General features: G+C 42.7%; 11 protein-coding genes across 25 annotated transcripts; 3 read left to right on the forward strand and 8 right to left on the reverse strand.

Annotated features, from left to right (window-relative positions):
* Positions 1-4,385: 4,385 nt before the first annotated feature.
* Positions 4,386-8,267, reverse strand: LOC119148749 (lymphotactin-like). Its single transcript, XM_037389302.1, is given in 4 exon segments — positions 4,386-4,623; positions 5,362-5,479; positions 8,034-8,135; positions 8,138-8,267. Coding segments are annotated over 4 exon segments (366 nt in total). The 5' UTR covers positions 8,178-8,267; the 3' UTR covers positions 4,386-4,517.
* Positions 8,268-66,265: 57,998 nt separating this feature from the next.
* DPT (dermatopontin) lies at positions 66,266-93,240 on the reverse strand. The gene is made up of 4 exons (XM_037390411.1): positions 92,930-93,240; positions 82,996-83,121; positions 72,845-72,952; positions 66,266-67,678 (listed from the first exon to the last, which is right to left on the reverse strand). The coding sequence occupies exons 1-4, from the start codon at positions 93,226-93,228 to the stop codon at positions 67,612-67,614; spliced, it is 600 nt and encodes a 199-aa protein (XP_037246308.1). The 5' UTR covers positions 93,229-93,240; the 3' UTR covers positions 66,266-67,611.
* Positions 93,241-217,170: 123,930 nt separating this feature from the next.
* On the forward strand, positions 217,171-232,582 carry ATP1B1 (ATPase Na+/K+ transporting subunit beta 1). The gene is given in 7 exon segments (XM_037387597.1): positions 217,171-217,471; positions 217,474-217,530; positions 220,179-220,307; positions 227,407-227,562; positions 228,384-228,568; positions 230,408-230,488; positions 231,169-232,582. Coding segments are annotated over 7 exon segments (915 nt in total). The 5' UTR covers positions 217,171-217,431; the 3' UTR covers positions 231,436-232,582.
* On the reverse strand, positions 232,227-327,143 carry NME7 (NME/NM23 family member 7). Of its 3 annotated transcripts, none has more exons than XM_037387593.1 (12): positions 327,064-327,143; positions 308,347-308,454; positions 304,691-304,857; positions 297,371-297,481; positions 293,613-293,663; positions 290,955-291,162; positions 287,608-287,713; positions 272,869-272,933; positions 271,954-272,022; positions 268,086-268,187; positions 249,900-250,007; positions 232,227-232,658 (listed from the first exon to the last, which is right to left on the reverse strand). In XM_037387593.1, exons 1-12 carry the CDS (start codon positions 327,064-327,066, stop codon positions 232,626-232,628), a joined length of 1,131 nt encoding a protein of 376 aa, XP_037243490.1. In that variant the 5' UTR covers positions 327,067-327,143; the 3' UTR covers positions 232,227-232,625. The 3 variants fall into 3 exon arrangements, with proteins under 3 accessions (XP_037243490.1, XP_037243489.1, XP_037243491.1); XM_037387592.1 differs by lacking the exon at positions 232,227-232,658 and adding an exon at positions 248,575-249,585; XM_037387594.1 differs by lacking the exons at positions 232,227-232,658; positions 268,086-268,187 and adding an exon at positions 248,575-249,585.
* Positions 327,144-327,188: 45 nt separating this feature from the next.
* BLZF1 (basic leucine zipper nuclear factor 1) lies at positions 327,189-336,481 on the forward strand. Of its 3 annotated transcripts, none has more exons than XM_037387975.1 (7): positions 327,189-327,299; positions 329,162-329,218; positions 330,330-330,769; positions 331,443-331,642; positions 333,230-333,358; positions 333,942-334,161; positions 335,053-336,481. In XM_037387975.1, exons 2-7 carry the CDS (start codon positions 329,200-329,202, stop codon positions 335,236-335,238), a joined length of 1,194 nt encoding a protein of 397 aa, XP_037243872.1. In that variant the 5' UTR covers positions 327,189-327,299; positions 329,162-329,199; the 3' UTR covers positions 335,239-336,481. The 3 variants fall into 3 exon arrangements, with proteins under 3 accessions (XP_037243872.1, XP_037243874.1, XP_037243873.1); XM_037387977.1 differs by having other exon boundaries at positions 335,032-335,140; XM_037387976.1 differs by lacking the exon at positions 327,189-327,299 and adding an exon at positions 327,707-327,940.
* A 597-nt stretch (positions 336,482-337,078) lies between these two features.
* Positions 337,079-352,986, reverse strand: CCDC181 (coiled-coil domain containing 181). 7 transcript variants are annotated; one of them, XM_037387971.1, is made up of 6 exons: positions 352,914-352,986; positions 343,345-343,505; positions 341,863-342,840; positions 339,329-339,475; positions 338,517-338,671; positions 337,079-337,926 (listed from the first exon to the last, which is right to left on the reverse strand). In XM_037387971.1, the coding sequence occupies exons 2-6, from the start codon at positions 343,480-343,482 to the stop codon at positions 337,764-337,766; spliced, it is 1,581 nt and encodes a 526-aa protein (XP_037243868.1). In that variant the 5' UTR covers positions 343,483-343,505; positions 352,914-352,986; the 3' UTR covers positions 337,079-337,763. The 7 variants fall into 7 exon arrangements, with proteins under 7 accessions (XP_037243868.1, XP_037243866.1, XP_037243869.1 ...); XM_037387969.1 differs by lacking the exon at positions 352,914-352,986 and adding an exon at positions 352,512-352,596; XM_037387972.1 differs by lacking the exon at positions 352,914-352,986 and adding an exon at positions 346,273-346,394.
* Positions 349,834-363,125, reverse strand: SLC19A2 (solute carrier family 19 member 2). The gene is made up of 7 exons (XM_037387974.1): positions 362,887-363,125; positions 362,168-362,773; positions 358,863-359,094; positions 353,974-354,166; positions 352,914-353,055; positions 351,831-352,680; positions 349,834-351,467 (listed from the first exon to the last, which is right to left on the reverse strand). Exons 1-6 carry the CDS (start codon positions 363,073-363,075, stop codon positions 352,555-352,557), a joined length of 1,488 nt encoding a protein of 495 aa, XP_037243871.1. The 5' UTR covers positions 363,076-363,125; the 3' UTR covers positions 349,834-351,467; positions 351,831-352,554.
* Positions 363,126-373,494: 10,369 nt separating this feature from the next.
* On the reverse strand, positions 373,495-408,318 carry F5 (coagulation factor V). Its single transcript, XM_037387640.1, is given in 27 exon segments — positions 373,495-375,065; positions 375,837-376,019; positions 376,756-376,904; positions 377,061-377,205; positions 378,049-378,204; positions 379,535-379,629; positions 380,750-380,821; positions 381,270-381,386; positions 383,023-383,202; positions 384,281-384,395; positions 384,397-384,495; positions 384,980-385,216; positions 386,296-386,355; positions 386,358-386,463; positions 388,376-390,317; positions 392,096-392,308; positions 392,719-392,869; positions 393,640-393,851; positions 394,282-394,384; positions 395,409-395,586; positions 397,310-397,475; positions 398,231-398,452; positions 399,376-399,519; positions 402,390-402,602; positions 403,820-403,942; positions 404,866-404,957; positions 408,064-408,318. Coding segments are annotated over 27 exon segments (5,823 nt in total). The 5' UTR covers positions 408,225-408,318; the 3' UTR covers positions 373,495-374,876.
* A 7,462-nt stretch (positions 408,319-415,780) lies between these two features.
* Positions 415,781-442,260, reverse strand: ATG3 (autophagy related 3). 2 transcript variants are annotated; one of them, XM_037387646.1, is made up of 12 exons: positions 442,106-442,259; positions 438,375-438,416; positions 435,036-435,085; positions 433,731-433,801; positions 431,870-431,977; positions 429,845-429,894; positions 427,805-427,886; positions 427,249-427,283; positions 426,337-426,492; positions 425,535-425,662; positions 417,657-417,725; positions 415,781-416,010 (listed from the first exon to the last, which is right to left on the reverse strand). In XM_037387646.1, exons 1-12 carry the CDS (start codon positions 442,175-442,177, stop codon positions 415,929-415,931), a joined length of 945 nt encoding a protein of 314 aa, XP_037243543.1. In that variant the 5' UTR covers positions 442,178-442,259; the 3' UTR covers positions 415,781-415,928. The 2 variants fall into 2 exon arrangements, with proteins under 2 accessions (XP_037243543.1, XP_037243544.1); XM_037387647.1 differs by lacking the exons at positions 427,249-427,283; positions 427,805-427,886 and having other exon boundaries at positions 442,106-442,260.
* On the forward strand, positions 441,472-454,092 carry SLC35A5 (solute carrier family 35 member A5). 4 transcript variants are annotated; one of them, XM_037387644.1, is made up of 7 exons: positions 441,472-441,554; positions 443,721-443,873; positions 444,707-444,805; positions 446,503-446,636; positions 449,742-449,809; positions 451,109-451,904; positions 453,018-454,092. In XM_037387644.1, the coding sequence occupies exons 2-7, from the start codon at positions 443,744-443,746 to the stop codon at positions 453,084-453,086; spliced, it is 1,296 nt and encodes a 431-aa protein (XP_037243541.1). In that variant the 5' UTR covers positions 441,472-441,554; positions 443,721-443,743; the 3' UTR covers positions 453,087-454,092. The 4 variants fall into 4 exon arrangements, with proteins under 4 accessions (XP_037243541.1, XP_037243539.1, XP_037243540.1 ...); XM_037387642.1 differs by lacking the exon at positions 441,472-441,554 and adding an exon at positions 442,538-442,657; XM_037387643.1 differs by lacking the exon at positions 441,472-441,554 and adding an exon at positions 442,796-442,989.
* Positions 454,093-455,120: 1,028 nt separating this feature from the next.
* CCDC80 (coiled-coil domain containing 80) lies at positions 455,121-480,381 on the reverse strand. Its single transcript, XM_037387641.1, has 8 exons — positions 479,544-480,381; positions 477,271-479,177; positions 473,240-473,396; positions 468,220-468,356; positions 467,438-467,586; positions 464,055-464,158; positions 462,375-462,455; positions 455,121-459,632 (listed from the first exon to the last, which is right to left on the reverse strand). The coding sequence occupies exons 2-8, from the start codon at positions 479,167-479,169 to the stop codon at positions 459,286-459,288; spliced, it is 2,874 nt and encodes a 957-aa protein (XP_037243538.1). The 5' UTR covers positions 479,170-479,177; positions 479,544-480,381; the 3' UTR covers positions 455,121-459,285.
* Between the last annotated feature and the right edge of the window lie 78,024 nt (positions 480,382-558,405).

Consider the following 558,405-nt stretch of genomic DNA (forward strand, 5'->3'; position numbering starts at 1 on the left):
CACAATTTCCCTTCCCTCTGCTGCCTTTAGCTGTCAGGTGAAATGAGGGGAAGGTAAACCATGACATAACAGCAGAATATTTTTTAAATCTTCTGGGCAACCTCTGTAGCTGTTGTCCTGCCAGGTCTGTTCCCTTCTTCTCAGATGTCCTAACCAAAATACAAGTTGCGGGTGGATAGCATGGGGTGGGAAACAGCAGAGAGAAATAGCTCGCAGTGTTAGTAAGTGCACAGGCATCGTGGCAGGCAGTAAGGGGAGTCAGAAGGGTGCTCGCAGCGCAGGTCAGGTATTGCTGCAGGACGGGCCTTAGACCTACCTGGAGAGCGGATGGGCTTCCTGGGGCATGTAGCCGTGGTGTTGCTGATCACAGAACGCGCTATATAGATACAGTTTTATCATGCTGTCCAAATCAAATGCTCAGCTAAAATTTGTACTCTGAATTACACTGGCAACCACTTACAGTGTAGTAATTTCAGATGTTTTCAACTTATTGACTCCTAAAACTTTGCTACTGGGAGAGTATAGCTTGGGGCTTCCAGGTTTATGACATATCTTTTAAGCTTCTGTTTCCCCAAGGTGATGAGAACCTTACCCTAGCGCATATGCCCCAGAGCAGAGGTGATAACTCCAGAGAGCAAGTGAGCTGCTAAAAGATTGTGACTTACTAAGGATTTAACAGCAGCTACCTCATACCACTTTCTCCTGGAACAACTCCCTGTCACTCCTTTCCTTTTTATTACCCACCTACCTTTCCTCTCACCTTCTCCTCTACTGGTTTGCCATAAAATTTGAATTAGCATCTTCTGTAGCAAACCCCAATAATTTGGTTTAAGTAATCAATTAATTTTCAGTTTTAAATATAAGGTTTGGCTTTCCAAAATCCATGCAGTGCACTGTTCCATGGGGATGAGAGAAGAAAATATTTGTAATCGCTGAATTAACATGCCTTCCTTATCATGTCATGTAGCAATATTTGGCAAAATAGCACCACCGTTGCATGAACATTTGCACACAGGTGCCCAGTCCTCCTCCATTTTCTTCTTCCCATGTAGTGTCTTGGGTGATCTGTTAAAATAGGTGATCAGCTGATGAAAACCTCCAGTGTAAAGCAAAGCACAAATGATAGTCAGAAGGCATGTAAAATACCAATCAAAGAATATTCCAGCTTATCACTGGGGGTTAAGGATTGAATGTTGTATTTTTTTTTCCAGAAAAGCCAATTGTCATTGTAAAACCTTAACTTTCTAGTTCGTTATTTAAAAATGAGCAGTGAAAAGAATACATCAGCTGCAGCTACATAAAGTCATTGCCCAGGAAGTACTTTTTTAGTGCAAAAAGCCGGCATGCCCAGAGGCGTGGGTAGTTGTCCTGTCTGCCTCCATTGAAGTTAGTGAAGCTGTGAACACAGGTTGAGGGTTTGTTCACTGTGTCCCTTGCTGTCTGTCCCCTGTGCTAAAGATCTGAGCACAGCACATTGCTTCAGTCCCTTTGGAAACGGAGCGAGTGGTGTGCAACACAAGAGAAATGCTTGACTTGTTCCAAATATCGCTGCCTCTGGTCTGCCGTGTGTATTTGGAGGGTCTTTTCTGGCAGAGTCGGGCACAGATCTTGCAAAAGGAGTCAAAGGAAATCATGTTCATGTTACAGGCTGCAACCTAGCAGAGGATGAGCAGGAAGGGAAGGATTCACTGTGAGCCCCCTGCTCCCTGCCTCACTTGGAGAAGAAACGCTGGGCAGCCAGGTGGAGGGAGAACATTAGTGCAGCCACAGCCCCAGATTTTCAGATGTACCTTGGAGTCTAACTTCCTGTTTTTCTAAGCGAGATGTTTCCTAAGGATGTTGGACAGACCGAGACTATGGTTCTTAATTGCCTCCAACACAACAGCAGCACTTGAGTTCTTCATTTTGCACTTTCCTTGTGTGTGTGTGTGTGTGTGTGAAAAGGTTTAATCATACTTTCCGTTCTTTCTAAAGCATTTTGAGAGCCTCAGGGAAAAGTGCTAGGCAGGAGCAGTGCCATTACAGATAAGCTTCCAGATTGTGCACAGCTAGAGATGACAAAAATAGCACACAACTGGGACCACTGCAAGGACTGGAGTAGGGAATGGTCAGGGAAAGACAGGGAAGTCCCTGGGGTTTAATGGCTGAGGAGGAAAAGATGTTGAGAGCATTGTTCACCCATAGCAAATAACTCCCAAGAAGTGCACAAGGATCATTACGGATCTTGCAAGGTATAACAAACAAGATGTAATTGTTAAATAGGACAATTCACTCTTAAAAATTATTATTAATCATACTATGAACTGTGATGAGGATGAGCAGATATAAAGTATTAATTGCTATGTGATGGTTAATTAATATATCCTCAGGTTGTGATAGTCCTAATTAAAAAAAAATCATATTCACTTCAGCAAGATTAATTCCAGGATAAGATACTACTGAGTATGAGCAAAGGAATTAAAATTCTGCCTGCCAAAAGCATGCTAGTTAGTTCTGGTCCTGGATGAATTTGATCAGTGGAAGCTGATGATATTCATCAGAGAGAGCTTACCATAAAAATGCTTTTATAAGTGACCTGGTTTTATAGCCTGCTGATAGTCTGATGAAGCTGAAGGGAACAGAAGTGCTTCTGTTGTCTACAATATGAGAGACTGGGGCCTTGAGATCAGTGATTCAAAATGAACGAAAAGTTTATATATTGCCATACTCCAGAAATATCTTCACTCAACATTTCTTTCTACCTGTAAAGCTCTTCATACAAAGTTTGTAGCAAAAAGTGTTTGGTTTTGGGTTTTTTTTTTCTAGTGTAGATGATATTGAGAATTTCAGTAAGGAAGCATCACTCTGTATAATGGAGGCTCAGTAGCCTGCCTTGGCTCTGTTCTGTCATGTAACATGTACAGTCATCCTTCTCTTCCCTGCCTCAGCAGTAGCACTGCATTAATACCTGCCCTGGATAGTGAAAACTAAATGCATTTCCCTACACAGGACTGACCTATAAAAAACAGTGAGCCACAGGAGACAAAGTCTGTCTGCAGACTTGACCAGAGCAGGGAACTGTAAAGACTGGCTTTTACAGTAACGTGATTTTGTTTCTATAATGTAGTTTGGAATGTAGCTTTATTTATGTAGTATAATGTAGCTTTATCTTCATGTGTATTTCTAAGAGGTTCTTTGCGATGAGAAGCCCATAGTTTAGCAGTGTTGCAGGCTACATATATGTGGTAGTATGAGAGGAAGTTTATTCCTGGAGTCCCTCTGCCTGTACCTTTCCTCCACCCCTCAAGCTCCTCAAATGCCAGTTTTTTTCTCTCTCTGTCCCAAGTTCTTCTGTGTCTGCTTCTGGTAACATGTAGATCTTCCTAGCATTGTATGAAGTCTGACTTTGAAGTACCTGAACTCTTGAAGAGATATTGTCTGAAATATGGGCTTTACAGCTGAAATATGGTGTAGAAAGCTCAGAATCAGATTGCTTTTGAACAATCTGAGTCACGAGTGGGCAGTAGTGTCAGCTCTAGCTGGCTTGCCCAGAAATTCTCAGATTTATGCTGTCATCTTGGCACCAGTTTCAACAATCTCCATCTGTATTACATACTAGCAGATAAGTGTACCGTTTGATTCCAGGTTTATATTAACTTTATTAAAATTAAAACCCTTCTGTTAGTAGAATTTATCAATTTTAAAAATACAAGATGTTTACATATACATAGTTCAGTAGGGCAGGGAGTTCCTATGAGTTTGTGAAATACATTCCAGACATGGTCTGTTCTTGCTTATTCAGAGAAAAGCAAAGGAAAAAGTAAAACAGTTACTTCAGGTTTGTCTCACACGAGAGTAAAACTGAAGTGACTTAACAGAAGTCAGTGGGTAGGATAACTCTTCCCCAGTACAAAGCTGAATGGCGTTAATTCATAGAGTTACACTGAACTACTCCATGTCATCCCCTTGTGAGAAGTATCCATACGTCATTGTGGACTCAGCTAATAGTGCAATACTGTGTACTAGAAGACCCAAGAATCTCCTTCTGAATACCGCACTGATCAGGTGATCAGAGCCTGAAACACAAGATTAGTTTACTTAAGAGATTATATAGGCAGGAGTAACCATTAAATGATACAGCACCTTCTCAAACCCACTCAATGCAGAACATTCTGACCTCCATCATCATTCATCCAGCTCTGTGCAAGGTCATCTTCTTTGCTACAGTATGTGAAAGTATCTGCCTCACCCTTAAACACCATACTGGTCAGGACAACAAGGATGAGAAGATACCTACATTCAGTTGTAAATAAATATTAGCAAGCATTTTAGAAAATAAACAGTGTAACAGAGTCCAGCTATAAAATAAAGGAGTCAGCCAGTGATGAACAGATTCTGTTGAGTTCATGCTTGTTCAGAGATTTATTGCCAACTAATAAATAGGAATTAAAGGCAGATACTAAGGTTTTCTTCCCTGTGATGTGCAGCACTGATGATGATTCCATTTGGTTGGCCTTAGATGCTTGCCTAGGACAGCATCATTTGCCTTTGGTGGTACGTGTTTGGTCTATTTTCTTTATAGCAGCCTGTGCCTGTTTGTGATCAGGGCTTACGCAGATCTTGATACCTTTTGCAGTGATAAACCTGTAGAAAGAAAGAAAACAAACCAGGTGGCCATTAAATTCCAGTCACCAAACTCAGGTTTGCTGTTCTCTTTTTTAATGCAGAACATGAGGAATAATGTGGTAAAACCACATCACATGCCAGAGTTTGTAGTTGCTCGTTGGAATAAAAGCAGTTAGCAACATTAGTTCCCTATTATGACACAGGTACATATGTAACATACATGGTCATGTTCATATATACTGATATCTAGAAAACCGAACATACCTGGTATTCTGAGATTTTATATGAAATCATGATGAACATTTACTTCCTAGGAGCAGATCCCAGATTTGATAAAAATGTATGCTCATGAGATCAAAAGACCAAAAACAGCTCCTAGCAGGAGTCAGTTACCCCAAACTCTTCTACATGACCTTTCCCCTTGGCTCAGTTCAGTGCACTGGGCTGCTGACTGCTCCACCCTGACCCCTCACTGAGATCTTTCCCACTTTCTGGGCACAAAAGATCAGGCTGTTCAGTGAGATTTCAGTCAGCTTTTGTGAGCAGCGTACATCTCCCAGCTCTCTGAGACCCACTCCTCTTCCCTCGCTCCCTCAGCTGCCAGGTGACCGCTTCATGGGGGAATGGAAGGGTGATCCGAACTAGCCAGATATAGTGAGTTGAGCCATGAAGTGTCTTCTGATTCCCTTTCCCTTTTCAATGGTAAGTGTGTTTGCATAGATGAATCTGAAGGTGAACTGGGCACTGGATACTTACACGATGGCATCTACTGGAACTTGTCGCTTTTCATAGTTGACAAGATTTCGGATATTGAGTTGCCGGGTAGACAGACGTACACAACTGAATTTGGCCATGGACTGACTTGCAATGCTTCCTAGAAGGGGAAAAAATAGATAAATGACAAAGGCAGTCAATACTGTATCAATATTTAGCCATTGTTACTTAATAATTATGAATTCCAGCAGATTTCCAGTAGTGATTAGAACATGAGTGTCTTATGATGTACAGCCACAATACCAGTTACGCAGAAAGCTTAAGGTATATTTTTGTGATGCAGCCTACCATCTCTGAAGTGTTACTGCTATTTCAGTTAAGCCACCAATTTTCACCCATTCTCCTGAACAACTGTGTAGTTGTTCTGCCCCAAGGGAGTCACTGCTTCAATAGCAGACAAAATATTTGGCATCATTCATAATTAGGTCTGTATCATCTGCAGATAAGTGTCCATATGGAGTAGCGCCTAGAACCAGCACCTTTATGGGATGGACGTCTAAATGCCATCTGAATGTGGATCAGTAATTCCCCCTACTTTCCAAGTGAAGGAAAGGAAAATGTGGCTACTTGTCTCACACTGGACATCCAAAACCAGCATTAAAAAAAAAATAATCTTGAAAGAGAGAGAGGTATATCTGCCAGAAGACTAAGTACTTACATACTGTTGCTATAAGTCTGGTTTCATAGGCAATGGAGTGCTATCATCTCTTTCCTCAACATTTTTATGCATTTCAGGGAAACGCACTGGTGATTAATAAAGAGGATTGTGGTATCAGTGTAAAATTCTCTGGGCCCTTGTTACCTTATGTGATGATAACTAAAAATGGGAGGTCATTTAAGTGAGATGGAGTATACATGACTGGAAGGCCCCACTTACTAGTTTCTGGTTTTCTCCTCCCCATCAAAGACAGGTTTGGGAAGGCATGAGTGGGGCAAACAGAACACTGCTGTATTCTGAGTTTGTTTTGGTTTTTTGTGTTTGTTTTTTGTTTTTGTTTTTGTTTTTTTTTTTTAAATGTATGGAGAAACCAGCTTCAGAAAAGTCCAAGAGCTGTTCAGGTACAACTTGCAAAATATAAAACCTGCTTCACATAATCTCATTATCTGTGAGCTTTTCTTTGTTTGAAATAATTGGAATAGCCGAGGCAAACACACACCAGCCTTTGCAGAAGCTGTAGCATAGTCAGTGCATGGGTACTGGCAGAGTTGCTTATTCTTGAGATTTTGTTTGCCTGAAGGAATATCTCTTCTGATCTTGCTTTAGTCATGAGTAAAACAATGTATTTTTTGATGATTCATTACAAATACGTTTCTTACAGCCTCAGACTGGTTTTCAAAATGTGGCATTTAAAGACCTCAAAGATAGTCAAGCAATCCTCACTAGTCCTGGAAATACTCTCTCTGCTACTAACCTATCTCCAGGGAATGTGTGTGGGGAATACCAGCAGAGCTTCTCTAAGCCTGGGAACAAACCTGAACCGCTCTGCACCTATAACTACCCTTTTTCTGTTGGGTTGTTTTGTTTTTTTTTCTTTATCATTCTTCTTTCTAATCCTTTTTCTATCCCTTGCACGCCACCTCAATGTGCTTTTTCAGACTTGGTGATATTTATGGCAAACTATACAACCTGGAGAATGACATGACAAGCTGATTGTCTGTGATATGAAGAAATGAGCAGCAGTAGCGTTAATCCATGTAAGAGAATGTAGTATGATTTAGCTGTAGCAGCACATAACCAGTGTGTAGCTACATAATTTTTTATGCTTAGCAGGTCTCAGTTTGGTTTTGGTGTGGTTTTGTGAAGATGCTTTTTCTATGTGTTCCTCTTTGCATATTTTTGTGGGTTTGCATATGAGTGTTTTCTGTGATTTTTATGTGTTTGTGTGAATCTGATTGTGTATAAGAAGACATGTGCTTATGTGTGTATGTTCATGTTTTCACATGTGTAGCCTAATCCAAAAGTTACAGACCTAAACATCACTGTAGACAAACTTATTTAAAGCATGGCTAATAAACATGGCTCATATCAGTGCTCATAAATGGTCCCAAGTAAGGTGTTAGACTGTATGAAATCAGGAACAGAGAGAAGACATTGCATAAATCCATTGCTCTCCTTTGCAGTTTGTTTCATAGTTTGCTGATCTGTACAAAACATTTGGACAGAAACAAGCAAATAGGCAAAATGTGATATAAACTGGAAGAACTTTTTAAAATAGGGACATTAGAGGGATTAAGGCTATATAGTTAGAGAAAGAAAAAAAACCAAAACCCAAAACATGTAAAAGTAGTATATCTGGAAAAAGAAAAAAATACATCTTACTCAAGAGATATTTTTCATAAAATATTATTAACCTATAGAACTTATTGCTATATGACATCAGCGAGATTAAAAGACATTGTGTCTTCAAGATTTCATGATTCTAAGAGAGATAACAATGGCACAGAAACTCTCCATGCATTAAAGCAGAAGCCAACCACTAATTGACAGGGCATCAGATGAAATCTCCCATAAAGGTGCCTTTCTTGCAGTTCTGATTTGGATTTCTTGCAAGATTTACCTTATGAATCAGCTCTGGCTGAGAATGTATCCTGCTCATCAGACCACTGGTACAATGGGAAGCAACTCCTGTATTCCTTTTGGGCTGTAAACTTACCTTTCACTGTGTGCAGAGTGAAGATGCCAAGCCAGAAGATGACGAGGATAGCTGCAGCGTGGAGCTTCATTGCTGGTGACTTCTTTGTCAAGGCAGAGAAGTGGCTATTGTCAGCCCTCTTTCACCAGGTTTATATATTGTCATTCAGTGGTCAGTTCTTGTCTTCGCTTTTGGGGCGTCATGGGGGGGCTGACGATAAGTGGAAAAAATTGAGTGGCAGTACTTTTTCTGGTGACAGAGAACCACCTCCTTTCCCCCACTCGTCCTTCACTAGCCCCCCTGTGAAGGTTTTTCCTGCTCAAACCCTGCTGTGGTTGCACTTGCTTCTGTGTTGCAAGTCGGGTTTATTTCAAGCTGCAGAAAGTGAGAGCTCTTGTTCTGTAGTGGAAACCTTTAATGAATGTTCCTGTCCTTTCACAACTCAATTTAGAGAGCTGTAGCTAAACCGCACTGCAGAGGCACAGAGTAACTTTCAGAGGTACCTCTTTGACCAGTGGACCACGGACCACTGAAAAGGGGAACTGTGAGCTAAAGGATGATGGAAACAGGAACGTCTTGGCTTTTTCCATGGTGGCTGTAGATAGTTGGTCGCTTTAATGTGTAGGTTTGGAGGGGTATCACTCCTGTTTCCTGTGTGTGGTGGAGAGTGTCAAATTCTGTTTTCTCTGTGATTTGATATGGTCAAAGCTGGTATTTGCCATGTGCTGGGAGAAGGAAGAGTGAACATACTTTTTACATACAGAGCCAGATCCACTAACCCACCTGCCAGTCAGGCATAACTAAAATACAGTGGTTTCAAAGAGGAGTAAGAGTATAAAGTTGTTCATGGGGGTTTGGTGCGGGGTCTTTTTTTGATTTTTTCCCCCTTTTTTTTTCTTTTGTTTGTTTGTGCTGTGGTCGTTCTAGTATAAGGAATGGAGCCCAAGAAAGTAGCCAGACAATCAGAGAGGCAGAATTTATAGGGAAGAAGAAAAAAGTTAATTGCATTTCTATGTAAACATGGTGTTGAGAACAGGTCTGTCAACTTGTTCCAGTTGTACATCTATCAAAAGTTTTGGTTTTTTGTGGTCTGTGTTAGTCCTATTACTTAGTTTTAGGTGCCCTTTCTGTATTGTGGTAAGGTGGTCTGTGTTACTACTCAGAGCACTACAGCATTGCTACGTGCATTAAGAAAGATTTCTTCACCAAAAAGGTTGTCAAGCACTGGAACAGGCTGCCCAAGGAAGTGGTCGAGTCACCATCCCTGGAGATAGTTAAAAGACATGTAGATGTGACACTTAAGGACATGTGTTAGTGGTGGAGAGCTGGCAGTGTTATCTTTATGGTTGGACTTGATGATCTTAAACATCTTTTCCAACCTATATGATTCTATGATTCTATACCAGTGGTTTTTTGCCTGCAAATACTTTTCAGGCAAGCTGTGGACTTCCAGGCCACACATGAAGCAGCACCTGAGCTGGCATCGTCATTCAGAGCCTCTGAGCAGAAATGGTCTCTCATGCTCTACATTCTGAAGCCTGGTACAAAAAGCAATGCTTGGCTAGGACCACGGAGACCCAGGCAGGGCTGGTGTGAGTGGGTAAGCACCAGGCTGCCCAATGCCTGGGACTGTAAGGCAGCAGTGCAGAACAGCTGTCAGTGCAAAGCCTGGAGCAAGCATCCATTCATGCGAGTCTGAAGTTTCCCCTGCTCTTACCTCCAGGCCTTGCTTCAGCTGGTTACTTCCAGTTTTCAAATTCTTGACAACATCAGTGTAACAGCATGTGGAATTAAATTCCCTAAGATCGCTCAGGCTAATTAAGATCAAGGTAAGAACTAAGGTCAAACGCTTGACTCCTAGGCTCCTAATAGCTGGTCTGTAACCTCAGGAACAGTCTATAGGTCTTGCAGGTAGAGAACACGCTGCTTGGTACACTTGTATATACACGTACCTTCTTTGTTCCTTTTGGTTGGATTCTTTCATCTTACATATACCGTGCAACCCAGGGAAAAGCAACGGCAAAAGCAGACAGTAAGCAGGTATAAGGTACTTGCTGCTTTACTTGAAAGCCCGCTAAGCCCATTGCAACACTAATGAAGCTGCAAGAAAATGGAAGCCAAAGCTTCAACCAAAGCCCCTAAAGGACATGCCTGATGCCACACAGGGGCATAACTTCTGACCTCATAGCACTACCGGGAAATCTATGTTAAGTTTGTATTCAAGGAGCGTTGCAGTCTGGTGTTATGCTGAACCCTGCCTGAAATCACTCCTTGAATGAGATATTCTAACTTCTTGCTACTTGTCAGCTTTAAGATGCAAGATAGAAACTTTTTCATTGATGGTTTTCTCCCCGTTAAAAGAGGAGATGCAACCCACTTGGGCTCACTGCTATGGTATGTACATGTATGTACATACTCACTTTCTACAGCTTTGAGAGGAAGGGTCACCAGCTGTATTGAGCATGAGCCAGCTCAGAAAAATTCAGTTCTTCCCACAGAAGCTTCTGAAAGTTGTCAATTCATCCCTGAGGTATTGCTAGAAAGTGTGGTGCTTCTACCGTTTTCCACCATTTTTAAGGTGGGATGGAAAAATTGCCCTGTGGCAAGTTTTCCCCTCTTTGTAGTTCTCATTTGCTGTGGCTTTCTGGGCTGTTGTTCTGTGTAGCTGGCTTATGTCCAGTAAAGTCTCTGTTTTGGAGAAGAGTTTTACAGGCTTCAGTCCCACAGCCCTGTCTGTGGCTATTTGGTATTGATGTTCCAGTGTTGCATAAGGCTCATTTTGCATGTACCTCTGTGCTGTGGCAAAAGCTTAGCGCAACATGGTCAGATGTATAGTCTTTCTGTTTTCTTGCTGGTAAGCCATGTTCAAAAGACAGCTAATAAGTGCCCAAAGTACTTTTCCTATAACTGCTTCTCAGCTCTGGATAAGTTGAACGCTAATGATACTTGTCCGGGGGCTTGGCCGCCTCTTGCATGGCTCGGTTAACACAGGCTGCTTTCAAAGCATTCTGGAGTAAAATTATCATTTGCACCTTATGATACACCCACAGACAAAAGGCACAGTATGATTATGGAGTTCTCTAATAGTTTGTGAAGTCTGAATTTTGGATACAGATGGCTAACTTTACCGTGATGCTTCCCAAACTCTTGGCTACAGGTACGATGTTGTGTGTACCATGAGAGCTGCCCCCTTTTCCCTTCCACATCTCCTGTTTAACACGTGCACTCTTTGCTGAGAGAAGGCAGGTTCAGACAGTGGGTATCGCAGGTATGGATGTGGAGATGGATCAGTATGTGACCTTTGGAGTCTGCTTGTGCAGAAAACCACAGGCTTTGAGTTAGTCTCCTAGGCTTCCTGTATGATGAGGCTGGGACACACAACCCTGGGAGAGGACAGCAACAGCAAGCTCCTTCTTGAGATGTTCAAGGGCTCTCCTAAGTCCTCCCACCCCTGTCCATGCAAAGCAACCTGCTTTTTTCTGGTATTTTACCAATACGGTGGCTGGGACACGGAGAGGTGAAGGGACGCGTGAGACTGCTCACACCCAGCAGGAGGCAAAGTCAGGGCCTGCTTTAGCACAGCTCATAGCCAACTGCTGAATGCAATAGTTTTCTTAATTTTTAACAAAGTCACTGAAATAATTGTAGTATATACCCTGTTGCATGTCAGCAACCCTGCTGAAGGAAAAAAACCCCAATATGCACTAGGCAGAAGTGTCAGGCCTAATATCAGAGTTTACTTACCAGGGTGAACGGTCTGAAGCATTGCATCTTCTCATCTTGTAGTTAGCTTTCAAAAAAGAGAGGCCAAGATCTTCACAAACAAGTAAATTCTTATGCACTCCTAGAAATGAGCATCTATAGTGAATGTTCAGCAGCCCCTTGAACTTGAACATGTGCCAGCAGGTCACCGTCACTTCTGAAGACTGATCAGGGAATTCAGTGACTTTCAAAGGACACCCAAGTACCTCAGCTTAGACACATCTGTATCTCAGACAACTGTTTTTAGGGTGGCAGATACAACCCTCAGGGGATATGCGTCTGTCTCCATGATTTACAGTAGCAATATATGTATGTATCTTATGCTGGACATAATAAGTGAGCGAAGTTAGGTGGGACAAATCTGACGTTAATGTATTTTGGTTTTGCACTGTTTAACAGTTTGGAGTATTGGTTTAAAAATCACCAGCAAGTGACATGCAGCTGTGATATTTATGTGACTTTCCTCTCCCCTTTCTTCCTTTGCTTTTCATTATTTTTGCTGTGTAGATTTCACGCTGATTTCATAGGTACCTGAAATAGCAGTTTATGTTCAGTCTCTTTCATTCATATTGTAATGGAGTAGAAAAAAACACATGCTCAGTGCTCACATCTCATCTTAGAGACAATGACTTTTAATCTGATCACTTAAAACACATTTTTAATAACTACTCTGTTTTGTGCTGATTTTGGCAGAGCTCCTCCTTTAGAAATGTAACCCTGTTAACAATACTTTCTCTTAATCATAATAGACTTTTTGCTTGTAGACCATCTGTTTCCACTACCATGCTGCCAGCTTTTCCCTGGTCCTGGTAACATGCTCCTCCCCTGCTGTATCATGTGCTCTTAAATCAGGTAGTTGTATCAAAATACTTCCTGCAGTCATCCAACTTGAAGCATTCAGATACATAAAATTAGACTGAGAATTACTTGGTTTGAAAAGGACCTTGAGCAAGACATACAAAGGCTACTCTATGCTCTATAGTCAACTCTACACTCAGCTGTACGCAGGCATGCACCTGTTTTCCTGATGATTTAAGGTGACATGGCATGAATGTGGCAATCTTTTTATAGCAGATATCTTGGGTCTTTCATTCAGTGTTGTTTTCTTTCTTTTTCTTTTCTTTTTCTTTTTTTCCCCAATGAGCAGTTATACAGTCACCCAAGAGTTTACAAGAGGAAGACTCTGATCCTCACCTATATTATCTTAGTCTTGTGTGTTTTGGTTCCTTGTGAGATAACATACCAGGAAGCTAACTAACCACTGTGGTGCTGCAGAGAATTGCAGAGGTAGGACTGTAGCTCAATTCTGGGAAAGTATCTAAATATGTCACATGCTGAAACAGAAGCCAGATACCTGTGGGAATTTGTGGAATAGTCTCAATCCATCCTATTGCTTTTTTCTTCCTTGTTTTGATTTGGCTTCCCCCCACCCCCCTGCTTTCGCTTCTGTACAGCTCTCATGTAAAACAGAGAATGCGGATTTTGTTTGGCACTTCTTCCTGTGCGTGCCATATCTGTAGGATCAAGGATGTGGGAACCAAGTCTTACTCTGTTAGTTTTCAGGCGAAGAACCAAGCCTACTGTGTCAGTAATAAACCTACTTCTTGGTTAACCATGGATAGTCAGTGTCAGTAGACACTGGAGATGGATCTGGACCAATGTGTTGCTTCTGGGTAAACCTGAGCTTTCCTCAGAAAACTGAAGAAGCTCAGATGCTTATGCTTTCTCAGTGGAGAACAGTTTCCTAAACTGTATCTCATGCTTTGGAGAGACCCCCTTGTCCAATCTGTGTGTGTTTGGATTCCTTTGCTCCATGACGTTCATCGCAGGAAATATGTTGAAGAGCTAAGGTTTTTAGGGGAAGGGGGGAGTTACAGGCATAAGACCACACATCAATGATATTAATATGTCTCGTTCTGATCTGTTGTGCATGTGCTATTATTTACAAATACGCAGACTTTTTCTTATGACTGCCATTAAAACTTTTGCAGTCATATCTCTTTTAATGAATGTTTGGAGGGGGGGCTGTGTAAAAGAGAATCCCAAATAAAGCAGCAGGTTCCAGGCAACACAGAGCAACAAGGAGAACAAACCTGGATTCAGCTTTCAGTCCTTTATCTGCTAACTTCTCTTGACTCCACCCAGGAATTACTCTTAACTCCTCAGCATGTGTTTTCACATGCCAAAGAAAATCGTGCATGCTCTCCACATGCTTGTGGCTGTCCAGTTAACATGTCCCGATAGACCTGCTGCATCAAATACCCCTATGCTGCTGGCTTTTCACTATAGTGGAGGCCCTGTGTTGAGTCTTCCTCCTGTTCAGACACTAGGTTTTGAAAAACTTGTAGGAATTTCTGCCTTTTGTTTTGCATTGGTTGAAACTGGCCAGTGGGTTAAAAAAAGAAATATATAAAAAAATTAAGGGAAGACAGATGAATAATGCAAAATTCCTTTTTTGAAAATGTTACCTTCTTGAACTTTCCAAAAGGAAATCCTTGGGATTTATTTCTTCTGGTTTTCCTCACATAGTTGATATCTAATAAGTGCATTTGTTTAAAACAATAATACTTGTAGGGGTTTTTAATAACCAAATCTTCATGAGGTCCTATGGTGGAGTTGAACGAACTTAACAAAGTTTAATCTACAGTTACTATGTTAACCCCTATGGCTTCCAGGAAAAAAAAAAATGAGAAGAAGGTAGGAAGAGATCATTCCAGAGTCTTTGCGAGAGAAATCCATGGATTTTTTATTTTTTTTTCAGTGAGGAAAATTTTCTTCCTTCAAAGCGAGTTACAATAGCCTCTGGAACAGGTACTTTTCTACTTAATCTCTCAGATGAAGAACTGCCACACTTTCTAACCACACCGCGGGTGAGGTATATTGCCTTGCTTCACATTGGTTACTATAATCTGACAATTTAGGGCCACATCCTGTTCTGCAAAGTGTTACAGAATTTCTTAAAACTGATCACAGCACTTGATCCTCATCAGCCCTATGAAAAGAAACTTGGTGCTCATGCAGCCATACCCTTGAACAGATACAGACTGAGAAAAAGTATTTTCTTTTCAGTTGGCTTATATTTCCTTAGCCATTTGCTCAGTGAGCCCATAATGACAGGAGAGTGACCGTGCAAACAAAGGCTTAAATGAGAGGGGCAAGGAAAAAAGAGCTTAGCTCACAGGGGCCTGCTGCAAACACCCACTCTTGAAATAAATGTTCCGCTCTGAACCTTCTAAAAGAGAGTCCTTGGGGTTTATTCATTCTCTGGGTTTTTCCTCTTCATAATGACTATGAAAGCATGTGTTAGACAAATGCATCAGTCTGTATTATTCACCTGAGCTCACTGCAGCGAGTGATGCAATGTGGGAGGCAAGAGGGGATGGGAAATTTTCCCCCCTCAAGTTAGCATTCATTTTGTTCTTTGCAGTTTCAGACATGAGGCTGTGACTGTTAAATGCTGTTTCACTTTTCCTTTGCAAACTGCTTTTATCTCTGACTAAGGGCTGCAGAACCACCACCCCTCCCTTTGTCTAAGACAGCAATAAATTAAGAGCTCCCTCCCATGGTTATCATATTTCTTGCACTTAATTCAGCTGATTTCAGCGTGGCCATGGGGTACTGGATCCCTCCGGCATGGTTCAGCATGCCCTCGTATGCAGCACTGCATCCTGTTCAGCAAAGCATGCCAGACCTGGGGAATGCCCTCACCCTCCTCCCATACACAAACCCAGCCCAAACTGGCCACATATCCCAGTGGCCAGTAAGGCGACCTGCTTGTGTCAGCTCTAGTGTCAGGTTATCAATCAGTTTCCTTTCTGTGCAGATTTACTGACATGGAACACTGGTTTCGGCCATCCCCTATACTACCTTCTTTGAGATAAATAATCCTTTTCCTCATTTTCTAAACAGAATGAGGAGGTGGCTACTGGTATCGTACTATCAAAGGCACACATGGGGAATAGGTGACCTAATCTCTACTTGATGGGTCAAGTTATACTTCAGAGCAAGCAGGTGTTGATGCAGCCCCAAATTAAATGGGATCAGAGTCAGCTGAATGTTGCTAGTTAAAAAAATCTGGGGACTGCCCTACCTGTTTAGTCCAGTCCTTACCTTGCTCCAGCTCTTCTTTCTGTCAGTCTACCTGTGAACTATTTTGCCTCCTCTAACTGCGTGCAACCAACAGATTCACTGTAAGTAATGGCACTGCTTTTGTGTGGTGTTTCTCTCCTGAGGTTCTCAAAAAGTTGTAAGAGTATTGGAAAGTATAGTTAGCTCTATCACACAAACAGTGCTTTAGCAGTGCACTGTTCCTCAGGTCAGCTGTGGAGAGGGCATGGTAGCTCTCAGGCACCACTTGTTTGCTGGATTTCTGTGCCCTGTCAGGGGATGGAGCTCTGTTGTTCAATTAGATGTAAAATAAACTGCATGGTGTAGGTCTTAAAGGCATTAGGAAATAGCTGTGAGATAAGTAGGAGCTGGACTTTTGCCTTGAGGTAGCAGTAGCATTTTTCAGTGGCCACTTGCTGTAGTTATTAGTGTTTATGTAAGGTTTGTATGTATGTTTTACTGTCTGGTAGTGAAGCCCACAGGAGGTGTGCAGATTTGGTGCTCCTTGCAGAATGCTGGAGTTCCCTCACAGAGACGTGGAGCTGGGAAGTTTGTAAACTCTTAGTCTCTGTCTCCAGATTTGTACCTCAGTCCTTCTATCAGAGACTTGTATGAGCCTCATAATCTTGATTGTTCCTCAGCCTTGAAGCGCTCTCACTTTTCACCTGATTTCTTTCTTCTATACCCTGTGGCTAAATATATCTAATTTCTGAATTTTCTTTTTCTTTATGAGGGAGCCCAGCTCTCACTGCAAATCAACTTGACAGCTGGATCAGGGTCCAAAGTTCTGCCTAATTTCTCTAGGCTCTTGTGTGTCCATTTGCTTCTCCTTTGAATAGGGTGAGACAGGTGTGTCATGGAGGTTGTTGCTCCCCCATTCTTCAGACCTTGGCTTGTAATCTATGTGGCTTGTAATCTATGTGGCTTGCGCAGGGAGTACTGGCCATGTTACAGTGTCATCCTGCTACAAAGACTCACCCTCTCACTGTATGGCAGGTGAGTACAAAGAAAAGGGAGGGAATGTAGATCTGTCAGAGAACATTGTAAGGGGAAGTGGATGGAGGTAGCTGCAGTCTTGTCCAGGTAAATCTTAGTCTTTAATGTCTCATCTACTCCCTTATTACCTGCCTCTGTTTGGGGATTTCAGCTTTACCTTAGGGAAAGAGAAGGTTGAAAGGTGTGTGATGAACAGAGCGCCTTAAACCTGGGAGAATTAGTAGTTAGCCTGGGGAGCCAGCGGGAAAGAGACATTGCAAAGAGAAGAAACCAGCAGGAGAGTGCTAAGCCTCCTCTCCCCGGGCAGAAGTGTTGGAGGAAGGGGAGAAGCGGAAGGTGTTCCAAGGACTTAGTCTTGGTTGCCTTGGCAAAAGGCAGCCTAATAAAATGGATTTCACGGGCAACCTGAGCTGGCTTACTTTTGTTGTGAGGAAAGGAACTGAATGTTTGCCATACTGTAAACACCCCTCGTTCTTCCCAGTCAGGGACGGGAGAGACTCATCTCGGACCAGCCTAGGCCTGCTGGCACCTCACTGCCAGGTTAGAAGGAGGCGCCTTTTCCCAGCAGCTGTTCTCTGCAGCAGCCTTTGTCATGCAGGATGTCAGGTTAGGTGGCCTGCTGGTCCTTTCTGGTCTGAAAAACTGCTGAAAATAATTTTCCCTCAGCAGAGCTTTCCTTGCAGCAATTCAGTTTCAGCTGGCTTTGGGCATGACCTTGCTTAGGCATCTTCACGGTAGGGGGAAGGACGATCAAGTTCAAACAGGTGAGAATCAGGTTTTGTGCCTTTGTGATCCTGATGGCTGTTGTGCCTTGGAGGCTCCCTGCACTCTGGTTGCTCTGTGTGCGTAGCTCTAGCTGGAGCCCAGCAAGGCAGGAGGAAGCCAGTGAGGCAGAACAGAGGTGGTTAAACATCAACAGGGTGTACCAGTGAGAGATAATGTGCTATGCTCTCAGAAAGGGAGAGATGACTTGCAGGGCTGTTTTTTCAAGACCTTAATTTCATGTAATAATGCCAGAAAGTGAAGCTTCCTCCTCTTAGCAGCTGACTGTTGAGGAGCATCTCCTTTTGAATTTTATTTTCTGGGCTGTGTGTTAAGTCTGCTTACTGGCACAGTTGCGCAGTACAGAGAGACTTCTTTGTTTCTTACAACAGCAAGGCAGAACCGCAACACTTTCCACAAGCTTGGGCTTGATGAACTGCCAATACCTGCTGAAGTGTAGTTTGTTCCTGCTTGAGATTGGGCTGGACCGTACACCAGCACCAACACCGGCTTTGCCTGCCTGTGCTGCCGTTGTGCAGCCGAAGTCGCTGCCTGCTGCTGCTGCCTGAACTCCCTAGTGCAGACAAGCTCCAAGTGTCACACTGCAGAGCAGCGGGATCTGTCTGCACATCAAAGCCTGCAGTGCTGGGAGCTCCGAGGGACAGAAGGGGGTTCTCTGGGCTGCAGGACTATTCAAAACAGGAATACAGAAAACCTGACAATGGGTTTGGTTTCATTGTGCGGAGTCTGTTTCCCAAGGGCAAGGTTTTTAGGGGTAAGCATGTTCAAAGGGTTAAAAATCACTGCACTTGAATTATTATAATATCCAGGCCACAGCATGGGCAACTTATTTGGGCAGAATAATAAAGAGTGCAGTATTTTCTTTGAACAGCCACATCACAGAAATCTTATTTCTGAATGACCTGGATGACCTATACTGTCCTTTTAGATAAATCTAAAGCCCCTTTCACCATAAGCTTGACTTCCTTCAGAAGAAATTTTTCTCATTCCCCTCAATATGAGGTGAGGCCCTTGGTGCAGTGTGAACAACCAAACGCATGAATAGCATTTGCACAAATGGTTGAATGCGTTTTGTCACATCTTCAGTGTGATGTGTTGTATTGTCCCTATTTTCCCTGACCACTAAAGGAATTGGAAAGACAAAAAAAGACATTCAGCTGAAGCAGAGCAGGACAGAAAGATGTAATTCTCCACCTTCTCTTCCACCTTCTTTGCTGTAATTGTTAAGCAGTCAACCTTCACCACAGCATCTGGGTTAAACGATTGGGTTCAAACCAACAGCCCCCCGTCTGTCCAAAGCTGTCCATTCTCGTACATCTCGGCACCTCAAAATCATGATTGGGATCAAGAGGATTTCTTGGCTGGTAATTCTTGCAGGTTCAAAAATAAGAAATGCTGGCTTGTGAAACTGTTTAAGCACATCTAGAACCTGATTTGGATTAAGCCAAAGGAGCTTTCCAGAAGTCTATGGTTTATGTTATGAAAGAGAAAATAATATTCCCTAACAGAAGTATAAAATGCTGAGGTGACCTGACTTTGTTAGGATCACTTGGGACATTTCTAAAGGCTGCCTGTGTTTGTTCCCTCTGTTTCATACTTGAGGATTCAGCTTGTTTGCAGAGATGACACCTCTCTGCCCTTCCAAATGGGGTTACACAGCAGGTTCTTTCCAGGGCAGGTTTTGTTTTTCCTTCCCAGCTGGCAGTGGCCTCAATTAAGAGACTCCACACCAAGTCATTGCAGTTGTTCTTTATGCAAAGAAAGAGGCTTACTTTTAAAGAAAGCGTTACAAAAGTATTCTGAAAACCTGGATTTGTGTACTGCTGATTACCTCTTGTAACCTTTTGCACGCTGCTTCTCTGGCTTTACCTGCCCAGTGAGGATATTGTTACTTTCTTCCTCCTCTTTATTTAAAATGTGTGCTTCTAAGATATTTGGTTATATGGTAACCAGCTTTTCTAATCCTGAACTCCTAGCAGCTGAGCCCCCCAGAGCATGAGGTTAGATTAAAAAATCATGGCACTTTTTTGATTAAAGGAGGAGGGATTTGTTTTCCTGTGCTGAGGATTTGGAGTATTTAGGGATATGGTCATGCAAAATTGTCAAGATTTTCTTCAAGATCTTGAGGGAAAGATTTTTTTCCCCTAGAAGGTAAAATACAAACCAGAACCCCCTCTTAACTTCCATGAAGGAGTGTGTGCTCACCTCCTGAGTGAGTAGGGAAGCAAACTCTTAAGAAATGTAACTGCCCTCATTGTACCAGGCATGCTGGCAATGTTGAATGTCAGGTGACAAATCCCTTGGGCACTGCTCTAAAATAATCCCTCTTTTATGGTTTCCCTGTTTCTTCCGTTGGGCATATGGTTCCAGATAATGAAAAAGATGAGATGAGTGTTAGCCCAGCATGTGAAACCAAACCTGTACCTTCTCTTGCTGCTTGTGCCTCTGACTCACTTCGAAATGGCATGCTGAGCATAGGTCTCGTCTGTAAAAGCAACTGGGTGGCTTAACATGTATAAAGGCACCCAGGAGCAAAAATGTACTCATGTGGCAAAAGCTAGACAGGCTTCGTGGTTTTTCCTTTAATCTTAGAATATTCTGTTTGAGCTCAGGCTTCTCTGGGGCTGTTGGCAAGTAAGTGCATGCTCATACACAGTGCTACCTTAGCAGGGTGCCCTGGTGCTGGCTGGTTTTGCCTGCACTTGTACTGTTGCAGATTGGCAATTCCAGGAGGCACAGAGAGCTTGCTGTGGTTTTTCTGCTTTCTTTAAAAGCCTGGATTCCACAGAGGCTTTGATCAAGGTGAGCTTTCCTTCCTGCCCCTGCCTGCATGGCTGGTTTACACACCATTCGCAGGCAGGGAGCGAGGTCCCTTGCCAAGCCTGCCAGGTTGTAAGCTGCCCCAGTGGGGGATACCAGAGTCCCAAATGCTGTCAGAACTGTGCTCCAACCCAGTGGCTGTTTCCCCTGATAATAAACAGTGTGGTAGCTGGTGAGTGTGGTCTTGGGGCTGCTTTTACCAGAGGGTGCAGGCCTTGCCAGAGAATTTTGGGATCCTGTTCTAAGAATGTGAAAGGCTGTCATCTTATATAAAGTCTTATGCAAGAAATTATTCTAGGGAGAATTCAGAGCTGATTTTTTCCTCCCACCTGTGGCTATCCATTACATTTTGCCTACGTGTTCTTTCCATGCCTTTTTTATTCTTTAGTGAACTTAATACCTAAGCTCCTGAGAACATTAGTAATGCTTGATTGCAGCCCCTGGCCCCTGTGCTCCAGTGCTGTAGCTCCGCTATTACAGAAGCAGGAATGTCCTTGGCCTCCTACTCAGCTACTCTATGAACAGGAAACAACACCTCATTAATATCTTTTACTGACCAGTCATTGCTAGGTGTTGCTTTGTGGAATGAGAGAAGGAAAAGGCTCTTTTATGGTATTTGGCCTATCTCCCGGATATTTATAGACCTACTCTGCCTATAAATAAACTTGTAATGGGAATTGTCTCAGTGCAAGTTATTGATGGACTAAGTATTGTGCCAGCATGGCCTCTGCTCTGAGCTGTTGTGGACTTGATTGAATGAATGCGGTCTGGGCACCTGCTGCACTGCTGATATGGGATGGCGTGTGCTTTGGGGGTGCGGGGAGTGGGCAGCTTGGGAGGAGTGAAGGGGACCCCCATGGGAGCACACTGTCAAGGCCTTGGGTGCACCAGGGAGCACTTACAGCAGATACAGGAGCACAGGAGACCCCCATTTCTGCTGACTTGCGAGCTTGCATTCACTTCAGTCAGGAGGAGCTTGGTACTTATAGGAACTAGTAGGACCTGTGCTCTACAAGTTCTTGCCTGATTCACGTCCCATACATTAGATTAAATTGATCATGTACAGTGCTGGAAATTTCTGTCTGCCATGGTACATTTTTATTTCTGTGGAGAAACTGACTGATGCTGTACTGTAACAGCATAGGAATGCAGCTTTTGTGTATGGGGATATTACACAGCCTAACTTACCTTCACTCTCCCACATACTTCAAATCTCTGCAGGATGAATATCCTTGAATAATGAGTTTCTCTCATTAATTCATCTATTCAGAAGGACCTTCCTTCTGGGGTGAATAGTGACAGGACACTGTAAGCTACTGCATTCTGCGCTTCACTCTGAAAGATCTGTTGGTGTTTCTATGCTAATTGTGCACAAATACTGTACCACTGCTGGGGAAAGGCAGCTGCCTCTGGGTTCGGTATGTCCTAGTGGTCAGAAGTGATTTGCACTTTAATTTTTCAATTTAGCATTAAAGCATTAGTCCAGATACATTCTGAAAGAAAGTGACCTTCACTCAAGTTACTACAATACTGTTTCTGCTTGCTTCTTAGAGATCTCATTTGTGGCTATTTGCCAAAGGTCTGCATAATAGGTATCTAAGCAAAGGTGGCTAATTTGTAGAGAATACAAGTGGAAAAAAATTCACATGTGCAGTCATTTCTGCTGGAGAACTAAACCTAAGAATTGTGCTTATCTGGTGTAGAAATTAGAGGTTGCAGTATGACTTGCATCATGTATGCAGTTGAGGCTGAGAAAATTCAACTCAAAATTTCAATTTTGGATTCTCAAAGAGAAGTGAAAATGGTCTATGGATAAGGCGTTGCTGGCCCAGAGTTATTTGACAAATAATACAATGATGATAATTATGCTTAATACAATAAATCAGCTCAGAAGCTTTTGCAGAAAATATTTTCAAATTAGGATGAAGCAAACTTAATCAGATTAAATAATTTTCTACCAGTCACTCAACAAGATCTAAGAGGGACTGATTTTAAGTCACTTTGATTTTAAATCAATAAGCTTAAAGTAGTCTTTTAATTCAGTGACTTTAATTGCATTTGTTGGTACTTGTATTTTATTTTCCCAAATCAGGAGTTGTGGCACTAACTGTAAAATATTTTTATTTGATTGTTGTAATCAAGTAACAAACTTTACATAAAATGTTGGAGGTTTTTTAGCTAATAAGCGTATTCTGTATCTGTGTATATTTAAGCAATTATATAAAAATATTTTTTTGCATTCTAATATTCCCATTGTAGAAGATTTAGGAAAAGGCAAATGAAATATTTCATATTCATGGCATAATTAACTTTATTGTGTCCAAGTAATTCTGGAAGGAGACTGGAACACAGATTCATACATTGAAAACAGACATTCTAAATTGCTTATAATATGACTTAATAGGTTTCCCACACTGAACAAGTTTTGAAATCTTCAGTAAAAGTTGCACTTTACAGAATTCTGGATAACAGCAGTGAACGTGCCAATATAGAAACTCTGTAGGTGCTGACACTTGAATGGATAGAAACTTTCTTAATTCAGGAAATGGTTTGTTGTACTTTATTTATAAAAGGTGATAATGATAATTTAAAGGTGTTTCACCCCATCCTTTCTAAAAAATATTTAGCTACTTTAACTGCTTATGAAAGCTCACTGATTCAGTGACAGTTTTCAATTGCTTAATTTATAGTACTATAGTTAATATTAACATTTGTTGGTTTACATTAATTTGAAATATAAATAGGTTAATTTTTTAAAGTATAATGTTATAGTCAGAGAAAGATTTGACTAAAATAAAAACCTCTATTCTAATACTTTGAATAATTGATTTTTCTCTACCTTGTTTACTTACGACAAAAAGAAATCTCAAAAAAGCTAACTCTACCTTATTAAAGATTACTGAAATCAAAGTAAACAAGTAGTCAGCAGTGATTATGGCAAATTGCTGTGGGTGGTTTTGGAGTAAGAGCTCAGGTTTCTAATAGCAATAGAAATCTAGTTTTGCCTCACATTGAAACTAATTTAAGAGGTTTATTTATTGCCTGCCTGTACTTTGAATTGCCAGGATGTATTTAAGCTCTCTGCAGGGCCTAAGTGTGTAACTAGTGTTCAGTGTGTGCCTGTTCTGGACAGAGACTTTGTGTGGCAGTAGGTTCTCTCCCTCCTCACACGGTCTAGAGCGTATTTGCAGCCTGGGAAAGTACCAGTGAGACATGTGTTACTGGTGGAAAATCCACCTCTGCTTGCTTTCTTGCAGCATTAGTCCTGTGAAGTTCAAAGTTATACTTCATGTATGTTGCATCAGTTAGATATGTCAACATCTCTAAAAACTGGAGAGCCATAACTCATAACTCTGATAATTTTTCTTTTCTTTTTTTTTTTTTTTAAAAGTGTTTAATAAGTTAGTCTATATTCTGCTCCAGTTTTTGCACTGGGAGGTTGAATTGGCAGGAATGATGTTTGCTTCATTTTATTCTTTCCCCTGCTGTTTCTAATGTTGTCACTCTGCAGATTTGATCAAAGAAAGTTTTGAAACCTTTCTTCTTCAGCTTTTAAGAAACTATAACTTTAGATCAACTAAATTCGTAAATGTAGAGCCTAACTCTCTCGTGTTTAAAGAAAGTCAGCTCTTCTCTGTGTAAACATGTACCTCTTCAATGAGGAATCCAAACCAGAGAATTAGAATGTTTGGTTCATACATAAGAATGCTACAAAGTAACTGTAAAATGATGTAAAATGTGGGTTTTAAAAAAACTATTTCATGTATGCTTATACAGAAATGGAACTATAGACTTTCTTTGTCTGCTCTTATTAATGTAGACTTAGTGGAAATGTGAAATTACTTTGTGAAAAGACAGGAGATGGGAATATAAACTGGAAATACCCACATCAACTGAGCCCTCCTCAGGCTGACTGAAGTGCAGAAAGTAGGTGAATAGATTCACTAATGGATCCGTTTTACTGCCTTAGCTCTAGGAATCTATCCTGGATCAGTTGCCTTCTTTTTAACACTTCCAAACAAAATAATGTCCATCTAACACCTGTGGCAGTTATATGATCCAAACATGTTTGTCCATCTTTATGGCATTTGTACTTTGCTTTCTTCTTACCATCTCCAAATGATGGTCAATTGGCCCCAATCTCTGCTCTTTTCTTCTCCTGTTGATGTATAAGGATGGAGTGATATGACAAACTGGACAAAACCACAGAAATTTCTGGGGGATAAAAAGAAGACTGGAATATATGTGTGGAGTATTTGGTTGAACATCTTTTGCCTTTATTATTCTAACTGTAAACTCCTATTTTAATATAATTATCATTGCATAGCACACTCTGATCATTGACATGCTATATGATTTCACTATTTTATCTTAATCTTGGGCTCAGCAAGATCACTGGATCAGGATGCTGTCAGATTAAGTAAACTACCTTTGAAGTGAAAGAGTGAATACTGGCAGAAATATTCAAGCTAGGTCATGTAGTAAGTTCCTTTTTTCCCCATCTTGTTCCTAATGTTGTGAAGAATTTATATCTGAAGATTGTTTACACTTTTTTGTCTAGCAACTAATCTCCTCATGGACAAGGAGTTACAAGGCATTTTTGCAAGTCCTTCCAGATGCTTGATTTGCTGGCTGCTATCCAAGGTAGTCAACCAATTGCTCCCGATTCCAAAGGAGGTGGCATTCATTGGCTGCATAAGCTTAAAGTTGGGTCGCATCTTTTCTTGTATACAACTTCTATCAGTGTAGGTGACCCTTTATTTGCATTGCACGTTTTATGTCTGTCTGTAGTTTCATCAACTATTTAGAGATACTGGCATCATCTAAATGTAATAAGTCACTTCAGTTGATAGCTTTAGAAAGGATATTTTTGGCCTAAGGAAGAATTTTCTTTGTCATCACAATAAGATGCAGGAACTCCAGTTTTGCTCCAAGAACCACTGTGGCAGATAATAAACAAATATATAACACAAAAACACTCTGTGAAGGACAAACTTAGAACCCAAGTAAATAAGCCCAAAGGTCTATAACAAACAGGCACCCAAAACCGTGTTGAAGGAAAAGCCCTCTCAATGACAATGAAGTTGTCAACATGCCAAATGATTTCATGATACGCTGTAGGTCTACCTCACCACATAAACATTTATTTATATATGTTACAGACATTATATATGTTTCATATAAGATTTTTAGATGAGGATGATAGGTCCACTGTGTGTCTCTTTAGATATACAATATTAATAGCTCATTGTAATAGCACCAACTAGATCGTTTACAGGCTGGAAGGCCTCCTAGCCTGTTACTCCTTCACTCTGCTGGTCAGATACATAGGCTGCTGGTGAAATGTTTTCTTTTCAGGGGATTTCTGTTACAAAAGCTTCTGTGGTCAATGCTGACCTGAGCAAGAGTTCACTGGACTTCCCCTGCGTTTCCTTCTGTACGCCTTTACTGCTCGCACACACAGAGAAGGGACTAAGGATGTAAGAAAGTGACTCTGAGTGTAGTAATACAGCATTGAAATGCAAGAAGAACTTGAAGACATTCTTCTTGGAGAAGGCAAAGCTCATCTAAACAATCTGTTTTGCACAATAAAAGAACTGGGAGTTCTCAGTTACATTCATAAAACTTCTCTCCCAGCTGACATTGATTTAAAGATTAAATTAGTATGTTCATTTACATGACAGCTGAAAGAGTACATAGTTATGTTGATAAGGATGGGAAGTGTTCAGCTAAAAGGGGGAAGTGTCATTAGTAAGAATTAAATCCACTAAGATCAAAATTTAGAATAAATACCAAAATTATGATTAATAATCAAATATCTAAAAATGCATAGTAGTATAGGAAAGGGGAATGTTATCCTTTTTTTTTTTTTTTTTTTTTTTCAGCTGATATGCCAACAGACAGAACCTCCTGCAAGGCTATGTGCTGAATGTCTTGCAGGGCTGGGGTTGTGTTGTGGGTTAGCCCCAGCAGGCAGCTCAGCCCCACCCAGCCGCTCGCTACCCTCCCGGTGGGATGGAGAGAGAATTTGAAGGGCAAAACTGAGTAAACTTGTGGGTTGGCATAAAACCAGTGTAATAGGTGAAACAAAAGCGCAGGAAGGTAAGGAATTCATTCACTATTTCCCATTGACAGGCAGGTGTCCATTGCTTTCCATCTTTGGGAAAGCAGGGCTTCACCATGTGTAATGTTTCCTTGGGAAGACAAATGTCATAACTCTGAACATTCCCCCTTCCTATTCCTTCCCTCGGCTTTTATTGCTAAGCACAATGTCATGTGCTGTGGAATATCAGTTTGGTCAGTTGGGGTCAGCTGTCCCAGCTGTGTCCCCTCCGAGCTTCTTGTGCACCCCCAGCCAGCTCGCTGCTGGGGTGGGGTGAGAAACAAAAAGCCTTGACACTGTGTAAACACAGCTCAGCAACAGCTAAACCATCTTTGTGTTATCAGCATTGGCTTGGTCACAAATCCCAAACATAGCACCACACAAGCTATTACACAGAAAATCAGCAGTCAAAACCAGTACAGGATAAAATATCCTTTGCCTTTTGACAGTTACAGAGGGCTGAGTATTATAGCCTGTAGCATTAAAAGTGGCTGAATTGTTACACAAAACTGAAAAAAAGTTATTGATGCAAGTCTGGGAACCTGGCTCAGTTTGCTTAATTTTATCTCCTTTTTTTCTGCACCACCTCCACCCCCCATCATGTGCTTTGTTTGATTGGCTTTTTTTTTTTCTTTTGTTAATGTTGGTCTATAGTATAATGAGCCTATATTGCATGTTTAATTAGGCTTATTTCCAGCTGTGCTGTCACTGGCCATGTTGTATAGCTGTGGATAATTAGTATCTGAAGTCTCCACTGGCATGCGTGAGAAGCCTGAGAAAAGAATCTCAAGAAGCAGGTGTACAAGCGGGATATCACCTCTGATGTTTTACCCCTTGGGTATCAGAGAAGACATAGGTTTTGAAGAAAGTGGTAATATCTTTTATTAGTTGTGAAATATTCAGAATATGGAAAGAATATCAGGGTCATGAGAGGCTCAACTGAGGGAGGAGTAGAGTTAACCTACCTTCAGCCTTTCAGGGACAGAAATGAAAACCACAAAATTATTTAAATTAGAGGCGGTGCTGTATGGAATCCTTTCCTTTCCGCATGCTTTCAGTTTTTGTTGCAAGCAGTTTCTATTTGGGAACAGTTTCTCTTTTTCTGTCAATAGCTACTTCATGAACGTGCAGTCATAAGGCATTTTTGTAAGGCCTTCTGTGGGTCCAAGGCTGCCTGTGCATGAGTCCAAAGGAACATGGTTTGCACACCAAGGGGCAAAAATAAAAGTGTAAACTGATGGATAGGATAAATATCCTGAATTTTAAAATCCTTCTGCTCCAATACCTCAGTGCGTCACACCATCATCAGCTCCCAGGACAAGAACTTGAAGTCGTGGGTTATGAGTTAATTGCTTGCAAGAGGGCTGGTAGCCTGAGCCAGACCAAACTGTATTTAATTCAGCATGATTTACTGGATGTATTGAGGAGGAAGACAGACAGTTTGGGTTTCCTCAGTTTAAACTCCATGACTATATTTATGCTGATAATTAAACAGTCTGAGAGGTTTTTCCCAGATGCTAAGTATGATTTTTTTTTTTGTGTACAGTGCTCAGCTACTGTCACTGACCTGTTTTGGCCGCAGCCAAATAACACCCTTCCCAGACAATTCACATGCACAGCTTGAAAGTTGACAAGAACCAAAATGTTTTGGGCTATAAGAGTAGGTGAAAAAGGGCCAGCCTGTACTAGAGAAGTGTTGGGCGCATTTACCTTCCTGGTATAGACATTAGGTATCCTGTGAATAACATACCTTTGTCAGCAGTCCATGGTAAAATAGTTGTGCAGCTGTCACTTGCCATGAATTAACCAGGGCTGAACCTAATGTGGACTGTGGAAAAGGGTATTTGGGATCATTATATTTGGTTCTGACAACAACATTTTGTGGATCCCAGTGTTATTTTCTTTTTAGAACAGGTAGTCCTCTCCATCGTGTAGTTTGTGTATCATCATCATCTGTATGAAGATGAAATAACTATGTTAGTGGTGTTTTGATTTGGTTTCCTATTACATACTAGTTCTCTGGAAGCTGATCCGGCTCACTGCCTTGTTTCATATTGGTAAGTGGGAATGGTAGCAGAGAAGTGGGACTGTAAAATTTTGAAAAGAACCTAACCGTTACACTTCTGAAATGCCATCATAATTCCTGAAAAGAGTTTTACATCAGCTGCTCCCACTCCTCTAGTCAGTGGCTCAGTGGGGGGCCACCTCCTTGAACTACATCTCCCACCGTGCAGCCGGCAGCAGCCTTGGCCATCTCCTCCCTGCAGGCTTGGGGTGTCTGGTGCCTCTGAGCAGTCACCTGCATTTTCTGATTCATGTGTGATGATACCTGCTAGGAAACCTGCTTTCAAGCAGTCATTTTTCTGCATAGTATTTTGGTCAAAATCCTGTCTTTCCAATCTTCCCAGCCCTTTGTGATTTCTAAAGAGAAGCCAGCCAGCTCAATTTAGAGGCTTTAACTCTTCACTCACCTCTGAAAATGTTCTGCAGCACAGGAGAAATTCTGCTACCTGCAGCTGATAGGTAGGGAAACAGAGGCATGTTGTCTGATCTGTGGTGAGTAGCACAACTTGGGAACAGAGTCCAGGTCGTGTGCCCCCCCTGCCAAGTATGCTGGAATAGGTGACTCAGAGGTGAAAGGCTGCAGCTGTGAGATGGCCAGTCCTCTTGTTTAGCAGAGATAAAAATTCCTGAAAAGCCTGCCCAGGCTTATGGCAGGTAGTTATGACTTACTGCATGTGAGGGCCTTTATATTAGGCTTTATGTGCCAGCTGTAGCAAGCTCAGATGCCTCTAACCTTGGATTTTAATCTGTATTATTTTAATGTTTCTCCTTGATTTAAATAAGGAATATTCCTAAGTGGAGTAACATGGAGGTATGTAATTTCTTCTGGAGAAAGTGAACTACTGTAAATCCTCACTAGGGCATTGAACAAATTTGTTTAAAAAAAGAAAACTGAGCCCAGAACTGGATTTTCTAATTCAGTTCATTCCTGTGCTAGCACAATAGAGCAGTGGCTGCTACTGCATCACCCAAGTTTCCCTGCCTGCAGTGGTTTTGCTTTCCTGCCTCCAGGAACAAGGTACCTCCCCTTCTAACGCAGCAAAGCTAAATTTAGCCCCTGCAGAGTGCACATTTCCTATATTTAGTGTTGTGAAAGTCAGACTTCAGCTAGGAACTGGCTAAACTATGAGGCATTCTGCAATCCAGGAGACAGAAATAGTAACAGTGAAGTGCCTCCTTGGGTTTTCCCCCTCTGGCCAGGCAGCAATGGCAGTGGAGGGGCCTATGCAGGGCCAGGCTTTTGTAAAAAATATGTATCATGGCAGTTATCATGGGATTCCTGAACGTGAGCGGAGCTGCAGTGCCCAGCGCCGCTGGGAGGGTGCTGAGCATAGCTGCTGGCTTTGTGATGGAGGGAGGCCGCTAGCAGCTCAGCCCTGGCAGCCCAGTGATGGTGATTCTGGCAGGCTGGTGCAGCATCGCCAGGGGCACTGCAGGGGTGATTTAGGCTAGATTTTACTCCTCTGTCCTACAATTGTCTGTCTGCTTGTGTGTGCAGAAATATGCATATGTTTGTATATGTTGAAAGGGCCCAAAGCTTGACTAATATCAGCTTGGCAAGATTTGTAAATCAATATAATACTGTTTGTTAAACCAGGTGATGTATTTGGGAAAGAAATGGGAAATCTGGGTCTCGCATCAGAGCAGGTGATTCAGGCCACAGATACAGCAGTGGGGGTGGAAATGTGTTGTGGCTTTTACTTACGTGGTGCCTGACCAGGTGGATGAGTTGTGTGGCCATGGCGGCACACTGATGGCAGTGCGCATTCCCCCTGCGTGGCACTGCACCGGCCCCTGAGCACAGGGGGCACTGCTAAAAGTCTCACAGCCTGGGGCTTCCCATGTCTGAACTCTAATTCAAAATGTAGGATGTGCCAGCATTGAGCCCTTTTTCTGTTGCCAGTGGAGGTTAATGGAGTTAATGTAAATGGGTATTAAGTGATCACTTTAGACTGCCTCGTGGGTACTGCAAGCCATGTCATTTAATTCCTGGGTGAATCGGAAAGCACCTTTTGGACAAACATCAGATCAATTTGGTTGAGCAAATTGCTGGGTTGTTTGGGTTTTTTTTTCATTCAAATCTGCAGTCTGTACCTTAAACAAGATTGGATTAAAATTTGATCAAAAAGGCTGGTACATAAGAGACAAGCCTCCGTCAGGGTATTATTCTAAGAGCCTTGTGTGAGCCTGTTTTCAGAAGAAATGTAAATGCTCTAGGAAGAGAAGTATGTAGGGCTAGAAGATTCCTGAAATGATCCCCTGCTATCATAGCCATCAAGCCATACAATGATAAAACTTTTCTAAACTGATCTTGTTATTTCCTAAAAATAGCCATGGCTTTTTGCCACCTGTACTCCTCCTGGGAGGCTCTTCCAGAATAGCACAGGTAGAACCATTTTCTAATCTCCAGCCAATTTTTATTGTGGCTTGCTCACTCCCATTTTACTCCCATTTGTTCTTGTACTATTTGTTCTTCTTCCTCCCCAAATATAAATACACCTGGGATAATCATATTTGGTGCCAGCCTTTGCTTGGCTGGGCTAAACAAGCAGAGCTCTTCAAATTGTAGATTCTGAAATAGGCTATCAAGCTTCAGGACCGTTGCCACAAAGCATAAATGCTTCCTTCCCCCCCCCCCCCCCCCTTCTTTTACCCCTCTGTCCATCAGAGAACATTGCACAAGTGGGGTTACTGTGGCATGGGGAAAATTTGCCGTGATGTCTTTTTATGAAATGTGGCATCAGAGTAGTTTTGAGTCAGAGCGTTGCACTGAGAGAAACATTTTATGATGCCACTTGCCAGGTACTGGTGTAGATGGGCCATTTTCCTTTTCTAATACCTTGATTTGTAATTATTTTTATGCAGAATAGCTTAGTTGCTATAGAGAAAATCATACCGTTATAAGCCAAGGAGCATGACCATTGAAAACCATTTGAACAAAGCAGCAAGAACAGAGGAAAAAAAGAGCAGAGCCTTCAAAACATCTAAAATTTTCCTAAATTTTCTGAGAGATGCAAAAGCATGTAAAAAGTCTTCAGGGCAGCATTCGCACAGTTGCTTCTTACATACAGGCTGGTGCTTGGAAAGGGTAAAATGTTTCTAGCCTTGTGACAGTATCCCAGACTGGAGTGAGCCCTCTGTTCCTTTTGCCTCTGTCTCCTGGCTGAGCTTCCACACATGTAAAGAGTTGCCATTGATGGCTTTTGACCACTCCTTTCAGCTGGGCACCAGCAGTATGGAGCTGGCAGGCAGTGAAAACTGAATCTGTGTAGGAATGAGAAGAGGGACACATGTCAGAAGAGCAGGGCTGAGTCCACACAGCAAAGGAGAGCTCGTGGCTGAGAACAGCAGTCAGTAACCACTGCTGTCCATGGAATCGTGAACCTGAACTGTCTTGGGGTGGGGGGTGTTTACCGCACACTGCGGCCACAAATGACAGGCACAAAGACAATCCCTTGCTACTCAAGTTCCCATTTAACTTGTCTGTTACCCATAAAGCACACTCTGACTTGAGCATTCATGCTTTAACACAAGCATTAAGAATATCTTTTAGAGTGTATCTATTTTGACATCCTTTGGCCCCATGTTCAGGGCAATGCTTTGATGATAAAAGGGGAGTGAAAGGGCATTTATTTTAGCTGGAGGCCAAAAGCTGCTACAAAGGAATGGGAAGGGGATTTCATACTGAAGGTAATCAGAGGAGATGAAGTACTTAAATGAAGTGAATGCTTCACTGCACTTAGAGTTAATGCTGAATTTCACTGGTCTGGGAAAAAATGCTGAAATGTTGCTGCTTAGATTTGTGTTAATAATTTTTTTACATGCTACTAAATGACCCAACTCACTTTGTCATGGGAACAGAAGAGTAATGATCCCACTGGTGTCCTGAAGACTCTAGGAAAAGACTCAGTACAAAGCAAGCCACCTCTATGCTATGTGACAAGAAAGTGTGTAAATGATTTAATATTATCTCACTGGTAGATCCAAGAGCCAAAGGAAATGGAGGCCTTGTTGGGCAAACGGTGCCCAAGAGCTAGAGTCACAGCTCCAGTAACTTGTAGTATGAACAAATGCAATGGAGAAACAAGGGAGGATGTAGCATTGAACTAAATGGGAGGTGAGGAGTGATAGCAGTGTGGTACACTGTGGGAGCATGTGCCACTTCAGCAATATTAACAGCTCACAAGCAACCTTACCTCCTGCTTCTAATCAATCTGCACTTAAAGGTGATGGAAACTAAGTGCAATACAGCTGCTTCTGTAGCAAAGAGTCTAACAGCAGTGGTTGCAGGCAGCTTCCTATGGCCTGGCTGGGTGGCAACTGCCAAAGTGATGTCTAAAAGCTCAGCTCGCAGAGCCTGTATAGCCCTGTCAGCACATTGCCATGCCTCAGCTACAGGGTGCCACCTGCCCAGGGCCAGCTGGGAGCTCCCTGTGGCACAGAGCAGAGGTGCTCAGGGAGATCTGGCTAGGCTGCACCCACCTAGGCCTCAAGCTTTTGCTGTTTCTCTGTATCATGTGACACTAAAGTGGTGGTGAAAACCAGCTCTTTTGCCAAATTCACAGTGACTCTAAAAAGGCCAGAACTGCAGCCTGGCAAGGTATTTAGTAGTGCCATCCTCACAGCCATAGCCCAGGTAGCCAAGGGATGCAAAACTCTTTGTGATTCTTTTTCCCTCTCATGTTCCTAATTCACCCGCTAACTAGCTACTGAGTACCAGTTGCCCTTTTTCTGTCTCTCAGGTACTTAATTCTGCTGCCAAACCGTCTCCCTCCCTGGCAGGCAACATGAGGGAGGATGGCACCCCTCTCTCCTTCCCCAGATGGTCATTGCTGTCTTCTCAGCTACCAACTGCTGAATGTGAAAAGAATCATGACATGAGTGTTGACATAGTGAGAGGCTGAGAAATTCCCTGGCTTATAGTACTGTCCTCAGCCCGACCTTCCTCTTCATCTATATTTTCGTTTGCCGCTCAGGGTGGAGGAGTGAGGCCGTGAGTCATCCTGGGGGCTGATGACTCATATTTTCAGTTAGAGCCGTCAGCATGCTGAGGGTTTCTTGAGGCTCTGCCCAAGCTTTCCTGCCTGAAAGCTCAGCAGAGGGAGGGGACTCTCTCCATCAGGGGTATGCACATGGGTTTTCCTCACTCTGATTTCTAGCCCCTAGTTGTCTTTTCTCTATTGTTTCCTACCTTCCTGGTAGCTTTTACCTCCCCTACAATCCACCTCTGTGCTTTTTGGTTCCTGACTGAATCTGCCCGTTTTCCATATATGCTAACATTTTCCTCTAATATCCTGTATTCTTCTGCTGTTGGAGAAAGCCTGCTGGTATTTACCGTCTATATGAGATTGCTGCTCTACTGTGACTTGAACAGCTTGTGTCAGTGTGCGTTTGGTTGTGCTAAGAAAGACCACGTTCTTTTTAGTGTTCTGTTGCTAAAATGCACGTGTTACTGTATGCCATCCCTTGCAGCTGGTATTGCCATGGGTTAAATGGGCTCCTTTCCAGCTGTGCATCTGTGGTTCTTAAAATACCCATCCAGTCCCTAGTTGAGGTTTACATATCATCCATGGTGACAGGCTGAAGCAGCTGCTAGGCCCAAGCATCTCTTCTTTTGAGGTTCACCTTCACATCAGACTACAGTATCAAGCAGCAGCACATGTGGGATCTCAGGGAGCAATGGCAGCTAGGAAGTTGTCCATGCCTGAGGCAGGGTCTGGTCCAAAAGGAGATGATGGGAGACAATCTTGAGATGGTTGGTGAGAAGTTGCAGGAAGGATTCTGTAAGCCATGTGGTGATATTGGAAGGGTATCTAAGTGAGAAGGGCAAATGAGAGGTGCAGTATACTGGGGCAACTGGAAAAGAGGACAGCATTGGAGGGTAGCAAAAAAGTAGTTGAAATAACCCTTCCCAGCTCCTTTGAACTGAGGAATTCTGACCTTCAAAAGCACCAAAACACAAACACACACAAAAAAAGAACTTATTTGTTTTGTCCACTGTGTGACTGATGTGTTGGCAATGTTTTGTTGTCATTCTGCATGGCTTTTAATTGGCATTACCTAGAAAAAGTAAGGGGCAAAAGTGATTCACCATGACTGAGTTCTAACCATGGGGGAGTTCATAGGAAAACCAAAAGTATCATGGATAAGAATGGAAAGCCAAATCAGGTTTTTCTCAGTCTTTTCGGTTCCTTCTCTATTTGTAGACTTTTTAAACAAAAAACATAGAAGGAAGTGATGCAGGTGACTTATAGTTTAGTTCAGTCATTTTTTTCTCTGATTGCTTTCGTTTTTCCAAATTGAGAAGAAAAAAGAGAGAAAGGAGAGAAAAGTGAAAAATAATTCAGTTTGGGGCTCTTAATTGAAACACAAGCTAAATTTTTAATCTCACTACAAATTTTCTCCGTAATTTTAATTTTTTAAGAAAGCCGAAGATTTGGTTTGTTGGAGAAGCAAACCAAGCCCCTATGAATTGGAAGTTTAAACCACTCTGTGCTTGACAGAACGAACAAATGGCTCCTGTTCTCTTCACATGCCTTTGCTTCAGCAGATTTTAAAAGATGCAGTATACATAAAGAAGACATAACTACACCATTTACCAAACTACAGTGCACTTCACATTTTGTGTGATAGGTTAAAAAGCTTGTATTTCATCTGAGCCAGCTCATGCATGGATAATAAATAAATGAGCTGCTAACAGGCTATCAAGGATGTGAAGCCACTCTGCACCCTTTGTCTAATTATGAAGTCTAAAAAAACAGTATCAGGCTAGGAAGTGTATATACATAGAAGTTTTCAGATCAAAGTGTCCCCAGAAAAAAAAAGATTTGCTGAGAGAAAGTAGCTTCCAAAAAACTCTGGATAGTTGCTGTGTTCGTGGAGCCAAGCCCCCTGGAAGCTGCCAGCCATGTTTGTGTCTTTTGGCACCTCTGCAACATACATAAATAGCTGGAGACCTTTCTGCAGCCAGGAACAAGTGGATGAGAAAAAGACTCTGTTTCTAAATTTGAAAAGAAAGCTGTAAACAACAGGCATGCTGATTGTAAGTATGCCAGGGGACTTCAGGAGTTTGCCCTTTGGTCCTCTCTGCAGGCAAGGTCAACTTCCCCTCTGTTTTTTGTAAACACAGACAGTGCATGAGCAGTCTGGGACTGCTCTTTCCTGAGGACCAAATCCCAAACAAGGAAAGGAAACTTATCCCAGTGCTTTAATAAAGCGTTGGTTACCAGTTGTCCAGAGTGGCTGCCTTAACAATACATGGTCCTGCTGTGCAGTTCCTCTAGTCAATCTAGCCTTTGAAGAGGTCAGGCAGGGTTATTTTTAGGGGAAATCAGAGCAATAAATAAAGATCTTAAGCCATGGGGCACAGTGCTAAGTTAAGTAAATGGCAATTTACTACAATTTGAGTGGTGAAAGAGTCCACATCCTACCCCTCTCCAGGACCGCCATGTATTTGGCATCTGGCCACGTGAATTTGTAACAGATATAAGATGACTTTGCTGTTCCCTAGTGTTATTCAAATGCCAGCCATATTTCCAATTTCCATGAACTCTACACACTGGGCTGCAAATTCTGTTGATGGTGCAGTTTTAACTGCTTCGGATCCAGTCAGGAGAGAGCGGTGTGGTCTACTCAGAGAAGCAAAGCTGTATGTTAAGCTATCTTTTCCAAGATTTCCATTATTTAACAAGTTGGGGTCTCATTTTAAAGTGGCTTAGTTGTTCTTAACTGAAGATTTTGCTACATTATTTTGCAGAAGTATTTGTATCATTTCATAGGATCATAGAATAATTTATGTTGGAAAAGACCCAAGGTGCCACGTCTACACATTCATGTATTCAAAGAGAAACATAATCCAACAAGATAACTCAGGACTTTTCCAGCTACAGTATTATGTCAATGGCATTTTAGTTCCTTTAGAAAAAAGGGTTGTATAGCATGCTAGGAGCACAACTGAAGGCAGTGGCTACCTAGGTGGTATTGTGCGTCACTGAAAACTAGAGCTGAGTAGGCACCTGCATGTGGTGCATTTCACACCTCACCAGCTCATAACCACTGGAATAACTTTTCAATTGTTCCTTACTGCAGGCAAGGTTGTGAACTCCAGAGAAAATATAAACCAGTGCCTAATCCCCAAAACTGTTCAAGGTACTTCAGTTATTAAGCCTTTTGGCTGCGTTTTGCTTGCTTTTCTAGCTCAGTGAAGTGATCCTTTAAAGTTTTCAGCACTGGCTGTAGCTCTGGCTACAGGCACTTTTTGTAGCTTTTTTTGCTGATGTATTTCAAATACTGCTCTTCAGAATCATTTCCATGAGTTTTCTACTTCGATCTTTGTAAAGCTGAGTAGCAGATGATCAATTTTTATATCCATTTTTTATTTTGGGCTCTGGACTTAATGTAGGAGAGAAGGGCTCGTTCTATGGGTCACCAGAATGTTCATTGTGGCACTTTATATTCTGCTGTTTGAGAGGATGTTCCTTCCGGTGTCTGGCCAGTCACATTTATCCAACTGCTTTTTGCAGAATCCACAGCCCATTTATTACAAATTGTCCAGGAGTATTCAACTGTTTGTGCAAAGCATGTTTTCCTTAGCATTCTTGTTGTGGTTTAACCCCAGCTGGAAACTAAGCACCACGCAGCCACTTGCTCACTCCCTCCTGGTGGGATGGAGGAGAGAACTGGAAAAGTAAAAGCGAGAAAACTTGTGGGTTGAGATAAAGACAGTTTAATAAGTAAAACAAAAGCTGTGCGTGCAAGCAGAGTAAACCAGAAGGAATTCATTCATTGCTTCCCATCAGCAGACAGATGTTCAGCCATCTCCAGGAAAGCAGGGCTCCATCACACATAGCAGTCACTTGGGAAGACAAATGCCAAAATACTCCAAATGTCTCCCGGATCCTTTTTCTTCCCCCAGCTTTTTATGCTGAGCATGATGGCATATGGTTTGGGATATCCCTTTGGGCAGTTGGGGTCAGCTGTTCCAGCCGTGTCCTCTCCCAACTTCTTGTGCTTCCCCAACCTGCTCGCTGCTGGGGTGGGATGGGAAGCAGAAAAGGCCTTGGCTCTGGGTAAGCACGGCTCAGCAATGACTAAGACATCCCTGTGTTATCGATCCTGTTTTCAGCACAAATCCAGGACACAGCCCCATACTAGCTGCTGTGAGGTAAATTAACTCCATCCCAGTGAAAAGCAGCACAGAACTCCAGTCTTTTAAAGGTTTTGCTTTTGCTTATCTTTTTCACAGCATTCTGGAAATGGCATGATGCAGTTCATTGATTACACCTGTCACTGCAATAAACTCAGCTTTATCCATAGTACGTAATAAAGTTTAATAACATACACAGCAGGGTCTGGACACTACCAATGAGATCAGTTTCTCTGTTTCACAGGGGAGCATTGTTCCTCCTGCTTTATAGACAGAGAACAGCACCTTGAAGAGATGAACAAGGAAAACCTGGGAAAACCTGGTTTGTTTTCTGAATACTTTTTTTGTTGTCCAAATCAGAGGACAGTCCTGCCTTGCTGACATTCCTCTGGTGCCATGAATTGCAACGTACTTAATTACCAAGTAGCAGTGTTCCTCTGTGCAAGAATATTTTGTTCCCAAATCTTCCTCACTTCAAGACACAAGAAATAACTGTGTGGATGAGAGAGCTGTTACTTTAGAACAGCTGTTGAAATGCACATAAACACCCTGCTGAAATTGTTCTGGTTATTTTGCATATGATTTACATTAGTAAGAGGCTTTAATAACCATTTCTAGTTTGAAATTTCAGCTCCTGTTTACAGCAAATGCTGGTACAAGTTGCAGTAGATTAGAGTGGTTCCAGAACACTGTTCTGCTGTTTACCTGCAGAGAGTAGAGGTGGCTGGGGGAAGGCTCCCTCCGGGACACGTAATGGAGGACACTTCTTAGCTGTTGCCCGATGAATTTTATCCATTTTGTCCTCAAAGCTCCTACTTCCTACAGCTTCCTGATGCCCTCTGTGCTGGGCATTAAGATGGCTTCAATTACATTCCTGGTGAAGAGTTTCTGTATTAGCATAGCTGATGCCCAGTGGGGTTTTTTTCATTGTCATAACAAGGCAAGTATCCGGGCAGTGGGGAGGCGAAGCTGTTCCCTGAGTGCAGGGCTAGGCTAAAAGTGCACTGTGGTGTGATGGAAACATATCTGACGTGTGGAAAAAGAGAGGGCTGCCATCTCCGTGACACTGCTGCTCTTCTTAAAAGAGGACACTTTGTTTAAATGACTGACACGGAAATACAGAGACATATCAGAATGAGACATACTGCATTCTGGACATTCAGTACAACTGCAGGGAGAACTGTATGGGATGATGTGTTAGCAGTAGAAACACATGTACGCACCAGAGTGGTTATAAATTTACTCAGTGTGTTGACCTTTGTGGAGACACACCAGTTAGCAGTAGATGATGGCTTTGTCAGAAGTTCTTTAGTTTCTAATGTAAAATACTCAATTAAGTATATATTTGATGTCTTCTATTTGCTCCATGCTATTTTTTGTTTGTAAAGCAGTTTAATTTCCTAGGGCTAGTAGTAAAACACACAACATTTCTCTGTTCAAAGAAATCTAAACTCCTTAGCAGTGTTACTGTAGCAGCACAGCTCTACGGTTGTCCACCTGTGTTGTAGGTACAGGGTGAAAATTCAAAAATTTCTCATTTGCTAATGGTAGATTGTTGGGTTTTTTTTCAGACTTGAACGTCTTGGTGATGATTTCTGAACAAATACCTCAGGTTGAAGATGGACCTCAACACCTGGGGAATATGATGGCAACCAAAAGTGCAGTGATTTTTGCACTGAACGTCCTGTAAGACCAGGCTCAAACCATCTCTGGCTTCACTGACACACAGGATAATCCCCTTGCCTTGTCCCTGAGAAGGCTGAGCAGATACACCTCTTTGGCGGTGCTGGAGGCCAGCAGAAACGCAGCCATGTAAGTAAATAGTAAATGTTGTTAATAAAGGTCGTTTATATGTTTTCCTTATTAGTGTGCACATGCCTTCTGTCACATCCCTTGTAACTGTTTGTTGTGGAAGCTGGTTGCTTTCTTTCCAGTACCCCAACTCATATTTTTTTTTTAGCTCTCAGTCATGGACTGAGAAAATGGAAAAATATGTTGCCCTCTGGATTTGGTGCCAGTGCCAGTGTTTGGCAGCGGGAGCACAGGGTGGCCCCTGTGAGGCACTGGACACAGCCGGTTCCAGCCGGATGCAGCCGCCCTGCCACAGGGTGCGGCGAGGCGCCTCAGGGAAAGTCTGTGCAAGCAAGGGCAAAATGCTGCTCTGCAGTGAGGAGTGAGGGGAAAAAGTGTGAGAAACAGCCGTGCGAGCCCTGAGGTGAGGGCAGGAGGACGGGAGGAGGTACCCCAGCGGTCTGCAGCCCTCAGCACTGCACCCCGCGGGTTCCATTGGGAAGGCCTTCTCCATGGTCCTAAGAGGTTGCGTTTTGAGAGGAAATGTTACGATCTAAATGTGTAGACTGCTGCTGGGCTGTGTCTGGGGCTCAATTTTCCACCTTAAACCAGCTGTTAGCATCTTGAAGATCATCCAGCGTAGAAACTGGGAGTCTGTGAGGCTGAAAAGGGATAGAGATGTAAGGGCTAATGAGTGGGAAACTGTCTTGTGTGTTTGTCTGGTACCGACATGGCTGTGCAAGCAAATACTCCCTTCTGATCGACCCAAAGTAATGAAATAATGGTCTTTGCCATCTCTGTGGTTATATCGCTTTATTCTATTTGCAGCATGACAGGTAAGACTATTACACAGAATGAGAAAGACACAGTTTCAGTCTGTTTTCTGAACGTGTTCAGTCAGCTTGGCAGCCGGGGCCCTCAGAGGAAGGACAGTTTAATGCCTTCTCGCATAAGGGCAATACACCTATCTAAACATATCTTTTTCTGTGTTTTGGAACTTGCAGCTGTTGCTATACCAGAGGTGCCAAAGTTTTTTCTCAGTGATTTGAATGACACTTAGTTTTTCAGGGCTTCTGTCCTTGTGGAGAGATGCAGGCTTCTGAGCAATCTAGATGGCTTCCTTCAAAAGTTGCTTTGGGGGGTTAGTCACATGGAAAACTGCTCTTCTCAAGGTGCTGTGTTTTTCAAAGCAGTGACAGGATTTGTGATAATGAGAGAAGTGCAAGGAAATGGGGAGTGAGGGGAATTAGATTATCACCCTATGGGGTCAGGCTGGCTGGCTGGGAATGTGTCCAACACAGCAGAGGACCAGCAGGACACTGCAGACTTCTTCCTGATTGCAGTCTGAGCACTTTCTGGCATGTAAAATCCTTGCTCCTTCAGTGAAGTGGTTGCTGATGCTGAGAGCCCACCCAGATCCAGATAGAACCCATGGAGTAATTCCGTGGAGTCTCAAGATTTTGGAATGGCATTCTGCATTTCAGTAAGTCAAAAAAATTGAAACCCAGTCACACCCAAAGAGTCTGCTTGGGCCAGCTGAACATGATAAATGACAATGTGACAGAATTGGGTAGAGGCTAAGAAAACAAGCGTTTTGTGAAGCAAGAAGAGAGGGTATCATCTGGGTCAAAGGGAGAAGGTAATGGGAGGATAAATTTGAAAGATGGAGGACAAAGGTGTCGTGGTTTAACACCAGCTGGCAACTAAGTACCACACAGCTTTCACTCATGCCCCACATCCCTGCCCAGTGGGATGGAGAGGAGATTCAGGGAAAAAAACATAGAACTCGAGGGTTGAGATAAGAACAATTTAATAATTGATAGAAAATAAAATTTTAATGATTATAATAATAATAATAATAACAAAAAAGAGAGGGAAGGGGAGAGGAATAAAATCCAAAGGGAAGGAAAAAAACCCCAAATGATACACAATACAGTTACTCACCACCTGCTGAGCGGTGCCCAGCTGTTCCCCGAGCAGCGATCAGCAGGCCCTGGACAGCTCCCCTCAGTTTATATACCGAGCATGACGTTCTATGCTATGGAATATCCATTTGGCTAGTTTGGGTCAGCTGTCCTGGCTGTGTCCCCTCCCAATTTCTTGTGCCTCTCCAGCCGTTTTGCTGCAGGGCCTGAGAAACCAAAAAGTCCTTGACTCAGTATAAACATTACTTAGCAACGACTAAAAACATCAGTGTGTTGTCAACATTATTCTCAAACTGAATCCAAAACACAGCACTGCACCACCTACTAAGAAGAAAATTAACTCTATCCAAGCTGAAACCAGGACAAAAAGTTTACCAGAGAAAGGCTGTCCAAAAAGAATGTGCTTGTGCAATTTTGTTTTGATGAGCTCTTACAGATGGGCCGCAAGGTTTCTATCTAGTTTATTGTAACAATCTAGATGAGCTCAACAGTTAATCTTCACCTAGCAGTCAGCCACTGACACTTTGATACATTACAGGGAGAGCCTGTTTTAAAAAAAAAGTGATTTATTGAGAGCAAGACATCACAAGCCTGTGTCAAAATAAAAAAGGAACAAAGAAACTGATACATTTGCAACTTCATATTCCCAGCAACCTAATTACAGAACCTCCTCTTTTAAGTGAAGTCTGTCATGTTTTTAAACACACTTAGACCCCTAAGGATGCATAGAGGTGCCTCATGGCATTTGTGAAAGCATCTGCATGTCCTACTTAAGAGCAATAGGTTAAGTAACTTTCATTTTCTTACTTGCATTTTGGATGCTTAATTTTTTTAAAAAAAGCTAATGCTGGAAGGTCAGATATGTCACATTTTGTGTTTATTTATTTATTACTAATGTGTACCTGTGGTCACAAGTATTATTTAAACATTTTCACCATATTTATAGGCATCATACAGTATGCATGCCACAGAATTGTTTAAATTGACTTTTTTTTTAAAAGGAATTTATAAAGATTATTTTCTCCCTACTTTTCAGTTCTCATATAAAAGCTATAAACAATACAGGGTATTGTAATAGTGATATCTAAAGTGTTTATTGATCTGAATCTGGAATGACTTTTCTCTACTGTGATTTCCTTTCTAAAGAATTATCCTTCTCTTCCAGAGAGCTTTGATTTCCCAGTGATGGATTATTCATGCTTCTTATAAATATTGGGTTAGACTAGTCATGGAAATGAAACATCACCTTTAACAGAGGTGAGCAATCAAACAAATGGAGTACATGTTGCAGAATGCATGGATTGGAATACATACCAAATAGAACAAAATTATTAACCAAACAGTTGTTTTTCTTTTCTCATTGCTACTTGGTTTTTTTCTATTTCCTTCCTTGTCCTTATTCATATTTCCTCTTCTTTCTCTTTGCCTTCTTCCTTCCTGCTTTCTTTTCCTTTCTTTAGGTCTGCTTGTCCATAGATGGAGAACTACATTTGTAAACTTTGATTCAGCACAGGGCTTAAATGCAAAACTTACACTTATTGCCAGGTCAAAGTAGTAGGTCTTAATCTCCCCTTATTCATGCAATTTAGTGAAAGGAATTGGAAAGAATATGGGTTACATTGACACTAGAGGAAGAACCATCACTTTTTGTAGGCAACCATCAGAATTTTTGGATGTTTTCTGTATGTAAGCACAAGATGAAATACATTCTGTTACCAAAGGCAAGGAAGAAATAATCTGGTAAAAATCTCTGCTGACAATCTATACTACAGGATCAAAGTAGTAAGAACTACCATTGGTGCAACAATTGCAGATATAAGGGTGAGGTTAATGAAAAAAAAAAATGGCTTAGGGTGCTGGAAAAATTATCTTTTGTATTATTGATCTGTAGGCTAGTTTGGTTTGTCAGAGAAGAAAATCCATCTGTCTGAGTTTTCTAGCTGTGGCCCCATGTTTTCAGCAAATTTAAAACAAAATACGGCATCACCCTTCTTGTTTAAAGGCTGTTCTTGCATTCTGTGGTTGTTGTTCTGAGTTGATGATTTGAGCGTTTTTCATTCTCCTGCCTGCAGCCATAGTTTCTCATATTACCAGTCTGGATCATACTTAGACATGTATATTTAAGTTCTAGTTCTGTTGTAAGGTAAGTTGAAATACTCATTCCTGACCCACTCTGGCAATGGTGAAGTGTCTAATTATGAATGCAAAAATATAAATCCTATTGGCTAGAAGGAATATGACTGTGAAGATGTCCCTTAAGTTTGCAGGCGAGGTTTGGATGTTTTCCCATCATCTATATGATTCCCCAGTGCAAAACCATCTCATATTGAGCTGTGCAACCTCCACTGAGTCTCTGGGGTGGATTACTCGTGTTACAATAATGGCTAGGCCAAAAGAACCTGACAGGGAACAAAATAAATGAAAATTGTGGAATAGGTATATGAAGATTTGTGGTGGCTGCTAAGTGGTCTGGACCACTTGGTCACTAACAGCTGTGTACAGCTGAAACTCATAAAGCAGCAAACAAGCTGCTGCCACAAGAAAATGCCAAGCTGACAAGTAGAATTTTGTTTTTCTCATTGGATGCATTTGGATGTTAGTTTGAACTATGTATTACCCTACAGAGTTAGCTCTCTCATTTGATCTTAAAAACAGTGTTCAGACTTAATGGTTTCAGAGAGAAACAAAGGAAAGCTTCCAGGAAACCAAGCAGGTTGCTTCCCTTGTGGGACACGGAGTGGTAGGTTCTGCAGGTAACTGTGATTCATCAGCCTGCCTGCAGCAGGGAGACAAACCTCTGCAGCCACTTCTTGTGCTGGAGCTGTGCCTGGTGTCACTTTGTTGTCCTCCATCTACGGAGTTGGTTCCAAGAGCACAGCAAGACAGCCAGGTTAGCAGTCACTCTGTGAGCCACATTCCTGCTACAAAACCCTAGAGGTTGTCCTTTCTAAGTTGCTAGAGGCACTAAGAAAATCAATAGCAGTTGACATGCCAACAGGCTTGAAAGATTGTCCTGCTGGTGGTATCCCCAGTGCCTGTCAAATTGCTATTTGGCCCTCAGTAGTGAAGGAGAGTGGGAATTTGTGCTGAAGTGTGAGTCAGGCACCAGTACAAGCCTGGGAGGAGGCAAATGAGCCTGAGAACAAGATTTGTGTTATAATTAATGCTATTGAATAGTGCTGGATAATACTTGTTCTTTCTGTGAAGTCACTGCGGGTGATGGCTTGAAAATGCAAATGCTCCCTGGCTAGCTGGCAAAAAGATGCAAGTTAAGCCAGCTGCATTCCAGATAGGGCACAGCAGTACCTGCATGTGTTACTGCTGCTTCAGCTCGTGAAGGAGAAACATGGAAAAGCCAGGGGAACACAGAAATCTGAGTGAAGGCAGAGAATGGTAGGCACCGGGTGCTGAGCTCTCTGTATGGAGGCTGTGGGCTTCCCTCTCCTGCCACAGGGATGGTGCTCACCGCTCTGGTGGAGCACAGAGCTGGCACAGTCCACTGCTTTTCTAGAGGAAGGCACCTAAAAATAGATGAGAGGGCAAAGCCAACCTAAGAACATGAGCTTGCTGGGAAGCTTGGAAACCTATGATACACACACAGTGCTCCTGTGCTTATTCCATAAAAACTTCTTGAAGGTGTCTTTTGATCAGAATAATTTAAAATGCATCATAAGGAGGGATATGAAAGGTCCAAGAAGCAAAGAAGGTACTGAATGACACGAGATGGATTTACTGTCATTAAGTACTAGAAGACTTCATTATTTTTTACTCCACATTTCTGAGGCAAATCAGTTACAGCAACACGTTTTAACATTAGTTTCTCAGTAGAAGATCAATCTGAATGGCGGATGTTTGTGGTAAGTCAACAGACTGTAGGAACATTAGGGGCTTTCTTCCACCCTTGCTGCAAATTTCCACTTGGAAGGGCCTTCACTTTTATGCTGTGGTGCATATGATGTTATGCTTTTCCTGACTGCTGTTTGTGTAGCTTCATAGTACTGTAAGAGGAATATCCTATAAACAGCAGTCCACAACCACAGGCTGTGGTTGACCTGCATCTTGCAGCACTTTGCCAGTACTTTGTTAACAGCTGCTTTTGCGTCCATTCCCCTCTAAAATTCTAATATATAATTCTCCAAACCTGATATCTACAGAAGACATTTTTTGCCGTGCTTCTAGTTTTCCATGGGCTGAGGTTTCTGTAGCTGATTGAGTGTTGTATGCAAACCAGATGTTTCACTTTTGTCCTTTTTCCCTTGGCACTCTCACATTTGAGGCAGGATGGATACTGAAATATGAAGTGAAAGACATGGTTGCTTTCAATTCAGTTTCATTGTGCAGGGAGGTACAATTATGAAACTGAACTGTACATGTTAGGATAAATCTAGACACTGTTAAAAGGTCCTAGATGGAATTGTCGGGGCTGGTGATTTTTAGGTGAAGATATCTGCCTTCCCCAGACCTGAAACAGCCCTTACTTACCTACATTGTTAGGTAGTAAGGCTTGTTCTCTGACTGGCTTCTTTAGTGGGTTTTGGCTGCGTGGAGAAGGGCTGTGAAGGAGCCATTCTTCTATGGCAAGTGAATGTAGTGCTGTTGTAGTTTGCAGACTGGCTTGTAAGATGAATCTGAGTCCTGTGTGCATTGTAGTTTTGACAAACAGTATAAATATTTACAGATCATGCTTCCTTCTAACTCTCCAGATGGACTTTTTCATGAGAGAGAGAACTAGCTTTTACTTCCTTGCTTCCCATGCAATCAGCAGGATATGAACTGGGTTTTGACCTTGTGATGATTCAGCCTGTCAGATTCAGAGATTTATGGACAGCCATGACATGACCTTCATCTAAAGACAGAGCTGTGGAGCTGTAACTGTCAGATAATAGAAGACTGCAGCCTGCACTGATTGGTGCTGGTAGGAAGGCTTAATTTGCTGGTAAATGTGTGCTTGAGTTTGCAAAGCCAGCATATGGAGAATGAAGGGAGTATTTATTTATTTTTAGAGACTTCATGTTTCATCTGGAGTTAATAAAAGGCAATAAATGTTGAATGAGAAAGTACCATATTTAGTGAATCTCTTCTCAGGGACAGAAATAATGGCTTCTGAGTTGATTAGGAATGTTTTATATGCATTCTCTTTGGTTGTATTCTTACTGCCTAACAGTGGAGGTTACTACAGTTTCAGTACATACATAAGTTGGCAGGTGTGGCTGTGCTGTGTTTAGTTTGGTCGGGCTTCCCCTTAAGCTAGATGATGAGCACACGTGAGCAGGTAAGGTTTTGCTTGGGCATATAACTCTTGGTCTTCTGAGCTTTCTGGGCAGCATCTGTACAGTACTGACTTCTGTCCACTGAGAGGAATTAGATTTAAATCAGCTGATTTCTACAGCCACTGAGCATCACATTAGATTGTACCAGCTTTTGACCACCATGAAATTGGACCAGATTGGTCATGTGGACCTGAAATGTTATCAGTCATATTACAAACCCCATGAATCGCTCATTGCCACAGATAGGTTTACCCAGTTCTCTCCTCATCTTTGCAAGTGCTTTTCCTCAATTTGATTTTTGTTTATATAGTAATAGCAGCTGTTACTAATTTTTGTAATATATTTTTCATGCCATCTTTGTTTTGTTTCTTCATCTCTACTATAGCTGCCTTTTTGTCCTTATAAAATGATCAAGCAGGTTGATACTTTTACAGTAAAATAGGAGATAGAAGGGAAAAAATGAGTACACAGGTATCACCAAAATTTTGGCCCAAGGGTAATTTTGCTAACAAGTTAGCAGTTCCTGGTTTCATGAGATCAGTTCTTAACCCAAAAATCATTCTGACCTATTTTTTTATGCAAAGATTTATTATGAGTGGGGAACAAACTGGGTGACTATTCCCTTGTGTATCCACACACACCTACACACTTTTATAGTTTATTTCTTCTTCCTTTTTTTTTTTTTTACCTATAATAATGAGAGAAAAGCCCAAGTGAGAATTATGGCTTGGCAGAAATGTAGATTAGTTTATCTTGAAAGGATCTGATGTTGTTATGATGTAAACACAGTTCTTTGTCCTGCGTCAGAGAGGGTCATATAAATCATAATTTCTTACCCAATTACTTCCCTAATTTTCTTCCAATGGAAGGATGTGACTGATTGTCATAAGCTAGTTACTTCCAGTGTGCTGAGAGAGTGTAACAGGATGCGTAGGCCAGTAGCAAAGTTTAGAGGCTGACTAAGCTGTTAGCTATCTTTAATGACCCGCTTGGCCTGCTAGCCTAGGAACGGCTTCCCCTGGCAGGATCCCATAAAGCAAAGTATTTTGAAAGTCCATATGATTTGGAGAGGCCATGTGACTGTAAGGCAACTTTTCCAGACAGTAACTTTCCCACTGAGATTAGGCTGAAGCCCACTTTCCTCAGCAAGCATTATGGGAAGGTGTTTTCACAAACTAGATTGCCAGTTTGGCTCCCAAAATGCAGGAGTGTCAAACTATGGGATTTTAACATGTCAAAATAAGAAAATACCAGAAAGCTACACATTCTCTATCCTCATTATCAACACCTGTAGCTAGATAGCTTTCTTGGCAACCTAAGAAATGAAGAAGAGAGGCTCTCAGTGATATTCACTGCCAGGTGACTGACGTACTACTGTCTGGGAGATCCCTGCTGATGAAATATCTGTACAGGTACCTTCTCTGTTGGCTACTTTTTGCAACTGAAGTAAAAATCCTTGAAGATGCAGAAAAAAAAGGTCAAAGTAGCTCATAATTTCTATATTCTATAGTTCTTGTTTTTCCTGTTCTCTTTTTCTTTTGAAGGAAAATTATTCTGGTGGCAGCATGTGGAGTGTGTGTGTTTGCATGCCACACATATTCTTGATAAGACTGCCTTGACATTGGCCCTGGTAATGCACACTTGTCTATAAAATCCAAGTCTGAAGCTCATCTATGCCACGTATTGCTTCATTTAAGGAAGTTTTCTGAAACTGCTACTTTGTAAGGTGTCAGCTTTGTTTAGTAAAGCTACTTTGATCTGAAATAAGTAGGTAAATTGCTCTGTAGGTGATTAGATTAAAAGGATACATGATAAGAAGAAAATGATTCTGTTGCTAGCTGCATGATCTGCTCTGGCTGTTGATGACTAAACCAGATAGCTGTAATGTCATTGTCACCAATCTGCTGATCTGCGAGGTCAGGTTCAGTTGTGAGCTGGATTTTGTCATTCAATGCTAAGGAAACCTGGGAACGTTAACAGTTTTCACTTCTGTGGTGGGTTTCTTTTAAATTAATGACATCTTGCTTATTTATTTTATTCAGGCCTGCAAAAATCAGGGAGTGCTGATTTGTTCCTTCTTAAAGCCTTATGGGCTGAAAATGTGTAATGAGGTGAAGCAGTTGAGTATACAGGAGTTTACACTGAATTTACATATTATTTTCTACATACTTTAAAGTGTTATTCTTGCAACCTGCCAAGAAACAAGTATTATCAATGTTAAATATTATATTTTGGAAATAAGTCATCCTTGCAGTTGAATATGATGCCACCAAATGTACTAAGCAAAATTATATGCTGGTTGTTTCTAAAGGGACTGTAGTCATGCCTGGCAGACCCAAGAGAAATTAGTCACAGATTGGAGAAGTAAATAAAAGGAAGACAAGAATATTGAAAAGGTAGTTCCTCTGTTGGAGAACTTGTGGCATTCACATGGGAATGAATGCAAAAGGGTGGAGACTTTGGTACAGTTTAGATACATGGGTCTATTAGGTTCTGCAGAATGAGAACTGTTCTTTCCCAGAGCTTTGCATTGAATGCTAGATGGGCTTGTAACTTAAATTTAAATTCAGGAGTTGTAGCCAACTTTCAAATCACCCATGTGCTGCCTTTCCCTAAATCCCAGACTTCCTGTAAACTGGAATAGCATTAGCAACAGTTTGACTGTTTGGTGTATTGTTTGTCTTTGAAAGTGCAGGAGAGACCATCCATTGAAACAGCTGCAAGATATCATGTCACATAGCTTCTCTTAGAGATCCTCCACAGACAATCCAATACCTGCCCTCCCCTTTTGCAACGCCTTTTCTGGGAAATAACATACTAGATCAGTTAGATCCGATATCTCATGAGAAACTGGAGCACATTGCATATTAATAAATAATGAGATTTCTTTTTGCATAAACTCACCTTTAGCAGAGACAGAGAATAAAGTGTTAATTGCAGGCCAGAATTTTATAATTGGTTGGGAGATACCAGGGTTTTTTGGAAAGATTTTTTTTTTTTGATCCAAATAAAGATTTCTAGTGGTTGACATTAGCTTTCATTTTGGTCTACATTTGTCATAATTTCTTTAATTTTTTGATGTTTGTTGAAAATGACCAAAAAAAAAGGAAGAAAAACTTCCTGGTTTGGGGGTCAGGTGCCTAAAACCAAATGGGTGAGTTCTACTCTGTAAGGTCTGCCAGCCCATGGTGCACAGGGTAACAGGGCATCTGTTTGTGGAATACATAATGTCTAAACAAACGCTGTTCCTTGTTGTGTGAAGACAGCACCAGTGCAGCTTTATACTCTGTTCATAGCTACTATTATGCATCTCCTTTTTTGTGTGTCATTTATTGGACAATTATGCTCCCTATGTCTGGGAGGCAAGTGCCTCTTGGAGGATCGACGGATGGCCTGCTGGCATTGCTGTCAGCCTTGCTCAGGTGCTTTGCTCTTTCTCAAAACTGGACAACATGCTCCAATAGTGTGTTAGAGGGCAACGTGTGAGAACCACACTCAGGAATGTGACATGAGAAACAGGAATGGTGTTCACTGTGTTTTCCCTTCACAGTCTTTTCCAAATACATCCAGCATGTGGAGGAAACATGCCTCAGAGAGAGCAGGATTCCTGTTGTAGTCATGGCACTAACTTAGCATGATCCTGGATAAATCCTTTCCCCTCACTTAAGAGTCATTTTCAGGAGCTATAGAATCAGCCATTGAATAATATTTGCTTCTGTTATCATGAGCTGTTAATGACTGGGAAATGCTTTGAGGTCTGTAGGCAAATAGCACCAGATTTATTGACTACAATGTGCTGTATAAAATGCTTGGCCTGTTTCAAAGGGGTAAATGAAAAAGGGCTGATTATAGAGCCCTTTGAAGTCTGTGTTAAAGTTTTCACAGATTTCTGTGGGCTCTGCGTCAGATAATCAGTGTGGAGGGAGGGCTGGGAGAAAAAATCTTATGCAAGGTTATCATCTACTTTTTTTTAAACAGGGAAGCAAGCTGGTGAACTTGTGATTGATTGCCCTTTTATTCTGGTCCCCAGAAAAAAAGAGAGTGAGGGAAACGTTATTGCGATCCCATTGATGTAGAGCCAGTTTTGGAAAGGATCGTGGAAACTCTTTGTATCAACACTGTCTGAATTCCTCTGTCTGCAAATGATGATCCACTGATGAATCTGCTCATAAAAATGGAAAGAACACCCTATGCTGCAGCCCTGCTCAGCAAATCCTCTCACAAATAGACCCTCCAGCTACTCGGAGTCACATTGCCTGGATTATTTCAAGGGTCGGTGCTCGGGTGAGGAATGTGACATCTTGAGCCATTTATGTAACCACCTAATCGTGTAACAGGTGAGCAGGGAGCCAGTGTACAGTGTAAACAAATCCCTTTGCCATTGTTGCCTGCATTGTCAGGCTTATTCTAATGGAAAAAAACATGTGAAACTGAAGCCAGGGCATCAAGGCTTAGAGCCTGCTTGGAGCTTCAAGAGGAAGTGCTTCAGTGAGGGCACTTTCTGACATGTTTCAGGTGAAGACTAGAGTATTTCCCCCCGCCGCCTCTGTCTCATTTGTTAGTTCACTTCTGTGCCACCTCAGCTGAGTGAGTGCCGGAAATACTTGTGCTCTGAGAAGAGTGGAGAGGGTGGTTGACTCCAAAGCACGTGGCTTGGTGCCAGGAGCTGTGGTCTTCGTGCAAATTGTTATTTGGTCCCTGATCAAATTACCATGTCTTGGTTTCTTATCTGTGAGTGATGCATTATAGCAAAGGCTGTGTTCCTTTGGTGCTTCCTGAAGGAGGGAGCTGGGTGTCTTCACTGTCTCCACTACAGATTTCTTACCTGGGAGCCAGGTAAGCACTGGCTGCAGACCAGGGAAAGGTGCCCCTGACTGCACTTAGTCCCTGATGAGTGTGCACAGCAGCTGACAATCAACTGCTTTTCTCCCCCAATGAATCTGTGCAAAAGAAGGGCTCCTGCATCTACTTTCCATCATCAAAAAACCCCACCCCATCTGTGATGGGCACCTCTTAGTTGTTCAAGACTATCAATTTACTCAGCTGGTACACACCACAGATTCTGGCATGTATTAACATCTTTTGCAGTTTCCTCTCTATTTAAGTGCAGCATACTCTTATACCTGGAAAACACAACCCAATATTTAAAAAGAAAGACATTTCTCCAGGTTTATCAGGGCTTTACTGTAGTTATCGTCAGTAAGAATATTTAATAGGTAGTTGCACTTTCTTGAGGGAAATATATATGTGTATGGAAAGGCATTACTTGATGCCAGCTGAATATTTTTTAGCCAAGTTTCATAAGTTGCTTGATTTTTTAAAAATTGTTTTTATGTGTGCTTTCTCTGGCAAGGACACAGTTAAAGGCAGCGTTGTATATATTTTATAGTACATAGTAAATATTTTATTAGCATTATAAATCAGGTTAAAGGGAAAGAATAAAGAATTAATAGCTTAGATTAAGCTGATGTCAGACAATGTAGAACTGTTATAGCTAAAATATTTGCCACATTTCCTATTTGGCAATCAAATTGTCTTGTATCTCTACAGCATTTCTGCACTTTGCTGGGCTGCTTCACTCTGTACACGTAGTACTTATCATTAACGTGTCCATTAAATCAGCATCCTGTAACAGACCTTCATGTTGCTTGGGTTTTCCCCTGTGCAATGAGTATCTCATGTCTTGTTTATCTGGGTGTTATTTGTATATTAGGGGAAGGCAGAGAACAAGGGAAGCAGCAGTGTTCTGATGCTGAGTCACAATGAGCAGGAGGTCTTGCTCTGCATGCGTGTGTCTGTGATGCATCCTCACACTGCCTCCCTAAGTCAAGCAAGAGCTAATCTTATGCTTTGTACATGTATACATCAGAATCATAACGACTCCCTTAAATTAGCACAGCTTTGTATTCTGTCCCCATGTGGACACAGATCTAAAGCCTGTTGAATTCCTGGGGAGTTGGCTGGTCAGCTGAGATAGTCTTTATAATCTAGGAGAGTGTCAAGAGAGTATCAGAAGCAAGTAGATGTGTGGGAGGAGTTTCTCCCAGCTAGTCACAAACCAGCAGTACTTCCAGAGGCCACAAAGGACCAGAGCAGAGGGAGAGTGACAGAAGTCTTTTGGACCTCTTCAGGAGATCCAGAGGTGGATCTTCTTTATGTAACACTAACTGAAAATGTCCATGGAAGTACAGAAATCTCAGAAGCAGAGATAACCCACTGGGAATCAGTGACAAACACAGAGAATTGTGAAAGTTTTCTCTTGTCTGGTCCTGTTTGAAGCACAGGCCTTCAGCACTCAGACACTCAAAACATCCAAGCTGTTTGCAAGAAACTGTATGCTTTCCTGCTAAGCAACTGAGGTGGGTTTTTTTTGGCTTCCTTTAGTCTATGCTAACCCGTCCTTACTGGAAACACAGTGGTGAGAGCATGGAAACAATTTAACAGGATTTGCAAAGAAGGCAATTATGCTATGCTAAACCTCACTCATGGTAAACTCCATTAAGCCCCATGGAAAGCCTTAGTTATGGCTTTGGGACCTTAGCTTTGGCGTTGAGAAATATGCCCATAATAGCTTAAAAATGAGACAATTTCTGCCTTACCAAGGATTTTCCATTGAGAATTCCTGTGCAATGTCTGCCAGTGTTTGATGTGCTTAGCCTACTGTATGAAGGCTGCCTGGATCACCACTCTCTGTGCTGTGCTTTTCATTTGCTCACTTCTGGACACAGTCCAGTGTCCCTGACGTCTCTCCATTGATTTCTACTTGCACTGGATTAAGCCCAGCAGTCGCCTAAGCATATTCATTTCATGGTTGTTTGTGGTTATGTTTTGGAGGTTATGAGGGTACTGGCTGTTATAAATATCTTTATAGTTTGGCCTTACAAAAATGCAGTGCCTTTACCATGTCCTCATGCCTTTATTATTATCATTATCGCGTTACGCCTTTTAACCATTCTGTGGTTTAAAAGTGGAAAAACCTTCCATTACAAAAACATAGCAGCCTCCTCCATAGAAGAATATTATTTAATGTCAAGTCATTAGCTGTGGAACGTTTTGACTTGGTTTGTAAGCATTTACTCTAATCCACTAGCTAATACCAGTTCCAGCAGGTGGGTCTTAGTTCACACTGCTCCACACTCAGAGTTTCTTTAAGCTCTGTGAAAGCTGTGCTAACTAGAACAGTGACTATGCCCATATGTCACTAGCTATCTATGGAGGCAAGTTTTGAGAACACGGAGCTAAAAAGGGTTCACATTTTCTTGGCTACTGTATCAAGCAGCTTTATGTCAACATCTTCAAGTTACATCTAGCCTTGACCTTCAGTAACTGGCTTGGGCTTTCCAGAGTGAGATTCTTCAAATGAACAGAACCAAGATTCTGGAGCTCAGCGTGTGGCCTCTTTTGTATGGGCTACCACAGGAGATGCACATAGAATTGCATTATGTTTTTCAAGAGTCAGTTCCACACAGAAGCCTAAGTGCTTAGTTAGGTGCCTCGGCACTTCCTCTCAAACCCCAGCCAGCAGCTGTTTCAGTCAGATATACCTGATTTCTATATGCGTATGAATCTTCTAGGAAAATCCTGACTAATTTATGCTGCTGGGCACAAACAGAGCTACTCATTTTCAGTTGGCTCCATCCTTAAAACCCAACAGGTTCTCAGGCATCCTTCACCTGCAGGACCCAATTTTGTTGCCATTCCCAGGGCTAGCAGTCTGGTTCAGGCTGTGCACAAGACAGCAGTGGTTAGGTTTACCTAAGGTGTAGGTGAACCCACTTAAAATCCCTCTGCTGCCTGATTTAGAGTAAGAATTTGCCTTCAGATTTTCCACTTGCTGGAAACTATTAGGTCGCTTTGTCTTCTGGCCTGTGTTGCTTGTTTTGCTGAAGCCCCTCTCCTCTGCATGAAAGACACAGCATTTGTTAAAGCAAATTGCTTTTTATAGTTGAAAATGTGAGTTGATCAAGTTACCCTCTCCTCCTTTGGGGGCTCAGTGAATAGTAACGGTGTATATGCTGTGGTGGGCTTCCATAAGAAGTTATTTTCTTCTGAGTAGAGGCAATAGGCAAAACAGTCCTGGATCTTGGAGGAGGTTAAAAGGTGATTAACCTTGCCCAGTATCATAACTGTGGAAGTCTCCCTGTGCTTAATGGGGCAAAACCACACACACACACACACACATGCATGTGAAGTTCATCACTTCCTGATAGGCTTCCCAACCTGGGATACCTCTCTTCCTTTATAGAAAGAGCCACATAGTTGGAGGGACTGTATATAAGTGTGTAAGAAACAGTTTTTCATCCACCAAATCCGCACTAGTAAGAAACTGTAATTAAGCAACTGCATACCATAGCATCTTTCCCTGATGGAGGGACTTGGTTTTTCTCTTCTGAGTAAAAACGGTATGTTGTTGACTGTTTAAAGCATGCATATGCCAGCTTCAGACACTCTTACTGGAATGAGAGGTGTGAGGTAAGACAGGATAGAAGAACAAAGGAAAATAACAATTTTTTTATTATGGTGTTTCTGAGTTAGAAAAATCTATTCTTACACCCTGTGAAGAGTGTAAAATGAAGTACATAAAACTGCTTGGGCTGGTAATAACATAGCAACGTACATGGATCACGGCTTGCACTCTTCCTCAATACAAAGTATATTTCTTATAGTCTAATAAGAAATTGGTAGATCCTGGTCAGGGGGATATGCCTGGAAGCTCCTTAAATCAGTGTCTGTAAAGCATTTTAATCAAAGTCTCACTCTGATCCTTTAAGAACCTTTTCTCTCCTTGCTGCAGTGGACATGTGTGGTGGTAGCTGGGAAAGGTGTCCTTCGTAGCATCTGTGTTGCCTGCAGCACTTTAACAGTCAGTATCCCATGGATGAGAAGTGCAGCCCTAGTAACTTAGGGGCAGCAGAGTAGTTCCACAGCTTCCTCCTGAAAGACCCTAGCCCAGAAAATAGGTAACTGGCATAGCTGAAGATGATGACACTTGCCTAGACCACTGGTGCACCTTATCTCTTCAGCAAGTGATTCCTGACAGGTGTAGACAGCCAAGTCAAATTCATGACTGGCTCATTGATGACACCTACGTGTGGTAGCTGGCCTAGGAGCAAAAGGTGGAATAGGCAGGGTGTTGGTTGCTGGCTGTGTGAGTTGTTACACGCTGTCACTCCCAGATGAAGTAACTGTATTTGAAGGGTTTGAAATCATCATCTGAACAGGGAACTTGGTGCTGCGTGATGCATTGTTCTAACTGTGCTGACTGGGAAGCTGCCACACTGCTGTTAGCTCTGGAGGGACCTGCAGGGCAGCAGAGCCCTGAGGAACTGGACATGATGCTCTTGGCATTGGTACTCTAGGCAAGCACAAAATGCCAGAGGGTGGAGCCAGCACTATCACACTGTGATTCATCTGATCTGTTGTATTTAGAGGTATCTCCCTGCCTTTTCTTCATCATAGTATTTCAAAGCCTCATTGTTGTCATTGCATTTATTTGTGCACAATGCCAGTGATGATTACTATCTCTGATTTATGGAAAGAGAGACGAGATGCAGAAAGACACAGGGCATGTTTCATATGTCTACATTACACATGAAACGAAGCAGTCTTAGTGTTAACCGAGCTATCTTGGAATCAGGCAAGTCGTGTTAGCTGAGGTATGTGTTTGGATTAATTAGCAGCCTGGGCATAATGAAAGTATTGCTTTGAAAATGTGTTAGCATCTCTGTGTGGGGCTTTTAGGAGTATCAGCCCGCTCAAAGCTTGCAAGGGTGATCTTTAGCCTTGTTCTACAATGTGGCATGGGAGCCTAACTCTGCCCACATGGAGAGTGGATGGCTGAGCAGGAGCCTCTCAAGTCCCTGGCTAGCACTTTAGCCACTGGGCAGTCTTCCCAGGGAGACTATTCACAGTGGGACTGTCAACTGTGACTTATAAGAGAGGGTTTTTCGTGGGCCTAATCATACCTCAGCCCTGCTGTGGATGCTTATTCCCCAGTGCTCCCTTACTTTGTGGTGGTTTCTTTCTTACATCCATTCCTTCCTCTCTTTCTTTTAGCTGTGAAACAGTCTCTGGCATGACTCAGGCATCTTTTTTGCCTTGCACAGCATTCAAGACACAAATCACAGCTTGAACAGCTTGTTGGAGCATGGTCCTCTAAACAGAATAATGAATTTGTTCCCTCAGTTGAAGGGACTTAGCAGGAATCAGTGAAAGGCCTTTGCCCAGGTGAAGCCTGGAAAATGACACTGGTGTTTCTGCCCTGCACTTTCAACCTGACAGCCCCCAAAGAAACAGGCAGTTGTAATTATTTTTGCTGGAATTCTCTTCAGGTTCATTATCCTGTGCCCACACAAGCACTCTTCAGTTTTTAAGATTTCAGATAATTGACTGCTTCACTAGCAAAGCCTCATGATGAATATTCCTTCTTAATTTGTTTTTACTTGAAGTTTTCACACTTCATCAGTGTAACATTTAAAGAAAACATTAGCTATCTTCCTACTGTCAGGTTGACTGCACATGGGTTTAGGGTATATATTTCTTCTGTCCTTCTCCCTGTCAAAGCTTATGCTATTTTAGGTATGTGCCTCGCTCTGGCATTCATATCTATGGCTGAGCTTGGTGTGGGGGACCATGTCCATTGTACCAAGCTGATGCTTATAATGCGGCAGATGTCACCTTCTAATCCTTTGTCATCCCCTATCAATCTCAATTTCTAACAGTTTTTTTCATTGTCCATGCAGAAATCAGGAAAGTACAGTATCTCATTACAGGTAAGGAGTGAAGAACGCTGGGGGTTTGTCTGCGTTGTACACTGCACAGAGTACCACCTAGCAACACCCAAGCAAATGCTAAGCAAACTAGCTGGCATACAGAATCGTGTCTGAATGGGCCACGGAGGGCTAATTTACCTTCCTCCTCTCGAGGCGTGTCAAACAGCATTAGGCTTTATATGCAGAAGATCCAGGTCTCAGGAGAAAGGAAGACTCAGTAGTAGAAAATAGTCTGTTTTCTGATGACAGCTATCTCTGAAGCACTAGCCATTTTTTATAGTTTTTAATTAACTCAACAGGAGAAGCGTGATAAAATTCTTAATGCCAGGCTCTGGCCAACTGGAATTACACTGCTCTAGCAAGTTCATTTCAAGATGTTCCAGTGTGTCAGCACTGCACTGCAGTCTGCTCTCTATTATGGCTAAGACCCTTTGTGACAGAAGGAGGCAAAGGAAAATTCAGAACCAGCATTGGAACTGAGGCATGTCTTCCATGGTCCATCCTTTTCACTCAGGGTGCTTGGCTCTGAAGGCATTTATATCTTGATTTTTCTTTAGTTCTGCTCATCCCACACTACATCACTACCCTCTTTGTTTATTTGGCATGGTCCTCCAAGTAACAGGCTGAAGGCTGAGTCAATTTTTTAATAGAGCAGGCAGGAGAATAATATGTATTAGTCACTTGCTTTTTCTTTCTTTTTGCTTGATCAAAAGAGTTAATTCGTTGCTGCTGTAAACTTTCAGCTCAGAAAGATGTAACAACAGCTCATTATCTTTGCAGGTATTCATACAGTACATTATGGAAATATGTTATTAGTTTTATTGAATACGTATATAGAATTTGAGTGTTGTGCTACAAGTGAATGTATCTGACTTTGCAGAACCAGAGTTGTTTACATCTAACTCAAGTAATGAGATCAGCAGGCACAACAAATGGAGAACAAGTGCACACGTATACTGTTTAAGTAATTTGATATCCTTCTATGATAAGGTCACCCACCTAGTGGGTGAAGGTGAGGTGGTGGATGTAGTTTTTCTGGATTTTACTAAGGCTGTTGATCCTGTCCCTCACAGCATCCTTCTGGACAAATTGTCCTACTGTGGAATGAGCAGGTTCACAGTGCACTGGGTGAAGGACTGGCTGAAGGGCAGAGCTCAGAGGGTTGTAGAGAATAGGGCTACCTCTGGCTGACAACTGGTCACCATCGGTGTTCCTCAAGGTTCAACTCTAGGGTCAGTTCTCTTCAATATATTGATAAATGATCTAATCTGGATGCAGGAGTTGAATGCACAATTAGCAAGTTTTCTGACGATACCAGACTGGGCAGTGCTGTTGACTTTCTTGAGGGACAAGAAGCCTTGCAGAGGGATCTAGATAGTTTGGACCACTGGGCTATGACTAATGGGATGAAATTTCCAAGTTCAAATGCTGGATTCTGCACCTCAGGTGGAGTAACACTGGGTACAAGTATAAACTGGGAGAGGAGTGGCTGGAGCGAAGCCCTGCAGAAGGACCTGGGGGTGCTGGCCGGCAGCAGGCTCAGCGTGAAGCAGCAGCATGCCCTGGCAGCCAGGGTGGGAAACCACATCCTAGGGAGCATTAAAACATCACCAGCAGTCAAAAGAGGTGATTGTCCTGCTGTATCCAGCATTGGTGCAGACTCACCTTGATTACTGTGTGCAGTCTGGGGCCCCACAATTTAAGAAGGGTGTGCAAGTCCTTGACTGCAACCAGAGGAGGGCAACGAAGCTGGTGGAAAGGCTGGAAAGAATGTCCTGTGAGGAGCGGCTGGGGGATTTGGGCTTGCTTGTCTAGTTTGGAGAAAAAGAAGCTGAGGGGCGACCTCCTTGCTCTCTACAGCTTCCTGAGGAGGGGAAGTGGAGAGGGAGGTGCTCTCTGTTGGATCCAGTGACAGGACACATGGGAATGGTTCAAAGCTGCACCAGGGGAGGTTCAGACTGGATATTAGGAAGCATTTCTCTTCTGAGAGAGTGGTCAGACACTGGAACAGGCTTCCTAGAGAGGTAGTGGATGCCCCACGCCTGTCAGTGTTTCAGAGCATTTGGACAATGCCCTTAATAGCATGCTTTAGCTTTTCATCAGCCCTGAAGTGGTCGGACAGTTGGACTAGATGATCCTTGTAGGTCCCTCCCAACTGAAAATATCCTATCCTATTCCATCCCATCCCATCCTACATCCCTGAGTAGATTAAGCTAAGTCTGAGAAATCTCAGTCAACCTTTTAAGCTGAACACTGGGTGTAGACAGTTGCTAGTGTAAGGAAGATAGAATAAAGCAGAGCCAACCCAAATATCAATTTAGAGAACTCCTGGTATTAGAGAAAGGTTTGTTCAAAGGTGCCAGAATAGTGCTTCCTAATGTGTTAAGGTTATTTTGTTTTTCAACAACACATGGAAGTCTCACTGGATTGTGTTTAAGTATCTGAAATTCCATATGGTGTCAGTGATTTCACTTTTGATGTTACTGATTTTTGTTGTTTAGTCATTACAATTGTTATTATGGTGTGCGGGGAAAGAAAGTTAAATGGGCATCTTGGAATGCTTGACAGGAGCTAGGTCAAAATAATTATGTTGTGGAGTGTCTCATGGCATACACAGAGGCTGGATGGAGATGCTGGCAGTGAGATTCTGTGGCACTAAGCAAGCAGTGCAGCCATGTGCTCAGCTCACACTGAGCAGGAAAAGTTCCACTATTGCTGAGGAACCCAGCCCATTTGTACTAGCTGGGCCAGGAGACAGATTCAGTTTAACAGAGGAAAGTAATGACCTGAAGGCGTCACATATATTTCTTGCTAGTAATCCTGAGAATGTGCTGTATCTGTATGAAGTGGATGCAGAGCACCAATGCTCTCTCTCTCACCATTTCAGATTAATGCCTTGGTGATCTATGTGTTTACTGTGTCTGCTGAGCAGCACTTAAGTACTCAAAGCCCTTTTTCTCTTGTCTGCATTGTTAAGTAATGCAGAGAGTAACTGCAAAGGAAAGCTCAGGTTATTGGCCCGTGAATTCAATGTTTGCTGTGCTGCAATGTGAAGTGCAGGGTCTGTGATGTGGATGCCGTAGTTCCCACATGCAGCAAAGGCAGGTGTCAGACAGAGGCATCTGGAAAGCAGATAATGTTGAACCAGCAAAAGAGCAAACTGCAGGCTCTGCTGCTAAAAAGGGTCAGATTTAACATTTCAAAGTGATAGAAAAGGATGTTTGCATCAGTCTTGTCTCATCTAGTTCTCTCCCAGTACTGTACAAGAAATTGGCGCAGGTGACTTTCCAACCCAGTGCAGCACATCCAGCAAATAAAGTCCTTGAGAAAATCTCTTCTTGATGCTACAGTCCAGCCTATGAGCAGTAACAAGTGCAAGCCTTTTACAATTTAATAACTATTAGATTTGCTGATCTTGAATTAAGTTTATGCTTACAAGTTAGTTTCTAGCAGAGGAGTGACAGCAACTAGCATCACTTATGCCCTTTGTTGCTTGCTTCAGCAGTACAGCTGTTGGTGAGTAAGCCACAGACACTCAGTTATTCTCCTAGACCAGAAGAGGTCCATCCAGGGGAGGTCAGAGATATGTGACAGAGAAGCGCTCTGTTCTCCAAGGCCACCTCAAATTTTCCACCAGTGCCAAACTCACTCTGAATAAGTAATATGAAAAATAAAGGAAGAAAGGATCTTTCCATGTAAGATCATGATCAGAGTTTATTCATTTATTTATTATAGTAGGATCCCCTGCCTGCTGCTAGCTTAGGACTGGGAAAGATATGTGAGCTTTCTCCATGTGAGATGGCTCTATTTCCTCACACAAGGAATAATGCAAACCTTATAAAAATTGATGGAGAGGCTTCTACCATTACCAGTGGTCTTTGGACCAGGACTCTGGGCAGTGTGGATGTATACCTGAAATTATACTATGATGATGCTCTTTTAAGCTGTAGTCCTTTATAATTTTTATGGCATTTCATGCGGTTAGTTTGTATGTGACTTGACAGGCCAGACAGGCAGAGAAGATTGCTGTCCCAAAGTCTTTCAGTAGCTGTAAGAATAACATGAACGCAGGAGAGAGAGAGTGAAAGCATGGGAACAGCCAGCTTCAGTGCAAAATCATGTGAAACTAGAGGAAGCTGGACCACAATAATGACAGAGGAGAAGCTAGCTGCATGCCTCCCAGGTTATAGTACCCTGGCTTGGGGCTACCAAGGCAAAACCCAAAAAAGGCCATCTTAGATGCTTCATAATGCCGAGTTCCCTGCCTCCTAGAGGAAAACAGAAGTAATTGAGGAGCAAAAATCCTGTGAGCTTGCCTGGATGGCAATCACATTTACCCTGGATATCTTTTAGATTTCAGTGAAAGACAAAAGCACTTATTTTTGGATGACTCATGTAATTATGATAGTGTTTTTGCTGATGACTTTAAACTTTAAGGTAGCTTGAGCAACGTGTTTATGTTAGCTGAAGCAAAACCTTGTATGCAGCCTCACACAACCTTGGAAAGCTAGAAGTTCAGTTCTGGGGCCACATTTTCTTTAATTTTTTGAGAACTTATTTTTTTCTTGCCTCTTTCTTCATCTGTGATCACATCTCCTCCTTCTACTCACACTTCATTATTAGCTTATTCCTTCTGTTCTCATCTCTTTTCTCTGGTTAAGGGTTAAGAGCTCCCAACACAGATTAAAAGAATTATATCAACATTATCAGTTGGTTCTGCTTCACTTGGCAAATCCTCTGCTTTTCAAGGATGGTATTTGATATACTGTGCTGCCTTTTTTTCTTTACAAAGTTATTTGGGGAGCTTTCTCCAAATTCTTGAAATTTTGCTGGTATTAAATTATCCTAGTCATCTCATCTCCTAAGATAGAGGAGCATGCATTTATTTTAAGAAATTACATAATGGCATATTCTTCAGGTGGCTTCATGTCTGTCTTTTACTGTTTCTGCTTCAGTTCTTGTAATTTCCCTCAGTTTTCCATGAGAACCATCTCTTGTGTACCTGTGTAATCTTCTGTGTTTTCCATAATTCGGGCTGATCTTTTTAGGACCAAGTTCTGTGGTGTGGTGACTTGTCTGGTTCAGGCAAGGCTTGTAGAATTTGATCGTGCATGTAAAAAGTTCACATCCTGCAAAAATGTAGCTGTGTCTGGTTTTTTTACATACTGGGGTTCATCCAATTGACATGGCTTTAAAGCTAATCTCAGCAAAACTTATCTTTATTCTTCTTAAATGATTTAAAGAAACCTAAGGCAGATTGTGTCCTGGTCTTCAAGAGGTTAAGTCATCTAGATTTTTCAGATACAATAGACTAGACCATTTCAGTTGGAAGGGACTTAAAACAATCATCTAGTCCAAGTGCTGACCAATTCAGGACTTAGTCTGAGAAAGTACGAACAGGATATGCAGTGCCTTGTCCATCTCTGTGTATCTTGGCACACTCTTCGATTGATTCCCTCTAACTCAAGGTCCATTTTTTCCCATCTTTCTTGTAAAGATGCACCAGCAAAGCTAAGATCCTATAAAGTATTTAGATACTTGACTCTTGCTTAAGACTGAGCTCCATTGATTTTGGCCAAAGTTCACAAGCTGGATAAGACTGAAATCGATGCTGTTAAGGTATGGAGCTCAGAAAGGCAGAGCCAAGCCTGCTGACTCTGACCCACAGGCACTTGTGCATGTCTTTCATTTTCAGCATGTGGGCAGCTCTGCTGCCTTTTCTAAACTTCTCGATGCATAGGTCCAGGTTACTAAGCAGAGCATCAGTTACACACACACCCCAGTATTGTGAAATAATGAGGAATAAGTTAGCAGTCCCCTGTGTAAGTACTGTGTCTTGAAAAGTAAATCTAGGCACAAGCAATATTTCAGGTTTGATAATGTGTTATTAGCAGAACTCCTCCTGCCTACAGTTCATGACAACAACTCTGGTACAAAGTGCCACTACTAGTGATGTTCATACTCTCTGCAAACAGTACTGTAGCCTTAAAGATGCAGGCCAGTACAGCGATATGTTGCTGGTGCAATAAACATGGCTTGAAATAAAGTTTAAAAACAGAAAAGGTTTCAGTGGCTGTGAGTCAAGGGTCAACTAAGTTTTCCTAAGAGCCAAATGATCTTCTGCCAGGTCTTCTGCTTCATCCACAGACTGTTTTCCCTTCAGCTGTGTTGGCATCTCTCTGCTTAGGTGATGCCATGACTCTCTGCCAGGCTTATCTCATATTACAAAACCCTGAATGCTGGACTGGAAGAGGTTGAAAGGTCTCCCTTGATTTTACAGGAAATATGCCATATTTCAACATGGCCATGGGTTTGCCATTTCATTTTTTTATCAGTGCTGTGTTGCTAAGTCTGATATATTTATCATGAGTCTCATAGTATTTGTTGTCCTGTAAAACTAATCCCAGATCTCATTGTTAAGTGATTAACAAGAATCTCAGCCTTCTCTTAAAAAACACATTTCTAGGCTTAGCATTGTTGAAAAGTAATTGAAAAGTACTGTTTGAAGCACTTAAAGAATAATGAAAGTGAAAAATGTTGGAAGTGCTTATATACTCTGCAAACTGAGTAATCAAAATATATGAAAAAAATAGAGCGCTCTTATTTTCTACAAAAGCCCCATGGTTTTTAAGTTAATCTTGAGATTTGGGAGGAAGAATAGTAAAGTTCTCTGTTTGGGGTTGATAGAATTCTCTATGCCTTCCCCAATTACTTAGACTTCTTTCTTACCCAAACATCTCTTCAAGAGGAGCAGATCAATTAGAGGATGTGGGTTTGGCTTAGCGCCAGCTTTCACTGAGTTTTAGGTTAAAGGATATCCACAAAGGGAGCTAGTGTTGGTATTTCTCTTCCTCAGCCATCCCACCCCACTTTTTCCTCTTCAACTTTTATATTTAGAGTTAGACAAGCTCAAAAGGTTTTCCTTGTTTTTTGAGGTTTGCTGCATTTCCCTTTGTGAATGCAGACTATCCTGCCCTAGTTTATTTAAAAAAATTACTGACAAAGCTGACAGCATGCCATCTGCAGCCCTTGTAGCATGACTGGGGCAATGCTCAGCATTTGTGAGAGTGCTTTTCTCTCAGATGTTTGGATTGAAGCTGTACAGTTGTTATTTATTAAATAAATAAGGCTTTATTTCCTGATGATTTGTTTATTAAAAACTGAGGGTTTATTCAAAATGTTAGGCCTATATGGGACTTCAGTAATGCATATTTTATCTGAGGTTCTTGCTAAGCGAGAGGCTAGCGTGAGCACAAAGAAGCTCCAAGAGCTATGCAGATGGGTGGAGGAAAAAGGACACTTAAAGGACCCCCAATTGATGTTTAGTGTGACTGAGTGGCAAGAGATTGGGGATTCCCTTTGGGATGCGACCCTTAGCGGCAACAAATTGGCCAAGGAGTTGGGACCAACCTGGCGGGATGTCATGAACAGAGCATAGGCTCTGTGTTGGCTCTCAGATCAGGGGTGACTTTTATTCCGAATAGTACAAGTGTAGATGGGATGCTTCTGTGTCGCAGTACACATGAGAATGAAGAAGTGCTTGTGGGCTCCCCGTACTGGGCATCTGTGCTCAGTTGCTCTTGGTCTGAATAGCCATAACTCTTGTTCATTTCCCTGCAATGGCACCTGGTTTGTGTTAGCATGAGTGAAACGTTCAGGTTCAGTAAGGTGTCCTAAGCAGGCTGAGAGGCTCTCTTTTCCAGAATGGCTTTAGGAAAGTCAAAGCAAGTTTGATCAGGTTTTGAATCCACTGAACTTTTGTAAGACAGGCTCAACATTTCCTTGCTCTGTGATGAGGAATTTGGTTTGGAACCTTATCAGCTTTGGAGCCATGTCTTCCCACACACAAAGATTACCTAAACATTAGAAATGGATGCTGCAACTTAGATAAAAACCAAGTTCAGTTCCTACCTTTGCTAACTAGCTGTCCTAGGACTTCACAGAAGCTACTCTTTCTCTGCCTCAGTTCTGCTTTTTGGGTTTTTTTTTTTGGTCCACATCCCATTTCTGCCTTCCCCCAAGATACATTCTGTTTCCCACCCACGCCTTTCCTCATCTGCGAATTACTTAACTTTCTGAAGAGGAGTCCTGTGAAATGTATCCTACACAGATGCACTGCTAGGGTGGAGCTGGGAATAGAGCATGGGTGGAAGGAAGCGACTGGGACAGGGGTGGGGGAAAAAGGTGGCATATGGGGCAATATGACACTGCAACTCCAGTGGACAAGAAAGAGAGCAGAACTGCTCCTTTCTGTGGCACTGTGGCTCTAAATCAGCTTAGACTGATCTTGCATGGTCCCCTCAGAGGCCTCCATTGGCCCATGGTGTACACACAGAATTGAGAGCAGCCTAGTTATTCCAGATAAAGTTGTGTGGGAGATGGGTGTCCATCTAAAGCAGGTTCTGAGAGATGATCCTTGTACACCTCATTATAGGGCCTGGCCTTTCCCATCAACTCCCTGGTGTGAGTGCCTTCTCCTCTGGTGCTGTCCTGTTTGGAGCTCCCTTGGCTCCCTTTGCCTGTCTACCAGTGTCAGCTAACAAGCTTCTCCAGCATCCCTAGGCCTCTTGATTTCTCTTTCCCACTGTTACTTACATGTCTCAGCAACTGGCTCTCACAGAAACTCCCTAATCACCATCATGATCTCTGAGAATGACAGTGGGCAAATTAACAGGCTGGTATGAGTAAAACCAAGAAAGAACAAGGCTACAGCAATGCAAAACTTATTATTCTTTATTGGACAAGTGTAGTTTTAATGTTCACGCTTGAGGGTATGCTAGTAAATATGTTAAAAATGCTTGGAATGTGGAAACTGACTGGCCGACACCACTGTTTCCTATGAAGCTTTGCAACCTTAAATTGGTACACGGGGTCACCATGGCCCTTGAGCTAGCACCATCGAAGCCACTGCTAAATTTCCATTGACTTCATCAGCTGAGAAACAGCCCTAAATTCTGTTTTGTTCAAGACAAGAAATCCTATCTCAGATCTTCCTGGAAGAGATCAATAGTCTTTCTTGTTGGATTACAGCTGCACAAGTGCTGTGCAGTCTTGAAACGTGGTCAGTGTATCCTTTACAGGGAATGAGATCTGTAAGTTGGAGGAACAGAGGTCACCTAAGTCATTAGTTTTATTTGTCTGTTGTAAGCCAAGTATATATTCCTAAGGCAGATGGATATTGTATAGGCATCCATAGTGGAAACCAAATCCACCTGAAAAGTAGAATCCTGATGACAAGTGCAGTGTAATATTTACTGGGAGTGTGAGTGGCCTGACCTACTCCTGGGTTTGTCCAGAGTAGAGCTCCTGGCTAGCTGTATCATTAGAGACTTTTAAGACAATGTAACAGATCCTCAGTGAGGCTGGGTTAGGCTTCTGTTTTTATTGATGGATCTACCCTCATTTTAATCAGACATTGATGTCTTCCATTGTTCTAAATACCTGGAATTCATTGCCCTGTGCAGGCAGACCTTTGTTGCAATGGAGTTATGCTGGGGGCCGTAACAGGTGAGACGAAATGCAGTACATCAGAGACCTCCTGATGCTGCTTTCAGCACATTTTCAGCTGCTAAACACTAAGAAGCTGGTAGGAGTCACTAGGTTGGTTCCAAATACAAGAAGAAAAAGTCTAGTGGATGTTGGAAAGCTTATAGTATGTTTCCACCTCATTTGGAGTGATTGTGCTGGGAAGCAATTTATACAAAGTTGCTATGTGAAAGAAAGTTGTATGTGTTCAGAATGGCTATACATATATATAAAAAATGTAACTGTGCATATGCCATAGATTTGTGTATCATAAATGTGTATGTCATAAGCAATTTTATTTGGGGGATACAACTGCCAGTGCAGCTTGAAGGAATCCTCCAAAACTGCTGTTGCAAGCACGTGGGTTGGCAATTTATTTATTAGCTCCAGAGGGAAAGAATTATATCTTCAGCAGACAGCTGATGAGTGTTGGTGCTTTTTTTTTTGTGAGCCTACTTGCCCTTCTCCTGTAATTATTGACCCTCATCCCACCCTGTCCATCCCCACATTTTCCTAGTGGGGTACACTCAATCTTGTTAAACATTTTGAAATGGGCAGTCATACTCTGTCATCCTGCAGACAATGAATTTCCACTGACGATCCCTGCATGAGAGAGAGACAAGAGAGAGATATTAGTGAGACAGGACTGAAGAGGATAAGACTATATAAGTAAGAATAACTTTACACTAGGTATTGTGTCAACAAAAATATCCGTTTGCCATTAGCTGACTTTCCTCTGGGTGCTTTGTGCTTTTATGGGCTGGAAGGACATTAAATCACTCCCTTACAAGTTAAGAAAATCAGCTCTCTGAATAATTAGGTTTCTGAGCATCCTCCAGAAAACAATGACTTGATGGTGATCAGGCCTGAATCAACTTTAAATCAGTGACCAAGAGGAAAGGCGTGGTTCTGTCAAAAGTTATTGTCATGTGATATATTGCTCATGGAGGTGTACACAGTAAAATACGTGGGTGATTTTCAAGCCATTCTGAAGTGGGGAGCTGTCCACACAGCAAAAATCACTCTTTTGTTGGGTTTTTTTTTTTTCCTTTCCACTACTAGGTCTTCTAGCTGATCTCATTTAATATACATGCGAAGCGATCAATAGTGAGACAAATTAAATTCACTTCTCATCCTTGATCTGCACAAGTCACATGTGAGGCAGGGTAATGTTTGCGAGTGTAAGGAGAGTTTATGCTCTTCCTAGTTTATGACTAATTGGATGTCTGTATTCTCTCTCAGGAGAGTGATACGATACCTCTTAACTATTGTTAGTAGGAAGTGTAACTGGAGCAGCAGGATTCAACAGTGGAAGCTGTTGATTTAGTGTCCAATAGCTGCAGCAGGCTGCAAATTTCCACCTTAGCTTATTGTGCATTAACTTTTCACTTGAGAAAAAGCATGATTTCAGAGGATCAAATGCTGTCCTGCTGTGGAGCAAATGTTCAATTTAGGCTGCTTATTACCTGCTAACAGGAGTTAGATCTAAAGTACAGTCCTTGGAGATGGCAGCTGTCATATAAATTGGTAATGGGTAGTACTCTGAGAGGCTTCTGGAAGTTTGGATTCTGCTAATAGTGATCTCCTAAACCTAAGGCATGGAACAGGTAATGCTGCTGAGTGATTCAATAGGAGCTTGCTTTACAGAGCCCTGCTCCATCCTGGTTTTCTGGTGGCCAGCTCCAAACAGTGAGGAAAGTTGTGCAGAACCTGCTGCCTCTCAGGGATGTGCTGAGCCCAGATTTTGGTATTAACTGCTCTTGCGTGGTTTCATTGACTGGGTGAATCTGTCTTGGAATAAGATTAATTTGACTCTTAGCTCTGTGGAGGTGTAAAGTGTCTCATTTCAGCTTTCACGAACTGAGTTTTTTAAATTGGGAATTTACTATGCTACTTCATCAGTTTATGCTAAGTGTCATTTGGAACTGAGTCTGCCTTATACTCATCAGCGAGTCAGCGTTTAGTTATAGAATGTTTAGGTTTGGTTTTCTTTATGCCTTTCTTAGATGTTTTTAAATTGTAATTTCCTCATAAAACTGTTATCAAAGGTTAATAAAATGCAAGATTAATTTCTAGTTTTATTTTGGGAAGTCCTCGTTTGGATTATGTGCACGCTCTTCAAAGAAAGCTATTACCCTTTTGGTCACTAAGCTACCCAGAGAGACAAAAAAAAGATGCCTCACATGTAGATTAACAAGACTATATGGGTCAAAATTAAGGTCTGCTAAACTAACACCCATTGTCAGAAAGACTTTTAGATCAAAAGCTGAGTTCAAGTAATTTTTCTAAAATAGGGTATTGTAAAGTTAAAAGTCAAGTTCGTGAAAGTAAGTGTATTTTTGTTACCTGAATTAATAACAAGCTTTAGAGTACTCGAACAGAATAATTTCTGAAGTTGTAATTTAAGCTTGAACTTGCAGACACTTTAGTATTTATGCAGATGGTTGATGGCCAATAGATTTATGCATTTAATGTCTTAATTTATCTTTTTTGTTGTTTTTTGCATTACTTGAGTTTGAAGTTAAACATATATGTCCAACTTTTCAGGATGCAGGCAATTACTTTGTATCATTGGTGCTGTGTGTTTAATTCAGTAGTTATCAGCCTGTTTCCATTTGTAGATCCCTTACCGGTTTTCCAGTGCGGGTGCAGATCCTGTCAGGAATTGCCTTATGTGGCATACTCCAGAATATGTATGAACTTGCCTTTGCAGATCCTTAATACCAGTTTATAGGTCCCCCACAAATTGCTAATTTCATGCATTTTCCTTGTAGTCAATATTGAATTGTCACTTTTACTCTCCAGCTGTCGTGTGCTGTCAGATTTGAATTTTTGAAGCAATAGGCAAAATATCTTTTATCTCCAAATATTGCGGAATAATCTGTTTCCAGTTCAGTTAAAAGATTCTGTGAATTCCTATTCATACTGATTTTGGAAAAATCCTCTTTCTTTGGTTATATGAAACTTATTAGGCATCTATTATTTTGCTCAGCTAAGCTCAGTAGATATCCAACTTGTCCAGTATTTCAGATGTACTTACTGCTGGGGTATCTGGGTGTTGATCTATCTTTCAGTGATGATTTCTGAGCATTTTAGAAATTACCAGCTATTCAGAGCAGAGAACAGTTTTGTGAAAAAAAATAGCTAATAACAGTCTGTATGTGCAGCAAAGGGCAAGCTGTGGCAACTACTGAGCACGTCTGGTAATCCCCACCTCCCTGTCCAGGCTACTTGCTGCAGGTTGGGCTGTGAATGTTCCAGTGGTGCTCTCTGGACTCAAGAGTATTGTTATAAATATGTAAATATTAACTATCTCCAAAGTCTGTTGTCCACAAATAAGCACTTAAAACTTCTGATGATGCACGGCAACTCCTTCATTCGTTCCTGATACACAGGCATGGAGACTCACAAAGTGATTACAGAAAAGAAGGTGGGGATACCACTTTTCTAAACTTTCTACAGCTTTTTGCCAGAGGCATCACATACTCTCTCAAGTATCTGTGTATTGCAGTGACCTCAGTGATGCAATATTTTAGGGAGTAGGAAGGGAGGATATGATTTCTGTAAGTTTATTCAAAACCTCTAAAAATACCTAACTGTTTGAAGTGATTAGAAAAGCTTAAACTGAAATACCTTCAAAGGCTTTTTTCGTGCCTCTCGTTAGCTCAAGGACATTGCTCATCATGGGCTAAATAGTATGGACACAAGTTTAATATGCTTGAAAATGAAAAGAAGTCTCAAAATCTACAGCATGTTTACACAGACAAGTTGCAGGTGTCCAAGCTCCTGGTAGACTAAGACTCAGGATAACTTTTTCTGCTCCTATTCTGCCTCACTTAGCTGCAAAGAACCGTTTAGGATAACAAACTTTGCTGACTGTTGTGAGTATATCACTCAGGAGAGTTACAGCGTGAATCTGAATTATGAATTGGTGTAGCAGGAATTTTTTCCGCTTCATATGCTAGGTAACAGAAATTGGTTTTAGTCATTCTGGAAGCTGGGGGCCAGAAAGTTCATTGGCACAGAAAAGTTTCCTAGACTGCAATTCATGAAAAAATTTCTCCATGCTTTCCACCTGCTACTATTGCAGGTTCATCGCTGCTGTCACAGCAGTGGTAGGACAAAGGTGTTTGTGTATTCTTTCCTTCCCAGGTACTGTGATTCCATAACCTTGAAGGCCTGTACTCCTGCTGTACATCCCCATGATGCTGCCTCTGCTCCTGGCCAGTCCCTCCACCGCCATCCCCTTCTGAAAGCTGTGTTAAGCCTTTAGCAGTCACAGAAATCTGCTCAGAGGCAATTTGTTACCTCAACTGCTCTGTTTTCCGGGCTCATCCTTGTGATTCCTGACTACTCTGGTCCACATTTGATTGAAGCTGGGAACAGGGGAGTGCACTGTCTGTGTTACCTCCCCTACTCTGCCACAACCATGAGGAAGAAGTATTAAGAATAGCAGTGGGTAATATTTAAGAGAAAAAAAACAAACCAACAGCAAACCACAACAAGGATGTCCCTTGCAACCTTGGAAATTCTTTATCTAAAGGGATAGATACCTTTGAGTCAATTAACTGTGAAAGTTACTCTTCCGCTTCTAGGAACAATTTGCAGACATGGTTTCCATTTAGTAATAAACAGGCTAATGGATTGTAGCCAGAAAATTACAGTTATGGACCTGCAGCAGTCTGGCAATGTGTTACTATTTCTGGAAGAGCCACCTTACTTTAGGTAATCTTTTGGCTGAGAGATCCCTAGTGAACTCGGGCAAGCTGAGAGCATCACAGTCACAAAAGCACCTCGGCTTCTTTGGGTGTTATTAGAGACAGCTTGAAATGTTAGTGTGTTTAAACTCCCACTTCTCTTTTCTCTCCCCTCTTCTCCTGCAGCCAGTCTTGGCAGCAATACGGTGCAGCACACCTTGCCTTGCTGTCTGTGCTGTGTTTGATAACAAATGCTTTAATATACTGGACTGAGGTGTCTGTTATATAATAAGCATCAGCAAAGAAATAGCTCATGATGTATTAGAGGTCAGCTTGAGAGGAAAGAATCAAGATCCCTCTCCCAGAGTCAGGTTTCAGTGACTGCTTACACTCTCCTAGTAAAGAGGGAGAGACACTTCTTTTTAACTGAGCCGAGCAATTATGAGTCTGCATGACTACAACTTCACTAGCCATAGGTCCTCACTCAAGAGTATTAGCAAATGTCAAGTAATGACCAGGACTGATCAGGAAAAAGTAGTTAACTCATTTTTGGAAAGGGATCAGTTCCTGATGTTGCTTCAGATCTGTTAGAATTGTGTTGCAATGGCTTGGGCAATTTACAGCATTCACACTGCAGTTTGTATGGGCTTATCTTTGAATGCTGGCAGATTCCCTGTGCTTCTTTGCAAAGAAAAGTGGGCCAAAATAACTCTCTCATCCCTTGAAATGACAGGGTGTTCAGGCTGGTTTTATTGAGTTAGGTGAATGATGGTCCAATTACAGATAGGTGAGAAACAATACTAAAAATCTGTTACCCTTTGTGGAGCTCAGATTTAGCCAAGCCTACCATTGCTATATTTTTTACTACTCAGACATGGCAAATTATCCCCTTGTGCATGAAAATGCCCTGTTCCTGATACACCACCCTGGACAATCAGCCGCATGCACTGTGAACTTTGGTCTGCAGAAGTACTAGCCTGATGTAGAGTAGCCATGCAGTAGTCTGGGGGAAATAGAAAAAGAAGACCTTTTTTTTTTTAAAAAAAAAAAATGAAATAGATGAAAAGCAAACCTGTGCACAGCAGAGAAAGTTGTGGTTGCCCCACGTATGTAATGATCGTAGCTGTACATCATCATGTCCATATCTTCTCCATAGTGTCCTGGATGTTCTGTTGTTAACCTTTGCATTAAGGAAAAAGAAAATAATATAATTTACCATCTTAAAGAAAAGTTCAGTTGACTGAATGCAACTCAAATAGATTTTTCCTTCTTTGGAAATTCTTGTTTCTTAGCAGCACCACAAGACATAGTCTCACCTATGACACTGCCTTTTGCTTCTACGCAACTAAGTCATGTAGCTATTTGAGTAAATTTCAGTAAGTTTAAAAATGTTAAGAGCAAGTTGGAGTATTATATGTGTATGCATCTGCAGCTCTGGAGTAAAAGCAGCCTGAACAATAATGTAAAGCTTGTCTACTACTTTTGTCTTTATTGCAAGGATTTGCTCCATCCTCTTGTGAGTCTGGTTGGTTTGCTGCTGTAGAGTGCTGTAAATGTTACCAAGTCAAATAACTACAAGCATTTATCCATTTATTAATGATATTAAATGAATGTAGCCATTAATCCATTCCTTTGTTGTTTCTAATTTCTGCCTAGTTAATAATGTAAAAATATGGGCCTGGACAATATTTGTGCAGAGTATTTTATCTAAGGAGCTCAAAGTGCTTCCGCACTTATTAATCTGATTAGAATTATAGTTACTGCTTTCCTGGGAAACAGGCAAGTAATACTGTACTTGGTTTTACCGATAATGAACAGATGCAGGAAGGGACTGGGACCTTGACCAGTACTTTATGTCAACATTATGTTAGAGGTCAGGAATGGAAACCTGGCACTCATTTCACATGGGAGCTGACCAAGGATCCACGGGTTTGCAGAGCTCTTGCAGTGCTATGCCTTTGAAAAGAAATGAACAGCAGTATTTCACAGGTCATGCAGACAGCTGATGTGGACAAGGAGAAAGAGAAGAAACCACCTACACTGGCAATTGTTTGGATGGATAAATATATGGAGTCAAACGTATGCTCTGCAAGTGGGAAAATTAGAGCCACAGTTTTCAGTCCAGCTCCCATGAAAAGTCCAGAATGAGACCACTATGGATTTAAAGGGAACTGTCTCTGACCCAGACGAAGAAAATAAATGCAAATATTACAAAAAGCTGTTTCTCATGACATCTCACCAGTTAGCTGGTGATTTTCCATAGACTAAAGTTCATCACCTAAATGTGTTTCTGTTGAACCATGGCAAACCTAGTTTATTTTTTTGATTGAAGGCTGACATTATCATTTCTGCTTTTAGATCTCCCCTTGTGCTTCTAAATATATATTTATTTGTCAGTGTCAGAAAGTTTACAACTCTGATTTGAATACTTTTTTACTTTGACAACCTATGACTTGAATCTGTAACACACTTTTATGGCCCAAGAAAAGAACCTTAACCTGAGCATAAGCTGGTCCCACGGTATAGCCAGCTTGCTGAAAGCCCTCCAGTTTTAAAGAGCTGCTTTCAGGGCCCTGCACTCCATGCCCAGAGCTGTAATGGGAGCTAGACTATACTTCACAAAGCCTGACCTCTGCTACCTGGTCTGTATTTTGTCCATTTTCTTTACACAGAAATCAAGGCCTTGACGAGGACTTTTTTGCACACAGGAATCTCCCATCATTGAAGTGATGGATCTGAATCTTGAGAATATTTCTGGATCCATAGCCACAGGCCAAGAGAAACTGGGGCTACATCTATGCTAGTAAATTACACAATGCCAGAAAATGTTTCCGGGCACTGTAACTTGATTGCTTAGACATGTAAATTATTAGAACAGCCCCTGGGACAGTTTTAGCCCAGACCAACTAGCACAGTCTCAGCAGATATCTCAAAGACACAATTTGTGAGTTAGCTCGTGGTAGGTACCGTTCCCAACAGGCAGAATGTTTTGGAGGATAAGAAAGTTTAATGGTGTGTCTGCTCCCTCTGTCAGATGAGAGTGCCCATATTTAGTTTACCAAGTTGCAGCCTGAGTTGACTGATAGACACATCTTTGAATGTTCCTGGGTCATAGCAGGTTTTTAAAATCTGGCATGAAGACCAGCTGTGGACCAGGATTTCATTTTGTATTCACCCATCAACCCCAAGTTTGGGGGCTTTTTTTAGCTATTATTATGAGAAAACACTAAGACATGTTTATATATGTTCCACCAAATGTGTTTCATAACATCTGTTTGGCATTCAGCAAGGAAAATGTTCTGTAATCTTGACCAACACTATGTACTGGGCAGACAAGACTGTACAAAACACAAGGTTAAAAAGCTGCTTTCAGTTCTACTCAGAGACAGAACTGAGAGTCAGTCCTTTGACCTTGTTTCATGAGCCTTTTCTTCAGCTGAAAAGTGAATCCGATGACAAGCTTGTGAATTACTGTGAAGGGTCTTTCGCAGAAGCAGGCAGTGTTATTCTGAAGTGAATGCAGTAGCGAGCCTTCACTTAGCTTCCCTCTCTTTTCTTTCTGCCTGCTGGCATCTCCTCCTCCTTCTCTACTAACTTCTCCACATTACTATTGAGCTTCTTAAGGCTTCTCTGCTAAGAAATATTCAAAAATCAAAAATATGCAATTACCAAAAGTAAAGTATTTGGGGACTTGAGCTGCTCTGGATTGTCTTGTTACATAGACAGATGCCTACTTATTCCTTTTGTTCAGGAGAAAAAAATTTTAAGTAGTCCTATGACAGCAATGTTCAAGTTCACTTGGGTCTGTGTGATCTGTGTGTCTAATTCAGTTCTCTTTGATGTTTGCCTTATTCAGTTATGAAACTGTTCCATTAAGCCCATGCATCTCAAGGTCGTCTGGATTGTGCTGTATCCTTTAGAGGAAAATGCAATTGGTTGTCCATATAGCAGAGCTCTGTGGTGTGACCCAGCCCTTCTCTATTATCCCCATTTCTGGAATCCTGGGGGTAAGTTGCACAAAATGTATCTGCACTGAGAGATGCTGTAGCGTTTAATGCATAGGGATATTCAGTACATGGTTTTCTCTTCATGAAGGGGAGAAAGGTCATTTAACTCAGCCATTAAGGGTCTTCTTAAAGTGGTCTGCGCAGCACAGGACAGTGGTTCCCTCAGCATTTGTGGTAGCTTGGTGTGTAAACATTATCAAGTGCTTAACTGAAAATACTATTTTACTCTATAATGCATATCAACTGTGAACCACCTACGAGGACCCTACAGACAGGTAATTTATTTACAAATGTGGTAGCATTTGTAAACCATTTGTGGCAATGTATGGTTTATACCTGAGAGGAGTCATGAAACAAGTGAAAGACACTTTTTGCCCTAGTTGGTAAGGGTTTGCCTGCCCACAGGAGTCTGGACTCCTAAGGAGTCCAAGCCCAAGGACAAGACCCCTTTGGGAAGAGCCACTCACAGTAACCTGCATGAGGGCCCTGTAAGCACTTCTGGCATTGACCTCTTGGCAAAGAAAACAGGGATAGGGGAGCAGTGAGAAGCTTGGGTTTGCTGAGTGACAAAGTTGCTGCTGCCACTTGGGATGATCTAAGGCCTCTAGGACCAAGCTGTTGTGCTTGTGGTGCCTGAGGGGGTACATGAGGGAAGGCCCTAGATGCAAAGCAGCTGTGAGAAGTCCTGTGTTACACTGGTTGTGAGACCTAGGCACTGAGTAATTTAATGCCAAACAAATCTCAAGGAGGCAGACAGTCTGTGTAGGGGCTATCAGGGTATATTTGGTGGGATTGCTTACTAAACCCAGATATGCACAAAGGTGTTAAATTTGGGGAAGGGCTCGTAGGAGAGAAAGTAGTAGTGTGAGACCTTTAGCAAGTGGTAGTCTTTTCAATCCATATAAGCTATTTGCAAGAATTAATATAGGAAACAGAGGAACTCTGATTTGGCTTTGCAAATCCACTTCAGGTTAGTATCTGGTGTATGATGTTTGGACATAAGACACTTGGAGCACTAGTGGCATTGTCAAGAGAGGAGAAAGCAGGTAATTCTACATTAAAGACTGGGAAAGAGAAATTTGTGAGAAGGATGTAGGTGGTTTGGCATGTGTGTGGGAGAGCAGGAAAACCTGACAGAAAAAAGTTTTTTCACAATAGGGTTTTCAACTGGTACAGAGTTGGTGTGGGATGGTTTGTCTTCTGACTGGTTTCAGCACCCCACCCATCCCCACATGTTTCTAACGTACTTTACCATAATCCTATAAGCCTTGCTCAGGGTATGAAGTGTATTGAAAAAAGGTGTTAAATATTTAACAGAGTTACCATTGTTATTATTTTAACCTGAAGCTAGTAATGTTGTTTATTTTCCATTGTGAAGAATTACTATGTTAGAGACTAATAGAAAACACAGAGTTACTCGTTTAGTACTCAGAAGAATGTTTTGTACTAATCTACGGTGATCCCTAGCACTCTTCAATGATTGACTTCAGATATAGTTATCATAAGTCTGTTTTCTACTGATAAGAAGAGCAAGTCACACCAATGGCCTTATTAGTATTGTACAGCCTGCCCCTTAGAGAAGTAAATGGGAACCATGGGTATGTCTAGCCTCCGGATATCAAGCAGACAAAAGAAATGAGTCTTTTAAAATATCAAAGACAGTCAGTGGTAGAGCTCAAGGTTTCCTACTCCAACTGTTGAATATACTTATTCCCTGCTAGTAAGTACATTGGAGCGCCTTACACTTTCCACTTCTTGTGCAACTACAGTGCTAACAAGATGAATGGCTCCTCTTTAACCTTCATTTTCCAATTTGCTGCTGAACTCTTCCTCTAACAATTCCACAGACAAAAGGAGCTGTTCCATTTCAAGAGGAAAACATAAGCTTTGACATTAACTTTCTGACCTTTGAGGACAAGGAGTGTCCCCTGAATAGCCTTACTGTTTCAGAAGTTGTTTACAAATGCTTCAAGAATATGGCTCTCCTAAAGGACAATATTTTTTCAAGAGCCATGAGCCTGCATGTTATATTCGGTCAACATGGGAATGTTAAGTCTCTTTAATCAATTTCAGTTCTTTCTCCAGCTGGAAGCATATTATGCTGAAAAGCTGAAAGGTCTTAGTAAACTGTCTAAAGAGATTCCTGCCAATGCTTCCAGTACAGAACCCAGATTGCTGGGCTGCCAGGGAACTAGAGATGTCCTGGAATTGCTCTAGAGATGAGCAGTTTTCTCATGTGGCCATGTCACATGCATTTTGGGATTGAGTTCAGGCTCCAAGCTCCAAGATCATAGATTCACCTAGACACGTCACTGCCCTTCTGTTTCCACTCTGTTGTAGTGAAAGCCACAAACTCTCACAGGGCTGAGGAGCCATGAACCCAGCTGTGGGGACCATGGTTCTTCTTGAAGGCCTACATGAGCTAGTGCAATACTGACACAAGTAGCAGCAGAGAGCCCAGGGCACCTTATGCCTATTCCTCAAGAAAAATGTCTGAAATACATTTGCTTAACATTGGAAAGCTGGCTAATGTTATTTCTCCTAAGATGTCTCTGGAAGATAGTCCTGGAGATTGAACTGTAAGGTTGTATTTTCTGGGATATAAAAAAAAAATATCAGTTAAATACATAAAAAAAATTAAGGGGGGGGGGGGCGGGGATTGTGTTGCCCAGAAGAGCATGTTTCCACCACATCTTTTCTAAGTTCACCTCCTGCTGGATTTGTATCTCTGCTGTTGGTAATCTCTGCAAAACCTGCACAGGATCTCATCGGTTTCAATATGGTAGCAGGTTGAACCAAGAAAACAAATAAGTTCTTTAAGCTCCATAACTCTTGGAAAATGTAATTGTTGCCTGGATAATGTCACCATGACAGAGAGCAGCCACAGCTCCAGACAGGCCTTCTGGCACTTGGACTGCTGGCTGTTTGGAGAGGGGAAACAGTCATAAACAGTCTGTGCAGACTTGGGGCTGTTCTGTGACATGTTTTCTTTTGAGAGTATGGAGTTGAGCTTTCAATTTCCTGGTAAAGAGAAAAATCTGAGCTCTAATGGGACCACTTAAGTAACACTGTCTCTGCATCTGCAGTGGATTTGTTTCCTTTATGATCTGAATCAGCACGCAGTTTATTTTACTGTGGTAGCATTCCCTAGCCAGGTAAATAACGGGAGCTTTTCTGCTTCCTGTGAGGAATGTTAATTATTTCCAGTGTGGTAAAAACGTCAGAATCCATGACAAGACTTGGAATGGTAAGGAAGGAAACAAAGTACTTGTAAAAATTAAAATAGCAAGTGCAAAACTATGAGACTAGAAAAGACTAGTTTGTTTATTTTCAATACGGCCTTACTGTACAGGTAAACTGAGCATTAACGATGAGAAGACGAGCTATGAAACAGAACTGCTGGGTTCTTAAGAATAAGGATGTAGATGCTACCAAGCAAAGTCGTTAAGCATGTATTTGGCTTTAACCATGTTCTTAAGTTAAGCAAAGTGTTTAAGTGTGGGTTTCAGTCAGCATGATGGTGTCATAAATTAGTATTTCAATAAGCATTAGCAGGACTCAAAAAACACAGGGATGTTCCAGCTGTAAAAATTTGGTCAAATTCTAATAAACCATTTGAGTGGCTCATATACATAGAGACAACCTGTCTTTATTCATTGTAGGGAAGACCAGCTCATTTCAGAAGGAATGTAGTCCTGAAGAAGTCAAGAGAATTGGTGCTTAAGGATCACCTGTCTTACTGCTTTTATATTGGCCATAGAGTCCTCTATGGAGACAACTGGAAGAAAAAGGGATCGAATACCAGGATCAAATACCCAAGGTGAGAGCTAATTTAAAACATAGTTTTGTTATGCCTCAGTACTGTCGGTTTTCTCAAAAATGCCTTTATGCCCATGTTTAGCTTCATAATGAAGGACTAATTGCACATTAAAATTCAGGGCTGCTGAGAAATTCTGCAGTCTGGATTGTCTTTGAATATGGATCTTCCTATGTTCGTACATGATCCAGGAGGCATCACAACCATTGCATATTTTCCTGGTATTACTTTTCCACATAGTCTTATACAAATAGATGCCTTTGCATGAAATTAAGCTGCTTCAATGAAGAAAAAGGAGTCAGCAACATGTTAATAGCCATTTTTCCACTAGTTTACTGACAGCTAGTTTCTGGAACAGAATAAATACCATTATAGGTTGGGGCAGAAGCTGTAATAAATAATGATACTGTATATGCACACACAGTTTTGTTGTGTCTTACAAGCATATACATTTTGAGGTCCTACCTGTGGTAGCCCAAAACTGCTTTGCAGATTGTTTGGAAAACACATTGTCTCTGTCAAATGTATCTTAAACCAGAGTGCAAGATACAGAGTAGAAGTGTGATGTGTGAAAACTATTTTGTGACAATAACTTGGAAATGCGAATGGGAGTGAAGTTGTCAGTGAGATCTCCTGGACTTAGGGAATGGGAAGTTTAGTTGCTATACACTGAAGTTTCACAATTCAGACAAGTCACATCTGTGGTAGTAGAAGTGGGTCTGAAGCATGGGGTTTCATGCTACCACACTGTAGTTCATGTTGCTTGTATGTTAGCATAACAACTAGCACTCTCCCAGACACTGTCAAGGCAGGGTAGAGGGAGTAAAACAGAAAAGAAAGCATCCCCAGCAGACAATAGGCAGGAGACCACTGTTTTGGAGAGGAGATTTTAGCTGCTTGGTGTAGGCCCTCCAGCAGAACAGTCCGCCTATTTGGAATCACAGGATAACTCTGGCAGGAAAGGACCTCAACAGGCCTCTGGTACAGCCCCCTGCTCAAAGCAGGGTCAACCATGAGGTCAGATCAGGCTGCTCTGGGCTTTATTCAGTCAAGTCTTGAAAACCTCTGATGGTGGATCCTGCACATCTTCACTGGGCAACCTGCTCTAATATCTCACTGTCCTCATAGAAGTAATAGTTTTCTTTATATCCCTCTGAACAGCAGTCCTGTCCTCAAGCACATCAGCTGTTCCCCCCAGTCTGGTGTCATACGCAAACTTGGCGAAAGCGTGCTCTGTTACCTCCTCAAGGTCATTGATAAAGATATTAAGTGGGATGGGTCCCAGGGCAGACCATTAGTAACAGCACTGTGCTTGTAATGGGCAGCCAGGCAAGGTATCTACCCTTTAACCACTACCCTCTGAGCCTGTTATACCACGAGTTTTTTAGCCATCTAGTTGTCTGTCCATCCAGACCATAACATCCTAATTTGGATAACTGTGTGTAGAAAGAGCTTGTACCTACCTTGCTGACTCCAAAGTCAGAATGAGACCTTGGAAGGAATTGGTAGAAATATATTGTAAGGAGGCACTTCAAGAGAGTAACTCAAACAAGGCTCTCAAGTAGAAGAAATGGTATGACAGGCTGTCCAGGCTGAGAGTGGATATGGAAGTACCAAGATAGGCCAGTAGCTTGAACAGAACAAAGTAGGCTCCAGATGGACTGACTGAGCCTGGTAATACAGGGTACAAAATGATTTTATAATGAACCCATAATCACAAACTGTGCACCAGAGGCTTTTTACAAGGTGACAGGTCTTCCTAGGGGTTTTTACAGCTCTCCCCTCTCAGAAGAACATGAGCACATGGGATTTCTACCCTGCTTAGAGGGAGAAACACTTCATCTGCCTTTGAAATGCTGCTTTTTCTCCATGGAAAAACAATAGCAGCTGAACTGTATAAGGCATTCTTTTTCAAGCATAAAAATGGAGTGTTGTCACTGTTGGAAATACAAGGACAGCATAGGAGTCCTGTGCAGCTGAGGTGAAAACATGAGATATCAGTACCCCCAAACATTTACATTAGGGTTTGCATTACTCTGAATGCCAATTTGCAAGGCAGAGACAAAGCTGTTCCCAGTTGTCAAGACGACGTCTGAGAGAGGCAGAATTGCCAATAACAACAAAAGAGGTCAGAGATTTCTGCTGTCTCTCTGAAAATACATGCGATATGAGAGGGCTGTAAGAGAGATTGGAAGAACTGCTTAAAAGTTAGAGTGAGTTTCCCTCAGAATGAAGAGCCTGGGCAGGTATGTAAATAAACCCCCAGGTAGAGAACATCTGTAGGCAGTGTAGGCTGGAAAGGGGCAGAAAAATGATCAAAGGCTTTGTTACAGAGTTCCTGTCGTTTAAAATCTTTAAAAATAATAAAAAAATTTCTTTTCCTCCTGGCTGCAAGGAGACTGAAGGATGCAAAGCAAGGCACTGCTGTTGTGTTTGGTCAGTAGCCAGCCAGACCAGTAAGATCAAAGGGCATGTAAATAGTTTGTATGCATCTCAATGGGAAGTTTACTTCAAAGCTGAGTTCTGGAAACAGAGATTCAAGCACAGATTTCCCCCTCCTTTTTTTCTTTTTTTTTTTTTCCCTAAAGTGCAGTTGTGATTCTTTGTATCAGTGATAATAGCTGTATTATAGCCCTGGAGCATAACATCATGAATTCTTTTATGCAGAATGAACAAGGAGCAGTACGAGCTTTCTTAACACACTCTGCTTCTGTGCTTCTGTCTCAATTTAGAGAAACCTGGGAACACAGGGAAGCTCGGAATGTGTAGTTAATTTTTCCACAGCCTCTGTGAGGTTGCCACCACCAGTTGTGATACTGTGTTGGAGTGAGGCCACCTTTTTTTTTTAGGTTTGGACTATGATCAGTAACTCATTTTGTCTTTGGTCTTCAAACAGCCTTGAGATAGGGAGCAAGTTGTGTGCATTACTAATACACAAATCCCAAGTTGTCAACCAGAGGATATTTTTTCTGAGGTAATGGACAGTGAGTTCACTCCTGTAAGTCATTGTGGCACAATTGTGAGGTGCAGGAATGCTCCTACTCCTGTAAATGTGCTGGATTTACAGTGGGGGCTGTATCACCACTTTTCAAGTGCTGTTCCACTTTGGAGACTTCTGTCACGGTTGCCAGCACAGCTAGGCTGCTGCTAGTACCCAGACCTGTTCATTTAGGACTAGCTACTGCATTGCACTCATCAGCATCACTGTGCCCTCATTCTCTTCCCTTAGCCATGGATCCTCAAGAATCCTGTTACCAGACTGGAAATAACTTGGTTAGACCCAAAAATCACAGTTAATTTTTTCTCAGACAAGGCCTTTAACAGGCCAAGAAGCTAAAAAACATTTATAGGACTGCTGGGGAAAAAAGGCTAATGGGTTTGGTTGCTGCTTGAACTCACCAGCATGAATACGGGCATCTCCGGCTATAGCGGCAGCAGTAAAATTGCCATTCACGGTCAAGCACAGATGGAAAATACTGACTCTGGAAACCAGCCACCAGCCCATTGTTTGAGCAGGTTTGATACCTAATAAAGAGGAGAAAGAAGAGAGCACATAAGGAAAACATTAGATTCCTTGATAGTTTCAAACATTTCTGAAAACAGCGTTAAAAATCTTGATTCAGGGTGGAAGCTAAGGGTTTGGCTTTGCATTGAGAAGCACTGTATGCACCATTTTGTATAAGAAAGCAGCGCTAGTTAACTAAGGATGTCTTAACATTTATGTTGCACTTTAAACTGTTCTAAAGTATTTAATCATTCCTGCATGCTGATCAGGCAAGAAGATTGTTCTGGTGTTGACCTTCTCAACTGTTCACAAGTCATGAGACTGACTCCAAAATAGTCCATTAATACTTTGTTATTTTGTCTTTGTTGGTATTTGATCATTTGGGGTTCACTGGAGTCATTTTTTCAACTGCTTCTCTACACAAAAGAAGCCTTAGAAACTCTTCTATGAGAGAAGTTCAACAATTTATTTTATTTTATTTATTTCTCAATTATCTGTCTGCAGGAGAAGGCACACTTAATTCAAAACATTATAGGCTTGTGATGAAATTGTGATTTGCTAACAATCACACGAAGAGAACTGAGACTTAAATGTTATAAAATTTAAGACTCACATAAATTTTATGACTGGATTTTCAAAAGAAAAATGTGCTGCTTCATGATTTCTGTGCACTCAAGAATTATGTCATACACATAAGTATTGCCTTCAAGTAAAATAGACATGGTGTCTAAGTATGCAGATATGTGCTTTTCTTTCTGCACACCCTGCAAGCAACTGGACAGTGACACCCGAAGTAATTCAAGTGATAATCAGTTTGAATAAGCTTGCTTGGAGACTAAAGACAAGGAGAGCATGAAAAGAGACAACTCATTAACTCAGCATTTGAGTGCTCATTCTCTCAAGCCCCTCCTAGGCTTATTGTTTCTTTATTGGAGAAAATTACAGGGATTCAATTTCTTGTATTTCCTTTCCTTTTCTTTACTTTCTTTTTCCTTCATCAAGGAAAAGTGGCAGCCTAGAGCCATAGCAAACCTTCCTTGCGATACTGTAAAATCAAATACCTTAATATATCCAAAAGACACATTCAAAAGAACTTTATGATTAACAAATACCAAAAAAATTCCCCTAGTTTAATTCAGTGACCCGATAGTTTATTTTAATGAGCCTGGAGAAGGGAAAACACATCATCTAGCAGAGTTTGGTGTTTGGAAAGTCGTTCACTTGCGCATACAGGTGTTAGTGCTCGCAAAGCCTGGGGCTCAAGTGTTTGTATGCATAAACTGAAAAACTGATTGGTTTTGACCAGTGCAGGGATTAATTCCTCAGTCTAACTTTCAGCTTCTGGCTTTGAACCAGGGGTCTCTTCTATATGTCCCTTCCACTGTGTTCTGTTGTTCAGACGAGTATTTACATTTGTTTGTATCCCTGCATGTCCCACATTGCTGGGGCCGCACATACTTGCTGTGCTTTCTGAGACTCCTTTGAGGACCTTCAGAGTTAAGCAATGATGGGGACTCTGAGTTGCTATGGTATCACACCAAGTAAGGCAGTTTGGCTCTCACTCAGAGGATTTCAGCAGGACTTTGATAGGAAGTTGCTCTGTTTTTTGGCACATAGGCCATGGGAACATATGGCTAAGACTCTGTGTAAACATATTGGTTAGCTGCAGATGATTGGTGTTATCCTGGTGGAAGAAAGGTTGATACACAGAAATATAGGGAATGGTTGTACCTGTTGCAGGATGAGCATTAATCTGTGTAACAGAACCAAATTTGTATCTCTTCATCTTCTGCCTCTCCCCCTTCCCAGTTACATGCATTTTCACTGCTCAAGACTTGCGCCCCTGTGAGGTTTTCTAGATGTTTTGCATAGGTGTGATATCAGGAGCATTTTGGTCCTCTTTTTCCTTTGCACTTCCTCCCAGTGACTTGGCATTGCTCTGCAATTTCTTGTCCCCATCAATCAGCATTTGATATTCCTGCCCATACCTGTCTTTGCAGGATGTTATTCCTTCTTTTTCTCTCCCCACTTGCTCACATTCAGTCTGGGAAGACATGCCCTCTTTCCCCCTCTCTCTGCCCTACAACAGTTTTTATTTTCTTGAACACCTCTACTAATACAGTCTGATTTTGATGGAAGGATTCATTTTGATAGAAATGTCACTGATGGACCCTTCTCTTTATAGTGGATTGAAAAAAGTCTAGCTAACTTATACACGCATGTAAACATGAGAGTGTTATTTGGACAGCAAACTTTAGGAAGTTTTGGTTATTTTTGATCCTGATTCTATCCTCTCATGAAAAGTTTATTTTAAAAAAATATTTTTGGTGTTACCTTAAAAATTAGTTTCCTGGATGGGGAGTGTAACTGGACATAAGTCATGTCTTATAATTAAATTTCCAATATATTTTAAAACATTCCCAATAAAATCTGAAATATAATTTTAAGCTCATTATAACTTCTCCCTCTCTACTTCTGTCTTATACACACAAAGTCCTGCGATGTGTTATTCAAGCTCAATATTGGGTTCAGTGAAAGAAAGATACTGGGAACGCTGAAGTACTTTTTCTTTAGCTTTGACATAATGTAAGGTCCCCCACCCCACCGACTTTTCTAATTTCAAGTCAAATCTAGATATTCCTGGATGAAGAGATGCTCCCAGAAATTGGAGTATTTATTTGTGAGCTTATAAAATCTTTTCTTTTCTTTCCTTTTCCCAGCTGGCATCTTTCCTACAAGCAGAAAATAATTCTTCACAGGAAACAAACAACCCCTCCCCACACACCTTTTTAGTCAGTTGCTCTATGCGCTAGTCTGAAAACAACTTTAATATGTGAGGATTTCTTCCTTCTCTGTTAAATTTGCTAGTCCTGTCACAGCAAATCCTGCAAACCAGTATGGTGAAGAGAAACTAGTGATTCAGGACTTTTGATTTATAGTCAAGTAAAAAAAAAAAATAAAGCCTTTTTCACTAGACCCACTCTGTGGCACATCTGTTATAGAGGATAATTCAGTATTCAGAGTTCATGTCACTGGGTTCTCCTCACTCATAAAATCCTGACATTGCAAAGAAGAGAGGAAGATACTGCTTAGAAGTTGAATGCAGAAGAGTATGAGAAACTGGCTGGGACTGTGTGGGATTAAACTTGGCAATGGATAGGTTGTTTTGTTTTTCTGTTGGCTTAAGTTGCATAGGTTGTTTTGTTTTTCTGTTGGCTTAAGTTGCAATGCATGAAGAGTTGCCTTTTGCATCTGGTACTGGGAGAAGAGGAGGTGAGCTGGCTGGTAGGTGTGGGAGTGGGAAGATTGGTGGTGGTGAAGGTCAGGTGCTGTTGAATGGGCAGCTGCCCTTCCCTTCCCTTGTTTACATCTGTTGGAAATAACTGCAGTGTTTCATAGAAAGTAAGTAAACAATGCAGCCTTATTTTGGGAGGAGTTTGGTGTAATAATAGGGATATGGTAGCTGAGACTTTCCTGGCCTGCTGCAATTGCTGTGAAGAGCCCCTCCTTCACCAAATCTTCTGGACTGGTTAATGAGTGTTGCACAGCTGAGTTCTGTCATGGCAAGCACCCATAGTGTACATCCATGTTACCAGTTTAGTTCAGATCAGGACTGCTTTCCTTGTTCATCAATGAGCTTTTATCTGTGAGATCAAACTAGAGCTGGTTTGAAACAAATCCACTCAAAACACATATGTGAATTTTGGGTCCATACACAAACTGTTTCACCCTACAGATGCACGTAAATTGTGCCACATTATTTGCAAACATTGATAATAGCCTCAGTGGCCAAGCGTGTACCTCATTGACTCAACAGAGTTGTCTGCCAGCCTGAAGACAAACACTGCTTGCAACAGTATAATAGTTTTGGGCATTGGCACCAATTGTGGTGACACTTCATAATTATGCCCTCATCTTATTTTTACTCTTTGCTCGACAAAGCCCCAGAGTGTTGTGCCCCACCTAATGCTGGTGCTGTGGTGTACACCTCTCTCTAAGGCCCCCTGTCCCTCAGATACCTCAGGAGTTAGCCTAAGCGGCATGTTGTCCTGAGGGTGACAACCCAAAGAGGAAGCCTGTTCATTACAAATCCCCTCAGGGAAGCCCAAGTCAAGATGCCATAAGTGCATCTGTTAGACTCTTTGTTGAGCCCCCGCTGCACTGGTTGGCTAGCACTCCCTGAAGCTCTCTGGAAACATGCAGAGTCTGATACATTGCTCAGTAGTCACTGGGTCATGCTGCATTAAGGGCAATTTGTTCCTTACAACGGGGTAACCTGACAGTGTCATTCTATGTACTTCAAAAAAATCCCACTGTTTTGCTGTAGAGCAGATGGCTTCTGTAAAACTTGCATCATTAATTACTTTAAAGCTATCTCTCTAGAGCCTGTCGCAGCAGAATGGATCTGTATATTATGGAGATATATCAGATAAGGCAAACTGACATAGAAATAATTCTGCATGCTTTCATCTGCAGTCTTCCCTGGATTGCATATGGAGAGAAGTGGCCTAACCTTGTGCAGCCAGTAAGACCACAGTTAGAGTGTGAGAGACGTTTTTAAATGAGACATTAGATAGACTGTTCTCCTGGAGTGTTATTTTACCAAAGTCTGTTCCTTTCACTATCCAAAACTTAATTTCCTTCTCATACAGTTGTGGAGGGGAGGCCCAGTCCTGCTATTCTGAGTTATTTTTTTGTAGAGTGCCTTCCTTTTCCATAATTTGGTTAGTGGCATGATGAAAGCTGATTTAACCATCAGGCTGTTACAGATGAGTGGGAAGACATAAGTGGCTGAGAGCAGGCTCAGGCCACTTGAAACTCTGGCACTCAAAGGGAACAACTTTTCCGTGTTTGATTAGGCCATGCTAAGTCTCCGATGGTCACTCCTATGAGGAGTCTTCACTATCTTATGGGATGGTGAGATGTCTTATCATGACTTCCACATGCCAAAGGCAACCTTACTGCCATGTTCAGCTCTTTCTTTCATTTAGGGGTCAGTGATGACTTTCTTTCTTTCTGCTCCCCACCCAGAGGGAAGGCAAGGCCCTATTCACCCTGTTGATTTCTTTTTGACAGTCACTGATGAGGTTTCCTATCTACAGAAAGAATCCTCCTCAAATGCTCCCACTGGACTCGGTCCATTGCAGCTGTGCTAAAAGCTCATAACACTATTGCTTTAATATAAATCTAGGGTTTGGAAGAAAATTAACTTGTTTGCGTAGATAGCACAAATGGGAACATTGTGAAAGGGCAGCTTGATTATTGTGTTTGGGTAACACAGTCTCAGATTTGAGACTTGGGATTGGTCAGACATTGAGAACAAAACCAGCTCCTCACAGATGTACCCGGGTTTGCTGCCAGTGCCTGAACAGAAGGCTCCTGCAGACATTTCCGTTGCCCATGAGTCTGTCTTTGCACTAGTTTGTAGGAAATAGGGCTTTATTCCTACTTGAAGGATCTGCATGTGTGTTTGTGCACTTAAAGAGAAGGCAAAGGAGAGTGAGAATGGGACTAGGGAGGGGGAATCTAGGTATTTGTTTTCTCCAAGTCCCATCCAAACACTTTCTCAGAAGTCTAAACAGGGAAAAGAAGCAGTAAACATGCATTAAATACCACTTGGCTGGAAACGTTTCTCCTCTGTGCCTTAAGGGTAACCAGGAGTGCATTGGGGATGTGGCATGGTTCCATCTGCATCATGTGGTGTAAAACAAATGCTTTCTCTTGGAAGGAAGAGTTGCTTGTCTTTTACTTGCAAACTTTTGGTTGGTTGGTTGTGTGATTCCCGTCCTTTGGTATGATTACTTTCAGGCAAGAAAAATAGTTTTTTCTTGAGTAATTTGTTCAAAGAGACTGTAGAGAGAACTTTGTAGTATTCAGCAAAGAAGTGAAGAACAGCCTCACCCACAACCACTCAGAACTTACCTTTTCTTAGGTGCTGAAATATTTACCCAAGGTCAAGCTTCCTCCAGTACAAATAGAGCAAAGAGCATAAGCTTTATTCTGTCTGAAAAGGCAGGATTCCATGGGATGTCACAGGATACAAACATTTAGAAGGATTGTGTGGAATCACGGGATGTCCTGAACGCTTTTCCCTACTTCAGACTTGAGCGTTTCCAAATTAGCCGAGAACAGATTCTGCTCCCAGTATTGAATAGCATCTTGGTTAACAGGTAGCCATTGCAGAAGTAAGGTGTTGGGACAGATTCAACAAAGCTTTTGTACACTTCCTTAACTTTAAATGTATTCACAGATTAATGAAGCTGAGAAGACATCCTTGATCAGGTGATCCAATCTATTGCCAAAATTTTCCCTGTGAGTCTTGTAGCATGTTCACATGTTTCTCACGTCCATTCAGCAAAACGCAAAAGAACATGCTGCCTTCAGAAGTGTATGTACATATATCCTTAACTTCAGGGATGCATTTATTAAGTGGAGTACCTATAGTTAGATGTATTCTGAAATGTCAGTAGGTAATTTTAGGCAACTATCAGAGATGATTGGTCTTCATGAGTCTGCTTCTGGAGAGAGAGAGGTTGCCCCAGAGAGCAGTTTTCAGAGTACCCATTTCTCTCCATTGACCCTGGAAGGGGGCAGAGGTGATAAAGTAGGCATCGTGATTAGACACCTAATGTGGATCTGGGTAGTTGCCTTCTTTGTGTGGAACACATTTTTTCATATCTGTAAGATGCAGTCTTATACGTTTGTTCCTGGAAGTCCATATAATACCTAGAGTTAGTGTAGGAAGTAAACTTACCTAAACAGTGGTTTCCTCCTGTGCTCCAGTCCCCCAACTCTCCTATCGCTATGCTCCCCACATCCATTTCTGCCATTCCCCTCCTGTGCTAATGGCCAAAAAAATTGATTTAGTTGGAGACTCTTTCTTCTCTCTGCTTTATGTTGGCACTTCATTTTCTCTCTAAAGCTTTCATTGTTTTGTCTTTTCTAAGGAAATATTTCTTGGGTTTCTCTCTGTTGTGCAGCTGCACAACGGTCAGGAATGGTAATTTGTATAATGCCATAAACATAATTTGTCAGAGGTCATTTTTTGGTGTTTCTGCCAGACTAGAGTTTCTGGGACACGTCTGAGAAACTGGAAGGAATTCAGAGGAGAGCTGTAGGTATCATCAGTGCTTGCTTAGGAATGTTGGAATATGAAACTTCCAAAGGAGAAGAATGGAGACATGTTCTGCCTGAAAGCAAAAGCATGGGTGAAGGTCTGTGAGTGAGGGAAAGACATAGCTGCTACCTATTAATAAGTTAAAGAGATTTTACAAAGGATGTGGTGTGCTTGTTCTCAGTACTTAGTGAAGGCAGGACAAAGAATAAAAAGCCTCAATTACAGCAGAGGAAATGTACCTTAAATTTTGGGGAAAATCTTGTCAGTTTTGTAGTTATTGGTGGTATAAGTCATTGAATCTCTCTGGATGTGATGTGCAAAGTGAGACGAAATACCTTGTGAGGCAGAGCTGAAGAAGGAATATATGGCAGTTCATCCTGCCAGGATGGGGAATGGACTAATGAGTTCAGCAGAGCACTGTGTCAGCTGACGTGAGGGTGATGTATTGCTCACCAACAGATTGGTTTGTCAGATCAGTGGGGAAACAGAGGTGGCCAAACAGGAACTAATGGTACAGAATGTGACTCATATTTGTGGCCACTTGATTACTAAGTGAGTCGCTTTAGAACTGGGGATGGCTCCAAATTACACTGAGCTGGGCATGGAAGAGAGAGAGAGAAAATAGATGCAGCTATGAGAAGCAAAATTGCCAAGAGAGAAGGTCTGGGACTGTCAAAGGCCCCACAGGCTACATCCATGCTGTCACGTTAATCTGAGGTTTGAGCTGGCACTCAGACACTCCAGGCTGGCTGCCTGCTGGCCCACACTTTCACTCCAGTCTGGGATGAGCCAGCTGGGTTCTTGGGCAGCAGTGTCTGGACACAGCAAGGGATGTGCTGGCTTACAGCAAGCTTCTGTCCGTGAAGCACTGTAGATGCAACCAGCACAGCCCTGGGTGCAGAAAACTGCAGAACATAACCAGGCACAGCTAGCTAAGATTTACAGAAATAGCCTAAGTAATTAGGAGCACAAGTTCACCTTTGCAAAGGGGTATGTGTTCCCTTATCTCTTTGGTGTATTCCTCCCCCAGAAACAGATAGAAGGAAGTAAGAAGGAGATCTGTGCAGAGAAGACAGATAGATGTAAAAGACAGAAAGATGGACTGGAAAGGTGAGCTAGGGAAGAAGTAACTAAAATAACTCCTAAAGCTAGGAAAGAGAATGAAACAGTTAAACATATTAAAGAGGGGCTGGAAAAGAAATACATTTGGGGAAAAGATAGGGTTAGCAGAAGAAAAAAATGTAGGCAAGAAAGACAACAAAATGGAAAGATATCTTTAAGAGGTGAAGGAAATAATATTCAGATAGTACATTGTGGATATAGTCATGCTAAGCATACGGAGCATGGTGATGAATACAGCCCCATGGTTAAACAGCAGAAGAAAACATTCTGTATAGATTTACACAGTATCCTGTTTGTGAGAAGTGAACTTGAGCAATTGCTGACAGGGATTTTTAGAAAGAGAATAATAATTTTATTTTGAACAATAGAAAGGTCTAATTTAAAATTACTGTGCAATAAGTAGAAATTGCATCAATGTATGAAAAATGAAGAAGTCATCCAGGATTATCACAGTGTCTTTCTGCCTGTTTTGCAGCCCTCCCCCTTTCTTTTCGATTCTTATTCCAAAATTAAGTATAGGGTCAATCTTTTTTTTCCTTAGCATTGCATCAGCCATATGAATGTGTCACGTGGTAAATGAAAGAGTATGAATAATTCAGAACAAAATTTTGAATCATTTAAAAAGCAGAAGCTTCACATTTCATTGCTAACCTGTTCCCATATAGCATGAAATCTACAAAAATTACATTGCAATTTCTGGAACAAAACCATTTAAAGTATTTCGAAGTATTCTTGCATTCATTTCATTTTGTCCAAAGAATATTTCAAACTCAAGGGTTTCCAAAACTGTGTTTCACATTTCTTCAAAAAAACAGAAGATAATTAAATACTGGGTACATGCTGCTTAAACGTGAACTATCTTTCCAGAAATTATTGTGGCCATAAAATGTGATCACCTTTGCCTCTAAGGTTGATGGAAAATGTAATGTTTAGTTAACCAAAACTGACTGTATTAGGGAATTAACGTGATCCTCTGCTATCATGATCATGCATATATATGCGACCATCATTGCTTGTTAGTGTGCATTTTTGGCTCCTGTAATACCAGCATGACTAGAAAACAGCCTTTGACTGTGCCTAAGCCAAAAAGCTTAGCAACAAAATCACAAAGAGAAAACCCAGTGCAATACAGAGACGATTTTTTTTTTTTCTAGTGATAAGAACAGGAGGATGGGGTGAGGAGTTCTATAGTTTGTTCCCCAGTTTAGTCACTGATTCAGTGTGTGGCCTTTCAAGAGGGACTTTATCCTCTCCTCACTGAAGGTTCATGCCTCATTTTCCTCAGCTGTGAAAAAATAGCAAGACAGAACCACTTTGCAGCTGAGGTGAGTGACCAAGCAACACAGCATTTCTAAAGCACACTGAGACCCTCCAGCAAGAAGTTGCTATAGAGAAGGCAAATGTGATGCTGATCATCTCACACACATGCATCATGATTAATGAGTCTAAGGCAGTCGTTCAGGGCAGTAAAGCTGCTGGTTATGATGGCATTAATATGCATTTGCATTGCTCTGACCACAGTATTAGCACCCTTATTCCACAGGGGGTAGCAGGGCTGTGCCCTCCAGGGATGGTTGGGGGTATCCTACCATTCGGTTCCCGCCCTGTTGATCTCTTCCCACCAGCACTCTGTCGGCTCACCAAGGCTCTGTGCTGCTGGCATGCAGGCGTAGTTCCACAGTCTGTCGGAGCCTTCCTTCTTGTTGAAAACACTCCTGACAGCCACGATCACCTGCCCATGTGGGCACTGGAAGTTGAAACCCTGCCGGTACACATTGACCCATTCATCGTTATCTCCATAGTTGTAGGGACCGTAGTAATAGTCACTGTACTGGCCCCATGCCACGGTCACCAGAGGCAGGAACACACAGAGAAGGACGAGGTCCATCCTGAGGATGTTCCTGGCTTAGAAATGCCCTGCTGGTTTGTTGGGCTGGCCCTTTTATATCTCCTCTAACATTTGGCTTCCAGATGTTATGCTTCCAATCCAAGTGCAATGTGTCATTGCTTAGCAAACCTCTGAGTTGCAGACTCGTCCAATTACTTTTAAGGTGGAATTCCGCAAGTACAGTAAGTCTGCAGGCCATAAAAGCAGGGTCTTCCCACGACCACAAACCGTCTATGAACCCTTGCTGCAGAGCTACTGTATAGAGCAAGATGCGCATTATAACTGTCACAGACATCCCACTTTCATCCTCAAGACAACAGTCAAGTTTGAAAACTATTTAAAATTAAAGCTAGATTTGAAGTTATCATTTTCCATCATTAATAACATGCAACAAAATGTGGTCATGTGTGTGTCCCCACCTTCTTTTCCCTAAATATGTGTGACATGATTCTGCCAGTCCCTAGAAAGAATGGAATTGGGCAAGGTGGGGAAGTTCACCACTCCTGTTGTAAAAAATCCTTTAGACATTTTGGTTTGGTTTGGTTGGAGGGAAGGTGGAGTCTGAATGACTGAGACTGACTTTGCATGGAAACACCCCACCCTGAGAAGCAGGGCATTGGCTTCTTCCATACAGAACTGATTTTGCTATGACTGTATGTGGCACTGTAAAACTGTGGACTTGGCAAATGTTTTAATGTGAGGGTAAAGCACATAAGCAAGTTACAAGGAGATAAGCTCCATGTGTCACCATAGCCTATCGAAATCTTTGAGCAAGGCCCTTTAAGCTACCTCGCATTTATCATGAGCTAGAAACATGGGGCTCCTGCTGAGGAGCTACTGTGCTGCAATTTCAGAATGTGACTTGCCACTTGGAAATGTGTTTATATGCCACATCCTCAGGTAATTTCTTTATCAGGAACCTACCCTATTCAGGAGAGTGGAACAGTGTGCTTTACTTAACTGTGTACTTGACCCATGGAAAACAGTGAGACTTGAGCATGTTTAATAGGTGAGACAGTTCAATGTCTGTCCAACATAGTCTACACATATGCCTATGTTGCCTATGCTGTGTTACTAGTGAAATGTGTGACCCTGAGAACAGCTCCAGATTCAGATCCTTTCCCTTCATCAGTGAAATCACCACAAAGGACCCAGAGACTGTTTCTTGCTGAAAGTTTCTCCTCCATTCTCTTCACTACCTCTTTTCCCTATTTGCGCCATGGAAAAAAAAAGAAGTTTTTTAGAAAAGTGTATGAGCTTTTATTCTGTTGCTGATGCTATCAGAAAGAAGATCTGTGATGGGTAATAGTGGACTTGCGCATCTCTAGGGATCTCCAAACCCGTCATGCCTGGTCACTGCTTTGCAGGAGCATAAGCATCCCAGGAGGCAGGTGCTTTTACTAACAAGCCCCAGACCTCAAAAGGTGCCTTCAGCCTCATCAACCAGGTGCTTTTGTGCCTTTAGCTATTGGCTTTTTTTTGTAGCAGAGCCTTGTTTAACAAAACTGTAAGGAGGGGTTGAGCTCTTTGCCAGGAGCATAGTGCAGCCATATCTCAGTTGCCCGTGCTCACAGCTGGTGCAGATCCACATGAACCTGGCAGCTCAGAGTGGCTGGTTTAGCTCAGTGCCTCACCTCCAGCTGTAGCAGCCCCAGATGCCGGGGGAGGAGGGCTATGGAGACAGCACAGAACAGCCCTTACCTTGGAGCTGCCCTCCTCTAGATCTTAGGGAACACTAGGGGACACAGGTAGCCAAGTCTAAAGAGAGAGGAGGTTAAAAAAACAGACGGGCACCAGGATGCAGACTTGAACTGCACGATCTCGCATGAGTTTTTCAGCTCACTCACTAGTGCATGGTATTTTTCCCTCTCACTTCCTTACACATGTAGTCACATCTGAAAGCGCTGCACAGTGCTGTATATGTCTGAGAGGCATTCTGGTAGATGTTTTAGCAGGAAGCAGCACATTATCATATATATATGATCCTTACCTCACATAACCCACACAAAACCAGCAGCAAGAGGGTATGAGTAGGGGGAGGAGGGCTCTACGGAGAGTAGGGCACAGTCTTCCTTCGCCTACCTTTGACATGCGTGTGAAGCTTTGAGGTGTCTGTTGTCACTTGCTACATAGTCTACCCTGCCTGATCCCAGTTAGTGGATAGGGTGGCACTTCCATGCTGTACTGTGATCAATAAGTGGTTTGGCTGGGGGAAAAAGCTGTGCAGGGAAGATCATGAACATAAGAGATGTGGAACTAAAACTCCCTGTTGCAGTCACGGCAGTGCAGACATGAGGACTGCCTAAACATCTACAGTTCTGTGTTTCTGGATCCAGTGCTTTCTGGGAACTTTTAATATTACATTTTATGCTTCATTCTGATACTGAATAAAACCAGAAGAGAGCAGAATTTCTTACAGGAGGGACATAATGATTTTTAGTCATCTTGGAGAAGGATGGTATTTGTGAGTGGGAGGAACTGTGATTTGAAAATTCCTGTAGGGGTTAAAAAAAGAGAATAGTGTGCATACATGAATTTTGTTTCTGAGTAATGCTCGTTCAGCTCTGCAGTTCACAGCTGCTCGATTCATGGAGAAAAGCTGAAGCTACATGCAACTTGTTTAGCTAACATTTCACACCATTGCTCCAACCCAGATAATTCCACTTATGTTGTCAGTGCTGAGAGCTGGCTGTGTTTCCATTGACTCACTGGCATGTTAACCACTATGCCTTATTCTGTTCTGGCCAGTGAATCACACATAGCAGTTTAAAATCCAGTGGCTAGAAGAGCTGCAAACTAGTCTGCAGCTTGGTGACTTTAGGCTTCTTCAGCTAGGGTTTGCATGAGGAGAAAACTCAACGGTATTTAAAAATCAGTCCCTCTCTGAAATTTCTTAACCTTTAATTTAACTTTAAAAATGTCAGCTGCATGCCTTCCACATCCAACCTTTGGAAAAGCAGAAAGTGTGAATGAAGTAGTAAATACGAGGTGCTGAGACCAAACTTTCATTATCAGTTCCTTGCTGTGGAATATATATTGGCTGGTAATTTTATTCCCAATCAGTTCTTAGGAATGCTGCATTTAATGCACACAAGTATTTAGTTTCAGCCTTGCCCAGTGATGGCAGATGAAAGTGATTGTTCTTGTTACCTTCCCCCCCCCGCCCCGGCTTAACTTTAAAGTTAGCTCTGCCTTGAGCACAGTTTGGACTAGAGGCCTTAAGAGGAATGCCCTTTCCAGCCTGAATTATTCTGTGTTTCTCTCCTGCTGCAGATACTAAATGCAGCGTTACTTAGTGCTGCAGCTGTTATTACTGCTGTGGAGCCATTAGGAGAAATGCTGCAGTATTCTCTTGCCATGCCTTGTTACAGCCATGAAATGCAGAGAGATTGCAGTGCTTTGAACTAAAATCACAGATGCAGTAGTACTTTTTGAATGAATAACAGTAGCCAGCTTAATGGGTTTTATTTTAGCACCCAAGCTCTGTACTAGAATAGGAGAAAGAACAGAGAAGCTTTATTATTTGGCAAACACAGAGACACTGGAGCTGCAATGAGAATAGCAAGGGTTCAGACATGGTCAGGGGCAGGTACAACTCTACAGAACAGGGTTGCATGAAAATAGTGTCATCTGGTCTTACTGGAGTAGCCATGCTGCCGAAGTTCCTGTGTCTGAAATGGTCTCACTCATGGGCAACCTAGTTTTTGACCCCACTGTAAGGGAAGAGGGGACATATAAAAGTGTTACCTCACAGCACTTCAACCTTTAGGATGCACAAGAGAGTTTCCATCCCATATTACTCAGGACTATAGCCAGAAGTGAAGCTTTGCTTTTTGTGCTGGTGAAGGAGGCTGAGTGTATATCCCCTGTGCCATGAGGTCTTCTGTACACAAAGTAGGTATGACAGAAGCGGTGACAGTAGCAGCAGCAATATACATATGCTTCCAAGCTAATGTAACCATATCATGGTATTTCACAGTGAGAACAAAGTGTTTTTCATGTCAGCTCATTGCATCAGTGAGGTCACACATTTTGAACACATTTTCTGTATTTTATTACACACTGTCTCAGGGTGGTTCTGGTAGTTCTGATAAGGCAGAGTGGCTTGGATGAGTCAGGGAGGCTGCATGATCTGGGAACTGTAAACCGAATTCAATTACTGATTACTTTTACATGCCATCTTTGCAGCATGACTTTTTTTTTTTTTTTTTATATATAAGCTTCCTGCATTGTCAGTTTTTATAAAAGTGTGAGGATGGGTGCTTTTATTAAGTCTTTTGAAATGAGGTTTCAGAAGTCTTGGTAATGTGGAGAAGGATGAAGCTGCTAGAAAGCTGTGCTTCATAAGGGAAAAAGATATATCTTTGTAAATTTTTTAGCTCAAAGTCATTACCTTCTTTTGGATTGTATATGGTGAAGGCTGGAGTTCATTTGTCAAGGCTTCCTACTGGTAATATTTTTTCCAGCACCTTTCCCTTTATGTTCTCAAAGTACTTTGATGAAGTTCAGTCACCTTCTTGGAAAGCAGAAGAGGATAAAACCCCTTTATTTTATATGGTAGGTCCAGTTACCTGCCCATAGTTCACCAGTACCTTAGGGCTAGAAACAGATTTTAAACTCCAGCATCTAGACTGTCAGCATCAGACTCCAGCCCTGGGAAAGCACACCTTTTCCCAGCACCTTTTCCCTGCTACTTCCTTACAGAGACACTGGTTCAGCTTCTAATTTGTGTAGCTCTTTCTTTGTAAAAGGGAAGCTACTACTTAAGATCCTGTGATATTAGAGGGTATTGCAGAGCTATTTTCTCTTTGGAAGTAACTGTAGAAAATTCTGATATAATAGCACCTGGAATATTGCTGTGGAGAAAAAAGGTACTGCCTGCAGTGCTGTTTTTCCAAGGTTATCATAAGGCTTTGGATTACTTTTGTAATACCTTCCTGCCTGCATGTGTATTAAACCGTGGGTTAAGTAATAGAAGCAAACAGGAAATGCAAAATTTAAGTCATGAAGTCTCTGAGGAAAGGGTAAGGACCATGCACTGAAGCACTAATAAAGGAACAACTGAAACAAATGTTCCTAGTCTGACAAACCAGCTAGATGCCATGATAAATCTTTTCCATCTGCAACTCTGAAATCTATTATTTTGAGAACATAGGTTTCAAGGAATCAGTGAACAACTGTTTCATAGATTGATCACCATTCCTAGATCAGATTACCCTGAAAAACTGAGTACAAAAGTGAGAGTCACAAACCTTTGTGATAAACCTTTCCCTAGGGAGTGGAAAAGAGCTAAACTGTGCAAGGGGAGATGTCCTTATCAACTGCAGGGTTTGTGCAGACATCCTACAATGTCTACACAGAACGTTCTGCCCTTAAATAACCCAGGAGCCTATTGCTGTCATTACCAACTTCCACAGATCTTTTCCCAGAAATAATTTCAACTAGATTTACTCAGGGATATTTAACCAGTTCTGATACAGCCATTCCTCAAATCTAGGCATGAGGAGCTGTGTAACTTGACTATTATGTACATGTAGTAAGAAGTCATGCACAGCATATGAACAGAAAATGATGCTTTTTCACTTTTTTTTCACTTAGTAGTGAAGAAGTTGGATGTTCCCTGCTCTTTCACCTCCTGTATGGTTTAATCATAGTAATACAGGCTTTTGTCAGAGCAGTGATATAACTGCTCCTCCCCACTGTACATCAGGCTGTAAAAGTTGCCCTGTACTAGTAACTCTTAGCATTTGTGCTAATAAATTCATTCCCTAAACTTGTTGCAATTTACAGAGCTGTTGCAATTGCAATGACTCTTCCAGGATCATTACAACGAGGAAAAGCCAATTTGATGAGTGTTTGCCATTATAGTTTCAAATGTCAGGACAGGGCAAGGTATTTTTCCAATTACATGTCACTGCTAAAAGCCAGGTGTTTTTTCCTAGTACTCTTTGCTAAAAAGGTCTTTTATTATTGCTGTAGCTGTTGTTGTTGTCATCACTATATCTTTTAGCATGTATGCTTAAAATCTGTAAGAGGTCTCTAGCTACAGTCTCGTATAAAGCCTAGACATGCAGGGTGCAGTGTTTGAAGGTGAAGCTGCCAAAAGAAAAGAAAAAAGCCTCAAGGCTACAGGAAATTCAGGTGGCATTGATTCAGGAGAGAGCCAGATGCTTCAGGCTGAGTCAGTGCTGAACCTCCTCACAGATTTAGTAGGCAGCATTTTACCAGGACATTTTTATACATGAGCTGAGTAACTGAAACCTCATTTTCATCGAGGATCTCCTCCTCTTTTTTTTTTTTTAATATAATAGCTTTATCTTTAGTCTTTGGGCTGCATTCAAGCTTGGCAGTCTCTGGGCTGTCTAGAGGTTGGTGGTTCCTACTTGATATAGCTGGAGAGCTTTCTTGAAAGAGCAGTCATCACCAGATGATCAGAGGAAGAAATGATCTAAAACTTTATATGACTCCTTCAGAAAGAGGTTTCTTCTCCAGTGGGCTCATTGGACATTTAAGTGAAATCAGTACGAAACCTAATACATAAGGAGTGTTGAATAGACCTATGAAAAATGACCTTTTTCCCCTCTCAACTTGTTTTAAGTTTGGCCTCAAAATGTGTAGCTTCAGCTGATTCTTGAAGCATTGAGAATGTCTGTAGTGAAAAAAATGGGTAGGAAAAACATTAAGTTCTAATGCAGAAGTTAAAAAAAGCAATCAAGGTATTTTTGAGGTATTCTTCAAATCTGAGAAGAGATACAAAAGAGGTGCAAGTCATATTTTGTCTGTTTTGAAAGTCTCACAAAAAGCTTGTTTGCATGTATGGCTCAGTAACCTTCTCTTTCAGTTTAATCCATGGAAAACCTTTTAGAAAAGGCTACAGCAGCCAGCTGTAGCATTTTCAAAATCTATGGACTATTTACTGACCTGAGGCTTATGGGCCACCCTTTTCCAGGGATGTGACTGTAGCCGTCCAGCTGAACAGCATTAAGAGGTCAGCCAGCTGTGATCCTTGTCATGGAAACCAGCTGTTGTGGGTGGTGAACAGGTTTCTCCTTCAGAGAATTTTGGTACCATTAGAAAGTTCTCACATGGCTTTCTCTAGCATAGACTGTGACCTACAGATCTTAACATCGCTGTGAAATGCTGGAGAGGAAAATCTGAACTAATCACTCATAATAACTCTGCACAGACCCACGGGGTAAGTCTGAGGTCAGGGCTGAATTGATCTTTGATGTGAGAATGGCAGTAGCTGTAATTCACTTGCTGGTCATGGGAATGGGACTCAGCCAAAACTAGTTTTCTCTGAGCTAGGTAAGGGGGAGAAGGGGTGAGAATGTGACTGAGGGGTGTCTCAGTTTTGCGTACAAAGGACCCTGTATTTGCACAATTATTCAGCCCAGTGAAAAGCGAATGCTGGGTAGGAACACTCAGAGCTCATTGTGTTTTATACCAGTTTTGTACTTTCTTTGTGCAGGATTCTTTGTGTCAAAATAAAATCTTAAGAGTTCAGAAGGATCTTGCTTTATCAGTCACTAAAGCCAGGTGCTATCTGGCAGCCCATGTTTTGTAGGAAATTAAGAGATGCTTAGTTGGTCCCTTTTGGCCATATGGTTTGTGAATTTGGATAACTGGAGTGACAGCCTAGTCATTGAAACCCAGCTCCTGGTGCCCTCTATCTATCTGCATTCTAGCCATGAGAATCATTTCTCTTTTTTTTTTTTTTTTTTTTTTTTGCTTTTGTGGTGCTGCAGATGGTATGGGGAAGAGAGAGGGAGGGAAGAAGAGAAACTTTGGGGAAGGGGCTTCTGCGTCCTGTCACTATAATTCATTGTGATCCAACCTGGATTTTCAGCCCTGCTCAGTCATCCACCACTCCACATGTGACTGTCACCTTGCATTATTGTAATTAGCAACTGCCAGCCCCAGAGATTGAAGGTGGAAGTGAAAAAGTCCAAGAAGCTCTCTGGCAATTTAAAATTAACCCCATCACTGCAGGACAGATTGTCCTGCTCCAGAAGTAGCTCCTTGGTGCTCTAACTGAGACAATCCCATGCTCCTGCTGTTGTAATCCAGCTCTGTTGTCTCACTCTGCTTTGTTCTCCTTGTGTGCTCCCAGCTCTGCTTCACCCTCCTTCCCCACCACATGCTACCCCTCTTTGCTGGCTATGAGAAGTGAAGCTGCTAATGAGACTGCTCAAACCAACAGTCCCAGAGTCCATGTGATTAGATGATAAATGTGGCTTTCTGTGGCTGTGCCGAATGAGGTCTGTCTGCCTAGCCTCAGAAAAGGCCCTGCTGCTCTGCACCCATCTCTCTTCCTTCCCCTCTACCTGGGGCTTCTCCTTCTGTGCAAGTACCGCAGAGTACAAAACCACCTGGGTCCCTCCCTGCCCGTTTATGTGGCCGTTGGTTCAGACCCACCATCTTTGCTGCTGTGGATACCTCAGCCAGGTGGATGAAAGCTAGGTCAGATCTGCTTCCTCAGCCAGGTGGAAGAAAGCTAGGTCAGATCTGCTTCCTTGTGCTACATTCCTCGCCTATGTAACGTGACTATAGACTTTCTCCAAGTGTGACTGGTAACTACTGTTGTCAAGGCCTCATTACATGGCATTTACAAATTTTCCTTCATTATCTTGTAAGCAGGGCATGGCTGGAGGTCGCCCTTGTTGCTACTCTGATCAGCTAATTAGGAGCAGTTCCTGCTCACCTGCTGCATGGAGGTGACAGCACAGTGACAGCTCAAAGGAATGTTGCCTTCCCCTGGGAAATCTCTGGAGTTTTGAACAAAAAATTGGAATATGGAGAGTGCAACAATATCCGACACCCAGTCTCTGTAGTCATTCTGTTTGTTCAAACAAATAGAGCACAGTCAGGTAACAAAGATCCTGATAGCGCTGTAGTTCAACTGGGTGAGGAACTATTTCAGTGCGTGTGACAAACAGGTTTGACACTGCCTTGACTCAGATGCCATTCTGATAGAGTTCACATTAAAACAAAAAATATATTTGCTTGACCTATTCTATACCCTCCTATATAGGTACAGGCCTTTTTTACTCCCAAGTTCATAGAACCTGGTATACTTCTAGTCCTTTAGGATAAGGCCATACCCTTTTTTGCAGTAGTTCAACACTGCCATCATTCTGATCCATGGTGTGCTTCCCCCACTACCCACCTGGCTGTTGCAAGCAGCTACAATGATCAGTATTGCTACAGACTCCTGTTTCTTAGTTCAGCTTCTCTGTGGGGCTGGGGCAGATCAGCTCCTTCTCATCACCACAAGCAGCGTAACCAAGAGCCCCTGAAACATGATTTCAGTATCTAGACTTCACATGCTCAAGCCATGAAGCTCCTGAGCCTGCTGTGAGCTTTCAAACATGCAGATTTGCCTTTGCACCACAAAGTTTGTCATGCCTTATGCCCATCCATAAGGCAGGCCATTTTTGTAAGAGCACCCCTGGATTTTGTTGGTTATGCCTGACACCGTGCTAGATCCCAGCGGTAATGGTGTTCACCAAGAAGCAGGGAAATGCCTACATAGCTAGTACTGCATTTAACTCTTCTAATCACATCAGTCTGATGGCTCATCAACTACATCCACAGAATGCATCCTTTCCTTTTCTTTGTGCTATGCTCTAGGTTAGTTTACTGCATTGAGAGCTCCAACAGCTTTATTAGGGCAGCAGACTCCCTGTATCTCTTCTCACCTTTAGCATATTTACAGCCAATGCTCATCATCAGAGAACTTTGTAGGTCTGTGGAAGAGTAGCTTTGAAAGTACATAACCTTGATGTTATTATTTGCTTTACGTGGATAAATGAAAATAGTTGCCAGTAAATGTAAAGATAGACATGGAAAGAATGAAGAAGAGTCAGCAGAACTCTAAAAAATGCCTGGGAACAAAGTTATGTGTTTGGGTTGTTCATAAAGCAAAGGCACTCAAAAAGCAGGCGCAGGGATGACAGACACTAGTGGAATAGTTTGTGCTTGTATTTTGTGACTGCCTTCAAGGGAATATGACATGATTAAGATAAATTTCTGCTCATTACTTAAATGCCTGGCTAAATTTTATGTCCACACAGCGCAGTGCAAAGTGTCAGCACCCATTGGTTCTGGAGATCATGATTTAAGCTAACTAGAAATGTGTCTGGATAAGTCTTGCACTACTACCTTAAGCTGCCTCTGTAGCTGTACCCAGTGATGCTTTCTGATGAAGCATGGAAAATGAAAGGGTTTGTCTTCAGTAGCCATCAAATACTTGGCACCAGCTGAAGGCAATAAGGGCCAGAAGTCACTGTTCTACTAACCATGGGCAGCAATGCCTCACCTTCCTCATGTTGCAATAGGCACAGCATAGTTCAGGTTGAAAGGCACCTCTGGAGGTTTCTGGTTCCAGTTCCACCTCTTGTTCAAATCAGGGTTGGCTGAAGATCTGACCAGGTTGCTCACAGCTTTAAGCAGTCTTGGAAACCTCCAAGGGTGGAGAATGCACAACCCTTCATTTTTCCACCTGCAAACAGAAAGTCTAAGTTACAGTGCATGGCAATGTGACAGTCTTTGTGACCAAAAGGAACTCGGTAACAGAATCAAAGCTGCTACTTGTGTGCTTTTCTGCTCTGCAGCTGTCTTTATAACTATCCCTTTCAAAATGTTATACTGAAAACAGTGTACTTCTCACTTTAGGAGGCATGTCCTGCCTCTGTGACCTTAGAATATTTAGCAGCACAGATGCATGCTGCACATGCAGTGAAAGTCAAAGACTGTTTCTGAGCCTATATTAGGCACATTTGCCAGCTCTCACCTGGTTATTTTTATGAAGGATGCAAACCCCAGCAGCTAAAAAGAGTGCATCAATGTTCTTTTTTGTCAGCAATAGGTTAGACCAGTTGCCTGGGGAGCTATCACTGCCCCTAGCCCAGTAGTGCTACAACTCTCCAGATGCCCTGGCAACCTTGCGCCCAATAAAAGAACTGTGCTAATTGCTTGAAATGCTTTTTATATCCTTCTTCCAAAACTATTTTTGTCTATTTGAACCTAAGCTTCAGAACAGCAGCAGTTCAGCAGCAGGTGCTGGTTTAGTAAATCCTGGAGTCCTGGGTTAATAAACCCTGACACTCTGGGTTTAGTCACAGCTCAAGCTGGCTCTGCCACTAGGCAGTTCTATATCCTTCAGCAAATTACTTTGCTTCTTCATGTTCCTGTTTGGCCTTCTGCTCATTTTTTGTCTTTCTGGCTTGATACTGTAAGCTCAGTTTTAAGTTACTGTCTCTTACTATGGATTTGACAATTGGTATCTTGCAACCCCAAGCAAACACCCATATTCCCCAGCTATTAACAGTTTGTTTCTTGCTTCTTGCTCTCTGCCTTTTCACAGGAAAACTCACAAGAGTCTCTATCTTGTCCTAATGTGAAAGAAGATGAGGAAAAAATCTTCCAACTACTCAACAGAAAACAAAAAATTCTTACCCAGCAGTTAGAACTACTATGAGCCTTTCTCTCTAGATACATAATTTCCTGACATTAAATGAATTTGACATTTACAGCTGCTTTTATTTCTTCCAAGAGCCTTGTCTCTTTTTTCCTACTTAAAGTGCTGTTAATATTGGCACCATGGGGGCTCCATATTTCTTATGTCAGATTTACTCAGAGCACAAATGTGGATTGACAGCAAGAAACTCTCTGGCTTTTGTGGCCTTTGGGTCACGGTGGAAAAGGCCTTTGCTAACTCATAACTCTGCAAACCTGGATCTCAGAGTCTGCCTGAACTGTGCAGAAGTGAAGGAGGGCAATGAAGGAGAGCATGACGCACAGCACTGAGAATAGGCTGTGGAAGAAAAGCAGAGACAGCAGGCTTTTCTCCCTTGTCCTGCTCTTGCTGCTGCGGAGGATTTATGACGTTGTAACAGGCTTTGCCGTGAGTTGAATATGAATAGCACTTCTCCTGGACTGTAGTACAATCAGCATTTTTGCTGCATTGCCTTCGTTGCTTTGCTTCAGTACTCCAGTGAGCTGACTGGGAAAGTCCAAAGCTGCATGCTAAGATCCCTGCAGAGCTGCAGGCAAAATAATGCCCAAGCTGCAGGAATAAGGAAATAATGTACCTTTTAAGTGCCCTTCACTTAGACAGACATTCCCTGGGGAACAGTGAAAAACCTGGAGAGGATGTTGCCAAAAATTCCTTCTTTGCTGTCATCCACTGCAGAGAAAGTAATTTGCATATAGTTATTGCTCTATGAATTGCCTGATACAGCCTCTGCCCTCCACAGCAGAGAATTGCTGGCTGCCTTCATACACAATGGACAGATCCAGATTCCCATAAACATAAGGCTGGGATGATGGGATCTCTTAGGATTTCACCAAGATGAAACACAATTAGAAAAAGCAGTTTCATGGCAGTGTGTACATCTCTTACCAGCTTACTCTGTCCGTTGCTGTCTCTTGCTTACAGTCTAAATATGGGACTCTTGAGTAAGGGTCATTAAGGGTTCACAGTGCTGAACACAATGGGATCCTGAGCTTCCTTCATCAATCACTGTCACCATCACATCAGCATTTATTTGGTTACACCGTTCTTTCAGCAGAAAGCCCTGCTGGGAGCCATAGTGGTAGTAAGGATAGAGCACCATTTTTCTCAGCTATGCCTCCTCTTAAGAATATAAATGGCTTAGCTCTTTATGGCACCCAAAATGACATTTTTGCATGGATATCAGTGATTATTTTCTGAGCTGGCTTTTTTCTTTTATGCCTATCTGATGCTTTTTTACACTGCAATATTTTATAGCTTTCTAGCACTATCCATTTAAGGATCCTGAGGCATTTATATCTATGAGGTACAGAAATGTTGCATCTAATTTACAGACGTGGGAAACTGAGGAAAAGCATGGTAAAGGTTTACTTGTCATCAAGGTCATGCTCTGAGTTTATAGCATAACCGGCAATTAAAGAAAACAGGTCACCACAATTTCACCCACTGTTTGTAGCCATTCCCTTCCCTTATGCCTAATCTCTCTCCTTTCTTCTTTTCCTTCTACCATTTTGCCACTGTCTTATCCTCTCTTTCAGCAGGTCTTGCACCTAAAAGCAGGGTTTGTTTTCCAAATCTGTGAATCTGGATCTGATTCCCAACCACTCCTTTCATGTATGTTTACATCATACAGCACTCACATGCTGCTAGTGTTGCTTCTCTTTTACATGCTAACAGCTAGAACTTTCCATAGCAAACTCCCAGCTATTTCAGGGACCTTGGACACTGGCAGTAATTCTCATCTCTCCTGCTTTTTTCCTGTAGCCCATCATAGTGCTGGCATTTAACTTTGTGTTATAGGCTTAGTATTATAAATAGGTCATTCTGAAATGTTGTGGAGCCTGCAGTGTGCATAGATTTGGAGAACAGTTCCCTGGGCCCTTCTGGACCCAGTATCTGTCATATGGCTATTTGCAGTACTATGTGGGGCTGAGGGCCATCTTTTCCCAGCCTGTATTTCAACAGAGATTTCTAATACAGATTTTCTTTCTGTTATTCCCACACTGAAAAAAAACCACCCCCAAATGCTTCCTGGATGAAATCTTCAGTGTTTGCCCTGCAGTGCCCCCAAGAAGACAATCATCTATGTGTGGTGCAGCTGGATAAAGGGAAGTGTTTAGAGTTTGATGAGTGGGTTCTTTGGGTTGGAGGTTTTTTTTTACTGTTCCCCAAAAATAACATAACTTCTGCATGTGATTATTTCAAAAAAGCTCTGGGCGATGTATTCTGTGAAGTAAGAAGAGCCAATTCAAAATTCTGATTTCTATTGATGTGGGCACTCTTTGCATTTTAGGCACTATCTAAATGCCTTTTCTGGATAGATTCGTTGTCTTGTTTTTAGTACATTGAAACAAGGGGCAGCTGCTAAGGAGGAGGGGAGGCTCTTTGCCAATGCAAGGACACTAGGGAAGCTGTCTGCCAATTTCAGTAAGAGAATATTTTTTTTTTCTTTTCCACTCCTCTACTCTTTTCCCATGTTTCTACTCCTTCACATTCACTCCTGGATAGAGGTAGGAGTTCAGTCTCCAAACTGAATCAGTTCTTGCTCCCTTCACTAGGGCTGTCAGCAGAGAAGTTATGTGTCATGACAGTGTTTTTGTGTTGTGGGTAGCTCTTCTTTATGCACTGGGTTAATATAAGCAGGTTTGTAGCCCTTTCCCCCTTTCCCCTGCTGAATGCAACATGCACACTGCAGATCCCTAAGGCTGAGATTACTTGGCTGTACATATTTTCCCTAAAATGACTTCAACTCCTCTCTCTCTCCTAAAAGAACCGCAAGATCTCTGAAACTGTGTCTTTCATCTGAGTGTGCTCAGAGGAAAAACTCTTGATTTTAGAGATCTGATTTTCTTCTCACTTGATTTATGTGACCAGTTATCTGTATGAATAAGGCAAGGCAAAACAGGTATAAGAAAGAGCAGCCCCATGCTGATAAGCTGGCTACCAGCTGATCTGACTTTGCACCATGTTTCAATTAGCTCTACCCAAGAACAGCATCAGTGATTGGAGTAACAACATGGATGGGAGATTATCAAGGGATTCAGCCAATACAAAGTAGCTTTATGTTAGATACTCTGGTACTGGTGGAAATGGTAGCTTTCAGGTGGGACAAAAATGAGCTCCCTGCTACGCTATTTTCTGCAAGAGTAGAGGCTGTCACAGCCTTATTCTAAACATGTGATTACTCATCCATACATGTCTGTACCACTTCTTACTAGATGCTAGTAACATTCTGCCTCACGCAGAATTTCCCAAGCACTCTTCATTTGCAAAAGCAATCCTCCCTACTTTCTGCCCTGGACTGCTGCTAAATAAGTAGAGGTATTACTTTGTTGGGGGAAAATTTGGCCTGTATGCAGAGCAGAGTCTACTGGAAATGGCCAATGTCAGCTATGCTAACTGATGGAATGATGAAACTTGTCCCAATTGCTTAAATGGTGTAATTCATGTGTATTAAACTATATGGTCTAATGGTGGAGCATTAACCTGGAAAGAGGAACTTCTCATCAGGTTGGAAATCCGTGTATGGTTGGCGAAACAGTGTCTAAAGTTGGCCTCTTGTTCCCCCTTAAAGTTTTAAGTGCACTTCAGCTTTTGAAGCTAAACCACTCTGCTGGAGGACTGCCCAGTCTTCCTTTGGCTTGCCTCTTTCTCTGGATTCCCGCCACGTAAGAGATGTTAGCTACTTGGGTTGTGTTTTAGAAACATGGAAAATGTGGCTCATGTTAAGCGTGTGTTAATGGATTGCTGGACTCTTCAGGCTGATGCGTTTTGCATTCTGCATTTCATACGCAGGAAGGCAATTTGGTTTTCCCCTTGTCTAAACCTCGCCCCTGTTGTTTGTTTGCAAAGAGAACTCTATTGCAGAGGTAGCAGGATTTGTTGAGAGTAGGAAGGGAAAGGAGCTTGCACTTAACCTGCATAAATATGGTTATGCTGTAATGTGTAGCTTCACTGCTTCACTTCTCCCCTCCTTTCTTTGGGTGTGACTTCCTGCCAAAGGTATGGCAATATCATCTTGGCATCAGACTGGCTCAAAGGAAAGAGGTTTGGCGTAAGAGTTAAAGAGCTGTCTTGTGAGACAGTTCATTTTTTGTTTGGCCTTTGCATACTTCAAGTGCTTCAGCCGTTTCTTGTTTGTAGGGCAGTGGCAAACTTCTCAAGTGGATGTTAGGCACAGCTCCTATCCCATGCTGTGGCCCTAATTGTCCTGAAAAATTATGTCAAGTCCTGTTTGTAATTCTGTTCTTGATTCAGCCTATTTTCCAGTAGAGGGAAGGGAAGGTGAACTGCTTAATTTGCACAGTTCTTGGAGGCAAAAATTTTCAGAAAATTAGGGCCTTGACATGGTGATTTTGTATGCATGTGGATGTCTTGTCAGCCCATGGTCATCCCACAGAGATAGCATTTCCCTGAATGGGTAGGTAAGGCCTATGTGCACAGACTGTATGAAGTAATTTAGTTTTTTGATGAGATGAAATGCCCTTAAAATAAACCTTGGCCCCACAGAAATCAAGAGCAAAGTTCCTAGTGACATCTGTGGGGCCAAAGTATTGTGGAACTTGATGTAGAAATGGCAGAAGTCTAGATGGGCCAGATTTTTCTAAGCTGCTAATAGGCTGCTACACAGAATGATTTTTTTTTTCTTAGCCTATTTTGCCTTGAAAATACATTTTGCTTTAGAAAAGGTCTTTCTAAGGTGACCAGGTCGAGAGGGGGTCATTACGACACAATAAGAGCACCTACAGCTATATGGGATGAGGCTGTAATGGTCATCTTTGGGCAGTGTGGGGTCTCATGGAAAAATCCTGAAGCACTCATCTGAGAAGACTAGGGAGAAACCGAATTCCAGATCTTGGATTCAGCTGCCCTGCTGGTTTTTCAGGGTTAAAATTTCAAGCCTGAACTGGGATCCAAATAGAGGCAAATGGTCATTCTCTCCTTATAGAAGACCTGAAATTGCAGGCTGGCATTTCCTTGATCTCTGAGTTCTTCCCACTACTGTGTTTTGTGGCATCAGCCTGTCTCACCAACAACATTAAGTCAAATGAGACCCAGCAGCCTCCCTGTCAATGACAAAGGAGTTGTGCTTTCTCGCCTGACACGTAATTTCTGCCTGTAGCCAAGCTCTGGGATAGAGTTGGCCTAGGAGGATTGCTCAGCCGTGTAGGTCATGAGGAGGCCAAAGCATGTAACCTTGGAGTGAGTCAGCCTCAGTGCCTCCGTGAGACTGACATTTGAAGATGAAGAGAGAGAGGGAAAGACAGAACATGAGTGCTGGTGTCGATAACACTCGTGTATGCACATGTGTGAGCAAATCTGTGGGTAAGGTGAAAGCAGAACTGCTGCTGTGCTTGGAAGGCAACAGGGGTAGCTGGACTGTCCCTGAGGGTGGGAGAAAAAGGTAAAGGCAGCTGTAGTCCTGAAAAGTGCCATCACGGGGACTGGACTGGACTGACACCATGGCATTCCATTAACTTCTGTGCCACGCAGCCACAGTGACCACAGCCATATTTAACTCCAGGTTTTGCTCTTCCTCCAGGGGAGGAAAAGGGCCAAAAAAGAATCACATACATTAGCTAGACTTGGAGCTGTGCTATAGCTCTTGTTCAGTTGGGGGCCTCTGAACAGAGTTTCTCGCTACAGTATGACCAGTGGGTATTTGATACCCACTTCACAGGGCTGCAAGAATTTGCTTGTGTGAGAAAGGGGAAATGGTTCAACTGTGCCAGGCAGGGCAGCACCAACAGGAATTAGAGGAAAACTTGCACATAGGAAGGAGGTGGAGCTAAAACTGGCAGACTAAAGCCAAAAAAGTATATTTCTTAGGAATTACATTAGTAGTGGGTAACAGCAGGATCAAGTTGAGTCATATGGACAAAGAGCAGTAATGGGACAATTGCCACCACAAATTTCCCTGTAGCTGTTGCACAGCTCAGAAGAGGCCTTTAGCATTCATTCCCAGGAACAATAACATGGAGACATGCCTCTCCTCTGGATTATAGCAGTATGAATAAGGAGTGAATCTGTTGAAGTCAGTGCAGTTGTCCTGATACAGTGAAACAGGATGAAGACACATAAATCCATCACCCAGGAAAGGGACAGCGCTGAAAATATAAAGGTAGGGTGAAACAACTGGCGCTAGAGGCAGTAAGAGTGCAGTTTCTTCCCACAGCACTATTCGCCCAACCTTGCCCTTTAGGGAAAATTACTATGTGAGGGCTGCTCTGCCCCCATATCCATTTTGCCTCCTGGCTTCTCTGCACCATCAACCAGTGGGAAGGCTGATGTGAAGTGCCTGGTATCAGGGTACCCAGCAAAGCACCCTGCTCTTGTCCCCACACCTAGGCCAAAGGGTACCCATGGCAGTGTGAATAGCTCTGAAGCAGAGCCAGCAGCAGGGACTGGTGAAGCCCTTTCCTTGCTGACCCTGAGAATGAGCAAAGACTGGCAGGGATTTGTATGGTGTAGTCTCATTGTTTGCTCCTGTTCCTCCCAGTGCTGGATAACCAGCTGCTGAAGCTGAGGTTATTCCTAACCTCTTGGGCAAAAGTTTACTTCCACTTTCTAGCTGGCCATATCAGTGCTTTCTTTTTCCTTTTCCCACTCTTGTGCATGGCAAGGCTGGCTGGGCAGTGCAGCCCAGAGCAGAGCTCTGTGTCCGCAGAGCACCCAGGAGTGAGCCCAGGATGGCAAACACACTTGGTTCTGCTTCCACATGCAACAGTTTATGCCTGCTGCAAGGAGAGGGTTTGGGATGCTTATAGGATCTTTTCGATACTTCTCCTCCCCCAAACAAACAGTGTCCTAGGCTGTAGGGTTGCCTAATTCCCTGGGAGCCCAGATCTTGGTGGGAACCCACTGGCACTGCGGTATTGTACTCATCTGTGACACTGATTAGCCTTCGTTGGCCTAGTTCTCCACTGACTCTGGCCTCCTATCAACAGCTTCAGGGACACTTGGATGTCAGGTGTCCCCTTTGATTCCTCTGCCTGTAGGAAGAGCTGTGATGGGGCTTGGAGTACCGGCAAAGTTACAGAGTTCCTACTTGCTTTCCATTTCCAGTCTCCATTTCCTCCTCTTACCAGATCAGGAGATGTCTATATTTCAGGTATATTTTTTCTAGTTTTAATGGAGAATGTCTGCTAGTATTTCCTGGTTGACTGCATTCATTTTAGAGAGCAATCTTAAAATTTTGTCAATCGTTGTGGCCTTCTGTTCCCTCTAGTGGTGGCTGGGCTGTCTTTAAGCCATAGCTACATAAGGAGTTTGTTTTAGGTCTGAACCCACTTTCAAGATCTAATTTACCCTCAGTCTGTATTGTTCCTACAGATATTCACTAAGAGGGCTAGGAGACATTTAATCCAAGCTCTGGACTTTGGGGATCATCCTTCTGCAGGCTTGACCTTCACACAACCTGGTGCGTCAAGCACCAGTCCACCAGCAGGTGTCCCAGGAGCCCAGTGGTTTCTCACCACAGGAGGCCCAGGTTCTCTCATGCCTGGACTTGGATCTTCTGAAGAGCAGTGTGGATGCTGTGCCACAAGCAGGATACAGCCAAACCAAAAGCACAATGTACAAAAGGAAAGCATGAGGATCATGGGACTGGGTGTGCTCAAGCTACGATCTTCACCTCACCATGTGGGTATACTCCTGTCAGAGGCTGAGAGGCTTGCTTTTGCCTTGGTGACTGGAGCTGGCTCTATTGGCACAACCAGGAAGGCCTAAACCAGTACAGGCCAGAGGATTAAGAATAAGCACCTGCAGCATAGCATGAAAAAAGGTGATTTCAAGGATAATGTGAGGCAGATATTGTATTTTGTGTCATGTTCAGCCGACACAGGAGTACTGGATTGAGACAGTCCCCTGTGCTGCAAAGAGAGCGTTATTTTTCGTAGATTCCAGAAACCCTTCGTTTTTGAAAGGAACTTAACTGGGGACTACCAGTTCTCTGTTAGCAATACTAACAACAGATGGTAGTTTCTCCAGCTCTTGCAATGGAAATGAAATTTCTGTCTAAAGGAAAAGCAGTAATAATATTGTATTAGTCCCTGAAAAAAGCACAGAAGTATGTGCTAGCACCATCTAGCCAGCATCCCCATCACTGCATCACCAGCTATCTCTCCCATTTTTCCATCTTCCAGCTCGATGCAAGTAGTTGTCCTCTATTTTCAGCTACAGCTCTTATTTACTGCCTTGTATTCTTTGTCCCCTGACATTATTTTACGTCCTCTCCCACTCCCCATCTTCTTTCAGGGAGAGGCTGCAAGCTTGCAGTCAAAGCCATCGACTATGTCCCAGTACTTGGGACTGGGGAGGAAGGGAGATGTTCTGGTGATATGCCAAACCTCAGCCCCTCTGGCAATGGTAAAGCCAGAGTATTCCTGTGCTCCACTTACAGTAAGTGCCTGAAACATTGGGAAGATGTCTACAGGGCATGTGTTGAAGCAGCCGCTGGGAAAGCTCTAGCCTGACACAAGGCACAGTCCGTCAGCCCTAAAAGCAGGGAGCTGTGAAGTCATCTTTGCTACCTACTGTCTCCAGGTGGGGTAGCCCCAGGCATGGGTCAGCTTGGACCCGACTGTCTCATTTCAAGACCATGTGTCCAAAGCAGCAGCAGAAGGGCCAGGTGAGCAGCAAGTGATCACCTGAGGCAAGTAATCACCATAGACCAGGCAGTGCTGTGGGGCCAGCTGTCTTTGCATGCCGTGTAGGCAGTACCCGGTTTCACGCTGTGGAGGCAGTCCTGGCAGCCCACTCTGTCTTGAAGCTTGCACAGTTCCTGAGCTCATCTCCTGGCCTCCTTTTTTGGGGTGTGCTCTGCCTGGGCAGTGGCATGGAGGTAGTACAGCAGCTTGTGAGTGAGGGCAGGATATCCCTGCAAGCCCTTGGTCAGCGTCCCCAGCGTGTGAAGGTCGCTGGCTCCTGGGTAAATTTCCATCAGATGCGGCACTCTCCCATTGCGACTCAGCATTTCTGACACCCGACTGCAGCTTCTCTTTCTCATTTGATCATTTGCTTGGTAAGGGGAACTAGCAGCCGTTACTAGAGCGATTTGGCCACTGTCCAACAGTGTGTATATTACTCACACATTTCCCTGCTAGCAAAAGGCTTTTCTTTTTTCACTGTCTGGTTGCAGCCTCTTCCTATCTTCATCATTAGATAGCTCAGAAGGTCAGTGCTAAAAGGGAAATCTCAAAGGCTAAAATTTTTTACAACCCAGAGTAAGGGAGGGCCAGGGGGGAGGGGAAGGGTGAGAGGGAAGGGAGGGTATGCCCAGCTGAATTGATTCTTCACTAGGATTGTCTCTGATACAACTGAAAACACGATCCTGGAAATTAGGATATTTATAGAAACTGTACTGCCCCAGTAGGGTAAATCTCAAGGTCATCTAATGATCACTGCGAAAGGAATGGCCAGATACTGCTGCTGTTGCCCTGGCATCATAAGACAGTAAGACCTTGAATTCGGCACTGAAATCTACATACAAAAATGGGATCCTACTCCCTCTCCCTAACAACCATCTCTCCTGAAACTGCATTAAGGAAATACATAGCCCAGCAGTGAGGCTGCTCATAATGCCTGCATGGCTTTTTTTTTTTTTTTTTTCCCCGTGAGAACATTAAGCTATTAACTCTAATTCCCTCAGAAGTAGACATCTGCAATTCTTGTCACATATAGGGCATCTCAGAAGTTTGCCTGAACAAGCAAAGGACCAAGTGCTGGCCTGAAGCCAGTTCTTTCATTTTTGAGCCCTTCCCATCCCTTGAGGAAATTCTGCATGGAGATGCTGGATGTCCCAGCAGAAAGAAAAGGAGAGCAGAGGACTTGTGTTTTCACTACATCTTTTATATTTCTGCACAAAGTGAAGTTCTGACCTCATTATCAGGTGAACACGATCCTTCCACTGCCTCACACCCTCAAAAGTACTAGCTGTTAAAGAAATCTGTGGTAACAGGAAAGGTGAGAGCAAGGTCATGACCACAGCTATTTCACTCTGGCCCAAAGAACTGCCCAGGTCTAACAAGTGAGGAGTTGCCACTGGAGAGAGTGGGGTCGAGGAGGCACTGTCCTGAGCCAGCTACTCACTCCTGAAAGTTTAAAACACTCTCCTCTTCCAAAACATTAAAGGAAAACTAAATGTGACCTCTAGACAACCTTCCTGAATTGCCCTTCCTGAGCACAGAGCAACATCTTCCCTAATATTTTCTGTTTCTGACATATCTTTTTACCAGTGGGGGGGCTTACAAGAGCCTTTAAGTTTTGTGTACAGGGTTAATAGGGTAAATTATAATACAAATTATACATTAAGGGAAATTCATATCTTTGAACATTTATTCTGCTGTGAACCAAAGTACTTGATTGCATTGACAGTATTGTAGCCAACACAATGCAATGCAAAACAGTAATAAAAGCCAAAAAAAAGTCAGACTGTGGCCACAGTGGTCCACAATGAATGTGAGAATGATTGTGTGGCAACGGCAACATGGAGCATGCAAAGTATACAGCGAAGGTGAATATTCACTAGAGTACACTGCATGAAGGGCACATTTTTGCTGTTGTATGACCTTGGGTCAGATTAAGCAAGGCCAAGCAAATATAAATGTGCCAAGCTGTGCTGGAGCATGTCCTTTGAAAAGGTATGCTCACTCAGGTGAGGCTGTAGGATTTCAGCAGTCACCTGCCAGGTCCTCAGCCATGCAGTACCCCAGGGATACATTCTCTTCTGGGTAGCTGGAATCAGGTCTGGTTGTCTCCATCAAAATACTCGGGCTGCATTGCAGGTAGATTAAAACCTGTTATAGACTGTCTTGATGAGGGGTCGTTTCTGATGTAGAAGTAGTGAGTAAGTAGCTGATGAAGAATATGCAGCCCAAGGGAAGTTATGGAAAAGTGCTGGAAGACCAGCAGTTTTGAACACAGTGACTAACAACCTGAGCCTGAGCCAAGTTGAACGGCTCATTAAACTCAGGGATAGTTTTTTGTGGGTCAAGGGGAAATGGATAAGGAAAAATGCTGTGGAAAAGCTTAACTTAATGCTGCAGGTGAAGGTGAACACTGAGTGTGAACATGCAGTGCTGCACAAAAAGGTGTACAAATATGAAAGGGAGATACAGGGCAAGACAGTCCAAAGCATTTGACCTCCAAATTCCCAGACTGAACTTCCCTGCTCTGGACAGGAAGGATTATATATAGTTTTAAAGGTGGATCCTATAGGAAAAGCAGTAGTTGTTTGCCTTTCTGAAGAGTAGAGGCTGTAGGGGGTATGAATTCCTAGCCTAGGATGGTCCATCTTGCTAGGACTTGCGTGAAATTGAATCCACTCTAGAGGATTCATACCAGAAAGGCTGCAGCTAATACACATGACATTCTCAAGGATTAGAAAGATGATTTTTCATGGGCCAGGTTGCTTTAGAGACGTTGGCACTATCATATCAAGGTGAATCCTATTGTCCGTCTAGGAGTACACATGAAAAATATGAGAGCACCACTGGGGTATGAAATGCAGAGACAGCTTATGTACATGGGAGAAGATGGTTAAATGTCTCAGTGGGAGAGAAACCTGTAAGTACACTGTTTGTCTTGTTAAACTTTTAAAAGTTCTGGGCAAAGATTTTCTCTGTCTTGTGTTCATTGTTGTCTTAGCCATTCCTTGGAGAATGTAGGGTTGGCTTTTACTTAGTGAGGCCCAGCTCAGAGAGGAAAATGGTGCACAAAGCACCCAAAATATGGCTCCTTGTAGGAACTCTACACTATTTCTTAATAGAAATTTTAACTTTCATTTGAATGCTCAAAAAGGGAAATGCGTTGCCCTGATCTGCTGGCTACCTTGATGAGTAATGCACTGCTGAGGCACTAGGTGTCTTCAGGTAGCCTCACAGGGGTGTCTGGTAAATAAGAAAGAAAAAGGTGTAGCTCAAACATTGTAGAAAACTTTGTCGGCTCTTTTTCCTCTTATTTATTAACACTTCTTGTTGAAGGAGAACTGTAGTGTAAACATTATAAGGCTTATACCCCAACCCATGTCATCAAGGCATGAGCAAAATTCCTTTCTTAGGTCTTGTCCTTTGGATATAGCACCAACTCCATATTTGCTCTCTCCTGCTGGATGTGGGAGCAAGAATAAGTCCATACATTTTTAACGTTGGGATGGGACAACCACTCTCAACAGTGCAGAATGCTAAAGGGGCCCTGTGGGGAGTGACAGGTTAGGGCCATGCCAGGTCAGGGGGACATCATCTATTCATTCACTCCCTCTAACGCTGTTTTGTGCCTTTTAAATTCTACAAAGTCACAAGAGGCTTCTCCTGCTATGCACATTTTTGAAAGACCTCCAAGAAGAATGACCTCCTTCTCTGTTCCCTTGGTGAGAGAGCACCCTTCTGCCTACAGTGAAATGAAGCAAATAATAGCATCTGCTAGTCCAGGGGGCATCTTTCAGCAGTGGAAGCTTACAGGTTTTGCCTGGTATTTTCCCTCTTCCTAAAGCACATGTTAATGATTTTGACCTTTCTAGTAATTTGATTCCAAAAACAGTGTTGCAGCAGCTGAGCCCTGAGCTGTCATTTTGAAGAGAAGATTATTATCACTCTGAAATCAAAGCAACGGGCTGCTTGTTCAAGCCTGTGCGGAGTTCCCCACATGTGTGGAGATCCTCCTCTCATCTTTCTGTGTCCTCAGCTCTGGGCCTGCTGTCAAGAAGTTCCAGTCTGGTAGGCCAATGTAAGGATAAATCTGATGCCAATTCTTTGCATCACTGTAGAGTAAAAAAGCTCTAGGAGATCAAAGTGGTTGAATATTTTGGGGTGATACTGAAGGAATCCTTGTACACAGGTACCTAGCATGGGGGGGTGTGTGTGTGTGTGTGACAACATTTGTTCATGGTGTGCAATAGTTGAAAGGACATTTAGGCTATTTGCAGATAGACTAGAAAGTGCTCCCTGCTTGCCTTAAGCAGAAGCTAGCTCAAGCAAAAGGTCTCCTTCCAGATCCGTGTTCCCTTGGCTGATCCCCCAGTGTGAATACTCCCTAACGTTTCTGTGACTCAGTGGATTTGTGATGGAAATCATGGCAGTATTTTCAGAGTTGCAGTCTAATACCTGAGCCCCGACAGGATTCTTGCCCCCACATCTCTGGCATTTTTACATAGTTATGTAATGCCTCTTACTCACAGCACTGAAATCAGGAGTATGTCCGCGTAGTAAGGAACCAGTGAAACTCGGAGTAAAATCCAAACCTACCATTTGTTCACTTTTGAAAATCTTTTCATTCATATTTGGGTCTGCAACTTTTTCAAAAATGTGATTTGAAGATAGCTTGCCCTATTGGCGGGAACAATAAGGTTTATATTTAACTTCGTCCTTTGCATTGCAAAATTCAAGTTGTAGTGTAGAAAGAAAGTTTGATTAGCTGCTTCACGAGACTAACATGAGCATCTGCCTTCAGCTTGGCTATTTCATCTCCTCTTCTCCCAGTCCCCTTCCTCCTGTTCCCTAAATGCTTATTAAGAATAGCAATTAGAAGAATAAAAAAGAAAAAGAAGTAATCTCATCCATACAGACCCCTAAGCCCATGGATGTGTTTCTTGTATCAAATGAATAGAAAGCTGCTGTCCTCAGAAAACTGGTAATAAAAATCATTTGGGAGGCTCACTGCTCAGTGCAGAGCAGTGTGTGTTCTCCATGCAGTTCCTGGTTGCTCCTTTATGGAAAGTGTCCTTTTTGCTGTGCCTGACAGAGGTGGTTCTCCCGGGTTAGATGGAGCATTCGCAGCTGTGTGCAGAGGCCACAGAGCCTCATCATGGGGCAGGTACACTGGGGAACTGTCACAAAAGGACTGTTCAGGTATTCTTGTGTCATATTCAGAGAGGGGATATTACCCGGCTAACTGAAAAGTAGGGGTAAACCACTTTACAGTGAGTTCACATATATGAATGCAAATCGGATTTGAAAGTGGTAGGCGTGTGTGTCTGCACCATCTGCCTTCTCTGGGCCATATTCACCTTTTCTGAGAGGTTGTACCAGCCACTGCTGCTGTCTGTAATAATCACAGTAGCACTGACTGCACTGTTCGTATATTCATACAGCCATGGTCTTCCGTAGCGAAAGCTGCCTCCCTTAAGGCTACAGACTGGAAAGCAGACCCACCTGCAGACTGCTGTGCCAGCAGCTATAGAGCAGGCAGAGAAGCCAGGGCCAGAAAAGCAGTCACGCATTGCAAAGCCACTATCAGGCTCTGTTTCACAGGTGAAGAAACCGAGACAGATGGAGGGCAAGTGAATTGCTCAAAGTGGTATGAGTAATATCAGTGGCAATGCGAAGTCTTGAAACTAAGCCTGGCTTAGGCCATGTGAAATGTGCAATAAACTGGGCTGCAACATCCCTGGGCTTCCCACTCTTACCCCAGAGATTCACTGGCACAGCTGACACTGGTTGCACCACTGTGTTGGCTGTGATCCAACAGTACTGCTGGGAGACCTCCTTTCTTTCTATGGTGAGAAAGTAACTGATTCTTCTTGGTCCTGTTCAGCTCGGTCTTCCCTTTTTGGGCACATAATGGAGTTGGGTAAATAATTTATAGGTACCATCTGGCAGGAGCAGAGACACTGACATTTAAAGAGTCAGTAAGGATGAAACAAAGGCTTTGTTGTTTTCTGATGTTCCAAGAATACGTTGCACTGAGAGTAAGCACACCTTGTATTTCCCCTCTGCCCCTTGTCCTTTTGGGTATCCCCTCCCAATCCACTCCAGTCTGCAATTTCTAATTCTTTCTTTCCTCCTTTGCTCCCTACAGGTGGCTGCCTCATGGGCACATGAAGTTCAGGTGCTCTATGTCATGGTTGCACAGAGGTTTCAGTAGACCATGGGCAAAAGTTAACTAGCACCTTTTTTATGGTCAGGTGTATTGCAGTGTGGTGAACCGGGACTCCCCCCAACCTCTTCTAACTGGTAGCCTTGGGTGGACCAATCTGCCTCATTCCTAGACCTCTGTGTAGCTCTTTTCTACCCAGTCCCCTCTTCCCATTTGCCTAGGTCTGAGCATCTGCTAGACTCCTGTCTCTGACTGAAGAGCATTCTCACTCATGAGTCCTGTTTTGAACTTAGACCTTCCTCCTAGTCCTCCAGCTTGGCCAGGCCCCAAGCTTGATGAGACTGATCAGGTAGATAGTCCAGTCTGCAGGGAGAGTGAGGGCTGTAGAGGAAAGGTGTGATAGAAATAATCCAAAACAATGGTTTTGGCAGCAGTTTAATTACCCATGATGTGATGTGTACCCATCCTGGGCCACATCTAATCTGTCAGTTCTGCTTGTCTTTCAGGAAAAATGATGGGGTGGGAAAAGAGCCAGACAGATTAGTTTGTGTTGAGGCTGGCACTTCTATGAATCGTGTGGCTCTTTTATGGCTCACATGGCTATGTCAGGCTAATCCATGATTCATTCACTTTTTCTAGTTATTTAGACTTTTCCTGGTTGTCCATCATCCTAGAAACCAGCTAGGTTTCTGAAAACTAGGTCTCCCTGCCAGCACTGACATTTCAACTCGGTATCTTTGGCAATCCTAGGACACTTCTCTTACTGTTTACTATGCTTGGATCTGCCTGAGATAAACTACTAGACCTTGATATTGCCCTTTGAATAGCACAACCCTCTTTGCACTGGTTAGCTGTTAGGCTAAAGTATTTGAATGCTCTAAGTAATGTGCTTCACTTTTAAAGAGAAAGAGAAGAGCACAAGTATACAAGCAGAAACTACAAGCAATGGAAAACAAAGAGATTCCTAAAGTTCTTTTTTCAGATTGATAATTTGCCCAGTGTTAATGGTGTATTGCTCATGTCTCCAGAAAAGATACTTAGAAGCAAGAGGGAATTGCAGATTTCTGGGGCTAGATGTATTGGAAAGGATGAACAGCTCCATCCCATAGTAACACTAATCAGTCAGGCATGTGCTGTGTGTCACTCAGTGGAGGAGTGCCTGCTCCACTGCGCAGCATCTCTGCTGTCACTGACAGTAGCTTCAGTCCTGTATTCCTCACTTATCTTCCCATCGTGACTCTCCTCTGCACCTTCCGTCCTTTAGTATCAGGCTGTTCCCTGCTTCTGGATTACAGATCAGCTCTGGGAGCACATCCCCTTTCTCAGCTCCACTTTGTGCCTCTATGCCTTTTGCAGTCTCACACAATGACCACTTTCACACTTTTAATCTCCTTTATTTCTTCCCTCCCCTCTTCTCCCACTGCTCTTTTCAGCATTGTAATAGGATGGCACTTCTCTGAAAAACATTTTAAAGCCATAATCATATCTTCTTCAGATTTTTATAGTTTTAGCCATCTCATAATGGCAGTGGAGAAAGTGAAGCTAAGCACGCTTGGTGATCATCCCAGAAAATGTTCATGTCAAAATCAGAAAATCAGAAACAGACTTCAGTGTATCTCAGTCTCGATGCATGGTTCTGGCTCCCTTGCACAGCATGGACATTGCACTCTGCTCCAGGCCAATCAGAAGGTGGCAGCTCCTGCCATCACAGATCAGCCAGTGGGACGGACTGTGCCAGCCCCCGCCCCCCCCCCCCCCCCCCCCCCCCCCCAAAGTCTCCTGCAGTGCAGCCAGCCAGGAAGCCAGGCTGGTGAGCTTTGTACAAGTAGGTGAGAGTAATTTACAGGATCCCATCACCAGCCCAGTTTTGCAGGTATCAGCAAGCAGCTGACTGCGAGAATATTCTAAATCTTTTCCAGATGCTTAAAACACGTGTCTGAAAGCCACAGGCAAGAGGGAAGGATGTGATAAACTGGATGGAACTTTTATTTATCCCTTCTGACCTGTATAGTACTATCATTATCTGATGCTGTGCTTTCAGAGCATGAGCAAATCTTGTGTCAGCCTCAGCACAGGGCTGAGCATAGCTCAGCTACCTGGAAATACCTATGTGCTTCAGTTTATCGTGGGGAGTGTAACAGATTGGAATAAAACAAATCATTTCTCCCATTTAGGGAGGGTAGGCTGTGTCTGCTGTATATTGTTCCTCCTTGGATAGAGCTGTTGAATGGCTGTCAGCACACTGAAGGCTTTTAAATATAATAGAAAGCCAACCTAAACTTCCCTCATCTGGTCTGGATAATCTGGCTGATCTCACCATTCCTGCCGAACAATGGAAAATTGCCTGAATATTTAAACATGTATTGTTCTTAGGGATACAAAATGTTCAGCTAGTTTGGTTGCCTTAGCAACATCCACTTCTAAAAATACAAAAGAGACAATCTACAAAATAAGTGAATGTGTAGAACAGGCAAGGAGAAAAAAATGCTTCTTTCTCCCTGACCCAGAGCAATTGGATTGTGGGCATAAAATGCTTTCATTTAAATCTCAGGATTGAGCACATATCGTCAACACACTTGTTGCACAAGTTTAATTTTTAATAGTTTAGAACATGACTAATGTTAAACCCATGCAAGTCCCTGTGAGATCTCTTTTGTGTTGGCTCCAAACAGGTTCTGTCAATGGTATGTTTAAAGTGATGTGAGCCCAGAAAGCAGAGATTGCACCAGAAGTAAGCTGTCACAGTGGTGGTTGCTGTGTGCTGTGGGGCAAGGGGGCTAAAACTGTAAGGATTAATTAAGAATGATCAAAGGCCAACCTGAGATAGACCTTGCAAAGGCAAGTAAAAGAAACAACAAACAATTCCTTCACAACATGATGGGGAAAGGACCTGTGCATGCTCGAGAAAAGTAATGAGGGGATCCTAAGCGTGGCACAGGAACATCATGAATTAAAGGAGGAACACTTCACCTGTCAGTAATTCTGACAATGGAGAGCACGGGGCAAGTGCTGTGTGTATGGAAAAGGAAATGACTGCATTTGAGATGAAGCAAGAACATAAGCATCTTGATCAGCTCCAGTCACAGGGACCAGAATATCTCAGAATATTGAGATAGCTGGCATATGAAATGGCAAATCTTGCAGGGCGGATTTTTAATTAATCTATCAAGTTGGTGGTGGCACTGTCTGACTGCAGAATAACAGATGCAGTACTTATGTTATCTCTAAGAAAAGGAAAAGGGTGTAATCTAGGGAAATGCAGACCCATTCTTCTGACCGCCACAGTGCATACATACAGCTTTAGAGCCAACCTGTAGGAGGGAATAATAAAAAAATACGGAGGCGTATGAACAATGAGGTACAATGCAATTCTGGTTTGTCGAAGGCAGAGCATGCCATCATAGCATAAGTTGATAAGACAATTCTTTTGGATAGGGGAAATTAGAAAGATCTTATTTGTCCATACTACAACAAATTACTTGAGACAGTGCCATATGTGAAATTAATAGCTAAAATAGAAGTTAGGGAAAAATTAGAAGGCTGATAGGGGAACAAAGGTAGGTTGTATGGAAAGGGAAGGTATCCAGCTGGAGGAATGGAATTCAGTAACTAGCTTTGCTAGTGCATTAGCTTTAATATACGGAAGTGTATTGGCATCTGTAACAGAAATGCTGTGGTGGCTTAACAGCTGGAAATGCCAGAGAAGGACAAAAGCTTGCACTTGGTATTATATTACCCTGTCGTCACATGGTGACTGTGAGCTCCAACATGTTGCAATTGTGAAAAGGCAAATAATACCCTACAACGCATCCAGAGAGGGAAGGAAGAGTGAATAGTGGTATGCAGGACTCAGGATCTGAAAAATGGAGGGCAATTCTTGTCACCTACTTACTAGAAATATGTATTCCAATGGGAACAGGTGAAGAGTGAGCAGATGATGCCAGGAGCAGGAGACTCCTAGCCTTTGTGGAGAGACTGAGAGAGACTGGGTTTTACAGCTAGCAAAGTAGAGGATGAGAGAGGTTGTATTTCCTCTCTATAAATGTATCCGAGTGTAACAATCAGAAGAGGAAGTTATTAAAGCTGAAGGACAGCTGTATCCCAAGTATAAGTAGTTATAAACTGACCATGAAAGAATTTAGCCTGGAAATCGGAAGAAAGCTTCTAGCCATCTGAGCAATTAGGTTCGGGAACAGCCTCTAATGGGAGAGGCAAGGAAAGCAGGCTGGTGTGCTTTAAGAAGGTTTCACGCAAATGAAGGACGTTTCATGCTGTGGCTTCCTGTGATAGCACTCAGCGACCAACAGATTTCTAGTGCTAAATATCTGTCTAATCACAAATCAGTTTGGCAGTATCCATATCCAAGAGATCTCCACTTTACCTAAACTTAATTCTGTGCTTTCAGCCACACCCATACTACTCAGGGTGCAAAACAGATTCACTGGAAAACACTTGGTGGGGAGACAGTGACAGCAGGGAAAGGAAAATACTATTTCAGCAGAAAGCCTTTATCCTTCCCTGGTCCTGAGGGACATGAGATAACACCACATTTGTATATTGGGGATACAGCCCTGTAATGCTGATGCCAACAGATGACCCAGAAGAGCTTCCTAGAAATATAGTAACTTCATACACAGTATAGACCCATCATGGAGACAAACAGCAACAGCCCCAACTCTCTTCCAGTCTGTTTCTGTTTGCTTTCTCCCATGAACTGTGACTCTGTTGAGGGTGTTCAGATGAAAGCCTTCTTTTTTTCTGGATGTTCATCCTGGTTTTTATCACTTGCAAGGTGTTTGCTGTGCTGTCTTTATGCTCCTCAGGACTTTTTGTGACAGTTCCTCTCACAAATTTTTGCAGAAGAGGAGCATCAGTTTAAGCTGATGGGATGACTTGCCTAAAGTCAGTTGGGAAGTCATAGTAGAACAGATTTGTCTACCAAATTCCTACTCCCCGCCTAACTACAAAGCCAGTGTCTCTGCTACCCTTTCTTCCTTGTTTCATTTTCCCCTTCTGTTTTAGTCTGGTTCTGTCAAGCTCACTTGTGTCCTCTTCACTCCCTTCTCCTTGCCAGCTGAAGAACATGGCTTGGGTGTCCTGCTGCAAGCCTCTGCCCTCTGATTTCTCGTGGTTCTCCATTTGATCCATCCATTGCTCTCATGGCTGTCACGGTTGTAGACCACCACAGCAACAGCACAGAGGTGGTTAGGATGAACATAAAAGAAATGAATTATTGTGACACCAGCTGAGGCAATATGCATATACAAATGGGAAGCAGGGCTTTGGGAGAGCCCTGGGCAGGTTTCTTGCTTTATACAGTGGATAGAAACTAATATGACAGATTTGCCAGATCTTGCTCATCAAGGGTAAAACTGATGCAATTAATTCCCGTCTTGTGCTCCCCTCAGCAGGCAGCTTTTGCTCTGTGTTTTCTCTGCAGCATTGCAGCCTCTGTCTCCCCTGTTACCCTCCTCCCATGCCAGGCACAGCTGGTGAGTGTAATCTGTGATCCACTGAAAACCATCTGGGGGGACAGGAGTGCCGTGGAGCAGGACACACACCTCTCATGCCATCATGTGAGCCAGTGGCCACATGCAACTCCCATCAGTATAATGCATGGAAGAGAAAAAGAGTTAGCAGAAGAAAGCAAAGCCAGTGGATACTGCAGTTGCTATGCAAGACTGTTGAAATGATCTGAAATGTCTATTCTGGGGGGATCTATAATGTAAGGAAACTCACATGTGCATATCCTTCAACAGGCAGAGTGAGCTGCAGCTCATCTCTACATGTGCTTTGATTTGGAAAAACAGCTAATTATATATCATTTACACTCTACTGTAATTATGCTGTCTCCAAACCCCAAATTTATGTGCAGTGTTGAAATGGTCTGTCAGTGCCACTGCAGCACTTTGGGTGAGCAGGCTTGCATGAGCCTGGTGTTTTGAGTAGGGAGATCTTCTCTGAAGTATCAGAACTTTTATGTGTTTAAGTTGTGATGAGAATGGAGACCTTTCTCATCATATGTGTGTCTGTCCAAGCAGGGAGTCTCAAAAGCAACTGGGATATGGTGAACATGATATCTGACTGCACAGCCAGTTACAGAGATTCTTGCTTTTCACAATCTTCCTGTCACTGTCCCATTTATATGGATGTAACTTATGGTGCAATTGTGGCAATTTCTTACAAGGAAAAAAATTTAATTACATAAAATGTGGTCTGTGCCGTGTCTTGAGAAATTATTAATCATCATGGACCAGATCTTCAGATGAATCAAGTTAATGTTTGTCTCAGAGAAAAGCATGCAGGGCAAGGTGACATAAGCTAACATTTTATCCAGCTAATGCTTGCTCTGCAGAAAGATTAAAATGGATCCAAAGAGAATTAAAAGGAGTTTAGGGTTTGTGCTACCTGTGCCACACATATATGTCCTTGAAGACATAATAGTGGCCAGAGATTTAGATATGCTTTCCCCTATCTGCTCCTAAATAGCAAGAGAAGCAAGAGACAAAGTTGGGTGTTTCATGTCAGTGCTTATGAACCTGTTGTTCAAACACCACAGGTGTTTGGTAAGACATTAAAGGTTTTCTACAAAGTACTGTAAAAATACACACTGAAATAAAATACACACCTACGTTCCTGCTTGCAAGCAACAACAAAATGGAGAGGGGAAAAAGAAAACACTATTTAATTTATATAAACAGAAGGAGGAAAAAATAAAGGCATATACAAAATTTTAGTCCAATTTTTAGTTGATTGTAAAGGAAAAGCAGTAAGCCGTGTCTTTTTTTTTTTCCCTTCATAAAGACTGGATTGCTAAGAAACACTGCTACGCTCTGCCTCAGTGCAATCCTTTTGATCATCTTCCTTCCTGCTTTGTACCACAGACTCTGACAAAGCTGGGGCCACAGATCTGTCCCACTCTCTCCTTTTTCTCTCCATCCCCTTTCCCATCTAAGGAGCTTGCACACTATGGTGAAGACTTGAGGGCTCAGATGTCACTATTTCCACTACTGCACCTCAGCCATACCCCCTGGAGAGTTATCACTTTCTTTATTGGCAAGGTAACTAAAGGGAAGCCCACTTCATACATCAGCCGCTCCTTTGTAAAGCTTCATGCAAAGCTTTTTGCTTTGTTCAGAAGGAATCTTCTTCCCTGTTAGCCAAATAACTAATGTAGGCTTGTCCCCTTTTATCTGAGGCATCGTGTCGTGATAGCAGCCAGAGATTATAACCCCATGGTCAGGTGGTCAAAAGCAGTGATCCCATGATATGATCCTGTCTTCACTGCATGTGTATTCCTGCTTGTCCTCTTTCACCAGGCTGCCTAGCTGTCATATCCCCTTCTCTGCCAGTGTTTTCCAGCTACCCCTTCTCTGACCTGTGATTAAAGTAGCTGTGGGAGTTCAGTGGCTCCGGGGACTGTCATCACAGGCTTTAGTGGGTATGTGGTGATGTGGCAAGGCATCCCCTTACAGTATGGAGACACAGCATAAAAAAGAGGAAGGAAACAAGTAATGAACTAAACTCCAGCAAAGGTTGTGTCTGCTCAAGGACACAGAAGCAGACAGCTGCAACATCTGTATGTGTTTGTCTGTAGTTAGGTATGGCTCCTCTGTCATGCTCTCATACAGTGTTTCCCACCAGGTGGGAGAATCTGCAAGGATAAAAGCTAATCTTAGTGGGGAGACCCCAGGATTTCTCTCTGTCAGTTACAAAACCTACCCAGCTGATCTGTCACCAGCTTTTTGCTAGTAGCTTTGATTGCAATTCAATTACTGATCTGTTCCTAAGACTGGGGGCAGATATGAGTAAGGCAGTAATAATATCTTTACTCCCCTTCCCCCTGTAGGAAGGAAAAATGGTCACGAACTTGGAGATCCAACTGGGCAAGGCCAGGAGCTGAATGGGGCTCCCTACTGAAGAAAGACTGTCTGGCTCTGTGGCTGCTTCTGTTCTCCCACTGTCTGAAAATGTCCTAAGCCCAGAAACATCCCTGCAGACAAACACTAGTTTGAATCATTGAATAGTTTAGATTGGAAAAGACCCTGAAGAACACTGACTCTAACTGTAAACCTAATGCTGCCAAGTCCACCATAAACCATGCCCCTAAACACTACATCTAGATGTCTTTTAAATCCCTGCAGAGGTGGTGACTCAACCACTTCCCCGGGCAGCCTATTCCAACGCTTCACAAACCCTTTCATGAAGAAATTTTCCCTAATCTCCAATCTAAACCTTCTTTGGCCATTTCCTCTTTTTCTATTGCTTGTTATCTGGGAGACTGACACCCACCTGCCTACAACCTCCTTTCAGGTAGCTGTAGAGAGTGATAAGGTCCCCCCTGAACCTTCTTTTCTCCAGACTAAACACCCCCAGTTCCCTCAGCCACTCCTCGTAAAACTTGTGCTCCAGACCCTTCACCAGCTTCGTTGCCCTTCTCTGGACACGCTCCAGCACCTCAAGGTCTTTCTTGTAGTGAGGGGCCCAAAACTGAACACAGTGTTCGAGGTACAGCCTCACCAGTGCTGAATACAAGGGGACTCAGTACCCTGGTCCTGCTGGTCACCCTATTTCTGATACAAGCCAGGATGCTCTTGTCCTTCTTGGCCACCTGGGCACACTGCTGGCTCGTGTTGAGCCGGCGGTCAACCAGCACCCCAGGTCCTTTTCCTCCAGGCAGCTCCCCAGCCACTCTGCCCCAAGCCTGTAGTTCTTGCTATTGCTCCTGCTGCACAGCATCTGCCCAGGACCTGGCAGGAGTGTGAAGTGAAACTTCCATTACAGTAGAAGTGTACATCATGAAGCTTAGTCTTGAATGGCCTGCTGCCTGTCCTCATGCAGAAAAAGCCTTTGTTTCAAGACATTTAAGAAATGGTTCACAGGACCACATGGAGGAACAGGGGCAGCTGTGCTTGTTCAGCTTTTCTGTCTGAAGCCAAGAACCCACCCAAGGTTTCAAAGGTTTTGGAGGTGGGGTGTAAGATGCAACTAGAAGTTTGTACTTTCTAGCTAGCAGAAGTTTTCCTCATAAACAGGCACTGAAGTACATGGCAGTACCGTATGTTCACCATGCTGAGACTATGAGCAAAACCAGTTCCTGCAGGCTTACAAGCCCAGCAGATCTCCACAGCCAAATCCAGATTCCAGTGAAATGTTTCTCTGTCTTGGATTTCAGTAGAGCCAGAAATTTGCCCCCACATCTACTTTCATCAGGATAACTTTTTTTTGTTTCCATGCTGCTCCTTAGCCAGCATGCATCCCAAACCATCTATCTGACCAGTGCCTTCTTCCCATTTAAATCCTTGTCTCGCTTCTCCAAAGAATCACTTAATATAAGTTATTGCTTTTTCACGATGTGGTTATTTTAGATATCTGTAAGGCCTTCAATAATCTGTCTATGCTATACCAGCCTAAACTGTGTCACTGTGTTTTTTGCAATTCCTCTCCCACATGGTGCCCCAATGATTTCCTCACCCCTCCATTCCCCCTGCAGTGAGATTCCAGGTTTCTGAGGGGAACCCATCCAGAGGCACTAAACCCAGCAGGATTATGGCTACCAGAAAGTTCTGACTCACATCTGCCTCTCAAGGGTGAGCGCCCCCCATCCCTTGGTGCCCCAGTTGATGTCCCCACCACTGTGCATGCCCACGGAGGCATCCTACCCAAGCCTTTGCATTCTTTCCAGAAAATCTGTCTGGATCACAGCACTTCAGTGGGCACAAGAAAAGCTACCCTGAAGATTGCCTTTAAAGCCATGAACTGATGACGTTGTCAGCACATAGTGTTCATTCTCAAGTCATGAAGTTTATTCTGGGACCACTTGAGAGCTTCAAAGGTTCGTCCCCTTGCCAGGAAAATATCTGTGCTGTTGAGCTCTCCTTCAGATTCTCTCCACATGCCATAAAGGAAATGTTCAGAAACCTAATCTGAGGGGATCGGGCTGTGAATTCTCCTTCTCTCTGTCAACTTCATGAGGCACGAAATCTGAGGGTGATGTAGGAATCAGGTGGCCTTTCCAATGCACACCAGCTGTGTCATGTGCCTCCAGCTGGGAGGCAAGCTCTCACGTATCCCTAGTACTTCAGACTCTGCTCTTGCTGGTACCCTGCTCACTTAGAAGGACCCCATAGCCCATAGATAGGACTGCTGCTAGTAAGCAAATACGAATGGCATGTTCTTCCCTTGGGGCAAGAGTGAGGGATGAAGGATGCTCTTGTGACTGAGGCGCTGAGCTGTGAATTGAAAAAGTACAAATTTTTGTTCTCATCTGTTGCTCAATTCTTGAGTGACCTTGACAAGTCACACTGTTTCAGCTCTCCTTTTTGATCAGGGGAAGATAATGCTTTCTTTGTCCTTTGCCTAACCTGTGTCAGTCCTTAACTTTCTGTGCCACAGACTGTCCTCAATAGTGTGCTTGTGTGTCATCTAGCACAGTTAGCCCTTCTTTCTGGGTGAGCCTTTAGGTGCTATTACGATATCCCTAAACAGGAACAGGAGCAGAGCCTAGGGCATGGGTGGGCAATGCACTGATCCTGACAGCTTCTTGCTGGTCCTGTTCTCTTGGTGCATTTTGACTCAGCAAAGGCTGTCACATTCTCTTAAGCATGAGCCCCTTGGTCTGAGCTACAAATAACTACCACAGCCTCAAATGGATAAACACCAGATGCTAAACATTCACTGTCAGATGCTGCATTGTAGGTGAAGGCAGATAGTTAAGCTACTCTGGGTACCTCATCCAGGACGTCAAGATGTGCTCTCAGTTCTGCTGACACAGACTTGAGGAGATAAGCTAAATCAAGCTACATAACCCTTATGACAGAAGGTTTATGTGCTGTTGTTTGGAAGGCCACAGAAGTGCCAAATACCTGACAGTATCTGGAAAGGGGACAACTGCAGAAAAGCAATGGCTGTTTTGGAAATTATATATAAAATGCCTATAACTGTATAGAGGGATGTCTAAAAAATGGGAGCCATTTTTGCAAGACAGACAGCATGCAGTAATCAGGTGGGAGATGAAGGGAGAACATGTACCCACACAGAAGAGACTTTTCCTCAGTAGAACATACCTGTTGGTAGGCTCTTTTCTTGGGCCATATGATCCCAAGTTAAATCAGCTGTTGAGAATGACTTGCTGTTGTCAGAAATCAACAGGAGGGTAAAGCACTGTATAAATGGGCACCAGAAAAAACTGGTTTAAGGACATGATCCTGTAAGATCCTGCTCCAGAAGCCAAAGCTGGGTCAACTCTTCTACAGCCCGAGCAGAAGAAGAGCTGTGGGGTGTGGCAAGGTGAATTGTGAGGGGAAAAAAAAAAAGAAAAAAAAAGGGAGAGCAACAGAGAAGGATCTTGTGAAGAAAATGGATGGAAAGAAGCAATAGGGACAAGGAGGTCTGAGAGAATGGGGTGGAGGAATGAAGTGAGGGAGTTTGTGAGTGGCTGGGAAAAAAAATAAAGGATGAAAGAAGATTGAGAGGAGGACAGAGTATTTTTAGTGGGCATGTGATGATGCATTTGTTGAGCTGGGTTTACCTTGGAGCACATCTTGAATGATGTATCTGTGGCCCTCCTGGCAGGCCTTGGAATGTCTTATGCTTTCCTCTTACTTTTTGATCTGTTAGGGAGAAGGATATTACTAAGGCTCAGACCTCTTCTTTAGGATCCCTAAGTATCAGAGCAAGCTAAAACCAAACTTTTCCCAAACACACAAAGAGTGACATTTTTTCAGTGCCTGGAATTCCTTAACCTCTTGTCTCTGATTTGAATAATCCCTAGAAAGCTATGTGATTTCAGGTATATCTTGCTGACAGCAAAGACAGATTTAGGGAATTTAGGGACAGATTTTTACAGAGATGTCCTAGCCCTGAAGAACAAGGTCTCCTTTCACAGGGAAATAGCTTTGCAGGCTCTTCCTCTTATTTGTATAGGTCAGTTTGAGACTGAGTGCTAGCTTATATCTAGTATAAAGCTCTCTTTGCTTCAGCCTTTCTCCCAGACCAGCCAGTTACTGATTCCTCAAGAGTGTGATATTGCAGTTACTCCCAGCTTTCCTTGTTTTATTGGGAGTTTCTCAGCAGTCCGAGGTTTTGTGTCAGTTACGGGCTTAACCAAGGGTCAGCTTTCTTTTTATTTATTTAGAGTATGTTTCCTTGATGGTTGCTGACAAGAGCTTTAAAATGTGAAAGTTAAAGGTTTAAAAACTAGGGAAAAAAAATTAAAAGAATTCCCAGTTTTGAAAAAATAGTTTTTACATGAATGTCATCATTACTAGTTGCCTCATTTGTGATTTCTTTTTAACAAATTGAATTTTTTAGATATTCTGAAAAGGGAAAAGGAGATGGTAGCCAGTGTGTTCGTGTAATAAATTCTTCTGCAGGCTTTTAAGATCGTTCAGGCAAGGAATGTGGAATACAAACTGTTCAGGTTAATTTCTGTCAGTGTATTTCTTCCCAAAAGTTGCTCCCTTTGAAACAGAGTGGCCAAACCAAGTGTGAAACTTCACAAAAGTAGCTCACTGATGGAAGTGAAGCCAAGGGTTTAGGATTAGGCAATCTGCATAGATAAAATTTACATTATAAATTTGTCAGAATGGAACATGTTGGGATTGCACATGTGTTTTGACATTTCCATCGGTGCACCTCCTGTATTTGAACAAGTCTTAAAGCATTGTGGTATGCTGTGACAGTGTGTCTGGAATTGTGCTGCCAGCCCTGGGAGTCACCTTTGCCTGTGATTCTGGCAGACTCCCCCGGTAACACATAACAACGTTGCTCGACACATCCAGGCATTTTGCTTCACCTTCCAGACAAGCAACAATGCAAACAACACCCAACCCTTCTTCATTTTATCTTTGGCTGTGGTAGCGAAACCAATCAGACCCTAAAATGACTTCCTTGGCTAAATTAGCAACTTCTGTTTACTGTTATTTTTATCGCAACATAATTCATTAATAACCCTTAAGACCCTTCTCTATCAAAGCATCCCACTGACTAGTACAGGCTACACCACAGACATGTTACAGACATACAATTGCAGAACAGCTATCTTGCCCATAGCTTGAGTCCCAGCTCTATCTGCTACACCTAATATATGCAGCCTGTGAATCTAGACAGCATCTATAGGCACAGTCCTGATCCCACCTCACAGACACAGCAGCAGTCCCACCGAGCCCCCAGGAGCGGCCAGTGGGTGGGTTCTCACCTGCCTGCAACTTGCCAGCAGCCTGGGGCAGCTGCCTGTTGCTGGGCCATGAGCCTTGGGGCAGGAGTGAAGTGCTGTCAGCCGGGGGTTGCCGGGTAGTGGGGGCATGGAGGGGGGCATTGCGGTGCTGGGGCACACGGCACAGCAAAGTCTGTCTTATTTTGCTAACACAATCAGGAAAGGTTAGCTGCCCTTGGTGCAAGGGCGGGTTGACTGCTGTGTTACTATTTCCCCTGCATGTAGGTTCACAAAGGCTCCTCTTCCACTTCTGTCTGATTCCTGATAAAAATATACCAGCCTTTGAACGCAAAGCTGATGAAACCTGGTGCTTTTTCCTTCCCTGTAACATGAAGTGTATGGTAATACAAGCAATAGAAGGGACTGCCCAGAACAGCAGGGGTGCAGAAATAATCTGTCCTGTGCGTCAGTTTTCCCTGTGATCATCTCCTGTTCCACAATACAGTTAAGATAATGGTCTCTCTTGTTTCACCACTTGTGCAGAGGTCACTGTAATGGTCAGGCACCATGTCAAATACTCCACATCTACCAAGAACCCGTAGCCTGTGGCTCCTGTGCAGTCTGCAAAACTAGAAATTAAACCCACTGGGCAGCAAAAATAGATGTGGCTGCTCAGCTAGAAGACTAGACCCACTAGCGAGGAAAAACTGAAAGATTACTGAAATTAAGAGCATTTATATTCAGTCATGTCCATATATCAAAACCTTATATATGTATGCCACGTGCAAGTGCGTGTCCTACAGCACACAATCACACGTTCACTTATGTGTAGACATACACATAAACATAGCTATTGTGAAGTGGCATGCTCTTGTGGGCAAAAACAGTCTTGGGTTGGGGAATTTAACAACAAATATTGCCAATTAACATGGTCTTTTAATTACTGTTTCTGGAATTGAGAAATAAAGAAGACAAATAAACAAGTGCTTAAGGAATGTATCCCACCTTCCCTCTAGATACCCCTCCTCCTCCTTGCTGGTCTCCAGTTCTCTAGCTACACGCTATGCTCAGTGCCCTAGGTGAGATGAGGAGCAGCGCAGGAGGTTGGGGTTGGTGTACTGTGGTTCCTTTGCTCTTGCTACTCCTTGTTTCCTACTCAACTGCTCCAGCATAGGTTTCTCTATGGGCTGCAGTCCCTTCAGAGGCATGTCTCTTCTTGTGCCTTCTTTTGCTCTGGCATGTCTCTTGCTCTACCACTGCATGGGTGTCTCCTGGTACACCTTCTGCTTGTACCTCCTTCTCTCTTTGTTATGTCCTGCTCCAGGAGCAGCTGCTGGCCTTTCTTAAATATGTTTTCACAGAGGCTGCATATCCGCTTCAGACTGGTAGTGGTATTGGGACATGGTGGGTTGGTGTCCTCCATTGTTGAGCTGGCTGGACCTAGGTGGGACTGGCAGTGGGCAGTCCCTGATCTCATCCCACGCAGGGCACCCTGCAGCCTCCACCCCACCAAACCTGCCCAGTACATAGGCACTCAAAAAGTATTTACACCATGCTAAAATATTTGCAGGTCAACGAAGACGTTTCATGGGAGTCTTTCTGCTTCAGCCCATGGAGCAAAGTACTCTTCCAAAGAAACTTAAGTCCCCCAGCTTCCCAGTGCCCTGTGAGCTGTCTTCATAGTTCATCATATTGAGTTTAATGTATGCCTTGGAGCTCCAGAATGAGGTGTATGAAGGACCTGGCTGACTGGTGACCCCTTAGAGCAGTCCCTTGTGACAAAGCACACAGAAACTCCACTTTGCCAGCCTGAAGTCTGAGGGGTTTGCACATTGGACACTATCCCCCAGGCTAGCCGGCAACATGTGCAGTCTCCACCACAACAGCATCTGCACAAGCTATAGTCAGGTGGCTTCTTTCCACACTTCACAGGCTGCGGTGCAGTAACAACAGCATCTCTTTCATTTCACATTGTCTCCAGCCTTAGTAAAAGGATCACCAGCAGAGAGCAAAATGGTAAAAAAGGCTCTACCGATGAGAGAAAGCTGATTTACTATCTAAAGTGGATATGAGGACAGATCTAAATGGTCATCTTGGTGTGTGCTTAACTCATGTTCTACAGCCATCCACAGTAGTTCCCTGCTGGTGCTTATCTGGACCATTTTGATGTTTTTCTGGCTTCCCTTGGTGGCCCTTGGGGGCTACCACCACAGAGAGTGCAGTGGTGGCCTGAAAGAAGAGGGAAGAGTGCAGCCATCCAAACCTGGAGAGAGGGAGACAGCAACAGCACCTGATGGGAATACAGAAGCCTCAGTAAAGGGAGAGAAGGCATAAAAAAATTGGCAGTCCTGCAGTGTAGGGCTGAATCTCATGAAACCCAGGTTTTATTATGTCCCACCAGTTATGAGAAGGATGGACTCTTTTCCTCATGTCATTGTTACTACATAGACTGCATATTGTCTATAGACTCTCTTGGCAGTAGATTTGCATGAATAATGTGGCTGTACTGTACCCAAGTAAATCGTATTTTGTTCTCAGGCATTCCCAATTGTTGTCTGTGCAGCTCTGGGGTCTTAAAATGCTACTTGCCTGGCAAATTTTTGACTTCGGTAATCAAAAGGAAGCAATGCATCCTGTAGGACAGGAAACCCTCTTTGGGACTGCAAGAATGTGGACATCCCAGGGCTGCACAAAACAAACTTCACCCATGGTGGAGCTGTAGCTACTTCTGGGTTGAACAGCAGCTGATGGGTACTGCGTGACACCATGACGTACCAAATTGGTTCAAGAAATGGAAAACTGCAGATGCTGCTAGAACATTCATGGTGGGAGGAAGTACTAGAATTTTGATTGAGGTACACCATTTCCAGTACTGACCCTCTAGAAAAGTCATCTTTGAAGAGTTGGTCTGTTGTTGCTTTTACAATGCATCAGAGAGCATCTTCACATCTGTAAGACTGTGTGATACCTACTGTGTGGGGGTATTGGATCCACCCTTGAGCAGGGTTTTCTTTAAGGTCTCCCACCAAGTACTGACAGGTGTAACTCAATACAAAGGAACAAGCAAGACCACAGAAAAGTAGAATAAATAAGTATCATTTCAAGTTAGTAAAAGAATAACTAAATAAAACATGCTGAGCTCTTTATTTCTAAAAACTTAATCAGAGAAACCCCAGTCACCAAGCAGTAAACACCTCATAATCTGAGGTTCTCCAGGAATGGAAATGTGGTGTAAAAGTGGTTTGTAACTAATTAAACTGGAAAAAAAAGCTTTTTTTTTCAGTTTAGGGTTCTCTCATTACTAACAGGAAAAAAGAGAGAGGATGCTGTGGTAACTTGAAGCTGCTGGTGTGACTAAGGTAATTAAAGCATCCCATATCGATTTCAGACCACCCACCTACCCACCCCAGCCCTTAGTCAAGTCAAAACAAAGCATTACATTTTTGAAGAGTTGCAGCTATGGAAAAATATAGGCCTCTAAAAAGCTTACAAAGCTTATTAGACACTGCCAAGATAATTTTTTGATGAGCATTTCTGTTAATTTGGCAACATCAGTAAAACACCAGAGTTTTTTATTATGGTATGTAATGTGAGGTGGAGGTATTTGGCAGGTATTCCCCTTCAGGGCTTGTCTCTCAGGCGTAGGAGATGCAGGTGGCAGGGCATGGTGGCATCTTCTCAGTGTTGCCAGTTTTCACACAGTCATCTCAGTGAGCCAGATTTTCCTCTCTGCAGTGTGGTGAACCAGGAATAATCCCATAAAAATCACTGGTACAGATCCTGCATGAGTTATCATTGGAATGCGAGGTCACAAGCAGCTTCTCCTTATAGAGTAGCAAAGGACACCCTGCTTCCAGAGAGTTGAGTTTCTACAGGTGAGCAAAAATATCTGTGGCTTAGGACTACTACAGATGGTCCACTGTGAAATTTCCCAGCCTGAACGATCTAAGAGCCTAATTGCCATTTACATGCAAAATTAGCTCCTAAGCAATTTGTGCCATGCCAACATTCAGGAGTTCTGCAGCTGTTCGATTTCTTGGTTTGAGAGCAGTACCTTTATCATATCACCAAAGATGGTACTTGTCTCCCCAAATGTGGCTTGTTGGGTGAAGTCAAAGTGCTGAGAGGAGGGCCAGCCAGTGCTGTCCTCAGAGCCTGGTACGGTGCCCTGCAGGACACCTTTGCAGTGCATTTCTGGAGGCTGTTGCAACACTCAATAAACTGGAGCTGTTGTATAAAATTCCCACAGCTCTATCTTCCACTATGTGTTTTCTACCTCTTCTAATGTTTTAGCCTCTTCATAAATCTCCAGTGTTTCTTGTGGCCCTCAGAACGAAAATATTCCTGGTTCTGGTGTACAAATAGATCATGCAGCCTGAGGAGACCAGACATGGGTTTCGGGAAAATGCCACTGACCAGCAGTTGGCTCTCAGAGGAGGATGAGGAGAGGACCTTTGAGACGTTGCTTCATTATAGCAGGCAGCACCTGTGTTTTTCTGCCTCTGAAGCTCTTGAGGTCCCAGTGCACCTCTGTCTTCGCACTTCTGCTGGGGCAGGTGATCCTTTTACCTTCTGCTCTTATGGGTTTCCTCATTTCTTAGCCAGAAACTTTTGTATAGGATGAGCTCTAAGACACAGTTTACATTATGCTGGTTTTTGGTTTTTTTTCAGGTCCAGGTCTGGCAAAACTAGATGGGGAGGTTGTGCATTTCAAGGACACGCTGACAGGAAAAACTAGTTTAAAAAAAAGAAAGGGGAAAAAAAAAAGGAAAAAGAGGCAATAGAAATCTTATTAGATTTATAACAGTAGTCAGGGGAAGTTGTTTTTTTTTATTGTTCCTAAATATTTTCTGTAACCTTCTGGGGAGATGCACGAAGGTGTTTTCCTATCTTTGGTATTACTCAGCTTCAAGTTATCCTTGTGGTCCTAGCTGTCAGCTTGTAGCATTAAAGCAGGGAAGGTTGATAGGTGAGTCCCCACAGAAAACTGAAAGAATGTGGCAGTAGCTGTTGCTCTGGCTGCTGTGGAGAGAGGTGGCTGTGGCTCACGCATCTCCCCCATGGCTAACGAAGAGCTGGCGGGAGCAGATGCTTCTGAGCTCATCCCAACTCATTTACTGCCCACCTGCTTTCAACATTTGTCCCAGCCAAGCTCCTACTTGAGGCTGTGGAAGGGACTCTTCAGCAGACAGAGGCAGCAGAAGCACTATTGCTAGGGCCAGGGTTAAAGGATCAGAGCAGGTGGGAGCAGTTTTGAGCCATTGGGACTGGATTCATTGGGTGTTCTGAAATAATTGATAGCACTGCAAATTAGTGTGATTCTGTCTCTGCTGAGAGGAGATCCTTCACAGGCAGTCAGGTCTTTGAAATGTGATGCAACGTGTTCCAGCTTTTCATGACAGAGGAAACGCAAGTCCCTAAGAGGGTCATGGAAGGGTGCAGGTTTGGATCTTTTTTGCTGAGGAATGTTATTAAGAGTGGAGCATTTTTTTATTTCTTTGATTTAACTTGCATATGAAACACTCAGAGATGGATATTAAGACATAGATAATGACTCAGGACCATCAGGCAGAGCAGAGCAAGCCTCTTCAGTGCAAGAGCAGAGGGAGAGAGAGAATAGTTGCAGCAAGTACATTTCAAGGTCAGCTTTGTGGAAGGGAAACAAAAGGCTGCAGACTTTGAAGGCCAGTGGCTCCTGGGTGTAACTTCTGCCTGCTTTTATGAAGCAGGACTGCAGGGAAGGATCCTGCATATTGTGACAATATTTCAGGATGGCGAGTTTTGGGAAGCTTTCCAATACTGTGACAAGCCAAATCTCAAGAACTGTGCTAGATGAATCTCCAAGTGCTAGAAATTATAAGGTTTGTCTACACGGAGAAATTGCAGTGGCTTTAAATATCTTCACAGAGTTAAAGCTCTGTGATCTCTCCTTCACTGTGAATGAACATTATATTTGTATAAAGGTGTATGATGCCAATACAACCATTTCTGTATGTGAAAGAAAAAGAAAAAAAAAAAAAAAAAGAAAAGAAAAGAAAGCACACTGCCAACTGAAGTAGTTATGCCTGTAGAAAAAAATGGCTTGGAACTGCTTAAGCAGAGTATGTGGATCATACCAGACAGCTCCAAAAGGCTGCATTATAGTCATTAGGAGCTGAAGTTAGTATTCCTGACTAAGACTAGATTTGAGACGGGAATAAACTGATTCTGTCCGTTCTCCTGGCTTCTGCTACAGCTGCTAGCAGTAAGAGACTGGAGAAAACTTGGCCTGAAAGAGGGATCATTTCCTCATTTTCCAAGCCCCTCAGCAGCCATAGCTGTGGAATTTGTTATTGGCCACTAGATATATATTAGCTTTGATAGTTCACATGGGAGTGGATTTCAGGTTGAAAGTTAGCCAGATAAATTTAGCATTTTTAGTCAAGCTCCCTGGCTTCTCATGCAAACATGAGCTGATTCTGGATTCTATCAGATCTTCTGAACTGAAACAACTTCTATGGGAGTAGATATGGTGACTTTCTAGAGGTATATAGCTTTCTGGACCTATATATATCTGGACCTGGGCTTGGGCTCCACTTCAGTGGAGTATCAGCTGACAGTGGAGTATCAGCAAATTCCTACTTTAGCCCGAACTGATTTCATTTGCCTCATTCTAAAAATGTAATTCAGAAAACATTATTCTAGGTAGCAGTGACAGCAAGGGACTTCCTCATGCATCATCTAGGGGTGGGGGGGAGGGTATCTCCTACAAATAGATGTCACAGAGTTAGCTGCCCTGGAAAGGAATAGTGTCCCCCAAGGTCCTACTAGAGGAGGGAGTTAAAAATCAGATGAGTGACTGATTCCTGCTTCATGAGTAGATGAGGTAGAGGTCTCCAAACAGATACTTCAGCTGGTGCAGTTGCTGGTATTCTGAAAGGGAAGCTTTTACTACCTAACTGCCAATTTCTCTGTTTAACAGACAAACAAAGAACTTCAGTGTTGCTTCTCCACAATGTTTTTTCACCTTTCATAAAACCTAGTTACATGAACTCACTAAATAGTCACTAGATTTTACCTCCTTTAGAGAAGTTGCAACCAGTATATAGTAATGCTGCTAAATTTACCTAAATCTTTCCTCTAGTCTGTGTAACTTAAAATGATGTTGTATATTAGTCTGAGTGCAAAAGTCAATAACTGTACGTTATTCTAGCTTTATATTGAATAACAAAGATCTATGTAGCTCAGTAACCTACAGGGAAAGGAATATAACTTAACTCTCACAGAGAATTGCTGTGTTTGACTGTAGCATCTGTGCCTCAGTTTCTTCCCTGTAATGAGACCAGACCTGCTGTTGTCAATGGCTTACAGCTTTCTGAATGACAAATAGCTGCTATAATTGTTAAGATTAAGAGCAGCTCTCTTGCTTGCTCTAGGAAAATTGAAGTCCACAAAATAAGCAGCTCATCGTCTGAAATATTTATGTATTCATCCCTATAAAAGCACCTGTCCTCTCTGCAAAGCTACAATGAAGCAAAATACACTTACTACAGCTAATAATGGCTATCAAGGGTTTCCTAACTGATTAATGTGAATTTTAACTTATTTTCATTTGTTCTTTTTACTGCATCTCTATTCTTTAGAGAGCAAGTCAGCCCTCCTAAGGCATTGAATACAAAAAACTCATTGTGTGCAATGCATAAAAACAGGGTCCATAGGAGAAAATTAGTTCCAGTGTCAAAGATCTTGCATTGAAATTGCCTATCCAGTGGCCCCTTCTTACTCAAGCTTATTTTGATGAATTTAGGAGAGTAGAACAGCAAAAATACATGGTTCTAAATCTTAATGCATTTCTTGGGCTACTCTGTGTCACAGTGGATGTTTTAACAACCAGAATTATGCATGAAAAGGGAAGGAAGATAGGATAATTTGAGCATTAGTCCAGAACTCAAAGACCTGCATTCAGTTCTTAGCTGTCATGTGATCTCAGCCTCTCCATTCCCCATTTCTAAAATGGTTTTAACAGCTGTAGCCTTTCTCTTTGGGAAGTCTTATCAAAGTGGATGTTTCAGCATCAAGACAATGTCTAGCTACCATACAGCTGTGTAAGCCAGTAATGTAAGCAATGTATTGAACAGTGTATTGAACAAACCATTTTTCCGTTTGACTATGAGCCTTAGAAATGATGAAGCAGTGTTATTTCCCCCTTCCATTGATTCCCAGCATTTTAGCAATTTCTGTAGCCTTCTGTAGTCCTTTCAGGTTCCTTCCCAAGCCAGGTGAGTCAGGTGTGCCTTCTGTGTGCCTTGCACACAGGATGCACGGCATCAGGACATGGTGAAGGGGTGGTGAGAAACTGTTGTGCAGACCCATGAAGGGACGTTTCCTCTGATGTCTCTGCCCGCCTGGTCTGCTGTAGGAAACCCAAAGCATTGGAGCTATGAATCTGTTTCTCACTTAGAGCTTTTAGGAACTCGATGAAATTGCAGATACCCTCATCTCCTCTTCCCTGAAGCCTCTCTCTAGCTTTAGTTGGCATAGCAAAGAATGCTTTCTCTGTTGGGAGGGAAGGCAAAATAGGAAGGCAAAAACTGGGAAAATAAAATTATCTTTAAAATGTAGTTGGAGCTGGTGATGCAGTAAATTCAGTCGCTCGGTTGCTGCTTTGTAGTTGCTCATTTCTGCCATCACCCACTAATGTAGTTGAAAGGCTAACTACTGAAGTCATTGAATGCCTTCTGATTTATTCTTTCCTCTGTTTTGTATTCAGTATATATTTTCATAAGCTGGGCTGTCATTACAGTGAAGGTAAAATTTCTGTTCTTTTGCTGGAGACTAAATGTATAAGAAAATAAAACCACAAAATATTTATAGTTTCACTTGCAGTGTATCTGAGTATACCCAGAGTCTAAAAATATCTATTTTAATTAGCGACCTGTTGGGGGTGAGCTGAGAGCTCCATTTTTAGTTACAAGATATTGGAGGAGGTGGAACTCCAGGACAGTTTCAGGGCAATAATGTAGCACAGATTTTGGTAGCATAGTTCCTAGGCCAGCAGAGAAGTGGGGAAAGTTTGGGACTATGCTGTTCAACATCACAGCATGCTTGCACTGTAACTACAGTGTGACTGAGACATCTTTGAAGTCACAACGTTCTATATTAAAAATCCCAGTGATGGCTAAGTGGTTAAAACACGGGAGAATAAGAACTGCTAGAGCCCACTGTTATGGAAAAGTGATTATGTACTAAATACCTAAATGCAGATACATTTGATAGAAGGTATTAGTTGATGGGATACTACCTACATGGAATTAGTCTTGTAAAGAATAATTATAAGCTGATCCGATTATACAAGTCAATTTTTTTTAAACAGTTACATTAAAGAATTCTCCTTTTGGGTTCTGCTTTTGTGTTCCCATTGGCATAAATGTGAGCGTACTCCTAAAGCAAAAGGCAAAATAAAAGTACTGTGTTAAATTATGTGCCAGATTTATAGTCCATAACATTCTGTTTTCTGACTAGTCCTGTTGGGCAGAATTAATACTGCTGTGGAAAACTGAATTTACAATTATCTCATTTACTAAATCGCAATCTTAATCTTAACAAATATTATATAAGGTATACATATATATATATATAATGGGTGGAACATTTATCTTGCACAATGCCATAAAACAGTAATTGAAAAGCAGTTGTGTCTTGTTATACTTACTTTTATTGTTCTGAAATAGTAAAAATAGCAGACTGTTTCCTTGCTTGTCTCTAGACACATGCAGATGTTATTGCAGGGTTTCTAGGGAAGGAGCTCATTGCTATCAGGAGTACCACCCTGTGTGCACGCTCTGACCCTACAGTAAGTTTCAACAGCTTCCTCCATTTTCACTAAGTGTAAGCTACTTCAAACTTTTATTTAAGGCTGCATAAGAGCATGTAAATGAGAAAATACATAATATTAACTTATTCCTGTGCTTGTGCAATAATAGCACTGCACTGAGTTCAGAAGAGCAATGCCTGGTCCTGAGATTGTAAAGGAGGGCCAGCTGGGATCCACGGGCTGAAGTTTTCAGCAGGGCATAGAGGAGTGGGGATGGTACCCACTAGCTCATGAAGCTCCCTTAGACCCTTGTGAAAGTACCGTGTGCTGTGCTTCTCTCTGCATTTCTAGTTATTAGCTCTGGGTAGTTTAATATCAGTCAAGTTATTGCTCCATGCTGTGATCAGTATGATGTACTGTTCATTTGCTATCAATGCGGGACATCTGGGCCATTTAGGGACACACATAGCTATCAGCAGTAGGTTAGGTTAGATGGAGGGCTTGAGCTAACTCTGCTGATGCCGGTGAACCCATGACTCTGATATAAAGCTAGATAGAGCCGTATTTTTGCATGAAATTTATGCATACTTCTTAGAAAGTGTCCCTGCAGGACAGAGTTGAAATGCAACATTGGAAGAGGGCTTAAGAGAAACTTGTACAGCTGTGCTCAGTGTTAAAATTAAGGCTGTTCTCTCAGACATACAAGCTGGTCTGTTCCAATTCTGTTTACAGTGGGACCTCTCTTTTTTTTCTAAGGAAGGCAGCATTTTTGGTGGTGTGTCCTTTCAGATGCTCTTCCTCCTCCAGCTGCTGTCAAATACACAAAATTGTTACACACCTGCTGCATTTGTTGTGCTGTTATATGATTGCATTTAAAGGGACAAAAACCCTAATAGGTCTGAAACAATCTCTCTTTCTCAATGGCAGGAGCCATGGCAGCAGCAGCAGGTAGTTACTAATAATACCTCTGGAAGAGAGGAAGAGCAAGTATGCCTGTATGTATCACTTTGCACACTGACACTCCTCCCAAGAGAACTGAGGAAATAAGCCAATTCAGCTTGAAAATGGCAGTGTTAGTTGGAAATCATTCTGCCTGATTCTGCAAGGGTTTAACTAGACCTCTGATTCTGGCAAAAGATTCATTTTAAGAAACAACGGCTTAAAGAGTTCCCCTTATTTGTCTGCTGTCAGTCAGAGTCTCGGTTTGCTGCCCCAGCAGTAAACACCTCCACACTACGAGTGTCTGTTTCTGTGTCCCCCCAGCTCTTTTCAGCCAGTGGGAACTAACACCAAGAAGTCAGCACATCTTTATTACTGGGACATTACACTATCTGTGTCCAGATGTTGCTGCTGTTAACTTGAAAATCTGGCTGTGTAGTGCTGAAAGCAAGAAACATTTATAAAACTGGGATTCTTTTCCTGGGTCTGCTGCTGAAGCCTGATCATTTGACCATAGCTGGTGGAGGTACCACAAAAGATACACCAGCAACACTGGTATAAAAGAAGTAGTTACTCAGGTTGTCAGAATGAGCTACTCAGGTGCATTTACTGTGTGTTAGAAAGTGCCCTTGAAGGTAAAACCTAATAGTCACCGAATAGGTGCAACAGTGGTAACAATTTCTACCGATGTGTTCAAGCTCTGACCATAATTAGACTCTGTGTCATGGTATCGGTCCTTGAATTCATACCTACAGGTTGTAGTGATGTGGCTTTATAGGGATAACTCTCCACTAGGAACCAGATGAGGATATTAATTCACCCTGCACAGAATTCTGATTAAGTTTTGAAATTAAAGTAAGTTTTGGCCACAGTACCTTGGCTGATTTTTAGTTAGGTGAAAGCATGGTAGGTCCCATTTGTATGTATCAGAAGGACTGGGAGGAGAGATGGGTATGAGATGGTAATGTTTGCAGAAAATTAGTTTGTTTAGGCTAGATAAATCTTCAAAGAGTAAGAAGCTTCACAGGGATATAGCCAAAGGTATGTGGATGGGCAGCAGGGTGGCCAATCTGTGCAAGTATGGATATGTATTAGTAACTACTGGGGAGCTAAAGGCAGTTAGGGACTATTAATATATCTCATGTGAGTTAAATGCAGCCACAGAGCCAAGGTGCTTACTAGTACTGGCTGTCTAATGGTGGCTCTTGAAATAAGTTCTATATATTGTCTATCTATACAGGACAAATTTGTGCCATTCCTTGTATTTTGCTCAGAGCTTGGTCTCTCATAGAGAAAGGACCATGGGCTGGATGATCCTACTGAACTGATCTGCTACAAAAGGCATTAAAAGATAAAGCGCTCTGTAGTCCATTAGTATTCTTCTGAATCTTTCCCGTTATTAAATTCATCTCATCACAATGCTTCTTTTCAACAAGAAGCTATCAAATGGATCCCAAGAATGTGATCGTTCTGACCCAGCTCATTCAGATCAATTTATTTCGTGATAAAAACCATAGCTGGAATACACCAGCTGTACAGAAGAAGATATATAGTTCAGATCTCTATTTGGAACCACTGTAAGATCTTTTCTCTCCATTAATGTAATTTTATCTTGCTGTATCTAATTGCAAGTAGTTTCTGAATCTAATGATGAGGTTTCTCTGTCTTCTGTCTTAACAATGTCTCTAAAGCCTGAAGCAAGGAGAAAAATCAAGATTATTTAAAATTGTCCTGAATGATCCCACTGTTGCACAGAAGGATATTTTTCTTGGGCTTTCATGGATTTCAGTAGTTCAAAACTTTATTGTCCTCCTTTATTGAAAACAAGTTCTAAAACCTCCTGTAAGATGAGAAAGTTCATGAATTGGTTCAGTAGTCAACTGCTGACATGTGATACAGCAGCTGAACTAGCCAAGTGTTCTCTTAAACACATCATCCCCAGAAGCCATTGCTGACACTTATAAAATGTAAAATTATGGTGTGATGCTTCTGTTTTGGTGATACTTTACTGATTTATCTGTCGTTTGCCTGAGAATTTCTGTCTGCAGCAGCAGAAGGGATAACTGATTGCTCTGTACTTTTAAAGCAGATTGATGGCCTCATGTTCATGGCCAGTGTGCCACCTGGAATGCAACTTTCCTTGCCAGCCATAGACCTCCAATACTTGAGCAAGAGCTGGTTTACCCTTCAGCTGTAGGTATCTGTTCCATTTGTAGCTATCCCTGTCTTTTAAATTATTCAGCAAGTTTGATCCCTGCACTAGAGGGCAGTCAGAGTCAGCTGCACCAGCTGGTAGGTATGTCACACCAGTCCCAGGAAAAGTGGGAAAATCTGTGAGCAGAAGGGGCTGCCAAGTCTCAGGACTTGCCTTTTGGTCCTTCAGCTCCTAAGTATTATAGCACTTGGCCAGGGCCGGGAATAAGCAGCACAGGCACTGCCATTTCTCATCACGAATGAGAGAGAAACTGAAGTGCGGTGGCTGCTGAATCCCTCTCCATAAAGCATTTATGCAAGTTGGTCCCTCTTCCTTGGCTATTCTCAACCCCAGCTTTGCATGTGTTGGGTATTTTCTGGACCCACCTCATAAATTTTTTAATGTAGATGAATCAAAAGGAGGATAACTGGATAGGAATGAAATGCTGAAATAAACACCGAACTACATTATTTGAGTGGGACAGGACTTGAACAGCTGTCATTGATTTCAATAGATATTTGAGTGCCTGGGTTTGTCTCGAAAATTAAGTGTGATATGTTTACATAGGCTCTTATACCACTGTAAAAGCCATCAAAACATTTCTGTCTCCTGCAAAGCTTTGTGCTATTCACAAGTCCAATTGACTTGCTCTGCATCACCTTCATGAAGGCCTACATACACTTGGTTGGAAGGTCCTGCAACATTTGAAATCCTGTTTGAATTGTAAGACACTATGAGCATCCATTCCCTCGCCTCCTTTCTCCCCAGGGTACCTGAACATGCCTGGCTTCTGGCTGCAGTTTAGGATGGACTGTTGGGCTGTGCCCTGTGCCGGGTGGCATGCCAAGGGCAAAGGATTTGGTAGATGCTTTTAGAGTGAGCGTGGGCTCCCCTGAGGCAGTGTTCACCCAAGAGTCAGAAAGGAAAGCTGTCGTGTGACTGGGGAAGCGTATGTGAAGCACAAATCAGAAGAGAAAATGGAGTTTGACGGCAGTAAGTCTGGGGACACTGGGTAGTTGGTTTTTTTAGGAGAAAGGATTATTCTCCCTTATAGCCAGCACTGCACCATGCATGGCATTCTGGATTTGCTTCTTGAGAAGCAGGCATTGCCTGATGCCTCAGACAACACAGTAGACTTGGTGGTTGCTAATGCAACCTGGCCTAGCAGATCCTGTGGTGTGTTGAAGGGAGAACCCTGGCAACCATTTGCTTAGAAATTCCTGCCCTTGTGTGCAGCCAGATTTGCAGCACCACAGGCATGAGGAAAGTGTATCAAAACAGGAACCTTACATAAATACCATCCTCTTGAATGAACGGTAGCTTTTCATAAAGAGCAGTTGACTTTGCAGACTGGCCCTAAACAGATTTGGGGTAGGAGCTCTTTCAAAGCTGACAAAAGGCAGAGAAACAGATAACTCTTTTATCAGCTCTGGCTGAGGACCCATGCCACCAAGGCATCTTGGTGAATCCTCCTCCTCCCTTTGCACCTCGCATGCACTGCTCAGGGCCATCCATAGCCCACTAGCTGTCAAACCTGGTTTTTCACCATCTGCACTAGACAACCTTTTCTTCTGGATTGCTGCTGCTGTTCATGGCTCTGTCAGTTTGAATGGCAAACATGGATACAAGCATTACCAAAAGTAAACCCCCAGGTTTTTAACACACAGACAGTGTGCATCTGGAACTGGTCCAAACTGAGTAAGTCTTCCTTCTTCCTTCACACACTTGAGCAGGAACCAGGAAATATCTTCAAGGGATTTTTTTTTCCTAATTCCTGCTTATTTTTTTTATAAAGGGCTGGCATTTTGTAAACATCCCCAAACCATAAGGTGTACTCTGAGATTTTGCTTTCTCAGGTTTCATGTCAGTTTATACTACAATAAGGCTAAATAAATGAAGAGCAACAGTAGCATCTCTTTGTTTTGTTTTCTGTCTAACATTTCTAGTATGGTCTGGAAAGCTGAACCCAGGAAGGAATTCCCACTGTTGTGGGAAGGGGCTCTACATGACTACGTCCAGAGCCAGTCCTACGTTTCTTTTATTTTGCATGCCCTCATGCCCTAAACTCCCACCAGTTTCACTGGGTGCTGACACTTTTTGCCAATGGCAGCATCAGATCCCCTAGCAGGAATCTCCTGTGTTGAGGCTAGAGGAGATTTATGTCTCATTTCCCTGTGCTGTGTGCAATCCTCTTGCTGCAGCATAAGAACATAAGGAGTACAAGGTCCTGCCATACTGATTTCGTAGTATTTTGCAGCACCTTTGTACTCTCTTCATTTCCGTAGGGGACTGCATGTGATGTAGGGCAGTGAGGAGCAGGATTGCTAGGGCCTGGGAAGCGCTTGTCCTGATCACTGAGACTTGCTCTTGGGCATGAACAAATTAATCCAAAGAAAATAAACCAAATCCTTCTTTAAAACGTCACGTTCCTTTCCTTTTCCTCCTTTCCCTTTCCTCCTTTCTTCCTTTTTTTTTTTTTTTTACTTTTTCACTTCTGCTTCTCCTCCTTCTCCTTCTCTTTCTCCTTTCTCCTTCTCCTTCTTTTTTAATCTTCTCTCCTATGAGCACCAAAATTTCTTTTAACCTTTCAGATTTTCAGACAGCTCTGCCCTCGAACAGAAGCTGATGTACCAAAACCCCATGAGAGAGGTCTATTCTTACTGTATTTCTGGCCTATTTCTGCTACAAAGAGAGATGGATGCCCTCTGAAGCTCAGAACGGTATCTAGAGTTTCAGATGCTTCCCCGGACCACTGTGGCACTTGTCCATCCTTGTCCAGAACATACACTCTGTAAAGTACTTGTCTACTTGCAGGAGAAAACGAAGTCACTACAGAGGTGAGCTGCTGTCAGTTTGGAGAGTGGAAGGACTGGAAATGTCACTCTGTCTTTCTCTTTTGTTGGGAAAAAAGTGGGAGAGCGTCTCATAAAATGAGCACTTGAAAGCCAGTAAGAGTAAAGGACAAAATTTGCTCACATTTCGGGTCAGCTAGGTACCTGCCAGTTTTTCTCCCATTCAATGTACATTACCTGTTTCAAGCATTTTTCTTCACAGTGGTGTTAGTAGACAAGGCACTTAATTTATGAATAAAAAACCTGAAAGACAGAGACATAAAGGGGACTTTTGCTCCACAAAAAGCTGGGCTTATTCCCAAGGAGAAAATGCTGGCTCATAGAGATGGTCCTAGGCCACTTTTAGGTGAGGTAGCAGGGTACTCTGTACAATTCCATCAGCCTGGTGCTTGCTCTGGTGCTGACAAGAAGTCCTTGGGTAGCTGTGCCTTTTTCTGTAGCTTTGTTGGCCAGTTTAAAACTAGCTTGTTCATGTCTGTGCAGGCTGAGGTAGAAGTTGTGACTTGGGTTGTGAAAGAAATGGCAGCCAGAAACTAAGCAATGCTCCCAGGTGCTCCACACCTTCTCCCCTTCCTGTGTTATCTGGTGCTGCATCCTTTTTGTCAGAGCTCTCAGTATATCACCTTATGCCAAAAGTAACATCATGTCAGATTGATTTCTGAGATATCATTTTGGGAGCACAGCTGCATTGGCCTCTGTGGCTGAAGTTTATATAAAAATGGAAAATATCTTAAAAAAAAAGAAAAGAAAAAAAAGGACAGTCCTACAGTTCTATAAAAACCTTAGTGGATCTGAATCAAGTCTTCCACATAAACCTTCTTAAAGGCTTTGCAGGTCAAATCCTGCCTCCTCAGTGTTTTTTCCCCATAGGTTTTGGTGGGCATCAGACAGTATGTCTAATTTAGAAGGCAAACATCTTAGTGATGGTGCCTAAGGACGGAAGTCCATTCTTTGCCTTCATGGTGAAGAATAAAAGCAGGCAAGGGCAGAAGAGATGGGGGAGCAAAACCCTACTGTGTTTCACTGAAGTGAGAGGAGTTGCTGGAGAACCATTTCCATGGCAGCAGTTCTGTTAAGTTAGTAGTATTTTTGCATAACAGTTTATTAGACTAGAACTGCAGTTCAAAAAAACAAAAAAAAAAAAAAAAACCAACCAAAAAACCCCACCTTAATAATAATTGCTGGGTCTAAAGTAAGATGGATTTCACCTTTGTTGTCTCTTTTCCTTTCCTTTTCCTTTGGAAAAATGCCTAATGGAAACTGTATGTGTCACTTGTACACGGTAGTACATAAAATGGGAAAACTTCTCAGAAATTTTTCTCTTTTTGTTTTAGAAGTCAATTCAGGCCTGTAAACAGATGCATTCTTCACTGCATTAGCAGTTTATTCCATTTTTAATCAGCCACATGATGCTACCCAAATATCATTTAACCTATAATCGTCTTTTGTCCAGAAGCCCAAATATTTGTGTCACTAGTAAGAACTCATTGAGGTGGCACTCTTTGTGCCCTGAAAGCTGCCAAGTAATTGAATTATAATATATTCAGATATTTGAAAGGCTGCAGTCTGAGTACTCTTCCTAGTTATAAAATTGCTATTTTGAGAACTAACTTTGCAGTTAGTACAAGTACTTATTTCCAGTACTATGCGGTTAGCACAATTACTTATTTCCAGTAACACCAGGTCCAACCTGATTCAAAGGTGATATACCTGGTGATGTGTAATATCATAGCCTATATGGAAATTCTTCTGAGGACAACTACGATCATCTTGAAGCAAGTACATTAAAATTACTTGAAGATCTTGTACTGTACATGGTGTTGCTAGAAATGCTTCTTTTCTTAAATTCTAACCTTTTATTTAAGCAAAAAGTTGCTAGGCTTTTTTCTTCACTAATAGATTGTGGCAATGTGTAGAGCAAAGCCAGGTGACACTGAACTATAAAATGCCTGACTTAGCAGAGCTGAAGGGAAAGCCAGGAAGAACGTGTGCTGGGCATGGTAATGTGGAGTTGTGCACATAAGCAAATATCCTGGTACCATGAGCATTTCAGATTTGAAATATATGCACAGCCTTAGATCAAAGGACTCCTAGATGTTTTATTATGCTGATCTATCTCATAATATTGTGCAAACTCCAAAGTACAAGTATTTGGTGAACATTCACTTACCCACCTCTGATATGGAGCAATTGCGGGAATCAATCATAGTTACTGTCTAACAGCATGCAACAAACTAAGCTCCGGTTTGTGGCAAGAGGAAAGGAAACTCTTATGCATGAAATGACAGGACAAAGTTTTGTAGCTATGCTTTTGCTGTAGTTTTATGTGCACATACCTCGAGCTTTCCAAAGGAGCAGAAGAGACTGAATGCCAGGTTAGGGGCAAGGTCTTGAATCCTGCTCAGCTGTGGGGATTGCCCTGCAGGTTCTCGTGGGGGGGTGCACAAGCACTGATCCAACACAGGGAGACCAGAAGCAACTGAGATCTCCTTGAAGGTGTACCGAGCTGATAAAGAGTGATGGGGGGAGCGAATTGAGGAAACAGACCTTCAGTGGTAGGTGGGTGGGTTTGGGGAAGGGGCAAAGGGGAGGGTGAAAGAGTCTGAGTATTTACAAGTCGATGTCTCTTCACCCCAGTTCTGTCTGGTGTAGCACGGGTGGCTGTGCAGGCGGCAGTGGGGACTTCAGCCCTTCTACCAGCTTCCTGTGACTTCCAGCTGCAGAGGGTACACTCAAATGGCTGGCACTGAGCGTTTACACAATGCCAGTGGCTCAGGCTGGGAAGCGGTTTCAGTGGTATCAAATGGAGCTGCTCCAGAAATGTCACGACTGGAGTAACCACTACTGACTGCATTGACACACAAGGTGGTGCAGCAAGTGGCTGTGTATTCTCATGGTAGGTGATTGCAGGAGACTAGGTAGGAGACTAGGAAGGGCAGCAGGCTCACTAAAGGACGGGGCAGCTTGATCTTAAGAAGGCAGAAAAATAGCAGGAAACTGGTAGAGGAAGAGAAGGAACGCCCGAAGGAACGCCCATCCCATACTCCTTGAAATCTCACTGGCTCCTTATTCATAAAGGCCTAATGGTATTGCCACACTCCTCTGGCATTTGAATCGTGGAAGGTTCAAATGATGTTCTCCTGTGGACAGCCAGAATACTGCAAGTCTGCCAGAATCACCTTTTTTCTCTGCCAGTGGGACAGAGAAGAATCACAGTTTTTCCCATGGTAAAGAATGAGTTAAACTGTTAGAGCTAGGGTGATCTTTTTTCTAGGTGTGGTCGGGTTTTGGTTGTTTTTTCCCTGTACCAAGCTTTTTCAGGTCTGTATTATTTTAGTTAGAACATGTTACTATTTTAAGCTCTCATCAGCCCAAACCATTGACCTAATACGTCTTCTGAGATAAAATGCATTATTTGATACAGGAAAATGTGTGTCAGTTTAAAAAAATTGCATGCTCACCAGTGAAAAAAGAGCCCTTAAGGATCAGATCTCAGGTTCTGAATTTGAAAATGAGTGCTGATTCAGGTAATTCAACTTTTGACAAGCTAGTCAGCACCCCACAATGTCACATTGAGGCCCAAAATATATTTAAAGCAGCTGTTTGCTAAGATCATGCATGTGTCCACCCATTTGTTTATAGAACTATCCCAAATACAAGGTCAAAACTTCACTGTAGTTTAGCTAAGATTCTGAAAAGAAAAAAAAATATCCAGTATGCTTTGCTTCTTAATTTCCATATTTTATGTGTTAATTTAAAGCTTTTCCACTGCTGTGGAAAGCAATAAGTGAACCTGGCTAGAAGCAAATGGTGAAGATAAAGACTCTGAATTGTTCTGACCCTGCAAAGAGAAAATCCCAAGCACACAAATCAACTCTACTAACAGAAAAATAAATCTGGGTCTGCTTAACATTCTTACAGCTATATCTGAGTCAAGGCATTTCAATAACACCTCTAAGAACGCTATTGCAAATTATCTAATTATTCAAGGAAGAAATTCCCCAACATAGGCTTTCTACCAAATCTCTTCTCACCATTACTGGAGGATCGCTCTGAAAAAAGATGGCCTTACGCTGGCAGAACCCTTGTGGAAGTCTGTGGGAGTTTGCTTTCCCTGTGAGCTGCAGGAAACAGTTGGTGAAAAACAAGTCTGATGGTAAGTGCTGTCAGGCAAATGGCCAAGTCCAGGGAGGAATACAGGCACCTAAACTCTTACTGATCTCTGTGACAGGCTGTGGCTTACATTTCTTCAGGTGGCTGGTCCTGTATCTTCTTTTGTCTTTTAGGATTAACATACCAAAGTTCATAAACTTGCTTCTTTTCACAAGGAATAAAGAAGTGGTGTGTTTTCAAGAGCCATGGGCAAACTGGGCAGCAGTGCAGAAAGGAGAGTCCTGGCGAGGACGGTTAAAAAGACAGGTGCAGCCTTAGGTTACCCGACACGCAGATGGGTTGTGCTGACTGTACAGTCCTTCGGCTGCGCTGCGTCGCTGGATGGAGGAGGATGATGAATGCTGGAGCGTGTGCAGTGATGCCTCACAGCTGGCGGATAGCAGCTGTGCCCGTCGTGCAACAGGTACACTACACCCAAGAAATGAACTAGTCCCAGGGCAAACGGAGCTGGTGCACTGCTGGCTCTGAATTTCCTGAAGAAAAGCAGGGCATGGGAGAAATGAAATAGCAGGGAGAGTTGTATCCTCCAGTTACTTTGCATCCTTGCAGAAGTCCTCAGAGATCATTAAACCAAGTGTACATTCCTCACAATCCTTGAGGCAAGAATCTGGTTGAAAAAGCTTTCCCTTTTAGAGACCTAGGAATGCATCAGATCTGTGCATGGGTGAAGTGGTCTACTGAATTGCAGCATATATAAATTTGATTTAGGAGTTGACAAGCCAAGTTTCTGTCAGTATCCCCCACGCATGCAGAGTTCCCCAAGAGTTCTGTGGCCTTCACAAGCCATGCCTCTTCAAGGTGGCATTGCTGTCCTCTTTGAGTCACTGCAGCTTATTGCTAGGGACACATACACAATGCAAGCAAGATCCTTGCACAGCACCTTCTTTCCTGTGCTGTTGCTTCTCTACTCTATTTGGAAGGCTTTTCAGACCAACACTCAGGTACAGAAAAACATTGCACAAGAAATTAATCTGTCCCTGGGCAGGCAAAGAGCAAAGAAGATTTGTTCCACTCCAGATATCTAGAAGGTTAGTCTTGATGGCAATGCACCCTGAGACCTGCTCTTTCCTGAATCCCACCTTTTGTGATCCACAGTGGACTTTGTATTGCTTTGATACACCGTCTCCAGGGTTGGGCCAGCAACCAGTCCTCACAGCTCACAGGAGCACAACCCACAATCAAGTCATCAGTTTTGCCTCCTGACTTGACACAGACCTTCAGTTCATTTGTGGCTCCTGTGAAATGATTTGGCTGTAAACCTAGCTAGACAGGTTGAACAGAAGTTTTGCTGAAGTAAGGTTAGCAAATTCAAGAGTTTATTAGCATCTAACTTCCAGAAGTGAATGTGCTTTAGGGAAACACATAAATGTTTGTTTTCTTTGTGAGAAGTTACAATATTATTTAATTAATTGTAGCATGTCATGTTTTCTGTTAAAATGAGAAGCTTGAAGAGGAGTACATGCCTTTTTGAGAGAGGGAGACAAAAAACAGAAATATAATGAACCATCACATATATATATAGCTATGAGGAAAAAAATACAGAAAAATCCAAACCCTACAGTGCACACAAAAGAGATTATATCATTTTGAACATTTAAGTGCAGCACTCATGTCTGGGGTGACCAATTAATGATATTATTTTATGTCTTAGGGAAAAAGAAAGGTATAATAATTGCAGGCCTTAATCAATGGTAGATGAGTCATTTAATGACAAAACTGTAGCAAAGAGTCCAAACCTTTTAATTCTAGTACATTTTAATCTCCAGTCCTGTTTAATTATGCAGTTATGGCAACCTAGATGGAGAGTGATAGATTGTGCATATCAAGTGAGTTAAACTCCAGATTTTATTTGTAAACTGTCAGTGAAGAGGATGGTAAGTAGGGTTAGATCCTGATCTCTCCTGAGTGATACTGCACTTACTTAACCCAGATGAAGAGCATGCCCAGAGAGTTAAAAGGAGTTCAGTAAAACTTCAGTGAAATTGGAGAGTCATCACTCTTTGAAAGGCAAAAAGAGGAATACATGACAGCTTGCATTATGACCTAGAAACTCAGTCACTCCATTTTTATAACCATTCTGCTAAAAACAGAAGCATAGCCCTGCCCTGCGCCAGAAATTATAACGTCCAGTCATACCGTTTGTATGGAAAATAGAAGTGATCTCTGAACTTACTGCGGGCCTTTTTCATTTTTTATCTACCTTGTTTTTCCTAGTCTTTGGTTTCCTGTGTTTGCTAAAGCTATTGAAGAATGCAGTACCAAACAATGCCCTATTGCTGTTCTGCAGCTTTTATATGAAAATGTGGCCTCTCAAATGTACTCCTCCTAGGCAGCGATAGCTACCTTCACTCAGTTAAGGTTGGACAATCATTTCCATTACAAGAGTCTTCCCCGCCCCCCCTTCCCTGCCCCCACCAAAGTTTCTTGCAACTTTGCTAAACTCTGTCATTCAGGCTGAAATTTTCCATGCTGGGTGTCTACCTCAGACCTCTTTGGCTTAATTTAAAGCAAAACAACTTAAATATCACCCATTTCTGAGAACAAGATGATACAGAATGTGTACATCTGCCCACATTAGAAATCTCACTGTCAATTGAAAAGCTCTGGTGCATTCACTCCTTCGCCTTGTTTGGATGTCAGTACAAAGCTGCCTTGCTTATTGAAGTGCCTTTGTTGTTACTGTGGTATTTCTTGAAATCTGAAAAAAAAGTGTAGGACTGAAGCACTCGGGCTGTGCCTGGTTAGAAGGGACCTAGAATTTGGAAACTAAATTCTGTAAAAATGTGCCAGCCTTTCACTCGGAAATCAGCATAGCCTGAACTGTCACAGCAGCGGCAGCACCTGCTTGGCCTCAGGCAAAGAACACAGGCACCAGAGAGAAAAGGGTTGGCCACAGGCAGAGGATTTTCCTCTCCAGATCCAGAACCTAGGTCTGAGTCTGTTGTTCATTTTCAGCACCTAATTTTGAAATGGGGGGTTCTTCTCAGGGGAAGTCTATGGATATGTGTTTTCCACCATGAGTAGTTTCTCTGTTAGGTGGGGAAAGGCTGATGAGGAGCTGATGTTCCAGCTGCATATGATACACCTTGTGAAGACTAGGGTGAAATTTTGATGTTGCTGTTGTTTAGTTTTCTTTTAATACTTCAGAAGCATTGTGGGATGTAATTCACACAACAGCATTAATATTGCAGCCATTCAGAAGGCAGGACAGTCCTTGCAACTGTATTCAGCCCCCCTTCATGGCACGAGAATGGCGTGGAGAGAACAGAGAAATGTTTGAGAAATGATGATGTCAAGGTGACCGACTGGAGAGTTACATCCACATCCAGACTCTGTTCATTAAACTCCCTCCGCTGGGACATATGACTCTTCCTTAAGATGCTTCAAAGTATTGCCATTTTCTTTATCTCAAGCTTCTTCCTCTCATCCCCTCTCAGTCTGGCTTGTGTTAATGAAAGTATTAGCACACTGTGAATAAAGAACACGTATGTTAGAAGCAAGGGTTACAGCAAGTTATCAGAGCTTTCATCATAATAACTAGGTGTCGGAAAGAAAAGGCAAAAGTGGTTTTTTGAGGTGCATATACTGTTTTATTTACATTTTTGCTTTTCTGACAGCTGTAGGAGCAGGTCTGTGATGCTGCCACAAGCCAGAGCAGCTAGAAACAGGTCTGCAGGCGCAGACAGTGCAGGCCTGCCTGGGGCAGCAGGCTGCTATGGGCTGCAATGTGATGATCGCCACAGTGCCTGCTTGGCCAGTATGAAAACTTTGGCTACTGTTGGAGCTGTTGCTGTTGCAGAAGGGCCCTTCCCTGCCAGCTGCCATAGGCCCTAGTGCAGGGAGACAGGGTCTCGGCAGATTTGGCCCCCATTCCTTCCTCCCTGCCTTCTACTCCTCTCAAAGCAGCAATGGTGACTTCGCTTGCACTGCTCAGTTAACTTGTTAACTTGTAAGGGAAGATGAGGTTATTGCTGAAGAAATACTAGGATAAGATTCTTGAAAAAGACTTCACTTATTTAAAAATATATTTAATAGTTTTTCCTCTAAATGCAGAACACTGAGTTCTAGGAATGAACTACATACCTAACTGAGGCTTTGCCACTCATGAGTAATGCAGTCATATCAACCTCACGCCACCTCATGAGCCTCACACCGTTGTATACACTCTTTAATTCTCTTCCCAGCACACTTATGTAAAAAATTATGAAACACGCAGAGGCAAGTGATGTCAAGAAACAGTATACATCTGACTTTTTTTAAGTACATGAACAAAACCAGCAAGACAGTTTTCCATATTTTCTCATCCAGTTTGCTCTTGGATAAATATCAAAAGATGGACAACACCAGCAGCTTCAAATTTGAGTTGTGTTCTGGACTATGTCAGGATTGATCAAGGAAAGATCACAAGGCAAATCTTCAGCTGCACCCAACTTAAAAAAATTTGCAAGCTCTTTATGAAGCTGGGAATGTGTATGTTTGAGAAAGTTGCAGTACTGAAGTGGCTGATCTCTGATACTCCATTGATGTTACTTAACTTTTAGTACTAATGAGTTTTAAGTGGCTTAGTTATCTTAAACTGCTCTAAAGGCTTAGACTGATTTAAGCAGTTTAGCTTATAGTTATGCCAGTCATGCTTCATAGGGTTGAGGGATCCTGATTAAAGCAGTGTATGGTCAGGACCTGTCAAGACATATTCAGTTCAGCTCAGTTGAATGCTCAACATTTTGAAAAGGTCATAATTTTCAGGCTTTTTCCCTGATTTTTCTTTCAAATGGAGGACTGTCACACATAAAAATAGAAGCTTTGCATCATCGAGGTTCAAGGCAGATATTAATGTCCTAACAGTAAGGATGTTCCCAAATATTAACTCTGGAACTGATAGTTGATCTGAAAGTTTGAAATTCTATTTCAGTGCTCTTTGGCATCAGTAACTTGGCATGTTACTTATTTTTTTATTTTTCTGTGGTGTCTTAGGATTTTTCCCTAGAAGTAGATCACTGAAATATCCTAAGCTTTTAAGTGGTGCTTCTCATCTGCTTGCTGAAGTAGCTGTTTGCACTGCCTGCTCCAATTTGAAGAAAGGCAGTTGGCAAAAGTTTTAGGTGTTTGCAGCAGCTGCTTTGTTTTCACCCTGACATAGTAAGAAGTAAGAAGACACCAATGCCTTCCTTTCCGCCTGGGGTGAGAGCTCGCTGTTCCCATAGAACAAGACTGAACCAAGGCCTGAATCTAGAAGCACTTGTGTAAGAGGCAAAGGTATGTGACCATCCTTTGCATCAAGAGGAGGCTCAGGGCACACAGAAGAGAAAGGGCAGCGAGGATCTGGGCTGGGCAGGGAACTGAGAGGGCCCTGAAGTGATGACACTGAGCACAAGCCCTGTGACTGTGTTGGAACATGTTAGCTTTGCTAATCATCAGCTGTATAGCCTAGCTTTTACCAGCACCAATTGGTAATAATTATACCCTGCATTAGCACTGTTTTGCTGAAAGGCTTTCTGGAGCTCAAGATACAAGGGAGGGTTGCAGCCCTGTCTTTCTTAACTAGTGATGAAGGGGTCCACGGATGAGTATTGGCCTCATCTTCCTACTGCAGCTCCTCCTGCTGAGAATTTATTTGCTTATTTGGCAGCAAGCTCCTCCAAGGAGGGATTGCTCAGCCATTGATTCAGTTGGAAATGTGAGAATGGGCCTTGCTGAGTGAATATTTATGTCTGGAAGATGCTTAACACTCTTGGCACATGGCTACGAATACTTCACTAATAATAACAGTAATACTGTCTCTCTAGTAAAGATCTTTACAAACACAAAAGGAAAAAAAAGCAAGAGGAGTAAAACACTACAGCTGTCTGTTCAACCTGAGACAGTTTCAGGAAAATCCTTCACCAGGGACAACTTTGAGTTAAAAAAACTTTTGCTAGTGCCACAAGCTCTAACTGGTGAAAAGAAAGGGTCTGTTTGCATTTGTGCTGAAGAGGTGATGTTTATGTGTTCCTACTTTTTGATAATACCACAGAAACACAAGGATAAGAATACAGCTGAATAACAAAGAATAAGACAATTGTGTTCCTGTGGCCTTTAATTTAGTATTTAGAGCATATTGGGCACAGACACATTAGTCGTAGGCACACATGGTGTGGCCTTTGGCCTCTGTCTCACTTCTGTCATTTTAGGATGAGACTGGGAACATTCTCCTGCTCTCCTTTCACCAGTCATTCCAAGTTCTTCTGTACCATCATCGCTTCACCACTTCACATTACAGATACCTTACTAAGTGCCTTGGTGTTTGATAAGGAAGGAGGAAAGAGATTGTTATTGCATCCATGTGACTCATGGGAAACTGAATGATGAGTATTAGTTGGTTTATCCAAGAATGCATTGAAAATCTGGATGTTGAACCTACATCTCCCAAGTTCCAGCCTTTCTTTAAGGCCACTGGACTTTAGCAGGGGATGCCTAGACTCCCCTAACAAGTTTGTCAACACACGTACTTGAAATCTCTGGAATAAGAGCACAAGCGAAAATCTGATCCTTTGGTTTAGATCAGAATTCAGAAAAAAAGGCATGTCTTTAAATCTCAAATGTTGTTGCCTTTAGGTAGCCACACTTTGTTCCCAGAAGCTCTGGGTTGCATATCCAAGTTTACCTGACATAAAGGTACAATCAGTTCTGAAACTGAATGTGGTAGCAATCTTACTGCATCCAGCAATTTTGTAAGAAATCACAGAACAGCTTATAAGAAGGACAGAGAGGAGATTATTTCTGTATTTGTAGCCTGGCTTGAGCTTTTCTAAAGAGCTAAGAGGTGAGAGGGACCAGAAATTCAAACTACCTACCCTGTTCTTCTGCTTCCTAATTGTCCCAGCAAGTTCCCTAATTATGGGAAGTCATGCAGGAACCAAAGGCACACAAAAAACCATACCTGAAATTGCACATCAAAAATGGAAAGCACACTGGGAATCCAGAGACAACTATCTGTGATTAATGTGAAAGAAGAAAATGTAAAGCTCAGAAAAGGTTTTCCTGCTCTGTTCTTTGAGGCAATAGATATTTAGTAAGGAATTGGTCTCTATCAAAAGACGAAGGAGTCAGTTTGCTGTCAAAGGGGAAAACTGTGTCAGAGCAAGAATATTCACTTGGTCTGTGATGTCAGCCTGTCTTTATAAAGCTGTGAAGTCAGTGATGAGGACAGCACAGTGCCTGGATGACAGATAGGACGTGGCTTTCATTCATAGAAGAGCCTGGAGAAAATGAGAAAATCAAAGGTGGCTGTGCAAAGGTGGTGGTCTGAACTACCTCTCTTGCCACCAAGAGGAAAGATGGAGAAAAAGTGGCAATCTAAGGCAGTGCTGGAAGGAAAAAGGAAGGGAAGTAAAAATTAGGTCCAGAGGACAAGGGAGCCCAGGAGGACATGTGGGATTTATCCCAGTGCTGGAACAAATTCTTACGAACATGAACATACAGTAATCATTTTCAGGCTGAAAGTGTGGACCCTGGAATAGTTCTCCCAGACAAAGAAAGTGATCGCACAATCAAAAGTCTTTTCTAATTGAAACCTGAGCTAAGATGGGACAAAATGCAGACTTGTTCTTAGCTTGACCTAAGTTTAGGATTGAGGAAGAGATTCAAAAGATGACCGAATATATTTTTTAAGAGTTATTCCAGTTCAAAGAATTAAGGGAGCCTGAAATAACTTGCTAAATATAAATACAGAAGACTCATTGGTCAGAAGGGTACTTTTTGTCCATGTCTGCATCCGAGACTAGATTCTCTTTCTTGTTAAACCTCTGCTTCTCATTTGCAAAGACGGGATGACACCCCAATCTCTTGAAGCTGAAGCAAAGGAGAGTGTTTTCCAGAGTGGAGTGCACTGTATTCTGCCCTCACAGCCATCAGCCTTGCAGTCATTTTAAGTCTGATGTGAGAATTGGAAGAGAGAGACTGGCTGTAATTTGCAAGAAGTAAATCCCCTTTCTAGCAAGGACACTTATTAATTCTTAAAGCATTGCTTGGATTCTTTTACTTTTCTCCCTGCAGGCATCAGGCAGGACTTCTCTCAGAGCCCCATGGCTGAATTTTGAAGGCAGAATTATCCCCTGTTATTTGTAGATACATGTTAGCATGTTAATGGGGACGTATGGAAAAGAAAGGACACACGATCTAATGGAGACATGAGTGCCAAGGACTAGTCCCGCAGTGAGCTGTGAAAGATGTATGCCACAAATCATGTCAAAAGAAGCAAATGCTAATGTTTACCTCCCCCTCAGTTTAATGCTCTCAGCTGCAGAGAAGCAAAGCAGAAAAGAAATCAGGAATAGAATCCAATCAGCCAGGTGCTATCAAATGGTTTCACCTGCTCCTGGAAGCACAGGCTGACACAGCTGTGAGACCCCACCACTATCCTAGTCTGAAAAAAGAATTGCGTCAGAGGGAAAAGCATTGCTGATAGAAGTTTTGTGCCACCTAAATAGCTAAGAAGCTATAATGGACTAGGGATTTTTTCCTAAGGAATTCCACTTTGTGGAAGATTAGAAATTGCATTGATTGACCAGCTGTATTGAATGGAGAAGGACTCAGAAAAAAATAATTTCTGTCACATCTTAGAATGGCTGGCCAGAAGGGGTTAGAGCCTGTGATTTCTAGGACTCAATCCTATGTGTGTAAAACAGGGTTAATATCCTTTCCCCAGCGTCTCTCAGAGTTGTTCTGAGGATATGTCCATTAAGTGGTAACAGAGGAAAGGTGTGTTTTCATGGCACAATGTAAGGCTACTTGGCTGGGTATAACGTGGCTATAGGACACATGCATTGTCCAGAGCCAGCCCCAGTAAGCTGGCCTCGCACTTCACTGTGCTGTGGAAACCTGCAGTATGATAGGGTGCTGGGAGTACTGGGGAAAAAATACGTGCAGGGAAAATACCAGTTGTGAGTTCAGTGCAGGATTCAGGTTGTGGGTGGGATGCAAGGTGTGAAGATTCATGTGGAATGAGGACAGTAAAGATAAGGATGTTCGTTCATTCAGTCCGTGACTGTATGATATGGCAAGTCCAATTCTAGGGCTGGAGCAAACGTACCATGGCTGCTGATGCACAGTGGTGAAACGGTACATGCTTACTCTGCTGTGTCAAATGCTTTTTAAAGAAGTGAAGGGACACTGTGTTCTGGCAGACTGTATATCATGCACAGTCTGCCTGCGCTTCACTGACTTCATGATGAGTCAAGTGTGGTCTGTCCTTCAACAGCTGGTGTATGTCCTCTATATGAATTTAACGCTTCCTAAATGCTATCTTGTGAGCTTTGGCTGAAAAGATTATTAAAATGTGATTGTATGCTTGCATCTGATCCAGATGAAATCTGTAGCGCAGCAACCCAGTAGTGCACAAGCCACATATCAATGATTGTAGAGTCAGTGTTCAAGTTCATCAGTTCCTTGTGCAGTCTAGTATGGGTTCCTCAGATGAAACAGTTTGTGAACCTGCAGCTGGAGATTATATCACAGTGCCTTACCTCCAACAGGGACCAAAGGCATCACAGGCATTTCTAATCCTGGCATTTCCTACCTGTGAGTGCGTGATTTTGTGCCCTTGCTGATGTTCTTTTTTGTGTGTCATACGATCATAAGTCTACTCTTGTGAGGATTTTCCATGCGATACTTGGATATTTTGTCTAGAACTCTTGAACAGTGTGCTTTTGTGTCTTCCTTTGCAGAGCTTATGCTACTGCTCTGTTTGTAATCTTTAGTGATCAATTTGCTATGAAACAGAGCAGCCTAAGACATTATTGTTTAAGCATCTACAATAATGCAACTAAATGTTTTGGCATTGAGGAGCTGCTGTGAACAGAGCTTCTTTTGTGATGGGTTCCTACTGGAAGTTATTGAGATCTTCTATCAGTATTTTTTGTTAAGTTTTAAGCCATACTGCTTCCTTTATTACCTGCATCCCTGGCGATTGTCATTCAACAAATTAATAACGCAGCTGTGTTAGAAGCCAGGTTTGCATCTGAACTTGAGGGTGACTTTCACCAGAATGCAATTCAGCTACGTACTGTGCCAGATGCCAGGTGCTAGGGCCAACCTGGAATGAATACTGAGCTGGTCTGTGTGCAGGGCTCTTGGAAGTGAGGCAGCTTTCATGCCTGTGCCAGGATGGGATGAGCGGCTTTCCTTGCTTTGAGGCTGCTCCCTACATTTCTAACCAGAGGCTGCTGGTACCTGTTGTCCTGTTAGGAGCTACAACAGCTAACCCAATTTTCAAATGGGAGCTTGCCCTTGGTAAGATCAAAAACCTTCACGTTGTAAATTGAGTGCATTTTTAAATAAGTGCAGCATCTCTCCAGAGCAGTGTTGGGTTTTCCAGCAACATAGCAAAAGTGAACGTAGCTGCTTTAAGTATGAGGAACAGATAGTGAGATCCACTCCTATGACAGAAAAGGGAAGGAAGGGATGAGGTATGTATAGGAGGAGCAGTGGTGTTGACCCTGTGTAGAGATCAGAGGAGTGAGGACAGATCATGCTTCTAGCCCTGATGCTGAAAATCACAGCTGTCCACACACTCTGGGCCAAATCGACCAGAGGTGGTGGCAACAGAAGACAATTTGGCTCTCCAGCACTCTGGAATAGGCAAAATAGGCAGCTGGGTCACAGCTGGTTTGCGTGCTTTGGTTTCCTGTTCTGGGAAGTTGATGGCTTTATTGATTACTAAAGCAAGTCCTGCACCTGTTTACACATGGTCTCAATTATTTCTCTGTGGGTTTGCATTGCACTATTTCCTTCTCACTGCTGAATCCCTGCCCATTCTTGTGTGTGGTCCATTGAGAGGGAAAGCCCTTACCAGCACTCTTCTGTAACAAGGATGGTCTTCTAAGTCAAATGGTAGCAGTCTGTGTGGTTGTACTGAACATCTTTGTTTCCATCTCCTGCTGCCTACCTCTGCAGGGTGGGTTGCTGCACACATTTGAGGTCTAGCAGTAACATGATGGATTGTCTCACAGCAGGCATGGCAGAAGCATATGAAAGGGCAACAGGCATTCCCCCAAATTGCCAATGAGGGTAAACAGTAGCTTCATTAGTGGGGACTTTTCTCTCTTTCATGCCAGCATTTCATTGTTGCAACAGCATCTTCAGTTCTTGTCCGCTAATGGCTGAGGCCACGTTGACTGGGAAACTACCCATGTGCCTGAATCCAGGAGAGTGAGGGGAGCATTTTCCCCTGTGTTGCAGCCAAAACCATTTTATTCCAGCAGAGCACAAGCCTGTTCAACAAGCTTCATGCTAGGATTGTTGAAAGAGGGGTGTGGCAGACTAGGAAAAAGACTAGGAAAAGATGGAAGTGTGGCCAGAAGGCTGGTGCCCTGAATACCCCTGGCATGGAAGCTGCAGCTGTGTTTCAGTGAGCAGCATCTCTTTTGTCTCTAGTAGCAGACCAGCACCGACTCCAATCCAGACAATGTGATGGGGGGCAGCCACAGTTTTGTCTGGACCCCAGGGGCCTGCCAGCTGTTCACAGCTGGGAGCTGAGGCAGTGCTTCCGCATGAGTGAAGGAATGTGAGCATCATCCAGAGTGAGATGATGAACAGAAAGGAATTGGCAGATGCAAACAGAGCGGGTATCATACTGGGGAAGTGGTCGGCATTCAGGAATACTTGTCCTGGGGACAGTACTAGCTTATTGAGGGCATTGGCTTAGAGATTGCAGTGTGTTCTGTGAGCCAGATGTTAGAAAGAATATTACACTTAGCAAGCAGCAATAAAGTGGGGAAGCCAAGCCAGCTATATCATAGGCTTGCACAGAATTGCTTACAAAATTGAGTTGCAAAGCTTTAAAATTAAGCTTCCTATCTGCCTGCCATTTTCTGATACACAAAGCATGTATGGCGGCCTTGTTTGGACCTCGTAAAAGGTTGGAGGGTTTCTGTTCCTCTGGAAGAATAATGGAGAGAGGTTTCCGACAGTGACTTGTGGGCGGGTTGGATTGGAGCAGCACCCCTGCTGCTCCCATGCACCCTGCTGTCCAAGCAGCCTCCCACACAGAGGGTACCGTGTGCCTGCACACAGGGAGCAAGTGTGGAATAGCTTGGGTACTGCAAATTATTCCCTCCATCTTCATACATATAGGCTTTCATCACAGAAAACTGAGCATCCGTGCAGACATTTTCACCAGTTCCACTGTACCAGTTTACTTCCACATCGGAGACTCTGAAATACGGAGTTTCCCTAAGCTGAAAGAGCCCTCTGAAAACTAAGAAGTGGTTACCTAGCCCTTCACACTGGTTTAAAACTAACCTTTAAAAATCACTTTAACAATTAATGTTAAAATCCTTTTTAGACTTAACTAGTGCAGTTTTCTTGTGGTAGCAGATGGAAAGAGAAGAAAGAAATGGGAAGAGGGCAGAGATGGACCACCTGTGTGGATGTGCATGCTGCCTTTAAAAACAAGGCCTGGCTCAGGCATTTGGATGTCGCTGTTTCTTTCCTCTTTAACAAGCAGTCTAGAAACTGTCACGAGCTGCCAGCTATTGATAATATACCTGGGCGAGACAGCCTCCATTTGGATTGGGACTAGTTACCTTCTCATTGTGATTTCAAACAATACCAGCAGGGCAGAAGCATGCTGCATTGAGAGAGGGGATAAGCAGGTGTCGTCATCTCCTAAAATTACACTTTCTGCCAATAACTTGCTCTTTTCCTGTGGACAGTGGTGGCTTGATGACACAGAGTCTTCTTTGGTAATACAGGCTTCAGGTATTGCTACTTCACTTCCCAGCATCATCATCCTCTCCTTTGCTTTATCCTTCCTCCATGGCTCATTCATGTTCCTGTGCCACTGCGCGTTATTACTACGGTGTTCATCATCAGCCAGCATTTTCCCAGGAGCATTATCAGTCTGGTAACTGCTGAGACTATAAAATACAACAACAAAAAAGCTTTGTTAGGTCTGTTTGTTTTTCAGTTGGAATAGTTACAACATCTGATTTATGGAGTAGCGCACAGTTGAGGGTCAGCCTGTTGGGAAGTGGCAATGGCACAAGGAAGGAGTGAGGAAGAGGCAGAAGCAGCAGTCTCTGAAGACCTTGCTGCCATCACATTCTTCATATTGACAAATGGCCTCCATTTCAGCATTAAACAGAAACGACTCTGTGAGTCATCACTAAAGGATGTCTGCAAAGTGTTTTGAGATCCTAACAGATACCTTGCAGAGAAATGTCCTTGAAGAACAAACATCTCTGTTCTTATCCTACAAGACTTTCTAGGTAGACATTAATAAAAAAAATTTTTGCAGGTCATGGCTAGCCTTATATCATGAACTCCTGCTTGGGAAGAAGATATCTGGATCATGTAAGAATCACAAGTTTTGTGAAAAAGAAGGGAGGAGGAATTTTTAGGTTGCAGATACTTTTCTGTTGTCTAATTGCGAGAAGGTGGAAAGAAGACACACAGCTATGGGTCAGGCTTTTGACCCCATTCAGTATGCAGGCTGCAGCTATGGAGAACAGTAGGGCTATAATTTGCAGTTACCAGTTTAAATGTCGTAATTCTGCCATTCCACCATGGTTTGTTGTCATTCTTTTCCCCCAATTCAGTTTTCAGGTCTGTGGTGGTGACATGAGCATTTATGTTGTAGTGCTGTCAACCAGATAGCCATTTTGAAGGGAAAGTGATTTTTCATCCTGAGCTATTTTAGCAGCCAGATTCACAAACACTGGGGTCAGCTCTAGCGAGAGTGAGGTGCAGGAGCATGAGTGAATGATTAAAGGGGAAGAACACCAAGGCTTTTTAAGTCACATTAAGCAGCAGTGGTGTTGCAGTCCAACCAGAGAGAAAAAGGGAAATGAGCTCTTGCCTATCTCCTGGAAGTCTTGGCTTTTGCCTTTTTAAAAGGCAAATGAACAGAAAATATACACCAAGACTTGACAGCTAATTACAGCTAGGAGAGAAAAGAAGAAAGAGAAAACATAAACAAGTTGAGCAGAAAGATCTTACATAAGCACTTTCTGTTGCAGGAGTCTGTTTATAAAGGAAAACACAGAGGCAACTCTCTTTCGGTGGGTCCCCTGGCTTGGTTGCAAGTTCACTGCTCTCATAAGGTTCTTTATCCCCCACTGAAGTATTGGAGAGATTCAGCATCGCACCTATCCACGAACTGCTGTGCAGCCCAGCCGCCACTTTGGATCATCCAGCAAGCTGGATTGCCTTCCTGATCTGGCTGGAAACTTGCTCCGTACAACAGAAGGGCTTGAATCATGCAGCAGCCCAGGAGCTGAGGACCATAAGCCAACTGTGAAATGGCCAGAGTGCAAGATCAGAGACCTATGTTTCCCCATCCTATAGGATATCTAACATGGGAGCAAGGAGGTAGTGTTTAGTGAACACAGTTGGCCGTGTAGTGCACTATACATTATACTAGGCAGATGGTTACAACCAAGCAAGAGCTCTGTCTTATAGAAACATTGAAATCAGGGTATTGTTGCATAAAATGTTTTGTACATGAGACAAGTAGAGTGCCTCTGCTCTGAAAAGCCTCTAAAGCCTCCAAAGACAGCTCCAGTGTGGTGGGAAGCATTGTCATCTGCAAGGGACCATTCCACATCCAGCAGGTAACAGCTCCTCTGCAGTGACATTGGTGCTGGTTTGGGGGGGGATTTGAGGTGGGAGCTCAGTGAGGAGGGAGTTGCTGTTATGACTAGAAGGAGTGAGGGAAGAATAAGGAGAATAGAGGAAAGTGAAGTGAGAATCAGTTGTGGAGGGAGGCTGGTTCTGGTGGGGATCAGAAAGGAGGATGTAAGAGCAAACTGCTGTTCAGGAAGAAATGCCTAATATAAAATTGTAGAGAATGTGGATGACGTTGTGAGTACAGCTTTGAGCTTACTAATGTGAGCCTGTGTCTGTTCCTGCCAGCCTCCAACACAATGACCTGTGCACCTGGCTCTTTGCAATATGTATTTATCTTTTCTTTTTTTTTTCTTTTTTCCACACAAGCTTGTATGGCTCTGGGGTAGAAGACTCCCCATGGCTCTCTAAAGGGAGTCAACCTTGTATAGTTACTGGTGGGTGTGAGGAAAATCTATTTTTAGGGGAGCTTTTGGAAGTGCAGGGACAAAAGAAGGGAGGACCCATGCAAAAGCAAAAATGTCTTTTTTTTTTTATCTTTACTTGTATGCTGCTGCTGCTGTATGCTAACCTGTTACCCCACATATGGCTGTTTTTCAGGAGTGGGAAAAGTCCCTGTAAAACCCTGTGGGATCCCGTGGGATGGGATGCATTAGGCCAGTATGAAAATTGTGCAGCACTTGTCCTTTAATTGCCAGCTCTTTCCTTGCTCGTGGAGTCAGCATGCTCTTCCAGCTGGACTCCCCATAGGCTTTTTGCCAGACCAGTTCTGTAGAAATTCTGCATCTTTTTGTATGGTGGTGGTTTTGCATGGCACAGCTTTAAACATTGCATGCTGGTTCTTCTTTTTTTTTTTTCCCCTCCTTAATTGCTTGCTTGCTTTTTTGCCCTTTGTTTCTTCCACCGTATTGTTCATTTATTTGCACTCCCTTTGTGCCTTGTCTCAAGGCTGTGAGCAATGCCTCAGTGCAGGGAATTCATTGCGCTACCGTGTCATAGTGGAAAGAGCTGCCATTCAGAGACAAGGGAGCATTTTTTAAAGGGGAAATTGTGTTCTCCACATCTTCATGTTTGTACAGCACAATGTGCAAAGACTGTCCCCTTTGGCATGACTTTATCTCCTACTGTTTATGACAAAGCATGAATTGAGGAAGTGAGAAATTATGACAAAGGAGCAAGTTGGAGCCTGTTGAAAGGGAGAGAGAGAGCAAGCAAGGCAAACGTCCAAAGCCACAGGCCACAGAGGGATCCCATGCAGCGTAGCTATGATTTGGTGCAAGACATCTAACAAGCAGGTGGGAGCAGAGAGCAGGGTCTGCACCTTGTCACCTTTCTGCTCCTGAGCTGCTGCAGTTTACAGGCAAATGCATTCGGTTGGACTTGATGATCTTAAGGGTCTTTTCCAACCTAAATGATTCTGTAATTACCTTGAGCTTGTCTCAGTTTAAACTTGCACTCAGATGTTCAGCTGTGAAATGCAGCAGCTGAAAAACAGGTACACAGCCCTACTTCTGCATGGTGGCAGTGGACAGTCAAGTGGTGTAACTGCCAGACAGCCCTGCAAAATCTGTCCCTGAATGCAAAGCAGTAGCTGGTGTTCCCATGTGAGGTTCAAGACAGTGGGGCCATCAGAGGAGCAAGCTGCCATGTCAGCAGTGAGAAGATTAACCCCAATGGATATGATAGAACAAGGGCTAAATGAAAGAAAAAGCTCGCTGCTGTCAGAGTTAAAAATATGAACAGGGATGCTTGGGAGGGAAAAAATAAGGATGCTTTGTTAACTCTACTGCAATACATGGCAGATTCTTGAGCCCCGACTACGAGGTAGGTAATACAAGTCCCATCGATGCTCACTGTAGTAGATTAAGCCTGCACTGAGTTTGGTCTGCTAGGGCTCCATGGAGAAATAGGAGACAATGGTGGAAAAGGCAGTGGAGACAGCTGGTGCCTGTGGGCACGAATGCAGAAAGAAACTGAAGGAAAGGTCCTGAAACTAGGCAGAGTCATAGCATAAAGAGCGTTATCAGCAAGGACCCAGATTCTGTGTTGCCTTCTGTAGGTACTTGTGCTGATACAGGTGTGCAGTAATTCCCTTGGGTAGCACTCAACACGTGGCACATGCTGCAAGACAGGAAGGGAAGGTGGTTTGAGCTGGTGCCCTTTAATGAATGGAGACCTTGCAGAATTGCTTAATATGAGTAAAGTTTCATGAAAACGCAGCTTCCCATCTGGGCTCCCCCTATACAAGCTGGCAGCGTGGCTTGGTATTGTTCCTTGGCAGACTGGGGCCCTAGAGCTGCTCTTGCATAAATTCACTTGACGTTCACACATGAACACTGAGACTTGGTTTCCAAGCCCTGGTGCTGAAATGTGTAACACACGGGAAGAAGTTGTGTGCAAATACCTCTTCCTTGTACCTGAATGAACTTTTCATGTTTATTCTTCACATGGTGGACATCTCTTTGCACGTTATGAGATTCATAGCCTCCATTTCAGAGATCAGTGTGACTTCTAATAAGCAATTAAGTCCATGGCAAGTCAATCACTCTATAATTAGCTCCAACCTGTGTTCCCATTAGCTGCCACATCCTTTACCTGCCATTGAGCAGCCAGCAGTAAAAGGTGTGAAAATCCTTGTGACCTTGGAAATGCATCCAAAAACCTGAAGCAATCCCCTCTAGCCAGATACTTGCAGACTGTTAACACATAGCAGGAGCTGTCTGTTGGGGAAAACACTGCCCAGGAAATCTTCAACTGTGGAATTTAATAATAGTTCTTTTTATTAGTCTTGAGAAACTATGACAGGTGATTTAACTGATGGGAAAGTAAGGATAAACAGTTCTTGTTCAGGTACTTTTTGTCTGGGTGTGTATCAATTTTGAAATAGCTCTGGCTTTACAGGCAGGACCAGATTTTTTTTAAAGCCATATAGTAATATAAAGACACAGGCACTTAGTAGGATTTTAGGCTGCTACCAGGCACTACAGGGAAGATAGATACCTTACTCCCACTAAGTCCTTAGTTAGATATTGCATAAACCAGATTGCAGCTTGGGTTTTATTCTCTCATTGCTGTGCCTTTATGTACTAGTTGCTTTGAATGGATCCTATCTAGTGTTTCCTTAATATGCCACAATGCAGGAATAAACTTGGAAGCTAGTTATTCATACCAGTGGTATTCCGTTGCTTTTTTATAGTCTGATGATACTTTAGTGTGTGCATTTTTCATCAGCTGCATAAGACTACTGAACATGCATTGCCACAGAGAAAACAGCTCTCCTGTGTTCCAGTTAACAGGTACCTCCTAGAGTGCGAGCAAAGCTAAAGACAGGCAGGATTTAGAAGGAAGAGTGTTCCTCATCAGTGCTTCTCCCCACATGCTTTTAATGGCAAAAAAATGCCACTGACAGAAAGATATCAACAGTGAATAGTCTGGACAGTCCATTAAAACCATTCAGGAGGTCTGTCTAGAGCATGGCTATCTATAATCAGCTCATTTTTAACTCTGGGACTCCAACAACTGTGTGCTGATAGCAGCATTATTCTAATAAGAGAAAAGCTGTTCCTCTGCAGAGCTCCCTGGCTCCCCAAGTCCTTCACATCCAGCTATGCTGGAAGCTGTGTACCTCACTGTGGTGCACGCATTTCTGTCTCTGAGGCAACACAGACCAGTTGTGCCAGAGCAAAGGGCCTTGATGAAAAGTGGCAGAGGTTGTATGTGCATGGGGGAAACCTTCCAGGTGTGGGAAGATTCACGTAAACAGGTGCTGAGTCAGCATCTAGCACTATAGCAAAGAGCAGCATAATTGTGAAGAGAAGGTAAAAAAGTTAGGGAGCTGATCCCACAAAGACTTTTGGGGTAGTAACCTGTAACTAAAGCTGGGAGGAGAAGAGTAAAAAAGAAATTTTATTTTGCAGCCTATTTATTTTTGTGTTTGAGTTTTAAACAGAACCATGATATTTTCCCTGAAGTATATTTTTTCAAATGTGTAATTTAGGTTCAGCTGGAGCATTTAGAGTGGCTCAGGGCCCTTTTCCTTCTCACTGTTGACCTTTTGCTTCATAGAAAGTTTACAAATGGAAAATGATCTTTTTCCATTCTGCTAAACACAATGTCATTGCCGTTGGTGTGTGCTCTTGCAAAGAAAGTGCAACTTTACCTTGTATTTTCTCAAGGAAAACATTTTGCTAATGTATATTTGGGATTTTCCTGTGAATGGCTTGTTTGCACCCTATGAAAGGCTTGGTTGCATTATGGGGAGCTGGAAGGGTCAGAGAAGCCTGCAGCAGTTCCCCGTGCAACAAGCAGTTTTCTGCACTGGGGAGGTTTCATGCGATATAATTTACTGCATTATCCTAGCAAATTCTTTCCTTTAATTTAGTGCCTCCTCCTAAAGAAACCAATGTGTTATGGTCTAGACAAGTGGTCCATGTGGCAGGTGGGGAACTGGCTGACAGGCTGCACCCAGAGGGGGGTGGTAAATATCTCCTGTTCAGACTGGCAGCCCGTCATAAGTGGGGTCCCCCAGGGATCGATATTGGGCCCAATGCTGTTTAATATCTTCATAAGTAATCTGGATGATGGGATCAAGTACCCTGATGAAGTTTGCTGGTGATACCAAACAGTGTGAATGTGGACACTTTGTAAGGGAGAGCCACCCTGCAGAAAGACCTGGATAGGCTGGAAGAGTGGGATAACAAGAACCTTATGGATTTCAACAAAGACAAATGTAAGGTCTCGCACCTGGAAAAAACATAATCCAGGAGTGTAGTACAGGCTGGGATCTACCCAGCTGGGGAGCAGCTCTGTGGAAAGGGACCTGGGGATCCTGGTGGACAGCAAGCTCAGTGTGAGCGTACAGTGGGCTGCTGCAGCAGAGCCAGCAGGATGCTGGGCTGCATCATCAAGGGCATCACCAGCCCTTGATACAGAAATCATTACCCCACTCAGTGCTTGTCAGGCCACGCTTGGAATACTGCGTTCAGCTTTGGTCCCCGCTATACAAAAAAGATGTGGAGGCTAGACAGGGTCCATAGAAGGGCCACAAAGATGGTCAAAAGACTGGAGACCTGCCACATGAGGAAAGGCTGAGAGAAGTGGGTTTGTTCAGCCTTGAGAAAAGAAGGCTAAGAGGGAGACCGCATCACCCTGTTCCAGTATTTAAAGGGTGGGTACAAAGGAGATGGAGACTCCCTTTTTAAAAAGAGTCACATGGAAAAGACGAGGGGTAATGGGTACAAGTTACTCCTGAGGAGATACCTGTTGGACACAAGAGGAAAATTTTTCACAATGAGAATAACCAGTCACTAGAATAATCTCCCCAGGGAAGTTGTGGATTCCCAAACATTGCATACATTTAAGATTCGGCTGGACAGGGTGCTGGGCCATCTTGTCTAGATAGTGCTTTTTCCAAGAAAAGTTGGACCAGATGATCCTCGAGGTCCCTTCCAACCTGGTGTTCTATGATTCTGTGATTCTGGCACCGACTTAAAATGACCCAAAGGAAAGCTTGCCATTCATATGGGGTGTCTCATCCAGGCACGGAATAAGGAAGAGCTGCTGCATGCTCAGTGCACCCCTAGCTATTTCACAAATCCTGCTCCTCATAGACAGGTGCTAATTAGGCACTGCAACTGTTACAACTTGGAAGAGTTCCTCAGCAGTTCCCCAAAATTTTATGCCTGAGGGAACATATCCTATCTTTTTACACCAGACAAACGGTTTTCAACCTTCTTCCAATTTGCCAGCCACTAAAAATTCCAGTAGAGGTGTGGGCTCCTTTAGGGAGAGTAGGTTTGCTTTTCTTGGTCTTCATCCATGGACTTCTTAAAAATAGACCCTTGGGATCTTACATACTGTGGGTTGAAAACCACAGTACTAGATCAGTAAACAGATCCACTGGTGAAATGAACAGAACTATTCCTGGCTGCAAGAAGTGCAGGAGTAGGCTGCTGAGTTACTCCTGTTTCGTTTGTTAGACAATGTGTTCTTGTAGATAAAGCACTGGCCTGGCAGTCAGGAGATTGGGTAGCAAACAGGACCTATAGTTGTGCAACATGCTCTGCAAAGCAGAAAGCATGGTTGATGCTCATGGACAGATGAAATGGGTACATTAACCAGTATGTTAGAGCCATAGAAGCAATATTAGATACACAACAGGCTTCTGAAAATGGCAATTCATGAAACATGGGGTTTGGATGGGAAGTTCTGAAAAAGGCTTTCTGAGATACTGTGTTACTACAGAGAGACATTTTTCTGGGTTGTCAACAAAAGCGCATTTCTTAGAGTGATGACAGTAGTAATAGCGCTGAAGACTTTGTGTTTCCATGTCCCAATGCCACCGGAACAAATTCCCTCTTCCACGTGAAGAAGACCTGTTTCTCCTGTATTACAGGAGGCCATAGAAGAGTAGCGTTTCATTGAGAAGTTCCATACATCTCCAGTTAAAATTGCATGAGCTGGCTGCGGCTCGGTCCACTCCTTAAAAATGCCATCAACCTTTTAACTTTGCCAACAGGCTTCGGAAGAGCATTACATTCAGCTAATAAAATAGAGGCTAAATTTTCCATTCCCCTTCCAAACTGCTGACTGAACACAGCCTGCTGGTAGGACATTATTACCATATCTTATGCCTCCCCAGTAAGCTACTGGGCTGATGAAGCTATCTCTAAGAGGTCAAGAAAGTTTTTCCAAGAATCTTGTGGAAAAGTGACTATCTGGAAGTAGGAGAAAGTCTCATCTTCCTACTAACATGCATTTAGCCTGATGGATAGAAATACAGGAACCATCTGAATATTGCTTTTCTAAGGTGGGGTAGGTGAATGAGTGCTGCTGTCTTGCTGTTTGGATACGCTTCAAAATGCTGAACAGGTTCCTGCAAAGCTGCCACTAATTCTTCATATCTCACAATGCCAGAATGTTTTAAGTGGTTCTTGCTGCTGTCCTGAACAGCCAGTTCTTGCAGCTGGGTATTTGGAGAGCAGAAAGTTTAATTTTAGTCATCAGTTTTAGCTGTGGACAAAACAAGGGTTTCTCCCAGAAGGGGAGGCAGTATAGGAAGATCTTAAACCATTGCCACGGTTGGAAATGAAAGCTTTCAAACCTCTTCAGAAAGGACTTTCTGAAAGAGAAGATACAAGGAGGAGAGGACTATGTTCTATCATCTCTGCAAGGAGTTGGTCCTAATTTAATGGATGAAAAGAACAGCATGCTTGAGATATAGCCTGTGTGAAGTCCAGGAGTAAGGGATGCAGGAACATCACTTCTTTTCTAGGTACACTGAGTATTTCAAGCATAATGTGTGCATTCTGGCTGTCCTGCATAGAATCTGGATTCTTTCCACTGCAGACAAGAGACAAAACATCCTGCAGTTTACAGCTCTTCATGTTTGGAAGCAATCAGGGACAATTCCAAATAATCATCTGTGACCCGCTGGACTTGCATGCAGTTTTTATTCCACATCTGACCTCACGTCCCCTCCACATATCTGCTAAGCACTGCAGATGTCACATTGAGTCCTAGGACTTGCAAGTGGAGAGTACTTGTCTAATAATCTTGCAACTCCTGGAAGGCTTCTCAGGATCAGGACGTGCTGTTCGGGTCTGATACTGCCTTTAGTGTGTCTGGCCCCCACCTCTCTTTTATCACACTTACTCATATGGCAATAAAGAGCTGTCTCACAGCCACTCTTCTGCTGTCATTTTGGTGTAGGTCCCTGCTTTTTGGTTCAGAGACCAAATACAATGACATTTGGTATGTACAAAACCATGTAGCCTATGCAGAGTATTGTCCAAATATGAAGCTGCAGACCCACATGCGATCTGTATGAATTAGGTCACCCTGGCTGTGTTGTCTTCGTAGTACAGGTAAATGAAATTACTTATGCTTCTGCAAAGTGGGCTGGAAGTCAGTACAAGGATTTTAGTCCCAGCAGGACTTGTGCTGCTTTATTTACCAGCCCTAAGCGGGAATAATAAAAACAAAGGAGAGGAGAGGGGAAGTCATAAATTGCAAGTTGCATATCATGCATATCGCACGAGAGGATGCCGTGTGTATGAGCCAGGGCACTGCCTCTAAACAGAAGATTGTATTATTGTGGCGATACTGGGAGATTCCAGCAAGAGGCAAGCCTCATTTTACTGATCTGTAAGTAAATGCATAGGAATAAACCATTCTTGCCCCACAGGCATTACAGTACATTTGCTGGGAAGGAAGCAGGAAAAGGATTCAGTCCATGGAGAACCAAGAGGAGGTGTGACTTTTCCCAAGTTGTATTAAAACTTGTGGCAGAGCCAAGACTTAAACCCCTTCCCCATTTCAGTGCTCTACCATCCCCTCCAAATGTCCCTCTGTGGCTGTGCCTGCAAAGCTGTCGTTCTGAAGAGCATTAGGATCTGCCTCTGAAGTGACTTCAGTGCAGTTTCTCTCTTCCTCACCCCCGCACCCCCTCTCATTAGCTTGAAAACGCCTATTTATAAACCTGCTTAAGCTTGCTTGTTCAGGGAGGAGGAGCCAAACCACTCAGCACACAGCCTAGGAGACTCAGCAGAGATGCAGGCAGAGCTACTTCTCACTCAAAGGGTAATAACCAGATGGAACAAGTCAGCAGGAAGAGTGCCTGAAATGTCACAGAAATGAGATCAAGCAACAGCTAGAGCTTTGTGTCTGCAGGCAGAAGGGGAAGAATCACAGAATCTCAGGAAAGAGTAAGAAAGAAGAGCTGAGTGGAAGCAAAATATTTAAGCGCATAAACACATTGGACTAAATGGCCTAATTGTCTCCCCAGACCACCACACTTTCATTACACATTTTTTCATGCTCTCTCCCAGCCTCTCTGACAGTGATGAACAGGAGACCCATAAAGCTGGCTTGCTGTGAAAAAGTGTGCCAGGCTACTGACTGTGGAGTGACTTGTCACCTCTGTTGTTAAACAGATCAGTCGCCTCCCTAAATCTCACTGAGATGCTGTTTGTAAGCACAACACTTGTTAAACTCAGGCTTGCCTGCAATTTCTGTAGCACCTGGTGATTTTGTGCTGGCAAGCTAGAGAACAGGCTGATGACAACTTGAACCCCTGCGAGGGGAGAAGTGAGTACCTAAATAGCTGTCCTACATTGTATGGCACTATATACAACAGCCTGACTTCCCTTAGCTTTCCTCCTGACTATATGTTACGGTAACAATCCAGACACAACCCAGCTATCTCTGCTTTTCTAGAGAACCACCGGACAATTATGAAAGACCAGACAAGCTCATCTGCTATGAAGAAAGGGAAAAAAAAAAAAAAAAAAAGCCAGTTCCTAAGTTTTATGTAAAGAATAAACAAAACTGCAGTAACCCATAAGGAGTTATATTCATGGGTAGAAACAGAATCCCATTGTTCAAAAAAATCAGAGAACAAAGAGGTTCAATTAGAATCCAAGACCAGAGCCATTTCTGCTAAGGGGCCTGCATCTGTGTGCTGAACGTAACCTCACCTCTTCCCCTTCCAGCTCACCAGCTAATTTCCTGGAGCTCTTTGTGCTGGCATGCAGCACTGCCGGAGCTTTTCCCAGGGCTTCTGAGCCAGTGGAGGGCAAAGGGCCTGCTGTCCCGAGTGCTCTGCTCTTCTCCGGTCTGAATTCCTCCCATTAGTCTCACTAATACCAGATTAATTACTCTTCATACCTATGCTCTCAGGTGCTTTGTCATCTGATGCATTCTTATGTTACTTAAAAAAAAAACCAACATTTTAATGCCCACAATCTTACCAGGCTGAATCATAGAATCATAGAATCACAGAGTGGTTTGGGTTGGAAGGGACCTTAAAGATCATCTGGTTCCAACCCCCCTGCCATGGGCAGGGACACCTTCCACTAGACCAGGTTGCTCAAAGCCCCATCCAACCTGGGAGCACTTCCAGGGATGGGGCATCCACAGCTTCTCTGAGCAACCTGTTCCGGTGTCTCACCACCCTCACAGTAAACAATTTCTTCCTTATATCTAATCTAAATCTACCCTCTTTTAGTTTAAAACCATTACCCCTTGTCCTATCGCTACAGGCCCTACTAAAAAGTCTGTCCCTGCCTGTCTTAATAAGCCCTCTTTACGTACTGAAAGACTGAAAACTCCCCAGACTTTTCTCTCCTCCAGGCTGAATAACCCCAACTCTCTCAGCCTTTCTTCATAGGAGAGGTGCTCCAGCCCCCTGATCATTTTTGTGGCCCTCCCGGACTTGTGCCAACAGGTCCCTGTCCTCCTCATGCTGGAGGCTCCAGAGCTGAACACAGTACTCCAGGTGGGGCCTCACGAGAGCTGAGTAGAGGGGGAGAATCACTCCTTCGTCCTGCTGGCCATGCTTCTTGTGATGCAGCCCAGGATTCAGTTGGCTTTCGGGGCTGCAAGTGCACGTTGTCAGGCCACGTTGAGCTTTTCATCCACCAGCATCCCCCAGTCCTTCTCCTCAGCGCTGCTCTCAATCCATTCTCCATCCAGCCTGTATTGATACAGGAGGTTGCCCTGACCCAGGTGCAAGGTCCCGTACTTGGCCTTGCTGAACTTCATGAGGTTCACACAGGTGAAGTGCGAACACACTGCGAATTGTGCAAATACATTGAAGTCCCAATGTATTAAGCAACAGTTTACAGATCTAGTAAAGGACAGTCATTCCCACAAAATGCTCACAAGGTATCAAAGACGAGACGTAACCAGTGAATGAAACAGGAAGACAGAGGGGATGGGACCAAGACAAAATTAATAGGATATGCATAATTGAGGCATTTTCATTCTGATTATTTTAATGATGGTGTGCTGGACATACCAGCATACTGGGAAACCCTCATGATAATACCAAAAATATTCTGAACGAGTTCTAAAAAGACAGTTACTGAATTTGCCATTACGTAATTGCTGTCTTTGCTGGAGAAAACCTGATCTGGTTTGTGGTATCATCTGACAAATCTTAGGTATTTAAGAAGCTCTCTTCTAACAGCAGAGAAAAAACCATCAGCCTATCTAGAGCATGCCTCTGTGTCAGACATGGACTGAAGTGGTTTAGAAGTGAGTGATGAAAACTGTCACAGGTCTACAAAACCTGGCTAAAGAGGAATGATTGAAGGAATCAGGTCTGCTGGGTTTAGGAGGAAGAAAATTGAGGGGAAACATGGGAAACTGTCTTCTAATGGAGCTATAAAAAGAACAGGAATTAATTGTTCTCTGCTTCCATGGCAGGAGGGGTATGCAATGAATAATGACCAGCTTTGTCTGCATAAACAAAGATTTTGGTTAAGTATCGGAAGTAGATTTATTCTGAAAATAGGAAGAAGAGAAGCAGTGAAGCAGCCTTGAAGGCTGTAAAGTCCCTGTTTACGGAGGCCTTTAAGAACAAAGCTTTGTTAGTCAACGATGGTCTAGGCATGTTTATTTTGCTGTAAGGAAGAGACACCTGAGGTCCTTCCAGCCCAATATTTCTATGATTTTCTCCTGGTTTCAGCTGCGATGGAGGGGTACTGGTTGCCAGCTGGGGTTAAACCATGACAGATTTCTACTAAGTCTACAGTTCTAACAGCAAGGCTGCAAGTTATAATCTCATTATATAAAGGTAAATGGAAATCTATATTGGGTTCCCAATGACTGAGCCTGGAAAGGGAAACAGGAGGTTTGGAGAAGACAGATGCCACAGGAACCTTTAAAGATTTATAGGTGCGCTTTGACCCCTAGTTTCAGGAACATCTGTGAAGAGGGGCCTGGGTTGAGTGGGCTAAAGGAAGAAAATCCTACTCCTTGTCCGTAGTTCTGTGAAGGAATGAACTGAAGGAGATGGGTTTGTCCTGTGTTTAAACAGCCAGCTTCAGGGCTGGCAGTGGGATCCAGCCTACATCTCAGTGACTACGCTCACAAATGTACAATTAACAAAATTCACAATAACAAAACGTTTTTGATGGAAATACCCTGACATAGCTAAAGCGGTTCTTTGTTTCAGAGCTGGAATAGGAAAGAAGTTTGTGAAATTAAAATGCCTATATTCTTTGTCCAAAGTGAGGGGGGAAAGCTAAACAGCACAAGGTGAAACAGATTTGTTTAAAATTTTCAATAACCTATAGTATAAGCACTACATTTAAGTTTGTTGCATATTTTTCAACAGCTGTACACTGTGCTTGAGTTGAAACATTAATTTACTCAAGTCTAAGTTCTCTTAGTTAATAAAATTACGTATGAGTTGCCACTGTATACATGAAAATCAAGTAATTTTGCTTTGAGATAGCTTTATTAGGTTTCTTTCTTTGTCCCAAGTCACTTGCTGATCGCTCCAGTCTAAGCACCAGGAAGGAGAGCAGTTAAATCAGGACCTGTTGGGATAAAGAGAAGCAGTGCAATTCTGATCATAGCAATGAACTGCGCCCCTTTGTCTTGAATGCAGTTCCTCTGATGTATGCCAGGGTGAGTGAAACTGAACCTGGATCTGGATCTGTAAGATCCTCTCTTGCTTTAGACTCCCGCCTTCAACACGATCTCTTTCACTTGGAATAACAATTGAGATAATAGGTACTTATCACTGGTTTATGACAGAAAGAAGTTGCTCATGTTCTGTAAAAAATATTTATCTTCGCGTTAACAGGACCAAATTAACGTAACTCCTCCAAGAAGATTAAGCTTGGATTATCTAAAGGTTCTGTCTAAAGTCCACAGTGGTGAAAGGAGCAGGCTTTGTCATGCTCCCATTGTTAATAGCTTGGAAGGGCAGACTGTTTAGCCAGGTTGGTGTGAATTGGTAAGTCCTGGACCAGCTCACAACAGATTGTGGTCAGTCAGTGTCACAGCCCTTCCACATGAACATCCTTGCTGAGTGAGGGACTCATTCTGGAAACCTTCTCAAGTTGCAAGACTTAAAACCAAGGCTCTGTGCTAAGGCTGCTGGCTTCCTAAGGTTTACAACTTTAATTCCAGTCTCCCCACATCCTGTGTTGTTACATGATTAGACAGATGATATTTTTCTAGGAGTCCCCTGAGATACAGCAGGTTGATGTGACTTCTTCGCTCTAGTCATCATGAGGAAAGTATTTCATAGGTATAACTATCGTGAGGATAAGCTACGTTGCATCTTGGCATTTACTGTTATTGTTGCTTCCTGCTACCTGGTCACTTTCCGTTTTTTTTCATCCCCTCCTTCCCTAGCCAACTCAGATCTGAAAGCAGTATATTGTGGCCCAGCGGTGCATAAAAGGAACTGTACTGCATCTGCATTTGAACTGGGTACATCATCGTAGCAGCATGCTGCAGGGATTGGCCCTGCCACGGGCATCTCTGTCCCACATTCCACTGCACAGTGTGTAGAAGCCCAAAACCTGACGGGAAATCCACAGAGCAAACTGTTTCAGAGTTCAGATCCATCCTGGTGTCTAGATGTTTAGCATGGCCCAGAACTGAATAATGCAAAAGACTATTTGAATCACGTGGCCTTTGCTTGCTCTCAAGTTTCTTGGATGAGTGGTAGTTTACTGGAATATGCTGCAGCACCAGAAATGCATCTAGGACTGGGTTTTTTCCCTTTCTTATTTCAGAGTAGCTGGGCTTGGACCACTGGAAAAGATTAATGAAATGCAGAACAGCATCAAGTCCAGAGCTCACAGCTTGGAGAAATGGACAGTCTCTGTTTCCTGTCTCTCCCCTGCAAGTTGCTTAGTTCTTGGATCTGAAAGCTGGTTAGCTGGCCTGACTGGCGGTCAGCTCTGCGGTTACTCAATCCAAAAAGACCTAATCTGGTGCAGATTATATAGGGCCACATACAGATGGTTACTCAGTAGTGCTTATTGTATGCTGACCAGAGAAAGCAAAACAAAAAAAACAAAAAAACAAAACCAACAAAAAAACCCAAAACAACTAACACAATGTTCTTACAAGCTGTGAAATATGAAGCAAAACCACTGCTCTTTCACATACACTTACAATTCTCCACTATTTGCTCTCCTTGCTGTTCTCTGCTCCTTCCATAGTCTCTCAGTGGGCAAAATAATCATCCTTACATTGCATAACTTACTGCGTTGATGTCACTGTGGAATTTGGTGCTTGACTGTTTAATATTTTTTTTGCTAGATATAGTGATTAGAATTTAACCAGTGATCATAGCTTTAAAACTTCTATAAATACGCACTTGTTTCCAGTGAGATCTTCTTTGTATTTGTTAAGTATCTGTCTGATTCAGAACCCTTATCACGACTTGGGAGAATGAGTGTGTATGGAGAAGCATGGGGGGGAGGTTTGGATTTTAAAAGCCTAGTCAGATGACTTAAGGGCAGCAAATTTGTACTGTAGGGTAAGGTGCATTATTTCTTAGGATATCGACGACTGGAAAATAGCTACCAGAAGAAACACATGATCTCAAAAATATTGGTAAAGAGGTATGATGTGTCATTTCATTGCATTGGTGAACCAAAACTAGCCCAAGGCTAGTGAGAACTACTAGTATTGAACTTGCCAGGAACTGTAGAAAAGGGGTTCAAATTCCAGTGCCTAGATTCCCACAGGCCAGCTCACCAGTGAAGGATTAGGAATCAGTGTCCACGTTTTCTTTACCTACATGAGATGAGGAGTGGTCCCAGGAAGAGGTACAAGGAAACTGCATTTCAAGCAGATCCATTTCTGATTCATTTGCTTATGTGGGGCTGAATTATCGTATCCCACTAAGGACAGCATGCTAGGTCACATGAGGAGGGAAGCGTATCCTTTTGGAGATATTTGATTTGCTCAGGTTTGGGGGCTGTATTAAAACCATGTGCCACAGGAAAAACAATCTTAAAAGAGCTGGTTTTCCCACTAGGCTGAAAATAGTCTTTTCTGTGTTTCGTTTTGGTGCTGCCTTTCCTTGGCACATGTGGCTCTACCTGCAGTTTTCGTTATTCCAGGTAAGGAGTGCCTGTTTCTGGTTTAAGATAAGCCACTTCTGTACTAGGTCATAGGTGCTGCTCAACTTTACCTTGACTGGTCTCTTCAGTATTCTCCTTTTTTAAGGCCATGTTGTCTCTCCAGGTTGACAGTTTTTCTGTCTCTAGCTCTCTGCCTGGAAAAACCTCTTATAATGAGAAAAAGAAAAGATTTTTTTTTTGACATTTCCCAGCATGCGCTCATGAGCACATGCAGCAGGCATGTCCTTGGGAGCTATCAACTCAGGGACCACGTTTCAAGAGGTGTTCTGGAACACTTTGCTCATGCTGGAGAAATCATCCATAGGTATTTCTGAGACACCTACACCTCTTTTATCAGTTCAGTGTCATTTGACATTTTCTCTCGTCCTTTCACCAGAAGAAAAAAAAAAAAAAGTGCACACAAAAGGGTCAATGTTTTTGAAAGGTCAGTAATTCCAGATGAAATGCAAACCTAAGGCTTTAAAAAAAAAAAAAAAAAACCACACCTCCCTTGAGCAATAAAGCACTTAGAGTTTGACTTGGTTACGCAAGAGAGAAACTTTCCAGGTGGCTGGCAATGGTTCTGAAGGGTGTCTGTGTGGTTATTGATTAATTAGATCTATTGTTACTCACTTCTTTCATTAATCCAAGTGTTTTCACTTCTGCCCCTGCACAACCTTGTTTTAAAGACCTGGAATCTGTCAGAGACAACTGCTTGGAGTATCAGGTTGCTTATTTGAAATGCTAACTCTGTCCTGTCTCAAGAAATTTGTAGGTGTGGCATTTTAGAACCCAGAAAAATGAGAAAGGCACTTGTTGTCGTTGAAGGTGTCTCCTGTCTTGTGTTCAGACCTGGAAGTCTGTGTCCATGTGTAACAGAGAGGAGGGTGCCAAGGGCTGGACCAGGGAGGTGGCTCTGCTACTTTCTGTAGGACTGTGCTTAGTTCCACTACTGAAATGCAAACCTTGTAGGGGATTCCCTGCTGAGGTGAGGGGCAGATGCCTCTAGTGGGTTGACACTTGCTGTTCAGGATTGTAAATCTCTGGTGGAGTTATGTGGAGGATGGGATAGCAGTACCAGCAAGCCAGCAGTAGTTTTGCTTCTCTGTATGCCTACCTTGGCCCTAATGAAAATTTCCAAATAGCTTTATACCCACGCAGTCCTCTGCTCATGGTCCAAATAACCAAAACCCCTGAATGGCCACTGCCCTGGCGGTAGGAGGCTGCGTCTAAAACCCCAGAGAAGAGCCCAGCGTTTGCTAAGCCACCCAGTCCTTGTCATCTCTGTTTGCTGTACTGAGGGTACTTTGTTCGCTGGTCCCTGGCCCAGCGCCACTGACTCATGTCACACAGGAAGCTGAACCACTGCCAGCTGGGAACCGCTTGTGGTTGCTATCTCCAGTCATCGGTGCTCGGTTGGAGCCTGTTAACCAGGCTCCTGACCTGCCAGCCTTGCAGGTCCCAAGCATTTGATTTCCCTTTTGAGCCCTTGAGATAGCAGAATCTGTTCTAGCAGGATGAATGCATTTAGGAAATGCCAAATCTGAACGAAGGACCACTGCATACCAGGAATTTTGAGCTTCAAGACTTCAATCCCAGCTGGAAACATTTGCCAGAAACTAGGCTGGGCTGGGTTCAAGGCCAAAAGTAGGGCAGACCTCCTTGATAAATCTTCCCCACAGCAGCCATTCTTATTAAGTGATTCTTTATTGCAGCAGTCACAAGTCACTCCTGCTTCCTTCCTGCTGTATACCAGCATCATTTCCAGTGAAATACAGAGGTCATTTCAAGGGTAAAACTGTAGCCGTCAGTCAGGTCAAGAGAGCACCATCTCCACCTTTCTGAAGCAGGGAAAGGGAGGAGACACTTTCAGTTCATGACTATTTGGCTGCTTTATAGTTTTGTTTGGTAGAACGTAAAAGAGACCTGGAAATTTCAGAGGGCTATTTTAGGAAATCCTTTGCAAAATTCCTTTAGGAACCTTAACAATTTGGCTAATTACAATCAGTCACTTGATCCTGAAAGCAGAAGGAAATCGTATCATACATATTTCATACAGGATTTACTTAAGTATTCTGGGGTTTAGCTCTTTGGCACCTGCTGTTCGCCCTTTTGCCTGTACTTTCAGCTGGCAATACGGATGCCTTTGTACAGAGAAGCAGGCTTCCTCCTCTGAAGAGCTTAACAGCAATAGCATCTGCTGGCATAGGTTTGTCTTCCAGTCCAGTCAGATGTACAAAAAACTTTTGTGCCTGGAGATGTCCATTTTAGCCCAGCTGTATCGGTAGGTCGCTAAAGATTACCTTGGTGATAACAGTAGATTGCCCTGGTACTGCTAATAAACGCTACAGCAAACCTTCATGCGACATAGTACAAGGAAGGCCCTGCTTTCTCTAAAACATTTAAAAATAGGACGTTTTAACCATTTCCTAGTGACAGCAATGCGTAGGCCACTGTGAGAGTCCCTCCAGGAGAGCTGAGACCTCGGAGGGGGACTGGCACAGCAGATGGGGAGGAGCAGCTGGTGACGTGTTTAGCTTGTGTGCTTGCTTAGCAGTGTAAATGTGTTGAGCACTGAGGAAAGTTGCAGTCAATTTGATATAAACAAAATAATATATTTCAGCGTAATTGCAGTAATTATATGGGGACACTGCTTTTAACTAAACAGCTGTTACCTTTTTGTAATTGAATTCAGTAGTCACAAGCCTCCAAGGCTTGCTATTAATCTCTCTTCCTTTCTTGCTTAAATCTCTTTTCCTGTTCTGTTTTATCAATCAGTGATTATGCCTGAGGATTTTGCAGTGTCTCTCTTTGGTCAGATTAGAAATGTTTGTGGTGTCTTGCTCTCTAAAGCCTTGCACACACAGGGCAGTTTTCCTAGAGAGGTTCCTTGGCTGCCTCAGAGGTGCCCTTGTGCCGGCAGCTGCCTGCACTGCTCCGCTGCTGCCTCGACCTCTGTGGAAGGGACTGATCCTGGAAATAAGTTGATACTGATCTGGATGAGCCTGTCAGTAGCAGCAGCCGATCCTTTGCTACTCACAAAGCAGTCTCTAACATGTAGGAATGAAGGCTCAGCATTTCCCTGAATTAGGGTGGTGCTTGCACCTGCTTCTGCCGTTGTTGTAGAGCAGTTGTAAGGTGCTACAACCAATGCTGATTTAGGCAAAACTACCTAACTCTGTGCTGTATCAGACAAAGAATTTGACCACTACCATCTTCCACCTGAAAAGCCACCACAAGCTGTGGCGTGGGTAGTAACATCTGCAAACTGCACCACCTGATAGCAGGGCAGTAGCAGGAGTGGCTTTTCCAGCCTTGCGTCCCTTCAGATCATTTCCCACCACTCTCTCATCATCTCATCCTCACTCACCCTCAATGTTTTCCTCATTGCACTCTTCAAATATTTCTTTGCTGATGTTTCAGGTCACCTTAGTGAAGCTGGAAGAAAGACTGCTTTTGGAAGAGCAGCAGTGATAGTTAGCTCAGCAGCACACCTCCTGTGTACTCAGCTCCTCTGAGTTCCCTTAAGCGGGTGCCTGGCCCCACCTGACCTGTGGCCCCAAGCAATCCCGTCTTTGTATTGGCTTCAATTTGCTGCAAATAGGTCACCCTATCTAAGAAAGACCATAAGAAAAGAATCCCAAACATTTTAATTTGCAGGCATTTCTGAACTGGCAATACTCTTGGACAGTGCAGAGTAGAGCTTATAAATAGCACTTTGAGTGCCTGTGATGTCACAAACCACAAGAGCATCTGACTTGTGATTTATTGCATCAGATCATGGCTTGTTCATAGGCTTGTAACTTACAGCTTATTTACAGTCAGTACACCCACTATTATTCCTAAACCATCCCAGTGTTGAGCAGATGCATAAATGCTGCCTGGAGTTGAAACAGTAAACAACCAATTAAAAATTTAACCTCTTCCTTTCCAATCTCTTCCTTTATTATTAACTAAGGGTACTGTTGCTTCAGTTAAGGTTGTGTGAGATAATGACAAATAGGTGTTCTTTCATTTGCTCCTGTATCACATTGGCACAAACAATACTTGTAGATTTGAGTATTTATGCTCAAAAATAATTTCTCATTAAAACTGCATTTATTTGAAGACATGTTCTTTCCTTTTCTTCAGTGCAAGATGTTGTTTTACAAGGTTTCCTAGGATAAAATAGTGAAAGCTCATTTCTAGAATCTAATGAAAGAAGAATTTTAATTCTTTTTATAGTTCTTGACACTGCACATATATGCACATAAATTAGCTTATCTAAACAGCAGTTTGCAAAACCAGACTTGGACAATCTAATTAGAAAGGGAAAAGCTTGGTATTGAGATCAATTATGCTAAGTAGCATTCAGATTTTATGTCACATGTTTTTGGTGGTGGTATCTCATTCACTTTGGGCTCATGTTTTGGAAGAGGTCACAGTTAAGATTTAAATACAGGCTAGTGTAAACCTCAGGCATTAATGAATCCTAAACACCATAATTTTAAGATTGGAAAATTCTTTGTCCTGCTCATGTTCCCTAGTATTTCTGAGTCCCAGGGATGATTTGGTTTCCAATAGCCCGGTCACAGAGAAAGACACTCAGCTAGAAATCTACTGAAAGAACCAAGACATTTCAAACAATGGTTGTTCAGCTAGATGCATTTTAAAATAAGCAAAAAGCCCACCCGGAGAAAAATGTGTAATTATATGCACGTGTCTAAAACCTGGTATATCCTAGTATCTAAGAGCAAGCAGGGGAGGAACTGCATCATTCAGAAATGGCAAAATGGGAAATAATTTATGTAGTTCCTCTCAACTGAATATCAGTGAATCTCACAGGTACATTAGCATGTGTTCTCTATCAAAAGTTACTGTAGAGCACTCTAAATGTATTGTTGCGATTTACTCCCGCTCTTTGAAAAAAAACCTCAAAACTCAGATAAGTCTAAGACTATAGGAGAAAAAAAGTAATTAGTAGTACAAATGTCCTGTAAAATATCTCAGTCTGTGCTTTGCAGTTTCATAGTCTGTGATCTTAAAAGCATAGCCAATGTCCTGAGATCAGAAGCTCCTTTTGTATTCTCACGGGACAAAGTACTCTAAACCAGCTAGTCCAATGAGATCAAACACTACATGTCAGTGTGATTTGCAAGAGGGATACAAAGGAAACTTTTCTGTAGCCAGCTGACTCTTTCTAAATGTTCATTTGTATTAATTAAAAGATTTACAGTGTTAACAGCCCTTATGGGAGTTGGGACAGAGTTCAAGTAAGGTGGTTCAAGGTACATGAGAAATTTGATTTGTTGCAATCTTCCCTGTACAAATTTTCCATTTTATATCTAACCTTTAAAAAAAAAAATAGTGAGTTGGCTTGCTAAGGTGTACTGGAGGCCATGAAAGAGAAATCTGCTGCACAGCCTGTCAGCAATATTTCTTCTAGCTGGGTTTACATACATCTGTAGGTGGCCTTAAAGCTATTCTTTATTTTTTTACTGGACCTGCTTTTGAATATGAGTGTTTTCAGACTCTTGCCGAGCTAGACAGAGGGCTTAGTGGAGATTGTGAGAGTGCCATGTGCTTGCTATCTCTGAAAAGAAGAGCCAAGGTGCCTTGAATGTCAAGAAAAATGCTTATCTTTGTGCAAAGAAAAACATTTGTGTGCACTGCTACTAATCTCAGGTGTTCAGTCATCAAGGAAGAGGCCTTCAAAACACAGAAATCAAAGGATTATTAAATAAATAAGAGAAAAAAAGAATTCCGTTTTTATGCCCTCTGGATAAGGGTGCCATTGGTGTACAGACAAGTTCTGTTTTCAAGGTTTTCTATGCAGTCATGACAGCTCAAATCCCATTTCCCTTTGATCAAAGCACTTATGCAACCCCATGATACTGGGAACTGCAGCTTTAAGGAAAATATTGCAAAATTTGCCGTATAAAAGTATGCAGATTTTTGGTAACATTTATCATCCAGTTACTGGCACACTGGCACAACGTAGTGCTGGAGGCTGCCTGGGTGCCTTCAACAATTATCCGTGTCTATTTTCCTGTGTCTTACCTTCTCCCTGGCCATGCGGTAGCAGCCACTGTCAGAGCCAGGGCAATGCCTAGATAAGCCTTTGCCCTGGCTCTGCTGGGACCTTTCTTATGTCTTATCTGGGACTCGGAAGAGTTAATAAATATACACATTCATTTTTCCTCCTCCCTAATTAGATCCCAGAGGAAAAATTCCACAAGCCTCAACTACATCCTCCCGAACAATAGAAACCATATTAAAAAACCCTAACTGTCTTCCTGAGGGGGGTGGATGCTAGCCAGTGACCCAGAGCTGCTTTCTGGTGCGAGCCTTCCACAAGCTGGCCGGGGGCAGCGAGGGTGGCTGCCCGCAGCTGCTTAACTGGGCAGGTATGGGTGGCCCAAGAACCAGCAGGGCACTTTTGCAGTGGTGTGAGAGGCATCGGGGAACAGGGAGCCTGGGAAGGTGGGCAAACAGCTTCCTCACCTCTGCAAGAAGTGGCTTCCTTCCAGGTCCGAGTGCTTTGGCAGAGGGACGGAGTGGACGGATGCCCTGCGCTTGCTCAATTCAGCTTGTGGAGAGGTGCCTTCCCTCTCCAGGTCTGTCAGGTCCCCAGCACTAAAAATACTCCTCTGAAATGTGCTCTCCTCTGTACACAGCTGTGCGGAGAGCCTCAGCTGGGCTAGCAGAAAGCAGTCTCCTGGCATTTTCTGTGTGCTTCAGGAAGGGCACAATCAGTTGCCTGAGACCATTATCAAAAGAATTGGGACAGACAACTGCACACATTAACCCAGCCTCTCCTCTCTTCCTCCTCCCTCTGACTCAACAAGTGGTGTAAGCTGCAAACAGCATCCTTATCCAACAAGCATGTGTTTCATTTCCATAACAAATTGAGGTATTAGGAATTTTAAACCCCAGATGTTTCTCAGAGTTATGTAAACTAAGAGGCATCTAGATGCCCACGTAAGAGCAGAGCGAAAATCCCTCCAAGAACATGTGCCTGGCCCATGGTTGCACTGGGCTGCCAAGCAGCATTATTCAAACTGTGAGGTGAACAGGCTGAGATAGAAAAAGCCCAAGAAGAATGAGGTGAAGGTGTAAAATGACATGCTGTTCCTTTTCTTCTTCCCCAGGCAGGCCTTGGCAAAACTGGAATATACTACAGTTCTGGCTCCCAAATCAAGAATCAAGTTTTCCTATCCATGAACTTAGACAGCTAACCAGCAGAAAGAGGCCTAAATGGCAAAGAGTATCAAGAGAAAAAAGATGTAACAAGACAGGTAAATATTACATTCAGTGTTTCCCAATGTAGTGTTTCATTTTCCTCTCCTTGTTTCATTCCCCTTTCGAGACAGAGAATTGTCATCTGGAAACAGGTAGAAATTTCCTCATATTTTGTTGCATTAGGGCATATAGTGAAAGTTTGAAAATGTTTAGGTTTTTGAAAATAACTTTCTACCTTTAGAACCATCACAAACACTGAGCCTATTTCTTCGTGGACTCAAGATCTCTTAATTCTTAGAGAAAGTATCTGGGACTTTATTTCCATCCAACAGTTTATTTTGTCCCTTCAATCAATGAGATATTAATGAACACACACAGTTAAAAACAGCCGTTCCTGCCTCATATTAGAGCTCATCTCCACCATAGTAGCTCTGCTGAAAAAAAGAAAGTGATTTTCTGGTGTGGATTCAGTCCTGTGTGTGCTTTTGTGCTTTTGCTTTACTTTCTTCTGTGAGGCTCTGTCCTTGGCCCAGAATGGGCAGCCTGCCTCTATCTACCTCCCATCTGCCCTGGGATGTCCTGCGTTACAGAGATCAATGACCTCGCCTTATCTTGTACTAGGAAATTATAGAGCTACTAGGAATGTGGGAAAATACCTTTTCTTTCCCTCTCCTCCCACCAGTCAACTGCAATCAGCACAAGCTTTAGTGTAAATGCAGTGATAGAGGCAAAAGCAGCAACAGGAGGCTTTTTGCTGGTGTGGCTTGTTATTAGTATCTGAGAAAATAAGCTGCAAACGCAGTGCTGAGGTTTGCTAATTACAACATTGCCCCTTGTAGCTGGACCTTGTTTGGTGGAGGCAAAGAACAAGATTTGAAACTGTGCCACCAGTGAGGCAGGAAAGTATTTTATTAAAAGCTGCAGCACCCTGAGAAGTGAAGGAACTAAGCTGCAGGCAGCTAAGAAAAACATTTGATAATGGTTTGAGGACATCCACATGCACATGGGGCCTTTCTAAGGGGAGCTTCACAAAGTTCTATGTGTGTGGTTTCTCATGCCAGCTTGCCCCTGTTGGGATACCAGGGAATCCGTGGCTGGGATACCATCAGGCCCTCCTGGCTGAAACGTACTGACTATAATAGTAAGTGGCTGACTCAGTTTCAGCCTAGTGGCCTCCTAAACATCTCAGTACGTGCCAGATATAAGGAGCTCTTCATCATGCAGGTATCTCCAAAGAACCAAATTGAGGCCAGCATATTCTGGCACGCAGAGTACTAATCAGTCCTGAGGCTGAGTCACCATCCTCAACCAGACCAGGTTTTGAATCAGGTCAAGAGGAACAGTTGTTTATTGTCAATATCTTTAAGCTCTCTGTCCCTCCTTGCCAGTAAAGCTATTTAGCTTTCCACCACTGTTTCAAAGAGTTACTCGTTCAAAGTGGCCTGGGCTTGACTTCTCCTAACTGCCACGCTCCTCAGAGAAGCAAGCACAGCATCCCCCTCCGTCAGGGCTGGGTGCCCCGTGTCGGTGACCTTTACCATGCTAACCTGCCCTCATCTTGCCCGACAGCATTAATTGCCTCTTAGGGCAGCTTTGTCGCCAGCTCTGGGAGGTTAAGCCAGACAGCTCATGCTTCTGATAGTTAGGAACTAGTAATAGTCAGTTTGGGTCCCAGTATGAGAGGAGGAGAGGCTGGTAATACCCCTGCTTCAGTGCCCCATTAGAGTGGAGGAATCCTCAAAATGTGGGTTAGTTTCAGCTGCACCCCCTCCCTTGCCGGCCCAGGCTCTTCCTCATCTTCAGTTTCAGCTCTGCACCACAACCCACGTGAGAAGGGCGTGATGCTATTTATTCTTGTTTCCTCCCTCTCTGGGATCCTATCAGAAACACCAGTCTGAGTCAGAGGCTGTGACTGAAACAAGAGAGAACACTCGGAAATGCACAGATTTTAGCCCAGCATGGCTACCCCAGCTCTGTGAAGGAAAACTGGGCCTCAAAAAATATGTGAGATACTCAGCAGAAGAGCGGCTAAAGAAAACCCACATGAATTAGAAACTGCCTGGCAAGCAACAAAAAAGGAGGGCCGGCTTGTATAGGTAACCAACAGGGCTCAGAGGAGTGTTGTAGCATGGGTGTTACGTGACCTTCTGCCCTTTTGCAATATCTGCTATTTTTGGACATTTGCTGAGAAGAATCCCTCCAAGATCACTCTTCTGGTTTATTGGGTGGTGATAGCTGGGTTTTCCAGCACAAACAGAACTGTGCTACAGTGAGAAGTTTCCAGCAGGGATACTTTTTCACATGCATTTGGATGAGAAGTCATTTGAAAGCCTACTCTCTGCATTTGACAGGCAGGGGCAGGGTACCACAAACCAACAACATGTATCAAAATATTCTAGTTCCAGACATGTAAATCTAGCTGCTTGCAGTGTGCACCCATTATACATTAAGCAGCACAGATCTGGAAGTATCTGGAAATACTTTCCACATCCAGATCTCCCCAGAAAGAACCATGTCTTGGGCAGATTGCATTTTTATTGCTTTCACTGCTTTGCTCAGATGATATCCCAGTGCTTAAGGTGAGCTGCGTGAGTAATGGGACTTCAGTATAATGGAGCCATTTGCTTCTGCCCAAGTGAACTGCTGCTTAATGGTCTGTACAGTTAATATGACCTCTGGTTGCAATCTGATCAGATATCACAAACTAAATGAAGTGGAGTCTTGCTGATAATGGGAAGAGAATGTAGAGTCTTAGGAGGGAGGGTCAGGATCTTGCCCAAAGTAGGGACGGTTGGTCAGTAGGTGGCAATCTTATATCTGAAGCAGGAAAGCTCCCCCCACCCACCCTCAGTACTAGAAAAATCTGTGCTACCAGCCGTGTCTTCATGTGAGATATGTATGAGGTCTGGACACTTGTGTTCTGGATCTGATCATGTGTATTTATTTTTTCTTTGCAATGCGTTAACCTTGCACCCTCGCCACATCCCAGATGTTACGACTTAGTTTCCCTTCCCTCAATTCGTCCATGCCCTCTAGTTGTAGTTGCATGTCCGATAGGTTATATAGAGCCTGCTCCTTCGCCAGACAGCAGTACAGGGCCAGATGTGTAGCCTTGCTATCTGCAGCTAGAAAGCTGCTATGGAATGGATGCACTGTGCAAATATAAGTCATGAATTATCTGTAACTGAATCTGGCATCCAGATGTGTGAGAGGAGGGCATCTCGGTCCTTGCAGAGATCGCTGGCCTGGTTTGTCTGTGCAGTCAGTCATCTGCAGCAGTTTGATCAACACCACCCTTAACTCAGCACTGCAGCTTGGGCATCTTTGCTCATATAGTGCTGGCTTGAGAAATGCTTTCATTTGAGGCTTTTTATTATACAGGAAAAAGTGCCACAAACCATTTCCAGAGCATTTGACCTCATTTGCAGCCTGTCAAGTGGGAGGGAGGCCATGAAGCATAAGGAGAGTCGTGGGGACCGGGCAGGGAGTACGCAGCAATGGAAGCATTATGGTACATGTTGTCCTACACGATAGCAGCCTTCTCTAATCCAAGATTTCCTGTGTTAACCTCTTGAGGAATCCTTGGGTATGGCCTGTTACCTGAAAGACACTTCATGCACTTGTGGGGAGAGAGGAGGTGACAAAAAACCCCTGATGATGCTACTTTTAAAGTGAATTTAGCCTTGATGAGAGTAACTTGTTCACAGCCCTGGAGCCTGAAGTTTTTTCTTACCCACAGGGTATGGAGAACAAGCAGGGCTGGAGCAAACGTCTCTGTGCTGCATTTGCTCTAGGTGGACTGGGACCTTGTGCCCATGAGAGTGCAGGTGAAATCCTGCAGGAGAGGGACAGGTGGTAGCGCTAGCCAGTTTTTTCCTGGGGACCCTTCTGAGATGCCCATCACCTATAATGGCCAAACTTCATACAGGGCTCAGATTACCAGCCCCCAGTACCCTGCTGAAACAGTGCTTGCCCCGATTGCAGGGAAGCATGGTGAGGGGGCTAAAAGCTAGGTGACTTGGGCATGGTTACATGACAGGTTTGTGGCAAGGCAAGCAGGTATGCCAGAGCCTCCCAAATCCATCCTCTTTTTCTCAGGTTAGAGCAGTTTCAGTTGCCCGTTCAGATCTCAGCCCCATAACCAAACAGCTAATTTGGGCCCACTGCAAGTGAGACTGAGGCCTGAAACTCATTTTGCTCAGCCTGCCAGCAGTCGCCAACTGGAATTTGACAACTAAGCATTGCTAGTCTGCACTTGATTTAAGCTGGCAGCCTTCTGGGTGAAGTCAAGGTCAACAGGAGTAGTGCAGGGAGGTGAAGAGGCTGTTACAGCACACAGGATTCACCCAGGCACTCACATGGGGTTTGATTTCTCACCCCTTCCATTGCCTGGTTTTCACAATGCACATCCACAGATTTAGGTTATAACCCCAAAAGTGTTGCAACAAGTTACAGCTTGGAGCACCTTTTGTCTGCAGATGTTTGCGCAGTCAGTCCCACGAGCAGCCAGGGCTGTCCCAGGCATGCCAGCAATGCAGGCTGCAAGGCTGGATGAAGCTCCCAGGTGGTGAGCGAGGCTTTAGATCCCATCCTGCTGTACCCATCCTGCTGTAACCTGAATGGCGTCAAGCATAAGCTCACTGAAGCCGAGACCTCCCTGCCGAGGTGTGCACTCCTCGCCTGGCTGCCTGGGGCCTTTGCCCAGAGACCTTGGGACGCTGTGGCAGTACAGATCAGTGGTGCGTGGGAGGGAAAGGGCAAGCATCAGAGCTGCGCTGCCTTGAGCAGCTGCTCACACCCTGCCCACCGAAGCAGTGATTCGCATTCAGAACCTGACCCAGTTTCCACCCCTGCTGGCTCCACAGGAACAACACTGTGGAGTTTCCAGGGGGTGGTTGCACAACAGCTGATACCAGGTGAACTGCAGGCTGAGGGAGATGCATTGTCAAAGCAGTGTTGCCACCTGTGTTGCAAGGATGAGTGAAGGATATTGGCATTGTGTGTCGTTCATAACCAGAAGTCGATTTTCTCCTTCCGAATACAGTCAAAGTGGAGGGGAGGGGGGGGGGGGGGGATAAGCATGGTTGTGACTTTAATACACCAGTTATGAGTGGGAATGTGTGCTTGGCATAAAGTCAGTTCATTCAGTAATGTTGCTTTCATGTTTGTAGAAAAATCATAAGTGGGTCACCGCCTAGAAAAGGCTGGGGGCCTTTGCTTTTGAGAGAAGGGCTTTGACCTGGTGGTATAAAATTACTTTGTTTTGGAAATGTTCGCTTCATATCAGACATCTGCTCTACATGTACCCGGGAGCTCTGACCCAAGCTACAGTCTCTCATGAAAGACAGCCTCTAATCACATGTAAGCACAAGTGGAGGATAGTATATTTTTGTTCACAAGGATGAGGGGGAAAAGCAGTGACAAAAACAACGGATAGGAAAGGTCTGCTCCTTATTACAAACCAGATGTCTTCCAGCCTGAGGAGCTGGTGTGTGTCTCACAGTGGAGTGGAGGAGCGCTGGGATGTACGAGAGGGTTTGGGGACATACACCTGGCCTGGCCTGGTCATGCATGCTCCTTGGCATCTTTGGTGAAACACCGGTTGTTTCTTTCTGAAAGCTATTTGCTTGCCACCCACCTACTGTGTCAGTCCTTAGAAAAGCTTGCTTGGAAAAAAAATGGCTGGTCATCAGCCTCATAAGTCAGGCTTTATATCTTCTCTCTGTGTCTTGATCTTGTTCCCAGCCAGAAACACATTTGTCACAGCCCCACAAAGTCCACAGCAGAAACCTCTGCTTTGCCTTTCCTGGAACTGGGGGAAAAGCAGAGCAGTAGAAGAGGGAAATGAGAGGTGTTGGGGCAGGCGGGTATCAGAAGAAATGGACAGGAAAAATGAGATCATTGTGTGATCGCAGCCTGCAGGTGAGTATGTGAAGGAGAGGAAGGGGCAGAGCTTCTGTCCACGCTAGAGAAACTCTAAGGGAACTGGCTGGTAATGTGGGAAATTTTACTGGAAAGGTTTCCAAGGCTGAAAGTTATCAAAAGACTGTTACGTGCAGGGAGACAAAACAGCATTCATCTTGGAAAATGGGAGGCATAGGGATAGCTATGGCCCTATGGAAAGCTTCACATTTTTTTTCTTTAGATGGTCCTTGCTTAATTATGCTGTGTGCCACTACTTACAGCATAGCTCTGCTAATGCTGCAACTTTTAACCTGCAATGTTAGCAAGCGGCTGTAATGGCTGGTCCCAAACCACGTGGGCCCAAGTGCCACATGGCTTTCCTTCTTGGCTAGCACCCAAGAAGGAGCTGTAGCAGCTCCACCGGTCCCATCCCCACCCCAGTCTGCCTGGAGGCCTCCCGTGTCCCAGCCAGCTCAGCATGGGGGCTGGGAGGACAGCGGTGCTGGTGTAACTGGTTTGGTCAGCATACGGGACCAGAGCGGGTGCCAGACAGCACTGCTCCAGCCCTGGGGCTGCTCCTCCGGTGCCTCCTTGGGGCACAGCAGCAGGGGACCAGCACCCCACAGCTCTATGAGTTCTTTGCGGAGCAAAACTGGGCCCCGTAGGTGAGGGAGCAGATTTCCACTGATGAAGGGCCCCATGCTGGCACATGAGCAGTGGAAAGCCAGCGGGGCACCAGAGCGAGCAGGAAAGAGTATGTACTGGCACTGGGTCCAGCCGCGGGTCAGCCTGGGCGAGCAGCCGAGCAGCAGCACAGCTATAGTGCATTAGGTGCCTCTGCAAGCCTGAGTGGAAGGACAGAGGCGCTTTACCAGCCTCCAGCCATGTGTGCACAGGGTCAGTGCATGGCACCAACCCAGACACAATCGGGTGCTACAGGCTGGTTTTCAGGGGAGCAGTGTCCTTGCAGAAAAATTACTCTCATGGTCACTCTCTTTGGCTGTCCCAAGTTGCCCTTAAGGGCAGTGGAAAAAGCCAAGGGGAGAGTCCTGTTCTGCAGCATTTTCTCCTTGAACTCTAGAAGGAAAGTTGATGTTGCTGTAAATGCAGCAGCACACTTTGCCGGTGAGGCATTTCTGTGTGGCTGACAGGGATTTTACCTAAATGTCACGCAGGAGGCTAAAGATACATGGTCCTTGCCTTAACAGCTTTTTCTGCTCCTCCTGCTCTGAGGACTGGCATGAAATGATGAAAAGGGCATCAGGCAAGTTACAGCTAGCCCCTGTCTTCTACCAGTCAAGGTCTCAGCAGGAGATTCCTGCTCTGGAGGTCATAAGTCAAGGAAGCCTCCTTGGAACAAGCAGAAATACCAAATCCTAAGCCTTGAGCTGAGACTTGGTCTTTACCATAATCAAGGCTGGAAGAACAAAGCCAGACTGGATTATTTCCTTTACTTTTTGAATTCTTTTTGTCTCGAGGCCCTGATGCTGTGGACAAGAGTAAGAAACTTCCCCTTGGGCCCCTCTTCCTTGGGCTTTTTCACATGCTGCTTGTATCCTGGGAGCAGGAAGACTTCCCACCCCTCTTGCCACAGACTGTATTTTTTTAACCCCCGTTTTCCACAATGCATTCCAGTGAGACATGTGTCCTCTAAGCATGTTGTCTTAGATCATCCTGCCCTCCACAAGCCAGGACTTGTGGAAAGGAGATCTCTTTGGGCCAGGAATGTGTTAACTGTTTGCCGCTGGGTCTCCCATCAGGGGCTTTGTGCTGTACCAGTGATTTTCCACTGGCTCTGCCTGTTCCAGCTTTTTAGCTGGGTGCATTTTCCCACAAAGATGTGGTCTCAGAAGTGCCATCTTCGCTGTTCAGTCACTCTGGTAAAGAAAATGGTTAGGGCATGGCTCTCCCACTGTCTCCTTCCTACCAGGCACTTGGCTTTATCTTGCACTATAACTGAGACTAAATCTTTTTGAAAAACCATGTGTCAGCACTGAATTATTTATAGTCATGTCAAACATTCCTGAGTATATGGGTAAAACCCAGGATAAAGTTTCCTGGTATGCCACTGATGACAAAGACGTGTTTTGCCAGTCAGAGAGCTGACAAATATGTGATGTAGACAAAGATGGGTTTTGCCAGTCAGAGAGGGGGGATTTATTGTAACAAAGTCAAGCAGTATGTCATATTATATTATTGCCTTAATAATCACATATATAATAATACATTTCTTTTCAGCAGCAGAATGCAGCAGGAGATAAAATCCTAGAACTGCATTTGTGAATTTGACTGGAGGAGGTTGCAGTCTGTTCCCAGGCCATGTTTGTTCTCTTCACCAAAACAAAGTATTACTTAAATAGAAGGCTAGAGACACTACGCTGCAGCTGAAATATGACCCATTACAAATGCCTGAGAAAACCAATTAAAATGCAATTAAAAACCCAAGAAATTTTAAATCATTTCTCCCAAATAAAACTGGGGGGTGGTAATTGTATTGGTGTGTCAGTTACGAATACACATTTTGCTTTGTAGTTGCTCATTTTCTTCAAGTGCTATTTGCCCTTTTTTAAAGAATAGCACAGGCCTTATACATGTGCATAGAAAGTTTGCAATAATATATCATTATCCTGCTTGTCCTTTATTAATCTTCTATTTAAAAATCTTCCAGCACTTGGATGCTTATCCTTGTATTCAAAAACTGTTTGGCTTTAGTGGCTGCTCTCTCCTGTTCTCAACAAAATTAAGACCTCTACATCTCTAAATTTTTAATATCATTTTTGTCTATGTTCTGATGGGTATTGACCAGCCCACTCTCACTGCTCTCCACTAGAGGAAACTGTGATTGATAGATCATGTCTTCAGTGAGAGAAGTCTCTTGACCCTCCCAACACGGGCATTTAGGAATTCTTGCTCTCTGCTTTGCCAGAGTCCTTGGTGCCTTGCCCACATGAATGAGCTGGACAGTTGTCAAAGGAGTGGTTAAATCTCAGCCAGGCCTGAGGGGGTTCAAGTGGAGTCTCCAAGGGCAAGGAATGATAGCCTTTCACCTGTTTTCATCTTCCCAGTCTTATCACAACAATATATGCTTGCTTGGTCACTCCCTTTTGAAAAACAGTCAGTCTGCTGAAAAACTAGATCCTTTGGGTTGCTCTACATTTAGGCAAAACCAGTGTTGATTCCTGGACTATAGAAATGCACACTTTTCTTTCCACCCTTCAGCTAAGGAAGAAGGGAGAACAAACATTTGAGCAAATCCATCTATAATAGTGTAATATTTTACATGTCTGTTTAATAGACAACCACGGCAGTGAGGGAAAGCTCTCCAATCTGGGTTTTCATCTGCATTCCAACAACCCTGTATCTCCTTGGGAATAAATTTGTGCATTGCTGACAAGTCACTGCTGGGGAGTCCAAGCACTTTGTGTTGGTTTGTGCTCTGAAGGCTGCTCAGCTTCTCCATCGTCCTGCAGAGTTTGCAGAGTGGATTGTGATTTCTTGATGGTTTTAGTTCATGGGTATAAATCTGTTTTCTGGTAATGCTTAGACAGAGGTGGAAACTTCCCAGCTGTAAAGGAACCATTGACATCCCCAGGGTCCTGAGGACTGAGGACAGACCACTGAATAGAAAAGTTAAATAAAGGGTCCGAAAATTGGAGTTTCTGCTGTTGGCTCTTCAGCAGAGCTGTATGACTTCTTACACTGGCGTGAATAGTTTTACCTGGGTTTGTTTTTCCCTTGCTAAAGGGTAATGGTGATACTGATAATGTGCACAGGGATTATTCCGCACTGAAAATTTTTGCTGGCTGGCTGGGGTATACTAGGTGGGAGTATACAGGAGAATACAGATCAAACTCATATCAGTGCTGGCCCTAATATAATTTCAATTATGCTTGCAAAACCAAAATATATATATACAGCTTTGTCTATTTAGGTAGCTGAGAAAATAAATCCTTCTGTGGTATAAATGGCATCTCCATTACTGAAATTTTTTTGTCATGGCTTTAGCAATATATATGCTGGAAAACTCCTTTTAATGTAGACACACCCCTGAGGAACTGGCTGTCCAGCTCACTGAGAAGGTCACCTATGTACCTAACTGTCTTAGACACATTTGAAATTGCTATTTAAAGCCCATTTTTTCTCTTTTGAAATGATGGTTTAACACATTTCTCCATGTTTCCCCCCACACCCATGAAGTCTCTATGAACAACATGGCATCATCTTCCCTCAGTCCCAAATCCAACCTACCTGTTGGTGCCCCTGCCTCTCAGACATACCTTGGCAGCAAAGCTGGGGGAGGGAGCCTGGGCTGGGCTGGGCTGGAAAGTGGAAGGGTAGGACTGGGTTTGTCAGCAACAGGCAGCGAAGCCTCTGTTTTTAACTGGCAAATAGAAAGACATTTCCCTTTAGTGAACAGACCTGCCCCTGTAATGCAAATGACGTGGAAGATTTATACCAGTGGGTGTAGATTTTACTTGTTATAAGATACACAATTCCTAAGCCTATTTTTCTCTTTCTTTTCTGCCTCTGGAGCTAATGCGTTTAACTCTCAAACAGGAGACAGCTGGTTGTTAGCTTCAGCTTCTCTTGATGTTCATTTTCTTTTTAAGCAAGCTTGCATATTATTCTAGCTTAATTAGATCTTTCTGCAGATAAAATCCTTGGAAGGGGTCCACTCCCCTTCCCCCATTCTGCTAGGTTGCTTGCTTGCTTGATTTCTTTCACATGTCCCTTCCCCAGTGAATATATCTGAATGTTACGTGGTGTTAATTAAGGATCTCAACTGCATATTCGTCTTTGCAAAGCTTGCCAGTGTGCACAGGCAACCGTGATTGATTGACAGCACACGAAGAACAATGGAGAAGCCTTAACAAGTCTTGGCAAAGCAATACAATCGGTGGAGAGCATGCGGAGGGGAAGAGCTTCACACAAGGACTTCAGGAAAATCTGTGCTTGGTGACTTTTATTTCCTTTTAATCAATGGCAGGAAACAGTTCAGCCACGCTGCATCTGGTGATAAAGTAGCTCCCCTAAAACCCACCACTAGATGAAATAACCACATGGCTTGAAGTAGAACAAGCTGTTCCAGAACATGCAATTGTATGGTTGTTCAGGGAAGTCTTAAGAAACTGTGATTCTTCCCAGAAGTTGCGTGGAGCGGGGAGATTTTGGTGTTGGGCTCTGCAGCTGTGCCAGGACAAGGTGCTTGTGACACTGATGCAAAGAGTCCCCTCCTAGCTGAGGTCCTGACTAGCTGACCCAGGACTACACAGGTCAACCATCTGTTCTGCTGCCATCCTAAGGTAAAGCTTAAGCAGGGCAGAAGAGACAAAGTCTGGATTTACCTAAACTCACACAGGAGGCCTTCCATAGGCAGAGTAAGCTTCAGTTGTGGGCACCTGCCCTGCACATCAGGGGAAAAGCTCATCCTGGTTCTGTCCATCAGGCACTGTCCATAGGGCTCACCTGGCTCATGTGCTGTGGTGGTCTCTGGAACCACCAAATCTGAGCACCTCACTGTTTCCCTTGTGTATTTGCATTCTTCTCACATTCTTAAGGGGTTAAAAACTGCTGCAAGCACAGCTTTACTGAAAATGAGGCACAGAGATGCCATCTCTTCAGTTTCCTAAGCAATGATGAGGAATCCTAGGGCAGAACCAGGAATTAAACCTGGGTTTCTTGTTGGTGTTCCTTGGGGAGTTACCTTAGGGCTTCCCTGCCCGTGGGGACAGGACTATGGCTGGTAGCACATAATAAAAGGGTGCAGTGGTTCAGGCAAAACACTGAGGAATCACAGCGGTCTGGGATCTGTTAACGGCTCGGAGCAGTAGCATAGTGCAGCAGCATTAGAAACTCCTTTCCCTCCATCTGTCATGCCTGCAGTGGTATTTGTGCAGGCAGATCTCTATGCCAAGGGGTCATGTTACGGTGCAATTCTCTGCTAGCCATGTTACTGCATGGTTTTGCCTCACCTGTGTACACAGGTCCAATCCATGTTACAGCTCAGAGGACAAATTCCTTGCTAAAACAGAGTTTGACCTTATGTATGCCAGCAGGAATAACCACTGTTGCAGCAGGATTCCCAGGTACGTTCAGTTTTCTGTGCAGAGAGGAGTGCTCACACCAGTGAAGAAGGCTGCCGAAGTGAGGTGTGCGCTGTAAACTTTAGTGATGAATGATGTGCCAACCTATAAAAGTTTGCAATATCCTTTTAGCTAATTGCATAATTATTATTTCTTGCCTATTTTATCACCTCCTCCCTGTCCTGCACTTGTCCCCAGAGTTGAGAAGCACTAAGGATCAGGCATTTGGGTACCAAGAAAGCACTTGCAAGACCTGGAATCAATATTGTTGTCTGCTGCAATCCTTTGCACCTAGCCTGGGCAAACCCCTTACAGTATATCTGCACCAGGTGAACTAAGTGCTTGAGAAGTTCTACCTCCTTGTAGGCAACAGCTGGATAAATTAACCCAGGGACAACATGGCATAGCTATCTCCCCATCGATTTAGAACTTCTCTCTTGAAGAGGTTGCCCGGGCTGCAGGGATGGCTCAGCTTCTTATGAAGCAGTTGGTGAACACTGTGGTTAACAACCCTCATCATTAAGGTAAATTAGCACCAACACAGAAATTTTTAAATTAAAAATGATCATATTGGATCACTCTAAACGTCTGTCTAGTCTAGTATTGTCTCTTCATTGGTGGTTGGTAGCAGATGTTTAGAAAGAACTGTGTGAGAAAGGCAAGCATGTAGTGGTGATTCTCCGGTGTACTTTGCCAGGCTGAAGCTTCCTAAAATCTTGCTCGTTAACAGAGCTTAATAGATCTGTCCACAACTTTGTCAAATCGTTTTTTGAAATCTATTTTTGGTATCCACAGCACTGTTGGCAGCAAGCTCCAAAATTTAACTATGTATTTGATGCAGGGTTTCCTTTTATTAGCTTTGAATCTGCCACCACATAACTTCATTTTATGCTGTTTCTTCTACATAATCCTGCCATGTAACCAAACTGCATGGAAGCCTTTCCTCAGTCATCAGAAACTTTTCAGACTAGTCTCTGGTCTACAGCTGCATGCCTGCACAACTGTTGTGGTTATGTGTATGTGTCAAGGGGAGGTTGTTTTTCACTTAACCAAGTCCATACCAATATAACTCCCAATTTTAAATGACATTACAGTAGCCTGAATAGGTCTGCTGCTGATTTAACTCCTCTCTTCTGGGAGGTGAAAGCTTTGCCAATGCAAAGCACTGCAATGCAATGCAAAGACCACACTCACTCAGCGAGCAGGGGTAGTCAAATGAGCACATTTTCAGCCACAGCTGTGTTACAGACGCTTTTCCAGCACTTGTGAGTTTTACCAGGGAGGTGTTTCTGCTGTGGAGATGGTGTGTTGTCAAGGCTGTGTTCCGTAGGAGCCTGTAACCCACAGGCAGAAAACAAGGCTTTGCTGCAAGAGTGACACCAGCAAGGTGGCTCACCCCTTTGCTGTCCTGGCTGGTATGCAGACCAGCAGACGTCTCGAGTGATCCAGCCTTTGAGGTTAAACCAGCCTGATGGGATGCAAATCTTCGAAAGAAAAAAGCACAAATATCCTCATGAGAATACTATACTGTATAGGATGCTATCCTATACTAAGGAGTCTTCCTGGCCGATAACTGTACTAATGACACGATCTTCATTGATGGCCTGTGCCTATGATTTGCATAAAAAGCTGTGTCCCCAAGACCATATCTGACAGTGATAAAAGACTTGATTTTTCAGGAACCCTTGAGTTTCTATTAAAAGCAGTGGGAGAGATTGTGAGTTCTGCTTATTTGAAATTCAGGCCATTTACTCAGGAGTCTAAATATGGAGTTGGACTTTTATTTTATGATATATTGGCCTTTGTCTTGGACTGTCCTAAAGCAAACATGATAAACTAACAAATGGCATAGAATTTTCAGCTACATTCTAAATGTTACAGCAGCAGAGAACGAAGTAGAATTACCAAAGGGTCAAAGGCATAGATTAGAAACATCATTAAGAAATGGTAAGAATTACTGATAAGTTTTAGTGTCTTTGTTTTATTACTTCCCTGTCTCAGTCAGGTCTGCAAACACGCTGATTCATGTTTAATTGAACAACAGCTTCATTGTGAAACCTGCCATTCTTAGCTCCAGCATAGAAAATATCTTTAAAAACACCACCCCCGCTTTCTAACATTGTACAGACAAAGGATTACAGCTCATCCGCCATAGGGTATACACTGCAAGTGACATCATCTTCCTTAAGTCTCATTTTCCCCTCCATATGCAATGTGGCAAACAGCAGCAGTCTGGAGACCTGTGTGCTGTGTGTGCCTCTGTGCAAAGGGGCTGCCTTGCTGACAGCCTGCAACAAGCCCTCTCCTTCCCCCACTGCTCTCCCGCTCTTCCTGCACCTTGTGTCTGTGCCTCGGTCACGACCAGTATCCTCTGGGCCACTGCCCCATAGCTGCAGATGGGGCAAGGCAAGCGATGCTCTGCGGAGGTGTATAGGAGTGACCTGCAAGTGCCCAAAGCCCTTCCCATGCTCTGGGTTGTGCACAAGCAAAGATGCTTCCCACTTCCCTGAAAACAGCACAAAATGAAGCACGTTCTCCTTCCTTTGGCCATGGCCTATTGTATGCTGCAACATTCGCTACCTATGATCAATCATATATATTTGATTGCTCTCACATAAATAAAAACGGTTAGCTGGCTCAGAGCATTTGGCCTACATTTCACCGTTTTGCTCATGAAGCTGAGCTTGATAGGAGTGTGAAAAAAAACAGAGCTTGTGAAAGCCCTGGTATTGACACAGTTATGTCAGAAAAAAAATAATATGTCTGGATAACTAATTTCCTTTTGAGGGATGTGTTCCTTTGGTGCTCTTATCTGTGGCTTCCACTGCTCTACTGGCAAGCCCCATCTCGAGATCGTGCAATGCATAGATGACGGGGTATAGAGTCCAGCTTGGCTGTGACTCAGGCCGTATGGTGCTGGCAGCTTGTCACTCTAGACAGTAGTCTGATGACCTTGGTGCAACTCCCAGGAGTGGTATGCATCTATTGCAAAGTCTAGACTTGAGAGGAACGCGTGAGAGGCTTCTGACCTGCCTCTAATTTAGGATACTGCAGCCATGTGCTCAAGAGTGCATTCACCCCAGCTTATTTCAGTTCCAACATACAGGGCACGGTGCAGTGGAAGATGCAAGCATCTTTGGTGAAGAGTGCATGGTCCTTTTAGGTCAGATGACAGATGCAAGCATGTATGCAGGATGTCCCACGCTATGGAATACATCTCTATATCTGCCTTAGACCAGGTCAAGTATTACCATAAAGTTAACTCAATGGAGTGGTCAAAATTGACTTAACCAAGGCTAAAAGTGACAGCTCAGTACAGATAAGCCCTTCATTTTTAAGCTGGTTATTTACATTAGATCAGCCTGTGTGAGTCACAGCATCTGAACTGAACAGCCCGTTGCGCCACCTGGGTAAGAATTTGTCTGGCTCTGTCATTTTTTGCCATTTTTTAAATGCCTCATGCAGTCATGACTAGTAGAAGGAGGCTGGAAGCTTCTCTGGAACAGTGACGCCTTCCCTCCTGCTCTCAGTTTTAACCTTTAGTCATTTTGCTTTCAGCCAAAATTGCTGATAGCCCTCTCCTCCCATACTGTGCATTAAAGATTATGAAAAGCTAATGAGAAAAGCTAAAACTCATTTGCTTACAAAGAGTAATTCCAACACTCTCCTGCGGCAAACAAGAAAAGTAGGCAAACGTAACGCATTTGTCATAGACTGTTGAATATGCTGTGTTGTATTCAGCTTCGTGTGAGGGTACTGTCGGAAAGGTCTGGGCATAAAGCCCTGACAGGTTAATGACGACTCCAACATTGTTTCTACAGGGCTTGTCAGAGCGCTGTAGCTTTCCAGAGAGAGGACTGGCGTCTGAGGAGAGGCTGGGGCCCACGGGATCCTGGCAATAGAGAAGGTGTAGGGTGGGGATCTGTGAATGTTGCAAGAGAAGATCATCTCCACAGATCTCTGCGTAATGACTGCACCCAGCTCTACTGCAGACCCATAAGCTTTGGCCAGATGGGCCTATGAATCAGGGTGCCAAACATACTGACTACCATTTGACTTCTGGGTGTTGCCCCCAGTTCTCCCCTAAACATCTGTTTAGTGTGACCAAGGTCAAGTCACTTTTCCCACCTCTCAGTTTCTGCCTCAGGAAAAGGTAAGAAATGGTGCTTCTTGTCCTTAGTATCATGTTAAGATCCAGCACCGGAAAACTTCTTGTATGTGTTCTGAACATTACTGATGATCCCAGAATGCTGAGACAGTGCAGCATGGTGAGTCTAGTCTAATAGGACTAAAATACTTGTGAGCGAATTACCTCCCCTACAGAGGCTATTTTCCATTTTTCTGTCTTGCTCATTTTTATGCTTTATTCCAATGTGTATTTGAATCTCTGCACTGCCCAACCTCATTCTGCTATTTGGGTAGGGGAAGGGAAAACTAAATTCACGGCTCATGTTACCATCTTGAAGCTGCCCACCAGGTTCTCCTGTGGAGTGCCCGAGGCAGGGACCACCTCGTAAAGCTCACAGGCTTTGGTATTCCTGTTCCACCTGCTTTGCTGACACGGTGAGGTAGACAGACGGAGCCGCTGTATGTCCTCAAGAACCCGAGTACAGCAGTCACAGTAAAAGAGAGGTGTTTGAGGTTAGGAGAAATTTGCATTCATGCTGGTGTAATAATTTCAGAACCCTGGAAATGGGTTTTTGCCCTCTTTGTTTTTTTAAGCTGCTATACACCAAAGCTGCATCCCCAAGAAAGCAATGACTATGGATTTGCACAGTAAGGCACATCTGTGAGAGGCAAAAAGATTAAAAAAAAGTAGTTGACTAAAAGGAAAATTGGTTTCAATGGAAAACATGCATCCAACAAAATGCCTGGAACAATTTGACTGCAGCAAATACCTGACTTTATAGTTCAGTCAGAGATAAGTTATCAGGCTGAATGAAAAAGTAATGAAAAGAAATTATACTCTCTGTGTTATGCTGGAAGGGCAGAATAAATGATTGCCAGACTTTGCGATCTTGAAGGACTGCAGCATTTTCATGGATCTTCTACACAGTGTTGCTTGCAGCCAGACAAGACACCTGCTAGCTCTGTCTTCCCGTCTTGCCTCTGCTGCTTGGGTCTGTTGCAAAACCTGATGTGGTAGGGGTAGAAAAAGAGTGTAGCAGTGCTAGATCCACAGAAAACATTTCCAGCCATGATAGAAAGGTAGTGGAGAGAAAAGCTGCTTTCCTGGATACTTGTGTATGTCTGGGCTCCCCCACTTCTGCTCCTGGCACTTCTTTTGGATAATCCGAAACAAGTGCCTTCTTCTCTCTCGGATGGATTCTTTACAAAGGAAAACTGAGGGAAAAGTCATTTAAGTGAACTAAAAGCATGAATTTCAAAGAGGTGAATGAACTGCATTAAAGTGGACACCTTTAGTCAGAATTAGGGTAGGCTAAATTAAATGTTCTTCAGTCCACTTAGGAGGGGAAGTATACCGCAGAGAATAAACATACCTTTAAGTTAAAATACCCATGTGGGGGTTTAATGTGATTTAATTAAGTTTTTAAAAGTTTTGTTAGCTTGCAAAGGTCATTCAAATTAGGTTTCCAGAGCGTCTCCGTGTAGGCAAACCCAGAGTTTCTCTCACTGATGAACCTTAGGAAAGCAATGCTGCTGGACTTGCTTCATTCATACCTGGAAGGTGCTTTGCTCTGTGGGAGGCATGAGGCAAGACCTTCTTAGTTGCCTCTCGTGCGTGCAGCAGACGCAGGCTTTGGGCAGCTGCCTGTGTCTCTGTGCGAGGCTCCCGGGTGCACCCCCCCCCAGACACCTGCCAGCTAGCAAGGACGCTGCCGTCACCTGCACAAAGCTGTACGCAAGGTGGCAAAACACTGGTTCTGCTCTTTCTTCTGCCACATACCACATGTACCTACCTGCTAGAAATGGGGCCATAACGATGTATATGCATTTGCTCTTTAACACGCTTCGAAGCTGAGAGGGGAGAGAGGGGTTTTGCAGGCCTGTTGTGTGCACCTGATGTGGGGGACTTTCCTGTGCCATTTCGTTATGAGAACTCAACTGCAGCAGATTCCTGGAAACCTGATCCCTGAGATAAACATGGAAGAACTGAAACTTCGGTATCTGTCCAGTGCTTCAGACTTTCAGTTCAGAGGCAGGTCAGAGCCTCCCTGACCTGGAACAAGGCTGTCAGTATAAAGATAGCTGCTCTCAGTTGCAGGCACCCAGCAGGCCTAGGTGGAGGTAAAAGTTACATTAAACAGCCACTCTGCTTTCCGAGTCACATGAGACCTACTGACACGCATTTTCTAAGAGACTGATGACATTTAAAGCTCTTTGAGTAAACTATTTGCTTTCCATTTATAACAGGATATTCATCCCGCTGCTTGTCACAGGAGTGAAGCACACTGATCACCATCCCAATGACCAAATGTTTGCCATCTCAAAAATACTCTCCTGGAGAATAAAATATATAGCTTCATTGTTAAATTCGGTCTCATCAGTAATGATGGGACAGATTCTCTTACAAAGGTATCAGGTTTAAGAGAGCACCCATCTTACTAATCACACCAGCCTCTTTCCAGATGGCATTTTGAATACAATATAGACCAGGGGCTTTGCTAACCAATCCATTATTCAATTAATTAGCACTTATAAATTAAATATGTGCCTATCAGAGTGTGTCTTTCCCTGTAGCAAGCCTCTTCTCACAGCATGGCAAAGACGGACTGTGAGTCAGTGGGTCACCACAGGTGACATGCAGGCCACCTCAGTCAGCTGTCTGGACTGAAGAATGAGAGGCAATCCCCATGTGCTAGGAGGCTGCAGCTGAAGAAGTAGCTGAGCTGAAGATTCTGAGCTCTTTGTATGCTCTTACTTTATAGGCTAGTATGCTGTTTGGTGGTGGTGACGTATGGGTGACAGCTCAAATCCCAGTGCGACAGTAAGATGGACACATAGCCAGGTACCTCACTCTTCTAACAAACCACTGTGTGTCCACTGAAGTCTGTGCCACACGGGAAGGCTGATCTGTGCCCCCCCTGAGGCTGGTGGGGGGGGAGACCCATAGCAAGACCAGCGACAGTTTTAAGCCACCTTGCTGACCATGTTGACACACATCAGTGCAAAGCCCAGCACAGGCTATAGCTTTTCCCATGTATGGCTGAGACCTGCCCTCACCTCTGCACAGCTGCTGGCCTCTAAAGCTCGCTCAGATGAACTTGCAGAGGCTGCAGTAACATTGCCAAGCTGCAGGGTCAGGTGCCGGATACAAACGGCTTCTCCAAAGTGAGACACAGATTAGGTCCAGGACTACACCCAGTTTACTTAGCTGTCAGTGCACTCCCTGGCTTGGCAACTCTCGAGGTGGCAGGCTGCTGGCACCTGGGAGGTCACAACGGTCACTCTGTACTTGCCCTGTTCTTGGGCTTTTTTTCTAGATAGTTGCTACTGGCCACAGCTGGAGAAGACAAATTGGATTAAATGGATCTTTGGTGCATTCCAGGTGTAGGCAATCTTACGTTCTTAAAATCAACAAAACTAGCTTGTAGTAAAACCAGTTAGCTAAGGCCATTTTGGTACTGAGTGTTCATTTGTGGAGTGCTTTGAACATCAGGAAATAGTAGCTAATCTTTGATTCTTGGTAGTGACTGCTTTTTCAAAAGGAGCCATGGGTGGGGAGAAAAGGGAATTTCTATTCGGTTCCTGATGCTGGTTGCCTGGGGAATACTTTTAACATGCAGAAGAACAGATTTGCACGTTGGTATTTTGGGGACGTTTCCCATGAGAACAAAAGTACAAGTCAAAACTCTAGCTGACTTGGGGGTCTTGTCACGATTATATTCTCCAAGGGTTCGTGTTATTCAACTGATAAATAGGGTTTAAATAACAGAAAAACAAAGGTATTGCTTTATGTAAATAACAGCAGCATCACCGCATGTGCTGTCTTCCTCCAGCCGTCCCAATGTTAGACCAGATGTGACAGAGTTATTTGCTTACGGTGTTCACTTCCCTCTGCCCATAACTTCTGTGGTCTTACTCAGCTAGAATTGATAGTTTCTGAGAAATTCCCGATGGATCTGTGGACACCAGTGATACAAGTGCCCAGGTCCCATCATGCCTTTGCAGAACAGATCTGCTTTGATGCGGGTCTGGTACAAAAGTCCATGTTAAATTTATCCTGCCTGTTAAAGCAGAAAAGCTGAACCATGGAAAGTCGAAGCAGATTTTCCAAGGTACACAAGCATCTAAACCCACAAACTGACACCCATCCAGCTTTTCAAATCATCCATACAGGTCAGGTCCCTAACTCCTACTGATTATAATGAGAAAGACTTAAGTGCTTTTTAAACTGTCTGTCTGCCTCCTTTGGCCTGTGTGACGTGTTGTGGTCTGTGCAGGACTGGTTAAAAGAGAAAAGGGAATTTCAGAATGCAGCGTGGTTAACCATGGCACTGAATTTATGTCAGAGGAACAAAGACAGACAGTCCCCATCACAGCTGCATGATGTCTTTTGTCACAATAACTGGACATTTAGGACGGGAGAGAGATTGTCCCATCAAAATGTCTTTGGTTTTTATATGTGTTGTGTTACTGTGTTGCAGGTGAGGGTGCAGGGTTGGTCATCACAGGATGTTGCAGTGGAACCAGACAACCCAGATCAAAGCAAAGACCACCAAGAAGCCCACAGTGGACAGCAGGCTTCCTGGTTTGCAGAGTTACCTACCTTCGGTTGGTACGAACTTTTAGTGTGGACAACGCTGAAGTAATCTTTACAATTATCACAGACATCTATGAGTTGTTCCAGGGAAAGGCCTCTGGCAGGCACTGTAAATCATGTAGCATCCCACTGTGGCCCTGGCTGAACAATTAAAAGATGATGTTTAGGAACAAGTTGAACTCTAACTTACCATTTCCATTGCCAGCTCCTGTGTGATGCTGCTTAGATAAGTCTTGCTCCTGATGGCTAAAGATAGAAATGTTTTTCTACTCTGATTTTATTTTCCTTCTTAAATTCAACTCGAGCAGGCCTCAGAATAGTTTTGGAGTTTATTTAGTTCTCGTTCCTTGACTTGGTTTTGTGCTGGATGTCCCAGACTGGCTGGTCCTGGAGACAGCAGAGCTCTAACTCAGGCAGCCAAACAGGCTGGTGCCCAAATAAAACCTGCCATCAGAAATCCCTTATGGACTATGTTTAGGGGCAAGGGGAGAGTGAAGCTTTGCAATCTTGCTGCCAAGACAGAAAAATGGCCTGTTTTAATGGTGCATAATGCTGACACACCCAGTAGGAACTGAATGGGGACCATTTTGTTTGGACCAGCAGGGGTGAAGCCAAATAAGTCCCCCAGACTTGCAGCTGCTGGCTGCATCGGGAGCTCACGGAGCTGCCTGAGCTCAGTGACTGCACACCAGGAAGGTGGCTGCCACTCTAGTAAGGGCTCCAGGTTGTCACAAAACATGTGCTGCTGTTGTTGCCAGCTTCATAGCTAGTTCCTGAGTAATGCTTCTTTCCTGTGTTGCGGTCACTTCCAGGTGTGCCAAGGAAAACAGGATGGATTATGTGCAAGAAAGTATTTTCAAATTATTTTCAGTAAGAAGATGAGAGTAATTTTTCCTGCATTTTTCCGGCAAAAGGAGAAATTCTGGCAATATGGTTTGACTTCTGCAGCCTTCACAAGTTGCCTCTGTTTCCATCAGAACAGTGTTGATAGCTGGCAGGTTTCACTACTGGTGGCTGGGCTCAGCCAGAGGAACTCTATACCGTCCACCAGAAGTATTTATCCCAGTTATCAAACACCAGGCACACAGCATGTTGTCTCTATCGCATCCCTCTTTCCTGTCTCCAGCTGCCCATCAGTCCATGCCAGAAACCATCCCTTGTCCTGCACCTCGTCTCCACTTCAACATGAAGTCAATCTTTACTCAATCACTGAGCATATAGGCCTTCTCCTGCCAGAACTGGTCAAAAAAAATCTTGTCAGTTGATCATTGCTGCAGGAAAAAGTGGCTCACCTCATGTAGATTAAACCAAACCAGGTTTGAAATGGTTTATTGATTTATTAAGGACATGTAACTAACGGACAATCAGTGAACTATACATGCAGGATCTATGTCAGCAATACAGCAGTTCAAGCACATTAGACTCTTAGAAAACACTAATAAATTCCTGCAAATTCCTAAACACACTTCTGTAACTAATCCCCAGTTGTTCTCATCCCCCACACACCGTCACCCAGCCCTCTCTCACTGGCAGCTGGTCACTTCTGGGAGCACGGGGCCCTCGCTTATGCCCCACTCCCACTGGAGTCGTGGCCACTCCAGCTCTAGGGGTGCCCATGGTACTCCCTGCTATCAGCTAATGCACCCGCTGGTGGGAAGGCACCCCAGCAGGTCACCCACACACGCAAAGTGTGGGTCCCTACATGCTGCACCCCACAGGGTCAGGCCATGCGCTGGGTGCTAGCTGCTGATGGTGCCTGACAGCTGGGGAAGCTGCTGCGTCTGGCCTTGGCAGAGGCTGCGGTGTGCCAGACTGGGTTTAGCCTGCTGCTCTGTTCCCAGTCTGAGGCCGATCCCTGCTCCATTACAAATTTCTGTGCTTCTTTTATACAGCTTTTCAAACCAACTCAGTCTTTGTTGTCATTCCCTGGTTACCACTTAACCCAGCTGATGGCTGCCATCCTCTTCAGCATGATCAGATGAAGACTGATGGTTTATTATCTCTTCAGCAAGATCAGTTTTGGGCAAATGCACTCTCCGACACTTTTGGGTTTTCTATCCTCACATGCTGTTTACACTCACTTATCTGTCTTAACAACTGTTGTTTTCCACATCATTTTGCCAAGGATGAGCTCTGCAGGTACCCCCACAGGTTATATTACACAACTATCAAACTGATATTAAGGAAAAGAATACTGACCCCATGGCTGGACTGGGAGGGGGAGGTTATTTCTAGGTATATTTACTTTCTCAGTGCCTACCAGTTCACAATTTTTTGAACTTAGTTACCAGAGCTTGCGCAGCTATATGCAATTCATCTGTTAAATGCAGTCATTGTGCTCAGAGGACTGACTACATATGTCTATAAACTTAATCCCGAGTGACCCCACGTCTTGGGGGGATGACAAGGAGGGGAAAGAGGAAGACTTGAAAGGTAATTTTGTCATACCGTGTTCTGGGAGAGTACAGACCTAGCCTGAGCCAGTGTAATGCACAGCAGCCCCTGAGCAGGCTCTGTTTCTCCTGAATTTCCCAGGAAGAAAATTGGAGGGCAGTCCTAAGGCAGTGCCCAGCAGGACCGGGAAGCTGGCATGGGGGTCAAACACCAACACCTCCCTTTCTGGGACATCAAGGGCTGTTCTTGAAAGTTGCTCCTCTCCCTTTGAGAGGGGTGTAAAATGCCGGTGTGCCACCTGGCCTCTTGCTCACCGTCTGCAGGGCCACAGCAGCTCTGGTCGCCTGTTTTGTGCCTCGCCCTCTCTCACCTGTTGTGTGTGATGCAGGCTGGGTGCCAAGCTCTTGAGCAGCTGCCCTTTCCCAGCTCCCGGCCACGCAGCCTGAGGAGGCCCAGCCCCGTTTGTTTGCAGTGGCAGCCCATGAATAGTAACTACTCGAGGCCATTTTGCACACTTCTGTCATCTTATAATTAGCACTTGGTCCCGCAGTCTCTAAGAGTCCCTTCCCCCTCAGCGTGCCTCTCCTTCCTCTGCTGCATATTGCAGCAGCATCAGCAGCCCCCTCAGAGGTGGTTCTAGATCACGCATTACCCTAAGTCCCTGTGTGTGACCGTCAGCAGCACAGTCTCATTTTCCCCCTCACAACGGCACAAATGGGCAGAATAGTCACCAACCTGGACAAATCCTGATTTTGCTTTGTTCTGCGCCAGGCTCTTCTCTTTTGCTGCTACATTAAAAATAATTGTGTCGTCCCCCCTGCTCTGTAAGTGAGACACCTCTCCTTGTCCTAAGTGCTTTCTCCCAGTCCTGCAAGGCAGGGAACCCAAAGGAAGCAGGGATCTCATTGCTGGCTATGCCTAAACCCACCCGAGAAAATCAAAGTGCTCTTCACATGCTCACTCCTCAGGGCAGGGAGATAAATGCTTAACAACTTCCATCTTGCAGGCTGCTCCTTCCTAGGTGCCAGCGCACAGCTTTCCCCAGCCCAGTCCTTCCTCCTGCAGCTGATCTCCTGGGCAGGGCTTGCTTTGCACATTTTGTTCTTGGCTGTTTCAAACATCGCCTCAGGCCCTTATCGCCTCAAAAAATCAGATCGTATAGTGGTGGCCTTAGAGACAACCTGATTGATATCTGAGCAGCTAAACAAACAGTAAATCTGAATAAAATTTGGCACCTTGTTGCTTATTAGTTGTGCTGATTCTGAGAGGGTAATTCACCGACATCAGGTAAAGTGCATGTCATGAACATGCGTGGCACTGGGGTTGAGCATGCGTGGCACTGGGGTTGAGCATGCGTGGCACTGGGGTTTCAGGTGTGTGCAAGAGCTGCAGGAACGGTGTGCAGCCCTCATGAAGGGCCTTTTGCCCGTGCAGATCCTGCACGCTCCAGCCTGTGCAGTCACAGGGATTTGGTATTGCTGGCCACTGCCAACCCAACAGGACTTCTCTGTGTGTTTATACAGAAATGCAGATGCATGCAGGAAGAGGAGAGAGTTTCCCAGTGATCCTTAAATAAACACTGATGAAGCTAAGCTCCTGCATCTCAGCTTCCGCAGCACCACTAGAGCTGGTGGTAATGGTGAGAATGTGCTCAGAGGAAGGTATGTTTCTGGGTGGCCATTTACTATGTAATTGTGATACAATTATCAGCTACTCTCTAGCTGCTTCCTCCAAACTCATTCTCCATGGCCTTAGGAAATAGTGCTGTGGGAGGGTGTATCCCATTCAGATCTTCCCTGATTTCAGGATCACCATGATCCTGGCTGAATATCCCATGCCTGTTTTATTTTGCATGACTCCGTTGCTCAAGCAGAAGGCAAGGGCTGCACCAACTGCTGCTGTTGCACGTGCTGTGAACTGCCTTGTGTGGCGTTTTCCTCTGCGGACCCGATGAGCTGAGTCCTGGCCCATGGACAACGCGCAATACAGCATCCAAGGGGTAGTCTGTCTGGTGAGCAGACTTCATACTTGGGTGACACCACTGCGCACCCACACATGATTCCCAAACTGCTCCCCTTTGTAGGGCAGCATACCTGGGACATAAATTGCACCCAGGGCATTGGTAGGAGAGTTGGTTCAGTTCCCAGGCGGCCAGTGCAGACCTGGCGGCCCAGCAGCCAAGAGAAAATGCCTAGTTGGCTACAACAGCAACTGTGCTGAGACCTGGGAGTTTAAAAATGGGTGGGTTTTCCTCCGGTGGTGCTTGTCTATTTATTGGCTTGATTGTAATCACAGCCGCCTTAACTTGTAACTGATACTGTCCTCCCTGCCGTGTAGATGATGTTCGCTTGGGTATCAGATGCTGCTGTGTGTGTTTGCTTTTGTTATCACCCACCATCAGCAGGTCTCTTTAAAAGGCCAGATCTGACCAGACACCAAGGAGAAGAGAGAGATGCCATTTATTGTCTTCCTTCTAGCTGATCAGCTCTTTCCCATCACATAAATGCCAGTGAGGGCTGACTAGGATGAAAATCCATGTGGCACATCCTTTGATCATGCATAATGTATCATGGAGCGTTCAGCAAACCAGATACTCCCAATTAAACATGCACAGCCTTCTAGGCACACGGCCTCTCTGCACCTCCTGCATGATACCTGGCCTCTTTCTTTCTGAGCCACAAGCCTGCACGGCTTTGAGAAATATGGTTGTACGCCTAAAGCTAAGGAGGCCACACTCAGCCTCTGGCACCAATGGTGGCCTGACCTTGAGGGTATCTGGCCTGTGTGGAGCTGGTGTGGGTCCAGTAGGCTAAGGCTGGTGGCCTAAAAAGCAGGTCTCTCTGCTGGCTGCCTCAAGCTGGCTCTGCATTGTAGCCATGGGTCACTTAGAGAAGGGTGCCACATTGCAACTTGTCCCTGACTGCTAGCTTAACGGCCTGGGGAGGGTGGAGGTGATGGTGGCCAGACTGCTGCTGGAGATCCGCGGCGAGCATGCTGAGGCTGGCTGGGTGGGTGCTCCTCCATTCCATTTCAGGCAAGGTCATTCTTGCAGGCGACCTCCAGACTAGGTACCAACTAGGTGGTACCAAGGGTGGGCCTGTCTTACGTGCACTCATCCCAGTTCCCAAACCCCCCAAAACCCCAAACTAAACCAAACCAAAACAGAAGATGGAGTTAAAGGTGAGAGAACATACTAGTAGCTTAAGGGCAAGAAAATACGTGTAACACAATACTGCAGCCGAACAGGAAATTCAGAGGTAAATCCAAGTGTGCGCAATACAGCATCCAAGGGGTAGTCTGTCTGGTGAGCAGACTTCATACTTGGGTGACACCACTGCGCACCCACACGATTCCCAAACTGCTCCCCTTTGTAGGGCAGCATACCTGGGATGTAAATTGCACCCAGGGCATTAGTAGAAGCGTCGGTTCAGTTCCCAAGTATGTAAATCCAAGTATGCTTGGATTTACACGTGTAACGTTTACCATCCTTCAATGGCGCCACAGGAGCAAGGCACCTGTGATGATGGAGCACATTAACGATGGTGCATTAAATCCTTTTTTGTAAATTATTATTATTTTCTGTTTTCCTGTAAGGTACAAGCGTAGGATTGATGAGAGCCAGGCAGCAGGACGAGTTCCCAGGTTGAGATGCCGGGGCCCCTCGCCTTCTGGCCTCCCTCAGCTCCTCCCTGGTGGGACACAAGGTAACGTCCCTTTAAGGTCACCCCGCTGCCCCCCCGCGTCCCCCGGACAGCGTCCCCGGACTCTGCAAAGCGCAGCGCACCCGGCCGGGGTCGCGGGAGGGGGGAGGCGGCTCTGGCGGCCTCGCTTGGGGAGCCCCGGGGGGGCCCCGCCGGCACGGGGAGGAGGTGCCCCCACAGGGAGACCCCGGGGCCCGGCGGGTCGGGCCGGGCAGCGGCCGCGGGGCTGGGGCGGGGATGGGCAGAGGCGTTTGTGCGCTGCCCTGAAGGTCACCCGCAAGGGCGGCCGTGGCCCGTTGTTCCCCCCCCCCCCCCCGCCGCCCCCCATCCCCGCCAGGTGCTTCCAGCGGTGGCCGCTCGCACGGAACGTTCCGCAGCCGCGTTACACGTGAGCGGGCCGTGGCGCGGCGGGACCGCAGAGAGGGGCGGGCGGCCGGCGCCGAGGGGGAGGGGATGGGAGGCAGCCGATGCTCCGCGCCCGGCCGACCAGCCTGCGCGGCGCGGCGGGGCGGCCCGGCGGCCGCAGGAGCGGGGACCCGCAGGGCGCGGGGGGGCCGGTCCGGCCGGGCGGGGCCTTTGCGGCCGCGGGAACGAGCCACGCACGGGCGCGTGCCCGCGCCGTACAGGTGTGCAGTGCCCGCGCACACATGCGCACGCGGACGTGCCTGCAGCGACCGACGGGCGCGCGCCTGCTGCCTCCCGCCTCGCGCCCGGTGCGCGTGTGCGCGCGGCGCGGCAGAGCCCAGGTGCGCGGCGGGGCGGCTCGGAGCCCCCGCGCGGCAGCCGGTGCCGCAGCCCCCCCCGCCACGCCCGCTCCGCCGCGCCCCGCTCCGCCGCTCCCGCCGCTCCCGCCGCCGGCGCACCCCCACCGCGCTCCGCCCGCCGCCGGGCCCCGCCCCGTCCCTGCGGAAGGCCCCGCCCCGCGGCGCTCTGTCACCTCCCATTGGCGGAGCCGGCGGACGGGCGGAGCCGGCGGTGTATATGAAGGGGCGCGGCAGGCGGGGAGCGCGGCTGCTCTGTGCCCCGTGGGCTCGGCTCCGCTCCTCGCCGCCCGCCGCCGCTCCCGCCCGCCCGCGCCCCCAGTCGCTTCCCCTCCCCTTCCCCCGCCGGGCCGGTGCCGCCGGCCGCCCCGCAGCGCGGGCGGGCGCACCCAGAGCTTCCCGGTGCCGCGGGGCGCGGAGCCCGGCCGGGGCCTGCCCGCGCAGCCCGCCGAGGGCTAGCCTTCCCCCCGCCGCTCCAGCGCCCGCCCGTTCGCCATGGCCCGCGGCAAGGCCAAGGACGGCGACGGCAACTGGAAGAATTCATCTGGAACTCGGAGAAGAAGGAGCTGCTGGGCCGCACCGGGGGCAGCTGGTGTGAGTGCCGGGCCGAGGGCGCCGGGGCCGGGTCGGGGGGCGGCGGCGATGCGGCGGGCACTGCAGCACGGCCCGCCCCGCCTCTGCCGGCTGCGGCGGGGCTGCGGCCCCCGGGGAGGGCGCCGGGGCTGGGGCGCGCGCCCGTCCCGTCCCCGCGGGGTGAGCGCGGGAGGTCCCGTCGTGTCGTGGGCGCCCTGCGGGGGCCGGGGCGCTGCCCGCCGAGGTGTGACTGCAGGTGGGGCCGGGGGTGAGGCGGGCGCGGCCCCCGGCCCCGCGATGGAGCCCGCGGCGGACCGACCTTGGCGAGGGCGCCTCGTCCTTGGGTCTCCCTCCCCCGCGGCTGGCCCGGCCTGGGAGCATCGCCGTCGGGGGAGCCGGCACTCCCAGCCGTCGTCTGCCTTAGACCTCTGCGTGGCTGTTCTTTTTTCCTCCTTTTTCTCTGGATAAAGGGAACCGAGCTCGTTTGACCTCGTCGAGGGCAAACAATTGGCTTTTAATGCCCCCGTGAGAAGGAAATGGCCATGTGTGCATTTGTGATTAAATGCTCATCATGTATTTATTAGGTGCTGTACAAATAGCATTTAGACTAAGAGGCTTTTAACGTTTTCTTTACGCAAATAGATAGCCTTCCAGTTGCTGCCAACCACAGCTGGTGTGCCACCCTTGCGCCGTTGAATTCGGCTCCTGTTGTAATGGATCAGCTGGAGGTGCCACATCCGGAGCTCCCAGCTTTAGCTCTGGCGGGTGGACTAGAGCAGGCTTCTGCTCTATCCTTACGTGAGCAGAATCGGGTTGTGGGTGCGCATGGATAGGTATTTTCTGCTCCTGAGGCACCAGGCAACTGCGCAGTGCTTCAAATGCGGAGGCTGAACCAGGTCCTTCTCCCAGACTGCCTGTACCTATCCACCTAGGACTGATTTCCATTTGCGGAGCTGATCTGCAGGCTGATGGTCCGATTCCTCTGTTAGAAGCCTACCTGTTGCAGGAAGCTTTCTCGTTCAACCCTGTGGTGCTCAGTTGCTAGACCCACTGTGTATTTGCTGAGACCTCGGAGTGGTTTTGACCTTTAAGGTGTCTTTGGTGTTAAAAGCATCCTGGCTGGGAACCTGATTAAATAAGCTACCTCCCAGCGTTTGCCTTTTGATGTTACAAAACTCAAAGGCGTTACGCTGCAGACGACAGCATTAATGTTTGGTTTGCTACAACAGCACCTCCTATGACCGTGCTCTGGAAAAAATTTCCACACGTCCCTGACGTCACAGCCATTTGCTTTACGCTGCCTGGATACCAAAGAGTGCTTTTAACTCCTGGAGTGCCACGCTACTGCACCCAGCTCTGCCTTCCTGCCCTGGCTGCCTCTGGTGCACATGAAGAAGATGAGAAGGTGGAGTGCCTTTCTGACAGAGTCCCTCAGCCTCAGAGTCGCTGGCTGGCCCTCCTGCTTGCCTGTCTTTCATAGACTTGGAAGGAAAACAACCAGAACCACCTGCTTTCATCGGGAGGCTTCTCCAATGATGGAGCTTTTTTGGGAGGGGCTGGGGAGTGAGGAGGAATGCTTCCACCTACTGCTTCCTCCCCTTCCCTTATAGCTCCTTGCTTCAAGTCTTTTAAATAAACCACCTCTTTTTTTTTGTGTGTGATTAGATGAAGACAGTCCGAGATGAAGCAGACTCTCCTTCAAGTACTCCTTGGCCGCTGCGCTGGCCTGCTTGTTCCTGTAGCCTGATTAGCATATAGTTGCTTGGCACGGTCTGGCTTATCCTTCCTGTAGGCGGCCTGGTGATGCCTAGTACGGCATGTTACTGTGCAGTTAATCATTTGAGATAATCCTTGTAAACTGGTAACTGATACCCAGTCTGAGCCATGCCGTGTCTCCAGGTTCTTCTCTACTCTCTGCTTCCCCCCCCCCCCCCCCAATTATTCTAGGCATCTCCCTTTAGACCAATGCTAAAATCAATCTCTCATTATGATGTACTTCACCTTTTAATTGGTACGAGCAGCGCTGGAGTGCCTTTGCAGACACAAGGCTGGTAAATGTGTGGTACTGTGACACGTCTGAGGACTTTCCTACGTTTGAGTGCTGGAGTTGATTTGGGACCGAATTCTGCTCCCGTTGTCTGTAATGGAGGTGGATAGCCTGAATTACTAGGGGACATGAAGCTCTACAATGGCTTGTAAACCTGAATGAAACGTTTACTGTGGACTCTCCTGGATATAGCTCTGAGGCCTAGAGCTTTGGGAATGGGTGTCCTTCAGAGCATGCCCATAGTAAGGCTTCTGGCGGTTGGGCACTTGCTTTGCTGAAAGTTTGTCACCTGTGATGCTGTGTGATGGTAGTGCTGGGTCAGCCAAGGGATCCTTCAAAACATGGAAGAATGCAGTTTAATTGCAGATTCCAGCTTGCGGATTTCTAGGTTTTCAGGGGCTCATGCTCCCAGCCCGTCTTAACAACTGGAATGACTTACGTTTTCTGTCCGCATCGGGGCGTAATCTCACTGTTAGTACGTGCCTCTGCAGCAGGGCTTGGCGTCTGAATTCAGTGCGCTGGGCTCTTCCTTGTGAGTGGTAAAAGTTGCAAGTTTTGTCCTGAAATGTGACTGCCTTGAGGGCTTGATTCGATTCCTCTTTCTGTTTGTTTTCTCTTGCAGTTAAGATCCTCCTCTTCTATGTCATCTTCTACGGTTGCCTGGCAGGTATATTCATTGGGACCATCCAAGTGATGTTGCTCACTGTCAGTGAATTTGAGCCCAAATACCAGGATCGAGTGGCACCTCCAGGTAACTAAATAGGAGGCCCATGTTTGACTTGGTGCAAGCTGTTCTGGGGAGGCGGCTTGGTTACTCACCTCCAGAAGGAGGATGAAATAAGCGTGTCGTTGCTGCAACACATATTTGTAGGGGGTGGGTATGTTCTCAGCCTTCTGTGTTAACAGTACTGGGGCTTGAAGGCAATCCTGCTAGAATTAAAGGTTGCATCACATAAAAGATGTCTCCCATCTGATATGAGCTCAAACCTGGATTGCTCCTCTTCCCCTAAACCAGAGTGATGGAGTGAGGTTAAGAGGCTTCACTTGGGGATGAGCTGTATGAAGAAGCTGGGTTCAGTTTATTTTTCTTCATAGCCACTGTGTTCAAGGGTAAGTGAAGGGACAAAGGTACAGCGTTAGCTTTATCTGTGAAACTCGGGTGCACAAGGAGAAGGGGGACGGTACCAATTCTGAATATGCTTAGCTGGGTTGTGTTAGCAAACACTGAACTAAACGTGAGTGATCTGGAGTAGATCCACTAATTTAGATTTACTAATGGGCATTTCACTTTGGTCTGTTGTGGGAGGTTAACGGTGGGTCTTGTAGTTGCTGATGCATGCATGAGCTATCTTCACTAGACAAAATAAGCCTCTGTTCAAAATTAAAATCATCGCTTGAGCAGTGTCTGTGGCCGGCCTGCCTTGGGTTAGGGGCAAATGGCATAACTGGCCCCTGCCGCAGGTTCCCCGCTCTGCCTGCTCAGGCTCTGCTGCACTGTCTGATTCCCGCCGCAGCCAGCGGCAGCTCAGAGGGGGGGAGCTGCGCAACTGCTGCTTTCCCACATTACAAATGACCTTGAGGCTGCTTGGCACTGGGGATGGTAATGATCTGTCTCTGGTTGCTCTGTAAAACAGTTCAGAAGCTTTTAATAACAGTGGTATTTAAGTGACAATTGTGAGGCTGATGGCTTGTAGCTACAGAAGTTGGCTCTGGTGTCGCATGGTGTCTTACAGCCGCACTGTCTGCAGTGCTATGCTGGGATTATTCCCTGCCCTAACAACACAGGGAACCTTACCATCACCAAATGGTGTTATCTTGGCAAAGGGTCGTTTTCCAGATAATTGCTATTCCACCAGCACTTTTTTAAAGACAGAACGGAGACAGCAAGTGCTGTGTTGGTGCGTGGCACGTCTCAACATACCAGCACGGCTGGGGTAAATGCTGTCTTAAGCACTGAAAGTGGCTGTTTCCATCTCTGCAATGGGCTCTGACATTTGCAGGAAAGACTAAACTGTCACTGATACTGCCCAGAGCCGCTAGCTGCATCTGAAAAGCCAACATGGCTAATGGTGGAGTAGTTATTTTAATAGTGTGTTTTTCCCCGGCTGAAGCCCAGTGGTCTCCCCAGACGTGAAATAATTAGTGAAGAAGCCCATGGATCTTGGGTCACATCCAGATAGACCTGCTGTTTAGCCTGATGTCACATAATTACTCATTCTAGGTAAACTGTTCGCTTTCTGTGTAATAGCAGTTTGCAATTTCAGTTTGAAAGCAACTCTGTGGTAAAATTTCTGTGTGAGATTTCAGCCTGCAAAGGATTTTTATTCATCTTTTAATTGCAAACTGCACCAGTTTTTCTGGGGCTTAATCTTTTTTAACCAAAAAAGGGAACTGGATTTTGAGACTCTCTTGTAGCGTGTACTACAGAAATCAAAATGTCAAAATGGAGGAAGAACGAAAAGGTCGTCGGAGATCTTTGTAATGGGCTTTCAGGACATGCACTGAAATCAAGGGGAGGGAACAAAATCTAGTTCCCTAAATGTGACAGCAGGCAGCCAATAAACAAGGGGTTTGAACCCAGGTGTAATAGCATGTATATACAAGTTTAAAGAAATAATCACCGGTTAATAGCACAAGGTCCTCTGCAGGGCATCATGTGACAGATCTTTGTACAGATGTGGGTGAGCCAGGAGTAAGGCATGGTGGGGGTTGGCTCTTAATACCGTGTCCGCTCCTTATCCTGTAGCACAGTGGCCGTTAGACCACAAGTCAAAAATAGCCTTTGAATGCAGGCTTTCAGAGACGGCGCTGCGGGGACTGGCTGCACTGCTGTGTTTGGGGGGTCAGCAATCCCCGCGCTCCCCGGCGGTGTAGGGCTCTCCCCTGCGCTGCAACACCTCTGCTCTGCTGCTGACAGACACGAGTGGGCACGTTCACTCCTGCACTTGGTGAGCATCAGACTTGATTTTTTTTTTTTGTCATCTGGGACCCCAGCAGACTATGAACTGCATAAAGTGGGGTGTTGTGCAATTCTAATTCCTGGTTCTTGTGGGAAGATTTGCAAGCAGAGTAAGTATATTGGCAGCTTGATAAGAGCCCTGGGTTTTTTGGGAAACTAGAAAACACTTTTATTCTTACTACAGTGCTCTGTCCTTCCTGGGCAGTCACTTTTGTGTCAGCCTGAAATGGCCGGGAAAGGGGAAACTATACTTAAGGATTTTCAGGAGAAAATGCTGTAGGGGCTGCTATAGTATCATTCTTGCTCTGAAATACAACAGATTTTGTAACAGCATCAGAACCTACAGGATGTTTTATTGAGTTATTGACAGGGGTATGACACTGAAAGCCATAAAGCGCTATTTTTGCAACCAAGTGTCATTAATATGGTAATTGCTTTCAGTATTGAACACAACAGGAGTGTTCTGCTGGGCTTCAGGGCAAGCTGAGTTTTTGTACCTTTCCATGATAGTATTTTATTTCCCTCCTCTTTTGTCTTGGGGGTGGGGGAAGGGACAGTGCAGTTCACCTTGTCCAGCCTTACCATTGCGACAGCCCCAGCTCCCAGTTCCACGTGTGCTGTCGGCTCAGGCTCTGCTTTAAGCACAGAGGACTCGCCCTGCTAATAGGGAAGGGTGAGGATGTTTCCTCTTAGACACCGTGTACTGGGTGTGTGGAGAGGAATACTGTTCTCCTCCCCTTCCCCACCCCAGTATGAACCGGGCTGTGTATCCTGCCATCTTGTGGCGCGCATCCTATGGCACCGCATCCCATCCCTGGGCTGGGGGGGCGCGGGGCGAGAGCTCGCTGCTGCCTGGGGCTCTTGAGGTGGCAGCTGCAAGGAAGAAGCCCTGCTCAAGCCAGGAGATTTCGGGTGTCCCTGCTTCAAGTGTGCCTGGGCAGCGCGTCATGGAAAAGGCAGCTCTGGTGTGTCCCCCCCGCTTGGCTTATTTAGCTGGGGTGGTGGCAGGGAGGCCCCAGGGAGTGTGCGCTGCCTCCTGTGAAGCTGCACTTTTCCACTTCTGTCTCTAGTCTCAGCGCCCATGTTCAGAAAGCCCTCTGAATCTCAAGCTTCAAGGATGTCATTTTTCAGGCAGACTCTGCTGCATTTGTAGAAAACTTGCACCTGCTTTTTGCACTTTGGGGGTGGGGCTGGAGGGTGACCGAAAGCTTGGAAGGACATTGCTTGGTACGGAGGTTTTCAAATTTACAAATTTTGTTCAGCGAGCTGGGGGGGGGGTGGTACGTAGAAATGGTGTAGTGATCACTGTTTGCCATCTGTGTCATCCCAGGAGCATTCAGATTTGTTCTGAACAAAGATTACACGGAACTTGGAAACTAGCATTGCATGATGAGCAGGGGTGGTTACGGTGGACTTACACAACCATTCCTAATAACAAGCCTGACTTCCCACTTCTAGTTTCTTCCTTGTCACCCTCAAGACACTGTTTTTCCTGAAGTCCTGCACTTGCAGCTTAGAATGATAAAATCAATATGGAAAATCTGGTTTTAAATGAACTCAAATAAATGTGATTTTAATATGCAGCAGTGTTTTGGAAGTGGAACTGCAGCTGAAAAAAATTAGATGACTTCACGTGCTGTTTTGGTGTCTTTGTACATCCACAGAGTTAGAAAGGCAACAGAAGGTGGTGTCTGTTACCAAGTAAAGGCATCACTCATCATTTATGTGGACAGTCTCAGTCAAGTGAATGTAAGAATCTTATTTCCTAGCAAAGCACTCTTAAAAGCCAATTGCAGAAATTTTCTAAAGTAGTTTGTCAGTATTTTAGCAATAAGTCACTTGATTGTTCTGTGTGTGAAGAACAGCATCGCCACACATGACACCACGGTGCGTCTGTGGTAACGGCATGAGATGCAGAACTGAGGCAGACGCAGGTTATAGTCTGAAGATGGGGAGAGGGCTGTTTAGACTCCTGGCTATGAAAGCACTTGAGGCATTGGGTCATCTGGCCCTTCCCCCATGAGACTTGGCTGCGAATGGCCTCCTCGTGTGCATGGAGCCCTTAAGAGGCTTATTCATGCCTGTCTCGTACTGGAGCCACTTCTTCAGGTGTCTAGCAGCCCATGGTAGTAGCACAGGAATGGCTCAGGTGTGTGGTTTTTTCTTGTTTGGTTGGGGGTTTTTGCCCCTACTTGCTTCAGTTCCCCAGTAGGGATGAGAGGAGGTTTTGGAAAGGTTGCAGAAGTTTTCTGCAGAGGTTACTTCTCATCATACCAAATCAACATGCGTGTGGTTTTTTTTAAGCAAGACTGCCTAAGAAGGACTCTGTGATAGTGCTGCTCTGACAGCGGCACTGAAGCTTTTATTTTGGCTATGGGATGTACAGATGGAGAACAAAGAAGGGAATGATAGATGTGCTTAGAGCTTTGTTTCTGGTGCAGGCATGTGAGAGTGGAGGCTGCAGTGGAAGCGGTAATATATTTTTAATCGGGATAAAGCTATTTTTCATAACAAGGCTTTCATCTTCACAAAGGCTTCCTTGCTTGCTAAAGAAAGCACGCGATGTATCAAAGCCTGGCCCAGTCTGGTTCACCCAAGCACCTGTAGATGCCCGTGGTGAGGGCCACGTGTTCGGTCCATGCAGCCCAGTTATGGCCACAGGCCGAGTCTGCCTGGCAGAAGGGGTGGCTCTCCCATACGTTCAGCTGGTACGGCTGCACGGAGGTGCTGCTTGGGCGTCGGTGCTGTTCTGCGAAGATCTGCAAGGCAGGGATGCTGTGGGGTGGGTGCCTCTTCTGCCAAACAAGTCGCTTGTCTCCTGGGCGGAGGGTGGGTTTTGGGCTGTGTGTAGCAGTGGCTGCTCCCCTGACCAGCGAGCAGGGCTGTTCTGCTGGGTGGCTTAACGCACCACAGGGTGGGTATTCCTGACCCTCCCCTCAACTTTGCCATGGGTGCTTTTATGCATTACCATGGAAAAGACAACAGAGGAGGAGAGTTCCTTCATTTTAGAGGTCCTGAGTGAAACCAATAGCTTAACTGCCTGCCTGAAGCTTAACAAGCCTGGCCAAGCTTTCTTCATTTTGATATTTATACACTTGAATGACACACCTGTAACCTGAACTCTGGAAAGGGCAGACCCAAGGAGAGGAACCAAGGCCTGGCTTGCTGTTGCAGCAATTCCAGATAGCCAGTGCAAGGGACTGAGCCTGTTGGCTTCCCAGCTGAGTGGTAACATGAGGAGGGCTTGGCAGGATGGGATTCTCATCCCTTACTAAAATTGAACCCAGCTTACTTATTTTATATAAATACTTATAACCGCTTGTGGAGCAAGGAAGCAAGTAATTGCTTGAAAAGGGGTTGAAATCCACTGAGTTTGGAGGGTAGGACATAATTCTGCCAAGGGGCATAGCAACTTGCTTCTAAACGTGTGATGCTCAGTCTGGTCAGTTTGTACCAGAGGGAGTTTTGAGCGGTTAAAGCTGCTTCCCGGAATAAAACTTGAGACCCATGAGCTCCTTGCTGGGTGTCTCGCAATCTTAGGTGACTAGGAGCTGCGTTTAGGGGAACAAAGCTAATCTTTGTCCTAGGTTACAAATTCCAACTCGGTGGGTAGTGGTGGCGGGGGGAGTGGTGAGCTGGCTTGAGGAGGGACTAAGCAGAAGCAGTCAAGTGGCTTTGGAAAAATCGCTGGAGTCACAAGCTCTCGTGGGCTGGGGCCAGCCAGCTAAGCTGCCCGAGTTTTGCACCAGCGGAACTTGTTGGCAACAGGCTTGTTCTGAAAGCTGTCAGAGCGAATGCCGCTCCCCTGCTCCTTTTACTTGTTCTTGCTAAAGTGGAGGTGACAAACTGAACACAAGTCAAGACCTCAGTAATTACAGTGGCCGCCACAAAAGCAGCATGAACCGCAGCTCTCATTTCTTAAGTTCAGGGTGTTAGCCACGCATCAATGCATTCAATTAAAACCAAGCTAACATCGCGCAGGAGCAGGTATTTCCAAGTCCCAGAATGAAGAACCAAGGGGTTGGTACTTTCCATCGTCCATAGGTATCACTAGTATCTAGTCCCTTCTCTTTTCCATATATTCTTTTTCTGTTCATCCTCCTGAAGTCAGAATGTAGGAGAGTCTTTTAAACATCCCTCCTGTGTGGTGAAATTTCCTACCTGCTCGCTCAGCGCTGAGCTTCTGATGGGAGCGCTCAGAAGGCTGTTTCTGCAGTCAGAAACACCTGGTCAGGGAGCGAAGACCAGAGAAAGCGATCGGGCTGGTGGGTTTACTGAGGAAATGTCTCCAGCCCTGCGTCCTGCAAGGGAGACCAGACAAAGGCAATGTGGATTAGAACCAGCAGAGAGTGACCCCACCTGATGGAGGGATCCTCTCTCATTGTTTGTGAGCGGGCAGCTGATGTACCCTAAACGCTTTGTGTTTGGCTGGCTACACACGTGTTTAAGTCTGTGTTTTGCAGACTTTCAAGTCAACCTGTTAGGGATAACTACCCAGGAGTAGGCTTCTGTGGGACTTTATTTTGTGCAGTTGGTCTCGCAGGCAGACAGCTTTGTCCTCAGGGAGGAGGCAGAAGCTGGCAGGGGACCTGTGGTTGACTGTTTTTTCTTCAGGAAAACCTTGACTTGTAGCCTCCCTTCTGGGTTTTGTGATTATCTGCTCAGTGATACAAGCAGCATGATGAATATTCCAGGCTGTTGTTGGAAAGAGGAGATAAGAGCCTGTCAGAGCCTCCCCTCTAGTGAGCTTAAGCTGTTTTTGTGCAAGTCCTGAAGTCTGAGAAACAGAGATCATTAGGGTGAGGTATGTTCTTGGTGTGCATTGCATTGCCCAGAGGCTGTGGAGCTCTGAGGTGTGCTTCATGTTTCTTCCTGATTTTGCTTTTCTTAGGACTGACTCAAGTCCCTCAGGTACAAAAGACAGAAATTGCCTTTACTGCCTCCGATCCTAAAAGTTTTGAGCTGTATGTGAAGAACCTGGAGAAGTTCTTAAAGGACTACAGCGCTGAACAGCAAACTGAAAGCATGATATTTGAGGACTGTGGGGGTAAGTCTCGCTTGTTTCCTGCAGCTGGGGGCTCTGCCACATGCCTCTGCGTTGGGTCCAGCAGCAGCTGAGGGTGAGCAGCGGTGGTCTCTGACTGTTCCTTTCATTGTAACCAAGGACACGACACGTTGGTTAACTGGCCCGCTGTGGTTTCAGCTCATTAAGTTTGGACACACCAGACTTGGCCAGAGATGTCTCTAGAAGCTTCTTGCAGGGGTTCTGTATGGTTGGGAACACCCGGATTTCACTTGGAGCAAGGTGCAGCTGATACTCAAAAGCATGTGGCGCTGACCTTATCCTCTCTGAAAGCCACGAGAGTTTTACTGACAACTTGGCTAAATCCAGTGTCGGTCCTCTTGGTGCAGTGCAGCGAAAGATCTGGGAGGGACTGACCTCTAACACATTATATGTTATAATGTGAGTGAGACTGTTCCCGCCTAATACATGCATATAAAATCCGAGGGGAACCAGCTTGTAAAAGCTGCCAAAGTGGATTGGCATCTTTTTTGCCAATCAGACAAAAAGCTGAGCCAATGGAGTACAAACGTGTGTGTTCTCTTGTTGTCTGGAAGAATCCTCAGTTAAATTAAAACAAAAAACAAAAAACCACCACCAACAAACAGAAAACAAAAAACCCACAAACTTGCTGGTCTGGGACCGGCTCACGTGTGGGGGGTGGCTGGGTGCGGGTTGGTGGTGTCACTGACCTGCTGGGACGAGGGGGAAAGTCAAACTACACAGCGAAGCGTAAGTGTTGCTGTTCCCGACATGCGAAAGATCGCGTTGCAGATGGTTGTCTTTTCATTCCCCCGCTGTAACAGAGATGCCCGCCGATTACAAAGAGAGAGGACCATACAGTGATGTCCAGGGCCAGAAGAAGGTCTGCAAATTCAAACGTGAATGGCTGGAAAACTGTTCTGGAATAAATGATCCCACCTTTGGGTACAAGGATGGCAAACCGTGCATCCTCGTCAAGCTCAACAGAATTATCGGCTTCAAACCTAAGGCAAGTATCTCTTCCCTTTCTAGCAGAAGCCCCTGATAAGGAGGGGGGGTTGGCTGCAGATTTGCTGTGCCTGCTTTTCTGTCTCTGGAGAGAGAGCAGCGTTAAACCGCTGCTGCAGAGGACAAATTGTGAGACAACAATCTGAGTAACTGGCGTTAAAAACAAAAAAGCAGTGAAAGCTGGTAACAAGTAGTAATGAACCCACAGTGCAAACTCCTAGTTATTTATCTGGTAACTTCTGAGCCTGCTAACTGAACTGCTCGAAATGGGCATTTTCTTCAAATGATAAAACTCATTTTAAGTTCCTGTGTCCTTCCATGGGACCCTCCCAGACCGACTCTTATCTGCAGTAAGATCAGTACGTTGTGTCATGCCCCGATCTACTCCATTCTTCCCTCAGGCAGCGTAGAGTTGCCTGCCTTGCTAAAACCACTTAATTAAATGAAATAATGCTAATACTGACTGTTAGACTGAAACACAGGCTATAAAGCATAAAGTACATCTGAGAGTCAGGCACACCTCTTGCTGCAGGAAAGGTGAGGAGATCTTTAGGTTATTTAATGCAGTTTCTCAGATGCTGTGGGATGGCTCTGTCACCCGTTAACTCTGTGCTGCTGCACCTGAAGGCATGTTTGCAGTAATGCTGAAGGATGTTGATCTGGACAGGAGCGGCTTTTACTTCTAGGGTTTTTCCCCAACACATGTGAACGCTAGGAGAATTCCCTAAGAATTCAGTGGCAGAGCACATGCTGAGGTGGCGTGCAAAACCGCCACTCCACCTTCTGGGTGGCAAGCGGCGCGAATGCTGTGCTGAGCCGCCTTCTGCGCCATCCCTCAGCGCGGCCGAGGGTGGGGATTGGTGCTGTCTACCTAACGAGTTGTGAGGAACGCTTTTCTTTGAAGGGAACCTGCCCTGTGCTAATGGAAATTAGTTCGATGTTGGCTTTTCTGATCCCGGGTGGAAACAGGGGGTGTGTTTTAGCAGGAGTGCGCTGTGCTTGGTACGTGGTGGCTGTGGAAGAGAAGGACTTGGTGTGTTCCTCCTCCCTTCTCTGCCGCAGAGTTCTGAACTGCCCCAGACGGCGTCAGGCAGCAGGGTCTAGTCAAGGAATGACTTTACATGTTTCATTTAGAAAGGACGCGTGCATCCAAGGCAGTAATTGTTTTCCTTATTCACGCTCCAGCAGAGACCATGTAGCTCCTGTGCCGGGTCAGGGGGGTGTGTAAAGTAGATCTGAGACTTGCAAGGTTGTGAAGGAAAACTACTGCAGCTGTTACGAGACGGAAGACCAACGTCAAAGTTGGCACTCCCACCTTCCCCCCCATGTACTTGGAGCCTTTGTCCTTCCTTGTAGCTGGTGACAAAGTTCAGCGGCGTCAGGCTGTGGCTGCCACTTTTTGTTCTTTCTTGTGCCTTTCCAGCCCGATCTGCACATCTGGCGGGCAGGTGGCAGCTCCGCCGGCAGCGTGTCTCCCTGCCGCTGCCCGGGCTCTGCGCAGACAAGCCCCACTGGCTAGCACGCTGCTGTGAAACACTTGCCCTAGTGACAGCGCGAAATTAAAAATACCCTGGTTGGCTTGCCTTGGTATCCACAGCAACCACAGCGTGAGAGCAGACCACAGGTCTGCTTGGGTTAAGTTCTCCTGCTTCTGGTTGTGTGACACGGCTCGTCTGTCCCAAGAACCACCGCCAAGAGCTGTTGCCTCTGAAACTGAGCTCGAGGGGATTCCAGTTAATGGCACGGCTTTGGTACCACCGACCTTTGCTGCTGCAAACGAGCTCCAGTCCATAAAGAAGTGTCCGGTGTGTAACGTCTCCTCGCTTTGGGTTTCTTCTAGGCTCCGGTGAATGAGAGCCTCCCTCCAGAGGTTATGGCAAAGTACAACCCGTATCTCATCCCCGTCCACTGCACCGCCAAGGTAAGGTGAAATACAACAGAGAGCTGGGAAGGGGCAGGGGAAGCCTTAGTTTTTATGCAGGTGTACTTACCCCTCTCTGCCTTTCCGCAGACGGCGGGGGTGGCTCTCTCTTGGGGTATCTCCCCCTTCGGAACAGTTTTTCAAAACCCCACTGGTGGCGGATGGCAGTTAGCGCTGCCCTCACAGGGAGGGGCGAATGCAGGGCCAGACAGTGAACGGTGTCCTCAAAAATTGCTTCCAGGTGCTGTACTGAGCCCTTAGCAGGGGTGGCAGGGAGAGGGGCTCCAGGGAAGAGGTACTTTATTTGGTATTGTAAAGCAGCGGAGAAACAGTGAATTTTTTCTTTTTTTAGCCAAAGATAGTACAGTGGTGGGACAGGAAGCTGCAGTGGTTTCTGAATGAGTATGAGGTTTTAAATTAAATTTATTTTTTTAAAAAAAAAAGTAAAGAAAAGCCCTGTTCCTGGCAGATGCATACCAAGAGGTGCTTACTGTGTTGCTACTGGTTAGACAGCACTTAAGTGTCCCCTCTGCCTTTGGGACATCCTCGTGCTGCCGCGGTGAGTGATGACCCAAGTGAGGTCATGGCCTTGGTGAACAAGAACAGACGCTGCCAGGGAAAAGGGCTGCAGCAGGTGGAGTGTGAGCGACTGTCACTGTTTTTCCTTTTCCCACCTCTAGAGAGAGGAAGATGCAGACAAAATAGGCACAGTGGAGTACTATGGGATGAGCGGCCACCCTGGCTTTGCCCTGCAGTACTACCCCTACTATGGCAAGCTCCTGCAGCCGCGGTACCTGCAGCCACTGGTAGCAGTGCAGTTCACCAACCTGACCTACGACGTGGAGGTGCGCGTGGAATGCAGGGCCTACGGGCAAAACATCCAGTACAGCGACAAAGACCGCTTCCAGGGACGCTTTGATATTAAATTTGACATAAAAAGCAGCTGATTGTAAGCACAACTCTCTTCCCACCCCCACCCCCTCCTCCTAGCCATTTAAAAAGGTTTAAAAAAAAAAAAAAAAGAACAAAAAAGAAAACCTACTAGTCTTGAACAAACTGTCATACGTATGGGACCTACACGTAATCTATATGCTTTACACTAGCTTTCTGCATTTACTAGGTTAGAATGTAAACAAAGTGTAGCAATAGCGACAAATATTTATTCTACTGTAAATGACAAAAGACGACAAAATTGAGCCTTGGGACACGCCCATTTTACTGTAAATTATGATTCCATAACTGACTTGTAGTAAGCAGTGTTTCTGGCCCCTAAGTATTGCTGCCTGTGTATTTTATTTAGTGTACAGTACTATAGGTGCATACTCTGGTCATTTTCAAGCCATGTATTGTATCTGTTTTCTACTTCTTGTGAGCAAAGACTTTTGCTGTCCAAGGTGTAAATACTCAATGGGACTAGAACTGGCATGATATTTCTCATTATTTTGTTCCTTTTCAAAGAAAGGCCCACCTGTGAGACTATTTAACAGCACTCCATAAGGCTTCTGACTTTTCTGTGGTGTTAGGGTATTTTATTTGGAGGGGTGGCAGGGGAAACTAACTTAAGTGAAGTTAAAGAGAATAGATGATTGCGTACTGTGCTTTGTAGCGAATGCTGCCTCTCTCTCCACCTTTTCCCTCATCCTCCAGTATGTTGTGTGAGAGGCCGGGTCAGACTATCACTCTCCTCAGTGATAGGCATAACTCTTTGCTTTGTATATTTTTCTTTTCTTTCTCTCTCTTTTTTTTTTTTTTTTTTTTCCTGCTGGAGGCATCGCACACTGTGGTGCTAATGTCTTTATTGAATGTTTTAACCATTTTCATGGTGGAAGAATTTTATATTTATGCAGTTGTACAATTTTATTTTTTCTGCAAGAAAGTGTAATGTATGAAATAAACCAAAGTCACATGTTTGAAAATAAATCTTTATTTTAAACTTTATAAAAGCAATGCAGTACCCCATAGAATGGTGTTAAATGTTGTCTAAAGTGCAAAACTCTATGTTCTAACATGTAATACTAGCCAGGAGTACAGTGCTCTTGTTGATCTTGTATTTCAGTCAGGTTGAAACATTGGACAAATAAATGAATGAACACACATTTGTGCGCATGTCTTTCATGGTGGGTGAGGACAGAGGCCGTTAGTTGTCCAGAATCTTGAAGAAGTACTGCACCTATTTCAAACAGAAAATAAATCTTTATCATTCCTGGAACGTCTCAGCCAAAGGTAGTTGAAACATCCACTGGGATTGTCTTAAGCTGCTGCTCCCACCTGGGAGCAAAGGTGTTGCACATCAGCTCTAGGACCGTGTGGGCTGGCGTTGGCAATCTGTTCTCCCCTCTCCCTGGGCGGCGTTAGCGGCTGCTGTGGTGCACGTGCCTGTGATCACACCGGTCTGGCACCCCAGAAGCCCTCGGCGTGTTCACCGTTACTGCACCCTCACCGTGCCTGGAGGCACAGGCCACACGCGCTAGTAGTAACTACAGTTTATTTTACTTTCTAGTAGTAACTGTGCTGCAGGTCCAGAGGGGAGGGCACACACTACAGAGCTAAGCAGAAGCCACGGAGTCTGACGGCAGCACCGTGTCCCGTGCTGGCGCTGGGCGCAGGCCGTGCCGCCCAGGCGTGACAGGACGTGGCAGCTGGCTTCCTGGAGTCAGGATCGCTTTGCGCTGCGTGACGAGATCACCAGGGAGGATTTCTCTCTGTGAAGTGACAAAGCATGACTGTCCTAGAGCAAGCTGCTTGATAAAGCTTTCCTAGCTGGAGCGCATGATACTGGAACAGCAAACTGCTAAACTTTTTGCCATCTGCTAGAGGGAAAAGCATAGTTAGGGTGTGCTGGGGTGGTTAGTGTGTGCGTTTGGCTGCTTCACGCTACTCCCAAGGAGCAGGAGCGAGCAGAAATCTGACCTGCAACTGTTTCATTTGCTGCTGTATGTTTATAGCGAGGCAAGGACTGAACAAACGCTGTGATTAAAGCGTGAAAACACTCCTGAAGGAAGCGGCACCTGCACAAGAACTGCAGGAAGGCCGAGCCGTTTTGACTCCCAGTAGTTGGTGGGTGCACTGCCACCATTGTGGGGGGAATAGCTTAGGATTTGGTAGGATCCCCTACAATTCAATACAATTTTTTACAAAAATTCCAAAGATCCCCTATAATAGCAAGTGCATGGTCTGTAACTATAAAAAAAAAATAAACAACAAAAAACCAACAAGAAAACCACCCCCAACAAAAAAAATCTCACAGTTAGTTAATTTATCTTCTTTTAATTTACTATGAGTGCAAAGTCCTAGCAGGAATTAGTAACAATGGTTTATTCCAGGAGCTGGGATAAACATTGTAGAAAACTTCAGGTGCCTGTGTTGGCTTCAGTGAGCAAGTGTCAAAAGGTGCTCTTAGCACCTACCGTTAGTAACAGTACACAAAATAAAGCAAAACCAAACCTTACTCCTCTCCCCATCCCCTTCCAGTACCACCCAGTGACAGCCAGGATCACTAACGACGGCGGCAGCAGGGGCAGCAGCCACCCCAGCCGCACACCCTGCCGCCACGCACTGCAAAGACCCAACTGTTCACAGGCCCCGCGACACCTCTGCCACCCCAGGGCCACACGCGCCCCTGCCCATGGCCAGACCCGTCCGTTCCCCCGTTAGAACACTGCTGTAACCGGTCAGACCTAGCAGAGAGACAGCACGAAAAGGCTGCAGGATGGTTAAAAAAGCCAAACCCCCACCAAAACCCCAACACCCCCCCTCCCCCGGACAAGCAGGTGTAGACTTTTGGCTGGGCAGCCAGCGGCACCAGGACTTTTGGTACACAACAGACTTGACACTGAAATGACCTTTCCCAAAATGCTGCTGACACAGCCTCGCTGTGCTGAGCGGCTGCTCAAAAACCTGGGGGAACGGGGTCAAGATGTGACATTTTAGCAACGCAATTTAAAATCTGCCTCACTTTCAAGATTTTTTTTTAATCAGCGCTGTCGTGCCTGTGTAAAATCTGTTCTCCTCAGGAAGGCGTCGCTTTCCTTACTGCCTAATAGGGCAGCACGTTACAAACCGCCAGTTCGAACATGTTGTTCTTCCTGCCAGATTGGCTCAACATAGTTAAGTATAATTGTAGCCATTAAAGTGAATTTCATCTCTCTTCTTGCTGATAGAGAACACCTGCCTTCCATGGTTAGAGACACACACAAAAATACAAATAAAATACAAAGCCGAGAGTGAGCCAGGCAGACACATTTACAGAACCTTTAAGGCTGCGTCTGCACGAACACTTGCACTCACACACGCCAGCAGCCAGTTTTCCAGCTCTGAGCGCTGGCACTTCTGGCTCCTGTCCCCAGTCTGGCCGAGGGCGGCTGGCCGGCACAGGCCAGGCACGACCCTCGGCGTGTGCGGGGAGCTGTGCCAAGAGCAAAGGAGAAGGCCAAGCGCGGAGCAGGCTGCTCCCTTTCAGCCGTAACTCCGGGCGCAGCCGCAGCCTGGGGCCGCAGCCCCGCTCCCCTGAGCCGGGCAGGTTTCCTGGAGCTGCCTCTGCTCCCGCCGCTTCCCGCGCTGCCAGGTGATGGTCCGGCCCTGCAGCACACGCCGACACCGGCGAACACGCCGACACCGGTGAGCGCTGCCCTCGCCCAGCTCCTGCTCACTCGACAGCAGCAACAAAAAGCATGGTGCTGTTCCGGTCCTTACCAGCCCTTGATTTTGTGCAACTGATTTTCCCAGGCCAGGAGGTCGAACAGCCTCGGCTTGCCTACCCCCGTGGAAAACCTCTTCCTCCTCAGTTAGTTTTTATTGGATCATTGAGATCCATGCAGGCTGTACCGGCAAGGCTCGGACACCAGAACAAGCACACTACATATTGTATAACATGCAAAACTAGGTGCCGGTATGTTCTCTTTATACATAATTACTTCTATGTGGGTCAGCTGCCACCCAGCTCCCATTAAAACCAGCTGAGAGCTGGCGTACCTGTGGTACCTAGAAAGGATCCTCCTCTCCAAGAACTTCCCCCCTCAGGAGCACGGCAGTGCTGAACAAGAAAATCCAAGTAAGGGCCACCTGTTACCCCACTCACACCACAGCCTGGCTCCCACGACGTGACAGTGCTTTGCAAAAGAACCAAGGCCGAATATTTCAGCACTCGCAAGAGATCTGGGGTAGCGAAGAACCCATTCTAAACGCACCAGGTCCTTTTCCAAGGGGACCAGCGGGACTTGGAGGTACTTGCAACTGGGCACCCGGCTGGGGGTCAGGTGTTCCAAAGCACTATGTATTTTAGGAAATACAGTTACACTCTTTCCCAGGGTCCAAGTACAGTACAAAGCGCAGAAAAGGGAGCTGTGCCTGTACGCAACACCTCAGCAAGCCTCACATTCAACCCAGGGCAAGTCAGCTTCTCTGAGCCAGCACACCTCAGGTCGCTGCACAGCACCCAAAGGTAGCAGAGGACAAATCCACACCAGGGACTGATCTGGAACCAACCAAAGGCGTATCACTGATGCCACCCAAATGCTTTTCAAATTACGCTAACGTTCAGGCATGCTCAATCCTTCCCAGGGATGAAACAGGATTAAATTTAACATCAATACTCTCCTTACAGATCCCTGGAACCATCCACCCGTTTTGTAGCACACAGCTATGCCCGCTCTAGCTCTCGTTCAGGGACAAATAACAGTAACACTCAGGAAGTAATAACAGGCGAATAACTGTGACCTTCTGGCTCTGACTCTACAAACTGCTCCACCGAGGAGGAGCCGAGAGCTGCTTCTGTTCCATGAAGTTTTGCTTCAGTCACACGTGCTCTCTGCAAAACTCACGTTAATGAAGCTGGCTGCTCCCTCTGGGTGCTTCCACGTGCTACTGGAAAGTTTCAGGAGTTAATACAGCAGGCAATAACAAAATCCAGTCTAATGCCCTGGCTGAGCACAAACAATTATCATCTGAACATCATGTGCCCTAAAAGCATGGAGAGGCCTGGCAAAATTAAAAAGAGGGAAGCAACTCAAATGAGGCAGCCATTCTTCCAAGGGAGAGCAAAGGATCTTGGTAACAACACAGGACCCAGCACAGACACAAAGTGTCCTGAAGATTTCAAGTGTAAGAATTACAGACACCTACAATTCTATTCTCCTCCTGCCCAGAAAACAAAGCAAAACGCAGCGCTGATGGGAGGTGCCAGCTGAGCAGCTTTCGAGACAGATCTTTTGCCTACAGAAGGACAGACAAGAGACCCCCTGGACGGTACCAGTATATCATACAGGCAGCATGACAGCTTGCCTAAAAGCAAACCCTGGGTGCCCCAGCGTTCACGGTCCATTCCCCTTGTTCCCTTGGGCTGGGTAAGAGACCCTGTTAGTATCATTCATGGCAGAAGCAAGGGGGCTGACGGGGAGACAAGCTAGTAGGAAATACGCTGAGATCACAGGTCCACTTCTCATCCATCACCAAAAAGGTGACGGCAATTTCAGTCCTTCCTCATCTCTGCCCAGCCAAAACTGGCAGCCAGGAGATGGAAGGCTTTTTCATCCCTGTGCTTATTTAGAGCCTGTCAGTCATCTCGGTGCCTTTTGCACAGCTGGACACTCACCAGTACCCTCTCCCCAAAACCACCACAAAACCGTATCTCCTTGGCTCAGCGTAGGTATCCAGGCCCATGATCCAGAGAGTCTTTGCTGACCTAAAGTTTCAGCATCAGTACACTCTCCCCAAACACTCAGGTCTTACAATTTGTTACAGGTTATCTCAGTTTGAGGTCACTAGTAGGAACCAAAAAATCTCTCTTTGCCCATGAATCTTGTTCGTACATCAGCATGAACCTGCCAACTCTGTTAGCACGTGCACTTGCTAACACCTAAAATGCATTTCAGCTACAGTTCACTCTGCTGACTCACAGACTAAATCGTTAGATTAACACACTGAAAACCCATGGATTCATACTATCCTTCCAGCCACAAGCAGTCCAGAAATAAAAATGGTTGTCAAACAGGGTCTACTTAGTCACTATATTATTTGTTCTGAAAATAAAGAATTATTTTCCCACACAAACTCAAAGAAGTTTGTTAAAAAAAAAAAAAAAAAGGGAAAGTTAGTCACTCCTGCCTCTCTCTCAAGCATCACGCACTGTAAGAAATAAAGCCGGTCAGGCTGCCCAAGGCAGAAGAATTTGTACACATGCACTTCAACTGTCCAAGTTAATTTCTTAAGTAAACTGGGACAAAAAGCTCTATGCACCAAAAAAAATGAAACTCTGCAATGGAAGGTTTTATTAAAGAAACACTACAGGATAACATAGAGTACATTCTGCTTTAATGCTATGTGCTGTTAACAGTCACCTCAAACATTGCATATGGTTATGATCAACTCTGAAAACAGAGTGAAAGAGATGGGCAAGGGAAGCTATTTAGAAATTGTACCATAAAACAGATTATTAGATAAATCTCAATTCCAAACAGGATGTAAATAAGAGGGCAAGACAATAATTCCTTACATCACAATCAAAACACCAAGCAAGCAAGTTTTATGCTATTTACTCTCTAATACTACAAGAAAAATAAGTGAATGCAAAACTTGTTTAAAATAACGAAGTGTTGTTTTTTACATCATACATAACTACTGTGCTGACTCAGATCACTGATTTCTGAGGTAGATACTTGCAGATTTAATAAGAAGGTACAAGTTCACTGCATCTCCCCATTCCATGGTATAAACCAACTGCTCAGTAGCTGGGGCTGAGCATTAGCCCAGGACTCTCCCACTCCTCCTTTAGCAACATCTTTGGTCACCATCAGAAGAGATCATTGGCCTGGTAGAGCCACTGGAATGAAATAAAGTGAAAGGTCCTGGCTCCCATCACACATGAAAAACTACAACATGACGGTGAGTACTGCTTTCCCAAGGATCCTAAGCAACTCACTGAGTCACCAGGATCGCTGCCTCTGCACTTCACACTTGAAGAACAAACATCTTGAGGAACACTTGCCCGCCTCGAAATTGGGACTCCTGTGGGCCTCTTGCATGATGCCCTTGAACCCACCAGCTCAGGTACGGACAAGATGCTAGGCACACCACCACAATTGTTGATGCAAGCTGCAAACAAGTCCTGAACACTGCATAAAAACACTGAAAAGAGAACCCTGCTGCTAGCACCTGAAGTATAAGGAAAGCCTGGTTTGGATGTGTTCACACGAGCCACAGGCATTGTGGGTGCTCCTCGCCAATGCTGAGCTAAGCTTCTCCAGCCCTAGCTGTTCTCTCAGACAGCACTGACGGCCATAGTCCTCACGAGCTCCCAGGTTACGGCCAATAGAGGAGGAAGTGGTTGCAGAGAGAGAACGAGGACGTGTTTCCACCCACATCACGGATTCAAGTGAGGATGGAAGCAACAAGCAAATAAATACAGTAGAAGGCAGCCAGTATTTAAAGATCTTCCTGAGCAACCAAGATGTTCTGCAGGGTAGTTTCTGGCCCGGGGACACAATGAGCTATGACAGGTAAAACAGTAACAAAATACCCTGAAAAAAACCCAACCAAACAAAAGCACCACCCGGTTCACAAGTACTGGCCTTGCATGCACCGTCACAAGCCCCTGTGTAGACTGTGGCTCCCTGTGCTCACAGAAAACATCCCACCAAATTAGTGGCATAAATTCCCCAGTGTAGTGCTCGAAGTACCTTCTGAGCACCATCGCTGAATCTAGAAAGATCCATTCCCCTGTGGAAAGGGTCAGCATTAAGAGGCCAGTAGCTCGTTTCCAGTCTCAGCAGCCCTCTGCAATTTCAACATTCCTGCTGGGTGCTAACCATGTACTGTCATGAGAGAACTAGACTCTTGACACCCGAGTGTCCAAGTTCCTATTCAGTAGCTGGACTGAGTGAGGCCGCTGCCAGAGAAAGCACACAGTTCCTGGGTTGTGGCTGGGCAGTCTCGGCACACTGCCTCTCCCCAGCAGAACAGCAGGAACTACCACTGACACCAACGTGGAAGGAAACCTGGCCACTAAGCACCTGTGACCACTTAGGAGAAGTGCCTCTTGCTCAGAGACTTGCCTACCTATCTCGGTAAATCTCAGATATGCTTGAGGTTAGATCATTCCTGCCTATACACCAATGCACTTAGGGCTGAGGAGGGAGAATTCAGCTCTGACTGAAACCAGAAGATGCTCGGTGGCATCACAGAGCCCTACACTACTGCCACCGCCCTTTCAGGTGACCACCGCATTTTGTTCTGTGTTTGCACAGCTTCTAGCACAAGATCCTCACAGCCAGTGTCTAAGCCCTCAGAATTATCACAACACAAAACCAATACTGGTATGACACTACACTTTAAATAATTAGTTGTTATTACTTACGAAAGAAGAAGTGGTTTCTAGAGCTTGATAAACCCCGAACTCAAGATACCTCATGGTGTTAGCATCTATGAGAGACAGGAAATCTTGTTCACAGTCTTTTACCCATATTAACACATTTGGCTTTGTTTTTTTCTTCCCACGTTCCACATACATTTCAACACATGTATGCAGATAGCTGACCTAAGTTCTCCTCTTAATTACTGCTAGTTTACAGTACTCAGTCAAGGAAGTTGCACCAACAAGGGAAGGGGTAAACCCTACACAGAAAGTACCGCTATAGCTAATCATTTGCCTATTTGACCTCTGAGAGAGAGGTGGGAAGTGCAACTGGCTGAGGTCAATAATAGCAATCCATGTAAAAATATGTTTGCATCCCACAGCAGTGTGTGCTACAGGGCAGCAGTGCTTCTCCTACTCCAAAGAAAGGTGCGGGACCACTTGCTCAAGAAATGAAAGGAGATTCTGAGCTTTTACATGACACTCTAACTACAGTGCCCCCGTACTGCTCTTGCTGTACAAGCTATGCCTCTGGGCTTTTTTCTCTCCTTTGCTGTAGTCTGCCCGTCACGCAGATGAGTTACAGCTAAACTGTTGCTATGCTTCAGCTGGCGGAAGAGGAGTAATGGGAAGAGGACCTGGGCTTTTTGGTTCAAAATGAGAACGTGCCGAGGGGAAGAAAGGAAGCAGCAGCCTCAAAGACACAAACTGGGCCTCAGATGAGTTATCAAGAAGCGTCATGCCTTCCCTCTGCCTTGACCTCCCATCCACAAAATTACCTTGCTCAGCGCAACATGAACACGTGCCAAAAGCCAAGCCCTGTTTATCGCGTAGGTTACCTTCAGGATCAGGTGAAACTTCAAGAGCTTTGGGAGCTGCTTGGTTCACACTCATTAACTTCTTTCTGGCACTTAGAAACCCCAGACTTGGCAGAACAAGGGGCAATTGGACCTCGGATCTTACCCAGAAGTGGAGGCACAAGAGCTGAACTATTTCACAACTCTGTTTAAACACATTTCTAGTTTGGTTTGCTTGTCTGTCCCACAAGTATAATAATTATACAACCTATGTTCAAAATTAGGCTGCAAGTGACCTCATACCACATAAATTATTTTTTTTAAAAGCGAAATCACCAACATGTATTCAAAATCCATCCCTCTACTATTGCTATTTTTAATTTTAATTTCTCTTCAGATAGGCCTAGGCAAAAAGATTACTTAATTCTCTGTACAAGTATATATACAGCATCAGGAAACGTGAGGCAGAATTCCAGTGCTGGCTAACATCCTCTGATATGCAAAAGCACCACCAAAGAAGATGAAGTTTTCCTACACTCCAGATTCTTTCCAACCTGTTCCCACAGCTGTTGGATAAAAAATCTCAGGAAATTAAAATGGAGAAGCACTTGAATCATAACAACCATTTTCTGACAGATCTTTCTAGAAATAATTTTGTACCAGGAGAGACTGAAATTTCCAATTGAAAGACAAGAATAGCTACTGCTTTGATGAAAACTTGCAAAAAAACCACTGCCAAAAATCAACCTCACCCAAACCCTCCAATTTTTTATTTCTTTTCACTGGAGATGATTAAAAGCATCTTACCCTGGATTATGCAGCTCAGTATGGGCCCCTAATAAAAGACTTCACTGCAAAATTGCTGTATGACTGGCTGAAACAATGGCTTCTTTATTAATATTTTAAAGGCTCCTGAGGGAAATGCTGTACAGCTGAAATGCCCTCAGTGAAAGGTTCATTGCCATGCTATGCACTTCTGCTGTGTAATGTTTTACAAGCTGCGCTGCCCTGTGAATGGGGAGAGTTAGTTCTCAGCTGGCAAAGGCAGCTTGCATAATACCAGACAAGTTAATCGGTAACAAGCAATGCAGGAGACCTTTGTTCCGAGTGTGACATACACAAATTCCACACTAAGCACACTGACGCTTCTGGGAGTTACTCATTGACATGCTTTATTAAACTGCTTGGACTAAACCTTGATGCACCACAAAGATTAGTTTAACAGAGCTGCATCCTCCTGATGCCTTCCATCCTAAAGTGCTGCACTATAACCTCAACCCAGGAATCAGCTCACTACTGGTATGAAACCGTTTCCAGGGTGGATGGTAGCAAGCACCTTGCAGCACACCCCTGTGTGGAGACCACGGCAGCGGGCAGGCAAGGAAGCAGCGAACAGAAAAACGCAAGCTGGCAGCCAGCAGAGCACTTCTGCAACAGGACTCTGGTTATGGGAAGCATTTGTCGTGTACCCCCACCGCAAGGCAAGCACTCCCCTGTCCGCTCTGAACAGCCTGCTAACACACCACCCTCCCCCCAGCCTTCCCAAATAAAGGCAAAGGGAAAGGAGGCATAAGGCGTGCTTCTCCTGGCACTATCTGGAATGCCAGGCCAAGGACAGCTGTCTTCTAGCAGGTGGAAAACACACTGCACCAAAAGCCCAGGAGCAGCACAGCTCTTTACACTCGTCAGAGCATTTAGTTAATAGCGAGTCTGAGGAAAAAGATGCTGGTTTTCATCACCCACCGCACTCGCTCAGACAAAACACATCTGCTGAACTCGCCCATCCTGTCACCGCTTATCGCACAACATCACCTCCCATCTGCCCAAGGCTGGATCCAGCCAGCTGAACTTCCAGCGCCAGAACTTGTGCGAGTCTCTGTCCATCAGATCTCCACAGCTGATCCGTACAGCTAGATGGTATTACTTGTTTGCTTAAGTGCCTTTGAAGCGGTAAGCCAGTCTCACTGGCGTAAGGCTGAGCAAGGGGAAGAGCAGCCTCCAGCAGTACGGTGCAAGTCTGCCAGTCCCCAGCCTTACTCCTGAACAGCTGAAATGCAAAGAAGTGATAAGGAAAAAAATAACCGTCACGACAGCTCTCTCAGAAGACAAACAAAACCCACTCTTCTTTGATAACAGCAAAATCATCCCCCTTCGATAGGTTATTTTCATGTCTGTGTGTGCCACAAATAGCTCTGAGGCAAGGGAGAAGGCCAGCAAACCATACTTGAGGAGGTCCTCGCTACTGCCTGGCTGGAAAGCTGCCCGCAACGCTGAAAACTGACACATCTCCCTCCACAGCCCCGATGCCCAAGGCAGAGCCTGACGGCACCCCGCAGCCATGCGGAGGCACACACGCACGCTGCATGCCGAGGAGTCAGTGGAAAAAGTGCCCATGGGGACACAAGACTAAGGTGGCAGTTGGCACATCCTCTGCTCCCCTGAAAACTGGCTTAAGAGCCCACCCCTATGCACAGTTTCACACAAAGCCCACCAGACACGCAAAGACAGGTGTAAGCACACTCCCGCAGCAATTGCCACGCTACTGTCCACTGGAAAGAAGAATTAGTCACCTAACAACAGCATCTGCCTCAGCAACAGGGAGAAGGTTATTTCACCCAGGACTCAAACTTTACCCACCCCACAGTAAATCCTTTTCCACGCATATCTTACTGAGGGCAGCATCCTCGCCCTCCACGTGCAAGTACACGCACACACATACATTTATGACTATTAAGTATTTTTTAATTATGCAAAGACACTCCATGAGACTGACTGATTGCCCAAACACCATGGCATAGGAACATAAAGCTGGTGCGGCTGCGCCTCAGTGGGGAGGCTTTCAGGTTACCCCAGATGCGTGCAGTCTATATCATCCCCAGAGTGTTTTGCTGCAGTACAAATGCCCTTTCAGAACTGCTCACCAAAAAAACCCACCCAACCTTGAACTGCACAGTATGAGCAACAATTTACAGGCAAAGTGTTCCAAAACCCAGAAATACTGGTTTTGTTATAACCACAGGTCTGGGCTACCATTTCTTTAATGGTTGCAGATTATGCAGATTCCTGCATAATCTGAAAGGTACTCAGCCACTTGAGAACCACGGAACTAAGGTGTGCGTACAGCACCACCTCCTGTGGAAAGTTTTACTCACTGTACTTCCAGTGATGTGAACAAGGCCTTCGCTGACTTTTATTTGCCTTCACTTCTTTAAGGAGGCACGTAAACCATGAGTTTGGTAGCCACAACACCTTGTATCAAGTACTTCAATTAAAACTAGTCCAGGAATGACTAATTACAAGGAAACATGTCTAGAGTGATGATTCATCAGATCCAATGGTTTGCAAGATTCTATTTCAAGAAGATACTTATCAGAAATGTTCCTCAGGTCAAAGACAGTGAATTGAGAAACAGAATCATCTTTCACCACATGTACATGAAAGACAAAAATGCAGAACTGTCTCTAGTCTGTTAAATACAGCACTTACTTGGCATGTAACACATGTACTTTCTAGTCCTTGCTCTACCCGACTCAGAAGGAATGTGAATGCAGGTGAGTACTGTAATTGTTTGCTTTCTCCAAATAGTACCTACTTTATATGAAACAGAAAAAAACTGTCGAGAGGTAGAGCAGTATCTGCTTTGGATGTGGGAAACAAATGCAAACCCCTGCTCTGAATGAATATCATACACAACAGCAGCTGATCAGAAAAACTTCGAAATTGCTGGTTTAGCCGTCACTCATTAAACCCAATCATCTCATAAATACTCCATCACTATCAGACTCCCTTCTCTACTTCCTCCTTTCTTTCCTCTCCCCATTCCATTAAAATCGGAAACTGATGACAAGGCTGAGAAAGCAGACTGTTCTGAACTCTTGATGTCTATCCATTGTCACTTGTGAAAATACATTTTGTACTGATACAAGGACACGCAAGTCTACAAAGTGAATAAATAACTGCCTGACCCAGTAAGTAAAAGAGCTCATCCAAGAGGCTTCAGGACAATATTTACCCTCCTCTTGTACCACTAAACTAGGAACAAAAGCAGCAGTTACAGCTTTACAACTGAAAATACACTGGTTTCTCCATTGTGACCAGTTGCGTTTTAGGCTCAGTTGCACCTCCCCTCCTCTCTTGAGCCAAAGTGAGTTAATCATTAATTCTGGTACGCTTTAGTCACTGCCTAAAACATGAAGTAGTTTGTAGAACAAAGACAGGAGTTAAGGGTCAAACTGGTGGGAGCAAGTGCTAGTATTTGCTTTTGCAGCTAGTTTGTTTGTTTGTTTGTTTGTTTGAGGCATTTTTAAGATTAAAAGTGAACTTTCCTTTTCCCAGGACCATGGAAAAGAGGTCTAAAAAAACCACTGAAAAACGGCTGTACTGTATTAATTAAATACAGTGTTCTAAAACTAGGTGCACAAGCTTACCCTTACTTAGTTAATTAGTCCTTGCTGTTCCTGAGAAAATGTTGTTCTCTCTCTTTTTCCCCCAAGTACTCCTTGGTCATGATTTTCAGGAGGTCACTACTTTGTCCTTCCTAGTGGCTGTCAAGTAAGTACGAACCACCAAAGTCACCTAGAGTTTGGCTATTAACTTCAGCAAGCACTTGATCTAGCCCTCAATTACCTATCTCATCTCTTCTAAGAAGCCTCCATTTGTGGAAAAACAAGACAGCAGCTGCCATTGCAAACACTTTTCCAATTTCAATTAAATCTTAAGCTGCGAGTGATGAAAAACACAGAGAAGGGTGAAGAAATCTCAACATAAGCAGTATCTGGCACTAAGGATACCTAAGTCCTCAGAAAAGTACAGGTGTTCCTTTCTACACAGGAACACATCTGTATTGTGCTCCCATAAATATTGTGCATTTAAGGCCTGTGATAGGATAGCAGATCAACCAGGTACCTCCCCTTTCCCTCTCCATTTGGTTCTGGAAGTTCAAAAGTCACAAGCCCAATTAACACACAGACCAGCCTATTCAGCTTCCTATCCAAAAAGTGACAACAGCAGCAGCCCCTTTGACCATCTTGCCTTCAAGCTCCTTCGGGCACTGCTGAGCCTGCAGATGTGCACACAGAACGTGCGGCCACAACAGCATCAGGATTGTGGCAGGGACCTCTAATAAGCTGCTGTAGCATTAACAGCATAAGTACTCCAGATGCCAGCCAACAGACACAGCTAAGGCATTCTTTGTACAAACCCACTGGGCTCAGTGCAAGAGCAGAGATACTAGGACTTCTACTCTGCATCCCTTAGACCTCTAGGGAGAGGCTGCACTGGAAATGGGAACCTCTGGAAAAGGATGATTCAGCCATCAAACATGGTCAAGGTTGTACAGTAGCTCTGAAACAAAGGCAGTAAACATCTTTATTCACGGTGTATCAGACTGGCTCTGCCTGCTTTTGGGCTGTAACGGTTCCCTGAGGATCACCTCTCTGGTTCACCAAGAGTTTTGGAAAGCTTAAATGACAGCATCCTTTCTCCAAGAAAGCTTACTGGGTTTCAGAAGAGTAAATAAGCTATTTCCTTTCCTGGAAAAAAAAAAAAAAAACAAAACACCAAAACACAAAAACCAAACCACCACCACCAACAACAAAAAACAACCTAAAACCAAAACCAACCAACCAAACACACATACCCCTTCAAAACACCAAAACCAACCAACCAATCCATCCCTCCAAAATCCCCACCGACATATATGTAGTAAGAATTGGGGGGAAAAAAAAGTGTTAGAAATTTTGTGTCATTATTTGTAATAACGATTCTGCAATTTGCTTTCTAATATTTGTTGCATTTAGCATTTTCTTTTGGAGAAGAGAAATATAAATCAGAACATCTTCATATAGAATTTCAGAGCCAAACATTTTCATGCCAAAATTTGAAAAATGGCTTAGCCAAGCTCAGATAAAATCAGCACCAGAATTACAGATGAAACTCTGGAGTTCCTAGCTCTGAATCCTGAATTCAGATTGCCAAACTTACCCTTCATCGGTAAAACAGTAGTGAAAGAATTTGCATATAGGCTGGGGTTTGGAGCTATACTGGGTAGTAAGTGCAGCAGAGTGCTAACACTGTACAAAAACCAATGCCACCTGAAGAAAGGAAAGAGACTGCTCGGGATAAATTAATTTTCTTGGGGGTTTTAAAAAGGGTCCATCAACCTTTGTAGTATAAATCTAGTAGGTCAGATTTGTCTCTGAAATTTACTCCATACTCCTCCTCTACTAATCAGTTGTCCTACAATACTGTGTAACTTTTATAGCACCAGCAGCATCTCCTACCAGAACACGGACGTAACGAACATACGCTAGCTCCATATCGAAAGAAACAAGTTCCACTGATACAACATAGCCAAAATCACTCTCCTCAATGACAAGTGCCTTACCTATCTCTGAATTCACCTGCCCGAGGCTGAGTACAATTGCTCTGTTAAACTCATTACATAAAAATATTCAGTTACCCACTGAAGACTGAAAACATTCACTACCATTTATTGAACAGCATACTTCTTAAAAATGTTAGTCTGGCTCCGTTCTTTTCTACGGCTGCCTTGCATGCCACACACCCATCCTGCTCTAGCCCAGCACGTGTTGCACTGTAGAGTTACTAGGGCTGAGGGGCAGAAGGGTCTGGTTTCTGCTTGCCAGCAAATGTGACCTCTGTGGATTTGAGCCCCTCTCTGAGAAAACCTCACTGAGGAAAAAGTCCTTCCCAAGGATGATCTCTGTGTATACGGTATCATTTCTCTTCCATTAGATGCAACAAGCCCTTGCACTTAAGCAAATCCAGAGGTTATTTTTTATTTTGCTTACCTAAGTTTTCAGGAAACTACATTTCTTGCAGAACACAGATGTAAAGATAGTCCAAGAATTAAAGTGTTAGCAGTAAAAAGGTTTCTACAGTTTACATAATAATGTTTATTTGCCAAACAATCAGAATGAAACATTCACGGCTTTATTTGCTCATTAAAGAACATTGACTGATGTCCTTTACAACTGCTGGCTTAACCTGGATTGTTACAGAAGAAGCTACACACAGATGAAAAGCCATGTTCTGTGTACAATTATGTCTACAGTAAATATGATTTTAGACCCCTCTCCTAAAAAAATACAATCAATAAATGACTGTTAAAATTTGCATTAAGATGACCAGCCTGCAATGGGAACTGCAAAGTGTGTGCTCAGTAATACTAGATCAAGAACTTAGCTTATGATTCAGCTGTGGGATTCAAAGGACAAACACATGTAGTAGAGACCTTGAGAAAGAACTCCAGCCTCAACTGTTGTTTTGGAGAAGCAATTAAACTACTTTGTCCTATCTACCTCGCTTATAGTAGCTCAATTTAAACAACCAGCAATATGGAGTTATACCTGCTTTGCACTAGTATAAAGGAGACAGACTGTGGACACAAGAGAGAGACAGAATTCTGCTTAAGTACTAAAATGGTCTGTGAGGGTTGGTGGGACACTCATTTTTCCCTTGCAGGTTATGCCTTTTTGTCTGCTGCCATTGAAAAGCCACGACTGCGTGCCATGGCTCAACCCCAGCTGGCAACTAAGCACCACGCAGCTGCTTGCTCACTCCCCCTGCCCTGGTGGGAGGAGGAGGAGAATCGGAAAAATGTAAAACCCATGGGCTGAGATAAGAACAGTTTAATAATTGAAATAAAGCAAAATCTGCTACTAGTAATAATAATAAAAAGGGAGATAACAAAAAGAGAAAGAGAAATAAAACTCAAAAAACCCTAAACCCCAAGTGATGCACAATACAGCTGCTCACCACCTGCTGACCAATGTCCACTTCGTCCCTGAACAGCGATCTTCCAGGCCCCGACCCAGCCAGCTCCCCCCAGTTTATATACTGAGTGTGATGCTCTATGCTGTGGAATATCCCTTTGGCCAGTTTGGGTCAGCTGTCCTGGCTGTGTCCCCTCCCAATTCCCCGTGCCCCTCCAGCCTTCTCGCTGGCAGGGCCTGAGAAACTGAAAAGTCCTTGACTGAGTGTAAACATTCCCTAGCAACAGCTAAAGACATCAGTGTGTTACCAACATTATTCTCATACTAAACCCAAAACACAGCATTGTACCAGCTACTAGGAAGAAAATTACCTCTACCCCAGCTGAAACCAGGAGACTGAAGGATTTTAGGCATGTAGTGGCAAATACCTGTTAGCTTGTTTAAATCTAGTCACTTTGGACAGAAACTAGAAGTTGTGAACTTTCAATGACGGCTTGGAAATGGTCTAAAAAGCTGCAACTTTGTTAATACTGCCATTCTCAGTGCTGAATTTCTCTAGTTCATTTCTTAAATTAGACGCAATTTTCTGGCAAAAAGCATTAACCCACAGATCTGATTTTATTTCACGAAGGGAGCTGGTGACACAGTTAGCTAGCGACACAGTTAGCTAGCTGCTCTTCTCCCCTCAATGAAAACACCATTTTTGCAGTGTAAAATTATCCAAAATTGCTGCTCCATCATTCTGCAACAGTCTAACAGCAAAACACTCACAAATACACGTAGACAGTAAAACAGAAGCCATGCGTGTGCTGGAAAAACATATGCATTGATGCAGAGATCCATCCAAGATACCTTTACACACACTGCTTCAAACCCCTTGTTTTGAGGCACGGAATCAAGCGAGTGAGCTTGTTCTGGCTTCCATAGTAAGTACTTCTGTCTTCATAAACTCCCTTAATTTAACATTTTCCCATTTTATTGGACTTTAATGAAAGCATACAAAGCCAAAATCAGATAATAATTAGTAAGTTAATATAAAACACAGGAAATACCAACTGATGTGCATAATTATGACTGTCTAGAAATAAACCCGGAACCTATCTGGAGAATTTAAATCCCTAGTGCCTGTAGTATTCCAAGCCCCACACAAGCTCACTGTAGAGACAATCCAGATCAGGAATCACGGTGGTCATTCAGGAAAGGGCTAAGAAGGTGTCCCTGCAGAAGCACTGTTAGATCCTGATACCCAGTCACAAGGACATATTCAGCCAAAGGGAAGACTCTTGACTTCCATTTCACTAAATACTTCACAGTACTATATTCACTCAAGAAAACTGTGTGGATGAATTTTTTACAGTATCAGAATTAACAGAGTTAAATGCCCTTAATAAACTCTTTGCTTTTGTTTTGTGTCTCCAACACAGCTGCTCCACATATAAAACACTTCAACAGCTTAAAGCAGTGTCAAGTATAGCTTTTCACTGTAAAACATCCTATGATATAAAATCACATGTTTGTCTAGCAGGTCTTACCTCCAAAAGTCCGTCTTCAGGTAGGTCTGTGCAGTGGACAGCATTCTGAATCTTGTTCTTCCCAAAGACAGCACGCAGAGTTCCAGGTCGGAGATGACGAGCTATTTCCTATTGAACACAAGAAAACCAGAAGACCTTTGTGAACCACACTGTTCCTTTATATGGTGGATGCAATAGAATCTTATAAAGTAAAACACTACTGTGCTATTAAAATATGTGTAGTACACTACAAAAGAAAACAAAGAGGGAAATTCCAGCTTGCACTACACGCATACACAACTGCTGAAAAACCATGACTGAGACCGTGAAAACTAACTGCTTGAAATTGGGCCAATCAAGCCACCTTGGGTGAAATACAGGATCCTTCATATTACACACACGCCTTCCTAGCATTTGTACCAACGCAATTAGATCATGTTAACACCCTTGCAGCTCTCAAGCACAGATTCTGCTGTCCTTAGTGAGCAGACACAAGCGCATCACCTTGCAGACTGGCTCTCTTAACACTGAACTATCTGCCTCAGAACCTGCCGTTTGTGAACCCCCTCACGAAACAGCCTCTTGGTCTTCTCAGTGGTGCTTCTCTGAAACCACAGCTAGTGCCAACATCTGGCTTCCTCTGAGGATCGATCCAGACTCTCTCTGCATCTTTCTCTGAAGCTGATATTTCAATACCCTTCTTCATCGACAATGCCAAATGCCTCCTTGACCTCACAGTGTTTCTCTTACTACAGCAGATACCACTCAGGTTCTGAAATAACATTCCTCCCTTACCTCTTTACTATGGTATATCTCCTGTCTTATACTGCAGAGACCGCCCTCACTGGCTCTCCCGTCCACCATGCTCTTCTTTCAAGGCATAATTCAGCCCTGCTGTACTTCTCTGCGCTATCACCTTGCAGTGCTGTCTTTTAACTCCTTTCCTATGCAAATGGGCTACACCTTTTGGCCTCTTTTCCCAATGCCCTGGAGCTCTTCTCCAAGCCTACCTCATGCACAGTGTGTCTCCCTTTAAAATTCAGGGGTGATGGCATTAACTCAGTTTTCCCTCCTTAAAACCCTTTGGACATTTTTGTTTGAGTGCCTCCTGTGCACTTGACTGCTGCCAGTGAGGGGACAGGCTGATGACAAGCTCACGCTACAGCTACTGAACATAAAAAAGCGTTCTTCCTTGCCAACAGAGCCTACCTTGGCCCCTGGTAGGCCATTCGGGTGTAATCACTTTGGATGTGGCCAGTGCAGTGTTGCTGCGCCACTCCCAGGTGTTTGTTTCAGTGTCACAGCTGGAGGTTGCTGACCTCACAGCCAAGTCACCAGACTGGATCATCCAAGCATTTCTTAACTTCCAGTGTCAAATGGGTTCATAGTGACTTCAGTAGTGGGTCTCGGCTGACCTGGAAAACTTTGTACAGGTACAGATGAGAACCACCCGCATAATGCACACTCTCTTCTGGGATGGTAGTGAGTGCATTAAGCTAGTCCCAAAGCACGTCACAAGAGCATTACCCGACAACCCCTGTACCCACTTTCCAGCTTCACCCACTTGTCATGTCTCATTACTAAACAAAGACAATTGGACTTCAAGAGTAAGGTCTTCTCTTAGCCTAGCAAGTCCTAGATATTTTCCTGTAATAACAATTAACAATTATGGTGATCTGTTACCTAGTAACCTTGATCTGTTACCTACCTGGAAGACAAACTGCTTTAATACTTGGAGTGTGCCTAACACAAAACATGCTATGAGAAATTCCAGTTCCCCATTGTTGCTGTGTGTACGTCACAGGTTATACAGGATCTTTGGATATGGATGTCAAGGATATTTGAATAAGATACACTCAACATCAAACTGATTTTGCTTCAGAGGAAAGTTCAAGGGTTTCACTTTAAAAAAAAAACAAAAAAACCCAAGGAGAAAAAAACCCCAACTCCTCTGCATGGTCCTCATTAAAAGTTTGTGATAAGGAAGTCTGCTGGAGAAACAAAGGTCACATGCCATTTAACTATAGCTATGTGACACTTTAATCAAGCCTTTCTTGGAACAACCATTGATTCCAGTAACAATTAGCTGTCAGGAAGCCGGCAATAGCACTAGGCTTTCAATTATTTCAAGGAAACTTGAGGCATATTAGAAAGAATTACTGTGGCTATGAAACCTTTGGAAACAGTTTAGCAAGAAACAGTTCAGATCTAAAAGGCTAAATCTTGGTATTTCATACACCATTTCCTATTCATCAAACTCTTTTGCTCAATCTGTCCCATCCTCCAACAGGTCCAAAACTGCTGCTGCTTATGAAACTTCTACCTTGACCCACCTTCCTCACCAAACCCACTTTTTTTTTTCTTTTTTCTCCCTCCTCCCCCCTTTCTTTCTGTAAAGCAGCTATGACTTCCTGACTTTACCATTGTCCTAAGCTCTCATTTGCACTTCACAGCTTCATAACAGAAGACCTCATGTTTCCTCTCTCGGACTCGCTCTCTCTAACACTGGCAATAGCTGCTACTGTTGCAGTACATGGTCTCCCTTCAATTCTTCAAGGCAGGTTGCTATCCATTCTCCGGCCTTCCCGAAACTCATCAGCCATTTTGCACAAAAAGGGACTCGTTCTGTTCTGCCTGGGATTGCATTAGATCAAAAACAGACAAAGACAGGTTCTCCAGCACTTTACATTGTTAGCGCCCGATTAATAAGCCTTTCTTGCCATCAGTTTACAAACAGGATGACAGGTAAAGCAGTCCCTGCTTATATTTACGTAGCCAAAAAAGGACAATAATGGTAAATTCTGAAGTTTTACTACTCCATTGCTTTCTAACTACACCACTGAGGAACCCTCATACATAAGTGTCCTGGTGTATGTATTGCTAGAAATCTTGGGAAAGCTTCAGGGAAGGAGCAAGAGAGCTCCTTACAGAACTTACTCCTCATAGCACTTACTAATCTACACGCTTCTGCATGATGACAAGCTTGCCAAGCATTTTATTTATAAAGGCCTCATCTGCAGCAACAGGGAAAACAGTGAGTTTGGGTTGGTTCCCCCCATACTCCTCCATCCCTCTGAAACCTCTTTTTCCTAAGTTTTCAAAGGAGTTGAGAGTGGGATGATGGAGGAGTTAAGAGCAGCTACAGCTCTACCATGTGCATGAGAAGACAGTAACATGCGTGCCCTGTGACTTCATGTGTGTGTGAGAATGAGGATGCCACAAACTCACACCTTGCGTGCAGAGTACCCTGTCTGCAGCAAAACAAACCAGGGTGGCTGCACCAAAGGCTTCATCCTCTGTGGTCTTATTCAGCAGGCTATTTGATTGCATTGTAGAGGCTTTGATCTACCAGCCAGCCCTTTGAAGATCCTTATCCTACACAAGATAGAGACGCATATATTTCATGTTTCTATCATATAACTGTGCCCCAGTGCAGTACTTGTATGAAGAACTTAGCACATTCTAAAGTCTTTCTAGTTCTACACAAGTTAAAGGAAACAAAAATATCACCAATTCCAGTAATATGTCAAAATCAGACTGAAAAATCATAAACATGAGCAAAGCTCATTAACTGCTTTTCCTTCAAATGGCTGTTTTCTCATGGGCTGGACGCGAAGTCATATAGAACAGTAACATATATTCTAGCCAAAACCACAGATTTCAAGAAAATTTGGCCATTTTTTTTAAAGCATCTGCCCATAATACTTAATTGGGTATCTAGAAAGGCCCAAATGCGACTGCCTTTAAATATTTCTGCATGCTTTGTAGCTGTTTAAACAGTATTCAAGGAAAAGCCGAAGAGGCGACCCCTGACTCCATGCAGACACCATTCCCTCCCTCCTCAGTGGGAAACAGCACAAACTCTGAATGGACCAAAACCACACAAAGGAACTTGGGCTAGAACTAGAACAAGGAAACCTTGAAAATTCATTACTGGTCCTCTTGAGTGAAGCAGAATAAAAATTAAGAGAGTTTGTGATCAAGCCCTCTCCTACCCACAGTGTGTTCCCAGGGCAGCTTCATTCTTTTAGGTTTGCTTTCAGGCCAGCAGCAGAGGACTTCTTAAGACTGCAACAAACTGCACAGTCGCCTCTAAGCCCCCAGTAAAACACCTTGTTTTCCTTCTCTATCCAAGCCCTGACTGCACCTCTGCTCCTTGCTCTTCTTGGCATTCCTCATTCACCAGTCATTCTGAAGGTTTTATGTTGACTTGGACTCCTCAACTCTGCTTTCCCCATCCTGCACTCACAAAGCTTTTTTCTTCTGCAGTTCTCTGTGTTCCACTGCTGCCATGAAAGAGATGGTCCCTCTCTCCCCTTGAAGGTGCCAACTGATCCACAAGGCAGTAGCCAGCCCCAGGCAAACAAGCAAGTATATTTCTCCTTTTAAGAACCAGCTGTGCCCTTGTCAAGAGAAGAGAACACACAACAACTGTGAACAAACAAAATAATGTAAATTCCACCACTCACTGTGGTGTTTGTCTGGCTGAACTTTAGCCGTCAGAAAGCTGCTTCATCCAAGAGAGGCACCTGAACTTCCTCTGCAGTGACTGGAGGGTGATAAGCCATTTCAAGGGAAAAAACGAAGACTTTTGCAGTACAACAGCTATGCAAGGATTACCACAGCTCTTCAGTTGGCTCTTATTTTCAGAGGTTTTTAGCACCAGTTACATCACCTACTGCTGGCTGCAGCAGGAAGCTGTACAAAATGCTCATTTTTACACAAGCCGTCAGCAAGAGGTAAACTGATAAAAGCAGCAGTCTCTGTCATGCAGAACACAATACTAGACAAGCATCTCCTGTAACACTTATTCAGGCTAAGAAACACCTTAACATTATTGTCACTGTGGGAACAACCTCAGTTGATCAGTCTGATATGTCCGTCACAAAAGTTCCCATCCAAAGGCTTAACTATCAAAATGAAATCTGTGGTCACAGATGATCTTGTGCATGATACCACAAGGGCTAGCTTGCTTCAACTTACCTTGCATGTTTTCTTTGCAGCCCACACTCCTTCCAGGCTCTAGCCAACTGATTTTGATGTGTGTGCTTCCCCACTAGTTACCTCAGCTCTAACCTGTTTTATGTTCCCCAGTTTCAGGTGATGAGCCACCCTGCACTCAACATCTGCTGCTGCAGAACACAACAATTTTCTACTCCTGCACCAATTCGGGGTCCATTTAATCATCCCTAAATGCAGCACTAAGCCTTCTGTCTATATTACAGAGAGAAGAATCTACATAAGATGGTGCTGTTGCCACTGTAAAGTCTTCAACTGAGGAAAAGCACATTTTGCCCTGAAACTTGGGGCCCGCCTGCTGAAAGGTACTTCAGAAAGTTTCTAAATACAAAACCAGGTCAATGTTAAAGAAAATGCAATACGTTTCCTTCACCTTACATTTTACAAACTAATCCAGAACAGAAGTCTCTTGTTGACAGAGTGACACATTTTTTCTTTCTTCACATGCCGCAAGAGCTGCAGCAACGTCATGTACAAATATGGAGTCAGTATCAATGGCCTTACACGCACTTCCAAGGGAGTCAGTGTTATCAGAAGGTCTTTGGTACTTTCCACATATCACAAAAAAATAATCAAACTGAAACAACCTCCTCCAAATGCACACACACACACACACACCCCACCCCTGATCTTTTAATCTTTATCACAAAACAAACTGATACACAGGTTCTCAAGACTCTGGAAAGGTTGCATTGAAAGTCTTTATAATATTTAGCCTAATCTGTTCCCTGAGCACTGTGCATTTTGACCTAATTGTCCAGGTTGTCTTCTCCTGACTAATAGCAAAATACTTATGCCTCCAATCACTTACTGGCCACTCCGACAAGTTTCTCACGTCTTTAACTGACCCAAATCTGTATGCATGTAGTTATGTACTTGAAACGGTGTGGCTGTGAAGGTTTGTTCAGCAAATCAGATTACCTGTTCCAGGCAACAGCAGCCAGATTTTCAATTACAAGGCTGTAAAAAGTGCATCTGATGCTCACCTCCTTCCAAAAATCAAATAGTTCTACAACAGTAGCAGCAAGTAATCAAACCAGAGTTTATTTTGCTACAAAAATCTACTCTGGTCTGAGTAAAAAAAAAAATATATATATATATATATATATATAATTCATCTGCTTTTCTGTTTATTTTAAAGTCAGCCTACCTCTGAACTACTAGTCTGAAGCCCTGTATCTTTTGGAAGTTTTGTTAACGGACCTAAAATTATCTTCCATACTCCAGTGTTGGCAGTTTTTCGGAAGCTCACAAGTCAGTAGAAGTTGTTACACTGTCTCCTTCTCACCTTCCATCCCCTGAGGCACTTTGATTCTCTCTGCTTCACTCCCACGCGTCCCCTACCACTCCTCCTCTCTGGCAGCCCAAAGGTGCTGCACCAACTCTCTGCAGATTCTCTGCTGTGGGCAGCAAACGTGGCACATTTGCCAGCCTGAGATAGCATTTTCACTGGTCTTGGCACTTCTGGTTGATGCTTAAGCAGTTCTAATGATAACTGCCCTGCTTAGAAATTTATTTACTGGCGTATTTGTGTGCCTATCTGCCATTGCCAATGGGCTGAATTTAGAGAAGAGCAAGCAGCCACACTTCTGAGTTAAGTGTAAACGAGATTGGATGGTGAAGCCTTGAGGATAACTGACATACCAAATGTAAGTTGGTCGCAAAATAGGAATAAAGATAAAATATCTAGCTACCTTGTATTATCTGGGTGCAATAAGAGATATTTACGTTACTTGACAAGTTAGAAAAAGCGAGATTTAACAACTGAAAAGCAACTAACCCCACAAGACATCAGAAAGCACAGTGTAACTGTAAATTTTATTATTAGTTGCTTTACTTTAAGATTTAAAGGTGAAATACTGATCCTACTGATGCTTTTCCAGTGCCTTCAAGGCATCCAGAATTTCATCCATTAATTAATTGACCTGTAGAACAAAGATAAAAAAATACTAGGCTGTAAGGGATATTTTGGGATTTCATTAATTCATGTTAGCAAAATATCTGGAGAGCCGCCAGTGAAAGTCACTATGAAGTTGCAAGACATTATTTTTAGTCTGCAGATATCTTGGCTGAGTTTTCCCCTGGAAGAACAAGAATAATTATAAATCATCTTTTCCTCTGATATTTTCGAGATAGAATTTTACATTTGCAAAAGCAGTTCAGATATCTGAGCTTTACACTTTGCAAAGCAGAAAAAACTGCTTCAAAATTCTACTGAGACTTCCCTGGCTTGATCAAATTTAGACCATCCACTTCAACAGAAGACACAGATGGACTGAAAGACAAAACTCACAAGTCTGCTGCAAACCCCAGAGATCCTTCCCATTTGGGGCTTAGCATGGGAGAGAGCTTTCCCTTCCACTCTGTGCCCTCAAGCCTCTCCAATCCATCAGCAAGCTTTTCCTTGGAAGCAGCAGTGCTGCCATCTCTTCCCACACGGTTGTGAACAGCCCGGTTCTGATGGAAGGAATTGCTCATTATCTGTGTTACAACTGTTTTTTAAAAGCCGCTGCTGCGTTCATGACTAGCTGTACTAGTCAGTGTTCTTATACATACTAATAGATGGTTCTTACATGAAGAGACACAAAGAACAGAAAACAGGAGGCAGAATGGACCCCCTTTTTGGAGTGGGAAACCAAGACAGGGACACAGTAATTTCCCAGGGGCCCAAAGAAATATACATTTCACAAGGATCACAAGTTCTATGTCTTAACTTTCAGCTCAGATTTTTTGAATCCCAGACTGGTTCCTCAGCTATTCTCTCTCTCTGATTTAATGCTGCTTTAATTCCTGTGTAGCACTCTGATGATAAGCCACAGTCTGCAAAACTCAGGCCATGCCAGGTCACCTATGGGAACCTGAGGGCTGCCACGGGAACATGAAGAACTGCTGTTCACTCATCTTCCACCTTGACCTTGTTCTAGTCCCTTGATCTGGGAAGTCAAGGAACACAGAGGAAGGGAAAATTTCTTAGCAAGATTATCCAAGGGAAGTCCCAAGAGCACATTGGATGCAGTCTATCAGCAAAAGAAGCTGCTAAAAATTCTGCTCAGGTGGCCCTGCAGTAGAACAGAGAATGTCAGCTGAAACCAAACAGACCAGCAAGCAGCACCCCAAATTATTCAGCAGGTTCTCAGCATTTGAATAAGTAATTTTATATCCAGTTTTTTAAATGCCTTTGTTTAGTTAATAGTGTTCACAAACAATGAGACCAGTAGTATAGAATAAAGACTATTACTGCAGCTGTTCTCATGGCTGCCAGCAATTGCAGAGAGGAGAATTTTAATAACAATAATAATACCTATCATCCTCAGAAATGCAGAACCAGACTACTTACTTCCTTTTGGCTACAGAAGGGACGGTTTAAGGCCATGGAATTTGTTTTCACCTACTTTAAAGCCTTCAATAATGTAGCTCAAGCAGAAAATAACTGCAGATATGCTCTGGCCATAGCATCTATTTCTTGCATTACCACAATGTCATGCAAAGCACCTCAGGAATTTCAGTCCATAAACACCCTGTCGCAATGTACAGTACAAGAATACCACCTATGCCACCTAGAAAGCCAATGGATCCCTCATAAAAGAAACCCCTCTGAGAAACTGATAGATATCCTTCCAGCAGCAATCAGTTCCCCTCAGATCAATCTCTTTTGTGTACCAATTTATCATCAAAGTACATAAGATACACTGTGATCTGCAGCTCCTTTTCTGTTTGGTTATTATTAGCTCTGCCACCAATTTATTAAGCAAGCAGAGCCCAAATAAGCAGTCCTCTAGGATAAGAAAAAAAAAAAAAAAAAAAAGTCATGCACATCTAAGCATTGACTATTCATAAGCTGCCAGCTGAAAGACATGAAACCTTTTGGGACAGCTACAGTCAACTTCAGGATACTCAAGATCACATCATCATGGTTATATGGAAAAGTAAGTGCTCTACTGCCCTTCTACACATTTATAATTTCTTCTATTGCACATTTTCAACAAGCACCTTTGTGTGCTGACTCTTGCTAACTACCTTCTACAGCACTCTAGAAAAAGCCCTTGCAGTCTGCTCTATGAAGTTCTACTTTGGCTTATTATTTTCTTAATATTATTTACTGAGCTATCATTTGCATTTCTTCATAACCTGAAGTGCATGTAACAGCTCTACAAAACTACTATGTTCCAACCAGAAGTCAGGATGAATTCAAGTGAAGGACAAGGCTACCTATGAACAACAAAAAACCCAAGTCAGGCATGTAAGCAAATGCTTTTAATCTATTCAAATCAAAGATTCTGCAAACACACAAGGTCACTGTGACCAAGATGCTGAGAAACTGGAGAAGGAGAAAATAGTTGTTTACTGCAGTAACAGTACCATTTTCTTTCCCAGACAGAGTGACCTCAGCACTTCCCCTATCTCCTGGAAACACTGCTCCCTTTTTCCAAGGAAGGACTGAGGCTATAGAGAATTTGCTTTTTGCTGAATGCTTCTTTTCAGGGATTCACTTTTATACATTCAATAACATTGCTGTCTGATGCACAAGAGCAATTTGCTGTCTGCTGTAAGCAAACAGAACACAAGGAAAGCAAAGAAAACAACCACATAGACTGAAATTAACTCAGAACCATAATGTTCTCTAAAAGGCTCTTACCTTGTGCCTTTATGGACTGAATTTATTAATGAATCTGTTCTCAGAAACCTCAGCAGCTACAGCAGAACCATAACAGAACAGTCCAAAGAAGGAAGCAGGGAAAAAAAAAAAGCCCAACAAAATAAAAAGAAATGCTATCACCAAGGAAGGTAGACTGACTGCAGGAGGAGACTACAACCTAGGAATTCTGATGACCAGCTCCGTGTTTTACGGACCAGGACTGCATTTTCACAAGGGGGAAGAATGCTTTTATTTTAAAAAAGTATTAAAACCCTCCCACAGGCAAGTAACTTGCATTTTAATTCAGTGTAGCTGGGAGAAACAAGCCCTAGAGAGAACCCTGCAGATCACCTTTGATCACCCTACCCATGTAAAATTACGTTGTGTATTTATCTATACCAGGCTGGTATCATACGATCAGCTAATATGTTAGAAGCCTACCTCTCTTTCTACAGTAGTGAGAAACAAAATTTTCTCCTTTATCCATCCAAGATATGTAAGGAGAGAAACAATAAAGATATGGTATTTTGAAATGCATTAGCTAGCACTATTTTAAAAACAAACTAAGCAAATGCTAAAGGAAACTAGGCAAGCAAGCATTTTTAAAACTTTGTGTGGTCACTTTTTAAATAAAATATGATCCATCTATGTAAGATAGGAAATGTGTAACACCATTCTTTAAAACATGGCATATATCCAAAGCTTGAAGAGAACCTAAACAGGAAGATGGAATACAAACAGGATACGGAGACATTCATTCTGCAAACCAAGACCTGCACATGGACAGTTATAACCAAAACCCTGCACAATCTGAAAAACCCCACCTCCTCAAGGCTGAATAGACAAATTTATGTAAACCACAGCATTTATAAGAATGTTGTGTTCATCACAGATGCTTAAAATACCACTTTTTTTAATAACATCTACCTACTACTTTGGGATGCACTCGGTCTGAGTGCAAAGGGAGCCTTTATGATCCCTAAACTAACCTTTCAGGCTTCTTTCACACCTACCTATAGATACAATTAGTCTCTGTGATTTCAGATTAGGCTAAATGTCTTCATGTGTCTGCAGAGCTGAACAGTATACAAAGTCCTTGACCAAGAAATTGAGTTTTCTTAAAAAGTAAATATTCTAAGTGTGGCTTAAACCCTCCTAAAAATGGCTAACCCTGTGATGCTTTGCAGGGAGAGGCCTAAAAACCTAGCTCCAGGATATCCTGGCATGTTACCCGTTCTGGGGAGAAGCTAGGAGGTCTCTGGCAGCACAGCAAGTCAAGAAAGATCAGTAACCAGTGCTGTTAATGCCTTGTGGCACATCCCTGCTTTCCTTCAGTCTCTGGGCTCATGTTCAGCTTCTTTCCTCTTGCTAAAATAGGGTAAGCTATTCCAGCCTGGAACCAGGCACAAGGAATCCAGGAAGAACCACTTCAAAGCCAGAGACAGCCCAACATAAGGGAAAGACGAGCGTGCAGATGGGAACCCTGAGGCTTCTAAGTTGATGCTACTTTCCAGGAGGGCATACAGTGCCTTTGACAAAATGTTAACAACTTCCTGAAAATGTCCAGAAATTGCAGTTAAGAAGGTGCCTTGTCATCAGGGGATACTAAAATAGCATAGTGACAGGTAGCAGAGGAAACTAAAAAAAACCAACCAAACAAACAAAAACCCCACCTACGTAGGCTAGAGGGGCTTTGGTAGATAACTGAGGAAAAAAAGCCATTGCATTGCAACAAGTGGAAACAAGACACACACGTACTCCAGTTTCAGTCCTCTCCCAGAGGTGCCCAGCACCTTCCTTCCAGAGGATGAAAGCAGCAGACTCCTCCAATATCACGCCTCTGTGGTGGTAGTGGGCTTGATATCAGACAATCGTTTATTTTCTACTTTACCAAATAACTGTAATTTGCCATCACTGAATCCAAGTCCAATGACCTTGCATCCAGGATTTATTTAGGCAGAAAATGTAGCACTGCTCATGTGTTCAAGTCTGGTAGCTCTGGAGCCTCTGACAAGGAGCGGCAGATAGAAGTTTTTTTCAAACTGTAACCTTGCCAACATGCCTCAATCACATTGGATTTAAAGCAAAGTTCAGCCTTGAGGGCTCTGTCAGTATTTAGTCTTTTGATGGAGACTGCCAGTCACCACTAACAACATCAATTTTCAACAAATATGCACCCACCCATCAAGAATCAAAGCGAGCCTACAAACTCCAGCCTCACAGGACGCTGAACAGCCATCATATGACAGCAACCTTCCAGCAAGGACCAGCCACATTTAAGACAAGCCACTTGCAAGCAAAAGGCTCCTCCTCCACTACTAGTGCTCTGATTCTTGTTCTAACATCTGCACAAAGACATATTTATGTGATGCTGAAGTCCCTCTTCCTATCAAAGGACTTCCCATCACCTGCAAAGGGTGGATTGGAGAAGACAGTATGCAAGAAGCAGAGCTGAAAGCAGGTCACCTCAAGACTGTAAGCAAATCATGCATACATGCCACTACAAAGCGCATACACACACATACACACAGATGTGATTAAAGCAAACGGGGCGGTGGGGGTGGGGAGCAGTGTCAGGGGCTGGTAGACCTCTGCAATACCCATGCAGAAGCAAAAGAAATACATCAGGACAACTTACTATGAACACTGAATTTATGCCTCTAAAAATTTATTGGATTCTTGACTTGCAGCTGCTCCCAGAGCTACAAACAGCTTTGACAGGAAGAACAAATACGACATTTATGTATCAGCCTTATTTCTGGTGCAGCCAGTACAGACTCCATTCATTTTAAACTAGGGGAAGCAACTCGTTGCCACAGGTGTGGTGTTTGGCATCCACACAGATACAGGCTTGTCTGTGACAACAAGCTGTAACACTTTTGGAGGTAAATTTCAAACCATACACCAATATATTGACAGTCTAAAGCAATGGTGGCAACTCGTGATTACAGTCCCATTACAGCTGTAGGTCATTAAAGCACAGCTGCCTTAACCCTTCCTTCCTTCTAGGTCCAGCCTTAACAAGCCCCCTCCCCACGCACAGAGGGTTGACAGAACCAAGGCAGGAGAAGTCCTGAACTCACCAGGACTTTGGGCTCCATGAACCAGCAGTGTCAGCTCAGCAAAAGAGGGCTGCACTAGAGGGAAGAATCTCCCTCCACAGACACTTACTCAGTCAAAACCCATGCCCTCCAACTGAGAGGCCTTAGCACTTGTCTAGAATACATTTTTGTTAAACCTGCAGAGGCTGATGTGGAAATTAAAAACTGAAAGGACAGAGTCAGATGACTGACCCTAAATAACATCCAAGCAATTCAATCATGTCTTTCCCACTGCAGGCTTAGAGAGCAGGATATTGTAACTGGTATCGATCAATCTGTTTGCTACTCTAGCTGACAATGGTCTGGCGCTGAATGAAAATTTTTAGTATTATTACATGACTCAGGCTATCTGACAAGATAATCAATTATATGAAAATCTTCATCAAAGAATTAGATTAATAAACCTTATTTCTCTTGAAACACATCATGTACTTCACTGTCAACACTTACTGAGGCTCACTAAGCTACAGGGAGAACCCACATCAAAACAGTTATGAAGGTATTACCAGAAAAAGAATACTTGGGAGCTCAAAAATAGCCTTTATATTTCTTTATATCTTCCACTGAACTATTTTTTTCATGTGATGTAATATGAAAAAATCATGCTGCTAATGTAGTTCTAGGAATGAACATGAACATTTTCGGCCTCACATGTAGATACTTTTTCCCCGCTGGATTTGCAGGAGGTCTATACAAACAAAAATCTTACAGCAACAGTGCTCTTTGGCTCTTATCATTATCCCTGTTTAACTGATGTGATAACTGAGGCAGAAACACATTGAACTTTTTGTCCAAGGTCACACAGTGAAGTCAGGAATGGAGCTAAAGCAGACTCCAGCCCTTTCACTTCACCACTTTGTTTTAAACCATCTAATCTCCTTTTTAGCTCTTTGGTGTTCATACAAAAGTACAGAAGACTGTTAATACACTGTTAGCCTTAAAATCACAAATCTCCACGTAAAAGGATGCAGGTTATGGTTCTAAAAGCAAGTATACAAAAATCCCTTTGCAGCCCACTGGATGCAGAAATATTGCAGCACATCCCATCACTTTAATAATATATCACAGCAGAAGGTACTTGAGTCATCTTTAGTGTACTGCCAATCCTAACTAAAAGCTTTTAAGACTACTAAAAATTATGCAATCACCAAGGAACATGTAGCTGATGCAGACTCCTGGAATCACATGTTATAACCAAGCTTTTTCATTTGTGTATGAAGAAAGTTCAAAAGAAAGGTAAAATAAAAGTAATATGTCTATTTTCCAGAGCACTTAAAAGTGTCTTATGAATACTAAGCATATCGCCTCAACAATTCATGACAAAATGTTACCAGCAGCTATATCAATATAGAGGCTACACAAAGAAGACATGAAAATTGAAGCTGTAGCTTCAGACCTAAGTAATAACAAAGGCCTCCAAGTGCCCAGAGGCCAAAATTCAAGGAAGCTCAAGCAGCGACAAGATTCCCTGCCACCATCCCCTTGTTCCAAGGTTTCCTGTAACCACCTTTGCTTCTGATCCATGTGAAACAATGTCAAATCAAGGCAGAATAGGTTGCTTTTTTCCCCCCTTCTTACTGCACTTAAATGAAACAGCTTTCTTGCTAATGCAAACTCTGCTGCATTTATCCTACTGTGCTCCAAGCACTTTCATTTCTTTACAGTGAAGAAGGAACATAGCTTCTTTTGTGCTGACTTTGGTTGCAGGTAGCAACTACCATTTGTAAGTGACAGTGTGTATCAAAGTTTCAAAAGGTTTGTGTTCTGTAGTAATCTGATTTAATCAACTTTTAACTCCTCTTTCCTAGCTTTCTAGAGCAGTTACCACTTTGCCATAGGTGTAAATCTTTTTTCTCTCAATGTCAGAACGCACCAATAGAAACAGAGTGAAATAGCACCCAGCACAAAAAAATGTAATTTAACACCTACATAACAAGTTTTGATAGTATGTTTTGAAAAAGGGCTTAATGATTCAGACACACTATGGACAAATCAGTGGAAATCAAAGTCATTTCAGAAATCCTATTCCTATCTGAATTTAAATAGCTAAGTAAAGTGCTCAGCTGCTCATAGGATCTCAACATCTCAAACCTCCTAGTGGTTGGGTGCATAGCAGAGGCTGTCGGTGCTTCCCCTCCTTGAAAAGCTACAGTCTTGTGTGGAATTCAAAGGTCTTTTTTAACGGCCCTTATGAACTCTTTAAAGAAACATTATTTTTAAGATGGCATCAGAATGGCTGCTGGCATTTTATAGAGGTGCTGCAACAGTAAGTAAAGAGTAATATCTGTTTATTACAGTAGATGTGAAAGAGCCTTCCATTCCTAAGCCTTACGCATAACCACCGAGGCATTCAGGACAAAAAAAAAGGACAAGTCCACACTAGTAGTCTGGACCTGGCTGTGAGAAACAGCTAAGCTAGAGGCTGCAGTCAGAAAATAAGAAAAAAAAAAAAAACATCACAGCTGATCTGAAGATTACAGAAAGGCCTCTGATGAGACCACCATAACACAAAAAAATCCAGCTGCACTCCAGGAGCTTAAGCCAAGTGCAATTAAAGATGCTGACAGTTCACCAGAGTGCAGTGAGCCAGCCCGGCACTCACTACAAAAGTGCCAGCGTACAACAAGAATGCAGCCAGACTAGTGCATACATCATCGAACAGAGACAAATGCTCCACAACTGTGCAACCTATGACACCGAGACCTTCAATCAGGTCAACAGTAATTCTGAGGGTGGACCATGGACAGCACAGCTCCTTACAAACAGGTATCTTTACCCCACCACCACTTTCCAGATTTGATAGGCCTTTCACACACTACTACAAACAGGCTCAAACAGGTTTTTGGTTAGTAGTCTTCCCTGCTACATATGAGAGGTTTATAATGAAGGATGTTTGGCAGAGAGCTTTACTGACCTGTCATGTTAACAAAATATTACCCGTTACAGAAATACCACAAGTTCCATTTATTTTTAGCACTTGGTATAAATTGCTAGCTTATTAAAGTATAATCCTCAAAATGTAACAACTCTAATTCTTTCTTCAGTCCTAAACATCAGGGACTTGGACAAAACCAGACCCATTTCCAAATGACATCTCAGTTTGAGCTGGGAAAATTTGTATCACCTCTTTATGGATGCCTTTCATTGAAGCATAGCCCAACTATCTCCCTGCAAAACCAGGAAGAGTCTGAAAGGGCTGTTAACATTCACATCCAGTTTTAGATATCTGACTTGCCACAAAGTAATTACTACATTTGCTATGTATCTAACATACAATTAACAGCAGATATGACTGGAGAGATTAAGTTATGTAAGTCAAATTCCAACACCTTTACTCACTTCAAAACAGCACTCTGCTTTGAGAGTAGTCACAGTGATTTCAATGGCATTACTTGCCAAAATAGGGGCACTCTAACAGGAGCCAAAGTGACCCAATCAGGTACATTTTTTGTGAGCTTGGTCTTTACCTGTGTTTATAAACAGGCTGTACACACATCAGGATCTAGCATATATAAACAAACGAAAAAGTTATAGAGATATCCACATCTGTCAATGATAATGGACTATTTGCACGACACTGATTTACTTTAACCAGTAGAACATCAAGTCCATGGTATCTTCGTATAACCTTACTGGAAAATGAAACTGCTGTTATGTTTTTTGCTGCTTCGGTTTGAGACAGATATTATAACCACAAAGTTCAGTTGTGAGCTTCTCTGATGATTCCAGTTGGGAATGACGCAAGACCACTGGGATGTCTTAGTCCCTTCTTCCTCAAGGACAAGCTACAAAAGCTGTCTGAAGAGACAGATAAATTTCAGGCAAAGATCACTCTTGAGAGCAGCTGTAATTACTGTACCTATGCTTTATGTGCCTGAAGAATCAATTAATTTGCAATTCTTATAGAAAACAGTAGACGGAAATACAGCTGCCTGTCTTCCAAACATACAATTAGCGTAACTGCTATGAAATCAGTGTCCAAAAGTTACAGCTGTCTGCTTCCACTAGAAGCAGGTGGGCACTCATTTTCACTGCACAAGTCACACCGTTAACCACTAAAATGGAAACACAAACAGCATAGGTAGGTCCCTAGCAAGAGATCTGAGAGACAGGAATTTAGTTCCCTCCTCTGCTGTTTTCTTGTGCTACCCAGAGAAGCTGTCACTTTATACATCCCTCAGTTCCTCAGCTCATCAACAGTTCCTTCGGCCACACGCATGTTGTATGGCTACAAGAGAGCTTTTCATGTGATGTAGTAGGGGAAAATAGAGAAATTCCCCTTGAAGAGGTACACTTGTCTTTAATAACCTAAAGGAGCTGTGATGTTTGCAACCATATTTTGATTTTAAGTATCAAACCCATTAAACAAGCAGAAATGTGAAAGGCTATAACAGGCCCAACTAGAACAACTGCATCTTGAAAGTTTTAAAGGACCAGACCCTTAAGCCCGGAATTTGAAACAAATTTAAAACATCATATTGTGTACGTTACTACTGATATATCATTCTAAAGTTAAACTAGTCAGATAAACAGGTTATGCTGTGCTTACAAGATGCTAACCCTGCAGAGAAACATTAGAATGTTACTAAACAGAAGGGGAACAAAAAGTTTGGATAATGCCTTTAACTTGTGCTTTCTGTAATGGAAACTCTGGATTTGAAAAAAAATATAACCTGAACAACTTGTTCTCCCCTTCACATATTAATCTCTGTGATTTTCCTCCATGGAAACTGGTAAGCCCACTCAAGTGTGCAATTAAAACATCAAATCATAACCAAAAAAACATACAAACCCTGACCTCATTGCCTCCATCTTGCTGTTTCACCTCATGGCTCCTGCATGGTACAGTAGCCTTCATTGTTTAACAAAAAACTGCACAATTTTTGAGGCAGCAAAATTTGCCTGCAAATTGCATACAGTATCACGCTTATCCAATTAGTCACCTCAAGAAATGAAAAATAAAAGCTAGAAGCATTAGCATAGCAAACAGGTACAAGAACGTTTACACCCATTTTTTGTTTTATTCCTTTTGCAAATCGAAGGAACCAATTCTGCTTCTATAGTTTCAACCTAGGAGAATGCCAGAGACTGCAGTGGACCAACGTTGAATTTACACTGGCATGCACAAGCAATATCTATTTGTTCCAGGGCTCTGTGTTAGAATATTTATGAACCTTTAACCGAGATTTTTGCCTAGATAGCTTTCCTTTCACATAAACATCATCACACTATTTTATCAACTGGTTTAAGTAAGATCAGAAGAGTTGCTAGAAAATTTGCAAGTTGGGCCAATAAGACTACTAGCATTTGTCCTCCATAATAAGGTAATGCTTACATGTTTCCAATGAATGCAGCAGGTATGTGGCAGCTATACCTCACTTTGATGTTTTAATTCACATAGCCAGCACACCAACTTTTTAAGCATCCCTTATCACTCAAGCAAGTACTTACAGGGTCAGAAGGACCACAGAAGTCTCTGAACACTTTTGGAGGCTCAGGTTGTATAATCTCCATTGCTATGCAAGGGCCTGAACACAGCTCTGTAACCATCTCCTGGAAGAGAAAAAAATAGACAGAAACAAATCTGAGCTTCTTTGGGCATTAGCAAGGGTTGTATTCCTCCCCAAAACTAGACCCAAACTTACAGGACAGGAATAGATAAGAAATATCGGTGCATTTAGGAAAGCAAAGACATGAAACAAATATATTAGTAGTATTCACAACAAAAGAAACTTTTTCCATTTTGCTCCTTGGTTTAGAAGGTGGAGATTGAGGTAAATTGGATATTCAGCTTCAACAGGACACTGAAGAGCACGCAACAACACCCACAATACCTCACATTCTTTTGTGGGTATATCCATATTGATCTGGACCTGGATTTCACAGCAGTATCCCCTAACTTGTCAAACTAGACTGAATCATTGGAACACACTTTGCTGGGTGTAAGCCTGAAAAATCACACTATGTTCAGCCAGTTCCACAGGCAGCAATGTACTTGCAGTGTTCCCTACAGGATACACAGTCTATATTTGTTTCCAAATATATACCCGTGTGATGGCTTTAAGTCATTAAAATGTCTTTGGGCTTTTGGTTCTCGCTGTCTTTTCTTTTCTGTATGACTACAGAAGCTGAAACACAGAAGCCAAGAGAACCTGTGCTTGTGGGACAACCTCTTAGGGAAAGGGTCCTTGATCTGGCAACATTCCTGTGGTGTACTGTTACCAGAATCTCAGTTACACCAAAATCATGTTTCCCTGGAGCCTCCTGGAGAGTAAAGAGACACTGTGAGTTCTGAGTGGGTGATGAAGATGGGTCTTAGTTTTCACAAGCTTAAATTAACTCTGGGCATTAGTGCCAATTTGGAGTTTGTTAATTAGAGGTATAGGTTTCACAAGCAGAAATAATTTTTGATGTTCTAGTCTGGCTTCCTTTTTTAAATCATGCCCTTACAGTCACATACTTGCCTGGAAGTCTGGGCAGACAAGTTTTAAACAAATCAGGACAATTAAAAGAATCAAAACCAATGAGGAAAATGGATAGGAGAAAACATTTACAGGAAATAAGGGAGGCCAGGGAAGGACAAGTAAGGTACTGCAATCAATCCCACGAGCCACAGGCAGGTCAAGGATGAGCACACAGCGTGGGCAAAAAAGCAGTAGGAAAAGAAGGATTCAGTCTTTCTCTATCTTTTATGAACTGTGATGGAACTAAATACCACAGACTCCAAATCAAGCAGCACTGTCCCAAAGAGCTGCTATCTTCGTAACATTCCATGCTGAGAGCATGTGGTTAATCTCCTTGCTCTGAAGTCAATGGCACAGAATTTTAGCCACATGCCTCTATCATCCACCTGATCCTAGGAAATGTAGGTAGAAGTATTCCTGAGAGGACATGAAAAGACTATAGCCTAGTTTCATGCTCTACAACATGAATAAATATTTGATTCCAAAAACTTGTCACCAACAGATCCTCTGTTAAGAGCAGGTCAAAGGCTAAGAAGCAGCCAATTGCCACAAAGTCACTCCTCTTTAAAATTTCATCGAATTCCATCATCTAAGTAACTTTTAACAGGAAAGCAGAGAAAAAACAGGCTTTTAACTTGCATTGAATCAATTGCATTCCTCCCTGCAAACTGTGGTTTTTCTTGTTCCTCCCTTTTCTATTGCTTCTGTACCAGCACTGACATCCCACCAGCAATGGCAAACAATGCGAACAAAGTTACTCCCGCCTCCTTCATTACAATACAAAGCTGAGGACTGAAGACCAGCTGCCACCAACTACAGCACAAAGACAGGTGGTACTATGTGAGACAAGCTTGGTCTGCCTTACACAGGCTCATCAAATCCGGAGTTGAAATTAAATAGCAGACACTATTTCTCTGGTAAGACTCCCAGTTACAGCTAATCAATTTTCTTTAGAAAATAGTTTATTCATCAAGTAACATTGTTTTGGTCAAGCAGAACCATTCCTGGAGCTGGATCAAGCTCAAGCATTTTGATTAGCAAAGTGGATTCTGAGCTGACCCAAAATAATCTCCCTTCTTTTTCCCTCTTTCTATTCTGGCTACAGTAGGAAATCCAAAGCAAAACAGCACAAAAACTAATCAATAGTATGCAAAATCCCATGTAGCTAAAATTTTGGGTAATTGTCCAGCTTGGTCTCTTTTCACAGAGAAGCGGTTTACATACAAAGTCAAGCCTTTAGCTGACAAGGGTAACCAGAAGAAAGGGGAGTGCAGTTTTGAAAAGGGTTTCTGGATGCCAAGCATATTCTGGGCTGAGTTATTCTGGAGTGATAAATAAAATTCAGATCAAAACAGACATTCTGAGTCATAGATGTAAGAGGTCATATTCTTCTTTCGGTATCTTGTTTGCAACTTAATTCTTCCTGTTTGGCCTGCACTGACAGTATCTATTGCTGCTCCCATATGTGCTTATCTGGATCCTTTTACCATGATGATTAGCTTTCCCATGTTTTCCTGTTCTACAGATATCCTGAGTGCACAGAGATATTCATTTCATTTTATTTCAGCTGAGTGCATCCAGCACATATGGCTTGCAGGACAGAGCCCTAGATCCTCACTTTTCTTCAAATCCCGTCTAAAACATATCTTCTTTATTGACTTACCCTGTTTAAATGTCACATTCCCTTCTGAGTAACTCTCCAATTAAATTATATAACTAAAATTTGCAAATTAGGGAGTCAAAGATTGTACAAAATTGCTGCAGAAGATGGTAGAGAATTTCCAATTTGTCTCAAAGCAGAGACTTTTACAGTACCACAGGATTCTTCAGGTCCTGAAAAACTGGTCAGATATTACCATATTTGAATTCTGCCATGTACCTACAAGTCTGTCTGTCCAATCTTCCTTTGGTCCTTGTCAAAAATAGTATTACCAGTGGAGACTTTAAGAGTATTCCCCAATCTGAGAGTGAACTAACAGTACTCCTATTTGAAGACAAATCTACAAACCTTGTTGAATTAAGTTAGACTGAACAATCATGCGGGGGGGGAGAAAACAAAAATGTCATTATTAGAGTAATAGGAGTAACTGTCTGGCATAATATTGCTAACAATGTAGAAAACTTTCAGTAATTTAACCATTTAAAAATTAAGGAAAATTTGCACAGTATATAGCATGGCAGTGATGCTAAACTCATTACTGTTTCTAACATGAACCAAAATCCTCTAACAGAAGGCAATACAGAAATGCAAGCTTGTCTTCTTGTATTCCCATTGTTCTGTCTACAGTCAGGAAGTTTTATGTGACAGTATAACAATGCCTAATATATATATAAGTGTCTAAGTCTTAGATGTGCACTGGGATTACAATGTATCTTAAACTTCTTAAATTTTCTGACAATCCACAAGAGTCAGATCAATAAATTTAGGAATAGCTAAAAATGTCATTAGGGAAGTATTCAAATACAGAAGCCCCATCGTAAACAAAATAATAGATATATATTCTGGTCCCAGCCACTATTGCAATATCAAATCAAAGATACATATGTGACGCATTCTCGTAGCTCTACCACAATAAAATAACTTATCTGGCTGTGTGTGGGTGTTGGGGTGTGTGTCACAGTGCTGTATTTTACAAATTGCTTGGCTGAATAATTTTCACAAAAGACTTCCTTTCTTACAACATAGTTAGAACACTTTTCAAGATGAGTTAGTTTATTTGAGAACAAACTACAATTGGTCAATATCAGGTTCCTAAAAGAAATCCTATCACAAACCCCCAAAAGGAAATATGTGACCATTTTCTTGTTTAAGCACATTCTATTTTTAAGCAGATTCTTCTCATACTTATACTTACCACATATTCAGCAACGACACCTTTGTAAATCTCATAAAATTCTTCCACATTTGTACGCTCCATGTTGAACTAAGAAAGCAAAAATGTCAGCCAGTGTGCCTTAAATGACAACAGCAACAAAAAAATAGACAAGACACCCTTCTTAAACAGTAAACATTCAGAATACTTTTAATTTTTGCTAGGTAAAAGGAATGGCTTTATAGCTGCAATATGAAATTTGTCAAAAACTTCAACAATGATGTCACAGGCAATACAGCACACAGTATCTTCTTCCACATAAGCAGACAATGTAGTGCTGGCTGATGCCACTAAGACATGCAAGAGGATCTGGTTTTTGCACAGTAAAGGGGCTATTCTTCATTTGTCATGAGGATTTGAATCATTGATTCCAGATCTCGAGACTTTCATTAAAAAAATCAAAGGGCAGTACTTACAGGACTACTCTTGGGAACAATCTCTGTGCCAACTTCCTTTAACTGTCAAGGGTGACCAGGGTGCCAAAATCCTTTCAGTATCTTTAAAAACCTTCCCCTAAATTAATACTAAATATATATTTTAAAAAAATCAAGGATATTAACAATTGTTTTTCTAATCTTAGCTAGTAAATTTTGTAAAGATATCTCAAATTGATCCAGAAGAAACATATAATTATCTCCCTTCTAACTATAGGGCACCTGAGATACAGAGAGGTAAAGTGTCTTGGCTCAAGGTCACCCAGCAAAGAGAAACAGATCAGCTGATCAATCAAATAATAAACCACAAATATCCTAAGGACAAGGCTGATCCCAAAACATTGCTACACAGTCTGTGCAAGGGTTTTATATTGCAGGGAGACACCTGTGCATTGCTGTGAAGCACATGCAGCACTTCTCCACCTTCTGTTTATCAGAAAAACATACACAAAAGAAAACATACCATCTGCAAAGCGGAGATCTGAAATCCTTCATTGACGATGGCTTTTATAATCTTTCCAGCTAGACCTGAAGAAACACAGAAAAGACAGTATTCAATTCAAAAAAGGAGAATTTACAATTGGAAGGTACTTATGACAATATACCACTCACTTTCAAACCAAAAAAACCAGTGTTTTTGTAATGCTGTGAGAGGAAGCAGAGAGCAGAACTGAGTTCACACACTCTATGTTCTATCTAAAGTGATGAGCTGATGGTCTCAAACAACTAAACTCCATGCAGCTGCTGAAAAGAATCTCTACCCAAAAAAAGGTAATTAGTGAAGCTTTTGCTTTACTCAGATCAACTGCAAAACACCCAGTTGCTGCAAGATCAGGATTTATATTTTTAATTAAGCTCCACTGGCAATACTGATGCTTAAACAGTAATCAATTCAGGGCACAGGCTGCTTGTTTTGTTTTTTATACAGTGTTCACCAGAGTGGGGGTCCTACTTTAAGCTAGAAACAATGTAGGATAATAAACATTGCCAATAAACCAGCACAGAAGTTTATGCCTTCTATGGGAAAAATACATCAGTGCCAAATAACCTACTGCTTCTGAGGTTATAACTCACAAATATCTTATTGCTGATCGTACTGCTTACTTTATTCTCTCCAAAATGCATCCTCAAAGACTGAATGACACTGTAAAACAAAACACTAAACTTCAGAGAACAAGAACCACCGATTTTTCACTAAATGTGTATTTTAGATTTGCCTGTGTTTACAAGATCAGGCAAATCTAAAGATTATGTCAGCCAACCACAGTACCCTGTGTGAGTGAATTTCATAGAATCACTGTTTTTGTAGAACATAAATGCCTGTCCTCTAGTACAATTTGTGAGAAACTACAAACTTCTGGACATTTATTCAGAACAGAATTAACCACAGAAGAACACCCTGTAATGAATGACAACAGCAGGATTTGACTCTAGTCATTAAATTCTTTTATAATCTAGTCTTTAAATTGTAGGATTTTTTAGCAATGTATAGATTTGGTAGATGAGAATAAAACAAAGCTAATATCTAGGTTCTAGCATGCTCAAGACCTGAATTGTACACAGTCTGCTAATACCTGTGACATAGGATGGGTGAGCTTCCTACCATGTTAAAAGGTCAGTGGAACCTCTGAGTAAATGAGTTGCATAGTTGGACAGCTATAAAAATTGTATTTACAAATTAAAATGAAAAAACTTGTCCCTGAAGTACCTCCCACTGTATTTTCACATTAAGTTTTATGTAAAAAAAAATTCCCCAGACAAAACAGCACATACTTCTTCCAAAAACCTTCAAACAACTAAAGGGAAAACTTGACATTTTGGTATACATTCAGTCCATGCAGCTCTCTGGGTTTACAGAACATAGCAACAAGTGGAGGCAGGTGCAGCTCCTGTCCTGCTATACTGTTACACCATGACTCACTAGCACAGATTGCAAGTTTCTTTCTAACGCTCCTGTGAAAGGGGGTGGGGGGTGGGGGGTGGGGAAAATCCCCTTTTTTTTCCAGGTGAAAAAAAATAATTCCAGCAGCAAAATGAAGGGACTTGGACAGGTCTGCCCAGGAAATGCAAGACCATATCAGAGAGAGAAATTAGACCTCCAGTTTCTTTTTGTCCATGCTGCTAGAAAGGCTGAGCAGCTCAGATGCTTCCACGCAGTTTCCAGTGAGGCAGCGAGCCTACAGTCTTGATGTCAGAGATGAACGGCCAGTTTATAAAGAGACGAAGTAACTGGCTGGGCATCATTCAGAAAATGCATAAATTGATAAATAATCTGTGACAGAGCATAAACATTTCTTCATTCCTGATCTTCAGTGTGAATACTCCAGCCAACAGCCACTGCTCCACCAGAAACCGATAAAGATGAAGAATGGGCACTGGTAGACATATGGCAACTACTGCCTGCAGGGACACGGTGATGAGAAGGGTATGAGAAAGCTGCTTTGCCCAACAGATCGCCATTTTACACTTTATCAGTCAAGAACGGGTCACTCACACAGGCCTTCACAGCTGGAATGCATCTGATGAAAATACATCAGGTATCAGGTACTATGGAGATTTGCTTTTTACAGAACTTTTGCCCTCAGCAGTTTTACAAGCTTTAAGCAAAATCTACGTTTTAGAAAAACAAAGGGGGTCTCAAAAATTCAGCTTTCTGGGCTGTTTCTGTACTGAAATTGTTAAGATTTTTCTTAGAGAGCAGACAGGCTCCTTTAATGACAGAAAACAAAGTAGGCAGGTACTTTGCATAAAGGTCTTTAATACAAGGTTCCTTTAATAATCAACTGTGATAAACCTATCAAGATTTTCCTCTGCACTGTATTCCTACATTCAGTTTCACTCATCAGAACAACAGAGCACCTTGTTGCTCCAGACAGATCGCCCACAACTTCAACATCCAAAAGGCTTATCCAAAGGAATTCTTGTCACCATTGTACAGACAGATGCCTTGCCAAAAAATTTCAAAGTGCCTTGAGGAAGAGGCATGAGATTTCATTTATAATTGCAGAGCAGGATGTTAGCTCTGATTTCCAGATGTGGGAACTGAGGCACAGGAGGATAAACAAGTTGCCAGAGGTGGTACAGATGTACACACCTAGTGACTTGGCCTCCCTTGTCCCAGTTTAAGCAATACATGTATCACTTTTCCTAGGGACACCTTCCTTTCAAATTCTACCTGAACCAAAATAGAAACAAAAAGCACAGAGACAATCCCTGAGCAACAGAACACTGGAAGCTCAAGGCCTGGCTTGGGATTTCTTTCAGGCTTTCAGCCAGTTGCATGACTGAATTGGGACGTGCCCTCTCCTTTGTGGGCAGATAAGGCTGAGGAAAAGAAGAACTAATTAGATAGAGTGCCATTTCAGCAGCTTTCAACAATGTTTTCAACTTTAAAATCCAGATCTGTAGTGAAAAAACAACTTTTTAAGGACCCTTCAAACAGGGCCAGTGCATGTTTAAAATGTGATTACAGTAAGAACCCAAATCAAAGCTGCAGATTAGGCACCAGTTATGATGAATTTTCAGTCACAAAGCACAAAAGAATCACAAGCATTACTAAATACAGTTGGGGGAATTTAATACTAATCCTAACAAATATGAGAGTGAGAGAGAAAAAAGGGTGCACGTGCTTTATATCTCCTAGGCAGCATTATGTTTCTACACACCTAATACAGGACAGATAACCTTCCAACTTATTTTAATCAGCTAAAATGATAAGGCATTAAGACCCCCTCAGTTACATTGATCTTCTACAGTTTGTTGTTTTACAATACACAGTATTTGAAAATCGTCCTTCATTAAGCAGCAGAAAGTAGCAGGGAAGACATCAGACTGAAAAATGTTACAACCGCATGCATAATTATGGATTGGAATAAAATAAAACAGTTCATGAAAGTCACTTTTAACCTAACATCACTTTAATTAATAGGATGTAACAGCTGTGTCACTGGGACCTGCCAGTCCCAGCACACTACGAACCACCAGCCAGCCATATGACTAGGGATGTTACATTCCCTTCCCTTTGATCTTGGCCTGTTTCCCAATTTAACCACTCCACCATAAAAAGCTCATTAGGCAAAGACAGCAGACTGCCTTCAAAGCAAGTCAAGAACTAGCTTCCTCATCTCAACCTCTATATGTCATTTTTTTAATACCCTTCCAATAATCAAAAATAATCCCTCTGGAACAACAACAGTATTTTTGATAGGGACACACAAACTGCTGCGACTGATCAGATCAATGATCTACCTAATTCAGTAACATATTTCTAGAAGTAACTGTATCAGATGCTTAAAGTAGCACTAACTATAAGTAGCAGTTTCAATTCATGTCTATTTTTGACATTTTAAAATGCAATTCTGCTTCACAGTATGATGAAATTCTCTGGTTCCTTATTGCCAGGTGTTAAGGTCTTGTCCCCAAACTCCAGAGAATCATGATCAGGCTTGACTCCAAGCAAAGTCCTTTTTGAATTCCAGAAGGGGAAAAAGTGGGACTCAGAGCTGGGCCCTCTTGCAATGTATTTCAGCTAAAGTACTCACTAAACTTTGTTTCAGACAACATCGTAAAACACTGCAGTAAGAAGCTGACAGATGTCCTTCTCAAAAAGTGCTTCTTCCTACCAGTTGGTCAACCTATCCCCTGAGGAACAAGGTTTATCTCTCTTCCTCTTCTGCTCTGACTACACAGAAATAATACAACTCCAAGCATTCTTACTATGCAACATATATACACCATTTCTAGACTCCCCAAAAATTTGGCCAGAGTGATAATCTGCAGCTATCGAGCTCCTAGCCTCTCTGTTTGAAAAAGGTGTTCCAATCATTTTTGTATTTGTACTCTGGAGCACCAAGAAGCAAGTCACGGAAGGACAGAGGGTCTCCTGAGTGACACACATTGGGCCAACAGAGAGGAGAAGGGGAGCTCAAAAGCAACCCAGGCTCAACATGAGGAGGAAAAGAAAAGGCAAGTGGGTACAGGCAGAAGATAAAGAGCAACATGTGACGAAATGATGAGAGAATATTGTTCATAGTGATAGAATCCAAGATTTTCAATCATTCCTCATTTCTGTCTAGGCACTGTATTACAGGAGAACCTCAGGACATTTGAAGGACAGCTTTACAAATTTTCACGAAGAACTCTACCAACACTGCAGCACTGATGAAAATCTTTACAAACAATATTCATTTGAAAATATTAAGAGGGTAAAGACAAAAGTTACCACCACTGCTTGACTGGAGAACAAAAGTCAGTATTTTGCTAGCACAACAAAAATATAATTTGACATACAGGCAGTAAATCTTAGGGGACTTTGACACCAAAACAGACAAGCGTTTGATGCAGCTGAGAATGGGAACCAATAGATGTAAAGGGGGTGAAAGGTTCAAAGGCTTAATCCCAGCTACAACCTTCTGAACCACTATGAACAAGGCAAGACCACACTTGTGAATGCCAGACAGGGCATTAAGACACAAAATGATGAGAATCTGTAGGAAAATAAGGTATTCTGGGAATTCTTGCATGGGGACAGGTGGGAAGAGTCACACTGGAAATTGAGATACAAAAACCCAAATTGAGAATACGGAAATTCAAGTCAAGGATCACAGCCAGGCTACAGAAAGTATCCAGCAGCGATGTGGCTGTGCAGTGTGTGCCATTTGAGAAGGGAATCTGAAGAAGAAAGAGTAAGAAGGAAAGATCAATACATCTGCAACAGTTTTGCTGAACTCAAACTGATGGTTGTATATTTACCAAAAAACAGAAAGGCTTAGGTTTGTGTCTTTCTGTCTTTCTTGTTCTTATGTCAAGAGAAAGCTTAAAAAGAAATATGTAGTTTGTTTTCCTTTTTATGTCTTTCTTTCGAGATGTTCATTATTTTGTACCCCTTTAGTACATCCACTTTGATTTTTCTTTCATTTGAGAAGATTATGGTCAATCACTCCAGTTAAGAGAATGTTTCTATGGCTCTAATGATTTCCATTTACTTCTGCTCATTTATTGAGTGTGAACAAAACTAAACGTGATATTTTAGTTGAGGCTGTACCACTGGATTTTATGACGGCATTCAGTATTATAATTCAAACTATTCATATCCTTACTAGTATTTATTTCTTTCTTTTTTCTGGTTATCCCTACTGAACACTATGCACGGGACTTTTCATGATCAGTTACAGTAAGGAAGTGGTTAAAATTATGCCTTGTAGTGTGCATTAGCCCATAATTATAAACAGTAATTTTAATTTACTAGTGCATTGTCAATTAACTTAACTCTAGAGGTTAAAAACCTCATGAGATGCCCTATAATCTGCTCCAGCCTCTACTAATTTTATATTCCACTTCCTGTGGAAGGTTTGCCAACTCACTGTCATAGATCAATAGTAAATATACTGTGAGCTCTATCATTTATTTTCAACTTGGCAAAAGACTATCACAAAGTCCTACAGTCTGTGTCTTGGCTCTTTTCAGACTCAATACCTTGTCTTTCTACTTACACTCTGATTTGAATAGGGCAGTAGGAAAAGAGACTTCAAGATACTTCTCTTTTGCTCCAAGGTACAGTGAAGTTAGACTATGCATGGCTGCATTTTTAAAATTTTTCTAAAATGTTCTCAAAAACTTCTAGCAACAAAGGTTCCATTACATCCCCAGATGTCAGGCCAGTGACATACTTTGAAGTTTTCCTTAATGATTAGATTAAATGTTCTTTCATCTAAATTAGTAAATATGCACATTTTCCAAATATACTTATAGAAAGCTGTATATTCCCATCTCCTCCATCTCAGGTTAAATAAATGAAAACCATCACATTTTCATTGGCTAAATCTCTTACTCTTTCTGCTCTCAGTTGATTATGTTATTTTTGAAACTGGACAGAAACTGGATATGGTACACAAGCTGGGTTCTCACCAGCACTGAGCAGAATGAGTTACTGAAAAAAACACCCTAAACGAAGTGTGTCCAACATCGTGAACACTGCTTGTGCTTATGATATATCACTGTTCCAACCATTTCTCTACAGACTTTTCACTGATACCCTGTCAGTTGTTCTCTGTTTTGTATTTGTGCAGTTCTTTTCCCTCCTCCATGGTAATGTTATGCCATTGTTTATATTCAGTTTCATTTTCTCACATTGTTTCATTTATGCAGTTCATCATGAACGTTCTGAATTCCAATTACACCCTCCAAAACTGTAGCAGACACTTGGTAGCATCTGCAAACACTGCAAGCATGCCCTGTCCTTCCCCATCTGAGTCATTAATGCCAATATTGACAAGAACAGGCGCAAGGACGGGTGACAAGACTTCACTCATAAACCCCTTTTAATTGGATATGCTTGTGTTCAAGAAAACATCTAAAGCTATGCAGATACCTATGCTGAACAGACCTAAATGTATGAATTGATTTACTAAAGGAAAATTTTGTTTTTCTCACAGCAAGGGACTTTGAGGAAGGCACTGATATTCAAGTAAATTAGATTATCTGGCTCTGTGTTACCTTCCTTTATGGAAAGCATACTTAGAGAATTCAGAGATCAGCAAAGCAGGTTTTCCTTCAAAAAAGACATGCTGGTAAACATCCACCATATCATCACTGAGTGATTTAAATGAAATTATAGACACTTGATGTATCAATTCCATTGGTATGAAAGAATTTTCATTAGCCTGAAATTCCCTGGACCACTCTTAGGATTAACTTTTCTCTACCCCTTTAAGAACAAAAATTCCAAAATGCAATAATAAAACCCCATTCCTAGCATCTTTTTATTTTCTTTTTATGTTAACACCATCATCCCAGCACAGAGATGATTTTCAGCTACATGAGCACCACTAATATAAGTCCACCAAACACTCTTTCCAGTAGTAGTAGGATACTTATAAGCTTCAGCAAGGATTGACTGTGCCATTTGAACTGGGGGGGGGTTCTTTGAAGTATACCTCATCCTCTTCCTTCCAGCCTCAAACTGTCAGAAAGGATTTCCAGGTTCAGTGCACTTCCCTCTCTACTTCTATCAATTGAAATGTAAAATAAATTTTTCATACTTTGAAAAAATGAATATCACTTTGCAATAGCCACTGGAATCTGAAGTCAGTCTAAGTTAGGAAGCCAATGCCAAGCTGCTAAAACTTTATGCAGGAAATAATCAAGAAACAACATAGACTTGGTTTCAAAAACAAGCAACCTGAGCAAGGAATATCCATCATTACAACTACAGCAAAGAAATTAAAACACAGAAGCGGATGGACTCCTGTTCTCATGGAAACTAAATTCTTTTTCTGAAAAAGCAGTGATGAAGTGGTAAAGTAGGTTGCTTTTATTTAAATCACTTTTTCCTAGCTTCTCCAAAAAGAAAACAAACGAACAAAACAGCACCACCGGACATCACCAAAAACAACACCCTATACATAATACATTTATGGAAAATGTAAGAAACAAAGTGCATTTAATTTTGCATAAACATGTTTTCTGCCTGGGCAAATCCACATGCAAGAAAATGCTTGCATCTGAAAGCATAGTTCTCGCATGACTGCAGCACTAAGACTGCCATATTGCATATGGGAATATCCAGAGGTCACACCTCAAATAATCCACTGTACTTCTTTGAAGCATCTGCAAAGACACATGTGCAGCCCACTTTTTTTTCTATTTCCAGATTCTATCTTCAAACAGTTCCTTCCAGACTTTTAATTGTTAAGTGTATCAAGGCTGTAACTGATGCTTTTTTGCACTCAACCTTGTAGACAAGATATACAGAAAGAAATATGCCTACAATGAGGTGAAGTCCTGAGCATCTGCACTTCACCTTTCTATTATGCATACTTATCACAGACAGAAGATATACTTTCAGATTACTTACGAGAAAATTGCATTCCTCATTTTTTCTCAAGCATGAGAAAACAGCTTTTCAAAAACCTTGTTCTACTCAAGTTTCCTAAACATAAAAGTAATGAGTTACTCAAACTTATGTCTAAAAACCCAGGGTGAAAAAGGAAACCATTTCCAGTTTGTTTACAATTTTTTTTAATCTTATCTAATGAATACTCATCAGTATGATAAAAACAATGATACAGATACCTAGTCCTGAGAATGATGACAGATTTGCACCTCTTCTATCACATCCTCTTTTTCTCTTTCAGCTTATTTCCTTTGGTAACTACATACATCTAACTATACTCAGCATACTATACAGGTGAATTGGACATTTTCACAGCAATGCCTTCTCCCTTTCAATGAGCAACAAGTATATCAGCATGTCAGAAACAGTTCTTCAGGTGTCTGCAGTCAGATGTATAATCTACTACAATGCTGGATTCCTACTCGGTACAATCCTTCTCTCCCCACTCTCTCTTATGAAGTAACTTCACTTGAGATTCTACATAAGTAAACCCTGTTTCTGTACCTGCTTGAGACTGAACTACTGTCCTTGGTATTCTTTTTGTCAAAGTTTGGTCTTTGGAGCAAGGAACTACTCCCTCAATAAAAAATTGTTTAAGTCTTTGCATAAATAAGGAAATACCATCCTTATCGTACCTGTCATGCAGCATTTTGTTGCTCAGTATAAATCTCTATGATTTTCTAAAGCTGTCCAGTAACTAATAAGTTAAGATAGAACTCTATAAGATTTATCATCCACTTAGAACAGGTCTAAAATCATATATCCACAGAATATCTTTTCCACTTGAAAAGAACCCTTTTGTTTTCTATTAGACTTAAATTTTAGTTGAAGAATACTGTGGAAGACAGTGCTGTAATTTTTTTTTTTTAATTCCGTAAGAGGAACAAGGGTTTAACTTACAGAAATATTAGAACAAAATCTCAAGCTTAACACATACTAGGAGAACAAACCTGTTGTGGTAGCCAGTCTCACACTCAGAAGCCCTCCAGACTATAGAGGCTTCCTTACCTCTAGGCAGGCCTTTCAGTTTGCATTATGTCCAATGAATTCCTGACTAGCAGTTTTCGTTTTCAAGTTCATGGCATAGTTCTAGCTCCAAATGTGTTTTGGCAAAACTCTGACATGAAGAGAACCCATATCTCAGCTTGGGAGTGCAGAAAAGGAAGGCAGGATTTCACCTCTTGAACTCTGTGCTGTATCGCAAGTACAAAATGTGAAATATAACACACTTCTGACCGCAGCCTTTAGAGCCTGATCACTATTTTCCTATTTTTTCCCTGTTCATTTTTCAAAGGGATTAAGTAAAGACCACATCAAAGAAACTTTAAACCAGTCATAAAATATCAAATTCCAATTCCTACGGTAAACATGACTAAACTGTTACACATAAATACATTAAAATTAATCCCATCCAGTAATCTGCAAGGTGCTATTTCTGCCAACAAAACAGTCGAGTCATAGCTGTCCTCAGGGTGCAAAACTGAAGTTCACCCATTTTGGTGCATTTACAATTTTGGCTTCTAAGCACTACTGCTAATAACTCCAGATGTAATAACATGAGGGGAATTACAAAACCAGAATGTCTAAGTGATTGCAACTGTGAGATTGTATCTGAATTAACTGAAGCTTCAAGGACAAGAAGTGGATTACAGAACACAGATCTACACTAAAACTTTCAAATTATTAAACAATTAAGGCATACAATCCCAGAGCTGTGCTTATTAGTTACCATGCTCCTTGACTAAGGAGGAGGAGGGGGCTAAGAGACACTGAAAAGTGTGGCACATTCTAGAGGGGTCAAACCACACCATGTCTCCCTGACCCACCCCTGCTCAGAACAAGTCCTCATGGAATACCATCAGGTTGCTTTCGCATTCTGCCAGCACCCAAGAAAGAGGAGTTGAACTGCTCCTCCCAGCCCTCTTCAGAGTTAAAATACAATGACTTTGCTTGCTGCTAACTTGCCAGTCAGTCAGGGAAGTGCCTGGCGGCAGATGTTTCTGTCAGGAGAGGGTCAGCAAGGCCAGAGATAAAACCACCAGAGATTTTCCACTGCTCTGTCACTGGATAGGAACCCCACAAACCCTCTATGGCGATCAAAGTCAGTTTCTAAGAACGAACTCTGTCCAAGATTTAACCAGAGTAAACTAGAGATTAGATCCAGCCTTTTGACAGGAAGGTAAACTTGCTGAAAAGCCTCCCAGTTTACAGCTGTGGTTAAAGCAAACCAACTTCCAGGGTGGAAAACCGAAAGATTTTTCCTTCTAAGAATCAGTTATGCAAGGGACTCCAGAGGAAAAAGACACATTGGGAAAAAAGACTGGGAAGCAAAATTCAAATTATGAATTCAGTCAAATGTTTCTGCAGAAATAAAGACTAAAGCTCAAGTACGTAAGTGAAACTTCACGTAATTGTAAATGTTTAATGAGCAGATTATATTCATGGTAATTAGATAATCAAGTTCAAAGCCTCAGCAGCACATAGGAAATAGCAAAAAGGTTTATTTTTAGATACTCAATACTGAAAATTTGTGGAGCACAAACCAAATCTGCAATGCATAAGAGGTTCTGCTGCTTTGACCCATATAAATTCCTCTCCATGCTTCTGCTAAACCACCTTTTCACCACACTGATGGCTGCATGGGATTTCTTGTCCTCTCCAGCTGCTGTGTTTGCACTTAACATTCTCCCCACGCGAAACAGCAGGGTGGACAGCCACAGCTAGAGCCGCTGCTGCTGGGGGTAAACAAGTTGCTTATTTTTAAGACCACGCAGTCTCCTATATGCAATTTTGCCAACAGGGCAGCTCAGTAGTTGCTATAGCACCTACTTCAACTGAGATACAGAAGATGTTGCTAATATAACCAGAATGTCTTGGGTATCACTGAACACAGTTGTTAACAGCCCTTGAAAGGGAGATGAGATGAGCAGAGTTTCCCAGCTCTGTCATGGATCACAGAGCCCAAACAGCCCAAACAGCTCAGCCTTCCTTTCTCAAACATTCTGCCTACAGGTGCGCAACCCATGGGGCCAACCTGCTCCACTGCCATGTCTCTGTTCTCTAATCCCTAAAGCCGGGCTTCTCCCTTCTTGTCTGCCTGTTTCAGACAGGCAGCTGGGAGTTCTGAGCAGATTGTTTGATCCCCCCAAACCCTTTTAGCATGCTATTCCCTGACTCCAAAACAGTCCGAACAGGGAAGAAGGAATGGTGGCATTTCTGTAGACACAGCATATGATGCCACACATCATGCTCAAAACTTTAAAAGCCTAAAAATCCACAGGAAGCAAAGGGTATGTTCCTTCAACTTTCAAACTGGCATTTTAATCATAAAAGAGTAATTTCAGAATTAAGAATTCCAAAAACTGTTGGAAATCTAGTGCACAGCTCTTTACTCTGTTAAGCATGACTCTTCTGTGACTATGGAAAGTGCTTTACAGAAGACCAAGCATACTAAAAAAGAAGTCACTCATTGATATTTTTGTTGTTACTCAAAAAAATTGTCTGAAGAAGAATATGAGAAAGACAAAGGAAGACAGAAGAGAACCGGCTAAGAAAGCCAAATCCTCTTTCCTGCAATGCTCCTGGGCCACTGGGCTGATGTTGGAGAGTTCCTGCAGTCCTTGGAAAGGATGTCTCACCTCAAACTGCAGACTGGAACCAGTCCAGTTGCAATATGAAGCCAAACCAGTGCTCTCAGCCAAAGAGGTAGTCCACCACCCAGACACAGCGACACTTCCTTTCCTTAAACCCATCTCCCTGTCAGAAGCCAGACTTCTGGAAAGTTTTACAAGACCTCCCCAGTCTCATAATCTCTTTAAGAGATGCAGCACCTGTGGTTTTTGAAACATTCAAAATAACATTGGAGAAAAAAGGCAGGAAGAACAGTTTAGTAAGATAAAAGCACAGCCAGTCTCTGAATTCCATCATTCTTTATAATAATTTAAACTTGAGTGCTACTTTTGGCTGGAGTAGAGTTAATTTTCTTCACAGCAGCTAGTATGGGGCTGTGTTTTGGATCTGTGCTGACAACAGTGTTGGTATCACAGGGATGTTTCAGTTACCACCATGCAGTGCTTACACAGAGTCAAGGCCTCTTCTGCTTCCCACCCACCCCGGCAGCGAGCAGGTTGGGGAAGCACAAGAAGCTGGGAGGCGACACGGCTGGGACAGCTGACCCCAACTGCCCAAAGGGATCTCCCACACCATACGAGGCTCAGCATATAAAGCTGGGGGAAGAAGAAGGAAGGGGGAGACATTTGGAGTGATGGCCCTGGTCTTCTCAATAACTGTCACATGTGCTGGAGTCCCTTCCTTGAGGTGGCTCAACACCTGCCTGCCGATGGGAAGCAGTGAATGAATTCCTTGTTTTGCTTTGCTTGCATGCACAGCTTTTGCTTTACTTATTAAACTGTCTTTATCTCAACCCACAAGTTTTCTCACTTCTACCCTTCTAATTTTCTCCCCCATCCCACTGGGGGGAGCGTGTGAGAGATTGTATGGTGCTTAGTTGTTAACTGGAGTTAAACCATGAGAAATCGATAAAACATTTTACTGATTTAGAAAAGAAAATTCAGTTTTGATTTCTTCATTCTGTTGAGAGTAGTAATCAAAGCTGTATGGACAGAGAATGCTCACACAAAGTACACCTTGGCTTTCAAATTTTATTTGCTGTTTGGCAGCTATGGTCTGCCCCTCCAGCCCTTTGGGTGTAAGAAAAATTACTTTTAGTCATTTTTTTAATGTGGCATATATGTGCCACATTTAATAGTGGCATATGAAGCTCAACTTCAGTCCAGTCTTTCTAGTGCTCACACTGCAAGGCTGGGCATGCACTTACATTTTCTGTTTATCTGTACCCGTACCTCTTTCTCTCTCTGTCACCACCCCCATTCTCCTCCAGTCACTCACACTCCCAGAGGGCAGTGCAAACAGGCCCAGAATTTGTCCTTTGATGATTCAGAAAAATATTGAGATGTTCAAGAAAACAGAAAAAAAAGTAACAGACAAGGCACTATGAAATCTACAGAAATTAAGAAGATTAAAAGCTGAGAGAACCTGAACTCTCAAAGAGAAAGTCTGAGCCCCTATATATAACAGAAACTATATCTCACGTATAAAAAAGCACAGCCCAAGCCATCCACTTTGCTGTTTTCACAATCAAATGTGAGGACTCCAACAATCCTGCCACAGAAAAGTTTATCTTCTGCACACATTTACTAGGTAAGTTCACAGTCCCAGCTGCTGCCCATATTTCTGTAAAAGGAACATCACTCTGTCTTTGCTGCATGGCAGCCTTATCAGTAGCAGATACCATGTAAGGCCTCAAAGAGATAACAGGCACATTATCAGCAGTGAGTGCGAGACTCTTTCTTGTGAAAGCCATTTTTTTTCTGCAGGCTCTCCAGACATCCCACTTGAGGTGTGAAAGGCCTGGAAACTGCTACGGCCACTTCTGCTGTTGCCATTTCAGCTGTCCATGGAGAAGCGATTAAAACATTGCAGTGTGCTCTGCATCTGGCTAAGAAAAATCTCAGTGCTCTTACATGGCAATATTTATTCTGCACTCAAAAATACTGTTGCAGTGCCTGAGCCAAAATATTTTACTGCATTCACTGCTCCTACACATGCTCCTGTATCTATGTACAGGACACAAAAGTGAGAATTTTTTTGCATGGTAACAGTTGGGCATTAAACATTTCCAATACTCATATGGTGAGCTCACAGGGCATTCTCCAGCACAGAAAGCATCACAGAGTTCAACAAATGGTTTAAGTCTTTGGCTCACTTTCATACAGTGAACAAGCCTTTTCTACTTTCCATCTCCACTTCATTCAGCAGAACAAGATCCATATCAACACAAATTTCCCTTTGTAAGTAGTTTTAATGTAATGTGTTACTGCATGAGTGGAAGGCCCTGCAATATGGCCACGTGTCCTGCTTTTACTCTGCTGTGAGGATAGTAACCTCCAGCAGATGAGTCTGGTGGGCAGACAGGAGGAAGGACATGGTAAACTGTCATAGTAAGAGTCACCAAATCTCATGTATTTTTTTGTCCTTCTTTCTTTTCACCTTTCCCTTCTTACTCTGAAATTAACAAGTATCCACATGGAAAGCACGTGACCCACTCTTCATGGAACTGAACTGCAGAAGTACTAAAAGTTTATGAAAGGCAATGTATCTGCACACTTTGGCATGTACTATGAAATATGCCCTGTGCTCTTGCACTCATTCTCCCAGAAAAGGGCACAGGAGTGAACATGGATACAAATGAAGCACATAGCTTTCACCTCCACTGTCTGCACTGCTTACCTTCATTAACTGCATGAGGCTTAATAATGCAACAAGTACAATTTGCGAATTTTGCACTGTTGGCTGGTCCACGACCTCCACTGGAGGGAAAGAACAATTCCAGCTCCTGAAAACAATTGTAATTGAATACATTTTAGATTGATCTAGCTGCATACATAAGTTTTTATCATAAATAACATCTGAAGTATTCATAGTCACAGAAGGTAAACCTTAATACCTTTCCCTCTCTGGTAGCATTGCTACAATCATAAAAAAATTATTTGAATATTTCTTCCCCTCTTTTTCACTTCTGCACACAATCCATTTCCATTCAGAGCATTCAAAATGCTGCTGCCGCAATCACTTGGTAGAGGTGTTACCAGTTTTCTGAATTCTTTCTCTCTCTTTCCTGAGTATCTTTCCAAAATCCACTCCCATATACATGTATTTTATCTTCCCTCTTTTCACATGGTCTTTTCCACTATATGAGCAAAAATGCAACTACCATCCATTTCTCAGTACGTTTTCTTTCCATATACAAAACTGACCTCTATCCCATTTGTTTATATGTTTTTCCTCTTGTTATAAGCAACTAAACTTTGTCTAAAATTGCTGACTTATCCTCATGCCTTATTGACTGTTGTTTGGGGTTTTTTTTTTAATCTTACTGAATTGAAGCTGATGTACTCAACTGCTCTGATTTCTGGGATGAATCAGAAGAACCTCTTTGCCTCTGATCACTTCTTTCCTTCCCACCATCACTATTCCAGGTATCATATAGCTTGGGTCTTAGATCATACTGGGGTGAGCCTGGCAGCCAGGTTTCCTTCTTCAGTGATATGTTTTCACTGTTCACTGCCAGCTTCATGCTTGTTCCATACCATTTATTCACATATGTTACACCATCTGCCAATTAGCATTAGTCAAATGCTCAAAACAGAAGATTGCATTTCAGACCTATTGGTCAAGTTCAGTAAAAGAATTGATAAATTTGCATTTAAGGGAAATAATAATATCCTGGAAATACTACTACCAAATCTGATTTCTCCCTGTGTAACAGTAGCAATGCTAAAGACCAGTTTCTGAAATTGTCCCATTTAATTTACTAGCTCAATACTTAGCTATATCCCAGCCTTTAGCTCATGGCACTCTGACAATCCCTATAATCTGTGCTTGAACGCTTATACAGCTCAAACTAGTGGATCTTTCAATAGAAGGGAAAATGGCTTTTGTTTTTCTCCTAGCAAAAAAATCCACATTTTAAGTGGGCATATCTGAGATAAAAGGGTTTATTTCCTACATCCTTCTACTGATAAAACGCTGCATGCTTCAAAGACCTTGTCCCACTGTTAATTAATGTTTACTCTAAAAGAAGCAGCCAGGAAAAGGCAGCAAAATATTTACAATATTTAACACTTTGTTTTATCCATTAAAAGACATAAAAGAAAAGTAACTAGGTAATGCTGAAGGACTAGGATAATGAAATGCCAAACTATAACCAAGTGGAGCCTTAATTTTTTTTCCTTTCCCTTTATTCCTAATCTAAAGGAATTCCAAAATCTGGACTGCAGAGAGACACCAGCTTAGAGTATACCAGAGGCATAATTTCATTTGTCATTTAGCCCCCAAAAGAGCGATGCAGTCTTCCATTCTAACTGTTCAGTTTACAACACATTCATTGAATGTGTTGAGACTTCAGTCTTCCTTCAGAAGAGTTCATTTAGGTCCCTTTATCACATATTTCTATCTTTTCAGCAAAGCTTCTGCAAGGTGCAGTCAACTAGTTTCCATGGCAATTGCTATACAGCCATATAACTGGGCCTACTAGAATTAAAATAGGCACAGGGGTATTAAATTTACAATTTTGTTTGATTTATTGAAGATTGGTATCAGTAACACCCCAAAGATGCACGCACCTGCAAAAGTTCAGCAAAATAATCCCGCAGACACAAAAATGCTGCGGATGACTCAGGCCTTCAAACAGCATTTCAAAAATAATGACATGTAAAAAGAACAACAAACTTAAGCCAAAGCACATACTTATGCTTCTAATCAACATTTTATGCGAACAGATATGCTTTCCCACACTCAGTTCAAAAGCTGTCACAGTTGTCGTGGCAGTATGCAGGAACAAAGGGAAATTTTCACCCTCATATATGAGGATATCTAGCTATTTAACCAGAACTACAATGATGTTTCTCATTATAATTCTCCTTCATCAGAAAAGATCAATTTCCAAACTCTTCCTAACTCTGTACCATCTTCATCCAGTCTGCCAGCAGAAGTAGTACTTCAGGTCCAGCATATGATTTCTCGTCAAAACTAGAGGCACAGGGAGAGGATCCAGCAGCCCAGGCACGGGGCAGATCAGGGAGATGAGTGCTTGACCACCAGAAAACCACGCACACTTTGCAAGTAGCTTGCTATGCCACACAGCCTAACGGCCAGCTCAAAGAAGAGGCTGGCCAGCCCTGCCCTCACCACCAGGGTATAATCATGTCTACATATATTTTCTAGGATACAGTACTTGGCAGTTTATTAGGTATTCCAGGGCAGGTCTCCCTCCAGCTGTTCCAATTTAAAGAGAGGAAAGACTAGGATCAAGGAAGCAACAACTGGTATCTTTTTTCTTGCTGTCTAGAGCTAAGATCCCACAGCACAATACCAATCAATCATGAGGTAATCTTTATTCTTGCCATCATTTATCAGCACATTTACCCCACAACAATACCCCACAACGCAAATAGTCACCTCAATTCTGTAGAAATGCTGGTAATATCTATCACCCAGTCCCAGGGCTTTTTCTTAGCACTACACCAAGGAAAGGCACACTACAAACAAAGCAAAAGAGAACCAAACTCCTCAAAGCCAAGCCCACTGTACTACCTCTTAAACCACAAAGCATTACAAAGTGGCCTGTTTTCATAATTATTCGTTCTGAACAATAACAGCAGAGGAAAGCAGGCTCCAGGCAGAGGACTAGCAAGGACTGTAGAGGAGAAGAGATAAGTGAAATGCAGGGGGGCACAAAAGGATTTAATTGTTTAATCCCTTTGTTTTTATGACCAACATTGGTAGGCTACAGGTAGATTACACAGACTATGCAATTATCTCAATGCTTGTGATGTACAGAAGACATTAAAAATGACCAGGCATGCTCTCTTGATCAAAGCGCCCAAGGCTCCCCTTTGTGACAGAGATAAACAAGATTTCTGTTTTCAGTTTATTTTTCCATTGTAAAAACGATCTATGAAGAATACCTCAAGTAGTTCTGAACTCAAGCAGGGAAAAATATGAGGAATTTCTGACCCAGCTGTTACCAGATAAAGTAAAAATAAACTTCAGTCAACAAACAGTCAAAAACTTACTTGAGCAGCTGAAGCTACCGAATCTGGGCCATGAGCTGCATTTCTTAGGCCATCGTGTCCAAAGTTCACTCTAATGCTGTCTGGTGCATCACTCTGAGCCACTGCAGAGTTTGCTGGCCCCAGTAATGTTTTCCATTTACAAACTGCATCATCTCCTAAGATTTCCATAGCAACAATGGGACCACTCGTTATAAACTGGAGAAGCTCACTGCAAAACGGAAACAGCACATGGTGATCAACACTACAAATAAAAATCAACAAATACATATGATCCAGTGGAGATGCTCAGAACTCAACTCGGCAAGGCCTTGAGCAACCTGATCTAACTTCGAAGTTGGCTCTGTTTTGACTAGGAGGTTGGACTAGGTCACGTGCAGACGTTCCCTTCTTATTATGGTTGCAGAAAAAGAACCAGATAATAAAAACTCACTCAAGCTACTGTGTTGTATGTTAAAATTTCAAACTAATTTTTAAAAGATCAGTACTGGAAACAGGATGAGACCCTGCTAACCATTTTTCTGACAGGAATGATTCCTAAGAATGTCTCTTCTGCATAGCAGGATTTCACGATTGTCCACAGATGACCTGTGTGTGCTCCCCATTGACACAACTTCAGCACTGCTGTCAGGATGGATTTCTCCACTGCCCCGTGGATCTCTCCCGTGGATTTTGCCCAGCCAAAATCCAAAGTAGCAGAGAAGGGAGAAGCAAGATTTGGAAAGTTTGCAGGGGAGAGGGGATGTAACCACCAAGTGACTTATCACATCCTGGCATAGGCAGAACTCAACTGATTTTAATGGGATGAATCTGAGTAAGGAGAAAAGACTGTCAGGAGCAGCCTGCCTCCTGTCCTGACCACTTCAATCGCTCGGAAAACAATGACCCAAAACTGGGAACCCAAAAGTTCTATTTAAAAACTAAACAAAACAACATCACTACACTTCTGTATCTTTACAGAACATGTATACAAACAAGCCTGCCTTTTCACTGTGTAGTCTGGACAGAACCAACAAAGGAAAAAGTTGACTCAATACTTTGTGTACTTCTTTCTTTAAAAAAAAGCTTTACGCAATTATAATTGTGGATGTGTATGCTTCTCCAGCCACCTTGCTCCTAATGATCATTTACACAATGATCAATGGACAAGAAGAGAAGAGAAATCCTACTAGCTTTTAGCTAAAGGAACAATATTAAAATTATGAAAAGTTACATAAAGAAACTACGTAGGGAGAAGCTATTGGAACTTAGGTTCTGTTGGTCAGAGACTGCTTCTTTAGAATACAGTTAAATGGCTTACACATACCTATACCCAAGAAAAAAGGAATTTCTACAACACTGCTTACTGTGCAGACTATTCCTGAATCTTAAATACATTTTAAAAAATAAATTCTTTAATAAGAAAAACATTCTTCTCCAAAAAAGTAGAATTGCTATTTTTCCCTACTATTCAGTAGACTTACGTTGACTAATGAATTTGGAACTAAATTTGAACTTAAAGACTAGTATTACAATGCTAAATATCAATGAGTCAGAGATTTTACATTTCACTGCCTTGAAGATTCTTGTTCTATTTGGTTTGTAATGCTTCATAACTATTTGCTTCTAATTTAGAGAAAAATCCCATACAGAAGATGGGGCCAATAGGACTGTAGGATGTGAGACAGGAACATCACAACGGACAAAAGCTACAGTTCCTCAGACAATTACCATTGGTGTAGATAGACATCTGTGAAATAACACTACAGGTAAAATTCTTGCTTATTTATCAACATAATCAAGCAGGCTTACTCAGCAAAGAAAAGGCAATTCTAAATCATCCTCTGACCTCCGTGGCCAGACATAGCCTGGGGCCACGTCTCCGTGAAAGGCTTCAGTTTGGACCCACAATAAATCAGTTGCTGTTGCAGGAGAGCAGCTGGCAGATCCTAATACTCAAGCACTTTGTGACAGTACTAAAAACAGGTCTTTCAACCAAGTCAGTGCAAACTGAAGTTCCAACATGGCTGAAAAATACAAGGGAGATCTGCACCCTCTTCCTAAAAGAGGCAGACCACCAAATCCAGAGGGAGGAAAAGTAAGTTGTTTGTTGACATCTTCAGACAAAGTAGAAATGACACTACCTGTGGGTCATAACCATCAATCTGGTCAGTTACAGAAAGACAAAAGTTTTTCATGTTAGGTGGAGCAATCCAGCATCAGGGAAGTTTGACAATTTGCCCAAGGGTAGCAGTACAGTAAACAACTGCTCCATGCACTATCCTTTCAGTTACTTAGGATTTGGGGTACTTGCTACCAAATCAATTCTCACAGCTAAGTGTTCCCCCCTAATTCTCACTACCTGCAAGCTCCACCCTGATCCTGAAGATGCTCCTTCCCTTGGCTTTGAAGTTTCACCTTACTAGGAGCATTTTCACTTCAGAAAGACCAAAGAAATTGCCCTGATATCATCAGGCTGTAAAGAGTGCAAGTTAAAACCCTGAAGAGCTGCAATAAAGATCTGTCCCTGGAGAAAGACGAACAGGGTGCATACTGTGCAAAGGGCTCCACACAGCTAAGTTCTGATTTTCCCATGGTCCTGCAGTACCAAATATGGTAAATAAATGCTGTGCATTCAATAAATAAGTTTATTACATGTCAAGCTGAAATTGATATACCTACTTATAAAAAGGTTTTGATTGATGGTCTACATAAAAGTCAGCTGCTTCTTTTCTGGAAAAGCAAAAAGACATAGATATAAATATATAGGTATACATACGTATATATACAAAACTCTCCTGAAAACCACAAACCATCATTCATCAACATGATTCTACAGGTAATGTCTTCCCAAGCTGGACAGCTTGTGGGGTGTTCATGACCAATAACAGAAACTACATTTAACTTTCTGTCATATTTTGTGTGGTTACATGCGTAACTTGTAGCTGGACTCCTCCTTAGGCTCCTGCTCTGGGAAGGAGGTAATTACTGAAACCTGTAGGTAGCATGGACTTTCAGGGTCATTGATGGTCCCCACGTTCTCAAGCTGAGAAATAAATGTAGCAGTCACCTTCTTGCTGAGCCATTCACTGTTACACTGTTTTCATCCTTCATCTCAGTTTGAGTGTGTATACTGGTTAATGAAGTTTGGTTTAAAAGCATAAACGAACAATTTATCTGCTTCACTGGGACTTATTTCCTTATCAAGGCTTATGTTTGATTAAACTGGTGCACAACAGAATATTGCATAACCTGGTTTCTATTCAGTATCCTCAAATGTTTCGAGTCACACAGGCACCACAATGCCCTCCAAATTAAAACTTGCTTTCTTCCACACTTTCCCACTTGAAAACTCAATTTGGTCTTGCACTTTCCCTCGGGGAACACAGCAGTTACTATACACTGCTTTCTCCCAAAGCAATGGGATTTCTGCAATGAGGGGGACTCCTTACATTGCCAGGCAAATAAAAGCCACCAGGCATACACAGCATGTCTGTACCACAGCTGTTACTTAACCTTTACTCAACGACTGGAAGCAAAAAGACAGCCTTTTCAGACAGGGCGGCGGCCCTCTCCAAGCTCTGCATTGCTAAAGCCACGCTGCTAGCAGCACAGGGCTCAGCAACCCAGCTAGACCAGTTCCAGGGACCATGGTGCAGACTCACCATCCACCCACTGGTAGGTATACCATTCTGTGGGCTTTTCACCTCCTGCAGCCAGTCAACCCACTCTCTGCTTTTTCTCAGGCTGCTTCTCATGTGTAACTTTTGCTGACTGCACTGCTTTTTCTGCACGGCAACAACTAGAAAAATCCATGGAGATTTTCAAGCCTATCCCTGTTAATTTGCAGCTTTGAAATTCCAGTTCAGAAGCGCAGGCTTGATCCTGGCTTGCTCCAAATCCTGGTGTGTACCACTTTCTGAAGCTGGAATTTGTAGAGAACAAGCTCTTCAGGATGACTGACAGGTGAAAGGAAGCAATATAGCTCACCCCAGTCTGGCTACAAAGTTTATAATCAAAGCAGAGCTGCAGGGAGACTAAAAGATTCCCACAAGGAAAAGTGTTTTTACCTGCAGAAAGCCTTCTGATTTTTTCTGGTCTCCATAATTCTGCTCACTTTGAGCAGCTCTCTTTACTGAAAGAAATTACCTGCATGTTTTTTAAATTACAGATTCCAAGAATGAACAAAGGCACAGTTCTGTCCTCTGCAATGGAAGTTTTCACATCTCTCTTCTATTTGCAGTCCAGATGTAAGCCAAATACTGCCAGAGGAAAGCAATAACCTCAAGAAGAACCTCAGAAGAATTTAATTTTTCTAAGCTTGACAAATATTTGAGCAGTCACAGCTTTCTCCAGCTTTTTTTATCAAAATGACCATCTGCTCATTGGAACTGAATAATTCCTGGTTTGTTGCTTTCAGTCCAGTGTAAGTATGAGCCATTCAAAATTCAAAAGATTTTCATTGACCATACAGCTAATATGCTTTCCTTCCATTTCATAATGAAGGGAAAAACATGATTTAAAAAATCATCCTAGTCACAGGAACTCTTGCAATCTCAAGCTTCAAACCGACACTCTACAAACAGCCTTAAGTTTTTGCTTACAATTCACTATCTCATCAGAAAATCCTGTTGTGAAACTAATTCACCAAATAATTCTGAAAAGCAATTATGAAAAAGGTATGCAAACAGATAAAGTATTGCAATTTCTGAATGCAAATATTTGAGGGATGCATTTCTGAGGTAAATTGAGCTCTACTATTCAGTTAAGAATTCCTATTGCAATAAATATAAAACTGCAGTTGTGCTGTACAACTTAGTTCCTCTTTCATTGCAACTTTCTCATTAGTTCTCTGCTTTTAAAGAATGGAAAACAGTGTTCATCTGGGAATAACAAACTGAACTGATATAAGATTAAATGAAGAGACTAGAGAGCTAACCTACCAAAGCAGGTGCCTGCCCTCACTTCTGTATCTTGGCTACAATTTTACAGAAGGCATGAATCTACTGAACAGTGACTGCCAGACAAATGTCAGTAATAATGCCTTTAAGGGAAGCAGTAGATGATGATGCTGGTTTGAACACGTGTGCCTGCAGAGATCTAAGGGTAGAAGATGTTGGCAAAGCCATATTTCTATCATTTTAAAATGGCACAGTCCCAAGAAACAGATTATATAGTATGCAGAGAAACCACAAATATTCAATACATGATTTTAAATATATTCAGTATCACAGTGCAATCTTGTGCTTATTAATAATTATTTTCAATTATACAAGACACGCAGCAATTTTTATGTAATAATATGCAACAAAAGTTCAAATCTCAAAGCTTCTTCCCTTCAGTGCGAGTCAACTCTAAAGTAGTATGTGACTTGGCCCAACAGTTCTTCAAGTTCTCAGACAGACACTGAAATAAAGAACCACCCAACCAAACACTTCAGGATCAAATCTATCAGACTACAGGGCAGCAAGCCAAAAAAAGCTGGCTTGAAAGATGTTGTGAATTATAAATCAGCATTAGAAACCTGAGTGAACTCACGAACTGGAGTTGTTTGAGGGAGCAACTGGGACGGGTATCATTAAACACTGCAGCAGATGAATGCACAGACGAGAGGAAGAAGTCACATAGTTGTTTTACAATATGTCAGAAAGCCAAAAAGGTTTTGAGGTAGGGAAAAATTGTTCTTGACCTCACACAGAAACCATAAGAACACATAAAAATAGTAATATGTAGACAGATAGCTTTTCTTTTCAAAGACATTTCTATATGAACAGGTTTGGCAAAGCAGCAATGGAGAAATAGTGCAGTAACTTTGAGGGGAGTCTTCTAGAGTAAATTAATTGTTTTCTTTCCTCTGCAGCATCATGCCTTTATTTAAAATCTTGTGGCTCGTAAGTGGAGAACAGTAAAGGCTGGGGGAGATTAGGAAGATGCATGAGTAAAACCTGTCCAACCCTGCAACAACATCAGATCACTTGCTTTGGCTGGGCCTTCCAGTGATTAAAAAGCAAACAAGTTTGGGTTCCGAGAGCACAGATTAAGAAAACAGGTTTACTGAGGGCAAACAAATCAACTACTTTAAAGGCAACACTGTTACAGTCAGCAATATAGTTTGTATCAGGAAGCTATGAGATGAAAACATAAAGGCATGTCAGTAGTAAACACTTCTGAATTGCTAAAGGTATGGTAGTCACCTTGAATTCATACAGAGACATTAGATTATAATCACCCGTACTCATTTGCACAGAACTTTTTAATACTTAGCTTAATTCTCTACATGCTTTCAGAAACCTACATGATTATGAAACTGATGAGTCTTCCCTATATTACTCACTGGAATGGATTTGATGTGTGGAACAACACGGGATAGCTTTAGAGAATGTTCTTGACTGCAAAAATAACATTCAGATACAACAGAGCTAACCTTAAAAATTCCTTACCTTGAAAGCACCATCATTTTGGCCTTAGTTATTGTAAATCCTTCATTAATAATGATATCAATTAATTCTCCAATCTTGGGCACTGCATCAGGTTTAATCAAAGCCAGAGTTCTGGGGAAACAAAAAAAAAAAAGTAGAGAGATACAGCCAACACTACTTTCCTTAGAGGATTGGGCATGCATGTTGAGTTTATATTCAGACAAAAAACCATCACGTCAAAGAGAGAAATTCTGCCACAGTCAAACATCCAAATCCCAGTGTCTCATCAATTTCCATGCTGGTCTTGAATGCCTGCACAAGACATTATTCTGATAAGAACGAGCTTTGCACATTACAATTTCCTCAGTTTCTAACCCAATTCAGCCCGCAGTGTTCCACCAGCAGTCATTATTCACTGGCTTCTCCCTTCACTCTCAAAGCAAATAATTTGACCACTTCTTCCTCAGCTAGTGTATATCTCTACAGCTCCTCACTCACTGCTCTGGGTTATAACACAACTGATTTGTCAATGTCTCCCTATGCTTGCTCAGTTCCTTTTTTTCCTAAGGTTCATCATTATATACATAAAAATGAAGCTGTTAAAATTCCCTATTTAGAAATACTACTTAAACACGTGCCTCTTCCACAAAAGTCAAAATGAAATAATTGTTTTATTATTACTTTTAAAATACTTGGGGGCCTCAGTGAGAAGAAAGTCCTTGCGCTTGGTATAGTACAAACACTTTATGGTATACAATTTGCATGCCAAATAGCTGACATTGTTAATAGACACAATAAAAGGTTGGCAGAGGAGGTATTATGTCTCTTATACTGACAGCTATATTCTAAGTGAGACCAATCCAAAAATCTCTACACTCTTCCCCACATCTTTGTTTCTAACTACATCCTGTCTTCTCAATAATTATCTTTTTATACTGCACATCCCCAAGGCCAGGACTGTTTTATTAGTAGGCTTTGCATAGCACCAAGTACACCATCAGCACTAAACGTATTATTAATCAAAAATAACAAGCACAAAAAGGTCTGTAAAATGGCATTTTCTATTTGCATTCATCTTGTGGTGAGTCAACTTCAAATTTGCTCAGCTTACAAATCAACAGAATTATTCAACCCTGTATCTCAGAAACTCCACGTCTCTGACAAACCTAAAGAGCTCTTTCCATCTTTTACACTGTTTCCAATAATGAAGGCTACCCAAGATAGAATTTTTTATTGCACTACTTCCCTAAATGAAGGGCAAATAATTGCAAAATTCTCATTTTATATACTAGCAGAGCATGGAAAGCAGCCTGTAGGTTAGCAGAGATATATTCTAGCCAGGGCAAATATGCTCAGGTTACAGGAGATGGATGAACTTCCACTACATTTACTTTGAACCTTAAGTGACCCCAGATTGACAGACGCTTTGGGAACAGACAGACTATCTATTTCACAGCAAATCTAAAGGAAGGGAGGTGTTGGGACCAGGAAATGTAAAGAGGAAGATTTGAACATATGTGACATTTCATCTGAAACTAAGGGAGAAACATAGATGGCCTTCAGAGCTCAGAAACAGATTTACTCAAATGTCAGGAAGCTCATATACACAGACCAGCTTAGGCCTAGATCCATTGGGAAATACGACAAAAAGACTGATGGACTAAGGGTGTAGCCAGAAACTGCATGAGAGTAGTCAACCAAGCCTATGCTTCAGTCCACTGCAGTGCAAACTGAAGTTGATTGAGCTCTATCTTCAGATCAGGAAAGGCTGACCTCTGGCCAACATTCACAGTGTTTGCCACATACTCCATGCAGCCTATGACCCACAGCCTCTTCCCCTCTTCCCCAAGGATTTCACAGCTCCACCTCATTTTGTGATTATTATTTATCATATGACAGGGTGTGCCATGTGCATCAAGGCACATGAGGGGGAGCAGCCACGTGCTTGACCACTGACATGTACCCACCTTGTCACACAATGCATGACCTGCATCCTGGCATAAGAGGTCCTCAACTGTCATTTACCATGAACAGTAAGGATCAAACCACTGGAATGAGATCTCCAGTGCCGTTTGCATTTCCTTGGGGAATACTTTTTTGAATCTATGTAATTACACAGGCTACTTGAAGCAGACCACTAATGCTAGAAATGTTGTCCCTTACTCTTCTAATTTCAAGCTTTCTAGTAAAACTGTAATTCCTACCAACATGTGATGAAATACTGCATTGCGAAGCAATTTATCCAAAAGACACTAATACAAATGTACAAATACAATGAGCAACTCTTATAGCATCATTTCTGTAACATCAATATATAAACTTTAACATTTCAGTGTTAGCTTCTCAGAGGTATGCAGGATAAGAAAAGTATAATTCAGGATGCTGAAGACTTTCTGAAATTGCATTTTGATTCATGTGCTCCATTTTTAGTTTTAATGAGGATTATGTTTTTTGTGGTTTGACACGATACAGTCTGCAAAGTACATTTTGAAATGGTTTTATGTCTAGGAACAAAGGAGAATATGAAAATTAAGCTCATTTGCTTACATTTTCAGAGGGACTGTACAACAGTACTGCAATGAATACTGAAACAATACAAGATGGGAACTGATCAAAGGAGCGGTGCACAAACTATGCTGTGGCTATGCTTTTGAAATCTACTTACTTCTAATAATAGGACTGTTGCATGTACAGCAGCTTATGTCTTGCAGGGGAAGAAACACCGATTATATCAATGACCAGAAGCGTAAGAATACCATACCCTAATCAAAAAAGAATTCAAGTATTTCTGGTTGAGACACAAGCATTCTATTACCATTTTCAAAACCAGTGACACTGACCAACTTTTAAGTATAGCCTATTTAGACTGGACAACCTAGTCAGACAAATGTTTCCCTTAGGTTACAATCACCCAGGATCATAAATGAAAGACTAGTGACACAGAAATCCATCTCATGCCAGTGATTCCTTAAGTGGTACACTCTTAAGTAAGCACATGCTTACTTTACCATTTAGTCACTGTGACAGTTTCCTTATGATACGCTGGGAGGGGAGGAGGGAAGAACTCTCAAATATGGCTGTCTCTAAAAATTGACCCAAGACTTAAGAAAAGTATGTGTAGAAAATGAAACTCCATAGAAATGTCTTAGTAATTTTAGCCTAATTCTAGAAAGGGCTTGTGCAAATCTAGCCTCTTTTTACACATCTATTTTGTACCTCATGTATCTAGAGTCACATCCACTTGTTTTACTGACAAAAACAAAGATCCCTAATTCAAAACATCCAAGATTTTTTATATACATTTCTCAGTCTTCCTCAGAGGCCTTTGCTGAGCCTGTCTGCATACATATTCAGTGACCAAAGAATGTATTTCCAAAGTGAAACTGAACTGCTGATAGTCCTGTGCTGATAGCACAAAGGCAAGAAAAAGACGGAGAAACATTCTGCCCTGTACAGCATCCTTATATTATTATTAATAGAATCCCAACAACAGATTATTTTAGGAATTATCACAGTAAGATTTCTGCAATATGTATCTATTAAACTAATAACTGCTGTAAAACCTGCTAGGAAGAGGCCAAAAAGACAAATACCTCATCTGCAACTGTTTTGCCCAAGGACTCTTCTAATATGACCCTGTTTACCCAGTGAAAGCTTCTGTGAAGAAACTGTATTTGGAGGATCTCTTGCCTGTTTAAGACACCTTTCACTGTGTTCCTTTCTATTCTGAATATTCTGAATATGCAACACCACTTGCATATCTATGTTATCTTTGAGCTGACATTCCTAAAATGTTTTCCAAACAGCTGATGTCATAAATTCCCTTCCTTCCTTTTGTAGAGCAGCACAAAAATTCACCCCCTCCCAAGACCACATCGTTAACACAACCATGGTGCTGCTCTATAGACAGCAGCTATGGTTACAAGAAGGAGAAAATGTAATTTTATCATACACTGCCTTTTCTTGGTATAACTACATCAGCACCAAGGCTTATGCTAGCTTAGGCAGAGCATGAAATACACAACTATAAAAAGTTCAATTGATACAAACCCCATAACCAAGACAGATGTAATCCAACCAAGGCTCCACTGAGGAACGGAGAGAAACAGCCACAGATACAGAAGCCATGCTCTGCTGTTCTCCACTTCTTTTGCTACTCTTCCACCACGCCCAACCCTACCTTGGAGAAGAAGTACCAGGAGCACTACTTCTGAAAAGATTCTGGCAGTTATTTCCACAGCAACACTTTCATGAGGTTAAGATAAAGATGTGTGCTAAAGCTTGCAACTCTTCCAGTATGTCTGGTTATGCATTCTCCAAAAAAAATTGAAAATAAGCCCAGTTAGCAGGAGGGAGCAAGGAAGTAGATGAATAGGACTCACTAAGACATCATACCTAAGAAAATATTCTGTGTTCTTTTCAAAAAAAGCAAAGTAAATTATCAAAATTTATTCATCTGCAAATTCAGAGATTACCTGCACTGCAGTCAATACAGAATTAAATTCACACAGAATGACAGAACGGTCAGGGCTGGAATACACCTCTGGAGATCATCTAGTCCAGCCCCCTGATAAAGCAGGGTCACCTACAGCAGGTTGCACAGAATCACATCCAGGCAGGTTTTGAATGTCTCCAGAGAAGGAGACTCCACAGCCTCTCCGGGCAGCCTGTTCCGTGCTCTGTCACCCTCAAAGTAAAGTTCTTCCTCATATGCAGATGGAACTTCTTGTGGTTTAGTTTGTGCCCGTTGCTCCTTCTGTCACTAGGCACTACTGAAAGTGGCCTGGCCCCATCCTCTTGACACTCACCTGCAGGTCCAAGTATTTGTAGACATTGGGAAGATCCCCTCTGTCATTTCTTTGCCAGGCTGAACAGGCCCAGCGATCTCAGCCTTTCCTCCCAAGGGAGATGTTCCAGTCCCCTAAGTCAGCTTTGTAGCCCTCCGCTGGACCCTCTCCAGTAGTTCCCTGTCTCTCTCGAACTGGGGAGCCCAGCGCTGGACACGGCACTCCAGATGCAGCCTCACCAGGGCAGAGCAGAGGGGCAGGATCACCTGCCCTGACCTGCTGGCCACGTTCCTCCTAACACACCCTGGGATCCCATTGCCCTCCCTGGCCACCAGGACACACTGCTGGGCCATGGGCAACTTGCTGCCCACCAGGACTCCCAGGTCCTTCTCTGCAGAGCCGCCCCCCAGCAGGCCAGCCCCAGCCTGTCCTGGTGCGTGGGGTTGTTTCCCCCCAGGGGCAGGACCTCTGTTGAGCTTCATCAGGTTCCTCTGTGCCCAGCCCTCCAGCCTGCCCAGGTCTCACTGAAGGCAGCGCAGCCTCCTGGTGTGTCAGCCACTCCTCCCAGCTTGGCATCATCTGCAAACTTGCTGAGGGTGCGCCCAGTCCCTTCATCCAGGACACTGATGAAGAAGTTGAACAGGACTGGACCCAGTACTGACCCCTGGGGAACACCAGTAGCTACCGGCCCCCAGCCAGACTGCACTGTTGATCACAACCCTCTGAGCTCTGCCATTCAGCCAGTTGTCAGCCCACCTCACCATCTGCTCATCTACCCCACGCTGCCTGCGCTTACCTGTGGGGGTGTTACGGGAGACAGTGTCAGAAGCCTCACTGAGGTCATGGTATACAACATCCACTGCTCTCTCCTCATCTACCCAGCCAGTCACTCCATCATAGAAGGCTATCAGGTTGGTCAAGCGTGATTTCCCCTTGGTGAATCCATGTTGACTACTCCTGATAACCTTCTTGTCCTCCACATGCTTAGAGATGACCTCCAGGATGAGCTGTTCCATCACCTTTCCAGGGATGGAGGTGAGGCTGACTGGCCTGTAGTTTCCTGGGTCCTTCTTGCTGTTTTTGAAGACTGGAGTAACACTGCCTTTTGCAGTCCTCAGGCATCTCTCCTGTTCTCCATGACCTTTCAAAGATGATGGAGAGTGGTTTGGCAATAACATCTGCCAGCTCACTCAGCACTTGGGGGTGCATCCCATCGGGGCCCACGGATTTCTGGATTTGCTTAAGTGATCTCTAATGTGATCCTCCTTCACCAAGGGAAAGTCTTCCCTTCTCCAGACGTCCTCTCTTGCCTACAAGGTCTGGGAAACCAGAGGGCGGCCATAGCAGTAAAGACTGAAGCAAAGAAGGCATTCAGTAACTCCATCTTCTCTGTGTCCTTCATCACCAGGGCACCCACCTCATTCAGTAACAGGCCCACATTTTCTCTAGTCATCCTTTTCCTGCTGATGTACTTGAAGAAGCCCTTCTTGTTGCCCCTGACCTCCCTCATCACATGTAATTCCAAACAGACCTTGGCCTTCCTCATTGCATCCCTGCACTGTCTGACAACATCCCTTTATTCCTCTCAAGTGGCCTGTCCCTTTTTCCACATTCCATAAATTTCCTTCTTCTGTTTGGGGTTTGCCAGAAGCTTGTGGCTCATCCATGCAGGCCTCCTGCCCCCTTTGCTTGATTTCCTACTCATGGGGATGCACTGATCTTGAGCTTGGAGGAAGTGAATTCCTTGTATATTAATCTTATTGTCATTTTATTAAGTCTGTCCTGATATTTTTGCTCTTGGATGGGCTCAAAGTCTTTTCCAAAGCAAGCCTTTCAATCAAACAGAGATGATGAGTCTTATCTTCATTATAAATGAAACTTGTCTTAACAAACAAGCTTATAGGTTTTATGGATATTTTCACTCTATACTTCCTGTCCTCACGCACACAGAATTTAGGAGGTGCTGAAAAAATCCTCAGAAAAAATCCTCCACAATGGGATAAACAATGTAGAGTGGGAATGGGCCTCTCTGACTCCTGTTCCTACTGTTTTCAGTTACTAACACAGAGTAGATCTGACTGGTAAGGCACTAGGTTTCTGCACAAATCCCAGAGAGACAGGTGCTAGTTTCACAGGATCCAAGCCTTTTGAGCCCAGCAGACATCAGGGTTACCATATCAATTCCATCCCAAAAAGAATCCACAAATCACAAGAATCCTACTGCTGCCTGCCCCCAGGGAGTAACAGGACCCCCTGCTTTCCTCCTCCCTCTCTTCTCTCCCAAGAAAACTAGAGGAGGCAGCGGCTGACACCATGGAGAAGCTGGCCCTGAAGATTTATCAGCTAACAACAGCAGTCATGGGTTTGCCCACAAGCAGGGGCCACTTAGCTTCCGACCAGACATCAGTATGCCAAGGGACTTCAGATTGCACACAAACTTGTCACTATCTCCTCCTCTCCCATAGTACAGAAAACTTACCTCATTTCCAGCAAAGAACAACTGCTTTGAAACCCCAGCCACAAAGGGAGATTTAAAAAAAATGTGCTTTCTTACCTCTCTTTGCGGCTCCCCAGCTTGCGGGCTGTATATTGATCCCCATAGTCCACTAAGGATAGATGACGGGAAAAAACAGTAATTTTGTTGCCCACAAATAAATCCTCAAGATGTAAGCTCTCATATTTGGTGCGCTTCAGAAAGGTGCGACGGTTCTTCACATCATACTGCAGAGAAAAGAAGATCAAAATCTACCATAGCAAGAGTTTTAAGCTGTAGGAAAACTCAATATAATTTTTACTCTACTTTCAGAAATGTCCATAACACTGTGGGGACTGAATCTGATCACTAAATTCATTTAATTCCTAACCCTTTGAACTTACAGGTGTACCAGGAAAGCTCAGCAGACTAAACCGCAATTACAAATTTATTCCATTTAAATAGTCTGAGGCTGACAGCTATCTTTGCATTTTTTATTTTATCATTTGCTTGTGGTAATTCAAGCTGTGATAAATGGGTCAGGTGCCTAGCGGATACCTCTGCCCAGTCTCACTGAGAGTTCCACCTAGCAGATCTACGCTGTTTCACAGACCAATGGCTCACACCAGGAATGATCAAGATACACACTGCGGCAGGTCTCCTCTTCAGGGCATCGTTCCAGTGATACTACGCTTTATTTGACTGCATGAGACTCAGAATTAGGGACGGATGGATGATTGCAACACTAGGTTGAGACGTTCTCACTGCCTAGAGCTGCAAGCTCAAAAACCTGTCAAGACAATTCAGCTATATATCATTATTCCAAGCAAGAAGCAAGACATAAATGTGTAGTATTCTGGGTGGGCTGGCAAAGCACAAAAGGCAACCTGCTCAACGGTTTCTTCACTGCATGCAGATACTACAGAAGCTTTCAGTTTCCTGGGGAAGTGGAATCCTATGAAAGGAAGAGTTTTTTCCTCCTCAGGCCAGACTTTCTCTTCTCTGTCTTGAATTACATGTATGGTCCTCCATTGCAATGGCATATAGACTAGAATAGCATTAAAAGAACAGACATCATTCCCACAAATTATGGAGGGAAAAAAAAATTAAGACCAAAAGTACATACTCCTCCATGTTCTGAAATGTGTGACTACATTTCTGTCCTGTTAGAAAGCTAGAAGAATTGTAAGTTTTTCCAGAATAGCCAAAACTTTGCAGATCAGAGATTATAAATTATTTTGATGATTCCTTCTGCTGAGGCAGGATTATAAGGAAGAATCGTTCCCTGCTGAAATGTCTTCAGTCCCTCATACATGCTCCTACTAAGTGTCCCCTATTCAAGCGCAGTGGGGAATGAAATGACAACATGCTGGAAAAAAAATTTTTAAAAATCACTTGAATTCAGCTACTTGTTTTTTCCTAGACTCTGCCAGAAAGCCTATTAACTGTCTTGACCATATACAAATTCTTCAGTATCTTGACTAAGAATCTGAACATTTCCTTGGTTATTTCATAACAGTTGCTAGAAAGGCACCCTGAGCTGTTTCTCTTTTCTCAGGCAAAAGGTAAGTGGGGGGGGGGGGGAGGGAAGGCATCAACCTGTGTTAAAGAATTCTTCTTTAGACTGTAATTTTTGATCTGTTTAAAAGACCTTTTTATAAAGCCAATGATAAGCCACAGCAGAAGAAATGTAAGACTGTTTGGACTGTTCCCCTCCTGCCCGTGTACACATAGAAATAAATTACACAAAACAAAACAGTTCTCTGCTAAGAATCTACCCTCTATAAAGATTTCTTCTCTCTTTTTAGGATATCTCCTGTAGAAAGAAAAGTTGTTCAGGCTTTAAAAATTCCCCATGAAAGTTATTAACAGTGGAAAATTCAGAGAATGGGACACCTCTGTCAAGAGATCCAGCTTGATCGTAAAAGCTGCTTGCTGTTCTTGGACAAAAAACTATGCTGTCTTCTTCCAGCTGCAAAGGAAGCCAGAAACTTGTCTCATTATTCCCACTGTCATTTTTTTTCACAGGAATCAAGACATGAAGGACTAAGAAAGAAAAGGAAAGCTGAGGACTTCGCATAACACAAGCCTTCAGCAGCTCTGCTCTACACTGAGCTGAGCTGCATGATAAAGGACATCTATTGTCAGGGAGGTGGGAAAGAGGATGAAACATCTTTCTCATAAGCAGGGAGAAGCTGGTTCATATTCATTACCTCCCTTCTCCTCAGATACATTACAGGTAAGAGAGGGCTGTCATCTCCTTAGGAAGATACCAAAAGATATAGAAGAATTAAGCAGTAATAAAGAAAGAATCACCAAATTGTGCAGATAAAAAAAAAAAATCCAGAAGAGAATTCTACATTTATTCTCTGTCTAAAAACTCACCCCCAAAAGTGATTTTGAGATATGCTTTCTATGGAGGTGTTACATGCATTTTCGCTTTTTTAACTCCTATCATGATCACTCACAGTCCATACAGACTCATGACTGTATACACACCATACTATCTTAAGAGCAGATTAGCAAAATGCAAAAGTCTACCAAGCCATACATGTTTGATGCTGAATGCATTAAGAAGCTCAAGAACACCTTGAACACTCTTGGTTTTGAGACATTTAGGTGAAATGAACAACAATTTTGCCAGCCTACACACAGATGTGTAGGAAGATTATTACGGCTCCTGACTGATTAGCTAAACTGTCTCTGAGAAATAAAAAATAAAAATCCTCACATTTTGACAACTGTGCACACACAGACATCATACAGAGAAGTAATTTAAAAGAGACAACATCATGAAAGAGTTTGTTTAAAGAGACTATCAGTAAAAAGTGCAAAGTACATCTCCTCACATCATTGGGTACCATGGTTTCAGCGAGCAGTAGTTTGGGTAAGAAAAGGCACACTACACTAGCTTTCTTATTTCTGCATTTGATATTTATAGCAGAAAAACTAGAATTTGATAATGAAATTACCAAATGTGATTAACCAGATCTAGGCTATTCTCAAGACCCTTAGGTCTTCATTAAAAATTGGAAAGGACTAGTCCAAACCATTCACTCATTCCTAAAAGGAAGCACAAAGCATTGGTTGGTTTATTAAGATTATCTGTACAGTACATATTACCTTTCTTATACATGCCTGCTACTCCAAAATGCTTGCTTTAACCTGCTGTCAATAAACAATGGGGATTAGTTGAATAAACTGCAAGTAAGAAAGGCTGTGTAAGCACCACTGATGGAAAAATTTAGATGCATTGTCTGGAATGTCCTTCCTTTCATTAAAACCAGATTAACAGCAATTTACCCTTTCCTCTAATTTGATAAGACTCTTTAAATTTTACTCTTCAGAGACTTCTGGAGTTCTTGCTGAAGCTTATTTCCCTGTTTGGAATCAGCTTCAATTTATATTTCTCAAGCAGTAGGTCTGTGTTGCAGAGTTTCAATTCTGAAACTGAAGTAGAGATTGAATGAAAACAGATTTGTGAAAATGAATCTCTCTACGCCAAAGCAAGCCTTAAGAAGAAGAAAAAAAAATAAACATGGAAGCTCTTCCACATGCCTCACTGTGAACTTGTATTTTTGCTTTTCTTTTAGTTTTAGAAACTGAGCAAGATACGTCTTAAATTACATTTTCCTTACATGGAAAATTAGTAGGCATAGGCAGTGGCTTGTCATTTTACAAACTGTTTAATTGCATATTACACTTACAGCAATAGAATTTTTTTCTTTTATTCTTACCATTTCAACTGATCCATCTTTTGGATAATACAGAAGTTCATAACGCCGAAAGAGCGAAGCATTTGGGTCATACCATTCAGCAGTGAAAGCAAATCTGTCATCTTGACTCTGGAAAAAAGAAAAGGAGGGAAAGGGCTATTACAGAAAGCATACATGTTTTATATGTAAAAACACACAAATAAAAGAATTCCTTCTATTTGTTATCAGAAAAGTAAAAAAAAATCACTAGTAAATGCACTTGCACACTCTGCATATCATCTTCTGCTTACCACAGCTGGTGACATATTCTCACTTGTTAACTACCAAGTATGGTGGAAACAGCATGGCAGTTTTGCAGGCAATCTCAAAACTTATTCTGATTTCATCAGTCATGAAACATGGACTGTTGTAGAAGTTGCTGTTAGACTTCTTAATTTTTTGAAAGTATTTGATTTACTTCCATTTATTAAAAAGTTTATGTTAGCTCACAATCACGTTATAGACCCTTAATACATTTTCTACACATCCTACAAGAAAACACCATCATCTTCCTGAGCAGTCATATCTGAACTCCTGTTAATGATGAGATAAACATATTCAAGTTAAGGACATTAGTTTGACTCACTATTTAACCTTCTGAAATTTACATAAAGCATAAATGGCCCAATCTCATTTACAACTCATTTTCTGCCCCTAAGGAGTGCGGCAAGAAAGCTAGATTGCAGTAATTCTAAAACTGTAGTTACCTGCGTAGTTTCTCCACTCCTCATCCTTCATAGGATAATCCCCTACGGGAAAGTAAGCACGAAGGTGATGTGGATGTGGAGTTCTAACACCTCTTAGTGGTATATGTTTGTTAGCTATTGATACTCCAATATTAAGTTATTTGATAGCTATTGAATGGAGCTCTAAATTTTTATTTTCCACAACTCCTCCAGATCTGACTGCTACTCCTAAAAGTAAGGAAGGTCTTGTCACAGGCTTCTACTCTTTAGATGTATCTGTATTCTTATATATCTTAAACATTTAGCTACCACTGGGTGTCCAAGTTGAAGCCATGTAGGCCTTTTCAGTCCTTCAGATTTTAGAAGACAGCAGCATTTCAGTTGTTTCAAAGACTACTCAATAAGCAACAGGATAGAAAATGTTCCTGTGGGATTCCATGACTATTCTGGAACACCAGCAGGGGAAGAATCATAATCATTGTCCTAGTGAGTGCAAGCCTATAGACAGATAAACACTTAAAAAAAAAAAAAGACACAAAACTGAACCCCAAACCAAACCACACCACCCAAAACACCACCACTGAACTTGCCTTTTGTGTCAGCACATTTTTTTCTTTCAGTATCTTCAGCTTAAAACTGACATAGGACTAAGTGCTTCTGCAGTCTGAAGTCCTAACACAAGCAGCAGCAGGAAAGAACGCGATAATGTAGAACAATTTCAAAATTTTACAATGTGATGAATACTTGTACCTGTTCAGTTAAAAGCATCACAGCAAGTGCCCCACCCTCCTGTCAGCCCTTATGATATCCCTACACTGCAAAACAAGGTAAGATTATATCACAGAAAGACTTACACAGATGGGGCAGCACAGAGCTCTGTGGAAGGATGCAAAGCTTTAATTTCTAACTGTAGAAGTCTATACAGCACTGAAAGCCTTATTTACATGAGCTACTTCTGTGTTATCTCTCTACTACATGCTGCAGTCTTTGATAATACTCATGTTTCTGGTGCAGTATCCAGCACAAAAACTCCCTAGGGACTTAGCCTGGTTTCTGGCCCTTACTTAAGCTAGACTCATTCACGTCTTTATTGCTACTGCTGTCATTCTAGAGATATAAGGCCTGAACAAACTCTTTCTTATGTCAAAACTCACACCTTAATTTTTATATATAGGCCTGTTGTTGGCAATTAGCAATAATAAAGGTTGGTAGACAATAATAAATGACTGATTGCAACCTTGATCTTAAATATACTCATACTGCTAGAAGACAAGACAAAACATTTGATCAATTCATTTGACCATTATCTCATCAAGCATGGATTTAATAGAGAAGCAGTTCTCTACCAAAGAGGTTGTCTAAAAAGAAAACCAGTTCTGTTTCTAGAGTACTATCTCCAGAAGTTGACTAGTGATGTGTGAAATAAAAAAATATGTACCATCCTTAATCAATGCCTCCTCGTAACATGCAGACATATATAACTGCATTACTTCATGCTACTTATTTCATACTACAGCACCACTCTCAAATAGATTTTCTAGGTAGCAGTTGCCAGAGAAGCTACTAATTTCTGTTTAAGCAAAACTTCCAAAATTTCCAAATGCTTACTTTTTCCGGGAAAGTAATGTATTTACGTGAACATGCAAAGAAAACACCATTAGATTTTTCACTTAGTCACCAGTATCAGTCATCAGCACCTTCATGATTACAGTGAGAAACTATGTGCCTTGTCTTGTGAGGAATTGGCCTGCTTTTTTTCTTTTAACACAACGTTGGTTTTAAGATCCATTTGAAATTCATTTTGTAAGATCTCACTCAATGTCTGAGCTATTCATATGTGTTATTCAGCAAGCTCTGCTGGCAACTGCTTCTTATTCAGCTGAATGGCAGAAATTACCATTCTGTATTATCTTCTTTTAGCATTGTAAGCAAAGGCAAGGTAACAAATGCTACTTAGACTTGAAAATCACTGCAGAGCTAATCCCCAAATGCCCAGTAATGTTATCAGTAAGCAGAAAAATAATTAATCAATTACTATTTTGTGTCTGGAAAATACAGAGAGCTAACAGTTTTCTAAAATGACCAAAACAAAGTCTGTAAAGCTCCTCCTGGGCCATAACTAGAATTTCCTCTGCTTTATGGACATAAAATGATCACAATAACTATTTCTAAACGTGGAGAATAATAGAAGAAAATGTCAGAGCTTATGGGAAACACTGTAAAAATAATTGGAAACAGATCATGTTTGTGAACAGGTAGACTGTTTCAGAGGCATATACTGCAAAGTGAAGAAATTCATTCTTAGAAGCAAACTGAAGACCCTGCCAAACAAATATAATGTAAAACACAGTAGGTCTGCATTTTTACTATTGCAGATTCCAGCAAATAGTCTTAACACAGACAGAAGACAATCTGAATACAATCATCACATGGAATAATGTGAACATATTCTGGTGAGCTCTTGCCAGGCATCACTGTAAAACTGCCACTCCAAGTCATCAAAAACACCAACCAATTTAAAATCCCAAGTTTTAAAAAGTGAGTACATATTAAGCTCATAATACCTCTTTCAAAAATGAGAATAGAGACTTTTTTTTACTTATTAAATGCATGAGTAGGATTTTGCAGGCAAAAACCAGACACAAAAACCTAAAAATCTGCCTACTCCCCATCACACATTGTAAGGATTGCAATAAAATTTTAAGTCTTCACAGGCCTGAAATTCTCTTTCCTAAACACTTACTTTCAATCAAATTACTGCTCAATCAAAAGAACCAGTATGGCAAACAACTTTCTTACATACCCTTTCTTTCACTAGTGTGCCCTAGACTGCAATGTGAGAAGGAGTCTCAAAGATGAGGAAGCACTATAGGAGACATGCTAAGTTTCATCCTTGGCTTCTGTTCATGCTCCTAACAAAGGAAACAGAGAGAAAGTAATTGCCCTGAGCAGTGACTAGACACCAGCGATGACCTGTCAGGTGGTATCGTCTTCAATGCACCACACTGCTCTGGACCAACACAGTCTTGAAAAGGGAAGACTTCACAGCCCTTGACCAGAGAGCCCCAGCAGCTCATTGGCCCAGGAAATGGCTGAAACAGTCACCAGTGAAATCACATCCCTGTGAACATCTCAAGTAATAAAAAATCAAGTGAATCTATAAATACATTATAACTCAGAAAATTCTGGCTTTAAAGCATTAGTTTCCATTCATTCTGTACTGTATCCTCATTAAAATCACATAGTCTCTGCTCTCATGACTATGCGATTAACCAAGCAATACCTAATGAGGGAGAAATAATTTTTTGTAACTTTACACATCAGTGGAAAAATTACCATCATTAAAAACGCCAGCAGTTACTGTGCACTTTATATTTACATATTGACAGTTTTAGAGTAGCTGTCTTTAGCCCAACTTTTACAGCCCCTTTCCATGGTAAAATCTAGGGCCACCAAACTCAGTGACATCAAGAGTTCACCTACTGCGAATATGCAAAGAATAATCTTTTTCTTTCTTCCTCCTTTTACAAGCTGCATGGAAAAACATTTGGATGCATGTGTAGGTTTTGCTAGCTTACACTTTTTTGTTTATATTAGTATGTGTGAATATGCAGTAGGATGGCTCTGTGCACATGAAAAACATTTATTGAAGTACAGTCAAATTAAAAAAAAGAATAAATTTTGTACTTGGTTCTGAAAGTGATGGGGGAAGCAATCATTCTTAGCCAGCATGGGACTAAGTTCTAGAATCTAAATCCAAGCTCACAAAAACACTCCGCTGCAGAGGGAAATAGTTTGTCTGGAACATAGCTGCCAAGGAAGCTCATAACCAGAAAGCGGAACGGTTAGCAAGCTGGACAGGAAATGATCTCCTGTCCTGTAAAACTCTTGGACTTCCAAAGAGCTTCTGTTCTGCAGTAAAACAAAAGCAGATCTTCCAAAGGTTTTCATGAGAAGCAACAGTGGTAGAACAGCAGCTCAGGGACTAAGGAACTTGAATGGGAAGGTGGAGAAACAATTTTATCCCTCTACTGTGAACCATGGAGAACATACATTTAGGTTTGTTTTTCCCAGCTTGAAGATGCCTCCTGACTGCCACACTATTTTACTATTCTGAGGTGAGTACTTCTGTCCCAGGAAATCAGGAGCTATGGAATTTTTTTTCTGCTGGTCATACACACACTTCTCACAGTCTAAGGGAAGGGCAGTTTAGATGCTTCCCCTCGCTATTATATGGGCAGTATATTTCTATTGAGATCCTGCCTTTCGCATTACTTCCTTTTTCCATTATACTGTTAATTCTGTCTCATCTGTAAGCTTGAAGTTCGTTTCTTTCTACCAGTTTGTCACTTCACGCTTTTGAGCTGCGATCTCTGTGATCTATATTTAAGTGGAAACAACTACCCATACTTAAACTAGTTACCAGCCTGCAATGCATCATAACCCCTTTAGCTTACTACTGAAGAAAACTTTCCAGGAAATAGTATCAAAATATTTCTTAAAATCAAAAATCTGAGGTAGCTAGAAAGTGCATCTTTACACGTTATTAGCAATCTGGTCTCTATGAGGCTTATACACACTAGGAACTTCAACACACATGACATATTCGACACAGGCTCACAGCCTGTTGCCCACATATTCACAAGTTTAGGCGTCATGAAGAGTATTGCTATGTTTTAAGTGGGCAGCTTCGTGTCTGTTGCTCCTTTGATATTCTCAGTGACTCAGTGACTCTGAAATCAGACCAGAAAGAAAAAGAATCTAAGGACCTGAATCAACTCCTGAGAAAGCAATAAAAAGACCGCACAAACCTCAGCAAAAGCTGAATCAGAGCCAAAAGGATCCATCTTGATATCTGTATTCTATATTTGATAAAACTCCGTGTTGTCACAGAGAAAACCTGCAGCCAGGTCTTAAGAATCTTAGAATCAAGATTCTTAAGATCTTAAGAATCAAGATGTTTCTATGAAAATCACCGGGAACAGGATGAACTGACAAACAAGACAGAGACGCACACACGCATGCGCGTGTACGTGTTCTGGAAAGATTGCCCTGAAACTTCCTAAAATCCTGGCAATAATTTTAAGAGAAACATTTCTTTCACAATGTGCCCCCCACAGCCAGGCTGGTGGCAGTCTCAAAAATATTTTAGGAGAGAAAGGACATTTTTATAAAAAATGAGATGGCATCAAAGGACAAGGATACAAATTATTAAACTTTTCAGGTGAAGATACCTTGAGGCTGACTGACTCCAACATCAGGTAGTCTGGTTATGCATTAACATGTACTTATGTTTCTAGAAAAAAAGAAGAAAATCACAAATGTATGTGAGTTTGCCAACTATGCTCTTTGGCAAAATATAGAATTTGTTGAAATGGCCACTCAACAGTTATCTTTCTCCTTGTCTTTCCTCTTTGTAGGTTCTACAAAAAAATAATTATTGCCATAGCTGTTGGTAGAGTCCTTAGACAGATGTTGGCCTCCTGCTCTTCAGACAGTGGGCTGAAGTGGGGGACCTAACCAGCTGCCTTCATCAAGAACATTATTCTCAGAACTGGGTCCAGAAGTTACTGTTGTAGATGTATGATCAACTTCTAACAGCAGGTATCTAAGTCCCATTATGAATTATTTGAAACAGTTCCTCAAATCTCACATATCACCACTCACTCACCCTCCAGACCAATCACCGCTTCAGATTTAACTCTACTTCCCAGTCCTGAAGGGGAGTTCAGCACAAATAAAAACTAAGTCACTGATAAACTAGTCTGAGGAGCCAGTCATGAATTTTCAGCCAGCTCTATTTCCACCTTCCTCCAAGGCAGCTACTCACAGTCTTACACTCCCCCAGCAGGCTGCAGATAGAAGCACTGTCACAGCGTTACCTGCTTGCTTAAGAGCCCCAGAAACACTTTGATTGCTTTAAACGGCTCACTTATAGTTTTTCTGTTCTCCCGTTCTAACATCCAGCTCGCTTTTCTTTATTTTCAGCTGAATGCTTTTAGGTGCATCTGTCTAGAGAACTGCAGACCCGGCAGTATGCCCAGCTTTTCAAGTAGCACTTGAAATTCAGAACACAAAACAAAAAAAAGTAACTTCAAGTAGCTTTAAAGATGGTCTCAACCAGTGGGTTAGGAATGCTTTTCTTTCATGTATGGACATGTTAAATGTGATAGTCCCCTGCAGATAAATCTGTAAAGCTGAAAAAGGAAAATAAAAAACATCTAAAACAACTGGAATCTCCACAAAAATGTAACTTAAAGTCAGGACATCAAATGGGGCACATCAAGCTCTTCACGGACTTCTGAGCAATCTCAGAAAAGTCAACTTAAACTTTTGTGCATCCTTTTCTCCAGCTGTAACAAAATCCTTATTCCGTGAGGGCTTGCCACTCTGGGCACTAGTAAATAAAAGGGATACTTTTACTATAAAAGCTGTAGAACAATTCTAGCTTATAAAAAACACCTTAGCAACTTCTTACACAATCTGTGTCTGGACTGCTGCAGTGCGATGAGCCTGAGAGCAAAGGAATGGTTAGCAGAACGGATGGTGGCGGTTCATCACAGTGCAAAGCACTTGCTTCTTCATCAAACGTGTTCATCTTCATAGTTTCCAGGCACTATATGCCCTTCAGTCTGACTGAACAAGGACAGAATATTTAACTACAACAGAAAACAACCTTAAGCAAATACACTTCCAAATCGCTATTCTCTGCCTTTCTTTAGGACTACCTGTCATTACTGAATGACAAGTACTTCTGCAAGCACAAGAAATAACGAGGCCTGGTTCTCTATACTCATGTTTCTCATTCCTGACTGTTTTGACCACAGCCTCTCTTCAGCCCAGGCATTCAATAAAGGCTCATACCCACCTGGATTCTCTGATGTCTAACTAGGGTTGATCTCACACCGAAGCCTCTCTTTAAAGATGCCTTAGAGGGCTTCTTCCCCCTCCCCATTTTTAGGAAACCTGGAGGAACATCATTATCCCTCCACCAAATCTGATCGAAATCTGCCAGTAAATTTCAAACTTCACAAGGTGAAAACTTAGTGGTCAGATACACACCAACAAAACTTTGGTTTTCTGAGGCAAACAGGCTGAAAGCAGCTGTATGAAAAACTCTGCACACTACAAATAATTTTCCATCATCAATTCTTTAAAAGAAAAACTTCCATTTGTGAAAGAAAAGGAAAAGGCAAAAAATGCAGAAGTAGTTAAGCCATTAAATGTTAACAACAATTTTGCAAGACAGAAACAAGAGATTTCAGACATACTGATGGTATTTATTAAAACAACATCCTGAATGGCAGAAAATGCTCTCATTCTCAGCACTTTAATGCACCTTAAATCTTGAAATGAATCCTCATCAGTGCATGCTTATTAAGCTGTGTTATTCAACCCATCTTCTACCTTCACAGTTCCTGTAACACAGGATATTTTCCAGGCAAAACTTAAATCCACAACACTGTGTAGATAGAACGCTCAATTAGCTCTGTCTCTTAAAACTCATTTTCCTCCTACTCTCCTATTCATGTTTCTGACACACGAGCTGGTATAATTTTTAGAACTTAAATTCTGCAGCCCCCTTGCTGCTGTTGGACCTCCCACCACTCTCTCAACAGGCTTTTCTGTAGTCAAAAAGTAAAACCAAAAGATCACTTTTCAAATGGAGAAACATCTGGCAACTTCAATTTCCATGACAATGTCTTGACTACAGATGACTCTCAATCTAAACCTCATATTCAGAAGCTCACTGGTGAATTTTGTGTTATCCCTTTTTATCCCCCCACCACCCTTGTAGAAAACAAATCCAAACTAATTAAGTATGAGTTAAATTATTAAAATTCTTAATAATCTTTGGAAATCTATTAAGTGAATCAAATGCTCGACTGCATTTCCATTTAGCCTCCTGCAAATAAGTTCTACATCTTTTAGATCCATGGTTATCTGACTCCCAGTATTACTGGTACCTAGGCTTTTCAGATGCCTTTTGGACTGAGTTCATACAGCTATTGCTGTATGTATGCTGTATACATGTTCATACAGCTATTGGTGCCTGGACCATCTGTTGCCAAGTAACATGGGGATACTTCTGCCTCTGTAGCACTAACCAAGTGAATCTTCCTCTTCAGCTGGGATCTCAGTTCAGTAAATCATCTCCCTATACTCAGGGGTTGTGATGAACACAGCTCTAGAAGGCTGAAGGCCCCAGATTTTCTTCTCGGACTTAGGAATCTGCAACCCCACCTCACATCAGTGAAATTATCTTGCTGTTCTGTCAATTTACCAAGCAAGAAATCTTCTTTTACCATTAAATTATGTAAATTCTATAAGCTTGCTATGAAGCATGCAGGCATGATCAGTGTAACATATTCTCCTTTTTTCCCAGTCTCTCATATAAGAGAATCAAGAATTTAAATCCTCAACCATTAATTCCAATCCTCTACAATTACATGTTATGGTTAAGTACTTAGTTACAGTATTCATGTTATTTTTCTAATTATGGAACACAATTTCTCTAAAACACATGAAGGATGCTGTAGTGCTGTTCCCTGCTCTGTGAAGACAGGTTTAGCTTTAGAAGACCAGCTAAATTTTGTCTTTAGGGGAATATATCCTCATTTAATGCATGTTTATAAAGATGCAGATCATAAATTATATTATTGTACTCTTAATTACATGATCACAGGTTAATTCCTCTAAGAGCAGTCAGTAGTGCTCAGCACGTGCCTATCTGCCTCCAGTAATTCAAGAGGAGTCTGACAGTGATTTTAGCGAAAGCAAAGCTGTTCCCTGACTCAGAACAGCATTTGTAACACAAGTCACCTCACATAATAATATCTGAGCATAAAGTTTAGGTGCTTTGCGCCTACTCAGTCACTAGTGGCAGAACTAATGCTGCCATGGTCAGCTGCTGAATGCTGGGTCTCAGACTTCGAACTATAAGTTTAGTGTCTGCATGTGATCCCACAAAGCTACGCATACATACATCGCTCTATCTGTGCACACCCCATTACAACATTCAACCTATATTGTACTTACAGAAAACACATTTTTGAAAGACTCAAAAACTTGGCCCAACATTAAAGGTGATGGCAATACTCAAAGATAAGTCTTCTTTTATAGAGACCATTCCTCCAGCAAACTTTCAGCTTTCAATTTCCAATTTTTCAGAATTAAAGCTCTTCAGAGGAACACTGAATATTTTTTTTCTTTTATTAGGATTCTGAAATGTTTTCAATTTTTTCCCCACACACATTCTTATTCAGGTCTTCCATTAAATTTTCAATCTCCAGTAGAATCAATCTGGAAAATTTCAAGCAGAATGCTTAAATTTCAGAAAGTTACAAGAAGCTGGAAGCAGAGGTTTGAAAGGAAACACCTACAAATCCTGAACCAAAGCTGTCAACAGCACTTCAAAGGAATATAATGCCTACAGCATCTTCAGATTACTTCACCTCATAATAATCTTCCGAAAAGCATTTTTAACAAGAACCCATTGGTTGCCTTGGAATCACAGCTAAGAGAGAAGCCAGCAGATACTGTGAGCGTTAGCACCAAGGACTTTGTGAGAATGCTCCTAAGACCACACATGCTGCACCTACCTTGAACAGTCAGAGGTTATAACAGTCAAATAACTATTTATGATCCTCTGAAGCAAACAACTCTGCTGACACATTTGTTATTCACTACTGTGGGCACTTGAGGCAAACATTTTTTCTACACTGCTGTTTAACCAAATGTTGACATTAAAATACAATTTTTTCTCAGATTGTGTCAAATATTAATTCTAAGGTAGTTGGACTAAATTGTTTTCAGCTAGTACAGATGTGTATATCCTTTATTCTAAAGTCAGACTAATGACAAATTACATGTGAACAGAAGTTCTCATGATAAAAGCTGTTCAGCAACTTCCCATTAGTAAAGCTCTCAAAAATTAAAAACTTCTGTTGGGCAGAGGAAGCAAAGTCGGTAAGTAAATCATGTTCTTAAACTGCCAATCCTAATGGGCTTTTACAGGTTCATCTTCTGAAGATTTGTTCTACAATCCACAGATTTACTTCTCTCCCAGAGCGTAACACTTCCGTCATCACAGTTTGAGCAGACTATGTTATTCCCCAAAGATGCAAAGGTCTCTGCTGGATGCAGACAGTGACTAAGAGATTCCAATCCCATAACACAGTTTTGGTCAGGCTGCTTACTTCCACCCTCACAGCTGCCCCCTGCATTAGTGCATTTGATGTTCAGCATTTTTTAAAAAAACAGGAGGTTACATTTCCCACTTTATCCATTTGTAAAATGGGAATAATCATCATCCTTCCTTTCACAGAAGGATACCAAGGTTTAACAGTTAAAATATCCATACTATTTAGGCATTGTAAGTCTCCCTTGGCTCTCCCAAAAGCATGGCAGAGGCAGCTCACTGAGTTCATCCTAATTTTCTGTTTCTGCAGACGCTGCATTACAGCACAGGAACCAGGAATTTGTGGAAAAAGTTAGAAAGGGCTGCTAAAGCTGCCCAGCCCACTGTCTCTGCAGCTGGCACCAGGAACCACTGCTAGTCCAGAACGTCAGTAGGTGCAAGGATTGGATCCAGACGACAGTTCCCCTCCTCCACCCCCCCCCCCCCCCCCCGCCCCGACAGTGATGTGGGGATCTTCAGTGGTTCAGTTATCAAAGAGTGTACCCTAGCAGAGACCATCAGACAGGGTGAGGACAGCATTGCTATTATGTAACTAGAAAATATTCAGCATAGTTCAGTCCTGCTCCCCCATACTCCAGTAAGAGAATAAGTAGCAAGGATAAAATAGGAGGGATACTAAGTTTAGTGAAGGATCATACTTAAAAACGCATATTTTCATGTGGAAGAACAGGTATCCAGTCTCAAGCATGCATGCCCACATCTCCCCTCTTCTGCATAAAAAATGTGATTTTAAAAAATAATTAAGGTAGTTAAAGTTATTGAAGAATCCCATAACAACAGGCAACTGGCTCTGAGAGAGCCACTTCTTCACAAATACAGGAGCACCCTCTGGTGCTCAAAGACAGGATTTAAACCTCGGGAATTCTGAAATGATCAGTAAGAAGCTGCCCCTGCCATCTCTTCTAGTGCACTATGCCTCACAATTAGTAACCTTGTAAGAGGAGGTAGAAATGACTAAATTATAAAGCACAGATCACCACAGCCTGAGTGATGAAGTTCTTTCACAGAGGAAAGCTGCTGACATGCACACATGGCCTTCTTCAATACCCAGGCTCCAAAAATGCCAATGCCATGTGTTTCAAATGCACACCAGAGCTGTTCACTCCAGGACAACTTGCAAGGGCCACCTCTCAGAGTTCTCTTGTACTGGGAACATACTTCTCCACTAGGCATTAGTGTGAGAAGAGAAAGAATTTCTATCTTTTGTATGTGCTCATTTGATCAGGGGACATTCTTGCTACACTTGCAACTACTTGCTAAATTCTCACTCTTAGAATTAAGCTGCGGCAGTGTGTTCCAAAGCCCAACTATACTACTCCCTTTGACAAACTTTACACTGGTTTTTTCTTTCCATTTTGGTGGCTGGGAGAGAACTACTGGTTTCCACCCACAAAACCCCACTGACTGACCCTGGTGTGTTGCGTAGGCACCAGTGCCTCCGGTTTCAATCTATGTAAGGACACAAGTGAACACAAAATAGTTTGGGAGGATTAAGCCAGGCCCACTTGGCTGACTTCCAGGAAATAGTACTTTGGGTTATTCCTGCTAGCCACAATTACAGTTATAGGTCAATGTTCATGGAAAAAGCCCTCTTGAGATTCACAGCAATAGGGGTCCCCTACCACCACTGTTTCTCACCAGCCAGTTACTGATTAACAGAGTATCCCACCTGGATATACTAACTGGATGTACTAGATCGCCATAGTATCTCAGAAACTGACACTTAAATGCTCAACTGAACAGCCAAAAACACTTTTCAGAGGCACACTATTCCCTTGGCTTAAATGAAACAGGCACTAACAAACAGAAAAAGAAAAGGTTCAGGTTTTAGTATTTAGCCACTGGCCACCAAGACAGTCAGGAGCTGGAGAACATGACACATGAGATAAGCCTGGGCGAACTGAGCCTGCTGAACTTGGAGAAGGTTGAGGGTGACCTTACTGCTGTCTAAAACTACCTAAATGAAAGACACCATAAAGACAGAGCTAGACTCTTCTCAAAGGTGCACAGTGCTACCAAGAAATGAGACGGGCACAAGCTGAAACATGAGACATTCCAGTTACATATTAGGTGGGAAAAAAATTACTAAGAGTGTGGTCAGACACTGGCACAGGCTGCCTAAAGGTGTGCAATCTCCATCTTTGGAGATGTTCAGGCCCTGCTTGGAACACAGCCTGGAGCAGCGTGGTCTGATTAGACCTGTTTTGAGTAGGCTGGAGGTCCCTTCCAACCTAAATGATGATTCTGTGATTCTTATTATAGCTTGGTGGCTCCTTGCCCAAAAGTAATGTCTATCCTTCCAAGCTTCTCCAGAGCCTACACAGATCTGTTGGGTTGATATATTAACAATGGTCCAGATGTGCTTTCAAAAAACTATGAACTCTGACAACATTCTTAATTATAAATTTTATCACACCTGCCTGGAACAATTCTTTAAATAAGCACTGGCTTATTTTTTTACTTATTTTTTACTGCCACCTGAAAGAAAAGTAACTTTTGTAACTTGTAACTTTTCTTTACTCCTGACAATGGTTCACTGAGTAATTCCTGAATTTCTTCAGTTTCTGACAACGTAAAAAAAACCCCAATGTACAATTAGAACAGATGTGTCAAAGTTCTTCAGAACTGCACCTACAACCCTAAGGATCCACAGAGACAACTCTGGGTGATAAAGGCAGATTAGTATCGAATTTATCATTAGGTAATGCTAGATAACTTTTACTATCATACTGTTTGAGCCACTACATCAAAAAAGCCATCAATGCACCTAAAATTACTTTTCAAGAGATGTCAATTTCTGCAAGCCAAAGCCAAGACTTGGCTAGAGTAGGAGGTAATTTATCCCATGGATTCTGAAGCTGTCAGTTTTATATTTGTAGGGTGGTATTTTACATAGCACATAATGTCATAAAGATGGCAACATCAAACCCAAAATCAGCTCCTGGAATGAAAGAAAATTATATTTTTTAGCAGTTTTCATTTGGCTGACAGAGGGCCAAAGACTGTTATCAGCTACATCTTCTGTAATGTACATAGCCTGTCTGCTCCAGAAGTAAATCAGCAGAATTTGGAAAAACTAGTTCAAGAAGACACCATGTCATATTTTTGATGCTCACAGGAAGACTCACCATGCAATAAGCATTTAAAAGCTACCCATTAGCATTTTGTTTATTTTTTCCTCATGCTGCATACAATGTTTTATTTTTCCCTGTGATGAAATGCTGCAAATGACAGTTAACCATTAAGGAAACTTGTCTTTGTTATTGTTGGTTCTGTCATGCAAAATCACAACTGAAAGGGTCAGGATGCTTGGAAGCTGAAAAAAAAAAAATAATCAATGTAATCACCAGCTGGCTTTCTAGTAAAACTGAGTCTTGTTTTAAGACCAAAGAAGCAAATTTTCTCAAGCATTAGGAAAGTGACTTTTGGGGAGATCTTGCATCTTTTCCTAGAGGAGTTAAAATGCTTTTTTTTTTAATGGCAACTATTTTGCAAAAAGAAGTACATAATTTGAAAATTATTAGAAATTATTTTACAAACATGAACCGGCTCAGGAAAGTCTACTAGCAGGAAAGAGTTTTGTCTATGATCAGCTCTGAGTGACAGCTCTTCACCAGTTAGCCCATCTTACCAGCTAATCCAGTATGGTTGAGATTACCCGTTCCCAAATGAAACTCCTGTAAAACAAGGTATATTCCACAGCTGCCCCATGAACTGTATTGCCTTTATAAAGACTTAGATGAAAATTTGATCACATCACAATATGCTAGACCATGAGGAAACCAAGACTCACTGTTGTAAAATTCTAGAAATGGCTGATTCACATCCTATTTTCTAAGATACATTTTCCAAAACATGAAATAAGTCTTTTCCACTGATGAAGTGTTTTTAAAAATTAAATATTTTTCTTCCCTGTCTAAACTGAGGATTTCTATGTTGATATTCTCTAAGCTGGGGAGTTTACCAATTAGTTGATGATAATAACAACAACAACAAACATATACAAGTTGTAAAATTTTCTTGTTGAAGTGAGCTGAACTGCTCACATTCAGATATATTCAAGATTGTGGTCAAAATTACAAGGCTGCAAGCTCTGGCAACCTAATTCAGAAGAGTCTACTTTATTATATTTTCCCCCAGCTTTGCACAAAGAACTAAGGTGACTAGACACTCAAATTCCACTAACCATGTGCTTCTACATCCACAAAATCTAAGCCAGATGGCATCATATTAGACAAGTCACCTGGCTTGTATGTGCCTCCATTTCTTTATGGGCAAGACAGAAATAATACTTGTCTATCCTTTTGTTCAAAGAGTCTTTGTAAGTTAGACTGCAGTTGCCAGATGTGCATTGTGTTAAAGAGTGGAGGGAAAGGAATTCATTTAACTGCACCTATGTACAGCCTCTCCAAGTGCAATAAAGCTCCATATCTGTGTGACATGCTGCTCGTGTACAGAAGCCATTGCTCTCTGGCAAATGCTGCATTTCTATGCCTGGAACACTTTCAAGTGTCAGAGTGGACTAAACTCATCAATAAAAAGAAACTAAGGTTGTTAGGATGATGGTCCAGTATGTCTCTGCATGTGATGACATGAAAGGCACCCTTAAAGAAGAATGTGTTCCAGCAGCCATGAGAGACAGCACATCTCCGAAGATAAGCATGTTTCCCTTTGGGAATCTACTGCTTACCATCCACAGCAGCCATGTGTCACACACATACAATCAAGATGCCAGAATCCATTTTTCTGATTTGAAAAACTGTCATCTGATGACAATGAAAACTGTTTTCCAATGATTAACAGACCTTTAAGCCAAAGTGCTGTCATGGAAAGACAAATAACTGCAGAATATTTCAGAACATTTCTCCCCTCACCTTGGCTTTCACTACAGTTATGTGTCCAGTTTTACAATACACACAACTACTTTCAACACACTGCTTCCATATGTCTGAAGTCTAACACAAAAACACTCCAAACTGATTCCACTCAAAGTTACTACATTTTTCTTCCTGTGGCCACAATATGACTTGTAACAGGTTTTTTTCTGGGTAGGTATATACTTTTAAAACTAATGCAATCTATATGACTGACTAGAAGCAACACAGTACCAAAGGTTGGCCAAGCTTTCTAGCAGAAATTCATTACTTTCAGAACATAATTAAGTTCCCAAGGCTAGAATCCAGCTTGTAGATCAATATTTGAATCCACCAGAAGAGTCTTCTTTGATTTATTGCTCCTGAGAAGAGATGTTTTGAAAATTTGAGATAGATCAGGTGTGTAAAGTCATGGTGCCTAACAGTCACATAACTTACCCCTTCCCAGATGCTGTGTCCCTACCTAATTGGGCAGCACACATTTCCAAAACATCTGTTTTCCCATCATCCTCCAGCTACCAAATTATTCTTACTGTATTTTAGAAAACTGGCAGGAGGAAAGGTACATGAGTGGGAAAAATGGTGCCTTTCTAAGTATGAAAGAAATAAGCAGGACTCTGTAACACTTGAAAGACCAGAGAAAACCAAGAGGGAGTGAGGTCCCAGGGTGCTGGAAATGGGCAAGGGAGGCAGTCAACCTAAATGCAGCCTTTGGGAAGATAATGGAATGAGCTATTAAGCACTCAGTCATTAAGCACCTAGTAAGACAATATGATAATAAAAAGAAGATAACGTGCATTTGTCAAGAACAAATTTTTTCCAACACAGTGAGCAAGGGAGAAGCTACAGATGTAACAAATTTGGCTTTGATTGGGCTTTTAATCTAAGTCACTTGTGAGTCTAACAAGCTGAGTAGGGAATTCTGGCCTAAACTGAAGAGCAGTTATGACTCCTATATGAGGCAGTCATTAGGAATACTTCTCTAGCAAACTGGGAGCCAAATAATGTTCCACAATGATCTGCCATGCACCAAGCTTTATTTCATATTTTCCTTATTACACTGACAATGAAACTGAGAAAATGTACTTTCAGAATCTAGATCGATAACAAAGGTGGGAAAGATTGCAAGCAGTTTAGTAAACGGAAGCAGAACTCAAAATGATAACCTGAAAAGTCTACAGAAAGAGACACAAAGTACTACACAATGATGATTAAGAAAACAAATTCAAATACAAGGGGAAAAACTAGCCAGACAACACAGGAGAAAAATCTGAAAGTTACAGTGGGTTGCAGTTAGACAGTGAGAGTGCAAAGAGGTACAGTTGGAAAAAAAAGGACAGCAATCTTGGCACTATGAAGATCTAAGACACAAGAAACAAGTGTTTTGCTCTGTTCCGCAGCAGTGAAACACACAGCAGTTGGCAAAAAAACCTACAGATGAAACACCACATTTAGAGAAAAGAGTGCAGAGTGGAAAAAATCTAAACTTCAAAACCACATGATCAGTATGAAAATACTGAGAGAACAAAATTTGTTTAGTGTGGAATAATGTGAAAAGAGGAAAGGGTGAAGTTATCTTCAAGTTCTTCTGCACATTAAATACAAAAATGGAACCTCTTTATATCCGCCAAGGACAGAACAAGTAATCACTGGCATCGTTTGCAGCATGCAATATATCAGGGAAGAAACTCAGTGAACTATAAAAATCATCATGTAATGGAATTATGTCAACAGATCATGCAATTCCTGTCACTGAAGGCTTTTCAAAACAAATTAAACAAATTCACCATGAAACATTTGGTTAGAGGTTGCTGTGAGATTTGGCACCACTTTAATGAATCAGTTAACTTGGTGTCACCTCAGAAACTAAGGGAGGTTAGAACCACATCACACTGACAGTGACAGTCAACTACAACAAAGCCGATGTTTTACCTATGTAGCATCTGTGCAAACTCACAAAGCAAGACTTCCACTGATGTGAACAAATTAAACACGGGAATTGAATATTTTGCAGTTCTGCTTGGATAAATCAAAAGATTTATAAGCCCTGTATTTGGAAATTAACAGTAGCGTTCCTACTGAAGTGGCAAATGCTGATCTTAAGCTTGTGTTCTGAAAGCAAGGTGCAAACAAAGTTGCTGTATAGGCTGGAGCAGGTAGGGCAAACCTGAGCTGCTTGAGACAGGTGTTCAAAGCTTGAGTACACCAGCAGGTGCATCAGCTAGGCTCTTACACATATCTTGCATATGCACTTGAGCACAAAATTCGATTCCAAGTTGTTGACTGTTATCAGCTTCGCAACACCGGTTTCTGCATAGCAGCTTCGGCAAAGAGTACTCAATCAATTGTGTTACCAGTGCAGACTGTTTTGGTTTTTTTTCATTAGTGCCCCCGCAACGACATGATGTCATCTTCCTTTCATTACTAAACAGCAGATCCTGGCAAGAATAAAAACTGTCACCCCTGAAATATATTCCCTCCTTAAAATTCACCAGCTGCCTTCCCGCGGGGTCCCTCATGAGTTTGTGAAGTAACCTGCTCCACCTGCGGGGCCAGCGGGCCACCAACGAGCCCTGATAGCAGCTCAGCACGACCCACGTACCGCGCCTCACACAGTCCCTCAGGAAAGAGCGAGAGGCCGGGCCAGGGCAAACCTCGAGCCAGGACAGACCTACCCGGCGCCCGGTGGGGCAGGTGGGGGGCAGCGGCGGCGCCCCCCCGCCCCGCTCAGGCCGCCTGCACACAGGGAGCCCCTGAAGGAAGCCCTGGGCGGGCCCCGCCGCCGTTACCCCAGCACCGCCTGCCCCGGGGCAGAGCTTCGCCCCGTCGCCCGCCTCGGCAGCCGCCCTGCGGAGGGGGAACCGGCGTGAGGGCGCGGAGCCGCCGCCACTGACCCCCACCATCCCGCCCCGGCCCCAGCCCCCGCAGCGGCGCTCACCATGGCGATGGCAGCCGCGGGCAGCCCGCCTCACCCTGCTGCCGCGAGCGCGACGTGACGCCACGCAAAGCCGCGCCCTGGCAACCGAAGCCCCGCCCACGCGTGCGGCCCAGCGATTGGCTGAGAGAGAGGACGTCACCCGGGAGCGCTCCGCCCGCCGCAGGAAGCGGAAGTGGGAGGCGGTGACGGTTGTGGCAGTTGCAGGGTCCGGCGCTGTGGTGCTGCTGTGCGCTCCGGTAAAGGCCTGGGGGTTCTGCCGCCCTCCCGAAGGGCGGCCCTGTCCCCGACCCTGAGGGTGTTGCGGCCTGTCGGGACCAGGGCAGGGGGGTTGGGGTGGCCTGGTGGTAGCAGGGCCGGAGCTGGCTCCCTGGGGCGCCCGAGGGGCGTGGAAGGGCTCGGTCCGTGTTGACCGGTACCGCCGTGGCCTGAGAAACCTCATTTCCAGGGTGGTGGGTAACGTCCAGCTGCCGCTTATCGGCGAGCTGTGGGGCTGAGGTGAGGGGCGCCCGCTGAGCCCCGGCAGCCGGGCCGCGGGTGTCCGGCGCTGGGCGGGTGGGGATTTGCCCAGGTTCTAGTGGGCCGTGACTCGGTGGACACGGGATTTCCTTGCGTCGGTGTCATGGGGGGGGGGGGGGGATGTCTCAGGGCACGGCGGTTGCTCAGAAGTGCAGTCGTTAACGATTCGGCCAGTGGAGGAGTGTTACCTGTGGGAATTAATAAAAGTGCTGAGGCTGCACCTAACAGGACAGTCAGAACAGTATTACAACACGAACGCTGAAGGAGCAGGATCATCACCAGGTGGTCTCAGATGAAGTCGGTTATGATCAAATGCTCGTAACCAGTTGTTTATTGAGTATTCTTGCCTCTTGCTGAGCAGGTAGGCTTTCATCCTCCTCGTTCTCATCAAACGTGTAGAGATCCTCAATCAAAAATGAATGAACAGTAGTGGGGATTAACACATCGTGGTATTAAATGAGCAAAACCATAACTGGCTGTAGAAGCAACAGATAGCAAGATGTTACTATATGTATAGTTTGAGAAAGTTAAAGGAGGGAAAGGTGTTTCCTTTGTCTTCTGGTCATTGCAAAAGACAAACCTGCCTTCTGCAAAACAAATCATGACTCTAGAAAGCTGGAAGTAGTGTGCGTGCTGCTGCTGTTACCTTTTAAGGGCAGAGAGCTGTAGCCACGTGAGTCAAAAAAGTTGTAGTTAAGCCTTTTCAGTTAGCGGTATAATCAAAGGAAGTAAGGGCTTTGGGTCATCTCCCTTGAATAGCAGGAGAACTGAAGGAAAAACCTCCAAAACCAGGAGTATGCTGATCTCCAAGTAATGTAGTTAGTGACAGACCCTGGAAAAGGGGGATGAATGACCTGGAAAAGTGAGACTGGATGGACCTGCGGATAAAGGAGGCAATGGTCAAACAGCATTGGTGGATAAGGGAGAAAATGGCCAGGATGGCAATCTGGGCCAAACTCAGGGTAAGGTTTTACTGTTAGGATAAACTAAGCATGTGCAGCCAGTCAGGACACTTGACTTCTGCTTTGGTCGGATATTGGCTCTCTGAAAAAAAGTTGTATTAGCAAGCAGGACTAAAGAAATTGTGCAACCATGCAGTTGGCATAGCTTCCTGCTCACCTCTTGGTCTGCTTTAAGCACAGTGTGGGATTTCCCTTTCTTGTGGTCCTGTGATGATCTTAGGTTATCTCTGCATAGTTGTGCAGTTGTACTCTGGGAGTGTTAGAGTTTTAAAGGGCAAGATGAGGGCTCACTGAAAAGACGGAGACCAGAAAGAGAAATTTGAGGAATGGAAACTGGAACTGGATGACTAGCAAGAGGTGAAGATGACCAGCTCCTAGTGAAAAAAGAAACACGTGCCAGAAGAATTTTCCCTTTTAACTGTTTGGGTCCTGGTGTGGCTTTTATCGTTCTGGGGTTGGGATTTTTTCTTTTGTTTTGGTGTTGGGTTTTTTTTACTATGCTACTGAATGGAGTTTAGAGGTTGTACTAGAAAATAGGGTAATCAAAGATTAACTGTCACTGTTACCTTGCTAAAGACCTTCTTCCCCTCCCCCCCATCCCCACTTCGTTTCCTCCTCAGACTTATGTAATTAGGAAGAGCTGACTGCTAAAGAGAAAATGACGTCTCTAGAAAAAGGTAAGTGGTTCACATGACACCTAATCAGACTGGATTAAAAGTACTTTAACTTGAACTCTGAAGACTAGAGTTACGCTATGTGCCAGCTCCATTCATCTGAACTTACTCCTTTGCTGTAGGTATTAGGAAGTAGTTATGTGACTTCATTACTGCAGTGAAAACCAGAACTGCCTGGATGCAACAGTTAATGTAGTTTTCTAATCCAATGTTGTGTTGAAAAACAAGTTTGTCGCTGGTACTGTCATCTGTCTGTACACCGGTCTGTCAGTCCTCCTCTAGTATTTAAAACCTGTTGGTACTGATTCAGCCAACTTGAAAGTAGGGCAATATAATAGCGTTACTGCAGCATTTTTAAAATTCATCATTTGGATAGAGGATGCAGGCTCACTTTACTGCCTGCAGTATGAGGAAAAAAGCAGTATGTGTTGCTGTGTTCTAAGAAAGGTTCTTTCTTTCAGCCATTGTGAGGAAACTATTACAATAATATTCAGCTGAAAGCTTATAAACTTAAATCAATTTCAGTACATTATCATACATACTGGGCAGTTCAGAGAAGGCAGCAGCATTACTGGGGATACTGAGGTCTGTTGATTAGAAATCAAGCAGAACTGGCTTGTTGGCTTTTCTTAAACCTTCACATGGCAACTAAAACACACGGTAGACAGTACTTAAAAGTCTGCTAAACTTTAGTAGCTATGTAGCTGATAGCTGCTTTTCATTTAATTCTTGTTTTTAAAATGAGACTGCTCTGATTCTGTCAGCTCCCAAAACCTGGTTTTTCTTTCAGCCTATAAGTAATATTGTCAAGAATTTTCTCCATACTAGCTCTTTTTCCTGTCTACGTTTAATCTTGTATGGCAGCAGGAAATTAAAATCAATACAATTCGTATCAATGTTTGTCTTGTACTGTTAATATTAATGAGCAATGCACGCTTGAGTAAGGACTTGTCTAACTTGTGCTTAATAATTGCTGCTGCAAAGGACTATTTTACACATGTAGCATGCAATTAAAGTCTGTAACTTTGAAATACAGAAATTAAGTGAAGAGTTACAATGCAACTATAACAAAGTGAAAGAGGTAAACTTTCCCTCCGTTATTTCTGAATTTTAGTTGATGATGTCTCATCGCCCATCCGAGGACCTGGTGATGGCATGGAAACAGAGCAGACAGCTGAACCTGTGGAAGTAATCACTGGAGCCAACATCACGAACCATCACATCCACCACAGCCCACATAAAAAGACAGTCTCTTCCCTGAGTCCTGGCGTTCTGCAGCTAGGGAAAATACATGCTGATAAATCAGTGGAGATTGAAGCTGTTCGTATATTAGTCCCCAAAGCAGCTATCACCCATGTTGTTCCAACTAAAAATGCTAAGGTAGCTAAATCAGTGGGACATAAAGGAGACACATTCCATCAGTCAGATGGAGCTGCAGATCCCAAGAAAGAACAAATAGAGCTGAAAAATGCAATTGAAAAGCTAAAGAATTCAGAAAAGCGGTTGCTACAGGATAAAGAAGGTCTCTCTAATCAGTTGCGTATACAGACAGAGGTAAGAAATAAAAGGTATTTTCTCTTGCAGAGCTGAGCTGCTTTGGTTTATATAAGCGGTTTGTGAATGTGACCAAAGAGAACTACTGTGACACTCTAGCCTTGAAACAAATAGTTTCCCTTTTGAGCTTATCAGCTAAGATACAGAGTGGAAGTACATCTAAGTAATCCGGTACTACTTCTCTGACAACAGATGGAAAGAATCAAAGGCTTAAAACTGGGAGAAACACATTAGAGGGCTGCAGGAAAATGGATGTTTCATGAGGAAAGATTTTGCTCCTCAACTCAACTGCTAAGTGAAAATTGTTTTGCCATAGAAGGGGTGACTGTAATTTTCTACGTAATGTAATCTGTGGATGTCTTGTCTAATCCTTTATCTTACTGATTCAGGACTTGAATACTACTGAAGCTTTGTTTCTTGTAGCAGGCTTCTTCCTCTTTGGCCACTGTTAGAATTTAAATTAAAGAATGTGTTAAATGTGCATTAGTCTCAAATGGTTGTCCTCACTAGACTGGATTGTGAGGCTTAATATAGTCTGTGTTGGATGCATCCCATTATGGAAAGAGAAAAGCAATTTATTGTTAGCAATTTGCAATAACTTGCACTGCATTCTGGAAGTAGGAGGTGTTTCATTCTATATTGATAATTACAGGGCAGTCTGGTCTAATTCTAGGTGAATCGGGAGCTGAAGAAATTACTTGTTGCTTCTGTTGGGGATGATCTGCAGTATCACTTTGAACGGATGGCTCGTGAGAAAAATCAGCTAATCCTAGAAAATGAAGTCCTGGGCCGGAATATGTCTCAGTTGTCTGAACAATTGGAGCGCATGTCTATTCAATGTGATGTGTGGCGAAGCAAATTCCTAGCAAGCAGGTATTTCCTCTTACAGAGCTGTTAAAAGAGCACTCTCCTTCAGTCTCTTGTTGCATACGCCCGTTGCAGTGCCTGGCAATGTGCTTATATATGCAGCTATACTGACACCTGCTATGAAATTTGAGTATACAGAAAAGGTGCAAAGAAAATAAGTTCCTTGTAACTCTGAGCAGTTCTGCTTTTCAAAGGTAATACAGCGGGTCTTAAAACTCCTAAACCCTTAACTACAGTTCTTGTCAATGTAGCAAGAAAAGCTCTTTATTTTGATAGACTATGTGCAGTTTAGGGTTTACAAATGCCTTCCAGGACAGCTGTCTTGTCTTAAAGTTAACTAGCTTGATTTTCATCCCCACCCCCCAGTATCATATAGTCATCAGCTTGTGAAGCAGCTGATTTGGTTAAGAACTCTGCTTCTAGTGATTCAGGAATCTACTGGGAAAAGCAGCTCAGTATGGAAGAAAGAATGGGGTGATCTCTTCATTAAACACGGGTTGTGTTACTGCTAAGAATCCTACTGTTATTTCTGTAACTGTAAAATCTGGTGTGAATGTCAAAATCTCATTTGACAATGGATTAGACTTTTAACTTGCTAAGTGTAGTTGTCTTACCAGATCTGTAAATAGCGTTCTAGGATTTTTAATCTTCTATTGTACTCGGATATAACTGACTAAATTTTAATTATGATGCTTAATGCATATTACAAAAGACCTTACTGCTTGAAGGAAATGATAATAGAATACACTTTCCTTCCTTTAATTTGCTGGTCTTCAGAAGTTGCAGCATATTGAGGGAATGGTGAGTACTTGTGATAGTCCTCACTAGGCAAGAGTTACTATCCTAACTTAATTTGTTTTAGCGTTAATAGGAGATTGTTCTGAGGTGAGGGATGGGAGGCCCTAGCAATGTGTTTGAGTCACACCCTTCCATATTGTAACATTCTGGTTCATTGAGGTCTCAGATTTCTAACTGGTGGTTGCTTAAATGTCATTCTGGTTTTTGCATTTGCAGTATTGCAGGCATTTGAAATACTTGCTTGAGGGGTCAGTGCCAAGCCTCGTGGCATAGCAAAATGTGACAATTGTCTCGTTTGTAGCTCTTAAATGCTTCTTTCTGGTTCATGTAGTGTCTGGTTATTGCCCCAGAGGAAAGTGAAGTGGTGAATCAATCCAGTCTGTAGCCATAGCTGTCATCTTTTAGAGAGGAGTATGAAAAGATGTGACTACAGCATACTTGAGAACTGTGTTAGTAAAACAAAGTGTATTTGGCTTTTTATCTTGGGATCCTTGTCCACTATGTTCACTTACCCAAGGTATTCTGAAATACCTGTTACTAGATTTGTGTTGTGATAAGATTGTTTAAAGTGAACAAGTCAAAACGTAATCTTGCACTTGTGTTGACTGTAGTTGCACAGAAATTATTCTTAATATGTGTCCTTTGTAATTAGGTCAATACAGGCTTTGCCTGGGGGAGGGAAGCAAGAACAGCAGCTTAACCCTTAGTTTAAGCTGACAAATTATGGTCTGTAGTATAATAAAGGTGACTTTCAAACTGCTCACTTACACTACTGATTGGACGTTTCTTTCGCAGGGTTATGGCTGATGAGCTAACCAATACCAGAGCAATTCTTCAGCGTCAAACCAGGGATGCACAAAGTGCAATCCAGGACTTGCTGAATGAACGCGACCAGTTCCGTCAAGAGATGATTGATACACAGAAGTATGATTTTTCTAATCCAGCCTAGCTCTGTGCAAACTTCATTTCTGTCAGTTTATTCTAGGCCAGAAAAGAATCAAATAACTTTCTTCCATTCCAGTGACATTCACAAAAATCAGTTATGCTGATGGATAGTATGGTCACTTTTCAGTCTCAGAGCTGAAAGAGCCAAAGTAGCATTAATTCTTTCTTCATTCTCTGGAGCTGTGAGGTTTTAGGGGTAATATAATGTAGAACTGACATCCCTCATATCCTCAGGCTTTCTCTGTGTAATCACTTACTCTCTTGACTGCAAGTCTCCTCTGTGGCCTTCCAAAACATATACACCATCTTCTACCTGCATTTTAGTGATTAACCTGCCAGATGTCAAATAAGTTTTACCAGTATTAAAATACTGTGTTGCTGAGGCCAGGAGAATAGTCTGTTTGCATCCCTTTCCCCTCCCCGCCCTTTTTTTTTGTTGTTGTTGTTTAACATCCAGCTCGTGCAGTAAGTCTTGGGAAGGGACAATTCCTGTGAAGTATTCTGCATGCTGATAGTATAGAGTACAAAAAGCGCTAATAGTGCTTTTTTCCTTTCTGCACAGGCTGCTGGAGGAGCTGATGGTTTCTCTTCAGTGGGGGAGACAGCAGACATACTATCCTAGTGCCCAGCCTTACACTACAACAGAGCTAGCAGCTGTGAATTGTAAGCTAGCCAAAGCTGTAAGCTCACATCTTCTTGGAAATGTTGGCACCAACAGTCCAAAAAAGACTTCAACGGCTGTGGAGTTTTGCAGTACCCCTGCTGAGAAAATGGCTGAAATGGTAAGAACTCGTCGTACACCTCAATGTGTCAGTAGTCTTCTTTCCAGAAAGAAACACTTTACTTTGTGTTAACTATTTAATATATTGCCTTTTTAAAAAAACTATATGCAGGGAAAACGTGCTGAATAGAGCTGTCTGTTTCCCTCATTTAACAACAACAATAAAACAAAAAACCACCAAAAAACACAAACCAAAAAAACCCTCAGAAACAAACAAAACTGGAAGAATAAGCAGAACAACATAAATAAGATGATACATACTGACTGTTTCCTTCTCTGTTCCTAGCATGACAAGTGACAGGGTCAAAATTTGTTTACAGTTAGTGTGTCAGGAGGAAGCCAACTGAAAATACTTAGCTGAATTTAAAATGTGAGTGGAAAAAGAAATTTAAGCAGGAATAAATCATAACACCTCAGCAGTAGTCTCTGTTGCCCTAAAAACAAGTTCTGTTGGAAGTGGCTGGAAACGCAGAGAGAAGCTATATGATTATCTTTCAAGATAGGGTTCCACTGCAGGAAGCTTGATGTTTAAATAGCAAACTAGGCTGACAGTTTAGTCTGGAAGCAGTTGAGTTGAAGCAATAGTTGAGCAGCAGGAGGCTCACAGTGCTTAGTGATCTGTGGTGTTCTTGCCTGGGTTTGCTCAACTCTGCTAAAAAGATTGAATTTTTTTTTATTCTCAATAAAATCATAACTTGGATTTCTGGTGGACATACTTTATAAACAGTACTCAGTGTCTTTATATTGAGGGTCTGGATAGATTTAGTTTTCAACTTGGGGAAAAAAATTGAAAAATTGCTTTTGAGCAGAAATCCTTCCTAGCTGTTAAGGAAGGACAAAACCCATTAAACTGAATAATTTTTTTTTTCAGTCTCAATTTTTCCATCCTTAGGTGCTACGTGTACTGGATCCAGCTGCGCGTACAGAAACAGCGACAGAAGTTTCTTTTTCCGAGACTCCTCCATCCTCCTTCCTTTCCACAAAGAAAAGTATTGGAAGGTTTCACCCATATACAAGATACGAAGATGTAACTTTCAATTGTTGCAATCACTGTCAAGGAGAGCTGATAGCCCTTTAAAAACACAACCAATGCAACTGCACGTGCACAGTTTCTGAAGAGTTACACTAGTTGATGTTCAGCAGGCTTCCCTTTTTCCTATTTCTTTCCATAATGGGTGGGTTTAACATTGGAAGTTATGCAGTTTCTGCTTCTCTACCTTTTGAAGTTGGGATTCCTTAGCCTCTGGGCTACTTTACTACTTTTCAGTAAAAAGCTACTTATTTCTACAAAGGCAAGACCAAAAATGTATGCTGGTCCAAGCTGTAGAGCATAGAGATGCCCTTGACTATTTAAGGTTTACAGTCTTATAAGCAAATCCCAACAAATTCCTTTTTAGAGGAAGACAAAAGTGTAACTATACCAAAGTAAATGAAGTGCTGATAGGTTATGTTTAAAATAAATTTTAAACAAAAGGCAATGGAAAACAGTCAGTTCCGTGCATTTTTTTAATCTTAGCCAAGGCGACAAACTGTCCCCAAGTCTATGTTGAGCCTTTTAAATTTAGTAATAAAAAGGAATATGTGCAATGATTCTTTATAGCTGTAAGTTCTGCAAGTAAAGAGCATATGCAGTGTTGCAGCCCTCCTGGCAAGAAAGGGAGAACCTGAACGAACTCTAGCTATAATATATAAATAGTAACTGATTTTAAATTGATTCTGGGAAACTGTGCAGGGTAAGATTATTCTTGTGTTTCCGTAAAGCTAAAATAATGGCTTTTCCATCTGTTTCTGCTTCTGGCATGAAACTGTTTCATAGCTGATCCTCAGCAAAGACAGACTGATACACCTTCTTTAGCACACAGTGTTGAAACCTGACAAGCGTTAGAACTCTGTCCTTGCCCAAGGTCTTCCCAGCTGTTATGGGAAGCTGAAGATAAGCACTAAGTTTGCACAGGTGCTATTAAAAAAAAAAGTATTTTTTTACTTACATGATTTTATAATCTTGATGTGGGTTCAAAGAGAACTTTTAGTGGTTAATCTGCTAAATCCAAAGAAGCATATTTAAGTTGCAAAGGTAAAGAGGAAAGGTAGGAGGATGCAAATACATGTTTTAATTTCTTAGTTTCACTTCCAGATTTGTCATAAGTAGCTGTCTAGTTTGGAGAAACCTTTCTGAAATGGTTGCTTTCACCCAGTTTTCCTTTGAATCTCATACCATGATCAGAATATGTAAGTTGTTAGGTTCTTGCTGTTGCTGGCCATGCTTTGGTTTGCATGAAGAAAGCTACAATAAACTTTCTTTTCTTGCTTTCAGGTTGCAATTTTGGACTTTATACAGCTCTCTCTGACCTTGTGTTTTCTTTGCAGCATAAAAGAAACTGTGACATTGAACTGTAAACCCCTTCACGCTTCTGGTCTGAGGTAATGAACCAAGAAGCATTTATTTGTGGCTTACTACAATTAGGGAGATAGTGTGAACCTTTTCCAACTTCTCCCTGCATTTGCTTGCTGGACAAAAGAAGCATCTTTCCCTTGGTGTCAGGGGAAGGTAGAGGAGGGAGGAAGGCACCTGTTACTCGTGTTTCTCAGTAGCATGTGAAATTTTCATTTCACATCCATGCCCTTCATCTGTGCTGGCAAAAGCTGCAACACAGCACCCTCTGGTCAAACACCAGTGCTCTCTCAATATGCCTATAACTATCTCCAGAAGGGTAACGGAAAACTACTAATCACAGCTTTGCTTTGTATCTACTACACTTCTGTGACACTACTTGCAGCAAATTATTTGAATGTGGAAAAATGTAAGAACGATGCCAGATCATGAAATATGGTGGACACATAGCTGGACAGAATGCTTCTCATCTTCCACTAGTTTTATGATTTCATTAGTGGCCTCAGCATGTTCTCTGACGAGACCATTTAGCTGGGTACGGTGATGTAGTTTATTATAATTAGTTTAGCAAACATGAACATGTATACAAGGAATCCAGTTTCCTTTGTATCAGTAAAGGTCATAACTCTCACAACCTTTCCATGGAACTGAAAACTACTGAATATGACTCACAGACATAAGTTTCAAAAACTGTTGCGTGTTCACATACATGTTAGCCTTCAATGACTTCTTTCCCTGAACGAAAATAAAACAGTCCTCTGATCTAGCCAGAATTAAATAGAAAGTGGTACAAGAAACAACATTTTCCAACAACGTAACACCTTGTACAGTCTTCATCACAAGCAGCAACAAACAGCAATATAAATCCAGCAAAAATTCAACATAATAGCCTGCATCCAGGAATTCATGGTGGAGTTGAGTATAAAGTGCCTTTTAAAGACAGAAATGTATATTTGCCACCCTCATACATAGATCTCATACTTATTTAGATTTGGTCAAACCAAGAAGATCCCTGAGTTATACATAAAAGCAGGCTTTTCAACAAAATCACAAATAAATAGATAGTAAAACCATTGTCAATGAAACTAATTATTAAACTTGCTTGAAAGCTTTAAAAACACCACAAAAAGTCAGTAGCTGTAAAGAGCAAAAGCTCAAGCTATAAAAATTAAGAGTGTTGCCACGAAGAACTCTGTGGTTACATCAAACTTTCAACTGTAATGGTCTGTGAAGCGAAAAGATTTTGGCTCTGAACTAATACAGTGGATGTTCTGCATCTGTTTTGCTCTTCTGGCTTCTAATCTAAGCTGCCTTGCTCGCTCTTTAGCAGCTAGTTCCTCTGCTCGTTTTTCTTCTCTCTTTCTTTTTAGCCATCTGTGGAAAGAGAAAGAGGATTAGAACTACTGACAGTTGCAATTGCAAGTTTTATGCCATCTGTTCAAAGGAGGCTTGCCCCCATTTAACTAGTCACCTTGTCCTGTAGGATCAAGTTAGGTGTCATGGCTCAGCCAGTCTAAAAGCCCACCATTCCTAAAGATAGGAAGCACCACTTTTCCATCCCAATTCTGCTGTTTCTGCACCCACACTTACCTCCCCCCTTTTGTTGAGGAGAAAAAAATAATTTTATAGGATGAACTTTCTGCTTGTTTAATGAACTGAATCAACCCAAGCCTGTTCCAGAACAGGCAAAAAGGGGTAAGGGAGTAGAATCTCCCTTTCTGAGCAGAAGTCAGTCACTATTTCAGCTCAGGTTCTGACAAGCAGTTTTGTAACAGTGAACCACCAACATCAAGGAATTGATTTATTTTTGCTAGGGTGTAAGTTTATGAGGGCATATTCATGAAGAAAAAAGCCCAAAACAAAAAGGACTTCAGCAGTAAAGATGTACCATAAAATAACCACAGTCTTAAGCTGATAGACTACAAAATTTTCAAGTATGATTCCCTAGGAATGACCCTACTCACTCTTTAAAGGCTCTGTTGCATTCCTCTGTTCTTGGAAAAAAAGCAATTCCTTCAGCTTGGCGTCTCAAAATTTCTATCTGTTTTTCTTTCATGTGTTCTTGGTGCTTTTTTTTAAGCCATAACTTGAAGGCTTCTTCTGGATTCCTGCTCCTCTCCTATTTAAAAAAAAAAAAGAAAAAAAAAAAAAAGACACATATATATACACACAAGGCTTATCATTAAATGACCTTTATATTAATCACACTATACTAATTTTTTCAACTCTGCTGGCATCTCCCATCCATGAAACATACCTTATAAGCAAACTCAAGCATATGTTAATCTGGCATGGAATACACATGAGCAAGCATTCAAAGCCATATGTTTTAAAAAATACTGAATTTAGCTTTTCAAGCCTATTGCTACAAGGCAGAGGAACTTCAGAACACAGCATCTGAATCTTCAGGTTTTGGTCAGATCACGTGCATCAACTGTTTGTCATCACGTTCAGATGGTAAGGAATACATTTCAAAGGGGGTTTGCTGCAGGGTTCAATCAAGTCATTCTCCTGATAAAAAAGAACATCACTGTATCTCCTGTGGTTTTATAGCTATTAAGTTCACAGATGCAGCTTCTGCACTGCAAGCCACCCTGCCAAGCAGAACAATCCTAAGCATGCAAGTCGATCTGACTCTTCACTGAAAACAATGTAACAAAAACATTTCCTATTACTGTAAATTTTCATATGCTTAGCTAAAAATACAGGGTCAGAATTTGCTTTCCTATTTAACAAGAGTGCTGCAGATCCCAGTCCTACATTATGAAGATCTTACCTTGCTGTTCAAGTCTTCTAGCTCCTTTGCACGACGGATTCGCTTTTCTTCTTGCACTTGTTCTTTCTTCTTCTGTAACCAAGCTTTAAAAACCATCTCATTCTCTCTTCTCTTCTGTTCTTCTTGCTCCCTTTTCCTTTCTTCTTCCTTAAATGGAATGAAGAATGAATAAACGTAGCTTTTAAGAGAACCATCCTAATCTGTAAGGCCTTCATAGACAATAAGCAAGCCATTTGAATTAGACACAAAAGTACTGATGAAACAAGGAATATTCAAAGAGTCCATCATAGTTTATGCTACTTTTAGGAAGAAACGAGTTTGAGCACTTCTGTGGTTCATGTGACATTCAGATACTTTCAGTCTAATCCTTTTTGTGTGATTACCTCCGTTTCCATGATACATCACAACTTACAGACATTTCAGTAGAAACAGATGAAAAGACATTTAAAATTAAGCCTGCCCAGCATCTCTGACTGGCTTAAAATTGGTTTAAACTGGTGCATTTTAAAAAAGAATGCAGCTCTCGGGCCTGATGGACCACTAAACCTTCAAGGATATTTAACTACCTATGGACTGCAGGCACTACCTTATAAATAAGAGATTATTTTTTTTCCTAGACATAGAAGTTGTAATGTATTTATTTAAGGATTATTAATAGCTTAACACTTTTTTCAGGTTTACAAAATGAACTGATTTTTACAAAATTAAGAAAGGAGTGGAGGGTGGGGGGAGCGTTTGATTGCTTTTCAGCTAACAGCCAGTATCTACAAGAGGGAGAAAGGTTTTCAAACAATGCTTTGGAAAGCTGATTAGGACATTTTACTAGGTTTTGACTCTCTGATGCGGAAGCTACAATTCCCACTCATTTCAACGCTCAGAGAAATCTGTTCTTCTTGTGAACAGATGATGTTCCTCCCACCTACACACAACTTTCAGACTATCCTCCAAATTTACGATTTGTAATTTACTAAAAGAAACCCTACCACGATGAAGCAGATAGATTCCAGCAATGTCAAGAAAAGTTTCATGCCAGTGGCATCCATGACAGAATGGAACTCAATTAAAGAATGAAGAAATAAGGTGTTACATTCTTACCTTTTCGTAAGTCAGCCAACAACAGAAGAGATTTAGCACACACTGTTAGGAAAATAACCTTCCTCACTTCCACCACACTACCTTTTACTTTAAATACGCAGAGTATGGTGTCAAGAGATCTAGTTGTGTGTGTACAAGGAAAACACATCAGTAACTCTTCACTTTTCGTACCCCTTGTTACTGGCCTAAGCCTCAGCAAACTCTTGAAATAAAGCTGGCTAGACCTATTTCCACAGATAGAAAGCAACCTTAGAAACTACTTAGCCAGCTTACTTAGAACATCGTGGCACAGAAGAATGGTAGATGCTTCATGCCTTTTTTACAGACCAACATAAGTTACCTTTTTGCAACTGTATTATCGTAATGCAAAGTGAAGAAAAACATCTTAAGTTTTTAAAATCTTTGTTGAAGATTTCTGAAGTTCCTGTTACAGCTGTCAGAGGCTGACTATTAAGTATTATTTTTTGCTGAATAAGGAGCTGAGAAAGAAAAGGGTTTTTTCCCCAGTAATATTTAAGATACTGATTTAATTTTCTAAAATAAAATTTGGGTGAGGTTTTTTTCCCCTCTCAATTACTGCCCTTTATAGATATAAGAAAAATAACCTCAGTACTGGAAATATTTTCTTCTTTTTGTCCTCTGTGGAGGGCCCAAGTAAAACCAAATAAGAAGGAAACGTAGTATGGATTAACAGAGAAAGGAGGAAAGAAAACCTGCTTTGCAAAAAACTGACTGAGAAAACTTACTACAAACTCACCCATGAAAAACCTTTACAGGAAAAAATATCCAGTTATATTATCAGTCAACATGAATTCACCTGCGCGCATGTTATATAAGCAACAAGGCATGGCACTTTCGAAGTGAGCTGTATCTTCCATACACGTTAAACACGTCCCTCTTTTCACAGTTCTCGTGGTCATTCTCCTGTGTAAATCTTACTTCATGACTGAACGCTCTCCCATATGATAACTGCCTATTACAGACTTCATCAGCACCCAAACATGCACCTGCATTACTGTGGTTAATTTAACTTCCTGCATTGCGGTATAATCTGTGGAGATGAGACACCATGTGCTACGTTCCAGTAAACAGTGGGCCTGTAATGACACCTAGGTAAAAACAGAGTCAATAAGCAAAAGCAGTAAGCACAATACAGCAGAAGGCAGCCTATTTATGAAGGATATATTAAATACTTAATTTCTCCTGTAAGCAAGGCATGATCCTATACCACTCTGTGAGGTTTTTTTTTCTTTTATTTCTTTTAAGGGAAGGAGTTTTGAAAGATTCTGTACAAATTCCAGAGAATTAATATTAGTAGTATTGTTATTGCTGCCTCTCTTGTAATGGAAAAATGGTGTGAATGCCCTGAACATGTGGTCTCTGTGAAGCAGAGGAACAGGATGGTCACTGTGATCTACTTGTTGCCTCTGTATCTTTACCTCTTTCCTCAGTTTTTCCTTCCTTTGTTCTAGCTGCTTCCGCAATTCCTTTTGTCTGGGAGAAAGACAGTAAGTGGTGCTTCTCACAGGCACATTTGCAGACTGTGCCCTCTGTGGAGTCTTCCGTTTTCCCAGACCTCTTGCAGCATTGATAGCAGAATTTGGACGACGCTTAGGGTTAGATGGAGGCTTAGGGAAATAGACACAGTCTTCACCACCACGAGAAAAAGAATGTGCTCCCGGTCTTGCTGGAGGCACTTCCTTCATTCGAGAGACAGTGCCAAAAGGACTGTAGTGTGAAGATTTTGGAGATGTATGTTGAGTTTCAACATCAGTAAAAGAAACACTTACTGGGGGCAAAAAGCCCTGGCTTTCAATATCACGTAAACTTAAGAGTTCAAACTTCCCATCTTTTTCAACTAGGATTTTGCCATCCTTCTTGTCCTCATCCTTGCCAGCATGTGGTGAAAGTGATGTGCTTTCCTGTCCCATTTCATTAGAAATACGCAACCGAGAGAGCCTATTTGAAACATCATCTCCTCTTGCAAGGTCAATTTTACAAACTTCAGCATCTTCTAGAGGAGGAACTTCAAGATCCACCAACTTATCCTTAAATTTTAATTTTCGCTCTCTGTTCTGATCCACAGGAGCCTGGTTCTCCAGCAGTTTGTTGGCTTCTTCAATCTTTTCCAAGATATAACGCTTTATTTCTTCATCCTCTTCCTCATCTAGTTCCTGCTGGTTCTCCAGCTTGGAATCCTGGACAGAGCTTTCACTATCAGTATCAGATACACGGTCCCCCTGCTTAATATCAGACCTGGATTCCAAACTTTCTTCACTGGAGGATCTCACTTTTGCATCTACATCTGCCTCTGACAGCTGCTCTGGATTTTCTTCCATTTCCTCATTGTCTTCCTCAAATTTGTCTGTAACTTTAACAACTTGTGCTTCAACGTGCTCTTCATTTTCTTCAGGATTCTAAAAAAAATTAAAATAAACTAGTCTATTCTCCAACAAAGAACAGTATCAGAGAAAGAGAAAAGAAACAGTGAGAGAAAAGAGCAGTACCAACTACCCTAAATCTAAAACAGGCTGTCAAATAGTGCATGTCATAACTAACAGCTTTTTTGGCACTAACAACTCTTGCAGTTTCTCAATGTTCACATCTGCACAAAGTTTAACTAACCATGGCTTGCGCGGTAAAGTCATCAGTGACAGCATACAAACAGAACAATGTGTGCTGCAAACACTGAAAGTAACCCAGAAGTACTTTTGAAGCAAACATTATTTTCAGTGAACACTGATTTTTCTGTTTTTAAGGCAATTGCAACGAAACTAACCAGTTCACTGAACTGTTTTTCACTATAATTCCAAATAACCTTCCTTGTCAAAATTCAGTGAATGTGCCTATCAAACCGTACTGAGTTTTGTGCTTATCATTCCAATCTAAATAAGACAACTAGTACTTAATTTAACAAATACCTCTCTTTCACCAAGGTTTTCTTTTTCTTCTTCATTAATTAGCCATTCGAGGTCTTTTTCAAAATCATCTTCATATTCTCCGCTTTCTGCTAAATCACCCATATCTGCTGGATCTCCTTGATCTTCCTTTTCACTCATTTTGGTGATGTGTTAGAGCAATACTACAAAAAGTAGAGGGGAAAAAAATTGTTTTAAAACTCTAGTGACACACAAATACAGCAACACACAAATATGTCTCTTGTGACATCCACATCAAACTTGTGAGCAGCATCAATATAACCATGTTAGACAATGCCACAGCACCTCAGGACTAAAGATCACCAGTGGTTTATAAACATGAATGGTTTTGGCTTTTCCAGCTCTGACTACTAGGGAAGGATCTGAGTCGAAGCAAACCAGGGTGACTTAATGTCTTGCAGTAAGTCTCTGACAGAGCTAAAACTAGTCCCCATGATCTTTTTGTCTCATGCTTGGACAAAGATACGGCTATTTTATGTTTGTTAGAAGTACTACAAGCTTTCATCGCTGCCAGGCGTGGTTTACATTGTTTTATATCTGTCTGGCCCATTTTGCTTTAAAGAAATCTTAACTTGTTTAAAGTTACATTGAAAAAATGCAGGATGCACAAGTCCTAGAAGACTTGCAAAAGCAACATGAAAGAATGAACTTGGTTATTCAGAAGTTCCTATTCTCTTTGTACTCTCTGCTGTAGGCTGGAAGGTGCCACTTCTAAGCATCTCTCTAGTAGGACAAATCCGTGTCATATACAACACACTGAAAGACCGTGACACAAGCATTAGCCTAGGGCAGCACAATACGGAATGGGAAAGTTAGCTCTGACCCTGGATAGCCCTAGAACAGCAAAACAGCTCTGCTGTGTGACCATCCTGCCTGGTCCTGGACTTCCCTATCTGTCCAAGCACTTTGTAATGCATTTTGTAAAAACCGTTCCATCCAGAAGATGTTGCTTAAATTCCTTCAAGCATTTGGTTTAAGTTCTGATGAGCATCTCCAAGTTCTCAGTTATTTTAGGGACACCAGCTCCACTTCTTAAAATGCTGCATTTCACGACTGACAAGAGTCCTACTCTTTTAGACTTCAAAATTTAGTCAAGATTTGTTTAAAAGGAAAAGATGGTGATAAAGCCAGGCACTTTTGTTGCAGAATTGTTTGTACAGAAACTCTGAGAAAAGCTCATCTTTTTTGTTTGATCCGTATTTTGTCCAAGAAAATCTGGTAATTTTTTGTTCCCAATTTACTTCATTTTATCTGTCACCACTAGAATCAGTCATTCACACTAGATGCCTCTAAGTTGAAATTTTCAAAGCTTGTTCAGACTGTTGCCTTGGCTTTCCACACCATTTCCACCATGTTCCTCCTGCACCTCTTCTCATACAACACCCAATGATTTTTTCTGGGAAATGCCCCTTCCTTCACAAACATTCTTGGTTCGGGTGACAACATGTACCTGGGTTCTTAAGGGAGGTTACTCTGCTGTAGTACATTTTCAGCACAAAAGAACTATTTCTTAAACTCAGCCTTGTGGTAAGTGGACACAAAAGCGACCGAGCTGAATTGTGCCTTTAACAGAACACATTCATGTCAGTCCGTGATACCCTACACAAATACCAAAAACTATTCCATATTATTTAGGATACGTGTAATGAACGGGAGCAGCATAAAAATCAGCCTCTTCTGTTGTAACACCAAGCAGCCACGACTCAACAGCTAATTTCAGTTTAATGACCTTGTTCCAGAAAATCCTGCATCAGCGCCTATTGTATTTTACAAAGCAAAGATTCAAGCGCTTCAGCTTTAGCAGGGACCAAAGGCAATCAGGAAATCTCCAGCCTTCATTTCCACCTGCTGCTGGTCTGACTGGGGGTGCGCTGGGACCGAGCTGTGCAAAGCCGACGGCCGCCTGGTCGCGGTGCAGTTCTGCCAGGGCACAAGGGGGCACAGCGACGGGCGGCCGTTCGTACCGAGCCCCACGCACACCCAGACCCGCACAGCCCGGCTGCGGTGCGGAACGTTCCGTCCCACGCTGCAGGGCCGGTACCCGGGCGCGGCCCAGCCCCCGGCAGCGCCCGGCGGCGACGGCCACCGGCACCCGCGATCGCGCCGTAACGCACCGACGCCGGCCGTGCGCCTCCCGCGACGGGGCCGCCCCGGGATCGGCCGGCGGGTGCAGCCGCCGTTCGCCTCACCGGCCGTCCCTGCTTCCCCCGCTGCCCCGCTCACCGGGCCCCCCCCGCCCCGGTGCGCCCGTTGCCGCGGCAGCGGCCGCCCCCGCGCTCACCTCCCCGCAGCCTCGGACGGCGGCCCCCGAGGGCCAAACTCCTCTCCGCCGCGCCCGCACCTGGCCCTGCCGCCGGCGCCGAGGCAGCGGCGAGCGCGCTCGCGAGGCGGCACCGCCCCGTTGCCATGGAGACGGGCCCGGCGCCTCACCCCCCCCGCGCTTCCCGCCTTTGTCCCTGTGAGGGCGCAGGTCTGAGGCGGCGGGCGCTGCCGCCGCGCCATCCCAATTAACGCTCGGAAATTAACGGAGCGGGGGGGGGAAGCCCCCAGCCGGGAGGGGCAGCAGCGCGGCGGGCGGCTTTCCCTGCCCAGCGACAAGCCTGATGATGCCGTTAAATTGTGCACCGGTTTGGGAGCAGCCCCGGCGTCGGCAGGCTTTGTGTTATTCACGCTCCGGCTGGTGATGAGCAGTCTAATCAAACCGACAGGTAGCAGCGTCAAAATCCGAGCTTTTGTTCATAGAGACAACGCCGCATCTCTAAAGAGACACCTCTCTGCATTAATCACACATTGTGCCTAGAGCTCTGAAATGTGAAAAGAAGAAAGAAAAGGATAAAAAAAAAAAAAAAAAAAGGAAGAAAACCCCACAATAATTGAATTCCCTTATGGAAAAACGCCACCAAAACACACCTTAGGTTACCTCCTGGGCTGGGGCATCCGGCAGAGGGGTCAGGTGCCTCAGCAGAGCTGTGGCAGGAGGCAGCACATTGCAACCTGCTCCATGGAGGCCCAGACGAACCCAGAGGCCGCGGATGCTGTGCCCCTGCAATGAGCAGGCCCCACGGCAAGCTGTGTGGCCACCAGAGCTGCCATGGAGCGCACAGGGGGCTCCCCATGGGGCAGAGGCCTTTCTGCAAGGCGCTGGCTGTGGTGGCACTGGGCAGGGGCTGCCCCATTGCTGCAGCCCATCAGGGTCTTGCAGAGGGCAGTGCTGTGCTGCCCGGCCCCAGAGAAGCAATAGTGGTATTTGAACAGCTGGCTAAACACACTGATGACTTCAAAAAGGCTGCCAATAAACATGGTTGTTGGTGTTGCCACCAGTTACCGCAGAGAGCCACTGGCTTGACCCTGCTTGGTGTAGTCCAACAGGAAGCAGATACAGTTGCTCATTAGAAAAAAAAACATTTCCAAATGTCAGCTCATATCGCAGCTTCAACTCCCACCCCGCAGCACCAGCGCAAGGCCAAGGTACAGACCACCCAGTGTTCAACATGCCTCTGCAGTCCCCTCAGCCCGGTGAGGGCAGCTCCGGGCAAGGGGAAGGGGCCCACGCTGCCAGCAGCCCCCCGAGGTGACCGAGGCTCATGCAGCACCACGTGGTGCTTCCCAGCACTGTGTTTTGGGGGATGACCCTCCCTGGCCCCACCGCCAGCACATGGGCCTGGGCAGGATGGCCCTCCCAGGGTGCAGGGAGGGAGGGAAGGAGCGAGTTGTCCTCGCTGGCAGCACTGACGTGGCACCTGTCACACTGTCCCCCACACAGCTGTGGCCCCCAGTTTGGAATACACTGGCCCAGCAAAGTGAAGGATGACACTCCACAAATGCACCAGAAGGCCACACATCGCAGAGGGCAACGCACTCCCTGCACTAAAAAGTTAATGCTAATCAAGGAAAGTAAAGGCAGAAAACAGCCATGAATAAATTTAGCCAGGGCTTTGATAGCTCTCAAAGTAACGCAGGTAGAGTTACACTTTCACTCAAAGTCATGTGGGGTAGAAAAGATAAACCGCTTCAAGGTGGGGTTCAGGAGATCTCTGAAGACATCTCTCATTGTAGGCCACATGCCACGGGAGGAGGTTGGGCTTCACGACCTTGGGGTTTCTGCTAATCCTACATCATACAGCAAGAAAGATAAATGGGTTTTGACAATGTTTCCAGTGGGTTGGAAGGGCTCCTGATACCTACCTGAGATAACACTCGGGTACCTGCTTGGCAATGGTTCCTGCTGTACCTAGAAAAACTTCAACCACTGACCTCACCCAGGGTCATGCAGTTGTTCCACTCAAAACAATATGCCGAACTTCTTCCACATGTCACACGCGGGTGGCTTTGACAAGTTCATAGCAGAGTGAAATAAAGACAACTGGGCACAATATCAAAACTTTTCGCTCTGCTTTTATCATAAGGCTATCTATCCTTCATCGTACAAGGCGGTACTACCCCTTTCATTCACAACAGATGACGCTTTATTCGACTAGTTAAAAATCAGCATGATTGTAAGACAAGGATTGGACCCCATTGTTGGAAGATCAAGCTGTGATGTTTGATAACAATAATTTAATGATACCTTACGGTCAATCTAAATTCATGCATACATTTATTAACTCGCATGTCATTAGATTTAGTTTTTCACATGTTCCCGTCTGTGAAGGAGCTACAGAACATGGTTATGAAAAAATGCAATGGAAACAACAGCTAAGCAATGCAGGTCTCCAAGGTCAGGCCCCGACACGTTGGTTGCTCTTTTCCATGTCACTAATGCATCAGACACTGTGTTAAGGGAACACTGATTTGCGCAGAGCAAGTATATTTGACAGAGAAAGGCTGCATAACACCTCCACATCGCTATGTTAAACAAGCACCTTTGCGTAGGAAACAGTTGACACTGTCAAGAGCTGCTGGGTGCAGTGTCCAGAGCTCCCAGTCTCCTGCCCCTTCCATAACCGAAGTCCCTCTTTCCTTCCCAGCACACTCAGCTATGATCACACTGATAGAGAAGAAAATACAATCACTTTCACGCAAAGCCCTCCCCTTTCCCTGAGAGCACTGCCAGAGCAGCCGGCTGCTTCACAGGCACACAGCCACAGCACAGTTGAGTGTAACCCTGTCACGCCAGTGCTAGCCCGGGGGGACAGCAGTGGGTGCTGCCCCTGAAACAGCAGCCTCTGGCAACTCGGACTATTCCTCACTTTTTGGACTGAACAAGCCCAGCACCTGGCCTCTCCCCTTAACAGCGATCCTAAAGCCCAGCAGCTATACCACATCTTACCAGCATCATAGCAAGCCCAGCGCAGGGCACACAGATTTGGTGGGAACACTCACCTCCAGCAGCCCCCAGCATTGACTGGAACAAAGAAACAGCCACAGCATCCCAGGCAGACACCCCAGCCGTCTGCAGTATTTATCTCATCTCCACCAAACCGCACCGTGTGCTGTGCCGCTAATGCAGGAATTCAGCTCCCTGACAGCAGCTGGGTGTCTTTTCAGATCTCTTGGCTGTACACAGTGTGGCAGGAGGCAATGGGAGGAGCAAGGGGGATTGCCACAGTTCACATAAACCTGCTTCGCTCACAGGCAAGAGCAGCCTCAGGGTCCTTGGCACCTTTCGCCAGCACCAGAGACATGAAATGCTGGAATCCACCTTAAAGGGTAATGCTGTACCTGTATGAGGTACTAGTTACCTTCCTGTTGTATGCAGAGATTTTAATCCTCCACACTGCCGAGAAACTCTTCCTCACACACTGATTCCCGCATTCACTGAGGGAAGGCAAATGAATGAAATCCTGAGCAAACCTGACGTGCTGGCAGTCCTACCCCTCCTGCCTCAGCCATAAGGCTCTCAAGGACACACACCTAAGAAAGGCTCCCCCTTCCCTCTTGTTTGCGTTGTTGAGCAGAGGATTTGTCAGGCTACCACCCACACTGAACTCATCAAAGTGGCAGCAGATATACAGAGACCACTTCGCCCTCCAGCCCAGCCTTTACTATCAGGTACGAGCCATCTCTCCTAGAAGCACAAGACAAGGAGAGCTTTCCAAGGCTGTCAAAGGTGGGTGTGCCAGGATGGGGAGCGTACAACATTTCTTCCTTAAGGACTCAATTTTGTAATTAGGTCAATATCAATAGAAAGGTTCTCCTGCATGGCAAACACTCAGTGAGACTGATGCATCCTGAACAGGTTACCCTGCACCAGCGAGTTATCTTTTCCCTCACTGGACCAGTCTGTGTTGGAAATAGAGAGTAGTATTTCTGAACTGCTCAGCAATTGATGATCCTCAGTGCAAGACACTTGTGCAGAGTTCTGTAAACCTACCCAAAAGCCAACAACTATCAGCTTCTTGAAGACTTGTTTCTTTTTGCATGGTTTGTCCTGTATATTTTTCCCTCTTCATAACAAAGATGCTCAGAACAACCTGCAGCAGCAGCACTGTGGATTAGCAAGGTAACAAAATACAAAACAAACATTGGCCACACAGGATGCCTCAGAGTGTTTTTATTTAACAAAAATAGCTATTCATAGAAACCAACAATGTCAACATGTTCACAGAATTTCATAGGCATCAGTAACCATGTACAGCTCCAGTCAGGCTCTACAGTCAACCTCATCACAACAGCACAGCATAGGAACCTGAAAAACATCCAGGTGTGGCTTCCATACAATTAATGGGCCTGAAGACAGATGTGGTGTAGCACGCCTCTATTGCAGTTGGCACAGTTTCATTGCTTTGGTAGAAAAATCATTGTTATTGCTATAACTCATTTGTGGTTTTTTTTTTTACTTGCTTTTAAATAACTGGGTTATTCCCCATCAAAGCTTTGTTCTCTGTATGAAAAACGTGATTAAAATTGAGCTGCTGCTTTTGGTTACTTGACACTAGTGCTGTAAACCCACTCCTTGTGCCTTGCTGCAACTGCCATCAGACCAAAGGACAGGACATGCCCTTTCTATCCTTCTCCCGGCACAGCTCATCAGCTGGCATTTCATAGCTTCAGTTTTTGTTTAAAAACAAACAATCAAACAAAAAACAGTAAAGAAAGGAATATATACATGGGTGGCTTCAAGTTTCCATTTCAGGATAAGGCAGTTAGGTTTACATGTGTAAGTGCCAGTACAGCTGAGCCCTTCTTTAGGGGGTTGTTTTAAGAGGCAGGCTGCAAGCACAGAGGAGCTCTGGGGAGTGGTCCCCTGAGCAGGCAGCACATCCCAAACACACTGATCCTTCACCTGGCAGCATGGTAAAGGTTGAGACTCACAGAAGCGATAAGAAAGGCTGCACCTGTCCCAGCCAGGAGAGAAACACCTTCCCAGCCCTGATGCTGTGAAGTCTCCATGGCACTAAAAGCAAGCAACGAACCGAAGCTGCTGCTTCGGGGTCTGACGGGAAGCAGCTCTAACCAGCAGAGAGAAGGCATGGAGGGAAGCACACGGCATTGCATCTTCTTCCTTGCCAGTTCTCCTGCACTTAGACTCACCACAACCTGCACAGCAATGGGGACAGTCCCCAGGCTATTTCCACAGTATACTACAGGTATCTGTTGCTGTGCTGGTCATGGTGCCTGAATATCCAGGTGCCCAAGCCCAGGACAACTCTGGGCAACTCCTTCCCAGTACTGAAGCAATTTGGAAAATAATAAATAAATTTAAAAACCAGCCATAAGGCAAGTCCCAAATTGCTTAGACTGGACAAAATAAAAGAACTGTCCACTCCAAACATTCATTGCCCTGTTTAGGTGGAAAGAAGAGGTAGAACTAGTGGACAGAGACCCACCAGAGGCATAAAGGCATTTTAAAATAAGGGGGAAAAACTGACACCAGAAATCAGCATTTTTCAAAGCCTCAGGCAGTCATCCTGGTAACTACCATACCTGAAGGTGTCACCAGAGTCGTGATTCTCCAAGGTCACAAATAGCAGCTTAAAATCCTGCAAGTCACCTTCCTTCTCAGTGCTATACTAACATCCACCACCCTACTGAAATAGCCCAGCCCCCAGGATTGTGAGGCAGGACTCCGATAATTGCAGGAATTTGCAGTCCTAAAGGACAAAGGCAGATGTGTCCAAGGGTCCCTTGGATTAGTATTTTGTCTACTTAAACTCCCTCTAAAGCTTCCCCTGTGGATAACTGGCTAGCTGAAAAAGTTTACATAAACATAGTCCAGCTGGCTGAACAAAAATGCACATCGCTCTCAGTTTATCTGAAGTAAAGCAAAATACACTGTCTTTGGCTGTCCTTGTTACACAATAACAGGAAGATTTTGGTGGGAAAAGAATGTTGCAGGTGGGAACAGATAACTACAGAAGAGAAACTAGGGGCGGGCTTGGTATTTAGGCAACCAACCAATAATGAGCTTAACTTTTGTAATATGTATGAGCTAATTATAAGAAGGCATAAAAGGTGACTGTAAGAGACAATAAACGAAGTCTGCTGATCACTCATATTGAGTGACTGTGTCTTCCCTCCGTCGCAACATTCCCCTCCAGCTTTACAGTCCCTTGGGCACAGGCCTTCACAGCACAAGTAGCGCTGCCAATAGCCAATTCACCAGCATCACAAGTTGCCCCAGGACACAGTTAGGTTTTTTGGGAAGCACCATGATCAGCTATGGTAAAATTCTGGCAGCAGGGGTGACAGACAGGAATGACAGTAACAGTACAAGCAGCTCAAGGAAGCACATGCATATGCAGAAACCTAAGCGTACTAGTCCCCAAAATGGAGCATCCAGCATCACGGGGCAGCCACAGCGAGAGCCACACTGCAGAGCACAAGCCTAAGGCCACCTCCTGTCCCAGGCCCGGAGCTCGCCAGAGAGGTCTGTTAGTGTGCCCTCACTTCTGCCCCGCAGCAGCACCTCAGTGACAGAGACAGCAGCAGTTGACCAGACAATCACGAAGCTGCCTTTTCAATGGCAGCCTCCAGATGCACAGCCTTAGACTAAACCATCCCAGGGCTTTCATTCTTTGAGAAAATTTACTGTTCTTTGCTGCATATCCCATATATGCAACAGAAGAACAAAAGGCGTTTTAGAAAGAAGGTATTCATTCTTACTTAAGTAAGAGCTAATACATTTACCTTCTAAAATGTATAAATACAGACCAAATACCATTAAGGTGACTGCCTTGGGAAAAAAAGGCAGAGATTAAAAAACAGACCTATATCTTCATATGTAGCCACCAAGAGTCCTCACTTGGTGCACTACTGGCTTTCAGGAGATCTGCTTTGCATCGGCTCTTGTCTTCTATAAGCTCTTGTAATACTGTATATGCCACTGCCCAAGAACACCAGTGAGATGACCACAAAGTAAGAGGCATAAATCATGAACTGCAGAGAAGGGGAATAAAAATAATAATAAAAAAGAAGCAGTTAAGTTAAATCAAGCAGTTATCAAATTTATAAGAAAATTAATACAAGAGCTCCTTTCCTCTTCTAAAATATCAGGAATCAGTGATTATTCCTCTGTCAAACCCTTGACCCAGAAACAGGTAGCTGAGGAGCTTTACAGCTTGGTTTACTTTCCTCCCTCCCATCAGTAGAGCTAAGAGAGGCTATCATACCTGGGTGAAGATGTCCAGCCCAAGCCCACTGGCATCCACAACAATCAAAGTGAGCAGAGTCTGAAGTGCTAAGGCAATGAAAGTATTGACCCCAAACACCAGGGCATACCGCTCCACGCTGAGATTTGTAGCAATCTGAAACCTGGAAAGAAATGCATGACCAGAAACTTAAAGACAGGGAAAGAGCCGGGAAATGTGAGAATAGGAGGAACAAGCTCTGGACAAGAAGACTATGCAACATGAAGAGTTACACAAACTGGTCCAGTATTTTCCACAGTTAAATTACTTTACACTGATAGTTTACTTTTCTAAATAGGATCATTACAGACTAGCATAGAATCTAAAAGAGACCCCGAGACACATGTAAAAAACTTTAAAAAAAAAAAAAGCAACCAAGCCCCAAAGCACCACTCTGGGAGCTCTGTGAGTTTCAGTCTTACTGAAGCAGCCCCCCTGTCTGATGTAGCTAAAGGGTCTTGTCACACAGAGAAGATACAACATGCTCTGATCCCAGAGAGTTGTTGGTAATCTCAAAGTGTCAGCCTACTGCAGTGTGGTCCATAACCTCCCACATCCCTCTAACCAGAGCTCCTTCTGCAGTTACCAGCTTCAGCATCACCCCTCATATTGTACTTGGACTGTCTTGTTGCGATTATGCACATGTGGTTCAACAACAACTGTGTTTTCCTCCCCAAAATGAGAAACAACATTGAAGTTTTCCTCCTTAGAGGTTAGGAGAAGTTGACACTTCAACACAGGCAAATTGTTGTCCTCTTCTCATCTGTTAACACTTTGCTCCAGCCATGTTTATGAAAAACATTCTCCTGGCAAGCAGCACTGTCTAATATTTGGAAGCAGTCACTTTAGTGTCATAAGACTTTTAAGCTTGAGCAGACTATCAGCCAAATATATCTCTATGTCTCAGTTTCCAACCTGAATCACCACACCACACATAAGTTTGCAACAGATTTGTGGCAGGCAAGACTAGATACACGGAAAATACGCCAGCTTTCATACCAGTTGTAACCTTGAGAGCAATTTACATTAAAAGGATACTCACGTTGCTATCGTGATTAGCAGCATGTAGATAATTCTGAAGACAACATAGGATGCATAGCACACCCAGATATTCCGAACAGTGTCCATAATATATACAGCAGCAGCAATAAGAAAGGAGAACAGGGCAAGTGCCACTTCACCCCACATTGCCCAGGATGTTTTTATGTGACCCACAACAAACACTGCAACAGCTCCTGTGAGGGGAATGAAAGCATAACTGTTAGTAATTGGAACTAGAGCAAAGGAGCTGTATAGCCCCTAATAGCCAAACACAACTGAAGTGGAGGATACTCATGTGCACACCTCAGCAGCACTCCTTCCCGACCTCTCCCTCACCTGGAACCCTGCTGAAAACTCCCATTCTCTTTTACAGGAACAGGGGAGAAAAAAAAAAAAAAAAAAAAAAAGAAAACCAAAAGGTCCAAACGACAGCCCCAGGACTCAGACCTGACCACAGCCACTCAGTCCTCTGTGCCTGACTGTAGCAGTGTTGTTAGTTGGACTACAGAGAAATGCAAACCCCAGTTCTCAAAAGCACTCAGCTAATTATTTTGTGGTGCTTTAGCAGGTGTAGGAGGGAGGAAGACACTACCCACTTTGATACACAGCTGCTACAGCTCTTTCCCAGGAGGCAGAAAAAACTACATCTACTGTCATCTTCATGCTGGCCTGTAAGATTAAGAGCAGGGTCCCGATCCATGTCTCCCAGGATGCAGCCTGATTGCAAGCTACAATCAGGCACTGTTGATTGTGCAAGAGCCATCCTTTACAACCAGAACGGGTTTGTAACTCCTGCTGGATTTTATGAAGCGGGAGTGAGGAGAGACAATGGATCACAAGATGTAAAGTACATGATACTTCATGCAATTCAATGAGCAGACGAAGTGCGTTTCATGCACTATCACACCTGCAACTACTGAGAAGCTCAAATACATATTGCATTACAAGAAAATTCCCATTTGAAGTAGGCCTTGTTCTGCAAACAAGCCAAATAGCAACCAACAGCATAACAATGCTGCTGTACGCAGCAAACAAGAGAGTGTACTGACAAAGCGAGATTTACTGGAGATCTGAGAAACAGGATTGTTTTCAGCATTTGACCACTGTACAGTAGCGCTACAGTGCAGCATCTAAGCTCTTTGCAGCCTTTAGCTGGCCTGCTGTCTTAGAAATCCTTCAAGCACATGAAGACTCCTTGTGTACCATCAGTGTGTACAAGCTTGCAACCCTGTCAGACCCTTGCATCAACCTTGCAGGCTAGTGAAGAAGGTAGCTATGCCAAGGGAAAGGCATTTATTTCTCCCCACTAAACTCTTATTTCTAATGCCTGCTGTGACACCACCCAACTGACATTCTGCTCTTTGAAAGCCTGGCTCCCACAGTAGCAAAACCCTGAGATGCAAAAAGCAGCCAAATCCTAGAGCCTTCTCTCTACTGTCTCAGCAATTCTGAAACATGGGAACAGACAGGACTCTCTGGGGATCTCATAGCAACTCATGAGTTTGTACTCCCCCTGTGTCTCAAGGTTATATCAGCCTGACACCCGATTATGACAAGATATACAATCCATGCCCTGCAATTAGACACCTACACTGATCCAGTGGTTTCACAACCCAGCCTGATAAAGGATTGCCACATTCCCAAGAAGGTGCAGGGATGCAGCTCAGCAGTCAGTTGACCTCACTAGAAGGAACAGTATTTATCTTGCCCAGGACAGGCAGCTGACAGTCACGAGTCACAACAGTCAACTTACTCTTCTGCAGGACAGCACAGGTACACGCAGGGATGGCAATAGCATCTTACACAAAGGTTGCCAAACATTGCTTGTAACTGAGCACAAAATGACCAAGAGCCAGGAAAATGGCAAATCAGATCTGGGATGCTGTGCTGGTTTTCACTGGGGCAGAGCTAATTTTTCTTCATAGTAGCTAGTACAGGGCTGTGGTTTGGATTTGAGCTGGAAACAGGGTCGGTAACACTGCCATATTTCAGTTACTGCTGAGCCATGCTTGCACTGAGTCTTTCTGCTTCCCACCCACCCCGGCAGCGAGCAGGCTGGGGGGGCACAAGAAGCTGGGAGGGCACACGGCTGGGACAGCTGACCCCAACTGCCCAAAGGGATCTCCCACACCATACGAGGCTCAGCATATAAAGCTGGGGGAAGAAGGAATGATGGCACTTGTCTTCCCAATAATTGTTGCACATGATGCAGCCCTGCTTTCCTGGAGATGGCTGAGCACCTGCCTGCCGATGGGAAGCAGTGAGTGAATTCCTCGTTTTGCTTTGTTGCGTGCCTAACTTTTGCTTTACCTATTAAACTGTCTTTATCTCAACCCATGAGTTTTCTCACTTTTACTCTTCTGATTCTCTCCCCCATCCCACTGGGGGGGAGCAAGCAAGCAGCTGGGTGGTGTTTAGTTTCCAGCTGGAGTTAAACCACAACAGTCCTTTTTGGCACCCAGCATGGGGCTCAAAGGGTTCAAGATAACAACCAATTTGATTGGAATATGCTAGACTGAGTTTATAGTTGTTATTGCTGTTTAGCTATTAATCACCAGGCTCCTGTGCTTGCATGGGGCTCACTTGCCTTAGTGTATACTAGAGTCTAGTGCTCATTAGTGACTGCTCGTTGCATTTGTTGCCCGCTGTACTGCCACATTGCTTATCTCCCTGTGCTGTGCCCGGGAACATTCTGATAACAGCCACGGTGACGTGCCGGGGCTGGCGGATGGCCAGGGCATGGCTGCTGCTTCTGTGCTGCTGTACTGGTCAGGCTGGAACTCCAGTCAAAGGGACTGTGACCTGTGGATGAGCCCACGCAGGAGCAGGACACCCCGAAGCGTCCGTGGCCGTGAATAAGCCCATGCCAGAGCAGGTACAGCTCAAAGTGTCTGTGGCCACGGTTATGTTTGTGCTGCAGCAGGTACAGCTCTGAAGGCGTTGTGCCCCATGGAAAAGGCCACACTGGAACAAGTGTGCCACAAAGCAACTGTGGCTGTGGATAAGTCTATACCATAGCAGGTATACCCTTGAAGAGATTATGGCTTACAGGTAAGGCTCCACTTGGAGCATGTACAACCCTAAGGGACTGATCTGGGATGCACCAGAAAAGGTATTTCTAGTAAAGGGAGAAGAGTGAACAGTACATCCTTCTACAAGTCTGAGGCCCCAATGAATAAAGCTCAGTGCAGCTTCAGTCATCCACCTTTAAAAAGGATTGCAACTCAAACTAGGTTTTATGCAAAGAGGGGCTAGTAAAATGGCAAAGTGAACAAAGAGCTTAACTTTACCAAAGAACAACTAGAAAAAACTTGGCTTCTTTGGCCCAGAGCAAAGATGTTTTGCTAAAATACAACCTTGGCATGACATCGGAGATAAATAAACCTCTCATTTATAAATTCAAACTGGAAATCAGAAATTAAAGCATTTGCACTAGCACCTAGGAAGTCAGGTCACTGGATGCTCATCCTTAACAGGTCCCTTCCATTCCTGTTACACACTTCAAGCTTTTAGTTGAGATTATTACTTCACTGAATTTCACTTATTCCAAGCAATGAATCTGTGTCAGCCAGAAGGATTTTTTGGTTCTGTCTTTCAAGCAGTTCAGGGACAGAGGCTAATTTAATTTGCTTTCAGAAAACATCACCCAAAATGATTCAACCATTTATAAAAATGACAGAGGAAAAAAATGAAAAAGGGAAACTAAAAAAATTCAGTTTTACATAAGTTTAGTGTCAAACATCTTTTCTTCAAGTAGGTCCATTGTTCACAGACCTTTAAAAATATATATAAAAAAAGAACCTTGATATCAAAGATGTTCATAATATTTGAAGAACACTTTTCTGGGAGTATTTCTGTTTGGCCACACTATGGGTATTCTTTCCCCTGGTAGCAATTTTCTCTTTCCTGGGACTAAGGCAGGATGGTAGAGGAAACCAAATTGAACAAGAAATATGAGCCACAGCAGCATGCTAGAGTGGAGGAGCAGTGTATGACAGAAATTATTTCATAGCGAAAGCCTTCAGAACCAAGTTGCCAAGTTTCGAACCCAGCTAACAATAGGTGGTAGACCAGCTGTTAGAACTACAAAACAGCCACAGCTTCCCACTGAACTCCAACAGGGGGCTGGTGAGCATGCCCAAGGAAGTACTAGGCCTTCCTTGTTTGTGTACATTGGTTTCTTTTGTGCCCAAGTGATGTACACAGCAGATGGTGGAATGACAACGCCATCAAAGAAAGGGAACATACTGCAGCAACGCCTAGAAAGCCTCTGTAAGGGTATGTTAGCTATATTAAAAGGTATTGTCCTAGTTCTGGCAATTAGTATTAAACAACTTAACAAACAAATGTTTGTGTTGACTGACCTACCTGTCCCTTTCAAGTCAAGCACCTTCTTTCACCTTAATAGCTTTTCTGCCTAACCGTGCTGAAATGACTGTGTGTGGCTCACTACATGCTGCGCGTGTACAGGAACCCTTCATATGTTCCCTACGATCTCTGCCAGAGAAAAAAAAGCGACAAACCCACAGAACCCTTAGCCTGACTTTGAGTGGTTAAAACAAGCATAACTCCACTGACATAGTGACAGCCAAGGACACAGAGTCAGCCACATGCCTGGAACCTTCTGCCAAATTTTTCATAATGAAGGTTGACTTGGGAGGCTCCTTTAAACACGTATGTACTGGATTACCAGAATTAGGGCTGTGTGTAGCAACTAACTCAACACTGAGCACCATACCGGTGCATGTCACGGAAGAGTCACCCTGAATGCCATGATTGTGTCTCCTGCATACCTGGGGGAACACAAGACACTTCCAAACCATGCTCTGGTGACCTTGCGGGACGCTAGGCATTTCTCACAGCATACCAGGAGCTATGCCAGAAGCTTACCTAGCAGTGTCGAGGCTGCCTCCACAGCACCATTGTAGATCTCCGTGCTATGAGAAGGCAGCACCATCTCCCACAGGCCCTGAGCATAGTTGATGACCTGGAAGTAGCCGCAGGTGGACAGTGCCCACCACACTGACCAGCAGAACATGGTCTGGGAGGAGTAGCACTGGAGGAAGTCCTGCCAGAGATCTTTCAGCACCTTTATGATGTCTACTTTCTGCTCCTGCAGAGACTGGAGAAGGAAGAGGAAAGTAATGTTAAGGCTTTGTTTATAAATAGTTCACACTGCTCCACAAAAATCACCCCTTTCGAGTGGTCTGATCACTGGTGAGTGACAGTACCACTCTCGGACACAAACCTCCACAGAGTAATGAAAAAAAGCTTCTCCATCCCACAGTCTCAGTGGCTGGTCTCTGCCCAAACCAAGGCTGTCCCTTTACATGCAGAGGAAGGGTTCAGTCCCAGGCACCCACCTCTGGCTCTCTCAAGCAGAAAGCAGTAACCACTAGATGTTATAAGTACGGTGTGAGCAACTGAAGGGTACCAGGGAGAAGCGACACAGAACAGAACACAATACCCACTGTGACAAGACAGGATCAGAAGCCGGTCCCTCAAATCACACAGGCAAAAAGCATCACTGCCACTTTTAAGTTCTGATCCAAACAACCAAATTTGCTAGTGCAGTGAACGTGAAAGCCACCAGATTAGTATAGTCCCCACAAATAAGTCAATTTTCTTTAGTACTAGCATTCAGGGATTATAAATATTCAAAGAAGCAATCTCATTACGCCACACACTATGCCTGCTAATGTTCACCAAGGCTCTGAGAAGATGAGGTGTTGCCTGCAGATCTTAAGAGAAACAGAAGCTACTTCCACCAGACACTGCTATTGCAAATGACAGCTCCTGTATATACAAGTGCTCTGAAGAGTGGCATGAGATAAAAATGAAGCTTTCCCCTCGAAATCTTTCTAGAAAGAGCATGAAAGGGGCAGACGCATGAAGTGGTGTGAAAAAAAAAAAGTTAATCGGTTCCAGCAACAGGGCATGACAACAAATGGAAGTTTTTACGTACAGGCTGTTACAGTCCTGTTCCTAACCACTTTATGCCAACAGCAGCAGAGGAAACAAGCATGTCTTTACTTTGTAGACAGAGCTACTGATTACATTTGCTGCATGCAAACACACACAGTCTTTCTAGACAGACAAGACCCTTCTTGAGTAAGTCAGAGCAGCAGTTACTTCATGTGAGACTGGGCAGGGCCCCCAAGGCCCACCCAGCATCTCTAGCCCCTGTGAACTTGGATCCCCTGCTGGGTAACATACAGCAGCACTGTCACTGAAGTGAGGTACAGATATTTCGGAGCAGTTTCTGGACAGCAGCAGCAACTTTGGGCTCTTGGCAGTACGCCCTTTCCCTGGGAGAATCATGCAGTGCATGCCTCGGAAAGACTATTCTCCATGCTCAATAAAACTCATTTTAAGGTGTTTCTACTAAAACCCCCTAAAGACCACAGCCTAGCTCTGTCCTGAACACCTTTTTTTTCCACCCCTCAAAGTCTCACTGATTTCTAAGCGTCATTATTAAACACCACACAGTCCTGCTGGTGCTTTGCCAAAACGCTTGCTCTACATGTGATTGCAATTCCTCCTAAGCCCAAGAGAACTGCCTGGGAAGAGGTATGCTCGTGGCAACGAGACCTTGGCAACATAAATCCCACACAGAAGGTTTCACACGGAGCTCAAGTTTAGGCACAGGAAAACTAGGGAAGGGAACAGTTACATACACTGCAAAAACTGATTTGGAACATTTAACCCAAGCATGTGCTTGATAAGCAAGAATGGCCCATCTGCCCTCCCAGCACCTGGCAGTGCTTCCTCAGTACCTTCTGTACAGCCTTTTGTTGATGCTTGTGAAATGTGGTTGCCGTTACCTTAGTAAGACGGACTACCCCCACACACCAGTGCTTAACAGCTTTTAGCATCTGATAAAACTAAACTCTGGAGAGTTATGCAAGTGTACTTGCTCCTTTTTTAAAGCTGTCGCCATTAGTTTGTAACCACCCTTGCTCTCGCAGGATGGGAGTAAGATAAGCAAGAGGGACAGTAAGTTATAGTAATACTGTAGTCATTATTGCACAGAATTTGTCTTGTTTAATAAAACCCTTCAGCATGCAAGTATAGCATGCATAAAAATACTTTTGCTCACACAAGATCGTGCTGGATGGGGCAGGATTAAGTCCCTGGAATGTTAATACCTTTAATTCCCAGCTGTAGCTAGAAGCAGCTGAAAGTGGCCCTGGATGCTGCCTCTACTTGCTAAGTGAAATACCCATTAGCTGACTAGACCAACAGCCATGCTTACCTTTTGGCTCGTTCTCAGAACGAGCACAACCTCCTCCTGACCGAGGAGAAAGGCTGAGCTCTTCCCCAGGGCTTCACATCCCCCTGCCATGACAGGCTCTCCGTATGCATGCTTTACCTGGAGCAGCACAACAGAAACTCACCTGACAGGCAACTACACACACGCATCAGGCCTCAAAACTAGAGGCTGCTTGCTCGCCACCTCACGGGACTCAGCACATCCTGCCACCAGACAAAGGCACCTGCACGCTTGTTTCCATAGAAGTGACTTTGTCAGAGGTTACACAGCCCACAGAAGCCACCAGTCAGGGTACGACCTTGGTGCTCTCAGAGCTGGATTAAGCTGTTATTACACACAGGTACTTCCTGCAATTCACTTCTATTCTGCCTATCTGTAACTAATCAATATCAGCCTGTAAGTGCTCTGAAGGACTACTGCAGTTTCCTTGATTGATCAGTTTCCTTCCAGGATCATAAGATAAAACCCAGCTACTACATTGCTTATTACTGCACAGCTTACACAACAGTTGAAGTAACAAGTATTTTCAAAACGCAAGTGCAGGAAGAACTACCTCTTTTCTGTAAGTCACAGAGTGCATCCAGAAGCACACACAGAATTTGGACAGACACAATTTTTAGTGCTCGAGAGATGTCCCTCGCTTTGTACCATTGAACAGCAATTTGATGCCCAGAGAACTTTAATCACTGCCTTGCAAGACACACGGAATAACTTCGGAGAAACTAAAGAGCAGCTTACCACACTCCATCAGCAAAAGGAAGCCAGGAATAAATTTTCCTGTGCTGTGAATAAGGAAGTGGGATAAGCAAAGGGATACTATTTGCCATTGAATAGTACATCTCCACCGCTGCGTAGATATTATGCATGCATGACAACATCAGTATTGCATCTTCCCCTGCTGTAAACCCAGGGCACAACTCACCTGTTTCTCTGCTGAATGACCCTCCCTGTTCAAGGGAACTTTGGTCTCATCCTCCCAGCCAGGTGCCCTCTGCACATCAGGATGATCTTGGACAGCCGATCCATTTTTACAGTCCATGACCTTCATTTCCCAACCGAGCTGCTGACTTGGGACATGGTGGAAGAAAAGACTTTTCTGTGGCATCGGCAGAAACCACGCTGTACCAAAGGCAATGGATATGCTGGTTAAGGAAATAACATTCAAGCTGAAGAGGGACCATCCTGCCACTGACACAAGGATCTGCCCGGACACTGAGCCCACCGTATAGCCCACCAGGGTGGCACTCCGGCAGTAGCTGGTGACCTTCTGGTACAGATTGACATCGACGACGCTGTAGATGTAGGAGTAATAGGCAATGTCGGCGGCAGTCCCCATCCCGTAGAAAAACTCGAGGAACTGGATGGGCCGCAGCCCCTCGGCGTACAGCAGCATGAACCAGGTGACGATGAGGCTCAGGCCCTGCAGCAGGACCACGGGCTTGTACCGCAGGTAGTCGGTGGCCAGGAACACCGGGAACAGCAGCGCCAGGTAGGAGTACGTCCACACCGGGTAAATCTCATTGAACACCTGGGAAGGGGAGGAAAAGACGGCGGTAACCCCCAGCACCCGCGCACCGCGAGCAAAGCGCGGACACAGGCACCCAGGCGGGGCCGGGGGGGGCGGGGGCCGGGCCGCGGTACCTGGCTCTCGGTGAGGTTTTTGGGCGGCCCCAGCAGGTACCGGGTGAGGAAGGGCTCCGAGGGCCGCACGCTGCAGAAGAAGCCGTAGGCGCACAGCAGCGCCGTAGGCAGCGCCCAGCAGCACCCGCCGCCGCCGCCGCCGGCCCGGGCAGAGCGCCGCGCCAGCCGGTCCCCACGCGGCCCCGCCATGCCAGGCAGGGGCCGGCCCGGAGCGCAGCGGCGGCCGCGGGCACGGCCCGGGTCACCTCGCGCCGCCTCCCCCCAAAGGCACCGCTGCGCTTAAGCGCCATTCGCCGGCGGGCGGGAGGCGGGGCTCTGTGCTGCTTTCTGACTGGGCGCCACCCCCTCGCTCGGCGAGGCCGGCCAATGGGGAGCTGCGGGGCGGGAGAGGGGCCCACGTGCGCGGAGGGCGGGGCCGTGGCCCGCCCGCCCCCCGCCGCCCCGGCGGTGCCGCGGGCCTGTGAGGGGAGCCGGCGGCGGGGGCACCGGGGGCGCCGGGAGGCCGCGGGGGAAGGGGCGGCGTGTTCGGCGGGTTGCGGCAGGCGTTCAGCGGGGCCGCGGAGAGCGGGGCTGGCACCGCGCGTGTGGGCGCAGGAGGAGGCGGGCAGCTGGCCGAGCCTTGGGCACTGCTGAGCCCCCCGCGGGTCAGTCTCCCCGCAGAGCCCCTCATCGCCCGGTTCCCCGAGGCAGGGACGAGCCTTTCCTGGAATCCGTCTCACGGAGGAGACCCCTGCCCGCTGTGCTGTGCGGGTCGCTCCTCCCCGGCCCAACGGCCTGCCGCTCCGCCGCTTCTTCCCTGCAGCCAGGTAAGAGCTGGATCCGCTCCTGGGCTTTGACACAAGCTTCACCGTGTCGTCCAGCCAAAAGAAATGTTAGACAAGAGGGGAAAATAAAACTGTTACATTCAGAATAGTTACCTACGGCGTCATTACATTCAGAATAATTACCTACGGCTTCGCCCAGAACTACTATTCTTAAAGCTTTGGCAATCCTCCTCTAAGCTATTTGCTGTTCTGCTACTCGGTCTATCCCACATTGTCTTTCCATGGACCTGCCTTGCCTCTCCCTGTGCCCTGCTCCCTCGACCTCCACTGCCAGGGCTTCCTACGCCGTCCCTACCCTTGCGTCTCCAAACTGGCTGATGCCATCGAAGGTTCGTACCGGGGGTCAGGCCCCCCACCTGTGCGATGGTCCGTCCTGCCTCCTAGCTGGGGTCGCTGCTCCAGGCAGTAAAACAAAACCCTCCGAAGGCATCACTACACACAGTTGGCCGGGTGTAGTGAAAATTATTAAATTGATTACTGCTTATGATAAAGTCTTTGCCTTTAATTAGGAATTGTTTAACTTAGACGGGGAGCTCAGGGAGCTCAAGGACAACATTAATGAACAGCTGGTGTTGGTCCTGAGCCCCCTGAACAGGCAGGCTGTGAGCAGGACCATCAGACAATAAATACTGTGTGCAGCTGTGTCATGACAGTAACTCCACCACGCTCGGGCATCTGGCCAACATCCCTGGCCTGTGTGGAGCTTATGGATTGTGAGACAATGCATGCCAAAGTTGACATACACTAGGTATGTAAACTATTTTTGTTTTTCACTGAGTATAAAGGCAGGCAAGCTCTGGGCTTGGCCAGAAGCCTCACCTACGGGTGGATGCGCTGCGTAGGAATTGTCCCAGTTACTGAGAGACTCCTGCCGCTGGCTGCAACGGGGCTTCCCAGCCCAAGTGTGGGCCTGGATGATGTTAAGGTGGTAATTGGTGATGTATCCTTTTCTTAGTCTCTGTAATGCTTTGCAGTAATGATTTGATGCTTTGCTCCTATTGCTTTTTTATCATATTGTGCATAATAACTAGCACTTTTATCATATTGCATGCTATTTTCCTTTATTATACTGTAATATAATAAATTGCATTTATTCTTATATTTGATTTGGAGTTCATTTTTGCTTGGTATCCAGTCAACCAGCAAAACAGTGGGCAAGAACAGGTTCCTCTCAGCCCCAGAACCAATTCCTTGAACTTCAGAATTTTATTATTATCACCATTATCATAGTTTAATAAACACAGCTACAAAAGGTAAAGTGCAGCTAAACATTTAGGTCCTGTATCATCTGGCATTGGTGGTTTGCTGCTTTCTGGCTATCTTCTGGGTCTAGCAAAATTTCCTTTCAGTTGTTCTCAAGCCGTTGCTCCTCAGCATCTCCATGTTCTGTTTTGTTTGCAGGTTTATTAAAAAAAAAAGAAAAAAAAGAAAAAAAAATAGAAGAATTGCCATTCCACCACAATTTAGCTTGAAGCAAAACTCTAAATAGAAAGATTCAGCTCCTGTTAATACTGCCATCCATCTCAACCATTTGCAAGGCATTGCTGATCTCTTAAAATAACACGGTTAGAGTGAAATGAGCTGAAACAATGAGTGATGAGCAAGTTGCCATGGGGAAGTGAACAGAAACGCACAGTTCCCTCTCACTTAGCTCTTAGCAGCCCCTCTGTTCTGCTGGCACGTGGCTCAGTAGCAGGTAATAAAAGATATGGCCTGATAGCATGAGGTGTAGTGCATCCTCTTTCCAATCTGGGTTATCGCTTCATGCCAAGCAGAGGTGGGAGGAAAAAATAGAACCTTGGAGTTCCCATGGTGCGCCCTGCCTAGGGGCAGCAGCTCCCACAACTTCCAGGCTGCTCATAGGATCTGGTGGGTGGCTTCGGTCCTTTCCAAAGCAGCAGTCCCTAGAGCTGTACCACTGGAGCTCAGCTGCTGTTTCCAGGGAATTGGCAGGGGTAGAGGGAGTTACGTCAGCTCAACCTGTCTCCTTGAAGCAGTAGAGTCAGGCAACCTAGATTTCTTTTCCAAAAACTGCATAAGAAAAAGAACTTGAAAAGTTCTGATTTAAATACTCCAGGTTTTCTCAGGGTTTCTTTTGTTCTCAAAAGAGCTTGCCTTGTTTGTTTTCACAGAATATTTTCAGCCTTTGGATACAAGATAAAATTTTATTCCCTGAATTTCAACTTCTGTCTTTCATTCCCTAGACTTCCTCACTATTTTCTCTTTCCATCTTGCCATTCTACTAAAAAAAGTAAGGCAAGGTTAAAGATGTTTGGTAGCAAAGAAAAACCTGAAAACTTCCAGTATTTTTTCCAAGAGGGAAGACATAAGCTGTTGAAGGTATGGTTTCCTTACTTAAGCTTACCTTCCTTTCTCAACAAACACACACCTTTTTCAGTGGAAAAAAGGAGAAATAGGAAGCTTAAAAATAAAATTATAGGAATGGGGAAAAATTCCTACCCTTCAACTGTATTTTTTTTAATTCCAAAAGCAAAATAACCTTATAATATATGTTAGCATTAAACAATGTCTGGTTTAATCCCTAAGCTATGTGCTTGTTCATTTCTAGCTTCCCAGGTGGGTAATGTGAAGACTGTTTTGAAAATCACCACATTACACACAGGATAAAACCATTTTCCAGAGAAAATCATTCTCTTACCAGAAAGATTTGACCAATTTGAGTGATTGCTATTATTCTGAACACTTCCACGTAAATAATATTACATGAAAAGAATTATAAAATCTTTCAAGACCGTAACAGTTAGTGGCAAGTGTGACAGAGAGGTACCACCTGCACGTGTCATCCAACCCGACTAAGTGATAGTTGCAGCTTGGATGCACGGTGTGATGGCTGCCCTTTACAGACAGAACTCTGGCTTCTACATCTGAACAGTTCCCAGTGAGTAACATGTTTTATGCCGCCACGTAGCTCATGCAGTAGTATTGGACATAACCCTTCTGTGCTGGGTTTCACTCAGAACTGCCTTCGGAGCTTATGAGTTTCCTCAAACAACCTCTTTATCAGAAGCCTCACCTTCATACAAAGGGTCGTTGTACACTAGAAGGCTGTCTTGCTGGCTGTGTTTTCCTGCTCCTCTGTTGCACAAGGGAAGCTTGAAACCTGTCTGTACTTACCCAGAACTCTTCAGATTTTCAGATCAATCTCAGAAATTGCTGCTGGCACTTTGGAAGAAAAGGATCACACCAAGCCCTTGTGGCTGGGGATGCTTGATTCAGCATGAGATCCAAGCAACTCATGTGAATGCATGTCCGTCTCAGAGGCAACAACTTTTAAGGTCACAGCTTATCCACATGTGGTGGGTTGGTCATGGCTGAATGCCACGTGCCCACCAAGCCACTCTATCAGTCCCCTCCTCAACAGAATGGGGGGCAGAAAAGATGGAACAAAGCCTTGTGGGTCAAGATTCAAGGCAGTTTAATGAAGCAATAGCAAAAGTTGTGTGCATGGAAGCAAAGGAAAACAGAAGATGTTATTCTCTGCTTCCCATCAGCAGGCAATGGTCAGCCACTTCCCGGGAAGCAGGGCTTTGGTACGCATAGCGGTTGCTCTGGAAGACAAACGTAAATAAAGAATGTCCCCGGCTCCTCCTCCTTTCTCTTAGCTTTTGTACCTGAGCAGACGTCAACTGGTAGGGAATATTCCATTGGGCACTTTGGGTCAGCTGTCCTGGCCAACTTGCCCACCCCCAGCCCACGGGTGAGGGGGGCGGGGGGAGGTTGGAGATACAGCCTTGGTGCTGCGCGCGCGATGCTCAGCAGCAGCCAAAACACTGGGGTGTGATCACCACCTTTCTACTACCGATACAAGCACAGCGCTGTGAGGGCTGTGATGGGGCTCAGCCAAACCCAATACACCACACCATAAACTCTGACTGGTTTCACCCACAAATGCACCAGAGGGGGGTATTGTTAGCCAGTTTTGGCCTGCAGTTTAATGTGGAGGAATTTATAAAATCTATGTGCAAGAAAAGTTCTTTTAAAGTCTTGCCAAGTCGTTTGGAGAAAAGTTTCTGCAAGTTAAAAACTTTCTGTGCTCTGGTGAAGCCATTCTTCAGAATCATTTCTCAGTATGCAAGAGCACTAAGGCAGTACAAATATTTCAGAAACTCTCCAGAAGGAGGGAATAAAACAGATTTCTCTTTTGCTGAGCGTGGAAGAAACAAAGGCACATCAATGTGAGAAAAGGCAGCAACTGATTTCTTTGTTTTTATGGTTTTGGCCTTTGCAATTGATTTGGGGAAATAGACTCTATTAACTAGTATATATGTAGGAAAGAAACAGAAGCAGTGAGAACAAAGAAGCCAAATTATTTCTGAAACGAGGCTTGATTGGTTTAGAACAAAGCCTATAGATTGTAGCTATGTGTAAGAATGGAAGACTGGATACAGCCTTGAAGGTCTGTGTCTCCTAGTTCCCCTGCCCCGATCCTTTGACAATTTGGGGCTCTGAACAGGACACTTAGAAGTATTATGCAGCCATGTAGGGTTAATTTAGAAGCTTTGGCACTGATTATTTTATTTAGCTAGTATGCCTTCACTTCTGTTACTTCTTATTCTCCAAGGGCTTGTTAGTTCCAGACTTTAAAGATGTCACCCACTGAGTAAGTATGAGCCCAGGTTCAAGATGACAGCCCTGTCCTGCAAGCACGGAGCATGTGTCTCCCTGGCATCAAAACCAGTGGAACAAGGCAATTGCTCTGGAGGGAAGAATACAGTGTTTTCCCATATCGGGACCTCACATAGCAAATTACTGTTTTTAAAAAAGCCTTAAGACAGACAACAGAATTGACTCAGCTTCTTGATCCCTTCTTCTTAATTCCTTAAAATTCCTTCCCCTCATAAAAATAAAGATGTATAAATTCTGCTAGGATATTCTTTGAATGGCATGACTTTTTTTTTGGAGCTATTCTGCAGCCATTCCTGTTTTCTGAGAGCAAGAAAACACTCAGGGGTACGTTGTAACTGTCTTTTAGAGAGGTGAAGGGAAGGTCATTGACAGTCATTGTCATAAATACATTGCTATAATCTGATCAACTGTCCTCGCCCTGTGAGAAAAGGTCCCTTGCTAAAGGAATGCAACGGCTCTTCTCTGTAGCACGGACAGAGCGTATTTTCTGCTTCTCTTTTACTATACACAATTTGGAAGTCCAAGGTATTTTCATACTCTAGTTTGGGGGTCCTCAAACTTTTTAAGCAGGGGGCCGGCGCGCGGATGAAGTGGCAGGCAGCCATCTGCGGCTGCTTGGTTTCCCCGCCAACCCCCGGCGGGGTGTGTATGTGTGTGTGTGTTCTGTAAATACCCGGGGCCCAGACTGAGGACCCTGGGGGGCCGTTTGAGGACCCCTGCTCTAGTTCAACACAAATTCACCTTTTCCATTTTTGTCAGACTTCACTGTTTTCACCTATAGTTCACACCTTGACACCCACCCATTCCACCACATCTCCCCCACTGCTGCCTTCGTTACCTCTAGTTCCATACATGCTAGATCTTGCGTTCCACAAGACTGGTAAACCAGGTATGTCCTGAAAGCCGTGCACTGGGGGAAAGAAAGCAGCACTGCGGTTTGCTGGAACACAGCTGATACAGAAGTCAGTGTAAAATCCAAGCTATCTGCCTCCTGCGGGAGCCTTAGGACAAACAGCAGCCATCTCTGCAAAGCACAGGAGTTGGTAGCAGGCGAGTTGCTACCAAAAGGCTCTGGCAGAGAGCTTCCCTTACGTCCCGCACACCACGGCAGGCTCTGCACTTGGCACAATGCAGGCTGAAGCACATAGCTGTTGGAAATAAGGCATTTATGGCTGAATTTGTGGAATCCCTTGCCACAGAGTATCAGACTATCTCTCGGTCTAAGATGGATCACGTTGTACGGCATTACACATTTACATTACGGACATAGCAATTAAAAAATGTTTTGCAGTCAGCTACATGGGGAAAAAAATGGAAAAGTCACTTAAGTCTGCTACAAATGGGGACACTGGTGGACAAATTTTCATGGGAAGTGCCAAAAGAGAGTACAACAGTGGTGTTACAAAGAAAAGCAAGCAGTGGATCAAGTAGACTTAGAAGAAACATACCCTATACTTTTATTAAATGTAGAAGCACATGGGTTGGCCTGAATTACTTGGTGCTTTTAGACATATCTAGGTCACAGTGGGCTTAACGAGTGTTGCTCCCATTAGGAATGGTGTTACAGATGTGCCCAGGAACCCTGAGAATGATCCCATGGCCTGTTTTGGAGAGTGCTGTACAAACATTCAAGAAGATGGAGTCCCTACCTGGAGGAGATTATTGTAATTAGAGCATGAGGCAAGTACTGGGTGTAACAAACAAACGGAGAACGGGGTGCAGTAATGATAGGAAAGTGTAGGTGGATAAACTCGTTATGATGTACAGCTAGCACGAATAAACATAACAAAACAAAATGTAGGAGTGAGAGCAAGAAGAGGAATATTTAATGCTGATCGAGTGGAATGACTGACTCATATGAAACGGCAATAGGCCACCCCAGCGCAGTGTTGCATCTCATTTCTATGGTGCTAAATAGTAACATATTAATAAACAGCCTTCCCGTATGTGGGCATGGGCACAGCCTTTACCTTCCTCCCTCAGGTACATGTCCAAAAAATCTTTTCCCATCCTGAAAGATACCTCATGAGCATCAGTGCTTGTGAAGTTGCAAGCCCTCTTTATCCTTCTTAGCACAGTCCTAAAATTTTGATCAACCCACCGGTGTTCGTGGCCATTTCAGGGCGTGCTGGAGGGTGCATAAAAGGTTGGGTATTTGTCTGGAGTCTTGACCAGATTCCCACTTGATACTTTTTCTGTAGTGTTCTCCTGGCACTTCACACGGGCATACCTTTGTCATGCACGCTCACTGACGGCTCTGAAGTGCCCCAACGCCCACATTCACCTTTGCATCTATGTCGATAGCCAGCTCAGGAGGTCTCTGAGAGAGCAAACACAGAAACACCATCTGCATTGACTTTAACCCATGGGTAATATTCAGCTTCATGTCTTCATTACGCTTTGCTGTGCCAGTGGCGTGGAGGGAACCTCCCAGTTTGCAAACGCCTGGCAATCTTGGTGAAGGCAGGCTGGCTCAGCTTCAGTCCGGCTACCCCTGCAGTACAGGTGTTACGGTCGGAATTACCAGCAGAAAAACTGGCAAAAGCAGAGGTTACATCTACTCTCCAAGCAAGAGGCGTGCTTGCTGATTCATATACGCCTGCCTGCATCAGCTTGAGACCTCACAGGGCAGCCTGTACAAACCTGTCTGAATGCTGGCCGAATACATCAGGGCCTGAAGAAAGTACGGTGGTGCTGCTGTCAGCAACAACTTCAGAGCTGCTCAGCTGTCTTTACTTCCACTTCCTTTCACCTCCCTTCCAGTCCAAGCGCAGACACAACCAGTTTCACAACTTCTGTGTGAAGGAGTACAGCTACCACCTCTGGAAAGCAAAAGGAAGCAGGTTTCTACTGAGTAAAGCATGAGACCATGCACAGCCGTCTGCACTGTTGTCATCTGCAGATGGTCAGCTTTGGGCACTCTGAGGCCTCCTGGAAGCTGGAACAAGCTTTGGAGGGCAGCAACTCCGTTATAAGGAGACTAAGGTGGTTAACTGTGGACCTTTCGATCGAAAGGCTAGCTGAAAGCAGCCAGCCGGGTTTGCGAGTGAAGAAATTACTGGCCAGATGGGAATACTCTGAACCCTGGCACCACATTTCTCCCTCAGTCTGAAAGAGCTTGTGTTTGCCAGCTGCCACGCTGTGATATGCATCTTCATTCCTTAGTTTGAGAAAACTGCAGGATTTCTTTCTCTTCTTGTGTGTTATTTGCAAATAATTTCAGTGTATGCAGGACTTCATGCCACAGCGTGTAAAAGGCTGTGCAAGACTGACTGACATAACTATCAATTTGCAAAAGCCTTGGCAGATTAAATCTAAGTTGGTTGCTTCATAAAATTGATAGTTCTTTGTTTTCCAGTCATCTGTGGGCTCACTCAACATCGCTTACCTTTGGTTTGGCAGATCTGGTACAGGTGTGTTTTCACATCGTCCTTGCTGTGAACACGGACCAAGAATTTGCCCCCCCTCATTTGCTTTTGGAAATACTTTCATGCACCTGCTCTGGCTGGGGTAGAGTTACTTTTCTTCGCAGCAGCCCGTGTAGCGCCATGCTTGTGACTAAAACCGGGCTGGTAACACACCGATGTTTGGGCTGTTGCTGAGCAGTGATTGCACAGCGTCAAGGCCTTTTCTTTTTCACACCCTGCCCCAGCAGCGAGCAGGCTGGGGGTGACCAGAGGCTGGGAGAGGACACAGGGGGGTCAGCAGACCCAAGGGATATCCCACACCATATGACACCATGTCCAGCGAGAAAAACTGGGGGAAAGGAGGAAAAGGAAGGAGGGGATGTTCAGAGTCATGGTGTTTGTCTTCCCAAGTAACTGTTTGGTGTGTCAAGGCCCTGCTTGCCAGGAAGCGGCTGAACACCTGCCTGCTGGTGGGAAGCAGCAAATTAATTCCTTATTTTGCTTTGCTTACACATGTACCCTTGCTTCACTTTAATTAAACTGCTTTTGCATCAACCCACAAGTTGTTTTTTTTTTTTTGCTTTTGCCCTTCCAGTCCTCCCCCTCACCTTGGGGGCGGGGGGTGAGTGAGTGACTGACTGGGGGCCTGGCTGCCAGCTGCGGTCAACCCACCACAGTCCTTTTTGGTGTCCAGCGTGCGGTAAGAGGACTTTGAGACAACAACATCTGATCGGAGCGCGGTAGGTAGAATTTATAGCTGTTAATTAGCAGGGTCCTGTGCTTGCTTGCTTTAATGTATATTGGAATCTGGTGCTTGTTAGTGGCTGCTTTGGACTTTCGCTGTTTATTGTAGCACTTATCATCTTACCAGGCTGTGCCAGGGAACATTTTGTTATCAGCAACAGGCAAAGGGCCCAGGCACTGCTGCTGCTCCTGTGCTGCTATACTGGATATACTGGAACATGTGTTACAGGGTTAATTTTCATCATAGCAGCCCACAGGGTGTTGCATTTTGGATTTTCGACTAAACCAGCGTTGACAATACACGAATGGTTTAGCTGTTACTGAAGAGCATTTGCACAGCATCAAGGTCTTTCTTTTTCCCCCTCTGTCCTGCCAGCGAGTAGGCTGGGGGTAGGTGAGAGGTTGGGGAGGGGACAGCCCTGGGACAGCTGACCCGAGCTAACTGAAGTCCTATCCATCAGCAAGTAGAAGCAAAATCTCCAACTTGTGAAACTGATGCAGGCGTATTGAGTCACACTCCTGCAATCAGTTTTGCATTTGTCTATATATGTATGAGTCTGTGTGAAGTTAAAGAACTAATTATTTATTTATATTATTTATTTAGAACCTTTAAGCCTCCTAAAACGTAAATGGTTTGGCACTTAAGCACACAAAATCCTGGTTCTGCTGAAGTTAGCAAGCATTAATTACCTGTTTTCTAGGGTAAAACCTGACTCTGAAATTTACATTTTCTTTTTTTAGTGAATATGGCTTGCATTGCTATTTCATGACTGTATCAAACAAAAATAAATTAAGCATCATTACAAAATATTAAGAAACTGATTTTCTAAGATGAAGCAATTGTTCATACAATTTCACCATCTGAAATTGATTCTAATTAATACTGAAAATTCCCATCAAGCTGGTTTTACTTGTGATACAAAATTTCACTGATTATTGCCAAAGAACTAATACTGTCGAGACAAATATACACAATAAAATGTTGATGATGTTTTTCATGCTACAATATTATCTTTATTTTCCAATAAAAAGTAATAAGTTTGTGACATTAAAAAAAAGGCAGAGAAAATATTTGTTTAGTTTTTATATTTTTTTTCCACTTCTGTTCTGTACCTTCGTTTTGAAATGCATGGTCTGTAAGATACAAGAATTGAGAAACTACCGAAATAACCTGGATAACACCATACGAGGTTCAAAGATAAACTACTTTGAAAAACCCACTCTGCTGAACTGTACCTAGTGTGGTAAGTGGAAGTTCTGTAATTAAAGTATTTACAGGACGGAAGACAAAAACACTACTGAAAGCTTAGCTTAAAACTCTGCTGGAGTAATCGGTTCATGGACTGTGTATATATTTTCACTAGATGTAGTCATCCTGGGAAAAATCCACGTACGTTCCATGCACAAGAGTAGTTCCATTAGTGAAAACATCGTTAGAGCTAAATGGTAAAGAAGATGCAGATGTTTCTATAACCCAGTTTCATCTAACCTTCTCTGCCACCACCACTGTGTATTCTCACTGAACAGCTACAGTTCTCAATGCCTTCCTGCTCGAGGGAGCTCCTCCTTCCCCTTCCCACGGTCTAAACGTCTGTATGGGACTGAGTGTCAGTTCTGGATTCTCACTTTGGTTCTGCCATTGCCGTTCCATGACCTGCCAGGTTAAATCACCTCCCTTCTCATTTCTGGGAAAGAAAGAGATTGCTGACTCCGCCTTCCCTTGCCAGGGCAGCGAAGATTAATCCTGTGGAACCCACAGCATTTCAGACGTGCTGGGTATGTAAGAACCGAGCCAACAACGCAAACCCACCTTCTCAGAGAAGGGGTTGCACACACCTCAGCGCTGGCATCGCTCTACACCTTGGGCGCAGCGACGCATGGAGGCGAGGCCACCTCTACAGTCATTTCGTACCCAGACATTGCTGGAATGCAGCACCACAGCTCCATATCTGCACCGGTTTTCCCTCTCGGCCCTATGTCTGGAGAACATCCACCTGCTGTAGCTTTCTACTCCCAACCCCGTGCTGCAGAAGCATTACAAGATGGGGATAATCAGGGCTCAGGATTAAGGCCAGAGTCTCCATCCCTAGAGATTTAGAATTTAAAATTATGTAAAAAGACAGAATACTTGTTAGGATGAAGAAATGCTAATACAAATCAGAAGGGACTGCTATTTCTTCCCAGAGAAGAGAAGCTGTTTTCTAAAGTGTGTATTTGTCGGAATGAAGCATCTGCCAGAGAAATCTCTCTCGGTTCTTGCTGGCAAACATTAAGGTCCTTTGAGGAAGCACATACGCAAGCTACTAAGTATGATTGGTTTAAGTTTTTTTTTAAAAAATTGTTGTTCTGCATGATGATTGCTGAAACGTTAAGAGCTCCCAGACTTGTCAGTCCTCTTCACAGCAAGACCCTCACCAAAATCACAGCCATAGAGTTCTACCCGAAGGCCAATACCATGATACCATGTTCTTGGAACAATGCGGATAAACCTGGACAGAATGGGTGGGTTAAAAAAATGCTTGACGTGCCCGTTGCTGTTTTCATTACCCGAGAAAACCTGCAAATACACAATCACACAATTAGTTAAAAGGCAGCGCTTAAACCCCCACCCCGCATTTTCTTTTTTAAAATGGTTCCAAGCTGTTGCATTACCCATCCAGGGTAGATGGACTGTCACTTCCAATTTTAGGCAGGACCACATCAGTCCTCTTTCTAAAATGCTGGGTCAAAGGTAGTTCAGGCCAGCAATACCCGAGTCTGAATGAATTAAACAGCCTCCGTTTCCATCCACACCACAAAATTTGTCTTTCTAATCTGGATGGACTAAAAAACCCAAACTTCCCTTATTTTACTGCTGCTAAAAGCCCTTGTGGGTTAGGTTGGTGTAAGGTGATATGGGAACAATGTGAAGTATTGTGTCTGCTCTGTGGGCATCTGGAGTTTTCCAGCTCCGTGACAGCAGAACTGCTCGCTAACATTAGTTTCACTTATAAAATCAAGGCAGAAATGAAAAAGCTGAAGAGAGGCCCTGGCAAACCCATTGTTCATTCAAATTAAATGTCCTCCTTTACAAATAACATCAGCTCCTTTTATCACAATGTTGACTGCATTCTCTACAGATTTGGGCATTCTTTCCTTCTATTAATGTTAATTACTATGACCAAAATCAGATGGATATTAGGACGTTACCTGTAGTAACCCCAGCTCCCTAGTATTTTAAAGTCCTGTGAGGCCCTCTCTGTGGCTGGGTATTCTGCCCTTGTGCCTTGACTGTGCTCAGCGTCTAAAACCAAGCAACGAACACGACTGCCTGAGCCGAGGGTGATACCTTTGCCACGGAGCTTGAACCATCCATATAGGACCTCCACTCTGAGCCTTGGTCGCTGTAGAGGATAACATAGGTTTTCACAAAGTTTTCAGCAGATATGGACTTGACCCCCTGGGTAGCGATAGCAGTTATCTTCTTAACTGTGAGGAGATCATTTGCAGCCACTGTGTCCTTGTTGTTGAGCTACAATTGATAAAAAAAGTTGTCTATTAGCAAACATATGCCTGTCTGTATTTGCTTAAGTGAAAAATCCTGTTTAGAGACAGTTAAAACTGCATCAAAGCTGTATCAGAGAAGCGCAGAAGAGTAAAGCTGAGGCAAAAGTCACAAGTGTTCTTGGTGGCCCATACAATTAACTTCTTCCCTGCAGGTGGTGTATTTGGCGCCTTAAGATGTCCACATTAATTTTCAATACATAAAAAATAACACAGATTCATCTCCAGTATTAAAATATAATACATAATACTAATACCAAATGCTCATACAAACCAGGAGCAAACCTCAAGGTGCTCTGTAAAGAAATGCACCTCCGTTTTGAAGACACAGAAGCTCACATTCCGTGCTCTGGGTCATCCACCCCCAGACCCATTAAGCTGCACCGCCTATAAGCCAGCCCAGGATGGGTTTCTTTAACCCCTTTGAGACAAATATTCAAGTCGTATTCACCTCCTGAAATTAAAAGGGCTGCCTCTGCAGGCAAGTGCTGCAGGCTCTGGCCCAGAGGACACCACCCATCTCAAAACACGATTTCATTGCTGTTGCCAGAAGTTCAACAAGTTTCCTACTGGGGGCTTCTTCCCAAAGGATGGCTGTGAAGTAACCTTAGCTACACCTGGCGCTGAACACAGCGTACAGGGCGTGCACGAGCACACAGGCAGCACAGATTTATTAACTGCTGTCCCTGGTTTTCACTTGTTACCTTGGCTCGCCAGGCATTCACCTTCCCTTTCTGATTGAGACGAGCAAGCGAAGCGTCCCACGTGTTAAACCAAGATGTCTTAACAGACGAGGCTGTTATCTGGGTATTCTTGATCTCTCCATTTTCCATTCCAAGTGGCAAAGAGCAGCCTGTTAAGAGAAGTGCCATGTTATCTCCAGTTCATCCAAGTAGCCACAGCCAAAACAACATGCTGGAATTGAGAACACCCGCAATTTTAGCTTCATTTAATGTATTAGGTAAAAAATTTGCCAGAAAGGAAGCACCAGCACGTGACCCATTCTTACCATCTACTTCACAGCCCAGAAGCTCCATGCGAAGAGTAGGTCTGTTGTAGGCCTCGGTTGGGTACACTCTGATGTACCTAGCAATAATAGGGGGATCAATGATGTTCTCTTTTACTCCATAGGCATTGGAATTACCTTCAAAAATCTATTAAAAGAAAAAAAATATCCACATATAGTTAATGAAATTCAAACACAAGCTTGCATGCTGAAAGCCTGCTCTGTTACAAAAGTAGTCTTTTTTACACCATTAGCCCCAGCCGTGGTGATGAAACACCCCACACTGCAGAGCAACTTGAAATATTTCACGGTCCCATCTTAGCATATTTGGAAGCGCCTGAAGGCCTCAATCCAAATAAGCAACCCCTTTCTACACGCTGCATAAGCCTGTAAGAAGACACTAGTAAAGAGGCAAAAGGACAGGTAAGAGACACCAGGTTTTCGGTTTGGGAGTTGTACCACAGAAACCTCAGGGTAAACTGAAGCTGTAAGAGGCAGGGCTGGGGCAGCTGGGCGTCAAATGAACCTTTTTCAGGGTACAACCACGCTTACTACACAGGCCTTCTGCAGGCAATTCAGGCAGTTTTAACTTTCAATTGTTGTGACAGCAGAAAAGGAAGGACAGGAGGGAGGACCTAATCCCAAACAAGGTAAGATCCAAGTTTTAGTTCTCCTTCCTGCTTGCTTCAAAAAGGGTGACACGGTCTTAGGAAATAATAGCAGGGAGAGATGCTCGTGAGAAAGCCATACTCTATACAGTCAAGGTCACAGGACCAATCTAAACTCCAGTCTAGGAGATTTCTCACCTTAAAATCCCTCTACTGGTCTGAATTTTATTGTATTGGTAAACACCCTTTGGGGTGTCAAGCGGTATTATTAAGTCTCTGAAGGCCATAATTTTTTCTGCTATCTCTTAACATAAAACTGTCACCTCCCTGCATCACCCAGTGACACTGCCTAGGTTGCTGCAACCCCTATGGCACGTACAGACCTTTTGTGCTGATGAGCTGTCTCCTCTGAAGGTGTTCCACTTTCGTTTGTCTTTGCTGTAGACAATAAAGTACTTCTGGACGTACAAGGACTTTAAAAACTGCTTGGCTCCCTGCGTCTGTATCCCAGTTAGCAGAACTTGTCTTTGAAAGTCCACCTAGGAACAGCAAACAGTGTTTATAGAGCCAGTAATGCACAGCAAAATCAATTTCATTCTTTAGCATCTACACAATAGCTTTAAGCCCTGCCTTCTGACACTAACACTCTCCGGAGAAAAAACAACCAGGTGCCGGAGGTCAAATTACTGCTGTCTCGCTCTCCTTTCACCTGTGTATTTGTGTGTGCGTTTAACTTCAGAGGCCACTTTACAGTGTTCAGCGTTCAGCACAGTGCCACAAAGACACCTCAAAAATACCTGTGTCCCCATGGTAGGCAGAACTCCGCTACCCCGTCTCACAAGTAGGCAAAAGGAGTGTGGAGAAATTAAAGGCTCACATTTTCATAATCTGCCTCTAGTTTGGGACACCCAGGCTGAGAAAAGGCATATGACATTCTGAAGAAAAGCCACCATTCCTGCTAATATCCTACCCAAGCCCCTAGCACATAAAAACAAATCGGCAAGATATTCCTATCGGCAGTGAAACTCATTCTTCAGGATGCGCACTCCACGTCTCTGCATACTTTACTGCAGCAACCTCAGCTTCTCACTGCCATGCCCCCTTATCAAATTCTTCTTCCTCCCAACATTATTTCCAGTTCCACATCAGATCTCCCAACTTTCTCCCCCTACTTCACCTCCACTAACTTGCTAGCAAGTGTTAGCGAGCCAAACAAAACACCTACCTGTTGAACTTAAACTGCAACACTAATTTGATAATTTCTTTTCTCCTAACTGCCTATTTTAATGAAATTTGTAAAAAAATCAACTATCCTCCCTAAGTGTGGGTGCAAATTGGCTCTCTGGTGCAACAGTGATTGGGATGGAAGAAAAAGATGGATGAAATTAGGTGACTGAATGATATAGTGCTTGCAGCCATAATTACAAGCTTGGTTTCCCTGTTAAGCCACACTGTGCTGTGTCAAGCTGGACACAGAAGCATCCAAACCAACCAAAAAAACCCCCAAAACTATCTGAAGCAATGCTTGACAGTGTTACGCTTTAAATGATCACCCAACACATACATATAAGTATGTATTGTTGGGTAGATGTCGGGGGGTGGGGGGAAGTAGTAGAAATAATGAAAAAAGAAAAAAAAAATCCTTTTGCCTACAAAATGGTTACATCTAAATTGTGAGGGTAACTGTCCAGTCAATGGGCTGCTCCAGGGGAGGTGGAAAGTTTGCGTCACCACAATCAAACTTGCTACATCTTTTCGGTTTTCCCCATCAGTCTTCTCAGTGAGAAGAAGAGTAGCTTGATGTTCTAAAACAAACCATATGAAAACCACAACTCAATGATGGTCAAGCACGTGTTGTACCAACTATACCTGGATCCAAGGGAATCCTTCTGTTTTCACTGTAGTGCTCCAAGCGTTGTATGTTCCAGAATTGTGTAATCGGGCTAACTTAGGTTCCCAATAATCTAGATAGAAAATATGAATAAAGCAAGAATTTAAGATGAGATACTGGGAGGAAAAACAAAAAAAAAAAAAAAAGAGAAGAAAAAAAAAATAAGAGGGCTGTAACTTGTTAGTGATGCTGAATGCTTCAGTTCTTTTCTGGCCTGTCTTGAGGGAAAAAAAACCCACCAAGAGACTCTAAAATCCATAATCAGACTCTAAAATCCATAATCTAGTATAATTTGGACATGGTCAGCAACTGAAAGTCAGCTGTTACCCTGCAAAGTATTGTAGTTGGCAGGATACTTTAAAAAATAATGGCCTTTTTTGTAATGCACTGTCTGCTGCTTTGGAACCAGGGTTTAGAGTTTGCTAAACAAGCTTTGGATGCCAGCAGGATGAGACACAGAATGTGCTTACATTCATGGAAGAGAGCTCCTTTCTGCATAATGTTAACAACTGATATGGAACATATATGACAAGGCAGCTTTCAAGCCTTCGTAACACTGCGGCAAGGAATGAAGAAAGAAATTAAATCCACAGAAAAATCAGTTTTCCAAAATAAATAATTTGTTATTTCAAGGAGAGGATGTGTGTGCCTGCACATATGTGTAACCTATATGCCTTGGCTTGCCACTGCCCATGTAATATTCTATCACTTTCTCTACCAAATGATCCTACTTTTATATCAGGAATAACTTGGTAATTAAAGACTCTGTCATTGCTCTGGACGCCAGATTCCCAAATCTCTCATAACACATCTATTTGGTCCTTTCACATCTCATACCACATGCAAATCTCAAAAAGCTTTTTGAACACTTTGGTGTTCATTTTCGAGCAGGGAAACCCAAAGGACAAAAAGATAAAGCTGGATCTGTTCCAGTTCATCCAGTAGGCCATCCAGAGGACTTCCCGACTCTCAGGCTTGTGATACTGACAGCAGACCTGTGACCTTGTTAAAATACAATGATGAGGGCCTACCTAATACAGCTTGCAAAAACGTTGGAGAGCTTCTTAGCCTGACAGTTGACTCACTGCTGAGCTGATCTTGTAAGACGTATCATGAGATGACAAAAGAATATGGAACTGGAACACTTTGTTGGGGATATTCAGGAGCATGGACCTTTTCAAGTATTAACTTACCTACGTGATCTGAAGCGGTGATTTGTGAGTCGAGTATAACTCCACTTGCTAGACCCATTGGAATTCTGCACTCTAAAGAGAGCACAGTAAGTTGGTTGTTAAAGAAAAGGAGTGCTAATCCAATATATATTCTGGTGGAATCTTCTAAGACAACATCACTCAGAAGAATTCTCAGTAATACTGTGACATCAGCTTCTCAGAGAAGGCCAAGTTAATCTCTGCAATTCCTCTCAACAAATTAATCCACTGATCACAGTGAGGAAACCTCAAATTCAAAGCTAGTACACTAAAGGAATAAAGGCAGTATTCTAAGTAATTCAAAGCTAGTATGCTAGAGGCTAAACATCTTTTGTTCTAGGAAAAAATTACAGTAACTACTCCACCCCCTCCTTGAATGCACAGAAAATCTGCTTTGGTTTTTTGCAGAACAATCTCCCAAATTTTTCTTTAGTGATCCTGAAAGGGTAGAGATGACTTTATAGCTTGACTCCCCCAGCCAAAAACCACCTTTGTTCAGTACCTTTCTCTATAACCAAATAGGATGCCTGCATTCCTGCTTGCTGATATTCCCCCACTTCAGTGTCTAAAAGCCACCAGCCAGGTCTCTGTGGTTTCATTTCAATTGTTCTAAACGAGCCTTGAAAAAAATGGAAGAGAAATGTATCAGAAACATGAGCATGAATGATAAGGTTGATGTTAGTGAGGCTGGAGGCTAAACCAAAGATCAACCTATGCCTTAATCCAGAAAAAATAAATAACCTGCTACATGTTACAGAGAGAGCATCATCTCAATCATTTTTTTTCCTAGCAAGGAAGTTCCAGCTGGAGACTGAGATTGGAATTACGTGACCAGATCAAAACCTAACCTTCACTGCTGGTGCAAAGTACAAAACCTTGGATGCATGTCTGTAACAACAGATGTATACACATTAAGTACAGTGCTGAGCCGTGTAATGAACGGTGTTTGAACAGTGCTACTAAGTTTATTACATAATGTAAGGATGTTAATTCTGTGGTGCTGATTATAGTTCTTACTCCTGCTGCCCCGGTGTTTTGTTAAGTAACATAAAGAAGCCAAAAGCGGTGTGTGAGAATGTACGGGCCCTTCCTCTCACTTTCCGTGTGCGCCAGGAGTGCCCAGGATTGAGCAGGAAGCAGATATGGTTGAGGCTGTTTGCTGCACTTTTTAGAAAGCACAGTACATACCCTCATTGCTTTTCTTATATTCCTAGTTAGTACAGACATGAAAATTCTGGTTCCCATTTAAACAAAAACATAATAGATGTTACAGTGAAAAACATCGCCTTAAAAAGCTTAGTGAATAAATGTTCATTAAAATAAACTCCTATCATTCTAAGCCAATCCCATTATTTTGATCTCCTTGTTGCCTATTCTGCTGGTTTTTATTTTATTTTTTTAAACACCTGTGGCTAGCAATACAGGCTTTGTAAGTGCTGTTATTGGACACGTTCACTGCTGACAGTGATGGGCAAAGGAGTATATCCTGTGGCCTAATGAATGCTTTTAACCTATTTCCTTCCTCCCTGGACATAAGAATTCTCCTAGGGCTCACATTGGTTGTTCCTCTTCTATACTGCACTCATCTTGACATTACAAAATAAACCCCCACCATACTGAGCCAAATACCAATAGTATTTTGCAGCAGCTGTCAGTGAGACTGCAGTGGTACTGCAGCCTGGGGACACAGCAACAGGATTGCTGCGCTCTTGTACATCCGTCATTTCACAAGGGATCGGTGGCTGACACTATCCTACTGACTTCCCTTTTCCAGTACTCTGACCTTTACTGCCGGACACCTTCCAAAGCCAAGCCCAGCACGATGACCTACTCTGCAGACAGGAAAAGAGAGATGCAATAAAGGAGAGAAACTCGCTCCTGCTCACGTATTCTTTGAGTGCCGAGGAAAGTGGAAAACAGAAGGCAGTGCTACAGAACCTTACTGCTACTCATTTTCCATATATATCCCTTCTCATCGGAGAGGAAGACAATTGTCCAAGCATTTAAGTTTTGTCTATAACTACTCATATTTCCAGTTTTAAAAGACAGCCATGACACCTTTATTTCCCCCCTCCCACAGCACCGAGGGAGGTTCAAAGTGATGATTTTCCTTCTGACCATCATAGCCAAATGAACTCTAAGTGCTCTCAAACTTTTTCTTACTGTGCTCAAAACCAACTTGTGTTCACCTTTACATTGGTTCAATGGCAACAGACTGCAACGGTCACCCCTTAGAACTTTGCTCTGATACGTACCTGGAAGGAGTGTGTATGTACCAAGCTGGTGCTTTGGCTCTCCTTGTTCTGTGAAGGTCTGTCCATGAAAATGAACAACATGAATGTCTTTTGGTCCGCCCATATTCAGCAAATGCCATCGGACCAGTTCACCTTCATACATCCTCAAGCCTTGCAAATTGTAGGTAATCCCATTAATGGCTGAAAAAAAAAAATTACTGTGAGGAAAACCACTCACAAAGCTGGTCTTTTAAATTGCTAGAATGCAATTACTAAAATGAGTAAAACTTCTACTGAAGGGACGCATTTGGGAAAAACACCACTTTTTCCAATTCTGAGTGCTACACATTTTATGGTCTATGTACGCAATTCAGAAAAGAACCCGGGTGGACCTCACCAGAGAATCTGAGCACTCCCTTGCACACTGGCAGCCAGGAAAACAAGAAGATTTAAGAAATAAAAATGCCAGATGGGAACATGAAGCCAAAAGAAAGGACAGGCTATCCGAAACGTGCTGCATGCAGCGTACATTTCCACAGCTGTATAGTCACAACTGAATATTCAATTATAACTGATTCTATAGAGTGACATTTTCAAAAGGCAGATGCCACTTCTCAACGTGCCTTTTTCAAACATGATCACTTACAGCACACAAGCATCATCTTGCAGAGACAGAAACACAGAGTTTCGGTACTGACCATTATTCCAAAGAGAACAAAGGGCGACCTTTGAACAGGCAGCCACTTACTTCACCGTAACATGACTAAAACCTCTGTATCCACAGAGAGGGTCTATGAAGGGCTGTGCTACAGCTGCTTCGAATTCCTCAGTAGAACTAGTTGATTTATCAAATTATTACAATATTTTAAAATTTCAAAACCTTTCCAGGGTATTACCTTCTTACTGGAAAGAGTTTGTTTTTTTGTGTTTGGTGGTGTGCTGGTTTTTTTTTTTTTTTTAATGTGGGGCATAGATATATGTAAGTGTGAGAGACAAGTTTTCTGTTGAAAATTTCAGCTTAATATGTCCTTTCTTCATTTTAATAACTAATTTCTAGTCAATGCTAATCTTTACATATAAAACTATGACTATTATGGGAAGGGGAGATGGCAGGGGAGGAGCAGAGGGAGGGAGACAGAAAGAAAAGGAAAAAAAACGGTTTACATAATTAGCGTGTAGGATTTATGGATGTTCAAAGGCACTGTGAGCTGAGATACCTCCTCAAACACCTTTCCCTTTACCCCAATAAACTGAATATTTGGTAAAATGAATTAAGTACCATAGAATTTGTGGCACTGCTGCATTTCCTGGGCCTTCTCAGTACAAGGTCTTCTAGAACGTTTGTCAAAGTACCAGCTTTTCTCTTCATCAAAGACCATAAAAAGCAGAGAAAAAGTCTCGGGTGCTGTGCCTGCCATTGTTTGGGACATTGCTGAAGGTTCCTTTCTGACAGATCAGTATTGGCCCAATCAAACCAGAGTGAATATCTTTCTCCTAGGAGGTAATAAATTCATATTAGATGTAAAAGTGGATTATTCCAAAATACACCAACAACCCCATAGCATTCTGTAGAAATGCTTTCAGGTCCTAAAAATTAAAAGCAGATGCCAGAATTGCTGTTGCCTTATACCTTTACTTTCCCCTGCTCAGGCTAACCAAAGGGTTCCCCCAGTTTGAATTCTTCAAACATCTTATTAAATGTCAGATGGAACATCAGGCCCAAAAGACAGGATCACTATCCAAAACATGGCCTGCAGGTACATTTCTACAGCCACAGGAGTAACATCAATTTGGAGTATATAAAAACCCAACTGGATACGGTCCTGGACAACCTACTCTAGTTGACCCTGCCTGAGTGGTGGTGGTGGTGGTGGTGCCAGATTAGGTGATTTCTAGTTGGTCCCTTTCCAAAGTAAGTGTTTCTGTGATTCTGTTAATCAACCCCAGCAACACTACCACTTCTACTTGATTTTCTTACCAGGTTTAAATCAGAGTAGTAGATCCAGGACCGACAAGTTGCTCCTGACTGCACAGGTCCTGATCGCCTGTTTGCATACCACACGTAAATATAGCTGTTATTTGGCTGAACCTCATCATCTTCCTTAAACCAAGCAGTAGATTCATCGTCATAAATGCTTCCCTCAGAGGACTTTTCATAGAAGAGTCCATGAGCATGGAGGGAATATGGTCTGGATGCCAGATTCTTAAAATGAACCTAAAAAAAATATTTATATATATATATAAGTAGATTCTATTCAGCACATTCAGGCCTAAACGAAAATCCCAACACAATACATTCCCATGACCTCAAACCAGGGTCAAGATTTGCATGTGATTATAGGTTATGTTGTGCATGGTGAAGCTGCAGGGATAGCTTTTGGTATCTCCATGCAGTCACCCTCTTTGATGCAGGTAGTTAATTAAGAAGTAGAAAGCATGAGCCTAACTCCCTGTCTTCCACTGAAACTGGGTTCCTAGGAATTGTACTGCTGCCCTTCACACCTGGATATGCTTAGTTACAGCAGGCAGGGAACTGGGGAGTTTCTGCCTCATGCTTTGCTGCAGTTGCACTGAAGGAAGGCACAAACCCGTACAACTAGACCTCTGTATGTACCACTCTTACTGAAATCAGTGCTTCTCACTTATCCCAGAGAAGTATGTAGGTAGGGTGATGATCTACTTACCTCTCATTAGGGAACGACACTCACTCCCCAAGCTAAAACAGCCGCTTTCTTTTACTCATGTTTTTAAATGTAGCTCAGTGTGTTCCTGTTGTGCACTACTCCCAGTGAAATAAGCAGAAAGCAGTGAGATCTGCAAGTGAGATCTACTCTTCCCACCTAATTCCATCCCTGTGTGTTGGAGACTGGATGAAGAAGGACGAGAGAAGAGAAACTCTACAGCAATGTGCTTCCTAATGCAAATATACCACTGTATTGCCAGGGATACAGTTCCTCTCCATCCTTGTTTGTATTAGAACTGACCAACCCATTAAAGCAAAAGTTTTCAGAGAAAAAAAACCCACACTTTTTGGACAAATATATATACATTCATCTTGAATACAAATTTACTAATTTGTTTTAAAAGAAATAAGATGCTCTCTTTACATATATAAGTGGTATTTCAGTGCAATCTGGGTTTAAAAAAAAAAGTAGTTTTTTAAAAAAAGTTAAACTTAAATCTCATTTTACATTAGATTGATATGTCAGAATGGGTCCCAATATTAAATACTATGTCCCACTAAGATCACCATAAGAACCCTACCCTGTACACATATTCAAAACATGGACCTACCAGAATAACATCGTCTACTTCAGCTCGGATAACTGGCCCCAGGATGCCAAGGGTGTTCTTTTATATTCATCTTCATCCTGAAGAGTCGTAAAGGTACTGTCTGTATAGCTTTGGAAGATCACCTTATACGTGGTGCCATCTTTACAGGTTTTGTCATCCATCATTGTACTGAAAGGAAATCCCCAATTAAAAACCCACACACTGAATCAGAAATAACAGCTTGATGAAATCCGAGAACTCATAATGGCAGAAGCATTTTAAAATATAAAGAATAAACCACCAATAATGTCAGATGATTCTGACAAATCATTGCCTTGCAATGTTTAAGCAATTCTAGTTCTACAGTTGTACATGAGATTCTTCAAAGATTTGGTCAGCTTTCACTGGAAAATCCAAACTAATCTCTGGAAACCCACCTGAGATCTATTTTCCTTCTTAGCACTTAAACTTATAATCTGAATCGGAGCTTAGCTCAGAGCGTAATAAAGCATAGGTGGTGGTGCTCACTATCTCACAGTTGTACCTTCTCTGGAAAAGCCAACAGAAACACATTTTACTTCGATTATATCTGCATTTTGCAACACAGAGCTGGTAAGAAAAAAACAACCACCAACTTTCAGGCATTTGCACCATTCTCAGATCTTAAATAGAAGCACCAAAATGCTATTATTCTGATAAAACGTATTATCATTTCCTATAAACCTTGCCTTGTTGTCAAGTCTACAAAAAGCAGAATCTGAACCAAAGTCATCTGGTAGGAAGAAAGGGTGGTTTTCGGCTCTTCAACACACTGACACAGTATCTGCCACGGGCTCTTACTTTCACTGGAACTATTCACCTCCCACCAGCTGAGGATAAACCTCACTGGGGAGATCTGTACAGAGTTCTGAGCACTGGATTCCTTTATTTTGCAAGTGTGCATAGAAACTGTCTGTGGCTTTCTGCTGTTTTTGCAAAAAGTGTCATTTACCACAGACACAGATGAGGCAGGAGTAAACTTGAAGAATGCTGAAAAGGGTGGAGGGAAAAATATCAATCAAATAAAATAGAAATTAAATTTGAGAAATAATATATGTTTGGAGCTGAATTTTGTATAATGAAACCTTCTTGGCTCCTATTTTTGCTGCTTTTGATAAAACCTGAAGCTGCGGCAGTTTTGGTCTTGTTCATCAGCTTTTTGATGAAGAGCGACTAGGAATTCTACACATTGGTAGGGTGAGAACTGATCCTAATTTGTATGAATTAAGATAATGAATTTTTAGTACAGTTTTTCTCAAGTCACATACTCTTTTCTGTGGCATAGTGGCCAGTCTTCCCTGTCAAAATGTAAGAAACCCATTCACCTTTATGGTTTGTGATCCAGTCACCTTCTGAGTTCTCTAAACAGTAGGAACAACAATGCAGTAATTCATGCAGCTTTATTTTTACTTTAAGTATAAGGCAGTCAGTCACCAGTGTGGTTAATCACTTTGCACCTTTCATATATTTTTTAGTACTGCAGCCTTGTGAAGTTGGAAAGTGCTATTATCCCATTTCACGATACAGAACTGAGACACCAGAACCACTTCTTGTTAGGGCTGGAAACTGTGAATTCATCCTGCCTATAAGCACATCCTGTCTATATTAGATCAGCCAGTCCATGAAATTCCCGGGAAGACTTTGTACAAGGAAGTCTCTATCCTGTCTCTACTACAGAATCCGAGAACTCAAGGAGGAAGGAAAACAGGCCATTCAAGTACAACGAAACCAACTGGAAGTTTCCCTCGACCTCTTACAGTGGGTTTGTAAAATTCTGTTTCAATGAGTATTTCTAGTGAGTCTACAAAAGGGGGTTAAGGAAGAAAAAAAAAAAAAGGAAAAGAAGTTATTATTTGTGTTGCTCTTGATTACTGTAATCTCTCTGTGACATTCTAGGGGGGTGCCAGCCTCCCATGGAAAATGCTTAGGTTTCTGTGACTTGAGATGCTGGGAATCACATCGCACATTACAGATACTTCTACGTTTATCAGCATGTGAATCAACATTCTGCTAGTCTGTCACAGGATGGTGTACAAAATTAAAGCAAATTATTTAGCCAAACCTTTTTTTAGATCCTGCATAGTTCCAGCAGACCTCTTTAGCTGCAATATAGTATCTCCTCTCATTCCCTCTGCTACGCAGGTAATGTTCAGCGATGTTTTCTGGGTTACGTTGTTCGTTGATATTCACTTTTGGATCTGTCGTGTATGGGTCATCAAAGCTCACGTAATGGTATTCGTATTCACCACCGGATGTCTCCTCGCCGTAAGATCCTTCCGTAACATATTCGTAGTCTCCATTTTCTTGGGGAAGCCCAATCAAGATCGATGGCTTAAGCTGTCGAGGGGTGAGCGTGTAATTTAGTGACTCCCCGTGCCCGGCTCTACTAGGATCCACTGTGCGGTTGGCCTCACCGGGTGTCCCCGTGGCGTTAGTGCAACACGGTAGTGCCGTATTGTTGGCCTCGCCTGGAAACAACGTACGGCCAAACCCTGCCATGGGATTCGTGACTTTTGGGGGCTTTTTACTCCTTGGGCTCAGCAAGTGGGTCATTTTGGGGTATTCCTTTTTTTTCCTTCGGATCTTGATGAAAGTTCCAGATGTACTCAAAGTATCATTCTTGTTCCCCTCCTTTCCTTTCAGAGTTGGGTGCATGTGGCTCCCTTTCTGTTTTTCTCCCATTACATGTGAGAACCCTTGATACTTCTTCATATGCTTCTTATTTATGAACGCTGTACCATTTCTGCCACGATGATTTAACTTACCATGAACAGATTTATCTAAATTTGCCTCTAACCCCTGACTCTCTTTTGCAGACACCAAATTCCATTCCTCATTTGTCATTTTAGATGAGTATTTCCCAGCCCTGGGCAACGATGCCTCTTCTAGTAAGTTCTTCACTAGTGCAGGGCTGGAATTAGGGCTTATATTGCCTAACGTATGATCTAAAGAAAAAGTGTCTGCTTGTTTATCTTTGGATAGCTTGGGTTCAGAGAGGCTGGATGCATTAGACCCATCCTGTACAATGAGGTCCAAAGCAAGGGTCAAGTTAACTGCACGCATGGCATTTTCCATTTTGGTTTCCTCCTCTTCCAGTTCATCATCATAATCACTCGGCAGCTGGCCAGCTCCCACCATGGCTATATCGGATGTGTTCTCTGCACGATGCACTGGATGAGGTGCACTTGTCTTGTCAGAAAATGAGACATTTTTATTTCTGACGTGATTTAGAAGGGCATTCATCTGTTGGACAGTGTAAAACTTAATAGCCAGTGAGGCTCGCTTTTTCCTTTTCCTGTTAATGTTATAATTTCGTCTTCCTGTGCTTTCCTCTTGCTTCTTTTCTGAAACAGATTTACTGTCCTTTCCATCTGCTGGAAGCTCCTCTGCAACATTCATTTGGCCTTCCCCACTGCTCAGCAAGTGTTCACCTGCAGACACGTTACCATGATCTGTTTCATAATTGCTTTGGCTTCTCGTCTCAAATACCAAGTCAGCCTTTCCATCGCCTGTGCCAGCTAAAAATAAGTCCTCTTCTGCTGTGACTGATGTGTGGTTTGACTGGAATGTTTCAGCCTTGACTGGGGGAAGAGTAGTGACATGAGTTTCTAAGAACTTGGAGGTGTTTGTGGATTCACTGCTATTTACAGCTGTCAGACCTGAGCCAGCTGCCACCTCAGACCTCGTGTCATCAGTGCCTTCATACTGTTCCCAGGCCAGCACTGTGAGATTTTGGTTTTCTTCATTGCCTGATGCCTGCCTTAAGCTTCGGATGGAGTAAAAAGACGCCAGGTAATCCTGATAATCCATATCCTCCTTATCTCCTTCTTCTTGCACATCTTCTTCAGCTGAGGCAGAAACTGCCTTTTTATCAGTCTTGGTGGGACTGAAATCCACAACATCAAACATGTAATCTTCCTCATAGTCACATCTGGCATCTCTGAATCTCAGCCTCATGCCGTGACTCATCTCTGGGGTACCCCAGGATGCTAAAAGCCAAGTACCTGCAATCGAAATAAAAGTGGTTTTCTAATGTGCAGTAGTTACCAGAGTGAACGTTGCCTATCATGCAAGTGGTCAGGACAAGTTGCTGGGTTTGTTTCTACAGCACCTGCAGAGTGCTAATCCTCATCTGGGATTTCCACGAGCTCTCATTGATATGAAAAATAATTAATGTAAATAATTAAAAGCACACATGAATCAATATATCTAAGAGCTGGAGGTCTTCTCCACAGACTAGGCTGTACCTAGGACCCAAGTCCAAACATAATCCATGAAAGAGATGGACATCAAAAAGAAAGAAAGAAACAATATAAAGGATCCTATGTTTAGACCTGGATCTAAGACTGGGATCTTTCGAGATAAAGTTTTAATTTTGTCCTGTCCTTAGTATTGTATACATTGCCACCCAGATAGAACATTCTGAACAGAACAAATACATTCTGAGGCAATGTTGAGAAACATCTGACAAGTGTAGTATTTTAAAAGCTTCTGAATGCATAAAGAATGATCTTTAAAAGAATAAAGTAATTTGCATTTCCCATCTGGACACAAAACATTAAACTGCCAATCTGAGGAATCTCAGATTAACCTAAAGGTTTTAATAATTGCTCCAAAACTTAATCAGAAAGTAAAGTTCTTTATCTGAAACTAGACTCTGCAGAGTACAAAATACAATGTTTCCCTAAACAGCATCAAGTTCTTTGCTTGTTACAGCTTGGTTTTGGAACTAGCAGAAATGATGGAATAGACAGAATTAATCATCAGAAAACCAGCCTTTTTTATTAAATACGTCACATACAATTTTTCTGTATTTATCGGAGTTTGAAGTGACCTGCATAGATTTTCTGATTATTAACAACAGCCAATTCACAAAAGAAAACATGCCCTAGAGATGGAAAGAACAGATCACATACCAAAATCAAGCGAAAGTACAACTTCATTACTGGGGAGGTTTCCATAAAGTCTGATGGAGTTTTTATGATTCCCTAGTCCTGAACAATTAAACACACTTAACATCCAACATATTTTTAATTTATAAGGTCTTGATGCTGTGCAAGCACTGAAAACAAGCTTTGAGGTTGTAAAGAATTTGCTATTTAAATAGATAAAAGATACAAAAACCCTTGGTATTTTAAATAGGATAAGGATATCTAAACCTTATGGGATTTTAGGATGATCACTAAACACTCCCAGCCTTCAATCGAGAAGAATCTCTGTCCTTTTGCAGATGATTCCGTAAGTGTGGACTACATGGTTTCTAACATCACCTTTTCAAGATATGGTATCAATCCTAATTAGACATCGAGACTGATGGACCAGTAATCCAATTCAGTCAGGCAGACTTTACCATTGCTAAATGGCCACAAGCCTAAGGTGAGGAGGTGTAGCCACTTTGACAGTCTTGGCCTATTTTAGCTAGCTCAGGGTGGACAAGTATGTGGCAAAATTGGAGTTGACACTGGATTATTTCCAAGGACTACCTTAGAATTATTTTAAAGTGATCATTGCTAACCCCAATACTATTTGTTCATTGAAAACAAACAAACAAAAAGAGCCTCAGTATAGCATACAATTATGCTATGGGCTAAGTCTGTGTAGCCAACAAAACTCCATACACAAGAGTTGCACTGGGGAACAATTCAACATTTTCCAGCACCATGTTTAGCTAAAAAGCTTTCCTTCCTATTTAGGTAAGTTCTTACAGACTGGATAAAAAGAAAAAAAAAAAGAAAAAATAAGTCCTAGAAGAGCTGTCAAACACCATAGTTTTACCACTTACCAAGATTGTCCATTTCCACTGTGACTGATTCTCCACTCATTGGGAAAAGGTTCAACACATCTTCATATTTCCCTTGATACAAAAAAGAGTGCCCAGAAAGGCGAAGAGACACAATATCATCGTGAGTGCCAACACTGGAAAAGTGCCACTGAACCACATTGTCTTGGCAAAATCCCAGGATTTCACTGCTGTCAGACACATAGCCATTTATCGCTAAAAGGAAAGCAAAATAAAAGCGGTCTCAATATTTTCAGAGCAAGACTTTTAAAACCTCCTGTTCTGATGTCAGTCCACTTGAACTAGATTCACATTTGCACCTAGAAAGAGACTGGCACAGGACTGAAACCACAATAGCCTTGAAGGAGATTCCAGCTCTGGAAATAGCATTTCTAAGGCAGCAGGCTGCTACATCAAAGCCAAATAACCCCTGCCTTTGCTTCAGGTTCCAGAGTCAGCCTGGTCCCTAAAATATTGCATATTTCTGTATGGTGCCACCCGGCATGGTTAGAAGTTCACTGACTCTCTAGAGAATTCCTTGATTGCACTATAGCTGAGAAAAAGCAGTCACTGAACACTCAGGTTCACAGGAGCTTTGGCAATATTCAGCTTGATATCCCACTCACTGTGCATTATGTTCGAGTTATAGAACTTGGGATCATCCCTTTTAACACTGGCAGGGTTGCTGCAGTAGTCCTTGATGTTATCCTCTATGTACCAGCTCTTATTTTCATCAAACACAGCAAACATTGCATGCTGCTCCCCATCTGCCTTTTTCTGAAAGACAATCGATACAGCAGTTACATTTTATGAGCAGAGACACGTATTAAGGACACAATCCTACTGTCTTTCTTACTATGTAAGCAACATGAGCTTCACCAGAGCTGCCGTAGGCGTGATCCAAGGGCTAAGTTAAAGGGAGTAGGGGGTCAAGCCTTCAAGGTCACAGTCCTACTACTGCAACCAAGCTGTGGTGGAGCACTGAGCAAACCACTAGCACTGCTGATACACAGATGGTGTACAAGTGGGCTCTCTGTAAAAGGACCAGTCTCCTGGTTTGAACAGAGGACAAGCTTTTGACATTTTTTTCTCCCAAGTGATGCTCAAGTCTTTGCCAAGCAAGATTTCAACAGATCTCTCAGAACTCTCCTTTGCTGTTTGCATTGTTCTGGATTCAGTGATGTCTGAGACCGTAAGACCCTGTTGAGTTTTATCTGTTACAGAAAGGGACCAGCTCAGATCTGAATGTCTTTAGAGTGTGAAGATATAATGGCAGCAGGGAAGTTTACTATCAAGTCTAGAAACAGACTTTCAAGTCAGGCTGACCTTCTGTTGAAATGCTGCTCTTGCTAAGAAAATCAGAATACAATTCCTCTCCGGCTGCGGACAGTTAAAGGACTTTTTCTTCAAGTCATTTCTTCAGAAGGCTGTTGGCTTAATTGCTGCCTACACAACCGTTCTTGAAGGGGAGCAAAACCAAATTCACTGTAGATCAAATCATATTATCTAAGCAAAACCTCTCTCTAAGAGGTTGTCAAACATGTTACCTGCACACCCTTCTGCGTCAGTGCTTCACTTTTACAAATCAGAAGTGGGCCAATCAGTCCAGAGGCTATATCCCTCTCAACATCTACAGCGCTGTGATAGAGCCTTGTAATACACTGTGCATCCTGTGCCGTAGGTTGGTCCGTTTTAGTAATTTTCCATTCGTAAGTGTACGTCTTCCCTGGTTCAATTCCTTTACTCTGGGTGTCATTGCCTAATTAAAAATAAAGGAGAACAGTAATGACACAAACTCAGAACCAGATCTTTATATAGATCTGCAGGCTCTCTCTCTGTACACACATCTCTCTCTCTCTTTATATATATATATAGGAGCACCTTGCAATGAAATTGGTGCAGTTATGCCATTTCAAGCTACCGCTGAGATAAGTTCAGCACGAACTTCTCTCTCTCTCTAAAATCACAAACAAGAACAGAAAATTAAGACACCAAAAAAGGGTGTTTGCTCACACTTTGCAGATAATACCTTGGTTTCTCTACAAGGCAACACAACAGGTCAGCAGAGGCAGTGCATAGAACGGAGGTCTCCCAGCCATGCACGTTCCAAGCCACAGCATCTCCTTCAAAGCAATCAAACCCTCCACAGCAGTAAGAGGTATGCAAAATCTAATTCACAAATTTCTTACCTGTGGGACCCAGAGGATAATCAGCTCCTTCTGCATTCTTGGAAAGTGTCACTCCATGGAAGTAAATGCTGTAGGGTCGACTGGCCTTATTTTTGAATACAATCTATATTGATAGGCAAATGAAAAAAGATAAATCTAGTATTCAGCAAATCCTTGTCTGAATACATATCGGAGTTTCGACTACAGTAAAATTTGCCTGGTTTCAGCCTGGGAAGTGTTGGAAAAGCAAAAGGATATCTTAAAGATTGTCTGATAATGTAAACCCACAGTCTAAATGCAGCTGGTACCCTGCTGCTGGGCTTTGTAGAGCCCATTGAGTGAAGTTCAGCTTCTTAAACCTGGTCTCTGAAAAAAATCCAAAAAGAACACTTGTTCTTCCAGCTACTAGGCACACACTACCTCAGGGAATATGAGGTTGCTGACTAAAGTTCTTATGAAACTTCAATATGGGAGAAACCAAATCTAAACAGATTTTAAACCAAATTTTGTCCCAGATTCCAAGACCCATAGAGGATACAGGAGGAAAAGACAAAAATGTCAAAACCAGAAAAAAAGAAGGAATATGATAAATTCAAATTCCGAGTCACAGAGTCATGGTGGCAATTAAAGGTCATGAAACATTGTAATGCATCGGTAAATGACAACAGAAGGACAAGTGGAGACAGTAGTATACGCCTGTGATGCAAATACATTGTAGTTTCATTTCATAATACCATGAAAGAACATTTAACTATGAGAACTGAGTACCATTGTCTAAAACAGCCAGAAAAAATAACAACGTAAGGAATGAGGGGCTCATGAGTTTGGCCTCACATCCAAATCCATCCAGAAGTCCAACTGGGTCTAGCTTTCTTCCATTTTGGACCAGTGTCAACATGAATTTTACAAAGAGTGTGAATGAAGTGTGTTTATGTTGTAAAATAAAGCACAATCATGGAAACTATAGAGGGAATGCTGAAAAATTTCAGCTAAACACTGTCACTTGTGATGATACCTTTCAATAGGGCCAGTATTTATAACATTAGCTATATTTTTTGACAAAAAGCACATATCAAACTAGTTCTTTTGTGTCCTTGGCCAAGAGAAAACTATGTTGTAGCATAAATCTCTGAATTTATGTTACTTACTTTGACTTTGTCATTGAGTTGAGCTCTGATAATAGGGCCCAAGATTCCAGTTTCCTTGGGACGAGGATTGTCCAGACGTTTAGTGAAGCTGGCATCAGTATATTGCCTAAAAATAGCCTTTTTATACTTTTTACCTATGAGGTTTGAGAAGTTGTCCAAGTGCTGTGTTTTATAGTGTCTTAAAAATAAAGGAAAAGGCAAATGATCAACAAAACTTGAATAGTGATGTCTATCAGAATAAAGGATTAGTACTCAAGCAACTGGTAGAAACCTCACTTCTTGAAAAAAAAATCCAAACCCTAAACTAACCTAATGCTTGTCCCCTCAAATTCTAACCTAAATTAGGTAAGAAGAAGCTTGGAACATTATCTGTGTTTTAGTATCACATTTGACCAATTGCTATCAAAGTTTACGTTTCATTTAATAGAGTATACATGCAAGAAAGAAACAAACTGAAGCAGCAGCTACATTTTCAAGATAAGATAGCAGAAAACAGTCTTCTTTTACAAAGGCATAGTTGAGGATAGAAAAAAAATAAACAATTTGCTTAGAGTCTAGGACTCTAGGAGAGACAAGAACAGAAAATCCCAGTCAAGCACCATACAGTGTTACACACAGGTTTAAAAACATTAGGATTGTTAATCGGGAGAGCAAAACTAGGATAAATACTGGGAAGTAACACAGAGTAACATATTCGTCCTGGTCACCTGCACTTCAAAAAAGGTTACTGAATAAACTCTGTAATTTTGAACAAAGGAGGAAAAATCAGAGCACAGAGGCAGTTAAGTAATGCCATGTAACTAGCTAGGAAAGATACAGAAGTTTGCTCCACGCAGTACAAGAGCAAATAAGAAGAGAAGCAAGTCATACCAAAGAAGGAGAAATAATCAGAGAGTTGTGTGAACACTAAATTCTAAGTATATGAAACCGGAACCCCATAGAGGGTATGAAATTTGTCTTGTTCTGCTGAAATCCTTAAAGGTTCTTACGAACATCAGCTTGTAGAGTCACCAGTACTCTAGCAGTGGGGAACTGACACTGCAAATTTAACGTTACAGTGCCGGGCAGCGCTGCGTACTATGACCTCATGTATGTTAGAGAATTCCTTCTATTTATCTTAAGTTGAGCAAAATAGCCCAATATGCTTACTTGTTATGATTTTTACTACATCTACAATGGTGCCATGCAAAGGTCATTTATAGAGACGCTTCTCTTTCTCCCATTCCCTAAACAATTTATTGTACTGGACTTTTTAAAAACTTTTATTCTCCAGAAATATTCCCTCCCTTCCTCTTAAGGACTGTTTATTTCAGCAGAACTCAGGTTGAAAAGTAATTTAGAAAATAGGCTTGTATGCTACTTCAGGCATTTCCTAAGTCCTTTTCATATTTTGGGCTCCCCATCAGAGGCAAAAGGAGGTGTCCACTTTGGGGCTCCTCAGCAAGACAGTTATTAATACTTTCCAGTCCAGTGGAGGGTCACCGTGGTTATTAGGGAGCTAGAGCACATGACATAGAAGCAAAGTCTTGGTTTATTCAGTTGTGTGGAGACACGGCTAAGGGAACATCTTATCTTCAACTATCAAATAGGACATCAGAGAAAACAGAACCAGACTCTTCTCAGAGATGCACAGTGAAGAAATGAGACACAATGGACACAAAGTGCAACATGAGAAAGTCTGATTATATATAAGGAAAAAAATTTTCACTCTGATGTTGCAAAGGCGCCCAGAGAAGTTGAGGAGTCCTCATCCTTATAGACAGTAAAAACTCAAGTGGATAAGGTCCTCCTGTGCAAGTGGATCCAACTTTGCCGTTGGATCCCCAGAGGTCCTCTCCAACCTGAATTATTTTGTCATTTCATGTTAACATTCTATATTATGTTGACAAATATTATTTTACCTATCAAGGCTGTCTGGAATATTTGGGGCATAATCCCAAGTAATTTCTTCTGCAGCAATGAAATATTCCCAGCTTTTGATCATAAGACGTTCTTTATAGGAGAGACGACTCTTCTTCACCTCCTTGTCCCCACAGTCTCTTACAGTGAGGTAACCATGCATTCCAGCTAATTGAGAAGAAACAGTACTATAGTGATTTTCCATTTTATGCACCCTTACCACTTCAGCTGCATTTCACACTTCTTTAGCTAGGCTGCCAGCAAGTGTTTGTTCCTCGGATTGCCATCTTTTCAGGCTTGAAAAGCCTGAATCCATGTAGACTATATATAGGCCAGGAGCCTTCCAAGGAGCCCACATTAACCCAACGGAATACAAAGGTTCTCTCAGCTGGCCCTCTTTGAGGATACCAGCTGAACAGATAAAAAGCTTTTTACTTTCCTGCTGTTTGTTTTTTTTTCCAAAACATATCGTCCAGCTCTTGTAGGAGAGACATTTCTCTCATTCTTTAAAACAGAATTCTGATCACTGCTGAGAGATACTCACTTTCAAATCAGGAACAGCAAATATTTTAATCAGATTGAGTAACTCTTAGCTGAAAGTGCTCACTTTCTCAGGAAACGGGTGGTTCTTTACTCATTTTATAACGGTGCTTATCTGAACAGCTCACAGACTTAGGCACTGGAGTACAGATTCGCTGTTGCTCTGTGATCTGCACACAGCAGTAAAGCTGCAGATAAGAATGCCTTTTAGCTTAGCACGTGCTTCTCATCCCAACAGAACGCCCTGTTCTGCAGTGGTTTCTTAGTGAACTGACAACCATCTGAAACACAGTAACTGTACCAATTGCAAAACAGTATAAGACATTTGGGACATAAAGAAGAGAAGGACAACTCTACAGTTGCCTAATAAATAGTTTCCTTGCCTTGCAGGTGCTTTTGGACAAGAGAAGATATCAGCCACCTTCCTTCCTCACTCACTGTCATGTTTACTGTGGTTGATGCTCCTCCCACTAGGTTAATGGTGGAAACTCGGTGATGTCTTTGCTCCATGGACTGGCCATTGATGTGAATGGAGAAGATTTCTGGCTTGGAACTCATTCCTATCAAATGCCAGCTAATGTTGTCATATGCACAAGCCTCTAGATCTGAAAGAGAAATGACAGCAGGGTTCAGAATACAGGCCAATAATGCAAGTTCCCTATGCCCACTAGGTCTGAAATGAATCTTTGATCAAAACATTTAAAAAAATAATCACTCCTGTGATCAGTGTTTGCAACAAGAGCAAGTTTCAGAAGCTTGTAAATGGAACAGATACCAAAATCCTGTGGAAGCCAGTGGAAGCCAGGTGTTTAAATCTCACATGCAAGTGACAGCCTGACTTAAGTGAGCTGGGGAAGAAGCAAGAAAACCAGCAGCCTCTTTTGGAAAGCTGATCTGTCTTTGTTTGGAGGAAAAAGGAGAAAAAAGAGGAGAGACAAGAGAAAAAGGCAAGGATCAAAGCTAAATAATAAGGTTGTATCTAATGACAGTAACTGCCTTATCTAATACTTGTTTAAAAAAACCCACCTAAGACAGTCTTTTGTATTTGTTGAATGGACTGGACAGAGATATGAAAGTAGTTACTTAGGAGAACAAGGGGAAAACACTAGCAATAGAATAGCCCATTACTACCTTCCTAGTCTTCCCACTTAATTGTCTAATTTAATGGAAACGGATTTTCTACATGCAGGAAGTTCTTCACCTAGTATGTTCTATATCCTGTAAAACTAGCAGTTCACTTAACATCACTCCCATCAGCTGAGTAAAAAAAAATTGAAGGATTTATTATTCTTTTAAAGTTAGCAACCCTGTTCTTCAAGCAAAACTATTCCAAGAAGTAATTCTGTAATTTCAGCAATATGGCACGACTTCCTTCCAGCACATAGGTTCTCTTCTAGAATTTAGATGCTCATAGACTTGCTCTAAAAAAAGGCTGTATCACATCCCTCTGCATTCCTGTTCTCTTGCATAAAAAGCACACAGAGTCTTCACCAATGTTAATTTCATTTCACATAAGCCTGAACAGTACCTGGTAACGTTCCATCAGCATAGCCATTAATTGTGTACTTGAGTGATGCTGATCTTTGCCAACTCTGGTTTTCGTCAAACACACCAAACATCAGTACATATTCCTTGTCAAAAAGTTTCTGTGACCCATCCTCATTTAGGCTTCCTATGAAGAAGAAAGAACAAGTCTTAATTTGAAGTAGTAGTAAAGCAATTTTCACATCAATGAAGTGGCATTAATACGTATTTAATAAGCTTGCTTCAGCTGTTAACATGTACTGGCTAAGCCTGACCAAAACAAGACCTTAGGAATGCTCATGAAGTTATTTTATTTCTGAAAGTACTTTTTGGTTGGGTAACCACGAAATCAAAGGTCTGTAATATCCTAGAGGAGATTAAATAACATGTAATTAATTGTCTCAGACAATTCTGGCAATATGTTGTAGGGATCGCCAAACAGCCTTCCATCCACAGTCAGACACTGGCCTCTGTTTTGAGACTGTGAGGCAAGAAGAATGACGGCAGTCACCTGCAGCATGAACACTGCCTTTTCAAGAACCCTGCAGAGGTTATCAGCTCCTTTAAAAAGCATAAAACCAACCACGCAGCAAACAACCTTTACATACAAAAGACTTTGGCAAATACTGCTGAATGGGATTGGCTATAAGAAACCATCTAGCTGAGATTGTAATACAGGTGTGATTTCTATCAACATGTAGAAATCATTCTGGACATGCCACAAAGAACTGGTGTGATTTTACTGATTCTTTCTGTAGATTTCTCACATCAAAAACTTCCATTTGCTACCTTCAATACATAATCAGGGCTAAAATAGATGTCCCTCTGGACTGCAAAACCCAAAATTTGGGAACTTGCTGATTATTCTACTTAGGGTGAGACACTGGCGGTGGAAGCAGTTATCTTTAATGCACTCCTTTTTATTTATGAGAGGCTACAAAGTCCTGTTTTCGTGCACAAAGGAAGTCTCAGATCAACAGAGGAATTGATCTGCTTGTCACACAAAGAACATTCAGTCAGTGCTTTAACTCAACAGCCCACTTTTTATAACCTTCCCAGGTTATACCACCTACACTGCTTTAATGTGTCAAGCAGTGGTGGGTCAGCCCCAGCCGGCAGCCAAGCACGCACACAGCCACTTCAATGCCTCCCTGCCCCCAGCAGGACAGGGGAGAGAACAGGAGGAACAGAAGTGAGAAGACTTCTGCGTTGATGAAGGTGGCTCAACAGGTGAAGGAAAGAGGGGAAAAAACCCAAGCAACATGAAAGCAATCACTCATCATCTCCCACAAGCAGACTGATGCCCAGCCAGTCTCTCAGGAACAGCCACCCTGGAAGTCAACACCCCTCATTCCCCCCTGCACTGCTGCTTCTTCCTCTGCCTCCAGTATTTATTGCCAAGAATGACATTACATGGTATGAAATATCCCTTTGGCCACTTTGGTTCATCTTTCCAGCTGTGTTCCCTCCCAGTCTCTCACCTACCCCCAGCATGTTAGCTAGGGAGGTCTGAACAGGAAAAAGAGAAAGCCTTGACACTATGCAAGCACTGTTCAGCAATAGCTAAAACATGAGTGTATTACCAATGCTATTCAGCCACAAAGCCAAAACACAACACTGCAATGAGCTGCTGTGAAGAAATGTAACTCCATACCAGCCAGACCAAACACACAGCATGCTGCACGCCTACCACATGCAGTGCCCAGCCAAAGAAACCCTGTTCAGAATTCTTAAAAATGTGAATAGTTAGCCATTTGTCTTTGCTGTAGCTAGAAATATATGTTCAAATTGTCTTGAAGGTAGCGGTCAGACCAATCCATCTCAAACTCACATTCAACTCAAGTCCACAATATATGCGTGAATTTGAGAAGCCTGAGAAGGAAGGAAAGCAAGTAATTCCAAAGCATTTGTCCAGATTAACTCCAACAGTACACCATAAAATGCACACACATACACATGAACACAGACAGAGAAAACCCAAGCAAATTAGGAAAAGAACAAGTCCTATATAATACTAAAAGCCCTAATTCTCAAAAAACTTCAGGAGGAACATAATTAATATTAATGCTACTCCTTCACAGTGATATGAGTGTGTTCTGCAATTAAGTGGATAGCTATTGGTGAGAAGAGTTCCTCCCTTGCACAACCCACACTGAACCAGTTTTATGTTTACTTTCAGGAAAGCTTCAAGGTCCAAGTCCATGCAGTCTATACAAAATGTTTGAATCAAACTGCAGGGAAAGAGGATGAAGCTAAATAACTCACAGAGCTTTCTTAAAGCTTAAAAGAAGGATATTTAACTTGGAAAAATTTAGGATTTAAGGGACCAGGAAGCAGTTTAAGTAGCTTACACAGTGGCATGCTGTTTCAGTCTTCCTTGCATTAGTGGTTATGTACCTAGCAGCACATTTGCAAGTCCAACAAGACACCAGTTCATATTAGTGGAGATGGAATTCAATGACCCAAACTGCTAAAATCTCAAGTCCCTAATCACATGCAAAGCAATTTTTGAAGACTTTTAATCTGTTCATATTTGGCCATATTTTCAAATGACTAGCAAAAGGCACATACTGCTCTGCAATTTCAAACCCTTGTTACAGAGGAGAGTGGGCTACAGCCTCTTAATCAGTCAGACTTTAAAAAGCATGGGTAAAACAATTATTGCCTGCCTTATTCTCCGGAATGGCTAAACCATTTTGAATGAAGCTTTAAAAATATTTATTCTAAGGCAGAAAATCTAAGGTCATATATTCAGCAGTTAAGCAACTGAATATGCAACCAGTACAGGCAAATGTATTTATTAATAGCGCTCTCTGACCATCCTATAAATGATAGGAAGGATTTGCATGAAAGCTGGCATTTAAAACCCTTAACATCTACATGGTTTTCAACATCTTTTACTTTACACTGCATGTAAAGATGTGAAAAGAATGTATCTTCCCTCATTATCATACAACTTTAACTTTATTAAGAAATGAAACCATATTACATTATAGTAGTCTCAAAGTATTTAATTACCTTTCTTACAGATAAGCAGCGCTCCAATCAGACCAGAGTTAAAATCTGTTGCCATGTTCTCATGAGAATAATATGCATAAGTAAGACAAGGAAGGTCAGCTTCTCTTGGACCAACTTCTTCTGTTATATCCCACACATATGTGTGGACATGGCCTGGAAGTACAGCATCATCTCGTTTTTCTGCAGACGACGTTCTGTCATCATACAGGGACCCTGCCAAGAAAAGAGTCAGTAGAGTGCCATGAAGACAAAGAGCAATTAAAGCATCTGGAATATCTTCCTACAATCAATTGCAAAAGCTTGGTTTGTTTCTTGCCAATATGATACTTCAGCTCCAAACAGATAGCTCATGATCCCACTCACACTGTGGAGAGCAGCTATTCCACCATCCTGTTTCTTACAGATTATAAAGATTTCCTAGAACTGCCCTCACTGCCAAAAGGTGGGGGCTCTTCATCAGTCTGACTAGGGTTAACAGGATAGTGTGAAGCTTCAGCCTCTGCTCGCTGATACTCTGTGGAGGAATACTGACCACTCTGTCAACATCCTAATTATCTCTCATAAAGCCATTGCGTGGGCTAGCACTGCCTTGCTGCCCGAGACCTTTTGTGCACTGCATATCCAGATAGCAGTAAAGGCTCATATCTATGCCTACCATATCCAACAAATCTGCAATGTGACAAAGGGGAGCCAGAGAATCAAAATCCCAGGTGTAAAAGGCACATTCATAAGATAGTCAATCTGAACAGCCTGTCACTTCCAACAACATGTTCTGTTCAACTCCATGAGATGGGGTTGCAAAACCCTTTGTACAAACACAACAAACAAAGCCTCGAGTCAGTTTGTAAACTGCAGGTCACAGCTCAGGCTCAGCAGCCAGGGCAGGGAAATCAAACTCACTCTGTGCTAGTGCAGACATTTAACTGTCAATTTGGTCACAGTATACAATCTCTTTTTGCTAGTCTTATGAGGGATCTAGGAGCAGAACACCACGTAGCTGAGCATGAAATGCTGACTATCAGAACAACTTGATCAGCACTGTTAACTGCCTTACCAATAACTCCTTGATGCACACGATTGCAAGGGATTTGAAAAAGTTTTTTAAGACCTATATTTAAGAGTTTACATTCCTGAAATAGAATATTTTGCAATTACATGATAGTTGGACCAGGAAACCTCCAGAGCTGCCTTCCTACCTCAACCATTCCGTGATTCTGTGAAACAGTAGTAGCACACAGGAGACTGTGCAGGTCGGATGACATTCCTAGTGTTACACTGGTGAAGAAGGAAGGAGCTAACAAAGGGTGTGAAGTTTCAATCCAGAATCAACAGGTATTTGTGTTATACATCTCCTTAAACATTGGTCTGGGCCCCTCTCAATATTTCATGCAATAGCCTACAAGTAAATGAACAAAACACATGGCATTTACCTTCTGCATTTTTGTTGTAAACTATGCCTTGGGGATGAATACTGACTGGCTTGTCAGCCATATTCTTAAGGTGAACTACTAAAGTATCTCCCACTTCAGCACGCAGAGTTGGTCCCAGAAGTCCTGTAGTTATTTAAGATAAAGAAAGAGGAAAATGTGAGCAAAACAGTATGTTTAGTGAAATGAAGAGTTCTCCCTCCCCATTAGGGAATAAGAGCTCTCAAAGTACAAGTTGCAAATTTAATACAGGCAGAGAATGTAACACCACTTCAATGAAGATTTACCTGTAAAAAGGCATGTGGAAATTTAAAACCTGCAGCTCACAGTGGGAAATGTTATAAATTGTATTATCTGGCAACTAAGAAAAATCACAGGAAAATTGTAGATTTACAAAACAAAAAGTTATTTCTAGATACAGAAAATATATCAAAAGGTTCATGTTGAGGTTCCTTGGGAATTTCTAGGAATCCTTCACATATGATTTAATTAAACTGTTTTAGGAAGGCAGATACTTTATAGAGTAAGAGTTTAAAGAAAGGCATTTCTTTGAGTGGCACTCTCAATGCCAGAAGTTACAGAACAAAAAGAGCTTTCAATCCCAAAATATTATCTAAAGAAATAATCAGTTCCATCTTTCCACCCAACCTCACAGGTTTTCTTTTCCTTTCCACAGTTCTATCAGAAACATATCTAGCCTCAGGCCTTAGGCTCCTTCCACACGAATTTATAGCGTCACCACTACAACTGTTACCATACAAGTCTAAATGTGTATGCGAAGTCTCATCAGATGCTAAAACCAAAGAGAACAACTTTGCACCGTGCAATCCATTTGCAGATAGCACTGAGCCCCAGCCTCTGAAAATCCAACCACTCTACGGACTCTGAAAGCCCAGTGCACAGCAGATACCTCAACCCCCATGCTTATTTGGTTTATGTGCAAAACAAATAAGCACAAATGGACACAAAAATACAAGCTTGCTTAGCTTGTTACTGGCTTCATAACAAGCAAACCCCCAAATACTCAAGAGTATTTCCTTCCTGCTTACCTGCAAATATATTTGCTGGCTTTTCTTTTTTAAAATCCACTTCATATTCTCTGTAAGAAATTTTCTTAAACACAGGATCTGAATGTTCCAATCTGAAACCAAAAGAGTTATAAACAAATAAATCAGAAGGACAAAGATTCCCAGAGATGCCCTTGCTGTTTAATGGATATTTCAGAAAACGACTCCTGGAACTACACTCAACCACGTGCACATTTTGCTGAAGGCAAGGCACACAGTCCAACTCTTTGCAGTGTCTTCTCCTCTACCTCTACTGAATCTATGACATTCCTGAGCTAGGCCACTTCGTACCAGACATTCAGTTATGGTACCTAGCACAGTTTACCCCTGATTTTCCTGGTGGTTTCTATAGGTCCTTTTGACTCTGTTTACGACACAGAGGAAGATGCTTTGACCATGCTTACCCAAGAAAGCACCTGACAAAACACATTGAAAGAAACCTAAATTTCTCTTTACTCAGCTCCATGCTTGAACTTCAAGACTCACCACAAGGATTGTACAACAGCGTTAACAGCAAGCTCCTGAAGCAGCAATGACCTTGGAGGCAAGCACAAAACTGTTCCCTGACAACAACTAAGGATCTCTCAGCAAGTCAGAAAATTGCTTTCTGAGAAACACGGCAAGTGTCCTTAGTTTTGCAAATGATTCAGGCACCCAGTAGACCACACAATGTTTTCTTAGCAAATATTTAGGCAAGCAGAAGGAAACCAGCACGCAACACTTCTGGAATGGAAGTAACGATGAGGACTGGAGGGATAATAGCCTGTATTTAGATTTATATTTGTTGGTTTGTTTCTTATAGTATGTATGATGACTGGATCCAACGGTAATTCCATGTGATTTTTTTTTATAATGCCCTTTCAGGCTGCTCAAGCACAGAGTGGCTGGGCAGAGGTAGCACAGTGAGCTCGCTCCAGTGACATCCAGGGCCCATAAGGGGGAGATCTCTTTCTGTAGGTATCTCTCATACATCCCTCTGTGATGCTCTCTCACAGCAGAAGACTCAGACAGAAGCAATTCATGTTTCAATTCATTTCCGTCTTTAAAGTCACTGATAAAATTTTGCTTCAGTCTTTAAGGGGAAAGACCCAGTCCATAACATTCGTTGACGAGCGCTGCCCTAATGTGGCAATGTCCACTGGGATATGCACACATAAGACTATGGGGAGGAAGAGGGAATTTATCAGCGCCAATTGTACAGCTAGAAGGAACAAAATACACAGCTTACTAACACTTCAGAGACCTCAGACGATGCCAGCAGGTCTAGTTACGTAACTTTCGGGAACGGCAGCAGCAACGCTGCACGCACAAATAGCACGTTTTCATTTTGTTCTGAAGTGTCTTACAAATACCACTTGTACATGGTAAAAAATCTCTACAAAGATAAGTCTACTGACACTCAAAGAAGTTGTGTCCTTTTCTAGCCTGTATGACCGGAAAATTAAGGAAATAGTTCAGGAAGTTCATTTTCTTTTCAGCCTCTTTTCAATTACTTAGAACCAAAAGCAGCAAAGTATCAGATTCTTACACTGTATTTAGGCATTCAGCTTCCACTGAAATCACAGTAAGTTACATACCCAAATGCCTTTGGGATCCAAGCCATTAACTCTTTCTTAGTGAGTATCTTTGTAAGTTCTGGTTAGTTTTTTTGTTGTTTGGTTATTGTTTTTTTTGTGTGTTTTTTTTTTAAGTTACATTTCTTTAAGTTCTACAAAATTCATCAGACTTATCCAGGATGTGACTTGCTCTAAATACTTATGTGACATATCTCAATAGGCACTGTGTATGAAAAATTAGTTAATCACAGAGTATTTCACCTGAGATTTGAGGCAGTCTTGTGGGTCTCTGCTGCATGAAAACAGTCTATCCACAATGTCAAATTTAACAAAACAGCAGTTCATTCTTATACTGATCCATCCAGTGCAGACGAGAATGAAGTTCTAACTACTAAATTCACATGTCCAGGTCAATACTTAAATAACATTTATCTTCATATTCCTACATATATCTTCATATTCCTACAACTTGTCTGTCTTGCCAGTTTGACGTTATGCTTATTATACCAGTTGTATTAAACTTCCAAGAGGAGTTATAGAAATCATAGAAACTCTGTTCTAATTAAGTCTTTAAAAATGAATAGTTAGAAAGTCTAAATCTGAACTGGAAATGTCCTTTCTGTAACATCCAGAAATGCAATACACATTTTTTTAAAAAAAAATAATCACAAACTAAAAAGTAAAGAAAACAAGCCATCCACCAATATAAAAAAAAAATGGAGTAGTATTGAAATACACCCTTCAGTGTAGGAGAACAAGTAATTCATACCATTTCATGCCACTTCATGAGCAAATAAAAGCTGTGTATGGTGACTATAGAGAGCACAGCACAAGACTGAAGTCTGTTTTAAACAGGATTCTAAATTATGTCCAAGTTCTGTCATCTGTAGCATTGCACTTGCAGTGTTTATAAACCTGGTAACAGTGGTAATACAACATAGTATTTTATATGCTTGATTGGCATATGCATGTTCGCTAGCCATTCTGCAATGCTATCTGAAAGAAACCATGAAATTAGTATTTTTATTTAATGAAATACCGCAATGCTTGATCCTACAACCTTTACTTGGCAGAATTCAGAATGTTCGTTTCACAAAAACTACTGAACAACTCAGAAACAACAAAGCTAGTTCCAAAGGTCATCTGGCTCCGATTTAAATGAAAGTGATAGTATACAAATTGGAACATATTTTTTCCTTCAGCAAATTCTAAAGTCTGCAAGTTTTCGAAATCTTATGAAACCGCAGCTCCTTAACATTGATTAAATTCCACAAACCTAAAATCATTACATTAAAAAAAAAAACCAACCAAAAAAACCCAAACAACAAACATCAACCCAGACAGAAGATTATATAAGCAAGCCCTGGAACATACTTAACAAAAGTGCTATGAAAACATAAAAATAATTCTATCCACTAATGAAGTAAATAAAAAGGAGCTTTGAATACTTCACTGGCTCCAGTTCAGATCATGCCATTTAAAGTCACACAAGTTCCTCTGAAGTCAACAGATCAGGCTCTAAAGTCCTCCTGGGCTCTAAAATTCCACAGGAGGTGGGAGGCAGAAAACACTTTCGGTCACAAGACAGGACAAGTTTCATCCTTCTTATCCAGTACTTTGTTACCTGGACTTTTCCTCGGATTTCAGTCTGTAGGTCCAGCTAGTGATCTGAGCAGCTATATAGTGCTCCCTGACCTTCATAGCTCCCACCAAATGCTTCTCTGAGTCTGGCCACCATGCACCAAGCAGAAGCAAGAAAAAAAGATGCAGGCAGCGGAGCCTCATGGTACAGCTGCCTGTTGATGCTGCTCTGGAAGACAAGGCAGAAACTGCTGCTTTTATTGCTGTTGCTGCTTTTAACTTCCCCTCAGAAATGAAATAATTGTGATGCAAGAGGGTAACAGCATTTGCTACGCTCAGGTCATTGCTCCTCACCTCCTCCTCCCCTTACTGACAGGGATCCAATAGAGATAAAAAACTGTTTAAACTACCTTCCTTCCCCTCCTCCACACCACCTTCAGTAAGATACAAGCAGCAAGGAGAAGCAGCTTCAGCCCCGCTACAGACTGTGATTGGGTCATTGTCTACTGAAGCAGCAGGGTACCAGAGGCAGAAAACAATTACTCAAATTACTTACAATTACAGGATGTTTGACCTGCGTGATTAGAAAGAAGGGGGGCATATTTTTGTCTTCCCAGAAAAGACACCCAGCATGTGTCTGGCATTCATGGAAATTTCCCAGTTAGATGCTACATCTCCTAAAAGATCATTCCTAGTTAGGAAGCAAAATGCTGAAGGATTAGGTGTGGGGACTAGAAGCGGATGCAGAGCTAAATCTAGTTCAGATCACCATACACCGCATACTCGTAACAGCAAGTCAGTAACCCTTCCAAACATGTCGTCAGCTTCAGTTTGGTTCCCACTAACTCCCAAGTACCTCAGGTAATGGGTAACGAACAGGCTTCTCAGTGGCAGCTAACAGGTCACCCTGAAGACTTGCCTGTAGTCAAAATCCTTCTGATCTAGTCTTGATTAGGTTCTGTTGACATTTATCTAAAGAGCAATGATTAGGAAAATACCTTTTGATAAGATAATTACCAACGTCAACTATATCAACCATATAAAAAATGTTTCCTGGCTTTTGCCAGCAATGAGAAATTTGACTAAACAAGAAAATTATTGAGCATGTTTCCCGTACACTGGGATTATTGGAAAGTGAAAAAATCTCTACCTATTTTTCTCATGGATAGAAGTTCACAACAACTTTTTCAATAAAGTTTTGCTAATATTTTCATGAAAAAAATTACCTAAACCCCCAAATCAGAATAATTCCACTCCAGATCCAGACAGAAATAAGAACAACATTTCCTCAGACTACTTCAAAATAAAACCTGATCGATTCTAGGTTTGATATATTGTTCAACAGCAGAATGGTCTAACTGGCAGCTTGGTTAATACCATGCAAACTATATGGGACCATATGGCCTTTGAAGAGACAGGGAAGATGGCTGGACAAACATTGATGAAGACCAATAGCTAAATGCTCCCCGCCTAAAACTGATAACAATCATGATCACTTGGACAGTGTAAGACTACAGACATCTTGAAACAGTTTCAAGGCAGCACACTGAACTTCAAGTTAAAATACCTCCTACTCCATTTGCATGGAGTTAATCCCTTGTTTCCATGAGTCACTTTGACACATACATCAAGTACGAAATTAATTCAAAACCCAGAATCCAAGCAACAATTAAATTGGACCAGAATGTGTGCGCTGATATTGAAGAACAAATCTTAACTAAACACAGTCCAATATTATTTCATTACTAATTAATCGCTGTTTTGAGTAAAGAACTCACCATAAGACTTAGTAAACTACTTCAATAACTTTTTTGTTAAAAGTTATCTTTGTCTCGTTTCTGCTCTGGTCCTAACCTCATCTCTGGCTCAGGATCCATTTAAATGCTGGTGCTTAAGAGTTTGATAGCTGGTGTGAAAACGCCTGTAATTTAGTTTTTACAAAAGAAATCTCTGGTCAAATGGACGATTCCTTCCTTTGATCCGGAACTGATGTGAAGCAGATGATGCTGAAGTGCCTGGCATGTTCTGTTAAACCTAAATGATCTTGACTTTTAGGTTAGCTTCTGTCATCTCCAATCTCTATCCTTGAGGCTTTACAACGCTGTTCCTAAAGCTCCTTCCTGTGCAGGGATTTGAACACCTTCATGTATTCTTATGGGACTGGCTGAAGAGATGAAACTAAAATACACATGAAGCAAGTCTTCCTGTGATTCCGTCTAATGAATTAAGTATTCAAATTTTCCATTATAGGTAGGTTTCTAATACTTCATTCTTCCCTGTAATAAAAAGCTAAAACATTGCAGGCTAAAAATTAATACCCAGAATACCTGCTTAAAATCCCTTGCTTTGTGACTTGTGACTGTGAGCTAGGAATCAAAGCTGACATCAATTAGTTACTTATCTTTTATCCGTTTTGATGAATTTGGGGGTTGTATTTTTGAAATTTCTTAATGATTCATGCAGTACAAATCTAATGGTAGAAGGAAACAAAATGCATTCTATCAGTGAAATTACTTTTATAAGGGTGGCTGGTAATATTGACAGTTTTAAAGAACAGTATCAAATTAGGCCAGATAGACTTTCCTGTCTAAACTACACTGATTAGCATGTATCACCTTTCCTTAACTCTTTAAGAACAAGAAGTCCAATATTGGCTACTCCCTCCTTTTCTCCTCTTCCCGCACCTCTTGGGATCAATGTAAGATTGAGCTGCCTGAAATTATCTGGGTCAGCCTGGTGGTTTTTTTTTCTTTAAGCTATTGCATCACATCGTCTCCTCTAGGCTTTGGGAAGTTCCACAGTGTTCGGAAAATCATTATTAGTAATCCAAAGACCTTGCTCCCTTCCACCTTACCATTAATTTCTAGTATCTGCAATTATAACCTCTATCCTCTGTGAAAGTCTAATATATACATGTAATTGTTCTAGTTAGCATTGGTTACTTGCAAGCTATTACTATTAGTCATATGACAAATGACTACAGAATACATTTTTCAGGCTGAAGTCTTCCAAGACAACACAACTTTATTATCTATTCATATATATAGCCATGATGTTAGCTTCTTCTACTTCACAACACTGCACATGCTGCAGACTTCATATTTTATCCTCATTGCTTACCCACATGTTCAAATATAATTTGCATTTGGTCACCAGCAACATCAAAACATCTTGTGGGCAAAAGCCATGCACGGAGGAGCACAGGTCTAGTCCGTACTGGCAAAACAGCCTCTGCAGCACAATGACCAATGCTATTCCCAAAAAGAAGCAGTACCTTTGGGATGTCCTGACACTGAAATGCCAAATTAAAACAAAGCATGGAAAGAGAAGCACAAGCAATACACTTTAACACTAAAAGCAGGTCTGCATCTTTTAACTGGCGAAGATTACTGTCTCTTCTGACACCCAGTAATTATGGCCCTGATTCTTATGTTACATATGAAAACATACTGAAATAGTGTACTCACAGTACTGCTCTAAGGCTGACATTTATAACTAACTGGCATCACCAGTTTTTTTACCCAGAATAGCCTAGGCTGAGTCTGAGCAATCAAGAACAGATAACTCTTCAAGAGCTGTAAAATGGTGATTTGCAACTTTCTGTGAATTAAAGATTAGGACCCACAACAAGCTTGTATCTACTTCATCACAAATGTTATCCTAGACATGACTAAAAGGGAGCTAGTATAGAGAAGAAAATGTTGTAAAACAATTATTGAATTTGCTGCTAATAATTGCCTTAACATAGGCCCTCTCTCTCAAACACACAAATCGATGCACAATGGTCCAGCAAGCGTACTTTGTTTAGGTGAAAGGATTTCATAGGCAAACAAGGAGTTAATTATTGATCAGCAGTGAACACATGGTTCTGAAGTAGGTGAAAAACAGATAGGGCACTTACCAAACCTTATAGCCACTACCCGGAACAGAAGCCATCAGCTAAACATCTTCACTTCCGCAAGGCACCGAAGCCAAGAGAGGTTAATCTGTGAAATGGCTCATTTTAGAAGTTTAAAGTAAAGGTACTATGTTGAAAACTACACAAGCAGGCAAAAAGAACAGATGGCAGAGAAACTTAGGCTTTCTTTCAGACAACTTATTCAAAAGGAATACGTATACATGTTTTGTATTTGATGGCAGCTCATATAAAACCCCATTCTGCATAACTGTTAAAAGGCGGCAGGCTGTGTAACTCGTGTGTGTACACTACAAGGCAGTAAGAAGACAGAGCAGCATTTCAGATTGCTCTGGTGCTAAAGACTTCAGAAGATACAAAATCATGTTGATTTAAACCTAAATACATCCACATCTTTAAAACCTGTATTTTTCCTTAGGAGAAAAGCAAGTGTCCTTGATTACAATTGGGTGTTTCTCCAGCCAATATGTTTGCCAAACCCAGTTATTTAGCAGGACCAAAAACTTTGCACGGCAATGCTGAATCCAATAAACAGTTTCAGATAAAAAGAAATATCTGATTCTTGTAAATATTGTGAAGTCTAATTTAAGTGGTTTAACAAATTTGTTCAAGACCACTGGCTTTTGGTCGGAAAAAAAATCATTTCAAGGAACAAAAAGAGAGGATACACTAGCTTCCTCTCTTCAAATATCACGTCTGGCTCAAAATTTTTGACTGATCCCAAAGAAGCCTTTTTCCCCCCCTCTATTTAATTTTTGCCAGAAAAATTTCAGTTTGGCCGCACAAAGAATTTTGCTCCTGCTGTAATCCATGTTTGTGTTCTCTGTGTTCCAGTTTGTCTTCTTTACCAAGAGATTTCTTTATTTGCCCACGCTTACAACTGGTATGCTAAATCAGACCAGCTGCCCTCAGGCTAAGTCAGTCTAGCCGTTTATTCAATCAGCTTGCTTTCTGTAGAGAATAACGGTAAGAGTATCAGTGCCCACAACACAATGTTAACCAGCTGGTACATGATCGCAAGAGTTTGCATCTTTTTATCATAAATCCTTGTTGGAACCAAGACAGTCTCTTACCAAGTTGTATACATACCTACTTCAAACAATCGGTATGAGACTTCATATGTGTTAACTTTTTCTTCTTCCATATGGTTGCATTTTCTACATCAAGGTATGATTTTTTTTAAAAAAGTAGACTTGGAACAATTCTTACAAGTTATTAACAGAGAAGGTTATTTTCCAATAGGAAAACAGATAGGTATGTTTCAGGAAGAAACATGAAATCAGTAAGCTTATAGCATAATAAAACACTAAATTACATCTGTCCCTACAGACTTTACAACACCCAGACAAATTCAAGGCACTCTAGTTCTCTAGCAGAGGAGCGGGCTGTTTGATAGCAAGCTGGTTTAAAAGCTCCACTTTTCCACACCTAAAAATGCAGCCACAGAACGACAAAGTGGAAATTACCCTAATTCTTTAAACACTATTTCCACCCTTCATTATAGTTTAGACTTGGATTAGACTTTTAGAAGACTAAATACAGAAGTGTGCTTCCCATGTATTGCTTGGTTTTTCTTCTATATTTTTTATTGGAAACTTTTTTTTTTTGTATTTTAAAAGTATTTCATGTAAATTAAGGACTAGGTATATTAAGTTTGATGACAGAACTTGTGATGGTCATTATTTTAAATTTCTGTAAGGTTATTCCCTTTGCATCATAACCTGTTCCCTGTGCATAACTTTGATTCAGATTCAGTGGAATCAAAATTTCACCCATATCTTCACTGCATGCAGCACCTGTAAACTAGAACGTACTTAAAGTCCAAGAACAAGAGAGAGAGATCTAGAAGGCAAGTAAAGAGCCACAAGGACTCTAAGATGTGCAGTAGGAAAGGGACTCCCGAAAAGCAGAACTTCTCAGGAGCTATTTTGATGTAGAGGCAAAATTCAGGCAGTCAATGACCACGCTGGATTTGCCAGAAGCTGTAACTGAGGTTACTATCCTTGCCTATGTTTAGAGCAGTTCCTACAGCAGCAATCTTTACTTCTAACATGAATTTTTAATACCAGTCACAAAAGAAGAAAAGGATTAACACATACAGTATAACTGCTGCAAGCGTACCCAGGTCAAATTTGCTTGCTCAGGTACAACCACTTTGATATCCAGCCAAGCAAAGCACCACATTAGTTGCCAAGCATTGGGGTTTGTGATACTAGATATTTCTGTGCTACAAATGCCGTAAGACATTAAATATCAACGGTGCTGATGGAGCGAACTTGCCAATAGCTTCCAGTTCTGCTGCTCCTCTGTTTTCCTGCTAGGGTCAGAGCAAAAGGCCTTCATCAGTTTATACTTCTAAAAAAAATTAAATAAATAAAGTCATGCCACTTACTTCCATCAACAGCCTGACAAAGAAGAATGTGATATTAACTCAGCATACTGGAGAGCAGTGAAAGACTAATTCAATTTCCTAAAGGAGAAGAACAGACACCTTTTAGGGAGAGGGATGTTTCAAAAGATTCCGACAGAGCAAAGGAAAAAAAATATACATCCCTGCTGGTTATTTTAAGACATACTCCCTCTCTGCTCCCCCCCAAATCCCCTTATTTGTTGGGTGGAGGACAGCTACTTCCTTTGTTACCCAAAAGCTCAAAACATTTTTGAGATTGGTCTGATAGGGAAAATCCTATGGCATGACTCAGTGGGTGTGGTTAAAATTTAACAGGTTTCAGCTTGCAATACTCACTTATATAGACATTGCTTAAGATATTGTTCAAGAAAGAGGAAGTGAAGATAGATATCAAAAGAGGAAAGCCAATTTAAGAATAGTACACAGAACTTCATTACAGGCTGTCATGTACAAGCATGGTACTGAGGACAGCCAAGACAGAGACTAGTTGTGCCAGGAAAGGGACCAACCTTCCTACTCAACAGAAAATTCAGTCAGTTGCAGACATCCAACTTCAGATTACCTTGCAGAATGCAAGTGGGACATTTGGGAGACAAGGATGCTACCCTGAAAGCTGAACAGAGGTTAAACGAACCTAGTAAATATAAATATATCTATATGTATATACACACACACAAATACGATAGTCCTTTCCTCTCATTTTCATTAATAAAAATCTTAGTTTCTACAGGGCAGAAAGTGGATGCTAAAGCCTGGATGTGCCTACAATATTTGAATTCATAAACAACTCCATGTATGTTTACCCCGAAAAGGAAACCTTGCTATTAGACTACCAGCTAGTGTAGTTGAGGCAGACAAGTAGCCAAGATTGAACCTTGCTCTAGCATAGCAATCTTCTCCCTTTATGCTCAAGCTCTAATTCTGTCAATATAAGACTGTTCTTGCCTTCATTACAAGATGAACAGACTACATACTAATATTCCTCCTTTGTCTCCCAAAAAATTCCATCAAAACACTAGGCTTTCTCAAATATAAATCTAAATCACCTGGTTAGTTACAGCTATTTTAGTTTAAGATGGAGTCAAACTTCCCTAGTAAGATGATCAGTTATTTCCTTTCAGCTTTCAAAATCTTCCTCCAGCTAGAGGAAACAATCATTCATAAGTAGGGAAATACCCACATAACTCTCAAGTGAGTTTAAATGGGAGGAAAAAAATAGCCAAAAATTGACATTTTCAGGAATCAATAATGAAGCCAAAAGCATTAGGCTTCTACTAGAAAAGTAGATTATTGCTTCCAATATAGAAAAAAAAAAAAAAGTCTTCTGTTGAAAGGAAATCGAAGCAATTATGGAGAAAGAAATCCCACCTCTTAGTGCAGTGTCTGTATCAGAATGAAAGTGATTTATTTATATTACACAGAAAGATTTTTATTAAAAAGGCTGGTAATGGAACATTTTATTTTAATGCATCAACTTGATACAAGGTTAATTACAGAAATTGTGTATAATGTTGTATAAGTCACATGGATGGGTTATTTAAAAAAAGATTTGATAATTAGAGAAGGACATCTCTTATTTTAGTTACATTGTAAAGTGCCTCGTATAGTCATATTCTATCGTTGGAATGACCGCCTGTACAAATTTCAAGAAAATAAGAAGGTACCTGAGTTTTTCGTTAAGGAAAATGTCGAATAGCTAGAAATCCTGTAAAACTAATCAGAAGTCACATTCAACGGTCCACTCAATAGTATATCTTGCTAACAGGAAAATAACACCTAGCAATTATGCAATTGAGAGACTGGGAAATTAATACAGCAGAACTCTGGTAATGACAGCTGATGCTTGCCCAAACATACAGACCGTTCTGGTTTAAGTTCATGCAGGGAACCAGGGAATTTATTTTTCAATAAATCTTACAACTCCCTCTCTGCTTCCCCCGCCCTGCCCCCCGCCTCACTTTACAATCCCATTTACATACTTAATATTTGTTACTAACAAATGCCAAGTTAAATTGCACCTAGCAAGGCTAATCCCTAGCTACCTTCCTGTGGCTGCAGGGAAAGCAGGCTCCTCCTCAGTGTTTCAGTGGCTCAGAAGAAGAAACAGGTTCCTGTTCTGAACCATCCTTTGGAAGAGCTCCTTCCTGTTGGTGAGGGAAGTAGAGAGATTAGCTTTGCTAATGGGCCTGAATCTGCAGGCTGGAGTATATTGGACAATTATAAACTAAAGCGTCTGTCCACCTGGGACTGAGGCAGACAGCAAACTGAAAAATTAAAATAAATCACTGTTTTCAACTGACAATTAAGTTACATCGGTACTGGATATAAGTAAACCCAACTATTTTGACACGTCAGTCTCATGGATCATTTCTTGACAAACACAAACTACATAATGATAAGGGAAGAAAATGCCTGTTAAAAAAAAAATCTCAATTTGTTAAGTAATAGCAAAAAAAGTAACCAAAATCTTGAAAATAAGCTTCTTCTAACTATTGAAGAGTAGAAGACTTGAACTACCTCGCCAGAAAAGTTATTCTCCACTTTGGTTTCAGTTGCTTGCTGTACAAATTGAGCAATTCCCAACTCATACAGTGAATGAGAATTTTACTGATTCAGGGCCTACAGCTGCTCAGTAATCCCCCCTTGCTCGCCTTACAGCAGCAAAAGAACACCATTTTCAAAGGACGCACTTGCTTCTAAGATGGAGGTTACTTCAGTCAGAAAGCATACCATCAATTACTACAAAGCATAACTAAGATCAGTCACCTTGCAAAAAGAAAATTCTAATCGTGAGGCATTTGATATTGATGTTCAGAATAAGTTCAGTCACTTTCATTGCTTTTTTTGTTAGTTGCTCACATGCAGAGTAGAGAATAATGGGACCTCTATACCTTTCAAAATTAATCTCAGATTCAAATCTAATACAGAAACTGCTGTACCTAAAGGAGGGATTACACTCTGGAGAATCTACGAACCTCCAGCCTCATTCTCCTGCACTGGGATCTGTTTCACACAGTTACCTCCTTCACAGCCCTACAAACAAGGGCTCAAATCCTGTCCCTTCAATCCTGCTTCCCCCCCACCCCGCCCCCCCGTTGCTCTTGTCAGCCTCCCTCCTCTGCCCCTAACAACTGATTAACAAAGTTTGTTTGCACAAAGGAGCTCATCCTGGAACTGTAGTAAGTGCCACCACAAGCAGTTGTTTACTGCCTTCACACACAACTGCACTCCAGTTCAGGAACCTTGAGGTAACGGCTTCTTACACTGAAAGACATTTCTAATAATACCGTGTAGTAACAAAAAAGGATACATGTGAACTCCAAGTTCTCCACCACCTTCTGCAACAGTCTCAATTATTTTCTTCATGACTTCTGCATGCCTGAAAAATAGAGCAGAAACAGTGGAACTATTTTAAGCAAGAAGTAACTAAGTAACTCCCTGTCTATTAAATAGTTTTGGACAGTTCTCTTCAGAAATAAGAGGAAACTATCAGTTTATTGAGGAAAAATATCTCAACAATAACTGACGGCTTAATACTAACTTGATGAACGCAACATTATTTGCCAGCTCCTTACATTCACAAGGAAAGCAAAAACTGTTCTCGGCTACAACGTAGACTGAGTGCCCGAATGACAGTCAATACATGTTGCTTGTCACTAGTGCAATTTTTAATTGCTAAATGTCAAAGAAGCTACCAGGTAAGTCCCCAAAAGGTTATCCTCACCAGCAAGCCACCAGAAGTTCCCAGATGACCCCTGAAGAAGATGCCCAGAAACTGCTGCAACTTTTTTAGCTACCTCTGCTGCACTCTTCAATTTGCAGAACTTAAGAGGTATCTAACACTTAAAACAACTCATAGTTTCCTAGGAAAGGCAGGCCAAATCATCCCTGCATGAATTCAGAACTGTTGCTCTGGGACTGACTTAAGGTATGGAAACTTTTTCTGGCAATAACTTAGGTTCTATGGTAGATCAACAGCTTCTAAGCCAGTTTCTTCTCTCTCATGACTCTGTTATTGTAAAGCCCTACGGGGAGGACAAACATATCCTCAGGTCACTGTTTTTCGATATTAAGTCATCAGTGACATACCAGACCTACTACGAACCACAGAAACATTTATGTACAGAGCTGACTGTGGGAATAAAACATAGAATCACAGAATAACTAAGTCTGGAAGAGACTGGTTAACTTCAGTCCAACTCTGAGCAGTAAATTAGAACAGACTGCCCAGGACCTTGTCTGCTCTGGTTTTGAGTATCTCCAATGACGAAGACTTCAAATCTTGTGATGACCAGTTACAATTCAGAAGTAATGGTCTTGCGTTCAGGATAGTTCTTGTACCACATAAACCAGGGGATGAACTACATACTAAATCAGAGTGGATATCTACAGTGTGATCAATTGATGTTTTAGTTATATATTTTTAACACAAACTCATCTGTATAACTCAGCTTACTTTTATCTAGACTTTAGCTTTGTTTTAAAATCATGATTCTGTAGGCAATCAGTGACATCATACAGGGCAATGGACGTTCACCTACACAACACTGCAAGCTATTTAACAGCAGCACTTGAAAATACCTGCCCTGAAACAACCTATGTGCTACTGAGAACAAGGGAGAGTGGTAAGCAGAGTTTGCATGACTTTCTGACCATGCTTTGATACTATTATGCAAATCTAAATAGCTGACCAGTAACTGGCATTTAGTAGTTACCTCCGAAGTTAATCATGCTGCCAGTCACCGCAAAGGCAAGGAAGGAAGATGTTGCAAAGTTACCAAGACATACTGTAAACAGGAACACGCAAGTCTGGGGAAATACTAAAGGTCAGCATTTGTCATTTGCTGTGCTGTTGGTCTTTGCAAATCAGCTAACCCTCACAGATGATTCCAATTCTGGATCCTCACGATGCCCCTGCGGAACACATGCTGCATCGGCTGCCAAGGCCTGTTGCTTCTATATAGGAACCTGGCCACTGTTGAAACTTAAGCTTTGACCACATCCATAATGGTGGACTATTTTTTGTATGGGCACAGAGTACAGGTCACTCCTACAGCTACTAGAAGTCTTTTAACAGGATACTGGCTGAACTTCATACACCTTAGTGACATTTACTCTTTTCTGTTTTCTAAGGACTAGTTAGGTATCTGGAATTCACACAATGGCCATAGTAACGGTCATTCTTACTGTCATACAGTTACTCATGAAAAGCTTTGCAGGTGCTTTATAAACTTTCAAAAGTTTGTTTCCTGTTCTCAGTTTTCATGTGTAAGTAAATTTTGAGGAATTAATATGAAGTATGTATACCAAACAATGGAAAGAAAAAAGATAACTGGAAGAAATGTCATCTAAAATACCCTGCTATCTAGAAATCTCTTTTGTTTGTTTGGTTTTTTGTTTTTGTTTTGTTTTGTTTTTCTAATTTTACTTCTGAATAAAAGTCCTGCAGAAGTAACTCTCTAACTCCAGATGACTAAATACACTACATACTCACCAATGCTTTTTCCAGGAACTGTTTGTAGATCACTTGAGCTACCGAACAGATCAGACATTTAAAACATCTACTAAAGTCACCTAATTTACTTTTTGGTATATCAACTGACTCTTGAGGTGGTTCAAGTAATATAAATGAGTTATTCACATTCCAAACCAGAAATACTGCTTTTCCTATTGAAAATAAATTGAAATATACAGAGTTAAAACCATCCATTAAGGTATTTAAAATAAGTTGAAAGAAGTAGATTGCTTAGATGACCCTTTAAGCTCTCATTAGGAATGTTCACTTTCAAACTGAAGAACGCCTCTCCTGTTTTGCAATTAACCAAAGCAAGCTGTCAGTCAAAATATTTGTCATTAACTTCACATTGGAATTCAGCTGACATACTGACATTGTCTGAATTATCAGTGGGAAGGGAGGTATTATATAATCAGAAAGTAAAAGGAAAACATAAAAGCCTTCCTGACATATGGGGAAAAAAAAAATCCAACACCAGAAATTATTCATTCCCCGCCCCCTTGCAGTTACTAGACATAAAAGGCCTTCCACAGGACTTTCAGTGTAGCAGACAACAACTATAAGCTTCCATGAAAGACTGTAAAGTCCAAGACTTTTTGGAACAATGTACTTTAAAAAAAAACACAACCCAACCAACCAACAAAAACTTTGAATATGATTCAGTGTCTGTAAGTGCTCACACACAATGAAACAGGTGGGGAAAACCCCACAAATGTCATCAGTACAAGAAACGTTCAGAATCTGCAATAGTCAAGTTAACCTGAAGACCTACAATTCCCTGATCCTTGTAGTTGCCTCTAGTCAATTCCCTACAGACATTTAGAGTAGATAAGAAGAAAAAAAAGTACAGAAGGCCATCACCATTTCTTCTGAAACAGAGAAAAACAAGCCCTTGGAATTAGTGCAAGTAATTCAGATCTCACTGTAAATTTGTTTAGCATTAATTTGATAGTTCTTTCATAACACGCACATAAAAATGTTGAGAACTGCAATTAAATCAGTTTGCAGCAACTCATGAGGAAGTTGACTATGTTCCTCCCAGTAATATAAAAATGCTGACAAGAGATACAACTTACAGCACAGCTGCAAGATGAACAGTTTCAACTAAATACTAAAAATAGAAGCAATCTCCAGCAGCTGACAGAGGCACCCAACTGCCATTTCTTTCCTTTCTCTTGACGCATGACGTAAGGATATACACATCACAAGAAACAGCCAACTAAGTTCAGGACCATCCAAATACCTTATGTTACCCAATTTTTCTAACGTGTACGGAAGCAACAGCAGCAGAGCTAGCTGAACATTGGTACTGCCTAGCTAAAATACGAACAAACCAACATTTTTAGCTATTATCTTTCCCCTCAGAAGCCCAGACCTTCTTAACTGTTAGCCTCAACAATTCAAGAAAATAGAATAGCTCACCTTGTGGAGTAAGAGAACATACTTAAAACATCCATTTTTATGCTGTTAGCCTCTTTCCTCACAGTCTCAAGATGACCTTTTCAAACCTTCCTGTCGTTAAGCAGTTGCCAGTCAACTAGACTGCTTTTTAAGGAGGACCAGACGGTTTTCTCCACATTTAAGACTACTGACAAATCTGTCTCACTGCAGTATCAATCATCTCTTTCAAGCTTAAAAGACTAATTAGAACAAGTCTCATGATGCCCACAATTTCTTCAAGTGTAGATGTGGATTACATAATCCACATTCACTGGCTTCAGATGAAGAAGTGAAAACATGCAGAATTTGTTTTCATAAACTCTTGACTTTTCAGTTAAGAGCTGTTGCCCATGAAAACTCTCGATTCAAATTCACTGACTAGCACTAAATTGGTTCTTACTCTGCAAAGGTGTCTGCAAAATTAAGTAGATTACATTGCAGCCACAGCCCAGTATAAAACCCTGTGGTGGTGTGCCACCCCTCCTCCCCCACGCCACCCCTGCCTAAGCCATAACCACCAGTGGGGGTTGTAATGGCTGCACCCAACTTACTCTGGAGCTTGGGGGATGGATGGCAACATGGTAGCCACGGGCTGTCTGGAACAGTGACCCAGATGTCTTGCTGGTATGCAAATATAACTGTAAGACAATCATCTAACTTCATAAAAAGTGGACATCCCTGGGCCCATTGAACTCTCCGGCAGGGCAGTGAGCTGCCTGCCAGGCGAGATCTCCCCTTGAGTAGGGACAGCTCTCAGGGTTGCTCTTCCAGGTTGGGAGATTCCTTGCTGCAACAGATTCTCAGTAAGTGAATAATAGCATGCTAAACTTTGAAATCTTAACTAAGTGACGTAAAGGATAGATTGTGCATATATAATCCTTTAGACATAAACCATTGACCAAGTCTGGGACTAGGAATGGATCCAGCTGCACCTAGACTCCTCTCTGTAAAGGAGTTTAGAAAGTAAGCAATGTCTAGCTATGCATTCAATCCCCATTATCTCATTGTAGTCAACATAAAATGATTCACTTCTAGTGAAGTTAGGTTAGTGATGCATCTGTAACTGTATTAGTGACTGTGCCCTTGAAGGACAACTGCAAGCCTGATAAGGGGAACATTCTACTCCAGGAGGGGCCAAGAGCCAGTTAATTGTTACAAAGACAAGAAATCATCATAACAAGACTGTAGCTAGAGGAGATCACAACCACTGAACTCAGTTCAGGACTAAAAGACTCACTCCCCACCTCCCTCAGACATGTGCAGTAAATTAAAAATACACTGTAACTTTAAACCAAAATGAGAGATATATAGACCGATAGAAAGCTACTATGCATAACTAATTACTAGTACTATCTTTTAGGTAGAGTTTGGAAAATACATATGTATAACTAGAATGTATAAATATTATTCTTGTTCTTCTGAGTTTTGGGCTTGTTTTGTGGAATACTACCTAGCCCCCAGCTTTGCACAAATCTGTCATAAAGAAATACCTTGACTATGTGTGTCAATTGGCTCTTGCAGACTGGATGAACAATCCCACTTTTTGGATTACACAAGGAGGTCCTTTCTGAAGCTCATGACTTGACAGAAGGGTGTCCCTCACAGTTTTGGCTGACATTGTCCTCTATGCAGTAAATAATCCAGCGTACCTTGCCACTGACTCTTGTTAAACCAGTCACATTTACCATTTGTTATATCAATACAGTATATTGTTGCTTCTCTCAGAGTGAAGTGCATGATTCCATCCACAACACACCCACAGGACCACCTAGTCAACGAAGGCTGTCATGCCCAAATATCTGGTCATCATTGTTTCTCTTGAGAGTGCCCTCCCAGCCTGCATTCATCAACAGGAGCTTTTTCCCAAACAATTTATTAACAGAGCTAATAATAATCACTAAATTAAGCCTTGGCTTTAAGCTTTTTCCCCTCCTTTTCTTCTATTAATAATCTTCCTAGTCAGTCTGTTAAGCCTTTCTACATTAATTCCACCTGACACTCCTTCAAAAACACTAGTTGCAAAAAAAGGTACATCCACTTTTTTGTCCAAATCCCTGCAGACAGCAAAAAATAAGGCAGTCAAAGTCACTAACAGGTTGACCTATTAAGACTGATATGTTCATATAAAGGTACAAGAATACCTTATGGGATCAAACCAAAGGTCTGCCTCATCCTGTTTATTATCTTATAGTAGTACACGCTTAAGAAAGAGGCCAGAGCAAGCACCTAGTAATGCTTCCTCCAAAGTGCAACTAGTTTCCAGCAGTATGCAACCCAAGGACTTTCTAATTCTGAAGCATTCTAATAACTTCACTTTTGACAACTCTCTGACAATTTTTTTTTAACATCATATTGCTTAAATATTTAATTAGGTGCTGTGTGCAGAGTTTAATCCTTTTTCTTGCTTTGGACACACCAGCAGTGAGTAGCATTCAATGTCACCAGTTTTTCTATCAGAAAAAATGGAACACCTGTTACTTCACCTTTTGTGGCATTCATAATGAAGGTCACTGACATCATAAGTCCCTCCTCAGCTGCCTTTTCCAGACCTGAAGGGTCCCAGGTTATTCAATCATCTCTTATGGGAAAAAGCTTCATAACCTCAGTTATCCTGGCCATCTCCTCTGTATCTTTTCCAGTTTTAGTCATCTTTCATCTCACGGACTACAGAACAGATGACCAGAGCTGTACTGCAGTATTCGACATGTGTGTGGTCCCACAGATTAATAGAGGCCTTACGCTGTTTTCTGTTCTATTTTTTATTCTTTTCTTAAGTTGTAAGTTCTGCTTCCTGTACTAGTTGAGCACTGAGACTGACATTTCTATTGTGTTAGTGTAGACTTAAACCCAAGGATTTAAATACCAACAATCAAATTTAGCACTTTAAACTTTTCTACAAGACAGCTAAATTTGGGAAAACGCTATTTCCTGGTTCTACAGTGGGCTTCTCTGCTAAATATTGTCTAGATATAAGCCTGACTGCTTGGTGAAAGCAAAGACCCTTGTAAAGCAGTGGTTAAAGAACTATGAACTGGAAGAAGTGTGAGAGACAGATTTACAAAGCCCATGAATATACATCCTCATAGTAAGATCAAAAGTTGCCACAAACTACTTTGTGCAAAGCTTCCTTTCACCCTTCCCAAGATTATGATCTTATGATGAAATAATTCCTAAACCAGAAATGAAGAATGTTTTGAATAGGCAAAAACAAACTTACGGTAGTCAACAGCAAGCTGATTATCTGACACCTCAGCTAGTGACACAGATCCCAGAAGCGTTTCTTTAAGTCAAAAGAAATTGTAATATTTAAAGGGGCAATGTGGACTTTTGGTTTGTTTTTTTTTTTAAACATATGCAAGACTACAAAGGATGTCCCATTTTTAAAATGAGATAAAAGCCCAAATTCATATTTATGAACTTCATACTATCAAGAAGCTGAGGAATTACACTGTTTAAGATACTGGCTCTGTATCACTAAGACACCCTAAAGGATGTTAGGGTTTACATCTAAGATGAAAGGCACCTTTCAAAGGCTTAGAAAAAATATCTGTGCAGCTAGCCAAACTACAGACTCCCTATGTCTTGGGTGAACAACGTGGAAAATGCAACAGAAAAGACCCTTAAACCCACAAGTGTGTTTTGTACTTGTTTTCAACAAGTGGCTGTGGTTCATCCCGCAGTGCCAGTTCTGCTTACCGAAAGTGGCCCACTGAGCACTCACATTCCATGTCGAGGCTCCACACCAGCGAGCCGGCCCCCTTAACAACTGAAAGTTTGAGAACAGATTGAGATCGTTTCCGCCCCAATATTTCAGTGTGGCAATTAAAGGACCACTATTTATCAGTGGAAAGTTTCAAGGACTTCTGGAGGAGCAGAAGGGAGTAGTTATTACAAAATAGGAAAGAGTTATTTCATGTTCAAATGGTGCTTTCTGCTCTCAAAGTGTTTCTTTTATAAAGTTCTAGTAGTCTGCCATCTTCTGGAGTCCTTAGGAAAGTGGAGGAAAAGTAAACTAGAGCTAAGGCAGCTCTAACTGCAGAATACACTTGCGGCAGTAAGCACTGGAATGACTTCAGAGAATCACCAATGCCTTCCTTTCATTCTGCCTCAGAAGCTTACAGACCGTTACGGCAGTCAAGTGTGGAAATATGTCCAGAAAACCCAAACTAAATGCTTAACAAGACCAGTGAAGTGCCTTGTATCTGCATGCTGAGTCAGACCAGGAACACTTACCTGCATGGATGAACTGAGCACATAGGAGGTGGAGGAAGATGAGGATGGTTTTCAATGGTCACTGTTTTCTTGACGTGATCTTGACTAATATCTTCATACATATGCTCTACTGTTAAAGGCTGCCGTTGCTATATAGGAAAAAGGAACATGAGAACAAAAACATTACTGAAAGAATTTTTTGCTCCTTCTCAGCGATTTTAATACCATTAACAGATGAAACACCATAAATTACAAGCATCTCATTTACAACAGTTCTGAAGGCACACTGAAAGAACCAAGTGTGTTAAAATCCATATGGTGTATAAATTGTACTGCACAAATTTTTGTTTGTAATATACTGAAGGTGAATGCTAAAGTCAATATATTTGAGAACCATCTAGGTTCCCATCTAGGTATTTGAGCTGTAAGCCCTAACCAACTTTAGATCAAGAAATTTATTCGTTAAAGGAAAGAGTGATTTATCTAATCCTCTCCCTCTGATGATGATAAAACCACATACCTGCTTACTTGACTGAGTTTACTGGGGTTATTACTAGCTCTACAGAGCTAACAGAAAGTGAAATGACAGAGCATGATTCGCTTCCTTCTACATGTGCTCAGTTACCAAGTATCATTTTCAGTGAAATTGTTCCTATTTCCTGCAAGTACCTTAAGTCCTAGCTGCAACCCTGACTCTGTAACGGTTTTCTCACCATTTTTTCCTTTAAATTTCTACTGCAAATAAACAACAAAATAGCCTTGCTGTTTGACATGGTGAGTCTAATTTCAGAGAAGTGGGGGAAAAAAACCAACATAGCTATACCTCATCATATCCAAATAACCAGAGCCTTGGAGTTTGGTAGTATTTGTCGTAAGTGATGTAGAGGTCATAAGTTCTAGTCTGTAGAATAGCATCTTCCCCTCCAACATCAACTTTAGCTTTGTTAGCTTCTACAATCTGTCTTGTGTCAATCGTTGCCTGGTTCAAGGTAAGAATGACAATATTAGTATCTTGTTTGGGTTCCCTCCTTTCCCATTGTAAGTAGTTACATAAAGCTGTAAAACTTAACGTTCTTAAGTGCGCATTAAAAAAACATAGGCTTTTGTTTATATCTTTAAATTAGGAGTATCAGTTTCTCTCCCAACAAGTGGGCTTGGGTTTTATTTTTGGCGTTTTATTTTTCAAAAAAAGCTCTGGCTTCTTAAGGAAGCATGCAACTAAATTGTCACATCCCCCTCCCTTCTTTCACCAATAACTTTTGAACCCAACAGACAATTCAGAAGGCAGAGTCCTTAGTTTATGCAGGTTCATGAAGACCTTAGACAAAGAGGTCTTTGTCCAAAAAATCTAAAAAAAAAAGACAAATCACTTTTTCTCTCATGACAGTCTGGTGCATCAGTATAATCTATTGAACCTATAAGCCAGTCATCCTCCTCATGTAAGCCTCAAGAACAACCACTGCATTTTTTACCTCTTATGAATACAGCATTGTGTGTAAGCAGAGCAAAAAGGATCAGCAAAAACTAGGAAAATTACTGTGATCAAAATCTTTGAGGACCTAAGGTTACTGCAGTAGGTTGGCAGGACACAAATCCATAGGATACCAGGCTCAGTAATCCCACTGCTTATAATAAGCTTGTTATGTCATCCATTTGTTACCATTATTTTTACTTTGCATGTGCTCATATTGGTGATAAGCATTGTAACAGACAAGACAGAGAACTCTTCACTCACATCATCTGTCTCCAATAGCCCACTTTCTTCATACTCTGAAAAGAAGACCCATAAAATTCTATGTTCAGCTTGTAGCTAGTCATCATATTCCTCATCCATAAACAACTCCTTTAAAACAATCTAGATGTATCTAAAAATGTTTTATTCAAGTAGACTTCCCAATCCCCAAACCAGACTAAATGTTTTTAATACAGATTTGACCAAGACTCCAGTAACTACATGGTAAGCAATCCTTAAGTGGTTTTAAGCAGGCAGATTGAGTTTAAGCGTAGGTATAAAGCCGGAAGGAAGCTGTGCTAAATCCCTGATTTATACTTGCTCGGATCTGTTCTGCTACTCAAATTAATTTCCCAGTCACTAACATTCACACAAGTTTTGGCACAAAAGTTAGAGTAAACATGCATAAATAAGACCATACAAACGATGATAAAGAACATGTGCCTGCTGAATTTTTCAGCATCCATCCCATGAAACGAAAGAGTAGTGTTTTCTTAGGGTGTACTGCTTTAGTTAAAGACCTGAAATAAAGCACGTCCCACCCAATTTAAGGAAATACCTTCCATGTCTGCAGCCTCTCCTTCATCTTCCTCATCATCATCTTCACAAGATGCTGAGCATTCTGGTATTTTTATATTATCCTTTAGAAGTTAAATTGAAAACACTGCTTTAAAGACTGCTGCATCTACACAGCCTAACGGTCCAGTCAATACATACAGTGAACCAGAAAAGTAATTTCTGCAGTATTAAGAAGGACTATACTGAATTCAAATATTTGCTTATTAACCTGTTTCAATTAGTTTCAAAGTCCTAGTATGACAGTAAAAATTCTCCCTTGACTTTGTAATCTGGAATGATTTAATTCCTAAGCAAAGAAGAATAAACATGGTGTTAAACTTAAGCCTATAGCTTTTCTTCAAAAAGCCCACCTATCTCAAATGAAAGGCTATGACTAAACATGGAGGTCAAGATTTTGTATGTCCTAAGCCACAGCTAACTATGCAGCAGTTATTATAGAATCACAGAATATCTCAAGTTGGAAGGGACCCACAAGGACAATCGAATCCAGCTCCCTGCTTCTTGCGGGACTCCCTGAAACTAAATTGTATGACTGAAAGCATCATCCAGTTCCATGATTGTTTTTAAAATACAAGAGAGTCCCAAAAGTTTATCATATTTTGATATCGTTGTCTGAGGAAGCACAGTCCAACAGAAATGAATATGGCACAAGCCCTCAGCCAATTTTTTCTTTTGGGTGTTGTGGGCCCATGCGTAGCATCTGAAGCCAACAGACAACCCCAGTGAAATTCAGAAGGGGGAGGTCTCAATTTACACAGGTTTCATGAAAACTTTAGGGGAATACACCAAATAACGATTACAATTAGAAACTGCTCTAATTGTAAGCATCAGGTGGCTGATTTCCTCATTTGAAAAAAAAAGGAAAAAAAAAAAAAGAAGACCAAAACCAGTAAGAAACTAATTTGTGAAGTGCTTTGGGAAACGGAATGTTAGCAGAGAAGGACTTGACCTTCTAGATTGGACTTGTTGTCCAAGAAATGAAGTACTGCAAAACTAGCAAATTTTTCTACATCTAATATATTAGAAGTGAAATCAAATTCATAACACACAACAGCAGTTACAAATCACATAACATTCTACAAGTATTGTGTTTTGCAGAAATAGTGATCACCTTTAGGTACTCCTCAGAGTGTTTCTTTCACCGTTATGTTACTGACCTGTACTGACTTGTGAAAAAGTAGTATTTTTACTACGTTCAGCACAGTCTGACTTGAAATACACGTACTCCACAGTTCATCGTATCAACAGCATTTTGAGCTGTTTACAACTGTGCGGTACCATGTGGCAGCCCATTCTTTCCCCAAAATTTTTAGAATCCAAAGCTTTCTGCTTTGATGGTTTAAGAAACTCTTGTAGCATACAGACAGAACTCCACTTTAACAACCAACTCATCTTTAAAAGTATTCTGTGTCTCTGACTTTCTCTGCATTTCTTAAACATGTTAGCTAACATGATTCCAGTTCAAGTACTTCCAAATGTTCTGTTTCCTGAAGGCATAAGTTTCGGATTTGGCTCCTGCTGCAGAGTGACTTTTTGGAAATCTGCAGAAACTGATGACTCTGTAAGACAGATACACTTTTAGGACTTCTAAACTTGAGGGCACAAGCCAGTCATACAGGACCAAATGTGTTTAAACCCTGCCTGCAGTAGTTAAAGATTACAAAGAAATACTTTACATCCCTACATTATTTTTCCATATACAAATTTATTTACACTGGATCTCCGAACATTAGCTTCTTAAGACACAAAGGTGCAGTATCACTGTAAATAGAATTTCATTTTCAGTTTGTATGAGTTTGGCACAAGAGCACACTGGCTAAAACATTCTGAAGAGAACACTGCCTCAGTAAACACACAGTAATAAGGGGGGGCGGACTCTGAAGGTCGAGGTGTATATGCAACACACCTAGTGGTAAAGTATACTTTAATCTTTCACAGGCAGTACTAGATTACTGCAGGTAGGACTTCTGCTACCTTTAGGTCCTGTAATAAAGCAAAAGGAAAATTCAGGAACAAATACCTTATTATCTAGTGTGATCTCCTTAACTGCTTCTGTTGCACCCACTATACCTGTCAATCAAACAAGAAGTTTGCATTTAAAAAGATTTTCTTTGTTACAGAATAGTACAGAAAGAGGTTGCAAAGATTTCAGAAAGCAGCATGTGACCTTTCCAAGTTACATCTCACAATAATTTTGATATTTGAAGAACTGTTTATTTGCTATTGGTAGCATGCTTGGTGCTGGACATCCATAAATAAATCATACTAGTAACATGGAACAACAGCACAGCTCTTGCACGTCATTCAAATTTTGTTGATGGAACACCACAAAGTAATTTGGATTTTTATTTTCAGGAATTTTTGCATAAAAGTGAGTTCAGGATAGGCATTCACATCACAATAATGGAACCCCACTTCATAGGCAAGGCATGCATTTATGAATATTTCTGAGCATCTTGAAAGCAAGGTGTTCATGACAAAACATAATATAGCAGAACACTCAATGCTTTTAGTTGAGAGAAAGTGGGGGTAAAAACCATCCCTGTTAGCTTTCTAGTTTTACTGCAGCTCTCACCCAGTACTCTTTCCGATACACGACAAGATCCTGCTTTGACACAGTTCAGCTGAAAAGAAGTTAGATTATTATGGAGAATGAACCTGGAATCAAGTAACTGCTCATCTGAAATAACTATTCAAAGAAAAGGAATGCCAGTTGAATGCTGCTTGAAAACAACGCACTTCTAGTGGCTGTGATCATTTACATACATTTTTTCCTACCAGAAAAAGTGGTGTTATAAAGGACATCTATACAGATGGGGGGGAAACAGATGGGTTTTTAATCTCCTTTGACAGTGTTTGGGGAGCTGGCTAAGGTCTAGTCAGCGTTGCAGTTGTGCTACCACAGCCCAAACTAGTCAACCCTAAAAAGAAAAACTTGGCAGAGGAACCTGTCCACAGCAGGGAGGGAGAATGCATCCTTAACCTTAATTCAGGGATTAAGACAAAGCTATGTCAAATTATTTCTTTGGTGTGTGGTGTTCGATTATGAACTCTGATACACTGAAGAATTGTCAGTGATGAAAAACGTACATCTAAAGAAACCAAAGGCATCTTTTCCCACCCTTTTTCTCCCCAGCTTGGCTGAACTATTTAGGCAACTTCTTCCACATTACAGCAAAAAACTTACTGCACAGGAAGTAAAAACTGCACGGAGTACCTTCTAGGTTTGAAAATGTTGGAGAAAACATGATTGAAAGACAGAATTATATCAATTCATGATAGAACATCCAGAAACAGACTAGAACTAATAAAATTATTTTTTTGAAAAGAACAAAAAGATGTATAAGAGGTTGTGCTAGAAAAGCTAGAGACAGATTCATGTTAGCAGCAATTTTTAGACTTCTTTATAAACACAAGCTCATCTGAGGACTTAGGGTAAAAAAGAATCATCACCCACACTCACCTCTGCATTTAACAGTATTTTCTTTCTTTGTTGTGCCTTTCTGCTTCCCCCAGTGATCTCAGATTCTAAGGTAATAGCTATTTTCTAATGATTCCCACACTTTTAGCTCAATCTAACAATCCAACAGAATGGGAAATACTAAAATAGAAGTCAGCTGAGGTCATCACTAAGAGAAAGATCTCAACCTGCTTCATAAGCAATCTACTAAAAAACCCAGAATTTTGCATAATCTTCAAACAAATAATGTAAACCCGCATTCTCTTCACAGGATCTCCCTACTAAGGAATGAGCCACTACACAGCTCATTTTTGAAATAGCTTCCTAGAACTTCAATACAAGAATACTGAAATAATTTATTGTCAACACCTCTAAAAAGTAGCTTGTTTCAGGCATATACAGCCATACAGTGAAACATCTGAGCAGTTATGCACCAATCAAGTGGTTAACTGGCAACATAACCTATTTCTTTCATATCAGATACCAGTACACAGCCATATACAAGAAAGATTTTACCTTCTAAGAGTGGAAACCGAAAATCTTTCAGATTACCAAATGCAAAGACTGAAGCAAGACTTTGAATACCTGCATTGTGAAAAGTGTCTACCCATCCCCCATCACCATCATCTTCTTCTATAATTGCTTCCTGCTCATCTGAGTACTCCATCTGCTTACACCTTTTGTAGCACGGCACTGCAAAAAATTGCAAAACAAAATGAATGCAGTCATTCCTATACAAAACCAGACTGGAGCAAGAAATTATCCTACAAGACCTTCTGAAACGTGGTAGTCTCACTTCCTTATTTAAGGAATCCTAAAGCTGACAAGTGCAAAGGCATGAACTTAAAAAAAAACATTGATGTGATGTACCAGACTGTTTATTTCATATACAGTACACTACTCGCAGTGGCCTTAAAAACTCATTCTTCCATTATCCATTAAAGCACGCTCATCCAAACTCTTAAGGATTAGAAAAGAATTAACTTCTCATTTGCTAACAACTGGAGACAACCTATCAGTTTTCTTCACATTGCTCAACAACTTTTAGTTTAAGTCCAACTTTGCCTGGATTAGCATCTGTTTACTGAACTGATTTGTCTTTAGAATTCTGCTAAAAGTTTGCATCAGCCATTTATGCGATATATTAGGTATTTTGAATTATAAATTAACATCTAGAGGTTCAGAACAGGTTAGAATTAATATCCTATTCAGAATTATTTCAGTCATGTGCATTACAGAGCCGTTCAAGCAAAGATTTATACAAAGTTTTCAGAAAATAGTCAAAGAAAGAATGCAGATCTGATTAAGACAAAACAAACATTTTCCAACATTGTAAACAATGATTATGTAAAAAATGCTCCTTTTCTACTAGCGTGGAGGAAAGAAAACCTGCTGCATGAAGTGCAGAATTTTTAAATTGCTCTTAGACCTTTCACAAAGGGAGGAGAGTGGTGTGAAAGTGACGTTCTCCAAAGACTTCCACAATGAGGTTTGTAGGATGCTTCCTGGCCTCACCTGTAGCCCACAACTTTTTACTCAGGCGGTAGTGCCAATGCATGACTATCAGCAGAAAACACATTATTTTGAAACGTGATCTAGAAGGATCAGAGCAATGAGGGACCCTGGAAGTAGGGGGACAAGAGAAACAACATAGAACACTTGGCCATCCAGCCATCAGGACCATCTTAGGAAAGTCTGTCCAACACTACTGTAAGCATTTTCACATGATAGTGCACTGCATGACTCCAACAGCCAGCAAGTTAAATCCAAGTATAAAGTACAACCCACTGCAGCTAAAAATCTCCCCAGGCTGTTCTTAGTACTAAAGCTTCATCCGATGGCATTATCTTTGACACATTTTGATACAAGATCTTTTCAGAAAATTATTTCTCCATGGTTGTGTCAAGATGTTAGCCTTCTCATCCATTAAAAAGGTAGTCACCACAAGTATTATATATACACAACCATAAAGCTGATCAAAATTTTATTTAAAAATTTATTTCATATTATTGTTATTGACAGGGATAGTAACATTAATTACATATCTGAACTAGAAGTATCAGTGTCACCTTGCAAGACATTTCTGAAACACTTCAATAGCCTAGGTTTTCCAAAAGAAAGAGCAAAATAAATATATCTTCCTTTTTGACACTGAATATGAGTTGAAGGACAGGAGAAAGGCAAGACAGACAAGGAGGTTTATAATGTTTAAACTTCATTTCTACTTCATCAAGGCAAACTGTATTATGAGTATAAAGCCCTGCTAACAACTGGTCTAAGGAAAAGATTTTAGATATGCATGAAAAACTTTTTTAATATTGCAAAGCCAAAGCAACCAAAGTACAAGATATTTATTTCCCCTGTCACTACAGACAATCAGTAGAGTTAGCAGCACAGCCAACCATGCTATCAACACTAAGAACACGTATTTAAACTTCAGCCTTACCATTTTTAGTTACCAAAAACTGTTTGTCTGTTGGCAGATAAGCCTTGACTTTTAGTTCTTCTCCTGAAGCCCTGTAAAATGAAGAGAACCAATAAAGGGTTGAGAATTTGATGATCTGCAAACAAAAGAAACCTTCTATTTTCAGTGTATATCAGGAACATTTTATATACTTGACCTGTTCTCAGAATCCATTCGCTATGACTTTACTCCTCCCTATACAAAGACTTCGATATAGGTATGGGGTCAGAAAGGTGGGTCATCCCTAAACCATGGAGTCTGGGGTCAAAACTATTCCCTGCTTCAAAAACTACTTTCACTTTGAAATGGCCAAGCAAAGATGGGTTGACAGAAAAATCTAGTCTATATGAAACTTTGTAGGATCAGCAACAACATAGTCCCAAATGTCTGAAGAAAACAACTTCAGAAAAAGCAAGAAATAGACCTCTATAGATATAAAACCTGCCCATAGTCACTAGAACTCAAGTAATCTTTGACTCACATTACTCAAGCATTTGCTTTCACCTTCAGCAGTTTTTGGTTTGAAAAGAGAGTAACATTCTAAATAGCCTGTTCCAAACTGCTGGCACATAGACCAGACTCAACATGTTTTCTCTGAAGGAGACAGTAAAAGGGCAAGAAACAATGATTCAAGCATAATAACTCCTCCTTCAGCAATTCATGGCCCAGTATAGAGCCAAGAACCTTGATGACACCAGCTGCACAGGCAATGCCCATCTAGGCACTGATTAGTTTTATAATGCAAGACACCAGTAAAACATGAGGAAGCACCTTATTTGCATCCTTATTGTACATGAAAGATAAGGGATTTCCAAGGGCCAGCACTGCACAAAGTGATCTGATGTGGGCTAACTTGAACGTACTTAACAAATGCTTGTCTAAAATACACCAATTACAACTACTTCCTATCAATTCCAGCTGCACACAGCCTTTGGCCTTTGCTTTTTCAATCATCAGTCACCAAGGCAAGTGTAGGTACACATGCTGCTACTGCAGGTAAGCAATGAAAGCATTCACAGTATGCACCAGCTTATTTCCTTTAAAACCCTAGGAAAATGAACAAACAAAAAATCCCCAAACAAATTCTCATCTCAACTACTGCTACACAGAGTAATATATAAGTCCTGCCTGACTTAAAGATAGCTTCATCAGAAAAACAGCAGAAGTTCTACTGGAAGAGTCCATGGATTATTCTGAACACGACAACTGTACAGCTGCATCCAACAGAAACACATAAAAGCATAGCTAGGGATGCTAGCTTTCTACAGTTCTTTTGTTTTTACTTACCATTGCCAAGTAGGACAGTGGTGAACTAAGTGATCTCCAGCGGCAACAAACTGTTAAGACAGGAAAAAACCTACAGTTAAATATGGTATAAGGAAATAATTTCCATTTTTTATCAATATTAGTATTTCAGTTGCACATCCCTTTGAGAGATTAACTATGTAACTAACAACTGTTTATATGACTGATGCTTTAACTCCATTTCTCAGCTAACCATGAAAACCCAAAGACTAAATCAACTTCACCTGAAGGAAATGCATACTAAGCACAACAGCCAATTCAGATAAAAGTTTAAAAAGCTGTGGTGTTACTATCAGTCTTGTAACAAGCAAAAAAGTTTCTAGACCCAGTAACATTGTTTACTTTGTGATGAAGAAACTCTTTTTATTTGCCATCTTCAAAGTTTAAGAAAGTCAATGAAGATCTTAATGTAAAAAAATATGTCATTCTCTTTCAGTGTTCAAAACAATCTTGCAGCAAGAAGAAAAGTGTGACTGACACCAATTCATTGAATCGGAGAGAGAACTGCAACAGAGGAATAAACAGTATACCTTTTAAGTGATAACCAGTACTATAATAGTTCACCACTGATGTTAACTTAATATGGATAACCATGTACTTAGTACATTTAAAAACCCTATGTATAACTTTGTTCTGAAGAAATAGCTTTAAAAAATCTTCACTGTACTTGTTCTAAGTATGAGAGATAAAGGCTTTTATAAAATTACATCACTATTTCAAAGTGATATTGGAAAACGCATGCTAGACTTGTGTACAAACTCAAAACTCCACCCAGCAAAGTCTAACCCACTGAGCTTATTTTTTGTCCACATAAATTGAGGAAGGCAAGCCTGCACTTAAGAGAAGTGATCTGTGTGGTCTTTGCACCAGTTACTTTTGTAAATGAGGTGCACATCAATTGCTACAGCTGTTTTCTTGCCTTAAAATGCCAGTTTATAACAACATACCCCCAAGCTGACCAAAAGCTCCTGTAATGTGACACAACAGGCTTGCAGCGTGTCAGCCATTTTCTCACCATGTCCTCCAAAGCGAGGCGTATCAGCGTAGTGGAAAACTCCACAACATGCACTGCACATGGATTAACAGGTTTAATCTCTGCAAAGTGCTTGCTTTCACCCGTTTTCCAACAGAAGTCTCTAGCAAAAGTGAAGTCTTCACTTTAAGGAAAACAGTAATCCCTTCCAATACGTATGGAAATTTTAAAACTCATTAGCCTTTATGTAATAATAAATAACACATGAAACTCCAGAATTATTTAAAGTTTTCTGTTCAAGGAACTGGAACACTGTGGCACCACTGCTAAAATATATTATTAAAGATGAAAAAAATCTTTGTGTTTACTTTGTAGGTCTAACAGATGCAAAAATGTAAAACAATACTTGAAATTTTATTTGCATTTTCTTCCACCTAGGTAGCAAAATTATCTAGCTGGTTTCATTTTCTGTTTCACAAGCACTAATGCTATCTCACACCTGAATCAATATTGCAGAAGTGGCAAGAGAACAACTTCTATTTCTGGGAAGAATTATTTTCAATATATTACGCCTATGCTTTATATACATAAAATTAAACCCGTTGTTATCTTTCTGAGGTATTAACTATTAAGAACTCATGACAGGTGAGAATTTGTTGCAATTAAATCAAGTACACATATATGAAAAGAGGGAGTAGGTGTTGAGTTTGATTAATGAGTCATCTTTAGCCTTATTGCTAATTGATTCATCTTCGTAGGCACGCCACAGGAGCCCCACAATGTCTGTAAAACAGTCAGCGTCTCAGACTAAAATACAGTTGAATTGAGATTCATTACCCTAGAAATCCAAACTCATTCGAAGATAACATCCTAAAATCATTATCGATGACTTTCAACTCTTCTTTAGCAATCATTACTCTATAAAGATGAAAATCATCAGGAAAGAGGAAAGACTGTCAAAGGGACAATCAGCAGATCCACATTCCAGTCTCACCTAAACTTAACAAAAAACAAATCTTGCTGTTTTTCTAACTTTTCTAAGTTAGGAAACACTTTTCTAAGTGTTTCCCTTGACTACTGCTTTGAAGGATCCAATTTCTTCATCCTATCAGCATCTAACTTTATACAGAGAACACAGGCCATTCACATTCTTAACAGTGTTTAAATGGTGCAGACTTTAACACAACATACTGTGGTTCTTGCCATGTTCAACAGAAAGTACCTTTTCTTCCAGTACTACTGCAAAATTTTCTCCCATAGGTCAAGAAGGGATTAAGCATTAGTAGAACATTTGTCTAGACTTTCACTGTTATACGTGTTTTATATACAATATAATTACAAACATATTATATAATATATAAGCATTTCTATACACACACACATCTGTATGGTTATCAGAACAGCAGAACACACGTTGCTAAGCCTGTTTTTCTAGGCACTACTCTTCTGGATCATAGAAAGCACGAGTTCTTGCTTGCCATGCAACATAACAAAAAAATGCTAGGTACCAACGTTAGGAAAAAGTGCTTCTGTCCACCTTATCTACCTGCATCAGTCATCATTTGTTCCATCTTTTTCCATCTCATCTTCACATTTGTGCATTCAGTCTCATTTTTCTTTCATTCTACCTAACAGTCTTAATATTGTTTTCTCATACCTCTGTAAAGACAATGTATTTTCAGAACAGCAGCACTTTAATAAGAGAAAAAGCAGAACAGGGAAGTCAAAACAGCACTGCACAATCAGTGTTTTTACTATTCTAGAAAAAACATCTGTTTATTTCTCTTCCCATCAGACTCCTTAAAAAACTACAACTGCTTGGCTGCAATCCAAAATACAACCAGCCTGAAGCAGCCTATAGAGAAGAGGAGGGAAAAAATAATAATTACTAGATATGTGGTGTGGACAAGCACATGTAATAATTTAGCCAGAGCCTTGGAAGGGACCAAAAGAGAAGTAAGCAAAGACTATTCCCAAGATACAAGTTCCCCTTTGAGTTGGTTATGGAAGAGACTTCTGAAATTGATATATTCCTGTTCTAGTCCTGAACTTCCAAGACACAAAACAGAGCTATTGACCCAGCACGAGCTTCCTCACAAGCTTCTCACAGCATAATACAGGAAAAAAGCATCCCACATTCAGATGTCAAGTATCATCTCAAGAGGAATTCTGTTTATCTACTTCATCTATAGAGTAAAAAGGCCATTTAGAACTTCCACTTTGTGGAAACTGTGCCAAGAAGCAATAATTAGCTGGCAAAGACATGAACTGCTTGAGATTAACACAGTCATTTTGAGTAAATTTTATCATTACTTTCAAAATATATTTCAACGTTTCTAAATACTTACTTCTTCTGGTGTAATTACTCCAGTTTCTTTAAACTTGGACTCCTGCAATAAAGAAAGTTTAGAAATTTTGACAACTGCTGACAAATCAAAGTACCCCACTTTACTGGTAAGACAAACATCTGCTCTGGTTTTGACTTGAAACTAGCTCTGTCCACAGTGATCTGTGAATCTGCTTGGAGGCAACCACTAGCAGGGCTGAGAGGCAGCTTACTTCCATAACCTATAATGCAAGGCTCAGCAAAATTACTTGTAGCAGAATGTGGGATATGATGAAAAAAGATCACAAAGTATTTTATTTTTTTTTTTCTAGTCAATTATATCAGTAATGAAGAAAAGATCCCTGGCACTGAATATTACATTTGCCAGTAAGAGACAAATTGGAATTAGTGTTTCTCACAGTCAGGACTTTGGGACTAGTTTAGGCACTGAACAGCACTGCAATGCATCGGTATGATGCTTTGCAGTTAAGAAAGGCCATGAAATGAATGACCAAACTGACTTTTGTCTGTGGTAGGAAAAGTTATGTAGAAAGTCTTTAGTTTTAGCTTTTTTTTATATAGTAATTTCTGTGCTTTTATTATGCATCCCATGGAAACAGTTCTGATTGTCTTATATTGTCATGTTTTTTAATGGACGACAGAATTGATGGCAAGCAGCAACATGACTTATTTCTGCACGGAGAGATTAAGTACTTCTGCATTAAAGACAACAGTTATGAAGTTTAAGGATACAATATCTTTTAGCATATTTAAATACAGAATAAGTGTATTGTGTTTCAGACTTCTGTTTCTGTTTGGTTTTTCATTTCAGAAAAATCTCAAGCACCAAGGAAACCTACTGTTCCTCAGCATTAGAGCTACCTAAGAAGGGCTTTTGAAAAAGGATAAAATTTCAACCATGGCATAGCTGACTTTTCAAGTTTATGCATCATCAATTACTGAATAACTTCTTTCCCTAAAGAACTCATGATTTTTTTTCTATCAAGACTAAAAGCAGGAACTGTAAAGTACCTCACTTTTAGCTACAACTTCACCTTATTCAACCATTAAGAAACCATTAAAGAAAACCAGCCACTGCTTGACTTGGTTATTGATGCTTTGCCCTGGTGTATGCTATCACTCGTGGTATGTACAAGGAAATAAGCACACCTGTTTCATACTGATTACTTCCTTTCTCCCTCATTTCTAAAGATGACATTTAAGAACAAGATCAAGAAAAGCAAACCAGCAGTTGTATAAATACCATAACATCACTATACGCTATTTAACAGAAACCAAAGAAACTCAAACAACCCTAATTTTGCAATTTGAATTGCTGTAAAACTGAGAATTCTCAATAACACACTATGCAACACTACAGTGGAGACAACTTACTATTTAACTGCAAAATTAACTACAAGCTGTAGGCAACATGAACAAACTTGTGTTTCTGGAATTACACAAAGAAAAACATACAAAATATCCACTCTCTGTTCCCTGAGGGTAAATAATGCACTTTTTCATCTCTGTATATTCTGTAGTAGGTAAATCAGCGAGACACAGGTCTAGTTTCTTTCCTAAGTTACCAAATTGGAGAATTTATTTCAATCCCTTTAAAGGGAACACATACACATAATATTACCACCTCCCATTTGTGGAAGTTCTACTCTGCCTTCTCCCAGTAGAACACCTGGGCACAAGAATTCCTCCACTATTACACCAGCTGTGCAACAGCAACTGTACTATGGTAAACAGGTCACTTCACCTTTCCACCCCACAGCTTCACTGCATCCCATATATGTCACATTGGTGGGCAACTCTAGAAAGGTCACTATCCAGGTAAGGGCGTACTATATACCACAGAGGGACAAGTTCAATTAATAATTAAGTATCCCTGTCTTCTGCCCAAAGATCTAAAGCTGCAGAGTACAAGGTATATAGAAAGTCACACCATAAAACCACAGGCAGAGAGGCTACTGTTATAAACGATTACAGTAGAAGTATTTTTTCAAAAACATGGAAAAATGTGAAAATCAGTAGTGAAAGAACTGCTGACAAGTTAAGCATTCACACACAAAGGTGGGTTTTACATAAAAAAGCATTTGTAAATAGGAGGCGTAAGATGGGATGTAGTCTAACAACTGCAGGAAAACACTTAAGATTTGTTTCCACCTAAATAAGCAACAACAGGAATCATAACAGATATGCTGTCCACCTTTACAAGGAGGCTATTACAATTCACTCTCAAGAACTAAACAGCCCATTTCTACTATTCGCAATTACTTTAACGCAGAGGCTTGTATTAATATAGTAACACCGATACAGAAATAAGCTATGCTACATAATTTTAGACCTGCTCACATAATGAAAATTATCCCCTCAAGGGGAATCGATTTTGGGTGAAAACAGTCAATAAATCAAATTGTGTGATGCTAATTGCTATACAACACTGTACATTGTCACTTCTGTATGCACGCAGTGCCCGTCTGCCATTCCGGATTTGCAAACCTGAACCTGACTTCCTCCCAATTGCCACATTAACGAAGAATGAACTCTGATGAAACCAGACCAAGTGCAGCAGTGATAGAATCAGAACTGGTTTCAACATACAAGGCAACACCTAGCACCATCTTTCCTGCCTTGACAGACTGTTACGGAGCCCAACATTGGACTAAACGAACTCAATGGGACTTTTAGAGAGATAGTCCATAGCCTAAGGGAATAATAACCGTACGTTTCTATCAAAAGACTGGGAAAGTGATGGTGTGTTGGAAAGCGTAGCCTGACATAAATGGTATGGAATAAGGGGTGGATATCGTCCTGGTTTCAGATGGGATGGAGTTAATTTTCAGTTACTGGTACAATGTTGTGATTTGGATTTAGTATGAGAACGATGCTGATAACACACTGATGTTTTTAGTCGTTGTTAAGTAATGTTTATACTAAGTCAAGGACTTTTCAGTTTCTCAGGCCCTGGGTCTTATGTCAGCTGAAGAAGTTGCACTCTTACCCAAAATAACCATTGCAACGCATTCCTGAAACCAGGCTTAAGCCTATCAGTACACGAGCACCTTTGGATTTCCATTCCTGGTCACACAACCAGTTAAAGTTTAGCCCCTTTAACAGAAAACAGCAACAAATAAGTTATTCCTGGAGCAGCAGGACCAGCAACACCTGGTGTCCGAAGGCCTGCACGTCCCAGGTGAGTGCTCCCACCTCCGCTGGGCGGTGAGCTCCGAGTCACCCTCCCTCCACCCCGCACGCCCCGGCGCAGGACGAGGGCCGATGGCTCCGCCGCCACAGCCTCCCCCGGGGCCGGGAGTAAGCGCCGCACTCCCGGAGACCCCCCGCCGGCTGCGTAAAGCCGCCGCAACGGGAGCTCCTAGGGCCCAGACGAGGAACTAAGCCTCCGCCACCGGCCGCCTTCCGGCGAGGCGGAGCGAGCCCCGGGGAGGCCGGGCGCCCCTCACAGCCCACCGGTGCGGCAGGGCAATGCCGGCGCAGGCGGGAGCAGCCATAACAAGCCAGCGGCCGCACTGCGGGCGACACCCGGCGGGGGGTGGGGGGGTGGGGAACGGGACGCCGGGGCCGCTTCAACGTTACCCGCGACGCCGGCGGCTCAGTGCTTCGCGGCCGCCCCTCCGCAAGAGCGGGCGCGTCCTCCCCGTCCCTGTCGCCCCCCCGCCCTTAACAACTCCAGCGCCTCAGGGGGCGCGCGCCTCCCCTCACTTCACGCCGCCCCCCGCCAGGCACCTTGAGCACGGGGGTGAGGTACTCGGCCACCTCCAGGGCCTTCCCCTTCACCGTGTTGATGACGTTCTGCATGCTGCCGGCAGGCCCCACCAAGAGGACAGCCGCCTCCCCCGCCCCTCGGATAACGATCTCCGCGGCGGCGGCCGCCCCGGCAGCACAGCACCGCCCCCCTCCCCTCCCCTCCCCTCCCCAGCGGGTCACATGACAGCGCCCCCCCCCGCCCTTCCCTGGGCTTTTTCCGTCTCCGCCCACCCCATGTCGCGCACCGGTGACGGCGGCGATGCGCCTGCGCGGGGGCGGGCCCGGGCCAGCGGCGGCCCTAACGCCCCGGGGCGCGTGCGCGCGACGAGGCGGGAAGGTGCTGGGGGGGCTCTTCGTCCGCATGCGCGCCGCGCCGGCCGTGGGGAGCGGGGGGGTGGGTGGAGCCGTGGTCACGTGGGCGGGGCGGTGGCGGCGGCCGGTTGTCAAAGAGAATGAGGGGGCGCGCGGGGCCGCGCTGGGCGGCCAGCCAGGGGGCGCGCGCTGCCGGGCGGGAGGGCCCCGCCCCGCCAGGTGAGGCCGGTGGGGAGGAGGGGGCGCGGCCGCGGCGCCGGTTGCGGTGCGGCGGGGGAAGCGGAGGGGCTGGCGGAGGGGCCTGGTGGTGGGCGCTGGGGGGGGAGCGCGGTGCCGCGGCCTCCCGGGACCCCCCTTGTGCCCGCTGTGCTTGGCCGTGGCGCTTGAGCCCCGGGCCGCTGCCGCCCGGCTCACCGTGCGCGGCCCCGCCTCCGCTCTCCGCCGCAACCTGAGGTAGCGACGTGGCAGCCGGCGCTCGGCAGCGCCGGGCGGGTGTTCCTGCAGCGCGGGGGGCGCTCGGTGGCGCTTACCGGCCGCGCTGCCGCCGCCAGGTGGGTGCTGGGCCTGTGGCCCCTCGGGGCCCGCGGAGCCGCCGCTCGGGGCCTGGCTCGAAGGGGGAACCGGGGGAACGGCGCGAGCTGCGGCAGCCGTTAACGCACGCCCCGCCGGCAGCCGCCCCAAGGGGCTCCCCAGCCCCCCCCGGCGCTGGCCGGCTGGTAGCTGGCTCTTCAGGCCTGGGAGCCCGTTAACGGGTCGGTGAGGCGTAACGGCAGCGCTGGAGGTAGCTCTGCCCCCGGCCATCCCTGCTCCTCCCCTGCCTCCTGGGCACGGGCCCGTGCTGAGTAACCGCCAGGTGACCTCCGAGATGCTGCGCTCGCTCTACAGCTGCAAAACTTTTCCTTGCTGCAATTGGGAACAAAGCCACTTATAAAACTATTACAGAAAAATAATATTGTATCTTGATTAATCCTTTAAACTAATCAGTGTTCCATAGGTGCAGTCTTCTGACAAACTGGCCTCTGTGCCGTCTTTTGGGTTGCTGTGTGTACGTTGTTTATCCCCCTTTACTGGTTCTCATAGTGTCCTTCTCTTTCTCTCCTAATTTTATTTAAACAGAAGCAACCCACGCACCCCCCAACCACTGCAGAATGAGATTATGGCTTGTAATCTAAGCATCTTTGTATAAAATAACACAAAGCAGGGAAATACACACATTTCACCTTGTTTAATCAGTTTTTGGAAGCACTGCTTACAATGTATTTTTTGATTTTGTCATCCAAAGGGCATTGACAGTAAGACAGCAGAATGAAGACCAAGTGCTGTAATCGATTTGTGTTTTGCTCCAAGACAACCATCTATACCTTTCTGCTCGGAGGGGTGTTTATTGTGTTGGGGTCAAGTCGAATCCTCCTGATGAAGTATTCCGCCAATGAAGGTGCTGTTGGGCAATAAACGTCATGTACCTTGAATAAGAAGGAGTTTGTGTGGAGTGAAATGGATACTCAAGAGCCTAGTTCTCCACCTGTGGAGCTCCCGGCATAAATATTCTATTATGTAAACAGCGATGTGTATTTTTATATTGGAAAAATTTCTGTATAGTCACTGGTCTAACATAAAGCTATGATCTGGGTTGCAAGGTGTATGATCCCTGTGGAGATTCACCCTTAAAAGATGTAGTGAATTATTTTATAGCTGATTTTCAAAAACTAAATTGTTGTGTAAGTACTATTGATGGTACATGTCTTGACCGAAATATTTGTCTTGCAACAGGCTTAGGAGGAAAGTGGTATCATAGTGGGTGTGCTGTAACTGGCTGGTATTACTGCTTCTCCTTTTGCCAAGTTTTAGCAAAGTATGCTAACAAAGATACAGTCCTGGAAGAAGGCTGCGTCATCTGGAAGCTGGTTTTTGTGAGGGGAAAAAATGGCATATTGCTGTTTGGGGAAAACATTCCCATTTTTTTAAATTTCTTTAAAACATAGATGTTCTTGAGTTATTCCAAAAAGTTCTGCGGTAAGCCAATGGTTTGGGACTGTGAAAGAGACCAAATAAGGAAAGACTTCAACCCGGAAAGGAGGCTGTTCAGGAAGCTGTATATCATAAAAATTGGAATATTTATAATGAAAGTGCTGGCATAACCTTTTGCATTTATGGAAAATGGCTAAAATTGGGACTGGGGGTGTGTGTTAAAATAATTTATTGCTCTAATTATGGATGCAGGAGACAGGATCTGATTGTGTGCTTTCTATGATTTGCTGAATCCCACAGATAATAAATACGATTACCTTCCTACAACAGTGAACATATGTTCTGAAGTAGTAAAACTGGTCCTGTGTGTGGTATTGGCACTATGGGTTAAGAAAAAGGGTGAGTACCTATGTTTAAAATAACTAAAATGTGTTGGCTTAAGATTTTCTTTACTTCAGATCTCTTTTTTTGGTGGGTTTTTTTTGGTGGGTAGGCGGGTGGGGGCATTTTGGGTTTTTTTAATGATGGATTTACATACATGTAGTAGTATGGAGTAGGTCCTGATAGTAAGTTTCACTGGAATTGTCCTCCATGCAGAGTTATAACTATACTTTTATAACTCTACTTTGCACTGTAAATTCAGGTGTTCTTGAGTTGCGTGTGTGCAGTAGCTGAAGTGGAGACAGGTAAGTTGAATTAGAAAGTGTAACAAAGTTTAACATTTTCAGAATTTTAATATGGTATCATGCAAGGATAATAGGAATCACCTTGCTGAAGTCATGACCGAACATAAGCTTATAAATTGCTCTAACTCAAGGATTGGCCGTTATTGGCCTCTGTTCTGACTGCTTTTATTTAAAAACACTGCCACCTTCTACTGAAGAGGCTTTGTGTGTCTTTAGTGGTATTTGAGTCAGAAGCAACAATGTTAGAATTCAATGTTAGAATTCAAGTTAGCTTTGTTGTGAAGACAAATCTTGGGGCTGTTGTTCAGAGAAAGCAGTGCCAGGCTTCACTAGCTACTGGTTTTGCATTGCAGGCCGTTTTTTCTTTCTTGGACTTTCTGTCCTGATGTAGAAAGGATGAGAGGTTTACTTCATAGTATTTTAAAATGGTAGAGAACAGACGCTGACATTGGAAGAGGGTGTAAGGCACTGGAGACTCATGTTAAATTGAACTGCTGGTTTTGTTGGCTTCTCCACATTGATGGCTGCAGCTCTGGCTAGCTGATGAAATTTTCACCTCTACCATTTAGTACAGACATACCTAAGACAGTAAATGTATTCAGTCAGTGTGTGCCATCCTTGGCTACTGCTGAGTACGTTTTCTGGTTTTCTTCTCTGCCCCCTCCCCAACTTTTTTCTTCCAGATGTCTGAGTTTCGCTGAACTCAGTGTGTCGGTGGTTCAGAAGACTATTAGATAACATTGTGTAGTCTTAAACCTGTGCTAACAAAGTACTTCTGTCACCAGCTGTAGAGTAGTCTAAGGTTTATCACAGCCTTCCTCGTCATGCGTGTGGCCTCAATACCTAAGTAAATATCGTTCTTTGTGCTTGTCCTTTCTTTCATCCTTCTTCCAATATGTTTTAGTTTTACCCAGGTTATGTGCTGTGTGCTGCAGATACTGAGTTCTGGATTATTTTGCGTTTCTGACATTACTGGCTGTCTTTGGGGTGCTATATACACAGATCTGCTTCTGTGTCGTTTTTTCAGTTTGAGATTTGACTGATAATCATCAGAAGATAATAGTAATGATGTTGCTATTGTGTGGGGACTTCAGGGTGCTTTTTGGTCCTCAAAGAATGGTTGGTAATTGATTGGTTTTTTGCTCCCAGCGGACGAATATTCTGATGGGGGTAATATGATGTTTTCTCTGCTGAAGCAAGGAGGTAAATGCCTGTACATGCAGGATTGCTGCTCTAGTTGTGTTTTCTGCCCTAGGTTTGTCCTCTATGGTGTCAGAGGACTGTGGTACCTTAGTTTTTTCAGTCCAGCGGTGTTCCTAAAAACAGAACAGTGGTACCTATTCTGTTACAAGGGAATGGGCTTTTGATACGACAAAAAATATCTTTCTTATTGATTTCTTTTCCTTGTAGAGGGTTGTTTGGATCATCCCTTTGAATGTCTTTCCTGGAAGAATTTTTGTAATTCCATGAAATGGTCAATTCCTGCCTTTCTTTACTTTTTGGATAACTTGATTGTCTTCTACGTACTGTCCTACCTCCAGCCAGTAAGTATACATACACTGAGTAAAGTATCTTCCGATATCTTAGTGGTTGGTAACATTGCCCTTAGACTATCTGCAGTTGTAACGCTGGCAAGGCAAGATTTACAGGTAAAAGAATGATCTGTTAACTGACCAGCCAGACTTTTCCATACTCTTGCCCACTAGTCAGTATTGTACAGCTCTCAGTAGAGGACATTGTCTGTGTATTTTCTCCATCTGAATTGACTTAGAAATAGGCTGAATTGCTTAAGTACTAGGCAGGTTTTTAGTGCTTTTCCCTCCTTTGGTTTCTTCAACTCTGTATTTGTCTTTTAATGCATTTGCTTATCTCGCTAGTATTTGACATGCACTTTTCTGTGCAGCTTCTACCACTCTGTGTGGCTTCACATAATGACTTGTTTTCCTCTCACACTGACTCCAAAGAAAAGTGAATAAATGTTACCCCACAAATGGAGGAAGTGTAACAGGAACTGTGGAGAGGAGGAAGAAAACTCTGACTCTTAATTTTTACATTTGTTTGTAGTTATGTTTAAGCACAAAATTTAATTGGTACTTTCTTCTAGGTACTTTCATCCTTTTGGATGAATCTGCATATGCTCAGTAAATAGTACAGTTCTTGTGCTTTCTTTTATTTTCATGCTAGGATAATTTTTGGTTCAGAATCTGTGTTTGAAGTTACATGGAAACAGATGGTTAGTGCTTGCTATAAAATACTGTGGCTGCCCCTGTTTGACATTAAAATTAAATATAAATGTTTCCGTTACTTCTCTTTTTTTAATTTGTCTTTGAAATATTGTCCTTTTAGGTGTACATTTCTGTCAGGGACAGATGAGTGTCTGGAATAGGACCTGTCTGGAAAAAATCTAATTAAATCAAGAGTCAGATATCTTAAAATAACATGCATGGGAGCTTGGTTCCGTGGTTTGCCATGTGTGGGTTTTTTGTTTGATTGGGTTTTTTTACTTCAGGAAGGAAATTCAGCTTAAACAATATTGCTTTCTTAAGCAACTTGATTTGGCTCAGTTAAAGTAATCTTTTGTAATATGCATAGGTTTTATATTTTACACACACACCCTGTCTCTCTCCCCTCAGGACCTATGTGCTCTGAGATTCTTCTTTTTTAGAACTCTTAGCACCTTACACCTTTTAACTGGATATATTTTATAAGGATTAGCTGAAATTCTAACATTATGGTAAACAAGTGCTAAAAGAGATAACTAAAATACCTGTAAGACAGAATACCTGGACAGTGTAGGAGACCATGTAAGTGTAAAGGCAGAGGGGCAAGATGCTTGAAAGAAGGCAGCCACACCTGACTGAACTGGCTTCATGTGACTTAAAAAACTAAGCTTGGGACTAAGTAGTACCTGGGTGAGCAGTTGCTTGAAGTGTGGAATTGCTTTGGTGAGACTTTTCTCTTGAAGCTTCAGCTATAACTATGGATACTTTTCAGTGGCTAACATTTCGTAGTGGTAAGATTTGACTTTGTAGAGACTTTGTGACATGTGAAATAGTGGCACAATGATCTTTGGTAAATTTTTGTCTTACTCCTCCTCATCTAAGGCAGAAGTCCCTTGAGGCTTTGGAGAACAAAACAGACTCAAAATTAGTTCCTTGTAACTGTCCTGCTATATATTTTGATTGTGTTATGTTACCAGAGATGTTGGATGGGGGGCTTTGACTGTAAAGCAAAACCAGAGTATACACAGAACACTTGTACATTTTGCACCAAGCCTCTTTTTTCTAGAGTGGTGTCTGCCAGATTCACTTGTTTGTTCAGTATTTTTCTCCTTCCACAGTGTTCACCTAACACAGATATTTATTGAGTTGTAAACTTGCAAGTTAGAAAATTAAGCTGTGTTTTCTTAGGCAGATGTCTCGTGTCAATTTTCAGCTTACCTGAGGCCTTGTGTTGTGTTTCATGAGATATATTAATCATGAGATAGTATGTTGGAATAGAGTGGAACTAAGATAATGGAAAAGAAAGAGCCTGTGCTTTTCCTCTGGTAAATGAAAACGGCTCTGCTGTGCAGAATTGGGAATGTGGAAGTACAGATGAAAAAGCTCAAGATAAAGTCTGTGTTTTACATTTCTGAGTCCATATGTGGTTTTGTGTAAAATTGTCTAAAAAAGTGACCTCACTCTAAGGCTGAGTTGGAGAAAAGACTAAAGATGCTTAGATTTTTTTGTATGTGTACCGACTACACAAGGCATCCCTGAATGACACACATTTTCAGAAACACCCCCACCTCCTCCCCAAAAGAACCTTTTTTCCCCAATGGTCCTGGTAGATTCTGATCTTTAATGGTAACTGCAGTGCCTAAAAGAGCCTTTTCTTGGTTCAGTGTCCCAGTATGGAGCGTCTAAAACAGAGACCAAAAGGACAGTCCTTGCCACAAGGAGTTTGCAGCTTGGCCGTGGCCATGGATTAGGGCACTGTCATTATTATACAGCTATTCCCAAATTAGACAGGAACTTCAGGGTTGTGTTCAGTTATACTTTAAAATAGTTTAATTTTTTTTGTATAGTTGCAGTCTTGAAAATTCAAGCTGAGTACCTGCTTACCTTTGATAAATGATGCAGAAAATGCATTTGGCATACAAGAAGTTTTATTATCTGCAAGTACCTTGTGCAAATCTGGAATTTCATGAATGCTGCAAGCTGGCACTGCAGCGAGAAGCAGCCTTGCCTTCTCCTATTCTTTTCTTTTTTCATTTTGAAGCAGCTTCCTCCTTTGTGCTGATGCAGCTCTTTTTGCAGCTGACTGGTCAACCTGGCTGGGGAACTGATCTGACAGAAAACTACACCGTTTTCTTTTTTGTTAAGTAAGTTTTCCGCTGGGTTGGTTTCTTCACATCTTTGTTTCAGTGCAGCTTTCCCCACTACAGTGGAACTTCGGCTCTGTGGTTTACCTGACATTCTGAAATGGACTTGAATGTTGTTTTAGGGGCGTGTTGTTCTACCGCTTGGGTAAGGAAGAAAGTTCAATATCAGGATGATGCTTTTCACTCTGGCACCTTGCTGAACGGTGAACTCTTCAAGTTGGTGGGCTTTTGACAGCCATACTATGTCTGGAGTATAACTTTGTTCCCCTCCTCCTCTTTCTAGGCAATGGCTGTACTCTTCTCAAATTTTGTCATTATAACAACGGCTCTTCTCTTCAGAATAGTGCTAAAGTAAGTAGTGTTTACTAAAGTAAATGAAATTTTATATCTTCCTAGCATTGATGAAGAAGTTAAGCTACATTCTTTCTCTTTGTTTGATGGGAACAGTAATTCTCTTTTCTTGTGGCTATACCAACTTGGAGAGACGGCTTTGTTTTCTACATCTGAAGATGCAGGAAATAATAGTTTATTGGGATTCCTTACGTATCTCCACATGTTTGGTCAGCTGTAATAGAACAACTGAAATCATGATTATATAGTTGTTGGATGGTCAGAATTAAGGTTTGGGTACTTTCCTTTGAACATTAAATCTCACATGTCATGATTAGCAGTATTTCTTTACAGTCTGCTGTAATTCTTAATTGAATGTGAATGTCATCTAACAAGAGGGGGTATTTAAGAGGGAAAGATAGTGGTGTCTTTGGTAATGTTGTGCTAGCCCTGATGTGTTTCTGGTCAACTGCACAGTAAGTTTTAAAAAGTGATTGTATGTCTGTTACTCATGTGACAAAAGCCAGACGCTCTGTCATATATGTTCAGCTTCACCTGATTTGTGCTCTGTGTGGTATGATTTAGATTCAGAAAAGACTGACAGGGGAATGATATGACTCAAAAAGTCACTTGTGTTGAACATGGAGCAAAGATGCCTTTCCTACAGGTGTTAATATACCAAAACAGTGTCTGATAGTCTGACTTGAAATGCTTTTTCTCATTTGTTTAGTTTTATGTTTCCTGTGATGTCACAGTTTACTTAATCATCCAAATTTTTGATTTTCCCCAAGTTAAAGAGGCTTGGATTGAGTGAAAAAATAGTATAAATCATTCTAACGGTCTTATAAATTATGTTCGTAGATTTATATAATTTACCATCATAAAATACTAGAAAAGGGCACGAAATCATGGGGGAAAAGTGAAATGTAGTGAGAGTTTACCCAAGACAGAGAGTACTTATTTGAATGTCTGTGATTTCTTTTTATCCATCAGACCTGTGTTCAGATGGAGACAACGCTTGCTTTTAAGTTGTTAGTATCTAGAATTAACACAATCTTGAAAGACTTCCCTTAAATTGTCTCTACAGATTACTCCATTTTGTATTTCTGTGATTTCTAGCCTGGCCCCCCTTTGCCATAGCAAAGCATGCTGCATTTTGGCATTTTAGTCTTGATTCTAAAAACACAAGATTTTTCTTTGCATCTGTTTCTTTACCCTGTGGCATGATGTCTTTCATGTGTTTTATAGAGCTTGTTCTCCTGTAATTTAATTTGTGCCACTGTGTTTCTGAAGTTGGTGGCTTTTTTTGTCTACTCCTAGGCGAAAACTCTCTTGGGTACAGTGGGCATCTCTGGTGATTTTATTCCTGTCCATCGTTGCCCTGACTCTAGGAACTGGAGGCCATCAGCAAAGCTTGGCTGTACACGGATTCCATCACAGTATGTTTTTTAGTCCATCTAACCACTGCCTTCTCTATACCGGACCCGAGGAAGCATGCTTGGAAAAGGGCAACTGTGTAGCACCAAGTTTCCTTCACAGCTTCCAGTGGAATGTCACCAGTACCATGGCAGGAGCATTGAAGCCTCTCCGCCTCAGCCTGGGCCATCTGCTTATTCTAGTGCAGTGCTTCATTTCTGCACTGGCTAACATCTACAATGAAAAGATCTTGAAAGATGGGGATCAGCATGCTGAAAGCATCTTCATGCAGAACAGCAAGCTCTATGCGTTTGGGGTGCTGTTCAATGGGCTTATGCTGGGGTTGCGGGACAAGGACCGGAGGCAGATAGGGAACTGCGGCTTCTTTTATGGGCACAACATCTTCTCGGTGGCTCTCATATTTGTCACAGCTTTCCTGGGGCTGTCTGTAGCCTTCATCTTGAAGTTCCGAGACAATATGTTCCATGTTATGACTGCTCAGATCACCACTGTTATCATCACCACCGTCTCTTTCATCATCTTTGACTTCAGGCCTTCTCTAGAGTTCTTTTTGGAAGCTCCTGTGGTGCTTCTCTCCATATTCATCTATAATGCCAGTAAACCAAGAGGCCTGGAATATGCCACTCTGCGGGAAAGGGGCAAACTCGTCAAAGGAGATGCATGGGAGAGGTCAAGTGGGGTAAGGCTTTTCAGTTCTTGCCACCTCTGGTTTCTCGTTTGTTTCACCTCCATTTACACCATGGAATGTTTGGAAGATTCATTTTACATGACCGGATTCATCCCTGAAACACAAAACCCCCTGGGTATTTCTCAAAATCTTTTACATTGATTGGGTGTTGCTTTGCATATTCCACTTTTTCAGCTCATGAAGCTTAAGTAAGCATTGCTTTCCTGCTGTGACTATAGACAGTTCCACAAGTGATGTTACGTTTGTACAAATCCTTCCTTGAAACCTTTATAACCAAAATACGCCACTGGGTATCCAGAAATTGAAGCCTGGGAAGTAATTGTACTTAAGTAGAATGGATAAATCTGTGTAGCCGAGCCTATATCATGAAGGAGTTGGTAGATTTGATGTTAAGTTCTTTCAGCCTTAACAGTCAAAGATACCTGAAGACCAAAAGGTAGTGTTTAAACATAGAGTTTTAACACGTTTTTTTCTTACAAAACGTTTCCCCCAGGCCTGTTAGTGTGTTTTGTTTTAATCTGAATAGTAATCTAGTTAACCAGAGCATGGCAGGCTTGCTCTTTGATATGTCATTCAGCTGAGCCCAGCAGTCAGTCTGTCGGGGAAGGGTTCATGTCTGTATTTTTAATATGCGTGTACAGCTGTTTTCTGTAATACGTGTCGCAACCAGAAGAGAGTGCTGTCTCCATGTATTGCCAAGAAACGTTAAACTTGGAAGAGATGTTTTCCAGAAATTGCACCTGGTGCCTTTTCAGGTTGTGTTTAATAAGAAGTAAATAACACAAAGTCATATATTTTTGGTGTACCAGGCGTTATCTATTTTAGCGCTTACATTGAGCAGCTGTAGTAAAAACAAATAACACTATGTGGGCAAGCTTCCTGATGAAGGAATAGGCTAGGGAGCGAGTCACTGGAAAATGGTAAAGATACAGGGGATGTTTTTTATAAGCATATATATCCTAGAGCAAGATTACAACACATTGATAAGAGATTTAAAATAAAATGTCTTGTTTTATGTAAATGATGCCTTCAACATTTTTTTTTTATTTTTTTGGTATTAATAACAATGCTCACATTGTTCTCTTTTGCTTCTGGTTCCTGTAGGATGGAGAAGAATTTGAGAGATTGAACAAACCAAGCAGTGACATCGATACAGATGAAGAGTCCCTCTAGCACAAGGCTGGCTCAGGGGAGTGCTTATTACTCTTAGTAAGAGAACGTTCATATTTTATTAACATAGAGAAGGGTTATTTTTCCCCACTTGTGGAGCAATTGAGACTATTTTGGTGCTGGATGTTAGAGGTGGATGAGGAAAACATTCAAGCTATATGTATGGAGAGTTGTATTCCCTCTTCCTATCCATGTAAATCAGGAGTTCAAAATCTGCTGAAAGAGATAATATTTGTAACTGATGAAAACAAGAACAGGCTTGGACCCTGGACTCGGTAGTCTGGATGATGTTCTACGTTGTGGAAGGCAGCCCTGGACTATAACCATATGTCTTTCACCACTTCGGTTGACTGTCTGATGTCACTGCAACTTTGTGTATGAATTCCTTGGTTAGCAAAGCAGAGATAATACAGTTCTCCACCTTGCAGAAGTGGTATGAGTGTTGATTAATGTTTCTGTTGCATCTTCCAATGTACAAATGGTCCAGTAAGTTTTCTTTTCAGGACTTATGATGTTACTAATAACCTCATAAATAATGGGGCATATTGACTGGTTTATTGTATTTTGGCAATTCAGATTGACATATCTGTGGCTGAGTAGAAGAGTCCTTCTGAACCAACCTCATCAAATTTTCACTTAAGAATGTATAAAAAATCAATAATTTGTGTTAAGGGTATGTTGATCTGTCGAGCAGATTTGAGTTTGAATGGTCTTAATTCTGTCTTCATTTGTGTTTGTACATCCGTGTAACTCTGTACTGACTCCTATGGAGTCCTTTCTTTCTGATTTTCTCTGATGTGACTGAGAGCAGAACAGATTTTACTGGCTTCAGCCACTAGATCTCCTCACATTTTCAGTGTGAGACTGTTGTGTGCCTGTCTTCCAGTGTGTGGGGAAATGGAAATTTGGCATGCCTTTGTAGCAAATAGTGAATTTTACATGCAATTTATGTGGCCTAAATTTGAAAGAGCTTGAATAAAACAAAAGTGTGTTACACAGCATGAATACATCATGGGGTCTTTTTTTGTGTTTAGAAAGGCAGTGTGTGAAGCCTTAGTTTGCACTGAGGCTGCTGTCTGAAAGCAAGTGTATTATGCAGCTACAGTGATGCCCTTCAACATCTGGAGGACTGAGTTTACAGGTGTTGCTCCACCCTGTCAGACTGGTAAGGTCTTGCATTCGTTTTGTAGAGAAATTGTTCTGCAGAGTGCCAGGCATAGTGATCTCAGAATCACTGCTGAGGCGTCTGCTGGATTGCATTTTGAGTGAGATGAAAAATAGGTTCCAAATAATTCAGAGAATTTTAAAAGGGGGAAGGGAAAGGGGATGCAGATAAGAGATTCTTGGTATGTGCCTAAAGCCTCTTCTCTCAGAACAGTGGAAAATATTTTGGTTTATAATTTCCTCCCTTCAAAAATGCATCTTTTATAGTTGAGAGATACTGTGAAGAGAATTCTTAAGAAGATAAGCAATGAGCTCAGTGTCAAAGCCTCATACCACAGTGTATAGTAATTGGTTAGTGATGCATTTCTTTGTGGACTGAAGACAGTCCTGCCTTTGTTCCCCTCTGCCATCCTGCTTCCAGGCACTGTGTATAACAGCTTACTTATGCATACTGTATTGATGACTCATTGCTATATTAATTAACATACCTCCTGTCATTGATCCATCAAGAGGAGCAGCCTGTTTCCATATGCAGTCAATGACTGTCAAGTTATAAACTATGAATCTAAAGTATCTCATTTCTTCCGTTTTCCAGGAGTATTAACTTTTTCTAGCATATATTAAGAATAACTGTACAACGTGAAATTACTGTTGGAATATGTTTTACAGCTAAACTCACTGTGCTTGTATAGTAGGCCATATTTCAACAAAAGGAATCCTAGTTTGCATCTATACAGAATGAATAAGAAAGCATATTTCAATGTAAATTCCAGAAACATGGTTTTCATTTGTTTATGGTGTCCCATTTTGGGAAATGAAACTTCAACACAAAAAAAAAAAAAAAAAAAAAAAAGAGCCCAAACTGTTAAAGACTTAGTTGCAGTAAGACATTTTCATTTCTTTTCCATTACATACAGCTTTGCAATAGATACCTGCCTGAGTTCATTGCCTTTTTCAATCACAGCTACCAACTTTAGCAGGTATTTCCAAGAAGAGGGAAAGTATTGTTAGCTTTAGATTGCTTTGCATTTACATGAGCAGTAGCTTTTTACATGAAATTTTCCAGAGAACTTTGCCTTGTGTGAAGTCAAAACATAGAAATCAGCCTCATACCTCTAACCACAGAGCAGCAAACTAAAGATTATTGTCTTAAAACCCATATGTTTCCCTTCCTGGCTGCAATATCTGCATTAAGACAAATGAAATATGGAAATGACTGCTCTGCAGTTCTATAAAGTGCACTTAGTTCTTGCTTTCAACTCTTGTCCTGCTTAATGGTTTTTCCTTCTATAAATTTCACCGATGCCATCATGCTTGACGTATTTGTCAAAGTCTTAGATTTCACAAAGATATCAGGTATATAATTTTTGATCCAATGTTAACTTGCACTGTGGAGTTGGTCCTGTCTAACATGTAGAAATCTTTCTGTTGTCGTCAGGTTGGAGGTCTCAGAGATTCTGTTGAATTGGCCAGGCAGGTTTCTTTTAATAATGGAAGAGAACTGTATATCCCCCTTTGCAGCAACAAGCATGTTAACTGCTGTCTAAAAGTACGGAAGGATTTGCATTGATGTGGCAATAAAAATAGTGTATAAAGTAACCTGAAAGTATAAACATGCAATTCTGTGTAGCTGTACTGTCTGTGGCGATAGTCAAATTTGGTGTGTATAAGAAATTTGTTAAAGGAAGTGACTGTAAACGATAGTTGGCTGGAGAGCAGCCCTGGTTAGCAAGGGGGAGCTATTCTATAGAGCTACACATTTCAAATAGATCATGTGAATCCCACTTGATTAAGTATTTCCACTGTATGTTTTTTGACCTACTCCATGTTGGAAGGCTTACTATTTTTCCTCTCAGATGACAATAGGGAAATTTATGGGGAGATTTGTGGAGAGCGGCATTCATTTGGCACATAGTCTTTAATGAATGCATTGGGCAGAGACCTTTCCTAAGCTGTAGTTTAGAGCCCAGATTCACAAACGTTTGAACTTAATTGCTGCTGGGGATGTTATGTTCCTCCCTCCAGGTTTCAGGAAATAGTTCACAAAACCTCCCAGTCAGAGAGAGGTGTTCCCTTGTTTATAACATGCCAATTAAAGCGCGCTTTTTTTTTTTTTTTTTTTTTTGTAATTTCAGCTACATTGTGAATGTAGCAACTGAGCCATGGTGCTTGAGGGACAGGCTGTGGGATGAAAACAGCCTTCTTGAAGCTGAATCAAATCACATAAATATAAGAATATTTTTTTTCTTTGTCATGTGGAATCTTCCCATTAAGGGCTGTAGAAATAAGACAATAATCTCAGTAAGTTTATCCTCAGAGTGATGCTGCAGGGATAGATCTAGTGCTTTAGATTTGATTTGTGTTTTGTAAAATGAAGTCTTTGGAGTATTGTAGCTCCCAAATGCTTATAGTCTTTAAGATGACTATATGTTGGTTTTGAAAGGATTTTTTGGCTTGATGTTCCTTCAGGCTTTACTTTTAGTTTTTAATAAGGAGAGGTAGGTTGCAAAATCAGGATTTTAAATCACTGCTGTAAATCAGTTTCTGGTAATTTTGAGCCAGTTTGTAATGAAGGCAGGAATCAGCACCACAAGGCAGAATAACGGAGTCTTCCTAAAATTCTGTGAACATTTGAATGTGTAGTTTAGGTTAAGAGCCCATCCCAACCTCTCTTATAAGTTGACAACTTCTCTGGAGTTGTCTTCTTAGTGCAACTTCCACTGAATGCCTAGGCTGGGTTTGGTACTTGCACAACTTAACTTTGAATTCCGTGGGGGGAAGCAATGTGGGTCGGGTGTTGCACTCTCTTTTGTAAGCTGTCTCCTCCTGCTCAGCACAGGACATTTAGTTCCCAGGGTTCGTAATGTGATTTAAAAAGGGCTTTCATTTAAAGACATTACATGAAAACAAGATTACAGAAAAGTTAAAATGAGTACCTGAAAGAGAACATCCCAGAGGTGTTTCTCTTTTTGTGTACAGGAGGTGGCTGTTGGACGTCTGGTACACTTTGCTTTTGCTTTAGGCAAAGAAAGTTAGGCAGCTGACCTTACTACTGATGCAATAAGCACTTGTTTTCTAAAACTGAGCTACGGGACCTCCCATTTCCTTCTAGAAACCTTTCAGTTCTGTGATCTTTTTTCAGAGCTCCTATTCATTTTTTAAATTTCTCTGCTGCTTTCAGCTGTGGAAGTGCTGTAGTTAATGAGAGCTTGGAAGCTCTCTGCAGACAGCAGGTCCTTTCAGAATGGTTCTGTCAAATGCCTGCCTGCCTTCACTTAGCTCCAGTCACCTGAGACAGGTAAGTCAGGAGCTGTACCCTGTGCTGACTAGACCTTGTGATATGGAGGGCAGCCTGCTCCAGGGGCTGACCAGGGTTGGAAAGCTAAGGAAGAACTGACCCTGCGACCTCTCCACGTTGGTCTGCCTTTCTGACACTCAGAAGGGTAAGCAAGGTCTGACTTTTGTGACTAGCTTTCTGACGAAAGCATCTGGTTTTGAGTGAACTTGTTTTGCCCGGTTCTGTTTTCATCTGGGCAAAAAAAAAAAAACCCAAAAGAAAATCAGGAAAATGCTAAGACTCAAACTGTGGGATGTGCTCTGGTGGTCTGTAGCTTCTCTCTATTCCTGTGCTACTGCTGTGACGGCAAAACCTAGTAAGAGTGCCCTGTCACATGTATCTATACATGTGCACCCCTGTCATGGATTATAAAAAGAAATGTGACTGGTCAGGCATGCCTTCATCATTAGAAGTGGCCACTGTGCCACTAAGAATACTTGCACGATACCTTCCCTTCCGGATATTCCTGAATCTTTCTGCTGGGTCTTTAGTGTTCAGAAATCTAATCCAAATGGTGTTGAAAGCATGGCTGTGCATGCAGTTCCTGGCGCTGGTTTCAGAGGAGTAGGGTGGTGCAACAGATCCAAAGCCCAAAGACACCGATGAGAAGGGAGAAGAAAACCATTTCAGAAAGTGTGGCAGAAATAGAGCTGGTTTAGTAGCAGATCAAATTATTCCCAAACAATTTTACAGACATTTAGTCTAGATTATTTTTTTCATGGGGAGGGTATGAGAAGAAGAGGTAGAAGGAAATTTGAAATTTAGAGCAATAGTTTAATTAAAGACATTATTATAGAGAGCTAGTTACAACTCATTTAAAATATATGCGAATGAGATTTTTTTCCTCGTTTTTTTTCTGATGAAAATAACGCTTTTCAGTTTTCTGTGTTTCAGACAGTGCTAACTATGATTGGTGTTTCCACTTAGCTCTCATTAACTTGGCTTTAACTGTTAGGTGGGCAGGATGTAAGAGAACATGGACCCCATTAAGAGAATAAATGGCTATGCAGCAGCTTTGTAGTTAAGAACTTTACGTCGTATTGTATAGGAGCAAATCTTGCCATAGCCATAAATTCGTATTTTCATTAATGAAGTCAGCTAATTACAATGTTAATGCACTGTAGAAGGGATGCTATCTTTTTAGACAAGGTACTTCAAAAGGATTTTATTATTATTGTTATAATTATTAAAGAGCCTGCCCCACGCTTCTTTAATTTTCCTTTTCTGGGAAAGTCCTGAAGTGTGATTCTTTGCTTCTCTTCATGAGCACAATGCAATCTCACTTTCCAATAAATATACTTATTTTTTCCTCCTTAGAAAACAATAGTAAAAAGAGCATTGCAATATTTGTTGGACAGTTCATGTCCTGCCCTACAGTAGTGTCCATGGACTTGGGGCTGTGGGTTTTTTTGTTTGGTTTTAATACAAACAGCACCTGCTGATGCCCTTTGTTTATAAAGGTTTAAAAATATAAAGGAGTCTTTATTGTTTAAAGCTTCAATACTACTGGTTTGAATTGCTTCACTGTAAAGGCTTCTGTGTTTTTGAGAAGGTAAATGAGCGAAGTCCTTTGATTGAACAGTGGAAGAACAAGGCATGGATACCTAGGTGGCCTGGGAAGACTTTCTGCAAGCGGCCACCTATTGCTTGGATAGCTATTAGAAGACAGACACGAGGCAGCTGGAGGCTAAGTTGCTCTTTTCAGTATGGATATCCATGGTGGTAACTTCCGTGGTGACGGTAGTCATCTTGGTAACCTTCCTGGTATCCCTGGTGATAGCTATGGTAACCATACCCACCATACTCATCATCTGGGCACTGCATGCCGAGGGATTGTTGAATTGTCATTTCCTGTCGCCGAAGCTGCATGGAATCAATCAGATCATACACGATCGCCATAGACCACATTGGAGAAGGATACCAGGATTTGACGTTTCCGTCTTTCCCAACTAGAAGCATGGAGAAATATTCTGGGCTAATTTGGAAATAATTTCGAATGTCTTTCACCAAATTAGCTGGGATATCTTCTCGGTCTACAGTAGAGCTTCCTAGAAAGTGATCACATGAAAACAGCATTGGTATTTTGTTTAGGCAATGATCATGGTTTGTAGGTAAGCGAGTTAGCAACGTGACATAGGATACAACCCAACAGTTGGCAACATTAAGATTCTTGCCATTTACAAGTTCAGGATTTCCTGGTTCCGAAATGAAACTGCTCCACTGTGAACTAAAGATGTATTTTCAACAGTTTGATTAGGTTTGGTAAACGTGTCTTAGGCTGAAGCTACTAGGGTGGCACACCTTTTTGTCACCCAACACACATGCACTTCTTTGGCTTGTATGCAGCTTGGCTCACTGGTTCACGTAATGCAGAAGGCATATGTGAGAAACAGTCACAGTGAAAGAAATCACAAGAATTGAAGTGTGATAGTGTGAAGAACTGCAGGATGAATTTGCTGGGTCATTTATGGCAGTACAGAGCCTCACTCTTGAACTGTCATGTGAGACATGGGATGTGGTAGGTAGTATGTCTACTATAAAAATACATGTTCTAGCACACATCTGGTGAACTGCAGGCTTATAAATGAGAAGTCAGTGCTGGGTAAATGAGTGGAAACTGTAAGGCAGCTAGGATCAGTGGACACCTATACACGCACACACAGGTATACACACATGCATATGCACAGTCGGCTTGGCAGCTGGACTCTTACAAAGTGGCGTCCTGCCTTGCAAACTTGTTGAGGTTCTCTGAAGGAGGTCAGCAAGCAGGTGGCCAAGGGTGGTTTGGCTGGTACAAGCTGCGCGGATTTCCAGAAGGCTTCAAAAGGACCTTTGATAGCTTGGTTGAAAGGTGGGAGTGAATGATGGGTTCCTTGAGTGGAGGGAGGTCGCCAGTGAAGTTTGTGATTGGTAGTGCTGCGACTGGTGCTGTTCAGTGTATTTGTAAATGACGGACATAAGGAATGAGCAGGGAGATGAGGAAGTGTTCTGAGAGTGTGGGGATACTCAGACTAGTAAGGGCAGGGGATGATTGTGAAGCATTGCAGAAAGCCCTTGTAAGACTGTGTGACTGGTTAATAAAATGATGGAAGAAATTATCTTCAGATTGAAGTAAAATGATGCACATGGTGAAAATTTTGCTAACTCCACATAAGAAAGATGGAGTCTGACCGTTATCACTTGGCAGTAAGATCTTAGGGCTATGAAAGAGAGTTTCATGAAAGGCTAGTTCAGTGCTCACTAATGGTCAAAAGCCAAAACAGATGTTATAAACCATGAGGAAAATAATAAAACCCAAAGCAGAGTATTATTACGCCACTATGGAAACCTATTGTTTGTGTGCATCTTGACCACTGCATGGAAGTCTGGTTCTCTCATCTCAAAAGAATATGGCAGCACTGGGGGAAAGAGTCAGAAAGGCAACAAGGTTGGTCACAGGTTTGGAATAAACTCTGTGAGAAATGACCAAGTGAGCAGAGGCTGCAGTCTGTAAAATAAATGGGTTGGGGGGAGGTCTGCAGGATTGTGACTGTCACTGCAGGGATGGATAGGGATTAAGACTTTACCTTTTTCCCCACACAAGAGATAAGTGGAATCAAACAAAGCTATAGGGGCCATGTTTGGGACAAATCAAAGGTACCTTGCGGATCTGTAGAGGTTCTCACAGGAGGACACATGCTAGAAGTTTACTTGTCTGATCTCCCATATTGAATTCACATTAATTGAAAAGAGGTCTGTTGATCGTAACAAATAGGAACTGTAGCCAAGGTCGTGAAGTCCTTCAGTGAAAAGTAAGCAGAGGCTGTAAGAGTTTTGATGGAAGAAGTACGATACCTGTTTCCTCTGTTGTTATTCTTCCTTAGGCATGGACTTAATGTTTATCTGCGGTAGAAGGATAGGATACTTTCACGTACAGAGCAGTCAGAGTGGCGATGGGACAGATAAGCTCCTTCCTGCCTTTGTGCCTCCACTGATGGAGGCGGTTGTTGGGATTAGGTAGCCGAGGAACTTGTAGCATTTGAAATGTACCCTGACAGGGAGATCTCACAAGAGTAGCTACCTGAAAGTAGCCTGCTGGGATGCAAGTGGAATACTTAAAGGGGGCTTATAAGAAAGATGGAGAAAGCCTTTTTACCAGGGCCCATAGAGACAGGCCAAGGGGTAATGATTTTAAATTGAAAGAGGGTGAATTTAGATTAGATATAAGGATGAGTTTTTTTAGGATGAGGGTGATGCGACACAGGAACAGGTCATGCAGAGAAGTTGTGGATGCCCCATCCCTGGAAGTGTTCAAGTCCAGGCTGCACTGAGCAGCCTGATCAAGTGAAAGATGTCTCTGGCCCATGGAAGGGGAGCTGGACTTGATGAACTTCAAAAGGTCCTTTCCAGCTCAAACCATTCCATGAACATGAATCAGGGACCCATATAAGAGAACCTGCTGAGTCTGTGTTCCGTTAGCCCTGCAGATGCAGACTCCTGAGCGTGTAAAAGGCTCAGACATCCCTTTGTCCTTGACAGCATGGCAGGCAGAGGAGTGTACCTGGGACTGTGGGAGATAAAGACACGAGATGACTTCCAGATGATATTCGGGCTTTTCTGTCCGGAAGAAGCTATATAATATTTAGCATAGGAACATCAAGAAAGCTTTTTGCATCCTGTTTCTTAAAAGAAACAGAACCAAAGAGAAAAACACAGTTATACTCAGCCCTCTAAAGAAATTACAGCAAAGAAACAGCACTATGTAATGCCCTTCATGCGAAGTACTGAAGAAACTGGGAACAGTCACTCACCATTAATTGGATACAACTCTAAGACGCCTCCAATATCTTCTCCAAGTCCTAGCAATTTGAGGATAGTTATATGTCGCAGACCTGTGGAGGAAATGAAGGAGAGTTTGAGTCAGACCAGACCTTTCTGCTTGTTCTTGGGCAGATTTTAATCAGCCAGGTCTATGCATGCTAAATTAGGGCCCAGTCTCAGCCAGCCCTCTAGGAGGAAGAGTCACTGGTTTCTGTGGAGGCTTACATCACCTGTCCCAAACATGGGGATAAGCTAGTGTGTCAAGTAAACGTGGCATCAGTTGCATAAAAGCTGTTGCTAGTGTCCCAGGGATGACAGCACTTGGTGTGGTTCTGTAGCACAGGGATACAAGCGTCAGACACAGCAGTAAATTGCAGAGGCCATTCCCCAAATGCAGAATGTTTCTGCACTGCTTTGTTCACCAGTAAAGTTTTTACTTGTCATACACAGAGCAAAGAAGTATTTAGAGGTCATATAACCTATCACAGTTAAACTCCAAATGACTGTGGGGAATAGCTTGTGACAGGTGTTTGCTTCTTTCATTCGTTCTGGGCAGGGGCTTGAACTGTTGCCTCTGCTTTGGAGGCTGTCAAACCTTAGGGGCTGTCAAAACTGTTTGTGTAACATGAGTTCATGTTATCTACAAAATCTTTGATGTAACTCTTTTTACAACTTGGGGGTAAGATGCCTGGAAACATATCACTTAGTTAAAACACTCATTGAGGACAGATGCTTTAGGAACTCACTGGATCTCCTTCAAGCTGTCCCTAACCAAGGGTGGAGACAATGAACTGTTTTGGTTACATTCAGTTCTTCAGAAAGCAATTTACAGTGGTCCGTGTCAGCTTACTTTGGTAGTTACCAAAGGAGATGACGCTGATGCTTGGAATGAAAGTCAAGTGATTATGAATAAACAGTGATACTGTGCAAATCTCCCTTCAGGCATAACTGAAATGTATTGAAATAGCAGCTTTCGAATGGGACCTGTTTCATTCTGTTGCAGGAGTCTAGTCCCTGTATGGTATTTGCATTGCTCAGAAGCTAAGTTAAGGAGTAAGTCTCTCTGGGCTTTGTAATGGAAAGAGCAAAGTGTTTCTGGATCTTGCTCTTAATTGCCTCCTGGACGAGCCCATCTCTCTCCACTGACTACGTAGCTGGATCTTAAGTACCTAGTGAGGGGGATGGGAGGGCCCTTATTGGATTAAAGCAGCTTCCATTAATATTTTTACAGGTATTGGCAATGAAGCAAGAAGGAAAAGAAAAAAATACCAATGCCCCATGCATCTCCTTGATACCTGGCCCATTTCTGAGCTGGGTCTTAGAGGACCTGCCCTTCCCAAAGCACTGTACTGGTGTCATTAATTTGTGCAGTAAGAAAAAAAACCCCGATTTATATCCTGAAGTACAAGCCCGAAGAGAAGCTTTAGAGGCTTCTCTGCCTTACAGAAATGATTGCAGGGAACACATTGTTTAGCTGTCTTAGCTGTCAGGGTGTGCTGTACTACCTGCTTAGCACAATCTTTTCCATTTGGGTTTGGAGTAGCTACAGCAAACTTTTCAGTTGTCAGACTTCTCAGACTGTCTGGGTTCAGACTTGAGCAAAGGAATCTATCGCATCACCAGGAAGGATGTGGGTTTGAGGAGCAAGAGTATAATTTCTTTTGGCTCACCAAAATTGCAGGCTTGTCCACTGAGAGCAGCAAGCTGCTGGGAATAAGCCCAGTCCTCATCACTGGGAGCAGATATCACCACCAGCCGCCTTCTCCATCGGAACCTGAAAAGAGAAGAGAGTGCGACAGGGCATGGTCGTGACACATAACTCGAGCCGTCTCAGCGCTTTTGTTTTCTGTAGGCTGAGATATGTCATACCTCTCACAACCTCTAAGTAACAGCTTGATGGGAGATCTTCCCCGTTCTATCCATCACTGGGAGAGGATAAAGCTTGTTTTGAATTTTACGACTCCAAAATGCTCAAAGAAACGTCTGCAGTTTTGCTGCTTCACCTAACCAACACTGCAAAGCTTGTGATCTTTGCTGAAAGCCTCCTTCAGTAGTTACAGCAACACTGAGAAGTGTATGTTCAAGAGAAGAAAGATTCCTGTAGAATTCCTCACTAGACATTTAGCTTTTACGTCATTCACCGCTGTTGGAACTACACAGTTATTTTGCAGTCCAAGGGCTGTCTGAGAATTAGGGTGTATCTTCATTTCAGACATAACTCATATTTCTGTGTAAATACTCACTGACCTCTTTTTCTTCTGTACCACACTTGCTCGAAATACCTTTAACACGGTTTTAAATCTGAGCTTGTTTGTTAAGTACGTGGCTGTGTGAGCCTGTGCCTATTTAAGGCACGCGTGGGGCAATAAGATAAATCTTGGATATTTCTTTAATATGGGATGCCCCATCTAACCAGACTTTTGCACAAGGAGCACCTTCCATTGTTCTTTCAAGGAAAGGCAATGCCATAAACTTTTAAAAACTCTGACTATAGAGGGGTTTAATACTCTCCAAACAACCTCTTTTTTTGAATAGATACTTCTTCACTAAACCTAAATAAATCAGATTTATAGGAATTTGCAAAGCTGCAGGGATATTTTTATAGCAGGAAATGATCTTTTAAATGGATGCAGATGTTACTCCGTTATAATAATAGCCTTCCTTTCTGCAGCACCATGTGAAGATCTCAAAATAAAGGCTAATGCAATGGGTCAGTTCTGTTCCACGTGAGGGAAGCAGAAAATATGGCGGGACTTGCTCAAAGTCATAGAAGAAGTTGCTGGAAGAGCAGGGGATGCTGATGTCTTTGTCTTGTTGACTGACTGATACTGTGTGGGTTTTTATCATTCAAAAAGTGAATCCTTGAAAAGCAAGGATTTGGAGGACTCTAATTTTAATCTGGGCCAGGAGAAACAGCAAAGAGTCCTGGGCATGTATATACAGTTATGTGAATAGGAATGCGAAGCGTTAAGCATCACATACATGATGTGAAGAAAAAGAGGGAAATCTTGTGGTGTTATACTGCAAAATGGGGAAAAAATAATCTTTGTGATATTTTGCACAGCAAAAGCCCCTGGCTACCTGTAAACAGTGACTGAAAATGTCATTTGGGTGAATTGGATCATACTTTGTCTAGGGCATAAATCAGGATGGAATCTTATCTGTGAGCTGCTTTAAGCTACTTTTAATTGCTTTCTGGGTTGTTTTTTTTTTTTTTAGCATCTCCTTTAGAGATGCACAGAGCTGAAAAGGGTTGAAAGCCACTCAAGCTGTTTATCCCCCTGCCCCAGGCAATCCCTGTACTTGGTGTCCTTGTCTGGGGCTATGTCTTACTGAGAAATTAATTCACTCTTTCACAGCTGTTCGTTCACCATCACTAATGTACAGATTTATGCCTTATTTCTGACACCAGAAGCCACAGGCCAATACTTCTGTCCTGGCAAACCTGCCAGACCCTTCCCCCTGTGTGCATCCTTTCTTCCTCTTCTACCTATTTTGCATCCCATTTTTGTTTGTGAGCCCAGGGAGCAGCACAGCCAGTGTCTTAGTGTTACAGGGAGACTCCCCACCCCACCCCCCGCCCCCCCGCCCCAAAACTCAAGGATACTCCCGATACATACGGCTTTTAAGCATCACCCAAGCCAGCTCTGGCTCTCATGGTCCTCTTTCATTCAGCCATGCTTGTTAAGAACAATATTTGCCTTATTATTATTGACCTCCCCAATGAGCAAAACACCAGGAAGATGATGCCAGGACTCTTGTTCAGCTGGGAAGGTAATCTTGGACAAAGCTGGAATGAATTTTGCTGGGAATCTGCTCTGTTAATGTGGCTAGTGTAGCCCACCCAACATTTAAAGCCTGATGCTTCTTTCACAGACAGCAAATGCGTTCTGTGCAGTGGCAGTTCTGTTTATAGATGCAACATTCTGCATTTTTCCTGCCTGTTTTTCTAAAGTATGTTTGTTACTAGGGCTGTTCTTAAGCAAAGAAGGATCTGGGGCCTGTCATTTCCCAGCATACAAGCTCTTTCTTGTGTTGGTCAGCAGTTTCCAAACTGTGGTTGTTCTTGGTGGTCTTGAGGATGAATCAGTGAGACCTAAACAGGAGGTGCTGGGGTGGGTGGGGTGGATCTTGTTAAAGGTTCTCTTTCTGTTGAAGTGGCCATCGAATTTTAAAATGTTTATGAATCAACAACCTATTCATTCACCTGTTGCTCCTTTCCTCCTCAAGTCATAATCCATCATGCCACCTCCATTATTTTTATAGCCATCAGGCATTAACAATGTGTTCCCATGGATTCTGGCAGTAGGTGAGGAGGATGCGGTAGTAACAGGTAAAGCCTAGAGTAATGGGGTAGCCTTAATTTCATGTAGATTATCCTGTGACAGAGAGGGCTCTAGCTGCACAGCTCTTCTTTGGATCTGAATTCCCACAATCCAGACATGTTTATTGCCTGGAATTTAGGTCTTGCAGGTAAAGCAGTAATGTGGCATATAGAGACTGTATAAACAGACCTGTGTTTCTGCGGAAGGTCTCCCAAACATTTTGCAAGAGACATCTGCAAGACCTTTAATAATATGCATGACTAATACTGGCAAAGATCAACTGTTATCTCAAGCAGGATAAGAAGGAAGTTACAGAGAATTAATTACTGATTCGATCTATGTGGAAGGGATTAGAATGGGATTAATGAGATTGTGATGGTTGATGATTGAAACACATAAACACTGTGCTTCGTGCATTCAAAACACTGAGCTAACATCTGTGAATTAATCCTTATTTGTTCTTCTAATGCAAATTAGCATTATTATCTCCATGGTCATGGGGGGGGGGAACTGAGGTACAGAAAGTCAGTGTCCAAAGAATGTGCAGTCAGGAAACACAACATGCGTCCTGACTTCCAGTGCTCTGTACAAGGGTGCATTCAGCTAGGGCTACATCTCTGTATTTGCTTAACACTGTAAATAAAAAAATCACAGAAATAGTAGGATGGGTATTTTTCCAGTAAGAATAATTATTAGAACTAGCAGCAGAGAGGAACAGAAGGTAATACCTGGATAAGAAGCTCTCAAGGGATTGCTTCTTATCTTCTTTGCAGACAATGCCCTCTTTTTTCTGCCTTTCCATGTCTTTAATTCGTGACTGGAAGGTGTCAATCAAATCAAACACAGACTTCATTGCTATGGGTACTTCATAGTATTGCTGTTAAGAAAAAAGAACAGATGGATAAAAGGTTGCACGTGCTAGCAGTCTTCCTGCATGTATCACAGCACTGTAGGTTATACAGAGATTCAAGTATTCCTGTTTTCACACAGGTTACAAGGTCTAGAACAGATTAGAAAGTGTGGGAAATATAACTGGTTTTGCAGTCAAACTGCTTTTTGGAAGTGGCATGTTTTCATTATTTGCCTAATGTGACAAGGCCAGGCCATTGCAGGCAACAAATTGTCATTATATTCTTTTGTAAGGCCATTCAGGTTGAGTATTGTCCATAGCAATGTGCTCCCATCCCACTGAGCAGCCAAACTGTGTGTTTTAGAATGCCAGGCACTACAATAAACCCCCAACAAGTGGGGAGTCCTGTTCCTATGGTGTCAGCTCACCATTCCAGCAGAAACCACAATTCCTGAAATCTCCTAACTGCAGAAAATTAAGGTAGCTACCTAATTCCTGAAAATTGCCCTTACTATCCTTTTCTTGTCCTCCAGCAATGACCAAGTCCTGCATCAGTCTCTTACGTGCTTCACATGCAAGCCTGTAGTGTAATTTCCTAAAGTTTTTCTCTTTTTTCATATTTTCCCAATGCCTTTTCTTTCAGAGAGTCGAAACCCTCACCTTGACTTTCATGTCAGTGTCCGTCAGCACCATGAAGAAGTCATTGTAGGTCATTCCGTACTCTTTCCTCAACTCACTGATGAGCTGCTGGTCCACAAGATCTTCATCCTCTATCACTTTCATGGGCTTTTCGTTATCTTAATGTGAGACAAAGGAATAGTCATGGAATCACACAGCACTCTGCCTTTAATTTCACCTTGAAAGAAAGGGGGAAATTAATTTCCCAGAAGCCCTTTTCCTGCTGCATAGGCAAGATATTAAAAAGCATCAGTATGGCACTATGGCTTCTAACTGTCCAGTTTTCAATCCCAGTATTTTCTGAAAATCAGCCTATCCTAGGGCACGCGTCCTTTAGTATTCAACATTTCTACTTGCTTTTGAAAAATCTTGGTTGCCTTGCTCTTTCCTGGAAAGATCTGTTAGATTTTTCCAATATGCTTATACATGTACATGCATGTACTAATCATTTCACCAGCTCCTGAAATGCAGCCACTTCAGGAATAGAAAATAGAAACTGTTAAACAATTTAGGACAGGAGCTGGAAAGCACCATATCCAAATAAAACAGCATGGAGAATTTGGGTCAGTACAGCATAGCTAGAACAGCTTGAGGTTGGCCAGGACACTACCGTTAACATTGCCAGTCTTAAAAAATTACATGGGAGGTTTAGTGACTACAAGAAACCAGGAACTGTGTCATGAGTACTGCAGTCCTAGCTCTTCAGCTCTCTCTGTAGCCTGCTGTGGCACTTCTCTTCCATCTGCTTGTTGATGCTCTTTTCCCATTCTAGCACACTGACAGGAAAATAATTAATTTTGAGAAGGATTTGTACCTGCTCTCTGCTGTACCCTAAGAAAACATTCAGAAACAGTTGAGGAGAAAAAGACCTCTAAAGACAGAGATTTGAAGCATGTACAAGCCAAGCCGGTGGAGATGCTGAGGTTCCTTACTTCCCCTGGATCCAGGGTGTGTTAGGGCCAAATCCTGAAAGCATCCATGTCATCAGCTCAGCCTCAGCTGTAGCATCCAGCACTGCGCTATACAGCTGCAACGATGCTGGAACAGGCATCCGTATGCATGCGAGCCTGGAAAGCTAAAGACAGGCTGAATCACACAGAAAGTGAAATGTCACCTGGGCACCAAAGAGCTCTCTGCAAATGTTACTTGCTTATGCCCTATGACACCACTATAAATATTTATATCCTCACTTAGAAATCCCAGCCACGGCCCAAGTGACCTGCCTGCAATCAAACAGACACGGCAGCTGATCAAGAGCTAGAATCCAGAGGTACAGCTTTCCAGTCCCCTGCTCCACCGTTATTCCTCAGCAAATAGAGATGAGTTTAATTGATCCAAGTTGAGCACACAGCAACAGAAAAGGTTTGATTCATTATGCTATAAGACATTTTAAATAATTTTCTAAATATCCATACTATTTAAGGACCAGACTGATCTGATTCAAATTTTGCAGTAGATCCAATCTGTATAATAGATTGTATGAAACTTCTGAGTTAAAACTTTGGGAAGATGTCTGAATCAGAAGCTGAGCGTTACGTTTCAAACCCTGGATCCACTTCTTACAGAAAACAACCAACCAACCAACCAACCAGAAAATGTTATAATTTAGTCAAGCTATAGAGGTAATTTACATGATTTTACATGGTTATGTGTACCACAGTTGAAAGTCTTGTAAAGAATTATAGGCAATGTTATAAATTCTCCGTTGGTTGGGTTGCTGGAGGGGCTAATTGGTTATTCACTTCATAAAACATATGTAAATCATGTATCAGTGCTTCATAAGTGAGATTTCTATGTCACTAATGGCAAGCGTGACCATTAAAACACAGACCAAAAATTCATACTTCTGCCTGCAAACAATACCCTACAAAAGGAAAGACTATCTCATTGGCCTATACGGAGGTAGAATAATGCAAAAGATGCTACTGTGAAATGTGATGGAAAACAGCTGTATGGTGCGGTACCTCAGACCAACCGACCCATGGCTCTCCTGCTTTCAAAACATGTAAAGAAGAAAGTTAAATTACAAGAATGATACAGAAAAATGTTTCAGGGGAGGAAAAAAAAAAAAAAAGCCACAAAGGCCAACCTGCCTTTCAAACTTGGAAGTGATTTCTAGGGAGAAAAAAAAAAAGAAGCTAATCTAATCACCTCTTTCCAATTCAGTACTCATCCCTGACCTCCACCTCATAAAGGACATCTGGGATCAGCACGAAGAACGATGGGAGCTGAGACTGTCTGCTGCTACCTGCAAAGTCCTCGCTCTCTTTGCTCTTTCTAAAAAGGTCACTGAAAGAGTGTGGAAGCTTTTCTCCATGCATCTTTAGCAGCTAGACAGGCTGGGGAGGCGAGTTACTCTTTAGAAATAATTCAAATCAGGTTGCAAAGAAGTTCAGCATCTTCTTGTAGCAGTCCAGTGGCCTACTAGCCTAGGTGTTGGCTGTGATTGTAAGGCAGGCGGCGTGGGGCTGGTGTTCCGCTGACTAAAGCCCTGTTCCCATGAGCTGGGGAAAACGGACCCCATGGCTAACTCAGGGTGAAGAGAAGACCTCTGCAGTGACACTTGGCTTTTGTGTCGTTTCACTGGGAAACTGGGAAATGCTTCTTGGTTTCGGTATGATCTTGACCAAACGGTGTTAATGAGCTCTCTTTCACTCCCTACTTCTAAATGTGTGAAATTTCAAGAGAAAAGTCTTTTCTGTGGACTTTTCTGTTGTTGTCATTTGTATTTCAGTCCCGGGATGCAGCACTACAAGGGGACCTCATCATGCTGAGTGCTAAGGCTTCTTGGTACAGCATAAATAATGTGAACAAAATGTTTCTTAGGAGCTTTTGCTGCCTCTGCTGCTGAGTGAGAATGAGCCGTGAAGAGGCCCTGCGAGCAGGAAGGGTTGGAGAGAAGGGGAGGTAGAATAGAAGGATGTCTGTATTATTCAAAGTTTTTAAAAAAGCTCAGGATTTGGTGTTTTTGGCAAAAATGTAAGGTGAACTTAATGTAAAGCTTAACTAACACCCTTCAAAGTCTCCTGCTTTTCTTCAACAAGTTAATTCCTGCTGTGAGAATTCAGCTGTTACATACACTTGTGTGGTTTGGGGAAAGTTTGGGTGTAAATTAAGTTTGGAACAGGCTGAAAGAGTATGGTCTATGTCAGAGTCAATGCCTGTTTATTAGCCAGACCGGAGCTAAATATAGTCCTAAACTGTCCACTGACAGGCAGATAGATCTAGGTACACAAAAAGTGACCTTGAGTAACCTTGGCATGATGTGGAAAATCCTGCACCACTCCAGATTTGTCAGGGAGGTGCACAAATGGACAGTCTGGCAGGGTTTGTGACTCACTGTCATTCGGGGACACGAGGCTCCTGGTCCCCCCTAGGTGCTGTCCCTCTGAGCGTAGCACAACTGGAAGCCAGACAGAAAGCTGTGATGTTCTGGCCTGTTGTATGCCAGACCTGAAATACCCTGGAGGTGGTGGGATCCTCAGCTTTCTGTTCCATCACACATCTCTTCTCAAGGTCTGGTAAAGCCAGATAAACTTCCAGAGGAAAGATGCCGTGGACTTATAAGCAAAACTAGCAGCTTTTATACTATTTCTTTGCCTTTGTCCAGCACAGCGTTGGCTGTGCTGTTCACCTGTAGACACAGCCAGCAGTGAGTTTGTTTACGTGATTCAAAAGTGCTTTGCTGGACTGGGACCTGAAGTCTTTGTCCAAACCCTACCGTGACAAAAGGAAAGCTTCTCACTGGCTTTGCTGGGTGCTTCCCCAGGACCTGAACAGTGATACCAGTTGTTTCAAAGCTGCCTAAGAGAGATGGATGCCCAGTGTCACCCGTCTACATGGGAACGCTGTATGTAAAGAAGGTGGTACTAAATATGGGTGAACGCGCTACTTTGCAAGTCCTGCGTAATCTGCTTTATAGTGCCTCCAAAATCTCTGTCTTCAATAAGATAAACCTCTTTACAGGAGTCAGCAATAAGCAGTCGCACTGACGGGCATCTTGCTTTACAAGTACTGAGAGGGGATAAGACTTCAAATGGTAAACCTCTTAATATATCGGGTACGCTGGTGTAAATTTGTAAGGTTGTCTGTAGCTAGAGGCTATTGTTGAAATCTTCTGAATTAATATGTTTACCATTACGGAGGGAAAAATAGGTCTGGACCTCCCCTTACTAGTGGAGGAGAATATTCACTACGTGAACATACCAAAATCAGCTCTTAAAGCTTAGGAAAGTAGATCCTGGGAAGGAAAGGAACTCACAGCAAGGGGCCTAACTAGCATGCTTCTCTCTGTCCTGGGTTTAGCCATTGAATCCCCTGAAAGATGAAGATTTTTCCATGACCTTATGAGGAGTGCGAAGGCTTGAGGAAATGTTATATGGCAGAGTGGGGAGATAATGGTGTTGAACTTCAAAGTAGGATTAACTTGGGCCAAGTTTTGAATATAATCTCATACAGTTCCCTTCAGAGTTTCCAGCCCCCTGTCTCCTCCCCTCCATGACAACAGCCGGTTTCTTTAAACAGTGTTTAAATTGTGCTAGCCAATATCTAGCCATCCATGGCTGATGCCTTGCAAAAACCAAGGGGGGGGGGGGGGGCACTGTGTTAGGGCAGCCATTTAGTTAGACAGCCAAGTTGGTATTCAAAATATTGGTAGAGCTGAGCCTAATTTCCTTTTTCTGCCCCATGCCCTCATCGCATTTTTTCTGCCTTTTCACTGTTTCACTGTTTTGCTGGCTTTAAGAATTCCCACAAAGAAAGCTGAAGGTGCTCAAGTTACAGCACTGGAAACCTAAACATGGAAAATAACAGAGACACTTCTGTAAATACAAAAGTTAGTAGCATGGAAGGAGGAGGAATGGGTTCAAAAGTGCAACTGGACCACTACAAATAATCTCGCTTAGATCTTGACCCAAGTTGGGGAGATTTCTCCCTTTGCTGTTTGTATTGTGCCCATGAGATGGAAAAAGATTATTAAAAAAAAAAAAAAAAAAAAAAGAACCTAGCTGGAAGTGGTCAATTTTCATGCTGCTGTTGTTCATGGTGCCAAAAATTGTAATGACTGATATCTTCCTCGTTGCCATCTTGCAGAAGCTCTCCAGATATTCGTCTCGCTGCTGTACATACATGGTGTTGTCCGCCTTGGGGGTTGTGATCAGCTGGTTGGTGGCAGAGACAAAAGAGCTTGTTTAGTGTAAAGAATGAAGCAGATGAGTATTTTACTGAAGGAGAACTAGTCACTGCCTGCGAACTGGGCTTTCTTTTCCATAGAGCTGTTGACAGCTCTGTAGCCTTATTCTATTAATCTGTGTTTGGAGTGTACCTTTAGGCCCAGGTCTGACCCAAAGGTATCCAACCAGCCACAGGAAAACCTTTGGAAGCACAGCCAGCTGGTGGCACCGGCTCCTCCGCTGCCTCTCCATAGTGCTGGTAGAAGAAATGGCACTAGGTTTTACGGAAAACCATGTACTTTCCTATTATCCCTTGCCCTGCCAGTCCCACCAGATCTCCCTCACAGCCTCCAGCGGTGCTATGAATCTAGGAATCCCCCTACTCACTCATGGTGGAAGCACTGGGAACATAGCAGCAGCTCTGGCCTCATCCCATGGTCCAGGCAGGGCTCCCGGTGGCTTTTTAACTGTCATGGGGTGAGTACAGCCGGGGCTACCTGAATACTTATGTAACTGATGGGCATATTGCTATGAATTGCTAAGGCCACTGTGACCCCATCTGAAAGCTGCTGATTTAGCTTCTCTTTGTTCTAAGCCCCTTTGATGTCTTATGGGACTTCTGTTTGCTGGGAAGGCACGGCTATGGGGGAAGAGCAGGAGGAGGAACAATTACATCAACAAAAGTATAAAAACCTCTACAGAGTACTTATTTCAAAGCCTCCTAACAATTGTTAAAAAGTTTAAGGCACACAGCTTAGGTCCTCCATTTGCAAATATTCCAGGCAAGGTGTGTGTGTAACCACATGCAGTGGTCCCATGCAGCAGTTCCCAGCAGAAGGTGGAGAAGAATGCCGCAGCTCTAGTGATGTAATCATTCTAACTGGCAGCACTGAACTGCAATCAAGCAGCTGCCACCGATCCCCCAAACACAAAAGATTTGTAAACTGGATCCAAATTTTATGGCTTAAGGTCATAAACAATCACCGGAATCCTTTAGTTGCAAACTTATGCTTTATTCTGGAACAAGTGTGATCATCTAGCTGCCGCCTTATGTTTGTATGACCCGGAGGCTAATTTTTATGATATACCCCTTATAAATCCCGTTCATCAATGTACTGAAATGTAAGAGGCATTTCTGGGCTTGTGAGATCTGACTCTCATTTATGCAGAGGCCCCCTGGCATGACTACAGTGGTGGGACATGCAGGTGAATGAGAGTCGGACACAAAGAGGATTTGATTTCTGGGCCGTAACATGTAACACATTGCTTTTAAATTGCATAGAAATGCTTCAAATGAAAAAAGGATCATGACAAGGATTTGAGGACTGAGATCAAAACCAGACCATTGGTTTGTATTGTCCTCCTAGTTTCGGAGGCCATAAACAGGAACGCACAGTCGAGTCTGAATTTGATCCACTTCATCAAACCTTATAGAACATTTAAGAGGCAAAGCAAGCTTCAGAGCTCTGTGCCAGGACTGTTTTAATCCAGGCAGTATAGACATTGTATCTGTCTGTATTCGCATGCACGTGTGTGTATGTACACGTGCATATATGTGCACGTGGGTTATATATGAACTGTCAATCAGCATTTCATCACCACGGAGAAATGAACAAAAAACTCAGACTCACTAAACTAAGATTCCTCACCATTAGTGAGACAGCAATAAAATCCCCCTATACAGAGGTGAGGCTGAAAGCCCATGCATATTTTTTTTTGGTTTCTGGAGTTAGTTCCTCCATTTCTCATTAATTGAATTTAACCCAGAACAGCCTTCAGAATTCTGGATGATTCACACTGAAATCAGCAATCTGAAATCCTGAATGATATGTAGGACTTAGAAACCCCATGTCCCTCTCAAAAGACTTTTGGGAGAGGACTGGAACCATGTCCTTGGGAGCCAGTCTATTAAAGCGGCTGAAGGACGAAGAATAGCAAAGCTGTGTGGAGTAACTAGGGTCGCGCCGCTTCTGCAGCAGCGTGGGCTAATTCTCTAGGGTGGGAGTTTGAAGACTCATGGATGACCGAGTTCGTCTAGCTGGAAGGACTGACCCTAAGGGAACTGAACAGTTTGATAGGAAGGGATGCAAATAGGCACATGTGTGGATATAAAGAAGCTTGAGAAGTTCTTTGTTTTCCACATGTACCATGCGGGGCAAAGAGTAGAGTTCAGCCACCACTTTTACTGATGAGCAAATCAAATCTATTCTCCAAGAAACTTCAGAGCAAGCAGGCTGATGATAGTATTAGATACTGGAAAAGCGCAGCATGGCATAATCATTTGCCTTCAGTGAGTTTTGGCCTGAAAACCTGGGATTGTGTAACTCTTTTTTTTCTTGGAGATCCAGCTGAGAAGTGGCCTAGTATCAGAAGGTTCAAATTTCAGGCCATCCTTAAAGTTGCCACGACTGTGTTGGTGTAACGAATTAGCAGCCTGACATCTGTGAGCTTTGCTTTGGACACTTTTTGTAGCTTTATTTTTATTTGTCCTGATGCTACACATATGCTTGGAAGCCACAACGTTGAGATGTATGACCGAATTTCAAAGATCCCAAATTTCTGTACAGTTTCTCTCTCAGACCTTTGATTTGTCTAAGTATTAGTTAACAAGTAACTAATAGGTGTTATTTGCAAAATTCAGTCAAGTTCAGATTTTTCAAATATCTGGCTTTTCTCCACTTCAACATGTTGGCGAACACAAGTCTGCTAGCTCTGCAAAGCCCCTACAGCTGGAAGAATGGGGAGGGGGAGAAGAAAGGTGCCTTCTGCTCAGGTCTGTGAATCATCGGCAGAGTGATTAATTAAATTCTAATGATTAAAATCTTAGCTTGGCATCTTAGCTATCTGATTTGGAATATGGGGCATGAAAGTCAAAGCTATGTTTGTGACACTGACTGTTGGACAATAACTGTGAAACAAGCCAGCTTGCAGTGGAATAATTGCAAGAAACCAGCTCCCACAATTATATTTTTAAAGAACTGTTTTTCAAAGTGTACCTTTCAGGGTATGTGCCATCTGCCAGAAAAAACATTTGTACTACAGCTAAAACTGTTTCCTGTCCCAGGTGAAGTGGTTTTTTTAGATAAGTAGTTGGAAAAACATACAACACTATTAAACCCTGAGACAAGTAACTCCAGACCATGCTGAGTTTCTCAGGCTTGAAAACTTACCATAGTGTAATAGTTTAATAAAAACAGCAGGAGAAAAAAACAAACCAAAATAAAAGTTTGCACAGGATCTCTGAAGATGCCTAGGAGATTTGAATGCCAAATTCCCATCAGAAAGGATAGCAAATGTAACAACCCTACCTCAGGGCATCTGGTCTTATGCGCCTTTGTGCACATCCTCAGTCGGACATGCCCTCGTACTGCCAAGCCACCTGGCTTGCTCCCAGTTTGAGGACACCAGCACCAATATAAAACAGGTGTGCCAGCTGGCAGGACGTGCTGGGCATCGACATGTGGTAACATTGGCAAGTACCCCAAAGCGATGAATGGATGTAAGCCACATTGGAACCTCATTTTGCCAATCATTACTATACAGATCCTGGCATCTACATATCCCCTGGCAAAAAAAAAATAATCTGACGGCTATATGGTGGCTCGTGGAAGTGACTGGGAAGAGGTTGTAGCCTAATTTCTGGCTGATTGATGTGCATACTGAATGTAAGATTTCCAACACAAGGCTGCAAAACCTTCCCTGTTGTAAGTGATTGTTTGGGTCTAGAATTTTTACCTCTTAAACAGAAGCACCAAAAAAGAATAACACAAAGCCACCGTAAACTTTCTGTTCCGCATATTCCTACTAGGAGGGAGATATGACTTCATTTAGGTAATAAGATTCAGATGAATGAGTTACTTACGATGAGCCGCCTTTTGCCTTCAAAATATTCCAGGAGGTCAGTCACCAATTTCCTCGGAGGCTGTAGGAAAGGCTTCTTGTTGGGCTTGGGGAAATCCTCATTCTCAGTCCTACTCCCCTTCTTGTTCTTCTTGCTACGGTCTTTGTCCTGCTTGCCCTTTTTCTCAGCTTTGTCCTTCTTGGACTGCTTCTCACTCTTCTGAAGCTTTTCAGGTCTGTCCTTCTTCTTCTTCTTCTCAGGTTTATCCATTCGCTCATGCTTCTTTGATTCTTTTCCTTTCTTTGGGGGAATATTTACTGCTGCAAACTCTTCCTCTAAATGGGAGCTAGCAGGCTTGCTTGGGTCGTATTTATCTTCATATTCATTGCTCAGTATCTTTTCTTGGGCCTTCTTTTTTGGTGGTTTATTCTTAGTTGGTTTGTGTTGCCCTGGTGTGACATTCAGGTCCCTATGGTTATAGTCCTTCCTGTCTGTTCGGTTATCTTTAAATCTACCCACATTTGCCTTTGTGTAGTGCACTGAGGGAGCTGTCGGGACTTCTGTGAAGCTGTCATAGCGGGCAGCTTTGCTTGGTTTCCGTGTGGCCGCCGGGTGTTTCTCTGAGTGGCTGCGCTGCCGGTCCCTGCGGTTTGCCTTCCACACAGGAGAATAGAAGTCCTCAGAGGCTGTGACTCGTGGCGTGGTGGCATCGGGGGCTACTGGCAGCCTGTGGTACTCTGTGGTGGAATGTGACTTGGTGGTCCAGGTCCTCTGCGTGGTGGGGAGGGGTGTAGTTGTCGTCATAGAACGGCTTGCTGTGGTCACCGCGCGGGTTGTGGCACGCGTGGTTGTGGTGGTGGGAGGGAGGGTAGTGGTCCTTACTGTAGGCAGGGGAGTAGCCACGGTGGTTGTCATTGGTTTTCTCACTGTTTTGGTCCTCGTTGGCTGATTATTGTTCTTCCTTGGCTCATCTTTCCTTGCTGACACCTGGACGTGGCCACCACCACCAGGGGTAGGCTGGATGCTGCCCCCGTTGTTGCCTTCCTCAACCACTTGTCCCTCCACCCCAGCTGCTTTGCAAGTCTGGATGAAGCCCTTCTGCCTCATCTTCTCAATTTTTCTGATGGGGCTCTGATCAATGACTTCATACATGGCTTCTAGCCTGACTGGGTAAGGGTACCTTTCCTCCACCTGCAGAGTTTTCTTCAACAGCACCATGCCAAATTTCCCCTTCTCCAGTTTCAGAAAGCTCATGAGCTTAGGGATGAGAGCAGGATCTAATGGCTGCTCCAGGATTTTTCCTTCATTGGTTATCCTTCTGACTTTTCCCCCTTCCTCCCCTTCTTCATGGAACAACACGATCTGCTGGATGTGCCTCTCAGCCAGTTCGCAGTAAACATCATTTTTCAGCAGGCTCATCATGAGCCGGTAGTAGCCCTCAGAGGCGTGGGGTGCAGAAATGACCCACACCCGATTTTTCCCAGCAAAGCTGGCCAGGACATTGGGGGAACTTGACCCTGAAGGGAAACGTACCGCTCGTGACTGCGAGGCAGAGGATATCCCTTCATCCTTAATCATCTCGGACTTGGTGTATTTGGCTGCAGCTGTGAGTCTCTGTACCCATCTCGTTCTGGTCCCCATGCCCCTGGCCTGGGAACGCGCTTCCCCTTGCAGGAGATTGGCAGGTGTCTTTGGAGGTGCTGAAGAATACCTCTTGGTGACAGGGTGTTGGGGATTTGGGCTCGAACTCCTCAGGGATGCTCCAGACCTTCTCAGGAGGCTGCTTGGAGTCCTGTAAGCCGGGGGCACTTTCCTAACTCCGTGGCTCCCTCTCCCTGCTAGCCTCCCTGTCGTCTCAGAGCCACACACTAGCCACGCTGCCCACAGCAGGGCTAAGCTGAGAGCTGGCCTCCAGTTCATTGTGCAATCCGCTTGAGGGAAAGAGGAGGAAAAGTAGGATGTTAACAGTATAATAATACCTTGCACAAGCGATAATAAAAGGCAAAGCACAGGCTGGCTAGTGTTTGTGATTTAAAAGTGCTGATTACACCTGATTCCTGCCCTGGTGGCTTGGTATGGTTTACAGTTATTTTTGGAAAGGCACAAAATGGATCATTTAATGCAAAAATGAGATCATCCATCTGTAACATGGCTCTGTCTATCCAAAAGGACACAGTGATCTGCATCCTTCTCTCTCTGTCTCTCTCACGCTCTCACATACACACATGCAAACATGCACAGGGAAAGGGTCCAGTATGCAGAACAGAAAGCCAAGAACTGGACTTGAGACTTACACTCTCAGGGAAGTTCTCCTTCCAGAGATGAGGTTTCACGTCTTTTTCCTTTAAAAGGAGACCAATGCCATACAGCTTTGCTGCTGCCCAGTGATTTATCTTTACGCAGCCCAACAGGTCCCAGAGCCTGTCCGTCTGCCCGTGTAACTTTTAACTTTCTTTTTTCTTCACCTTCTTGACAAGCGTGATGAGGTTAGCGGAAATTTCCTTTGGGATCTCTGCTTCTCCATTTACCTGCAGGTCTGGCTTTTTACTGTACTGGTTACCCACACAGGCACGGATTTCATTTAAGAAAAGGGAACTCCCAGCTGCTCCAAGTCTCTCTCTTTTAAACTTCCCAAGCCTCCTTTTCACTCCTTGCTTCCTCCGTCCCGTTTAGCTCCTTTGTTTCCAGGGACGAAAGCATTAATATATTTTCCAGGCTGAAGAAAAACACAGGAATGTGATGCTGGGGGAGAAAAAAAAAAAAAAAAAAAAGAAGGACGTTTCCCTTTCCCCTTTCACCACACTTCAACAAAAGCAAATTGTAAAAGATTCGTCTTTTCTTCTTTCCTTTCGTGGCTGGCCACGGCCCCAGAAGTGTCAGGGTAACCCCAGCCCTGCTCCGAACCAGCCTCAGACAACGGTGGCCACTGGAAATGGGGGAAACTTCGCTCAGGATTTAACAGCTCAGCAGAACCCGCCTCCTCCCCACTCAACAGGACAGGGGAGGGAGGAGGAGGAGGAAGGCTCTGGGGGCTGAAACGCTGCACAGCATCACAGAGCACTTCAGAGAGGGTGACTCCAGCCTTAACTCTTTCCTTCACACGTCCCAGCTCCCTGGCGCTCCCCAAGCTCCTCGTTCTCTTTCCTCCCGTTGAACAGACGCCGCCTGGCTGAAAAGCAGTCCTGTGCAAAGTGGGTTTCCCCATCGGTGTCAGTAACAGCTCCAGTATTTCAGAGTTATTGGGTTTTAACCCCATTATTTCTGCCTCCCGTTTGCCCTTTCCTTGTTTGTTTTTCTTTCTGGGAGTTCTCCAGAGAAATCCAATTTCTCTTCACTTTCCAACCAATTTCTTTGGCAGGTCTTCATGTATGTCGGTATAGTGTTTTCTGCAAACATCATATGGGCATGGCTGTTTGTTAATTTGCACTTTTTAAAGAGATCACAATGTTTACGTTGTTATTGTACTAAAATTAGAGTCGTATGTATTTCCCTTGAATGTGCACTAGCAGTGAAAAAAAAAAGAAAAAAGGTGCAAAAATCCCTACGGAGACATAGGTAAGGACAAGGTCACGTCCTTTGCTCTCCCTTCATGGTGTAAATGACACCATTCTATTGAGCTGATGTAAACGGGCACAGCTATGCTGCCAGCACCTGGTCTTTAGCCAATTCACACCGCCTTCAGTGTGTCATGCGCCTTCAGTGTAAAACACCACTTCATTGTAGGTGATGGATAACACTCATAAACATCCAAGACCTTAATATTACTCTTACTATTTTCCAATATTTCACTTATTTACAAAGATGCTGTTACGTTTCTGTGATAACACACTGGATTTGACCTCAGTTGTCTTGGGGGGGAGGGGAGGTTTACTTTCTATTTCCCTTGAAGTTAATGTTTCAAGGATAAAAAGCTTTCTTTTCTTTCTCTCTCTCCTCATTTGCTTCATTTTTACTTTAAGTTGTCCAATGCACTGATAAACATTAATAGTGGTTTTGTTAATATGTGTCCGCAGTTTGCAATTCTGTGGCTGGTGGTTTGCCCTGGAGGTAGGGGAGGATGCTGAATGCCTGTGCTCACATGAACGTGAGTGCAAAAATGCTCAGCTTCTCCCAGAATATCACATCCTGCATCCGCTGGGAGGTAGGAGGACTGTACCTCACAAGGATCACAAAACTGGAGTTCTGCGGAGCAAGGGTGGGTAACATTTTCCACTTAAATTAGTGGCCGGTCTGCTAGTTTATTAATCTTGAGAAGAAAAAAAAAGTCTCTAAACATTACACTGTTTCACTGTGACATTTTAAAGAAACTATAATTCAAATTGAGGTTTTCATTTCAATGTTTCCTCCAGCTTTATTACAAAGTTCAAAAAAGAAGTGAGCCTACAAAGCTGAAGCCAAGTATTTAATTTGGGGTAAATTACTTAAAAAAAACCCAAAACCCCAAAAAACCCACAACCAACAAACAACCAACAAAAAGCTAAATTACCTCCATTTTCTTGGGTTTTGTGATAATTTGAAACCACAGAGGCAAAACATCACTTATCTGCATGAATGAAGCCAAGGAAAACACACTCAGCACATGACAGCAAAGGAACAGATTTCCGTATTTGTTCTCCTGCCTATCCCATCCAATTACAGATAAGCTAAAGAATTTCTGTGAGGACTTTGCTTTGCTCTCCCAACCTGATTAAAAAACTAGCATGCTACAGAATCCGTCTTAAACATATCAAAGGGTGGCAGATCAGTGAAGATGATGGATTGTAAGGCAGCTGTACGGAGGGTCTAGCGTGCAAGGGAGCCGCAGGGGTTATTCTCAAGGCTGATGTTTGTTAGTATCTTTATTTGAGGTGAGGAATAAGCTTGAAATGAGTGCTGGAAATATTTGGCATCAGAATTTCTTGGAAAGTAAATAATTTATACGGGCCAACATGGGACTCCTGGTAAAGTGAACATATATTTTAAAGGGCCATACAGCAAGAAGCAAAAAAAAAATAATAAATGCATGAAACATGCATAAGGGAAAGACCAATATCTAGGAGGCAGCTGTTCTATAGGGAACTTACAGGTCACAGTATATAAATCACTAGAAATAAGTTTTTAATGTGATATTGCAGCAAGGAGAAGGTCTGACAGCATCCCAGTAAGAAGTTGGGAAACCATGTGTAATGTCAGTAAGGTGGTTACTGCCATGCACACGAAGCTTTTCAAAAGGACTGCAAAGGGTTCAAAAAGTGACCAGGTGTCTGGATGGGATCCTGTTGAAACGGAGGTGAGGAAAGAACTATGTGGAAGGCACAGCCACATGTTGGCCATGATCTTCTCATGCATACACAGGAAACACTTCCGAAAATAAATTGCTTTTTAATCCGGTAGAGGAAGGCAGAAGGATAACGAATGATTAGGAATTAAAACTTGACAAATGGAGACTTGAAGTAATTGCAATTGCTTGAAATTTTTAATAGTGGTCTCAGTCAACCCCTGGGATAATTTCCTCAAGAATGTGGTGGTTTTCTGTTGCTTAGTCTTCAAATCAAGGCTCTAAGAGACCTTCTTGGCTGGACTGGAAGTCATGGCAAAAGGATGGAATGAGATCCCTATGGACACATCTACATGGGAAATTTGAGACCAAAACAGCACCCACCCCTGAGGAGTGCCTCTGTGGAGGCTTATGGAAATGAATTCTTTAGCCCACTGAACTGACATGAGCGATTTGGGGAAGGTGGAATGCAATGTACAAACCCTGTAGCCCTCAGAACGCTTTTAATAAGGAACTGAAAGTTAATGCTATGCCCACAAAGGGAAAATATATAACTGTTTCAGGATGACAGTACTCTTAAGTCTTTCTATATTCTGCTTTAGGTATCAGACTTAAATGTATACATACACCAAGCGTGTCCAGGGGTGAGCATACAACTACACTATTTCAGCTGCTAAGGAATTAGTGGGAAAGCCAACTACCTCCTGAACTGGGATCCTTTCTCAGTCCTGCAAAGCCTGTAGAAATAAGATAGCAGGAAGGAGGCAGCCAGAGAAGTGAGTGGGAAGAGCTTTCCTTTTACACAGACTTCCAGGCAATCCTCCAGAGAATGTGGGAGAAACGGCTTACAAGGAAGGTGAAAGGAGTCAAGGGGCTTGGGAAAACTGGCATCAGCTGCTTTGTCCAGTGCTGGGGAGCTGGGAGCCAGATAAGCAGGTGTAGGTTCCCCTGCTGATGCTGGTGGGGGGTTATTAGAGCCGAGAGCATCAGAGCCTGAATCCTGTGAAGCCAGACATGGTTGATGCTCTAAGAAGGGACAGGTTCCTTGAACCCCGCTGGCTCCTGGCTTTCCTGAGAGGGGAGGAGGCTATTATTAGTGATCTGACTGGGGTCACAACCCAGCCAGCAGCTGGAGAAATAACAACTAATAGTGTAAACAGGGGAACTGCGCTGCAGCCCCCTGTATGTAAGCAGGAAAAGGAGTCAGTACAGGGAGGCTTGCAAAAGCAGTGACCCGTAATAAAAAGAGCAGTGCCTGGTTAGTCAGATCAAGCTCCCAAAATAGAAAAGCGCTTTTGATAAATAGGTTGGCCTCATTTGGGTCTTCACTTTTTAAAAATCCATTTTTCTGTAGAGTCCCCAGCAACGTTGCTTAGAAACTGGTGACGCAAAGTGACACTTCAGGCTTTAAAAATAAAGATTAAAAATGTTAAAATTAAATGTTTTAACCTGAGGCTAAGCTTGCTAGGTACTGACAGGGTTGCAGCCCCAAAGGTTCAGGCTATATTTGAGATGCAGTGGAATTCTGATGTCTGGGTGCTATCATTGGCCCGTGCTTGCGCTGACCTTGAGTTTAGCACCTCACCTTGTCTGGTTTACAGAGCTTCCTGGTGAGAAGAAGGCTTTCGCATCGACCCATTCCGTGTTCAACATCTGGTTGACATCTGGGATGGAAACATCGGCCAGAGAGAACAAAACATCATCTGGCCAGGACTGACACAAGTTCTACCCCAAACTGACTGATGCAACCGATGTTATGTACACTAAGGCGAAAGTGTTATCCCTGAGAGCGAGTGAATACAGGGATGGCCATCTGCCGGCCTTGCAAACGCTGCTCCCGAGTCACAAGCTGGTGGGAGTGAGAAAGCCATTGCCATGCACTGCAAATGGTTTCTCGATGATACAGCTGCTGAGGTGTAGCATGCAGAAAACTACAGAAATAATCTTGGGGTAGTTACAGGCAGGCAGCCACAGAAATAGTTCTTGAGATGATTAGGAAAAGGAGACTTCGTTAGCTCCAGTCATCAATGAGTGGGGCCAACATCCCTCTCCTCACATCAGCATAACCCCAGAGGGAAGCTGTACTCCTGGCATCTCACGATGCTAATGTTCAAGATGTCCCATGAAGCGCTGTCAGTTACCCCTCCCAAATCACATGCCTGCACGGCTAAATGAGTTTGGCCACGGCAATGAACTCACCAGCTGCAAGGGCTTGGATTCTCATCTCGCTTTTGCACCTCTGCACCAGAAGGCTTTATGCTGGCATGGGTCTGAACAGTGATCCACACCACCTCCTTTCTCCGATGCACTTTCCTTGTCCTTCTCCCTTCCTTTGTCTGGGGCACTGCCAGCCCACGTTGAGCCCTTCTGAACACAGTGGGAATTCTCTCCTGGCCCTGGTGGCCCCAGTCTGTGGTACAAAGCAGATTTAAGCAGGATGGAAGCTGGTGCTTATGCAATTTTGCTCTTTGCACAAATACTAGGACTTGGATTCTTAGTGTTCTCTGATCTCAGACCCAGGTCTGATCTCTTCGACAACTGTTTTGTCCAAATGCAACCACTTACGGCTCTGCACACTTGGAAGAAGATCAAGTAGAAATTGTCCTGCAGTACAATCACCTCATTCACTTACCGGGAAAGACTCATTTCTCCTCTGCACCGGTAGAGGAACTTCAATGAGATTCTGCCAGAAAATAGAGCCCACTGATTCAGAGGGGGTTGTTCCTTACATATTTGTGGGTCTCATTATCTGTCCTAAAATATTCTGGCTTACAAATCCTTTTCTTGCACCCTGTAATATAAATGAAAGAATTGTTTGGTTTGGTTTTGGTTTGTGTTTGTTGTTGTTTTTTTTTATTTGTTCTTTTTTGTTTTTAAAGACTTGTTTTGATTATGAAATTGGAGGGGTAGGCATGGAGGAGGGTCATCTTTAAAAAACATACTGTGCTACAGTTCAGCAATAGAAAAGCCTTCCAAAACAGGGCTGTGCTCAGTGATTACTCTCAGTGGTTACGTGTCAGAATGCTTTGGAGTTTGATATAGTTACACGGCTGCGCACATTCTTGTCCTAATGTTCATTACTCGTCAATGGAGGAGGTTCAAATCCTCTGATGGTTCGAAGTCAGAAAAGCACTTCAGTGTATATTGAAGTTCCACCTCCCTTTGTGCTTGTACGGCTCTAGGGAGGCAAGGCAAGGCAAGGTGGGCACGGGAGAAGACTGAAGTAGAATGAGAATGTCATGTTTATGTCCCTTTGCTTCAGGTCAGGCTGAAGACTGTTTGAGCCTGAAAGTGACAGCTGGGAATATTATCATGTGCAGATAACTTACCGCTCCTTGTCAGGCTGTTTGTGCTCACTTGCAGACATTCCTGGCTCTGGTCTTTATTTATATGCTATCAAATGCATTACGGTGTTTAATGTTCAGTGGAGCCACACTCTTCTCTTTCCTTCATGTGAATCAGCACTCCCGTGTCTCGCTCAGTGGCAGCCTGTGGCTCTCCCTCATCTCCTTTGGGCTGAACTAGATCTTCTCTGCAGGCGTTTTTGGAATCTTTCCTTGGTGGGTGGCAGAGGAGGGGGGCACCCATTGCGGTGGGTGTTCTGGCTGTCAAGTGCTCCACAGGCCAGGGGTCTGCAGGTGGGGTCATAAAAATAGGGGAAAGGAGTACAAGTATTTGGAAGTCCAGGGCTCCGAAGTTCTTTCCGTGAACTAGTTTTCAGCACCAGCATCTATTACCCAAACCTTGCAGAAGCACACTGGGAGACAGGGGGGAAATGGGCAAGTATCTCTTTAAACTTGAGTATTTAGAAAATCGAGTCAGAAGCTATGGAATCATTTAGAGTGGGGTGAAGATCCACAGCCTCCTTTAAGGGGTTTCTTTTGCTTTGCTGACCTTCTGAATATGCTGTTTGGCTGGCAAATACGCTTCTTCCTATTGCCTTGCAGGATTCTGTTTCCCTTCTGTGGCTGTGTTGGGGCAGAACCTGCTGAGCTGCTTCTGGAAGCAGAAGTATGCACAGAACCATGTAGGCAGCTACTTCTCAAACCATAATTCATGAGATGATGGCGAGGGGTCAGCAGCTGCCAATGGAACGATGCTGACTACTCTGGTGATTTCAACTAAAAGCATATGAAGAGGGTGCAGAATGGTATGAGAAGTCTTGAGCCATGACGTTGGTCCAAAAGGTTTGGGAACTGGGTGGGGTTTTTTTGTTTTGTTTATTTTTTAAGGGCTGTGATCTAATCTCAGCTCAGGTTGGAACCAAACCCCAAGTATCCCCCCAGGTGGATAGGTTTCCACCAGGCCAAAAACTAACAATGCAGTTGCATCCTAATAGTTTCCCTAGCAGAAAAAGCAAAGAATAAAAAAAGATCCTGGTCCCTGATACAGTGTCTCGGGTTGAGGAAATGTATGTATGCGTTTCTTTCCTGTTCAGTAATACTGGTACTAATTTTAATCAAACAGAAATAGAAAATCTGGGGGTTTGAGGTTGCTAAGGTAGTCTACTTCACAGGCAATAAATTCACATAAACAAAATTGGTGCAGAAGGGATTAGGATATACAGCAGAGGTAGGGAGTGGTCTCTGCCATGCACAATCAGTGTCAGTATTTTCATTCAGGATAAAAAATACTTTTTAAGGACGGAAGAACTTATGCACATAAATTCCACTGCTCAGTTTTGCACTGCAGGGTGAGAGACATTTTTCACAGTTATTGACAAAGGACATTCCAGCAACTAGCGAGATCTGGATTTCATTATATATTTTGGGCTACAGTGCAAAAATACTATCTGCCAGAAAAAATGTGGTCGAAGCATGTTTTATTAATATATTGCTGCTGTTCTTGGATTATACCCCTGTAGAGGCTCACATCTGAAATGACACATCTGATATTATATATTAGATAGCATTTCAAGGTTTATTTTTTTGGATGTGCTTCCCTTACAATATACAGAGACCATGTATATTCCTGTTTTTAAGCATTCAGAGACAGTCACTGCCCTTTTCTAATAGATCATTGCTGCAGGCTACTTATGGAGCACTTCAGTGCCCATGTACTAGAAGCACTAGTATTACTATAGTGCAGTAAGTTCTTGCCATTGAGTTTGGTACTTCTCTACATACTGTACGACTAGAGAACGACTTCCCAGTCCAGGCAGCTTCTGTCTAAATACATGGGATAAAGCGGTCCAATGTCCTCAACATTTCTGTCCAATAAATGGACTGAGTCACAAGAGAAGCAGTGGCAGGAGGTGTGCACTGAGCAGACCTGGAAGACCAAAATAAGTGCATTTATTTCTCTGTCACCTCACCTTAGAGAATTATATCAGTGATAAATTCTCCCTGACAATTCATGATCTCCAAAACCAACAAAAAATGGAGGGAAATCTGTGTAACAGATTGCTTCAGAGAAATACACAGTAAGGACTGATGTTTCCATTGCTGGTTTTGCTTTCTTATTTTCATGTTAAAGGCGGCCTTGTACGTAAATCCACATGTGTTCCTGATATATGAACCCAGCTGCCTTGAAATCAATGGCAAAGTTCCTGACTTCAGTGAAGACTCCTGCATTTTACTCATATTTATAGGATACAATTAAGCTGAAAACTTAAGGGAGATCACAGCCTTCCAAAACTTAAAGAGGAGAGAGAAAGAAATGAGAAAGCAAATATGTTGTGAAAGAGATCCCAGGTGAAATAATTGGTCCAAGTTTTCATGTCTGGATGTTGTTATTTTTTCCATAATTACTATAGCAAGCTCCTGCTTCCACTGAGGGGAGATGGCCTGGGATTTTTTCCAGTAGCAATGGAAATTTAACACACAAATGACCAGAAATGTTATTAAAGCCGCTTTACTCATATGTGTCAGTGCTGGGAGAATCAAGATACAGAAGACATCATCTAGTCAAATACAAAATTTTGTGGGTGTATGTGTGTCCATGCACTCAAAACAGAGAGCAAGGAACTGAAATCTGCTATCTACCAAGAAGAGATTGTCGTCTTAAGTACTATGTACAGTGACGTAGGCATGGGTAAAACAGGATTTAAATATCTTATTTCTTGCAGATATCTTAAAAATCCGCATTTTTGGAGTAAAGAAGTCTAATTTATGCTGATGCCACCTCCAGCTGTGACAGTATAGGGCACAACACATCTTCTGCTGCTGGAAATGACACCGTATTTGGATCTCTAGTTCTCTTTAGTGACCTTTCTACAGAGGCAGCTGATGTTAAATGGCCATGTGACACAGATGCTTACAAAGCAGCCATTCACTTCACCTCCTATAGCGAGTGGTTTTCTAATCTCTAGAAGCAGGAGGCCACATATCCATGTGCTCTGAAGCCATTTGGGATCCATTACATCTGTGCAGGATACAAAGATGATCAGATACCCATTCCATTTCGTTCTTTTTCCACAGACTCTATTCTCTGATTTTCATTTGTGTTACTAGTATTATAGCTGCTACCCCTTCCAGAGGGAAAAAAAAACCCAAAAACAAACAGAGAAAGCAACCCAGTTCTGTTATTGACTAACAACACCATTTCTCAAAAACTCTCTACGGAAACATACTGGTTTCACACCTCCAGTAATGCCCCCCCCCCCCCCCCCCCCTTGAAAACTACCCGCAAATATCTATTGGTAATAGTTGTTTGGTGCTAAAACTGTGACCAACACTCTGAGACTATTTGTCCTTAATCTCAGCCTTGGAAATACACTATTACATCTGATAAAACCTTCTTCTTATTAACTGCTAAGAATTCATTTAAGGGGTAGGGGTTTATGATTTCATCCATGGTGGCCGTTAGTAGTGTGGCTGTGGCCAGGATGCTATTGTACCTGCAATTGAAAATCTGGGACGGCAAGAAAATCTCTTCTTCAGGGGGGTTGTAATCTCTGTGGGAGACAATAGGTGCGCGGATGGATGCAAGAGCTGAAGGGACAACAAAAGAATGGAGGCAAGAGCACCAGGCCATTGTGGTAGCCCACCAGTGGTGGCCAAAGTTCTGTCATTTAAATCAGTGGCAGCGGTATGGGGCACATTAGCAAAGAGGTGGTTTTAGGGATTTATAAGGAACATTGTGAAGGAGGAGAATGAGCATTTCCCCCCTGAATGTGAGTGGCAAAATGTGATTTTATTCATCAACAGCAAGAAGCAAAGGGGACTCAGTACAGAACTAACCTTTCATTACTTAGTTCATTTAAGGCAAGATCTCAAGTTTTTGTGTTAGAGAAATATTTCTTTAGTGCTGTACTGGTAGCCAAAAATGTCTGACATCTGTATGACTAACATCTGCATGCCATCATGCACAGCAGACGGTGGGCTATAAAATTTCAAGAAGTTTTGGTAATGGAAAGATCAGCAGCAGACTGGAACACCAACCAGAACTATTTATAGAGGGAGAGATTTAATTCTCTTTGAGAAGAACAACACAAGTGATTGAGGGACTGAGAGACTGACTGATGAGGGGACAGTGAAAGGAGTAGATATGTTAAGCTTGGGAAAATGACAAGCCACTGGGCTGTGATATAGAGAATCAGAAAGAAGGCGATTTTTTACCGAGAAGTCTAGGGTGATGGGATCACTGGACAAAGGCAACTTTAGGGTGAGGCTTTTGAGGCTGAGGAGGAGATGTATTAAAACTTTGCAAGTAACTTCCCAAGGGAGATAGCAAGAGCTCATGGTGCATGAGTCACTTAAGTCTGAGCTGGGCAGAGCACTGGAGGATATCTCGTTGGCAGGGGAATAAGTCCTAAAGGACTGTATTAGCCTTTTGCATCGGCTCCGTCTCGTTCTGCTATTCCAGTCCTGGATACACACACACATCCCGCGCAGAAAGAAGAAGGAAAACAGGCGGTGCCCACTCAAGCTTCAGGTGTGACTTACCCTGTGTAAACATGAGCCTGCTGGCCCGGCAGAACAGGTGCAGCGCTTGCAGGGGAGCTGGGCTCTTCTGGGCTCACACATCATCAGCAAACTTGTTAGTTAAACTGTAAAGGCACGGCCGATCACTCTCGCCTCTCGTATCCACCAGCTGTAGCCACACAACCATCAGTGAGGGCAGACTGGGGGGGCAAGCCGAGCGGAGCTGAGATTCAGAGCGAAACTCAGCTGACAGCCCTGGTCCAGGTGAAGTGGGTGACAGGAGACCAGCTTGATTCCCAGAGCTCCCAGCAGCACGGCAAGCTAGCTCCTAGCTTTTATTTTTTAAACTGTTAAGGTTAAATATTAATAGACATAGCACCTCCCTGTATCATTTTTAGAAAATCAGCTCCATCCCAGGCTTTAAGGGAAGGCAGCAAACGAGACGTCTGCTTGACATGAGAAACGTGCCTGACAGATTTTCCAAGTTAGGGCCGTATCCAGTATGGAAACAGCTCGTCCCCGGTTTCAGTGGATTAGCTACGCTCGCAGGAGCAGCGTGGAGGGCTGTTGTAGGGAAAGCAAGCTGACGATTTCCACGAGTTGATTCTTTCAGCCTATTCACACGTGAGTTAAGCAAGCTTGAAAGGGCTGGGAGCTGGTACCCAAGGCGGCTTTACTGACCGCTCTCGGGGGCATCCCACGGTAACACAGCAGCCTATTGTCCAACCTGCGCAGCCTGGTGGCTTGCCCCCAGTCTATACCATAACTGTTTCGCAACGCCATCTAGTGACATGTATGGATGCCTCAAACGCACTCAAACCTCCTGCTTTTGCCTGATTTTATTCCACTGAATTGAACATCCCATGGTTTTGCAAGGAAAAGAGACGTTTGCATTTCTCAGCAGTGACGATCAGACCAACAGCTAAGAGAGGAGCATTGACCCATAGGATCTGAGCTGTTGGTTTATTCTACATGAAAAATAAAATTGTCCACTGAAGCAGTAACCTGTTCCCAGTCAGTACTGAAGTTGGATGGTCACTCGCAGCCCTACCTCAGCTTCAGGTCTTGGTGTGATCCTTCATGATATACAAACATCCCTCTGCTTTTCATATCGACAAAAAACTACTTCCATTTACGTTTCATGGGAAAATAGCCCGCAAATAAACATAGTATGTAAATGATACTGGTGGTGTTATTTTAGAGCACATTAAATTATCCTTCCCTTAATCAGAGGCCTATTAAAATGGAAGACTTACTGAGAAGTTACTGATGACTTCCCCATTTGATGAGCCTGCTATATAGCAAGCTTCCAAGATTTATAAATCTGTGAGGAATGAGAGGGGAAGAGAGTGATACAGAGTCATAGAAAAGCCAGTAACCTCCTTCCTTAATCTTTAGCTGTCTAGAAAGCCACAAATCATATTTTCCTCATACTTTTTCAGAGTTTAATATTTTGGAAAGTGTTGAATTATGCGGGATTTTTTTACTTTGGAACTGATACTTTTTTTCTCTACTTAAAAAAAGATTAATGAAAACCTTATGTTTGAAAAATGTAATAATTCTGAGGAATGGTGAAGCCTTTATTATCCTGTGGCAAGCTTGTAACTTAATTCTCACCCTCTCTAATGGCCATTCATAGGTTCTCCATTTGCCATCCTTGAACAGGTCATAGCAAGAAGTTCCTTTCATCTGCTCTATTCTTCCCATCCTGTCCCTTTTGAAAGGTTCTGGCCATTTCACGGTGCAAACATTTGGTGTTTTGTTTTTTGCATCGAACAGAAAGTTTTGGAACAATCCCTTAATCCGAAACAGACCTCTCTTCCCTCATCCCCCTCTCTAGCTGACTCTACAGCCGGAGGATTGTGTGATTAAGGGATACGCAGCACCCAGCACATGCTAAACTCACTTGTAGGGGGGGAAATGGTAATTAAAACCTTCCCATTCCATGTGTATGTGGGGAAAAAATGAATGCATTCAGACCCGGGGAATTCTCCATCACCTGTGCTAAATACTGGGTGCCTCTAGAAGGCAGCCTGTGGTTTGAACAGAAGCTGTGAGGTGTGATGCAGCGATAACTAGAAGCCCTGTTTATGTGATAAGCCTACTTTAATCATAATATCTCTGGCCACAGATTCATTTCTGTAGAAGGTAAGTTCCCTTTCTGTTATTCCAGGAAGCAAGTGCAATAACACACTACCTAGCAGGTCAGAAATACATGTGGCTAGGCATTGCTAAGTGTTTTTATTAGAATCAAGTGGGACAATGCAGGACAATGCCATGGTGCCTTCATTTAGTACATTCACTGACCCATCCCAGCCCAGTGTTTATACGTGGATCTGTACAGACTCATATAAACACAAGCCTCAGTCCCTGTCGCGCCATTCACAAAGGAGCTGTTATGGCAATGCTGGTTTTTTTTCCTGTTTCACACATTGTGGCCTATCTTAGAGGATAATGTTGTCTATATCTATTATTTCCTATTTGAGATCCTAGAACTGAAAGCTGACATTTAGCAATACACAGGCATCTGCAAGGCACTTCTGAAATGGTGCCTATGCCTCGTGACAGTCTTTATCTTAGGCACAGTTTGCAAATAGGGAAACAAAGGTGTAGGAAGCTTCAGTGGCTTAATCTGTGACTATTGGGAATAGGCTTCAAGAATGTCAGCTCCCCTTCCCCTTCTGTCTGCCCAGGGCATGGAGTCAGACCTGCTGTTCTTGAAAGTGGGGTTATCTCTTATCAGCTCTTCTAGTCAATGAAGCAACAGATTATGCAGAAGAGGGGGAAAGTACATAAACATTTGGATGATCCTGCATTCCTGTGTATTACCTTGGAAAACTTCATAAGGATACCACACAAGTTCTATCATTGTAATTCTAAAATGCATGGCCTATAAATGTCTCTAATGCCCTGTTAAAAGCAACCAGTCTTAAGACACTGCATATTTTGAACCCTGGAATGTATGATTCATTTTTAAAAATGCATTTTTTTTCTGTTGCTGCTACTAGCGGGCCTCTCATCACCTCATCTGTGTATTTCTGCCTTTCCTGTCCTTAGCCACAAAAGATAGGATTCCCGTTCATGCAGTTTTTCCATTCCATAGAATGCTACGGCATTGGCTGTGGGTTTGTCTGTTGAAAAATCCAAAAGCTTATGCAACATGCTCCCATTTACTGAGCACGTTGCATGGGTAGCAGTGACTATGCACCCTGATGTCAGGGGAAGTTTTGAGTTTAGCAAGCCTGGCGGGCAGCTGTGCATAGAAAAGGAAAACCCAAAAGAATGAAGATCCAAGATCACACTAGGAAAGCAGTGGGGAGAGCAGAGGCCCGGCTTCAAAGCCAGGCGGCAACTTCTAGGCTCACCCAGGCAAAGTGGACAGGGAGAGCACGGCCCTGCCGACCACAGCACCGACACGCGGCCGACGGACTGGCAGTTGATGGCAAGATAAAGGATACAAAGTGCAAGTCACTGCTAAACCTTCCCTTCTCAGCACCTTCCCTTCTACCCTGGCCATAGCTGGGAAGCTTTTCCTCTTCCTCCGGTTTTAAAAGTAGCTTTATATGCACTACTGTTCTAACTCTCCATGCACACCACTGTTTCTGAATGCGTTTCATTTCTCCCTTTCTTCCATTGGATATGACCCCCTTCTCCCCACCCCCCACCCCCCACCCCCACCCCCCACCCCAGGAGATTGGAGTTTAAACTTGCTTGTGAATGACTGCATTGCTGCTTCTTGCCCATTTCAGTTCCACTTCTGCTATGGCCACATCGTAAATCACTGCCTGCAGCACCCACTGTCAGCATGACACGTCTGAGATGGCGATGACAGTCCCGGTTGTGAGAAGCCTGACCCTCCCAGTCCAGAGTTTGAGTCCCAGCTCTTCGGAGATTAGAAGTTCTGATGAGGGAGAGGAGAAGCAGCATGCTGGAGTGCTGACCTAAGCAATTGACTTCAGAAAGAGCTCACATTTGTTTGGACCAGGTCTGCAAACCGCAGAAATGCCTTGGGTATGTTTGCTTCATTCATTTACTGTACAGGAAATGTTGTCAAAGATGTTTGACTGGTAAAACTGGGAATCTAGTACATTTTGGAAAGCCAGGTCCCTTGTGATGGCATCTCTAGTCAGGTACCCAAAGCTGCTAGTAATTCACGGTATTCTTCATTACGTAAAACTCATTCCTGCTTCTTCAGTCAAATGCAGACTCTCAAAAATCACACTGGGAACACAGAATCACATTTAGGGGTAAAAGCATCCACACTGAATCACACCTTGGACTCTGCATTGATGCTTATGGAGATTATATCGGTCAAGAGAAGGATTAGAGGCAGGGTGAGGACAAGGACTGTGTACTACACTATGTGAATTCCAGATATAAGCAGAGACCCAGTGCCCACAGCCTTCCTCTTGAGCTCAAACATGCCAGGTGTCTCCCTACAGAGCAGGCATAGCATGCTGCGTTGCTGATGTCCTCTGTACAGCAACAGCTCGTTATATTTCTCCTAGTTTCTGAACTGTGCAGACAGCTGTGCAAGGGGACTCTCCCCCAGGGAATGTTGTGATATAGGTAAGATACTGGGATGGATGCTGGCAATGTCTGTGGAGCTCTGTGGTCTCAGATGATTTGAGAGAGGAGACAGTTTTGGTTTGTACCCAAAACCAGAACAGGAGGAAGGAATTTGTAGGTGCATTGTATTAGAATATGCAGCCGTGGTGGCCACCGATAGCATTTCAGACATCATGATTCTCTAATTAAAGGCAGGGTGGTTTGAGGAACGTGTGATTCCAGCTTATTTGAAAGACTGTGAGAGAAAAAAGCTAACCATAAAAGAAAACCCCCAAAATATCAGCGTAAGCAGAACTGTTCAGGGGAGGGAGCAAAAATGTAGTAGCTACTTGTGATCAGCCACTGCACACGTTCAAGCTGAAGGACGCAGGTGTTGAAGGAGATGGAAAGCCTGCAGGCGATAGCCCTGCACCTCTTGGAACTGCCAGAGTTCAACAGCGGACTGCAGGCAGTGAGGTAAACTGAGGATCAACACTGAATCTGTGGCATAATCCATTGCTGATGACAGAAGACACGGCTACTTGATTGACCAGGAGCAGAAAAGTGAACCGCCCCCGTGGTGTTTTCCCTGGGCTCAGACTGCCTTCAGCAGACTATTTGCAGATGCCAGTGAAAGCAAATGCCTACAGACATCACGCTCTTCCTGCATCAATCGAGCCAGGTGCTAGAGGGATTGATTCCCAAGCATTCGTAAGGTTTAGTTTACAAAGAGGTTGCAAACGAGAGAGCAAACGGGAAGACTGCAGAATGCCTGTAACTAATAATCCAATAAGATTCTGTGGCTCCTTTTTGGATGAACATTTTAAGAGCTTCTCCTCTTTGGAGCAGCCACTGAAGGTACATATTCAAAGCCCGAATCTCCTCATGTGGGATGCCAGTATCAATTAACATCTTGAGCGATGCAAGGAAGAGAGTAGCTTCCCATTTGCTTTGTGCACCGTCCAATTGAACTGGCTAGTTGAAATAACTCAGATGTATCTGAGAACCTCTGACATTTTACTTGTTCTTTTTCAGGACAAGGGTGAGTAGCGGAGGAAATGGAACCATCTGTTAAACCATGATATCTGATAGAAAATCCAGCCTTTCCCTTGGTTTACTACCTGGGTAAAAGGTTTATTTATATGAGATGCTGGATTGCTTTGTGAACTACTTCAGCAGGCCAAGCCAAGCTGGTCTTCCAGCACCACGAATTTATGTCCTTGCTGTGGCTTTCTGCCAGCATCCTCTCCATTGAACTGTATTTACATTAGCACTGTAAAACATTACTTCATTCAAGTGTCTGAAGTGAAGCACTCACTCACTCCATGCACTTAGTTCTTGATTGCTGCCAGCTGGTGAGAAGTTAGCTGATTACCTTTCCCAGCTGGGCCCCACCGTTCTGAATATAATGAGAATTAAAGGCACTAATTCACTGGGGCTGCTTGGGTTCCAGTGTGGGTTTTAGTTGTCTGTAGCTGGTATAAATGCAAAATGTTGAACGGCTAATTTCTTTGACTAAGATTGAGTGATGCTGGGAAGAGATGTGCCTTCAGCAGGCGTTGCTCTTGGCATCGGATCTCGGCATCTTTGCACCTCTGTACTGGTAAGTGATCTGAATGATGGTTCACCGCATTTCAGTTTGTTTGGTCACCTGTAACTTTCAAAGCTGTTTACAAAGAAGTATTTCATTTTATGGAAGGCAGAGGGGAAAAGGAAGTGGATCATATTGTCTAACCTGGCGTAGATCCTCTTGTGAAGCTTCTCTAGTCTGTTGAATATGTGGGATGGTCCCAAGGACTCTCACTGACAGATCTATGAAAACTTCTACAGGAATGAAAGGTAAAGGATGTTTGATTCTCCTTAGTGTGCTCAGGCTGTGTTACCTCTGACTAAAGACTTCAGATGGAGTCAAAGTTATATATTCTTCTACGTGTTCTAAAAGGGCTCACTGAAGTGCAGGCTTTGCTCTCTTTATTTCAAGAGGAGGTTTGCATAAAGATTTTTCATTCTTGATTTTTGTTGAATACATTTAAATTACCGTTACTTCCCTGTGTCACACCATATTCCCAAAAGGCACAGGGACTTTGCTAGCTCACAAGAACCAGAAAGCAAAACCATCTGGTTTTATGACCAAAAACGGATGAATGATAACAGCTGACAAATGGAATGTGTGTTTTAACTCGTATTTAAGAATAAAGTACCTCGCCCTACCTGGAAGTTAAAAAAAAATCCAAACAAACAACTTTATTCTTTTAACAGTAAGAAATACATAAGAACTGATTTAAGGAGAGTAACTGTTAAATAGTTTGGAAATAAGATTTCTCATGAACTCTTAATTATTTCAGATGTGCAGACTGTGGTATGGCGAAACTTTTCCCACAACAATCTGTTTCTGGTTTAAAACACAGATCTGGGTGTCAGGAGTTTGCATTTCACTTTCTGGCTTAGTGGCCCTGGCTCTGGAAAGGGCAATGGCACTTACTGTACGACACTGGGGCTGTGTGAAGTGCCTTAAGATGCTTGAAGACAAGGTTTGAAGGAGCTAATAAGTACTGCTGTCTTTCTTAGTATTCTTGTTTCAATTTTATTCTTTCTGTATTCTTGATTTGCTCAGATTTTATCTTCAGTCTGTGGAAAACACAAGCAGAGAATAAGGAAATATTTTCAGGGCTTGGTGGTGGGCAAGCAAAGGAGATGTGTTGAGGGGCTGCAAAAATGGCCAGTCGTGACAGTGACTGGCACTACCTTCTTCCCTAGGAACAACAAAAAAAACCAACCAAAAACCCCAAACATAAAAGTTTCTCCTTTACAGCTGTGATCCCTACCAGCGGAGCAGTGGCATTCATCAGGGTTTCTGCGCAACACCTCTAGGGTTTGAAAGAACAATTAAGAGACGTTAATGGTAACTTGCTATTTTAAATTTGCTATATGGGTGTTTGCACCTTCATGGAAAGATACTGTTTCCACAAACCAAACCCACCGGACAACCGCAGCTTCTCCTGGAGGTACCTCAGCAGAGATGAAGCTGTGCTCTCTCCTGTTCAAGCAGCTTCCCAGTGCTGTAAGCCTGGCTGAAGGTGACGCTGCCTCATGGAAGCAGGGCGCTCTCTCTGAATTTTGAATGTACCAGCTCTGACTCCTTCCTACACCTTGGCAGAAAATAAATCCTGCCTTCTACATTACCTGATGCAGCAGTAGAGCAATTCTCCTGGAGAAAGTGCAGGTGAAACCAGTGGACACGCATTTCAATTTGCTTGGGAACTTGGCCTTGTTTCTAATGGAGAACATATTGACTTCTTTTGTCTGCTGGGTCATGGCTGGTCAGCAATGAAGGAACATTAAAGCCCCTGGAAGTCCATTTTGGATCTATTAAAGAATGTGAGCAGTTCTATTTATTTATTCTCCCCTCCTTGGTGTAGATTAGAGGTAAAAAAAAATCTCCAGCGAGCAGATTCTTCATTAAGATTTCTGATACCTCCTGGTATGTGGAGGCTGGGATTACCACATAAAGGGCATCCTGCTATTTTTGCCTCTGGTCCAGTCCCTTTGAAGGGACCCTGGAACACTTTACAATCATGCAGATTTATGAGCACTCCGAAGCCCGCCAGAGCCTTTCTGACATACTCCTGTAAACTAATTATGGGAAACTGCCCCAGGCCTCTGTCATTAAGAGTACATTCTTCGCATTTCATGAACAAAGCTTAGTTTCCTCCTTCTGTTCCTATAGGATATGATCTGCTTCCTGACAGATGTTTATCCTAAAACATCAGGTGATTGTTTCTGAGGAAAGTGAAGAAAAGCATAGCATGTTGTCACAGCACTCTCCAAACTAGCCGGCTACAACAAGGTCTTTTACTATCTCATACCAGCATACTCTTCATGCTAGTCCCTCCTCATCCAGGACACACATGCTTTCTCTCTGCTTCTTCATCCTCTCTCTTCTTCGGCTGCCCAGCCCCTTAACAGAACCAGCCACAGCTGCACCTTGTCTACATCAGCCCACAGCTGTATATATCAATGATAATTAACTGCCTTCTTTCCTCCACCGCGTGTCAGCTAGGGTGCTTCACGGTGTGAAGCCTGAACTCCCAGCGTGATCTGAACTTCTCTGATGCCCAAGGAAATTGCTTTTTAAAGACTTTTTAGTTAGTTTAAATTTGTGATTAGTGACTGGGCACTTTAAGTTCTGTAGTTTGTCTTCAAGCCTTCCTTTTCAATGCTGTCTTAGCATGGCTTTTGACCAAAAGCTGTTACCCACCCACTGGCTCCTTGGGCACCTGAACAAAATGAGTTGATCCATCCAACTGCTTGTGCCTCGCTGGCTCTCAGATGCTACAACACAGGGTGCCAGGAAAGACAGACAGATATAAAATAAACAAGAATGGCTGTTGGCAGGAGCAGAGCGCTGGCTCACGTAGGCAGATAAACACAACACATTTTGGCTGATTGAGCTGCCTGTGTGACCCCAGGCCCCCGGGGAGCAGGGGGGGCTGTGCATGTGTGAGGCTGGCTTGGAGGTTGTGAACGCAGAACGTCAAGAACATCTACATTGTAAACAATGCCCTTGGAAACACTTGTTCCCTGCTAGGCAAGGAGTATAGGGACTAGGTGGAATAGGGAGGCCAGATTCAAAGCATGGTATGATCCGTCCCTGTGGAGTGAGACTGAGGCACCTTCTGGCTCAGACAGGTGGTGAGGTTATTGCCATTTACCTCATTATCCGAGGGCAGCTGAGCTGCCAGTGGGTGCTTCAGGCTGCCTAACCTGTTCGTTACTGTGTTGTAGGTCCAGCATCAGTGAAAGGCCTGACATACGTCAAGTCATTAACCTGAGCTGCAACTCAGACTTGTTTGGTCAGTGACCAGGATGCACGTAGGAGCTGCAGCTTCTCACTGCTGTGGTATGTGGATGGTATCAACTGGGATCCTAATTCCTGTTGGGATCTCAACTCCTGTGTGCATTTTACGTGCACAGTGCTCACACAAATCTTGATTTTTTTTTTAAAGGATCTTAAAATCCTAGAGTGGTGCTCTTCCCAAGGCTTTTGGTTTGTGTGCAGGTCAAACACCAGATGATCTGCTACAGCACAAGGCTTTGAACTGATCCCTGAAATTCTACAGCCACCTTCCTGCTATAAGGTTTTGAGCTGCCAAGTGAAATGCACTGGGAAAAATAATATGCAGAAGGAGGTCCATATTTTCCATCTGTAAATGCTTAAGACCAAAGATTCCAGAAGAATAGACATATCTATTTTGTGATAGTATTATTACTTAAGTTCTGATTTAAATTAATTCCCACACACACACCCCGTGTGGGTGTGGCTTTTTTTTTTTTTTTGTTTGAGCTTATTTTCTGTTTTCTATGTTTTGTTGGTGGTGGTTTGGTTTTTTTTAATCTCTTACAAGGGATCTAGGTTAGCAGTGGAGACTGGGCCGCAACAGGGTGCTTATTAAGCTATCTTCTGCTGCACAGAGATTGCTTTTTTTCTTTTTTTTTTTAGTTAATTTTTATTTCTTCTGGAAATGATAGGTCTGATCCTCTTACAGAGTGAGATCAAAGCAGGGGGAGAACCTGCAGAACACCTTCTTCCCCCTGCCACACATAGAGAGAAGAGGAAACATTGAGAAGGAGCCTTCTGTGGGGTGAAGATGTGAGGGGGCAGAAGGCCCTTACAAATGTTGCTGGAGATGGCAGGAGCTGCAGAGAGGAGCCCATGAGAAAAAAGGGTATTGAGGGATAAAGTGAAGGGACACTTGGGAAAGTGCTGGTACATGTCTAGTCAAACTGAGGTGTGTTTGAAGAAGAATTGCAGGGCGCTCTTCCCTGTAGCTCCCCCCATGAAGTGCTGCACAGTAGGGGAGAGCCCCTAGCTGACATGGATGGTGGGTATCTGAGTTCCATTAGCAGAAGCTCTAGCACTTGACCTGATAGTTTTCTACTCACGCTCGGCATTGGTGTAAATGATTAAAGAAACGGGAGCAGAAAATCAGGCTGTGAGCCCATGGGAGTGGCAGAGAAGCAGCACAGCATAATCCCTAATTTGAAGTGGGTGAGGCAGTAATTGAGGTGTACAGGGTGGGGAGTGATGTGGTCAAGTAAAGAATTGGCGGAATTAGCTGTCTGTTTGTGCATGTGGCTATTCTGGCTATTTTTTTCTTTTCCTAGCAGCATAGTTTGGATCTGAGCCTATTCCAGACAATCCTAGCTTTCCCCTTCCTTATTTCCCATAGCAAAGGTTGAATAAAGTCAAAAGATAAACAAATTGTAGGCTGAGACTTTCCTTTAGGACTGAGAAGAAAAACACCCTCCTCCTCCCTGCTCTCCCCCGCCTGCCACTTCCCCAATTTCTCACACTTTCCCCAGCTTGTTCTGTGAAAGATTTTCAGGCTTTGTTCCTGAAAGCTGATGCTGATGGATGGGTCCCAGCAAGCTACCCAGTGAACTCCCTCTGCAGAACGGGGCAGAGCTGGGTGCCTCCCTGTGAGTTTTCTGGAAGGGGAAAACGAAGGAGAGGAGTAGACTGCTTCTGCAGCAGGGGTCCACCACTCTGAGACAGTGCCAAACAAAAAACTCTGCTCCAAGACCGGGGCGGGGGGGGGAGGGGGGGGAAGGGATTTTGATGGGTTTTGGATTACCACAGGGGCTCAATTCTGCAAGAAGCCTTTCTGATTCACCCTACCTTCTGAACCCATTACCTGCAAACAATATAAACCAGGCTTACACTAGATGAGGCTGAAAAGCTGCACAAGGAGCATCCTCTGTGGACCTGAAAGATGGCATGACAGAGGAGGGGGGTTTGTTTGGGGTTGGCTGTGGGGGTTTTTTGGCACAAAATTGTGTGATACAACAGTACTGCCTCCTGTTCCAGAGCCAGCACAGCAGAAACCAGCTTGGAGAGCTTCACCATGTTCCTTTGCACAGGATGAGCCTGCTTTTTTGCTGTACCCTTGCTTTGCAGGGTTTGCATGTGCCTGTGATCTGATATCATCATGCTGCTGCTTCATCAGCATCAGACAAAAGCATTTTAGTGCCACTAAAGCTTGAGCCACAGGCTCCTTCACTCCAGCTTTTCCACTGATAGGGCACTGACTGCTTTCCAGAGAGAAGAGCAGAGCTGTCTTATTAATGACTTCTTTGTGAAAGCATGAGTTGATGGAAACAGTCAGGGCTACAGCCTCTTCTATCTCTACTTCCACTCCAGAAGAAACCAATATATTTGGTCTCACCTAATCAGTCCCTGGCAACATGGAATAACTCCTACTGCTCTACTGCTGATAATTAATTTGTTGTATTTCTTACAGTACAAATGCTCTCCCTTCTTTCGAAGTCCATTCCACACCCTAAGAGACCCCTCTATTGGAGAGGGTAAGATGTGGATGAACATGTAGGAGTGGCTATTGGAGCAACAAGAGTGATAAGAGGTTTAGCAAACATGAACTGTGAGTAATGGCTGAGAGAATCGGTTTTGTTTAGTCTAGGAAAGAGAACATGGCAGGAGTAGAAGTGGGAAATATGATAGTCTTCAGACATTTCTAAGGGTGTTACAGATAGCGCAATAATCAAATCTACAGGTCAAGATGGGATAAGGGAAGAAGAAATTGGCCTAAGTTCAGTAAAGAATGCTTGCGTTATATCTTTAAGAAAGGAAGAAAAATAAACCCAAACCCAACGCTCCTTCTAGCTGTAAGGATAGTTAAGCAGTGGTGGTCTAGGAACTTGTAGAATTATTGCTCTTGGGAGGTTTGTGAGGAGGCTGGATAGGTTAAAAACAGGAGAAAGGGGATCCCAAACTTTCACTGCATTTCCACAGTCGCTTTTGTGTATTGCTGCCAATACAAATTCTATCTAATCTTGACTAGTTTCAGCTGCTTGTCGTCATCTGTCTTGCCAGCTTCTCCCCCTGGACACCCCCTGGCATTTAGGTGTTTTCCTGTATCATCTTCTTGAGCTGTTTCATATTGCCATATCAAAATGCTAGGTGGCTGTAGACTCAAAAGGTCCTGTTTCTAAAACTGTACTACACTAAATTCAAATGTGGGTGTGGTGGTTTTTTGTTTGTGCTTTGCTCCTTTTAAAAAAAAAAAACAAAAAACAAACAACCAGTGTTTAGCTCTGGTTTTGCATGGCATCTAGCATAGCAAGGTTCTTTTCTGTCACTGGAACCCCAAAGGATGCTACAGGAGAAAATGTACATCTAATAATAGTTACACTCAGTCTTCCACAGATGACTCTGTTCTATCTGTGGCTGTAGTTAAGTGTTAAAGCAAGACTGGGATGTTTGGTGTGTTGAGCTGGATGAAATATTACCTCTAATCTATTGCAGGATGACTGTAATAGGGAAGGTACGGTGTGTTTCAGCTGAAGGGGTCATGGCTGATTGTCTAATGCTGCATGAGGAGCATACCTGATGTCAGCAGTAGGATCCCATACTTTGGAAGAATACAGTGTGCTACATACTAATTTTTCCATCTTTGAACTAGTGTAACTGTTTTGAAAGGAACTGACAGAAGACACATGATGCAACCAGACCATGTCAGCTAACCTATGTTAGCAGCCCCGTGAGGCAGGACCATCAGCCCTCGACCCCGAATGAAGCAGATTGGAGGCAAAAGGGAGCAGAAGTGAGGGTTGTATCATGTGTCCTGCTTAACTACTCAGTGTCTTTGAGCAAGCTACAATCGTCCTGTGCTTGACTTTCCAGAGGCTATTACTGTCCCTAATGAAGAGGAAAAGTTCAAGTCCCCCCTCGGTCTGTATAGGAGCACATGCTCCTCCTGCATTAACAGCCAGATTTACAGCCCACATATCATCATGTAGCACAGCAGAAAACGCAGCCAAGGTTTCCTGTGGGGAAGCTGGCAGCCTTCAGGAGCCCCTTCCAGCACCTCCTTGCTCCCTGCCTGCAGCCAGGCAGCCAGCCCATGGCCACGCTGGCAGCCCCTTAGCCTGGGGCTGTGACGGTGCTGGTGTCCTGGGCGCTGAGTGTCCTGGGGCTGCAGCCCAGCAGGCACTGGGACCATCCCTTCAGGGGAGGGCTGGCTGGCTGGGGGTGGTGGGTGCGCTGAGCTCTTGAAACTCCTCCTGTGTCCAAAAGCCAATATCCTCCAGCTGAGGCAATTCAGAAGTCAAGGGTTGTTTCTGAAGGTTGAACTGTAACATTTTAAAGACCACTGAGCCTCAGCCAGTGCATGCTCTGGTGGTGTGTCCAGCCTGTTACAACCATGTTGTGCCATCCCCGGGAGGCTGTGGGCAACCACAGCAGCTCAGCTCTGCTCCAGACTCTGCCAGCCACCACCCAGCCCTCCCTGCTGTGTAAGGGGCGGTGGAGAGGACCTCCAGGCATCACCTGGGCTTCATCCCTAGCATAGGCTACAGTTAGTATAAGCCTTAATCTCACTCAACTTCTGGCAGAGCTAGCGGCAGAAGATGTAAAGAAGACGAAGAAAACATCAGGCCCCCTATCTCAACATGCGTAGGCAGTTTTTGGAGGTATAGGAGAGCTGGGAGCAGTGACCTACATGGAGGTTTCCATGGCAGAGTATCTGGCACCTAGTGATGGCTGCTCCACTTGGCTTGAACCGCCTCTGCCCGAGTTTGGTTTGGTAAGAACAATGGGCAAGATCTGGCGTAGTTTTTGGTTTTGAGGCTGATGTGTAAAGAAATGTGGGGAACGTGCTTTCTAGTAATTAAGCCTTTTTAAAACATTTCAACCTGAATTTATGGCCTCTCTGCCCTTTCTGTTTTCCGGAGTCCCCTGGGGGTATAAGCCCTTCTACAGTGCTTCCTCCTCCACTTGCAGTTTCCCCCACCACTGTGGTACTTACCAGCTGCCATGCAAGTATGCTGGTTGTCAGGCTTTTCAGTTGGTGAGGCAATAAGAAGAAACTGGGATTTAAATTAGCCCATAAGAAGTTGATGACATTTTCCCCTACTGTGTTTTAGACCATGCTGGTTCAAGCCACCTTGCATCTATCCAAAGTTATTGCAGACAGGGCAAGCTTTGATCTTTCTGAAAGGGCAGAAACATACATCTGCCATAATGCGATGTCTCTCCTATATATTGCTGACCCTGGAACACAATAACATCTTATAGAGGGCTTTGGAGTTTAAACTACAGCCCATTTATTTCTTTTGCTAGAGCACTGTCCCATAAGGAAAATCCTAGTCTGGGTTTAAAAAGCCAGACAACGGAGCAGCCGTCACATTTAGATGTTGCTTTTGAAACAATACCCTAATGCTACATCACTTTGCTCTGCTGGGTTCTGCTTCTACTTGTCAATGGCAGAAATCACAAGATCAGAATTAGTGAAAGGGCTTTGGTGATGTTTAGTGCAAAGCATGTTGAAAATGAAAACACCGACTCAACTCTGCTGAAAAAGCAGCTCTCTGGTTCCTAGGTTTCTTCTTGACCAGTGGATAGAGGCATTACGTCACGCTCAGTATGGAGGTGGGCAATGGATTGTGTGTCTCAGAGTAAATATCAGTAGTGCCAAACGTATGTCAAAAATTTAGACCATCTATTACCACTGAATTGGGGCTTGAGACTTCCAGCATTTACAGAAAAGAGAGAGATGCGTCTAGTCTTACTGTCTGTGAAAGTAGCCTTAAAATATTTTTGGAGTCTGCAGATAGTCCAAAATAACAGCTTCAGAATGCATGACTTGCTGTATTTACACCTGATAGATTTTCAATGATAAAATGAAAAGAATGGTGTTTTTTACAAATATATTTTGTTGAAAAAGTTGTTTTTGAAAAACAGGGCTTACTGAAAAACTTTGATACTGTTTTTCTTGATCTATTTGCCAAGATCCTCCCTCCTCCTCTTGCTCCCAGTTTTTAAAAATGCAAAAATTGTAAATATAAACAGGTAAATCCAGCTGTGCATTGAAAAGGGGTTGCACAAATAACCTTTTCATTTATTAAAAAAACATGGAAATCATGATTGAAATTGGCAAAAAACCCACCCCAGCTAACCCAATAAAAAAAAAAACAAACAGTGAAAAAGCAGGCACTTGAAATTTATTCTCTAAAGTGACTTTTCATTTCTTATTAGCCTGATTAAAGCAATTTAGGTAACAGTTTTATTGATCATTTCCCTATGATGTCATGCACCTCTTAGGGATTGCTTAAGATCTGAGACATCTTAAAGGACTTAGATGGCACTTAAGTATCTCTGTTAAAATTCTCAAAGCTCACTTGCTCTCTGAAAATCAGTGACTTTCGTAATGCAATTATGTGCAAGGATTTTGAAAACTGGAGTTGTGTGTGCATATATCTGTATATCTATTCAAGATAACGTGCTAAGATACTACAGCAAAGGGGATTCTGCATTATTTATTAATTTCCTGATGAATCCATTGACAAGGTTAGTACTTTTTGGTATTTGCAAGCTACTCGAGATCTCTCTGTCACATCAGATCGCTGCAAAACCTGGGAATCTTGCCATGAAAATTAGGGCTAGTTTGACATGGATTACATGCGTTTTTGCTAGTAATTACAGGAACAGCACATTTGGTGAGCTGGCATTTGACGTGCATACAAGTATGACAGGTCAAGCAGGGTAACGGGAAGTACTGGGAGCAGCTCTTTCAGCCAAGTTTGCTTTTTAAAGGACCAAGTCAGCACTAACAGACCAAACTAGAAGTTTGTTCTAAGTTTAAACCAGAACAGCCAAGACTGCATGTAATACCCCCGTCTAATTGCTTAGATCTTTCCTACTGATCATCATTTAAGTCCTGTGTTTTTTATGAGTGTATGTGAAGCACTACTTAGTGCAGCTGCTAAGATCCTTTTAAAATTTAGAATTTTCCTGCGCGCAAGGTTTTGGATAAACTGAGACATATCAGGTAATGGCAACTAAAAACTTAACACATGTGCTTAGAGAAAAACCAAAGGCTGGGGATCCAGCTGAAGGGCTGAAATGACTCACTTCTGGATGATTAACTGTGTGGCCTTTGAAGAGCCCATACTGCAGGAACCTCATATCTCCAAGATTTCTGTGAGATACCAAGAGCGGAGGTCTATGTGGTCTTTTTATAGAATAATTCAAAGCGTGGAAACCTTACCTTGCGGGGAAAAATATAAGAGACTTAATCTATTAATTTTAGCAAAGAGAAGGTGAAGAGGTGGCTTGGTCAGAGCCCACAAGACTTTAGTGTGGTAGAAGGTTTCTGGGAACAAAGAACTCTTTTATGCAGCAGAGAGAGGCATAACAAACCCTGTGTCTGGAAGCTGCAACTCGGTTTATACAGATGGGAACTGAGGTGCAAAATCATGGGCTTGAGGCAGGGATCACTGGCAGAAATTCTATGCCTGGTCTTACACTGCAGATCAGACTAGGTCATCACAACCAGCACTTTTGGCTTCCAAATCTGTGTGCCTATGATTAACGTGATTCCCACATTATATGCACACATCAGCATTACATTTAGTCACTGAAGAAGAGAGAGAATGCATCCAATTAGCTCCGGGCTTTCTGCCTAAAAGGAGAAAATGAAGTGAGAATTTTTTTGTTGAAGGACAACCCGATAACTCTGAAAAACGCCATGGGATTGTTAGCATTTGAGCAGAGTGGACAGGATTTCAAGGTCCAGCACAAAAGACCCTGCAGAAAGAACTCCGTTCAGCCAGTTGCACAGAAGGAAGGCCTGTGCCCGCCCTGCTGGCGCTTAGTTGTGGTCCTAGAAAGCATGGGACGTGCTTAGATAAGCAAATCCGAGGTAGGTAGGGCTGGACTGCTTTAGAAACAGCTGGGAATAGAACCTAGTTTGATAGGATCTTGCATAAACAGAAAGAAGAATATCCTCTTCTCGGAGGATGGTGGTGTTAAAAGAGGTGGTATGGATGATGGTTGTGGAAGAGAACAGCATCCTCTCCAGAGCAGGCCTGGTCTGAATATTTTGGTTTGCCAGAAAACCCCCAAGCTCTTGTAAGAACGTGGAAAGAATCACTTTCAAGTGGTCCTGACTCACATTGCAGGAAAAACTGCATCAAAATGCAATTTTCAAAGCTAAAAAAAAATATATGATTTTCAAATGCAAAATTACTTGTCTTTGAAAAAGTAAGCAGATACTGGTTTTTGTGAAACTGCACTCTCAAGATTGCATTAAAGTCCTTAAAGGGTATAAAAATGTTTTGGTGATCCAGATAGAAAATGTTTTAATAGTAATTATGATGCATGAATAGTGTTTGGTCCTTTGACAGTTTATTCAGATTGGAAATCCTTCAAGAATTTTTATGGGACAAGAAAATAACTTCCTATACAGTCTTAATTCCTGCTGTCACGGGGTGCTAAGGCACCTGCGGTTGTCACCCGTGTGTATAGATAAGTCCTTTCAATACAGCTGTTTTGTTTTGCTCTTCCATTCTTTCCAGCAGAGTGCTCGGTTATCCCAGCCCAACACTTGTAGCTGTTGAATGTTTCTTGCCACCTGCCTCCAGGGTCCTCAATTTAAGCAGAGCGCTGAAGGCATGGATAATTGGACTTGCTCATTTAAGAGTTCAGGTTGTTGTTGACTTCCCTTTCTCTTCTCTTGCATCCAAACTGCGTGACAAAATGGGCTGTTTCAGGTTGTCATTTTAAAAGATCACACTTGTCCTTGTCAAGTTGTGTAACTCGGTCTTGGCTTTTCTCATTCTGGTTTCCAGCCACCTTGAGGAGGAAGTATCGTGTGGAGTCATGCTTTTGATCTCATCTAGGGTGGTGGGTCCGCACTATGCAAATCCAAAATAACTGTTTTAAAGAGCCCTTGCGTTTTCATCTTGTTGCTACTGGCAGGAAAAAAAGTTTTCAAAAGTAAGAGAATTTGTTCCCGGATGATTTGAAAACTGAATGGCTCCTTGTTTTTTTGGGGGGTGGTTTTTGTTTTGCTTTTCTAAAGACCTTTACGTGGGACTGGTTTTTGAGGGCTTGTGATCATGTATGTAGTTTGCTTTCTGTCTAGCCACAGCAGTTTACCTCATTTACAAAAGAGTCTTTCAGCACCTGACCCTATATTCAGGGCAAATTCTGCAACCTTTAATTGTTTAATTATCTGGTGCTAGCTTAAAAACATTTAACAGTGCTCTTTTAGGTAAATAAGTTATTTCAGGAAGCATCCCCACCAAATATTTTCATTCCAGATTAACTTCCTTTTTCTTTGCTGCTTTATCCAGCAGAAGGAAGCAAAGGCAATGGTCTTTGAGGGTGATCAGCCCATCTTCAAATATTTGCAAGTAGCCCTCATCTTCACAACTAATGAAATAAACACCTCTACCTGAACACTCTTATACTGAGGCTGTTTGTGCCTGATGTGCTTTCTGCTGGGGAGGGGTATGTGTGGTGGTGGCAAAAAGAAAAAAAAACGCCTTGTAGCTTTTCATTGCTGCTTAGTTTGTTTAGTGGTGAGCGGGCAATCCTTTCATCTGAAAAAGCCTTGTGTGTTCTCTTTTTCTTCAGAAAACTGTGGAGTCAAATAAAACTCTGCTGTGGGTATGATGGTGCTTTATATACAGTAACAAACAGCACACAGAATGAAGGCTGTTTTTCCTGACTGCCTCTGTTGTTTTGTGGTTTTTTTTTTTTAAAAAAAGGAGTATAAGGGAAAGGCAGTACTTCTAAAGCAGATTAAAAGATATCCTTTTAGTTAACTGGTGAGGGTGGCACTGACAGAATTTGAGGGTTTGTGTGTTTGCAGATTTTGATATGATGAGGAGAAAATTCAGCCACTGAGACATTTTTCTTCTTTTAGTGACATCCAGCCACTCCTGCTGCAAGAAGATGAGTTAGTCCTTGTTTGCTGCCTCCCTCAGGCTGTCAACTGATCTCTCCTAGTTTATTTCTGGTAGAATTTCCAATATTTTTAATACCAGAACACTGGCAGCTAAAAAATTAAGAATAAACTGCCTCTACCCTTATCTCTTCTGCATGGGATAAACAAGAGTGAACATAAAGTACCCCGCTATCATTTTCACCAAGCCACTTCTTAGACTGTAGCCTGCTTTTAAAGTCAGCATTGCACTTGGCTCAAATGAGACACTGACGTTAAATGCTACTCAATCAGAGCCAGTGTTAATATTTTCAATGCCTTAGAAAAAAGGAAAGAATGTAAATTAATTCTACTTCTGTTATGATGAAGTTCCTTCACAAGATGTGAGCAAAATCAAAGCTGTTTGAGGACTTAGGCAAAGTATAATTTTTCTGCTGTTTATTTGGGGTGGGTTTTTTTAAAAATGCTCACTGAAAGTCAACTTCCTTTCCTCATTCCTGTTTTAAAGTTTCCAAAAAAGGAGCATAAAGAAATCAGATTGACTCCCATGGTCAACAGCAGACAATGCCAATGAATACATGTACTGTTGGTTAGTGAAATTCATTACCCCTGTGTGCCAGAACTGAGACAATGGAGACAAAAGCCGCAGCCTTTCAACTCCAAATATATCACTGGGATAAAGTTGACTAAGAGAATGATTGACCTAAGGAAATTACTATGCAAGGAAAAAAAAATCTTCCTTGTCTAGCACCAATCTCTTGTCCTCTCCAGCAGCTGGCACTGGCTAGTGAGTCAGTCTACAGGGCACTTAACTCTGTGCTATTATTTAGCTACATAAAAGGCGTAATTTCTGCAGCAGCTGAGCACTGAAGAACATTAAGGCATTAATTCTGCTAATCCCACTGCAAAGTACTGATGTGTCCTATCCATTTTACAGATGGTAGAAAAGTGCAATGGCTAGTGTGGCACCTTCACTTCAGCATTAATTTGGTCTGCCTTGAGTCATACCCATGTCTGTATAGTAGATTGACATATTTCAATTCTAGCAGGCTCATCTGTCACATGCCTGCTCTGAATGTACCCTGAGCTGATCAAAATCCTCCATTCTGTGTTGCTAAACCAGTACCCTGTGCAGTTCACACATTAGTTCACAATGTGGTCACCCTCTATTCTAGCTTCTAACCACAGCAAACTGGGGGCTCTCAATCATTAGGGACATTGTACTTCATCTGAAAAAGGGTCATCTTGTGAAAATCTGGAAATGAAGACTTCTGACTGGGAAGCGAAAAACAGACTGAAAACTAAACTTTCCAATGAACTTTGTTTTATCAGCCTGTTGGGATAAAGCAGGATAAACCGGTGTCATTCCATCACCATAGCTTGTAGTCTAGAGTCCCTCTATAGCTTACAGTGACTAATCTTATGAATGACAGCTCCTTTCCAAATATTCCATGAAAAAATATATTTGCCCCAGCTGGTGATAAATAACATCAGTAAGTGAAAGCAATGTTAAGCAGTTCAACGCTTTGCATTCTATAGAAGTTAATAAATCTTTCTTGCAGTTCTTTTTACTGTTTGGATGACAGTGTCTTCCTGGAGGGTGGATAAGAGTATCAAGTCTGGGAAGGTAAAGTGGTAATTCTTGCTGTCACTGGTAGGAGAGACAGAAAGTGAAAAAGATTGTGAACTAGAACCAGTGGGATACCTGGAGATTGCATGCATCTTGTCAAAGTATGCTGGCTGAACATCTCTGTATCACGACACCTGGGGTTTTGTCTGGTACCAGCTTAGCTCCAACTCAGCCAGGTCAACCACTGAAGAAGGGTGGACTTAGAAGAATTTATCCTATTCGGTTTCCCAGTGCTGGGAAAAACCTGGTGCTGCTGCAGCTGAGAAAATGGTAAAACAGATACATTAAACAGAGATGGAAATCAAAAAAGCACTGTGTACTCGTAGCGAATAAGTGAGGCATTAAGAAGATATTTCTATTGGAAGAAACATACTGGTAGTCTTCACTACTCCTCTCCCCAGTTAACTAGGATCTCTGTTAAGTAAAGAAGTTGTACTGAAAAATGCCTTTGTGTTCTGAACTCCTTCAACAGGTGTCTAACTAGGTCCAAAGAGTCACCAAATCTGGCTCTGCAGAGGGACAAAAGCAGTAAAGATGTGAGGAGATAACTTCATTTCAGTAGTTTTTAAGCTTTTCATATTCAATGTACTCTACTCAATTTCTTTGTTACAGTGGGAAAGGGGCATCTCATTTCCCCACCCTGGACATCACAGTTTAATCTTTTTATTTAACTGCTCTCTTAGTGCAATAACCAATTGCATATTCACTAAGTGCTCATTTAAAAATCTTTCTTAGGCTCTGGGCGTTTTTGCTGCCAGTCTCAAGAATCCATCTACTTGGCTTTGCTACAGGCTTCTGCCAGCTTTGGACAAGTTGCACTTGGCTGGACTGCAGTGCCCTTGCCCGTGGTGAGCAGCGCTTTGCTACACAAACAAGGCTGCTGTCATAGGCGGTGCTGCTCAGCTAGCTGCAGGAAAAGCTGTTGTCTTGATATATAAATCTTTTCCGTGCTAAGAAAGTTCTTCATCTGGATGACGAAAATCTTTTCCTTTGCTGAGCATGTTGAACACTACAGATGATAACCTGTCCGTACATGCTAAAAGCATCTGAGTATTTATAGGCATTCTGTGGTACCCTGAGTCAACACTGTTGTGAAAGAACCTGTTGGGAGATAAAGAAATTATCTCTGAGAAGCTGGAGATTTTTTTTTTAATAGCCAAAAGGCATGACAATACTAAATTTTTTGCCTGGGAACAAGTCTTTAAAATATTTGATCCAATGATTTGCTAGTTCCTAGACATATTTGTTGAAATCTGTGTTAAAAATTACTACAGTGTGCTTAAGTGAATATTTATAGAAAAGCCAAGCTCTTCTACAGCTTGTCTCTGCTTTTCTTTTCTTAAATCTTGATATTTATAGCATCTAACCACGGGATAGTTTTGGTTGCAAAACTGTGGCTGACCGTATCCTTGAGGGACTGCCACAAGAAAGATGACTTCTCCACCGGTCAAAAACCATCAAAAACAAGTTTTCCACTGGATGTGCTGGGAAGCATCTTACTGAATAAAGCAACTTTTCTAAAGAGGGGACAGCTTTGTGGCATAATTATGCTGACTACACTGAACTTCTGCCTCAGAAAGATTCTGACCCTCGCCTCTTGCTTTGCTATTATAAAATCATCTGGATAATTGAGTCTTGATGAGTTTATTCTGAGTGATTTTACTCAGAGACAAGACTACAGCAGAATTTTTTTATGTGGCAGCAAATTGCAAAGAATACATCACTAAAGTATTTTTCATACAAGCAAAGAAAAGGAACCAATCATTATGCTCTCTGCTGTTTGAAAAGCCTGGTAAGGTGAATGTACAAAACAGACTATAAGACTATGTAGCTCCCATTGCAGATCATCAGAAATGTGAGATCCTCAAACTCCTTTTGACAAGCTCCACCACTTCAGCAGCAAAAATTAGCATTGCTTAAGATAAAAGGCCATTGCTAGTTTCGTCTGTGTTTTATAAACAGAAATTATCTAAAATTGGAATTTTACCATCTTACCCATCCGACCACTGAGATTTAGTTATAAAGGAACACTGGTATGAGCCATCCCATATATGAACTAACGGAAAAAAACCCAAAACTGGTGAGGTTTTGTGACACCAAATTAAACCTACCTCTCATAGCAGAGATGAGAATAAACTGAAACCTTTCATCTGAGTCCCAAATGTGGTGGTTTGGATGAATACGGCCCAGAGGTCAGGCTGCCCACAGCACGTGGAGTGCAAACCACCCAGGTCAGAGTCTTGTCCCAGCAGCAGAGGCAGATTTCTTGTAGTTTCTGAGAAGAGAACTGGAGTATCTCATGACCAGAAGGCTGGCGTTCTGTTCAGAGGAGCCCTGAGTGTTGACATCATGATACTAAGCTGCCACCACCACATCTGCAGAACAAGCTCTCTCCTCTGCCAGTCACAGCAGGGCACTGTAGCTGGCTGGTTTTGGAAGCAATAACCTCATCTGTAATTAGTGGCTGAGTGGCTACACATACAAAATACTCTTGTGATATTCTCCCCTTGCATTAATTCTCTTGGTGCAGAGATGAGGATAAGTGACCTTCAGGTTTCACTTGGATTTATTCATTTCATGACCACCTGTGGCCTCGGAATGATGCTGGGTGCATCTCACCTGGCCAATTGACGGTGTCACTGTGTTCTCAGTTTGTCCTGTGTGATTCATCTCCATGTGCCAGGTGAGTTTGCTTGGCCTCCATTAATCTTCCATTAAAAATGTTGCTTCTGTGCAGGGTTTAAATAACCTTTCCCACCATGCTTCAGCTCTTTCTCTGCTAATCCTTCAGCTACCTGGAACATCCCCATCCCCAGTACATATACGGTTATTTTAAAGCTGAAATGTGAAAATGCCTCTGTGAAGAAGGTATACCTAAGACAAACAAGGTTGGTTGGGTAACCCAAGTTGTCATTTAGTTTAGGGTCTCATACCCAACCGATCTATCTACCATACTTGAGGATGTGAACAAATAGACGACTAAAAGCACGTGTATTCTTGCAGAAATGAAACTGTAGGAAAAAAATGGCAAGTAAGGACAACCCTTATTTTCATATTTGGTCAGATAACTTGTGGGTAGATGTTCATAAAATTAATGGGCTCCGATCAGATCTTCTAAGTAGCTTATTTTTAAGGCTGGGGCAAACAAAGTGTTATCTATATCACAGGACTTATTTAAATAAAATGCTCACTCTGACTCCATAAAAATGATGAAACTTGCATTTGTGGTGTATATGCAAGACAAGAGTTTTTAACTGGCCTTTGTCCAAGGCACCTTGAAACGCTTTGTCAGCTGCCTCTCCTCTAGCAGTAATCTCTGTCATTTTCTAATTAAATCTGTGCAACTGTTCACACTGGAATTAGAACTCAGCAGAAGAGATCTCAAAGGTTGCAGGGGGCTGTGTCTTAATTATATATTTTTCTCATCTTGTGGCTCATGCTGAGTTGGATTACACTTAAATAAAGCAATATGGTTCTTACTGCTGGGAGCACAGGACTGCAAATGACATGCTAGTCCATGACTGTTGTTTCATGCAGTACCAGCTGTTTTTTATTGAGGAAACTGAATTATGTAGTTGAATAATTTTGGTCTCCACAGGCTGTATTGTTCTGTTTTGGATGGGGTGAATAAGAGAGTACCAAATCCTTTGAAGAGTTAGGAAATGACAGTAACTGATAGAGTATGTAGTCCACAGCTAATGAAGACCCAGATGGTATTTCTCTCTCTCTTTTTTTTTTTTTTTTTTGTTACTGAAAGCACAAATTGGCCTATCATGGGTTTACTTGGGGAAATAAAAACAAAAGGAACTTTCTTCTGTTATCCTTCTTCTAGTTTCAAAACGATTAGAACATAATCCTGTTCTTCCAGAGATTTGCTAGCCACTCAGAACTGTCCCGCTCTATTGCTGCCTAAATTGCTCATCTTGTTTGCATTATCTCAGTGTGCATCAGTTGCCCTCTCTGTAACATACCTTGATCTCTTAAAAAGACTTTCCCTTCTTATTGTAAGTTGCTTTGAGATCTGAAGGTGAAAAAATTAAGATCACACCAATACTCAATAGACTGGTCACTGGGCTACACTGATGCTTCAGTTATGACACTAATGTTGATAGGTGTCAAATAAGACATTTTCTTTCTTTTGCATGCACATGCATTCTCTGAGCTCTACACTGGGGCCTCTCAATTTTTGCTGTTAGGTGATGAATTTACCACCAAAAAAAAAGCTCTTTTGCACATGCTAGTGGAGAGTTTGCTTGGTGCACTCAGCGAAACTCATTGCTATGCTGCTATCTACCCGTAGGTAGAGCTTGCAGGTTGCAAATAGTATCAAGCATATTCCATGACATCTTTTGACAGCAGCCATGAGTTGAATGGAGCTTGAGCTGTACTTCCCTGCATGGGGAGTCCTTCTGGGAGTCAGGTCAGCAGGAGAGAATCCGCCTGGGAAGCGGCAGAGGTACAAAATGTCTCCTCCCTCTCTGCCAAGTCATTTTTTTGGGAACACAGGACAGCTGTCTTGAATATCTGAAAGCAACAAACTATCTGAGATTAGAATGCAGCTCTAGACTTCATCACCCAGTTTTCTAGTGTGATTGTGCCAAAGCAGAAGGTTTGGCTTGCTTGTAAGGACATCCTTGTGGAATGGGGACACTTCTTTGAAATGAACGTGGCTGGATGGCGAAGAGTTGGGAGGACTGAGAGCACAATTTATACTGTTGCACGTTTCACATGATGAAATTTCCCTTGCTAAAGCAAACCAAGCCAAAAGGGAGGGTGAAAAAAGAAAAAAAAAAAAAAAAAAGGAACAGAGAGAACTGAGTTTTTCTGTGGCAGAGCTGTGCTTCACGTGCTGTTCTGAATTACGAAATGAATCCAACTTTATTCAGCAGACTTTAATTAACTTTTTATTAGAAGGAAAAAATTAGCTCTACAATATAGAAGACTATTTTAAAAAAATAAATATCTTGGCTATTTTTAATCCCAAATGCACAAAAGAACCAGACTACAATACATTCCAGTGGCTTGAAATATTTCATTTGGAATAAAAAAGTGAAGCTAGTTTTGAGCCGTGCAAGAAGATATCGCCACATTCTTAGGTTTCATTGCCTTTATTTGCACTGAGATAAATAGAAATAATTATGTTTTGAAATCATGGAGAAATTACAGCACCGAGGATGAGACCTTCACTGTGAATTTTGGCCTTTAAAAAAGTCTTCAGCTGAGTGAGACAAGTCTGTGAAGGAGAATGTTGATTTTGGGCTTAATATCAGCAGCACATCTGTCTGTGTCAGAAACTGTAGAAAATACAGCAAGGAGCGTGGACTTGGAGGGCCTCATTATCTTGTTCCCTGTGCTTAAAAAATGGCTGTTACTTGTGAGCTGTGGTTAATCTTCCAACCTACCCTCACTCACTCTAATTTCCTCAGACAAATTCTCTCAGGTATAGTGTTTCTTAATATGAAGTAAAAGGAGGTTGGGTGGGTGGGGTTTTTTTCAGCTGAGTTAGTAGGCTATCTTTCCTAACCCTGTTTTTCAGTTTCACCTAGTAAAACTTTGCACTTAATGGAAGTCTCAAAGATAATTATTTTCCTACAAGTTTTATACAGCTGAGAGGAGAAAACAGGTCCAAAGTAATGCCTTTACGAAGGAGTCAGAAAGCAATCAGGCCCTATTTGTTTCATCAGCAGTGCCATCTCTTAGGCAGGGGTGGGCACAGAAGACCTTTCACAGAGTGGAAATTAGCTTTACTGAAGTGGGGAAGCAGGGGAGAAGAGTCTTACAAAGGCATTATGCCAAGTAATTATATTTTTACAATTTTTGGGCAAAGTGAATCAAACCATTTTGGAAAAATGCGAACACCTTTCTCTGCCCCCAAGAAACACTATAGCATTCACCTAGTCCTTGTCTCGAGAGTTATGTGCTGCTCTCTCAGAACTGACAGACTAAATTTGGTTCAAACTTGGCTTTTTTCCAGATGTATGGAAAGAACAAGGAATAAATCAGATGAGAAACATCTGAAAGGATCTTTAAAGGTGTAAATTGGACCAAACTTCTTTCAGCTGTCAAGGAGTCATGGCAAATAATTTGACATCCATGATGCTGAGAACAAAAATACATAAACCAGTGCAAGAATGTCTTCTCTCAAATTCAATTATTCCTGAAGCTGAAGTATATTATATGATAGAAAATCTGTCTTTTTGAAGTCTGCTACTCCTGTGTATGGTTGATTATTAAATAACAAATTCTGAGAGACATCTTAACTTTTTCTTAATGAAGCCTAGAGGAAGACTGTGGGAGCAATTGCTTAAGCAGCTAAGCATTTGGCCCAATATTCATGATTTGTCACCATATCATAATTTTTAAGGATTGTTGTTCAGAATGAATCATAAATTTATGAAGTGCAGAACGGAATCCAAAAGCATTTCTGTTCTATGGAACAACCATATTGCCAAGGGGAATATTTTAAATCCCTCTCCATTAACAACTTCATTGCTTTTAAAACCCAGAATTCAGTGCTTCCTGACCAAAAAAAGTAAACAAACATTTTGTGTCAGTGTTAGAAGACCCATTGCATAAATAAATTACTTCTACATATTCTTTCTTAATCCTCCATGATCTAGTGTAGATATAAGGATCTAATTTTTTTACAGTAAAATGGTACACCAGAAATAGAGGGAGATTTTAGGCTACAAAGACAGAAAAAAGCATGTAACTAAAGGCCTATAGCCAAGGTATTAAAAAATCCTCATCTTGTTTTCAGTCTAAAAGGTTAATACTTTAAATTCTGACACTCATCCTTGATGGGGAGTACATTAACATTTAGCACAAGGCAGGAGAGCACACGACAGGGGAGAGCAGCAATGCTCAGTAGCTGCACGCTGTGGAAGGCCAGTTGCATCGCAGGGCATGTGCCCAAAGCAAGACGTAGCCTCTGGTGTGAAGAGCACACAGTCTGAGACAAGGATCCCCAGGGCCTCTGGCACGGCTGGCTGACAAAAAGAGCCATGCACAACTTGCCTGCAGATCATAACTTCCTCAGTATCATTGCCTGTGTGTCAACAAAGGCTGGGGGCCGTCACTGTAAGTAGACAAACTGAACTGGGAAAAAGGGAAACTGGAAACTCCTGGCTCCCAGCCCAGGCTTCAAACCACACAACCATCCTATGTATTTCTCTGTGTATCTGAACTGGGGTTCTGTTTGTGGTCATCTTTAAGATCTGTGTATTCACCCAAGGACCGGTTCTATATATAGCACGCTTGCTTATGTTGCCCTGCTGTGCCAGAAGCCTTCTCTCCAGGAGATCTGCCTTGTTGACTCATTTCGTCATTGTTCTTTCCCATCTCATGCTGGTAAAGAACTTACTTGTTTCCAGCTGGTACTCTACTGAATTTGCAATTCATTATATATCAAATAACTTTGAAAACAAATCTCAGTTTGATCTTTCCCGTTACACACAGTCTCCAGCTTTGTGCTCCTGTTTCATTCTCATCGTAAAATAAAGTTGACCCAAAGAGGTCAGATTTCTTAAAAGAAAAGCTGTTTGTGTAGGAAAGAAATACCCCAGTAGTAGTTAACTGAGAGATATGTCTGGGACTAAGCCATTCAGATTTAATATCTTGCTTTATTTCCAGAACTTTCAGCCCTTACAACTCCTATGACCTTTTGTTTGCATCAATGTAAAACTCTAGGTTTTCTGGTGACCTCACAGTGGTGGCCCACTAGTTACTGCAGCATCTTCTGTCACACAGAAGGCACAGGTCTGAGCAAATAAGGAATATAAAGATAATTCTGTTTTGGGACATCTATATGGATTCCACCCTGTGGTTTACTGTGGTCCTCTAGTTTTCGGACTCTCTTCGTTGTCAGAAGTCTATATGGGTGGATGAAGGTAAGGCCAGGAAGGTATGTGGCAACACTGGGGAAGCTCTGGACCTCAGGATGAGGACGACTCAGTATATGGCAAAATAGTATGATGTTCACAGAGATGTTGCCTGGCACTGACGTTATCAGGAGCTTTCGGTGAGCAGTTGCAGTGAGGATGGCTTTACATTCTCAGCCTCAAGATAGGGAAGAATTTGTTGATTTGCTTCTCTGCTAGGGCTGCGGTACTACTTACATTTCTGGCACTACTGTATGACTGTTTGTCTTTACGTTCTTAAATCTGCCTTGTTGAGCAGGAAAATTGGAGTAAAGCTGCAGCATAACAGTGGGTGGTTGCAGTATTTTAGCCGGGAAGGGAAAATCAGGCTCACCAGTAGCAAAGAACTAGAGGCTTCTTTGCCTTCCGTGATTAACCTGTCTGTCATCTCTAAGCATGTGGAGGAAAAGAAGGCCATCAGGAGTAGTCAACATGGATTCACCAAGGGGAAATCACGCTTGACCAACCTGATAGCTGTCTACAATGAACTGACCAGGTAGACAAGTGGAGAGCAGTGGCTGTTGTCTACCTTGACCTCAGCGAGGCTTCTGACACTGTCTCCCGTAACACCCCCACAGGTAAGCGCAGGCAGCGTGGGGTAGATGGGCAGACAGTGAGGTGGGCTGAGAACTGGCTGAATGGCAGAGCTCAGAGGGTTGTGATCAACAGCGCAGTCTGGCTGGGGGCCTGTAGCTACTGGTGTTCCCCAGGGGTCAGTACTGGGTCCAGTCCTGTTCAACTTCTTCATCAGTGTCCTGGATGAAGGGACTGGGCGCACCCTCAGCAAGTTTGCAGATGATGCCAAGCTGGGAGGAGTGGCTGACACACCAGGAGGCTGCGCTGCCTTCAGTGAGACCTGGGCAGGCTGGAGGGCTGGGCACAGAGGAACCTGATGAAGCTCAACAGAGGTCCTGCCCCTGGGGGGGAACAACCCCACGCACCAGGACAGGCTGGGGCTGGCCTGCTGGGGGGCGGCTCTGCAGAGAAGGACCTGGGAGTCCTGGTGGGCAGCAAGTTGCCCATGGCCCAGCAGTGTGTCCTGGTGGCCAGGGAGGGCAATGGGATCCCAGGGTGTGTTAGGAGGAACGTGGCCAGCAGGTCAGGGCAGGTGATCCTGCCCCTCTGCTCTGCCCTGGTGAGGCTGCATCTGGAGTGCCGTGTCCAGCGCTGGGCTCCCCAGTTCGAGAGAGACAGGGAACTACTGGAGAGGGTCCAGCGGAGGGCTACAAAGCTGACTTAGGGGACTGGAACATCTCCCTTGGGAGGAAAGGCTGAGAGAGCTGGGCCTGTTCAGCCTGGCAAAGAGATGACAGAGGGGATCTTCCCAATGTCTACAAATACTTGGACCTGCAGGTGAGTGTCAAGAGGATGGGGCCAGGCCACTTTCAGTAGTGCCTAGTGACAGAAGGAGCAACGGGCACAAACTAAACCACAAGAAGTTCCATCTGCATATGAGGAAGAACTTTACTTTGAGGGTGACAGAGCACGGAACAGGCTGCTCAGAGAGGCTGTGGAGTCTCCTTCTCTGGAGACATTCAAAACCTGCCTGGATGTGATTCTGTGCAACCTGCTGTAGGTGACCTTGCTTTAGCAGGGGGCTGGACTAGGTGTCTCCAGTTGTCCCTTCCAGCCCTGACCATTCTGTCATTCTGTGTGATTCTGCACAGCACATGAACATACACACATGCATCTGGGATCTAAGCTGCACTCAGGGGTGTATCCAGGTGCTTGGGTTGGAAGGAGCAGACACAGAGGTGTCTCAGCAGTCTCACGGGACATTTCACACAGAGGAACAAAAAAATCCGCAAGCTTCTCTGGCAAGGAGCATCAATTTAGGCAGGTGAAAAAGTTGCTGTGATGAACAGCCTGCTGTGAAGATTTGCAGAGCAAAGCAGCATCACAGTGAATATTTGGACACGTCATGTGTCCTGGGACAGATGGGAAAGCTGATGAACAGCTAATGTTGTGAGGTTCATACCCTGCTAGAAACACGCTGTTCCCCTGCAGGAAGGTCCCTGGTGAAGACGTCAAATCCTGTTCTGTTATTCTGAACCAGAAAAATCAATGTTTGCTCATCCTGGCTCAGCTTCAGCAAAATGTTCGTAATAATGGTTCCTGTGTGGTCTGAGATAAAAAAATATCAGCTCAAAAGGGTTTTCTGTTCAGATTCAGTCAAGCACCTTCTCCAAAATGGACTTAATCTCCGCAGGAACTGCCCATTCTCCAAGTGTACCAGTGTGCCTGGATGGCAAGAGGAGGAGTTCTAATTACTCAGCTAATTTTTACTTCAATTTTGCCTGTGCTTGATTGCACCTGCCATGGTCTAAATCAGTGTGTTGCTGCTCCCGAGTCACTCAGCAGCCTCACTGGGATGAGCAGGTGGGCCACAGCTTAATTCTTAGCAGGTAAAGACCCCTCTTTACAAAACCACTGCTGTGCTTGTGCCTTCACAGCAGTAAAGAGGTCAGTGGCTGACTAGGCTATGGAAATGGGCTTCTTGCCCTTAAAAAGGAGCCTGGAGATTAGGGTTGCGACACATCAGCATGTGCTGTGTTGGCAGCAGCCACTGCTATAGCTAATCTTTGAACACGTGGGAGATATCAGGCTCCAGGATCATCAATCATACATTCATTTATTTTAATGAAAGGAAGGAACGAAGGCTCAAGTTTGCTTGGACAAGGATGAAGAAACGCTTGACCTAATGCCAGCTTTAGAATGATTAAAGGGAAACTGTCCCTTTCCCCACCTCTATAGACATGTGGTGCCAGCTCCTGGGCCCCAGTCACTCCAGTCGCTGGAGCAGAAATGCTGTCTTCTGTGCTCTTCTCTGTGCACCAAATGTAACGTTTAGACTGAGGTCAGGCTGGAATTTGTGATTTTTCCCCTGAGGGACAACATCACTGTATTATGCCAGAACCAGCCTGCACTGGGTGAAGTTCCTTTGCTGGCTTATCCCTTCCCATCCAGCCTGCCTCCTCATCTTGTGACCCCCTCAGCCCACCCTCCACAGTGTCCTTCAGTGCTGGGATCCAGCTGGCAGCTTACCCAGAGCTGCTCTGGTAAAGGTTTCGGTGGGCTATTCCGCTCTCCCTCACTCCCATCCTAAGCCATCCGCTTTCTTACTTTATGTATACACAGGCACATATGTACTTGTACAACAATCTGCTTTATCAGCCTGGACCTTTTCATACAGTGGATATTTACACTCACAGCTGCCATGGTTACAGCCTGACTTCACTGGCGAGGAATTAGACTACTGTATGGTCTCCTAAGCTGTGCAGGCATTTGAAAGGCAGCTGCTTTGCAGTGAGCAAATTTGTTTTGTGCAAAGAAGGCAAAGTGCTCAAGTCATCAGTTTTATCTTATTTTGGGCCAAATCTCCCCAACTTAAAGCCCCCAGAATCATGGCACACACATAACATTTAAACGAGAGAATTTGGATCACAATATTCAGGGCTGTTGCTGTAGATAGGGTTAGATGGGCTGTCTTGCAGTGATGCAGTGTGCTATGTAGCAGTTCCTTTCAGCTGCATTTGGGTGGTAGAACACTGTTTATTTTGTAATAAGGCTTCCCATTTGAACTACAGCTGAATTTGTTCCTCTGCTATGAACTGGTGAGCTGTTCCAAAGGAGACTTTATTTTCCTTTGTAAAATGCATCCTGCAGTGACTCTACCTTTTTCTTTTGCTAGTAAAATTTGTAAAACATTTACTGAGAAATGCGACAAGACGCAAGTTTTTCTGGATGGGTCTATTTTCTGTTCAGTCATACCTGTACCACAGGACAAAGCAACGAGAACAATAAAATAACTGGTGCAACTGAGCAAAGAATTTGATTTATCTCATTTCCACAATTATCATGTCTTAAATTTTAGCTTATTTTAATTCTTGCAAAATAACCTGTGAAATCATAGGCAGTCCACTTGATAAATGCATTTATCTTGTCATTTGTTGTACTTCATTTGGTCTTCTGTAAGCTATCTTGTATTTCCAGAAGTGTAAGTATTGCCACATGGGATTAGTTAAAGCTATTCTGATGTTTTAAATCCATATATTACCACTATTATTTGCTTCAGGAAAGCTACTACAGTCTCAGTAGTCAATACTAAATAACTGGCTATTGATTGAAACTATGTCCTTCCACCTTTCCCTGCACTGGTGAGAAACTGGTTAAGCCCAGCACAAAATATTGCATAGCAGTTTCTGTCAGTCACACCCTCTGCCCCTTTGTGGGTTTTTTCCCTTATGACATTTCCAATTCCTTCCTGTATGCCACCAAATTCCTGGCCTCAGTGACTTCCTGGTTCTTCTTTTCTTCTCTCTGAGATGTGAACTGGACTTTACCTCCTTAGAATCCTTTTTACGTTTTCAGTTTTATGTTAACCTGGGCCAAATTTTCCCCCACTTCAACGTTCCTCAAAATCACTGCACATAACGTGATAGTAATAGGATTAGGTCCATGGTACTCAAAGCCAATGCTACAGATTTACACAGCCTTTGTGGCAGTCATCCAGTATTCAGTAATGGTGCAATGTTTTTGGATCATTTCCTGATTTTTCTTAAGCATCTTCATTCTGACCTCAGTAGCCTCAGTCTCCCTCTGTACAGAAACTTTTTGCCCCTAGTCACGTGTTACTTAACTCTGGAATGTCCTCTGTGGCTCTTTTGGAGGTGAATAGAGTATTACATGCAAGTGTGTGCCATTGCTCATACGTTTCTATAATGTTCAATGTGCTATTTCTCATTCTGTAATAATAAGCACTTTTTTAAGTCTTGGGAAATGAGCAGGTGATGCAACACTTACTATCTTCCAGTCATCACAAAAATTGTCAGGCATAAGAGAAGCCCATTTTTTCACTTGCTGTTCATCCATTCTGTTCTTTGGTCCCATCAGGACTTTTACTGTGTCTGTTATCCAGACTCAGTGGCTTTGCTTCTCATTTCTTTGTTCATTCAGAGCTTCTAGTTTCTGACAGTATAATATCTTTACTGTCTGAACAGACTAACTCCAGAGTAGACTTCTCAGCACTGGTCACTTTGCCAAAGGCAGAGGTGGTGATGGTGTTCTGCACAAATATCCCTTGATCATGCTGCATTCGATACACGTGGGGTCCATCCAGCTGATTTTGGAAACACCATGAAATAAAGGTTACTGAAGCATTTAGTCTAAGGAGAGGAGTGATGAGAGGGATTAGAACTAACATATGGAGCCTTTCACCTTTAAGTCAGTAGTTCAAATCTATGATAAACAAAACTTGGTTAGTCCTTGGTCTCTTTGGTTGTTTTGTGCTCCCTCCCATTCTAGCAGGCAGCGGTATAATAACAGGCACTAAAGCTCCAACTGCAGCGTATTCTGCAGCAAGGCAGACTGTGTAACTTATGGACAACTGAACCCTAAATCTGGCTTTAAAATTAGCATTGAAATGGATTTACACTGCACCTGCACAGCTTTCATAATGGGGAAGAAGCATATGGAAAACTGTCAAACTGGCGCTAAACAAAACTATAAAGGAATGCGCTTACTGACGACTTAGTTATTCAGGTGTGAATTCTTGCCCTTATGTAAACACTGGAAAAACTCCCCCTGAATTCTTCTGGATTTAGCCACAGGCCCCTGGAACATTCATGTGAATAAACATGGGATCTGTTACAGAAGGCCCCAGGCCAAGGTGATATGGGCCCCAGCCTTACAAAGTGGCTGTTTTTCAGCTTACAAAGTGACAGGGTGTTCAGCTAAAGTTTTGACTTTTGGTATAATATTTTTAAATTGCTTGGGAGGGGAAACTCAGGAAGAAGTAGATGGGGTTTCACCTTATCTGTATTATCATCTAGACCTGACTGCTGTTCCACAGCTCTGATCAGCACCACCGATTTACCATGATTTAACAAGGAGATGCTGCAGCAGACTCAGTAACGTTGCCCTGACCTCAGCCACAAGCTCTCCCTGCGTATAAGCTCACATATGTCTGTATGGTGCCTGGTCTACTTGCAGCAGGAACAGCAGTCTGAACCGCTCTGAGGCCGAAAGGGAGAGCCAAGGTGCATTACATCATATATTAGTAATTCAGCCCAGAGGCAGTTCTACCAGCACTCACTGAATTTGTCTTTTTCTCCCTCTTCTCCTGGGAAGAAAGCTCATTTCTATTATAACAGGTGCTAATCACATATTATGGCTTTCCTGGAGTGCCCAAATGGCCTGTTGGTCTAAGCAAGAGGGAATAAAATATCATTAAACAGGTAAAAATTAATCACAGCACTATAGTCAGAAGGATGTTGTTTGATGAAATTTTCCCCCAGTCCCCTGCACACAAATGCTTCATGAATAGCTGTCTCACCGTTACAATATTTTTTGGGGAATATCTGGATTTGTGTGGACCTTTTTAGACAGAGTCTCTTAGGGTTCTGCACAAACAGTGAGTTGCTATATAGGTAAATAGATGATATGCAGAGAAAAAGCCATGATCATTATTTGTCTTCCATGCTGTGTGGCCTAAGATTTCACAATAATGTCTTCTTCAAATCCTTAACTCTCCCAGCTAGCGCTTAACCTTCAAGAAAAACTTCCTGACTCAAAGTCTTCAAGCAAAGGAGAACCTATTATACATCCAGTCACTATTCAAAAGGTTGATATCCCTCATACTCATTTGTTGCATATTGTGTTTAACCTAAATTTGCCTCAAGCTTGATTTCTAGTAATGAGATCTCATGAAGCTGCTGGGCTAGGATTATGCACATGTTATTTTGGGCAGAAGCACATTGTTATATGCAGGCCATAAATCTTGAATCTTCCTGGTATCTGCCTACAAAGTCTTTGTGATGCAGTGCTTAGATGCTGAAAATGTTGCGAGGAATTCTGAAGGTACTAGGTTGGGAAGACTGAATAAACTAAGCGTTTGTTTTACCACAGCAGTGCTGTTAGGGGAGGTTTCCTGGAGCATTACAGGCAGCACACGTTAATGGAGGAGGTAGACACTTGCTCAAACATCTGGCTGGTATCCAGTCATTTGTTTTGTGCAATGTAAGGTCTGGTCCTTTTCCCTTTTTTAATCACCGGATATTATAAGTTAATCCTGCTTTAGTGCTTGAGCTATAGTGTATTGTGGAATTAGCACATCATTCCCTAGGAGACTAACTCTACTTCTGACTCAGCCAATCTTATTTCCATTTGTGCAGGAGTGTCTTTGAGGGCAAGACATTTTAAGATATTCAGAGATGGGGAACAAGGGGAGGTAAAGCTCGTGCCTGAATACCCCACAGGCTGGAGAGGAACCGGGGGTGTTTGTAATTAGATCCTATCTGACTCCCACATCTATGGTATTGCATTTACACTTCATGCTTGATCAAAGCACTATTACATTTGTATGTAGAAGGTTCAAAATCTGAATCTGGGTCCAAACTGTGTAAGTCCCACTCGGCATCAGTGGAGATCTGCTTTTATCAAAGCTGATGGCTTACCCAGGTTGGGATTAAGTACCTTGTGTCTCAATTCATGTCCCTACAATGGCTCACAATCGGCTTTAACATAACAGGCAATCAATATAGTGAAAAAAAGAAAAAAATTGTTTTCTTCTGCTTTTTGAATCTTCCACTTGATGACAATACACCTACGCTGCCAGATGCACCTTTCCCAGACCAGGTGGTATAGCATGGCTTATAGCTGTACTCCTCAAGGCTAACCTGCTCTAGAAAAGGCTGGCAATGTGCATGCTGAGTACCGTTTCACCTCTCCTAGACCTCATGTATTTAGCCCTAGATATAGTCAGTACTTGAAAACATCATTTCTTTCCATTTGAAATGCCTGCACAACAAGGACTGTATTGCGACTCACAGAAATGATGTTTTCATCAGATGAGTTCAGTGGTATAAGTTATGCGCAGTGCATGTAGCGTAAGGGTTTGTCAGAATGCTTGAGAGTGCTGAAATCGTGCTGTAAAGGTGGACTGGGGTCTGGTGTGGTTTGTACCTACAGTTTATGTCTGTATCAGCTGTCTGGAGTGGACCAAGAATGTACTGTCCTGTTAATAGCGCCTGGGTTTCCTCTTGCAGACACCCATTTGGCTCACACCTGAAAGAACATGAGGGGTAACTGGACCCATATGCACCATGGGTGGACAGGTATTCCCAGGCTGGCTGGGAAGGAAGTTACTTGACAGTGAAGGCACATTCTTGGGAAACCTGTGTGTTAGTTCCAGCTCAGCCATAGACCTTGTGTATGACCTGAAAAAAATTACTTAAAACCCTCTTCACACCTTGTTTTTCCATCTATAAAACTTCTAACACTTGTCTTATCCAGGTAATGTTAGAACCACTAACGAGCACTCTTCTTTCTTGGTCTGTGTAGAGAATTTAGCAAGGTAAGACAGCTTAGTTGCAGCCTGCAGGCTCTGCTATAATAGAACTGATAACTGTTGTAAGAAAAGAAGACACTTCACACTGCTTTTGTACATTATAACCATCTAAAAAGACTTAATGATACAAAGAGTATCCTTTTTTGTTGTGTGTGTATTTGTTTGTTTGTTTGTTTGTTGTGGTTTAACCCCAGTGGGTAAATAAGCACCACACAGCTGCTCACTCCCCCACCCCCGCCTCCCACCCACAGGGAAGGAATGTTAAAACTCAAGGGCTGAGATGAGAACAATTTGATAGTTGGAATAAAATAAAATAAAACAAAACCATGATGGTGAAGATGATGATGAAGAAGAAGAAGAAGAAAAGGAGAGAGAAGGGGAGAGGAATGAAATCCAAAGGGAAGGGAGAAAAGAAAACAAGTGATGCATAATACAATTGCTCACCACCCGCTGACTGATGTGCAGCCAGTCCCCGAGCAGCGATCCACTCCTGCTGGCCAGCTCCCCCCAGTTTATATACTGAGTGTGATGCTCTATGCTATGGAATATCCCTTTGGCCAGTTTGGGTCAGCTGTCCTGGCTGGGTCCCCTCCCAATTTCTTGTGCCCCTCCCGCCTTTGCGCTGGCAGGGCCTGAGAAACTGAAAAGTCCTGACTCAGCGTAAACATCCCTTAGCAACCACGAAAACATCAGGGTGCTATCAACATTGTTCTCACTCAGATCCAAATCACAGCACTGCACCAGCTACTAAGAAGAAAATTAACTCTTTCCCAGCTGAAAACAGGACAGTTTTTAATGTTCTGGCCGTTTAGGAATATTTTGGCTGGTACAATCTCTCTCAATTTTCTTCTTTCCCAAATGAGCACATGCATAAACCATATGGAAAAGGAAGCATCTTTTTCACCTGCAGGCCTTCATATAAGGCACATGTGCATTCCATGACTGCCAGGTGAAGGAGTCAGACCACTGAAACGTCTGCCAAGGCAGAGGCTTGCTTGGTTGGTTGCCCGCATAAAATGATTCACATCTTTTTCAGAGAACTTTTGAACTCTCGTTACAGAGCATCAGCTCTGGCAGCTGATTCAGAATTGCTGGGAGGTAGCAGTAACACCTGAACTGCTGATACAGAACTGAGTCACTGACGTGTAAACCAAATGAGCGTAGAGGAAAAGAGGACCACAGGGCTGGGTAACATTTGCCGACTCTCTAGATCTAGCCTTTTGATGTTATCTCTTAGTTTTTCTAACACTGTTTATTTACTCATCAAATCGATCTTACAACAGTCGTTTAGGGTTTTCTGTCATCGTCAAAAGTGATTCGCTACAACCTACTTTATCAACTTCTGTATATCACAACAATGAAAAGAACTTGGAATCAATCCTCTCTTCTAAGTTTGGGGTCCTGTAACTCACCTGGGCACTCTTTAAAGATGTACCTGAATTGAAGAGAGTGCATTAATCAGTGAGCCCAACAGTGTTCTTCAAGATATGAATGTACTCAGTACTGCATTGCATTTATGTCTTTACTTAGCCATGCAGGCTCCCTTGTAACTCGTCCTGCAGGGTTTTTCAGAACATGAGTAGCACTAAGGATCCGAAGAGGTAGCAGAGAAGTTCTTTTGAGGTGACAGAAAAGGAGTGGAAATCCTTTACAGTGTATGAGATGATTTTGCACGTTGAACAGCAGGCTGAATGCCCATTCTGCGTGATTTGTAATGAAAGACCCTATTGTGACAATGTTGATACACACAGGGGAGGGGGTTAGGGCTGCCCTGGGAACTTTCAGTCTGAACTTCCTGACCTTTATGCAATTAAATTTTCAGACAGCCTTGCATGTGTGCATTCTTTTGACACTGCATTCCCTGAGAGGGCGGCTGTTTTGATTTTGGGCAAGAGGCTTGAAACACTGTTGGATAAATAAATGTAAATCAGCTGCAGATGCCATTGTGTGACTATCACTCCTCCTTAAAACTGTTGCAAATACTAACGTCTGTGTAATGCAATGAGTGGTTTATGTTATAAGGTAATTTGAAAGGTGTTAGGATGAGGTAAGGGAAAACAAAGCCAAAGATCAGGTGAAGTGCTTATGAACGTGAGTCTGTTTTTCCTTTCACTGGCAGTGCAGCCAAGTGCTGCACAACAACAGTCATTGCCCTCTCTTTAACTAGTTTTTCTCTACAAATTCCAAGCAGGCCTAACACTTTTGAGTGTTAAGCACATCTTCAGGCTGTCCAGCAGCTGCCTTTCCAGTTACAGCTCTGAGTTTCCTGTAAGTTGTTAATTACATGCTGCGTATCTGAATACGCTGGATGACTGTGTGAACTTTCTATAACTTAGTATTTAGAGCGTATTAGCTCCCTCGTGCCCCATCTGAGTTTGGACTGGGTAACGCAATATAATTTCTGCCACATAATGTACATGCATACCTTAAGGGTAGTATGTTGGAGAGAGATGCGAGCCAGCTGTAAGTAACCTCAGTTCTGTGTACAAAGGGGTCTCACCTTCTCAGAGAGGTCAATTAGCCCAAGTGGATTTCCATGTTAAACTGTTTCTGAACTGGTTTTGGTATCTGGACAGTGCAAACACAACTCTCCAGAGACAAGGCCTGAACGTGGTCTCTGGAATTCTTTGCCACCCTTCATCCACACACTTGCAAAAACTGTAAGCCTCATTGTTATTAATGCTAAGACACTTCGAAGCTCTTGACAAAGTAAGAGTGCATGAATATGAGAGCAGGAGACAGTATAATTTTCTGCCTGAGCGGTGCTAACAGCTGTAGTGTAAATGGTGATTAAGCTCTTTATTCTGGATAATACAACATAATCAGCAACACTAGGTCCTTGGAATTCATGGAGGTTTTCTTTTTTTCCCCTGAAATGAGAATGACCACCCTTGCAGGTCATGGGCTTCTGAAAGGGGAATATTCCAGATGGAAAATGGACTAAGCTCTGCTCAGAGGGAGGCCTCTCTGGTATGGAAGAATGAATAAACTATGATGCATGTCCTCCAGTATACTGTAACTTAGTAAATTCCATGTGAGCTAAAAGCTTTATTCTCTGCAGCACAAGGCAATGTATTCATTCACTGGGGTTCACCTTCATATGTTCTTCTCCCCAGCCTCTGTATGAGGATAAGAAGATTTTTAGAAAAATTCTTGGTTAGAGTCATCCAAGTGTCATAATCAAGGCCTAAGAACACCACAGAATATCGTCTCATGCAAGCTAGAACTCCCACTGGGATGCTGAGACATGCAATGTTTCAGTTATACACTTTCCTGTCTAAATACATTTTGCAGCCCAGCTCAGGTCTAGACTAGTGTAAGTCACAATCCAGAAAATCTACTAATATTGCTAATGTGAGGGGGTGTAGGGGTATGCGGGGGTAGAGAGAAAATCAAACCTTACATGAGCACTGGCACAAAACAGAGCTGTTGCCTGGCTGAGGAAGTTGTGCTTTTGAAGATGGTGCTCTTGAAGGCTGAATTACTTGGAACCTGCCTGTTGTGCTCCTTTAAAGCAAAGTAGGTATTTTGCAAGTACCTAGAGCACCAGCTCCTTACTGAACTGCACAGGTAGAGTAGGCCAGGGAACTGGACTGCCACCAGGATTCCCGCATCCTCCTTCTAGCCCTGGTTTGGATTCTCTGTATGGCATCTTAGCCTTCTTACAGAAGAAGAAACCAGCACCTCCCTGGACTGGGGAAGTTTAATTAGTATTTTGGGATCCTGTGGGAGAAAGACAAGTAGTGAAAACACAATCTACTAACAGTAAAAGAAAGGTGACATTGTGATTAGAACATGGTTTTCAAAAGAAAGATTGCTTCACATCATATTTCCCCTCAGGTAAATCCATGTGATCAGGTAATTACAGCATCAGCAAGGATGTGTCACATCAGGGGGTCAGGCAAGTTGGGTTTTTTACCTCCGTTCCAGTTCAGGTTTATCTGGAACCGAAACTGTTCCCGCTTAGTTTCAGTTCATGCCACTAATGGTTTATTAACAACGTTGGTAACTTGGAACTGACTCACAACAATCAGTTGCTGGAAAAGATCCAGCAGAACAGAGCTTCAGGCACAGAAAATATTACCTTCCCTTGCTAATTAACTGAAGTAAATTTTGAGAGGGTCTAGTTCCAGTTGAAGTTCCACGAATCTCCAAAACAACACTCCAGTTCTGGTTCAAAAGGGAAATGGTATTTCTAAGGAGCTTTTGACTGGTTTCATTTCTCTGGTTGCATTGCCAGCAAGCATACTTTTCTCAGGTGTCTTAGTGTCTTACCTGCTGTGAGATGTGATGGGTGCTACAAACAGAAGAGCCTTACTAACTCATTTACTCAGTGTCTCTGGTGAGATAGGTCTATTTTATTCCCTGCATTTGAGATTCCTTAGTCCAGTTAATTGTATTTGAAACAGTCAATAAAGCTTCTGTTACTTGAGAGACTACTGTTCCGATTAACAGATTTTCTCGTCAGGAAGGTCTCTTAATTGTCTTACTACTTATTCTAGCATCACTGTAGATAATTTTTCTTCCAAGGAGGCCAGACCAATTAAAATTTGTGGTAGCTTTTTATCCCTCTGTGTAACTCCATACGGAGGGCCAGATTTGCTCCCCCTGTCCCCATTGATAACTTACTCACATGAGTAGTCCCACAGAAAGGAACACACTTGTATGACTAATCTGCTCAGCAGCATACAAAGTTCACCGTCTGGACTAGAATTAAATGACTTTTCTATAGAGTGCTTCAGAGGTTGCAGAGGAGGTGGATTAAAACTCAGGAGTCTTTTGTGGCAAATGTCATACTTTGACAACTAGACTGTTCTTCCCATCTAGCTAAACTGAGCCCGGACACCAAATTTTTTTTCTCAGATTTTTTTTCTTTCCCCCTTAAAAGTAAATAAAATGCAAAGTTTTTAATGTTTTCCTAAACCATATATAAATCGGGAGTTTTGTAAGCATTCCTTCAGTCGTGCAACTCTGTCTTAGCTGGATTAATGCCTGACAGTGTGATGGTCTTGTTTCTCCCAGACATTTGCTTCCCAGATTTGTTGAGCCAGCAGACATATTGCTGTATGCTGGCACATACATTACCTCAGCTTAAACTAATTTATGGGATGTGGCACCTCTGACACAGTTCCCCTGTTCCAAACAACAGTCTTAATCAGTCCCACTCAGAAACATGTATAATGCCGAGGAGCTGTAACTACTAGTAGCTTTTCTCTTGATTAGAACTTTGGCACTGGTCCATTATTCAGCCCTCCGTGAACAAACGCGTAAAGCAGCTCACTGAAGCAGAGATGGCATTGACAGATGGGTCAGTGATTTTCTTCTGTCAGGAAGAAAAAAAAATGTGGTGAGACAACAGGCGGACAGGGAAAGTCATACAAGAGAACCAAGGCTATTTTCTTCTTAAATAAAGATGTCTGGTGTGAGCCTGCACTAGTCCATCATAGCATTTGTTTGTTTTTTCTTGGGATGCTAAGTAGGATAGAGCTTACTGAGGTAGTGGAATATCTCTACAGTGACTTTGGAAGATAGGGATGCTGGGACTGGCTCATTGCTGTGCCTCCTAGAAAGCTGCAAAGGAGCAGCCTGATAGAAGGGATAAAACCTGAATTAGTGCTATGTGTGCTATGATTCCTCTATCATCAACCTAAGTCCCTCAAAGTTTATGTGGCCCTCAATATAAGGATACCCAAGGGGCTGCTCCAGATTGTAGCAAGGTTACCTATCTGTTCATGGACTACTCTGGAGTTCGGGAGGACTAGCATCTGTGCTATATCTCTCTTCTAGCCGTAATCTACTTTGTCTTGCCCAGCCTCTTTTATGCTAAGAACTGCACAGGAGAGCTGCTGGTGATGCACCATTCTTGTTGCTGCATAGGCTGTGGTCACTGTCTCAGCAGAATCCTGAATTTAGCCTGACGTCCCCTTCAGCGTCATTTTAACTGAGGAAAAGGAAGGAGAAGCAGGATCAGAGGGTTAAGAATTTACAGAGAGATTGTAGATACAGTCAAGTATAATCCTCAGTCCATCTGTTTCTGCAGCTTGTCTCATAACTCAGGAAAAGAACTAAGGAAATTAGCTAAAGGAATTCACTTTAAAGAGTGGTCAACATTTGGAAGTGTTTTCCTTAAAATTTGCCAAAAATATTTTTTCCATTTAACTCAAAATTTCTCACTGCCTCTTGCTTTATTTTCCAACTAATTAAGCTGTTGTTTTTAAAAATACTTGCCTGTCCTTTAAAGGAAACAAGAGGAAAATAAGGAGGAAGCTAAAAAAGCAGTCGATAAACCCGAACAAAACCCTGCAAGTTTTTGCTTTTTCACTGAAGAACTTGAAACAGTGAAAAAACAAATCTTGGTGAAGTTTGGTTTGGCGCTTTTTTTTCATCCTAAAAGGTGTTGATGCTCAGTAAGATGGATGGCTCCTGAGGCAGAGGGCTGGATGCACCGGAGAGGAGGCACCAAGGGGCAGCCGAGCATGGCCCTGCAGCCCACCCTGAGGAATGGTGGTGGGTGTAGGTGAGCTTCTGGCTAAGCCGGCACAACTCACCCTCAGGGTTAGCAATTGTCCCTTACTTTGTCCTGCAAAGGACACCCTGAGATACCAGGTGTTTCACCCTGAGACAAAAAGCAGTTAAACATGACTCTGTCCTTGGTTATTTTCGTCAGGCAGGGTAGGGCGGTGTTGCTAGCACTATACCAGAGCTGGCAGTGCACTGCACTGAGGGGGGCAGTGAAGAAAACAGCTGTTTTCAAGCACTCTTGAGATTCTGTTACAAAACCACCGCTTCACGTTGCACTACACCCTGCCTTGACCCTCCTGCCCTGCAGAAGAGGCCGTTCTGCCCTACCCCAGGGCAATGACGCCACTGCCCACGGCCTAGGAGCTGTGGGTGCCTCCCTGGAGGGCTGCAGAAGGCACCCGAGCATGGCAGCCCTGCTGCTGGGGGCTGCCTCCTGCCTGCCGGGGCCAGGGCCCGCCTGGGGCTGAGGGAGGGGAAGGCTGGAAAAGGCCCGGCGGAGAGGTGCTGCAGTGGGGAGCTGAGGGGCTGGCGGTTGTTGGCAGCTGGCCATGGAACATTCCAGCAGCGCAGGTGTGAGGGGAGGGTCCCCCCTTGGGCAGGGCAGGGGAGCAGCTGTGGGAGGGGAGGCACCGGCAGGGCTTAGGGGAGCTGCTCCTGAGGAGCAACAGGGGGGACTGGACTCTATGCGAGCCCCTGCTGAGGTAAAAGCTGGTGGCCATGGATGCCTCGAGTTCCTCTAAAGTGGGAAGAGACCTTGTGCTCCCTGTTTGTCTGGTCTTTTTCTTCAGCTGCTGCAGCGCAGCTCCCTTGCACTCATTTTTATATTCCCTGCTATGGGCCTCCTTCCTCCTCTCTGCCTCCACCCCACGGCTCCCCCTTGCTTTTACTCACAAATTCCTCTACGGACTCCCATCCTCTGCCACCAAGCAAACCAGCAGGATGGGGCCCAAGGGCTGTGACACAGCCAGGGTCCCATTTGCTTTTGCTGGTTCGCACAGTCATGGCAGGTCCAAACTAATGCATGGTGGTCAAGCTGCCCTTGCAGCCAAGCTGTGTGGGCACTCATGTAGGATTTAGTGAGGCTTGGGATATTTGAGTGAGGAGGGAATTCTTGGTTCATCCTGCTCCTGTTTTCAAGCCCCCGTGTGCCTTGGTAGTGTTTTTTAGTGCCTGAAAAATCCAACCCTTGTGTCATGGCCACCAATGACTAATTGGTAGGTATAAGTCTCTGGAGCACCTGTTGCCCATGTATGTGTCCTGTGCTTTATTTCACCAGTCTAGAATGATAGGTAGAAGGAACAGTGGAAAATGTGATTTTTTGATAATGGAAATAGGCACCGATGAGTCTGTTTTTCTCAGTGAATAGTGTCTTGTCACCTAAAACTCAAAAAGAATAAGGAAAAATGCAAAAATATGGTTGCCCAGAGAAGAAATGGAAATAGATTCTGGTGTTTCTACCTGTGCCCTTTTAGAATTACACCCCCCTTAAAAACCTGCAGCCACTCTTCCCATCCCTCTGATGTAATGGGTTTAAGGCAAATACATTTGATTGCATATTAGGGACTGAAGAAAACAAAAGACAAAAAGATTGTCAAAAGCCCAAACCCAAAAGTTGTAAGTCAAACTTTCCCTCAGGTTTTCCTTCGTATGCTTAACTCTGTGTGTTAACTACCTGGAGCTCTCTTCTCACTGGTAACTCTGAGGAGGACTAAGGACTCAGGACTTGAATCTCTAGGTTTGTTCCTTTCAGTACACTGTGCTCTCTGACTGATGGCATCCCACGAGAAGCAAATTGCCATGACTAATAAGTTCCATCTCACACTTCACATGAAGAGGTTTGGTGGCTTTTTCCAGACCCTTAAATTGAATCAGGGATAAGCCAACAAAGAGATTACAGACGTATCAAGAGTTTACTTTGCGTGATTGCCACATATTTGCTGCCAGATACAGTATCCTGTTTTCCCTCTACACTTCACTTGGAGATCACATCAAATAAATCTCAACTTCTCAGTTATGTAGAAATAAAGCAAGCTGCCATCCAGTTTTGAAATTCTTTTAATTTATCAAGAAATGAAAAAAAAAAAAAAAGGCATTATGCTGAGAGAATTCACTGTGATTTGAGAAGAGATCATGGTGAAAGGTTTTTTCAAGTCTTTTTGGGGAGATCACCTGTGAGCCCAAGTCATGACAAACATGATTGCAGGAGGGGGAGAGAAAAACAGCTCACTGTGGGCTTTTTCACTTAAAAATTCTTTGGTTATTTACTGAGAACTTTTCCTCTGAGCCCTGACCTATTTCCACCTGCTGCATGGCATTTGATGAAGCAAATTACTATAATGAATCCATCGTTACAGTTGGAAATAAATTTCCTCACTGGCAGAGTTTAGATTTTAGGATGCTTTTTACAGCCTTAGACCTTTACAGTCAGCACATCGTTGTGTGGATGCTCAGGTTTCTGGAGTAGGTCCTGGTAGTTGTCTCCTCTTAGGTCTCTTCATGTGACTGAGAACAAGTGACCTTTCCTTCCTCTTTGATCTACAGAGACCACTGCTAGGCTCTGTAGCAAAGTCTTTGCTTGTTACCCAGCAATGGTGAGTCCGTAAAAAATGCTTCAATCTTTTATCTGTCACAATGAAGGCCATTGTGTTGAAGTTGAATTGCCATTATAAAACCAAATTCAGGCTAATTATGCTGCAAGCATTGGTATATTTGGAAAGTTTAGCTGTCATTAGTTGCAGTCAGTAAATAGGACTAAAATGATCCTACTGCTGAACACTCTTGCAATAGACAGGTGCTGATGAATGCAATCAGCTCTGGCAAATAAGCATGTCTGAATCTGTGGGAAAGAAAATAGAGTATCTCCAGTACCTACGTGAACCTAACTTGGAGAAAAATTCCTTCCTCTGTCTCCCAGTCAATTTATCTTTGAGCGTGTGAGCCATGACTGTACAACTGCATACCCACCAGGCTTACATGGTCTCTTTTGTACTATACATGCACTGTTTTGCTTACAATTTGGGCTGGGTCAGAACCTGGCTTCACTGGAAGACAGATGAATCTATTAGAAACCTATCATTCAAACAGGCTGTTGTGAATGAGATAAATCCCTTCTAGGTGCTAGTAGAAAAAATCAGCTGATCCTATGAAATGCAAATTCAGGCACTCCAAATGATCTTACTAGGTAAGCAGGAGTTGTGAACACTGTGATGTGGAGGATGAAGGGAGGTGTGAGGAAGTTCAGCTTATTGTCTTCGATGGGTGTGGAATGTTTGTATGCATTTTGCTATGGAAATTTCATGCAGGAACTCTGCAGACACTATAACTTCATTTATCCATCTTCTGTGAAATTCAGTCCTTAGCAGATTCTGAAAGTTTTATTGTCACAGTAAGTAAAACACATCTGTAGATGTATAGATATGCTCTGTACTTTACAGAATAAAATAAGTCAAATTCTTACTCCACAACCTCATAGATTAACTCCCAAATGCCCATGTTGAATTCCAGCTTTCAGAATTTTAAGTACCCGGCAGGCTTTCCATGTGCCTTGAACTTGAGTTTGCTGGGGCCTCAACTCTTGCTTTTTTTTACTGTCTCTCTGGGTTGGCTTAAGAGGCTGTTGCACTGTGAGCTGTGAGAGAAACAAATGATTACCCAGCCTAGTAATTCCAAGATTTGTAGGGCTCTCAAACAGGTACCGAACTGGGAAATGAATTTGAAATTTTATCCCCTGGCACCTTCCCTGTAACCAGTTGAGCCTAATAGGTGTGAGCTGGGCACTCCTATTGAAACGCAGCACCCAAGCGCCTTCTCTAGTAAAACCAGCAGTGGGTTGGGGCCACCACACACTCAGGCAGAGGGGATGAGAGTGAGGCAGCTGTCCTCACTGCCTTTGGTAGCTGCACTGCAGAAATCTCTTCTCTGTCAGGATACTGGGTGCTTTCCTGATGATCCCCAAGGCCTGGCTTTCTTGTTGCTGATAAGAAACATATGTGACCCGTGTCTTCACATAGCAGTGTTTAAAGTAAAAGCTTGAAATTCAGTGGTAATCTGAATTGTTTGGCTCTGACCCAACTGCATAGGAATAAAAGCCTTAATGTATATAATGTATATCAAACCTGCAGGAGAGGAGCTTGACAGGTGGGATGGAGATCACTGTGGCACACTAAAGAAGATTTCACTTGCTCTGACCTACCATTTTTGAGACATGCTGCTTTTTCACTTATAACCAGAGAATTTGACCATTCTCTTCAGTGATTTATTTTCACTTTACTGAGGCTAAATCTTCGTGTTCTACATGTCCTGATATCACTGGGAGAGGGAGTCTCGTTACATGACCTTAAACTCTGTTCAGCTTTGTTTATCCTTACCAACATCGTGCATGTATTGTTACCAGGGATCTGTTGATGGCAGGGAGTGATCTCAATGAGCTATCTAGAGAACAGTTGTCATACTAAAGAAATCACCGCAGCAACAGACTCCAGTTAATGTTTGCCAGCAGAGGTCTGTGGACTCAATTGCTGTCTCTTAATATCTTATTCCCTTACTAAAATTTCTCTGCATCAGTCAGGTGCTGATGAAGAGGACATAATGAGAGAAAGAAACCTGTATTTATCCTAACAGGATCTTCATTTTTAGAACTCTGAAGCAAGCATTAACTTCATAAGAATATTGACGTTATCTTATAAATTCTTTTATCTATCTCCAGGCCAGAAAGCTGATTTTCTAGACATTAAACTGTAGACCTTAACAGTTAATGGCTCGACTTGATAGTCCTTTCCAACCTTCATGATTCTATGATTCTATGTAGACTTTGTGAGCCTGTACTGTGTGGAGTGGAGAACAAGCTTGCCAGTGAAAGTAATAGGAATTTGCAGTTTATAAGTATGTAGCGCTTGCAATAACATCATAAATATTTCATTTCACATCACACTTGCAGTTCCCAGCACTGTTAATATAGATGTATTGTCAATCCCCTGCCACTGAGGAAGGCGAGCTTGCCTGGAAACGGGTTCATTCCTTTACTGTAAAGCCTGTTCCCTCTGAAAGTCTAGCGAGCTGGTTGTAAAATGTGGGCCCCCGGTTTCCCTTCTAAGCACAAGGAGATTATTTTTGTTATTTGATCCCTAGCGAAGACTCTGGGGTTTCCCATCTGACTTCCTGACATGTTTTGTTTACCCTAGGCTTGAATAAGTCCTCCACCTTTACAAGCTATAAACAGAACCATGTCTCAGTGTAACAACTCAGTTTCCTTAAATCTGTTACTGGGATAGATGGTGGAATCATCTGTGCTGCCAATTTGCTCAGTGTGAACAGAACTGTAGCAGCAGTAAAACACCATTGAAAATTACAAATATTTTTCCTTTCCAATGTAATGTCTATATATACACATTAGAATCCCAGCATGCTTCCTTAATCCTTTAGTGCCTGTGTATATCTTAAAATTTTTAGAAGTGGTTAGCTATGAAATAATCTGAAAAATAAACCGAAATGTTTCTCTGGGAAATGAGAACAATTTCACATCTTGTTTTTTTTAATGTAACTATGATAATACAAAATAAAAAATAAAAAATCCACTTTGCATTGAATCTGAGCAAAGAGTGAGTATGAATAAGAAGCTGGTTTTGCTCTTTAAAAGTTTTGGTGTGCCAGTATGATGGTATGTCAGAGGCAGATGGCAAGATCTGTGAGAATCCAGGTGCAGACATCAAGCTCTTTCTGCATATTTAGAGAGATGTGTGTCCCTGGAACTCTTGCATCATCATCTCCAACAGCTGACTTGACACTCAAAGCTGAGAATCCAGTAATGAAGATTTTTACTGTGTTAGGTTGTACTCTGTGTCAGATAGTGGCCCGGAAATTTTAACTGTCGTGGTCCAGCCCAGCAACAGCCATGAGACCGTGTCTGGTGGGGCTCAGCTTGAGCTGTGTTTGCATTGGCAAAACTCCATGGAAATGAAAGGCAGAGGTGCTGACGATGAGATGAGTTTTGCCTAAGAGCTGAGGACATGGCTTTAGGTTAATATTATACAAGCCCAGTAATTCCAATATCTTTGAATAAACTCGAATGCAGACTTTGGAGCCTGCTGGACCTGTTTTTTCAAGTGTGTCATTGAAGGAGCCCATTGCCTTTGCACCTGTAATCTTACAGAATTTCCATGTTTCATAGGGTGGAGCCCTGCAGAGCCACAGCTGTCATTGAGTACCCAAACTCTACCAAGGACTACAAGCTTTAATGCACCAGTTTTTTGAATCCTGCAGGAGCAAAATCTTCAGTAAAACCCTGCAAAGGAGCTATCAGAACATCCAGCTTTCTGCATGGAACTTAGATGCGTAAGATTTGTCATAGAACTTCTCTGTCTCTGAAGAGGGCATCATCCTGTCTAATGACACAAAATGGATTAGGTATCTTTGATGTCATCTTGTGTATTTACAAAGTAGGCAAATACAGGGACATATTCCCCCAAACGACAGTAGGAATGAAGGTGTCTGTTTTCAGTTCTTAACATTTTAGTAACAGCATGGTAAAAGCTGCCTTTCTACACTTTCTCTCAGTTACCAGTGCTTCTACTGATAGGTTGAGTTTTGATTCTTTTTTTTCTTTGCTGTTGCTTGCATATCTCCTGCCCCACACTCTAATCCATTGAAGCTCATGCTTGCCCCTGTGGTATAACTGAGTGCCTAATGAAGCTGTTCTCCTGATGTGTTTGAGGTTTCCAAATGCTTTTCATTTGACCATGCTTTGGGTGGTTGATATATCTGTGGTTTGAGGTTACTATCCGCTGCTATTATTACACTTATCAGACTTTGATAATTTGTTCTTTAATGACTTTGTGTTTAGTGACTTTGTCCAGAGGACCCAGTTGAGCTTTAAACCAGATTTTAAGAGCTCCATTATTTTTATTCTTTTTCAAATGCAGATACGCAAAATCAATGATGCAAATGCTGATCTCTGAAAATCCAGCTGGACTTTTTATATCCCTTCCTATGCATTACCACTAGGAAAGTGAGACAATATTTATTTTAGCAGAGGCTGTTGCAGACTATACCCCACCTCATGATGGTGGGACGCTTAGAAGTGTAATCTTGCTCCCCAGGAAACAGAGCAGAGAACCATCTAGTCACACATGGAGTGAAAACCGTTCTTGCGGTAAGTCCAGGAGAGAGCTGATGTGGCACGTCAGACTTTTTCTTCACAGAGGGAAGCCCATGTCAGTTTGTTGCTTCTCTACGAATAACCAGGTTTTGAGGGAGATTTTATTTCCTCTTCCAGAGTTTGTATATTCAGAGTAGTGTTTCCTAACACAGACTCTGTTCTCATCCTGTGTTCTTTGTCCTTTCATCTCCAGCATTCCAACATTAATATTTTGGTTCTGCGGTTTCCTGACTGTACTGTAGTATTACACATGGATGCCTCCAGTTTAGCTAACAGCATGTGCTTTGAACTATTATTATTATTATTAATATTGCTATTATTATTTCTCTCAGAAATACAGAGCCCCTAGACAGAATCAGAGCCCTACAGTAACAGGTGTTTCATAGACAAATGCACTGTCTCTATAACACATTTAGTTTTCTGTTTCAATAGATTTCTAATTTACTAGCAAACCAGAAATCTTCCATATTTCTTTAAGCAAACATTTTGTACATTTTTATCATGAACCAGAACTTTTCACTGTGTATTTGCTTTGTAGTGGCTTGTCACTGAGTTTTGCTTTTATACGTTGTCATCCTCATCTGCTTAAGCCTCATTGCTTTTCTGTAGATATATCCTGTCTGTATGGTCTTTAAACTTGTTTATGGAGAAGATCAAATGGGAGGAAACAAAAGTGTTTTCTGCATAACACCAAATATATTTGTCTCTGAGACTTTGCACTGGCTTTTGGGCGTATGGCCGCTGGTCTTTGCAGCCAGCCAAGTCCTTATATTTCATTGTCTAATGCACAAACAAGCACCAGCTACATAAAATACTGTAATGAAATACAATGTGGTTTTGCCTTGTGTAAATCAAGTTAAGCTTAAAGCAAATCTTTAGTTCCTGTGAACCTAATCACTGGTGAAATTTTGGATCTGGGTGTGAATTCTTTAGCTAAAGCTGACCTGCAATATTTTAATTACTGGATGTTGCTAGGACCTGATTAGTACCTGATGGTTCAAATGCTAACAGTGACTCATTTCCTGCTTACTGCCAAATGAAATGTGCTTCAACATAAGGAAACAGGGAGGAAGAAAGGACAGGAAAAAGTTAGCCCTTCAATGCCATTTAATAAATGGCATTGGACTAAAATCTTTTGTCCTGGGAATTGTTTATAAGAATGCATGGTCTATGAAAACTAAGCTGGAGAATCTTCATGTTGAATCTCTCCAGACCAAAGCAGACTGTGAAAGCCAACAACAAATAAACCACAAAGCCAGTGTTAGCAAAAAAAAAAAAAAAAAAAAAGTCCACTCTGAGGCTTGTAATTTGCACAGAAAGATTGCCTTTAAAAAATAAAAAAGGCATATTCTAACTGGTTGCAGTCAACCATGAATTCCGTCACCCGTCTATTCTTCCAGTGAAGCAGGATAGATTTGTATGTGGTTTTAGAAGGGGGGAAAGGGCAGATTCTCTCTCAGATCAGTTTGGTTCAGAGAATAGTCTCATGTAGCTATACTTTCTGTCATCAGTGGATGAAACAGTATTTTTTCTTCAAACACAAAAATAAGTACTGATAAATGATGTTACTTTCTCTTTTGCTGGTTTTCACTTGCTCTTTATGTTCTTCTAGAATTCACTGTTTTTCCTGAAAGAGCATCCTGAAAGTGCTTATGCAGATCACAGGCAGATCTTTATATCTTATGCTGGTAATAATAACAAAATATCCTCGGTACATGATAGCTCATTTGCCCCTTGAAGTCAGCCAAAAAGGCTCCAATTTACTTTAGTGATCTTTGGCTCAGGCTCTGAATGTTGATTTACTAAAGTCACACTAACAAACATTGCTTGAGTTTTGTGAAAAACAGCTGAAGGCTGTATATTTATGATCCTTAACTTACTTTTAAAAGTAGACACACACTTCCTTAAGTCAAGATAAGAATAATGTGGTTTAAAAGCAGCTGTATTAAAGGAAGGCATTTTTCAGCTATCACAGCCCATTTTACAGGACAAAATATACTATTTTGACTGAAGCATACTAAAAAGCTCCATCGATTAGCACTGTCCCCTTTAGACTGGCACTGCTAACTGCTTCAATGCTTTTCTTCACTTCTATATATGTTTTCTGGTACTTCCTCTTCACATTACCAGGCAGCTGCCTTAAGATACAACCACCCATAATCCTTTCGAGCACCTTTAATGATGGCAACTTAGAGCAGACAGCAATTTTTAAGAATATTTAGTCTAAGACATAATAGGTGAGTGACAATGTGCATATTGCTGTCAAGGGCACTGAGCCGGCTGTTTGGCAGGAAATAATTGGGGTATGCTACAGGAGCTCCCTGTAGCAGTTTTGATGTTGCTGCCTCACCTGAAAATGACTGTGTTTCACTGCCTGTACAGGAGCAAATTTAGTGACAGGTTTCAGCACTAATGTAGGAATCAGGTCTTTTCCATCCTAACTTAAAACCAGGACTTTGTATGCTAATCTACTGAATAAAAATAGTGCAGTTTTGTCCATCCACAGATGGAAGGAAATGAAAGGCAATCAAAATATATTCAAAAGCCATTAATTTTCACTTTTATAACATAACTCCTACAACAGTCTCTTCTAAACCATGAGGAAATACTTGCTGAGACCTAATTCCAGTTCAGAAATGCGCTTGAGGCTATATCAAAGGTAAGCACATTAAACTATTCCTAAATTAGGGTGTAAACATAAGGGGGTTTGTGTAAATCAGGCTCACAGTTTTGTGATAAGATTTCCTATTATGACTTTGTTACTTTTATGAAGTAATGCTTACTGTAAATTCAGGGTATTATAATAACTTAGCAATGATTGCCAACGTTCTTTTTGTAAGGACCAAACTTGGTTTATGTTCTTCTGTATTTTTTATGTAGTCAGTACTTTTTTTTAATCACTCTTTTCACCTTTACCTTCCTGTCAATGTGAATATATCATGTGGACATGCCAATGTGCTATCATGGGGATTGTTGTGTAGGTTGTCATGGAGCTTCTGTTACAGGTATAAATTTAACAATTTGCCTCTAAGTGATACCCAACAAGGGGTTTTACTCGTGTTACTTATATTTCTTCCTCAAGAAGAACTTTTTTTGGTAGTTAGTGGCTTTAACAGAACGTGTCAGGTACAGATGACATACACAGCTGTCATCCCCAATGAAACTGAGTTCTACAGCAGTGTCAGGCATTTGGGTTTTATTCACTTTGTTAAGCAGTTTCTATAAAGAGTCTATATCCTGAATCTGACAAAACAAAATACTAAAAGGAGAAGCATAAAGGTTTGTGAAGTGTTGGAATGATGTTTCTGCTGCCTTGAGCTGAACCAAGTTCCTAACAGATGAAAAACGTTTTTGTTCACTTGAGATAACTGCAAGGCAGCCAAATTATTACATTCAAACTTTCCAAAGCTTGCAGAGATTTGCTTCTGAGTCAAAGCCAAACATCAGTAACTGCTGCCCAGAAGGGATATTGTTGTTTGGAGAGAGACAGCTATAGCTGATCGCAATGCTGAGCCTGGAAATTCCATCTCAACCTTATCTTCAGCATCATGCTTTTGCTGCGCTCTCACGAGCTGCACCACTGCTGAAGCAGCAATCCAGGAGCAGCAGACCTACCTTTATGACACATCTAAGTGCCTCAACAAAAATATGTGTTGAATCCCTACATCACAAAACGTTTAGTCTAGTAATCAGGTAACCTGGTGAATAGAAAGCAGTCATCGGTGTTCCTTCCAAAAATTATACATACACTGCATGAAACTCAGCAACTAAACTTCTTTTGGTTTGAAACACTGTGTGGCCAAACAGGATGTGCCAGAATTAAATACAGGTTAGCCTTTATCAAATGACTGTGAATAGCTGGCTATTAACAGAGAATTTGGGCCTTCAGATCTTGGCCTACAGCAATTTATTCTTGTGTGTTATTTCGTTAATGATATTTCATCTGTTCTTTTAAAAAAAGTTGCTCTTGGAGTCAGAACTAAGTGTACCAAGGAGCTGTCATAAATTGAAAAGAAACAGGTAGGATCCCTGCAGAAGCAAGTCAGCATAGAAAATGCCTTCAGCACAGTTTAGTATTGGACTGAGAGGAGATACTGGTTCCAGGGTGCTTGCGGAGAATCGAAAATGGCAGACGCACAATGTTTGGTTCCTAACCTTACTTAAAAGCACCAACATGTCTTGATCCAGTCTTCCCTAGGAAGGCTTTCTTGAAGACCATAATATAATCTTCTCTTTTCAACCATCCTGCCATTTTTAATGTGAGAAGGAATTAACATTAGAAAACAGACTGGAAAATCATTCCCACCCTGAAAACAGTGCTTTTTCTGTGGTGCTTCTAGTACATACATAGATTTCACTTACCACCAACCAGAATGTTCCTGTCCTAAAAGGAGGATGACTGACTCTTGTAAAGGACTAAGAAGATTCTGGGCATCTGGAGTCTCTCCTTGCTGCCAGCTCTTCAGTTAAATACAGTTGCAGGCTCTCTGCTGTGCGTAGGGGGATCAAAAGCAGATGTCTTTCAAATCCCATGTAAAGTTTCTGTAACTGTCATTTAAAGAAAATACCTTTGACTTGGGCGCCAAGTAAGTCTGAACTGAAACCGCAGGGAGAGAGTAAATATGATCCTCCTGGTGTCATTTTTAGAGCCTCTTTTCTGTCCATAACTGCTCTTTTAGTGTAAATAAACACTGTTCTCTTAATATGCGAATTTCTGCCCTAAGAACACTATTAGGGATTGCACAAATATTACCTCAGTGTATATTCAGACATTATTAAAACAAATTACTCTATTGCAGTACAGCTAAGGCCCATTCATTCATTCATAATGGTGGAGGACTGTGCAATGTCCCTGAGGTATGCCAGAAACAACCACTCTGTTGTAAGCTTACACAATGAGTTATTTTAAATTGATTTATTTTGTTAATATCATATAATGGCTCCCAGGAGGAGATGAAAACAAACAGGTCAGAGCTCATTATGCCTCCAGGTTATTCCCTGAGACAAGGCAGTAACTCTTGGGTCTAGAACTCGCAGCTACAGAAAGATACTGCTTTGTGCTTTGTGTGCTTTTTTCTCCCTGCATCCCTTTGAACCTCACAGTATTCATGTGCCTCAGGTCTTAAACCACCACAGGCCTGCATTGTGCAGCTTGGCCCATGGTCTCCAGCTTGCCTCAACTGTACCTGGCAGCAGTCCAAAGGGGTCTTGCAGACACAGCTATAGTTAGTTTTACACCACCCATGCGACTCCCCTGTTCTTGGGTTCCTCTGGTCTTGGGCCACCCATTGGCATGGGATAAAACTGGATAAAGAAAAAAACCTCCAATAGCTGGTGATTCCCAGTGGACAGAGACAACCACTTTGTTCCCCCTTTTATAATCTGTGTATTGAATACACAAAAGACGTGACCTAGAACAGAAAGGTCTGTGTTGGCTTTGGCTCGGCCTAGAGATCCAAGCCAGCTAGGAAATTTGGAGCCAATTTGGCTCCCCAGGGGAGTTTTAAGATCTAGATATGTCTCTCTTCCTCTTAAAGCTATTGTTCACGTGTTGCATATTCCTGACCTTCCATTTGTTTCCATTTTCCTGTCAGATGCAGGTTTCTGTAGACTTTAACCTACAGGTCAATGGTATGACTATACAGGAGCTTTCTCTTGCCATGGAAGAAGTTATTCCCAATCTTGCTGCTGTGAGGCAGGGAGCAAACAGCCCCAGAATTATTTTTGCAAGAACACAGCAAAATGTTGGAAACAGTATGGGACCAATGTACTGTGTCCTATGCCCACACACACTCTGAAGTCCTGTGAATGCTCTCAAATCAGATGCTATTAAGTCAGGTGAGTATGGCCCACTAGGGACAGTTGCTAAGAATGTCATTTACTGAGTATGGCTGTTACGCTGGCTGCTATCACTATCGCCATAGTGCCTTCTGGCTGCAGTCACAGATAAAGAACCTACTATAGTGGGTGCTGCTTTGCTCATGTATAAGTGCACCACAAAGTGGTATGTATCATACATACTGTTCCCCATCCCAGCAAAGCTGTAGATGGACTGTCAAATCTTTGCTCTAAACCTAAAAATCACATCTCAGAGCTACTTCGCTGAGGATAATGCAGTCCTAAAACAGTAAATCCTTGGGATTTTATTGCCTGGCTGTGCTTTCCTCTTTCCTCTGCAAGCCGTTTTTTAACTAGTCCCTGAGTAGCAGAAGCTGCCTGGCCTGAAGGATGATAGGTTGTTAAAAGCAAAGTAGTCCCCTATCTATGAGAGAATCACAAGATTTTGCTTATATTCCTGGACCCCTGAGACTCCAGTGGATAACAAGACCTTATTTAAATCCCTTGGCAACAATCTAGGGATCTGTCCAATAAAAATGTTATATTACTTCCAAATAAGATGAGGCCAGGACAAGGATACATTTCTGCTTTCTTAATGCCTAGTTTAACTGTTGCTACCTTAATGCTATGTTTGGACTTCAGATTTAGGCCTGATTCAAATCTCTGAGGGCTGAGCTTTCAAGATATGGTTATCCATACATCTCTTGGGTAGCTGTATCAAGGTTATGTACATTAGACTGGCTAAAGCTAACACGGCTTTCACCCTGGAATGTACTTACACCTGTGGCTGGATATTTCTCTGGGAGCTGGTAAAAAGTCCTTTTTTTTGACAGTTCTAATGGCACTGGAGATCATAGTTTTATTACAGAGAGCACAAATAAAACATTCTGCAGTGCTATCTCTTCAGAAAAGGAGCAAGTTCTAGAAGTGACTACGCTCTTCTGTGAGTGTACTGCCTACTGTGTGTATCTAATCTGTTGCCTCCATGGCAAGATTAACATATCACATTATCACTCCAGTTGTTACCAGTAGTGATGGCAGTTTGCAGACCTGATTCTGTGCCATCGGTTTCCAGCTTCCAGTCAACCAAGGATGAGTGTCATGGTGTGTTCCTCATTAGACTACAGAATCCCCCAAGCTTCCCATTTTTGTGAGTTTTCATCTACCTTCTGTGACAGTCCCATTTCTATACTATGGCCAGACACTAGTATCTCCACTTGATTCAGGAGAATCCTCCAGCAAAAGAATCAGGTTCTCAGTGCATGAACTGATAACTTGTAAAGAGGGGCAAAACATGTTGGATGTAATCAGAACTTACTTGCTTCTGCATCTGAATCTATCCATGCTCCAAACTTAAGGTCAGCTCCCTTTGGCCTGACAGAAATGTGTTTCAAATAATTTCTTTTAAGTCTGCTTCTGCTTTGGAAATGGCAAGCAGTAAACTGTGATAGGAGCCTGACTGTTAACGAGAGCTGAAGACAGAGTGGACGCTTCTGAAAGAGGCTTATTCAGAGAAGGCCCAGACAGCATCTGCACACTTAAAAGCTGTGGGGAATCTCTGCATAGTCTGAGGTCTGCCCAGACCTAGTTAGAGCTTTACAGTTTGTTTTAATTATGATCTTCCTTGCATGGGTGCAGAGGCCCTGATGCACTAACGCTATTGCAAGTTCCTAATGCAGATGTGGCATGCTGTGCTGACAATGGCTTCATTCTTTGGCCTTGCCTATTACAAGGTGGCTTTTTTTTTTTTCGCGATGAGTATAAAACTGTGTTATTTAATTTTTAAGTTCCATGAAAGGAATGAGGTAAAAAGGACAGAAAATATACATCTGTCATGAAGACATTAAGTTATTTTCTTCTATACTGTACCTATTTTGACTATTCAGAGGTTTTTATCCCTGGTTCTCACTAGGATCTCTAAATTTGCCTGTAATGCAGTTAAATAATAATAATATTACATACATACATTTATATAAAAACATACAGTATTTATACAGCACAAATCTGTTTTGTAAATACCACCTTAGGATTCTGCTTTTTTTATTCAGCGCTTTTTATCAAGGCAATTCTTTGGTAAAATTTAAAAGCACATGAAATTTCCAATAAAACTCAAACACCAGAAAAATAATTGAGCAGGGATATGGACAGAAAGGATGAGCAAATAATGAAGTTTATATGTAGAGTACAGGTCAGATGTCAAAAGCACATGGAATAAAATTAAGCAAAAGTATTCCAAATTGGAATCAGCTATAATATTATGAGAAATCTGTGTACCTCCTATTGTAAATATTTGTACTTCTGAATTTCCTTAGTAAACTGCCAGATATGATTCCCTAAAGAACATTATTTACTTGTTTTAGGGTTTAGCTAATCTGTCCTTCAATTCTCCTGTGAGATTAAATTCTCACATTACTGACACATGGAGTTTTTTGTATTGCAGATCAAGGGGGGATACAATTTGTACGTGCATTACAGCATCATCTATTAATGCCTAGCAGACTATAGTGACTACATTTTGACTTCATAGGGTATTAAAATCTGAATATGATGCCAGAAAAAGTGCCATAAACCTCCCTGGAACTGAAATCCACTGCTTATCTTCACATAAGTAACTTTTGCGCAGTCTTCCCTATCCTAAATCGCTGCCTGTGCCTCAACACAACTTCAAATGAAGAACTTTATGCACCCAAAGACTGGGGAATTATTACTGCAGGAATTATTCTACTCAAATTTACATATAACTTTGTGTTCTGTCTCAATGTACCTGCAATTGTGAGATTTCTGATGATATGCAGTCTATTGACCTGTCTTGCTCAAGGTGATGGGACAAATTCTGTCCTACCCATCTAATCTTGAGTTACTGTGTATCTGTAGTTGATTCCTGTCCCATTTTTCATGCCTTAAATTCCATCTGCTGTCTGCTTTCCCCAGTCCACAATAGGAATGAATGCAGCGAGGCTTACATACCTTGGATTTAAGTGCCTTTATGTCTGCCCAAGAAAAGTCCTCATAACAACTTAGGTTGTTATTTTTGCTTTGAGCTTTGAAATGGAAAATGCACTATTAACTTCAATGGCATAAGATTTAGCATTTGTTTCTACAGGATGTTGCGACAGAAATGGAAACTAGCAGTGAAAAACATATCAGCTTGCAGAGTTAGTAATTTAAGGTGAGCTTTTTCAATGCATTTGTGTATCTCGCACCCTTTTTGAAAATCTTAACTTTGATCCAGGAAGATGTAACTGGGCCTTAAAGTATTTAACATGCCGCCACGATTGCATGTGTTTTCCAACATCACTGGTAACATCATGTTTGGTGTGTCTGTTTAAACTGCAAGTTCTTCAGGTCAAGGGCTGTGTACAGCTCCCTGTTTGTATAGCAATTTCTAAATCTTTGTCCATCTTGATTAGTCCCTATGTATTACAATAATAAACAAGGGTAATAACAAAGCAGTTAGGAACCTTCAGTCACCTCAGATGTGAGCCAGCAGCATAAAGGCAAAGCCTCATTATCCTTTGTACCATTGATTCAGTCTTTTGAAAGCAAGCTCTTGAACAGCACAAATGATTTCCCCACTCCTCTTTCCCAGAAATCCCCACCCCCTTTTCCTTTATGGAGCTAAAAAGCAGGTAAGAGAATAACCTTAAAAACTCTTGGAAAAATTTGTCTTCTGACACCCTCCAGGTCTTGACAACAACAGAAAAACAGAAAAGCAGGAAAAAATAAAAAGGAGTTTATAGTTTGGCAAACAGTTTTGATCAAAACAGCTGCAATTTGCAAGGATTAGATTTGGTCTACTGTCTCACAGAAGTAAAAACCGGACAGTGGCTCTTTATGATTTCGCAGCCCCCTCCGTAGGCTGCCAAAGTAAGCATGTTTTGGATGAAAGTCTGAAAAGGGGGGGAAAAATAGCTGGCATCAAAAAAAGCTTTGGTGTCCACCTCCAGCCCTCACAGTTTTCTTTTAATCTTTAGCCAGGGCATGGAAAATACAATCCTCCTACATTAAAAGCAATCAAGTGATCACATGTTGGACTGTATGTGACTTGAGATTTGCCCTCTTTATGGGATGAATAAGGTTCATGGAATCTGGTTATAAGCTGAAAAGTTGCCATGGAAATTTTTACAAATTTTCTCTCTTCTTTACCCCTCCAAAAGTAACTTGTTTCTTTCTAGAAATTTTTTTCTTCTTTTGGTGGTATGTGAGGAGTAAAGTAAGGATGGCATATATTTACCTGGAATAATATCTAAGAATTTTTCCAAGTTACCCTACTTTATTTCAGTTCCTAGAGCTCTCTTTCACTTCATCTAAGTGATTTTATATATGGTTACAGATATAAATTATAAAAAAGGAAAAAAAAATGTTTACTTTCAGCTGGTGCAATAGAGCTTGAAACGGTAAATGAAAGCAGATGATGGGCAACTAAAGTCTCAATACTATACATTGTTTTTGCAGATTTTTTCCTATTTTTTTTTTTAAATCCACTCTCCCACCCCCGCATACACGTGGCAGTGTTTGTAGATTTTCAGCCTTGGGAGTGTTAGCAGCTGAGTCTTGTGTAACCTTTCCACTTTAGGGCATGAGCTCATCAGCTTGTACAGCTAAACCACTGCTGGGCACTGGTCAGTGTGAAGTGAGGAGACCACGAGAAAACCAGCAAGCAATCAAAAGCCAGTGTCCTGCAGAAAGCATTACCTAATAAATAGATAAAAAACAGTGATTTGTTTGCTGCTAGGTGACATCTTAAGTCAAATACTGAAAGATTTTGATTTTTTTCCCCTTAAAATCTCAGTATTATTCTCTGTAAGGACGTTATACACTCTGTGACATGGTGCAAATATGAGGGGTGAAGGACAGCTTGCCCATCTAAACTCAGTTTGGCAATTTCAGTTTGATGTTACTATTTTCACTTTCTATTCTGTAACTCTTAAATAACTTTTCAATTTTCACAGCTTTCTGTATTCAGGCTCAGAAGTGGCTAATGATGATGATAAAAGTAATACTAGTTTTTACACAGGATCTATTGTAAGTAGAAGACCATGCACTTCACAAAGTTGGTATTACCACCCTATTTTATCTAAGGAAAAATTGAGCATCCTAAAAGTGAAGAAATCTGCCTATGTTTATTAAATTATTGCTAGGTTTTATTTAAGGATGATTAGAGGATGTTAAATTTGATAATGACTTTTCCTTGCTCTTGGTGATTGCATGCAAATCAGTGAATCCTTCTTTCCCTTCATACTCTTGTCTATTTAATATATGGATGATATTTTGATTTTAATTTTGAAATATTGAAAATAATTCAGAATGGATTAATAATGTTAGATTTAGAAGTAATGGTGAAGTGCTGTAAGATCTTTGGCTAGGAAGTGTTTACTGACAGGCAAAACAATATTATTATTCTGCTACAGTATTCTGGACTGCTCTTGAATACTGTACTTGAATACTAAGCCCAGAGAGCCATGATTGCCTAGTTACATCAACCTCATTGGATCAATGAGGTAAAGAGAACTATTAAAAAAAACCTCACTTTTTTATCACTTCCCATGGCATCTCCTACATTTGTGGCATCCTCTTGATTTGGATATTCCCTACATCAGATTCACCTTGATAGCAGATTTGTAATGTGCTGAGTTGCCTTCCTGCATTGAGAGTCCTGGAGCTAGAAAGAGGCAGCTGCACTGCACTGCAGCCAGTGGTAAACACTCCTAAAAAGCGTGTTCTTGGAATCATAGAATCACAGAATGGTTTGCGTTGGAAAGGGCCTTTAAAGATTGTCTAGATCCAGCTCCCCTGCCATAGGCAGAGACACCTTCCACTAGACCAGGTTGCTCAAAGCCCCGTCCAACCTGGCCTTGAACACTTCCAGGGATGGGGCATCCACAGCTTCTCTGCATGACTTGTTCCAGTGCCTCACCACCCTCACAGTAAAGATTTTTTTTTCTAATATCTAATCTAAATCTGCCCTCTTTAGTTTAAAACCATTACCCCTTGTCCTATTGCTACAGACCTTACTAAAAAGCCTGTCCCCATCTTTCTTGTAAGCCGCCTTTAAGTATTGAAAGGCCACTATAAGGTCTCCCTGAAGCTTTCTCTTCTCCAGGCTGAACAACCCCAACTCTTTCAGCCCGTCTTCGTAGGAGAGGTGCTCCAGCCCTCTGATCATCTTCATGGCTTCCTCTGGACTTGCTCCAATGGGTCCATGCCCTTCTTATGCTGGGGCCTCCAGAGCTGAACACAGTACTCCAGGTGGGGTCTCGCAAGAGCTGAATAGAGGGGAAGAATCACCTCTTTCAGCCTGCTGGCCATGCTTCTTGTGATGCAGCCCAGGATTCAGTTGGCTTTCTGGGCCACAAGCATACATTGTCAGGCCATGTTGAGCTTTTCATCCACCAGCACCAAGTCCTTCTCAAGGCTGCTCTCAGTCCATTCTCCACCCAGTCTGTATTGATACCAGGGGTTGTCCTGACCTAGGTGCAGGACTTTGCGCTTGGCCTTGCTGAACTTCATGAGGTTTACACGGGCCCGCTTCTCAAGCCTGCCAAAGTCCCCCTGGACAGTATCCCTTCCCTCCAGCGTGGCGACCACACCACACAGCTTGGTGTTGTCAGCATGTTCCTACAGTCATTCATCTATAAGCCACCATCATATAACCACTCCTAAGGTTCCTACTGCAGATCTGTGCTGATCCTAGCAGGACTAGCTAGCCCAGATGCCCCTGTTCTTTGCTGGGACCTCACACCAGGGCCACTCACTCCCTTTCTTGAAACAGCACACCAAGGAGCATGATGGATCACACAAGTCCATGACCAGACATCTGTTTGTTTTGTGTTTGGATGAACAGCATTTCACATGATATAGCCTAGTGTGCGCATCTTCAGACCCTTGCAATGTGTCTGTGATGTGACTAGATACAGGAGCCTTATTTTGGCAATGTTCAACATTTTCATTAGCTTTTCAGTAACACGAGGTCTGAGTGTCTACAGAGAACTGGAAAGGGAGAAAAAAGCATATATGGGTAGATTGAACTGAGGGTGGGAAGTGGTTACTCACCAGGATGCGAAGGGGATTAAGGTGTGTAACTGTGATGGGATGCGCCTTTAAAAAGTATTTTGTCCCTGGTTCTCACTGTGGGAGTGCCATAAAGGTACAGGGGAAGGGGCAAAGTGCTGGTGAAATGTATGTTTGTGACAGGTGTATATGCCTGTGTTTTCCTGTGATCAGAAATTCCTGGTCACGTTTCACAGGATTTTCTTAAGACAGAAAGGCCCCACATAGCAGAGTGGTGATACATATGTCCTACAGTTAAAAGGAGGGCCGGCATCCACTCTCCATAGTTTAGGAGTCTCTCCCCAGTTCAGTCCTTCATGGAAGCAGAAAGTGTGGCCGTGGCATGCTTTCTCTGTTATGTTTTCCATCAGGTTTTGATCACTCTTACCCACTGCAGTGATCTCTCACCCATTTCCTTTTCCTCTCCTCAAGCTGAAACGTGGAGATTTAAGTTTGATATCAACTCTCATGTGATGACAATGCCTGCCTTGTCAAGAGCTGTGTAATTTTCTGGGTTGCAGGTGAGTGGCATACAAGGGAGAAGAGTGGGAAATTTGGACAAAGCTGACTTCAGATGTTTATTTTTTTTCTGGAATATAAGGTCCAATTTTCTGAATAGAACAACCGCTGGAGCAGATGGTATTCTGCTCTGCTGCTATCCGTACTGAGGCCAGGGGTCTGTGGAAGAGAGGAGATGGCTTTTACTGAAGGCATAGGACTTCTCCTAAGGTTTCTACTGCAAATCTGTGGTTTTGGTCCTATCAGCAGCCAGACTAATTAGCCCAGACATGCCTGTCCTTTGCTGGCTTTCTGCTGGGACCTCACACGCACCTACCTCCTGTGTTGAAACAGCAACCCAGGAAGTATGGAAACAGTGGGGGCTGCAAGAGGGAATTAGCTGCTCTGTGGACCCCAGGGTGGTAGATAGATTTTGATTCCTATAATAAAGAGGAGAAGAATGAGCCTTCCCACTGAGTGGGTGGAGAGCTGAAAAAGGAGAGGAACTCCTGTTACTAACTGCAGTCCTTTGAATTCTCATTAATCGCACCCTCATCTTCCCAATTTGCCTTTTACTACCCCAGTGCTAGAAATCCCCCTGGCTTTTCCCTGTTCTTTTCTCCATACACTCAGAACCCACCTACCATTGCATATTTGAGTGTTGCACATACCATGGAGATATCTCCAATCATTTCTGAATGAGCTTCTTGGTGCATAGTACGTTATTTTTGCTGATTTTCCTTAAAATTGCCATATTGCTCAATGGTGTCATGCATGGGAAAATGCCTTTTTTTTTTGGTGTGAGAACATCCTGTCACAAATGAAGCTCCACATGTAAGAAAATGAGTCACCAGAATCCCAGATCTAATAAGAGAGTATATGGAGTGCTAATGTTTCTCCAGCGGCAGTGCTTTTCACAGGGTGAGGTGAAACTGTCATCTAGTGGTCATAATAGGTGTTCCTGAATCACCATTTACATTTGGATATAGCCAGAATGTTTCTTATTCCCAGGATGCATCATCTGAAAATACCAAGCTAAAAAAAAAAAGTATTTAAAAATTTTAAAAATATACATATATATATATATATATATGTCTGGGAAGCTTTGAGGTGAAGGGAAAAACCCTAGAATCTTTGATAAAGAATAAACACATTTGTAACTTTGAACAGCAGGGTTGTGAACTCCCTTTTTCTTCTCTCCCACAATTTACCACAGTGACATATTGCCTTCTGCCTTACTCAACAGCTGTGGGAGGCTGAAGATCAAGATAACTGAAGCTAAAATAGGGCATCAAAAGAACTTGTTAGGTATCCTACTACAATCATTTTACAAGTCAGCCTCAGTTTCAAATTTCCCCTTAAAAATAGTAGCAACACTTCACCCTAACTCATCCTAGAAGGTCAAATTTTGTTACAGCATCAGTGCAATGCAGTGTTTTCAGCTGGATAAGCACAGGTTGTAAGGGAGAATAGCCTTCAGCCTAAAGATGGAGGTCTTCTGTTGTGCATTGACTTAGCAAGTTGTAGTAAACCTGCAGGGTTATCAAGAAACAACAGACAGCATGAGTGGGCATAGCCTCAGGCTTCTAGGTCTTTGAGTATAGACCTCTTTATACATAAACCACTCTGCAGCAAGTATATTGATACTGTCAGAAGAGAGCTGACTATGTGCATCTCCTTACTACGGGCTTGGTAATGTATTAGTGTTTTGCAGCTGTCTGATTGGTAAAGCTAATACTAACACCTAGACAATAATGACTGGAACTCAGCAAATAAATGTGAAAAACAGTGGGGCTGGTACACTAGCGGAGCCTAGTAAGAATAGCCTCTTACAAAGAGGAAAACAGGCAAAGTGCAGTGTTGTGAGTTTGATGAGTCAGGCTAGAATATTGCTGCATAGCATTAGCACCTGCATCTAGGATCTGTGTGATAACTGTGGACTGAAACAAGCGTAATTCTCAGATTTTTATATGGAGAGATTCACGCGTACTGATTAGGGAGGAAGCTATGCAAGCAATATCCCCTGGAGCAAATTGTCTAATGTAAATCATAATACATAGCAAACAGTCTTCCCATTTAGCTCAGTTTGCAGATTCTGTGTATTGTATTTTCATAAGGTGTTGGAGACCCAGTTGTGGATTAGGATTCTTTCTTTAGTCAAGGTTTGCAAACTCAGAACCTCGAGATCACATCTCCTTGTAATGCCTACAGTTTAAAGTATATATTGAGGGGAAATGCTGACAGAGGCAGATGATGGAGACTGTAAGGGAATTACAAGACAATCTGACCTGTGTAATTAACAGCAATTCCAGCATGTCCCCCACACTAAAAAAAGTAATTTTTATTCAACAGGTGTCATCGCAGAAGTGAAGCAAAGACATTGAAGAAAAATAATGAGATACATTTCTGGATGTTTATGCAGTTTCCTAACTGAGGAGTGTCCCATCTGAGGTAAATGACAAAAAGCACAAGGTGAATTATTTGTAAAATGAACATGTGGCCAAAGATACCTGGCATCTTTAGTCCATCAGAGATAAATGATTTCTCAATAGTGAATGGAAGGGAGAGCAGGTTAGGCTATGGAAGCCTTTCTGACTTTTTCACTAGTGAAATATATTCAGTAGTGAAAATTCTTTGCTTAGCATTTTCAGTGAAAAGGTTTTGGTCTGACTGCATAGCTTCTTTCTGTGCAAATGTATTTTTTGAGCTTGCTTTCTAGTTATGACTAAATGCATTGCTTACTTTTCTTTTACTACCAGTTACATATGAATCAGCTTTTGTTCTGCTTGTAAAGATTTTTGATCTTTTTTATTTCTTTTAAGGAATGTTTTTGAAAAACTTTTCTGTAGTGTTTGTTTGCCAACAAACACTAGAGAACACTCATTCTCTAGATTTGTAAAAGGAAACACACTAATTCTTTAGATTTGTATGAGGAAGTCCCTGCCATGTCTAGAGGCAGGTGCCTATGTCAGTGCTCATGTGAAAGTCATCCAGCTCTAATGAAAAAACTTACATTTCTGTTGCCAGTCGGATGAAAACAGAGGATACTGAAGTAATTTTAATTCATAACTGGAAGTTAGCTGGGCAGAACTACAGAGCAGTCACACACTGAACCAGAAGGTCTATGATGGAAGCAGGATTGCAAACTAGGCTGTAAGTAGTAAACCACAAAGATGAGTAGATGATACTGGCAGGAGACTGTAGTTGTAAGTCCTGAAACCTGTTGGGCTGCAAAGACAGGATAATATCTGAAACACCACTTTCTGTTGTTAAGGAAGCTGTTTGAAGCAGGTAAGTGATGATATAATGACCTTTCTGCCCAAATTTGCGATTTAATGCAATCTTACACGGTGCTTTAAACGGGTGATGACAGGCTTGATTTTGTTCTTTATTATTTGGGAAATTATTTCTTGTTAGAGAGGCCCAAGAACTGATGTAGGTACAGAAGCTATGTTCAGTCTCAGGACTTGTAGTGTATCCATTTTTTAGTACTGCCAGTGCCATCTTAAAGATTATGCCCTTAGTCTGAAGGAAGCCTGCTGCTGTTGGGTGAGCAGCTGCTCTGTGGATGCACAACAGTACTGAATCTGCGGACTTGCTGTGCATGTGAGCTCAGTAAGAGAACCATGTTTATTAACACCCTGATTAGAGCGGGAATGGCACTTGTAAACTGTCAAGAGACTGGAATGTGTGTGTGAAGATAAAATATAGCAGTAAAACCGGGCGATACAAATTTAGCAAAATGAAATGTTGCAGCAAGAGATAGCATTGGTAAATGTGGT

This window comes from Falco rusticolus, chromosome 5 (genome assembly GCF_015220075.1).
Source record: "Falco rusticolus isolate bFalRus1 chromosome 5, bFalRus1.pri, whole genome shotgun sequence".
NCBI classification, from domain to species: Eukaryota; Metazoa; Chordata; class Aves; order Falconiformes; family Falconidae; genus Falco; species Falco rusticolus.

Coding starts and splice junctions, on each gene's coding strand:
- DPT (XM_037390411.1), bottom strand. CDS start 93,228: ATGGACCTCGTCCTTCTCTGTGTGTTCCTGCCTCTGGTGACCGTGGCA. Junction 83,122..92,929: donor AACAGGGCGGGAACCGAATG/GTAGGATACCCC, acceptor CCTCTTTATTAG/GTATCAAACCTGCTCAAACA. Junction 72,953..82,995: donor AGATGCCCGTATTCATGCTG/GTGAGTTCAAGC, acceptor CTTAATGCAAAG/GTTAACAACAGAACATCCAG.
- NME7 (XM_037387592.1), bottom strand. Junction 304,858..308,346: donor AAGATGGATCAGTTGAAATG/GTAAGAATAAAA, acceptor TTTTCTCTGCAG/TATGATGTGAAGAACCGTCG. Junction 293,664..297,370: donor AAAATGATGGTGCTTTCAAG/GTAAGGAATTTT, acceptor TTGCTTTTCCAG/AAAAGAAGCAGCTGACTTTT.
- BLZF1 (XM_037387975.1), top strand. Junction 333,359..333,941: donor GAGATGATTGATACACAGAA/GTATGATTTTTC, acceptor CTTTCTGCACAG/GCTGCTGGAGGAGCTGATGG. Junction 334,162..335,052: donor CTGAGAAAATGGCTGAAATG/GTAAGAACTCGT, acceptor TTCCATCCTTAG/GTGCTACGTGTACTGGATCC.
- CCDC181 (XM_037387971.1), bottom strand. CDS start 343,482: ATGAGTGAAAAGGAAGATCAAGGAGATCCAGCAGATATGGGTGATTTA. Junction 338,672..339,328: donor TAGAAGACTTGAACAGCAAG/GTAAGATCTTCA, acceptor TTTTTTAAATAG/GAGAGGAGCAGGAATCCAGA. Junction 337,927..338,516: donor TGCAACAGAGCCTTTAAAGA/GTGAGTAGGGTC, acceptor CTCTTTCCACAG/ATGGCTAAAAAGAAAGAGAG.
- SLC19A2 (XM_037387974.1), bottom strand. CDS start 363,075: ATGGCGGGGCCGCGTGGGGACCGGCTGGCGCGGCGCTCTGCCCGGGCC. Junction 362,774..362,886: donor AAAACCTCACCGAGAGCCAG/GTACCGCGGCCC, acceptor TCCCCTTCCCAG/GTGTTCAATGAGATTTACCC. Junction 353,056..353,973: donor CTGCTAATCACGATAGCAAC/GTGAGTATCCTT, acceptor ATTTCTTTCCAG/GTTTCAGATTGCTACAAATC.
- ATG3 (XM_037387646.1), bottom strand. CDS start 442,177: ATGCAGAACGTCATCAACACGGTGAAGGGGAAGGCCCTGGAGGTGGCC. Junction 435,086..438,374: donor GAGTAATTACACCAGAAGAA/GTAAGTATTTAG, acceptor CTGTCTTAACAG/TTTGTTGCCGCTGGAGATCA. Junction 427,284..427,804: donor AGAGGCTGCAGACATGGAAG/GTATTTCCTTAA, acceptor TCTTCTTTTCAG/AGTATGAAGAAAGTGGGCTA.
- SLC35A5 (XM_037387644.1), top strand. CDS start 443,744: ATGAAGACCAAGTGCTGTAATCGATTTGTGTTTTGCTCCAAGACAACC. Junction 443,874..444,706: donor GAAGTATTCCGCCAATGAAG/GTGCTGTTGGGC, acceptor TGAATCCCACAG/ATAATAAATACGATTACCTT. Junction 444,806..446,502: donor ACTATGGGTTAAGAAAAAGG/GTGAGTACCTAT, acceptor TTTTCCTTGTAG/AGGGTTGTTTGGATCATCCC.
- CCDC80 (XM_037387641.1), bottom strand. CDS start 479,169: ATGAACTGGAGGCCAGCTCTCAGCTTAGCCCTGCTGTGGGCAGCGTGG. Junction 473,397..477,270: donor AAGGCAAAAGGCGGCTCATC/GTAAGTAACTCA, acceptor GCCACCAACCAG/CTGATCACAACCCCCAAGGC. Junction 462,456..464,054: donor TGGACAAGCCTGCAATTTTG/GTGAGCCAAAAG, acceptor TTTCCTCCACAG/GTCTGCGACATATAACTATC.